The sequence below is a fragment of the Poecile atricapillus genome, chromosome 6 (genome assembly GCF_030490865.1).
Source record: "Poecile atricapillus isolate bPoeAtr1 chromosome 6, bPoeAtr1.hap1, whole genome shotgun sequence".
Classification (NCBI taxonomy): Eukaryota; Metazoa; Chordata; class Aves; order Passeriformes; family Paridae; genus Poecile; species Poecile atricapillus.
The window spans coordinates 24,267,185-24,775,845 of record NC_081254.1 but is presented as its reverse complement, the minus strand read 5'-3'; the positions used below and the strand labels follow the sequence as shown (position 1 = coordinate 24,775,845).

Here is a 508,661-nt window from a genome sequence, read left to right as displayed (position 1 = left end):
TGCCGGACTTGGTGCCCCGAGGCTCACAGCCGTTTTGGGGCCACCTGCACCTCCCACAGTGCCCACGGGGGGGCAGTGCAAGATCCTCCACCGCCGCTCCCGGCAGTGGGCTGGGAACGGGCTATAGCTCCTGGCCAGAGCTCAGGCAGGGCTCTGCTCGCTCCGAGCCCACTGCCCTGTGTGTCTGTCTCTTTCGAGCCTGCTCCTTGGTATTGCTCCGCCTTGCAGGAAGGAGAGGAGTGACATCTTATCTCTGGGTTTCCCCCGAGGGAGAAGTGTTTGTGTGACTGTAGAGAAGTTACAGCTGTCTGCAGTGGGATGGTGCTTGGCAGGAAAGGATAGCTAGTGGCAGGGAGGGATGGATGACACCTGTCTAGGCCCTCTCAGTGCATTGCAGCTCATGGAGGAGAGGAGTGATTGCAGGCGGCCCCCAAGGGAGTGTGCTTGGGCCTGCTGCCAAGCATCTTTCCTGCTCTTGTGCTGGCAGTCAGAGCAAAGCCCTGCCTCGGACTGCTCCTGGGCTGCAACAAGCTTGGGGGTCCCTTGCAGGTGGCAGTGCTGACTGGGAACCCCAAGATGGCATTGAGCACCCTGGCTTCAGGACTGGGACAGGCTTGGAGCGGGATGCTGTGGAGCCTGTTTGAGCCTTCTCTTGGCACATTCTGGGTTAGGGAAGCCTGCAGCTACCCTGCTGGGCAGTGCAGAGCTGGGAGGGTGTGGAGGGAAGCAATGGGCAGGGGATAGACCTCCATTGCACTCCCAGGGTTTTTCATGGTGTTTGGGGTGGGAGGGGGCTGGTCAAAGTCCCTTCAGATCCCTTACTTGGTGGAGGCAGTACCCCCTCCAATAGTGTGAGAGCAGGGAGGGGAATTGGGGCAATAAACCCAGCATGGGGGGTTCAGGGAAGCTGATGCTGATGTTGCCACTTGGAGCGTGTCCAAGGCTTTGAGGCAGATGTGGCTGTGCCTGGGTGTATTGCAGCACTCTTATGGTTTGGCACTGTGGCTGGGGCCCACCTCTTCCCTCGCTGCTCCCCTAGATGGAGTGAGGTGCTCCTGCCTGCACAGCACTGGGTGACTTGTGCTGCCCCACTGCTCAGCCCAGGGAGGCCTCTGCAGTACCCAGGGATGTGGGGTACAGTAAGGCTGCCTGCAGGTGGGTCCTGAGTGAACACCCAGCCTGTCCTCTCCTGCCTGGCCCTGGACTTTACACAAGGGAGGATCGAAGGAGGCAGCTGCAGGCAAGGGTGTGAGCAGGAGAGGTGGAGGGAGGCAGGGGGCTGTTAATCAGTAATACAGTTCTTCCAGGGACACTGAAGAGTCTTGTGGGGAGGATGTATGTCCCTTTCTGTGAGTTCATACAAAGCACTGTGGCTGCAGCACACCTGCAGCCCCTCTCCTGCCCAGAGCTGCTGGGCCAATGGTGGTGCTGACCAGCATCTCCCTGGTCTCAGAGCTGCCACAGCAGTACTGAGGGAATGTGGATCCAAGCAAGTTTTACAGGGAGAGCGTCTGTTAAACCAGCTGTGAAAATGCTCTCCAGCTGTTGGGTAATTCAGGCCTGAGGAAAGACCTGTATCCCTTAGAGTTTGGCTTGTTTCTACAAAGGGTTTAGGTGATCTGAAAGTTTCCTTACAGCCTTTCCTCAAAACTGTGGTGGAGCTGAAGAGGCAGGCAGGATTGGACAGTGTTATAGGCAAGGTGAAGTTGGGCACAGGGGATGTCTGCTGTCAGCAACTCCGGGAACCCCTGAGCACCTTAGGTGCGTGGATTTGGGCAGCCCTGTGAGCATGGCATCACCCCAAATATGTGTGCTGCTGACTGTTGTGTGAACAAGGCTGTGTCCTTGTGTTCCTACGGCTGGGCTGCACATGGTCCCCTTTCCTCCCACTGCTCCTGCGGGTGAGGAAAGGCACGGGGTGTGAAATCATTTGTGTTGCCAGAAGAATTAACACCCTGCTGTTGTGCCCTATAAATCTTCTGAGTGTTAAAGGTTGGCTTTATCCCCCTGTGTTACAGTTTAATGGTTTCCGTTAGCAATAACCTGTCCCTGTGTTCTTGGTTATTGATTTCAGGTTTGTTGTGGAGGGTGTGAGAGAGTTGCAGAAAGGTGTTTTCCTGCTGTCCAGCCAGTAGCGAAGGCACTGTTGCAAAGAGGAGGCAGGAGTGTGGAAAGCAGTGCACAGCCAGCTCTTTGGAAGCATGGGTGCTGGTGGAAGCCCTCTGAAGAGAACTGGAGACAGGGGCAAGGAGCAGCACTTGGAGCACATTCCTTGCTCTGGCAGGCAAGCCAGAGGCGAGGAGCAAAGCTGAGACTTTGTAGGAACCCCAGTTCTGAAATAAATCCGCTTCACCATAGGACAGCCAACCTTCCTCCCACAAGTAGTAGCATCCTGTGCTGCCTATGCGAGTGGCTCTGCCCTGAGGTGCAGCAGCCCATGGCTGGGAACCACACAGAGGGTGTTTTTTGAGAGGTCACTAAGCAGAGCTGGGATTTTCACTCTGTTTCTCTTCAAAGCATTCAGCCTTTCCCCTTCTGTTCCTGCTAGGCTTCAATCTCCAGCAGTTGTCCCTTCTTGTACCAGGGCCTGTTATCTACACTCTTCTTCTGGAACAAATCTTTAAGGCATTGATGCTGATTTCATGTCTTCCTTCTCCCTTTCCCTTTTCATTCTTTCTTGCGTTAGTATGTTCTGAACATGATCTCCAAGCTAGAAACCAGCTAGAAGGGCATCCAAATTGTCTTTCATAGTAGGTAAAACCTGCAAGATGAGGGGCTTGTGCACTATGCATAAGCTAGTTTGGAGCCCATATGCAGAAGGCAGTGGGGCAGCAGGAGAGTCTGAGAGCAGCACTCTTTGCACATCTCTGTCCAGGGCTGAATGCTGCACAGCCCTTGTTCTCATTGCTTTGCAGAGCTGAAACATTTCCTCAGCAACAGCAGAATCCCTTATCCTCAGGAAATGTTATTCTGGGACCACGGAGCTGGGTGCTGCCAGGTGTGGAGTACCCACATTTCTGTGAGGTGGGTGTGCTTTCCCACACTTAAGATGTTCAGCATATTCCTCCTGAAAGCTGACAGGGACCCCTGTGGGCAGAGGTGCCAGGCAGGAGCCTGGCTATGGTCCTTGCTGTTGACACCCATTCCTGTCCCTGGGACCACCAGTTCTTGAGATTCAGATTTACTCAACACACTCAAGGGCTCAGAGCTCCTGACCTGAAGAAGAGGTTACTGCTGTGGCATATCTGTGCCTCCCCAGCCTGGGTTCCCTCCACTGGGAGCCTCACAGGGGTACCCAGCTCCAAGGCGCCTGCTGAGTGGCCATGGTCTGATGCCGGAAGTGATGCAGGTGGGCTCAGAGGATCCCCAGAGAGCTGGGAGAGGTGCTGATCCTCCTTTGGCTGCAGCACCTGCAGGTTTGGGGCTCTCTCACTCTCACCACACTTTCTCTGCCTTGTTACACACTCCTCATCCCAAATCCCTGCCTGTCTGCCTGCAAATAAGCCCCAGAGGCCCTCCAATGGTTGTGTGTCCTTTAAATCTGTGCTTGTACAGCTGAGAGCCTGGGTTAATGCCCCTGTTCCCTCTTATAGCTGCTGCTGCAGTTACTGTGTGCGCTTGTGTTTCCTTTGGGCAGCCCTCCAGGTTCACCCTGTAGTCCAGTGTCTGCATCTGGAAGTAAACATGCAGTGAACATCCTCTTGGTGCCTCTAGTCTGGACATCTGCTCCACTTACCTCACAAACCAGGTGCTGCAAGTGCTTTCTGACTCCTCTCAGAAAAAAAACCTGCAGCTCTAACATGCTACAGGAGGCAGGCAGGGAGATTAAGGGACCATTGGTCTGCAGTTTGGCAATGGCAGAATTAATGAAAAAACATTACATAGGATCCAGAAAATAGAGGTGAGATTGGGGAAGTAAAAACCTGAAGCAAAACAAAACAAAAAGGCCCCAACCAAAACCACACAAAAAATGCAACCACAATTTTTCTGTCAATCTAGGAAAATTCCCTCCTGACCCTAATCTGGCAGTAGCATTAAGCCTAATGTGTGAGCAGACCTCTGGGACTGTAATGCTGGGAGCACCACTGCATGAGACCTAGAGCTTGCCTTTAGTTTCACAAAGGAAGGAAAATCTCAGTACCTTTAGGAGCAAATTAAGAGGGAAATTATATTTTTCATCACAATGACCAGCTGAAACCCAGAAGCTTGGGGTAAAGCAGCACCTCCTTCAAAAACCCTTAGCACTGCTGACTCCTTGGCCAGCCCAGATCTGTACCCCAGGCTGAGCCGCCCATTTCCAGGGCTCCTTCACTTACAAATTAATGGAGGGAATTCTATCAAACTGTATGTTAAATTGATGCAGGTTTTTCTGCCTCATTACCCTTCTTGGAAGGCTGGTCCAGGACATCAATCCTGGCAGGGATATAAGCTCTCTAATTCACCATTTAAACTTATTAAATACTTTTTGCCATTATTGTACATCTTACATATTTTCATAACAATTTTATTTATAATTTTATTTCAGTGGTTCTTCAGAAATACATCTGTCCTCTCTCAGTCCCTGTCTGGCCAGAACAAACCAAACTCTTCTAGCAGATTCTTAATCAGCTTGTATTTGTCTCAGCATCCAAATAGTTTTTCTCTGTGCAGTGGAAATTTATCCTTCCTGGATGTAGAGCTGCAAGGATATTCTGGAGGAAGTCTCACAATGCCTTGCGCAATGGCAATAATGTTTCTGTCTCTGCTAAAAATAACTTGTCTGATGCATCCTAGCATAGTGCCATTCCTTTTTCACAGAAGCATCACGTTGCTGCTTCATATTCATCTTTCAGTGCAGTAAAGTCTTTCTATTCCTTCGCAGCCTTCATTTCATCAGTTTGTAGCAAATGTCCTTGCTGCTGGTCCCCAAGTGTTTTAATCTGCCCTTTCTGCCATTAAGTTTCACCCTACTTCCCTCATCCATTGACAAGGTCAAGGTCCCCTTCTTCCCCTATGAGGAACTATTACTCTCAGCACTTGCAATACCTCCCAACCGTCTGCTCCCTGTGCATTTTGGGAGCTTGCACTTGGCTCTTCTGAAATTACCAATGGATTTACTAGCCTGAATTTATTCTCAGAATCTGTGGTTAATATCTGTCTGTAGCCTGGTCATGCTTGTGTCTGATGCAGCCTGGCCAGTTTCTCCTGTATCTCCTCTCCAGCCTTGGGACTCATCTTCACCTTTAGCAGCAGTTTCTCCTGGTTTGTAGTGCATCATCCTTTACTCTGAACTGAGTGCCTCAATCTAAAAAACTGGCAGCCTTATCTAAGGGATTATTTCTATTGTGCTGTTCTTATTTTGTTGGGTATCTCCTCATTCCCCATGTTCCCCTCATCACCTTTACTGAAACGGAATTAAATCCACTTTTGGGGTTTGACTGCAGCTGGTTCATGTCTCCTCTCCCTCACCTCTCTCCCTGCAGCGCTACATTTGGTGTCTGCTCCTCCCTGCAGGTCTGTTCCCTGACTGATGGAGCAGGCTTACCATTCACTGAAGCTGTGTCTGAAATGATGTGTTTTACGTTACACTGAATCAATATGGAAATTTTCTTTCTGTCTTGTCAGAGGATATCTGAGCACTGCTATTCTGGCACTGTTTACTGCCTGGCATTCACTGTGAAATTAAAGACTCCTCTAATTGCACAGTTCCTACTCTTTATTCATCTTGCAGCCTTGTTGAAGACAGCAGTTTATTCTCAAGGCTACATCTGGTGTATATGTAGCCAGCCCCTGAGAATAACTGTGCAGGGTCCTTTCTACCACCCTTTCAGACACCTCCTCAGGACATATCTTATCCATGTCATTCCCTTTTACGTCCTTACAATGACCTGGTTTAATAGCAGTGCTTCACGACTTCCTGCTCTCCTCCTACCAACCAGGTGCTGCCAGCCAGCTTCCACTCTTGCTTATCTCTGTGGCTTTGTTCCAGGTGGCACACTCCGCCTGCACCAAGTGTTCCAACGCATGCTGGGATACACTATCCTCTGGCTCATCACCTTTCCAGTATGCCAACAGTCTGGCTTGCCTGATGTGGCCACAGCAAATGGCAAAACTTAGGAAGAAGCTTACAAAATCAGTAGCACAGGCTGTCACAAAATCTGAGAAGGAGAAAAAACTTGTACAACGAATGGATGATGGAGATAAAGAACATGATGTCTCCAGTTTAACCTCAAAAGACTCTGGTTAGGTGATGACAGAGCATTAGGAGATGACAGTAGTAGGACAAATGGATTTAACACCTCTCAGCTTAATCCAAGGGAGATCCACAAGTCTGTGAAAATGCTAAACAAGGTAAATTGAGTGTGACTGGAAGGCTTAGTCAATGGGTGAGTTACAAGGTTGTGAAATTGTGTGTGATATCAATATAGCATACAAGCTCTGTTCCCAGGTGAACTGGTGAGTATTAGAAACTGCATCTTCAAATAGCATATTTTTAGAGTCAGAAAGTATATAGAGAAGTAGCAGAAAATACACTTTTTCAGTTACCAAGAGACAGCTGGAGCTTGTCCCTAAGTAAAGCAGCTCTCCTTCAAGTACCTGGGGGTAGAGTGATTCCTGAATCCCACTCATTCACTACAGCAATGCTGCATAAACTCAGGAAACAGGACTTTACCAGCTCTAGCCATGCAACCCAGAGCAGACATGCCCGATAGCATCATTCAGATGGCCTGGAGCACAACGTCTATCACCCATCAAAGGACTTGTGAAGTGCACAAAGAACATTGACAGTATGGTGCAATGAAGATGTGGAGACCAGGAAATGTCTGTGTATTGGAATTTGTAACCTGGGATTGCACTTAGCCTGTAGGCAAAGCACTTAATTTTTTATAAAAATGCACATTAAGTGAATAAGAGATGAACATAATGTTTGGGGAAACACCTGGTACAATGAATGAGTAACTCATTCAGGCTAAAGTTGGGGTTTTATAGGCTTTGAAGCCTGGCTAAGGGACACTTGACTTCACTGTGGTACATTTTCACCAGTGGACAAGAATGAGTTCTACTTACAATCTCACGTGAGTGAAGAGACCTGCAGGATATATCTGTTCATGAATTGTAGCTGTCACTGGAGGAAAATGAATAAATCAGACTCCTCCGGATGTTGGTGGAGGCAGACTTCAGAGAAGACAATGCTATTAATGGCCCAGATAAAAGGAGTGGGTCAGAGCAGGACAGTGCCAATAGCAACCAGGGAAAGAGGGGACAGCAGCCAACACCACTTACTGCTATGGACAGCTGTTCTCTTAATCCCTGTCTCTATCAACATCTCTAAACATCTCTGTGTGACAGGAAGATTGGTGAATCAGTAACCCCTCCCAGATCCACAAGCTGGGCTCAGTTTTGTCTTTGTATTCTCTCTTTCCTGGTGCTTTGACTAGTGGCTAACTCCTCAGACCTCCGTCCTTCCCATTTGACTATTTACTTCAGACTTATCTATTAATGAATTGTAAGTTAACTGAAGGGACTGAAACCTGGTCTGAGACCCTCAGCCACCACATTATTATTTAAGCAATATTTCCCTCAGTGTGCTGGAAGCCACTTGTTGGAGTGAGGCAATTACAAGGCTGGACCCAAACTTCAGTCTAAATTTTACATATATCCATACATATTCCAAACAGCTAAAAAATGTTTGGAAGTCCACAACTGTGCTTGGTGATAGTAGCCTCTAGTCAGGGTAATTTTTCTGCACTGTTCTTCCCTTAAAGCTCTCTGTTGGGCCCCTGAGTCCCTGTAGGCTTCCCCCTACTGTGTAAAACATGTCTTTATTAGTAATCCTCATGTTTTCAGAAAGCTGCTCTTTGAAAATTAATTTGGCTGGCTTAAATGTGTTGGGTCATGGGGTTTCATTATTTATTTATTTATTTTACTTGGCAGAATTTGGGATTCTCTGTAGTTCTTCTTTGGCCATACTTATTATTTTGGAAGGATTTTTTTTTTCTTCTAAATGTCATCTTTGTTCTACTGATTAACTGTACCAGACTTGGGGTTATTTATTATTTTAGCTTGTTTTTAGGATACTTTGAGTGATGCCATATTTAAAGCTTTAAATGAAGGGTCTCAATGTCATTGCAAGCATTTGTCCTTTGATCAGCTACCTAAAAATTCTTCTTAATTACTCTGCTGACTTCTACACTTATTCTATTTGGAAGGAGAATATGCTCATCTCCTTTTTAAATTACATTGCACTGCATTGTACTTTTCTGTTGCTTTTTCCTCTCCTGACATAATACTGTATTTGAGCACATTGTGTTCATAAAGACAAGGTGACTCTTCATTATTACATTTCAAACTCCCTCCTATGTACTACTCATGACTAAATCAAGAATTCATCCTCTACTTGGTTCCTCTGAGTGGTCATTCTAAGAAATATTCAATTTATGAGGGCTAAAAATGCAGTCTTTCCATCATTATTTGACATGGTGTCTACCCAGTCTGTATGGGGGTAATTAATACCTCCCATTATCATTATGTTTTCTCTCCTGACAACCTCTGAAGTCCTCCAGATGCTTTTCATTCTGGTATCCTAATCAGGTGGTCAATAGCGTATGCTCAGTATCACTTAGGCACATGTCAATGCATAATTGTTCTCTAGTAGCTTAAACAACATCACAGGTGTGCTTTTTTCCCTCTTTCCCCCTTTCCCTTTCCCTTTCACAAATACTCTACTACTAGTCTGAATAATTTTCTGTGGCTTTATATCTTGAGCTGCTACTCTGGCAATCATTTTCTTACTGCAATGAGACAAAAGCTTACATTGACTGGGATGAGGTTTTTTGGTTTGTTTCTTTTTTAGTTGTTGCTTTTTTAAAATAAAATTCACATGTTTGATTTCTAGCTCTGGACTTTGCTCCATGTAAATGTCTTCTTTCACCAGCTGTTTTTTCAGTTTGCTAAATGTAGATTTGTAACTTGAAAGAAACCTTTTATCACCTTGGAGAAGGGCAGAGATATTTTCTATCTGCATGCTGTCCCCCAGTTCTTCTGTAAGTGCAAGAAGCATTTTATGGTCATTGCTTATAAAAATCAGCTTAATGTGTATGAAGACACTCAGCTTTTTTATACCCATACTGTTCTTCCTAGGGTATGGTGATGGGTATGGTGACCATTCCTTAATTTCCTCAGTCTCCATTCAGAAACTGCAGAGCATTTTCTCCCTCACACTTTGCAGTGACCACAAACCTGTTTATCATTGAGCAGAGTTTTGAATGTGGCTGTTGAGTGCAGAACATGAACATCTGAAGCCATTTTGAGCACCGCCTTCATTCTTGTAGTGTGTATATATATAGAGAGAGAGAGAAAGAGGTTTTATGATGACCAACTTTAAATTTTCGGACTCTTTGCACCCTTTATTTTGGGGACACTGCACTTGTCAAGTTGCTGGTGTGGAAAAATTGTAAGGTGCAACTGCTTGTTCCACTTGTCTGTCTCTTAGGATGCACCAAGCCTTCCTTGGAGTTACAGGCATGCTTTGTTGAATTAATGTTTGGTTGTTTCCTATTTCTACAGCATTTATACTTTTGGCCAAACTCTATTAATGAGCTGACACACACAAAGATGCTGTTGTCTGCTAATCACTCTGCTAAGAGCTTTGGAACTATGCTGTGATTTGCCACCATTCTTGTAAATTTCATAGAATCAGACTGAAGTTGATTAAGTTCCTATGAATTTCCTGATGGTCAGCACTGACACACACAAAAAATAGCTAATCCTGTTCCCTTAAGTGGAGGAAAAGCAGAACCCAGCACTTACCTGTTCCTTTGGCAGCAAAACGGCTCAAGTATCATGCACACGTATGACCAACAGTGCTGCCTCACATGGATGTGTCGCACAGAGAATATACACTTCATGTGTGCCAGGGACAGTGGCATTGGAGCAAAGCATTCAGAGCATGAGAACTGTCTCAAGTCATGCTGCAGTCTCAAGTCAAATGTGTTGTGGACAACTTGGCAGTTCCAGCTCTACCCTGGTTTCAGGTGAATGTTTCCTCATCCCCTAGAAACAGTTACAAGCTGACCTAGTGTTCACCTTGCTGCATCACTCTTCCTTTTATTACAAAGGTGATCTTTTTTAGTCCTTTTATTCAACTGTCCAGCTTTAATGGGGATAAACTCCCTGCTGTAAACCCCAGATTATTCCCATCCCTCTTACAAATCTATTGCTTTCTATTTATTTAATATTATAATTTCTGACAACACATTATCTTGCGCCCTGAAATCCATCCTAAACTTAATGAGTATCTCTCTGCTTTCAGGCTGATGGTCTGTCCATCTCTAGTGAGGCTGCTATTGAATGTGACAATAAATCCCTTTGAAAAAGGGATCAAATTGCTTCCCTCTTCATCCATCCTGCACACACTCAATAGTGCTTCTCAGGCTCCTGCCCAGCAGTGTAAGTCACAGTGTTTCCCTTACCACTGTCTGGGGACCATTGTATGTGTTGCTCTGTGCTGTTGTCAATGGCCTGTTGTCTGCCAGTCTCATCTCTTGCAGGATGTTCAGTTGTTGTTGTACACTCGTGTCAAAACGTGGCCCACAGACTTTGTTTGGATGGAGTGACTTTTGGTGCTCAGCAAATGCTGAATATATTGTTGAAAGTTAATTTTGTCCCCCTTCCCACTGACTTGGGTAGATTTTCCAAAGTGCAGTGTTCATTTTGTTAGAAAGTCTCCTTGGCCTGTGATCAGTCATGGCCTCCTCCATGATGTCACTTTCTACCTCATTAGGTTTTATTTCAGTGTAGGCTCAGATGCATTTGTGTGAACTCCTTCCTGCAGTGGGCATAGCACAAGCATTTGGACTTGGCTTGCATTATTTTAACTGTGTAATCCAGTTTTCTGCGGGGAATAATCCTGTTCTGGTAAGAAAACTGAAGAGTTAGTATCTCTCTCTCATTGCTATAAATCATTTAACAAAGGCAATATATTGGAATTATGCCACATTCCTCAGAAGAAGAATGTTCCTCTAACTTTCAGTGAAGTCTCATTTGTTACTCTTCTTGCTTGGACCTAGTCTGTGTTTGCTTCTGCTCAGCTGGGACTTCTCAGAGGACTGGGTCACTACATTCAAAAGTTTACAGATTCTGGATAGAAACAGAGTTTATGCAATATGATAAATATATTTTGCTGATAATGGGCAGAGGGTTACCAAATTTAATTCGTACTTTTTTTCTCCCTTGTCTTTCAAGTTCAAATTTGTGGTTCAGTGCTTCCTTCCTGACACTGTGATACCTCAGATTTCCACTGGACAGATATCTTTCTCACCGTTCTGTGTTTCCCACACTATCTCTCCACAATACATGAGGTATTACCCTAGGGAGAAAACCCAAACTCCTGGTCTAGGGCCCACAACAAGGGCTGATTGAAGCCAAGGAAGCTACAACGCATCCACAGACTCTTTTGTACCCTGTCTCTGAGGTTTGTGTGCACTTGGCAATGTGCTGCTGCCTGGACCAGATTGACAGGAAAGTTTTTGCTGAATATCCACTTAAGAAAGAGGATAGTCCAAGGCTGCTTGTGCACATCTCACTTTACTGCAGCCGGCCCCTTTCATTCAGACATCTGCTGTGCTGATGGAAAAGGTGCCATGTTCAGAATGGCGTTGCCTTGAAGACCAGCCACACAGGAACCAGGCAAATCAGCAATTTAGAGTCTATCCCCTTTTCCCATTCCTGTGTATTCCTTCTGCAGGACCACAGAAGCACGCAATTAATGGGGCAAGAGGGTAAATCATGCTTCTACTGAGTCCCACAAAGGTCACGTGATTCTATAGGGCCGTTTTTAATTCTCACTACTTCCCTGCCTCTGGCATCTCTGTGGCTGTAATGATATTGGGTGTGGTGCAAGACTGTGAGAAGACAGGTTTCTGCTCAAATGTCTTTCTGAGTATTTTCTGTTCTTATGGCAAAACGGATGTTGGAGAGACTTGCTGTAGGACCTGCCTTGAAAGTCTTACCTCTGAGATGCCAGGCTCTGCTTGGTGTTAAGTGAAATTGTCTGCAGCTCATTAACATCAAAGCATTTTCTCCACTGGTCTGGACAGTTTAGTAGTAACCAGCAGTCGGACCAGAGAGCAGCTACGCTCTCCACTAAGCATTGCCTGCAAACAATTAACATCAAAGGGGAGCCACTGTGAAACAGGAGGAAAACAATGGTCCAAATGTAGCGAGTCTCATGGCTCATGGAAATGGGGGGAGGCCAAAGCTGTGTCCCAGCTAGACAGCTTGTGCTGAGATGTTTGCAGGAGCAAGCACAGGAGTGGCTGTTGGGACCTGCTGATGGTCCTGGCCAGGAAAATGATGGATGCACTTTGGTTTGAATAAACCTGCCTGATGGTGTTGGTGGCAGCATGGTGCAAGCTCTGGTTTATCAAACTTTGTCCAGCCTAATTCTAGGATCAAGTCAGATCTGCCCATTGCCTTGGTAGTTCCGTGATTACTTCAGCTGTCACTCTTGATGAGACTCTTGAGGCCAGTCTCACTGTTTTTTATACCCTTTTTCTCCATCTCCCTGAACACAAGTTTCAGCTTGTAATTCTAGATGTTGCTGCTCTTTTATAAAGTGGATCTTGGCCCTTTGTTTGCTCCTCCCCACAGGAGGCCTGTGGTATTAAACCATTTTTTAGATTACAGGACTGTTGCCTTTCTCTAGCTCTCAAACAGGTTTTCCTTATTTATGTACTAGATCCTTTGGTTCATGCTTTCCTCATCCTCTTCCTCCCTGCTTTGGTGGTAGGTAAATCCACACGGTTGTTATTCATCATGGTATCAGTCTGTGATTAGCCCTGGGGAGGGCAACACATTATGGAAAATTAATTGATTTTTATATGGGTCCCAGTCAGGAATTAGAAGCTTTATGGTAGTTTCAGCACCAATAGAGGGTAGAACCATGGGGCTGTCTCAAAGAGTTTGCTATCCCAACATCAGTCTAAGAACAGAAGATTGTGAAAAACCCCAAACTGTAACTCTCTAATAATTAGTGCTGGGAGTCCACCCACTGTTCTAGCTGCCATGCAGACTGCAGGCAGAAGTTACCTGCTGGAGCTTAGACCACTCATGTTGCAATCCCTTTGCTTATTATCTACCTCTAGGGAAATACATACTTCTGTGATTAGTACAGTGCCTAGCAGACTTAAGAACTCTGACTTTAGTGAGAGACATGTGTGGACTTTGAATTGAATGGAGATTCCCCACTATTGGATATGAAGACATGTAGACCCATTGAATGTAGAGCCATTGAAGACAATGGCTCATCACACTGAAAAAAGGGTGGAACAAAGACAAAAGTACATCGCCAAGTATACAAAAGTATATCGCCAACAATCGGAATGAGATGCAGTTAAGGGGATCACTCCTGAGCACGGGTGCCCAAAGAGCTTTCCTACTCTTTGTGGTATAGAAATTCTCCATAGGTCATCCTTTCCCTTTTTTCACTGTTAATGGCTTTCAAACCAGAACTGGGATTCCCTAAACCTGTCTGCTCTGCTCATGAAAAAAAGCTTCTCCTTACCCTTATCACATGGAAGCTGTATCTTCAAATGAGCTTTTGCTACTCTGGTTGCTGTCTGCTCTGGGAAGTTCCACCTCCTACCGTGAGAAATCATCCTCTGACTTCCTCCAGGACAGTATTAAGAGCCAATTGATAATCTTTCCTTATACTCCCATTGGCCTTTAGATAGCTCTGTCCATCTTTCCCCACTGAAGCTTCCCTGGTAGATTGGCAGAGCAAGTACACTTTGGGTTTGCATTACTTTTGCTGGACTAGCCAAACTGAGCTGTCCTGATCTCCTTTTGTAGGACTCTCCTACCTGCCCGTACCAAATGTCTCTTGGCTTTTTGAACAGGACAGGTGGCTTACTGCAGCTACAACAGTACCTGAACAGTAGCTCAAACAGTTCTTTCTCTCCAGGAAATACTTTATCCAGGACATCCAAATGCTGCAGCTGCTTTTGACCAGCCAGCTTTGCACAGCCAACTTTGAGCTCTATGCCTTTTTAACTCCCTAATCATGTGTGGCTAGGCAAGGTGAGGGTAAATGGCTCTGGTGGTTAGGGTGGGGAAATAAAGGCTCATGGACCTTTGTCTCTGGCAAGGTTTGGAGTAAGATATTTCACTTTACAATCCTATACCCTGAGCTTGAAAGAAGCTGGTACCGATGTTCCTGTCCTGCAGGGGCAGAAGGCAGTGCCATGCCTTCCCTGGACTGTCAATGTATTCCCTGCTTGCTGTCATAACTAAATCACCAGCACCCTTACAACATCTGAGCTCACCTGAGAGGAGGGTCTTGTGCTTGTGGTGCAAGGCTGCAGCACAGGAGGTGGCTGAGTCATGGAGCTGTCACTGCGGGGCCTCCTGGTCACCCCACGCACGTGCCTTCCCTTTGCATCATGCCCACCAACAGACCTGGTGGTTTTATACCTACATGGTGCAGCAGATGAGGAGACTCCATCTCTTCCTGATGGAAAACTATGCGGTCCCATCAGGGCTAAAATGTCCGTTAAGGAGGGATTGCAGCTCTGGGCACAGTGAACCCCCAGGAGTGGGCTGTCCCCTTAGGACACAGTGCACCCTCGTGGGTGTGATGTCCCCTCAGGGACAGTGACCCTTCAGTGGTGGCATGTCCCCTCAGACCTCGATGACGCCCTCAGGGCGTTCCCGCTCCCTCACGAAAGGCACAGCGCCCCCTAGCGGACGGGTGCGGCGCGGCCGCACGTGCGAGCCGCTGGCGAGCGGCCCGCGCATGCGCGGGGCGGGGCGGTAGCTGAACGCGAGTGGGCGTGTCGGAGCGCGGCGCGCGCGGCCCTCCCTCCCTCCCTCCCTCCCCCCCGCCCCGCCGGCCGCCACCGCCCCCGCCCCGCCCCCGCCCAGAAGATGGCGAGCCCGTGCGGGCGGCAGCAGTGCTCCATCCAGAGGCGCGGCGTCCGCCACCAGCTCGATTCGTGGCGACACAAGCTCATTCACTGTGTAGGTGAGGGACGGCGGCGCGGCGGGGAGGCCGGGCCGGGCCCCGCGGCGGCGGGAGGCTTCGCTGGAGCGGGGGCCGTGAGGCAAGCGGCGCCGCGGCCTGCGGGCCCGCCCCGCTCCCCCTCCCCGCCGGCCGCCGTGAGGCGCCGCGCCGGGCCGGGCCCCGCCCTGCGCCGAAGGGGGGGAGCCGGGAGGGGGGTCCTGCCCTGCCCTTTTGTGCGGCCCCTGTCAGCGCCGCGCCCGCTCCTCCCCGCTCGGCACGGCCCGGCCCGGCCGCGGCCCCTTCAAACTTGTTTACGGCGGGGCCGCGCCCGGCGGCGGGGAGCGGCCCACCTGTCACTGCCCGGGGCGAGCCCCGGCCGGCCCGCCTGCCCCCGGCCCGGCGAGGCGGGAGGGAGCGAGGCCGCGGAGCCGGCGGGAGGAGCGGCGGGGGAGGCGGAAAGTTGTGGATCGCGGTGCCGGATTGACGCCGTGAATCCGGAGCGGGGCCGCGGGGTTAAAAGGATGTGTGATTGCTTTTCTGTTTTCCCCCCACCTCCTTTCCCCCTCCCCCCCCCCCGCCCCCCCTCCTTTGCGCGTTTCTTGTTGGGTAGGCTCCTTGCAATCGAATGTTTGGGGTTTCATCTCGAGTAACTTTTTCCATTCAAAATACATATTTTTGTCTTTTCTCTTTCCCTAGTAAGAAATTGAGATCTTTTCTATGGGTCCCAACATTCACATAATGTCAGCTGTAGGCCAGTAACTTAGTGTCTCCAAAAGGAAAAGGTTTGAGAATCGTGGACTGTGAACTTGCAGAGTAATCTTAAAAATCCCTGTCTAGAACAGATATGTTTCATCTTGTTTGGCTCTCTCTTTCTAATTGAACACAAATCCTCGTTTTATTTTTAAATATGCAAATATGGCTGTAATCTGCCAGTGACTGCTCAGCATAGGTAATCTGTAATAACAGTCACAGATTCACTTTAGTTCCTTGTGTGCAGAGTTAAACCTCTTATTGTCAGTTAGCTCAGCGTCCCATTTCATTATCAGGGATTTGAAACACCATTTTTGGTTACACCAGGATGTGTAACTGCTGTGTGTATTTTTGGTTTCATCTAAATGTTTAAATTTCTGTAATATAAAAGTGTGCTCTAGATGCTTGTTAACTTCAGATTATTTCAAGCAATTAATTTGTTTTATGCATAACGCAACTGGAGGGCAATATGTTACTGAGAAGCTCACACTACATAAAAGTGTTGGGTTTTCTTTCCAACGAATAATTGATATTTCTAGATTCAATTTGTGGGATTATTTTTTATTTTTATTCTATCTCTGCTACATTTTATTCCACCTCTGCTTGAACCAGATTTATTTTACTTCTATCTCCTTTTCTCAGTTCCTCTTATCTCAAGCTGCTGGGGTTCAGCTGTTCTAGTCCTTTCTAAACTCCCTATTTGCAGCGTGTCATCTTGTCTTCCCCTCAGTACCCGCTGCTCTAGCATTGGGTCCTTGAATCCTCCGGTGGAGCTGTCCTACTGCTCAGGGTTTAACTAGATAGCTGTGAGGAGTAAATTTGGAGGGAAGAAAAAAGAAAAAAAAACAAACCAAAAAACCCAAAACAAAAAGGATGGTTTCAAAGCTGCTGTTGAAGATACTGTTCTGGGGTGAAATGCAAGAATTGTCTCTATTCGTTTTGCTGCTCTTTGGGAAAATCCTGGGTAGCTAGAGAAGTTTATGTCTACAGAATCAAGGAAAACACTACGTTATTGAAGTTCTTAGCAATCCTAAGTGCTAAAACTTAAACACCCCTCCTCCACCCCCATTAATACACACCCTGTTCCATTTACCTAAAGCCATTTAAATTGCCAGCTTCTGGTAAAGTTGCTTCCTCCCCTTGTCCCTTGCATACCTCTTCCTCATACCTAAATTTGATACATTTTCTTCCTCCAGAAGATTTCCCTCTCTGAAAGTCCCTCTGTTTGTGTTTAACAAAGGATACTGAGAACGCTTTTAAGCACAGAATTGACTGGGTTTTTTTTGGAGGTAAAGTACAAAATCATTTTAAAAAAATAAAGTCCAAAGTGTAACAGTGCTCTGTGACTTTTATCTTGATGGCACTATGTCGTAAATAGTTTCAGCTTCAAATTGATCAGCTTTATGAGGTTTCAGGACCTGCCTCGTTCCTAGTATGAATCTTGCATAAATCGCTGGGTCATGTAAATGTGTTGATTGTTACCTTTTTTGTTTTCATATTTTTATAAAATTATAAAAGGTTTATTGCACTTTCCCAGGATCTCCAGCTGAAATTATGTTGTGATATTAACCCCTTGCTCTAAATATACCTCTGTCATCTTTTTAAATTAATTTTGACAATATTCCGTGGGATTTGGAAGTAGACTCTTAAATGATGTAATGTTCTGTTTCACCTTGGCTGTTTGTAGAAATCTTTGAGAATTTTTTCCTATAATAAACATTCTGCTTTCCAATATTTATGTATCAGTATGGGAAAATCTTTCTTGTAATAATCAGAAATACTCATTCATATTTAGTTCTGAAAGTAAATGAGGTGTGTGGGATTTTCTGTGTTAACATAATTCCCTGAAAAGTCATTCTAGTACCACACCATGTGGCACTCAGAAAAAATATACCTGTGGTTTGAACTAGTGCATTTGGCAATAAAAATGGCTTAAGTAATTCACTTTCCCCTCTTGTTTCTTGCTTCTGCAGTTGGCGGCTCGTTTGGACTGTGGGTTCATAGCAATTTGTCAAACTAAGCTTGTGCTCTTAAGGGAGCAAAACCACAGTGGGGCTGACAGACTACCTGCCCACAAGGAGCTGGTTCAGGGGGGCTGTCCTAGCAGAAGACATCTTTTGGAAGGAGTAGAATAATTTTCTACTTGTATAGCTCCCTGAACCGGCTGGCAGGTCAAACAAATACCAGCACTAGCATGAGGGAAGAGTGTGAGAATGCAAAGCTGGTGGAAAGGAAAAGAGTGAGAACAAGGCAGCAGAGATGCAGATAAGCTTGAAGTGTCAGAGTTGCACCTTCGGTTGTCCCACTGTGGCTTTTTGTGGGAGTTAGCTCAGGGAACTGATCTGGTTGAAACATTCCTTCATTGTCATGAATTTCATCCCCTTTTTGTGAGGAAGGAGATGGTGAGGCTGGTAGAGCATAGGTCTGTGAGCAATTCTGTTGTTCAGTAATGAAATTAAGGGAGCAGCATGCCATGGCCTGGAGGTGGAAGGAAGTGTGGAGAAGGGGTGTCTAAGCTCTCTTAGCAGTGAGTTGTAATAGGACTGTGGAACCACAGAGCAGGGGTAGCTGGGACTGGTGCCTGCATCTTGATGCTCTGGTAGGACTTTGTAGAGACACAGTGTACCAGATGATAACTATTTGATGCTAACATATGTGTTCTCTGTATCAGTCTTGAGTGTCAACATCTTTTTCAGTGGTCAAAAGCAGATACTTAGACACAAAGGCATGTGGTGATTTTAATTTCTTTTTCCTTTTCCCAGCCTCTAATCGTCTTATGTTCAGACAGTTGCTGAATTTGAAATGGTTGATGAGATTGGATCTGCTAAGGAATGGGGAGTTTGAGGAAGGAGATAACCCACAGATCCCTGAATCCCTTCTGACACCTTTTATACAGGCAATTAATAGCATGGCAATGCTCCGTGATCATTGGAGTAGTGTGAGGTGATCGTATGCATTTCTTCTAACTGGTGATGCTTGGCCCTTTGTTAAATATTAGCTGTACTCTTGGAGACTCTCTGACTGAATTATGGTTTGTGTTGGGTGTGTGGGGGCAGGGAGGGAATGGTTCACTACTCTTCAGCAGTAATCCTAGTTTTGGGAGCAAAATGAGGATTTCAAGGGAAAACCTGTAACATTCTCATAAGATTTCCAATCATCTTGAGCTCTGCCAGTGTTTCATTGAAATGCTGCTTAGCTGTTCTGCTGTCAAAATAAGCTGAAGTAATTTCCTTTTTTTTTTTTTTTTTTTTTAAGTTATTGTTGCTGATTAAATACTGCAACCTAAGTACCTGATCTCTTTCTGTTTAGTTTGTTGTATGGTGGTGGTCTTCTGAGACCTTGGATACTTAGGATTAAAGTGTGGATTCTGAGGAAGAAATATGATACATCAGGAAGTGTTAGAATATAATAATAATCAAGAGAAGGTGTATAGCAGTTGAATAATTCTGAAATCTTTATTACTTTTCTTATCTTGATTATGGCTCCTGTATAGCTCCAGCTTGTGTATGATATGAATTAGCTGCTGCTTCCAGACAGTTAGCTGTGTTATCTTGTTTTGGAAGTAGGCTTGAGTCTTCAAGTGTTTAATGTAGTTCTAGTTCAAAGGTCAGATTGTATTTCTTTGTTCCAAAATAAGAAAGCTTATTATAGCTGTGATGTTGATGAAAAATAATAATAATAAGCAAGTTAAAGTTTAAATGTAGGGCTGTTCTATACTGGTATTTGATTTAGATACACCCCCAGCCTTGTCCCCAGCAAACATGTGAGTGGTACTGTTTGCCTTATCTCAACCTGCTTGCAACGTAGCTGCAGCTTGTGGCTTCTTTTATCAATATAAATCCATTGTACAGCAATATTGCAATATAGTAGCTGAAGGCTCGTTCAAAAAGATCTGTTCTATGCTCCAACATTTCTGCTTGTTGACAGTAAGAATAGAGGGAAGGAGAATTACCCTTCTATTACAAAGTTATGCCAGGGAAAGATTGAGGCAACTATCATTTAAAAATAAAAATCCTTAGTTGGAAGAAGTAAAATTTACAGTTTGATTTTTAGCTTTACTTTAAATGTGCATGGAAGGATGGTATGTGTTTGAAGAACAGTAGAAGTTAAACTGCGGGGGATGAATCTAGAATCTAGATCTGTTCCAAATACCTCTTTGAATTCACTACAAATCACTCTGGATTTGCCCTTGTTTCCCTGCTTGCACAGGAAGAATTTCTAGCCTTTGAGGAATGATGTCAACCAACCAAAGGCATACTCAGAAAAATTGATAATCACTTTGAGTTATGTCATCTTGAGATTTTCTTCTGATGCCTGTGACAAGAAATTTCAGACTAGGCCTAATAATTTGGTTTTTTTTCACATTTCAGCAAAAACGTGTTTCAATTTGTGTGAGGTAATAACAATCATTGCAAAGCAGGATGTTTCCTTCTTGGGATATCTTTGTCCTGCAGGAAGGATAGGCGTTTGGACTTTTTAACTAAGATATAATTACATTCAGAAATCATCTACTCTAATAGAACTTCCAAAACTACAGTAGTCCATTTTATGCATGTAGAAAATAGTAAAAATCCAACTATGCTAAAATCTTTTTTAGCATTTATATTGGGATGTGTATATTACAGATTTACAGTTCTGTGATACAGTACCATTTTAAAAGAGTACCCGAAGGACTGTTCCAAAGTTTTAAGCAATTTCTTGACAGTTGGTACCATATGTTGATGGTAGTCCAAATGCTGTTATGTATAGAGGTCCAGTAACTTCACTTTAATTAATAACAGTGATAAAAAATCCCAATTTCCATGTTCAGTTGTTGAAATCCTTATTGTGTGGTACTTTCATGACTCAACAGTCTGCCATCTTGGGTTTTTATACATCCGGGCAAGTACTGTCATGTGTCTTTATAGGGTTTTTGGAGTTTGCTTGTTTTTTGTTTGCTTGTTTGTTTTTGTCTGAGAACTTCTGTTCTTTCATTTCTATTGTAAAATCACAATGAGAATACTTCCTAGAAGTCAGTTTAGGAAAGGTTTGAGGAAAAACAGGCATTTAATAGGGTTAGAGAAAGTTAGCCCTGTCTTGCAAGTTGGGGCAGAGCAAACACTACTGCAGTGTTGTACAGACTTTCCAATCCTCTTCCTCACCCTACTATGTATATGTGTTTCTGCTCTTAAGAGGATGAGGCTTTGGTTCTTGAATGTTGCTGGGATGGAAATGTAAAACTCTGAGAAATACAAAGCTTTTGGGATTTTCTGAGGGCAGGGTTGGATGGGTTGGGAGGAGCTGAGCCAATCTAGGGTCTGCCTCTGGCTAAGAGGGGCGTTAGTGCTTATTCTTACTGAACTAACAGAGGTCTGCAAAACCAGCTGCTCTAGTGATGTGCAGTAACCTGAGTCATCGTAGCTGGGAATGAGATGATCAGGAAAGCTCATCTGAAACACTCGATGGGATCACATCTGTGGGGGAGAGGGAAGTGGGTAGAATGGTCTGTTCCAAAGGCAAAGAGTCTTCCAGTTTGTATCTTGTTTCTTGTAACCATGCTACAGACTGTGGTTATGTTTGACAGTAGTGCTGTCTAAACTGGCTTAAATAGTCCCCTCTGTTCAAGCACAACTATGTGTGGCAGCTTGGTGAATCAGTTCCCTGACTAGACCTGACTGGAAAACAGTCTTTTTTTCTACAACATCTGCAAAGGAAGAAGAGGCAGAGAATGAGGAGTTGAGACTATTCAGCTGGTACTGTCACACATGCAAAAATTCATCTTTCACTAAGTAGGTGTTAATTTTTGTGTCCTTCATGTTCATTGCAGAAGCAGGAAGATTGAAGCAATCTCCCTCTTCATGCTCCCTCCCTGAAAATGAGCTGTGGGCTTTGCTTTCCTAACCAGTTCCTCTTTAGTAAGTTGCAGCTTTATACCTCCTCTCCCTGTATCTCTGCAGGCCTCTGGGGTTTCTCATTTCTCTCTTATAAATCTATGGCCATTTTGGGAAAATGAGAGCTTCAGCTTCTTTCTTTTTCTCTTGAAGAGGGCCTTACTGTTATTTCTCTGGATATTTTGAAGTAATTTACCTTTTTCCTTAGATTTAGTTCACCTTGTATGTTGTGTAGTAACGTGCTCTTTATGATGAGTTGACAAAAAAATTGAACTCTCAAAGCTAAGTATGAGATTTGAATTACACATCAATGCTGCTGACACATGAAAGATGAAGTAGAGGTTATGGTTTTGCAACATTTCTGCAGGACACCAGTTCCTCTATGATAAAATTGCTATTAGATGATGTCTCCATCTGTTTTTTCCACTCTTCTTACATAGAAGAGGAAGGATGTTACTCCTCTTGCATTTTCTAAAAGGGGTGGCAAAGTGGCTGCACAGGGAAGACTTGCAGGAAGACAAAGGATGTTCCTCATGTCCTGAGGACCATGATATTTTATGGGAGGGAGTAGAGGGGGAGAAAAGAGGACTGGACAAGAGCCTAGTATTCATTAACAAAGGAAGCTTTCAGAAGCTGAATCCAGCAGCGTGGAAAGACATCAGAGGCCACCAGACAATCTTAACTCTTGAGCTGAGTTTGCTAATGAAAACTTCCCTGGTTGTCTTTGATTACTTTTTGCATACACCTATGGTACAGGTGTTTCATTGTGTAACTGGAGAGGTGAGTCCATCTGATGTCCTTTGCCCTCTGCTGCTGCAGGGGTGGTGGTCGTTTTGAAAATGGAATAACTGCCAGAACAGGAAGAGGAACAGGTAGTTAAGAGCCAGAGTTTTTTTTGTTGCTTGTTCTATCTAACAAAAGGATGTGAAAGCTTCAGCCCACAGTCTTTAATTCCACACTCTAATACTTGAAGGCCAGTTCTAAGTGCTGAGTCTCCTTACCTTGTGCTCCTGTGCTTGTCGGGATGTCTGTAACGAGACTGTAGCAATGTGCTCTTTGGTTCCCCTAGCTGCTGTATTTGTGTGACTGGAGGCAGCTTGCTATGTTACCCATGTAATAAACTTTTGAATTCAGCCTGCAGCCTTACAAGGACAGTCTAGTCCTGCAGCTGTTAAACTCTCCACAGCGATTCATGTGCCCAAAGCTCTTTAGTGGTCTGCTTGTGCTTAATGTGCAGACTAGCTTGCAGGTCAGTTTTGAAACTTTGTCACAGATTAGTCAGAGTAATGGAGTAATGTTCTGGTGCACTTCAGATGGGAAGGCTTGTGATCAGAAGAATCCTCTCAGCTTGTGCCTTGTGTCCCTAGTCTTGGGCTTCTAGAGAAATATTTTTATATATTTGAATGCAGAAAATGGATTTGCTTTGGTTTAAACAGCAACCTGGCTTACTTCTTGCCTTCTTTGGGAGTTATTTGTTCCTCATTGTGAACAAGTTGAAGACAAGCTAGTGTTGCAGCAGACCTTTGTGTGAGGTGTGGTCATCTCCTGGGTTAAGATTTGTCATTGTGGCAAAAATGATGAGAGCTGCTGTCTGGGTGATGCTTTATCATGGTCTCTAGATGTGTGTCTGAAAACATGCTCTTGTATCCTTTGCATAAAGAAAATTTTTATAGAAGTGGATGCTTAACTTCCATTTCACTCAGCAAAAGCAAGAGAATAGGAAAGCATGGAGGTAATTTCCTTTTCTGATCTAAACAAACTTAAAAGCAATCTTCTTAAAGCAGTGATTCCATTTACATCCTTCAGAACAGGAGGGGCATTGCTAGTTATCCCTAGCTTTCTTTCCTATTTTAATGTCATTAGTGAAACGTAAGTTTATATGATTCCAGAATGTCTCTTCTGGGGTTTCTCTCAGGGGTCTTACTTTTATCTTATGAAGAAATAAAAAAAAAAAAAAGAACACTAACAGTGTTCACTTCAAAACAAGCACTGAAAAAACTTCTCTTAAAAAAACCTACTGCGCTTTTGTGTCAATGATCATTTCTTGATCTAATTGTCCTCTTTGCCAAGTAAGAGGAGTGTTCCTTGCTGGTTTTAAATGTCCTTTGGAAAAGTGTTCTTATTCAACTAGAAATTGAAAGTTTCAGTGATCTTAATAGTTACTCTTTATCTGTATGCTGTACCTTACTATCTTTCAAAATATTACAAGATTGAGAAAAGGATGAAGACATGTGAGGGAAAAGCTAAGTGTGAAGTATTAGTTATATGTAGGTTTAGATGAGTATCCATATTGCAGAATGTGTTGTGTAAGATAAGTGCACTGAGTCTTTGTCAAAATGAAGTGTCAAAGTCTCTTGGAGGGGGAAAAAGTTTTTTCCCTGAAATATTTCCCATGAATGTTTAGTTTATTCTAACTTATACTTGGTGGGAAAAATTGTATCAAGTAGAACACTAAATTTGGTATTTCTGGTTAAATGCCTTACTACTGCCCACATATTTCTCTTGTTTTTTTTATACTTTTCTGTCATCCTTGTCAATCCTGTGCATTCACACAAAATAAGAAAAATGTAATCATCTGGAACTGTACAGTAAGATGCTATGAGAACCTAGTTCTTGTGTCTTACGGGAATATTTTTGTAAACTCCTCACAAAATCTAATGGCTTGGTCTTAGCTCTGTGGTTTTCCTTGAGTGATGTGCAGTCATTTGGGAAGAGTGGCTTTAGTGCTTGGTTGACATAGGCCATACAGAGGTCCATTTTGCATATGATCTTTTGAATTCAGCAGGGATGCTGCAGTTATTTCTTGAACAAGTCTCAACCATAGAGAGAGGAACTGTGTTTTGCCAGAGCTCTCTTAAATTAGTGTTTTTCAATCTGAAGTTGGCAAGAAGCAACTGTGGAAAAACAAGGCTATTGCCAATAGTTTAAATTGTGTGGGGGTTTTATGCTTTTGAGGATTCCACAATTTGAAAATTACTGCTCTGAATGATTTGTAAATGAGGGCTATTTTTCCTTTCCAAAGTGGCTGTAGGTGTTAAGGAGTATGAGCTGATGCTCAGTGATCCATTATATTAGGATTGATTATTATCTTTCCTTCCTCTTCTCATACTTTGCTATTTAAAAATATATTTTATTTGGATATATATTTTATTTAAATATATAAATATATATTTATAAATATCTATCTATAATATAAATATAATATAAATATATATTTTATTTAAATGGATATAATGGAGGATAGTAAGTCTGGAAAACTTAAACTTGAAAGCTGACTTCTGAAAAAAGGTTAGAGTGGTGTTAAATAGGTCTGTTTACAGAACTGCACTCCGTGAATGTAGAACTTCTGTGTTTTCCCTTCCAAGAATCTTGCTATGAAGGCCAAACTCCTGCTAGTTTGTGTTAGATCTAAAGATTTCATTGCATTCCTCCCTTACACGGTTGTGAAAGGAACTTTAAATATGCAGGCTTGTGTGTAAACTGATGTAGTCTCCATGCAGTGCATTGGCAGATACCCTGAAACAACAGGCAGACCACCTTTTGGGTCTCAAGAGAACATGGGTTTATTTATTTTAATGACTAGAAGGCATTTGAAGTATGGGATGGATGCTAAGCTGTTTAAGTAATCCCTTGGTGCGCTGCTGTTCTGGGTATCAAAACCCAAATAGTCTCCACCCTGGCCACTGTCCACCTGACTCTTTTTTTGCTAGAACCATAGCTGAGGTCACAGTTTGAGCTAACAGTACAAAATTGAAAAGAGCTCAGAGGTTACTCTGCTCAACAAGTTACTCAGTTTTAAAAATAGATTAAAATTTGACTTCATAAGTTAAAGATGTTGCAGAACTGTAGTCGATTTTGCCATGGAGGCTGCACTCGTTTCCTATGACAGATTGGTTCTTGTTCCTAAATCATCTGTTTGCCTGTGACTAATCTTGAATTTGTATCTTTCTGCTGCTTGTACTTTGAAGTGAATTCTGTGCTCCAAATAAGAACAACAGACATTTTAGATTTTCCCAAGTCCTTATAGCCCAAGAAGTGCTCCTGGCTGTAGGCCGTAGGATAGGAAATGCCTTACGCAGCTTGGTATATAATGGGAGGTGCTTGAGAGGAAGGCATGTATCAAGAAGTTGATCACAGCTGCTTTGGTCTATACTTACTGGCATGGTGATGAACTTTAGCAGCTAAATGCGCTTGTGATGACACCTCACAAACTTCAGAAAGTAAGCAGTTATTTTTGGAAACTTTATTCCCCTCAGGACTAAAACTACTAAACCTACTTAAAAAAAAGTCTATGCAAAAACACTTTTTCCCCAAGAAATCGGCACCTTCTGCTTGTCATGTTTGTGGGCATTTCAGCATCCCAACCCTTGACGTTCCTTCTTGGCTGTATTTCTATTGTCTGAAAGTTAGAGGGCTTTCCATTGCTGTAAGGGAAGAAGTATAGTTATTTTCTATTCAGTTAGGGGAAAGAGATAAGCAATCCTCTGATCTTATCTTTAAGGCAGATGGATCTTTGCTCTCAGCCTGCCATAGTACTGCCTAGGGGGGTCTTCATGGTTCTGCTGGTAAGCAGCAAACAGAGCTAATTTCTGAGATGGTTTGTACTAGCAGACTTGAACGGTTAAGAGTGCTGAAATTATTGTGCAATTTTGAGATTCTGTTGGTGGTGTCAAAAATTTCTTTAATAAATAAATCAATCATGCTCTGAACACTGGTTTGCTGCCCCATAGTTTTGCTGGTTCTCTTTTTTAGTCTGTTTTTAGGCTGGCTTGTGAAGTGAAGGTTTAATAAACCTTGACTCTAATGAGATGTTGCAGGTTAGTGTGAACAGAGGCTATGAGACCTTAGGTGTGAGTGGATCAGAATGAGAGCCATGGTTGTGGGTGAAGGAGGAATTCCTGTGGGTGAAGGGATGTGGAGGAATCCCTGTAAGGGGTGTCCTTGCCTCTGAGCTAGGAACCGTCTGTTCTCAGTGGCAGCGAAAGGACACCAGTGCCTGCTGGAGCACTTTGTGGTTATGTGTGGCAAGTGAGGCTCTCCTGAGGACTAATTCCTGCTTTCTGTCAGTGTGGCAGCCAGCATGAAAATGTGCTTTGGCTGTAGTGCAGTAACTACTTCACCCTCTGCTGTCAGTCCACACTGGTGTAGGGCTGGGGTCTAAAGCAGCTCGAGTCAGATGGTCTTAGGAAATTGATCTCTTGCTTCAGATGACCTCACAGAAGGTGAGAAGCTTACTCTTGTTTTCAAAATGACATGTAAAATTCTTGTCTGTGGGCTTTCAAACTCCTTGGTAAGGTATTCTTTAACTCAGGTGCCTCCTCCCTGTTAGTTCCTTTTGAGGGGAGGTAGAGATGAAAATGAACTAACAGGACATCATAGCCTTGAAATATCATAAGAGTTTTTCTTCTTGGAACCAGTGAAGGAAAACGAATATATTTTCAAAACTAGGTCTCTTGAAAATCCAGATTTAACATAAATGAGGGTCAAACTTTACAAAGAATTCTTTTTAAAAAAGGAGATAATGAGCTTTCGTAGCTGTGTGAACTCTTCCAAATACATCTTAAGCATTTTTGGAGAATGGGCAAAATATTTCGCACTTCAGAAAAAAAAAACCAGTTTCATGTGACTAACTACGTGATCTTCCCATCAAAGGGAAAAGCCTTTTGAAGCCTTTGCTTATTATAGTTCTAATGTGAAACTTGAGGGGACAGTATTTGGGGAGGCAGTGTTAGGAGAAGGCAGCCAGGTTCTGGTGGGTTTATTTTGGTTTTTTGTTAGGTTGGGTGGGTTTTTATTATTTTGTTTGGTTTTGGTTTTGTTGTTCTAAGCTTAAAAAGTCAAATGGAAATCATAATGAAAAAAGTATTCTAAAAACATACTGTTTTCAGTTAAAGAGTCAAAGGTTAGGACAGCATGGGGATGTGCCTAGGTAGGTTCTCTGAATCTTTTTTTAAATGAAATTAATAGAAAATGGTCCTCAAGAATAACTAATAAAATTACTGTTGGCTTTTGAACCATGAGTTATTCTTTGTTCAGAATGAAGTTAAACATTATGCTGTTTTTTAAACTATATTGAATAACATTAAGCAAGTTTTTAGAGAGTCAGATTTCTGAAAAGGCATGAAATTACTGTCTTTGCAATATTGCTGTTCTGGTGAAAGATACTGAAATGTACTGATTATAGTTTATATACCCTAAAACTAATGTTTAGTGTTTGTAGAAGATGCTGTAGAAAACATTAAGTAGACACTTTCCTTTTTAAAATAAAGGAGAGGTTATGCTAGAGCAGCTGTAATAAAGCATTTCACCCTGATTTTGAAGAAACTGCAAGTCCACATTACAGACCTTGACAAACTGCAACTATGTGTTACATTTAGAGTAGATGCGGGTGTGGGCAGTAACTCTTACCCTAATTTCGGAGAAATCCCAATTGTATGTCTTTTAACCTAAATGAGCAGTATGGGGGAGTATAGTTGTTTAATGCTGACCAATATATAATATTATTCAGGAAAGATTTTGGTTCCACCACAGGTAAATAGAATACACGTCAAAGGGATGCATTGCAGTAAAAGTGTATTTCCTTGTAAAAACATGGTTCATGGTTGCACAGGAGTTTTTACTCTCATATAGATATAAAATGCTGCAGGAGAAGGATGATCATACCACCCCCTTTGTGCCACTGCCCTCACTTTGTGTAAATGCATGCTGGGTTGGATCAGGAAACTGATCCCTGAACCATCTTGTCGTGTTACTGTGCAAACGCGAGATGAGTGAGCATCTGGGGGGGTGGGGAGGATGAGTGGGATCAGCTCTTTCAGTGGAGAGGTGGATTTATCGTGGATTAAAGTGCCAGGTGATCAGTAATCATAGCTTCAAAACATTGAAGACATGCTGCAGAATGAACTTCCCTGTTACAGTAACCTTCAGTTCGCAGTAATCTTGACTTCTTGGGATATATGAATTGTGGAATTTCGTGTTTTATTCTGCTTCTCATAGTTAACAAATTTTGTGCAGTGTATTTTGCAGTCATACATTTTGCATGCACATACATTTTACTGTTTAATTTTTATCACACTCCTTTAGTGCACTTGAGTCAGGCAAGCCTCATTCTACTCCTGATGCTGCCTTGCTAGTCAATGTGCCTCAAGTTGCAGTAAGTCTTGAGTAGGTAAAGATCTTTATCCAATATATTTGCTTTTCATAAAATTAACAGGAAGTTACAGAGAAACTGATGCTGTAATGGGGACATTAAGGTCACCACTAGTTATCAAAAAGTGGTTTTCAGGGATGAAACCCACTGAATCTGTACTTATATCCCCTAGCAGTCATTCTCATATTTACTTGCTCTGGTGCCTATGATATAGTGGTAGTCTTAATTCTCCTTTCAAACTAGAGTCAACACACTTTTGAATGTTGTCCTAAAGGAAGGGATTCTCTTTACCTCTTTGGGTAATCTACATATTTGGGCTTTAACAAAATGACAACGATCTCTGCTAGGTTACCTTACACCTTAGGTTTATGATGGCAGCTGGGGACATGGGCCAGTTCTGAAACGGCTTGTTTGGGGTCAGTGTTCTCCCAAAGAGCAGAGGCAGTGTGTTTCTAGCCATGGGAGCCTCCTGAACCTCAGCTCCCCATTACACCAGACTTCAAAGCATTCTTGGTCTAGTGCAGTATCTTCCATTTTCAGTGAAAACAGTTCCTACCACAGATGGATGCATAGGTTTGAACTGGACTTTTTACGTGGTCAGCCAGTCAGGATGCATATTCAGCACGACTGCTGGTTTAGGGATTTTGTGTTAAGACAAGGTTTAAAGTTGTCATAGGGCTTGCTTCCAAACAGGAGTCATTAGGGAGAAAAAGCAGGTAGAGCTAAGGGCAGTTAGTACTAGTGCTGAGTTCATCTGAGATTCTTCAGCCCACAACTCCTGATGGCTGACCAAGAAGTATGACAGGGCTATGTCAGACCAGCTCTGCGTTCACGAGAGACAGCTGGAGTAAGAACCACTCCCAGATAACTCCTGTCTGCTCATTCAGCGGGAGGTCTCATTGCCTTCCATACAAGCTGTGTGATCTGTGTGGTGGCCTCTCCTGCAGGAGCATGAGTCTGTCCTGCTCCTGTGTGTCTCACCTGTTCTCTACAGCACACTGTGCCAAAACCTATGGACCACGGACCATTGTTGACTCCATCTCCTTTCTGTTCTAATAGGCCTTGATTTTCCAGCATCTTCACTGTAACATACATCTCTGATGGTTTTCACTTGCAGGGAGTCCAGTGCAGTTACATATCTGACAAACTGGAGTAATTGCATGCTGTTCCATAACAGACTTTTAAGCAGAAGTTACGCTTCTACTTCTGAAAAGAGGTTTTCTGTGATTTGCTGGCCATGCTTTTCATGATGGCATTGTTTAAGGCAACTCCTTGTGTTGCCACTTACACTTTTGCCCTTACTGAAATTAGGATTCTGGGCTAGTTAAACAGTTGTCTTAATCTGGAGCAGCCATTCTCATGCAAGGTGAACTTGTAGAAGTTACTGCTTAGAAAAAGAGAAGTGAGGGGTGTGTGTTCAAAACTACTTACCCTTTCTGCAGTCTCATGAACTTCTACCAGTGTAACTGATGCAGTGTAGGAGTAGGAATGAGTGATGGAGTAGAGAAGGAAAAGGCTGCAAAACCTGCTGTTGCTACTGTTCAGGAGCCTGTGCTTGTATCTGTAGGCTTGATTGGAGTTTGCCTCTATGAATCTTGCCTCATGCTAGCACAGATCTTTTTAAAAGGGGCAAAAGATTAGAGATACTTTGCCAGTGTCCTCTGGTGTAAAAAGCAGAGGTTAATTTTTGTTACATCTGAAGCCTTGCATCTTCCTGAAATGCAGTGAGTTCTTCAATGAGACTATGTGATTCTTGGTTCTGTTTTGTCTTTATAGTTTGAACTAAGTTAAAACCCAAGCTGCATTTCATGTGCCTTTGGCTTGAGGGATACCTGGCAACATATTTAAATTTCCATTGAAATATGCAGAGCTAACCAGTTTCTGTCAAAGATGAGGCAAACTGGTAGGAGCTGTTTTGTTTTGCCATCGCACCACAAGCAGCAGCTGAAGATGTGCATAGGATGACTTATTTCAGAAATCACATAGCTTAGCAGTTGTCAAGAGGAGGGAAAACCTTCAGTCTCCTTTTTGCTTTTGATGATGGGATGCGTAAAATGGGAGCATGAGTCTCCATGCTGGAGCTTCTCCGAATATTCATCAACATGATAGGCAGAAAGAGGGCTTCTGGTAAAATGTCAAACCTTTTGGTATTGAGTGGGGTTTTTTTTTGTCTTCCTTTTTTTCCATCGATGGACTGCCATGAGTATAAAACATCTACATGATTACCTCAAGGAACCCTTGTTACTGAGAGAAACAAATTCTGTAGAATTAGCCTATTCTGTTAATTTGGGAATGAATCAGAATAAATGGTTCTTAGTTTGTGCCTAGAAATATTTCTTAGAAACAAAAGCTTTGCAGTCTTTGAAGATGTATGCTGGTTAATTTAGCTTTTTCGTTTACATTTGTCTGCTGTGGGTGGGGATCCTCTTGTAGCCTTTCTAAAGGCAGAGTCCATGCTTTCCTCCTGTTATCTTTGCTATTAAAGCTGGACAGTACTGACATCTGCCTTGATGGATGAGTGGATGTCATTGGGAAAAGTAAATTCAAGGCAAAAAATAAATGGTAAAAGAATTTTTTTTTAAAGTTATTCTTTCTTTTTAGCAGTTGAACTAGCTCTTTTGGTTTCTTTACTCAAGGACCACAGGAATAAATCTGAACAATGCAAGGTTGAGTTGCACCTGTAAAAATGGATTTGTTTTCTTAGCTTCCTCCTGTTCTGCACAAAGCCACAAGCAGCAGAAGTACTGGAAGAGCCTGCTGCGTAGGCTTATGCTAACCGTATGTTAACTTTGCTTAAAAAAAATTAAACCCTACCTCCTGCAGAACTTGATTTGCCATTGAGAAGAGCTTTCCACTTGCTGGGCGTGAAGGGGACTTTTTCAATCCCTGGCAATTGTGCAGAGAGATGGCAATTGTTACTGGCTCAAAGACTGTAGAAAGAACTTTAATTTCCCTGCTCTGTTTGGTGCCTATGCAACTCCAGACTGTCTTTCAATGCAAATATTTAGCTGACTGTCCACTGTTGATGCTTCTAGGTCCCTTTCATTTTACATTTTCTTCCACTGTCATTGTGGTTCTTCTACATTGAGTGTTTGGAGTTACTTTTCACAAGATGTTTTTGTTTCCAAAGTAATTGTATTTTTTCTCTGGGTCATTTATGTGTTTGTCTTCACTAATGTTTGCAACATCTCCGAACATAGTATCCTCTGTGAATTTAACTAACCTGCTGTTTACCCTTTCTTCCAGATCCAGTTTCTGATCCTACTTCCACATTTGGGAGTATGCAAGGGACAAACACATCTCTTTGCGTAGCTTGACTGGATATCCCAAGACTAGGATGTTAGTATATTTAAACATTTTTTTTGCATTAAAATGTTGCCAGTATCTTAACTGCACATAGACTACTATTTCTTAAATGTAATTAACTTTATTGGCATTATGCATATTCAGAAGCCTGCTGGTAGAAACATTTTGCAGTCTGACTAGTGCTTATTGGTGACTTTAAAATGGGTTCAGGAGTAAAAAGAATTTCAGGGTTTCTTTTTAAATGAGCTTATTTAGTGTTACAGCTTTAACACTCATTCTTGAAAATGTTGGCTCTTTGTGTAATAAGATTAACTGTAGGTTAATCCATGAACATATAAAATCTTTAGACTATGTTCAAGATAGTTATGAAAGACCATTTCAGACTTCTGAATGCATACAGAGAGATTTTTAAATACTTGAAATAGTCAAATATCTATAGAAATACTTGCATCAAATAAGCGTTAACAAAACCCAAAATTGCATACTGAAGTCTTCTTTGATCCCCTGCATTGCAGGTCATATTATTATTCTGGGACTAGTAAGGAGCCAACTGTTTGGAAGAGTAAACTTTATACTAAACTATTTTTGCAGATTTGATAATGCAGCTTCCTTTAAAATGTGTTTTAGTGATTGTATCACTATTGCAAAATGAAGTATTGCATGTTTTCTGTTATGTAAGTAATTGTATGGAAGTAATTAGCAGTTCAAAGACAAAGTCAGCATTAAACTGTGCTATTTTGAAAAATGTTGGGTTTTTGACTTGGCTACTCTTCAAGTGTTCCATGTATTCAACTACTACTGTATTTGATTGAATTACTTATTGACCACTAATAAAAGCAAGTATTTTAAATACTGAAGTCATTAGGTTACTGAATACAGTGTTCATTGTGAGGCTGTGGATTTTGCAGGTTCCTCTCCAGCCTTAGTTTTCCAGTGCACTTCTGTTCTTTTTCCCTTGTAAATGAAAGGAACCTTCTCTTCACGTGGTTTGAATTTCTTTTGTTAAAACTGCTGCTGACCTTAGCTATGATTTTAAAGTGATTAGGTATAGTTTCTCTGCTTGGATTTCAATTGATACTGTTCAGCTCTGTATGTAGGTAATAAATCCAGGTAAAATTGCAATTCTTCTTTAGCTTGGCTACTTTGGCAAAAGAAGAACTAGTGCAAGTTGTTCTGCAACATTTGTTCTAGTATCCCGCTGCATTTTGTTTGTGTCTGATTTCCTTCACTCATACTTCTGGTGTTATTGCTGTGGTTTCATAGAAAAGTGTATTATGGTTGCTACAATGTGTTCTTGAAGTTTAATATTCCTTGAACTTGGAAATATTTCTGGTGTGAAAGATAATTTTTGTAAAGTTGGCTATATTTGAGATAATTCTCAGGGTACTTTATATATAAAATTGACAGTAGTGGGGAGCAGGGCACTCACATGAGGTAGTTATTAATGCTTCTTGCACACACAGTCATCAGTAATTTACTGTTCCCTCTTTATGCCATATTTGGTTCATTACTTGTGCACGATAATATTTTTCTTTTAGAGAAACCTATGTGTGAAGAATTCTGTACGGGAAAAAATGGCCTTAAGGGAACATATTTACAAAGTGTCATAGACATCAACAAACTTTGTACAGTTGTTAATGCTATTGTAGACTTTAAATCCCTTAGGCTCAGATAATTGAGGTGTAGCCTGCAGAAGCTCAGTTTGCATCAAATTCCTTTGCTGTTTATATGGCTGTACTGCTGGCAGTTCCTAGCTGTGGATTAGGAAATCCATTTCTGAGATTTTGCTCTGAGAGAACAATTAAGAAGTTACAAAAACAGCCGCAATATAAGTGGACAGTAATATTGATCTTAAAAGCTGGAGCTTCTAGCAAAGAAGCACTCAAAGTTTTGGAGGGTTTCTGTTGTTTCTTCATATAAAGGTTGCACCAGATACTTTAGTCTCTGATGAATTTAGCAATACAATAGAGTGGGCAAGCTTGAGAAGATTTGTGTATAGCTTACCTGGAAAATTTAATTCTGATTTAGAACAAAGGACCAATTTCTGATTTGGAAGGCTGAATGCTCTCCCAGTGTTCACTCAGCATCAAAGAATTGTTTTCAGATCTTCTGATCATTCTAGTGATGATAGTGACTTCATTCTTTAAAAATATCTGAGGCAGGTCTAGTGGGTTTACTAAGACCTTTTCTATTGATATACTAACTGTAAAATTAGAGCAAGACTGGCTGTTGTAGAAGTCTTATCTTCAGATGTTTTGTCTTTGTAACAGTTTGATGTTCTTGAGTAGAAACTTGTAATTTGTTTAACTGTTAGCAAATCCTGAGATTTTGCTGCAACACAGGGATATTGAGAAACCTAGTGTGTAGAAAGTATGGGACTGATGTCTTATCTCAAGTTTAGATCACAAATGATGCTTTGAAACAAAGAACTTAAACTCAATTCAAAGTATGGGTGGTATAGGGTGGCTTCAACCAAGGTACAGTGGATTAAACTTTTGACTAAAGAAGGCAAATAATATATGCTATGTTTCAGGAATTCCAAAAGGTCTGAAATAAATGAGATGGAGAAGGCAGCAGTGTCAAAAAGCTGCATGTAACTGCTTGGTTTGAGGAAGGCTTAAAGGGGATGGTAGGAACTGAAATTACTATGTATATAACTCAGTTAAGTGCACTGTCAGCTGTTAAATATACTATTAGACATCAAATTCACTGTAGCTATCCAGAAAAGATACTTGAAAATAACTTCGAAGTCCTCAATGGCCATCATGAAATTTGTGTTTTCTATCATGTTACTTTTGCATCAACTAAATCCCAAAGGGATCTTTTCTGGTTATGATCTTCAGTACTGATCCAGTAATTACTTCAGATATCTGTCTTTAATCTGAGTAAGGGAAAGGTAGTCTGAGAGAGCGAACAACTAAGTTGGGCAGATCTTGATTTCTGCAGTGTTGTCTAAGATGTCCCTCCCTGGTCCTGCCACTTGTTCCTGCTGATGTAACTGGACTAGGCCAGTGTAACTGGACTAGGTCAGGAAATTGTACCAATCTAGAAATAAGGCAAGAAAAAATGATTATTTTTTAAATCTTCTGTATGTTCTTATATAGTAATTTATATTGCCAGTCAGAAGTGTGATTAGAAATGCTGATGGTTAAGCAGTCTGAGCTCAGCTTACAGAATTGGTGATGTGGGTCTGGGGCTAAAAGGTTAGTAAGACTCCAAGAGTTGTGATGTGAAATGGTGGTAGACATTATCTGACATAAAAAATGAGAGAGAGATTTATCGGTCACTTGCTCTTTGGGAAAATTTCACTAAACCCCAAAAATCAGGCTTTTTTAAAGCTATTTACTGTGGATTTCTTGCATCTGAGTGTAGTTATTTTTTTAGAAAAGGTTTACTGTTCCTCATCTACACTGAGTAATGTTCCATCACATCTGGCAATTTCAGTTCCCACAGTTAATTTCAGCACCAAATTGTTTTTGTGCTGTAATATTTTGTTACAAAGTTGTCAGCAGCTGTGCTTATGCTTTTCTGTTTCCAGAGGAATATCTGGGCTTGCAGTTTCTTTAGTGCATAGACACAACCTGAGGTGTGACTGAAGGATAATAAGAATATTTCTGTTAGTATTTGGTTATGTTGGCACAAGAATAACAACAGTAATACAGCTGCATCTTCCTTGCTGTATGCAAGAGTTGTCATGTGCTTACTTTGTACCTTTGTGTTCTTAATACTACTGCTGTGCAAACAACCATAAAGCTGGAGAGGATTGTTAGGCTTAGTTTTGCTTCCTTTGGGTTTAGATTCATGGAATAATGCCTTGCTTGGTGTATACTTGCAAATGTGACTTCAGTGATCACAATTAATCACTATGACCTGCCCTGTAGCTGGTATGAATTCTGTGTCTTTCAGTGTTAAGACACTCCTCTCTGTGTGTTGATTTGTTTTCAGGGTTTTTGTTTAAGGTATATCACTTGTAACCCCCTGCCCTGGTTTCATTTACCCTTTCATTTTTGTGTAGCTGCCTGTATCATCTTCTGATTTTGCAGAGATCATACTTCCTTTTGAGACAGAACTGAGCTGTCCATATGAGAAGGCTAAGGATACTTTTCCAGAATTCTAGGAAACGTGCTCAAAACATCACATGTGCTTCATATTCCCTGTAGTCATGGTTCAGCTTTCTTTCCATGATCTAGAGCTTTGTTCACTTTGGTTAGCTTCTTAATCAGAATTTAGATATACTCACTGGTGTAGAGAAATAATCACTTTATTTAATAAAGTGGTCTATCTTTGCATACCGCAAGACTTTTCAGGATGCTATGAGCTACCTGGAATCAAGATGTACTGTTCATTGAGGCAGTTATGTAATGGCTTATCGTGGAGGTTTATTTTACACCAGAAAGACTTGCACCAGACAGCCTTACAATCACAAATAACAGACTAAAAATGCTCCTGGCAATTTTTGCCTTGCAGGTAAACTCAATATATTCACCTCTCAACTCAGAAATGTTCAATTATTTTCATAGTTCTGTTCATTGAAGGTCATCAGATTTTCAGTGATGGGTGATAATTAATAATTAGTTTCCTAACAGAATCATGTTTTCATTCCTGTTGCTAATCACTGTATATAGATCGTGAAAGGGATATCTATAACTTGAGAGCTGAAAGAAAAGAATAATGTATTGAGTTAATTCAGTAATGAATTATGGTATAAATGATCTCCTGTGGTAAAGAAGTTGAAACTGAGTCACACTGCAGGAGTTTTCTAGATCACTGCTGTGGTTTGGTAGATGCAAGGACTGCTGGCAGTCCTTGTTTAAGTGGATTCAGCAGCTTGTACCCACCCCTTCTGAGCTGATTTTTAGCTTTGAATTATTTCAGTTAATGTGGTTTCAGTAGGTGACTGTGTTGCAGACAGGGAACAATGTCAGGCAAGACTGAATTACTGAGAGAAGGCAACCTTCTTTCAAACAGGACAGTTGTGGAGTGTGAAATATAGCTCATATCTCAGCCAGTTCAACTCATGCCTCTAATACTTCTGCACTATGCCAATATCTCTTGAGGTTGGGGTAAAAGCGGCTGGTGCCCTGTGCTTCCACATAGACAGCTTCTATGGGGAGGGAGGGCTCTTCCGTGGTTTAGACTGACTTAGACCTCTGCTATACCTGCTTGTGGCAAGTTGTTACTGACAACACACCTGGCTTTTGCTGATCTGTGATACGAGCATTACTGTGGCCACAAAATGAAGTGGAGCAGTGAATTGATGCTGGTGGAAATCTTATCTTTTCTGTGGGAGGCATTTTCCAGGCAGATCAATTCCATCTACTGCAAGGCTATTCTTAAGTTTGTGCCTTAGGAGCATGGCATATGGGTATAAACAGTGGTAGTTAGTGCATGTCACCTTACGTTTGCTTGGGAGTGAATTGTCTCCAGTGGGAAAAAATTTTCAAGGTTTTTATTTTGCTGCAATAAATAATGCAATATGGTTAAAAATCGAAAAAAATTGCCTCAAGTTTGAGAAATGTTTGGGCCTCTGTATTTTGGTCCATGCTATTGTGCATTCGTGTTCTTGACCTATTTGACACCTTTAATCTGTTTGTAAACTTTCTAGCTAGTTCTTAGAGTTTCTTATCAGTGAAAGTTGTACCTGGTTGCCTGCTGGAACTGGAGGTTGAACAAATAAGATCACTGTCTTTATACTGAGATACTGAAAAGCAAATCCCACTTCAATTTTTATTGTTAAATTTTGTTTGTTTGGATTTTAGTTCAGTTAATTATTTTTTTTTAAAATTTAGGTCCTATTCTATCATTGAGTAAAACCTATATTTTTTAAAGATGCATTGAAAGTTGATAGCTACTGAAACTCTTCTGTTGTAATTCTTTGCCATTTTGTGCTGTCTGTATTTTCTGGTTTATTTTCTAAAGTAATAAAATGCAAGTATTTATGTGAGAAGATTCCAGTTAGGTCCTGCATTAGTGGTGACTGGCTGTGAAGGAAGCCAGATAGTCCTGCAGTAAACCTCCTGATCTTGAGTTAAAATGTAAAACAGAAGCCCACAGCCCCTGACTTGAACAACTGGCCAGTGGTGCAGTATCTACAAATTGGAGGATCCTTTCACCCCTGCAAATGCATATGAAGATTGCAACTCAGCTTGCTATGGCAATTGCTGTATCTTGAGGGGATCTTGAGACAGCTATTGCAATGTCCTTAGCTTTTCTTGAATTCTGCTTCTGAGGCTTTTGATTGGAGATAAGAAATTTGCATGCCTTTGTATAATTCTCTTCTTGATATCGGATCACACACACAAAAATACTCCTTGTGGGAGGGAAGCAGGAGATGATCCATATTTTGCTATACTCTGCACTCTGGCAACAAGCTATAACTTGTCACTTCTGGTTTTTTGGGGTTGAATTTTCAGTTGTAATCAGTGAGATAACCTGCCAGTTAGAGTGCTAACATCGGATGGAGAGTCTCCTGTTTCCATTTCTTGCACTGCGACACAAGCTGGTAACTGGCTTTGCTTCTCTGCTCTTCCTCGTAGAGCTGAGAGATCTCCCCTCTTCTAGGGTATTTGGCAGGGTGTTTTTCTGCTGTGAAGGCAAGTGCATTGCAGTGCTGTTGTTCTGATATGTAGCTGTTATGCTGTCATGTTTAGCTCATTAAATTTTAAATGCCTTGCTGTGAGTTTGGGATTGCATCAGAGAAAATGTTCTTAGACGTGGTTCTCAGAGGAAAAGGAATAGCTTGTTTGAGAGGGATGCTTGGAGAGAAGAGTGAGGATGGTCTGCTGCAGCTTTTTAGTTAAAATTGCAAACTAGTAGTGGAATTTTAATTAAGTCCTGCAATATGGATGGTCAGTCAGAAGCACTTCTATCAACAGTTCTTGTCGTTTTTTGCTGCTTTTTTGATTTCTCAGCTTACTGCTGTAGTAAGTTACTGTAACAGTGAAGTAGTGGCTGTTTGGCAGAACATGCGCCTTGTTGGCTTCTTGATTGCTTCAAATGAAGCTTCTCTACTGGAGTTGCTGTTCTACAGTGAATAAACATTATTCTAAGGCCAAACAATTCTTTTTCTCTTGAGCTCCAAGGGCCTGTTTAGGGACTCCAGCACATGACATTTTGTATTCTGTCTTGAGAACAGAAGGTGTTTTGGTGCAAAAAGCTACAGAAGACCTATGTGTTGGCATACAGAACTTGGATATACCTGTTACTTTAAACAGACCCTGTCTTAACATCCTTAATTCTTTTCTTCTGTATTGCATGTGTCTATATTGCTCTTATAGAACCAGGTTGATATTTAAGGTTTTCAAAATCCTCTGGAGCAGAAATGTCTGCAGTAAGTCCCTGAACAATGCAGTTTCATTAACAAGAATGGGGAAGCATGAAATTTGAAAAATTGGTTGAGATGCACAGCTTTTTCTTTGTTCCCCAAGAAGCTAAAGCAAAGTTGATGTAAGTTGTAGTTGGAGTTCTTAATTGGTCTCTATCCAGATAACGAGATGTCTCATCATAGGTGGATGGGAGTTTTATTTTGTTGCACGAATAAAAGAATATTCACAACTTATAATTATATGCATGTCATGAGACTTAGTGTATATTAATAACTGTCCTGTGACTTTTTTCCCCCTCCCCTGTTGCTTGGTCTTGCTTTTCTATTAAGATGCCTGTGACTGAAACATTCAAGTTTAATGAATTTTTGTCCTGAAAGAGACAGAATTCCCGTGTTACACATAGACTGTAGGATATTTCTGAATTAATTCCTGCTTCAAATCCCACAGCTGTGGATAAATATAACCAATTTTGACCAGAAAATCTAGGCATGAAGAATCCAATAAAAACCTGATGTGATGGTGGTGGCTCTTGCTTCATACTAGTTAATGAGACTCTTAACATGGTGAATTCAAGTGCTGGGGGAGAGGGAAAGGGAACTAGATCTCAGCAACCAGCCTGTGCTTTCCTAAATATCACTTCCAGAATCCTGGAGTAGAGAAAATTATGATCCAATCCTAGAGTACATGTCTTATGTCTTCGATTGGACTCTTGTAAAATTAAAGAGAGAGTGTTTTACGTCTGGCTGAGTTTGATCAGCTTCCAGTTTCAGCTCCTGTGTCTGGATATGTCTTTGAGAAGTTGTTTTTCCTGTTCCTAGATGTGTGATTTGTGGCTTTCTCCATTCCCCCTACCCCCCTTTCCAAGTAGTGTTTAATTGCATTTGCTGTGGTAAGCAGCCTCTGTGACCTAGGCCGTTTGTTAATTGCTGCTCTTCCTGTCTTTGTAGCTCCAGCAAATTTAGTGACTGCTTTCTTCCAAGTCATTGACTAGGACTGAAATGGCAAATGGCACAGGGCTAAGAACCAGTGCCTGATGCACCTTGCTACCAGTAGTTTCTTCTTGCCACCAATATTTCAAGAGTTGTCTCTTAATTGATTTTTAATGTTTTGTATTTATTTGACTGATTTTTGTTTGGTTTGGCTTAGGGTTTTTTTTTAATTTTGGGTTTTCTTTTAATTTCTGATTTTAGTCAAGATATGTCATGCCAGCCCAAAAGTCTAAAAATATTTTATCAAACCTGTTGTTAATTAAAATTTTAGTTTTCTAAGATTATAATAAGAATTTCTGTTAGCCTATGTTGATTTATACCATTTTTGCTATCAATTCCTGAGAACTGTTCATTGGTGTTTAAAACCTTTATCAATTTGAGACCCTGATACTAACTTGTTTAATGTTGTGACATTTCAAAGCTTTTTTTTTTCCCCTTTTTTTTGGAGCGCATTGGGACTTTTGCAATATTTCAAGACTTTCTGGTATTAAACACTGCTGCAAATACTCTTTGAGTAACTCACAGAAAGAAAACCAACTATTATTCATTGAATAAAAAGACAATTAAGTTGCAAATGTTACTAACACCACCTTGATAGATTTTGTTGAATGATTATATGCCATTCTATTGAATGTTTTGTAATATACTACCATACTCTTACATATATTACCTAAAAAATCCAATCTATATGTGCATTGGTTTTGATTTTATCTTTGCCTGCTTTAAAGCCGTGTGCATCTCCTCTCTGACTTTTGCAACATTTCTGAGTTTTGATTTATCTTCTGTGCTCTGAATCTTCCTGTTCATTATCCAACAGGTTGTCTCCTTTTTGTGTTTTTACTCTTGGTCACTTGGGTTTGGGTTTTGTTAGTTCTAAATTTTTTTTTCCCATTTAGCAGGTCAGGTTTTTTCCCCCTGGTTTTGATGGTTTCCAATATATTCTTAGCTGGTTAAGAAATTGAAACAAAATATATTGCCAACTAATGTCTTAAGTGACTTGATTCAATTTCCAGCTTTTTGAAGTTGTCCTTTTAATGTGCAAATTGCTATGTATTTGGCTGTTTATTATAAATAAATACTGACGAATCACTTGTCTTAATTTCTATTGCAACTGGTTCATTGCAGTTGAATTGATCCTTGTGGATCACTTCCAACTCTGGAAATTCTTCTTCTCTTGTTCTCTGACCTGTTGTACTTAACTGCTGGCCTGGGTAGTACTTATTTAGTCTGTTGAGGTCTAGTTTATAAGTTGATATTTACAGATTAAATTAATATGCACAGATAAGGGTTGAGGAGTTGACAATTATGTATGTTGTTTTTTTTGTTTTCTGCCTTTGCTGTGTTGATTTTTTGAGTTATTAATATTTTATTCAATAATACATTCAGAGCAATTGTAGTGTGTGCCTTTTTACTACCCCAAAATGATTTGTACCTGTAAGTTAAAGTCAAGCTTTACTGCTTTGACTAGATACATATCTAGGGCTGAATTATGTAGTGACTATTCAAAGGTATATTTGAGCTGTGCTGTCTTGAGAAGGAAAAAAGCATTATTTGATTTACTAGGCTCTGTGTCAATGGGACTCCAGAAATGCATCCCTATCTTTTTCTGAAGATCTTGCATTCCTAATTTTTATAGTAGAGGATGTGTCTTTGGCTAATCTGCATTATTAGAGAGTGGCCATAGACTATCAGCTATCCACGTCTCTAATACTGTTATCTCAAGAAGCCTGGTAGCTACTTAATGATCACAAGGGCTCTCAGTTTTAAGGGAGATGACATGAGGGTCTGACTTGTTGTTTTTTTTTTTTTCTTTACAAAGCTTAAATGAAACTGTTTTGTTAAATTGTTGTCTTAAACCATTAGCTATCAAACTGCAATTACAGTTTAAATTTATGACAAAATATTTGGTTACAGATGGGTAAAAATGCCAAGAAAAGATGAAAATAAAACTGTTTAGGTGCCTAGACAAAACTAGTGAAAATTGATCATGCTGAAGACTGCATAGTCAACCTTCTCCCCCATCCCTTCTTTAGTTTTAATTTCCTTCCTTGCTACTCTTAGCAGAAAAATGGCACATACATGTTCTGATTTTTATCAGGGAATGTTTTAGAGGATGCTTTACTTGTAGAGGTAAAAGTTGTGAAATAGGAATAAGTGTGTAACAACCTCTGCAATAAAAAAGTTACTCCACCCTTGCTTCAGTACTAAGGGTTTTCTTTCTTTGTTCTGGGATTTATTTTTTCTAATTCTTCACTTCTTAGAGAGCCTCTTTGGGAAAGAAAGATGTTTTACACTTTATAAACTTGTTGGGTTTTTTTAAATTAAAATATTTTTTTCTAAATTCTTAAACTAACATCCAAAAAATGTTTTTCATTGTAAAGGTCACCAGTATTATTTGTAAGTGTTAAATATGTGGCTGCTTTGATTGTGAAAAGCGTATCAGATCTAAATACAACTACTGAAAATCTAATCTCATATATAAATAATACTGATTTCTAAAATACTGGAATCTTCTTTCTTTTTCTTTCTTCTAATTCTGTTATTCCTGCAACTTTTCCACTGGCTCTGCTCTTCAGCTGCTATGAACTGTCAGACACTGAAATACAGATGATGAAAATATAGAAACTGGAATTTAGCAGAGGCAGCCATGTTAATTTCTGTTCCATTTGAAATGCAGGAAAATATCATCTGCCAAATGGAAAAGGACAATCGGTGGGAAAAGAAATGTTCTTTTCAAGCTTCTAAGAGCAGTGACAATGGAGAGAAAAAATACTATAAAAAGTAGGCAGCTCCTTTTTCAAGATTTTGTTTTCGATGTATTCTGCATGATTAACTGTACACAGTTGCTCTTTTGGAGCCCTGAATGACTGAACACGACATCACAGGGCTTAAACTGCCTTTGCTGCATTGCACTTTGCATTTGGGGGGAAAAGGGCTCAGCTTTATGGCAGTTTTACCAGTCTCTAGTATAATTTTTGAATACATTCATACTTCCCTTATTTGCCTTTTTTAATGTCAAACATTGCACATAAGATGTTCTGCTGTTGCTATGCAACTGCTAAATCCAATATTTAATATTAATAAAACCCAAGTGGCATTAGCATCACTCAGAACAGTGGGCTAGCAAACTATGATCGTACAATATCCAAGCTGTAAAACTTGGCAGAGACTTCAGTGTGCAATTGCATGCATGGCAAACTGTGGGGCATGAGTCACTGGCAGTTACTATTAAAAGATTGATGAGTTTGAGTAAAATTTCTAAAGTATTTTAATTTTTATACATATATATATGTATAAAACCCATAAGTTTTAATCAAAATGATAAAGAACAAGGTTGGTTAGCTATTTTCCTTAAGGTTTCATTTCAGAGTCAAATTCTGAGGGTCACTACCCATATGTTAAAAACGTTCTAAGCTATTCAACGTTAAACCTATGGGTCAATACCCTGATTCTCCTATTTTTCTTCTAGGTCAGGTTGGTCGGCCCTTTCCCTCTGTTCCTGCCACTTCCTGAAGCCTGAATTGGCTTTTTTTGGAGGCAGTGCTACTTCTCTGCCTGACAAGGTGCTGTTCAATGGAATGTGTTTCCAGTTCTCAGTTTTTCCTCTTCCACCTTGTTTTCTGATTTGTCCCTATTTCTCTTTACTCTTGACTGTTATTTCACTTTGTATTTTTTTTTTCCTTGGTCCTTTCTGAGATTAGATTTTTTAGTGTTGTACCCCAGCAATGCTTTAGCCATCTTAAGTCATGTTGCAGGCTGCAAATTTTGTAGGATCCTGCATCCGATTGATAAAGATGTTGGTGCACTGACACTCTTGCTGACACCCAGAGGGGTGTAATACTATTTGTCATTTCCTTTTGAAGATTGCTGTCCAAAACATAACTTAGATATTAGATCTGGATGAAATCAGAATTATTTTAGAATTACTGCTCTTTTGAAGTGTAATAAACTATTTTCTTCATAGTACATGATCTTGATTTTGACTGATATCTTAAACATTACTATTTTAGGTAGTTTTTCTGTCCCTGATTCACATATGCAAGTTTCTCTAAATGTAATACCATATTTTTGTTTCTTAATTTGTTTGTTATTCCTTCTTCTGCCACTCAAAGACTCAAACAAGTAGGAGAAGCTAGAAGCCCCTAGCTACTTGCAAATCATTCTTAAACCTACAAAGCAAAAGTACTGGAGGGGGGAGGGAAGGGCAGACAATATAACAAGTTATAGTCTCAAATTTTCCCGGTCACTCCATTTTTATACATTTTTATGCATTTTTATAAGGTGGAATTTGTCTATCACCCTTACAGTAATCTTTGTACTTTTCATACTTACTCTGGTAACCCATCTTCTCACAGTACTGGGTAGTTAATAGCTCTGTAGATTTTTTACCACTAGCAGGGGGTTAGTGTTATATTGATTTAACTTTTCCGAATAATGGCAGTAATTTTGGTGCACATTTTTCCTCTTCTGAAATAAACTCAAATTGATTAAATTTATTTTAAGTGAGGTATAAATTGTGGCATTGAAGTAAATCAGACTGTCTTGGATGCAGATCTGTGATTGAAATTTCTTTCTGTAGTGATATGATAACGTTGAATCCCTCTCCTTTTAATTTTCTCTCCTCACAACTGCAACTCTTCAAGAAACACTGATTCTAATGTTTACTGAAATTGAGAAAAGTAACTGAATGTCACTGAGATGGAAGAATGCAGTTCTTTAATTTGGAAAATGTACCTTCTTTCAGTTTGGAGGCTTAAATGAGAGTATTTTTATTTGTGTAGAAATTACTCGGTGATCTTGTAGAAGCTGCAGCTTGCTATGTTCTTTTCAAAGTGGATTATTTCAATGTTGTAATGTTCTTTGTTTTTAACCGAGCTATTTAGAAAAGTACAGGAGTAAGTGGACTGTAGATTGTGCTATGATTTATCAGTAGTTCAGTCATCACAATTGACCCATGTATCTTATAATACTTGGAGAAAACATGTTGAGCTCTGTTCTTGGAACAGATAAATATAGAACTGCTATTGTGAATATTGTAGTGACGTACTAATCTAGAAAGCTAACAATTCTTTTATTTGCTTTTAGGGTTTGAAAGTATTCTAGAAGGCCTGTTTGGACCTGGATTATTAAAAGATCTCAGTTTGTTTAAAGGTATTCAATCTCTATGTTTGTATCTTGTTCTGCATTTCTAATGACAGAAGCAGCCTCAGCTCTGCCTCTAGAAAATGTGTGTTACCGTGGTGATTTGTGCTTTTTTTTCCCCCTCCCCCAGGCAGTGCTCACAGTTAGTTTCATATTGGCTAAAATTACTAATGAGTGTGCGTTCATCTTTATGTAGCTGGGAGTGTATTTTGCAGTGCTCAGAAAAACAGATTTGTTGTGCACAGATAAAATGTATATAGTTTGGTAATCTGGGGATTTAGAAAAATGGCCGAAATGAAGCCTGAATCCTCAGAATGCAGGCAAGAATGTTGTGAAACAGGTATTTAATTCAGCATTTCTCTTTTGGCTCCAGTTGTGTCATGGTTTATGAATATGAAGTAATTTGCTATTCTTCTGATTTACAGACTGTGAGCCTGAAGGTGTTTCTGATTGGTCTTTTGATGAAAATTGTCTTTTCTGCTGCCTGAGAAGAGAAAAAGTGAAGGTAACAATGCAGATGTGTGAAGCTAGTAGTTGTAGGGGAGGGACAAAGGGGGGGGAGTTTGCTGCTCCTGGTTAACTGAATATGGAAAATCTGCAACCTCCTACCCCTTTCTCCTCCTTTGGAAAAGGGTTTTCTGAATTAAAATATGCAAGTTAATGAAGAGACTTGCCTCTGTCTCTGCAACTTTTTCTTTGTAGCATGTAATGCAGGTGGTGGGTTTCTTTTTTTCCCCCTGTGCATTAACTCTTTCTGTTTGGTGTTTTTTATTTGTATTGGGTTTTCTTGAGTTCTTTGCAAGAGAGCTTGTTGGGAATCATGAAACCATCCCCAAGGGATCCAGACTGTGGCTTGTGCATGTTTACTACAGTCAGATGATGGGCTTATCTTCAGTATGGAAATGTGGTCCATTTTAACAATCTAGAATCTTGTTCTGTATCTTGGAATCTCCTTCCCTGTGGACCATATCCTTTTATTAAAGTCGTCTTGTGTTTGGTTGATTTTGTACTATGCTTGTTCATAATGAATTTGGAACCTAAACATGAACAAGTCAGGTTTGCCAACACAATAAACTTGCAGTTTATTTTCTTAAGGAAATTATAGTTGTATATAAAACAAAAGCTATGGTGCTATACCAATTCTTGTTCAGCCCACATGTTGAAATTGTGATTGTTCTATAACATAGGAAGGAAGGATCATCTGTCTTGGCAAAACTTCATTTACTGGAATTTGTAACTACTGCTTCTTCCTGCACAATGTAAAACAACACCAGAATGGATCTCTATCAACCTAGTAACAAAACAAAAGCACTCTGTCCTCTGCAGCAGCTAACATATAGCTGCATGGGTTGTCCATAAAGGAGGTACCTTGTTGACACTGATACTTGCCATACTGCCAGTTCACGCATGTTTTTGTATTACAGTTTTTATTAAGGCATAGGAGGAGGTTTAGGAATGCTTGCATGTAGAATAGGTGTAAGTCATAGTTATTTCATTACTGACAGCAGGTAACATCTATGTATGCTTGTTGTGTAAGGAGTTCTGTCTTTTTGCTTACCTCATCTCAGAAAAGGACAAAATACAGTGTTAAGCACAGCTCTAGTTAATCCATTGAATTGATTCAGAAATTAATTTTGTGGTGGCTGAGAGACTTGTTGTAGTGTGGACCAATCTGACAGCGTATGGGTAGGTATTCCAAAAGGCAGTCTTGCTGCCCTCCAGCTTCTCTGTCAATTTTGTTGGGTTTGGCTATTTTGGCTTTTTGGTTTGTCTTTTTTTGTTTTTGTTCTTGATGGAATAATATGTCTCCTTTCAGGTCTACATTTTTTTGTGTGTCACCTGAGAGATGGTAGGATGGGAGTGCTTCCTTTGCCCAGTGCAGTAGATTTCTGCCCTGTTGGCATTGATGTCATAAGATTGCAATACACAGTTAAATATGATTCTTTCACGAGAGCCTTCAAATTGTGTGAATTTGGCAACATCTTAATTGGAATTATAATACCAGAGACAAAATTGTTAGAAAAAAGTTTGTAACTTAATTTGGTATTTAGCTAAATAATTAACAGTCTTCAGCTAATTTAGTTCAACTAAATTAGGAATGGTACTAGTTTAATTGACATCTCTTCCATTGAACATCTCGACTCATCTTTAAGTCTTTAGGGAGTTACAGGCTGTTCATGTGTATCTTCTCACCTTGTTTGGAAAAGAACTGGGCAGGGAGGGAGGGTTTGGGTTGCTGCTTGCATAGTGCTGAGTTACAGAATGAAAAGGTGTGTAATTGATGCTGTAGCTGAGAGCAGGATAGCCACAAGTCATGTATTATGATAGCGTGTGGCCTGTTTTTCGGGGTTTTTTTGAATACATAATTACCAATACCTCCTTTCGGATTAGTAGACTAATTAGTCAATGTACTTGATTTTCACCTATAAGTGACATGTACCTAGGGTAAAAATTTCAAAACCAATAAAAATCTTCAGGGTTCTTTTCTGGATTTCATTTGCCCATAGGATTTACCTGTAACTTAGGAGACCAGTAGTTGTGCATAAGTAAAAATGAGTTCTGGACTGTAGGATGAGAATTGATGGCCAGTATTAGTTTATTGGCAGATCTGCTTAAAGGGTAAAAATCTACATTAGCTCTCTCACTATTTCAGTGATAGCTGTTATTGCTTTCACAATAACAGTCAGTTAGGTTTAGCAGTCAGGTTCAATTATGTGACTTCTTCAAAGGATGGAAAACCATCTGCTGAAGTATTCTAAAAAGATTAATTTATTTGTAGCAGTAGTTCTAATTGCAAATATTGAGCAAATACCTGCATTTTTGGGCAGTCAAAATATAAGGCAGGTTTTGATAGAGAAATGGACTTATGTGTCTTCATTTGAAAGAGATGATAAAATATAGACAAAGTAGGGAGCCAGCATGTTCCCAGACATATTTTTGTCCCAAATCCAAAGGCCCTAATGTAGAACTTTTAGAAACTGGATTTTTTCATCACAGAATGCAGAATACATATTTATTTCTGTATGGTGTGATAGGAGAATAACTGGTTACCTAAGGTGCTGATACCAGGTTATTGATGTGGGTGCCTGTGTGCAGAAATGGACAGTTACCTTGAAAGACAAAAAAACCCCAAAAACCTGACAAACCAGTTAGCAGCTCTGGCTGCCTACATGTGGTGAGAGAAAGATTGGGTTCTATGGGACCAAATCTGACAAATTCACTTTTGGATAATCTGTAGTTGTGATAATTCTCTATTGCTTGTGATCTTTATCACTTTTCCTTCTAAAAGGTGAAGCGAAGACCCATCAATTCAGATGGATTGAATTTAAAGTGTACTTGCCTTATCTCCTTTTAATTATGATTCCTAATTTTTCCATGTGGTTTGTTAAATAATCTGACTGAGCTATCATTACAGAAGGAATCTTTAACTCCATATAGAATGTTTGTATCAAATGAGGTACTCTCTAGTGTCATTTGCTCACAGTTGGAGCTCAAGCTTAGTTTAAGAAAGGCCAGAAGAAAGGAGAAACAGGAAAATGAATTCTTAAAGAGTATTCAGTTGACTATATTCATGTGGAAAAGAAAACACTATTGTCTATAGTGACATAAAGCAATTCATATGTATTAAGAAAAAAACGAACACACACACACATGGACACACAACTAATCTCATTAGTTGGTGAGAGCAGAACAAGAAGGATAATACTCCTATGCACATTAACTATTTTATAGATATATTTGAGCTACAAAAATAGCAAGAGAGAAAATGACTTCTGGGAGTGTGTTCTGTATTTGTATGCTGTTGATGCCAGAAAATTGATTCTAGTCTGCGAAGTTCTCTGAAATACCTGGCCTTCAGTAAAAGGACCTCTCACAATTCTTTCATTGAGAAAGAAGTGTGGTAACGTAAAGCATTTGAAGAAGCTATTTTAAAATTCAGAATTACTCTGATATGATTTGGGTATTTTTAAAAGCTTGTAATTATTTTACACAAATCTGGTGGCCTTTGGCTATGGAGGAACATAAGCAATAAGATATGAACTGTAGTAAATGTCTGAATAATTCTGAAGAGAAGTTATCACTCATCTGAAGCATTAAATTGTAGAATAATTGAAGATGGCAAAGGAAATACCTGAAAATAAGTTGAAGTTGCAGAACTCTTATAATTTTTTATGGCTTTAGAATGTGTTTAAACTGTGTACAGAGATCCCTAAGTGTGCTGGAACATGCGCTAAAACATTTTAAATGGATTTCATCACTTAAAAACTCAAGTATTTAGACTGTCAATTTTGTATTGTGTCATTTCAAAATAATCTGATATGGAGGCTAAAACTTGAAAAGGTTGTGATAATCTCCAGATGTGTTTAGTAATGCAGGGTTGCAGCTTTGCTTGTGCATCAGTGTTAATATATTCCACTGATATATTTATTCTCCCCATACTATAGATAATAAATGTTAGTCAGTAGCTATGGATGAGTGAAGTTGTTTGTTTTGAATTTGATAAATATTACATCAATCATCTTAAAAAATATATATATGTTCAGTAAGTGAGGAAGGTCTTAAAACTGATTAGAACATCTGAATTTTTATTAATACTAAGCTGGGAGCAGTTGTAGATGCTTTAAAGGACATGCTCAGAATTTAAGATGATCTTGATAAATTTGAAAAACAGGACAGACAGACCTGTTTTGTCAAGTCACAAGTTACAGATGTCTTAAAAGCAATAGGATTGTAAAAGTAGTAAATGCCTTTGAGGACTGTTTCAAGAGAAGAATTTGTGTTAGTACCTGGAGAGGAAAACCTAAATGCTGGTGAAGCTTCAAATGACCATAGCATTTTGGGAGATGTAAACAAACTGCATAGCACTGAAATGAAAGCAACAAGAGTGATACTCACTTGCAGGTAGAAGGAAAGAAGAGTCTCTGGTGCCTTTAAAGCTTGTCTACAGAAAATTGTACTCCTTTGTTTTGGCTGTGAATTAAAGACTCTACAGTCTTAAGGGAAAAAAAAGCATTGGAGAAGACAACCTAGGGATGTTGAAACATTCCTTTCTTACTCAGTGTTCCTGATTTTGCCTTGAGGTAGGGTGGGAGGCTGGATTTTATCCCTATGGGTCCATGGGTTGACCAGTCAGCCATGGGTGATCTGTGGGCAGCCTCCCTTCTTTCTCTCCCTGAAGATGGACAGGAATTGTCTCATCCTGTTCTAGCTTGTGGGCTCTTCCCATTCCATCTGTGTGTATGCTGTGGCTTAAACATGGAACTGCTTTTTGCACATCTACACAACAAAAGCCTGCATCATACAGTTCTCTTCATGTCAGCAGTTTAGCATTTGGAATTGCTGTATCAACATTTCCTACAAGGAGACTCTCAGTGAGCATCCAGCACTAGTGCTGACGAGGCTGGGCTGCCTAGGATTAGGTGGTCTCACAAGGTCACGCATTGACCTTGTGTTTTGAAAACCTTAGCTCTGTATTTCTAAGGCTCTTTGACTTAATGACAGTTACGCTGTTTATCTTAGTGTACAAAAAGTGCTTTGGCCCTTAGGGAGCACGTCCAAGCCACTCCAGGTATCTTTCTCTGAAGGTGTATTGTTCAGTATAATGATCCTGCATGTTCACTGGTTGATTCCAGGAATGCTCTGGGGCATGCTTCCAACCTGAAGAGAAGCACAAAGAGAATAGAAAGAATCCTGTATAATAAGTAAAAGTAACTGATTGATTATAAAGACCCTGAAAAAAATGCACAATGAAAATGTTATCTAGGTATTACTGAGTTTTTCTTCTTCCTACTACCTGCATGTTGTTACTGAAAACTTTGATGTGATTTAGGACTGTAGAGTGAGTGGGTAAACCTGAAAGTACTGGTTCTAAATAATAGTAATTGGAAAGAAATTCCGGAAAATTAAAAAAAAAACCAAAAAATAAAACAAACTAAAAAATCTACAACCCCTCACCCTAACAAAAAAAACAAACCAAAAAACAACAGAAACCAACCAGCTAGACACTCCCAAACCAAACAAAAACACCTCTCTTTTGGAAGTTGAATAGCAATCACAATTAAATAATTAGTGTGAAGGTTTGAATTTTCCTTCCAGGGCGAAAAAACCTGCAGATTCCTGGAATAATTGTGGTACAATGGATAAGAAAACAATTATAAAGTGCAATAAGCAGAACTGTTTTCAGTATATTTTGTCTCACATAGTCAGTGCTGCAGTGAAGATGCCCAAAGACTTTTTTCCCCCTAAGTGCAAGGTTAAATCTGACTCTTTTACATAACTGTATTTATGTTTTGATGTCTTAGCATGGACACTGATAGAAACCATACATGTACAGAGACACTCCTTAGTTTGGAAGTTAAAAACTAAGCACTGCCATTTTCTTGCTATTATTCCTCTCCTCTCCTGAATGCAGATCAAGAGATCCTTTACTGAGCTGTTCACCAGCATAAGCCACTTAAATTTTTCTTCCGGCTGATCCCTTTATTTTTGTTCCTTCTCTGTGTAGCAAGTGTACAGCTTTAGTTAGTTTCAGTAGATTAAATTGTACTCTTCTTATGTTGCCTTTATATGAGTAATATAAAATACATTCGTTTATGGTGTGGCAGGGTGCTACTGGACTCTGTTTCCACTGGGCTGCCAGGCTAATATTTACAGTGTCGTGTTTTAGATGCAAAAAGTGCTGGGCAGATTTGAAATGCATTGTGTTGGCCAAGGGTTATTTTTATTTTAGGCTTCTTCTTGAGCTATAGTCTGTTAAAGGGCAGGGTGTCAGATCAGGTTGTAGGGTAATGTTTCCTTCAAGTCTGAATTCTCTGTTTGTCTCTTGAATGAAAAAGTTTTTTGCAGTGGTTCATGGGACTTTAGATAGAGGGTGTCAGTTAATGCTAACAGATCTTATCTAGCCACATCTCTGCATCAGTTTGCAGTTTCCTTTTAAAGGAAACTTCTGTAAAGGCTTACAAATTTCAGTGATTATTCCAACATTTCTGTGTGCCTAGATTACTTGTATTATTAGTTATTTTGCACATCTGCTTTTTATGCAAACTGATGAGTTTACTGTTAATCCTGGTAATGCCTAAAAGGTAATGGAGCTGATCTCAGACTCTGTCAGTAACTAGGATAGATCCTGCATAAAGCTTTGTCAGATGCAGCAACAGTTTCAGAAAGAGGATACAAGTGTCGTCTGTGAAGTTTCACCTGAAGAGTAATTCTCAAAAGATACTTGGCTTACTATCCAGAATACCTTTATTGTGAAATACTGTACAGACACTTAATATATTTTAGTATCACGGAAGTAGAACTGCATTTTCAGTGTGTTCATAAAATGCCAGTGAACTGCTACTGGTTACTGGTACAGGGATACCTCGCACAGAGGTGAACACTTCCGTTACAACTAACCATCAGTTCAAATTTGTATGAAAGAATTAAAATCTGTCTCAATAGAAGCTTCTCCTATGGGAGCAAGCAGCTTTGAATCTCTGGTATGGATGAAGGCATCAGTCATTTTGTGAGGACTTGACTTCTGCAGGCTCTTACCTTTACAGAATCAAACATGTTTTTACTCACCTTTTACGTCTTCCATCATATGTTCCTTATATTTCTGTTTGTCATAAAATACTTTGTCTCTGTACCCTGAGATAGTATCTCCCTTTGCTTTTATTAGAGAGCTTTTGGAAGCTGTTGAACTACAAATATGATGTGAAAGCCCGTACATGTGGTTCAGGCCAGAGTCCACAGCATTTTGTATTATTACCCTTTGCACGCAGTTCATGTGACTGCTGTGTTCGTTAATTTACTGTGGGCTGGTCATATAACCTTGCTTCTTAAACCTCATGAAGTTGAGACAGCATAAACTTAAGAATTACTTATTTTTTTCATTTATTGTGATTTATAAGTGAATTTCCAGTTCTTTCCTTCCTTTCTAGTCCCATGAGGATATGAATCTGAAATGAACTTATACATTAGAGGCCAAAAAAACAGATGCAGCCTAGATATTAGGTTACTGATACTTTTTAAAGGTTAACGAAACAAAACACTCCCTAAAACCAAAGAGTGGCTGTGTATATATTCCTGCAGTAGGTAAATACAGGTATCTTTAATATAGCTTAAAATGAAAGTGGAAGGAGAAGGCCAGTAAAGAGATTTTTCTCTTGAGCAGGAGCAAGGCATTAAACTGAAAGAAATGAGAAAAGGTGTGTGCACCTGGAGGTGGAACCTAAGCATTTAAATTTTGTATTTTTGTAACCTTGTCTTCTAATTTCTCAAGTGTATTTAAACTGAATGATGTATCCTGGCATCTCACTTGCTTAATTATACTAGTTTGAATATATTATTGAGCTTACTCAGCTGCTTCCAATTGTGAGAATGAATTTTATTTCATTGTAGGTGTTGTAACAGCTAACTTAAATTTATTTCACTTAAAATTACCTACTACTGAGCCTTTTCACAAAAGGTCCTGTTGATAATGCTTGATAATTTTTTGCTTAGTTGGCGTGAAGGATGTGTAGCGTAAAGGGAACTGCATATGTTTTGCTTTAGTTATTTCTTGGTTCTAAAAATAGCCAAAATAGCAAAAAAACCAGCCAAAGAACAAGTGCTAGATATGAGATTTGCAGCCAAGTGCTGTAAAGTATTTAAGTTTTTTTTTATAATGGACTCTTATTTTCTGTATTGCTATCAAATGTTACAGGCTTCTGCTGCATTTATGTCTTGGGTTACAATGTAAGGTGTCACCAAAGTATGTATTCTACCACCACCTCCATCACCTTCCGAAGAACTGTTAGCGTGGATCCTTTGTAACAGCTGCATACCCCACCTATGACTTGGGTGTAGTGTTCTCTTTGTTACACCCAGCCTAAGGGTGGTCATCTCTGCTGATGTGCCATCAAGGACTCCCCAGAATATCCTATGTCTCATAGGATTACATCATTCCATTGTAAAATTCCCTGTGCTGGGGGAGGTACTGAACCTTCCTGCTTGAATTTGAGGGTGTATGATCTTGAGGTTTGGGGACTTGGGGGAACCACCACTGGACCTCCAGGGAAGGACCAGACTTTTTCACAGGACCGCTGCTTTGACAAGTCCACATCCATCATTTCAGTGGGACTGCAGCCACCATTTAATCAGACTGCCACCACCACCCTGACGAGCAGGGTGCCCAGTTGTAGTCTGGCTTTGTCACTTTAAGCTAGTGTTTCTGTACTATTGCCTTTATTGTACTTTTCCTATTAAATTGTATCTTTGTCTTGAAATCACTTGCGAAGTATTTGCATGGGGTTGATTCCTCCTGCTGGTCTACCTTCAAACCAGCCTAATTTACAATAGGAAAACAAGACAAAAGATAATGTTCTGATGCAGCCAAAAAAACAGGTTTTGATTTCAATAAATTCAACTTTGTGCTGAGTGCCTTAAGAAGTTTTGAATCTAGTAAAATATTGAGTGCTTAGGGAACTTTATTAATTTTGGAGTCTGGAAGATCTTACAAATATTAAATATCTTTGCAGGAACACTTAGTCAGTCTGGATGAGCCAGCCTCGGAAGCTGGACAAGAAGCTCTGCTTAGACAAGAGCAAGCAAAAATCATTCGTTTTGAAAGGCAAGCGGAAGAGTTCCTCAATGCAGTCTTTTACAGAAAAGGTTGGTTTTAATGGGGGAGGAGGATGTGGGAAATAGTCTCTCTTGTGGTCTTTTTGCATGCAATGGAGGTATCAAAGATCTTATGTTCATGGTGTATGTTCAGTATTTTTCAGGCATCTTCTTTATATGTATTTATCAAGGATAAAAAATTTACTCTCAAGTAATGTAGCAATATAACAGTGTAGGCTTGGGACATTGGAAGAGAGTGTAACTGTTTAACCCTAAACCAAATGTCTGCATGTGAACACTGGTGTTCTCACTTTTGGAGAAATGACTCAGTTCTTACCCGCAGAACTGTTCCCCATAACCAGTGTTTAGGTGAGTGGGCTGTTTGGAAGAAAGGTCAAGTGGCAGTGGCGGTAGTAGGTGGGTAATGTGGGTTTTTTTAAAATATATATTTTATTTTGATGGGATATGTACTAATGCAGTTTTTCTTAAAGGTCATGAGTGTTTTCACTATTGGTAATGATTACCCACCCTATTCCTAACAATCTAGATTATAAAATATTATTGGAATAGTGCTAAGGGGGATATATGAAGAATTCAAAACGTGATCAGCAAAAGAATTGCTGTAGAATATGCTAAGAACATGCTCAATGATAGAATATCACCTAAACATCTTCTGGAGAGTTGTTGCTTAAACTGTGCTCTTAAGGAAGGCACAGAGCTCATTTCACTGTTTTCTACAAATCTAAGACACATGAATCCAGAGGTTGCTTCCAAATGCATCCTGAATGAAAGTGCATCATACTTATCAGTCTAACCCATGTGTGAGAAAATATGCCAAATCAGTAATTCCAACCTATCTGCTGGGGGACAATGCAAAGCTTCAGTTTCACAAATTAGAAATTGCTGTAGCCAGCAATAGTAGTCCTCACCCCTTCCTTCCAGTGACCAAAATATTTAAAGGTGTTTTAAGTAGATAACACTATCTTAGCCTTTCTTTTATGACTCAAATGAATAAATACAAGCTACACATTATGATGCTTCTATACTTTTTGCAATACATGTGGGATGGTAGGAAGGATAGTTACTGCATTACTACTGATAGTTCAGATAATGCCTTTATTCCAAGGTTTCCTTTTCAAGTTTTCTTTTTTCTTGTAAGGTTAATGTTTCCTTTTGCATTTGAGTTTATCCCATTTATCTTCAAATCCAGCAGGAATTTAAGAAAACGAAAGTCTAGAGAAAACAAGGGTTTTTTTTCATATTGCTTTTTCTGGTGAGGGAAAAAAAAACCTGCCATAATTTCCAAATTGTTTATTAAAGGCTTCATTCCTCTACCATTAAACTTAAATCTTCATGTCTGACATGTGTGTATGTGTCTTTTAGGAAAGTACGCTTTTTAAAATTCATTGGGGAGCCAGCAGCAGATATTGCAGTGTGCTAATGAAGGGTGTAATGCTCTGTCCATGGCTGGATACCCAGAATAAAGATAATGAAACATGTCAGATGTCAAAGACTCTTTGAAAATTTTTTTAAAATACACCTTTATTTTCATTCCTTGGACAAAGCTGTGCTTGGTGCAAGAGTAGTAGGCAAGGGGTAGAAGCCTGGCAGAAAGTCAGTTCTGAATCCTTAATGTATGATTTTCAAGCTTGCCTCTATTTAGATTGCTTGAAATTTAACTCACGCTTGTGCCATGAGATCCCAAGGCACTGTCGTACGAAAGAGGGCACAAAGAATGGCAGAACTCTGATATTCCTACATTGCTCAGACATGCTGAGCTCACCTGGCTTCATGCCAGCAATTAGGTTTTTTCCTCTTTCTATTTTCACTGCCAGTAACATTTGAGATGGGAATTTTGTAGCCCAGGTAGATAGAGAAAATGCAGATTCTCTTTGAATGCTGGCCACACATTCATATACTGAACATGAATAGGGAATTAACAAGATCAGCAAACTTTTTGAATAGGTTTACTGGCCATTAATCTTAGTCCTTTCTCTGAAAATTGTGTCACTGGCACTTTGACCTAGTAACACTTCCTTCAAATATTCATATTTTTCCAGTCAAAGCAGAGTGGTAGTACTTAGTTGTCTGTTACCTTTACTTTGTGGTAGGACCTTCTTCTGACTTAATGAAATCATACCTTTATTTGTTTGATATTGTCCTTTTAAGATTTTAGTGTAAATATACACAAAAGCTGTTAAGGCTTTAAAGCTCAGAGGTACTGCTTTAAACTATTTATAGCTGATAATTTTTTGCTGTATTTTTTCTTCTCTGAGAATTTCTATGTTTTAGTTAATTTTAGTTTTATTTTCTTAAAAAAACCCAGGACAGGTGGAGTCAAGATAAATATCTGGTTGATTTCAAGTGATGCTGGAGGGGCACCAACACATATTTTCTACTCACTTTCGAGCAGCTTTAATCCTTAGCATTCAGACTTTATATTAGGCAAGAAGGTACCTACCCTTCTGCTTGAAAATGGAATTTTGTGACCTGAATTAGTGCATTTATCTTCAACAGTACTAGAAAGTTGTCATTCTGGGCTGATTCTTTGAAGTTGCAGATTACAAGGATGCATGGCTGTAGACATATGTAATATTTTATTTCTGAACGTGTAAATATGTTCAGATGTAAGCATTTTTTAAATGAACATATGAACACAGTGCACATTAAAGGCCTGATTCTTCGTTCAGAAAACGAAAGTGCCATAGAGATCTGCATTCCTGCCAGCCCCACTTGTATATGCTGCAAGCACATGTCAAACAGTTGGTATCTTTGTGATCATGCCATCAAATCATGTCCCTCTGGGCCTCCCTGGAGCCTTTCTATATCCTTCAGGAGATTATAGTGAAGAGATTAGAAAAGTTGAAGAAATGCCTCCACACTTTTCCAGGCTGGCGTCCTTGTGGACCATTTGGGAAGCAAGTGAGATTATAAATGTACCAAAATTAAAGTTTGGCTCATTTTTTGGTGTCTTCTTAAAACTGTAGTATTTGATACTTAATAACAAGTAAAATGTACAGGATGTTTTAAAAAAAAATGGTTACATATTTACATAAACATCCTGGAAATTTAGGAGATTTGCTGAAATTTACCATAAGAAAGTATGTGGTGACTGTATAAGATCTTAGTTATAGAAAGCTGGGCAGAAAGGAGTTTGGCTTGATAAGCATTTAGAGCTCAATATTGTGTTTCATCAATAAACAGGCTGCTACTGCTGCTCTTTGATTTGTGGGCAGCTCTGCTCAAACCTTCATGTCAGTCATCTTTTACACAGACAGTAAAGCTGATTTGTTGGATTGATGTACTTTTGACAAAAAAATGGTGGCAAAAGGCAAATCTAACATTGAAAGCGTCCCACAGAAGATTTTGCTAATGCTTCTAATAGCTCAATCTCAATAGATTGCCTTTCAACCTGGGCAATTTTTTAGAAGAGGTAGTAAATACTTCTCTATTGTTCCCTCTTGAGAGCTGCTTTTAAAGATTTTTTGGTCATCTGCTGTATAGTTTTTTTCTGAATGTTTCTTTGGTAATAGAAAATCAAACCTTTTGAGCCATTTCTGTAATAGTGGCGTGGTTCTCTGTGCTTTGGGGTTTTTTTGGGGGTGTTGTGGGTGGTTAGTGGTTGTTGTTGATTTGGTTTTTTTGGGGTGTGGGTTTGTTTGTTTGTTTGTTTGTTTGTTTGTTTGTTTAAAAACACCCAAAACTGATTTGGTCAGAAAACAGTGTTTCAAGTGAAGTAGCAGGACTTAGCTTTTGTGATTTAGGAGTTAGAGATTTACTTTCACATTTTACTGATTAAAACAGTGATTTTTGTCAATAAATGTTTGGGTTGCCCGCATGCCCAGGTATTTTTTTATTTATACACTATTTCATATAAATAAGTTGGAATATCTACATGTTCTATTTCACATCCTTTACTAATAGATTTAGCAGCTTTTCTAGAAATAGAATTACTTGTCATGTGACACATCTTGGGGTTTTGTGTATATGCAAGTTCTGTAGGTAATTCCTGATCCTGCATTGATTACAATGGTAGAAATATCAAAAGGAATAGATAGAATGAGATAGAAGACACTTGAGCATTTGATCTTTATGTGAATAGTTTTAAATTATCAGATCTATAGGGCTTTATTTCTCAGTAAACTTATGGGGCATTACTGCAACTTTATTCACCATTTACCCTTCTGTAGCTGCAGGTAAGTTATGCAATTCTTCCACTCTATAACCTGTTCAGTATCTTTGGATGAGCTCCATTACTTGGCACTTTTCTGTTTCCACACCTCTTAAAGGTCTGGTCAAATATATTTATATTTTAAAACAAAATATGAGATTGTGTATTTGTTTTATCAAAGTGTTATTTTGGGAAGGCTGTACCAGAATTAGCAATGATTCTTATTCAGGTATTTTAAGACTAAAGTACATTTTCTACAGAAACTATTTTATCTTTGGCTTTTTTTTCCCCTTGATTTTTTTTGTAAATAAAATGACTTAATATAAAAGCTGTTTTACTTAAAGTGCTTCCTTAAAAGAAATCTCTAATATTTGCAGACAGTCCTAGGGTCTCTGACCCCAATATTCCCCTAGTGGCCCGTGAGATCATGCAGCGAATGATCCGACAGTTTGCTGCTGAATATACCTCAAAAAATAGCTCTACTCAGGACTCCAGCCAGCCCAATAGCACAAAGAACCAAAGCCTGCTGAAAGCATCTCTGGTCGCCTCCTCTCCCACGGCTGCAACTGCTCAGAACCCTGTGCTCAGCAAACTGCTCATGGCTGACCAAGACTCACCTCTGGACCTTACAGTCAGAAAGTCTCAGTCAGAACCTAGTGAACAAGGTAGGACTCTTACCAGTGTCTTGCATCCTATGGCAATCCATTAATGGCATTCTTGTTACAGAAAAAGACAATTAGAAGGTTGCACTTTTGCATAAAATGTAAAGTGGGAAAGTAGTAGATGTTCTTACAGCAAAATAATGACTAGTTCAGTGTGGCTGGGAGAGAAGAGACTTTTTGAAGGAATGTAGACCCACAGACATGAGAGATTCTTCTGAAGAAGGGTAAAGGGGATGGACATGCTCTAGACTCTGAGGATAAATGTGCTGTTCCTACTGGGAGCTGCAAAAAACAGTCTGCCAAAATAGACTGTATGCTTGCTGATAAGAGAAGTTCATGTGGTTATGAAAATCATAACATTGTTTCCTGAATGTTAGTGCACAGTCTGACTGAAAGGCTGATTTATTTTCTTTCTGGTCGTGGTGTGAGAAGAGTATCATTTAAAAGTCTGTGAGAAACTGCTTTGTGAAGGCTATAAAAATGATACCCATGAACTGCACTAAACTAAGGTTTGTGCATTTGGAAGAAATGTCTCTTTTCTACCTTAAAAATAGACTTGGTTCTGCAGAGCACAGATTGAATAACTCGTAACAGTGTTTCAGAGCTTATTTTAATTCAAAAACCTTGCTTTCCATCAAAAATGCCTTTTTTTTAAAGAAGCAAATTCTATGAGTGATATAGTATATGAACTTTTCTTTTCTGAAACTGTTGAATCCTAAGTGTGTCGTACTGATTAAAATTAGAGGCTTTACCCTTCTTCAGAAAAATGTTAATGCTTGAAGTCACTCTGTCACAGTAGGCTGTCCATCTGCAAATGGAAAAGGTACCTGCAGAAAAAATAAAAAAGCAATAACCTTTTTCTATCTAGGACAGATGAGTAGGTATCTTTTTATTATTTTAAATTTGGTTTATGAAGCTTTTTGTAATCAGGATAATTTTATGTGTCCTGTAATATGCAGCTTGGACATACTGCACTTACAGCAGTACTGAAAGCTGTCGTTGCACTTCAGTTACAAACTGCAGTGAGAGGTTGAATAGTGTCTCTCTTGAAATGTGGACCTGTACAGTTGGCTGATAGGTATTTTTTTCTAGCTGTCTTTATTATAAATGCATTTTGTGAGTGTGTTTTGCATGTATGTTTATAAATGTTAAGCTGTTCTCATTGTTAAACTTCTTGCTGAAAAGAAGAGGGAGAGAATCAGTTTTGCTTTGCTCCTTTTTAACTGAAGGATTGTGTATGGTGAAGAAGGCACGTATATGAACTGCTCTTTAGCTACCATGTGATGGAAGAAGCTGTAAGATAATGTATAATGTTCATAACACTTGTTATGAAAATCAAACATGTGCATATTGACTTATACAGTAATCTGTTTGCTGATGTAAATTTTTTTCCCAATTTACATTTAATGTAATTGGAAAGAAATTTTGCCAAACTTGTTAATGAGAGATTTCAGAGGCTGTCATGAAAGATTGCTAGTTGTGCTGTGTGCTATATTTTGTTCTAGTGGGTTGAGGGGAACCCAGCTAGTTGTTAGCTTCTCCCTAGGGTGTGAGGTTGGCCCTGCTTCCCCTCAGGGGCTTCTGGGTTATACTGACCCTTCTGAGGGAGAAAGCATGGATGAAAGTGCCTCCAGCAGCTGCCTGTGCTCTCCAGCCTCTTGAAAAGAAGGAAGGAGTTGATCCAGTCTGTGTCTCTTGTGCCTGCATAAGTGTTGTTCAAAAAAAAAAATTAATTTTCTGCTTGCTTAAGTTTGGGTTATGGTGTGTTCCCAAATGCAGTGGGTGGAACAGCTTTCCGTAAGTTAATTCTAGTTCACTGTTTATCATGTTTTTTCTCCATATGTCAAATGAGAACTTTCAGCAATCTGAAAGCTGTCTTACATTGTTCTTGTGTTGGGTGGTATTCACTTGATTAGAAGGAATGAGTGAGGAGCTCTGCTAAGTCTCAAGTTCACTCTGCCAACAGGTTTCATTTATCTTTCCCTCATAACTTCCTCGTTTCAAAGTTTCCAGGAACTTCAGATGGCTGGGCTGCTTCAATGACAATGTTGCCCTTATAAAATGACCATAATTTCAACCTGCTTCAGCGCAGCAGGACCAAAGCTTTTCTGGTGAAACATGCTTCCTTTTCTGGTGCCTATAAATGCAGACTTTACATAAGGGTTTGCAGGAGAGCATGGGGGGAGCATGAGGAAGTGCTGTTAGTGAGAGTGGAGGAAGCAGTCTAACAGGAAAACCAATTTGGCATTGGAAGAGAGTGAATAAAATGACAAAACAGAGGAGAAAGGCAGCAGGTTTTCCAGTAGGGACCCATTTGAGACATGAAAAAAGTAGATGAAGCTGGCTGCTACATGAGAAAGAATCTCACATCTAGATGTGTATTCATTTAATTTCCAATATGAAATTCTCAGTGAAATTTCCTACAAGGGATTCGGATTTAAAAAAAAAAAAAAAAAAAAAAATCAATTTGAAAACTGATTTGCAGCCTCCCTTTAAGGAGATGAATATCTCAGGTTGACGAATCTTGAAGATTGTCTCAGTTCTGGACCACTGAGAGGTAGTTATGTGATAGGCTCTGTTGTATCCAGAACTCTCACTTGTAGGTAATTTGTTATTCTATGTCTCTTGTAACAGATACACTTTTAATTTTGTTTAATTTTTATTGTGATTTCTGAAGACTATATTGAAGTCACATGTAAACCATATTGCAAAAAAAAATCTAAACCTTACTGTGTTTAAAATCACAATAAACCAAAAAATGTGTGCTAAAAGTGACTTCAGCTCAGAAGACTTGCTTTGTCTTTTCAGCTGAAGACAAGATCAGCATGGCTGATCCTACTTCTTCAAACACTGAAGTCATTCTTTTGTCTCTACAGACGGTGTGCTTGATTTATCCACTAAGAAGAGTCCTTGTGCTGGCAGCACCTCTCTGAGTCACTCTCCAGGGTGCTCCAGTACTTCGGGAAATGGGTAAGAGAAAGCAACTTACTATGACATTTTAAGACAGTTTTTTACTAAAAGTGTGTACTTAGTTCCTGTTAATTTCAACTTTCTTTTGGTGTTAACCCTTTGGAGTAATGTGTTTTCAATTTGTACCTTTGGCAAATGCCTTCACCCCACCTGCCAAATTAAGAGTTGTTGCCAACTGAGATAGGTTTAACTTGCAGTTAATATCTGTTCTTTTGGCCAATTTGGTACTTAGCCAGAGATCTTTCTGTTTCTTGGGTTTATTAGAGGTGATTTCTGTGAGATGTGAGTTTATTTAAATGCATGAGGAGTCTTAGAGGCTTTGCAGTATATTTAGACTTCATTTCACTTAGGGCAAAGTTAGCTAACAGGAAAGTTTATTTTAGAGGTAACAATTATTTGGGTGATAAACCATGCTGAATTAGATTTAAATCACTGCATGATTTTTGTCAATATTCCCTAGTATAAACCACAGCATAAAAAAGGACATGGGGCAGGAAGTCTAGTAGTTCAGAAAACTTTAAATGTAACTTTGGATTTGCAATTGTTCTGTAGCACTAAACAAGATTTTTAAAAAAATAATCACGAAGTATGTGGTATACTACTCTTTCCTAATCAGTTCAAAGTGTGAAATGCTGGTAAATAAAAAAATCTTTAGGTTTCATATTTCTAATGGTCACCCTTTGCATACATTTAGAAACCCTTTACTCTTAGTCAGGGTTGTACTGGAGAGGCTGACTGGGACTCAGAGGAGTTTTGTGTGTTGATTATCTTGAAGCTACTGTGAGCAAATATTTTTTTATTGAAGTACAGAAATAGTATATGGTTTAAAGTGCTATAAATTGCTGGATTTAGCTTTATGGTAGCCTTTGAAAAACTTGAAAATCTCAGCTAGCAACCCTCTTCCACCACCAATCCCATGTACTGATAACAGCTGATTGAATTTTTGCATTTTTCTTTGGAAAAATATTTCTGTCTCAGATTTCTCCTTTCAAGATTTCTGTTTAATATTTCTATTAATAAAATACTTCAATCCTTCCTTAAAATTTACTCTTAATACTTTTTACAATTCTTTAGCATAAACTTTCCCCACTTCTCTTTTAATTCTGAGCAGGTTATTTCCATCTTTATTTGCCTAGGAAGGCAGCATAAGCCACTGAGGCTCTATATTGTTTGTTCCCTTGTTTGTGAATCAAGTGGGGGCCAAAGTCCAACACACAGGAATGGCAGGGCCAGCATCTGGCACTGTCCTGCTCAGTCCTGTGTGTCCAGAGAGGATGCGGCATACTGGCACCTGTGGTTACTTGTACAGGTGTGTGGTATATGAGGCTGGCTGCAGTTTGTTTAACATCACTAAGTTCAGGTGTAACTCTCTGTTAGCTGCCAGTATGACCTTTATTTAGGTGTAGAATCACTGCTGTACACTGTGATGCTGATACATGCTGTAGAAGGGGTGGAGAATGCACATTGTCTGAGAGGGTTCTCTGGAACTGCAAACTTTGATCCATTTGTCTGGATTTTGTTCTGAATCCTTGTTGACTTTTCTTGTGCACATCCTATGACTTGTCGCATCCTGGGGAGAAGTGAGCAGCATGTTTATCAAGCATTGTGTATGTTACATGCCAGGTTCTTTCAGTGGATGTCTTTTCTCTAAAGACTTCTTTTAATTCCAGTGTGATGTTAAAAATAATAATGTAGCTTTTCAGTATTGTGTGTCCTATCCTTAAGTAATGCTGACTTAGCCAGAGGGCTTTACACCAGTATAGTGTCCCAGAGCATTAAAATAGATTCTCTTTGTTAATTTGTATGCTGAACATGGAGAAATTTGGAGGTGGATTTTGAAACCAATGTGACTTAATAACTACAGGGGGCTAAGCAATCGAAGCATTAAAATAGATGTGATTCTCTGCAGCAGTAGTACTTAATTCCATAGAAAGAACACTTGTGATGAAAGGGAAATGGTAAAAATACATACTGCCTTTTTTTTTTTTCTTTTTTTTTTTTTTTTTTTTTTGTTAACCCTTGATCTGGATGACAGTTGGAGCTTAGATCTTCCTTTTCCTAGCCATGCTTTATAAGAGATGAGATTCAGGGCTGTGTATATATGCAATTAGTTGTTAAGAGAGCAGTTTGGTAAGTCTAGTATAATGCAGCGTTTTTCTTTGTGATCCGCAGTATCCCAGCTTTCATATTTGGTGCTTAATGAAAGTCAGGCAAATACCTTTGAGGCCTGCTAAGCTTTTTCTTTTATCCTGAGCGGCAATTCTTCAATATAATGTAAGCAAACACTATCCAGGGTTTCCACCTATGTGTAGACACTGCAGGTGACAGTCATATATGCATGTTGAATATATTGCACTTTGGCTTACTCTTTTATTACTGTGCTTGTTTAGTGGTAACGTCACACCAGTAACACAGTTGTGTGTAGATCTATGGCGATTGATTACTACTTTGTAATTAAGGTGCTATTTTCAGACGCTTGCGCGAAGTCTTTTCTACTCCGAGAATTTGTGAACCCAACCAGAGACCAGCCAACAGGTTTCATTTTTCTTTGCCCAAAAAGCTTCTCTTTTTTTGCGAACAAGTTTTAAAACTGACTGATGCTGAGACTTAAAAAAAATATTAAAGTAATAAAAAAAAATTTAGAGAAAAATAAATAACACAAAAAGTGATGTTACCCAAGCAAGGCCTTCTAATAAAGGAGTGGCCCCCTCACCCATCCCTCCCTACCTGTGCAAGTCCTGCTCACATCAGTTTCCTTCCATCCAATTAGGCGACCTGGGAGACCCAGCCAGCACCATCCGGAGGGACTACAGAGTGGTGATGGGGTACCTCCAAGAAGCTTGCAGGATGGAACCAGGGAAGGTTATGGCCACTCCACATCTCTTAAAGTACCGCTGGCTCGATCACTCCAGATTAGTGAAGAACTGCTGAGCAGAAACCAGTTTTCTACAGCTGCCAGCCATGGGCCATCTGGACTACAGAATCATGGACAGCACTTAATATTATCCAGGGAGGCTTCTTGGGCAAAACCACACTACGAATTCAATTTCAGCCGCATGAAATTCAGGGGAAATGGTGCACTCAGCAACATCAGTGACCTTCCTTTTCTTACAGAAAACTCTGCCTTTCAAAAAATGGCACTTCAAACTAAACAGGATGGGAAAAAGGACGTGAGCCATTCATCTCCTGTGGATTTAAAGATACCACAAGTTCGAGGCATGGACCTTTCATGGGAGTCCCGCACTGGTGACCAGTACAGCTATAGCTCTTTGGTAATGGGTTCACAAACGGAGAGCGCGCTTAGCAAAAAGTTAAGGGCTATCCTTCCAAAACAAAATAGGAGAAGTTTGCTGGATGCTGGACCAGATTCCTGGGGCTCAGATGCTGAGCAGTCTACCTCTGGACAGCCATATCCCACCTCAGATCAAGAGGGAGATCCTGGCTCCAAGCAACCTAGGAAGAAAAGAGGGAGATACAGACAGTACAACAGCGAGATACTGGAGGAAGCAATCTCTGTGGTTATGAGCGGGAAAATGAGTGTTTCCAAAGCTCAGAGTATTTATGGGATCCCCCACAGTACACTGGAGTACAAAGTTAAAGAGAGGCTGGGCACTTTGAAAAACCCTCCAAAGAAAAAAATGAAATTAATGAGGTCGGAGGGGCAGGATGTTTCAGTAAAGATTGAATTAGATCCCCAGGGAGAAGCAGCACAAAGTGCAAATGAATTGAAGGATGAATAGGGATGTTGTAGAGTGCCAATTACTTTGCAAACTGGGTGAGCACTACTGCATAGTTCAACCATCACTGAGCGCACCTGAGTCTCCTGTTTACTGCAGTGCTCTTTCCTTTGCAGTTTAGCATAGACTTACGTGAACACAGGTGAAAGATGTGCTCTGAATGTCACATTTGTAAATTTTTCCAGCCTGGTATGGCGCAGTTTCCCTCCTTCACCTGCCCACTGCCCTCTTTCTTTCTTTATTCTTTGTTTTTTTCTTTTGCCTTTTGCATGTTTCTCTGTAATAGAGAATTGAGTTACCTCACAAAGAATGCAGATCTGTAGAAGTGGACATCTTGCTTGTAGAGCCTGCCTGAACTTCTGATGTTGGATTTTTCATATCTGCCTTTATAGAAATAAGTCCACTTTTTTAAACTGACACTCTCCTAAAACCAGGCAATTTTCAAATGAAAGCCAGACTGTCATTCTTCAAAAATATTTCAGAAATCTTTTTTCCCCCCTTATTTTTGTTGATCCAGTTGATGGAAAGATTTGAGCTAAATCAAATTATTTAGGAATGGTACCTCTCTTGAACTCAGATTTGTCACCTAGATAGATAATCAATTGGGTCTAATTAGGCTCTCCACTGTTTTCTTTCTAAATTAACCTTACTTACCATTTGTTGTCTGCTTAGTGCTCACCCGGAGGGGAGGGGAGGGAAAACTTACATACACTACCTTCAGATAATGTCAGTTAATTATTTATAACACTACCTTTGCTGTAATTTTATTTGGTGTTTTTGAAGGGTGATATTTAGACTCACCTGCTTGAGGATGTAGCCTTATCTCACGGAAGACAAGCTTCTCACGGTCAGGAGCAGCCAGGGTACACTAAATGATGTGTTAGGGTATGCCTCATTATACCAGAACTATGGTTCTTTGTGACCTTTACACTTTTTACAGACTTGATTCTTAGTTTACTAAACTATGTGGTCCCAACAGCTAGTTTAAATGACTCTAATCCAGGGATGGGGGATTTGTGTAACAAACTACTGTGATACTGAAAAGAAAAAAAAAAAAAAAAAAAAGGAAAAAAATAGCCCACAAAATGGTGATCTCAAACGTTACAACCTCAGTAGTCTGCCCAAATATCCACATTAGTGAAGGAGCTTGTTAATGTTCAGGGAAGAAGTAAAACACTGGTAGCCTGATCTAATTCAGGCTCTGCATCATATCTATCTGTAATACTGTCAGGGTCGAACACTCAGTGAATGGGTGTTTCCTTTTTAAATATTACAGTTGCCAGTAGCAGGAATTTATTTAAGTCCTGCTTTTTTGTTGTTGTTTTTATTTAATCTATTTTGATAGTGGTTTAGCACATGCTAGAATAAGCATTTAAACACCATAAAAAAAAAAGCACTCCGTAAACCACAAATCTGGGGTTTTTTTCAATATTGTGATATCTTTATGATTACATGGAGATCCAGGCTAAGTTTTGTACTGAACTTTTATCTTTGATACTTTCTGCGGGAGTGGTCAGTAACTAAGTGGAGCTTACTGGATTTACCACAACATGACCAAATCGTAATTGCTGGTTTTTCAGGTAGAAGCAATTTGGTCTTAATCTGTGCAAAAGGTAGATAGAATTACCATTTTTTTATTTCCCCATTTGCACAACCAAAAGAAGCATTGGAGTTTTTGTGTGAGAACATTAAGTGATGTCAGTGAAAGTGATTTCTCAAAGTTCATGGGAGGGTGGCCTAGGTAGCCCTAGGGATGCTGAATGACTTCTGGAACAATTGATTCTATGAGCCTCTCCCCCTCCCCAGCAACTTCATATTTTCAAAGGTTAGGCACACCATTGCTGTTGTTTTAAATATGCACTGCTCATTCTTGAAATGGATTGGGCATTTAGCCCCAAGTATACTTTATTTTTGTTTACTTAATATATTTTAGTCCTCAAAATCCTGGTTCCTTGTAGCTTTCTAGTTGTCATCTTGGCATTTAAAGCAGTTTAAGCTCAGTAGCAGTATATAAATTCTTCAATACGTTCCAGTTTAGCTGGTGATTGCAATAAAGGCGCAGTTTAAGGTGTGGTTTCATCTGCTGTTGGAGGTTATGGTAGAAAGTTTGTTGCAAGTTAAAAAAAAAAAAGAAAAAGTAACACACTTTTACTCTTGAGAGAGGTTTAACCTTTTGCAGTTGTCCTTATTTAAGAAACACAAGTTGAGTTTTATAAAACTTGTCACTGTAGTGTACGTGGAGTGCTCATTTTACTAACATAAATATTTTGTATGTGTATGTTTAAGTGGGTGACAATCGTGCAGCAGAAGAATGGTGTGCCTACCCTTTCATGCTGCAGTTTTAAAAGAGAATTTGTCTTGTCATTTCAGACTGTAGGCTAAGAATTGTAAATAGATAGTGAGAAGTTGAGTACTCTTTATTTGCTTTGGTTAGAAAGTGGATTTAAAAAAAAAAAAAAAAAACAACAACAAACCAAACACGTAACTTTCTCAGTTTAAATGTCCTGAGACCTGAAGATTGTAATACTCATAACTGCAAAGCTTTTAAACACAACACTTGATCTGTGATAACTTAATATTCAGGTAATCTTTCTTTTTCGAGAAGCTTTTGAACAACCATATTTCCTCCAAAGGTCTCTGTTTAAAAAGGAAAAAAAATAAAAAGTGTAGATTATTTTTTAAGCACTAATTGCATTACATTGGTAACTGCAATATGAAATAGCCATTATTGTTTTGTGAAGCATGGTTGAGATTAGTTAGTGGTCCCTTTTTAAAGTTTCATGAGCCTCTCAAAAAATAAAAACAAATTTAAAAAAAAGCTGCTGAATATTCAAAAGATATATATTTTACCTTATTGTAGGTTTTGTAAATTTAGTCTGTAATATTCAGGTGCACCTTTTAATGTTACTTTTTTGTTTCAAAGTCCCATCTAACGTATTTTCTCTGAGGTGATTCATCACTTAAGACTAGTATCACTCTAAGTGCTGCAGTGATCACTAAGATTTTGTTTCCTTTTTCACTACATATTTTTTGCAGGCGCTTTCAGTGTAGCTAACTAGTAGTATTTGGGATCATTTTAAATATATGATTGGAATTAATGTTTGTCCATTAGCATGCTTAATTTTCTGCTGACCAGCAGTTTGCATGGCCAAAATCCCTGGTTGACCATATTTTGGTGTGGGAAGGTGTGGTTCACTGCGGTCTTTGTAACAAAAGCCTTGTTTCTCATCTTATTTCTGGTAAGTGGATGCTTATGTTACTTGGATCACTTGGACAGGAGAAAGATTTTTTATTTTTTTTTTAATTTTTATTTTTTTTTTAAAGCCTTCTCCTGCTGCTCTTCTGAGATCGCATTAACGTGTAACATAGACAAACTGCAACCCTGTAAAAATCGAGACGTTGTTAGGAGGAGACCTTTCGGGTATTTTTTGTCACTAGTTTTCTCTTATTCCCGAGAATGTCCATCCGATGTAGTTATTGGACTTAACAGTATTGTTGTGTACTACGTTGATGTAGCTGAAAAAGCCTGACAGCAAGAAACTGTGAATTATATTTGTGGCAGTCTCTGAAAACTAGTTTTTCAGTCCAAGTACCATGAAGGAGAATCCCCCTCCCCTACCCCATCCTAGAAAAGTAATTTTATATTTTGTGTGTATAAAGTTTTAAGAATCGAAGTTTCATATTGTACTGAAGTTTAGGTGTTGCTTGGTAAATCTTTGCTGCAGCATATAATTGAAGATGAGTAAGGCTTAGTGTGGTAGGGGTCCTGGTGTGGAGTTAATTATCGTACAGTTCTGGTGAGAAAGCCCAACATGTATGAAATGTGTCCTTTTTTTTTTTTTTTAATTTGGATTTGTAAGATGTAAAAGTGCTTTTTTAGAACTCTGACCTATTACAAACTATTACCTCACTTTCAGCCAGCTGGATCCTCATTCCACAGTGTTGTAGGCATTATTGTGGCTGTAATGCTTGAGTACAGCTATAGAGTTGAACGTTTCCAGTTAGATATTGTAGGGACACGTTTCTGGACTTGTTTTTATTTCTGTCTAAAGATAATTTATTTTCCAGTCATTCCCTGATTTTTTTCTAAAGGTTCAAGACAGTTTCCTTTAGAATTTCTCATTTTTTCCCTGTTGCACAGGAGAAGTTGCTTCATAAGCAATACAGGTATGCCTTTATTTTCTCTTTTGTTGCAGAACTCATAATCTTGATGCTTGCATTACCAACCCTACTGCTAGACCTGAATTCAAGCTCTGAACTTTTTTGGCAATTGGAGAAAAAATTCTTCTTAACAATGCAGGGGTACAGATAGGATAATGCCTCTAGTAAGGGAACACGTTCAGCTTCTGTGTTCTCTTACAACTCCTGCACAACCTCTTATGTAGAACATTCCACTGCTGGAGGATATTCCTAAACACAGGAGGTAACTGCACTTGTGTTTAGACTGAGTAAGAGCAGACAAAGAATAGTCTGTGCTTTGTCTTGTGGCAGGCCAACATTTGCATCTAAATATTTCTTCCATGAGTACTTGGGAGTACATTGCCTTTCTCTGGAAATTCATGGGAGCTGGCAAAGTGATTCAGGGGCTTTAGGGTTGAGTAAGCTTTGTGAAACAACTTTTTAGTTCTGATTGAATTGCTTTTTGTATCATCTGCAACGATTGTTATACAGGCAAAACTGGAATTGCCATGTGTTTCTTTCCAGTTTACTTTCAAGTAATGCTCTTAAGATGTCCTTGAGTCTTAGGAGAAGAACACAGTGTCCAAGGAGTGAAGGGAGCACTCTGCTGTTCCCTTTTTTCTCAAAAACAGTGTGTCTGCATCTGTAATGTAAAGACCTCTTTCTTCAGTGAAGACAAAATTTGAACTCTTCAGTATAAGAATGCATACTCTTATTGCAGTCCAAAATCTTACAAAGGCAAATTATTAACCTTACTGAAAGATTTGTCACAATATGTTAAATAGCTTAAATTCTCTGCCAAATGTTAGAAGTAGAATGGGAAGGGTTGTTTCCCTCATTTTCATGAGGATCAAAAACCTTTACGTATTCCCCACAAATGTTTCAGAAATTAAATGTAATTTCAGTCTAGTTCAATGTTGTTTTTCTTGGCATCAGTACATAATGTTGGCTAATATTGTTTTAGAAAGCTGTAAGAAAATAATTTTGAGACTTGTTTTGGTACTATAAAGGTTTCTACTTGATCTTGAATTATATTGAAAATTCAGTAATTGGAACCTTCAGAAACCTGAAAATCTGCACTGCTATTGTATGCAGTTCTGATGAATGTAGCAGATAAAGTAGCCACTATAGTAACACATTTCAGATTATCCAGTGTATAAACACAGTGTGCTGTGGTGACCACTAGGCAGAGAGATATTACAAACTCAAAATGATCTGTAGATGCACTTCATGTATACCAGAAAAAGCTGTTAAGTACTTGGAGCATTCAAGTGTCCATCTCTCTCGCTCTTTCCTGTTCTTTCGTTGACTGGGGCCAAGTCTCTAAACCAGTATTACAGCAGCAGTTTTGGACCTCATGTCCTACTGAATTATGCCTATATTCAGGTATTGTCATAAAAACCTTTGTATTAAGAGGGCTTTATTTAATTCTCACAAAAATCTCTTAGCCCAGTTGCAAAATCAATTTTCCTGGGTGATGTACTAGGAAGGAGGCTTTTTTCAGCCTGTCCAGGGCATTTAATTTACCTTCTTAAAAACAAACATCCTGACCTGTGCCCCTGTGCTTGTCTCTACTGAATTGGTAAGTATAATTTAGGAGGACTCAAGATGATAACTACCTTACAGAGCAGGGATTAGGACAAAGGCTTCATTCTGACTGGAGCAGGAAAAGTTAACATCAAAAACAATTTCTCTCATCATCACCTAGCACAGTTTATCTTAATATTTTTTCCTACTCAGAAATAATGAAGATGCTACTAGAGCTACTTAAACAGTTTATCAATTACTTGGTGCTACATTTCTCAAATAGTTTTGCAGATAATACTTTTTATGCCTGCGTGAAAGCATGTAAACTTCTACTGTCACTATAAAAAGCACTTGTCTGACCTATTCTAAAGTACCAGAAAAGGGATAAATAACTGCAGCACTTTTTCTGTTACAATGCCAGAGTCTTAATTAAATCTGGTCTTCAGGTTATGAGATATTTCAAATATACAATCAAGGATCATTAACAGCTTGTCAGGTCAGATCACAAGGTCTCTTGGGGTATTAATCTGTCTTTTAAAGACCAGTACAACAAAATTTTCTGGAGTTCAGGCAGGGGATGTATATATACATGCCTGGTATTTTTAACTGATCATTTCAGTAGGCCATTTCAGGGCTTAACATTGGGAATCTGGGATGATGGGTAGGGAAGGGAAGTTTCCCAAACTGAAAAAAATAAACATTTTTGACCATTGTTTAATGTTCAGTTTGAAAACTATATCACAAGAAAAATGGGTAGGGATTCTTTCTCCCTTATGCCTTCAGGGAATGAGTAGTATTTAGAATCTCTGGCTGAAATTCAAGCCTTTTTACCATGTAAATTTTTAATATAAACTCATTGACATGCTTTTTACATCTGAGGACTGAAAATGGATCTTAATGTTTAAGTTGTGGAATGGTATATTTCTTAAATGAAGGGGGAACATTTAAAAAAAAATAGATTAGAATACCAGCATTAGTGAGCTTAAGGAATTTTAGTATGTAATAGCAAAGTATAGCAAAGTATTTGATTAAAAAATTAATCTTGAATTGCTAGTCTGTAACTAGGTGCATTCTAATTTAGCAGGTGAATATTCTTTACTTATCGATATATGATGGGCTTTTTGCAAATAGAAACCTTTATCTGAGTCCCATGTCTTGCTCTTACTGATGGGATGTATGCTTACAGCAGCTTACTGCTGCTTTAAAATGTATAAAATGTTTTGAGTGTTTGCTCATAACTCTTTTTAACCTCCACTTGTTAAATTGTCAGACATTGGTATTTTATCAGTCCGCAATGTAAGTTTAAACTAATGTTCTTAGGAATCCAACTTGTACACACACTGTTTAAAAACCCTCAGGGACAGTTTACACACTATCCTCACTCAATTCAGGTACTTGTACTCTCTTCTTAAACCTAGCAGTGACTTGTATTTTGTTTTGCTTTTCTTTTGACGTGCTGATAGCACATCCTTGATGAATGTCAACTTAAAACTCAGTTCAGGTATCCAGGTATAACTCAGCCAAACGGATTTTAAAGCTGCATATTTACTCTCCAGCACACAGTGCCTCAGACACTTATAGTGGCATTCTGTATATTCAGTTATTACTACTGAGCAGATCGCGTGGGGGTTCCTGGTATGTATTGTAAGAAATTCCTATGTATATTATATAATATGTATTATATTATATACATATATAGTATATATGTTATCTTAAACTTATATATTTTAAAATGCCACTACTAGCCAGCGCAGCTAAAAATGAAATACATTCCCAGTTGCTTCTGTGAACAGCAGAGGCAGCTTCTTAACGTGGCTCTTGCTTCTCTCTCACCATAACTACTTCTAACCTCAAGCACGGGTCCTTGGCTGTCTGACCTCTACACTCTAGTTATGCAATGTCCTTAGAGAATTCTGTGCACTGGCCACTGTGATGGAAACCAATGGGCCGGGAGTGCTTTGAGTTTATTAGTAATTGTTCTGCCAAAGTTGGTGTTTGTATGACAAGCGTGTAAACCTGTCAGATAATCAGCAGAGGTCCAGGTTGTCCATAATTACTTCCACCTTCTGGGTAGGACCAGAGCTCTCGAGGTGCCTCCTTTTTAAGATGAGCACTGTTCACTGAACACTTGCAGTGCCAGGCCTCTGTGCTACGCTCACCTGGAGGCCAAACCTGAAACTAAAATCTGCTGTTCTGCCTTCATGGTGATCTGTTGGCAGTTGCAAGTCAGCAACACCTCTGCTATATTATTTGACACTTTACATCTAAAAAGTCTTCTCTTTCTATTTATGTAACCCATAGTCTTTGAAGAGTATGGAAAATGGCATTTCTCTCTGACCTCTAGAAGTTCAAGTGTCATGGGAAAAAAAAACAGGAACCCCCCCTTTACTCTTATGGACCTCATTTCAATATACTGTTTACAGTTTGACGGAATTGTATAATTTAATATTTCTCTTGTACTGTAGTTTATATTTATTTACAGATTTTTTTTGTACTGTGTGATTTGAATTTTTTGTTCCTTGCTATGATCAATGTTTTATGTAGTAGAGCACTTATGATCACAAATTAAGGTTTTTGGTTTGATTGCACTACATTAATTTTTTTAATGCAGTTCTGATTTTTTGACTGGACTAAATAAGCTGTGTCTTAATGTATGTGATAAGTACTTTTAAATTTTTATTTCATGTGGTCCATTTATTTTTTGCATTGTATGTCAAAGCGCTAATTCTCTTGTTGTGCATGTGTAAGATTTAATGGCTCCATTGTATTATTTGACCATGTCATTTTGGAAACACATTCCCAGCTGTAACGTTGTGTATGGTAGTTTTCACTGGATGCTAGACTTTTCAAAACCACTATTCTTCTAATAAATTTTGTTGTGAAAAACTTCAAGGGGTTCCAATTCTGTTGTTTCTAATGTGCTTTCTAAATGCCTGTACTAATAGCCCAAGGATATGAGATACAAACTATCACAAGGGGTGAGAAGCAGGGGAGGACGTGAAATAGAAGGTAAAGCAATTTCTGGCTGCAGGACTGAGCTCCATACTCCGTTGGGTTCTTGTCCTAAATAGGATTGACGATAAAGCTGCTTTAGCAGCTGGGTAGGGAATACATGTGAAAGCTGAAACGCTGTCTCATAGCAGCCCAGTCTCATGAACTCCCGTACTCTAATTTGTGCTTCCCTACTGGCCACCTTAATTTCCTTAATGGTAAATAATTTATCCAGTGAAGAACAAACAATCTCTCAGGAGGGAAAAGAAAAGGTGGTGTAGTGATGTTCACTGAGCACTTAGTAATGAGCCAAGGTAGGCACGGAGGCAGTGGAAGCATGGCCTGAGCCTGGTGTGGGTCAGTTTTGGGCTGTGGGGTGGCAGCGGGCAGAGCACCGGTTTGGGCAGCAGAGCTTTGTACTGGAGCACACGTACACAGGCACAGACATCTTGCTTAGCTGCTCACCAGGGCACTGGTGTTGCTTTTATTTCCTCTGCAGCTTTATTTTCTCTGCTCTTCTTCCACAGAGGGGGCAGGTCCCCAGCTCCCCATTAGCACAGGGAAAGCTCCAGCAACTCCATCTTGCTGTCCCCCTGCATGGGGGCACAAGGCACATCCAGCAGTGACACCACACTGCAGCCAGCCCTTCTGCATGATCCATGTTTACTTTCTCGTGACTGTACTTTGGGTTGAACTACTTTTGACGTTATGCATTATTGATACTGAAATGCTGAATACTAAAAAGTAGGTTACACTAAGTGGTGTATAATGGAGCCCACGTGAGTTTAGGCATTTCTGCTAACCTTTGTGTTCAGTTCTAGGATGATTTTGAGAGTGATGCATAGGGATTTCCTAGCTTTAGGAAAATTCATAATGCTGCACAGTATCTTTTCTCCTAAGAAATTGCCCTTCTTAGCATTTGTTATTGAAAAGTAGGTAATTTAGGTTTTACATTTTTCAGTGCCTTTTTTGTTTTTTAAGATTCTTAAATAACTGTTCCATTACAAACTAATTATTGTATTCCTTGTATACTAATACCGATATTAAAAACAAAAAGAAAAATGGTAATTGGGTGTTGTCATTGGTTTAGCTTTGCCAGGCAAATCTCTCTTAAATAAAAAACTTGGTTTAACTAGAGGCTACATCTTACACTTATTCAGGAATAGTGAGTTTTTATGTGTAAATAGCTTGAAAGCCTCGTGCAGTAAACTATAATTTATCTTCCTTTTTTTCTCTTTGTCTGAATACATCTGTCAAATCTATGAAAATAGCCTTTGAAAGTGATGAACCATATTCCCATCTGCCATTCTTTAGGATGCATTGCACTATGCAGGCTTATCCCAGAATGTTTTTAATTGACATTTTTACCCCTGCGATCATCACAAATACCAAGTTTTTCTGCTTTTCCTGAAGGACTTGCTGATAGTCTCACTGCTAAGAGGAAATTGTTCAAACTTAAAGGAACACAGCCTTGCTTTCTTCTTTTAAAAGCTGTTTCCTGTATTGTGATAAGATTGCACAAGATGTTGCACCCAGACCCAGAAAGAAGCTTCCATGCTGTTGTCTCTTATAAAAGTAGAAAAGAAACACAAGTAGTCCTGTTAGGCAGCTTTAAAAGTCACCTGCTGATTTCCCTCAGCTTGTTTGGACTCAGGTTGGTTTTGAGCTGCTCAGTTTGTTACTTGAAGAGTCAGCTGCCTCTTTTGTACCTGCAGGGGCATATCTGGTCACCTTCTGAAGTTACAGATCCTTTGTGGAGTAGCAGTGGACTGTACCCCCACATACACCTGGGTCACTTGCTACAATGCAGATACTCCCTCAGATGTGAAATGAGAGGCTCTGCTCATTGCTCCTCTGTGGAAGTGAGAGCTGCTGGGAGGGGAAGAGCAGGAAGCTTCAGCTTCAAGTGCGCCTGCAAGTTTTGGCATTTACACTAAACCTGTAAGGAGGCAACTCCTTGAGCTCAGCATGAAGGATCTGAAAGTTGGAAATAAACTTAAATTTTGTGAGTGAAGCTGGTTTAATTAAGGGAGTTCCTGAGCATCACAGTTTCACCTTCCCAGAAGTGTAACCAGAGCTGAGCCTTTGTGTCGTGGCTCCTCAGAGTCAAACAGCAGCAGTGCAGAGCTTGCTCTGGCATCTGCAGTAAGACGGATCATCAGTGGCTTTCCTGCCTGAGCATGCTGAGCTCTCTAATTTCCTAGAGGCATGACAAAAGTGGGTCTGGGGGAGGGGGAGGAATTAAATCCTGATTCAGGAAGATACTTCAGCAAATCACTGTTTTCTTAATCTGCCAACTGATCTGGCAGATGCCCAAACAAGGCTACTGGCTGAACGGAGGTTTTAACTGGAAGTGAGTAGCAGGTTCTTGGACCTGTTTAGGAATGTGATTCATGTACAGAGAAACAGAGGTACAGATGAAAAGCAATTTCAAAAAACTGAGCTTGAAGTGTTAGGGCAAATCTAGGATTATGGACTTTGATACAATGAAGATGGAAAAGAGATTAAAGAGAAAGTTGATCTTTTTAATGTAATTATTCTTGAGACACTTTAATAGATGTTACAATGCTGGAAGGATCCCTATTTGTGAGAGTGCTGTTTCCTCTGATCTGGTACATCTGATGCAGATTCTCTAACTTGAAATCCAAGGTGTTCTCAGCTGTCTAGTAGGAAAATCAAAAGAAATGTGAATGACTTCACACCTATGAATTATGAATTAATTAAGTTCCTTCTTACCCACCTACTTGAAAACCACAGACAACACAATCTTTAAAGGCTCCCTTTTGGTATAATGAAGAGGGAACACAAAACAACTGCATCTTGTTTTTACTGGTCACTTCGAATGTATCAAAATTACAGATCACATTTGAAATAGAACTTCTAAAAATCTTCTCTTGCTGCCTCCTCCTCTGCAGGTGTCTCACAGCTCTGCAGGAGTCTGTTCCCAACACACTTAACTAAAAGGCAGATTTTCGTATGAGATGGCTACAGCTCAGATTTCCAGGAATTGTTTAAAAGCTCAACTAAAATTAGAAGCGCTTAAGGTATGCTTCAGAGCATAGAAATACAAGCACTGCTGCCTGAACATACACAAGTTGTATACATGAAAATACAGCTGCATCCCCCTAAGGAGCTGACCGGAGTCCTGGACCATAACCCACCCAGCCCTCGCATTAGCACTATGAGGGATGGGGCAGAGGCTTCAGCTGTCGCCTGTACTCAAGCCTGCAGTGGATCTGTTGATGTGTGGCTTCTGCCTTGTCTCCCTGGCTGTGGTTTCCAGGCCTGGCTTGGTCACAGCTTGCTTGCCTACCTTTGCTGGGCTCCTGCTCCAGGTGCAGATCAGTCAGCCGTGTGCGGACAGGAGGAGTGGTTTGTCTGTACAGGATTATCAGCAAACTGCCTGTAAAAATTACAGTGCTAAAATAGGTTACACCTGCTAAGGTTTGGATTTTTTTTTTTTTTTATTTTTTTTTTTTTGCTGATGTGCACCAAGATCCTATTGTCACATGTCCCAGATCCCTCCTGCCCAGCTATTAAAGTGTAGGGCTTGTTTAACTCATTTGGAATGACATTCCTAATTTTGAAAGGGGCTTTTATGATTTCCTTTCTTAAAGCTGAGCCCTTCTTCCTGAGCTTTAGAGGAAGGCCCTGACACTAATTGTTGAGTTACTCTGGGACTGCAGGGAAAATCTGACACCAGGAGAAGCCAAACAGCTTCTCTGCACGTGTGAAGAGGTTTTTCATGCACAAAGCCATTATTTATGCTGGGTCCCTTGCTATAATCTAAGCCTGAGGTGGTTGCTTGGAGGATCCACTAGTTTCCACCCCATTCCCCTTTCAGGTGAAGATGGTAGTATACTTTTTTCATGCTTTCAGGTGCTCTGTGGTCACACATGGGATCTTCCTCAGATTCCTTTCAGGCCCTTAAAGCAACTAGCTGCATGTGAGGTGTTATCAAGGGTTTAAAACAAATTTGATTTTGAAAGGAGACTGTAAAAAAGAACCAGTAAGATTCTGGTTTTGCATGAGAAGCTATCATAGCAAATATACTGTTTGTACAGAGATACAAGTTTCTTTCTTGTTTCTATCCATCAAGCATCAGCTCAAGTTGTGAAAGCTAAAGAAGCTTACTTGGTACCTCAAGTGTGGTTGTTAATAACTAAGTTCTGGTCAGACCATGGTGGCAGCTGCCTCGCCTTATTGCTCACTAGAGCTGTAATTCAGCAGCTTTGCTGCTCATGCACAAAAGCAAGTAGATTTTTTTCTCCTGTTTCAGGCCCTGTATTGGCTTTTCTCTAACAGACACAAGTGTGTATAGTAAGGGTGACCACATGTCTGCTCTTTAATGCTAGCCACCTTGCCCATACCTGTCCTTACATTGGTCCCTTTACTTTTGTTTGAGTGTAGACTGGATTGCTAATTGATAAAAGGAAAAATAATGTAACTCAGGATTTAAAAGAAATATGTTCTGCACTCAATTATATTATTAAATTTGGAATAATAGTTTTATAATGTATACTGTAATAGAATAATAATTATAAAGCTTAAAATCAAAGTGACAAAGGTAGTGGCTTAGTGCTGGCAGAGAGCAGATTGATGGGGGTTGGGTTTTGGCTTTTTCATCTGTTCTTTTATAGCTCATGAGTAAAAGCACTTTCATTGCAAGATTTATAAGAGTAGCAAGGCCTCAGCAGGACAACAGGGGATTTGGTACTCACCTTCTGTGGGTCAGAATTCCTATGATGTGCATTGTATGGGCTCTGGTGTCACCATGTGAACATCTGAGTTGCTGCGAGGAGGGCTTCTCAGAGGTGGTTTAGCTGCGATTTCTGGGTATGGTCCTGTTCTGCATTTTTCTGGTCATAAGAAGCACAGTGCAAAATCCAACATCCTGTTAGCACTATTGTCTCGTTACAACTGTGTGGTTAAGCGTGAGTTCATTTCTGTGAGCTCTCAGGATTTGTGTAGTGCACTTACTGTTAATATGATAAAAAACGTCTGTGGTAGAGGAGATCTGTGATTGCTTGATGGGCAGCATGTGCTAATGGGTCATCATGGCTTTGGCTTTCTCTGTGAAGGTTAAGGACTCATTTTCCTGCTGGAGGGACCAGGAAAGCACAGAAGTCAGAGGGAGGCAATCCGTGAAGGCATCTCGGGGGGATCTGCAGGGCTGTGATGCTTCCTCCTTCCTTTCTGCACGTGAGGAGTGATGAGTCACCTCTGCTTTTTCCAAAGGATCTGTTCCTTTGCAGGCATAAGCTGTTGTTGATAATTTTTTTCATTTTATTTTTCCTTTTATGACAAACCAGCAATTGATGGGTTTTGTCACCAGTATAAAGAAACAAACAATACCTATCATTATGCTGTGGAAAGTCACACAGACATAAAGTACATTTCAACTGCAGCATCCATTTATAAAGGGTAAAATGGCAGTTGAGGAGGCTTTAAATATGGTAAATATCCCTGAAGTAAACTGGGTGTATTAGTAGTGATGGAATGTTACATACTAAGCAAGGTGTTTTTCCTACCTCAAGGTTTTCCTTACCTCAATTTACCACGTAGCTGCACAAATATTGGCTGTGTGGGGGAAGATGGACCCTTTCTTAGTGGACATTTGCTGGGGTCAGATGTGGTTTGGTTTTGTTCGTCTTCCTCTAGCATTTAGACATGTGCCAGTAGAAACAAAGGAGAAAAATGATTGTGAGACAGGATATCAAGGTGAATTTTTGAGAGGAAGAATAGAGTCTTTTAAGAGAGGGAGGAAGGACAAGAGTGTGTAATGACAAGGGTTAAAAAAAAAAATTATGTGAGGGATGTGCAGAAATGGAAGGATGAGAGGTTTGAGCTGAAGGGGAGGGGTGTGCATTAGCGCAGAGGAAATCTCTCCTCACTGGTATGCATAGAGACATTTCCTGCCTTATGTTTTGGTTTCTTAATAGTTATCTGACTATAAAATTAACCTACATCATTTAATGGTAGTTGAATGGCAGCTAAATTAACCCACTTTCAAAATAGAGCTTACCTAGCCCGTCAGCTCTGAGACAGCCTTGTCCCCAGGCATCCAGGGCTGCAATCCACATCTCTGCCTTAACCTATTTCCCAAGCAGCCAGCCAAAGTGGTGCATCAGAAACGGGCTTTGCTGCTCAGCCCAGCAGCTGACAGAGAGCATGGACATGTATCAAATCGCTAATTCGTATTTCACCAGGCATTCCCGTGCAAGGAGGGATGGCGTTGGCTCGTGGGGAGTGCCGCCGTTAGAAGTTGTGATACTATTTCTACTAATAATGTGGCCTTGATTATCTGAGGCCCAATTATCTGAATCTCCAGGTTATCTGAAATGGGGTCATATCCCCCAACATCTGTTAATTACACCCAGGGTACCCTCTCCTCTCCAGATGTCTCCACTGGCCCCTCCCAGGCTTTGGCAACCGGGCTGTGCTGAGTGTGGTTATCTCTAGTGAGTGCTCTACCTAGCTCCTGCATTTGTTTTTTTATATCCATGTTGGAAAAAAAAACCCAACCTGGATAACTGGAGAATTTGAAATCCTTGAAGACTTCTAAAAGTAGGCAATGGCTGTGCACGACGTGTCTGTTGGAGCTGGGACCAGGAAAGTCTCAGGGGAGGGTGCCCAATGCATTTGAGTTTTCTTCCACCTTTCAGTGTACATTCAGCTCAGGAGGGGAAGATGGAATTTCTCACCACACAACCCATCCTTCTCACAAGCCCTCATTTATTGCAGATGAGTGCACCTTCACTGGTAGTTTGCTAGTTGTTGAATCTCTGCAGTTGCAGACCTATGTGTGCATGTCTGAAGGCTGGAGAGGGAGAGCTTTGTCCCCAGTCTGCTGCAGGACAGACAGGAACTGGCAGCGATGGACTCGGAGCAGGGGAGAGGCCATACACCTGTGTGTCACCTCAGCTCCAGAGCCAGTATATCTTCCTGGGACTGTTAAAGATACTCGGCATCCCTCCCTACTCCACAGTCCCTCTGGTTCATTCTCCCTTCTCCTAACTGGGTGCTGCTTTTTTTAAAACGTGCAAAGCTGTGAAAATCATTGTAAGAACTCTTTTTTTTTTTTTTGCCCTGCATGCTTTTGTTATCTGTCTTCTGGTGCTGCCTGTTTTTCTATCTATTCTGGTCTTCTGGTGCTATCTATCCTTTTGGAGCACCTAGCTCAGCAAAGATTCTGGGTACTGCCTCAGAAAGAAATAGTCATGGTAATTTTTTTTTCCTTAAAGGGAAGATCCCAAATGATCTTGATAATTAGAAAAATTAGCAAGGACAATTCTGGAAAGGGTTTGAAAGTTGATACGTAGAATAATATTTCCAACATGATAAATTTCCCTTGGTTTTAAAGCAATAGCTCAGTGGTAAAATTTTTAATTAGTCATTAAATATTGTATTAGAAGTATCACAGTGATGATAAACTATTGTAGAATACAGTTGGGTTTTGCGGAAGGTGGGAGTCAAGCAAGTTATGACAGGAATATAAAATAGCAAAACTTATTTGAGGCTGCTATTGGGTTTTTTTAATGTAAAACCAACTTTGATTTGTTAAATTTCTATTTGGTTACAGGTGGGGAGAAGTGATTTTTAATGTTTAACTAATTAAAAAAATAAACAAACAAATAAAAGACACTACTCTGAAGGGTTAAAAGTCTGAATCTATAATGGATGTCTGTTATTTGTCCAGTCAGTTGGCCGATTGTACAACCTGGATACCTTGATGAATACATGCAGCTGACAAAAAACCCCAGCCAAACAAAACCCATCTATAACTTGTTTCTTCCTGCTTTTCAGTTGAAATACAAGCTCAGTCCATCCCCATGTGCGTCACCAAGGACGGAGTAAATTCAGGGGCCTTGAGAACCTGGCAGCAATATTTCCATAGTTATTTTGGCTGTGCTTTGCACAACTTCAGCTTTTAATTTAGAGAAGGAGAGTGCTTTTTCTCCACCCTAGCTGTTATGTGGAGCCGCAGCTCTTTGCATGCTGCTTTTCTATTTTTTTTCAGTGCAGTGAGAGAGAATTACTGTAGCACCCACAGAGGTGTGAAGGGACTCATTCATCTGTGTGGGGAGTGTGAGGTGCCAGGCATATTTCTGAGGATTGAAATACAGGCATTTAAACTGGTGCATCCAGTGTCAGCCTTTAATTGGGGCTTTGAAAGAAGAGCTCCAGAAAATCTTGCTTCAGTGGCTTACACTATTCATGCCCACGGCTGATTAGCCCATCCCCTTCAAGGGATCGCCGCATCCGTTCTGCCAGCAGAAGGAAGCGCGTCCTGCCCCTCTCAAGGCACGAGGTCTGTGCTGCAGCTATGAGTGGAGATGGGTTTGAGCACAGTCAGATGGTCCCACGCCTTTCCCAGCGTGTTTGCTTTTGCACGGCCATTCCTGCTAGCTGAACTGGGACTGGCAGAGAACCCATTTCCCCCTTCTGCTGGCTGGGATCTCTGCAGCCCTCCAGCACAGGCAAAGCAAATCTGTCCTTGGGAACCCACAGCACAGCCCCTTGCAAGGGCACGTGCAGCATTCAGGATTCACTGCGCCCCTGGGGCTGGCGTCAGCTCACCTGACTGCCAGCAGTGAGCAGGTCCCCTTTAAGAGGCTGTTCTTCCTTTGCAACCCCTCAAAAAGGCATTTCCACTCACCCTGAAAAATAAATTTAGGTGTTTGAAACCAGCAAGGCGGGAGGTGCCACCCAAGGGCAGTGAGACGCTGCCTCAGACCTTGCGCTCACAGTGGGCATGGTCAGTGCTTGAGTTCAGCTGATGGAGGGCATTGCTTCCCAGTTAGTCCTCCTTCTTAGTCATCCATGTTTCTCAAATCTCTGCTTTTAGTCAGGTTTCCAAGACACCCTTCAGCTTGGTGGGGTACTCAAGTGGTACCTCTGGTTTTGGATGGTGCAAGGCACCTCTCTGCCAACCGGCACAGAGTCAGCTGTGTGGCAGCAGGAGAGGGAGGGGAAAGGTGATCCCTGTAAAAATACTGAATTGGATTTTATAAGTTTATAGCTATGTTTTGTTTCTTTTACAGAACTATAATCCTGGTGCTTAGAGTGGTCTGAAAGGAACAGAAACACTTAGCCTTGAACTTTTGTTCTGCTGCTGCTTCTTGTGCCTCTGAGGTACAAAACATACCTGTAAACTTATAATCAATCAAACCGATGTTCAAGGGCTAAAAAAAGAAACCCAAAAAGGGTACAGGCTTCATGTTCAATAGTGAGAAACATAGGGTGGGCAAACCAGAAGATTGCAGTTGGCAATTGACAGGTTTTCGGAGACCGGCTTCTCAGGTAGGTTGGTATGAACCAGCTGATTTCTTTCTCCCTTTCTTTCTTCCCCTTTTGCTCCCTGCCTAAATACACCATAGATAAATAGATAGAACCAGATAGATAAATAAATAGAACCAGAGACAGGCTGGGCTGCCCCTAAAACTTTTTTTTATGGCATTCACAAACAGAGCAAGCACAGTGTCACCCTGGTACAACAGGAAGGAAGACATATGACAACCCCACCAGTGGGCTGGGGGCACTGCAGGAGCTGGGAAAAGCTCCTCAAGCTGTATGGGGAGGAACACCGGTAACTTGGCCCTTCCTCCCCATACTGTAAATCCTCTGTCTGTGCAGTCTGTAGGTGTTACAGACTGACAAACCTCTGCCTTCCCCCAGCCCCTTCATCCCCAACCGCGTGGCCTTTGTTGGAAGCCCCAGGTCCCCTCCAGCAAGAGCTGGGGGAGGGTTGACTTTAAACTCCACTAAACAGCGGAGGCACAATGCAAACAAATGTATTGCAGCACGCAGCTATGCAAATAGCTTCAGAGCGCAGCACGTTTTCCCCAGCATTAATTGCTGCACCGCCGGGGTTGCGTAGCAACAGCTCCGCTTGTGCCTCTGACAGCTCCTGCCCCTTGATGCCTCTGACACCTTCTGTGGCAGGCAGGGAAGGGGAAGAGAACAGGGCTGCCCTGGGAAATCGAGAAGGGCTGGGAGGTAGTGAGGGATTCCGGTGATAAAATTCACTTTAGACACAAGGGTTGTCTTCTGCTGGCCCAGGGAAACGTGTGCAGTGGGACTGGAAGGACAGCGTTGGGGCACAGGAACAGAGGAGATCCGGCAGCCACAGCCTTATGAAGGCAGCATTTGAGGCTGGCAGGCAGAAAGGGCAGACCTGCCATGTCCCAGGCTCTGCAGGAAAGCTCACTGACAGGTGGGCTGTCTCTGCCATTGCAGTGAATCCTTCTAGGCACCCCATACACCTTTGTGACTGCACTTGCAGCTTGGCTAGAGACATAGAGGGTCCCAATCTCTCACTGGTTGTCAATCTCCTTTTGGTTTGTGGCTTTTCCAGCCCTTGAGAGAGGTGGCTTGTTCCTCATGCACACCCAAACCTGGGCCAGGCCTGTGGGAAGGCGTGAGTACAGGCACTAAGAGGACTGTAGGTGGGATGGGCAGCCCTGGGCTCCCTCGCTGACTTTTCCAGCGCAGCAGTTTCTGTGGGGCTGGCCTGAGTCCCACAAAAAAGTCAGGACTCTGCCTGCCTGCATCTTCAGAGGCAGGACTGGCTGCCTCTGAAGAATAACTTTTTCCTCCTATTTTAAACCATGTTCCCAGTTTCTGTCCTCTGGGTTTACCAGTCAGTCTTTAGCTCCCGCTATGCCAGGCTGAGAAACTTGTTTGCACCAGGCACCTTTCCCTGGAAAGACATTTCAGCTCTGCAGTCAGCTCACCTCTATTCTGATTAGCCACATTAAAAAAAAAATAGTTTCTCTGCAACAGTTTGTATTGTCCATAAGCAACTCTGCTTGAAAATGTGGGGCACTGGGTGTAACTCTACTCATACATGTGAGCCAGGAACAAGCTCTTCACCAAAACTGCCCTAAGTAGGGAGCATGTGGGCAATCCTGTGTCCATCAGCTGCCTCACAAGAGAATGCCCATGGGCATGTTTTATTTATTAGTAATAGCCAGAACAGACAGGAATAGTGGGAAATGCTGGACAGGTACCAAGGCACACAGATTAGCAGGCCCCGGGGAGCACAGAACTCTGTGTGTCTGGGAGATCTGGGGATGGAGAGGCACAGGCTGCAGCTCAGCACCCTTGGGGACACAAGGAGAGGAAGGACAGAGTTGGAACCTAGCCTCCTGCAGAGCCTGACCACAGGTGGTGGTGAAAGCTTTGCCCCAAGGTTATCCTTAGTCACCCAGAAAAAGGTGATGCTGCCTGCAGTACCCAAACAGGGGTGGACTGGGGAAGGAGTAGATGAGCTCAAGGTGAGAAGTTGCAGCCTATCTTTGAGCTGAAATGGCGTGACACAAGAGGACCCTGAACGCAATGTGCCAGGTGAACTGTGTCACTGAGTGTGAGATGGGTCTTCTAAGTAGAAAGGGCATCAAAACTGAATGTCTTTGTTTCCTTTATCAAGCAGGAAAAATATTTATCTCTGTTTTTTAAATTTATAGCTTGACAAGCTCTGTGTATCTCTGATTGTCTCCTTGGAGTACAGTAGGGCAAATAAGGTGACAATGAGCACGAAGGCCGTAGTCACACTTCAGAGGAATAAACTAGGTGAAAGGCAAGGCAGAAATGCCACTGGAACCTTCAGGATCAGGAATCCAAGGTCCCCTCTGCCATACAAGCAGGACATGAGCCTTTTCCATCCCACATGCCAGTGCAAAGCGGGCGTGACCTGCAGCTGGCTGTGCTCTGCATCAGGGCTGCAAGGCAGAAAAGGACAGTGCCCAACCACTTTGGTCCCTTCTCCCAGGCCAGGGGCTCTGTACACAGGTTTGCAACCTCCTCCTCACCAGGCATCACCCAGCCTTTCCCCAGGCAATCACTTTGCCTATGTTATGGATTCTTCCTTCACAGCCATGGAGTGCAGCACCCGAAGGTGCCCCAGCAAGGAGTGAGATGGCTGTTTTGCCACCATAAGCCTTTTCCACAGCTGCCCAGGGAGCATGGCAGTAGGAGGTCCAGGGCAGGGCCCCATCTCTGCTGCTGCCATGATAAATTCAGTCTTCCAGGGGGAAGATGGCTGTTTCTCTTCAGAGCTGGGCTTGTGAGTAGGTAAAGGGAATCACCGCCCTCTTTGCAAAGGTGGAAAAAAGATTACGCTGAGCTCTGCCTCTTCGAAAAGCCCCCTGCTCCAAGCCCAGGGGGTTGAAAGGTTTTTTTATCCCCTTTTGTTATTCAGCAGAGCGAGGGGAGGAGCTGGGCTGTGTAAGAGATCCTGGCTGACATAACCCTTCCCATGCAGGGCTCTGGAGAGGGGCCAGGTTGTACCTGGGTATTTTTATTTAAACTAATCCCAGGCGTTCCAAATTGAAAGCCATCGCAGCGCCAGGTAGGACCTGTTCAGACGGTTGCTGGAGGGCGTTTTTCTCACCTGGGTGTAGTAAAGCAGTCTCCAGGTACGTTGTTTATTCCTAACCCCGGGAGTATGTTCTGGAGGTGCTGGGACACATTCGGCAAGCTGAGCTTGCTCAGCCTTTCCAGGTGGTTTTAGGAAAACCCTGCCTAAGAAGCCTTTAAGGAAACTGAGAGGCTGGGCTTGAGAGGCAAAGCCTTGTTACGTGTAAAACACGTTATGCCTGGGCAAACTGGAAAGCAAAGGGCTGGGTAGCAGCTGCTCAGGGCAGGCTTGGCTGCAGCCTGGCATTTCTGGGCAAAGAGGAGACCTGGTCAGCCCTGAGCCTGAAGTGGCCCCAGGTGTCTCTCCCTGCCCAGCAGCCCAGGGAATCAGGGCACTGGAGGTGCCTCCCTGGTGCGTGTCAGTTCAAAGAAAGCAGCCAGCAAGCAGTGAGGAGCGAGTGAGGAGCGAGTGAGGGCTGCCCAGGGCTGGCTCTGGTGTGCCTGATGCCACTGAGAACGCCTGGCTCTGGCCACAGGCTTTCCCTTCTCCATTTCTCTGCTGATGGCTCCTCCAAACTTGAGCTCTTCCTCCTCATCCACCTGTTGAGCCCTCTGCCTGGCAGCATGGAGAGGGAAAACCCCATCCAGATGAAGCTGCTTTTCTCCACCCTGGCCCTGAACCCTTTGATAAGTGTTGCCCCCCTCGACCCAGCTGAGTGTGCGAGGTCAGTGTCTGATGCTGGTGGGGGGGCAAGCAGAGAAAGGCTGTAGTGGGAGAAAGGACTTTCACTCCTCCAGTACAAGGCCAGGAGGTGCAAAGTGCAGGTGTTGCTGCAAAGCAACCCTATGTTAGTGGTAAAGATCCTGTGTCAGGCAGTGTGGGTGCCAAGATGTGGGGCCCTCTCGGCGTGGTCAGGACTGGGTGGGAATTGCCTGTGCTGCCGTTGGGAACAGATACGGTCTCGATAACACCACCTGGCATGGCACTCATGATGCATTCATGCAAACACTGGGTAATTATCCCTTAACCTCTCCACCAGTAAGTCCTAATTAATTGCCTCTGCCAAGCAGGTAACTGATAATGGCCTGGGTTTGAGCGCTAGCTAGTGGCAGTGACCCCCTGTGCTGTAGAAGCCCACCTTTCTGCACAACCACTGTGTGCTGACAGCCCATCAGCTGCAGGAGCACTTTATTAAAGGGCAGCTAATCAAAGGTCAGTGCAAATGGCACAACACCACACAGGGTGCATCGCTGCCTGCATGTCCTGCGGGCTGGGAGCTCACCAGAATTTCTGTGCTGACTACAGAAGAGGCTCAGATCTGCTCAGTTTGGCCCCAGACCCATCTTCTGCCACTGAGGTGTAAGCAGAATTTTAAGGCTTTGAGTAGCTGAAGATTCCTGGCATCTGGATGCCCAGCTGGGATGCTGCTCTGCTCCCACCCAGCCTGGCCGTGCAGAGTGAGGGAGCAGAGGTGTGCGGCTGTCCTAGAAATGGTGGGCCTTCTTTGCCAGGTGCTGTACAGATGCTAAGTCTGATTCTTTTTAGGTTTGCTTTGAACATGTGACATGGTGCCTACACACTGGGATGTCCTAGGCAGAAGTGTAATTATGAGTGCTCTGGCAGTGGCAGATAAACAAAAGCGCAGTCTGTGTCCTGCCAGCAGTGTGCACATGTAAGTGTGCATGCTGGGACTGAAGGGACATTTGCCAGCCCCAGGAAAACAGGATGTTTGATCTCACCTGGAGGTCAGGCAAGTGATGTGCCTGGAGGCATCCTGGAGGATGGGAGGAGAAGGGTTATTCTGGTTTTGCAGCATAAACTAATATTCCCTAGGACATGTTACTGACTGCTTCTCTCTTTGTCTCTCTAGTGAGGATGCAGCAGAGACAATAGCAATAGACTCTAACAATCAGCCGAAGTCTCCACTGGAAAAATTTATGGTCAGACTGTGTACACATCACCAGAAGCAGTTCATTCGTGTGCTAAACGACATATACACTGAAGTACAACCAGACTCTGACGGCCAGCAGTTATCCGAATCTGAGAGCATGGAGGCCTCTACTTGTGGCTCCAGTTGTAGCCAGCGAAGCACTGAAAATCAGGATAAGGGTGCTACTTGTACTGAATCAAAGCTCCCTTCTACATTGGATCCAGGACAGTCAGGAGCCGATGGCCCCCTGCATGTTATGGGACAAGCCCCAAAGCAGCCAGTGGAACTGAAGTCTCTGGACAGAGCAGAGAGCTCCAGTCCTGCTTTGAGAAGGGACTTCTGCGAGCTCCCCATCACCAGGCTTTGCTCTGCTAGTCCAAAGGATAGCCCCACCCAAGGATACCTCAGCACATTGAACTCTTCCTCTTTGAATTTCCATCATGCTGCAAAGAGCCTGGAAGGGCAGCAAGCTGCTGGACAGGAACAAGAAGCTGGTATCAGGAAGTGTGAGGATAATAAAGAGCAGCCAGCAGGTAAGACTCTCATGGAAGGTTATATCTCAGTCAAAGTGGCAAATGTGAATGGCAGCGAAGACAGCTTAGAGAGCTGTCTGGGGTCCCAAAAGAGCTCTTTCAGGGCTCTCCCAGAGGAGTCCTGGGATCCTGGCTTTGCAGTGACGCCCCCTCGCAGAGCTGATAAAGAGAACGCTTTGCAATGCAGCTCAAAAGCATCTTTGCACCAGGACTTAGATGCAAAAGAACAAGATGTGAGACCAAAGCAAGAAAACCACCTGCATGCCATGGCCAAGGGCAAGGCAGGCTGCCAGCTGCACCCAGCCGACAAGGGCACGCTGGACAAGTCCAAAGAGGGCTGGCTGCCCACTGGCGCCGTGCCAGCCGCCCACCGGACCCCCGGTGGGCACCCCCGCGCCAAGGCAGCCTCCCTCAGGTCCTCTCGGAAGAGCAAGAAGGCCTCAGGGCTGAGGATCAATGACTATGACAACCAGTGTGATGTGGTGTACATCAGCCAGCCCATCACCGAGTGCCATTTCGAGACCCAGCGGCTGGCGTCGTCCCGCAGGACGGCGAGGAAGAGCACCCGGGGGTATTACTTCAACGGGGAGTGCTGCGAGCTCCCGACTGTCCGCACGCTGGTGAAGAGCTCCCGGGCAGAGGAGAGGGCGAGCAGCCCAGCACTGCGAACAGAGACCCTCGTAAGTGCAAAGCCACCCCTGGTGCTCTCGGTGGAGGGATCTGCAGGGGCAGGACGGGAGGGTGAGAAGAGGGTTTCCTTGAGGCTCTTGGCTAAAGTGGCACCGACCAGCCGAGAAACAAAAGAGAGAGCTGAGCTGAGCTCCGTGCAGCTCCGGGATACCCGAGCACTGCGATCAAGGGAAGCTGCTGTGGCCATGCCGTTCTTCTCCCTCTCTGCTCCACCCAGCCCCCAGAAAGAGGACAGCTTGGCCAGCTCACCGCCACCTGGCTCCCCTCCTGCTGAAGGAGGGGGGATGACAGTAGGAGGCACTGTCACCTGGGAAGCTGGCAGAAGCCTGGGCTCCTCTGGGGATGGCAGCAGCAGCAGGCAGGCTGCTGATATTGCTGCCTTTTCCATCTCAGAAGCACACGGTGAGGAGGAGGGTTGTCCAGGCTCTGACATACAAACTGTTCCAGACCTCCCTGCCAGCCCAGGGCCAAAGTCTTCCTCACAGCCCTCTGCCACTACAAACACAACACCTCTGTCCTGTGATGGTGCCAGGGATCCTGCCCAGCTTCCAGGCTCAGGGGATGCTGAGCTCTGTGAGCAGTGTCTGGCAGAGCCCTCCCCAAGCTCTCCAGGCTCACAGGCTCCTGATGAGCCCCCTGCCACCATGGATGGGGAGAGCCCCCTGGAGCCCCCTGCCACTTTGCAGTGTGGGGATGTGAACAAAAGCATTGATGCTAAACCAGAAGCTGAATCATTGGTCATGGTGGGTGACAGCCCTCTTGTGCAAGAGGATGCTGTGCTCATCAGCACACCCCTCCCCAAAATCTTGGAAGTGGAGGCAATGCAGAATAACAACACAGCAGGTGAAAAAGAGCCCACTGAAGGGGAAATGCCACCCGACCCAAACAGCTCAGACTCTGTCTCTTCCAAAGACAGTCTAGACAAGAAGCGAAAGAAAGGTAGGAGAGTGCTAGTGGCATCGGATCGGTGTCTCCGAAGCCAACAATCCCAGTCATCTGCTGAGGGCAGTGCTGAGGACTCTGGTTCTTCCAGCTCTGTGCAGCTTCCTTGCCTTCAGATCAAAGTCTCCAAGAGCCCTGGCCCTAAGCGGTTCAAGAGGGAAGTGCAGCTGGATGAGGCAGCATCCATGCACTTCCCAAATGACTGCTTTCCCAATGTGCTGCTCAAAACCAGTGAAGGGCTGGACATTGGCCAGGCTCCAGAGAGCATCACTGAGCAGCAGCCAGGCGAGGAGAATGGTGTCACTACCAGACAAACCTATAAAAGCATCTTAGCAAAAGAGACTGCTGCAGAGGGAGAAAGTTCCTCTAAAGATGACTCCTCTGCTAACAGCAGCCAAAGTCATCTGGGTGAGATGCTGGAAATCAGCATCCAGGCTGATTCTGAGAAGAAAAACATCCTCCTCCCTCCAGAGAACAGTGTTCCTGCAAATGATGCTGAGCAAGTGGATGTGAAAATAGTCAATGCCAGTACAAAGGACAAGGAGAGCTCTGACAGTGCCAGGGATCTGGGCAATCCAGTGGACTACGAGCTGGTGACCAATTTGCCTTTGTGTCCCAGCAGCAGAGGTGGAAGCAAGCATCTTCCAGCAAAAACTGCAAAGCATAAAAAGGTTGCTCTGCAATTTTATAACTTAAGGCATGCACCTGCACCTGTAGACAGTGCAAAAAAGAACACAGCAGGGAAGGAGTCTATGCAAGCAATCCCCAAACTGAGGGATGAACACAGTTCAGGGAATGATGACTGCCCAGCACTGGAGGACATAGACATGGCTGACAGCAAACCAAAGTTCATGGAGTGGTGTGCTGAAGAGGATAACCAGGAGCTCATTGCTGAGTTCAACACTCATTACATGAAAATCCAGAAGGGCTGGATTCAGCTGGAGAAGGAGGTCCAGCCAACCCCCAAGGTAAAGAACAAAGCCGACAAACTGAAAGAGATTTGGAAAAGCAAAAAAAGAACACGGAAAAGCAGAGGCTCATTGGAAGTGCAGAAGCTTTCTCCTGTGCAGATGCTGTTTATGAAGGCCTTTAAGCTGTCTGACATATGCCAGTGGTTTCTGGAGACAACTGAAACCAGGTCTCTAGTTATTGTGAAGAAACTCAACACCCGTCTCCCAGGGGAGATTCCCCCCATGAAAGTCCCCATGCAGAAATATTCTTCCTCTAGTCTCTACCCCAGCTCACTACAAGCTGAACGTTTGAAAAAACATCTCAAGAAGTTTGCTGCCACTACCCCAGCTCGGAATAACCTGAAGAACCAAAAGCTTTGGGCCAAAATTCGTGAGAATGCTGATAAAGCAGAGGCTGAAGAAGCCACCACTCCCAACCAGACGTCTCCCACTGATACCAGCACCAAGGAGCTGAGTGAAGACAAATCCATCCAGCCTGCCCTCAGCTTGCCCACGCAGGCTAGCACCAGGATCCTGCGCAAGTACTCCAATCTTCGGGGCAAGCTGCGAGCCCAGCAGCGCGTGGCGAAGGCAGAGAAGCAGAGTGATGGCCCAGGGGATCATCTGTCCCTGGAGAGCAAGCAGAGCCGGAAGAGTGTGTGCATCAACCCCCTGATGTCTCCAAAGCTGGCCTTGCAGATCAAAGCAGCTGCCTTTCCTGCTAAATCTCACTCCGTGGATGGAACGGGGAAGGGGCGGAAGGGGAAGAGCAGGTCCCAAGAGGACCCCTTACCCAAAGTCGACTTCCAGCTCAGCAAGAAGAAGAAGATGCTGAAGGAGAGCGGGAGCACCCAGGAGCGATCCAGCTCCTCCATCAAGGACAAGCTGCCTGCCAAGAAGGCTAGTAAAATAAAGCATTCAGAGGTCAGCACAAAATCTCCCGCCACCCGAAAGCAGACTGCTGTGGAGAGGAGCAATAAACTGGCCAGAAAAATGTCTTTGAAAGAGAAGAGAGTTCCGAAAAAGCAGCTGGAGAAGATGCGACTCCCCATGCGGAAGGGCAAGGAGAACACGAGCAGACGGGCTGTGCTGCCTCCCAGCCATGAGGAGCTGTCCAAGTCCCCAAAGCAGAAGCCCCTGGGAGAGTCCTCCACACGGTCACAGAAGATGGCCAACAAGAAGCACAGCAGTGGGAAGACCCTAACAAGATCCATGAAGAAGATGCAGGAGAACAGTGTGTCTCAGGGCAAGAGGAAGCTGAGGGCAAAAGTGGACTGTTCGCACAGCAAACGCTCACGACTGGACCCGAAATAGCAAAGAACCAGTAGCCATGTACAAAACTGATGTATAGTAGTAACCCTTTACCATGCATTAACTAAAGCTGCTTTTATAAGCTGTAGCAAGCCTTTAAAAATCCGCAGTTAAAGGATTACGCCCATGATTTTAGGCATCAGCAGATGTGTCTTGGACAGAGAAGTGGTTGGTCTGTCTGGCTCTGCTGTTCAGAAGGAAGTTTCTGCAGTTTGAACGTTCCTTAGGTTCTCTTAAATTTGGAACCAGGCAGTTTTTGTTAAAAGTACAGTGCCTTATTTATCACTTTAAAAATAAAAATAAGAAGCGTGTCTGTGTGATTTGGAGGCTTGCGTTTTATACTTGAGGCACAAGCACTTGTACTGTAGCAGAAAGAAAACCACCTTTGTGCACATGAAGTAGCTTTTGTTAGCCTTTAGGTGCACACAAACATTTCCCTTTCTTTCAGAGTCCTCCTTCTGTCTGTCTTCTTAGTGGCATTTAAAGCAAAACCAAAACCATTTCGCATCACTAAGGGAGAGAAAGGCGAGTCTGTCCTTTGTCGGTTCGCTGGTAGCAGCTGCTGGTGTCCCAGACTGTTACCTGCATGAGAATGTGAAGTAGCTACTGGTGTGTGTACTGCTGATGGCTGCCTGCTCCTCACTGCACAGCCCGTGGGTGGAGAGGGCCCGCTCAGGCTGAGGAGATGCCGTGGGTGAGCCAGGTACCAGGCTGCCACATCCACTGCTGCCAGCTGGGCGTGCTGGGCTGTATCTGTCTTTTTTCTTGCTGGCTTCAGGGATGAACCAGTCTTGCCATGCTCTGCTTTTGGATGGACCTCCTTCTCCTATTTCCCTGTCATTGTGGTGATTTCTGTGGTCTCTGATGGCAAAGCTTTTCTGCAGTGCTTCACTGAAGGTTGAATCTTTCCCTTTTTAAGGGCTTGAGTTCCTGATGTTGGTGCTCTGCAGGAAGGGAGCTCTGGCCCTCACCTTGTGCTTTTGTGCACATCTTGCCTGGTGCTCTCCTAAGCCAGGTTTTGCAGTTGAAAGAAGGTTGGGATAAGGGACTGGCTTGCGTTAATTTTTTACCATAATTTGCATTTCACCCTTTTACTAGCAAGGTGCAGGAGGTTTGTCCTTGCTTGTGTCACAGAACAGGGTCGTAGTGCCTGTCTTCTCTTAGAAAAACCTGTTAGAAGTGCATAAAGTGTGTGGCTGTGCTGGTTCTGCTGGGCAGAGATGACCAGCAGCTGGGGAGGGCTGTGGTCTGTGCTAGGGAAAGGCCCCTGCTGAGCCATTGCATCCCCACGGCTTCACTTTCACATTGCTGCAGGGATCCCAATGCCAGCCTCTTTCCACACACAAAGCAGCAGTGCCTGTCAGGGCACTGTGTGGGCCCTGAGGCTGCCAGACCTTTAACAGCTGCCTTGCTGGACCTTACTCAGCTGCTCGTCCCTGATGAGAGCAAGGCTCTGGTGCAGCCCATGAAGTCAAGGGATGCTGGGCCTGGGAGCAGAGGCTGGAAAAGGATTAACTGCGAAGGGAATTGCTTTTCATGGTTGGTGTTGAACCCCAGATCTCAAAGCCTGGGGGCTGGAGGTGAAAGGCAGATAATTATGTTATAATCTTTCATTGTACCCCTTTAGTACAGATGATGAAACCAGGTGTTTGATTTGCACGCCCTTCACAGAGCACCTCTGGCTCTCTTGCAGTTACTCCCTTTCCCAAGCATTGACACACACAATGCTGCGGCACATTTTTCTCTTACTGTGAAATGGCTGATTTAAAAAAAAAAAAAAAATCCTTTGCCTTTCCTTTGAATTGTGCTAGAATAAGTTAACTCTCTGAACAGCTAGCAAGTGATTAAATCTAGCCTGTCAGTCCCTGTACAGATTAATATGAAGTTATCTATTACTTTAATTTTTAGTGCATGCATTAAATATGTCAAACATTCCATCAGAAAAGATTTAAAAGCATTTCAAGAGAGGTGTAAGGCAGGAGGGCACTGATGGCAGTTAAGTGACTGATCTGTACCTCTTTTGCAGGGTGTCTTCCCCTCTTGCTTCTGCATAGCTACTTATGGTCCTTCTCTAGCCTCTGGCTGGGGCTCAGCCACATGGGCCCAGATTTCCTCTCCTTCCTCTGGGCCAGGTGTGCATATGAGCACGCCTCTTACCTTTGCTCCTCATGCCATTCCCCTGCAGCAAATCCCCTCTCCCCATCCTTCACCATCACCATGCACCACACGCTCCTTGAGGTTTTCCCTCTCTTCTTCTTCTCTCATTTTTTAGCTGCTGGCAAATGGTAAATGCAGGCTGTCTAGCTCCCTGTCTTCTGTGCTTCTGGGAGCAGGAATCCCATTAGGATAAAACCCTATACAAAGCAAGTGGACTCCTTCTAGATGGGGTGCTGCTGCTCCAGCGTCCTGGATGCCTTCCTGCACCCTGGGGCTTTACCAGCACTGATTGGCTCGAGCAGGGACAGTAGGTGTCATTGGTGCTGGAGTGGAGCAGCTTCTGGGCATCTGTCCAAGTTTGGTGTGCACTGCTTGGCTTAGGCAATGGTGGGATCAGAACACTGAGCTTCCAAGCAGTGTCCGTGGCAGGCAGTGGAGATGTGTGCTGCTGAGGCACAGCCCCTGCTTTAGAGCAGTCTGTTACCAATAAATGTGGCTCTGACATCATGCAAGGGATGCACAGGGAGCTGCAGATGAGCTTAATGAATGGAAGAAAATAAGCAGTATGATTTAGTATCTTATTCCACATGGACAGGGAGTGTGTTTCCATGTGCTACAGGCTCAGAGTTGCCCATTGGCACTACCACAGTGCCATCCTCAGATCCACAGCCTCATTGCGCTCCTCTTCCCCTGGGCTACCCCACAGCTCCCTGCTCTGCTGTAACAGCTCTGGATTTCAAGTGCTGCAACCCACAAAGCAGATCTCTTTCTGTTACTTTGGCTTTTCTTGCTGGCTACTTTCTCATCCTATTGAAACTAGTCTCCATCATGCACCCTGGTCCATGAACTAGGAGCAGCATCCTCTCAGCTCTCCATCTCCACAGATGTCCTCAATGTCCCTGTGCTGCCAGCCCCTCTTTCTCATTTGCATGGTTACCTCTTTCTCTCTCTTGTCATCAGCAGCTCTGGGTCTTCACATGTTCAGGATCCGTCCATCTTAATTAACCACTGGGAGGAGCTGCGTTTGCCAAGCTCAGAGTCAAACTTATGTTGGTGCTGTAGCAAGAGCTGTTTGAGCCCGGGATGGCTCCTCCTACCTGTAGCTGTTAGGATCTTGTTTAGCAAGGCCTAGATGGAATGGGTTTCCCTGCTGACAGGGTGTATGATATGTACCCAAAGCATGCACATATTTATATTCATCACTTACTCATCCCTGGCAAGGTCCTGTTTGCTGGTGTTCACTCTGTGCAGTGGGGTTTCTGTAGTCACCTGCCAGCATGTCAGGGAGAGAGATTTGCAGCAAACCTTCTCTGAAGAGCCGACCAGTCGGCACTGATGCTTCTGACAAACTTTCAGCTGCACTGCTGATTGAGCTGTGAGAGCAGGATTAAATAGTTCCTGCTGCTCTCTGCACCCCTGTCCCTTCAGTGCTGGGGGTGCCATGCAGTGCTGGACTGAGCAGGGTGGCTGGCTGCCCACACCACTTTTTGCTGGTGTGCAGATGAGCAAAGCTGTAGCCCAGCCTGTGTCCCAGCTGCTCTTGTGGCACCTCTGGAAATGCTGATGTTTCCAAAAGCTTTGTCAGCTCCTAGTAACCTCCCAGGAAATAGACATGAAATCAGATATATTGGTGCCCTGTTTTTAAGACTTGCTAATGGACACTTTTCTCTCCAGCTCGAAAATTTCATCCTGACAACTGCATTCCCCAGTTGAAGGTGACATAGAAAGCTGTATTCCCAGCCTTTCAGGGCTAGTGTCTGGGGCAGTGTGGAGGTGTGAGTGGCCGTCCAGTTTGGGCTCTCACCTTTCCACCATCAGCAGTCGTGCAGGGGGAAGAGGGCTGAGCCCCAGCCAAGGTGTACTTGGGTCTGCATCCTTGGGCTGTATGCCTGGACAGCCCAGGAGCAAGATGGGGATAGGCTCCTCCTTGACAGGGAATGCCACTGGAGCTTTTCTTGTAGCAGTAGGTTTTTTGAGCAAACCACAAGCCTATGGTGTCCCCATGTCGTGTGTGTTCCCCCCATGTGTCGTAGCATCCATTTGGCCCATCCTTTAGCTTGGTGGTTGTGAAATGAATCCATCTGTTCTAAGATGTTCTCAGGAGTTCTTGTTTGTATTAAGCTCACCCCTAGGCTTAGCAGAAATCACAGTCCCCATCCTCCCTGCTCCCCTCTCCGCAGACAAGCCCTCTCTCTCACGAGCACTTCCACCTTCTCCCCAAAGGGCAGCAGAGGGCAGCTGGCGGTTTTGATTCAGGGCATGTTGGCAGCTTTGGGGCAGCCGAAGGAGCTGGGATGCAGCTGGCCAGCATTTGTGACATGGGTCTGGAGGCCAGGCGGTCCCACGGGCTGTATTGCTAGCCAACGTTTTCTAAGTCTGTTTGTAAGAGTACCTAATTTTAAAATGAAATGTGAATATATATTATGTGTAGGTGCCATGTAAGATAGTGTTGTGCTAGGCAGCAGGATGCTAACCTACTTTTTAAAGATTTTTGGGGGCAAGAAAAGGCATTTTTCTCTCACTTCATGCTCACAGATCTAATATTGTAAATAGGTTTTTTAAATATTTATTTCATGGGCTTTTCACAGGTTCTCGTTCTGACTGGTGTGTCGGTTGGTGGGGCTGTATTGCCCAGCGTGCCGCAACCAAAGGGCTGGCGATTGCGTGGGGGGATGGGGTGGGGTGGGGTGGGTGGTGCTGGTGTTCAGTTTGGTTTTATGTCACATCAAAGCTGAAGCATTAACTCTCTTCATCTCGTTTTGATGATGTCAGATCTGGTCGATGGCCACGGTCCCCAGGGAGGCCGTGAGCTCCCATGGCCAGCCAGGATGGCTGTTCCCCAGGACAGGGGGCACTGCAAGCAATAAGATTTGTAGTAATAATGTCTGCTTTGATGGCAGGGGCTCTCAGGGCCAGGTGGGAATAACCCTGCTCCCGGCAGGGGCTCAGTCCAGCATGGGGGGGTCACTCAAGGAAGTGTCCCCAGGGATGCAGAAAATGGGGGATGCTGTTGCCCCCAAGGAACCCCCCCAAAACCACCAGGGTAGGGCAGGTAGTTGCTGGTAGCAAACTCCCACTAGTGAATTACTGACTTTGTGGGTACGGGTGACCCAAGGGAGCACACTGCTGTCACTGCTAGTCCTAGGGCCGGCTCCAGAAGGTCATTTGCTCATTTGCTTTTCATTCTGCAATTTTAATTCTCCTTCTAGGAGGTTTGAGGTCATTTGGTAATTTTTGCTTAAGTGGGTTTAGATTTATTTTTTTTCTTTGTTAACCCCTTTTTGCCTGGAAGTGTGGCTGGCTCTGACCTTCCAGTCCAGCTGTTTGTGTAGGGCAGTGTCAGCAGGATCTGCTTTTATGATGATGGGTCTCTGACTTTAGAGGATGGAGTGAGGGGTGCTGCTGGGTCCCAGCCCTGCAGGACCCTTCACCAGTCCCACACTTCCTTCACCCTTGGAACAGGTGTGTAAAAAAGAAAAACAAAAAAAAGGAAAAAAGGAAATAACACAGTAATTTTTTTCTTAAGATGTAAAACATTTAAATATTATCTCCACCCTGATGGCAAATGTTTTTCCTTCATCTGTGTCTGCTTCCCTGGGAGAGTTTTGTTTCTCTGTTTGTTTCTATATGAATTTTAGACACTGAGCTGAAATTCCTCCTGTCCGGTACTGTATGTTTGAGCCCAAGCAATGTGAACTGTACAGACCAGCAGTGGGAAGTGGGAGCCGGTGACTGCACCTGGGAGAGCCGTGGCTTGGGACGGCATTCCCAGTTGGTGTAGGGAGTGGGAAGTACTGCGCCGCAAGTTGGGAAAATGAACTGTCTGCTGTGAATTCTCGGTTGGAAATGTGGAGAGGAGTTTCCATTAGATAATGTTTACATACCTCACCTGACAAACCTTTGAAAGTGTATATATAAAAAAAAAAAAAAAAAAAAAAAGAAAATAAAATTATATTAAGTTGCTTTAAATCAATATGTATAGCTATAAGAGCTGGGTCATTTGAACTTTGAATATGTATTGATTCTCTAATTGTTGACATTTTGTGAACTCTGTGCTCCTGTCTTTTATTTCATCCTAGCCTATGGAAAAGTTGTGTTCTTGTTCCAGGTAAAAGGTCCCTGACTCAGATCTGAACTCCTCAAGGATTCCCACCACCTTGTTTTCTTTTCTTCCTCACTGTCAATATTCACCCTATGAGCTTTCTAAAGGTCCGTATTTTATTGCAGCTTATTAAACGTTTCTTTGATATCAATGCTTGTTTGGTGTGATAAGTGGGGAAGACATAAGGTGACTGAGTGCACGAGGTAGGGCACAACAGGCTGGCACCCTCCAAGTGTCACCCCCTCCCTATGGAGGGGGGATATAAATGCCTGTGTGGGGTTTCAGTGCTCCCACACCAATGCCTGAGCAGCAGCAGACTTGTGTTTGTGGCACCAACAGTGCAACCTCTTGGTGGTCCTGGGGACTGCTGCTCAGGCCCCCTCTGTCCTTCCCCAGAGATCTACAAGTGCCAGGTTTCCCTGGAGCCATTCCATCCCCACAGCAGGCACTGGTCCTTCAACTTCCCACATGCAAGACCCCGGCAGCGATGGCTGCTTTTGCAAGGCATTGCATGGATAACCCCAGCTTGTCCCTGCACCATGGGGGCAATGCATTTGCCAGAAGCACTGGCCAGGGCTGCTCCAGGAGTAGGAAATCATCCCCCAAGGTACAACCAACTCCTTCCATCCTGTGCCACTTCCTCACACACTCAGCAGCTCCCAAGCACCAGCTTCTCCCTTCTCCCCACCAGGAAAGAAGAGGCCAAGCCTCTGAATGAATAAATGTCATGTTCACATGGAAGACAACATAGACAATACCAAACATCTCCTAAAACAAGACAGCCTCTGCCAGCGGAAGGATGCCCAGCGCCACCCTCACCAGCCTAGTACAAACCAGCGTCTTCAATAGTGACACACACAAACCCCACGGGCCAAACAAAGCCACCGTCATTTTCCTGCCCAGTAGCATCTGTAAACAAAAAGAAAACATCATTTGTTGACCCCAAACATATAAAAATACTATAACAAAATGAAATACAAATATATATTAGAATCTGTAAGTATTCTGTATAAAGAGATACTTTAGCGGTTAGCGTACAGCAAGAACAGAAACACAATACAACCAAGCCCCGGGTGGGCCACAGGCAAAATGAGACGCATCCCAACTCCTCTGTATGGCAGAGGAGCTCCCATGGAGAGGGCGTTTGTGACAGAAACACATCCCCGTGGCGGTGGAGATGCCCTGGATGCCAGTGGTGAACAGGGATGGTGACAGCACCTGCAGTGCTGGGTGTATCCAGTGGAGGTGCCTGGAGCCCGGCCACAGCTGGCAGTGCAGACCTGAAGCCAAAGTGCTGGAGTGGTGTGATGGAGAGACCCACGACTGCAGCTCTGGGATGAGTCTGTCCGCCAGAGTGAAGTGGTGTTTCACTGTCCAGCCACGTGCAGTGTCCCAGGGTGGGCGCCTACTATCCCTGGCCCCCACAGTTGTAGAGGTGATGCTGCTGTGGATGTTGGGTGTGTGCAGTACCCTGGCAGGAGCTCCCTGTGTGCCCCTGCTCCCACCCAAGCTCAGCACATGCCCTGGCATTGTGGGCTTTGGAGAGATGCTGGGTATGGGCACTTGAGTCCAAGAGCTGGTGGGTCCTGCCCTGGAAGTGGCTCCAGGCTTGCAGGTTCTTCAGCCTCTTCAACTTGGCATGCACAAGACTGAGGCCCCCATGATGGGCATGACAAACCCACATCCCAGCTGTCCCAGCAGCCTCCTGCTCCTGGGTCAGTGGGACATGGGGCACCTTCACCCAGCTGCAGGCTTGCTCCCTTAGGACAGAGCCCGGAAAAAAAGGATTCCTGTGCTGCCCTCACAGCTCCCCCCTCTAAGCAGAGCTACCTGGCTAAGCCAGGGGTATTTGGGGCCCTCTCCACATGAATGGCACAGTGCTGTCCCCCATTCAGTGTGGCTGGCACTGCCCTGGTCCTGCTCAATCAGTGTGGCCTCGATGTGACCACAGTGGGTTGGACCTATGCGTGCCCATGCACTGCAGAGCCAGCCAGCATGTAAAGACCAGGGGTGTCACCAGAGGGTCAGGCTGGGGCCACAGAGCTGGGGACATTATCTGGGGTATTTTGGGCTCCAGCAACTTGAAGGGAGAGAGACCAGGGCTGCTGGAGGAGGGGACGGGAAACCATATCTGGCCTCACCAAGACTGGAGGACAGTCACACAGCCCACTGCAAGCCATGGCTTGACATAGACCACAAGGCTCTGCCATGTCAGGCCTCCCTCCTGTTCCAGGTGTTGGAAAAGCCCCCAGATCACTGGGCTGATGCAAGGGACAGGGCTGCCAGGGAGGGGACTCAGCCGGGATGCAGGCACTGCCCTCCATGGCTATGGGGCCTCACTGACAGGAGGCAGAGTGCCACAGGGAGAGGACAGGGCAGCTGGGCACGGTGCCCACTCCACATCCACAGATCTGTGTAGCTGCAGTTCTTAAAAAAATTCTCTATCTACACATTTGCTTTGTTTGTGGGGTTTTTTCCTTTTTTTTTTTCTTTTTTTTTTTTCTTTTTTTCTGTTTCCTTCCCAATCTTCTAGATGCACCAGCTCTACCCTCCGCCGGGCTCCTCGGATGCAGCTGCAGTTCGGAACACCCAGAGAGAAGCACCATGCCCGCAGTGTAAAGTGAGGTCCTTGGCTCGGGGGGGGGGTCTCCCCACCAGCCCCCCGGCTCTGCAGGGCCGGTGGCTGCTCACAGGCACTGGCTGCAGCCACACTTGCTGGGCTTCTCCACCTCCTCCACGAAGGTTGCACCGTTGCTGCACTCAAAGGCGTATTTCCTGCGCCGGAGCCGCAGTCCAGTGCAGCAGCTGGCGTCAGGGCCACCGCAGGTCCCCCGGCATTCCACCCAGGCCACCGGCCGCGTCGTCTGGCAGATGGCATAGCCCCGCTGCACCTGGTGGTAGTCCCGCACCGGCTCCCCGCGGCACTCCGGCTCTGTGGGACAGCAATGGTCAGCTCAGTGGTGTGGCGTGGGGCTTCCCTGGACACCCACCTCCTCAGCACCTACCCTGGTCACAGAGGGCTCCGGTGTAGCCATCGTGGCACTCGCAGGTGGGCTGGCCACCTGGGGTGAGGTGGCAGTGGCCATGGACGCAGGGCTGGTGGCGGCAGGGGTCAGGTGGTTCGGCAGGCTGGTTGCAGAGCGCACCCTGGTAGCCCTCATGGCACTGGCAGCTGTAGGAGAGGGCGTCAAGGGGCAGGCACAGCCCGTGCACACACCTGTGGGCACATAGTCATGTCAGGACCAGGTGGCACAGTGTGGCACCAGCACACAGAGCCCACCAGCACTGAGCATGGCGTGGCTCAGCACCAGCACGGTATTGCACTGCGACTGGTACGGCACTGTCTGGCACAGCACAGCCATCATGGCACAGCACAGGAGTGGCTCTGGCATGGCACCAGCACAGAACAGCCTGGCACAGCTCAGTGCTAGTGGCATGGCAGGGCTTGTGACACAGCACCACTGATGGGACTGACACCACAGCACCAGGAACCGGCCACAAGGCAGGACGGATGGGAGGCACAGGTAGGGCAGACAGTGGGGTCAGAGCACTCACTTGTGCCCCTGGCAGGGACCACCGCGGGGCTGGTCACAGTGGGGCCCGTCCCAGCCAGGCTCGCAGTGGCAGACGGGGCCCTGGGCGCCTGAGGGCTGGCAGATGCCGTGCAGGCAGTAGAGTTTGCGGCAGGGCTCACAGCCAGGCACCACCCCTGGCGTCATCCGCGTCTTGGTGAAGTCCTGCAGCTCATTGTTGATGTAGAGGTTACGGATGCATCCGTGGAAGCTGGTGCCATTGAGGAGCTGCCAGAGGCGGAAGGCAGCCGAGTTGACATCCACAGGCATTCCTGGGGAGAGGAGGACCATCAGCGCACCCGGATGTCCCCCATGCCCTCCATCACCCGGTCCCTGTCCTACCTCCCACGTAGAGGGGAGCCTCACTGTTCAGCGTGTACTGCTTGCCCGAGTTGTCCATGGTCATGGGGCTGCCACCATCGATGGACAGGTTCACCATCTGGTCGAAGGTCACCAGCTCCACGGTGTGGAACTGCCCGTCATTGATGGTCTCAGCACTAGCAGGGATGGCTGGGTCACCAGGGACGCCCCAGGCCGAAGCTACGGGGGTGGAGGTCCCCAGTGAGTGGAGAAGGGGTGCCAGGTACCTGTAGATGGCTGAGCTGGGGTGAGTGCCAGGGTCATAGCTGACCCTCACATGGCCCTGGTACAGCTCCACAGCCATGTGGTCGCTGTCACCATTGTACAGCAGGATGCCATTGCCTTCAGCCGTGGAGACCTGCCAGAGAGAGAGGTGGGAGCCCACATCCCTGGGGCAGACCCCCCGTGCCATCCCTCATTGCCCCCATGCCCTCCCAGCCCTCACCTGAAGGGTGATATTAGCCCGGGGCCAGTCTTGCAGGTCGGTAAACTGCAGGTACGTGTCACGGTCCACAAAATTGACGCTCAGCAGCTTCTCACATTTGGGGCCGCCGAAGCCAGGCAGGCACTGGCACAGGGCACGGGCACCCCGCTCCACACATGGGGCTCCGTTCTGGCACTCAGCTCGCTCACAGAGGCCAGCCTGGCCAGCGGTGTGGGGCGGCATCTCGCAGAGCTGGCCACTGTGGGGCCAAGGGTGCTGCTGGGCTGGGGGTTGAGAAAGAGCCCTACACCCTGCCCAATGCCCCATAGGGCTCTGACAGCACACCCCTGATTCGGGGTCCCTGGGGAGGCTCTCCCAGACACTGGCATCAGAGGGATGCCTGGGAGGGATGGAGGGAGGGATGGACGGATGGACAGTGGACAGAAGGATGGATAGACTGACTTGGTAGCCAGGACTTGTCCCTTCTGCACAGTGACACATAACCAGCCCCACTACCCCAGGTGTCCCATGTCTTCCTGGTGGTACCTGTAGCCCTCGGTGCAGAGGCAGGAGTAGCCATTCACCTCATCCACACAGCGGGCGTTGTTCTGGCACCGGTGGTCCTGGCAGTCGTCGAAGTCCTCGCTGCAGTTGCTCCCCACATAGCCGGGTGCACACTCACACCTGAGGCAGGCAGGGGGCTCGAGGCTGCCCCTTCCTTCCCCCTTGCACTGCTGGGTACCTGCTCCTCCCGTTGTAACCCACCTCTCCGTGCTCCCTCGCTGCAGTCCCCAAAAAGCAAATCTACCCATCCCCAGACAGTCATAAAAAGTGGTTTGGAGAGGAGGGGACTCACCTGGGCCCCTGGCTGGTGGAGATGCAGGTAGAGTCATGCTGGCAGGGGTTGAGCTCGTCTGAGCAGAAATTGAGTGGCTGTTCACAGAATTCCCCTACAAGGCAGAAAAGGGGTGCCCAGCAGCTCCAGGACCAGAGGAGCAGCCCCAGTCCCCATGGGGCAGACTCTGCTCCAGGCAGGGAGCTGCCAAGCCCACAGCTTTCACCCCATGGGCACAGGGTTCTCCTCCCTTGGAGGCAGCTCCTGCCTGAGCCAGGCACTGAGGGCATCCCAGGGTGAGGGGGTTCAGCTGAGTGTACCCAAACTCAAGACAGCTGAGCCCAGAGGCTGTGGCTATGGGCATTGAGACAGCAGGCAGAGCAGCTATTTAGCCCTCATGGGTGGGTAGAAGCACTGGGCACATTCCCACGCCAGGTCTGTGGCATTTGGAGATGGCTAGCCCCCACTCCAGGTACCTGTGTAGTGGGCAGGACAAAGGCAGGTGTAGTTGGTGGCACTGGGCACACAGGAGCCCCCATTCTCGCAGCTGTGCTCCTTGCAGGGGTTGCTGGTGGTGTGGCAGCTCAGGCCCTCGAAGCCCACTGGGCACAGGCACCTGCCACAGGGCCAGGGCAGTGCCAAGGAAGAAAACAAAATGGAACATTTAGGGGTGGCTCCCCCAAATTCTCAGCACAGGACCTTGGCAAAGAGCTGGGTTTGGTGTCCTCCTGCTGAACACTGGGCACAGGGGTGGGTGGCAGCACAGCCTGCCCGAGGATGCTGCGTTGCCACGACAACCAGCTGAGAGGCCTCTCAGCACAGGGAGGGGCTGCACAGCCCACCTCCTCACCCCCAGCCTGACAACTATTTTCAGCTCCTAATTGCAGCCTGATTCCCAGAATGGCCTAAAGCGTTCAGGGTTGTGTGAGGGCAAGGCAGCCCCTCAGGGAACAGGAGTGACTCCAGGACCCCAGCAACCAGTCCCAGTCCCAAACCCCTCCATCTCCCCCTGCCTGCTGCGGTGCTGGTACCCTCCTCTCCCCCAGTGACCTCAGCCTAGGAGCCTTTTGGGCTGGGGGGCATGTGGAAACAGAGTCAGACAGCATGAGCTGCAGCTCCCATGTAAGTGCAATATCCCAGCTATGTGCCCAAGGGAGCATGCAGGAAGCAAAGGAAGTATCAGAACTTCTCTCCACGGAATGTCAGGGTTCCATGCTACTGCCCAAACACCCACCTTTCATGGGTTTCTGTCCAGCACTCACCTGAACCCAGCTCCTTCTCCCTCCTGAGGCTGGCAGGTCCCCCCATTGGCACAGGGGTTGGAGGAGCAGCCACTCAGTGCCACCTCGCAGTCCCTGCCCTGGGGAAGGATGGAAAGGTGGGAGCGAGGAGGGTGCCACAGCAGCTGCCCAGCTCTCCCCATCCCACTCAGCAGGATGCTGTGGCACACAGGGAGCGTAGGTGGTCCCACAGGCAGCAAGCCCCAGGGGCATGGCTCTGCTCCCTTGCCCTCTGCAGGGACATGTCCCCATGCACTGCAGACCCCTGGGACCAGGGTACCTTGTAGCCACTGGGACAGGCACAGCGGTAGGAGCCAAGGGGGTCATTGTGGCAGGTGCCCTGGTTCTGACAGGGGCTGGAGAGGCAGGGGTTGCACTTGGCCTGGACGCTCAGGGCAGGTGGGCCTGTGGGATGGGAGGCACGGAGATGACCGTCAGTGTGAAAAGTGACAGGGATGTGTCCTTTTGTGAGCACTGAGGTGGGGGCAGAGCCTCTGGTGTTGCTGGGAGCAGAGCCTGTCTAAGGGGTTCTGCACCAGGCAATGGGACAGCCACAGGTTTGCTCAGTCACCAGGGACATGCCACCAGTCAGGTAAGAGGATGGAAACAATCTGGTCCTCCTCCTCAACAAGGCAGCTCAACAGAAAATCCTGAAGCCAGCCAGACTCACAAAGCATTGCTCTGCTGGGTGCCCAGAGGAGGGTATGGATAGACAGCATGGGCACATCTCACCTTGGCACTCAAATTTCTTGGCAGGGGTGGTGAGCAGCAGCTTTCCTTCCATGTCGGGGGGCCCGGCACAGCGAGCAATGCCTGGCTCCTTGTACCCCGTCTTGACCCAGCTGGAGAGCCAGCGCAGATTGCAGCTGCAGTACAGGGGGTTGGCCCCGATGGCTCTGCACAAGGAGAGGGGCAGAATTGTACCTGCTGCCACACAGAGGGAACTGGGCACAACTCTGTCACTTGACTGGGATGCCACATGTTGGGCAAACCAGTGCTCCTCCATTTCTGGACCCACCAGAGGTGCTGCTCACAATGGGAGGACTGGGACACACAGCCATGCTGTCCAGTTAGACCACCCTGCTGCCAGACCCACAGCCCATGCAGTGCTCTGTGCTCTGCCCTGGAGCTCTGCTCCACAGCAGAGAAGGGTACAGAAGTAGTGGATGATGTGGGAGGTGGAGGGCCTGGATGTCTCTGAATCCTCATTGAAAGCAAAGGTCAGCAGCGATGGAGGGCTGGTGTGACCAACATGTGACAAAAGAAGGAGATGGCAGCCCAGAGGGCAGGCAGTAGGGACAGCAGATCTGCTTGGCCTGACTAACCTGGTCCTACAGCACCTGCACCACCAGCTGTGACACAGCTCAGCCTGTGGGAACGGGCAGTGTCAGCTGCCTGCAGTGAAAGTGCACAGCCAAGGGAAACTGGAGCAGCGCAAGCAGTGTTGCTTCCCAAAAAACAAGGAGGCCACCATTGGGTATCAGGCTGCTCTTTGCAGACTGAAGCAACAGCCAGGAGCAGGCAGCTGGGAACAGCTTAGTTAGGAGACAGGGAGGGGACCAAAAACTGTGAGCAAAGTTAAACCCCAGCCCTGGTGGTGGGCAGTGCTCCTGGGGTGCAGGCTCACTCAAAGAGGGTGGAAACACCACCACTGGCAGGATCCTTGGTAACAGACTGGGTGGCTGCCGCAGGGAAGTGCACTGGCAGAAGACTAACAACATACTGGTGTGTGTCACAGCAGCCCCTGCCAACCCACAGCTGGGACACTACTTTGCATGGCTTCACCTACATCTTGGGAGACCACAGAGATCTAGTGGGTGGGAAAGGACCCCCCACCACATCCACCTAAGACCATAGGGACATCCCAGCAGCACTGGGAGACTCAGCTGCACACCTGGATCTGAGCCTGAGCATGGGCAGCAGGTCACAGCACTATACAACAAATGATGGTGGCAGGTACCAGCCCAGAGAGGAGGGCAGAAGGCAGCTCTCACCCTCCAGGGGAGCCAAGCTCAGCCCAGTAGTTTTTAAGGATCTATGGAGCCTGCATCCAGCCCTGAGCCCTGAGGAGTGAGAGGAGATACTCACAGGTGAGACAGGGAGGTGACATCGGCAAAGATGCCCTCAGGGAGGCTGGAAATGTCATTGCCATGGAGAGACCTGCAGAGAACAGAAGGTCCTGCAATGCCCATGGCTCCAAGGCGGGCAAAGGACTGTGGCCCCATCCCACAGGTCCAGGTGTGGGTGGCAGAGCTGGACCCCACCACATTGTCAGTGTTGCAAATGCACCATCTGTTCTGGGAGCAGATGAACCTTCCTGTGCTCCTCCTGCAGCCTCTACCCTGCCCACATGCACACACCCAGCTCCAGGTGGGCACAGGGGACACAGGGACATGGGCAGCAGCAGAGAAGGGGGCAAGCAGGGCTGTGAGCAGGGCTAAGGCAGCTACTTACAGCAGCCGCAGGGAGCGGAGGCCTTCGAAGGCCAGCGGAGGGATGCACTGCAGGGAGTTGTAGCTGAGGATCCTGCGGGAGGGAAGCAGGTAACACAGCTGTGTGTGTTGCAAGAAACCCACCCTGGGCTACACGCTGTGCCTGCGTGAGCTCCCTCTCAAACCACAGCTTCACCCAGGCAGAGGGTGGAGACTCTGGTATGCCCAGCACCCCCAGTCTTCAGTGTCCCCTAGAACAGCCTGCACAGCCCAGCTGGGCTGCAGCCCAGTGTGGCTCACAGGGGCCTCACTTACAGGGTGGTGAGCTGGCTCATGTTGGTGAAGGAGGAGTTGCTCAGGGAGCTGATCTTGTTGTTGCTCAGATCGCTGGAAAACAGAAACCCCAGGGCTTTGAGCCAGCTGTGCCCCAGCCCCTGTCACTGCTCCCCTGCCTGCTCAGCTGCAATGGGGTGCAAACAGCAGCACAGCCCCCAAGGGAACAGCAGGGCTGTCACAGAGGGCGATGGCAGCAATGCCACTTGTCCCTCTTCTGTTTCATGCCTGGCCCCAGGTGGTGAACAGACAGAGGCTGAGCATCGCTGCCAGTCAGTTGTGTTCCAGAGCAGAGGGGGACACAGAGGGATGTCAGGGGTCCCCTCACACTGCCAGACCCCTCCTCAGCATCACACACCATGGAGAGAGCCCCTGCCCCCACCCACAAATTCCAGCAGTGCCTCCTGCTGCATGGGCTCCTGCTCCTGGCTGCTTACACAAGCTGCAGATACTTGAAGGTAGAGAGCTGCCCCGGGACCTGAGTGAACTGGTTTCCATCCAGGTAGCTGCAAGGGAGAACAAAAGCACCTGGGGGTGACTGAGAAGCAGGAGATCCCTCCCTCCTCCCCCTCTTTCTCCTGTGCACCACTATGGACTTCAGGCTGCAAGAAGCATCTCCAGCATCACCTCCCTCCTGCACCCAGGGCCCAAGGAGCTCTCAGGGGACTCCTGGGCTGGCAGGGGAGCTAATGTGTGAGTGCATGAGCACACCTGGGTTTGCAGGCATGTCCCTGGGGACACTCTCCCAGCAGCCTATGTGTGCAGGCACAGCGTGTACACAGGCGATGGGAGCGTGGGAGGCTGTAACCGTTCCCAAGGCATGTGTGAGAATGTGAGATGGCGCAGGATGCAGAGAGAGGAGGAGTGTGCAAGACAGTGGAGGGGGCTGCGGGGGTGGTGTGCATATATATATGTGTGTCCAACCAATGCCTGCACTCCCTGCACACAGGACTTGCTGCCATCCCTCATCCCAGATGGGTACAGAGCCCCTTTCACAGCAATGGACATCACAGAGCCTGCACATCCAGCTCTGGCATGGCTGCAGAGATATCTCCCTGACTGATGGATGATGACCACAGGCAGACCACATCCCATTGCCCATGTGCTTGAGGCTGATACTGCCAAGGCATCCCTGCAGCTGTGGTGAGAGGGGATGGCAAAGACAGGGTGCCCCTGTCCCTGCTGCTGATGGCAGGCTCCTGGGAACCACAGGGCCCTGAGCTGCATGGCTGTGCAGGGACCACAGCTGCAGGGGCTGATTGTCCCTCACTGTCCCCTCCCAGGGGCCAAAGACAAGGGTCTCAGCTGCTGGGCGACAACACCTCTTGCACAATACCCTTGACAGCCCTGAATAGTCAAGAGATTCTTGCTGAGCCATTTGCTGGTGTTGGGACTGGACAGGATACCTTGGATGAGTGGGATCCTAATCCCACCAGCAGGCCAGGATGGGGGTGTGGGGAGGAGCCCAGGAGTGTCTGCCCTGACACCTGCAACCCCACAGCAGAGGCCCCTCACCCAGAGCAGTAAAGGCTGAGGAAGGGTTACGGGGAGAGCTTGGATACTCGCCCACTACTCACAGCTCTGTGACATTCTTGGGGATCCCCTTGGGCAGGGCCTTGAGGTGCTTGTTGCTGCAGCGGACAACCGTGTCGAGGCAGGTGCATTCCTGAGGGCACTGGGGCCGGGGGATGCAGGTGGTCTCCTCCTTACCTGCACCAGGCATGGAAAGCCACCAAGTCACCAGGGTCCAGCCCTTGGGCATTGTGTGAGGCCAGGTTCAATGCCTTGTGCCTGCCTAGGATGGCTCCCCTCCCATGCCAACCATCCTCCCCGGCCCCCAAAGCAGGGTGCTGCAGGCAATAGCAGTCAGGAGTTAGCAGTGCAGGAACTGCTCCTGCACCCAGAAATTCCCTGCCCCAATGGTGTGCATACAACCAGTCAGCTCAAGGCTGCTGATTTTCACCATTTTCATGCAAAAATGCGGTCACAGGGACAACACAGATAAGGGCATACAAGAAGAAGCTCAGCCCTGAAAATATTCCTGAAACAACCTCCTTCACCCTTTTCCCAGACACGTATTAGCTAGAGTAGAGCCTATGCCGAGCAGCCAGAGGAGCTGGCATCGCTCCCCTTCCCTGCCATGATGCAGGAATCCCGTGGGAAAGGCATCCCTGGGACAACCGTACGCTATCTCGCACTGTTAGGAAAGGCGCGGGATGCAACCCTTCAGTTTTTGACGTGGTGGAGGAGGGAAAGCAGAAGAAAGGATGATTTGTTTGTAAATATTTTCCAGAGGGCTTAAAAGCTGCTCTAAATTTTTTTAAAAATATATAAAAAGAGGTTTTTCTCCCCACACACACTCCCCGTCTGCTCCATCTGCCCACTGCCAGCTCCAGTGCATGTGCAAGGCTGAGAAGGGAAGGCAGGAAGGAGCAGGATGAATCCCAGTGTGCTTTGCCTACACACCTGCTCCTGTCAGCACCCAGGGCACAGCGTTTGCCAGCACCTACGTACAAGAGCCCCAAGGTGCAATGGGTGCAAACTCCTCTTCTGGCTTCAGAGTGGATATTTGAGTGCCCAAGGGCTGGGTACCAGGAAGGGAAACTTTTGTATCATTAGGGGAGGACATTAATGGCTATCATGGCTCATGATAGCCCCCTGAGCTATCGCCTTGCCACAGTCATATGCTGGCAGCAAGGATGGTGCTGGGACAAGGAGCACGGTGTCATTCTGGGAGGAGCAGCCTGGTCTCCCCTCACCCTTGGTGCTGCAGGGCCCATGAGTTACCTTCCTCACACCTGAAGTCAGGGAAAGCCACATCCTGGAGCGGGATCTGCCGGAGGAAGTCAGGGTTTTGGCACCGAGGGTTCCCTGTCACGATCTTCCTCTTGCGCAGCCAGTCCCCCAGCCAGGCCAGCTGGCAGTTGCAGTTGAAGGGGTTGGCGAGCAGGTTCCTGCACACAGGAAGGAGCACAAGGGCAGCACCTGAACAACCACCAAGGAGACCTGCAGCCCTCTGACGCAAGGCAGACAGGCTGGGGGCATCCCCCAGGGCCCAGGACATACAGGGTAGAGAGGGACTGCAGCGTGTCAAAGGCGCCTGGTGCAATTGTGCTGATCTGGTTGTCGTACAGGGAGAGCAGGCGGACGTTGCGCAGCCCTGTGAAGCTGTCGTTGTGGATGCAGCTAATGCGGTTGTTCCTCAGCATCCTGCAGAGGGAAGAGAACAAGGGCACCTACAACACAGGCAGGCACCAGGGGGGAAACCCACCTCTAGCAGTGCTCAGGCTGTGCCCACCTCAGTGCTGGGCAGCAGAATGAGCCTGAGCAAGTCCCTGAGGAACAAAAACCTGCCCCCCTAGCAGTGGATACAGCCAGCTGGTGGGAAAGGCATCCTGAGCTGGCCCTGCAGGGAGGCAAGGAGTAAGAGCATCCCCATCTGGGTGTGCAGGGAGGAGAGGGGACTCACAGTGTCCTCAGCCCATCCAGGCCCCTGAACATGCCACTCCGCACAGACTCCAGCTGGTTAACGGTGAGGTGCAGCTCATTGACAGAGGATGCCCCCTCAAACGCCCCATCCTCAATCTCCGACACCTTGTTGTTGCTGAGGTTGCTGTGAAGAGGGAAAAGCAGGCTGCCTTAACCTCATCCTGAACTCTGCCTCCCCCAGATCCCACTAAGCACCCTGTGATGCCAGTCCCTCGGAGGACCCTCAGGTTGGGACATGGTCTCCATTTCATACCCCAGTCCATCAGGACCCTCATGTGCCTCCCCAGCCCTCGGGCATTCCTGACATGACTGTGCCTGCCCAATACTCACATTTTCTTCAGATGTGGGAGTTTCTTGAAAATGCCAGTGGCCTCCAGGATGGAGATTTCATTGTTGTTCAGGCGCCTGGAATGGGCAGCAGGGAAAAGAGCTCAGGAGATGGCTGCAAAGTGCCTGGTACAGCCCAAACCCCAAGCCAAACTCCAGTGCCAGCAAGGTGCCTGCTGCACCACAGAAGGCAGAGTAAGAGAGGAGATCCTTACAGCTCAGCTGTGGACTGTGGGATGCGATCTGGGATCTTGGTGAGTTTCAGGTTGGAACACTCAACCACACCAGATTCACAGCGGCATTTTGGGGGGCAGATCACGTCACTGTTACATTCACTGTTCAGCTGGTAATCCTCTGTCCCTGTGTGGTGAAGGCAGTGTGGGCTCCCCCAGCAGAGGCACAGGGGACTGCACCATCCCCATCTCCCTCTGATCCTCCCACATCCCCACCTGGTCTCATTTTCTTCCCCAGCTCCCCTCATTCCAGCCCCTGTGCACATATTACTCTTCTCCATGCCCATGCTTCTCCAAAGCAGCTTCTTTACAAATATTTGTCCTGGGTACACGGGGCACTGCCCACCACCCTCCTGCAAACAGAGCTGGACCCTGGGGACACCAACAGCACAATGGGAGATGCCACAACACATCCTGGTACCCAGCACATGGGAAATGAAGAGTGGTTCTGCTGGGCCAGACCACGGGGCTCTGGCTCAACACCCCCACAGGCAGCCTGGCTGAAAGGGCACCATGCACATGTGTGGGACTCCTCTGCTCACCTGGGATGAAATACTGCTCCTTGGCTGCGGAAAAAATAGCACATCAGGCCTCTGAGCACACAGACAGCAGGCTGGGACAGGGCCAAAGACAGGCACGCCACAGGGCGCCCGTGACAGGGCTGGGGACTCTCACCCGAGCAGCGGAACTTCTTGCTCTTGATCTGGCCGATACGCTTGTTGGCCAAGCGCCGGGGGCTGGCACAGCGGGCTCCACTGGTCTCCACCGGGTTGGCACGGAGGAAATCTGCCAGCCACTTCAGGTTGCAGTCACAGATGAAAGGGTTCTGGGCCAGGTGCCTGTGCCAGGGACAGCAGGTGACACACTGCCAGGGACAGCGGGTGATCGCCCTGGCGATGCTTTTCCCCCAGAGGCTTGCCTGCCCAGGCATGGGAGCTGGTGCGGACACTCACAGAGTCTGGATGGCCCGCAGGGAGGTGAACGTGCCTTTGGCCAGGCTCTGGATCTTGTTGTCATAGAGTGAGAGCAGTGAGAGGTTCTGCAGGTCCTGGAAGGCATCTGCCCGTACACAGTTGATCTTGTTGGCATTGAGAAGCCTGGCAGGGAGGGAGGGATGTGAGTCTGGGGACACCCCTTCCCTGCACCACGAGTGCTAGGGATCTCAGTCCTGCTTTCCTATGTCCCTGAAAAGCATCCCACATGGCCACTGGTGCCTTACAGCAGCTGCAGGGCAAAAAGTCCTCCGAAGACACCCTTAGGGAGGTCTGTGATCTTGTTGCCATACAGCACCCTGGGAAAGAAAGGCTGGTGTGAGGGAGATGGGGGGAGTGGTGTGGGCCATGGTACACAAGGTGTACAAGGGGTACAGCATCCACCCCATCCCACCCTCACCAGTGTAGGCACTTACAAGGAATTCAGTGAGCGCAGCCCCTGGAAGGCGTCAGGGGCGATCTCCGAGATCTGGTTGTTGCTCAGGTCTCTGAAACCCAAAGGGAGAAGGTGGCCTGGTCCCCTCTTCACTTGTCCCATGTCCTCATCCTTCAGCTAGTTCCAGGGAACCACCCCCAACACCCAATATACAGAGCTGGGGTTATCCAAGACCCCCTCCCACTGCTGCCATATGGGGCACCTGTGTCACAGCAGGTGCCCCGTGTCTGTCAGCTCTCAGCAGTGGCCAGCAGGGTGAAGGGCGTTGGGGTTCAGGGTGAGCTGGCAGAGGCTGCACACTTACATCCTCCGCAGCTTCTTGTAGGGTGAGAAGGCTCCTGGGGGGATGGACTTGATGCCGTTGAGTTCCAGACGGCTGCAAAGAGAACAGGGAGAGATGAGGGGTCTAGGGCTGGCCAAACCCCAGAACTCCACTGACAGAGCTGGGCCCACAGGACCCCTAAGGCTGCAGTAAGTTACCCCACAGGAGTGGAGATACTCTGCCCAGAGACAACTTGCATCCTGTGGTTGGGGCTTTCTCCATCAGGAGAGGTGCCATGGGTGGGGGAACCATGGTGGCTAGGGTGGAGAAAGCATTTCTCCTCCCTAGTACCTCAGGTTTGGGGGTGCCTTCTGCCCCCACATGATTTGTGCACCGTCCCAGCAAGGGCTTTGCACCATAATTGGATTCCTCTAAGGAGATTATTTCTCTGTTTACATTTTTAATGCAGCTAAATCCAGGGCTAAATCTGGGCGGTGTGAGAGAAGGGCAAGGGAGGCCTGCTGCCCCACGGAGTGACTGAGCTGCTGAAGACAGGTTTGCTCCTGTGTTCCCAGTGTCCAGAGCCACCCAGAGCTCAGTGGTGATGGTGTGGGGCCATACTCACATCTCTGTCATGGTCTCGGGCAGGTTGGCGGGGATGGCTGTCAGCCCCTTGCCCCGACAGTCCACAATGCCGTTGCTGCAAGTGCACATGGCTGGGCAGGAGCCAGAGGACAAGCTGCAGAGCTGGGCATGTGCTGAGTCCGTTTGTCCTGCCAGGGAAGCAGCCAGCATTGGAATTGCGAAGAGCTGAGCCAGGCCAGTATGTGGCACCACCCTGAAGAAGGGACCCTGGTGACAGCTCAGCATACAGGGACAGTTCATGGCACCCTTGAGCAGATGCATAAGCTCTTAGTGCACCCCAATCCCCTGGAAAAGCTCCAAAGCCACAGACTGATGTACTGTCACACTGATAGGGTGGCATTGTCCCCATGTTATCCCCACACCAAGGACTGTGCTGATCTGAGATGAACCCACAGCATGGGTTCTGAGCCTCTGAGCCGGGCCACAAGGCAGGGAGCGGAGATGGGCTGCACTGCTGGCACAAGCCTTGTCCCCCTGGCTCATATCCCTGCCCTGGCACCCACCACCTCCCCTGCCCCCTCACCGGAGCAGCTGAACTCATTCTTTTGGATCTCAGCCACGTTGAGACCGCGAAGCTGGGCAGGAGCGGCGCACTGGGTGAAGAGCCCGATGGTGGGGCGCTGGCGCAGCCACTGTGAGAGCCAGGCCAGGTGGCAGTCGCAGAAGAGATGGTTGGAATGCAGGCGACTGCAGGCGGACGGGTGGAGCAGTCAGCAGCCACAGGACAGCTTCTGTCCACCCCACTGCCCTCTAAATGCCCCAGCCTGGCTCATCCCAAAGACTGGGGGCATTCAGAGGGAGCTACAGAGAGGACTAAGAGCATCTGTGACAGTCGCCAATGTCACCTCACTTGGCAGTACTTGGGGATGCTCTGCAGGGGTGTCCCCTCCATTCCCTTGCCATGGTGCTGTCCCAGCATTATTTAGCCAGCAGCACCAGCAGCAGACCTGGGGACATCCCATTCTAGCCTAGGAGGTCACTCCCACCACCACCATGGCCCTGGCACTCACAATGTCCTCAGCTTGGGCATGTGGTTGAAGCTGGACACAGGAATTGAAGTGATATTGTTGTTATTCAGGGTCCTGAAGGAAGACAAAGAAGGGCAGGTCAGGGCAGACAGGCTGTAAACAGGAACATGAGATGTTCTAGGTGGCACTAAGCCCTGGGAGCAACCTAGAACAGGGTGAACGGATGGAGAGCTACAGGCTGGGGACAGCCTGAAGCCCCAGCAGGACTTGCTGTCCTTTCCAGGCTTCTCCTCTCCACAGCCAGTGGCACCCAGGTGGCCCCCTGGGACAATTGAGCCCTGGGGCACAGCTCTACAGCAGCTCTACCAGAACCCAGGTCAGCTCCTGCCCAAGCCCAGGGAGAAATGGCATGCTAGGGATGTCTCTGCAGCACCTCAGCAGATGGGGACACCCAAGGACACCCTCATCCTGCATGGGGTTGCACACTGGAAGCTCCAACCTGTCCCAAATCACTTACAGGACCTCCAGCCCCCGCAGGGCACGGAAAGCCCCATCCTCAATGCAGCTGATCTGGTTCTTGTCCAGTTGCCTGCAGAAGAAAGGGAAAAAAAGGGAGAATTTTTGGCACAGCCCAGGCAGAGAGCAATCAGTGCTCCTGATCACTTCTGCTGCCTGCTGCCACTGGACCTGACCCCAAACTCCCTCATGCCCAACACTGCCGGGACTCACAGGTTCTTGAGGTCCGTGGCCCCACGGAATGCTTTCCTGGGGATGGCCTGGATGAAGTTCTCACTCAGGTCCCTGCAGAAGAAAGAGGCAGGAAGGCAAATGGGCAGTGCCTGCAAAGTGTGATGTCCCATGGGAGCAGGGCATCCACAGGCAGGGGCACACCCCAGCACTCAGTGATCCCTCAGGGACTCCAACAAACTGTAATTTGGCTACAAGTCCTTGGCTGACCACTGTTCTGCTGGCTGTCCTGAGGCAAGTCTGGCTGCATCTATGGTGTCTCAGAGACCGGGCTCTCTGGGCACTGCAGTCCCTGGCTCTGACAAGCAGAGCTGACTGGCACAGCTCTGGGAAAACACTCAGTTCTTAAATACTCTCTGACTGCTGTAATTACAGGTCCCTGCTGATTAACTGGTAATTACACTTAGTGGCTCCAGGAGGCATTCCCATGGAGCCTGACCTGCACTTCAGAGGGCACAAATAACCGGGTCATTATTTACTTCATCACTGCAGGGTACTGTCTGTGCAATCACCTGCTCTGCAATGCCAGGGCGTGCCAAGCCAGCAAGGGCTCTGTGTTGCAGGGCTGGCAACACGTCAGATCCCCCACCATTCCTGGGCTGGCTTTTAAAGACCACGAAGACCACAGATCTCACTGCAAGTAGGGTATGGATGGACTGGCTCAGCTATGGGAAGACCTGTTTTATTTATTCTCCATGGCTCCCAAACAGACATTCCCTCTCCCACCCTTATAGTCAGCAGCTCCTTTGAACTTGGCTGGCAACTGCATTGACTACTCCCATCCCCAGGTGCCAGCACAGTCCTGCTCCGGCCACCCTGGGGCAGGAAATCAAGTCCCCATCTCTTTCCTGGCAGAGGGAAACTGAGGCATAACATAGCATTTTCCCTATGCAAGTCCATGGGTGAGTGAGAAGGAGGAGGACCAGGGTACCCTGCACAGATTAAATGTCCTCAGAATTACGTAGGCCATACAGACACCCCCATCCCAGCACCAAGAGGTGGTTTGGGGTGTCCATAGATGTCAGCATTTCATACATAGTGCTCACCACCTCTGCTTCAACATAATAAAACCTGTTTGCTATCGATATCCCACAGATAGACTGGGTCAGGATGGAGGCACAGCATCCACGTTCCTCCTCATTTCCTCCAAAAAGTGGGCTCAACAAACGGGCACAAGCTGCTTGCAAAACACCTGGAAGTCTCCGAACTGGGACTTTACTCCAGCTGAAAGCTTCACTGCCACAATGAGAAAATTCCCAGAGTAAAGTACCAGCATTACTTGCACAGATGCATGAGGAAAAGGAAATCAAAAGCACAGTGGGGCTTGCCTAGCCCTCCAGTGGGATGCCCAGCCACCAAGGCGATGCTATACAGTCCCGGTGTGATGCACAAACCCCTGCCCCCTGCACAGTTTGTGCATCAGTCTGGGTCGTTCCCAGAAAACCAAACCCGGCTGGCAAAGCATCACTGCTGGGGCAGTGGAAGGGAGATGCTGCCCCAGGAGCTGCCCAGGCGTCTGGAGAAGGACGAGCGGAGTTGCTCTGCGAGCAGCAGGCGCAGTTTCGCAGTAACCCACGTGGCGGCACTGCCAGGCTGCCCTGCCTGTTCGTGCTGCCTGCCCTGACTGCACTGCCTGCCCTGACGGTGCCAGCTACTCCCACAACTGCCCGACCCGCCCGAGAGCGACCAGGGTCCCCTCGCCCTCTCCCAGGGGAAAGGACCAGACACCTGCAACAGCCTCCGATTCCCCAGCATTCCTTCAAATACAAACACCTTGTCCTCATAATATGTTGGGGATGCAATTAGCCTGGGGACCCTCAGGAATTACACTGACCTTTCAGAAAAAGATAGCATTGCACCAATTCCTCTTTTCTCTTTTAGTTCCCAGAAGGAATCCCTTAGAATAGTCTTTGGAAAAGACAGCACATTTTTTACATGGGCAGACACTGATATGGGGAACAGTTTTCAACTACAAGAACAAAGTTTTAAATTAGATGTAAAAAAGAAATTCTTTACTGTGAGGACAGCGAGCCACTGGAAAGAATTTGTGGACACCCCATCCTTGGAAGTGTTCAAGGTGATGTTGGATGGGGCACTAGGCAACCTTATCTAGTGGGTGCCATCCCTGCCCATGGCTAGGGGTTTTAACTGGATGATCTTCAAGGTCTCTTCCAACCCAAACCATACTAAGATTCTGTGAACCCTCCAGGTGCAGTTCACCACTCCTCCTAGCAAAAAGCATTCAATGCACCGCATTCCTTTTTGGCAGCTGCCTGTCCTCCAACATTAAACCCATCACAGAGCTGAGCAGCACACTTCAGTGCTCTGCAACCCTCTCTCAGCTCTGGCACTGCTTGCCCAGGCAGGTCCTGTCTGTGGTTTGTTCCATTCCCCCATGGGAAGCTTGCGCCCATTTCTCTGCTTGGAGCACATGGGAGTCCCAGTGCGCCCAGGGAGTAAACCCAAGCGTCTGTCTCCAAGCTGCTCATTTACAGCTTGCGAGGAAAATGCTTCTACAAGGTTGCAACTGACTTTGCGAGGCTTCTTCCCTTCACAGCTTTTTGTGACAGTCACCCATGAAGTGCTGCCGTTGGGGGTACCGAAGCCAAGAGGGACAGACGCTGGATGCCAGGGTTTCAGCAAGGCCCCGGCACCGGGCTTAGATTACATCGCACGGTTACACAGCTGACGACACCGGGACAAACACATGCTTTCTCTGTGGAATCCTCGGGCCCCGGCGTTGGAACAAGGCACGGCCCCTTCCCTCCTGGTGTTTCATAGCTCCCAGCTATGTTTGCTTTACACTTTGGCGCAGAAGAAACAGCAGATGGCACGGCTTCTCCTCGCTCCGCCGTGCCACTTGCAGCACCCGCGGCGGCTGCATCGGTGCCGCCTCACGCCCTGCCAAGCACAAGAGTGTCACTGCCATCACATGTGGAGTGCCAGCTTGCAGCAGTGACCACGAGCACTGGCAGGGCTGACAACCCCGCTGGGGCCCAGCTGACGGACAGGCACAGACAGAGGAGGGGGAGTTGTCACAGTCACCCTCACTGCCTTTTCTGGTTTCACTTCCAGGTATTGTCCTAAAGCTCCAAGTTTAAGAGTTCCTGGCTACTGAATCCAGGCGTTTACCAAACAGCCAGCCCACTCACAGTGCCACTGTCCTCCCATCCCTGTGCCATGGTCCCAGAGGACCACGCAGCTGGAGCTTGTCCTTGCACAGCACAAGGTACAGAGGGCTCTGGTAGTCTCAGGGCAAAAGGGGAAGTAGAACAAGAGGTGAGGAGGTGATGGAGGACACCTCTGTCACCAGGCTCACCTCCCACATGGATTTCTGACCCAGCAGATGCCTGTACAACAGCAGCAGCCAGCTCCAACCCACAGCTGTGTGATGGTGAGAAGGCAGGCACCCACTTTTCTTCCAAGTCCCCTGAAAGCCTCGTAGCCAGACTATATCCACACGAGCAAGAGGGATGGAGGTGGTCAGGGATCGCGATTTCATGAGCTTCCCTGCTCAGCTCTTACACCCGGCTGTTCTGCCCCACTGTGTGTACGATGGCGCTGTATCCGTAGCGAGTCCGGAGGTGCCCCGGCGCTGCCTCTCCTGGCAGGCACAGCCCGGTGCCGTGCCGCCGGTTCCCGGGGAGCCTCGGCGAGCAGCCAGGCGCGGGCTCCTCGGGGCTGGCAGGGGCTCGGCGGCGGGAGCCAACCCCCCAGCGCGACGCCCTGCCCGGCGCTTAGCGGGGCGCCCGAGCAAAACTGTTCGACACGGCTTCCCAGTGGGGAGCCCACTCAGGAAAACAAACCCGGCAGCCTTAATCTCTCCGGCAAGAGCCCGCCGGGCCGGAGGGCGGCCGAGAGGGAGGGGCCGCAGCGGGGCTGCGGCGGCCGGGCAAGGAGGCCGGGGCTATTACCACACTCCCATTCTTTTGGCTAATCCTGACTTCACACTTTAACCTGATTGAGCCTTGTTTGGCGAGCCGGCTCCTTGCGCGCCGTGTGAGGGGATTAGGGCTGGACGCAGCGGGGAGGTAATTGCCATCCAGCGGCGCTGGCCCCGCGTCCCCCGAGCCCCCCGCTGCCAAGAGCGCTGGGGCGGCCTGGCAGCCCTCCGGCAAGGCGCTGCCCTCGCCAGGCAGCCCGGCTTGGCAGCGGCCGCTGGGCTGGCTCCGCTGCGGGGGCACGGCTCCATCTCGCCGGTGTCAGCGGCCACCTTGTCCAAAGCTGGGGCCCGTGTCGTGTCCCAGACACGCCGGTGAGGGCTGCCGAGCCTCACCGGGGCAGGTGAGTGACTGTCCACCCTGGCAGTGCCCGCACGCCCGGGACCAGTGCCGACTCCTGGCAGGTGAAGTGCCGGGGGCTGCTCCTCTCTTTACCGTGTTTCCTCCCCAGCATCCATGCTGGAAACTCATTATGGGGGCTTCAGCCTCTGCCAGCCCACAGCTCCCACAATGAAAATGCATTTTCATTGCCTGCTTCTGGCTCACAGGCCAGGCACGGCTTCAGCAGCTCCGCTCCACCAGTGCTGACACCAGTCACTGCAGGCACCAGCTCAGCCACAGCAACCATCCACCAAGCCTCGAGCAGACAAGGCAAGCCAAGGCACCAGCCCTGTGGAGCATCAGTGTTTCATGCTGGGACAAGTGCTGCCCTGATCCCAGCCTCACCTCAGTGGTGCTGTGCCAGAGCACCAACAGCGTTTCCCCTGCAAGGACTGTGGGACAGCAGCTATTAAGCAAACCGGTGTCTCTCAGATCACCCCGCACATGCTGTCTGTCCCAGCACAGCCTGTCCAGGGCAGAGCCATGAGCAGAGACAGGGCTGACAGCTGGTCACACCGTCACCTTCATCACCTTCGCTGCCTGACGGGTGACAAGGGGTGAGCTGAAGGGACAGTAAGACTCCTGCATTACAAAAAATCAATAGACTAATAAGCATTTGCATTAGTAGCAAAGCCCTGAGTCCCCCAGGGGTTCTGCACTCCCTGTTGCCACTTCAGGGCAGGAGCTGCTGCACCCGCTGCTTGTGCCAGTGTCAGCACCTGCAGCCCTGTGCTGGGGAAGGTATCACCCACATATCCACAATCCCACATGTGGCTACACAATCCACTCCAGGTGACACACACAGGTCCCCAGTGCTGCAAAGACCCAGTGCCCGAGGGGTGTCCCTAAGGGAGCTGCTTGCTGGAGATGGGGACCAGCCACCCCACTGCTGCATTAGCAGGATGCCAGGGCAACAAGGCAGAATTCTGTCCACCTACCCCAGTCCCCAGTGCCAGTGTGAGTAGGGCTGTCTCAGGTTCAGGCTCTGGGTGTGCCCCCCAGCATTATGTCACACTGTTTGATATTTAATAGGCTCCACTGGGCAGCTGCTGGCCCCACTCCATCCTGGCCAAGGGAGATAAGAGAGATCACCCACTGCCCCCAACCCATCTCACTTCACTGTCCCCAAGGTCACAGCCTATGTGCTGCCTGCCACCCACTGCAGCCCCTGCCCTGGGGCTGATGGCGTTTGCACAGGACAAGGTAGGATGGCAGAGCTTGTTGCATGGTTACAAACAAGCCAAAGTGTAGCATGGTGAGCTCAGCATGAGCCCCTGTCCCTCCAGAAAAACATGGTAGGCTTTCTGGAAAAGGCACTTTGGCAGGGGCCAGAAGGGGAAATGGGAGGGAATGGGACAGGGTCCAAATGGTGTGGGGGAAAATGAACATTATTTACAGCTTTTGACAATACTACAAGGGATGACCGACACAATCATGAATGCAAGCTTACAATCACAGCTAAGAATGAATCCTCCGAATTACAAGTCCATGGGTGTCTCTTCCAGACCCAGCTCAAATGGAAAATTAATAGAAACAAAGTGTAGAGGTGCACCTGCCAAGCCTTGCTGTGGCAAGAACACCTGCAGGTGGATGTATGGGAGCTGACTCCTGCTGCTGGGAGAGCTGCAGCTGGGCACACCGCTGGTAGCACCACACTGCCCAGTGCAGGCTGCATGGACAATGGCTCCACCACTGCTCTGCTGGCAGGGACTGCCACCCACCAGAAGTCACTTCTGTCAGCCTGTTTTAGTGGCAGGCAGAGATGCATAACCCCTCTGCTCCCCAGGGCAGTATGGGGGAACATCAACCTGGGATCAGCCCAATGCTGAAATGCCCAGCCAGGGCAGGGTACCAGGGTCCCTGCTCCGATCTCCCCCTGACACTCTTGTCACTGCCCCTCCTGGAAGTGGGGAGGGAGGCACTGCTCCTACAGGGGTTCAAGGGGGAACAGCTGGTTGCTGTGAAGAGCATGCCAGGCTGGGCGGGGTGGCACAACCCTCCCCGCTGGCAGCCGGAGAGGCGCGGTTCATCAGGCAGCCCCAGCCGCCGACAATTACGTGCTGAGTAAATCGATGGGATATAATTGGACTATTAAGATCTCATTATCCTCCTAGCTCTGGTTGCCAGAGCCCGCAGTGAGCTGGGGGAGACTGCAACCTGCAGCCACAGAAACTGCCTCCCGACCCACACAGCCTTCATGGGTACTGGGGAAGGGTGCATGGAGCAGGGACAGCACAGACAGAGGAGACAAATGTGATGGCAGCAACCAAATTCAGCACAGGAGACATCCCTGTGGCACAGCAAAGCACTGTGCAAAAGCAGGGTGGTGTCCTTACAGGGGTCCTAGAGATTAAAACATCCAGCCATCCTTCTAGTTACCACACCAGCCTGAAAGCCACCACTGACCTCTCCTCCTCTGTGCAGGGCTCATTGCTCCCCAGTGAGATGGGGAGGTTGGCCTCTCTAAGTCCTGACATGCATATCTCTACCCCATTCCTGCTGGAAAGCAGGGCTGGTGTCCCCACCTGCAAGACACAGGGTCCCCATGCATTGAATCACACAGGCTGTCCAGCCCTGAGTGTCCCTTTCCCTGTGCAAATGCTATGGATCCACATCATCACCTGCTCACACATGGTGGCTGACAGGATTCCAGGCCATGGGACAGTCCTCCCAAAGGGACCAGCATCCTCAGCATCTCTTGGCACAGGTCATATCCACTGTGGTTCAAGTGAAAATAAATAATCACTTCCCTTAGGAGAGCTGATCCCAATCCCACCTGAGGTTTTCTTGTAATATTTCTTTCCTTATTTTCTCAGCACCAGTGACAGCAATGAAGCAGAACTCCTCCTTGCCAAGCGTTATATATAAGGACAAAACAATCCTTTGCTGCAGCAAGGCAAAATACAGCTTGACACCACCATGTGCTGAGAGTCTCAGACCACAGACCTCCGTGGCACAAGCCCTATCAACAAATTTTGCCTGTCCAGTGTGTCCACACAGTAAAGTGTAAGAAGTGAACACAGCAGGGAGCAATGCTTCATGCACACTACCCTGCCGTCCCCAGGCTTCCCAAAGTGCCGTGCTGGCCCCAAGCTTTGGCCCTGGTTCCTTCCCTCCCAGGAGATGCAGATGCTTCCAAAAACATTAAAGCTGGAGAGGTTTTTTGCTTGGACAGACAAGCAGAGCATGTGTAAAAGGCAACATATGCTCATGGCAACAGTTAGTGAGAGGAGTCCCAGCCCCAGCGTGGTGGTGTTGATTTAGCAAAACATTTCAGGGCAGGCATAAATCTTAGTGGCTTCAAAGGGACACTGCTGACCCATGTCATGACCCTCTCTTTACCGGAGCACCAGCAATCGACTCTCACCGCTATCACCCAAGGGGACACCACGGTGTCAGTGTGTGCTGAGGGGATGCCCCGGGGATGCTGAGGCAGTGGGTCCATGCACCACGGGGAACACCAGCAGCCCCATGTTTGGGCACTGGGAGCTGGGCACATGCAGTGTCCCCAGTGAGGTGGGATGATCTGTGCCGGGAGGGCACTTGCATGAGCCGGCCGTGCTCAGCCGCTCTCTGCCAGGGCAGTGCCTGGGCAGTGGCTCCACTCCAGCTCCAGCGAGGATCGGCTCCTGCGTGGGCTGCACTGCAATGCCAGAGCTGCGGGGCTCGGCCTCCGTGGGAAGGGGGATGCTATGGGAACACGGGGAGCTGGCCAAGGAAAAGAGGGAGGGTGGGAGGGAGGGGGAATAAAGCATCTGCTACACACCCCGGAGCCTCTTCAGAGATTGAAACAAGTTAAAAGCAGCAGCTTTAATGGAAACACAAGTGAAATAACAAGCTGCAAACCCTGCGTGCCTGTCACCGCCCCCTCCCCATAGTGTCCCTTTGTTCCTGGAACCTCGTTATCGGCGGGAATGGGAGCCAACGCGAGGCTAAGGCACCGCCATCAGCTCCCCCGCATCCCAAAGTGCCTTGAGAGAGCCACAGCACCTCCTGTGTCCAGTGCCCTGTGGTCTGGCAGAGCCCGGGGTGAGCAGGGGAGTGTCCTGCAACCCACCTGCGGAAGCAGCCAGCCGGTCACTTGCTGCATAAGGACCTGCTCTGTGGCTGACACATCTACCCCGGTTCCCACTGTCTGCTGGTGAGGGTTCGTTCCCTCCAGCAAGCGTCTGGCTGCACACTGAGTGTTAAAACCCACCTGCCTGGCTCACAGCCCGTGTCCCACTGCCACTGGGAGCCGAGGCACCCAGCCATTGGCTCCATTGCTGCACAGCCTCCTGCTTTCCTGCATCCCTGCTTCTCACCACCTCCAAGACCCCTTAGCCCTGATGTTCAGGTTTCTGACGTTTCTCCTCCCTCTTTTCATGTTTTTGCTTCTGCCTTACGCTCTAATAGTGGGAAATCCCTGCATGAACCCTTCCCCAAAGCACGTTTTTCCAGCTCCCACACTACCCTCCAGCCTTTGCACCTACCTGCTTCACACTCGCATACCCCAGCTCATTTCAAGCATGTTCCCTGCACGCTGAAAATAAGAGGCACAGAAATGTCCCTTTCCTCCTCAGGGCTGCATGCCAGGCCCCCCTACCCTGCAGAGGGAAACTGCTGCCCAGAGCATAGTACCTCAGCACTCACAGACCCATATGTCACTCAGCAAATCAGAGCAGCCCAGCAGCTCCAGAGCTTGGGACAGAGCGAGCTGCGGGTGGTGGCAGGGATTTGCTAGACCATGTGTGGTTCTACCTCCAGCAGACAGCAGAGTGCCACAGCAAGACCCTCCATGTAGCTCTGTGACAGCGAAGACAAGGTCAATCCCCCCTGACCCCATCACGACCCCATGCACAACTGTGCCATGCCCTGAGAAGTGCCAGGCTCCAGCCCTGCCTGCCGCCAAGCCTTACATCTCCAGCATGCAGCGTGTGCTCCCTGCCTGGCAGCTCACAGCCCAGAAGATACCCCAAACTCCATGCTGCAACACTCATCCAAGGTGTAAATGAAAAAGCAAATAGCTCTTCTGGTGAGCCAGCCCTGAGCCCTGTGGGGAGCTGGCTGCAGCTCTCGTTAGCAGGCTCATCCCCTGGGTTTGCGGCACTGCAGAGCCCAGAGCTAATTGACTCCCAGGCTTTGAGGCTTTTAATTGCTAATAAGTGTGAAGCCAGCCCTGCCAGCCCTCCTGGATTCCTCCGAGGTGTGAATGAGGCTGAGCCAAGCTGAGAATTGCATCCCGGCTGTCCCAGATCTGTCCCAGATCTTGGTGAGCCAAGAAGCGATGCTATGGATCTGTGCTGCTGCTCCTCAGCTTTACAGGTCCTGGGACAGCAACTGGCCCCAGCTTTAAGAAGAGCTAAAGCAAACTCCGTGTGGGCTGGAGGATGTTCTGAAACCAAGGCTGAACCTTGCAAGACAGCTGGAGAACTTGGCAAGATGCCCTGACAAGACTAGGCATCCTTCACACTCCTCATGTTTGGCTCTAGCACTCAGACAGGTAAAAAAACTCTTATGCCTCATAGCCTGGGGCTTCCTGAAAGCACTTGGGAGAGGCTGGCAGTGCGATGAGAAGTGAGAGATGCATTGCAGGGTAAAAGGCAGCCAGGGTGGAGCCACTGGGACATCTCAAATCGTGCCCAACAGCTGGTAAAGAGATGTGATTTTATACAGGACTAGGAGGAAACAGCCAGGATAGGAGAAGGAAAGGCAGATGGAAACAGCAGAGTGAGTGCAGGGCTGCAAGAGCACCCGAGCATGGGAATCAACAGGAACAACCCAACAGGCACAAAAAGAGACCCAATCTCGTGTAGCACACACCGAAGCCAAGATAAGACCTGCTAGAAGGTAGGCAGCAAAGCCCTGCCACAGGGCTGGCCCAAGCTGGGGCTGCCCTTGCCCCAGTAACAATTGCTGTCAAGAAGGGATTTGGGAGAGCAGCACCCAGTCATTGACATGCCACAGGGGACTGGGAGCTGCATCCCAGCCCACATGGCTTCCCTCCACAGAGCTGCTCTCTGAAGAGCCCCTGGCACAAAACCACACCAGGTCTGGGAAAGCCTCTGCCTGCAGTAGTGAGTACAGCTGCAGCTCCCACCCCATAGACCTGCCTGTGCTGTGGATCAACAGCCCCTCCTTGTTTTGGGGAGGCAGAAATGAGTTGCTGGAAGCACATCTGGGTGCTCCTCCCTTTCCCCAGTCAACGCATGCATGGAGCCTTGGAGGAGTATCAAGCCCAACAGCAGCATCCAACCACAAGGCGCAGACTGGAAAGTCCTGGCCCTGAGTCTGTGGGCACCTAGGGCTCTCACAAAGATCTTCAATCTCTGTATTAAAGTTCAAGTGATGGAGCAGCCCCACACCCCTTTTCAAAACTGCCCTGAGGTTAACTGTCTTTGGGGTTAACAATGCACCTCCTGTCTTTGTTCCAAGTGGATCTGACTCACAGTGGGGACAGTAGCTCTGTGACCCCAAGAGCCCGTGGCTGACTCTGCCCTGTGGATGTGCTTCAACAGCTGGGGCTGTGTTACCTGCATGGCCACATCTCCCACCACAGCCTGACTGAGCTCAAGAGCAGCCAGGATTGCAGAGGGGAACTCCACAGAGGGGACAGCCATGGTGTTGCCTGGGAATAGGGGATGGGACCCTTCACCCTGGTGGGCTTGTGGGGTTGCTCCTCACAGCTCCAGGGGAGGTGCTGGCCACGGCTGGAGCTGCCAAGGTTGCAGCCAGCCTCCAGCATGGCTGCTCAGGTGGCCTGGCACTGGTGGCACGGCTGTGGCTCGTGCTCTAGGACCTGGGGAGAGGAGCTGCTGAGGCTGATTACCCCTGCCAGAGCAGGCCTGGCAGGTTTATTTTTAACAGCTCTGATTGAAGCTGGTTTCCTGCTGACATTTATACTCCTTCATCATTATCGGCTCCCCGGCTTCCAACCACCAAGATAAAAAGGAGAATGAAATCTCCTGAACAGTGGGGTCCTGGCTGCAAACCCCACAGAGGGGGAAAGACCCAGAGCAGTGCAGCTGGGCAGGTATCAGCCCCCTTGAAGGGAGGTGGGTGCCTATCTCACAGATAGGGGGCATGACAGACTGGGATCCCACCACCACATACAGCAGGAGCCATCTCAGGGCAGCCTGGGGAGGAATAGGAGTCATCATCGCTGGCATGAGTGTAAGGAATGGCAGCAGGGCTGGGCTACAGACACACCTTTGGGTGCTGGTGTCCCAGAGACGCCCATGCTCTTGGAAGTGCCCCAGTGACTGGCTCCAGATGCAGCAGGAGCCATGGCTGCTGTCTGGGGCCAGCAGAAGGGTGAGGTGCCAATCCTGTTTGCATGCCATGAGCTCCCAGCCGTGGATAAAGGGACTCACAAAGACACACAGGGCTTGGACCCCCCGGTATGGTCCACTGTGATGGAAGAGTCAAGCAGGGGCTGTGCAGCACAGCCTGACCTTATCCTCCTTCCTATGCTGCTGTGGGAAGGCTGGCAATGCAATGCAGAGCCAGTAGTGGGGCTCCGAGCACAGCCAGAGCTCTCAGATCTGCAAACCTCCTTTTTTTCCTATGAAACAGTCAAATTCCAACACGTGCTGTCTAAAAATATACTATAGTCTGCCCAGGACTCTGCCCGCTCTTACATCTCTTGCATGATTCGTACTTTGTCAGATTTCAGATCAGTTTTGAGATCAAAAATACCAGCTTTGAGAGACAAGCATGTCACAGGCCGCAGAAAGTGTCAGAGCCCTGTGAGAGGAGGCTGGAGATGTGACTGAGGTGGGAGATGTCCTTCTGCAGCTGGGACTGCGGGCTGGCCATTACTGACATGTGGATCAGCTCTCATGGAGGGGAAAGGCGTGCAGCAGCCCTGGATGGGTACAAGCTGCTCCAAGGCCAGACAACCAGCACAACCCTGCTGCATCCCAGAACAACCCCAAAACTGGGTGGATTCATACATGGGAGCTTGCCTCCAGCTTTTACTTAATTATCTTCATGGATATGAAATCATCAATAACTAATTAGCCCCATTCATGCCTAATATGCTGAAATCTTCCTCCTAACCAAATATTATAGACATTTAAAAACATTTCTGACAACACCTTACATATGTAAAATACTGCAAATTAGCTGTCTCCCACACTGAAATCCTGCTCAGGAACAATGCAGGGACCTGGCTGGACAGAAATCCAGGATATCATTTCAAGTAAATTGGGAAAAGGGCCCACTCTTCTGTCAAAGGCCTTTTTTTTCTGAGGGTTGGAGACTGCTGAAGCACAAAGGAGACAGCCCAGAAATGCCTCTGCCAGTCCTGCTGCCCCATGAGCCATGTGAGCCCCCAGCAAAGGCGATTAGGATATAAGATGGCTCCTGGTTAGTTAGGCAAATGTTAATACAAATTGTCAGTGAGCCTGGAGATGAGATCCAAGGCACAGTGGCTTGAAGGGGAGCAAGCACTTCCCCGTATTATCAGCCCATCCACTCACTGAGGGGGGAGTGGGAGCCAGGAGCTGCTCTGTGCCGTAAGAAAGGAGCTCCAAGAGCCAACTTCCATCTGACCACAGTGCATTTGATGTCTTGTGAAGTCTTGCCTCGCACGAGGAAGGGGCTGGATCCTCCCCCTGCACACACAGCAGCAGCTCTGGCTGAGCATAGGAGCATCCTGCAGCACCCTGGGATCCAGCACGGGATGAGCCATCCCCACTGCACCCTTCTAACCAAAATGCAGCTGGCGTAAAAAAGGGCTTGGGTTTGATCTCCCCTGCATGAGTAAGGGGCCAAAGTGTTGCTGGTCTTGCTTTGCTCCCTGCACAGAAAACTTCTCTTCCTCAGTCTTCAACTCTGGCTCGGTGTGAGCCAAATTCAGTGCTGAGTTGGAGCCATGGGGACCACAGGAGGGCTGTAGCATCCCCCACCTTAACCTGCAGGCAGGAGCCCAGCCCAACACAGTGTCTGTGTGCTCTGGTGTTTGTGTCTGCTCTGGTACCAGGCTCTTCCCCTAAAAGCAGAGCAGAGAGCAGGAGGTTTGCAAGGCAAAAGGCCAGGAGCAAAGGCAGGGAACACCACCTGGTAATTGCCCGCAAACTTAACCTGCAAGCGGAAGCTGCAGTGCCAGGCTTTGAACAGGGCTGTTTCATGTGCCTGGTGTTCCTGCTGCTCCCTGTGCATCCCATCAAACAGGGGAGAGGGGATTAGCACAGAGAGCGTGTTTGAAATCCACACTTCAAAGTTGCTATCCGAGTGGACTGGCTCGTATTTGCTGCACAGCTGGAGACAAGCCAGGGAGCGGAAGGGTGAGCGGGGAGACACGGGCTCACATTCCCAGATCCTTTAATGCTGGGATCAATCACCTGCTCAGGGATGCTCTGCTGCAGTGAGATCGAGAGCTGTACTCAATCCTTTCCTTGCTACAGCTCCCATGCTGTACCAGGGTAACGCTGCCTGACGCTGGAGCACCCTCGGGCTGGGGGCTCTCCACACACATTGCTCCATTGCCTGGGAATTTCTCCTTCCGTGTCCATCTACCATGGCACACACTGCAACCCATCGCCCACTGCTCCGCATCCACACTCCCTGCAGCATGCAGACACACTGCACACACACACACTCCCTTAATCGCTCCTTAATTCTCACTTTCCAGCCTTTGTGACCTTCTGCCCACTTCTGTGTCAGCACACCTGGAAAAGCAGCACTGTGGGGAGCAGCAGAAGGGAGGACACGGCCTCTCCAGGAGTCCAGCCCATCTTCTGAGGCTGGTGGAAAGACCATCCAATGCTCCCTTCCCAGCAATAAAGAGCACTCTGGGGAGGTTAGGCAGGGAGGAAGACCCAGGTTCTCCACCACCAGGCCCAGGGACGCAGATGTGTAGCCCCAGATTGGTCCAGATCTGCACGCTAATGCCTGGATCCTCCTGCTCACGCTCTTCCCTGCAAAACACAGCAGCAGCGTTGAGGGTCTAAGTATATCCAAGCTGGGCTTTGAACCATTTTAATCAGCACCATGACAAGATCCCCCTGAGCCATCTGCACCTTCCCACATGGCATCCCAGAGGCTTGCAAAGCAGAGCTGGAGCGCAGAGTTGCCCCAGCTGGCAGACACAGGGACTCTCTGCTACATGGCTAAGGGGATGGACACTCTGCACTCAGCTTCCAACCAAACGACAGCCCTAAACCAGGGACCTGACCCCTTTTCAGGACTGCCACCTGCTTTCCAGGGACTCGGCAGCATCATCCCTGATTTTCCAGGGACAGATTAGGGCACAGGGACAGCATATCAGTGGCCATAAAACCACAGGCCAAGGACCACTCTCTCTCCTTCAGCCCCCGGAGACCTCCCGAGCCCCTCGGCCCGGCCAGCTGAAAGGCTCTCCCATCTGCTCCTTGGAGCCACGGCGTCTGCAGGGCCGGGCAATACCTGCCCCATCCCCGCCACGGCACGGCAGGGTGACAGCCGCCCGCCGAGCTGGGACATCCCCACTCGCCCCCAGGACCCTCAGGCAGCTGCCTGAGCGACCAGCCCGGGCTCACGGGTGGCTCAGGCGGCGTGGGGCCGGGGAGGGAGGGAGGCAGGGAGGGCAGCTGCCCACCTCCCCCGGGGAAGGTGGCGGACGGCCAGGAGAGGCCAGGCGCCAGCCAGAGCCACGCCGAGAGGAGTCACCAGGCACAAGGGCAGCCGGGCGCTAGCCACACGCTGCTCGGGGCCGGCACGGTCAGCTGGCGGATGGGCCCAGCAGGAACAGGGTCCCACCTCCCATTTTGCTCCTGGAAAAGAGGGTTTGAAGCAGCGCCTGCCCCGCCAGGCTGCAGCCTCTCCCTCTCATTATTTTTTCACCGCAAGAACTATCTTATACCTTATCAATAATTCACAGGTACAAACGATAACGTTCGCTGTCATGGTCCGGGAGCCACATGTTCCCGGCGAGGGGGAAGGGGCCGCTTGCAATCGCTATTGTTAATGCCTGCGGAGCTGCGGGGGGAGGCGGGGAGGATAAATATTTAACACTGTGTCTCCGAGCAAATGTCCATGACCGAGGGCTGAACACGGGTTTTACACAGAGCTGCTCCTGCCCTTGAGAGGGTCATTAGCATGTTAAAAGCCGTCAGAGCGGGGCTGATGGAAGGGCTCTGCCGGAGGGTCCCCCAGCGCTCTGCCTGGGGACGAGCGGGGATGCAATGTGCTTTTTGCTGCTGCAGGAACATGGCGATCTCCATCCTGCCCAAATTTCCCCTTTTCTGCGCACAAAGGCTGTGCTCTCGGCAGCCTGTCGAGGAGCATGCCATCTCTGCCCGCTGCCACATGGAGAGGCATGAGGGATGAGGCACCTGGGGTAGCCCGGGGCTGGTGGGTGGCCGGGGCAGTTCATTGTGCAGAGGAATTACAAAGGGGACACAAAGAGCCACACACCACATTTTGTGTGAGCTTCCTCTCCCGGCCGCCCGGGCCTTTCTTTTGCCATGTTGAGGGTGAGCTTTCTGTGTAAATCCCCAGGGCATGGTGAGGGGAGAATAGGTGTTTTTGTGAAAGAGGCTGGAAAATAAAGGGAAGAAAAAGAAGCAAAAGCACAAAACCCAGGCCCTGCAGTGGCAGGCTGCAAGGACAGGAGCACAAAGATTCCCAGAGGATGTAAAGACAGTCCTACAACTGGGGGATCAGGGGTTGGCAGGCTGCAAGTGCTCTGTTCATGGAGGCACCAACAGCTCCCCACAGCATCCCCCCCACTCTATAAGTGTCCCCAGATATGCAGCCAGAGCCTAACTTCCCCAGAGCCATGTCCTCATCTACAGCCCCGTTTCACATTCTTATTGTTCCAGGCACAGTTCTGGGCACTGACAGATGGGAAAACCCCACGCAGGATAATCCAGGAGCACTCTGTTTTGGCCTTGCTGTCACAGTCACTGCTGGCATCTCTCTGCAAATGGATGGGAATGGGAGAGGAACAGGTCCTGTCTGGCTCTGTGGAGGAGGGGGCACAGGAGGAGCAGTTATGATGGGCAAGGGAGGAGTGTAAGGAAGAGAGAACATCTTCAGCCACCACCGCTATTTGCCCTGTGAACGCCAAGACAGAGTCCCCTCAAAGTTCAGCCAGCACCTAAGTAGGCAAGGCACTCTAGAGCTCATAAAATTAAAGCAAAGCTGTCTTTCCCTTTTACAGAGCTGGTAAAATATATCTCCGCCTAAGATGCTCAGACAGGACTGCAGTGCAGAGGTCGGGAAGGCCACGGCTGAGCATCCCCTGGGGAGACCGTGGGAAGACCGCTGCCAGCGGAGCTCCCCCTGCCTGGCTGCGAGCAGCAGGGGCAGCCTGAACCCCCTCCAGCAGCCCCCCGGCCGTGGCAGCTCCATCCCTGTCCGCAGGTGTGCCTGTTCAGACATCAACTCACATCATCCCAGACAGAGAAGAGCCTCTGCAGCGGCTTTGCTCTGCCAGCCTCACAGAGCGAGGATGCTTGGGGGCTTTGAGAGCAATTAAGGACCTGGCCTGTGTTGGAGGCACTGGACTTATGTCCCCAGTACCCAGAGAGGGAGAGCGGATGGGGTGTCATCCATCACCCAGAAGGGGACACTCTATCACTGGGACACCTCTGAGCACTCAGCCCAGACCCAGAGCCCTCCCAGGGATTTCTGCTCCAACTGACGCTTCCACTTTTCACCATTGGGAAAAGAAGTACAGTCTTCTTTGCAACTTCAAAGGACATTCAGTTCACCACTTCCCAGCTAAGTGTTCAATGGTTAATTGCTCTCTGTCGTGAAAAAGACAAATTTAATTCTAGTCTGAATTTGTCTAGTTTCAGCCCCCAGCTATTGAATGATATTATGCTTTTTCTCTTTTCTTTTTCTTTCTTTTCTTTTTTAATTAATGGCATCCCTATAATCAGGCTTTTCCCCATGCAGGTATGCAGAGATGGAGATAAATTTCTCTCCTAGCCTCCTCTGGCATACACTAAATAGGCTGAGCTTTTTAATTCTTTTCACTGGAAGGCAGATTTTCCAGGTCTCCAATTATCCTGCACTTCCTCTCTGAGCACTTTCTAATTTCCCAACATCTCTCTAAACTGTGGGCCCTGAAGCAGAAACTATGCTCAGCAGAGGCCTCCCTCCTGCCCCCCAAACTGGCAACTCCCCAGTACCCAGAGCTACTCCACATTCCACTGCCCAAGCTGGAAGCCTGCATCCCAGAGCAGGCTTACACGATGGCTGCTAAGTCCTTTTCAATGTAACCACATCCCCAGACACTGCTCCCCATCTTGTAGCTGTGACCTACATTTTTTTTTCCCCAGCTGCATGACCTTGCATGAGGATGTTTTCCAGTGCAGGTGTTTCAAGCAGAGCATCCCTGCTAGACTGACATCCTGCCAGCAGCACCAGCCCTGCTCCTCTCACCTACCGGCTCACATTTCCTCCCAGACTGAGTTCTGCCACTGTGCAGCTGCTTTCTTCCCAAGCTACATCACCCACTCCACTCAGCTCACCCTCAGCTGGTGCAAGGCAGAAAGAGGAGGCAACATGAGACCAGGATATTGGGGGGTGATTGGCAAAATTCAGTATTTTTTTATATATCACCAAAGATTCCAAGACCACCGCAGCTTTGCAGAGATGGTAAACCACCACCAGACCCCCACTGCACCCTGCCAGAGAGGTGACCAATTCCCCAGGGATTTCTACCAGTGAAGAATGCTGTCAGAAATGCTACACAGATTTTTGCAGAATATTAATGTTTTCATGGCAATATCCTCCAGGCAAGAGAAAAATGACTTGCAGAAGTCTCGGTATATCATGTCAACGCAGTCGCTACTTATCAACCCAATTTGTCAGCTCATCAAAAAAATGATATCAGGTTTGTTTGACGAGAGCAATTTTCCATGTGGATTGGCATTAATTATGCTTTAATTCCTCCCTGATTGCCACCCGTATCGTTATTGTAGCGGGGATCGGTGTCAAGCTGGAGGCAGAGCAGCGGCTGCCACCGGGGGGAGGCATGGCAGGGATGCTCTATCGTCACTCACTGTGCTTCGGGGTTAACGACCTCACCCTCCCTCTGGAGGTGACAAAGTGACAGATGCACAGAAAGTGTCACATCCCTCCCCACACAGCCCAGGTCCTGGGCAGGGGTAGTTGCTAAGAGACAAGCCCAGGATGAAGAGAGTCAAGGAGTAGTGGGATAGGAAGATCCTGTCCTAAGGAGCAGACTCAAACCCACAATGGGGAATCCCAGCTACCCGGGTGAAGAGCCATGTTTGTGCAACCACCCCTGCCAGAGGTGGGGACCTGCCTGCACCACGGGCCCCTTCCCTTAGGCAAGAGGCAGCCCTAGCCACAGGCACAGGCTGGAGCAGCCCCAGGAGAAGCCAATATTTGCTTTCTCTCAGTTAACCCTCAGACTGAGGAATGCAGGGTCACCACCTGTGTGGCTCCCTGGGGAGGCAGCTGTATGTGGAGGGATGCAGGGATGTCCCCTTTTGGCTAGGCTGTTTATTTTCTCAATATTTGTGGAAGGAAACAAGAGCCGGGTGGGGGAATGTGAGGCTAAGGATGGGCTGGGAGGACTGGCTAACAGCGTTGGTCAAGGGTCAGCAGGTGATGGAGGTCAGCCAGCACTTTCCAACCACCCTGTGTGGCCCTGTGACACCCAGCCAGGGCCCTCCTCTGCCACCTCCCTCATGGATGGGGAGTGTGGCTGTGGGACTCCCTTCTGAGCCTTGCCTCATTCCCTGGCTCAGCTATCTCCTTGGATGCAGCTGGACACACCAGAGCAGACCACTGCCTTCACAAAAAAGCTGTTTCAGGGTGAGTGGGCTCATTCCCACCAGGACCAGGACCAGGGCTTTGCCAGCTTTCAATAGCAAAAGGTTCTGTGTGATGTTAAACCTGCCTGTTCTTTAGCCCTGCTCCCCCTAAAAAGTTAAAATCTCCCACAAAATGATGTGCTGACCTACAGTACAGGTGATATTCCCAGCAGGTGACTGTCTCACAGCTTATATCCTCCTCCTGCTCTCAGCCATTAATAAAACTCAAAAGCAATGACCTTGAGGTCCCAGCCAGTGACACCAAATCCCAGCAGCCCTTCACTTCTACACCCTTCATCTCATTTGGGACTGACATGCTTCCAATCAAAGCTCTGCCACCAGACAGGCTGCAAACACACGGCTCTGGCACCATGTAGCATGTCTGGAGGAGAAATCTGGCCATTGGTGGGAGGCACAGTCCTTGGAAAGATGGGCAGGGTTGTCACCACGTCTCTAACCCCTACAGATCTGGGAAATGCAACGGCAGGGCCACACAGGCAATTTTGTTCCTATCTCTGTGACTCAGTTTTCCATCTGTAAATACAAAAAAATTGGCTGACATCTGCAGTGGCGGGGATGTTGAACTGCATGAGCACCCACCCCAAGCTGCTCTAGAGCCCAGGGGGAGGGCAACAAAGACTAAATATTATCATTCCTCATTGCAATCAAGACTGCTCCGGGCCAGCCAGGGAAGGTGCTTCCTGTGGTGCATCTGCCTGCTCACCCCCAGCACGGCTGGGCTCTCACAGCATCTGGGGAGCCTCAGGGTGCCCCAGTCCCACTGGCACATGCTCGGAGCAGCCACCCTGCCGCAGGAGAACCAGGCAGCTGCCTGCAGTAGCATCCCAGCTCCCAGCCCCAAGCTCCTTACCAGCGGCCCCTGACTGGGGTTGGGGTTGCAGGGGTGTTTCCCAGTCCAGGATGTCCATCTGGAACCCATTAGGCACCTTTAATCCCCCTCATCCATTCTGGTGCTGTCTGAGCTCCCCCCCACCAACACACACAAACGCTGCCATTCAAGCAGTTAATTTAAACAAATTCTGCCCAGCCGCCACATCGAGAAGCGATGAAAAAGCCAAACGAAGCAGCTCAAAGCCAAGGGGAGAATGAAAAAAAAAAAAAAAAGGAAGAAAGAAAGAAAAGAAAAGAAATAAAACCACTCAGCACAGTGGGGCTGATACCCAGAAAGACCAGCTGCATCCTCCCATCCCAGCCAGCCCCAGTCCTCCCCTCTCACAGGCAATCAGATACCATGCGGGCTGTGTAATTGGATGGCAAAGGATAGAGAGAGACATCTTAAAGCTTGGGTCTAATCTCATTAGCACCCGGCTGCGGGGATGCTGTGAAATCGTAGGATGCAGGAATGAGCAACATGCTGAGCCCGTGGGGAGGAGAACAAGCGAGCTGGAGCGGGACGACAACACCGGGAGGTGGAAATGCCTCCGGTCAGACAGCAAGAGCTGGAAACACCGCCGAGTCCTGGGCATGCAGCCAGCCCCCTCGCTTGCTCCTCACTTCCTTGCTCCTGTTGACCCACAAGCACAGATCCCCACTCCTGCTACATGGCCTCGACTTTATCCCTATGATTGGTAATTAATAGCGCCAGTGTTAATTGTGGGGCAGTAACAGCCTGGCTGTGCAATAGAGAGGAGCTGCCATGGAGTATCCCTGGGGTTGAATATCTACCCCCCAACCCACACCCATTCTGCATTTCCATCATTCTTGCCTTGGACTGGCACAAACGCAGCAAAACACACTGCCAGGTGCTTCACTGGGTACGTGCTGGTCCGTGGCAAGAAGAATCACAGAACTTTACCCACCAACAGCACTGGATAAAGCATCCCAGTGCTCCAGGCAGCCTGCTTGGGCAAGAAGCAAGCCCACCAAGCCCAACTGCTGGTGTCAGGGTTGCAGGCTGTGTGGTCCAGCACCACAGGTCCCTTGGGAGCAGAAGAGAAAGAACACAGCACAGGGCACCCTGTTGGAAGCAGTGATGGAAACTGCTGACAGCTTGTTTTCATGGCAGTCCCAGCATGAGAGATGAGGGGTTCCAGCAACCAGCAAACGCAGGTTAATTACCTGGCTCTGCACATTCACACGTCCGTGGGATGCACATGCAGCGGTAGCAAGATATAACTTAGCCTCAAATCACTGCATAGGACTTTTTTCTTCCACATTCTGGAACTCAAATTACCAGAGGCTAATTCTGCTCACGATTCTTTAATATAACTTTGAACCCTTCTACTGTTTGAGCTGTGAAAACAGGAGGAAGGAAATGCCTTTATTCTGTGCTCAAAATGGATGGACAAAGGGATCAGCTTCTTCAAGTGCTCTTTTAACTCTTTCAGGGGACCAAAGGTGGCCAAAGGCTGAATGTGGGATAATGCAGGCAATGAGCTGTGATGCAGGCAGAGAATAAATAATTCCTGTGTTTTAACAGCTGTGTAGTTAGCACTGCTGCTCAGATTTAGGAAGACTTAATTTTTCATTGCTTTTTCCCATAGGTTGCAAATTCCCATTTGCCAGTGCACCACTAGGAAGCTGGACAGGGATGCTCTGCATGATGCCATGTGGAGGGGAGGACTTTGCAGAAAGGGGCAGGGGGCTGAAAGCTCCACCTCATCACAGACTCAGCCCCTTTTGATTTAATAACATTACAAAACCTAAATCCAAGCCTGCACCCAAAGCAAGACCGAGGGTGAGCCCAGCAGAACCAGTGGCTCAAGGAGAGCCCCAGGAGTGGGGCTTGACCCCGTGCATTGCCAGGGAAACCTTGGAAGCGTCTCAACAACCAGAAAGCTGGAGCCGCCCGTGAGTCAGGAGCACAACGGGGTGCATGGAGGGAACGGGGCAGATTATCTCCAGGCAGCCGTCTGGCAATGCCCACTCCTGGCAGGCCCGGCTCGCTGGCAGGATAATGGCACAGAACAGAGCCAGGGTGTCCCTGTGCAGGTTGCACCAACACCCCGGCGGGACGGGGCCCAGGCTGGCGGGAAGCAAAGAGGGAGGCTGCCCATCTGCAGGCCGAGGAATGGTTGCTACCCTCACCCCAGCACTCCTGTGCTGCTGGAGACTGCGGGTCAAGTCTCAAAATGCTTATGGAAGTCCTTAAATATAAAGAGATCTTGAGAAGGTGTTTAATTTGTGAGGCATTGAGGTTGTCTGCACTCAGAATCCCTCAGGGAGTCTTATGTTCCTCCCCCCGCCCCAAAAAAAGCCGAGATCTGTGGCACATTAATGATGGAGGAAGAAAGGGGAGGGCGGCAGGCAGTGAGCAGCTCCCTGCACAAGGGTGCTCCTTCCCAGCAGCATTACCCAGCACAAAACCCCAGAGATATCTGCGAGGACGCTGTCCCCACGGGCCAGAAGCACAAGGACCTATCAGCCTGCCTTGGCTTGGCCCTTCTGTAGCCCCCTGAGCCCCGCCAAGGCTGGGGTGCCAGGAGCAGTCCCTCAGCGCCTGGCAGCCCGCCGGGGAGGGGGCTGGCCGCCCGCCCGCCTGGCAGCATCCTTCCCTAGGTAACCTCCCCACCTATTAGTGGCACATTTGTTTCCCTGCGTTTCCTTAGAGCTGTCACGAGCCACACTGACTCTTTGTTCCCGGGGGCTGCAGAGGGGCCTCCCTTCCCCTTCCCCCCAGCTGGTGTGGGGGGGCGTCTTGCAGCATACAGACCCCGCAGCTCCCCCCTCCCCCAGCTGCGGGGGTAAACACTCTGCCCCTCCTCATTGGTATTCGGGGGGACACATCCCAGCCTGGCCCCCCCAGCCCTGCTCTGTCCCCAACAGAAGGAGCTTTGTCGGGGAGCGCGATGGGGTACGGCACCCGGAGTCCACAACGTGGGCATGGTGACAGCGGGGACACTTGGCCCTCGCCCGGCAAGGGGAGGGGGATGCTGCTAGAGGGGGAGCAGGGACAGAATGAGGGATGCTGGGGAAGGGGAAGCAGGGAGATTTGCTCCAGGAAAGCTGCTCCCTGCTCTGACCTTGGCACTCTGCTCTTGGACTGCAGATCTCTGCACAGAGCATCAGCACACACAGATCTGTGCAAAGAGCAAAGGGGCACGTGCCCAGGGAGCCAAAGCAACCCTGCTCCAGCATGGGAAGATGAGAAGCACAATGCTTTGCCCACAGGCCCCTTCCCACGCAGCGGCTGCAGGCTCCTGGGCACTTGCCGAGCTCCAGAACCAGCACAAAATCTTGCTGGAGGAGTGAACCTCAACCAAAGCCCCAACAGGAGTGACTGTGGGAGGTGGGGGCGGGTGTCTGGCACAGGAGAGCCAGGGCACAGCCAGAGCCAGCCCACCACAGTGACAGCATTTCCAGGGAGCCAACCAGCAGGCGGGCACCAAATATCCCCCACTAAATGGAAAATGGGGCTCAGGCAAGTCTCCCCTACTGGGAGGGAGCATATCTGTGGCACAGGCATTCCCCAGAGAGCCTCCCCACCTGGCACCAGCATGACTACCCGCTGTGGGGGCACAGGGCCGCTCCTTTATCCAGCCCTCACCAAGCACACGTTTTTGTCTTCATCTCTGCCTTCCCTGTCTGGGGGTTTTCCTGGTGCAGCCCAAAGAGGAGCGGTCACTAGTACAGTCTCGCAAGCAACACCTCCCACGCGCAGCCAGCCCCATCCGAGCGGGGCCTGTTTTGTTATTTCTTTCTCTGACAGCTCCTTTTTCACTTGTCACCCTGTTTTGCTACTACTCAGCTCACAGCTTCCTCTGGCATGGTTGTGATCCTCTCCTTCTTGAAGGATGTCATTTGCATTTTCTCAAGTTATTTAGCAGCCCTCCATTTTTCTCTGCCTGCTTTTCTAAAGGCAATTAGGGCTGGGTTTAGCCAAATGCAGGGGTGGTTCGAGAAACCTGCCCCAGGGCTCACCATAATATCATGTCTCCTAACCAGGCAGCACACCCAGCTGTGGTGCTCTCTGCCACTCGGCTCAAAACTCACAGATCTTTAAATACCCCTGGTCCCTCTGTCAGCTCCCAGACAGAAGCAGTCATAAGAGCATCACTATTCCTCTGCAGGCTCTGGCTGCAGGAGAAGAGTCTCACGGGAGCGTGACAATCCCCCCAGCTCCTACAACATTTCACATGTCCCCGGCTCAGAAAGTCACCAGCCCTGATTGAGATGTTAATGCTGTTTCCAGGGAGCCCCTGCCCTTACAGACTGAGAGCAGCATGGCAGCTCTTCCCCCTGGGCTTGGCTGCCAGCTAAGATGTGGCACCATCTCCTTCACCATTTCTGCTGGCATGGGTCCGACAGAAACTGACAGTCTGCAGCCCATGTCCTAAATCTCCCTCCTTCTGGAGACAAGACTCTTTTCCCCCTACTCTCTGCTCACTCTCTCTCAGCTCCCACTCTGCCTAAGCAAGAAGCTGCTACTGCAGCTTTTGTTGAAGGAAACCACTGGGCAGCCACTCCCGTGGGGATGCATCCATCTGGGATTGCGACTCCCCTGCAGAAGCAACTCCCCAGAGCTCCTCACAGCCAAGCACCCACTGCTCCTCTCCTCCCTCACATCAGCTCGGCTTCCCTTGGAGAAAACTATTTATTTATAGCCATCCTGGCTGCCTTTAGCACATTTCAACAGCCCACGTCTTTGCCTCCCTGATGATGCGCCCGCAGCATTTCTGTCCTCACCCTGCCGCTACAGCCATTCCAAACTCCTCTCTCCTCCTCGCATCCCCCATCCAGAACCCCCAAAGGGACTTAGAAACAGCTTCAGGAGAATGTTTTAAGGGGAGGTGAGCAGAGAAGGGAGAGAGTGCTACAAAACTCCTTTCTCATCCTTCCCCCCCCCACCCCCTTCCTAAGGAAGCAGAGAGAAACTCTGCTTCTTTTTTCTGCTGGGGGCTGTTGGGAAACCAAAAAAAAAAAAAAACAACTCCTGCCAGCTTGGGAAAAATGGTGAAGGAAGGTCTACCAGCATCCCCTTGACTCTTGGTGTGTGGATCAGGGCTGTATGGACACCACTGCTGAGCGAAGATGCGAACTGCTATGGCACACTGGGGACCAACACCAGGCACTGCAATAGAAGAGGTCACCCTCTTGCCTGGGTAATCCTCACTGGAAGGAAAGATCCATCTTTTTATCAGCTCTCCACTTCACAGGAGATGTGCTCTTCCCTACTGAGCTGCTGGGGGACCCTGGCTTTCCCCATTGAGCCCACAAAGCTTTGTTCTTCCGTCCAGTGCTGACAGTTTAATTAAACCCAGTTTGAGAACAGGTCACTGAGGTCAGGTGCTCTCCAGTGAAACCTCAGATCAGCACCATTTCCAGCCACCAGGACTGCTTAATGAGTTATCCGCTCATTGCTGGGGACATAAATAAAGGAGGCCATGCAGGGAGTCCCCCTGCCTCCTGGCCCCACTGCCAACCCTCTATCTCAGACTGAAATGGGCTCTGGGCAGGCGTCAGCTCAATATTTCCAAATTCCAAGGGGAAAACATTACTCTCCAGGCGCCTCACATCCCCCATGCCCTCATTTGAGGTTTGCTTTCTATTGGCCCTTTCCTGCCATTCCCCAGTTTATTTAAGCCCCGATGGATCAGGTTTAACTCCAGCTCTTTCCATTATCCCAATGCACAAATGCTCTTTACAGCCAAGTTCCATGTAACTAATTGTAGCTCGAGCTGGGCTGGGAGACCACAAAGTACCACCAGCATGGATTAGGCTCTGGTACTCAGGAAGTGGACAAAGAGCTCTCCATCCTGACCTGAACCTGAGGGATTCCTCTTGTGCTCCTGAAAAATTTTCATCAGGTTCAGTGGGAAACTGCTCTATGGGTATGACCTACCCTTAATTCAACAGACTTGCCTTCATCTTCTGTGTTACTGATGTGCTGAAAAAGACCCATCAAGACTATGTCTAGAAAAGGCTGGAGCACCCAGGCCAGCACCCAAGGGCCTGTCTAAGCAATCCCCAGCAGCTCCTGCAATCCACCCCCGGCTTTCTGCTTCAGCTGCCAGCAAACAGCCTCATTTCCCGACTAAAGAGATGTCAGCCTGACTCATTCAGTCAGTTTTTGCTAATTCAAGACCTCCCAGTACAATGGTATGAGGACATGAGGACCTAGCAAGAACCCCAGAACTTGAGAAGCATGCCATGGGTGGCACAGCTGGCAGGTCAAGGGGAAGCCTGTTTGCTGGAATGATCTGGTGATCAGGATTCGCGAGAAAATGGTGCTGGTAAGAGCCTTCTTTTCCTAGACCAGCACAGGTCCCGGCCTGTTTCTGGGCAGGGAGGGGGCCCTGAGCAGTGGGGCCACTCCAGATCCATTTCAGCAGTTAAACAAGTGCAAAGCCCACTGGGGAGGCTCCAATTTCGTTCAAGGAGAGCTGATTTCAATTTAGCTTAAACCTGTTCCCCACTGGCTGATATCCCGGTAGCCTGACCCGCGTTTGCAGCAATTTAAGAGTGTCCTTATGACCTCCCACACTGACTGGACTAGCACTGGTCCAGATCCCACCTCCTGCTAAGCCAACGTGTGTCTAGATGAGCCACCCAGGGCACCCCCTGCCTTGCTATCCCCCTGAAACATCCCTAAGCACCTCAGCAACCAGGAGCCTCAAGGAGAGGGAACAGCAGGTCCTCTGGCACAGAGAGCTCTGTTGCACAAATGCAGAACTCGAGGATCTGCCAGGACATTGGCTCCTGATGTGCTCTCCTGATGGGCAGACTGCAGCGCTGCACCCCTGCCCTCATTAATGTGTGGGGGAATGTGCTGGAGGGTGGCTCAGTGTGTCCCCTGTCCCACCACTCATATTGGGGAACCTCTGTGCCAAGCATGCATCAAAGCTCCCCAAGACATGGCATCAGCTATAGTTGAGAAGCTGCAAAATCTGAGCCCATGCACACAGCCCCAGATTGAACAGGAAAAGCTCCAGGTGCTGGTATCCAGGCTGTTTGCCATGGCAGAAATGGCCAGAAAACAACTTCAAGACAGGGTGGAAGGAAAAAGGTTGGAAATAACCCCCACATTGCAGTAAGCAGTAAAACAACAGGCTGACAAAGAGGCCGAAATGCACCTGAACATGAGATGGCTGCAAGGAACATCTTGCATAGCCCTCTTAAACCCTCGGTGGTATGTACAGCCCCATGCACACCGTGGCATAGTCCTGGCTCCACACGAGCCTGGTGGCTGCGTAGGGGCACACTGTATGTGTAGGAGACTCACATGCTGCTCTTCTGCATCTCCACAATGAATTGTTAGGGTTTGCTTGTTGAAAGAGCCTGGTGTTAAAATCTAGAGAAGACTAAAAAGGAAAGATGAATATCTGTAAGACTGTTCTCCTGCCCATGTTTCTGTTATGCAATGGGCGGCTGGAGGAGGATGGGCCCTTGCTGGCGCCACAATATAGCACAGCTGAGCTCAACAAATGCCATTTGATAATTAATTGAACGCCTGTGCTATCAGCTGCCATTACCTAGGCCCATCTTTGGCACCTGTCCATCACTTCACACATCCCATGCTGGCAACCCACACAGCGTTTTAACCCTTCATTACACGCTTCAGGCTGGACCCTGGGACTGACTCCCTGGCACTGTTGGAAGAAAACAGCTCAGCCACAGCCCGACTGCACAAGAAGGGCTGCCTGGCCCCAGCATGGCCACGCCTGTCCTGGGAATGTCTCAGCACATTTAATTATTTTGTCCATTCCTGCCTTGCCTCAGCAGGGACCTGGCATCCTTATGTCACAGCTGATCAATGGAGATACAAGATGCAGCAAGCAAAAACCTTGTGTCCTGGCAACTACCACCCCAATCCACGGGGTATAAGCTGCTTCTCTGAGTGATGGAGAGCACCCAGCCCCAGTCTGGCACGCAACCTCTCCTCCTCACAGCACCCTTCCCAATGTATGTGGTGCCTGACATAGCTGAGAGCCTGTAAACACTTTGTTTGAACAATGCTGGCACTGCTGAAAGCACCATTGCCTGAGCAAAACAGCCCCAGGCAAGGGAAACCCAATATGGAACAGAGAATATTTATCAAAACCCCAGCAGCCCTCCCCATGCAGCCTGCTGCTGCACAGAGGGAGAAGGAACAGAGAGATCTGTGGAGCTGGGGCTTGCACAGCAAGAGACAGTCCCTGGAGTTGTTTCTGCAGGTGCAGAGGGACAGGCAGGGATGGGAACAGATAGAGCAATGCGAGGAGGGGGCAGCAGGTATGAAGGGCTGGATTTACCCTGGGCATGGCTTTCTCCTCCTTCTCCAGATCCCTATAGAAAGGCATCTCTTGAGCAGAGTTGTGGGGCTCTCTGTGCCCATGGAGGTTTCTGGGCAGAATGTGACCCTCTTAGGGACATCCTCTTTCACCCTCCTTTCATGAGAACCTGGGCTAGTGTCTAAGGGAACCCTGCTCCAAAGCCCATGATCCACACCCAGGGAGGAGGCTGAGGAGCTCACAGCACCTCTCCACCTGACACCGTGCAGGCACAGCTCAACTCTGCAATGCCAGACCCAGCCCAGACTGCCAGCACCTCATCCCATGTCCCCATGTGTTACAAGAGCATCCTTAACACTGCCAGTCTCAGCTCTTCTGCAGGTCACAGCCCATTTCCCACCTTGCTGCATGCTCAGGTCACACAGAAACAGGGTGCATTCCCCTGCCACGCGCCAAGCCTTCATTGGGACAACAAACCAGTAACCACCAGCACAATCCTCCCAGGAGCAGCACCTTCCCAAGGCATCAGTGCTCCTCCAAACCCCATGGCAATCCCCCAGGTGAGCCCACACCACTGCTGGGCAGGGGAGCCCCGTGGACACAGTTGGTACTTACAGCCGCGACAGTGCCTGGTTGTTCTGGAAGAGAAGTTCAGGCAGGGTGTGCAGCTGGTTGCGGTTCAGCCGTCTGCAGAGAAAGAATGAAAGGGTCAGGGTTTGGGGTACAAAGCAATGACCCCATCTGCAGTCCAGCTGGACGCATCAGGCAGAGCTGGGTACTTTGGCTAGCTCAGAGAGGCCAGTGGAGCAGAGCATCCCACCTGGCAAGAACACCCCCATCAACACAGTCCCAGGCAGGGACAACCAAGGGGGCACTAATGGACCTCCTCACAATGCTGTAATTACATGCAGAGAGGACTCCAAGCTGTTAACTGCTGACTGCTGCTTAACTGCACTCTTAACCTGCTGCTCGCTCAGCTCCTCATATTTGCTCCAGCAGCTTGGGATTTTTAAACTGCTGAGCTATTTTACTGAGTACTGGACCAGAACTTACAGCTCCCTTGCTAACACACAGGACATGGCTGATACAGCAAAAGTCATTTCTGTTTAACCTGCTCCTCACTTCAAAAGCATTAGAAAGGACTCTAAGATCTATAGAAACAGAAATAGATGTGCTTCCCAAACTGTAAAATACCACTGCCACGCTGAAGAGAAGCTGTTTGAAGTCAGGCAGCACCGATACATTAGGGTTTAAGGAAAAAAGGAAAGAATGCTCTCTGCAACCAAATCCAGCAGCCCCTTACCAACCTCCCTCCATGACCAGACACTCACAGCCGCTCAAGCTCCTTCATGTCATCGAACGCCCCACGTTCCACCATGCTGATCTGGTTTTCCATCAGCTGCCTGCAGAGAGAAGGGGTCAGCTTTCTGGAAAAGTGGTCCCCAGTGCCCCCATTACTTCTTTTGACCCAGGGCACCTCACTCCCATTATCCCCTCAGCACAACCTAGACTCTTCCCACTCTGTGCCAGCTGGAAATCCAACACACTCAGCCCAACACAATATCCTCCAGCCCTGCTGGCTGAAGCCCACAGAGAGAGGCTGAGTAGTTCCAGCAGCCCTAAGAGGGGCCACAAACCAAGCACAATATCCACCATGGTGGGGACAGTGGGACCCTCATCAGGAACTCACAGGACACGGAGCTGCTTCAGCCCAGCAAAGTCATTCTTGTTGATTCGTGTTATGTTGTTGCCATTGAGCTCCCTGCGGAGAGAAGAGGAAGAAATTAGCAGGAAGCACTCAGGAGGTAGCCAGGCACTGGGCCTCCCCAGTACCTCCCAAAAACGGCAGGCAGGGCCCAAAGGACAGTAGGGGCTGGTGCAATTCTGCAGCCCCTGACCAGGAATGGCCCCTGGCTCCAGAGAGGACCCTCATCCTCAGTGACCAGCAGTGCTGGACACACAGAAGTCTGGCTGGCTGTGGCTGTGTAAGCAGGCATATTTCATGGACCATAAGGCAACAAGAGGCAGGGGCTGTCCGGCTCCTCCCTGTTCCCATTCCTGATGCCCAGGTAGGATGCACGGCGCCTCATTCTGCAAATGCAGCTAACACCTGGTAGGGTCATCCCAAACACACAGAGCTGCTTAGAGAAGGCAGGGGGGGTAACAAGAAACAAACAAAAGTCCCCAGAACAGCAGGATCCAGCTGCAAGTCACTTACATATGTGACACTTACATGATAATGGCTTCTGCCATTATCCTTACATCACAGCCGGTTCAGTGCACAGCCATTTCTCACCTTCTACCTGGAGAATAAGCCACACTCAGGTTTCACCTGCCAAGAGAAGCTTGCACAGGACAAGCTGCTTTGTGGCATCACTCTCTCATTCAAAAGCCCAGGGTGAGTACAGGGACAGGCAATGCAGCCAGAAAGGAGGTTCTGCCACTCCTTGCTCATTCTGCTGGTGGAAATAAGGGGTACCTACACCCCGCCATGGCCTCGGTCCTGCCCAGGCTCTTCTGAGCACCAGGACAGCATGTGTCCCACTGCTGGACACACACGTGGCAGGGCCTCTGCTCCCAGCCAGCTGGTTACATCTTCCCCAGCTCTCCTCAGCCTTGCTCTCCAGCACACTCCTGCTAGGATTATCCTGCTCTAAAATACATCAAGCCAGAAGCTGCAGAGATTTGCACCTCGCATTCAGTTTCACAGTGCCTTTCCGCATTACAGGATGTGATTACTGTAGGAAAAGCAGGACCATCAGCCCTGGGACTCACAGGCTGCAGAGCTGGGGAATCTCTGTGTAGCCCCCTATTGCAGGAGACAGTCTCCCTGACTGGCATCACAAAGCATGGCAGCGTTTGCTTCTTGCCGTAAGGCCAGCCTGCCCACGGCGTGTGCTGGGGATGGAGGATGCCTGCACGAAGGCAGAGCCCAGGGAGGGCTCTCGTGCTGGAGACCCACTGCCTGCACTGAACTCAAACACAAGAGGGAAATATAAACTACAGGAGGAGAAGTCAGTCAAGTGAAGGATGAGCTGCTGGAGCCAGGGAAGGAAAGAGACAGCAGAGTGGCACCACAGAGCAGGTTGGGGCGCTCGGGCAGCACCACGGGGGGGTCTGTAACTTCCTGAGCCCTGACAGCGGGGCCAGGGAGCAGCAATGCCTCACGTCACGCGACTGGCTGAATACACAGTCCATCACCTCCATTCAGAGCCAAAGCTTCCCTCCAGCGGCTTCTGCAGCCGTGCGAGGGGCCGAGGTCAGCAGCGGGCTGGCCCCGGGGCCGCCGAGCAGCGTGTAGGGCCACCGGGTGCAGGCACGGCAGCCGCGCACCCCGGGGTGCTGCCATTGTCCTGCTCAAACGGCTGATAATGGCTAATGAGTTCCAGCTCGCCATTATAGCCCCCTAATTACGGCGCTATTCAGCTCCGCGATTGCCGGGCTCCTGCCATTATCCAGCCGTGTGCGCCTGTGTTGGGAAGGAGGTAGGGAGAGCACCGTTACTAGGACACAGATGAATGCAAGCGGGAATGAATAGAGGTTCCTCAGCCCCGGTGATTAAACTGAAACCCACACTTGGGCTCTGCAGCCCCACGACTCCCGCGGCTTCCAGTATGACCAGCGGGCAGAGAGCCCAGCAGGCTGCCGGTGATGAGCCCCCAAATCAGAAGGATCTGACCCTCTCAGTGGGAGCAAAATGGTCAGTCAGGCTGTAAATCCCAGGCACGAAGCTCTGCGGTGTGTCACGCGTTCTAGGGACATTTGTCAGCACAAAGGGGGTCGTTTGGTATGTGCAGTTGTGTGCCCACTTCCTTCCCACAGCCCTGGGAGTCACCGAAGAGAAGGGAGAAATCACAGCTTCAGGAGTGTTTTTCTCCAAGTGTCCTAAAGGCTCCTTGGTAAAGAAGATTGCCTGGAAGATCCCCAGGGCCACGCTGGAGATGAAGCTGGAGGCAATGGCACCCATTCGAGCTCCTGGTGAGGGAGAGTTCCCAGCAGGACTCCCATGTCACCTTCCTTTAAACATGCCTAGCATTACTCTGGCTGTGTAGCCAGAGTACAATTCCAGAACAGTGCGTTACTGGAAGTTGAGTCATCTCCAGTACTGCAGAGGGATGGAGCAGAGAGGCTTGATTTAGAACTGCCCGACCTGAAAGCCAGGACTTCCACCTGCAAAGCCCCAGGTGGTGCCGTTCTCAGAGCACCAGCATCCCAGAGCCTTAGTCAGAGGCAGAGCACAGGCAAAGCACCATGGAAACATGAAGAAACACCAGAGCCATGGAAGCCATGTACTAGACATGGCCAATCCCTGCACATGCCAAAATCAGGCTCTGCCCTCTCTCCAAGGCATCTGCAGGGACAGCATAGCCCGAAGACTGTAGCAGCAGAAGGCACTGGCAGAACCAGCTACCCTGGGGTCTGCTGCCCATGCAGCCCACCCCAGCCTCTGCTCCCTGCATGCTTGCTGAGCATCCTCGGGGAACTTCAGCAGTGGGGCTGGTGGCAATCCCCAAGTGGGGCTGTTTCTCAGGGCCCCTTGACAGTCCTCTCCCTCAGGGACTGGCTCTGTGTGCTCCCTGACAACTGCTCCCAGCATCCTTCCAAGCCTTTGTTCAGGTAAATGATGGCCTTTGCAACCAAGATGGGAACGAACAGCAGGTAAAGCTTATTTGTAAGGATGCCGAGGCAACACTGCCATTTAACTTCATGACATTTTTTCCCCTCTGAACCCCCTTCAGTTCCTCATGGAGATAAATTACAGTCTGCAGAGCCCAGAAAGCTGGATTCCTGCTGCTCAGCTGCTCACCCACTGCCTCCATGCCCTTTCCTAGTGAAGCAAAACGCTCTGCCCTGCTCCACACAGCAGAGCTTCAATAAGGACTGATGCGTCTGGGGAACTGCCCAGCAGATTGGTTGTATTTCTGGACTGTGACTTGAAAGCAGAAACACAGGGTGTGCTCTTTCCTTGCTAATTCAAAGGATTTAACACCAGAAAGCATCCTCAGATCCATTCAGGCTGCCTTCCTCTGCCCCCCCAGTACCCCAAATCTCACACTGCTGATGGAGAGGCAGCAGATTTTCACTTGCAACCTTCAAGTTTCAGAACCCCCCCTCCCATTTCTCCCTGGGAAGAAGAAAGTCATTAAAACAATCAGTCCCTTTGCTACATTGCTTGTGGATCATCCCACTCCCAGATGGGATGTCTGTGCTGCAGCAGGGTTCGTTAGACTGGATTTGCATAGTCTGGGTTTATATTTGGTTTCTAGCTTTGGATGGCTTATCCATTCCCAGGGGGGCTGATGTGTCTTTTCCCTTTGCAGGGTTTGGAGCTACACTAACTCAGTAACAACCTCAGAGAGCGCAAATGCTGAGAGTTAATTTATTAAATACAGCCAACATGAATGATATTTCCCTGGGCACTGATTTATCAGGAGCGGGAAGGAGCAGACAGCTCCTATCCCTACTCTTTTGCAAAGCATCAGCTATTCAGCACACATGTGACTCCTGTCCTTGTGGCTCAGCTCAGCTCTCCTGCTGAGGCAGGAATCCTAACTGCTCTGCTCCCTGGAATCCCACTTTTAAGAATGCAGAGGAAAAGTCTGTGAGATTAATTCCTGTATTTGCACCCGCCGTCAGCAAAATGTGCCCTGGCCCATCAGGGCCAGCACAGAGCAGGTGCCCACAGCTCTGGGCAGCGACTGCAGGGGCTGGTGAAGAAGGATCAGTGCTCCTATGGTGCCTGCTGCAAGGGCTGCCCCAGCCCTGGTGCCGTGGGGTTGGTATGTGTGTTGGCCATGAGATGTGTCCCTCCCTTGAGAGTCTTCACTGCTCTGCCGTTCCTGCCCGTGCCCCAGAGTGCCGGCCCCCGAGGGCATGGCTCCCCTCCCAGCAGCTCCATAGCCCTCATCCCAGAGCCCTGACCCCAGCTGGAGCTGGCCGTGCCAGATAATAATCAGGGAAGTAGAGAAATGAAGGCTGGAAGGTCACACACCCCAGAGCAGTACCTCTGCCACCCTCCATCAATCCAGGCAGACGCACACGCTGCTCCTTCAAGGACAGGGACTGACACTACCCTGTGTCCCTGCCTCCAGGACCATTAAACTCTGACCTGAACCCCTCCCACAGTGGATGAACCCCATCTCTGCCTGCCCAGGCCACCATGGTGCAGAGATCTGGCTGCTCCCTTGTCTGTGCAGGCCTCTTTCCCAGCCCACTTCCCCGCAGGAATCCCCAGCCCCAAGGGCACAGCTCTTTCTCAGGGCCTCTCTGACTTGCAGGGGCAGGACCCGCTCTGTTTGTGCTCCCATTCCACATCTGAGCCGTTGGTGACTCCCTCCCACCAAACACTTTCCTCGAGTCCCCAGGCAACAGCTTCCTTTCTGTCAGCTCATTCCTCCCTTTCACCAAGCCCACTCTGAAACCTCAGCCCATTCTCCAGCCCTCCTGCATCTCTCCCAGCCTGGTGGCATCTGCAACTGCTGTAAGCAGCTCATGTCCCATCACACGGCTGCTAATGGAAACACGGATGAGGTTTAGACTCCAGACTGACCCCTGAGCTCAGCACTGGGGGACAGAGCAGCTGCAACCTTTCATGCTACACTTTTATTGCATTTTTCAAGTCTTCTCAAGATTTCACCCGGCTGCTTGAATGTAACTTAGCCCCAGCACAGGCTCACTGAGCTGCTCAAACAAGGCAATGTGGGGCAGAGGCCCTTCCCAGCCTTGGGAGAGCTGGTCCCCTCCAGCACCAGCATGACGTTTACCAGCTCTCTAGAGCCCACATGGCCATGGCTGGGTGCTAACTCCATCCCATCCCACCAGGGAATTACAGAGTGTTGCTGCCCACTGCTGAGGGAGGGGACACTGGTCACACACATCCTGGGCTGACCCAGCTGCACAAGGGGCTCAGCACCTTCTTTCCCATCCCATGTTCTGACCAGACCCCTCCAGAAGAGCAAAGGTGCCCCAGGGATTCATGGAAGTCCTTTAGGGGTGTCACAGATAGGGTGAACACCAGGCCAGCACCACCCCTACCAGCTGCCTGCAGGGGCCCAACAAGCAGAGCCGAGAGCAGCTGTGTGTTGTTTGGGCTCATGTCAGAATCACTGCCCTTACCAAAGGGGAGCCCAGCCTCAAGCACAGCGATGGCCCCCAGAGCACAGGAGGCCCTGTAGGCTTTTATGAGGCACTACAGCAGGTTAGCATCACGACAGATCTTTAAGCATTACAAACAGCATCCATCATGCAAGTAACAGTGAGGATCCAGAAGGCTTTCTGTTCTCCTAACTTCTCTCTGGGGTTTTCATGCCACAGCCATTAGCTGCTAGCAGTCAGGGAACGCTTTACACTCACACAGCATTGTGGTGTACCACCTTCAGGTTAAAAATAAATAAATAACCTCCCTGAACCCCGGCAGGAGAGAGAAAAGGCAGCAGGGCATTTCTGTTACACAAATGTGGAAACTGAGACTCAGCCAAGAGAACAGATTTTCCTGGATACCCACAAAATTTGGCTTTTTATGCTGTGCTGAATAGCCTAGTGAGGAGCTGCTCTGCAGCTCCTCTGCTTCCCAGGGCAGGGGAGGCTGCCCAGCCCTCAGGCTTCATCCTGCCGCTCATCAGTTTGAGTTCCACTTTGCATCTCCCCCAGCAAAACCTCTTTGGCTTATCCCTCCTGCAGCTGCTCACACCAGGGATGAGAGGACAAGTGCACCTGAACCACGCAGTTATAGGTGCCTACTCAACCCCAGACCAGACGGATCTCCTGGAGCATCCCATTTGGGATGTAGGGCTTCCTCCAGCCAAGAAATATTCAGGGCTGAGAGCTTGCATCTCTCTCATTCTTGGTGCCCAGGGCTGCTCCTTGGCTGCATTGCTTTAAAAATTAATCTTCCCTTTTTCTGATCTTCCTCCTCTCGCAGCCTCTCTCCCCCATAGGACACTTGCCTCTGCTATTTTGAGCAGCAAGTGCATCCAAAATGCATGCTGGGGAAGCAGACAGTCAGCACAGCCTCAGAGCCCCAATATAGCAGGGAGGTCTGAGATGATTCCTGAGGGGACAGCCCTGGGCCAGCCCCACACCAACACCATGGAGAGGTCCCCTCATCCCACCTCATTTCCTCCTCACTTCCAGCAGTGCCACAACCCCAAGGACTCAGCTATCCTTACTGCTCACATTGCTAATTAGCATCCTGATGCTGTACAGCAGGAAAAACTCTGCTCCACTCACCACTCCTACCACTGCCATCCCTGGCTATCCCTCGAGTGGGGACAGGGGCCAGGTGCTGGAGCTGGCCTTGGAGCTACTCACACTGGAAGCCTGCCAGGGAGCAGTGATCTGGGTCTGACATCCCCTGGGATGAGGCCAGTTGCTAACACACAACTGTGGTTTATACTGCTTTTCAGCAAAACACGCACAGAAACGTCTCCTTGCCTCTCAGGTTTTATGGAAGGTTATTTCAGTAGCAATGAAGAGCAAGAGGATGTGTCCACAGCACTAGGCATCTCTGGAGTGGGCAGGGAACCATGAAGGACTCAGAAGCAAGACAAAGAGAGGATCCCTTGGTTGCCCACATGCACGTCCTGCTCCAGTACTCTCCTCCACCAGTCTGTCAGAGAGCAAATCAGAACAAGGATACAGGAAAAGCCCCTCTTCAGTGGGAGGTCATGGCTTTGTACAACTTTCCCTGGACAGGACAACTTTTCCCTGCTCTTGCCACCCCAAATCCCTTCTGTTCCCCCAGGCTGCATGTTCTGCTGCCCGGTGGGGGTCCCTCATGCACCCTTTGCCTTTTATAGCTGCCTCACTCTTCTGCCAGAGTTTTGATAGGAAACAATGAAGTAGGGGAGAATGAAGCTCCAAGCAAATGCACATCCTGTTAGGAGTCTGTTTCTGTAACTGGACTGTTTCTGTGTGTGCTGCCCTGCACTGGCACCGCGGCCACCATGCCCAGCTCACCCTGGGGCTGCAGGCTCTGGGCAGAGCAGCAACAGCATTTGAAGATGCATGTGAGAGACCCACAATTAAAGCTGGAAACAATTCTCATTCCTTGCTCCCACCTCAGCAGCAAGGAATTGCTGTTAGCACAATGCATCACTCTAGAGAACCAAAGTGGCAGCACATTTAAGGCAAAAATATCTGTTTTAAAGGATGCAATAAAACAGAGCCAGAGAAGGGTTTATAGGGAAGCAATTGCTGTATGGGGTGAGAAGTGGTCACCAGAGGCCAATCTGCCTGGCTTTATTGCCTGTTACTGGTGACTTTTCCCAACCAGGGGACAATAGATCCTCCACTATCAGCCTCCACTTCAGTCAATACAAACACGACATAGTTTTTTAAACTAATATTTTTCCAGCATGCAATTCCATAGAGAGTGAGAACGCAGCGTTACCATGGCAATATATAGACAGCATCTGCCTTGGACGTAGCTGAAGGGAGAAACTGGAATAGAATTGCAAATTTCCTCTGTCCAGGAAGGCTCCCAAGGAAGCCACTGCAGTGGGCTGGGTCAGCCTACCTTCCCAAGCAAGCCTGCATCCTCCCAGTGCCCAGCACTGGCTCTCCTGAGAGCTGAGGGCTGCAGGGCCAGCAAAGCACTGCCCTGGCTGGACAAAGGTCCTCCATCCTGCTCCAGAGCTCTGCAGAGCCTGTGCAGACCCTCTGCAACCAGACTGCACGCTGAGAACTTGCCTGGGCACTTCAGGGAAGGGAGAGGTTGACTTTCACAAGGTGCTTGCTAGGAACAAGCATTGCCTGAAGCCCCTGAAAGGAGAAGCAGCCCAACAACTGGTGTGGAATGCAGGAGTGCTGCTGTGATACACCAGCCTGGCTGCTGCAAGTCATTTTGATTAACTGGTGAGAGGTAGATGCAGGTGAACGGATTAAACATGCTCTGAACAAGAGCTTGCTGCTGGAATTTTGGGAGGGGATGGTTGGTCAGTATGCAAGAGTGCTTCAGGTGCAGTCACCCTGGCATGGTGCTCCCACACCCAAAGGCTGTAGCTCAGCACCCCTTCCCTCCACCAATGCACACAGAGGGATGGCAGGCTGGCTACAGACTGCATGGGGCCCATTTCAGCACGGGTAAACCCCTAAGTTTGGCAACAAGGCAAACAGAAGCCCCATTAAATCCTGAGGCCAGGGACACTGGAAAGGAAAAACCAGAACCAAGAGGGGTGCAGTGATGGGGACCCCCAAACCAAGCTCTGCTGCCTTCCACAGCAGAAGACACAGGGGAAGGGACACAGCACAGCCCACAGTGAGATGGGGGGTGTCCAGCTCATCAGAGAGGGGGCAAAAGGGGCAAGTGGGGAAATTCTCAGCTGTCAGCTGAAAAATTCAATAGCAGTAGAGAGTGCAATGCCATCAGAGTCAATTCATACCATGCAAGCAAAGAGCTGGGCTGGAAGCTGCCATTTAACAATGGCAAATTTGCACTGATCCTGTTGACATGGGGAGAACTATGCACATCCTCAACAGGGCAGTCTGTTCTTCAGAGACACTTTCAAAGGAAGAAAGAAAGAAAAGCAAGCAAATGGGGAAGGGAACAGTGACCTTCTCCCACAACTCTTCTCTGGTGGCTGAGGCCCGAGGGATTCCTGGAAGCAGATAACACCGTAGTGCTGGAGGATTTTCACCCCATCCTGCCTACAAAGCCTTCAGGCCTCTGCTGTGCTTATCAGAGGTGTAGGAAGGAACACAGTGCCCAGAGACTTTGCTGCTTCCCACCTTGCTCAGCCCCAATCCAGTCAGAGGGCAGGTGCATAACCCCCATTTATGTTGGGTTGCAGACTAAAAAGCACTTAGGGAGCAGCAATGTGCTGTGCCCTGGCACAAGGGGAGAGGGGTCCTGCAACCATTACTTGTGGTCCATCCTAAACACATCTGCAGCCCTCACTCTCTACCAACAGCATGGCACCCACCAGGAAGACATCACAGAGCAAACTGAAGCAGAAGACAAGACAATTTTTCCCCAGCTCATGATTCTCCACAGTTGCAGTGACTCTGCAAGGCAAGTAATTCCCTGCTCTTCAAAGGAAAAGGGTGCATTTCAAAAGCAATGGAACAAATACCTCGACTGAGTCCCCACAATGGCAGTGCAGCAGGCATGGCTGCAGCAGCAGTGCTACCCTGTCCAGGGGCTTCATCCATGCCACCATGGGGCTCAGCCAGGTGGGAGTCTGGAGAAAGCCTGGAGGCTCCAAAAACCACACTGGCATGCAACAGGAAAGACATTCATCAGCAGGGACACACCACTGCTCACTGGCACTGTTGGGATGCATGGTGAGGCTGGCATTGCTCATACTGGGCATCTCAGGGCTTGGGAAAAGAGGCACACGGTGGTGGGCACTGGTAAGAGGTTGATGACTTCCCACAGAGAGCTGACCCCTGGAGAGAGGAAGCCCTGAGCACAGACCCTGCTGCAGACTCCCCTGTGGCTGCCTGCTGACCTTACTCCATGGAACACTGACAAGTTGGAGACTGCAAGGTTGCAGCCTGCTTACAGGGAATTGAAACTCACGAGCTGTTTCAGCAGGATTTCACTGCTAGGAGATAGACCTGCTCTGCACAGACACCCTCAAGCACCTGCACGGGTGTGCAAAACAGCAGGAAGTAGTTATCCAGCAGACAACACCCACGAGAGAGCAAGCATGTCTAGCTCAGTCCAGACAGATCAGGCATTGCCAGCTGCATTAAAATCCAGAAAACCCAATGCTGCTGAATGGCAACAGACATGGAAGACCAGGTCAGTGGAGGCAGAATGGGAGGCAGCAAGCACGACCCATCACCAGAGCAGGAGAGATGCCCTGCCAGAACAGCAGTGAGACACCCAAAAAGGGAATCCTCCATTAGCTCACTCCAGCACTGCTTAATTTGAGCTGTGCTGAGCACCTGCCTGGCGGGCAGAGGGGGGAACTCGACGCCAACACCCCCAGGACCCTGCACCCAGGTGCATGGAGAGCTGATGCCAAGGACCCCATTAAGCTCTCCAAGAGGCAGAAAAGGCTAGTGTAGCCTATGCATAAACCTTCCCCCTGCCCTGGGCACAGTGGAAAGGGGAATCCTGTTTCAGACCTCATAAACTTGGTCTATGGGATGGCAGCTCACAGCAGCCTGGTTGCCACACCGGATAATAATCGTTTGTATGAGGATAATTATGGTGGGAAAAAAGAAAACTCCTCTAAAGTGGTATCCTGCAGAGCTCTTGATGCTGCATGCTGGGTGCAGCCCTGGCAGCTGCCAGGCTGTCTGCAGTCCATGCATACAGTCCTCGCCTGTGGGGTCTCTGCCCATCTGCAGGCAAAGGGCACGCTCACACCCCAGGAGCTGCAAGCAGCACAGCACTGGGACAGGAGCACCGTGTGTGGCTGACCTAGAACATATCCTGCAGCTCTGCTGTCCAAGGACACAGCAGCTCAACACTTCCCTGCACTGCAAGGGGGGTGTGGGAGCAGCCTGGTCCCAGAGCCAGACAGCTATTGTGCCACTATGCTCTACTGCAGCTCTTGGGATGGGGCACCTGCTGCTACCGAGGGGACAGGCTGGGGACAGCCCTGCTCTCCTGCCGGGACTGGGTTCCTGCGTGCCAGGAACCTGCTGCCAGCAGCAGGTTGGACACGTTCAGCTCACGCTGCTCTCCCTGGGTGGGGGCCCTCTGCAGCCACAGAAGCCCAGGCAGGCAAACCTGCCCAGCCAGGCACAGCAGCAGAGGCCCCCCTCCTGCTGGGGGAGCTGAGCAGGTAACACGGGCTGCACACAGCCAGCTGGACCGTGACTGTGAGAGAAAAGCTTTCCTTATGGGGGCCCAGCTAACAGAGACAGGGACTCCTCCCAGCACCCCTGAGGACGTGGCAAGGGATTTGATGAACAGTGAGGTGCAGGCACAGGGGACTGGAGGGGATGGGTGATCTGCACAGCTGAAGGCTGGTCACACCGTGGGGGAGTCTCAAGAAGAGCTGGGGCAATGGGAGCTCATCCTAACACGATGTGCAGCACTCCCAGGAGAGCTTCCTGGGGACAAAGGGGTACTCAGCACAGGTAGGGGCTTGGGGTGACAGGAGCCCTCAAAGAACCCCTGTGGCTGTGTAGCTGCCCTGTGACAAGTCACTGGAGGGGTGGCCACACACCTGCCGGGGGTGCCATGGGGCTCGCGGACCCACATGCACAGCCCAAACACCGCCCCGGAGCAGCCCACTCCCTCGGGCTCTGCTCTAATCCCAAACCCGCTCCACATACTTGCACAAAGACTAGCACAATTCCCGCGAATTCCCGCACATGCCGGACCCCTTGCACGACTCTCACACAGAGAAAGGGTTACACACACACCCCGCTCTCCACCTCGAAGGACTACTGCACCCCCCTCAGGACGGGGGTGATGCATTTAAACTCACCTAACAAGCCCCTGCACACGTATCCCCTGGACGGGAATTTACAGACAACACAACCCCCGGGCGTAGCGGGACACCGCACATCACCCACCCCACGGGGTTCTTGCACACGCACCTTTTGGGCGGACGACCGTGGCCCCAGGGGCGTTTGCACACGTACTGCCCTTGACGGACGCGGCGGGCACTCGCACACGCACCCCCGCCACGGACAGCCTCCTCCACACGCATCCCGGACGGGCTCCCGCACACACTCCTGACAGGCTCCTGAGCGCGTTCCGCACGCCCCGCGGGCTTCTCGCCCCCGCTGCCCCGCGGGGCACTCGCTCCCCACGCGTTTTTGGACACACACCCTCGGACAACCCCCGGCCCCGGCTCCCCGCCGGGCTCCCGCACCCCCGTCGCCGCACGCCCAGCGGCGGCGGACAAAGCCCGGCGGTACTCACAGGCGCTCGGTGCCGCGGGGGATGCTCCGGGGCACGGCGCGCAGGGCCGAGCCGTGGCAGTCCACCGTGGTGCCGCTGCAGGCGCACAGCGGCGGGCAGGCGGCGGCGCGGCCCCGGCACAGCGCGGCGCACGCCAGCAGCCAGGCGGCGGCCCGCAGCCCCGCCGGGACCCCCGCCGGCCGCCCGGGGGTCGGGGCCGCCATGGCAGCGGGCAGTGGGGTCAGGCGGTGCGGCCGCTGAGCATCACCGGGGAGCGGAGCGGGGCTGGGCTCGACGCGGCGCGGCTCAGCTGCGGGGCGAAAGCCCCGTCGGCGCACACCCGCCCACCCTCACTGCCGCCCCATCCCGCAGCCCAGGCTCAGCCCCCGAGCTGGCTCCTCCCTCCCGCCCTGCCCGCCCCGACGGGCCCCCCTCCCCCGCCACCGCCCGCGCCCCTCCCCGAGCCCCCGGTACCGGCGGTGCCGGAGGGAGCAGCTGTCCCGGCCCGGCTGGGCTCGGGCACCCCGGCCTCCGGAGCCGTCGGGGCTCTGCACCGCCCCGACCGTGCGGAAGGTGGGCTTCGGATCGCTCCCGCCACCCCGGACTGCGGGATGGGTTCGCGGAGCACCCGACTTCTCCTGGAGAGGCTGCGGCACCCCAGGGAGAAACAGCCTGCGAGCCAGGCGGCAGCAGGCAGAGCATTCCCACCTCTCCTCGGGGGTGCCAAAAGCTTTCTCACCTCCTGATGAACTTAAGGGAGTCTGAAACCCCATCCCATCATCCACAGGGTCCAGGTGAGGCACGGGGGGCTAGCAGCCCGCGGGGACCCCACGACAGGCTGGCTCTGGTCAGCCGGGATGGTGCCCGGCCGTGAGTGGGAACCCTGCAGCTCAGCGAGCACAGGGGACTTGGGTGGCAGCTCTGCTGTGCACTTTGCCCCGCAAACAAACAGCAAAATGTGAAGTCCTGGCTGTGGCATTAGCTATGTTCTTTTCCATTCCAGAGGAACAGCTTTAAAAATAAAGTAACCAAAATGCCTTTTTGGCTGACCTACAAGGAAGAACAAGGCAAAGTACACCTATTTCAATGTTAAAGGAAGTAAAGCAAAGAAATCTTGTAAGTTTGGCCAAAAACAGTTGACATCTCAGAAATGCAAATGTTGCATTGCATTCAAACATTTTATTGCCTTCCAGTTTTTTCCCCCAGGATCTGAAAATGCAAGGCAGGAGGGTGTAACCAGGAGGGCTGGTCACCTGTTTTATTAATGACATTTGAAACACTTGTAACCCCATGGCTCCACATGCTGAGTCCTTAAAAAAACAGGTATTTTGATGTACCCAGCACAGCCTTAGCACCTGGCAGCAGCTGCTACAAATGTTCTCCTCAGAGAGGAAATCCATAGGAGGAGGGGAGGTGGGAGCCTGTTGCCACAGTGGGAGGGTGGTGTGTGAGCTCTCACTGGACACCCCAGTGCAACAGGTCATGGTGGATATTTGCAGGGATGGTGGCAGATCCCAGGGCCCGAAGTGCCTCTTAAATCAATGCCCTCTGCACATGGAGCTCCACAATCAGGGCAAGAGTCTGCCTGGGGTACTGCTTCAGCGAGGGTCACCTCACACACACAGAGTTGCACCAGCTTGGCCCAGATCAGCAGCTCTTTTCCATCCCGAATGCCGGCTCCCATCATCTGTCTGCATTTTCGTGACATCTCCTTCCTCTGGCCCCAGTCCCAGGAGGAAGCTGTGCCTGAGATGGATGAAAGGGGTTTGTTCCTCGTTGCTACCCAGCAGCCCTGACAGCAAGGAAGATGAGCTGCTTCCCAGGACTCTGGGAGCCGACCCCTTGCTGGCATAGCTTCTGCAGAGGTGGCCCTGCAGCCTGTCCTGGGGCTCCCAGGGAGACCCTGGTGGCAATAGCACCTGAAGGGATCTGAAATGTAGACTTTGGCTGAATTTTGCGGGGTGAAGGTTGTTTCAGAATGGCTTGGTGTCTCCCAAAGGCTGCTATCAGTGTGATGCTTGTGATCACCCTCCCTCACAAACTCCCCTTCACCCCTTGGCTGGCAGAGCAGAACCGGGTCTTCCTAACCTGCCCTTAACCTCTGGTGCTGGCAGGAAGGCAGGAGGGAGCGAGGGATCTTGTTTCCTCCTCTGTTTTTTTGCAGCACTTGCCTCAGGCAAATCCTTGTGATCTGCACAAAAAGCAAGCTCCCTCCATCTCTGTGTCCAGCTGCAGCAACACCCAGTCACACCAGGCTGTAAGCTGGCAAAGGGAGTAGCCTGGAGCCCACCATCACCTGTCCTGGTTCCAGTGGGAGTACAGGACTGGGAAGCTGCAAACTCCATTTCAGCCTGACATCCACATTTTCTCCTGTAGGTACCTCAGCTCCTGCTGTTCTCTGTGAGCTTTTTGCCTCTGCCTGCCACGCTTCCGTCCTGGTGCCCCAGCACCATGGTGCATCCCACTGAGCTGCGCTGCCAGCTGTGGCCAACCCCTCAGCATCTGCTCCAGCTGCAAAAGCAACACCCTTCCAGGGCTGCCAACACAACAAGGGCTGGGTGAGCCAGGACAGCGGTGTGGGGGAATAGGCTGTGTTCCAAGACCCTCCTCCCACACCTCAGCCCCTGGAGCATTTGGGTGATCCCAAGTCACCCAGGCACCCTGATGGGGTGGGCCTCAGAGAGCAACGGCTGCCTGGGAAAATCCCAGGGTTCCTCTGAATATGGATGAGGAGCAGGGAGAAAAATAAACCCCAAACTTCTTTATCAGGGGAGGCCTGGTCCTGCCGTCTGCCACTGGGATTTGGGCCAAACTGCTTGATAGAGAGAGAGACCATCTGGATTGTCTGATGGGCTCTGGGTTTGGTTAAAATGAAGCAGAAGCTTTTTTTTTTGTAGGAGTTTTCATGGGAAGATCCGGGGAAGGGTTCCAGAGTACGCGCCAGACCTGTCGTGCAAAGAGATGCGAAGCAGCTACAAAGCTTCAAACAAAAAATTGCTGCCAATTTTAAGCCAAGCCCCCCAGGGCAGCATCCTGGCATTTCCTCCCCCCCAGGACACGTCACAGCTCGCCCCTGTTAGCTCTCCCATGGGCTGGGCTGGCACTGGGTCCCATGATAGCAACTTCCAGCATGCCTGGGCTTCAAGACAGTGTGCTGGACCATGGATTTGGGCATGCAGAGGGGAGGCAGCACACCTTGGCCCATTTGTACCATGCTTTGAGGCAGTGCTGTGGCTAACACCTGTCTACAGCAGTGCTCAGCCCTTCTCAGGGTGGGATCAGGCACTGCTGCAGAGCAGAAGTGTTTAAAACACAGGCATTAGGCTTCTGCTGGGTTGGTTGTGGCTGAACACCAAGTTCCCCCCAAAGCTGTCTCTCTCCTTCTCAGCTAGCCAGGGCAGAGAAAATATAATGAAAAGCTCATAGGCCAAGGTAAGGCCAGGGAGAGAGAACCAATTACCAACATGGGCAAAACAGACTTGACTTGGGGAAATTGGTTAAATTTATTACTCATCAGATCAGAGTAGGATAATAAGAAATAATCTTAAAAACAACTTTCATCATCCCTCTCATTTCCTGGGCTCAGCGTCACTCACAGTTTTCTATACCTCCTTCCTTCCAGTGACACCAGGGGATGGGGAATGAGAGCTGTGGGCAGTTCATCACACTTTGTGTCTGCTGTTTCTTCCTCCTCAGGACAGGGACTTCTCACATTCCTACCTTGGGCATCCACTGGCTCTGGTGTGGGGTCCTTCACAGGCTGCAGGTGAATCTCCACTGTGGACCTCCATGGGCTGCAGGGGTACATCCTGGGCTTCACCACAGGCTGCAACAGAACCTCTGCTCTGATGCCTGGAATACTCTCTCCCCCTCTTCTTTCACTGACCTTTGTGTCTGCAGAATCGTTCCTTTCACATATTCTTTCTTCTCTACAGCTGCTGCTGGTGTTGTGCAGAAACTTTTTCCTTTCTTACATATATTATCCCAGAGCTGCTACTGCCATTGCTGATGGGTTCAGCCGTGGCCAGTGGTTGATCCATCTTGAAGCTGACTGGCACTGGCTCCATCGGACATGGAGAAAGCTTCCAGCAGCTTCTCACAGAAGTCCCCTACTACCAAAGCCTTGCCATGCAAACCCAACACAAGCAGGCATGCATGGTGCCGGCTCCAACCTCCCTGCTGGGGAGCATTGCCAACAGCAGGATCTGTCCTCCTTGCACTGGGGCTGTGCTTTGAACCCTTCCTTCCACCGGCAGCACCTGTTTGGGGAGCAGTGGCCATAAGACCCAGCTGGAGATGTGTTGGGAGCAGAGTGGCCATAACCTTCAGCTTCTTAGCATCCCCCAGAGATTTTGTGCAGGGTGGGCTGCTGAGCTGTCCTGGGCCACATCTGGCATGCTTGGCCAGCTTGGCTCATGCTGGGAGGCCAGGCTGCCTTTGTCCTGCCAGACACACAGGGCTTGGAAGAGCGAGGCATTGTGTGGGAGCGGGTGGCATGTCAGCCCCATTAGGGTACCTGTTGGGTTCCTGTAGCACAATGCCCTTGATGGGTCTATTATAGATTGGTGTGGGCAGCTGGGGGTACTGGGATCACAGTAAATCTCACCTGGTCAGCAGCAGCAGCAGGCAGGGCTGGGATCTTTCCTATGTCTCCCTCACAAACAGCAAGAGCATCACTGCGAATGTGACCAGCACTGTCTTGCAAACCTGCATTGCTCTGCAAAGGTGGCCCCACTGACTGCAGGAGCCAGGCAGCTCTACTGCCTGCCAACCTTCATCCTTGGGACCAAGTGAAGGGAACAGCACCCTGTCACTGCTCTGAGATGATGCAGGAGATGCCAAAACTCCCAGGCAGGCAGGTTTGGCCCCAGCCTAACACAACAGGGACCAGCCAGGTAGGGGGAACCCAGTCTGTCTCACTGCCTTGAACAATTGTGGAACAGCAAGAGGGGGACAGTCTGCAAGGCACCGCATCCCTGCTTGTGGCATGGCTGAGCAGAGGGGCTGAGCCCTGCAGTCTGGGATCCCAAAACCAGCTCTAATCCACAAGGAAAACATTTGCACCAAGCAGCCCAGATGCAGATGAAGATGCTGTTCCCAGCATGGCTGGACACACCAGCCACTTGGGAGCTCTGCGGTGCAGTGCAAGCTGGTTTGAATAAACCACACGCGAGGAGGTGTCTGTGAAGCGCCTTGCACATGGAAATGCTATTGTTGGATCGGGGCTCCAGGGTCCCCAGATGTAGCAATTGTTCCACATCCGCACTGTGCATACACACACACTCCTTCCCACTCACTCTGCCTGCAGCCACTCATTAACCCTCCTCAATGAAGATGCATTGGAGGGATAATTTACTGTTTAATAGACTAACTTTCCATTTGCTGTTGCCAAGCACATCCAACATATTTCTCCATGGTGCCATAAACTGCAGCTCCTCTGTCATAAAACCTTGCCTCCCAGAAAGAGCAGGTGGGTTTTCAGGATTCAGCTGATGACCTTGGCGAAGGGGTAAGCAGAGACAGTGCTCTGTTGTTAGAGGAACAGGGCTTGTTCCCACCAAACCCTTTCACCCCCATTGTACTGACATCCCTGGACTGGGAAAACATCTAACCTGAGAAATAAGGAGTGTCTCAGCCTGATGGATGAGGGAGGCAGAAGCTCTGTGCTGGTTTTGTTGATGAAGATGCCCTGGGTGCAGATGAACATGCCTCTGCTCCGTATTTCTGGCTGGCTGGCAGCTGGTCCCATGCTGGGGTGCAATCAATAAGCTGCATGCCTGCTTGGGCTCATTGTGCTTCCACAGCTGCAGATGGCCTTTTTGTGCCTTGTCAGTCCCAAAGTTGTGAGCATGTGTCTCCGTATCCTTGCTCCTCCTTCCCCAGCTCTTACAGAGTCACAAGCTACTACAGAATGAAAGTCAGATTGTGCTCAATGTGGGACAAGGGAACTCCTTCCATCTCCACTCAGCCTCCATCACCCAAATTTCCACACTGTAGAAGACAAACCTTCAGGCTGCAGGTTCTGCAGGCATGAGCCTGAAGGACTAGCTACCAGAGTCTGGCTCTGAAGAATGGCAAGAGGATGCCAGTAGCCAAAAAAAAAACTTGAAAAAGAGAGGGAAAGGGTTCAGCTTGCCTTTTGACAGCTCTGCTTGGCCCTGGATGCAGGCCAGGACTCTCCTTAGAGCTGGAGGACCATGCTAGGGGCTAGTAGCAGAGCTGATTTTTGATTTTGAGAACATTCTTCCCCAGTGCTCTTTGGTTTTGTTCACTTCATTTATAGTCCCAGATTCCCACCTCCTCCATCTGCCAGATGTAGCCAGGGAGGAAGAACCAGGCATCTCCAAGGCTGCCCCCAGCACATCTGGCGCGGGGCCCCCAGGGCTGCGGGGCGGGCAGGGGGTCCCGTCCCACAGCGTGTGCTGCCAGCCCCCTCTTGTGCTGCCGCTGCAGAACGGCCTGGGAGAGGTACAGTGGAGCCAGAGGCTTTTGTGCAAGAGGTTGCCGTGATCCTGCTCCATAGGGAAGCAAGGTTCAAGCTTTATAAGCAAAAAGGTTGGAAGAAACAAACTCTAGAACAACTACAGGTCAACGCAGACACCCCCGTATCACAGACCTGTGCACACATCAAGTTACATGCAGCCATGATGGCCAAAGCAGGATGGCACCTCTATTCATCGCAATTCCCACGGGCACAGGAGCTTCAGCCAAAACCAGAGGATCAAGTGGGACAAAATTCTCTCCAGTGGAAAAGGAGATGACCTTAATATCACTGCATGGGAGGGCTGGGTGGTGGATTTGTAAATCTTCCTCAACAGCAAGGCAGGGAGGCTGGTTTAGATTGGGAGAGGAGGAACTGGGAGGGGGCCACAGAAATCACTCCAGCTGTGACACAGCAGAGAAAGGAAAACTTGTCTCCCTCTGACCCAGACTAAAATTGAAGGCTGGTGCTGGGAAGTATCTGAACCTCACCCTGTGCTGCATGGCTGGGGACAGCAACTCCTTGCAAAGGAGCCTCAAAACCACCCCATCACATTCCTTGGGTGCGGGGACTCCCCAGGAACAAAGCTGGGCTGCAGCAGGATGGGGCCAGAGAAGTGGTACCAGGTGAGATCCCACTCCAGGCCACAGCACAAGCGTAAGGTCAGTGTGGGACCCAGCATGGAGATCTTGGCACCACATGCCTGAACAGTTTATGAGCTTCAACATGAAACCCTCACTGGGGAGATGAGCAAACAGAACTAAACATGGTAATTTATTCACTCCATGAAAAAATATTAGTTAATCCAAGCCAATAAGATTGCCTGATAACTGGTCTGGCTGATGCCAATATCTATCGCTAGCAGCAGTCATGTTTTTTGTCTATACTGTTGCCCTAGGCAGTGAGATGCAGCAGCAACATGACAGCTCTCAGCCACACATGATAATTTAAGAGAGAGAAAATACCTTATTTCAACTCCAAACCAGGGCAGAGCATTTAAAAAAAAAAAAAAAAATTAAGACAACTTGCAAAAATTTATTTAGATAGCAGTGACACTCTGAAGAACTTATTTGCAAATCTCTGCTGTGCAATTTGAGAGAAGAACTGTTCAATGAAATGAAGGTGAGCACTGCTTGTTTGCTTTGTAATGCCACTGCTGTGCATACGCACCAACAGGCCAAAGCAAACACACTGAGAGATGAGTGATCCCCCTTTAAATATATATCTGGGACCGGTGTTGGGTCCCAGTGGCTGCTGCCCTTTCACTTGCTGTCCCGCATAAGTGCTTGGATTGTAGCTACAGAAGCCAAAAACTACATAATTTTTTAAATTATGTAAGTCAGATAAAGCTGTCACTTTGAATCACAGTTTATCAGGGGGGCGGTATTTGGATTTTCAGCATTGAAGATAGCTGTTGTGAGTTTTTGCATTCCTTTGTTCAACATGTTCAAGAAGAGAAATGTCTCTCTAGACTCTCCTGCCCACTTTGAAGTGCACAGAGGCCCATCGCCTCCCGCTCCCCGAGCTCCAGGGAGATGGGGCTCACCATTCCCACGACACCCAACTGCAGCCACAGAGGAGAAGGGGGCTCGCTTGGGGCTCAGCCCGCAGGAAGGCAGCGCAGCTTTCAAACACGCCGTGCTGCTCCTTCTCCTGCTTGTTTTTCTATTCCATGGTGAGGATGTTAATGAGTGTCTGAGCTATGGCAGGCAAGCCCAGGGCATTTCAAACGTGGAAGAACTTCACAGAGAAATAATCTGCATAAAATCTGAGACGCCATTATTAAGAAGGAGGAAAAGAAAATGCAAACAGAAAGCATCTTCTCTCAGCAGCCAAGAGTGGCAAGAGAAGAATGGCCCTACAGAGAAAAATTTATTCATTTGATCCATTATTTATATAAAGTGTTCTTTGTAAACCTGATTTCCCATCACCCTGGATGACAGCAGGGGGAAAACAGGAAAAGAAGAGGTCCAACTTCATACTTCCAAGGGAAAGACAGCCTGTCTGGTCACCCTGTGTCATCCAAGTACCCCAGAGGCTTTCAAGCCCTAGTGCCATGGGAGGCCAGTGCCATCCCTGCAGGTGGGCAGCACCTCACCAAACACCCCCACGCTTAAGAGTAGTAGCTCTGGGCTTCTAAGCAGACATTTCCTACTTTTTGAAGATGAATTGGAGTCCTTGTTGTCCCAAAGAAATTGCTTAAGCCATCAAGCAAAACCACTAAAAATAAAAGCATTTAATGTGGTGTTTTCACATGAACACACAGAAAGGCAACAGTCTGCAACAGTACTGACATAGCGTATATAAATAAGGACAAAGATTAAAAATACTTTGGAAATGATAGACTCCGGGAACAGTTAGCGGCTGCTCTGGGAAGAAGCATTCTTATGAGTCATTGCACAGGGCAGACAAACGAGACATATCCAAGCATGACTAAAACTCTCCCGTGCCTGGGAGACAGTGTGAATGCATTGGGACTGCAACAGCCAAAGTCCTAGGGGTGGAATCTGTCAGCCACCCCCATCCACAGCATGGCAAGCCCAGCACCACAGTATATAGCCCAGGGCTCTGAACCCCTCCTGGGACTGCTCTGTCTGGAGACAGCACCCACCCTCTTGGCAGGTAAGGCATCTGACACATGCAGAAGGCCTGGCCAATGCCCCATAGGTAACTTTTCTTAGAGCTGAACAAATCTCAGCTGTGCCAGAAGCCAGACAGAGCCCCTGAGCTAGAGCCATCAGTAAGGGGGGACGGTGGAGAGTTACATTCATCTCATCTATATGGGAGCAGTGTATTTAGTTTTAGGTACAAGACTGCCTTGCCAAGCAGTCACCCATACAGAGAGATATGAGATACACCAAGCAGGAACAATGGGGAGAAGAGGAGTCAACAAATGCTTCACCCAGCAATTGCCCCCAATGCAAGTAAGCAGAGATAGCAGGAGCAGACCCAGCTCTCCCTGTGGGGCCACTTGACCTTTGTCTGTGCCTCATCTCTGCTCAGAGGCAAACCTGAGACTCCCAAGTCTCTGCTAACAGCAGGCTGGAGGGACAGGGCAGAAGTGCAGTCAGAAAAACATGGTGCCCTTCAGAGAAAAGCACATAGACAGCTTCAGCCTCTGGAGGGAACGATCACAGATATATCCAAAAAGCACATACTACTACCACAGCAAACAGCCTCTGCCCTTCCTCACAGCATCATCATCAGTCTGGTCCCTGAAGAACCACAGCTCTTTCTTTGTTGTGACAGAGGCTCCTAACACCAACAACTCCCAACTCACACATCTACAGTCTCCCTACCCCCTATATTTCCAACTTGAGGTCAGACTGGGGACAAGCATCCCTGATAAAGTACCAAAAACCACCCTTTGTACAGAGCAGCACAAAGATTTGTATCTTTAAAAGAAAATCACAATTTAAAAAGTGACAAATTCCAGCTAAGCTGCACAGGGCTCCAATGCCCTGTTCTAACAGCTCCAGCCAATCAGACTGAACTCCCTGCTCATATCCCAGTATTCACACCTCCTGCCACCAGTTGTTTCAGAAAGCTGTCAAGAGCAGAGCTCTAATTCCTGCTGGCTGCTGGTTCTTAAAGATTAAAAGACAAATATAATTGGATTCCAGAGATTATTTGCTTTGCTGAGAAGGGCTGAGAAGTGTTTAGATGGTCCCTCAGCTGATTAAATCTTTATTTCACAGTAGTGACCCTGTGTGTATCCTACCTCAGAGTGCTTGCAGACAGGTTCTTGGCAAGACTGGCTTACTGGAACACTTTGGCTTAACAAGACTGCTGACACTGGCCAGCTGTGATTAGGGTTTATCCTGTACCTAGAAGGTCTCATCTCATTTCTGCAGCTCAGACCAAAGAGCTGAACCCAGCTTCAGCCCTTTTCCCCAGTTTAATGACTAATCAGCCAGTTGCCTTACCAGCCATCCAGATATCTTGAGCCAAAGCCTTTGTCACCATTTGCAGCAGATCACAAATGGATGGAGCCCTCTCTCGCCTCTCACACTGTTTTTCACACACAGCCGTAAGACTCTGCCTTCCCCAGGCATCCTAACTTCCAAAGACTAGGATGTTCTGCCCCAGACAGCCTTTGCCTGTCTCTTGCTCTCCTCAGCTTAAGCCTCCCTGGGTGAACACAAAGTCAAGACACTCGTTGTTCAGAACTGTGCCACTGAAACATGAAGGCAGTGAACAAGGGCTGCCTCCAGCTCAGGCTAAAATAGAGGGATGAGTTTATTGGGGAAGCTGCTTTCCCCAGGCCCTACTCGAAAAGATGGCATCCAGAGCCTCTCCTTCCAGGCCCATCCTGTGCTCTGTACCGTTTGTGCTCCTCAGCCCTTTGGAAACAGCAGAGCAAAATGGAGACAAGAAAAAACAGAGAAGGGCATGCCTCCAGAGGAGGACTGGAGGCAAGCTTAGATGTCAGGATGTGGGTAAGGGTTACAGCCCATCATTCTCACTGTTAACAGGGGGGAGGAAGCAAAAACAAGCCAAGGTGTTAAAAACTCAGAGCAGAAAAGCAAAAAAATACAGCCTAGCAACATTAGAGAGAAAGCTGGGAGTGCACACAGGGCCCTGCAGTGAACAGGGCTCTCCTTGTAAGCAAGCACTCCAGCTTTTCCCAGAGCCAGCAGGTCAGACATGCTGCACAAGTTTTGGTTAGATAGTGGTTTGCCCCATAGTAGAATGAAATATAATTTATATACAGAAAGAAATGAATCCCTGCAATCCTTGCAAAGGTCCAGTTTCAAGCGTGCTGCTGTGTTGGTGAGGGTTGCTGTGAGCCTGCAGCACTCCCCTCTCAGTGCAGCACATTTTCTGTTCACAGCTTGCGAGGCTGGGCAATCCCCACCCATGCATTGGTGCGAGGCGGTTCAGAGGGATGATGAATCCTTGGAAAGCAGGCGGGCTCGCATGCGTCTACAGGATCCCTGTAGCAGAGAATGAGAGCAGTTGAATGCTTGAGACACAAAATACCATGCAAAAGAAGGTGGACACTCTTCCCCTGCAAGGACCTGTCCCTGGTGTCAGCCTCCCACACCTTTTGCTAAAGCTCTAGACGAGGCTGTGAGCAGACAGGAACAAACACAGCAGTCAGTCTTGGGCTGCACCAACCTCTTGTCCCACTCTCAGCCACCCTGACAGGCTGTTAGCACTACCCTGTGCTGCCAGCTTCCCTCGGCTTCCTGCAACAGCCAGCCTGCCAACTCACAGGCAGAAGGGCTCTAAGACCTTCCAGGGTCTGTTTTCCAGCATGTCACCTGCCTGCAGCTCAGCACAGGGCAGACTGCTACGAGCTGGGCACCACAGCTGTCACAGAGCCTTGAGTGTGTGCTGTCACCTCGGCAGGTTTCAGCACACCAGGTTTCCTACAGGAAGAGGAATGGGGGGTAAAGGGAAGTGTCTCACCTCTTTCTGGCCTTCCAAAGACTTCAGCTTTGCCTGGGACATATGAGCTGGAGAGCCACATTTCTGTAACTAGACAAGAGAGGCCGATAGGAGTAGAGAGCTGGTGAACGAACTGGCATCCACAGCCTTCCCTGTAAACAGTCTGTACCACCAAAGAGCATCTATCACCCAAATCCACTCTTGGTTTGTCTGGGCCAAGGGACAACCCTACTGCATACAGGCCAGCAGGGTTTGTACAACCTGTGGAGGAGGATGAGAGGGAAGGCGGCACAAGACAGTGCCCCAGGGCAGGATACAGCCAGAGAGACAAGACTGGAGCAGAGGCCCAGTGCTGTCATCCCTGCTCTGATGCTGCTCTTGCCAGCTGCTCAGCTCTCCTCAGAGCAGCTTCTCTGGAGCTTATTTTATCATACAGAAAAAACTTGGAACCCTTATCTTAGGCAGAGGACAGCTCCCCAGGGATTGCTGAGGTTGCACTCAAACTCCCCTCACACACTTCCCCACCAGCAGCTTCAGTGGTGCTGGCAGCAGCTCTTACCAGTTGGACATTCTCTTTGCTGACCCGCACAGGCTCTGGTGTGGTATCCCTGCTCTTCCTCTCCAGGATAACTGGAGTTCCCAAAACTTTCCGCTGTTGTAAGAAGAAAGGGCTGTTGGCTAGTGCTTAGAGTGCAAAGTAAAAAAGAAAAGGAAGGAGCAGGATGCGTTGCTGGTAAGTAGTTGAATGCTGGGAAAGAAAAAAAGGAAGCCAAGCTGGGACAAAGATTGCAAAGCAGAACCACCTGAAATACCACACCACTAGGCTGAGCCTGCCTGATTGTAAAGGGTTTGGGAGCTGACCTGAGGCCTGGCCAGGAGCTCAGCCTGTCAGAAGCAGGTACATGCTGCTGTAGGGCAGCCTATAATGTACTAAAACCCATGCAAACGTGCTAGACTACATGACCAGCTCTCTGTCAACCCTCATCTCATCTCAGGAAGCAATCAATTCTCCAGAAAGATGCATAGATCCTACAGCCATGTGTTTCAAGATAATTACACTTTACACTAACAAGGCTTATTGTCACTGTGCTGCTTTTTCTGCACCAGTGGATCTGTGTTGTTTGGCAGGCAATACTTTGAGGAGTCCCTACCCTTTGAGGGTCTCATTCAAGGCAGGGAAAGGCAGGAGCAAAAAGCAACATCAGAAATTCACAGCAGAGAGCAAAGGTCAGAGGATGCTTTTACCTTAATGAGGCCGCTGAAGGAGCGCGAGCGAGTGCGTCGCGGTGCTGGGGAGGTGGGCACATCAGAGCCAGGAGTCAAGGCTATTGGATGCTTATTAAACTAGGAGAAAACGTGAGGGCAGTATGTTAGCACAGTTATATCTGTCCATTACTGCTGTGTGCTGCTCTACCTGCTGTCCCAGAACTCAGTTTCTCTCCTTCACCCCCTCAAATGGAGGAGCAACTCAGAACTGCAGGAGGAAGAAAGCAGAGGAAGGCCAGTCCTTCCACCCAGGATTACAGGGAATTTGGGTGCAAAGGTGCTTTGTGCTGGCTACCAGATTAACCAAAAGCAGCAGATGTTTGGAGCAGAAAGAAGCCTGGGCAGCAGCTGTAGGCTGGCAGCCATGACTGGTGCTGACCATATTGACCAGTCTGTCTGGTGCAGCAAGTTGTCTGAGACCAAGAGGAGACCAGTTTGTCCACTCTCTGCAGGCAACAGAGGAAGAAGGGAGGGAGGAAGGCCATGATCAGGACTGGGAAACTGCTGGCTAGCAAGTCCTTAGCTTGAAAAACAGAACTCAAAGGCACTGCTTGGTACAGCAACATCCAGGACACCTCCTCCTCCTGTCTTCTTACAGCTCTGCCCCTTACACAGCCCAGAGCCCACTTTCCCCAGCCTGCCCAGGATTAGGAGCAGCTCTCATGAAGGCTTGTCTTTAGCCCTGGGCCAAGGATTATGCTGACAAGTACACCCCAAGATATCTTTCCTCCCCACACTACCTGCCGGATAAGCTTCTTCTTCTTTGCAGAGTCAGGCATATTGTGGACATGGTGGAAGAGCTCCTTTAGTGCCTCCTCCGTGCGCTGCTGGGTCTCCTCCTGATGGCAAGAGTCCAGCCGGCTTCGCTTCTGAGACTTGAGGGGCTGCAGCTCCTTGGAGCCAGAAGACGTCAGCAAATCCAGGTCATCCTGGGAAAGCGGAGACAGGAGTCGCTTGCCATGCTTTAATCCCAACGAGCCACCCATCTGAACCAGGCTAGGAAGAATCTCGTGAGCTGCCTCAACCCCAGTGAATGCACAGGGATGTGTTTTCCCTACCCCTCTGCAGCAGCACTGCATCAGCAGGCCCCGTGCCAGGAAGAGGTGACAGCAATACAAAGGTGACCCCATTGCTTCTTCCCTCCCTTCCCAGATGCGAGCTGCAGAAGCCCTTCCAGGCTTGAGAAGGGTCAGTGCTGCTCCTTGCCATGCATCCTCTCTCTTCTGCAGCTACATGAGGCAGGGAAGCATTTGCTGGCAAGACACAAATGTTGTCCCAGTAGCAGCAAGTAGCCTTTATCTCAGCACTTCTGCCAAGCATCCTGGCCATGGCAGCAGGCATGTCTGTCTGTTTGGAAGGCACAGCCCTGTGAAGGAGCAGGTGCTGCATGTACTGGGCACAGGGAGCAGGTCTGCTGCTAAACAGGGGCTCGTAGCTTTCCTTCCCTGTGCTTTTGATTAACAGATGCTTCAACTCTGTCCAATTTCCCTAATGCAGCCGCCTGCACTACCACACCATATGCTTCTCTTGCTCCTGCCCTCTGACAGATCCTCTTTCATTACTTGGTTTGTTTTCAGCTTCTGTCACTCACAAAGATCCTTTCATAGCATCACAGCTTCTGCCCTTTCATGGAGGGCAGGCGCTGCCTTTGCTGGCCTTACCTTTGATGTGTGGGCTCTGGATCCCAGATAGTGCAGCCTGGCACACTCCCGGATGTACACTGGAGCCTGTGAGGATGAGCAGAGAACAGGCCAAATGTATCTTTAACATCTTTGGCCTTGGGGCAACAGTGGCTCCAGCAAGAGCTGTTTTTCAACCATACAACACAAGCCACTTGTATCAAGACTCAGCCATTCTGGGCAAACAAAGCCATGGAATTTCATGTCCCCAATGCGTTCCCTGTTGACAGTATTCTTTACATGTAGACAATGAGCACAAGTGGGACTCAGAATAGGGAAAAATTCCTGTGGAACCCTGCTCTAAGTAATTGCCCCAGCTCTGAGCTGGCCAAAATGGGGCCTGACAAAGAAGGTAGAAGGGGAACTCTCCATGGGAGGACTCTGCAGCAAGCATATGCCTCCAGTGACCAGGAAGGCCTTGAGAAGTCAAGAGACTGTCTATTGCAGAAACATTTCCTTGGAAGAACAGTTGAAAGGCCCACACTCCTGACTGTCCTACCACAACACCCTGCTCAGAGCTGGACAGTGCCTGTAACAAGACTGGGCTGATGACCATTTGCAGAGAAATTCACAACAAAACAACCCACTCCATCAGGTATTCTCCTCTTGGCAGCACTCAGGCAGGACAAGTCTCTTCCATTTCCTCATCCTGCCAGAACCTGAGTGCAGCCCAGTGTATACCAGTCCTTGGGAGCCAGGTTTCCTGCCGGGCAGCAGGTGCTGGTGTCCAGCAGAGGGGAGTGTTACACTGCACTGTCCTGCTGACCTGCCCTGGCAAAGCCACCTCCAGGGCTGCCTGCCCAGCAAAGACCTCCTCCCTAGTCACTGTAGGCACAGTTTCTTGTAGGAAGTTTCCTTCTCCTGCCGCAGAAGACAGTCCACAGAATATACACTCAGCATGTGTGATCTGTCTGGACAAGGGGCATTCAGTCTCCTGGTGATGGAGGCAGAAGAGCAAGATGCCAAAGCACACTTACCTTGAAGAGTTTCTGAGAATGTTTGATCATGAAGGTCACTCCATTGTTTAGCTTTGTGATATTTTCCTGGAGGTCATTTGCTGTCACCTGGCAAGGGGACACAGCCAAAAGTGTATCCATTAGAAGGGGAGGAGGAGGGTCTCTTCTGGAACACAGACACACACGGTGCCACAGCAGATCTACTCTGAGATGAAGGCAGGCAGGGCTTATAGCATGCCAACAGCAGGGCTCACAGAGCCAAAGTTGCTCTGAGAGGAGAATCAGATAACTCTGTGGCCAAACAGTTCACCAGCAGCATAAGAAACCTTGAAGAGAGATCTGCAAGACCTCTCTTGGATGGAGCTGACATTCTAAGAAGCATGACTATCCTGTGCTTTCAATTTTACTGAAAAAGAAGATGCATAAGTTGCAAATGAGACCCATGGCAGGTCTGGGCTGAACACTGGGACTGAGTCCTGCCAGGAGGCTCCCACCTTTCCATCACAGCCTCCAACCCTCACATCATTATGTCAGTACTTAACCATCTCATCTTTGTTTTTCCCCTGCCAAGCCTTTGCTTTTTACCCACCCACAGACACTGAGGCATTGCTTACATTTCTGGGCCATAGGATATGGGGTGCAAACATGAGGGCAAGGTTGTGGGCAGACATCTTGTTCTTGTCCTGCTTCTTGGCTGTCTGGTAGAGCAAGTCCAGCAGCAGCTTGAGCAGACTGCGGTTGGGAGCGGGAAGGATCAAAAATAGCAGCTGGAGGGCTTCAATTTGGCGCTCTTTGTCTGGAGTGCTGGTCTTATTCCCCTTCTCATCAAACAGCGTCAAGTCTGCCAAATCACAAGGCAGAACATGAAGGACATACATTACCTTTCCTCAGAGCAGTCTGTTGCAACTGCTTATCCCTTCCTCTTCATATGCAGATCTCCTACAAACCCCTGCACAGTTCTTGGCCCTCCATCTCTCTTCCCCCCAGCTCCCAAGCTCCCCACTTGATGTGTTAATCTATGCTACTCCTCCCACAGAACAACAGAGCTGCTAAGAGCTGTGATGGCTTGAAGGCAAGATGAAGGAAGTTCACATAAGGTAGTTCAATAACAGTAATTAAATACATAGAAAACCACAACTTGCTCACAACCCAGACATAAAGCAGATGGAGACCCAGGTTATCACTGTGGGCTTTATCACTGTGGTATCTAAGAGAAGAATGGTCCAGACAGACTTGGTCTGATTTGTTAATCAGCTCTAGCCTTTCCATCACCAGGCTGAGGTGGCAGGAAGATTCCTTCTTACACTGCTTTTAAGGAATACTCTACACAGCCTAGCATGCTTTCTAGGAGGCAAATTCCAGTCTTTCTGCCCGTTACTGCCTCTTGCTGCCCACTCACCTGCAATTTTAAGATGGGCATGGAAGTGCTTGTGTGTCAGCAGCGGTTCTGGTAATTCACCCAGGAACATCTTAAGTAGGGTGGCCACATCATTGGAATGAAACTCCCCAGAGTCCAGGTCAATATCTGTACCACTGTTCAGAGCATCCTTGAGGATCTGTTGCCTGATGCTGTTGCCTGGCACTCGAAACAAGCCTTCTGCTCTTAGATCTGCTCAGCAGAGGGGAGAAAAAAGGGCCCTGAATAATCACAGGTTCTTACTAAATCAGTTCCCTCCTCTTTCCAGAGCTTGACAGCAAATCTCAGTGAACTGTGTTCAGAGACATGGCTTCAAACTGTCTCCCATCAGTAGAGAAAGTCCTTGTATTGAGGGAAATAGACCAATATATCTGCTAAGCAATTCTGGGGAACAGTTGCCCAGTGCAGTCCCACACTCCTGCTGCTGGAGAGCTCACTCTTGTCTCTCTGTCTGCAGCAGAGACCTGAGGTGGGCCAGACAGATACCCATGGGGAGAGGAAGACAGCAAACAGAGCCACTTACTTTTGTGCAGATACTCGATTAGCTGAGAAACCTGTGCAATGCCTTCTTCTGTCAGCGGTGAGCCAAACACCACCCCTTTCTCTGCAGAACAGAAGACAGCGTGTTCAGGCAGCTCAGAACCCAACAGCCACAGAAATTAATGCTCCCCAAAGAACAGGATTTCAACATGCAAAAACCAGTGTCCCAAAATGTTAAGGGTAAAGGTCACAAGGACCCTCATAGATGTGATATATCACAAACACTCCAAACTAAGTCACTTCATCTCACCATGCTGTACTCACATGGGCTTCATCATCCTGTTTCTTACCTCACTTTAATTACAGCTTTTATCAGCTAAAGCAAATATTCTCTAGCCCTTGAAGAAAAAACAACACCAGAACAGATGCTTCAGTTTAAAATGACATAGAATCTGCAATCTTAGACCTTATGAAAAGAGCAAAGTGGGAAAGGCAGATGTGAGAGCCTGGACACATTGGCACACTCCACACCATGAAAGAAGAAACATCCAGATTAATTCTCACTGTGACTTGACATGAAGTGGAGCAGAAAGAAGAGTTGCAGCTATGAGTTTATGGGAGAGGCAAATAAGCACTGCTGGGGAGAGCAGATATAATCTGACTGGCCCACACTAGCTTCCTTTTCAGGCATTGATAAAACATGGAGTTTCCTCATCCCAGTGAATCTCTCTCCCAATCTCTCTCAGCTGCCCTGGTCAGAGTAAAGCATGAAAACTGAAAAAGGCAGGAGAATAGCAAAGTAATAAGATGGGCTCCTCTCATTCTTGGAGTCTGTTCCCATCTCATAGGATTGAGATTAGGCATGAACTGCCAGCTCCACAACTCCAGTAAATAACACAAGCTATAGTGCCAAAAGTTGGAAGCAACTGAGCTTAAAGGAAGGGGATCCCTGCAGGGAAGGAAACATTAGATAAGAAATGTTTCTCATCATTTAACTGAATGGAATTTGTTGAACCAATGTAGAATACCCTTCTTGTCCACAGAGGAACTTCCCAGGTGAGACAGTGATTATCCAGGAGGACAGTGTTTTATAATAAATGCAACCTTGCTACTGAATTGATTTTTCTATCAAACACACACAGCTAGTATGATCTGTCCCTCAGAAGGTGGAGATAAATCCCAGAGACTTCACTGGCAACCAGAACTCTGGGCACCACACTTCTTCCCTCAGGTGCAAATAGGTTTGGACTGGAGACAAGATACTGGATAGATGTACCACAACATGCTGACTGGGACTGAGAACTGGAACCAGGTACAGAGCTGGTTTGTCCTGCCCTTGTACTTAGGCTTCAAAGAGACAACAGATGCAAGAAAAGAATATTCCTCCCTTCTCCATGACCAGACTGCCAGGAACATGGGTCACTTCTGAGGGCAGGCTGGGCATTTGCACTGAAGGTTTCTCTCCTTTTACTGCTACAGCTGATAGCCCAGCAATCCAAGCATTGCATTGGCTGGTATGATAAAAGTTATCTCCCCCACAAGCTTTCTCTTGCTTTTTTTTTCCCCTCTCATACCTCATTTTGATTTTACTTGCTTTTGGTCTCTTGTACTACAGATGTTACTGCTCTGTGGTGTTGATGCTCACAGCACGTGGGAGAGACCTGGTTAACCCTATGCACTTCTCTAGCTGCCATCCTGTGTAACTAAATTTATTCCGCCTGAAGAATGTTCTGCTTTCTTCCAGGACTTCTGAAATACATGGTAAGCCACCAGGAACTCCAGCCTCCTGTTAAATCAAGAACTTTCTGACCTCACTCTGATAAAGCACATGCTTCACTCTTGCAAGAGAAAGGAAAGCAATGTGAGCTCTTGATCCATACGAAAGATCTGAAAGGTTTCAGTGCAAAGGGAGAGAATGATCAGCAAAAGATTCTTGTCCTTGAAGAAAACTAAACTCATTAGACATTCAACAGATAGAATCAACAGTGGCCAGGAATAGAAGAGTAAAATACATCTTGAGACATACAGGGCCTGACAAATTCGATTTAGTTTTGAAGTCAGAAGCTGGTATCTGAATGCGAATTTGATTCTCAAAGAAACTTGAAAGACGTGTCTGGAGAATGGATGCTGCATTACAAAGGCTTAGATGTTATTGTGTGATTGCTTCTGAAACTAAGCAGCAGCGTGAGATTGAGTTTCCTGATGCTCAAAGGAGTTGTAAGTATTTGCAGTTTGATCAGCTCTGAGCTCCATGGTCCTTGGCCTCTGGCTTGGAAGAAATACAACTTGTTTGTTCTAGCTGGTCTATAACATGAAGAAAAACAAATGATGGCTCCAAGATGAAACACACAGTCCACGAAACTGATTTTCTTGTAGGCACAAACTTCTTTTTCTCAGAGTTTGGCCAAGGAGTTCACAGACAGTGCCTGTCAATGCTGGGAGACACTGCCACTGCAGCCTGGGAGTGCAGCCAGCAGACTTGGAAACATCTGCTAGCTGTAGTGACACACGGCCATGGAGACATCTGAATGGGGGAAGGCAGAGCTCTAGGGGAAGAGAGTTAGCAGGAGACGTCAGGTCTGATAAGAGCAGTGCTCCAACAGAGTACAGATAATTTAATAAAAAAAAAATGAGCTGGGGAAGGCTCACCAACCCCTGCTGGAAGGTTTTGACAAGAACATGGGGGTTTACAAACACACTAAGAAAACAGTTTCAATTTGGTTACTCACTTCTGTTTGTCAAGTGGCAAGTACTTGAATTTAAGGTGTTCTGCTACTCTCTGGGAAGAGGCAGAAGCAGTAACAGGTATAAGCACAGTCTAACTGCAGTTTAGAGGCAGCACGAAGATCTGTTATTAGGGAGCAGCAAATTAAGTCATGGCAATATTAAGTAATTCTCATCTAAGGATGCTAAAAGACTTGATTTGAAGTATTTTATTTTCCTAGGGTGAGTGTATGTAGCAGAATTCTTGCCTGGTCAGACAGAAGTGGAGAGTTAAAGGCGCCACCAGAAAATTCTGCCTGATCAGTGGGGCTGCAAAACTTGTCCTTATGAAACACAATGGAGGAATAGGTTTGGTAGAATCAGAAACACTTAGAGAAATTATATAATGGTTGAAGACAGAAAAAAGCTGTAGTCAAACTATGCGATAGCAATAGCTCCCTTTTCTGAGTTATTCACAATAGCAGAACTGCTCAAAGGAAGGGGAAGACTAATCAGAAGTGTTCAACCTCAGGCAGCCAACATCTGAAGGCAGCTCACAGCTTCTTCTGCCAGCAGCCAGCCAGTCTAAGCTGGGAAACCAGAGCTGAGGAGGAATGTGAGGAGCCCAGATGGAGGCTGCTTCTGTCTAGATGAGTGAGAAGGTTTAACTGAACTTATCAGGAGAACCAGGCTCCACTTGAGTGTGGGCAAAGGCAGGAGAAGACACACAGAGACCTAGAACACCCTTTTAGTTTCAACAAAACAGAGTGGCAAAAAACAACAAAAAAACAGCCATTGAAGAGGAAAGGATCTGAACAAAACCATGCTCAAAAGAAGACTACTGCAAAGGGCCTGGGACTAACATTTCAGAACCAAGACAGCTGAACTTGAGAGAAGACAATAGTCAGTTTAGGAGAAGAAAACTCCGGTGGAATGCTTATCTAAGAGAGTAAGAGCTATGTCACCTCCCAGAGTTGAAACTGGGCTTCATCAGTCAGTCTGCAGAGCTTTGTCACTGGCTCACTGGACTGAGATGTGGATGAGAGCAGCACTAGCATTTGGATGCAAGGTGCTTACAGCTGCACAGTGGGCAGCTGACCCACTGAAGCCAGCCTGCCATACACCACAGCAATAATCCCAGAAGAAGGGTATTTTCTAAGTGCAGGGCATTTCTGGGATCAATTTCCTGGCCTGTTTTGCTCCTTTCTAGAAGTGGCATCCCCAGAGATTATAAAACCATAGTATTAAGCATTCCACACCAGCTCAAAACTATGGGCTGAAAGTTTGTAAACTAAGTGTAACAAATGATGTCCAGCATCACTCTAAAGGTGGGCACCAGACTTCATGCCATCCATACTCACCCTTGCGCTTCAGAGACATCAGAGAACGAAAAAATCCAGAGGCTGTGCTATTTGCCCCAGGCAGCTTTGGGTCCTCCTCTCCCATTAGCTGGGCCAGCTCTGTCCCAGGCAAATCAATCAGCCTGGTAATGTTGCTGACAACCAGCTCTGTGAACACCTCTGGTTTTTCATGGCGCAGCTTTTCCACAAAGAAGTCAGGATTGAAGATGATCGGCTGGCTGCGGAGGGAGGAGTCATTGCAGATGACAAAACTGCAGATGGCATCACTGAAAAAGGGAAAGAGGGGAAAAAAATACAGTAACTCCTCATCACTTTGGTTTTTACAGCCAGCTGGTCTGCCCTGAAGGAGACATCTGCTGACACAGGAGCTACCAGTCTACACCAACAGCACTGTCTGACTTTGGTGAGTGTTCAGCACAGCACAGTTACATTTCCCTATGGAGCAAAATCATTTCTGGACTGTTTGTACAACACAGCCTAAGACTAGCACTCCACAGCGTGATGATGACACAGGCAACACGTGGCAACACCCAATGAAAGCCTACACTACATCTACATCTCTACTACTTGTTTCACTGTATCTGCATCGTACTAGCTCTGGCAGAGATGACACCCAATATTTTACATCAACTTATTGCTTTAAGTCCTAAATAAGTTTGGTTTTATCTCCCTTCCTCCCCAGAAATTCACTCCCATTTGCCTGGAAGACTGAAAAACAATCTAAATTTTTTTATGGCCAGCTTACACTCATCAGTTCCCATAGCCATTCTATCATACCTATCTTTCTATCAACAAATACTATCAACAAATAGTTCCCATGTCCTGGGACTTTGTTTTTAAGGTTATAAATGTGCAATAACACTGAACCCTCAGTTTTGCTGTGGGTGTGATCAAATGTTCCCAGGTGACATGCTGCCAACCCTTTGGTTACTGCTCTCTGCCAGCTCTGCACCCTGAGTCTGGAACAAGTGAGAACATTGTCATGAGCCATGCAAAATCAGTCTTTGAGGAATCCCTACTAACTTTTCACCTAGATCATCCCTTTTCAGCTCATCCAGTTCTTAGCTCTTTGCCATCCCTTCATGCCTTTTATCTGACCTCCCTATTCTCTACTGACACCTACTTTTTTCATTTCATAGCTTCTCATGTGGCATGGGAAAAGGGATACACCCAAGACTGCTCTAAGAGATATCTCAAACAGGGACATAACCTTTCCAGAGGATAGGTACATTTCCCATGTTGAAAATCAAATCAAGGAGTTATCAAAGAGATATCTCATGTTAATCAGCACTCTTAATGCTCACACTTAGCTTTCATCCCTATTTCCATCTACCTCTATAGTACTTGGTAATGGTATTCCATTACCATCTTCCCATCACTGTTTCAAACATTTTCATGTTTCTTAAGTCAAGCCCACAGGCTAGAGTTGCCCAGCTTGATTCTCCCATCACTCTTTTACTTAAAAGTAAGAATTAGTGTCATTATTCTTGAGTCATGAGCTGTCCTGATTTCATACTCAGCTATAGTGACAGCCTGGCTCTGGGAATGGATGTGCCAGTTCTTCCAGAGCTCTGGGAGGAGGATGCCTACCCACTCATCTTGCACATACTGTGTGTGTTCACCCTGTGACATACCCCAATCCTTTAATAATTCTTTAGCTCTTATGTAATACTTTCCACTCTTTCTACATCCATCCTCAGCTGTGAGCTCTCACTGGACACCATCTTCCAAGAGCAGCTGTTGAGTGCACAGTTAACAGGGATGCTGTGTTTATGTACCAGGGATCATGTCAGTCCCTTAGATGTGGGGTAGAAAGTGCTCTGCTGAATGCTGCCAAGCCCATGAAGGCTTTCCCTTCAAAACAGGCTTTTCTACAGAAGACTGGAGCACCTTGATCTTCCTCTCCTCACTGCTGAAGGGTGGAGGCCATGCCATTGTGTTCAGACCATGCTGGGTGTCCCTGCTCACTGCTCAACACAGCTGCCACGTTTGCAGTCCACTGACCCTCACATCCATTGGCTCAAGAAACAGAACGCTCCTGGCTCAGAGACCTCAGCAACTTTCTGTTCTGATGTAAACTGACAGTAGCTGACAACAGGAGGACATCAAAGCACATACTGGCAAGTCACCTGAACTCCAGCCCACCTCCGCACATTATCTCTGAACACATTTATCTGAGCTACTGCTGTATGTTTTTGACCTGAAAGACTATCTTCCAGGATTTCCAGGATGCGTGATCAGAATAACAGAACAGAAGCTGAGACTCAGGCTCCACAGAAGAAAGACACTTGCTGAAACAAGAGGAAATGAGGCTCTCAGCAACTCTTGCATCGTGAGAATCCATACCAAACCCCCTCCCCTTTACACTGCTCTCCACGGATGCCAAAGACGCCTTCAAGAGGATCGAGAGGAAGAAGGTCTGCAAGGCAGACTGCAAGGCAATCTGCCAGGTCATCTAAAATTTTAGAAAGCTCTTAAAGGCTCCCAGCTGCCTGGCTTAGTGGCCTAGCAAGCACACTGCTGACTCCAAATGGGAGCCATATTTTGCTGAGCACCTCCCAGCCTGTTTTTCAGCAGTTTATTATCTGCAATAAATCAAGACCAAAATGCAACAATTCGGAATCAGCTTCCAAAAAGCAACTGCCAATTGATCTGATCATATTCGCATTTCATTGCATAGGGCTACAATGCACAAACAAGTGCCAACTCTGCCCATAATGTGGAGCAAGCCCTTTGCCTGAAACCCATGACAACTCATTCTGTGGCAATACAGATCCTGAGAAGGGTTAATAGCAAGTGTATAGGCCCAGTGACCCTGCCTGCAATGATCCGTGCACTGTTATTCACTCACTAGCAGTTTTGTTTCCCCACAGAGAAGATATGCAAATACTTTGCAGCAGTTACATCAAGCATCACAGATTATCTCTTCCCTCTGACAATTAGATATCTAGATGCACAGATAGAAAATTAAACAATTTGGTCAACTAGCACTGATTGATATGACTTCTCTGCACAGCCCGTGTTACAAGTCACACAAAGTCCAACAACATTTAATGCAAAAATAAATAGAAAAAAGTAAATTTCTTACATGAGTGCTGAGAGCTTTTGAAGAGGCATTAGGAAGCAGAGACAGGGAAAAGAACTTGCTCCTTGTTTCCAGCAACAAAAGAAACCTGCCTGTCCCAGCACAGCCTATGCAAATTCCACGCATGCTACGAGACACAAGGGCGCATTATTGGGTCTGAAAGGCCCCCTTGGCACACACTGGGCATCAGCCTTCACACAGGGACAAAACAGAAAAGAAAAGCTGGACAAATTGATTCATGTCTCTTGCCAAAGGCTGCGTAGCTGGAGTTTAACTGCAAATAATTCCTACATAGAAACCAGAGTTTTGAATTAGGACCAGCATGGTATTAAGTGCTTTCCACCTGTATCCAAGAGGAATCCACAAAATAGTTCCAACTCTACCCTGTGTTTACCATGAGTAAAGCCATGCAAACACATTCCCAACAGCATCCAGGCACAACCGATGTTACAGCACTGGCAGGACAATAGCCAAGTCCCTTAACTGCACAACCCCATGCCCAGAAACCTTGATAGAAACACTCTCTGTGGCTGCCTTTCAGTTTCAGATCCTTTCAAAGACAAAGCACGTAGATTGGCCCCTCAGAGCTGGAAACAGCACCTGGCCATTGCTGCTTGCTATCATTACTTTGCCATCATGTACTGTTCATCCACTTCAGGATTCCTGTTCCACGTTTCTCTGGATTCCCGTCCAGTTTCCCTGCCTGCTGCAGCTGGGACCAGCCTTGTATACGCTTATTGTGATATGGCACTTCAATGAGCTACTTAATTTTGAAAGGTCACTTTATTAGCAGCTCTTCCTCGCACAGAAAATTTGCTTTTGTATCATTATTGCTAATCAAAATGGAAATGTGAAGCAAACCCCTATTTCTGAGCAAAGATAAAGCCCCCACTGGCTTTACACACAATAACCCTGCCAATCCTCACTGCTGCACACACCATAACCTTCAGAAAGAGCCGTGTGCCCCATCTGCTGTTTTCATGTTAAAAAAGGGAGACGGATGTACTCTACCTACACTCACAGTTTATATAACAGCAGCAAAGGGAAGAAAAACGCATTCATGGAGTTTATTGCCTTTTTTTTTTGTCTCGCTTGCAATTACAGAGTTATATTTTCTATATGCTGTGATCTCAGACTGCTTTACGACATGTCAAAAGACAATAAAATAAAGGAATAAATAGCTTCCTCTCCAGTCTCATGAATATAATCAAATCTCAATGAATAATAAAACCTTGTTCTAATAGGGCTGTGATTAAGACAGCAGATTAAAAAAAATGGGTCCTATATTGTGCTGAGATTCTTGCCATTCTAGTATCCTTCAGAGGCAAAGCCTGTGATCCCAGCCAAGTCACAAAGAAAGCTGTCTGTCACACAGCATTTTTGCTTCAGGCATGACAGCCCCATCATTTCATGGGGAGTGGATGGTGCAGGAGGTCAAAATCATGATGGATCAATTAATCCCTAAGGTAACTAGATCCAGGCCAGAGAAATGCCTTGGAAACTAGGACAAAAATGGGACTTTAACTGCCAAAACCTGGTGATCAAACCTGTGGTGCAAGAGCTCTGCAAGCAGGCAGATTACTTCACGTGGCAGCAAGCTTGCATTTGGATAGGTGAGATGGAGCTGGTTTAGTGGCTTTCACAGATTTGATATTGTTCTAAGTCCATACATGTGACATAAGAAAGGTTCAAGAAACATGAAATAGAGCATAAGAAGAATAGAAGGCAAGAAAGAAAGAAAGAAAGGGAAGAGGTACCTTTGGGCAAGGCATCAGCTGTGTTTGTCTAGCAGAGAAAGTGGATACACTGAAAGCTAAAGATTTCAGAGGAGCCTGATGTGTCTAATTCAGTGGGCAAAATCCATCTCCAGTGCCATTTTGCACACTTTGTATGTCATCACTAAGGCCCTACGCTTCAGACACACCACAGTAGACAAGTTATACCATATAGGAGTAAAAGGATTAAAGAGCTTTTGAATATAAGGCAGATCATAGAAGAAAATCTCCCTCTATAATAACAAAATCGTTAGATTATAAGAAAGAGCCAGGCTGCTACCAAATACTAAGAGCAGGGTGATAAGCAGGCAGTACTGAAGAACACAAAACATGAACAATTCTCTGCCTGGCTAAGCACAAAGGGACATGGGACAGATGCGCACAGGCTCGGATTTCCCCAGGGAGGGAGAAGTAGCATTGTTTCCTATGTTGTGCCAGAGTAAGGAATCAATTAATGAGGATGTCTGAAGACAGTATTTCCAGAGCCAGATAGGAGCCATCCCAGATTTTGCAAAGAGATGAAAGAACCATAGTGGAATTATATGGAATCATTTTAAGTACAAAAGGATTAGAAGACAAATTATTTCCTATATTAAAAAGAATAAAAAAATAAAAATAGTCTAATGGGAATGAACTGCAGAGACATTAGAAGTGACTTCACAGTTAAAGTTGCTTTGAGGGCTGTACTTCAGACTGACATTCTTGTAAGATGGTGTAACAAAGATCACATTCAGGCCTCAGACTTGGCACCCTAACTCTCCATAGGATGACTGATAAGCGTCTGAAAAATGTCAAGAAAAACATGCAGTAATTTTTGCCCAGGGTTATACTCATAAGGTCTTGAGGGGCAGAGTCCTTTTGTGATGAGTACACAGTGCACAGCACAGTGGGTGTCAATCCTTTCCTACTGTCTCTAGCCTAGATATAAGTAAGCCTTATGAGATAACACTGCCTTTTTAATTTTTGCTTTGCTTTCTTCACATTTAAATAGCTTACACAGAGTGATTCAGCCTTTTGGCTGTGAGAACCAGATAATAATATACAATTTAAACAGTAAGGAGCTGGCTAAGAAAGCTGCTGTTATTTAATGGTGGCCTGTGCTCAACAACCTGGAACTAATACAACTCCTGGCCACCTTTTGGAAACCAGGTATATTGGTTATCCAATGTCACTGCTATCATCTGTGAATTCAAATTCTGTCTCAATAAAGGACTCAGAGTAGATCTTGGCAACACTGGCTACACATCTGTGATGTGAACCTGGAGGAGATGGACCTATCTGAAAAGATAAAAGGGTTGGGAGGGGTGGGGGGTCTGTGCTTTGGAAGAAAATGAAAATGCAATATATTACCAGTGTCAAAGAAAACAGCAGTAGCAAGACAGCTTGATATACATGAAACATCAAGAAATTTGCATTTCAGCATGAAATTTCTCAAGTTTGACCTGAGTGAATTCTTTGTGATATTTTCAATAATAGCCACTGGAATATTTTAAAGTCAATCAAGCAGTACTTCAATCAGCCATCACAACATCAGAGCATCCAGATGCCTTCTAGTGCTAGGAGGGAAAGAACCGAGGGGTGCCCTAGAGAGGAACTTCACGTTCACTGCATTACTCCTCATCAAGTCTCCTTCCCAGTGCCACCACCCCAGGTCTGGGTGCTCCCACACTCTGCAATGGCTCAGCTGACTACCCAAGACCCTGTAAAAAATGCAGAAAGACAGCTACCACCAGAAATCCAGTAATTTTACATTAAAGATCTGCAAGCTCATATGTCTGCCTTAAGATCAGACTAACACAGTCGAACAGTGTTAAATAGGAATGCTGCTCTGATTCTCATGACTGTCAATGCATTTGTGTCTCTATTTTAATATAAACTCCTACTGGGACCAGCAATAGAAGAAGAGCCTTAGATCCAATCCTGATTTCACTGAAACCAGCACCAAAACTGAATCTTTTTAGATGGCAGCAGCTGCCTCTTCTTGTTACTGATCTGCTCACTTTTATCACAGTGGCATTGGGAACCTCGGTCACAGCTGGGGACTCTGCTGTGCTCTGTGCTGTACAAACAGAACAAAGGCAGTACCCTGTCTTTAGAGGGCTGATAGCTAAATCTGAAATGAATGCTGGAGGGACAGAAAAGAAAAGGAATCCCAAGAGAAGAGGCAGCACTATCAGTCAGCATGACTGATATAACTGAACTCTGCCAGCTTTTCTGTAGACACTATTAAAAAGGAGGGCGAGGAAGGACAGGAAAAATAATCAGGTCACACTGCAGACATTTAGAAGAAATCCAGCTTTTGCACAAGGGGTGATATGGGACTGAGCATAAAGGAGCTGGTTTGAAAGCTATCAGGCAGGGACGGCTGGGACATGGGGCAGCAAGAGCTGAGCTCCATGCACTGCTGGGAGCTGCTGGTGAGGCAGAGACAAGCCAGCAGTGCCAGGAAAATGGAGAAGCTTGCCAGCACCACAGGGCACTGTGTGGCACATCCAGACCCTCACTGCAGGGTGGGACACAGCCTGAGGAAGCCCCACAGCCATTTCCCACCAAACATCCGTCTGCTATATCCCCAGTGTGCTGGTGGGTACTTTCCTGTTGCCAATAATGATAGCATTCCCTTGCTCTTTCATTTTAAAATGTCTTTATCCTCTTTATTTCCTCATGTTGAATGTACTGGATGGAAGTCAATAACAGGCATGGCCCAGTCCTACCTATACCTCCTTGGCCTCTAGCAATGCAAATTGCCGCATGCACCTCTGATTGTCACCCTTACTCTTGAAGGTAAGAGTCCTAGGGCATCCTTCAGAGGCAGGATGAAATGGAGTTCAGAGACCAGCAAAGACACACCATCTAGATGCTTCTCAGTCCAGTAGCTCCAAGCTAGTGTCCAGTTCAGAGCAGATCTACCATCTATAAACAGCAATGCATAACAATCAGGTTTACTTGTGACACGAAAAATCAAGCAATTGCATAAAAATAACACAGCGAAGTTAATGAGCTATTGAAGCAACCAGTCTGGGAACTCAGAGCAACCCAGCAAGGCAGGATGGATGTTTTCCTCCAGCGCTCCCACAAGATGATACCCAAAATTGGTAGCACCAGCTGGTGCCCAGAAACACATTTGGGAATCCCATCCTACCATCAGTTTGTAGACCAGTGCTTGAGCAAAGCATCACAATTTGTGTACAGTGTGCTGCAGCACTCACAGATTTGCTTGGCTGCAGTTGCTTTTCCTGGACTGAAAGGATACTGAGACCTGGGTCAGGACCCACAGCCAGCTCCTCACAGTACTGTTGGTGAGGTTTTGTAGTCATAGCCTGGCAAACACAGAGGACGAAGGTATCCAGGAATCACAGCTCTTGGCTTTGTTCACTACACTTCTGTGTAGTGAACGCTCCAAAGGTGCAGTGAACAAGCTGCATCCTTGCATCTGTGTTTTATATCACAGTGGTGTTTGCAAAGGATGATAGCACATCAAATCCCTCCTCATCAGCAGTCCTCTGCAGACACCACTGAGTATGTCAAAGGCCACATCCCTTGTTCCAGATGTGTAAACTCTTACAAGCTGGAATTGTGATGAGGAACACCTGGATGCATGCCAACATTTAAATAAGCTGGTGACATCTGGTCAGGGCTGCTGAGGCACACAGATAAACAGGCTGGGCCCGCCACAGAGCAGCACAGCATGCGGCACCAGAGAGACAGAGATACAGAAAACAGCCCAATTAACTCACCAAACTGAGCAGTATGGGGGCCTAGGGCTTTTGGAGGGGATCTGGGCAGGCTAGGATGTCAAAAACGGGAATACTGTACACAGATACCAGAATTCATATGACAATAACCTACAGTGTCACTTTGTGCAACTCTAGTGAGATACAGCTTCTCTTCCCATCCCGCCTGACAGCTCATCTCTGTCTGGATCAACTGTTTCACTGCAGAGCCCAGGGAACCGTGATATATTTATACATGCTCCAGGGGCCACTCAAGAGAATGCAGAGTGGCATGTGCATGAGGAGAGCTCCAGGAACCCCCAAGAGCTTGTGAGGATGTTCCCTAAAAGGCTTCCTGCTCTCCAAGGCACAGAGAGCCACAGCATGCTTGTTTCCTGCTGTAAGACAGCTTGCAAGCAGGGCTGTAGGAATGCCCATATGGAAGTCCCAAACCATAAAGCTATGTTTCAACCTTGAGCATGAGCTCCAGAAAAACAAAAAGGAAAACTAATGCCATTTCCCCCGAGAAATTCCTGCCTCTGAAAATCAGAGCTGCCACATTACTGCTCAAGAAGAAAGGATGTTTTGGCTGGAGTTCAACTTATTAGAGCTTTATAGGCCAAAAGCAAACACATTAAAAGTTCCTGTAAGCCAGCTGGCAGGCAATTATTAAGCAGCTTATCACATTCCCTGCTATCTATAGTTTCTGAAAATAAAATTTATGAGGAAACTCTAGGTGGCTTAATTGCAATTACCTAGTGTAGAGGTGAGAAAGGCCAGGAGCCAAGGAATGAGGGTTTTGCACTTTGGAGCAAAGGGCCCGATGCTCTTGTCAGACACCACGGTAAGTGTAATGTATTACCAGGACAAGAGGCCAGGGACACACCAGACCTGTGAAGCCTATTTATCCCACCAAGCAGCCACAATTCCTCCCATTTCTCTGCCCATGCTGACGCCAAGACCCCTGTGAGTTGGGAGCACAGGAGCCCATGGTGTCAGTCCCCAGGACCACAGTGCAGGTTTGGGAACAGCCTCCACAGCAGCAGCACAGCAGGGCTGTGCCTGAACCCAGCCAAGCAAGGAAAGGGCCTCGGCTCCCTCCTCCTGCCTCCAGCTGAAGGGCAAGTGAAAATGAGATCCTACAGAACAAGTTAGGTCCAAAACAACTGGAAAATATAGGCCCTCAGCTGTGACCAGGAGCCCAACCCAACATACAGAGGGACAGTATTTCCAAGATGGACTTGACTTCAGTGCAACCATTTGACATTAGCCAACATTTCCATGCTGCCCTGTCTCCTTTCCATCTGTTCATGTCACTTATTAAATCAACACACACTGAGGACTTTTGACCTTTAGGACAAGGCATTTGATTTCCCAGCAGTGTTTAGCACTCAGTGCTTCAGTTTTAGACTGAACTAAATGCCCAGGCACCTTTAAAGGAGTGATAACGAAGCTCTGTGACATTTTCATAGGCATGTAAATGTGCACACAGCAACAAGGCAACGACCAGGCTGGCAAGGAGACCCAGACGCTGCTTTGGGCTATGTGGGAAGCAGTGCTCCCCCTTCATGCAAACAGACAATAAACTGAAGTGTAGCAGAACAAGGATCCTGTTGTCAAAGCCCATCCCACCCTGGATGGGAACAGGACAGGGTGTTACATGCAAACATATCAAAATACTGCAAATACAACATGGCCTTGAGTGCAGTTCAGATGGGAACCTCACAGGACTTGGACTGAGTATGGGGTCAAACACAAGTCTAGGTCTCAAAGATTCTCATGAGGGCTGTGGAAAAAGGAATGTGTGAATAAGATTGCCCCCAGCTCCCAGGGTATCTTCAGAGAAAAGCAGCCATGTGTTCAGCCTTGGCTTTAATTCTAAAATCAACCATTTTCTCTGCCTGACCCTCAGCAAGTCACTTTGATTTTTTGCCATCAAGTCATGTTGACAGTGAACATTTTCCTATTTCCAGTAAAACACAGATGGCAACTGTGTCTCCTTTCATAACCTGTTTACAATGTGAGCTCTTGATGTCCAGTTGTGCAGTGCCACCCTATCAAACCATTTTAGCAAGAAGCTTTATGGCTTTTTCCAGCTTCGTCTAGAGCCGTTGTTGTTTCCCTTCTGCTCTTCCCATATCAAATGGCCAACATGAGTACCTGGCAAAGCATTTAGGCACTGCTTGAATCCGACATTAAATGCATTCATTAAACAGACAGATGTTTCTCCTTTGAAGTTGAGCACTCTGGCACACTGCAATTTTCATTCTCAGTTATTAAGAATCAGGCAGAGGTTAGAGAGACCACAAACAGAAGAGAGAGACCCACACAAATCATCTTTTGTTGCGTTCAGTAACGTTTGGTAAGGAGTTTAGGACAACCAGCTTTTAGTTCCAGTCTTTAAGCCAGCATGCTATTATACCACACGCACAGCATGCAAGCTTTACTAGCTAACTTGCACTTCTCTCCAGATGAGAGGAAACAGGGGCAAAAGCACCAAAAAAAGGCAAGCTTTGTGGCCTGTGTGGTGACAGACCAGCAAAGCAAGAGATCGATTTTCTAGCGCTACCTGTGGGTGACAGGCAGTGCTGGAGGAAAACTTGTACTTCAGGCTTTGCATTAACACAATCGCTTGTGGAGAATGGGGGATAAAGAGCGAGGGAATACATCCTAAGGACAACTGCCAACATAGAAAAAAAAATAAATCTAGTCATTTAGGCTGATCTAGGCCATGTTAAAAATGCTTTCTCCACAAGGGCATTTTAAGAATCAGATGTACTGAGCATACACATCCCTTGGCCAGGTCCAGCATTTTAGGTACTCCCTGCCCAAATATGCTGCAATGAGCAAAATGAGTACCATCTCTTCATCCCTCTTTCCAGGGCAATGCTCTGCCCCAACCCAGGCACCACAGCGGTGCCCCCAGATCAGCAGAGCAAGTGCCATCGGGATGGGTCCCACTCAGCAGTGAGCCGGATGGTGCCACTGTGAATTAGGCTGAGCATGAGGCATCAGCCCTCAACTGTGTTTATTCATCTACAAGAATTTCCATTTAAAGGATACACAGTTTGCAGCTGCACAGCACGCATACAGGAGGAGAAAAAAAAAAAAAGGGAAAAAAAAAGAAGGTACTGCAGCCTTTTAATAGTCATGCGACACAACACTGCTCTAGCGAGGTGCTCATGCAGACCTTGCTATTTATTGCAGCAGGAACAGAATGGTGATGCATACAGAAGTATGAGCTAAAGGTGAACTACGTGAAGCTGACATCGCTTGTGCGTTTGGAAAGCCAGAATAACGCGCGCAGGGCGGACAAAGCGAAGGAGAAGAAGGGCTGGATGCGAAGCAAGTCCATATAGTGCCATCACCCTACCAAACCCCGCAACTGCCAAGCGCTCGGCGCCGGCTCTGCGGCTGCAGGAGGAGCGAGCCAGCCCGGCGGGGCCCCCGCACAGCGGGCCCGGACACAGCTGCACGGCGGGCACGGTGCCCCGTCACCCCCCCGGGAACCCCCCCTGCCCGGGGCGGGATCTCTCCCCTTGCAGAGGAGCGGGCGGCGCTTTCCCGCAATGCAGCACCGGGATGCTGCGGGGGGCGCTCCCCCGCTGCACAGCCCGCGGGGACACCGAGTTCTACCGCGACCCCCGCGGGACGGCGCGGCGGCTCGGCCGAGCTCCGGAGCCGCCGCAACGCTGAGCCCGACAGCTCCGTTAAGGTGCCGGGGCACGGGCGAGCGGCGCGGCAGCGGCTACGGCGCGGCTCTCACGGGCAACACCGCAGTGGGCGGGCCGAGGCGCACAGACCGGCTCAGGCCCACCGGCTGGTACGGGGTGCCCGACCCGTAAAACGGCGTTGAGGGGCCGAGGAGAGCGCGCCGCCGGGACGGGGCGAAGGGGTGCTGGGATCCCGCTCCTACCTGCCGCCGCCGGCCGCCGGTGCTGCCGCCGCCATCTCATACCTGCCGCTCCGCCTGCCCATTGGCCCGCCGCGCCACCCCCTCGGCCCCGCCCCGCTCGCGCTGCGCGACGCCATTGGCTGCGACCGGCACCGCCCCGCCGCTATTGGCCGGTTCGAACGGGCAACGGCCGATCCGCGCGCACGAGTGGGCGGGTGCGGGGGAACGGCCACCCGTGCGGCGCGCGGCGTGCTGGGAGTTGTAGGCCGGAGGCGCGGGCCTTCGGCACCGCCTCCCGCGGTGCTGAGCTCCCCGGCACGGCAGCAGAGCGCGGCCGCGAGCCGCCATTGCGAGAACACGCACACGGTGCGTGACGGAGCCCCGGCCTGCAGAGGCCGCACCAAGTGCTCCAGGAAGCACGAGTTAAACCATAAAATGCAATTCCCATCGCGGCTTGAGTGTTTTTTATTACTGCTCTCCCTCATGGACAAAGCGAGAATATAAACATGGTAAGAGCAGTTTTATTCCACCTTTTTCCCCCCTTTGTGGGTGAAGGCAGCTGCCGTGTTCACAGCCAGGGTCCTCGTGGCCCTGCGCACTTGCTGTGCTCAGGTAGCAACTAGAGAAAGACAACTTAGAAACAATTGAAACTCTAGATGGAGTGCTGAGAGGATTAGGAATTAATGTAATATTTTTTTAATTGACTAGATTTCAGCTGGAGTGGTCCCTTGGCATTTGAAAATTCCACACTTAATTATCTTGCTGCCAATCACTTCCGCTTAAACACCAAATCTCCTCTTACACTGCTGTCCCCAGGAGGGTTTTCCCATCCCTGCACCACGTGTGAGGAATCCCAACTGGGAGGGGGGAACCTGAAAGGCACTGCAGTGTGCTTGGAGGATGGGGATGTCCATCTGGATGTTGGGTGGGCACAGCCTCATGGGGCACATCTGGCCCTGATTTTAAGCTTCAAGAATCAGGGTGGGCATTTGCAACTGTCCCAGCCAGCACTGGGGGCAATTTGTTAGTCCTGCCAGCCTCTCCTCATGCTGGTATCTGCAAGGGTAAATCCCTTTGTGACAATGTCATGCACAAGTGCAGCTCAATACTGGTACTGTGGGAAGAAGTTGCACGGTTTAAGAGCCTGCTGGGTGAAGAAATAGCCTTCAAGCCACCTCCCAGCTTGAGCAGCAAAAGCCAAGCATGTCTCCAGGTCCCCAACTTGTGCCTCTCCACTGGTAAATGCAAAATAGTTGTGGCAAGCAGCTGCAGGAGGCATGACCCACACCACCCCTCACCTGCCCCATGTCAGAGATGTGCTCAGGCTCCCGAGGGCCCCCAAGGTGCAGCTCTGCTCCCTGCCATATTATGGCATATATATGTGGGGAGCAGGCTTGACTCACAGCCAGCTTTCTCAGGCAGGATGACAGCTTGCCTGGGGTTTCCATTGCATTACATGATTAATTAGCTGATTAACAAGATGTTGTTGCAGTAGAATCTCTTCTCTGGACTCCAGCTCAGGTGATCATTCTCTGTGCTAATAAAACTCTTCTGTTCCATGCAGGCATGCACTAATTTAAGCAACAACATGCAAATGAAAAACAACAGGGTAAGCTGGAGCTCCCAAATAAATTAGCTACAGCGTTCTCCAGGCCCTGCCTCCAAGGACAGAAGGGAAAGCAGGAAGACAGATAGTTCTGCTGGGCATAGAGCCACCGGTTACAGGTGTTGGTGTCTCAGAAGATGACTGCTGCCTGTCTCCCCCTGTCCTGCTCTCAGGGAAGGGCATCAGGCCAGGGTGCAGAGGAAGATGGGTGTAGCTCCTGGCCATGAGGTGCTGCTGAAGAAGCCTGTCTCATAGGCTCAAAGCCTGCTTTGAGCTCCCTTCTGGCAGGACAAGCAGCAGCACCTCAACACGGTCCTGGGGCTCAAGGGTCCCACTGAGAGCCCTGGGTGGGAAAGCGCAAAGGGAACGGCATTCCTGACAAGGCAGGACCAGTATCAGTACAAGAGCTCCTTCTCCATCCCAGGCTTTTAAAAGGATCTTGGGGAAAAAAAACCCAACAAACCAAGCATAAGAAAGCCACAAAACTGGATTTGCAGCCTCCAGAAAGAAGCCTGCAGTAAGAGGCTGAACAAGCACAATCCCTTTAGCTTATTAGGGAACTAAGAAGCGTTGCAATTCCAGCATGTAAGCTGCCACAATGGGAAATTACAAAGGGCTGAAGGCTTTTTAATATGGAAGAGGAAGGGAAAGCCAGCTACATTCACCAACACATGTTCCTTGCAGTGCAAGCAGTGGGACCTATATCCACCTCAGCCCCGCTCTCTTCAGTGTGCTTTGGCCAAACACCATCTTTTGTGCTCACCACAGATGTAGCTGGGCAAAACCTGATCTCAGGCCAATGTGACAGAGCTGAGCAGCTAAAAAGGTGCAGGAGTGCTCGTGCTGCTCAGGTCTAGCTGGAAGGAAGTGCCCAAAGCAAAGGACTTTCTCTCAGCTCTCAAAGGCAAGAAAAAAGGCAAGGCCCAGAGGTTTGCTGTAGCAGTTTTCCAGCCAGTTTCAAGAAATTTGCAGTGAACTGTTCCTGCCTTGCCATTGGACATGGTTGATATGGGAAAAGTGTCCACTGGCCAAATGGCAGACACTTTCTGCATGGCAGATTCCCTGGCCATGGTTTTGGGCAGAAGAGCCTGCCACAGAGCTTGTTAAAGAAAGCCGGTTGTAAGGACTTCATCCTCTCTGGCTTTGTTCTATGGCCAGCTCCACCCGTCAGCCATACTGCACATGCGACCCACTGCTCTGTGCCACGGTGCTGCTTCTGGCAGCCTCCAGGCAAGCCCAATGTAGGAGAGAGAGCTCTGGCTCCAGATGCAGGCTGATGCTGGTGTGAGCCCAGTGGGATGCAGCCCTGCAGCTGCAGAAGGACCTGCTGCACATGGACAGGAAGCACAGCACAGTTATGCAAGATCTGAAGGGAAGGAAAGGAGGAATCTGGGCTGGGTAAGAACACAGGGTATTTATCAATATAGAGAATTCTTTACACATTACTTGCTCTCACACATGCACACCCATGCCTGTCCAGGCAACGCAGTGTCTTTTTCCAGGCACAGAAGGGCCATCAGTCCACAATACATCCATGGCTTCCCAGGGACTCTCCAACAAACAGAGATGACCTTCCAGAGGACTCCCAGCTGTTCCACTAACACAATGCCGTGTCCTTGGGTAGGGGCAGGTCGAGCACCTGAGTGTCCTCAGGAGCGCTGGGATTTCAGACGGTTCCTGCGGCCAGCCTTGGCCCCGCGCTGGGCTCCCTTCATCAGGCCTTTGAACTGGCCCTGCATTTTCGCTCGCTTCCTGGAGGGAGCAAGGAGCAGGAAGCTGGTTTGGTGCAGGGAACATCTAACACATATGGATGCTGCTCCAGACTCCACAAGGAGTGTCACAGCTGATAACAGGGAGCTCCCAAACCCACCAAAAAACACAACAAAAAGCAGGATTAAACACGTTCCCACCCCTGTGCTCTTCTTGGTTAGCCTCACCTTCTGTTGAGTTTAGCTCTGTTCAGGGGGATATAGGCATAGGGGTCAAGTTGGCCCTTCTTCTTCACGTCACCTTTACCTTTCTGTGGAAGACAGCGACATGGGAGACAATGCAGCACCAGGGAAGACACGTGCATCCCATTAGAGTGCAACCCTGCCACCCAGCTATCCCAAACACTGTGTTGCAGTGGGGTGCCAGATGAGCACACTGTCCTGGGAGCTAAATTCCCACCAGCATGATGCTACAGACACCTGCTCTGAGCAGTGAGCAGGAACTGTCCATGGCAAGGATATGACAGGAACTTTGAATCGGGCTGGCAGTGTTCAGAGATACTGAGTATTTGGCAGGTCTTCTTGGAACAGAGATCCCCTCCAGCCTTGGTGCTACTGAACCAGACTCCCAACACAAATGGTGCTTCCTGCTCCAGCAAAGTCCAAGCATCCCCCCCCCCACAAACCCTGCAACCCCATGGGTCTCTCACCTTGGATCTATACTCTGCACCAAAGGCTGGCTCCTTGTTCAGTGGCCGATGGATCCCAGAGCCTCCAGCTGGAAAACAGAATGTATGTTGGAAGTGTTGGAAGGGGGTCTTAGGCCTCCCTCTGCCCAGTTTTAGTCTGTGGAAGCTGTTCCTGTTTTTGTTTCCAGCTCTTGGTGTCAGGACAGCAGAGGGCTGGCCATTCCCCACAAGTAAAATTTCTGGAGAGATGCGTAGAGAACCATCTGAAATTAATGAAAGCAAGTGCACCTGGGGAGGAATAACCCCAGGCACCAGTTCAGACTGGGGGCCAACCTGCTGGAAATCAGCTCTGCAGAGAAGGACCTGGGGATCTTGGTGGAAAACAAGTTGTTCATAAGCCAGCAGTGCCCTCATGGCCAAGAAGGCAAATGGTGTGCTGGGAGAGCATTAGGAAGAGCATTGCCAGCAGGTCAAGGAAAGGGATCCTGCACCTCCAACTCAGCCCTAGTCAGCCTGGAAAAAAGGCCCCTAAAAGGAGACCTCAGCAATGTCTGTAAGTATCTGAAGGGAGGGTGTCAAGAGGATGGCACCAGGCTCTGCTTGGTGCTGTTGGGCAATAGGACAAGAGGCAATGGCAGATACTGATGCACAGGAAGTTCCACCTGAACATGAGAACTTCTTTGCTGTGTGCATGACTGAGCACTGGGACAGACTGCCTAGGGAGGTATTTGGAGTCCCCCACAATGGAAATATTCAGGAACCATCTGCATGCAATCATGTGCCATGTGCTCAGGGATGACACTGTTTGAGCAGGGAGGTTGGACCAGATGACACATTGATCCCTTTCAATCTTATCCAGTCTGTGATCCTGTGCAGCAGCATAGCAAGATGGATACACGGTTCTGCCCCTCTGGTGAGCCCCAGACTGGGCACAGGCAGAGGACTTACCTCTATACTGAGAATAGGTTCCGGCCTCAACCTCCTCATCATCTGGCTCCTCTCTGAACCGTCGCTTCTGGCTTTTCTTCTGCAGAAAAAGGCAGCAGGAACGCTGCAGCTGGCTTGTCCTTACAGTTCTGCCCTCCCATTGACCCCCAACCTCCTGCTTCCTCCCATGAGCACCCAGAGACTTTCCAGACAGCACATCCCTATTCCAGACAACTTCCTGCACCCCTCCAAGCAGCTGGCAATTGCCTGGTGTCCCCACAGGCCGCTTGGGCAGAGCTGGAGCTGCCACAGCACAGGCAGTGGTTTGGCAAGGATGAGTTGCCCCAGCATCTCCTCAGGACCACGAGTCCCATACTCACACTGCGGAGCCCCACATCTTGCAGCACATCTGCCATCTCCTCGTCTTCTCCTATAGTACAGGATAATAAGGTCAGTGTGTGATGAGGGCTTGGGAGAGCCCCAATACTGTGCTAGCCCCTGGAGGGGGCTGCAGTAGCAGGGTGCCTCTGCTAAACCAGCACCCTCCTGATCATGTAGGTGACTGCTTCCCCTGCGCAGCGGCCCAGAAGAGAGACATTGAGTGTGACACAAGGCCATACCAATTCCTGCTACTTCCACCCACATACCCACAAGATCCCACATGCAGGCGGCAAAACCATTCAGAGACCCAGACCAAGTCTAGAGTGGCCACTGTCAGTTCAGGTAGTACCTTTGGCTTCATCATCATCCAGCTCCTCTTCCTCTTCATGGATGATCAGGCGTCCATCCTCAGACATCTGGAAATCATGGCTCACTCCTCTGGGTCGCTTGGGGCCTGGCTTGGTGGCTGCTCACAGAGAAATGGGTCAGGGCCTAGAGAAGGATCCAATTCTGGGGGCAGCTGTACCCCCAGGACTCCTGTGCATTGCAGCAGCCCCTGCCCCATCTGTCCCACCCTAGCCCCATCTGAAGCTCCACTCCTTACCCAGCACCCGCTGGGACACACTGGGGTCCAGGAAGTTGAGGGGCTCATCATCTTCCCCTTCCTTGAGCCACGCCTGCCCCTTCTGCCGTGCTTGCTTCCTCCACTCCTTGCTCCGATGCTGTTCCTCCTCTTCCTCCTCATCTTCCGAGTCAGCCAGGATCTCCTCCATACTGGTCAAAAGGTGGAAAGGATGATGGAAAATGGAGTAACGGATACAGCCTGCCCCACAATGCAGAGCAGCCCTGGAGATATTTCCAGCATCTCTAGAAGCAGAAGCTGAGCAGATCTAGTGCCAAGCCTCCTGTGGGGGCTGCTCCTTCTTCACCCTGAGCCCATCTTCACCTGTCTCCTCTGGGCTGTGGCAGTGGTGCCTCCTCCTCATCCATATCCGCAGCTGCCTTCTTCAGGGCACGCTGCTTGCGGCTCCGGGATTCCGCCTTGCGGATGTTCAGAAGCACCTTGTGGTACTCGGCTGGCAGCAGCCCCTTCACTAGCTCAAAGCTGAGGAAACACACAGAGAGCAGTCAACACCCAACTTCTCCTGCACTGCTTCCCAGAGAGCTCCCTCACCACCCCAGAAGACCCTGGCTTACCCAAACTTGCGGATAAACTTGATGAAGAGGTTTCGCAGCTTCATCCGGAAGTGGCGTCTCATGTCATCTGAAAGGTTCCCCACAGCCTCCAGCTGTCAGGACAGAAACTCTCAAGACCAAAGCACTCCTGCCTTGGTGACCCAGCCTCCCAACCTTTATCTGCATGGCCACCTTGCTCACACTGCTGCCATCTCTCCATGCCTGCCCCAGGTAAGGCCATGGGGAGATCTCCATGCTTGGCAGTGCTGGTTCATGGGGCTTTTCTTGCACATCTATGCCAGGATTCAGGAGAAGGGCCTCCTCGCTGCTGTCTCAGCCACTGAGATCAAGGTTGTTTCCTTGGCTCCCAGGCAGAGTGCAGCTGGAAATGCTCCTGGCTGCCCAAGGAAGACACAGGTCTGCCCACCACCCTCCTCAAGGCATCCTGTGCATGATCTCACCATCGTCTGGACATGCTTGGCCAGGAGCTTGGTGTCCACCAGCAGCAGCGTGACCTTCAGGAATCCCAGGGCTGATTTGACCACATCCCGCGTGCGGGAGGCCAACAACAGGCAGATGTTCTGCAGGAGCTGCTCCACCACGCTGAACTCCAGGTGATCTGCAACCATGGGGGGACTCAGCCACAGATGGCTTCCTCCTAGCACCTACCTTTGCTGAAGGGCTGTGCCTCGTGCCCCCAGCCCTCCTGCTCACCTTTGAACTCAAAGAACAGGCGGGTCAGTGCCAGCACAGTGCAGCTGATCATGGTGACTGAGCCAGTGAGCCCCACGTAGATGAGGAGCAGGAACCGCTGCATAGCCTCTGCAAGAGGGGGATGACTCAGACCCCGACTCGCCCTGTGTCCAGCAGCATCCCTGGCCCATTTCAGCAGAATGCTCAGCATGGGTCTGATCTCCCTGGGGCCGGAGTGGCCATGGGCTGAGCAAGTAGAACAGAAGCTCACCTTCAGGGGTCGGTCCAAAGCGGATGAAAGCATGGCCCATCTCCACAAGCAGCATGAAGGCATTCTTGCGGGCCCCCACTGACACCTCCTTGGTGCATAGGATGACCTAGAGGAACACAGGCATGTCCGCACTGCTGCCACTACCACAGCCAGAACAGTTCCTCCCAGGGACCATACTCACCTCTGGGATCAGGGCAGTGACAAAAGGCTCGTGCTCTGCAGACAGCTGCTTCACAATGTGGAACAGGCATTTCAGCCGTGGCTGGGGAAAGAGACAGACCACAATTGGTACACCCAGGGACACATGTCTGGTTACCCCTGCCACCCACCCCATCCTTCCCCTTCCAGCAATGGCTGATCACCACCACCACCACAGCCCTTTCTCTCACCCTCTTGGCCGGGGATGCTGCGCTCTTAAGTGAGTCCAGCAGCGCTGTCTGCAGGTCCTGGAGGTGGGAGCGGACGAAGGCCTGGCAGGGAGCGTGGGGAGCGGCACACACTTCCTCCAGCACGCGATACGCCTTCTTCTGCATGCTGTGCTCTTTGCTCTGCAGGGACAGCCAACATGCTCCCACTGTCAAGGCAGTCCCTCACCGTGGTGTCTGAAAGGACACCAGCACCCCACACCACCCAGCGCCAACCCCCTAAGGCAGATGCTCAGTCCTTAGAGTGTGAGTCCAAGCTGGCAGCAAGCAGAAGGTGCCCTACTGCAGCCTCTGCACCTCTCAGGGCTGGGGACCAACTCACCTGGAGGGAAGGCTGGATGGTACGGTACAGGGAGTCCAGAGACTGCTCATCAGCATAGGGTGCCATTGCCACTACCAGGTCCAGGATGGAGAGTCTGCAGCAGAGGACACACAGCTGCAGATGTTAACTGTGGCCAGGTTACATCCTGACCAAGCTGGGACACCAGATGCAAGTTACATCAAGGGCACAATGGTGACAAATCCCACACTTAGGTGACAATGCCCTAGTGATGCTCACCAGCAGCATGCCAGTTTTACCCATTAGCACCAGCTCCCAGGTGTTACCTGGCAAACTCAGAACTCTCAGGACTGGTCAGCTTTGCACTGGCTTTCTCCAGGAGTCCGCACACCATCTGCAGGGTAGGCACAGGATCAGAACTGACTGAAGTGAGTGCTTTTACAAGACTTTGCAGTCCACCTGGCAAACAACTTGCCCCAAGATTTTTTGGAGACCAGAAGCACCAGTGAGTCGAAAAAGACCTGGACAAGTTCACAAAGAGCTTGTGCATGATGAGCCAGATGTGACTGTAAGACTGGGAAATCCCAGACTGTGACCCAAAAAGGTCTCCCTGCCCATGAGGGCAGGAAGAGCTGCTCTCTGCTCAGAGCCTTTCTTCCTGTCCTCTTCAATCAGACCAGCACCAAAGCCCAATCAGGCTGGGTCTGGCTAGATGCTGGCCTGAGTCAGGACAGCTTGCCCCAGTGCTCCAAAGGCCCCTCACCTGAGGATCCGTGATGGTCAGGTAAGCACGGACAGTGTCCAGCACAGAGCGGCGCTGAGCACTTGTGCCCCCATCCTCCTCAGGTTGGCTGTACACGTTGAACAGGATGGGCAGGAAATTTTTGGCAAAGCGACCCACTTCTGCTCGCTCTGCATCTAGGGAAAGGATGACAGGGGGCTACAGATCAGCATTTCCCCTTCCACAGGTGATGTGAGCCCATCACAAGGACCTGTTTCCTCCCCTCCCAACCTGTCTCGCAGCCTTTGTGGATGAGGGTGCGCAAGGCCTGGCACACAGTGGGGCGGAGATCTGGGCGCTCGCTGATGGCCATGCCCAGGGTGCGGGCCAGCCCCTTGAAGGCGCCCAGCACATCTGTGGGATGGGTGCAGAAGCCAGGCAGCAGAGTCCAGACCTGGAAGGCAAAGGAAAAGGTGGGAGGCCACAGTTTTTGCCAAAGTCACTGCTCCCCAGCCTGGTACCAGGGGAACACTGTGGCAGGGCTCCCAGGCACTGCTTGTTACCTGCCACTGCAACGTGTCGTAGATCTTGGCCTCCACACTCTTCCCAGCCTGGGTAAACTCCAGGGCTGCAGAAGAGAAAGAGGAGATGAGTGGAGCAGAAGACATTGCAAAGCCTTTCTCCATACCCCAGGGCAGAGAAGGGAGATCCCACAGAACACCCTGGACTGCTGAGACCCCTAATATGCTGCTCTCCTCACCTCTGCTTTTCAGGGCAGCCGCCAAAGGCAAGAAGTAATTGGTGAAGAAGCCAAGCCGTGCACCCTGCACATTGTCCCGCAGCACTGGCAGGAGCCAGCTACGGGGGAAATCCAGTGTCTCCCTGGGAGGAAAAGCATAGGTCAGGAGGGTGTGGGGCACTGCCAGCATCAGCCCCTGGGCACAGGTAGGCTTAGCAGCAATGTCTGCAGCACTGCACGGGGACTGAATGGGAACATAACACCTGCAAAGCTGCTACCACATGACTGTACTCACTCCTTGCCATTGATCTCCAGGGGCACAGCTTCCAGTAGCACCTCAGGACCCATGGTGCTCACAGCAGCCCCCACTGCCTGGTCCACTTCAGCAGTGTAGGGAAAGTGTGGGGAGAGACGCAGGTCACACAAGGACTGCAGACACTGTGGGGACGGGGCAGAACAATCACAGAAGAGCCATGTGCGCAGGTCTGGCACATACACTCTGCCTGCCCAGGGATGCCAGCTGCCCTGCATGTCCCTGTGCCAAGTGTCCCAGAGCGGTGCATGCTCTGGCCACACATGGACAACAGAGCAGAGCAAACACCATGGCCCTGCTCCACAGCTGGAGGAGGCAACACAGCCTGGACAGCAGCACAGCCACCCCACCAGCCTCTATGGATGAATCTGTGCCCTCCCAGCCTGGCTCACCTTCCTCATGATGGGATGGCACTGCTTCCCACAAGTTTCAAAGAAGACCTCCAACACTCGCAGAACTTCATCCCATGCTGCATGGAAACGGTATGTCAGCCCTTCCTCCACCGATCTAGGGAGGAGAAACAAGACGGTCACACTGGCAGTATTGAGGGTGCCCATCAGGCCTGCCAGACCCTACAGAGAACTGGGCAGAGGCTTATCAGAGCTCAGCCAGACCTATGGGGCCAGTCCCTCCCACATCACTGCTCCTCACCTGAACATCTTGCACAGGTAGGCAGCAGGGGCTGGGGCAGATGCGCTCACAGTGCCCACGTTCTCCATGTGGGGAGCAATGCACTCACTAAGGAGGGTCTGCAAGGGCAAACAGGAAAAATGGGACAGCTGTTGGACCACAGAACCGCCAGCCTCACAGGCACAGAGGGGCATACCACTCTCTGGCAAGCCCCAAGCCCCATGGCAGAGCCCCCCCAAAGGCCCAGGGTATCCAAGCATGGAGAGGTGTCCAGGTCTGGTACCTCCAGGGTCTGCGCTGCCGTTGACACCACCTGGGAGTGTGGGGAGAGGAAGCAGTTCATGGCAGCAGAGAACAGCCGGGGCAGGTGAGCCCAGCACAGATCCTTCTGCAGCCTGGACAGGAAAGAAAGGCCAAATTAGAGACCAAGCAGCCAACTCTCCCCTTGCCCAACTGTGGCTCCCATCTGCACCTGCCCAGGTTGATGTGTGCCCGCTCCATGGTGGCCAGCCAGGTCAGCAGTGGCTGCAGGTCACTCGTGCTGGGCACGTAGTCGTAGAGAGCCTGTGGGAGCAGAAGATTGGATAGGTGGGCAAATGTTGTGCAACTGGCAGCTCTGTCCCTCCCCACACTGGTACCCCATACTCACAGTGATGATCTGGGCATTGAGCTCAGCTGGCAGGCAGGCCACGCTGGCCTGGGCACTGAAGAGGCTGTGGAAAGCTTGCATGGCACACGCTGTCACCAGCTGCAAAGGACACTGTGTCAGAGAGGGGGCTCTGCTTTGAACCCACTGTCCCCCAACCCGAAAGCAGGCTCTGCCCTGGAAAACTCAGCACTGTTGCAACTATGCCCCATCTGCATAGCCTCTCTCTTCCACAGCAGTCAGGCCAGCAAGCTGTCCTGTGCTCTTCTCCATTTGTATCCTGCATTCCCAGGCTCCTAGCTGACAGCTGAGAATTTGATCCCTTTCAGAGCGTAGCCCATGGGGAAAGGGTCTGCCCTTGTCATCCCTGGAGCGGGAACACTCACCACATGGCTGAGGGTCATGACTCGGAGCAAGGTCTCACAGCAGGTCTTCACCACAGCTGCAGGAAAGCAGGGCAGCACATCTCGCAGCAGGGCAAGGACATGCAGGGTGGTGGTGGCCTCCTTGGCACCTACAGGAGCAGAGCAACCTCTGAGCCTGTGGCACACCACAGCAAAGCCCTACCCAAGGCAAAGCCCCCAGGACAGCAGTAAGGCTGACCCACAGAACCAGGGTGAACACTCTCCTGACTTCTGGGAACAGGAAAGCAATGGAATGGCTGAAGAGGCTTCAAAATACTGTATGCCCCAAAGATATCTCATACCCTCCCGAGCAATCCAGTGTGCTGCAGCCTCCCCTCTTCCCTCCTAGTCCTTATTCTCCCACAGTGGCAGTCCCCCACATTCAGCTACAGACCCCATGCTCCAGTGCCCCACACCTCCAGCTTTTTCAATCTCCTGCACACAGAACTTGGCAGTGGAGGGTGCTGCAGGATGATGCTCAGGGGCTGCATCACCAAACATGAACTCGCTGCCCCTCAGGACAGAGCACACGCCATACTGCGCAGCTTTCCGCACCTGGGGGAAGAACAACGACACAGATGAGTAGAAACTATTAACAGAGGCACAACCATCTGCAGAAACAAACCCCAAAAGCAGCATCATCTCCTGCCAGAAGCACTAAGGCTCTCACCTTGGGCTTGGTGTGAACACAAAAGCTCAGCAAGCCATGATAGACTTGCAGGGTGACAGGGTAGCTCCAGGCTGCCAAGTCTTGCTTCCTTAGCAGTGTAGCCAGGCAAGAGAGGACCTATGACAAAGGAGCAGCAGGGGCATTAGCATCACCCCACAGAGGCATCTCCCTTTCACTGCAAGGGCCTCAGGCCAAGCACCCAGCACCACCCTACAGCAACAACCTCGACCCCAGCACTCAGCAAACCCTGGGCAGAGCTGACAAATCTGGCTGCCTCTTGGCTACTCACCCATCGTAGGGCAGAGGTGGAGCTGCTGCAGGCCTGTGAGGACACGATGTTCATGAAGGCTTTTGAGGCATCTGAGAACTTTTTAATAAGAACAGGGCTCGGGACGCTGCCAGGAGAAGGGGACGTATCAGTGGGGTACGGAGCAGACAGGTGGTAGCAGTCACAAAGGGGACTGCATTGCCAGCTCACCCCAGCTGGGTCTCTTCCCCAGCCTGGGGAGGGAGGACAGCACCAATCCCTTTTCCATGATGGGGTCTGGTACTTCTCCCTGCTTCTCTGCCAAACACTCACCGCTTTAGGACAAGGTTAAGGAGGTAGGCAACAGCAGACAGTGACTCAGGGGTCTCCACTGCTTCCAGCGTGGTCATCTGGGAACAGAAGGTGGGTAAGCGATGGGCTGCAGGGGCTCACACCAGGCCAGCCCTTCGGGAAGGGGGGAAAAGAAACCAGGAACAGCCCAACAGCATATCAGCTGAACAAAGACACTCAGGATACAGCACCTTTCTCTATACCTCCTCAGAGCCCGCCCGTGCTACCAGCAGCAGTTCCCCTCGTGCTTCTTCCACGCAACCAGCACTCACCAGTGCACCAAAGTATTCTGTCTCGCTCTCCTTGCCCCCCCGGGAGCGGATCACCTCTGTCACGGCCGCCAGCACAGCACAGATCTGTGAGCAACCAGCAAAGCAGGTCAGCATCTCTAAGCCTCACAGCCAGGGAGTCATCCCCACCAGACAGCCCCCTTCCCCAGGCCTGCTCCTGTCCATACCTCTTTGTGAGCAGCAGAGTTGGATTCCCAGAAGCGCTGCACCTTGCTGAAGGTGATGTTAGTGCAGTCGCTCAGCCCGCTCAGGAAGGTGCCGGAGGACTTCTCTGTGGCAGCCTCTTCAGCACTGTCCTCCTCCATACGGAACTGAGAACTGTCACTTGCCCGCTCCAGACGCAGGGACCCCGACTGCAGCTCATTGTGCAGCTTCACTGCATCCACCGTCAAGTTGCTTTTCTCTGCAGGGGAGAGGGATGTGTCAGAACTGAGAAGTCACACTGCTCCACCATTCACCCCAAAATCCCCCATGCTCCCCTCCCAGCCAGACTGGTTAGGCTGAAGCTCATATCCAGCATCTGGAATACAGGTGCTGCTTCATCCCAATGGGCAAAAACACATGGACAACTGTAAAGAACTCCTCATTCCTGTGCAAAGAAACCAGAGCACAGTCCATTCATCTTTGATGGAAGGGAGCATCATGTCTATGTAAACATGTGCTGGTGTACCAAGGCTTTAACACTGAAGTGTTTCTTGTATTCTGCCCTATTTATCTTCTTCCACCTGAAGCCTTAGCAACCAGCCAGGATAGATACTGCACGCCCCTCTGAGTCTCAGACATCAGCCTGAAGCCAGCATCTGCAGGAGAAAGATCTCCTTGCCCAGGAGCAGCCGGTGCTCTCGCAGTGCCCGGCACTAGGTTTACTTTCCCCATCATGTGTCCACTTGAATGTTAGTTTGTTACATTCCTCTCTACTCTAAACACCACAGCAGCATTTAAAGGTACGGCCGTGGGCTTTGGGGAGCCTCGCAAGACGACGGGCACTGCAGCATGCGGTGCCTCATTTCGGTGCTGAGGCCCGGTGTCACGATGAGGTTAACTCGCTACGCTGTGGCCTCGGTTGTCCTCCCCGGTTTGCTGCCTCCGCCTACCCTGGAACTATCAGCGGCTCCGGTCTCCCTCCTGCCCCAGCTCCAGCTCTCGGAGGACCTCAGGGTTCGCCTCGCACCCTCCAGGAAGCGCTGGGCACGGGTCTGGAGCTGCCCGCCCTGCCGTCCTACCGCCCCGCCCGCCCCCGCCCTTACCCGCCGGCCGACTGCAGAAGCGGCTGCGGGCAGCCAGACGATGCTGGCGGGTCTCGGGGTTGGAGTCGCTGCTGTGGCCCTTCCGCCAGCGCTTCAGCTTGGCCGCGGCTCCCGACCGGAGCCTCCCGCTCCGCGCCATGCTGGACCCAGCTCCACGTGCGGCCGCGCCCAGCACCCCTTTCCGCTTCCGGTGCCAGCCGCCATCTTGAGTGAGGGCAGCCGCCAGGAAAAGGTGCAGCCCGGCCGAGCGGGTGAGAAGCAGTGTCGGGGAAGCTCAGCAGGGTCGTGGCCAATCGGGACTGACATGGGAGACCCGAAGGACCCAAGGGAAACCACCAGCAGGAGTCCACCAGACATCCCCGTGCCCAAGCCGCGGCCCTGTGAAGCCGTTCAGACCAATCCCGCAGCCACGGACGAGCAGTCAGGCGTTACGTCTTACTGCGTACCGTGACGTCACGGTGACGCCACGCCCTGAAGGTCGCACCGCCCTTCGCGGCCGCGCCATGTGGTACGTGCGCCTCCGCCTGGCGCGCGTTCAGCGCATGCGTTCCCCCCCCAGCGGCGGCGCGCGGGGCGGGGCGGGGCCGAGCGGGGGCGTTAGTTGCGCGCGGTAGCGGCGTGAGGAGCAGCGCGCGCCGGTCTCTCAGCCCGCTATGGCCGCCGCATACCGGCTCGTCCTCGTCCGCCACGGCGAGAGCGCCTGGAACCTCGAGAACCGCTTCAGCGGGTGGTACGACGCCGACCTCAGCCCTGCCGGGCAGCAGGAGGCGCGACGCGGTGGCGAGGCCCTCAGAGGTACCGGTGGACGAGGGAGGGGGTATCGTACAAGAGGCGGGTCGCGGGGGACAGTGAGGAAGGGATGTGGCCTAGTACGGCCACGTCGAGCCTAGCGGGTGCTGGTTTGGATCTCTCCGATGCCGGGCGAGGGCCTCCGGTGCTAGGTTGGGGGTTCAGTGCTGCTGGGAGAGTCGTAGGTACCGCAGTATGTTGCTTCTCCGGTACCGGTCGCGTCCTTTCTGCCGCCGCTTTCTGTAAGGACGAGGAGGCGACCAGTACCGGTGCGGTGAGGCCGCCGCCCTTGCCCTTTCACCGGTTGCATAAGGCCAGGCATTCACCTTCCTGGTCTTCCCCCGCCTCCCCTTTACCCCGTTTTTTCCAGATGCCGGCTACGAGTTCGATATCTGCTTCACCTCGGTACAAAAACGGGCTATCCGCACTCTCTGGACCGTCCTGGACGCCATTGATCAGATGTGGTTACCCGTTATCCGGACCTGGCGCCTAAATGAGAGGCACTACGGGGCTCTCACAGGTTTGAACAAGGCCGAGACAGCAGCGAAGCACGGTGAGGCACAGGTCAAGATATGGAGGCGCTCCTATGACATTCCTCCACCTCCCATGCAGTCTGACCACCCCTTCTACAGCACTATTGCAAAGGTAAGGCGCACTGCTCTTTGACAGCCTTGCTAAGAGTCTCTTAAAAGTCACCTGCAGTGTGGCTTGGCTTCATCTATAAGGTCTCCTGTGTCTCTGTTGTGTTATCTGGGGCTGTTGGGCATGGTGTTGGTGGATTTTAGGCTGAGTTTATCCTGCTTCCTCCCTGTGGAGTTGAACCCCTGGGTATTGCACAGACAGATCCAAGCAGAGAGCATAGTACCTCTGTTAGTCATTAGTGCCATGACCCATTCATGGATATTTGATCTGGTTTCTTTGCCTGAGTAGGCAATGGATGACTTTTTCCAGGAGGGCTCACAGCCCTGACTGTAGCTCATTGCAGCCCCAAACCTCAAAGGCAGTTCCAAGTCTGGCTTTGCTTACATGTAGTGGATTCCCAGACAGAGAATTTGGGGGAAAGACAAAATCTTGCCACTATCTTCCCACCTGGGATGGCGAGCACTAGGCTGCTGACATGCACAACATGTGAGCATGGTTGTTTTCCCAGGATCGTCGCTATGCTGACCTGACAGAGGACCAGCTGCCAACATGCGAGAGCTTGAAGGACACCATTGCCCGGGCTCTGCCTTTCTGGAATGAGGAGATCGTCCCACAGATCAAAGAGGGCAAGCGAGTCCTTATTGCTGCTCACGGCAATAGCCTGCGTGGGATTGTCAAGCACCTGGAAGGTAGGTCACCCCTGCAGGAATATCCCAGGGATCTCCTCCTTCCCCAGCTGGCACTGGGGACTGGGGAAGAGTGATGGCACCACTGTGTTTGCAGGTATGTCAGAAGAGGCCATCATGGAGCTGAACCTGCCCACTGGCATTCCCATTGTTTATGAGCTGGACAAGAACCTGAAACCTGTCAAGCCCATGCAGTTCCTGGGGGATGAGGAGACTGTGCGCAAGGCCATGGAAGCTGTTGCTGCTCAGGGCAAGGCCAAGAAGTGAGGGCAGGTAGCAGACCAGCACATAGTAGAGCCCCCTGCCATTCCCTCCCCCTCTGTTCACACCCCCACAGTTGTAGGAACTTGGAGCTGTGGAGCTGGAGCCGCTCCCCACGGTTAGACCCATTCCCTCAGACTAGGCTCCCTTCTGCAGATAGCCTGGGGGCCCTGGGGCGAGGGCTGGACACGGAGGTCTGGTGTGAAAGGGAGCCCTGGCTCTGCTAGGCAGCAACCACACCTGTCCATGCTGTGATCCCAACCCTCGGACCCTGTCTGCAGAGGGACAGGCCAAGCAATCCTTTTGCCATGCCAGGCTCCTCCTTTGCTTTGCATCCCCAGCAGCTGTCGTCACCCGTTTACTGTAGTTTTGTCACTTGATTTAGTCCTCCTGGGAGCAGTGAGGCAAGTGCTGTGCAGGCAGCAATGGAGGTGGGTACCCCATCCCCTCATGGGTGTGTGGCACAGTGACTGGGATGCCACTGGAAGGGTTGTGTTTTGCTGCACGTGGTACGGCACCCCAGGGTGGTACTCATGCCACTGGGTCCAGCCCTGCCAGCCCCTGCTTTAACTACACTGCCTTCAGACAAGGACGAGGGAGGGAGCCTGCTGCCCGGAGGTCTGTGTCTGCCACATGCTTCCCCCAGCTGATGCCCATGCTCATCCTGCTGGTGAAGCAGGTGCTGTTGTGTCCCATCCCTCACGTGTGTACATGGCCTGTCATGTGGCCTCCCCCCTGCCAGTGTCGTGAGCCTGGGCTTGCACAGGGTCAGTGTAATTGTCCAACCATAGCAGCTGTCTTGTTCCAGTTCAATAAAGGAATAATGCGCAATAAGGAGGTGTCCATGTGTCTCCGGGCCATGTGGGGCTCCCTGCTTCCAGTATGTGTGCAAGGCAGCAGTCACTGCTGGGCACAGACATGAGACTGCAGCTGTGCCAGGCTCAAGGAGCAAAGCTCAGCTCTGCAATCCCTGCCTGAGCTGACACCCTGCCATGCTGTGGTTTTTGGGCTCTGCCACTGCCACACCCTTGCCCCAAAGGGCAGGGCACACACATGTGGCCTGAAGAGATATGTCCCCAGGCTGTTCTCAGGAACAGGCCATGCTCCAGTCTTGATTCCTCAACCTGGTGAGGTGAGTGCCCAGCACAGCTGCAGCCCAGGGCTCTGTGCTGTTTGCCTCACTGTAGCAAAATCACTCCATCACTCCCCTTCACCAGCAGTGAAAATGTGCTTCCTTCTGCCCCTGGTGCTGTGGAAACTCTTCCCTTGCCTGCTGTGCTGCAGGAGCCAGACCAGAGTGCCACAGGGAGCTCTGGCTCCCTCAGTGACTGTGAAGAACAAAGCAGGAAGCTCTCAAAAAATATTTATTATCCACAAATAGCAAACCGGTCTTGTCAGTGGAGGCCTGGAGGGTGAACCTGTGAAGGAGGTGGGAGCCCAGGGGCTGCTCTGGCTCCACAGCCCCCAGTCCTGCAGCCCCCTGCCCCCTCAGGTGTTACGTCTGCAGGAACTGGGGCTGTACCCGGGCCACCTTACGGAACTCCTTAGTGTGTGTCCGTGGGCACTGCATCTCACACCAGCTGATGGGCACCATCTGCACCCCTGGGGACACAGTATGTCCGTGTTGCTCCTTCCCAAACTTGCATTTGCATCTCCGTGTGGAGAGGGAGGCAGCTGCGTCAGCTGCCCCTAAGGCAGGGATGAGGCAGAACTGTTTCAGCCCAGACCCTGTCCCTGTCCTGTCCCTACCTGCCTCACTGCGTGCCACCACCACACCCAGCTCGTTCTCTGCTGTGCTCAGCAGGTAGTTGGACTGCGCATCCCCCAGGGAGATCTGGTTGGACAGGAATTAAGGGAAAAACTTCCAAAAGGGAGCTTGAGCCAATCCACTGGCCCTGAGGGGGAAGGATACAACTTTGGCCAGCACGATGTCACTGGGGCGGAAGCTCTTATACACTTCTACCTGCACAGGAGAGAGCAGGCAATGCCACACAGCACCAGAGTGCTGTCAGCAGGGGCACAGGGCCCCCAGAAACAGAGATGATGGGTGTAGAACAGTTACTGGCAGTGGCTCACTGACCTTATCCTTCTCTGTGGCTCGGATATCTTCTCTCCTGAAAAAGGAAATGGAGGGATCTGAGTGCCAATGAGCAAAGACGACTCAACAGCCTGTGGCAGAAGCTGTCCCAGCCTCCCTGGGAACTCACCAAGACCTGCTGGACACCAGCCCAGTGTTCAGGGCAGAGTTCCAGCTCAGGGCAGCCAGCTGCACTGCCCACAACAGCCTTCCTCCCCATGAAGGGTGGGGGATCCTAACCTTTTCCCTACCGTATGGTGCCTCGGAAGGTAGATTTCAGCGGCGTGGAGCCAACATACAGGATGTGCACCTTGGCAAAGCGAGAGTTAATACTGCAGACCTGCACACAGGAAAAGGGGAATCAGTGTTCCAGGCAAGGAAAGGGCAGAGAGCAGGCAGGACTGCATGGGGAGCTCAGGTCTCACTTGGCCTTCTCCTTCCTGTGACCAATGGTGGGACATTTGGCAGCAAGCCAGGTGAGGAAAATTATACTTGTGCAATTCGAGGCACCAGAATAAGGCTGAGACCTGAAGTGATCCTAGTCCCTCTCCCCCCTCCACCAGCAATGTAAGGAAATTAATCCCTGGTCTGTGCCATCCTTTCTCCAAGCTGCTTGAGGCATTGACCTACATGCTCCCTGCCCCAGCAAGAGTTATGGAAGGAAAGCAAAGAAAATTCTCCTCTCAAGCCCACCTCAGTCTCAGGGCAGGTGTCCCTCATGCCAATACCCACTGTTTTCGTGAGTGAGCCCAAGGGAGCCCCTGGGCTGCCCCTGCCCTGGTGGGAGTTGTACTAAGAGGGGACTAAGAAGCCCAGGGACTGTTCACCCCACCCTATCCGTGTGCAGGAACAAAGCTCAGTATGAGAGAGAGTCGAGTGCAGTTTGCCACCGCAGCCATGTCCAGTGCCCCACCTTGCATGTCACCACAGCCCCCACGTTGGGCAGGAGCTGGGACTCGCTGTCTCTCACCACCGACACCACGGGCAGCTGCAATGCAAGACACGAGCGTCAGCACCGGGCACAGCTCATGCACAGGATCACCAGCTGCACCCTGCTGGAGTGCAATTCCCCGTCACCGCCCAGCCTCCAGGGAGGCTGTGCAGCCTGGGAGCACGGCACTCAGCCCTGGCGAGGAGCAGCCCTGCTACGGCCGCGCTCACCTCGTTGTCCTCATTCTTCCTCTCCAGGCAGCCAGCCAGCGAGGAGAAGATGAAGCCATGACGAGTGTAGGTCCCGCTCCCAGCCGTGGCCTCCTCCGTGCTGCACAGCCGCTCACCTGCGACACAGGGGCTCAGGGGCTGCCGGGGCATCCCGCTCCGGCCACAGCGCTCTCTCCCAGCCGGCCCAGTGCGGGGCATCCCCAGGGCAAGCCCCTCCGTACTGCCTCGTCCCGTACTCCTCTCCTAGGCCACCGCGTCCTCTTTCTGGGCAGTAGCAGCCCCAGTCCCAAGAGCCCCGGACCGCCCCGGGCCGCACTCACCAGGGATGCAGTAGCGTGCGGGAGGCGCCATGCTCGCTGCCGATAAGGCACACCAGAAAGCCCTCATCCTATTGGTTCCAGACGTCAATGCTGCGCTGTAAACGTCTCGGCTATTGGTTCTCTCCTGCCTGGCGTGAGGCCTGCTGGGGGCTGTAGTCCAGTGAGGGCAGACGGTGCTCCCGGCATGCCGTGCGCGGGCGCTGCCCGTGGGCCGGCGGAGCCCGGGCATGGAGGCGGCGGGCCCAGGTCGGCGGCGGGCCCAGGTCGGCGGCGCCGGGCGGGGGTGTCAGGGCCTTGCGAGACGCTGTGGGCTTGTAGGGGCTGTGGTGCCGTGGGGCTGGGCGGGCTCGGCGGCTATACAGAGGTGCTCTGTGACGGGGAGCGCGGGGGGCGGGAGGTGATGGGGGATGCTTGGTGTGCTGTGAGGCAGGAGGTGCTGGTGCGGACCCGGGAGGCAGTGGCGGTCTGTGGCCCTGGGGGTGCACTTGGGGTGGGAGGCAGTGGGGGGGATGCTACGGGGCAGGGAGACCTGACTGTTACGGGGCTGGATGCGGTGGGGCTGTTGGCGTGGGCAGCTTTTGAGGATGGGGCTAAATAGCGGAAAGTCTGGGCGCTGTGGGGCTCGGTGCTGCTGAAGCGGGGGAGCCGGGCGCTGTGGAGCCACGGGGAGGTGCCACAGGGCTGCGCCTGGGTGCCTGGACCTGGCGGGGGGGAGGCCTCGTCTTTGCCTGGGGTGGGGCCAAATCCAAGGTTCCCCACCCCTCGGCTGTGATGTTACCGATGCTCTTGTCTCTGCTCGCGGTCGCTGTCCCATTCCTATGGGCTCGGTGCCTCGCTGGGATGTGGGGATGGCCATGGGCAGGGCGAAGGCCGGATCCCAGTGCTCGGCTGGGCAGGGGAAAGTTGCGTGGCTCTGCTGGAGCCTCATCTCCGTCGTTGTGCTGCTGTCTTCAGGCTGGTGCCTGGGGACAGTGGGTCTTGCTCTGGAGAAGGCTGTCTGCCTCCCCCGTGGGTTCCCTCCCAACAGCCGCTGCTGTTGTAGGTGAGGAAGCTTCTCCAGGGGGCAGGAAGATGCTGTGTCTTTGGAGGAAAGGGCTGACCTCAACATCTGCTTCTGGCTGCAGTGTTTTGTCTTTTACCACACTGACAACATAGGGATGTGTGCCACCCAAAGGCTGCACGGCAGGAAGTTGTTGCTCCACTTTGCACCTGCTGAGTTTCAAGGAAAAGCTCTTGTCAAGCCAAAGGGGAAATGTGGAGAAGAGGCTGATGCAGGCGTTTGCATATCTCACCTCTCCTGTACCAGGGTATAGAAAGCTTGGGCAGAAGCAATGCCTGTGACCTGGAATGGGCTGCTGGGTCTGGGGTCCTCATATCCAGCAGATCCTAACCTTGGGGTCAACTTCACACTCCTCAGGCAGAGTGGATGAGAGCCCTGGCTCCTTTGGGCAGCCCGTCTAGATGCTGCAGCTTCTGCCCTCACCCTCCCTGCTGCTCCCCAGGGACTGTGTAGGTGGGCACAGCAGTGCAGAGGGACAATCCCTGCGGGAGGGACTCTGAGCTCTGGCACCAGTGCCTGGCACCAGACCAAGGCGAGTGCTTGGCCCAGGCTCAGAACGTGCCTTGGCAAGACCCTGGGGCAGCCTTGCTGCTTAATATTGATGGGTATTGCCTGCACGGAGGCCTGGGGGCCCCAGCCCTGCAGATCGTTTTCCCATGTGCTGGGCCAGATCGGGTTCCTCATCACTCCTAGCAAAGCTTTCAGGTGGGACGAGGGGCTCAGCAGGCAGGGGAGCACTGGCCCAGGGCTGGTCCTGGTTGCTCTCATTTGCTGGTATGTGGCACTGTTCAAGGATCCAGGCGAGGAGAAGGAGGAAGTGTTTGGACTCTTGGAGTGAGGTTGGCAGGGCAGCCTCTGCAACCTGGTCCAGAAGGTAGACCTTCCCTTGAGGTGAAGGGAAATAGCATCCTACTTTTTGGGGTTAAGGAGGGACTAGGGGAGGAGGGGTAATCTTGCACTGGCTCCTTCACATGTTCCTTGGATTCCCCTATTCCTGAACATGTTGGGAAGGGCTGAAATCATCCCTGGAAATGGCCCAGCATCCTGGATGCTCATGTCTTCTCTGGTTTCCTCTGAGTCAGATTCTCCGTGTCACTCCCCCGGCCCCCTCCCCTCTGGGAAAGACGAGATGGGACCAGAGAGCACCTGAGCCCAGATGCTGAGGGGCCTGTGCCCCCTGATCCATGCAAAGAGACATCCTGGCGACACCAGCCCCGCAGCCTCCAGGAGCCTGGGCTCAGCTTCTCCAGCTCGGCATCCTTGGCAGTTCAGGGAGCTGCACTACCGGCATCAGCGCATCAGGGAGGGGAAACCCTTCCCAAGGGACAGCCAGGCAGCAGGGTGGCCTGCCCACGCCGAGCTCCTGTCCCCCCAGGCGTGGTGTGGCAGGAATGAGGAGCCGGCAGCGGATGTTTGCTGCGGTGATGCGCCTGCTCCTCAAGTGCCTGCGACTGGGCCGGCGGCGGCGGTTCAAGCTGGTGCGGCAGGTGGAGCAGCTGTGGCACTACGGACACCTCTGCCTCCGCTCCCTGCTCTACAACTCCTTTACCAACGGCGATGTGGTGCTTGACTCTCTCTTCGAGCCGGTCTACTGGCTGGTGGACCATGTCACCCGCTGGTTTGGTGTGGTGAGTCCCCCTCACTGGGCAGGGTACACATGGTCCTGGGGCACCGGGCTCGGGACTGCCTGTGCTTTGGGCAGGAAGTGAGTTGGGACCTCAATGTGTGGTTCAGATTGGTTTCCTCTGGCTCTGTCCTGCCCGTGCCTCTCCCCTGGCAGCAAGGGGCAGGCACTGCCCACTCCAGTGACCCAGGCCCCTTTCCTGTAGGTGTTTGTGGCACTGGTGATTGGGCTGACAAGCTCTATTGTGGCCATCGTGTACATCTGCCTGCTGCCCCTCATCCTGCAGACCTACACACCTGCCTGGATATGCTGGCACCTCGCCTATGGACACTGGAACCTCATCATGATTGTCTTCCATTACTACATGGCTATCACCACTTCACCTGGGCACCCACCACAGGTGAGGCACCGAGCAGCAGCACAACTTCTCCCAGCTGGGCACTGGGGACCAGCTACAGATGGTCAGTGGGAACAGCCTGGTGATGTTGTTGCAGGACGCCTCTGAGAAGCTAGGCTGGGCAGTGTAGAGTGGGGAGGCAGCAGGGCGGCATAGGGGAGAGCTGGAGGGTTTAAAGTGCACAAATCTCTTCTGATGTGTGCACAGGCCAAGAACGACCTCACTGGTGTGTCCATCTGCAGGAAATGCATTGCACCTAAGCCAGCTCGCACCCACCACTGCAGCATCTGCAACAGGTAGGGCCCCCTCCCTCTACCTGGGGCAGCCTTTGGAGCCCCACTCCTCACCCCCTGCCCCAGTGTGAGACAGGGGCCCTTCTCCTCTGCTCTGCCACCTCCTTGCCCTGTTGCTTGTAGCCTGCAGGGCTGGGGGTGCCTGTCCCCTCCCAAACACACCACTTGCAGTGGCTCTGACACTGGCACTGGTCTCCTCTCTCCCAGGTGTGTGCTGAAGATGGACCACCACTGCCGTATCCTTCTGCAGTACTAACCAGTGGCACACTCCTGGGGGGAACCAGCCCTGCTTCTCTCTTCTCTCCCAGTCCCTTCTCTTGAGGAGACAGACAGCATAGAATGGGTGATGGGAGCAGGGCCCAGAAGAACTGCCCTGGTCCCTGGGTTGGGTTTGGACCCATGGTGTGTCACAATTATATACCTTTAACCCCAGAGGCAGCCTGGCTAAACAACTGTGTGGGACACTACAACCACCGCTACTTCTTCTCCTTCTGCTTGTTCATGACCATGGGCTGCATTTACTGCAGCATCAGTGGCTGGGAGATGTTCCGGGATGCCTATGCAGCCATTGAGGTGAGTGGCCTCTCCTGCCATGCGCCAAGACTGCCTTGGCTTCCCCAGGCTGAGCTTGCAGAGCAAGTGTGGGCCAGGCCTGATCATATCGTGACTTTGCTTCCTCTCTTCTTCCTCCTGCGAGGCCCCCAGCTGCTCTGGTCCTGTGGGGTTGTGAGGGGAAGGGTCCCTGCCCCACTCCTCTGAGACACATAACTGGTGCCCTGTTTTCCGTCCCCTTAGAGAATGAAACTGCTTGAGAAGGAGAGACTGCAGGTGGCTGCCAACCAGGTGGGACATCCCTGCCCCCCAGCTGCTCCAGGCAATGTGGAGCAGAGCTGCCCTGCAGGCTGGGTCCTGCTTGGGATTCTGCTCTCAAGGAGCACCCCACATCAGAACCAGCCCCCATGTTCATCTTACATGTCAGAGAGATGGGGCTGGTCAGGCAGCTCTGCTATGAACAGTGCCTCCAGGAGCTTGGGGTCTGCCTCTGTGCACCCAGCTTCCAGGGGCTTGGGCTGGTGACAGCTTCTTGGCATGTGCTGCTCAGGCCATGGTCTCCTGGTGAAGCTGCAGCACTGCGTACACATCTCTCCCTGACCACTAGCTGCAGTGTCCTGACCCAATCCCATGGCTGCTCCCTGCCCCCTTACCTCCAGCCCACTGTTCCTCATGCCTGTGCCAGCTCTGGGTGTCTGTCTGTCTTGTGGCTGTCCCAGGCTGCCTCCCCCTCACCCTGGCTGTTGCACTGGTTCCAGCTGCAATCTTTTCTTGCTCTCCAAGCTCTGCAGCAGGGAGGGATGCAGCAATCCCTATCTGGCTTCCAACTGTGAAACAGTTTGGGTAATCCTCCCCATCTGGTCATTTTTCAGACATACTACCAGACCCCACCACCCACCTTCTCCTTCCGCCAGCGAGCTTTCCACAAGAGCGTGGTCTACCTCTGGGTCCTGTGCAGGTGAGGGGGCCCAGGGGCTGGGGAGAACAGAGTGAAGCCTGTGACAATGCTTGCCATCTACCTGCCCGTAGGTGGGCTTGCTCACTCTAGTGCAGATGTTGCTGTCCTGCCAGTGCTTTGGGCCACAGAGGAGAGATCTGTCTCCTGTCTCTGTCACAGGAGATTAGACAAGCCGATCCTCTTACGTGGGTGGGTGTGGGGAGGCAGCCTCAGCCCCCGCCAGCTGCAGCACCAGGGAAGGAAAGCCTGTGTTCCACCTGCTGTCCCTTGTCATACCTAGCTCAGTTGCCTTGGCCCTGGGTGCCCTCACACTGTGGCACGCTGCCCTCATTACCCGCGGGGAAACGAGCATTGAACGGCACATCAACAGAAAGGAGAGGCAGAGACTGCAGAAGAAAGGCAAGGTGAGCATAGTCCATGGCATGAGGGCTGGCTGGGGCAGAGCCAGATGTGATGCGCCTGTCCCTGTCCTGCAGGTCTTCAGGAACCCCTACAGTTACGGCAGCTGGGATAACTGGAAAGTGTTCCTGGGTGTGGATGTGCCAAGGTAAAATCCTGGGGAAGCCCCTGCCTGAGAAGGTGGTGGCTCAGCAGCTCTTGGGGTTGTAGGGACAACAGAGGCTCTCCTTGGGGTGCTGAGGGAGAGGACAACAGTGAACACTGATCCCACTCTGCACTGCACTGGGCTTTGTAAGGTGTGGAAGACCTGGACATCTTTGGCCTTGTGCCTCGGGAGCCCCGTCTGGTGACAAGGTGGCCTGCCCAGCACACCTTTGCCAGCAGAATCTCAGCTGAGAAGCTCAGCCATTGTGGCAGCTCAGGATATGGTTCCTCAGATCTGAGAAGCACCAAGACTTCACCTTTTGGCTGTGGCCTCACTTTCCCCACAGGCACTGGCTCACCCGAGTCCTGCTGCCCTCTCCTCACCCGCCCCATGGAACGGGCCTGAGCTGGGACCTGCCTCCCTGTGTGATAGAGCAACGCGCACCACTTCTGGCAATCTGAGGCCCTGTGCTCTGGCCATCCCTTCCCACAGGCAGGAGAGCGCATGGGGGACCTGCTCCGCCGCTCCAGCTTCCTTTGGCCAAAGTGCCTGGCAGAAGGCTGGTACATATCGCTTACCAGAGCCAGAGCCATGGGAGACTCTCTGGACAGTGCTGGTGCCTCGACACCTGCCCCCTTGGCTCTTGGTGGCTGCAGGCAGCCCAGGGGCAAGGTGGCAGAGCTGCTGCTCCCTGCTCCAGCTGACAGTGCTGGCCCTCATTAGCACAGGTATGGACCAGCATTGGCCCAGCTCAGCTCTCTGAAGGGCTGGGTGCAGAGGATGGCACCCCCATCCCCCCGAAGTGCTCCTCGGGGAGTCTTTTTAAGACCATCTACTAAATACTGTTTTTTTTTTAAGGGAGTCTGTTTTTGTTATCTTGTGGGAGACATGGACTTCTGGGGATGGGAGAAGAGGGATGTTAATGTTAAACAATTGTTTACAATTGTTAATGTTAAACAATGTTAAATGAGGAGGAAGGGCCTATAACCAGCAGCATCTTAAGCTAGTCAACATACAGAAGAGCACTGAGGACCCAGCCTGAGCTGCATGGAGACCCTCAGAGCATTATCAAAACAGATATATTTATTCTTCTGGCAATTGGTTTGTCACACACCATATGTGTGCACAGACCTGTCCTCTCCACTCACATGTGGTGGGGGCTGTCCATCACTGTCCCTGGCTGCAGCAGGGGGTGGGCAAGCCACAAGCAGCACAACTCCTTCCCTCCTGTGGGTGCTGGGAAGGGACAGCGGTGAGGGGTGCTGTCTGCTGGCCTGCACGCTCCAGCCCTAGCAGTCGGGGCAGTCCTGGGCTCTAAGGATCCAGAGGGTCCACGGCATCGGTCGGATGACTTGGTGGCTTAGCGAGGCGCTGGTCAGACTGTTGGTCAGCACAGGGAGGGGACAGAGGGCACTCACCTCCCTGGGCTCCCAACCAGGAACCTGCAGGGACAGAGATGGTGCCATCAGCCATGTCCCTTACACGTTGGCACCCCCTCAGCAGCTACTTCCACACACTCACCATTCTCCACGTGCTGCCACTGCTTCCTTCCGTACCAGCCTCTTTTTGTCGTCCAAAGGCTTGGCCAGTGCCCGGATAACTCGGCCCTTGTATGGGAGCAGCTGTAGGACAGAAGGGGCTCTTTCTGAGAGAAATGGATGCTGGCTGCCCCCCAGGAGGTTTGTGGCCTCCTTGGCCCTCTACACACAGGAGCAGGCAGCAGGGTACTGCAGAAGCACTTACCACTGTTGTGGGCAGACTGGTGAGAGCATGGGCACAGCGCAGGGCGGCGATGCGGACAGCCTGGAACAGACTGGAATGAGGGCAGCACAAGGGGGAGGAGAGAGGGGCATAGCAGGGAGGAAGGAGGGGGTACACGCACCATGGTGGGGCTGGAGGTGAGGTTGAGGAACTTGGTGACCAGTGTGTCGACATGCAGGCTCATGACCTGGGGAGCTTCGAGCAGCAGTGGGTGGAGGCAGCTCAGTGTGGAGAGCTGTACTACACGATCTGAGCAGGACAAGGCCTCAAGCAGGAGGGAAAGCAGCTGCAGAGAGAGGGAGAACACAGGAGTCATGAGTAACCCCAAACCACGCACTCCGTAATGTCACAGCTCACCCTGCCTGTCACCCAGGCTGGCTCTTACCGTGGGCAACTCTGTCACCAGCACAGGTTTGGGGAGGTGGTTGAGTACATGGGACAGGCCTTTCAGGTAATTTGCCTTCACATCTGTGGAGAGCAGAGATGGTTACAAGCAGCCTATAGAAGGAGCGGATGCTGGCTCAGGTCCCCTGGTTAAAGGGTCAGGAGTGGTGAGGCTGGGCTGGGGGTGGCCACTCACCAGGACCAGCCCCATGGAAGCCTTGCACCAGCTTAGGGACATTGTCAGTGAAGAAGCGCTGGCGGAACATGATGCGCACGTCAGCATGGCAGCTCTTGTGCAGCACGTCCGGGGACTCGGCCATGAGCAGGGAGAAGCCATCGGCTGTAGCAGGGCCCAGCTCTGTGTCACCCAGCAGGCCCAGTAGCTGCAAGGGAGAGAGCCCTGAGAGAGAGAACCCTGCTGCTGCAAGTCTCCAGCCAGCCATGGGGGAGCAAGGCAGGTTTCTTAGATATCACCCAGCCCCACCACCACCTACCTTGTCCGTCAGGCAGGAGCTCAGGGGGTGGTAGCGCAGCACCAGAGCTTTGGTCACCTGTGCAGGCAGAACAGTCAGTGCCAGGCTGGGTCCCCCAGCCCCACTCATCCAGGGCAGGCCTTACCCAGAGCAGCAAGGTGAGTGCCTGCGTTCGGCGGGGCCCCTCTGCAAGGATGGGCTCCATCCTGTTCACTGCAAGCTGCAGGATTTCATCCAGCTGCTGCCCTGGGGAGGGAAGAGACAAGCTAAGCCATTGCCCCTGTCAGCAGTGGGCAGGGTCACTGGGCATCTGCCCCAGCCCCCTTACCTGCTGGGTGCTTGTTCACCAGCCCTGCAAAGCACTTGGCAGCTGTGGTGGCCGTGAAGGGACAGTTGCAGGAACAGCTCAATGCCAGCAGCTCCCGGAGCAGCCATTCCTGCTGAGGGATTGTCACCTGGAAGAGACAGAGAACGTGTTATGGCTCAGGGCTGCAGTGCTCCCTCTATCTCTCTGTGGAGCTTGGTGTGGACAGAGTGTGGAGGGTGCTTGGGCAGGGCTCCTTTCCAGCCTGCTCCCCATCGACGTACATCACGGGGCAACGAGCAGACAAAGGCCATGAGGAGGGCAACCAGGCGTCTCTGTGCCTCCAAGCACTCCCCATCCTGCAAGGGAAGAACAGTGTCCATGTCATCACAGCCCTTGCTGCCAGCCTGTGTCAACATTCTCATTCCCAGCCCATTCTGGTGCCCCAGCCCCAATCACCAAACATACCCCGAAAGGCTGGAAGGAGGAGGGAAAACTGTTTTGGGGTAGGAATGAGACTTCTCCATCCAGAAAAAGGGGCACTATGTGAGACACACTCTGGGCAGCCAGCCTAGGAGAAAAAAGACATTGTAATATGCTGCTCTAGAATGGTCACCAGAGACCTCCCAGGAGGCGCAGGGTCACCCTGTACAGATAGCAGCAGGAGGCATGCAGCCTGCTCCCTCCCCACGATGGAGCACCCAACTTTCTGCCCCAGCTTCACTCACTCAGGGCTCAGGTGAGTGGTGGCAGCACTGATGACTGGGATCATGGCAGCCAGCACCTCTTCCTCCAGCAGTGCTTTGCCTGGCAACGTATGGGTGCTCTCTGCAGGTAGTGGGAGGAATGGAACTTCCTGGAGCCTGCTGTTCAGGTGGAGGAGGCAGGCACAGCCCCCTGAACCCACACCAGAATGGGCCAGGGCTCTGGGGCAGGGAGCAGTAAAGCCCACTCTTGAGGGCCATGGGTGCCAAAAGACAGGAGCAACAGCACCGACTGCAGGATCAGGTACCCCTGAGAGCCTGGGAGTTGCCTGCTCTTCCCTCTCCCACTCCAGCCCTGCACTTACCTTGCATGGCTGCCTGCACAGCCATGGCCAGCAGGCATGGCACCACTGTCTGGTGGAAGTACCAGCAGCCCTCGGCATCCTGTTGGCACTGCAGGGCCACGTGGTGCAGGCTCTGGCACACAGAGACCATTTCTTGGGTGTTCCTGGCCTCGGTCCCTGCAGGGCACAGTCACCATCAAGTCAAACAGCCTCAACACCCAGCCCCTTGATCTGCACGCCATCTTGGGACAATGCATCTCCTCTGACTCCCACTCCACCAGTGGGATTCACAGCTCAGGTGTGGGTTCCTTGTATCACTGCCATTCCAGCTCTCTCCCAGCCATCACCAGTAACAGAGGCAGCTCCTGCCCAGACATGCTCTGTGGAGCTGCCTGCAGCAGCCCATTACCTTTCTGCACCTTCTGGAGATGCTGTAGCAGGACAGGGACAGTCTCCCTCACGATGCTGGTGTGGGTGGACACAGCTGCCAGGGCCTGCAGGCAGCGCTGCTGCAAGGAGTGGTGGTTGTAGGAGCTTTCTTCCCTCTCTGAAAAGGAAACACAACTCAGAGGGGGACCTGGGGACACCCCACCCAAGGGCAGTCAGGCCTCAGACCCTGCCAGGGCAGATATGGTGAAGCAACACAGCAGACCCAGCCTGTGCCAGGCTCACGGCACTCTGCCTGCTCTGCTGCTGAGCAGCTCCTTCCCACAAGGGTGTACCTGGCCACACACAGGCTGGCTACCAGAGCAACCACAGCCTTTCCTGTGCCAGCACAGGGAATCCCCCAAGGACAGCCACTGACCTACACCACATAACACAGCCCCACTGCCTGGCAGGAGCCCTATGGGGATGGGAAAGGCTTTACCCCAAAATCAGTCACCACTCCTTTCCCAGCGCTACCTGACTGCAGTTCCTCTTCAAGCCTGGGTACCATGCGTCCAGAGAAAACCTTTGGGTAGGTGGGGGCCATGGACCCAGCTGCCTCCATTGCTGCTTCACTGCCAGGGGGAAAGACAGTAGAAAAGGTGATGCAAGGACTGCAAATCCAGGGTTGTTTGTACACAAGCTGTAAAGACCTGGCCAGAAGGTGTCTACAGAACCCCATTTCTCAGCAACTTGCCTTTTTCACCCTTCAGGGAATAGAGCACAGCCCCCTACTTTGACAGGCTCAGATTTTCTTATTTCCAGCCCATGAACTGTGTCTCCCACACAGTCTTCTTGTTCAGAGTTCCTGCGCCTTCACTCAGACTACAGCCCCTCTGTGCAGCAAAGCCAGGCTTTGTTCCTCCTCCCAGAGTGTGGGTGACTACCATGATGCTAGCCCACCCCTCACCTGCTCTGGGAATCCTCCTCATGCAAAGCAAGACGGATGAGGTGATCCACAACCAGCTCCAGATCAGAGGAAGTCAGGAAGCCTGGAACAAGAGCCATAAAGGAATCTTAGCCAAAGGCAAAGATGCTGCTGTACTGGACAGGATCTTCCCCCTCATCCAGGCCAGCAGCAATGCAGCAATACACCAAATGCCAGAGATACAAGGTGCCCAGCACAAACAGGCAAGAGAGAGACCACGTTTCCCTGGAGCTCATGGCTTGAGTAGAACTGTATGCTGCTGCTACTCCTGTGCACTTACAAGCAGCAGGCAAGGATGTCCTAGCAGCCACCATGTCTCTCAGAAGAGAATGACACCTCCCTCTGTCTCAAGTGAAAAAAGGCACCAACCTTGCAGGGAGCCCAGGACAGTCAATGCCTTGATCCCAACCAGCTGCAGCTGCACACTGGGATCCATCAGCGCTGAGAACACCACAGAGCAAACCGGGGCTTGGAGCGACAGCAGAGCGTTCTCATCTGAAGAGAAGGGCAAGGAATCACTGCCTGTGTCTGGTTGTCACCACACAGCCACCATCATGGCACTTGACAGACCCTTTCTGGGGTGTGGATGTAATTTTCTGAGCCTGAGAGAGTTTTCAGCCTGTCAGTGGCTGATCTGTTTCCCAAGGGAAAGTCTTTTGGGAAACTTTTCTCTCTCAAGGACTGTTTTGTAAATAGGGTTTTGGTTCCCAAAACAGTAGTGCACAGATGTTCTGAATGTGTTTTTCTCTTGTTCCACCAATGGGACAAGAGAGGTCTTGTTCCTTTTACTAATCATGTTAACCTGAATGGGAACACCTCATAAAAGGGGCTGAAAACCCCACAATAAAAGCTTCTATCTCCTTGAGATGAAACCTCGGCTGTTGTGATTGAATCTATGATCCCATTTCATGTCCACTAGCAACACTGGGGTGCTGCATTTGATACTCAATCATGCAGGGTCCTTGAGACATGGCAGGGGCTCACACATGCAGCCACACTGACCACTGAGTTTTCCTTGTCTGTCAGCATACAGGAAAGTGAAGTCAGAGCCAGCAGCCCTTGGGACACAGATGCCTCCAGAGGGACCAGCCACCCTCACCTTCTTCCACATATCCCCACTTCTGCTGCAACTCCAGGAAGCCTAGCAGCATTTCCAGGATTGTCCTCCTCTGGCTGCTCTGCAGGGACACAGAGGTGTAACCCAGATCACTGTCACTGCTGGGACAGAACTGCACCTCAGCCCAGCACTGCAAGATCATAGGGTGCCCACGGAGTCTCTACCCACAGCCAGGGAAGGACATGGCTGCCCCCAGGCCCTGTGGAGCCAGTGGGTGCCCCTCACCTGTGTGTGCTTGGTGTACTGCTCCAGCAGCAGGGGAAGGACGCTGCGGGTGATGCGGTGGAAGGTGCGGAGGGAGGCACCCGCTGCTGCCTGCAAGAGTTTGGCACTGGGCCACACCAGCTTCATGTCAGGCTCGCACAGATGGTGCCTGCAATCTGAGATAGGCTGGGTGTCAGCTGCACCGGCACAGAGCTCCTCTGCCTCGCGTGTGGGGACACAGCTGATAGTGGGGCTGGGATGTGCTGCCAGGGTGCAGCTTTGAGCTGCAGCACAGCCTCCCCAGCTGAGCAGCTTCCCACAGCTCCAAGCACACAAATAGTGCAGTTCCAGAAGAGACAGAAGCAGCTCACTCCCCATGTTCTCCCTTCCTGCAGACAATTACCTTGGAGAAGCCAAAAATTGCTGTGAGGACTAGAAAGAGAAGAGGCTTGAAAGAGAAAAGGAATGCAGATCTCTACCTAGGAGGATGCTTTCAGGCCTGGCTGCATGGGACAGGTCTCTGTTAGCTACCTTGCAGGATGCTGCTGAGGAAGGAATCCAGCAGATCCTCAGAATCAGAGCTGAGCACGGAGCGGGAGAGGCAGGCAGAGAGAGCATGCAGTGCAGCCAGGCATTCCGTCTCAATCTTCTCGCTCGCTGTCTGGAACACCTGGAGGAAAGGCCATAGGATGAGCTGAACTCCACGCCAACAACAACTACAGGCTTCAGGCTCCCAGTGCAGGCTGAAGGGCTCAGGCTTCTGCCTCATTTCCCCATGTGATCTGAACATGCAGCATGGCACATTGAAGCCACACGGACACACTGATCGGGCTGGCCTGTCCCCTCCACTTTTCAGCTGGGGCAGCCCAAGGTCACAGGTGCTGGCTGCTGGGAGATAGGGGGCCCACCCGCTCTGGTTGAGAACTCCTGCTCAGCAGAAGCCCAGCCATGGTGGAGCCCTGCAGTACTTACCTCTCTGCGCAGGGATGACCAGAGGCTGGGAAGGAATTCCTGCAGCTCCTTCTGCCCATAGATGGCACAGCAGGCAGTCTGCAAGAGGGAGCCAGGAGAAAGCATCACAGAGAAGCCAGTACCAGGAGGACACGGCACTGGGACACTGCCCATCCTGGCAGGCTCATGCTGAGCTGGACAAATCACTCAAGGAAAACAGGAAAGAGTGATGCAGGCCAAACCAGGACTCTGGAAATTATGACTCTGCAAGGGAGAGTATTTGGCTGGCAGGGAGAAGGGCTCAGAAGTGGCTGGCTGCTGCTACTGCCACAGACCAGCTGTAGGTTGAAGGGAGTAGGGGATCTCCCTTACCAGAGTCTGCAGTGAGTCAAGCTTGGCACTTTGCAGTTCTGAGTCCAACTTCTCAATAAGCAGAGGGAGAAGGAACTGCAGAGAGAAGCACTTTAATTCAGCTCATCCCTTGCACCACCTTGTCCACGGCCCTGCAAGGCTGCAAGTTCAGCCTCTGCCAGGAGAGCAGAGGTAAAGGGGTACCTGCAATAGGCAGCCCCTTCCCAGGGTGTCAGTCAGCACCCTCCCCATGACCAGCCCCAGCTAGAGACAGGGCTGCCCAAGTGCAAAGCTCCTGGTCCCAGTTGTTCCTGTCCCACAGAGTCACAGCAGGAGCTGCAGCACTATGAAAGGCAGCCTGTGCTTAGGGAACAGTGGGGTGCTCAAGAATCCCCAAGGAGCTTCGTACCTCAGCAAATTGGGGTGTGGATGCCAGTACGGCCCGGAGGCTCAGGATCAGGTCTTCCCTCTGGATGCCATGAGGATCATTTGGGGGCTGGAAAAGAAGCAAACAGCAGGTCACACTCCAGTCAGGAAACATCCCAACCCAGCCATCTGCCGAGGCTGCATCACTTCATCTCCAGCGAGGCAGCAGCAGTGCCAGTCACTGCAGCTATCTTTGCACCAGCCTGCCAGCCTGGGTAATACAGCTCAGAGCTGAACACTGCCCAGCCAAGAGCCTTGGCCACCCTCTCATCCCACTCCCTGGAGGGGACACAACCCCCTAAGAAAACACCAGAAAGAAATAAAGAATAGGCTGTGGCACATGGCAGACTCACTCACTGGAGTAAAATCAACAGGAAAGTAGCAGGATGTAACTTCAAACAGCTCCTCCACAAAGGGACCTGCAGACAGAGGAGAGAGGGGGTGAGCAAAGATATTAGGCAAAAAAGGCACAGCAGCTATGTTTAGCACCCACAACAGGCCAGCTCTGCAGCTTTTAAAGCATGTTAGGGACCACCCCAAGAGCTGTCCCTCCAATGGCTCAAAGAAAAGGGACATATTTCCCAGTCATCTCTGCATGGCAGGTTTAGGCTCACCCAGGGCATAGTCCTTGGAAATGAGATCACGCACAATCTGGAAGGCCACCAGGAGATTGCGGGGATCCTTCTCCCCATCCATGACTTGGATGAAGCCAAAGGTGAAGTTGGCACCCAGGCCTTTCAGCTCTGCAGAAAGAAGGAGTGTGAGCAGGTGCAGGACATCAGACCTCACAACATGGCATTAAATCAGCTGAGTTGCCCCAGCCCCACAGTTCTTCTCCAGGTCTCCCAGGCAGAGCCACAGAGCCCTTGGAGAAGGTCAAAGTGAGTTGCTGTCCCAGCCTCAACAATCCCAGAGTAGCTCTGGCATCTTCCCCCTCACCTTCCTCCCTGGTGCTCATGAAGTTGGTGATGATGCTGTAGACTGTGTAGCGGTCCAGCTGCAGCAAGGACTGAAGGGAGGAGCAGACCAATCAAAACCATCCTCTACACATGGCAGCACAGCTACCCACTACCCCATGGGTAGTACATGCCCCTGAGGGAGAGCAGGACCCCCAGCAGCTCAGCTGCTGTTTCCTGGCACAGAGATTCCATTCATCACATGCAAAGTGTGCACATGCCTATGCAATGGCACATGAACATGACTGTGTCCCATCACTGCATGAATGCACTATCAGTCACTACCAGGGCCACACATGCTGCCCAAGGCACTGCCAGCAAAAACAATCTTAAATGCGAGGAGAATTGTACTGGGGGCACTTAAACACAGCCTGGAGAATGGAGCAAAAGGAAATAATTCCCCTACGGCTGAGAAAAGAGAGGACAAGGGCCAAACAGGATTCTCAGCTGCTGTCTGTCTCTCACAGTGTCTCTTGCAGTGAGCCAAGCTGTCTCTAAGCTCTGCAGAAGCACTGCACTGTGCTGAATGTGGCCAGCCCTCAGGGCAGGCAGCCTGTCCCCAGACACACAGGGTGCAGAGATTAAGGACAGGAGGATAGGAAATCACATAGCTCACCTGCACATGTACCTCCTGGAAGATGGCTTTGAGCACAGACACTGCAAGCCCTGGGGACAGCACCTCACACATGCTCTGGGGACAGGAAGAAAAAAGCAAGAATGGAATACCATGTTGGCAGCCACATAAGGGAGCTCCTGACTCTGTGCAGTAGCTGCCTGCAGGATCCTCTTCCACAACAGGGAGATCTCTCACAACCTCCTCCCGAGACAGAACAGGACACAATGCCCATCATCTGTGTTGTGCAGGGTGGCCAGGGAATCCTTGCCCCAGTACCAACACAGGGCAGGAAATCAAGGTAGTGTCTGGTCCCTGGCTCTTCCACAAGAGGCACAGCAGGAGAAGAGAGTAGACAGGGCAATGTTGTCAGATGGGCTGACAGCCCAGCCAGGCCCTGCTCGACACACTGCTCCAACCCATACCAGGTGTTGCACCTCCCTGACACTGCTCTGGAATGCATCCCAGCACTGTGGGCTGGGAGTGCGAGCTCACCAGTGCTCGGAGTCCCTGGAGCACCGAGGGAATCACCAGATGATGATCTTGCAGTCTGCTTTCATAGAACAGGACCAGATGCAGCACTGTCAGAAACAGACACCAATGTGTGTTAGCCCTACGAAACACAGCTGCTAGGTGCTGGCCCCAGCTCAACCACAAACTGATGGATTAAGAGTGAACACAACTTGCACTTGTGATTGGGACAAACTGATGCTCTTGGGTGCACCCACCTGGCTCCAACACCTTTGCCCTCTCCTTGTAAGCAGCCCTTGCCTAACTGCAGAAGGGCAGCAGCCAACTCTGGCTGCTGCAGAAGTGCTGGAGCTGCCCAAGAGGCATTTGCCCTGGCCTGTCCAGACATGTGGATGCAGACACCAGCAGTAGTGTGGCAGTCTGCTCAGCGGAGGCTGGAGGATGTCATGGGGTGGGGCACAGGGCTGGGGCAGGAGTTCTAGCTTTCTCAAACTTGGCTCCACAATACGTTCCTGGCCCCTGAGTCATGGTCACGGGCGCCTGCACACACCACCCCTGGGGAGTGGTAGCAGGAAGCAGACTGGAAGAGCCGGCTAGCAGCATCCTGTGCCCACAGCTGCTGCAGAAACTCAGCCCCCCAGGAGGCAGCCTGACGCAGCGCTTGAGAAATTAACTGCGTGAGCAGGGACACGAGGCTCTAACACAGCTCACCACCCTTGCTCAGCTGCCCGGAGTCTCTTCTCCTTCAAGTATCCCCACTGAACCTCCCCACTTCTGGCTGCCCCTCCAGAGCACCCCAGTTCCCATCAGTCATCACACCTGACTCCAGATACTGCAGTAAGTAAGGTTCTATGCACAGCTGCTCTCAGCCCCGCCTGGCTTCAGTCAAAGCCAAATTCCAAGGACTACGCATCTTTTACTTCCATCCTCCCCGTCCTCCACCTTACTTACTAGCTAGGCCCCCTGTCTAGCCAGCCTGCTGGCATAAGTTCAACTTCCCAACTGCAAGGTGCCAAAGCTTGTTACTACTTACTGCCTTTCCCTGCTGCCAGCCAACTGCTATGGGGCATTTAACAGAGGCAGACTTTCTCCTTACCTCCATGAACAGTGCATCTTCCCCTCCCCACTCTAGTCCCCCTCTCCATTCTCACCCTTACACTGATCTCCCCTCCTCCCCAGCCCTCAGGGTTCCTCCTGAATTAATCTGGCCAGGCTGCAGGGCAGCAGTGTGACTTGGTGTGTGAAGGACAGTCTTCCTGCTCTGAATAATCACCCAAGGATTCTGACATACAGATGTATCCCCAACACATCCCACATGGCACTGAGCACACCTCGGTGCACAACACCCACACACTGTCAGGGGCCCCAGCTGTTCAGGGATTTGGTGTGTTCAGTGACCTGAACTGTGTGGTGTTGGCAAAAAGGCTGCAGCACAAAACCTCATACCCTCCTTGGACTTTGACTCTTAGAGACATGTACAAAGTTGTCACAGTGTTAAATCAATCCCTTTGCCAATTTCAGGACAGACACTTTAATGGCACAGGCTTTGTCCCCAGACAGATACTCAAAGGCCAGAAAAACCCTTACCTTCCTTCTCCTGGAGCAGGGAATAACACTGGAGCAGGACTTGTGACAACAGCTGGATGCCTCGCCCTCGCGTTCGAGGATCTGTGTTCTCCAGGCAAAACCTAGGCCAAGAGGGGAGAAAGCCCAAGAAGCCTATTGTGAGCAGATACATCCTAGCAGGAAGCACATCCTGAGCAGGCACATTACAAAAACAAAGAGGTGACACTCTGTGGGCACAGTCATGCCTGACTTGCTGGCAGAGTGGAAACAGACACTTTTCCCCCTGTCTGTGCTGCATGTGTGCACTCAGCCCCAGAACCATGCAAAAGAAATCCAAAGTCTCAAATCAGACCAAAGAAATTGCTCTTGCACCATGGTCTCAAGATCACAAGGGTCAAAAAGGGTAAAGCCTCTTACAGTGAGGCAAGTCCAGCCCCCAGCTTGGGAGAAATGAGCCTAGGCCATGATAGTTTGGAGACAAAAGCAGAAGCTGAGTGCCAGACAACTTGTGACAATAGTGTTGTGCAGCTGTGTGCTCAGGCAGCTCTTGCTGGGGACAGCCCCAACTGAAAAGTGCCAACTTGCTGTCTGCCACATCATCTTGCCTCTGTTCTGCGAGAGCATCAAGAGCTGCTCCGGCCTTGGGAGCTGCCCACATCCAGGGAGGGCAAAGCACTGCTCAAGCCCCACACTGTGAGCAGACAACATCCTGCCCACAGCAATGTATCATCCAGTGCTGAAGTTTATCCTGGATGAGCACACTTGCCCTTCTAACTATGCCTCTTTGCAAGGCCCTTACCCATATAACTGTATGTATAATTTGCATAAGGTTTTTCTTACCCCAGGGCTTCCACAAGCTGCAGCACTGTCCACCTTCCATCTTTCACCCCTGGAGAAAGGAGATAAAGAGAGTGAAAAAGAGATCATGCAAGCATGCTAGTAGAGATGGATGCTGGGAACCCTCCCAGCACTGCAAGTGGGAAAGGCTGGTTGGTGCTGACTCCCCACTAAGCACCAAAGGAGCCATGTGCACTTAACTGGTGGAGCAGCCTCCAGTGCTGCCTGCAAACACCTGTGAGACTGAGAGCTGAGAAGAGACAGCCAGGGAGAACTTGCCTGCACTTTGCCTCACCCTCTCCCTGCAGCATGGCTGTATGTGTGGCTCCTAAGACAAGTCTTACTGTGCTCCACTTCACTGAGATACTAAAACAGCTCTAATGTGAGAGTGCTGTGAGGAGAGGGCAGCTCTCCAGGTGTTTCCTGAGGAAGAACTGGCTGAACAAGCAGCCCAGACACGAGTGATCACTCAGCTTCCCACCTTGACTCCATCACCTCCACACTGTGCTGAACAAGAACTGCACAAACTTCTTCCAAGATGGAGGACAGGGAGAAAGGCAGTTTTGTGGTCAGAGGAAGATAAAATGCTGGGATTCCTGGAGTCTGTTTCCAACTCTGACTCAGATTCCTTGCCAGGTTGCCTCATTCACCTTCTGCCTCTGTATTCTTGCAATTCAACTAGGGGAAGAGTCACCCCTCAGGAGGCTTTGGTAAGGACCTGCTTTTGCTGCACCTTACAAGAAAGTTGGCAGGAGGGCAGGTTCTCCATTCCTGCCACCCATTGCCAATGTGGCACCTCCCCAGAAGGAGAGCTCTGTGTACACCCTCTGCACAGACATGGGGTGACAGGCAAGGGACTGCCTTACCTTCAGACCCCTAGCCTGCAGCTCAGGTGTAAAGTGATATTGCTGGAAAACAGGCAGCACCCCTCACTCTCTGCCTGGACAAAACAGCATTCCTCCACGAAAACACCCAAATCACCTGGCAGTCACTGAGACTCACTGTCTTTGCCCAGGGGCACTGGGCACTCTGGAGGAACCTGCTCACCTCTCTGCCCTGCTGAACCTACACAACTGACAGGGCACCTACCCTTCTCAGAAGCCCAAAGGTTTCATTATGGGCTTTCTCAGGCCTTGTTCCAGCTAGTGTCTCCAGCTGTTGCAAGCATTTACTGTCTCTTCTGAAGCAGCTAATTCCAGTATTAGGACACCCTGTTCATCATAGAGCTGTCTCTAGGAATGGGATGACAGTGTTTTCTGACAGTGTGTTCTGACAGCAGGCAGTCCTGACTCCAGAGACAGAGCTTTCAATCCTGCCTGGCGCAGCAGGGAGAGGGAGCCTGAACTGAGAAACAGAACAGATAAGTGGAGCTGTGTGGAAAAGAGCCCAGCAGGTCTCAGAATTGACGGGCACAGACTGAACAGGGGGTGCCCTCAGAGACAGCAATAATGTGCTGGCAAAATTTCTTGCAGAATAACGACAGCAAAACAGCATGCAAATGCTGTGCACTAGCCAAAGCAGAATGGGCTGCAGAGAGAGCTTGGATGGTCCCTCCACATCCAGCATCCCAGTATCTCACTCTGCAAGCTCCTGAAGAGCCCTTGTGTCTCTGCACCATCATGAAAAAAGTCTGAGAGAAATGCTATCAGTATGGTCAGTTGCTCTGCCTCTCTGTGTCTGCAGAGACCAAAAACAGCTCTACACAAAGCTTCTGGTTCCCTGCTCAACAGGAAAGAGCTACAGTGTGATGGCCAAACCACAGTCAGGTACTAATACTCCCCGTGGTCAGCAGCAGTGAGGTCAGCAGCTCCTTTGCTCAGCTCAGCGAGGGAGCTCCCTCTGCTCTCAAGGACCCAGGTGTAACCAGCTTTGCCTCACATGGTGTGGCCACCCCTCCCTGGCACAGCCTGTGAGCATGGCGTGCTCGTGGCCAGCGCCACACAGGCCGTGGCATGAGCACCAGCACAGCTAATTGGACCTACCTCATCAGCACAACAGGCACAGTGGTGAGCCCCTGAAACTGCTGCCTCCACATCTGGCAGCAGCATATATGCCCCAAGGTTAATTAGGCACTTTGAATCCCTTTACCAGGAGGGGCTGCCTTCCTATTCTGGGATTCCTGTAGTTCCCAGAGACTTAACAGAAGCAAGCCATTCATCCTGTGCTGGACTGCTACTCTGAACCAACCTGCTCTCTTCCCTGACAGGTCTGTCCCCCTTTCAGTGTCCTTCTAGATATTAGTCCCTTCTGGAGGCCTTCCATTCTTGTTTCCCCCACACCCTGAAAATGTGAGCACAACATTCGCAGGGAACATGTAATGGGTTCTGTAACAGCAGTATCCTTCTCTTGCCATTTTTTAAGAAAAATTAATTCAGCCTCCTCCTGCCATTGACCCATGCAACCCAACCTGCCCCTGACAGCACCAAGGCCTTTCTGCCATTTGACAAGTTACACTCATTTTAGTCCTCAGCAACAAATTGGGGAAGGTCAATGTTTTTTGTTACACCAAGTGCACAATGGCCATGAGCTTAGAAAAGACCTCCCCTTTTGCTCAAGGATACAAAATGCAATTTAATCCTTTCTGATGTGTGGTTCTGTACAAGGTCAGAGGGGCTCAAGGACACTTGCCAGCCCCTCTGTGAAGGTGGGTTTGTCACAAGAGCCACACAGCTGAAAAGAGGTAGGGGGAGCAAATGGGGAGCAATTCTCTTTGTATGTCTTCCAAGAGACAAAGCTTTCTCCATGCACTTCTGTAACATGAGATCAGGTGACAACAGCAGTTGTAAGGTTATCCTTCCCCACGTCTATCCCAAATACATCAGAGACAGCCCTTCTGCAACATCTTGAATGTCACACAGTTTAGTGAATTCCTCCAAATTTTCTTGGCATTTTCTTCCCTCTGTGTTACATGGGCCCTTGGGTTACCTTCCTGTTTTGCCAGCTCATCTCATCACCAAAACACTACAGAGCAGTTCACAAGCCATCAGGCCTTGAGAAAGGCCTATATGTTACCCATAAGTGTAATGTAACATATATAGACAGCCCTTCTTGGCTCTCTGAGCTCATTCCCAAAACATGCTGAAGCCACTGCCTCCAAACATAAAAGTATCACCTTATCCTTAGAAAGCCACACTCCTGAAGCTGTAACTTCCCTAACGCAACACAGTCACCCAATTGCTGCTCCAAGTAGAAGGATAAATTATCCGACAAAAGCAAATGCCTCAAGCCCTGCTAGAAAAGGGGGAGAAACCACAGTGAGGGCAATTTGCAACCATCATCTCCCACGGATCCTCAGCAAGGCCATGAGCTCTCTTCCCACTGTCGATTTCTCTGCACCCACATGTGCCTGGAGCCCCTCAGCCTCGCGGCTGTTCCGCTCCTACCACACGTCTCCTCGGCAGCTCCGAGCTGCAGGCCCTACCCTACCCATACCCACGTGCCCTGCCCCGCACGGCAGCCTCACAACCCACAGACACGCTCTGTCCCGCGCCTCCACGCCCTGCCCTGCCCTGCCCAGCCCCACGCTCCCTCCCGAATCCCTCCCCACACCGCCACGACCCGCCCTTACCTGTGCCCACGCCCGCCCCAGGCCCAGCCCGGCCCCGCCGCTGTGCCCACGCCCAGTCCCGCCCCGTCCCGCCCCCGCGCGGTACCTGCCGCCACCTCCGCGGCGCGGCCGTCCTGCTGCCCGGACACGAAGTCCCGGACGGAGGCGGCGAGAGCCTCCGCCCTGGCCCCGGCCGCCGCCATGACACCCGCGCGCAGGGCAGAGGCCCGGCCCCCCCGGCCCGCCTGCGCGTGCGCGGGGGGCGGTGCCGACGGTCACGTGCTCCCTGGGGGCGGGGCGGCCCCGCGCGCACACCGGGCCCCGCGCGCAGGGGCGGGCGCAGCGCGGAGCCGGCGCGGCCCCGATGCCGAGCGCCGCCGGTCGGCCCCGCCATGGGCGGCTGCGTGGGGCGGCAGCGCCGGGAGCGGCCCGCCGCCGGCGGCAACACCCGCAAGCGAGCAGGTGAGCGGGGGGGTCATCCCGGTTGGGCACCTCCGCGATCGCGGGCACTGGGGCGGGGGCGTCCCGTGTCCCCGTGGGGGTGGCGCGGGTGGAACGTGGGCACCGGAGGAGTGCAGTCCGCCACGGGACAACTTCCACCCTCCCACAGCCTCAGGAGCCGCTCTGTGCTCTCGGGGTTACCGGACCCCGGGGATGCCGGTTCGGTGCGCGGCCTCGGAAGCGGACGGGAACCGCGGCTCCTGTGCCGGCGCCCCGGAGCCTTCGCGGGGTCAGGGCTGGGGTGCGCAACGTGTCCAGCCGAGCCCTGCCGGTTCCCGGCTTCTCCCGGGTCCTGCTGTCCTGGGAGGACTGCAGGGTGGCGGATGCCCCGGGATGGGCTCGGCAACGTCCCCCGGCGCGAGCGGCAGAGCGCTGCCTGCTCGGGGTCGGTGCTACCCCGTACACCTGGCTGCTGTCGGCGGCCGCGACCCCGTCCCCGCTGCCCCGGGGCTTCGGGAGGTGCGGGTAGAGCAGGGAGCGGCTACGCCGGTCCGGAGGACAGCGGCGGCGCCGCGGGGCTGGTGCAGCCCCGCGGCCCCCGGAGTGACCGGTAGCAGGACACCCGGGTGCCATGAGGCGCTTCCCCGCCATGCCATACCGGAGGGTCCCGGAGGCCGCGGGGATGGGTACGGCGGACTTTCGGCGGAGAAGCCGTGGGCTGGTAGGATGAATCACGCCTTTCCCTTGCCGCCTCCCCGGCCGGTGCCGTCGCAGCCGGTAATTACCGTGTTTATGGCAGAGCGGTAGTGGGCGGCGGGAGAGGAGGGGCAGGAAGCGTGTGCCCGGGACGGGACGCCCCGGCCCTCGCCTGCAGCTGGGATGAGGGAGGGAAGGGCGTTTTCCGTGGGACGGTGCCCGCCGCTCCGGCAGCACGTGCAGGGTGCCGTAGCTGCTGGGCCAGGCTGTGCCCGTGCCTGTGCCGTGGGCAGCCGCCCCCACCGCGCGGGGCTCCAGGTGTGCCCGCCTGCCCCGGGGATGCTCTGATGCTATGGACTGGGGTGATAACCGTCCCACCCCGACACACTTTGCCCCCTAGGAGTGCCTTTTTTGCGGTTATCAGTGAGGCCTGGGGTCCCTGGCTGACTGTTCCCTCAGCTTGGCAGGATGTGGGGTCATTGCCTTGTAGCTCAGGCTGCTGTGATGGGGGGGTGGGGTAAGATCCCAACATCTGGATCTGTGTGATTCCCTCCCATGCCAGGCAATAACTGGCTGCAAAGTCTGTGTCTGCATCCCCACTTGCTCTTCTGGGATGGGTCATGGTCCCTTCCTGCTATACTGCTGGCAGTTGCTGCTGCTGCTTTCTTGCAGTATGTCACTTCTGGGAGAGCAGGGCTGTCCCTTGTGCCAGGTGCTCTGGTTGGTTTCTGCCTTTGCTTGCATGGTGTCACCAGCCCATGGAGGCTGCTCAGCTCCCAGGTGGAGAATGAAGCAAGTCTGCAGCTGCCCTCAACAGCAGTATGGGGACACTACCCAGGGCCAGCAGGTCCCGGTACATGACCTACTGTCAGCAGGGAGGGGGGCTCTGCCTGCCCACCTCTGCTACCACAGGGGCCCTGCTAACGGCCTACCTGCCTGGCCAGCTTCTGCCCTGGCTGGGCCTTGTTGTGACCCCCTGTTGCAGGGTCCTGCAAAGGCTCCTGGCAGCAGGTGACAGCATTGTCCCTGGGTTGGCCAGCTTACCGCAGCCGGAGCTGGGGATGCCCGTGGCACACAGCATCCCAACCCTGCCTGCACTGCTGGAAGCAGTAGTGTGTGCCATCTGGCTGACATCTTCTCTGGGGCCTCCAGGACCTGTCACCTGGGGCTGCCTAAGGCTTCTGCGGGCAGGGAGCAAGCCCAGGGCAGGGAAGCCTTCGGGTCACATCCTCCTGCTGGGGATCCCTCACCAGGGCACCTCGGGGGGCCGAGCCACAGGCAAGGTGCTGCAGGCACAGGGCAGGATGTAGCAGGCTGCCAGCCAGATCCTGTTGGCTCGAGTCCGGGCACAGCGAGCGGATGGACCTGTCTGGTGGTGCTGCTGTGGAGAGTTGCACAAGGGGCCAGGAATAGAGCAGCAGGAGGTGATTAGAAGGTGCAGGCCTGGCTGGGCGGTAGCAATAAATAGACAAGGCATAAGCCCCTGCCTACCTGGGCAAGGCTGCTGGGCATGCCTGTACACACTAGGCAGCCACAGCCTGTCCCTGCTCCCTGCCACAGCCGACCCCCACAGCTCCAATCCTGCTGCCTGTCCTGGGCCAGCCTCTTCCCTTTGCTGCAAGCAGAGCCGGGGCAATGCTGCTGGCTGGGAGTGCTGGCCGGGAGTCCTGGCTGTGAGGACATGTGCCCCAGCCTGATGGCCACAGCAATGTAGGGACATGATCCCAGACATGTCCTTCAGGCTGGCTGTGGACACTTCTCCACTGCCCTCCTGGGGCAGGTGTTGCCTCTGACCTTGCTGTGTCCTGTGGTGCTGCAAATCCCTCTGGCCCAGCACCGTGACTGCTGAATCGGCAGCACTGGCTGCAGCCGGCTGCCCTTGCTCCTCCAGGGATGTGGGCAGGATGCTGCCTGCCAGGGATGCTCAGTGCCCAGCCCTGGGGTAGCTTGCCCCTTGGGGACCCCTGAGGTGGGTGCTTGCTGGAAAGCAAATGCAATGCTGGCTCCAGTGGTCTTGGGTAGGGTGAGGCAAGGCTGGTATCATTGAAAAGGTCATGTAGTGCCTTGTGTCACCACACACTTGCTCAGGAGCAGCTGCCCGGGGACCTTGGCTGGCAGTGGTGGCTGTCTCTGGTGACTGAGGTGTGTGGCATCACCTTGCCTGGCAGGTCACTGTGTGGGCACAGGCATCTTCCTGCCCAGCTGGAGCCTCACTTTCCCCTCATCCTGTCCCCACAGAAGGGGTGCTGCCTGGCCAGCTCAGGGAGAGGGGTGACAGGAAGGAGCTGTTATCATTCCTTGTCCCCAGCTCAGCTGGGAGTGACAACAGCTCCTTCCTGCCCCACGTGTCTGGCCTGGCTGTGTGGCCACTGGAACAGGGCTGTTCCCACAGGGTCTCAGCCCAGTTTAGTGAGGGCATGGTGATCTAGGACTGGCATTGGGGTGGCTCAGATCCCTGGGCAATGCTGGAGGTCCATGGGGATGTGGTATGGGGCTGTTTTTGTGGAGAGCCAGCTCAGTTCAGCCCGTTGCTGGGCAGCTGCAGTCTGGCAGCGATGCCCCCTGTCCCCCTGATGCCCGGGACGCTGTGTGCCTGCTGTCTTGCCTGCAGCTGGTCCCTGTCATCCTGGGGTGGGCAGAGGGGACGGTGAAGTCCTGACCCCCCTTTGGTACAGCTCAGCCTTTGTAATCCCCTTCTCGTTCTGACTCACCAGCTTATTTCCTGGCTAATTCCCCAAGCTATAAATACTGCTCTGCCTCAAAGGGCCCCGAGGCCCTATGGCCACCCTACAGGGCAGCGACTGGTCCCCCAAATAAGGAAGCAAGAGCCCTTGTCACCTCTGAGGGCAAAGGGTGGGGGAACAACTGCTGAGGGACCAGTGGGATCTTGGGCTGGACTAGCTTTAGCCCAGTTACCCCTTACATTGGGGGCTGTTCTTCACTGGACAGGGTGGTCCCTCAGACCCCTGCTGCAGTGCAGGAGGTCCTCAGGAAGAACCTGTGGGTATGGGAGATGGGGGGCTTGGGAACTGTGGGGAAACCCTGTCCTATGGCTGAATATCTCCCCTCTGCAGGCCGCAATGAGCCCCTGAAGAAGGAGTGTCCCAAGTGGAAGAGTGACTACCCCATGACAGACGGGCAGCTGCGCAGCAAGCGGGACGAGTTTTGGGACACAGCACCCGCCTTTGAAGGCCGCAAGGAGATCTGGGATGCTCTGAAGGCAGCTGCCTATGCTGTGGAAGCCAATGACCACAGCCTGGCCCAGGCCATCCTTGATGGAGCCAGCATTACCCTGCCCCATGGTGAGGGTCAGCACTGGGGGTTTGGGTGGAGTGTGTGCTGACTGCCCCATATCTGGGCACATGGGGGTCCCAAGCTGGAGTAGAAAGGGGCTCCCACCTGCCATCCAGAGCTCAGCCCAGCCGAAGGGAGTAAGGCAGGCTGTGCCACACTGCTTGGGGTGGCCCTGTCCCCATTTGGGTGGTTCACAGGGATGCCCACCTTTAGCATTTTATCCTGCTGTCCCCAGGGTCCCTGACGGAGTGCTATGATGAGCTGGGCAACCGGTACCAGCTGCCAGTCTACTGCCTTGCACCCCCCGTCAACCTGATCCTGGAGCGGAGCGAGGAGGAGGCAGTGGAACCGGCTGAACCTCTGCCCAATGCCCGGCGGGAGTTCACCCTCAAGGTGCGTCTCTCCACCGGCAAGGACCTGCGGCTCAGCGCCAGTATGAGTGACACCATCGGGCAGCTGAAGAAGCAGCTGCAGGCACAGGAGGGTATTGACCTGGCCTGGCAGCGGTGGTTCTTCTCAGGCAAGCTGCTCACTGATCGCACACGACTGCAGGAGACCAAGATCCAGAAGGATTTTGTTGTGCAAGTGATTGTCAACCAGCCCCTTCCACCCAGGAACTGAGCCACCCCCTACTGGTTGAGGGGAGAGGGCAGGGGGCTTGGGGGACAGTGGAGCCTCTGGGGATCCCTGTGCTGTGTTCTGGCCCATCTGGAGCTGCTCCTGCTCCCCCCAAGGCTGCCCTCCACACAGGTGACCCCTCAGAAGGTCTGCATGGGGCTGTGCCACCACAGTGGCGCCCCTTGGTTGGGGACACGGGCAGGCGCCGTGTTTGCTGAAGGAGGTTCGAGACCAAATGTCTCTGGGGCTGGGGCTCCTCTGCCAGGCTGTGCCGGCAGGGAGAGGCTGTGACCCACTGGGCTCTGGATTCCCCCTGGCCAGGAGACCCGTGGGGTGCTGGGCTGGGTGGAGATGTCTCCCCTCTGTACATAGTCTGTATTTATCAATAAAGCCTTTTCATCCTTTCTCTGGCCTTGGGACAGGCTGGAGGGGGCTGTAACTCATAGCCTTGGGAGGTCCCTGTGCCTGTCCTGTATCTGCTCCCATGTCAGAATGGGCACAGGGAGGTCAAGGGTAGCCTGGATGTCCCAGCTCTGCTCCCTAGTGCCACCCTGACCCTGTCCTGCCAGCCTGCCAGGACCCTTCCCCAGCATTGTCCTGTTGTCATTCCAGCTGCTTTTCCACCACCTCCATTTCCTGGTGCTTCCCCTCTGGAGGTTTAAGCTTGTGTCTGCCCTTGAGCTAAGTGGGACAGTCCGTGGAGGGGAACAGCCCCAAGATAACCTTCATGGCCACCATGGCCTGCCCTGGTGAAAATAGTGTCTCTCTGCTGTGGGAGGCTGTCACACTCATGGGGCAGGGCACCCAAGGATGGCCCTGGGTAGTGCCCAGGAGGGTAACAGTGACGTGTAGCTGTCTGTCCCTCCCCTAGGTCCTGTGCATGGATGGTGCCCAGCGCATTAACTGTCCCAGCACAAGGCAGTGTTGGCCTCATCTTACAAGGGGGGAGTGCTCAGGAGGGTTGAACAATGTTGTTGCTGCTGGGAATAGCTGCCGGCAATGCCTGCTGGCCCCATGTGAGGCCAGTCTCCTGCTGCCAGGCTGCCATGTGCTGTGGGGGAGGCCAGGCAGCCTCAGGGACCCTGGCAGGGCTGCTCGGAATGTTCCACACCTGAGGTCATCCTCTAAAGCAGCACAGAGGGGCCATGACTCCTGGCATCCCATGCTGCCTGCTGCTGGCTGAGAGGCTTAAGGGGACCCCTTGCCTCCCTTTGGGGTGGACAGGCTACCCCCCAGATCCCTGCCCTGTCCAAGGTGCCAGGAAGCCTCGGGCAATGTTGGTGGCTGCTGCAGCATCTGACTGCACAGAGATGGGGTGATGGAAGCCATGGGAGCATCTTGCTTGCCCAGGGTGAGTGACGCAGGCATAGGTGCCATGCCTATGGGGTGACCCTGGATCTGCTGAGCCTCTTTTGACTGGCTGTCACAGGTTCTGCACACCGCAGCTCCCCATAACAAGCACAGGTGTTCTGGTCAACCCGGGGTGTTTGTGGGGGGGTCTCTTTAAGAGAGTGTGGGGCTGGAGAGGTGAGTCAGGGCCACCAGAAAGCAGGAGGGTGAGCTCATGGCAAAGCTGCCCCAGTCATGTGGAGCAGCCACAGCTGTTGGTGCCCTTGGGCTGTGGGACAGAGGGGCCAGCAGCATAAAGCCCCACGGACAGCGAAGCTGCCGGCAGCACCAGGAACCAGGACTGGGAACTCCCTGCCTGTGGTAGCAAGAAGAAGAGGACACATCCTGCACAGGACTGTGCACTGTGGGCAGACATGGAGCTGGATGTGGAACGGGCCAAGGAGCTCATCGAGCAGAAGCTGGCAGAAGAGGAGAAGGAGGAGGTGGGTCCATAGGACAGGGGAACCTTCCTGGGCTGTAGTAGGAACCCCCATTGTACTCTGTCCATCCTTAGGGATGTGAAGAGGCTGGCACTGACCTTGCCATCCTGGGGAATATATGAAACTGTCCGAGGGCTCTCAGGGGGATCAAGTTCCCAACCCAGCAGCTCTAGCCCAAGGGGCAGAACTGAGCAGCCAGCAGGTGCCCAGCTTACCAAGCAGGGTGGGCAGGCAAGCGCAAGCCCAAGGGCTGTCAAGCATCCCGCAGACCTCAGCAGCAAGTGGAGCCATGCCCAGAGCCACCTTCCCCAGCAGGCTGAGGATGGAGGGAGTGGGGCAGCTCTGTGCCCAGACAAGACCATGCAGCAGCTGCTGTGCTTGTGCAGAAACTCAAAGGGGATGGTGCACGGGAGCCACCAGCTGTGGAGCGGATGAACACGCCTGAGCTGGAGGAGGAGAAACGCTGTGGCCCCAGGAACTGGGGCCTTGAGGCCATCAAGGTGAGTGGGTTGGGGTGCAGGGTGCCCAGGGGTGGCTGGTGACAGACAAGTCAAACGGGGCACTGTGTGTGCTCACCAGGGCCAGGAGAAGGTGCGGAGGAGTTCAGTGGACCTAAGGCGGGAGATCATCGATGTGGGGAGCATCCAACGACTCATCGAGCTCCGCAAGCAGCGCCGGCAGCGCCGGGCAGAGCGGGCGGCCACCCCCGAGCCCACTCCGCCACCTGAGCCCCTGGAGATTGTACGTCAGGGGGGTCCCAAGATGCGGGAGGGGGGCTGCTGGCATAGTTGCTGGACCACCCACAGACCAGCCCCCTGGTCACCCTGCCACTCAGAAACCTCCCTGGGGAAGCAGGGCAGGGGGGCCCATATTGTCCTCTCTCCTGCACCCCTGTGCTGCCCCAGCTCTGAGCCTGTCCCATTGCCAGGACGGTCCTGTGGAGCCAGAGACCTTCCTGCGAGCTGCTGTCCAGGGCAAGATGCACATCATCGACAAGTTTCTGGGAGATGGTGGCTCACCCGACACATGTGATGAGGTAGCATCCCTGGCAGCCACTGGTTGCCCCCCACATTGTGTCATGCCACCAAGTCCTGCAGCTGTGCCCACCATGCCTGTGGATGAGGGCTGGGACGCTTGGCACAGGGCTGGGGGTACAACCAGACTGGGCAGGGGAGGATGCATCCATCCGCCAATGTGCCACCCTGTCTCCCAGTTCCACCGCACAGCCCTGCACCGCTCCTCGCTGGAGGGACACATGGAAATCCTGCAGAAGCTGCTGGACAGTGGGGCCACTGTTGACTTCAGGGACCGGGTGAGGCTGAATCCTGCTTCCAGTTCACGCTGGTCTGAGCATCTGGGTGTATTGCAGCCAGAACTACAGCAGCACTGGGGACCCTGCAGTGGGGCAGTGCTGTCCCCATCACAGAGGTGGCTGCAGGCAGGGCTCTGCCAGCTCACCTCAAGCACAGGGACCTTCTGGGGCAGGGGACAGACACAGGGTAGGGGTGTCCCCCACCATGACACAACGCTGTATGTCCAGCTGGATTGCACTGCTGTGCACTGGGCCTGCCGGGGTGGGCACCTGGATGCTGTCAAACTGCTGCAGGACCGTGGGGCAGACCTCAATGTGAAGGACAAGGTGAGCAGGGCAGAGCAGGTCACAAGGTTGTGCCAGAAGCAGGGGCATACCCTAGAGTATCAGAGCTGACCCTCTGTTGGGTTAGCAGGTGTGGGTCCTGATCCCCCCTGATGTTCATCTCATCCCCCCTCAAGCTGCTCAGCACACCCCTTCATGTGGCCACCCGAACTGGACACCCTGACATTGTGGAACATCTCATCCACTGCGGGGTGGATATCAATGCCCCAGACAGGGTGAGTGCTGCAGCCATGCAGGCATCACTGGGGGGCAACACTGATCCCCCTCCCTTTGCTGACCCCTCCAAGGGCTTCCAGCACCTTCAGTAGGGCACATCTGGACACACACAATCCTGCCCCAGGGTGGTTGCAGCCACAGCCAGGTCTGGGACAGGAACAGTCCCCCTTATCCATGTGGAGGTTGGTGTGCTGGGGGCTGGAGAGCAGTGCTGGGGACAGGCAGAGGGTCCTTGTCCCTGGACTACAATCTCCAGTGAAGCTGTGTCTCCCACAGGAAGGCGACACAGCGCTGCATGATGCCACACGGCTCAGTCGCTACAAGATCATCAAAACACTGATCCTGCACGGGGCTGATATGATGGCCAAGAATGTGGTGAGTGTGTGGGGCCAGCACCGAGGCCATTTGCTGCCCCACCATGTTGCATCATCCTGTGCCCAGCCTCTCTCTGCCCACTCTTGCAGGCTGGCAAGACCCCAACAGACCTGGTGCAGCAGTGGCAGGTGGACACACGCCAGGCACTGGAGACCAAGGAGCAGCCACAGGTGGAGATGGAGGTCCCTGCATGATGGCACCAGGCAGGGCCAGAGGCTGGGCTCAGCTCCAAGGAGCAGGATCCAGACAAGACTTTTGTGTGTCAATAAAAGTCGGCAAAGAGCAGCGTTTGGCTCCAGGTGGCTTTGAGATTGGGCAGCCTGCACCAGGGCTGACGGGCCTGGGAAAGCTGGGTTATCCTGGGACAGGGTTATTTGGCAGCATGGTGAGCCCTGCCTCCTATCACTAGGACTCAAGTACTGGTGACACCAAGTGGTTCAAGGACAGGACTCCTCACTGCAGGACATCCTGATTGCTCACAGTCCTTCAAAGTCCCACCTGGGCAAGCTCTGGGAGGAAAAATACACAGAGCACAGCTCAGCCTGAGTCGATGTTGTGCTGGAGTCAGCACAACAGCTGGAGGCTGGGGCTGTGCCCAGAGCAGCATCTGTACCCATGCTGGACAGCCACTCTGTGGGGTTGGATGGCTTCTTGTCTTTCTGTTTTTCCTGCTGCAGCCATGACTGGGGAACATGTGGTTCCTTTGCACACATGCTGAGTGCAGTGCTCACTGCTCCCTATATGGAAATGCTCACACTCACCCATTTACAGGAGACCCTACACTGACAGCCAGATCGGGTGATCCCTGACCAAAGCCCTGGGACTGCTTGCAGTGCCCGGTCCCTCCCTGGTCTTGCAGCCCAGCCCTGGATGACGCAGAGAGATGGCTGCCAGGGTTGGCAAGCAGAAGGGAAAGCATGGCCATGGTGACCAAAGCTCACCTGGAGGGGCGCTGAGCTTCTTGCAGCTAGCTCCTGAAGGGGGAAGAACATCCTGAGTTCATCTGGTACCACCCCCCATGTCATCTGCCCAGCAGGATTGCGGGTCCCTCACGTGCCCGGTCAAACATTAACAGCCCCTCGGTGAGGCAAGCAGCACAGCCAGCGGCAGCACCCAGCCACCATGGCATTCAGCACCCGCCTCGCCTCCTCCCTCCGGCCTGTCCTGGCAGCTCTGCACTGGGCAGCCCCCAGGCAGTGCCGGGGGCTCAGCACCCCCCAGGGATCAGAGCCCTCACTCAATCTTGGGGGTATCTTCCCACCCATCGCCACCCCTTTCTCACCCACGCAGGAGGTGGACTATGCCCAGCTGGAGGGGAACCTGCGCCGCTATGCAAGCATCCCTTTCCGAGGTAAGCGCTGCCCACTGTCCTCCATGCAGGCTCCAGTCGGATCCCTGCCTGCCACAGAGTCTGTGTGGCAGCATGCAGGCAGCCTGCCAGCTTCCCAAGGGTGCTCAGCCTCCAGCTGGACTTTGCTCCGGGGCTGGCAACCCCTCGGGTCACCCACCTGGGGCTCTTTGTATGGCACGTGCCCAGGCACATGAGTATGTCCTTGCACACCCACACCACATGCCAGCACATGCTTGCACACACACTCCACACATGTGCAGGCTTGCACGCATGTTCCACGCATAGCTACAGGCTTGAACCTACGCACTGCACTCCTGGGCACCCTCTCAAAAATTCATGGGATATCTATCTGTTCATTGCCAAGGATGGGTAGATGACAGGAGACCAGCTGCAGAGGAGGCTGTGGCCTCACAAGGATGATCCCCAGAGTCTCCTCTCTTCTGACCAGGAGGCTGGGACTGCAAGGATGTTGAGCTTTGCCTGGGTGTCAGCAGCAGAGAAGGGAGTGAGAGTAATGGGGATACCTGACAGTCCTGGCACCCTTTTCATGTGCCTGAGCCCTGCCCTCCCCACATTTGTGTTCCAGGGCTGGTGGCGCTGGGCTCCAACGGGGAGTATCCATACCTGGCATCCCGTGAGAGGGTGGAGGTGGTGAGCTGTGTGCGCCAGGCTCTGCCCAGGGACCGCTTGCTGCTGGCTGGCTCCGGCTGCGAATGTGAGTGCCTGTGTGGGGGGCAGTGCAGGGGCCATGTGTCTCCCCCTGGGGCACCCCTCACCCCTTTGCCTCCTCCCCAGCCACCCAGGCCACCATTGAGCTGACAGTCAGCATGGCAGAGGCGGGGGCTGATGTGGCGCTGGTTGTGACACCCTGCTACTACCGGGGGGCCATGACCACTGCTACCCTGGTCCATCACTACACAGAGGTGAGCCATGTCCAGTGCCTGCCAGCAACCCCAAGTGGGGCAGCAGGATACACACCTCCAATGTATCCCCAGCCCATCCCGGCTACTGAAATCTGCCTGGCTGCCTGCAGGTTGGCGATGCATCCCCCATCCCTGTGGTGCTGTACAGTGTCCCTGCCAACACCGGCCTGGACCTGCCCATGGAGGCTGTCATAACCTTGGCTCAGCATCCAAATATCATTGGGATCAAGGACAGTGGTGGGGATGTGAGTGGGGCAGGACTTTCCCAGGGCTGCTTACCACCAAACCTGCACCTAAGCTGGGAATGGGGACCTGGGACTTGCAGCCCTTCCCTGGACCCCAGGGCTGCCAGCAGGCACCCTGCAGCATGGGGGACTGGGTGATGCCTGCCCCAGGGCATAGCATGTCTCTCCCCAGATCACCCGCATGGCGCTGATGGTCCACAAGACAAGGCAGGAGGATTTCCAGGTGCTGGCAGGATCAGCCAGCTTTCTGCTGGCAAGCTATGCCGTGGGTAAGTGCAGCTGCCCATCCTTGGCTGGGGGCACTGGCAGGGGGAGGCAGGTGAGAGACCGGGAGGTGCTGGGTAGGCACAGCATGCTGAGCTGGCTGCCAATGTGTCCTGGTGTCTCTAGGTGCCTCTGGGGGTGTGTGTGCCCTCGCCAATGTTCTGGGTGACCCATTGTGTCAGCTGGACCACCTGTGCCGCAAGGGCCAGTGGCAGGAGGCCCGTGACCTGCAGCACCGCCTCATTGAGCCCAACATGGCGGTGAGCAGGCAGAACCCCTGGGATGCTGAAGGGAGGGGGTGCCAGGCCATGACAGAGGCTAAGAATGGAAGTCCCTGGGGCTGCAGTGGATGGAGGGACTGTTCAGGGGGACAGCACCTTGGCCAGAGAGTTGAGACGGGGTGGAGGTGAGAAGGTGGGAAGTACCAGCTCTGTCATATTAAGAAACATCCTGTCCACTGGCACCGGGTACTGCCTGACCCTCTGTGAGATGCTTGCTGGCTATTTATCGGCAGCAGTGTTTGTGGGGGAAGAGCTGCTCCTTCCTGGGCCCCTCATCCCACTATGGAGTGGGCTTTCCCTGCTGCAGGGCCCAATGTGCCACAGAGCTCCTGCGTAGAGTCCTGTGTGAGTGTGCTCTGCACCCCCACCCCACAGTGGGCACTTCTTGGGGTGCTGCAGCCACCTCACACCCTGCCAGCCTGGCAGCCCCACATGGGGAGGACAGGAGTGATGGCAAGCAAAGGAGAAGAGGCTGTACAGCAGAGCCCAGAGACCATGCTGGCTCATGGGAGGCAGAAAGCCTCCATGCCCTCCCTCCCACAGGTCACCCGCCGGTTTGGGATCCCAGGGCTGAAGAAGGCCATGGAGTGGTTTGGCTACTATGGAGGTCCCTGCCGTGCACCTCTGGCCCCTCTGAGTCCTGCCCAGGTTGAAGAGCTGAGGAGCACCTTCAGCGCCAATGGCTGGTTGTGAGGTGCTCTCCATCTGCCCCTTCCCACACCAGGAAGGTACAGGAGCCAGGGACCCTGGGAACTGGGGACATTCTGGGTACACTAGGAGGTGGCCAGGAGAGGGCCACCCATGTTACTCTTTCCTGTTGGACAGGGCTGCACTGGGAAGAGTGGGTAAAGGAGGGCAACCCCAGTCCAGCCTGCATCCCTGCCAGCCCCCAGGGTCCTGTTGTCTCCCTGGGAAGGGGTGGATCCTTGTGTCATGAATAAACCTGCCGTCTCCTCTCTGTCTGCAGTCCTGTCTGTGCAAGGCCCCTGCGCCATCCCTGCTCCCAGCAAAAAAGACATGGCACAGGTGTTTGGCAACATGGTTTACTCAGCTGAGGCCCGTGCAGGCAGCAACACAAGGCAGGGTCACAGCAAGGCACGGGACCCGGTGCAGGCAGAGACTGGCAGGATGGGCACGGCCCCTGCAGCCCTGCCCTGGGCAGTGAGGGCTGCAGGGACCCCTGTGCACCAGGGGTGAAGGTGAGCATGCAGTGGGGAGATGAAGGACGCATGTAGGGGGCAAAATGGGGAACTGCGTGCCCCCTGCCTGCCCCTTTGCCATACCTCTATCCCCTCTCACCCTGCCCAGGCCTCCTGCTCCAGCCCTGGCACCCCCAGGCAGCCCTGCTCATGTACCTCATTCTCGGTTCCAGCTGACCCTTCTCCTTGCTCACCATTGCTACCATCCTTCACCAGCATGCAGCAGACATGTGCCAGGCTGAGCATTCCCCACTCCCTCTTGGTGGGAATGCTGCTGCAGCTGACCCAAAGGCAGTGAGTGGATGGGTGTATTGGCACAGGGATGAGGGGAACACAGCCCACAGGATGGCCTTGAGAGCAGGCTGGGGTCTTTGGGGACACAATGTCACCATACCCTGGGCATGCAGGGGGATGGCCAGTCACCCAGAGCTGAGGGTGCAGGCCACGGTATGCCTGGGGTGCCCACCCTGCCTTCAGACCAGGGCAGCAAAGTGAGCCAGGAGCTGCCCCTCTGGGGGCATGTGGTTCAGTCAGCAGCTTCCAGCCAAGGCACCCTGGCAGTGGGGACAGGGACCAGCCTCTACCCCCCTGCTCCAATCCTTTGCAGCTGGCTAGCAGCCGTAGTGGTCCACAGTCTTCCTGGGGGGAAGAGGGGCCAAGCCCCTGTCACCCTGTCCTTCTGCTGCTCCAGCAGGTGCCAGGGCTACAGCCAGAAAGAGAAGGCACCTCGGCTGCCCCAGGGCACTTGGGTGGAGAGTGAAGGGCCCCATCCCCTCCAGCGGCAGGGGTTCGGCAGGAGGAGGCTTGGAGGGGACGAAGGGCAGAGAGGCACCCAGCAGTGCCACATCCCTTCTCCAGGACCAGCAGGGCCAGCCAGTGCCCAAGTAGGGGGGTCCCTGCTCTGGTGGGAGGGGATGTGGGGCACCATCACGCTGTCAGGCTGTGGGCAGACCTGGAGGCACCCTGGGCCCTTTGTATGATGGCTGTGCACTTCTCCCGCCGCAGCAGCTTGTTGTTCTCAAAGAAGCCCTCGTTGCGGGGCACACCGTGGGAGCCATCAGGGAAGGTCAGGAGACCTGGGGAGGCGAGGGAAGGGCTGGGACTGAAGAGGAAGGGAGCTGCACCCACTGGGGATGGGGCCAGGAAAGGAGGGAGATGCTGGAAGGGGCCGTGCAGATGCCAGCACTCACCGAAGCCATACACGCGCCCGCCTTTGAACTCGCCCTCAAAGGTCATGTTGTCACAGCGGGTGAAGACTCCAACGCCATTGAACTTGCCCTGCACAAACTCCCCCTCGTACCTATGTGGGAGGATCTCCTGAGGTGGCAGCTCCCCATGGCAAGTGGGAATGCCCAGGGAGGTGTAGGCAGGAGTGCCCACCTGGAGCCATCGGAGAAGGTGAGCACGCCACAGCCATGGAAGAGCCCGTTCTCAAAGTGCCCCACGTAAGCAGTACCATCAGCAAATGTCAGCTGTCCGATGCCGTGCCTGCGACCTAGATGAGAGCAGAAATGGGCAGCACTGGACAGAGACGAGACCTGCCCCAGTGTGGAGCTGGGGCAGAGATGTGGGGTTTGTTTGTGCCCCAGCACAAGCGGCACCGTTCCCTCAGGCCACATCTCACCTTCCTTCCACTCGCCGCGGTACTCCTCCCCGCTGGAGTAGGTGAAGGAGCCTTTGGTGAGGGTCATGGCAACAGCCTCTGGCACAGCAGGACAAGAGCTGGCAGGGAGAGGCACAGAGAGCTGCTGGGCAGGGAGAGCAGCTCGGCTTGCCCAGAGCCCTTGCATCCTCTCAGCTTGCAGAGCTGAGTCTGTCTGCCCTGGGGACAGCTTTCCTAGGGCACAGCACAGATGAGGAGGTGACCCCAGGAGCACAGCTGCCCTGCCCAGACTCTGAAACCCCAGCCGCCTGGTTCGGGTTGCTGCCCGCCACACTGCAGGGCTCAGGGAGACGTGAGCCCATGGGGGTCACAGCCCTGTGAAATGTGAGTGAGTGTCAGGAAGAGGAGAGTGACAGGAACTGGCTGTCATCATTATGGCACTCCAGCAGACCCCCAGAGGTCCTGCTCTGTGCAGGCTCAGGAGGCCTGGGGCCAGGGGCCACTCTCAGCTTTGCTGGGGCAGTCCCAGGCAGAAATAAGTGTTTTGGAGAGGAGGTGCTCGCTAGATTGTGTTCAGTGGCAGTTCTTCAGGAGAGGGAACGGAGAGCTTGTGGGGTTTCCAGATTCAGCGTCAAGAATGGGCAGACCCGGCTCACCCCCAGGGATGAGAGAACACTCCTCCTAAGAGGGACAGCAGAGACAGTATCCTGGGGCTTGAGGGCTTTGCTTGGCTACCGAGGGTTTGCAAACTTGACTGCCAACAGCAAGCAGCTCTGGAAGCCCTACACACCTCACTGAGCCCTGCCACGTAGCACAGCTCTCCCCAGCACACAGGGAAGGCACCAGAATGGAAACAGCCCCGCAGGTGGGCTGGGCGCTGCCTCTCCAGCAGCTGCCGGTGCAGCTCAGGCAGTGCCAGAGACGGGAAGGGGCTCCCAGCATCTAAGCAGGGTCTGTCTGCTTACAGCCGGTTGCGTATCACCCCAGAGGTGGCTTCTGAACCACACGAACCAGCAGGACGCGGCTCTCGGGAGCACAACAGGAGCTTCCCCGGGCTTTGTGTCCAGAGAAATGGCCCCATCCAAGGCGAACCGCGACTGAACAGTGCTCTCTGCTGATGGGAGGGACCGGGAGCGCATCGCCGGCTCCCACCCTGCAGCCTGCCCGGCCATGCCTGGCGGAGGAGACGGTGCTACCTCGGGCTGTGAACTCGGCCAGCACGGCCTGTGACACTTAACCCGAAGGACAGCACTCCACGAGCACTCCAGCCCGCCCAGCGCCCGCTGCCACCACCCCGAGCCCGCACGTACCGCGCCCGCCGCAAGCAGGGGCAGCGCGGCCAGCACAGCCCGAATCGCACAGTGGCCGAGGGGAGCATGACCCCATTGAACCACACATCCCCGGGCAAAGGCACGGACATCCTGCCCGTGCCACGCACCCATGGGAGATACGCGTACACCCCACCCGGGCAGTGTGTCCGGGGGCGTGACCGCGCCCACGGGTGACGCACCCACACCCCGATGTACCCATATCCCGTCGTGTCTCTGTCATGCACCCACATCCCGATGTGTCCGTGCACACACACCCCGCCGTGTCCATGCACCCACACCCCGGTGTGTTCATGCACCCACGGCTGAAACACGCACGCCCCACCACCGGGACGCGCGTGGCGATGCTCACGGGCCCGGTGCGTGCCCAGGAGCGGGACAGGCGGGGCGGGCGGCGCAGGGACGCGCGGCCCGCGCTCACCTGGCTCCGCGCTGTCCGCCTACACCGCTCCCCACCAAGTCCCGCCGAGGGGCGGTGGCCGCCACCGCCCCTGCCAGCACCCCGCCCCGCCGGGCGGTGCTACGGCGCCAGCGTCCATCCCCACTCGCCGTTGGCTGTTTCCACGGCAACCGTTAGCAACGCGACTGTTCATTGGCCAGCTGCGCAGCACTCCCTCGCCGGCCGCCACCTTTGTGTGGGGCAAGGCGCTCGCCGCCGCGGGCGTGGCTGTGGAGGGGCAGCGCCCTCGCCCTGCCGCCATCTTTGCAAAGGGCAGCAATGGGCACGGCCGCTCCCCAGCGTCCATCTTTGTGTGGGGTACTGGCGCCAGCCGCCACGGCGGGTGTGTGCATGGGGCGAACACACCCTGGCCTCCCCGAACGAACGGTGCGAGGCGCGAGAGATTCCGAACTAGCCTCAGCGGTATCATGGCCGCTGCTGCCCCCGCTGTTCCGGCCGCGGCGGCAGGGCCAGGCGTGGCGCGACGGGGGGCGGAGCAGCCCCTGGGGTGTGGCGGGGGGCGGAGCAGCCCCTGGGGTGCCGTGACGCGAGCGGAAGCGGAAGCGGCAGCAGCGGCACGGCGGGGCCGGGCGGGCGGCGCGATGGACGAGACGAGCCCGCTGGTGTCGCCGGAGAGGGCGCAGGGCCCCGACTACGGGCTGCCGGGGGGTGCCGTGCGCGCCCTCCCGCCCGCCGCGCCCCCGCCGCCCTCCCCTCCCGGCTCCCCTGGTGGCCGCGACCGCGAGCGGCAGCCGCTGCTGGAGCGCGGGGCGCGGGGCCCGGCAGCGGCGCAGGCCCAGGCGCAGGCCCAGGCGGCGGCGGCGGCAGCAGCGGCAGCGGCGGCGGCCGCGCAGCGGGAGCGCAACGACTTCCCCGAAGATCCCGAGTTTGCCGACGTGGTGCGGCGGGCTGAGCTGGCCAGCGAGCGCGGCATCTTCCCCGAGCGCATCTCGCAGGGCTCCAGCGGCAGCTACTTCGTGAAGGACCCGCAGGGGGTGAGCTGAGCCTAGCCCTGCGTGGCCGACCCGGGTGTGGAGCCACCCCCGTAGCTCCGGAGGCCTGTGGGATGAGCGGCGCTGGCCGGGAGTGACCGGGCGCGGAGGGCTGGTAGGAGCGGCTGGAGCGGCTCTGAGCCTCCCCGGGGAGAAGTACAGTGGCACCAGCAGCGAGAGTGCGGGGCAGCAGTGTCCAAGTGCTGATTCAACCTCTTCTGTGGCTTTGTGCCCAAAGAGGAAGGGTCATCCCCTCCCACAGGCCCGTGCATCAGCATCTGAACACAGTGACTCCAGCCCCAGGGCTGTGAGTCTATGGGCTGGGCTGGTTTTGGCCTGTTTTTCTGAACTGAGTGAGATGTCTTCTCTGTGGCTGTGTGGTTGGTGTAGTGGAGACAAAATCCTTGTAGCTGGTCCCCTATAGACCTGGTCAGCTGTGTGGCAGCTGTCTTTGTGCCTCTGATGGGATGAGTGTGCAGCACAGTCTGGCTTGTCTTGTGACCTGCTGCTCCTTGCCCAATTACTTGAGCTGTTGCTGTTTCCTGTGACTCCCTTGCCACGTGTGTGCTGGGATGCTTCCAGGGAAGCAAGAGTGGAGTGAGCTCTGTGGTCTTTGGTGTGTCCTAGTTTTCCCTCTCTGGGTGAAAGCTGGCTCCTGGAAGCTGTGCCAGGCAGTTCCCAGCTCAGCTGATGGCGTGTGGGGAAATACACACTTGTGCCACAGCCTGGTCCTGCCTATTGCTCAATATGAGACCTGGAGTGGGCAGCCAAATGAGCTGCCTGGGGATTGCAGGTTGGAGGCTGCTTGGCTGTAGGAGACCCAAGCTCAAGGACAGCTGCTGGAGCATGAGCATGAGGACCCAAAGTCTGCATACTGCTGGCATTGTCAGCTGGCAGGTCCCTCAGATTATCCTGCTGTTGGCAAACGTGGTATGTGACTGGTTGCTGTGATTGCTGCCCAGAGTTACCAAAAACATCCCACTGTTGGCACAGGAGACAGTGCAGCACATAGATATTGTGGGCAGCAGGGGGAAGATTTTGGGGAGGGGAATTTTCCACTTTGATTATTTCCCCTGAGGCTACTGGGGCCTGAGCTGTTCCAGTTGGGCTGTGCTGCCCAGCCCTGGTGGTTATGATCACCCCACTGCTGGCTGCTCCTCTGTGCCGGCCAGGCTCCCTCTGCACCGGCCAGGCTCCCTCTGCGCCAGCCAGGCTCCCTCTGCCTTGCTGCTGGCACCAGGCAGACCTGTTTTCCCTGTCAGTGCTGCTCTCGGCACGGGTCTGTCTGGAAGGTGATGCTGTGCTGCCAGGCCTCTGGTTTCTGCTTCCACGCTGTCCCTGCCTGGCTGGGCCTTGCTCTGTTGGACTGGTTCCATGGAGCACAGGGCTTTGTGCTGCCAGAGCTCCTGACAGGCCTCTTTGCGGGCTTATAGCCAAAGATGGGTTTACAGTCGTGTGACAGCCGTGTGGAGCTGATGGGGGGGGATTGCCTTCCTGCCTGCCTAGGGGAAGTGGCTCCACCATGTGATTTGGACACTGCTCAAGTGATCCTGTTTCCTCAAACCTTTCCTTTCTGTCTTCCTGGTGGACAAAACATTGGTTCTGCTTGCTCTGGCCTGGCTTTTGGCCCCTGACAGACTGAGATTGCATTGAAGTTCCCTGCTGAAGCACTGGGACTCATATTCTACTTCCACATTCTGGCAGGAGCTCAGCTTGGGGAAGTGACGCCCACTGAGGCCAGGGCTAGCAGTAGCCAGGAAGAAAAGGCCTGGTTGCATGTGCTGCTGAGTCACCCCAGAGCAGGGTCTGCCAGCCCCCCAGGGATGGCTGACTTGTGGGGACAGGTGGCCGTGCTCCCAGCTCTTCTCTCATCTGTATGCCATGGCAGTGCTGGTTCAGTGGTGGTGCAGTGCCCCGCACAAGGCTTCTGTGCCCTCTGCGGCACTGGGGTACCTACGCTGCTGTCCCCACTGTTGGGTTGGTGTATGTGAGGCTGGATTGAGGGGCTGGGAGTGCTGCTGGTACCAGCTGGTGGCCAGTTTGGAGCTGCCCTCTCATCCACAGTGTACCCAGAGAGTCAGCCCTTCTGCTGGACCTCCCAGCACAGAGCCCTGGCTCCTCAGGTGTCCTGCAGGTGCTTGGCTGTTTTCCTCTGGTCAGTTTGGGATCGCCTCTGTTCCATGGAATTTTGAGCCAGGGCAGGGATTGCTATCCCTGTCCCTTTCCTGTGTGGACATAATGATCAATGATGAGCAGTAGCTCTCCCCAGCCATCCAAAGGTTGCTGGAATGAGACTGATGTGTTTACCAGGAGACTGCATCATCACTGGTGTTTTTTGGGACACATGTTGGCTATAACGGTCTCTGTGCAGCACCCTGCTCTTGTGGGATGGGGTACTGGCTGGAGAGGGGTTCTTCCTAGCTCTGCCCACCTCCCTCCCAAGAGCTGAGGGGTTTTGCCTGGTCCTGGGAGGCTGGTTATTATCCTAATGAAGGGCAGTTCTGGACCTCTTCCTTAGTGTCCCCACTGTGGGTTGGGGAAGGTGTCCCAGCTCTGCCAACTTCCTGGACTCAGCTCTGTTCTCTCCCATGCACAGAAAATCATTGGTGTCTTCAAGCCCAAGAATGAGGAGCCATATGGGCATCTGAACCCCAAGTGGACCAAGTGGCTGCAGAAGCTGTGCTGCCCATGCTGCTTTGGAAGAGACTGCCTTGTCCTGAACCAGGGCTACCTGTCAGAGGCGGGTGCCAGCCTGGTGGACCAGAAACTGGAACTCAACATTGTTCCCCGCACAAAGGTGAGGGACAGCTGCTGGGGTCTTGTTCTGGGGAGGCTTTTGTGTGCTTCCACACAGTCCTGCTTGCACCTTATCTTGTGGCACTGCTGACCTAGGAGACTGAGCTCTGGACTAGGACTGTTCCTGCTCAAACCATGAGGATCCTTGTCCTGGGCAGAGCTGTGGAAAATGCTGTGTCTTGGTTTTATTGGGCAGTTCTGTGACTTGCCAGAGGCCCCTGCTGACTGTGCTCATATCCCTCCAGGTGGTGTATCTGGCCAGTGAGACCTTTAACTACAGTGCCATTGACAGGGTGAAATCCCGAGGAAAGAGGCTGGCCCTGGAGAAGGTGCCCAAAGTTGGCCAGCGCTTCAACCGCATTGGTCTGCCACCCAAGGTAGGGCTGCAAGCCTCCATGCCTGCCTGTTGGCACCTCCCTGGCCTCTTGTGGCCTTCTGTAATGCAGCCTCTCCTTGCTTCAGGTGGGCTCCTTCCAGCTCTTTGTTGAAGGCTACAAGGATGCAGACTACTGGCTGCGACGGTTTGAAGCTGAGCCGCTCCCAGAGAACACTAATCGGCAGCTGCTGCTGCAGTTTGAGCGGCTGGTGGTGCTGGATTACATCATCAGGAACACAGGTAGGGTCACCTGCCTGGCATTGGATGCTGCCTGCTCCTTTGTGTCCTACCATGCTGGAGAGAGGGGAGGGAGATAGGGTCTTGGTGGCTTTTCCCTGCACCCAGAACTCCTATCCCCTCAGCTGCTGCCAGGTGACATCTGCCTCTAGGCAGAGTGCAGCTGCTGGACTGCTCACTACCTGAGGATCTAGGAACATCCGGAAATGCAGCACCCAATTGTGCCCCTGTATCCCATTTCACACCGTGTTCTTGAGTTTCTGCCAGACTGGAAGGGATTGAGGTTGCACTCTGGGCTTGCAAATTGACCTTTCTCTTGGGAGCTGGTGATATGTGGATCTCTAGGGCTGTCTGTGAGGGACTTGACTTGGCTTCCTATGCCTGCAGCAAGTTTAAGGGCTCTGGGAGTTTGTGCATAAGATGTGTCTGTGTCGCTTCTGGTCTGCCCAGCGTGGTGTGGCCCTGGTGCTGACACAGCTGGTTTTATCTCCCTGCAGATCGGGGCAATGACAACTGGCTCATCAAATATGACTGTCCCCTGGACAGCGCGGGCTCACGGGTGAGTGGCTGCTCCTGGGCAGGGGCAACATGGGGAGTCTGCTCCTGGAAGTTGCCCACTTGGCAGACAGGACAGGAATTTCCCATCTGGCTTGGGTTTCCAAGTCAGAAAAGGCCTGATCTTGTCTCCTGGGCCTTTTGTTTCCATTTGCATTGGTGGTTTATGGCCTAGTGGGACTTTGTGAGGATGCAGCTGAACTCTGGGGGGAAAATGCTGGGGAAAACTAGTGGACCTGGACTTACTGGACCTTGGAGTGAGGCCTGGAGGAGAAACAGCTTTGTCCCTCTTCCCACCCAAAGCAGACTATGTTTCCCTGTAGTTAAAGAGCTGTGCTACAGGCAAGAGGCTGCTGTGCCTTTGTGGTAGCCAGGGCAGAGATCCTGACACTGGGGCTGTAGGAAGTAGGAGAAAGACTGTTCCTGCTGGGAGGACCTCCTTGTGACATGCTTCACTTCCTTCCAGGACAGCGACTGGGTGGTGGTGAAGGAGCCCATCATCAAGCTGGCTGCTATAGACAATGGTTTGGCCTTTCCCTTGAAACACCCGGACTCCTGGAGAGCATGTGAGTCCCTCAGGCTATGCCAGGGCACCATGGCAAGCCATACAACTCCATGCTTGGGCATCCTCCTCAAGGACTATAGAGAAGAGGGCTAGGGGTTGTGCCTCTGCAACTTCTGGATTTATGGGCAGCTCTTCAGCAGAGACTCTAGAAGGCAGATGCTAGATCTTGTGTTCCAGATGCAGGGAATCTAGCACCCAGGGGCATGTGGCACCATGCGTTGCTTTCCCCAATTCTAATGCCTCCTGCCTCCTTCCACAGATCCGTTCTACTGGGCATGGCTGCCCCAGGCCAAAATCCCCTTTTCACAGGAGATCAAGGACCTGATTCTTCCCAAGATCTCAGACCCCAACTTTGTCAAAGACCTGGAGGAAGATCTGTATGAGCTCTTCAAGGTGAGCTGGAGGAGTGGGTGAAGATGGAGGATTGGGTGAAGATGAAGGAGGAAAAACAGAAGTGGTGTTGGGGATCTCCCTGTCAAGGTTGCAGGGACAGAAAGGTGGTCAAGCTCCCGAGAGTGTTTCTGGGCTGAGGCACAGCAGGGTTATCCTTCTGCCAGGAGCTGAAAATTCATTGTAGGAGAAAGAAACTCAAGGGGGAGGAGCTTACTTGGGGAATAAGCATCTTGTTCACATCATGAAGCAGTGGGTGGATCACATTCTGTTCTTCGCTCTCTCTCTTGCAGAAAGACCCTGGCTTTGACAGGGGACAGTTTCACAAGCAGATTGCTGTCATGAGAGGCCAGGTAAGCTGTGCATGGGGAAGACAGATGGGTGAGGTAGGAAGCCTTGTCCTGCCTTTGTGGCAGGAAGAGTGCTGGAGTGCTCTCTGCTGCTCTGGCAGGGCAACTCAGCCATTGCTTTGTTGTGCCATACAGATCCTGAACCTGACTCAGGCATTGAAAGATGGGAAGAGTCCACTGCACCTGGTTCAGATGCCACCTGTGATTGTTGAAACAGCGCGTTCCCACCAGCGCTCCGCCAGTGAGTCCTACACACAGAGCTTCCAGAGCCGGAAGCCTTTCTTCTCATGGTGGTAGCTGTGAGAGCCCTGGGCAGGGCTTGGCCACCTTGGACTAGCACTGCAAGAAGAGTTGGGCCACTGCTGGTTCCTGTGGCTGGGACTCGACCTTCAGGGTAGAGCGAGCAGATGCGGCTGGAGGAACCTGCAGCTGAACTGGAGGAGCCAGGCAGATTGGGCATGGTCCCTCCCTAGCTCCATTGGAGCTTGATGCCCTGCCAGGGGGAGGTGTGGGAATCTGCCAGGAACTGTGGCATGGCTGGGACCCTGCCCCTGCCTCTGTTCCTTGGCCTGCATGTGGTTCTGAGCACTCCTGCTTGGCAGTGGGATGAACAGGTTACCTGAGCCAGGATCCGTCCAGCCCTTTACGCCAGCCACTGGCCCTTTTTTTTCCCCACCATGCCAGCTGCTTGGCTGGGAAGGCCTTTAGCAGGTGATACCCCCTCCATTTCCCTGAGGGTGTGCTGTACTCCTCCACTGTCCCTCTGGTGCCCCAATCCCGTGCACGCTGCTTTCCTCAGGGGGAGTTCCTGCTGCCCACTGGTGTAGCGGGGACCACAATGAACGGCTGTTCTCTGGCTAGAGGCTCGAGGAGGGGACATAAGAGGGACTACACATGGGACTGGCTTGGGTGCAGTTAGACACTAAGGGGAAAAAGGTGCTGGCTTGTCCCTGTGAAGAGCAAGCGGCTTTGCAGAGCTCTCCCTTGTGAGCTCTCCCCTTCTGCCCCAGTCCATTTCTCCTGACTGGTCTCCATGGCTGCTCTCGCTTGACTTTTTCCCCTCTCCCATCAAGCTCCCTGGCTGCTGTGCAGCCAGCACGGTGCCAGCCTTGTCTGTGCCTAGGAACCCTCTGAAGGGCAAGGGCTGCCAGGGAAGGGCCGGAGGAGCTCTTCTGCCACGTGGGTGAGAGCATTGGGGGACCAGCATGGACTCCTGGCTGCCCTGGAGCCGACAATCTCACAGTCCTGCTGTGGGTGGGGGAGGCGATGAGCCTCTCACCAGCAGATGCTGAGCTTGTGTTGTATAAAACAGCACCAGGGCTGCTGCCTGCACCTGCTTGCCTTGAGCTGTGACTTCTCAGGCTGCTGGGGGAAGTAAGTGTTGGGTCTTTCTGTCCTGTTACCCTATCTTTGGAGAGTGAGCAGGATTAAGGCAGGTGAACCCAGGAAGGCAGAGCAGCTGCTTTGTCTCCTGCAGTGGGGAGAGGGCTCAGCACTGGCTGTGTAAGCACAGAGGGGGCAGCAGTGGAGATCCCAACTCCCCAGCCAGGCCCAGCTGCATTTGACTGACCCAAAATGTATTGTTCTAATGCACTGTAGAAATGTATGTAATGTATTTAAACCATGCAACCGTCTGAATAACAGAGCTGCCATTCAGCTGGCTACATCTGTGCCTCTGCAGTATCCTAGAGCAGGCTGGGGCTCCTTGGCCCATGGCTGGTATCCATATGTACCTGCACAGGGACACACTAGTCTCCTGCAACTGCTGGAGCTGCTGCAGGACAGAGTCCCTTTCCTGTCTGCTCATGCTGAACATTGAGGACAACCAGCTGTCCAGGCTGTCCATTGGCATCCGGTATCTGCAGGTCCTGCTCCGGTCTCTCCTGGGTTCAATGGGTCTTGGAGAGGAAGCTCTGGAAGCTGGAATTGAGGCTGTCCAGCTGCCACTTCTCCTCAGAGTGGCCACATTCAGACTTCAGGACTGCTTCCTGCAGTTGCTTTTCCTCCTTCAGCCACAGGACCATGGCCTCGAGCTTTGCTCTTTTGGCAGTGAGGGTGGATACCTCTTGCATCAGCTCCTCCAGCTTCAGAATATGCCCCATGACTTCTCCATTCCTCCTGGGTGCTACACTCCTCCAGCTTGGCCAGCTGGTCTTCCAGTAGAGAAATCTTTTCCTGGAGCATCTCTATTATCTCTTCCAAGCATTCCTTCTCATGAAGGGCAGCATGTAGCTTGTTCCTCAGTTGTCCCTGTGACTGTACCAGGGATGTTACTGTGTGACTGTGCACTGGAACAGATTGCCCAGAGGCTATGGAGTCTCCCTCCCAAGAGATACTCAAGAACCATCTGGATGCGATCCTGTAACATCTGCTCTAGGATGACTCTGCTTAAGCATGGAGGTTGGAACAGATGACCCACAGGTCTATTCCCACCTGACCGGTGGTGTGAGGCTGTTCCCCTTTCACTAGGTGCCATACAACAGCCTGGACAACAGTTCTGCCACTTAGGGATGGGCAGGATGCAACCAGAGCCTCACCCAAGCCACTACTGTCCACCCTTTATTGAGCATTCATTGCACCCTGCCCAGTACACTTAGGGGTCCTTTGAGAGCTGCTCTCGGCGGCTCAGCTGCTCAGCGCTGCTACATGGACCCTGAGCCCGTGTCGGCGCCGCAGTCACCCTCCAGCTTCTCTGCGATCCTACGGGCAAGAGGTGTGTGTTAGCGGCGTGGCCCGGCCGCGCTTCCCCCGGTTGCCCCGCCGCCGCGGGCAGCACCTACCGAAGTTGTTTGAAGCGCCGTAGCGCTGCCATCCCGCCGCCGGGCTGGGCTCGTCGCCGTCGCCGAAGCCGCCGCAGGGCCCGCGCCATGCGCCGCTGGCCAGCGTACCGCCAGACGAGGCGGGCTCGCTCCGCGGGCCGCTCGGCCCCGCCGCTCCGGAACAGGCTCCGCAGCTCTCGCAGCCCCACGCCCTGGAAGATGTTGGCCGAGGCCCGCTTACGGGCGCGGGCGGCGGGCGCCGCCCGTGCCGGAGAGTCGCTCACCACCGAGGCCGGAGTGCCCATGGCCCTGGCCGCTGCGGGCACCGAACAGTCGGCGTCAGGCTCCGGTCTCGCCACCCGGTCCGGTCCGCCTCCCCCGGGATCCGGCGCGGATGCCCGGTGAGGAAAGGGGGGCGCCGGGGGAAGGGCGGTCCGAGACGCCGGGCAGGGGGCCAGCCGCGCAGGCGGGGCCGCCCGGGAACGCGGGAGACGCCCCGGCTCGGGCCGGGGCACGCAAGTCCGGTCCCGCCCTGCCCGGGGCGCTGGGCCCCGCCGTGACCCACTTTCGCTCCGACGCCGCCCCGCGCCCACCGGCCCCTCGCACAGACCTGGTGGTGGCGGCTCCGCCTGGAGCCCGCTGCGTTCCCGGACCAGCTTCGCACCACCGCACCGGGGTCCCTCCACAGCCGCGCGCCCCATTCATTCACCCGCTCGGTGCCGCCCCGCCCCCGGCCCCTCGCCAATCCCCGCCCGCCTCCCGCTGCCAGGACCATTCGGCGCCGAGGGGCGCGGCTGCCCCGCCGCGCTGAGGAGGCCACGTGGCGTAGATGACGTCACGGGCGGGGTGCGAGGCCTCGCCCCCGGGCGGGGCCGGGTCGCGCCGCACTCCGAGGGGAATCCCGGATGACGTAAGGGGAACCCCGGCGCGCGCCCCCCGCAGGCCGCCGCACGGGGTCCCGCATCGGTCGCCGTCTCCCACGTCCTCCCGCCGCCCCTCGCGCCCCGCGTTCTGGTCCCCCCCGGCGGCAGGAGGACGGGAGGGGCGCGGCGATCCCTGCCCGACGGCGCATCCGCGGCGGCCCTCGGGTGTCCGATGGGCTAGAGGGAGGTGCGGCGGGGCGCGGAGGCGGGGCGGGGAGGAGAGGAGAGAGGCCCCGCGCGGGGAGGACCGCTAAGTGCCAGATGTTTGGCAACAGTGAGGGAGGAAGTCGCTGCCGGGGCCCTGAGTCCCGCCCGAGCCGCGCCGGAGCAGGCAGGGCCGCGCCATGGCCCGCACGGCTCCCCCGACAGTGCCGCCGCCCCCGGGGCCGCCGGCTCGCGGCTCCCTCAGCCTCCATCGCGCCTACCTGCGGAGCCCGCTGGGCCTGCTACGCTTGGGGCAGCTGGCTCTGGGCGCTGCCTTCTGGGTGACGGTAGCGGCTCATAAGTACGAGGGGGCGGCCCACTTCGCTCTGTTTGCCGCCGTCCTGGTCTGGCTTCTCACCCTGGCCCTCTTCGGGCTGAGCCTGCTGGGGCGCTGGGAGCTGGTGCCCTGGCTGGGCTCCCGCTGGCTCCTCACCAACCTGGTGCACGACCTGGCACTGGGTGTGGGGCTCTACGCAGCTGCCACTGGCATCATGGGTCACAAGGCCAAGCAGAGAAGCTTTTGCAACCTGCCGGGCTACAGCCAGCACTGCCTTTACAGTGCCTACCTGAGCGCCTCCATCTGTGGGGGCATCACTGCCTGCCTGTACCTCTTCTCCGGGCTCTATTGCCTATCACGGCGTTGCCAGGACCAGCGAGACATCATCTGAGATCCCGTGCCACTTGGCTCCCCTTCTCAGCCGCAGACAGAACACGACCTGTCTTTGGGATGAAATGACCCTGCCACCCCATCCCCTCCTGGCTGACTGCACTGCAGTTCCTCCAGAGAATCCTGCACAGACGGATGGACAGACAGAGGCCTTCGCCGAGCACGGCTTCCCCTGCAGCGCACTGAGACAGCATGGACACCCAGCCACTGCACAGGCCCTTCTCCCACCCTTGGACAGATGTAGGCTATTGCAAGTGGAAGGACCCAAATGGAGAGCCCCCAAGAGGCATACCAATCTTTGTGAGCCCCTCCTAGGACTCAAGGCAAAATCCCCTGCCCCTGGTCTTGCAGATGCTGCATGCTCAGGTGGGTGCTGACTTTTCCCTGGGGTGGAGGGGGACTGGCCTGGGGGAGCTGAGCTGGGGGCGGCAATGCCTAGTGGAGTTGGATGGGCATAAACTCCCCTGACCTGCTGGCAGCCCTGTCTTGACATTCCAGCTGCATGGCGCCTCCACAGTTCCCTAGGGGAGGCTCTGAACTTGGCTTCCCCAGCCGGGCCCCTCCTTCTGCCTGGCCTGAAAACATCTTTCATCTTATTGGAGTCCCAAAGGGCTCAGTGCCTCCCTGCCCTTCACTCAGAGGGTGTGGAGACACCCAGATACTGCATGGCCAGAGCAGCATCACCCCAGTCCAGTTTGGAGACTGAGCAGGGCAGCAAGGCCTCTGTTGCTGTGGAGGGAGGGGAAGGACAAGTGGAACCGTAAACCCTGGGGTAAATTCCTCCAGTGCTGGAATTTGTATAGTCCTGGGATGGGGCCAGGTGCCCCAGGGGTTGAGGGGAGCCAGTCATGGGGTTGTTCTCTCCTCCTGCTGTCCCTGCAGAGAGGTTTGTGGCTCCTAGCCACCCAGAGCCACTGAACCAGCCCTGTGGCCAGGCTACTCCAAAAGGGATGGAAACAGCCTCACTGATGGAGACCAGCCTGCAGCCCTCCCTGTCTCTGCTGCACTTGGTTTATCATCCTGGAAAATTTTCATCTCTGGACTCTCTGGGACTGGGCAGTGCCTGGAGACTGTGGTGAGGTGGAGGGGAAGGGTGAACCTTGCAGCATGGCAGTGCTAGGCTGTGCTGGCACTGTCCATAGGGGAGCTGCGGCCAGGCATTGTGGGAGCATAACCCACCTTGGAGAACAGAAGAGGACACTGGCACTGGAGCCAGCCCAGCCCTGGATTAGCCTCCACAACCCACCAGGTCCCAAGCCCTGATGAGGCCATGTAGGGCTGACTAGAGAAATGGACAGCCAGACAGAATTTTTAGAGCAGCAGCTCCACACTGGGACTGCACTGCCACAAGCCCTCCTCACCCTGCCTGGAGGCAGGTCCTCTCTATTGCTCACAGTGCAAGGGAGGGTCTGCTCCGGTCTCTGTAGACTCAGATCAGTGACATGTGTGTCCTCAGCAGCTGGCCACAGCTGCCTGTTGCCTGGGGTTCCCTGGAGCCTTTTTTGAGGTGGAGAGCAGCAGCCATGATTCCCCTGGGGGCTTGAATCGGTCTGGGATTGGTACTGGGTCACCACTTCCATCATGATGTGCTGTCCCAGTGGATACCCCATATGCTCAGGGGCCCTGCCAAGCCCCAGGGCATGTACCCCTTCCCTGGGTAGGACATGCTGTCTGTGCACTGTGTCAAGGCTGGTCCCTGACACCGCCTGCCTCTGCCTTACTCTGGTGCAGCCCTTGTGCCAAAATGTCTTTGGTGCTTCTGCCACCACAAGTGCCTTCCCCTGGCTTTCTGCAGCCCTGTCTGTCACATCAGCTCCATCCCCCTACAGCCTCCTTTCAGGTGCCACAAATAAAGCAATGTTGGCACTCACTGGATGTCTGGGGCTTTGTGCTGGGGCTGGAACCTGCTGGGTATGAGGTCTGAGATGAGATCACATCCAGCTCTGTAGTCCTGCACCCTGGGCCCTCTGTGCTTGGAGCCTCTGGCCATGGTCCCAAAGTCCTGAGGTGCTCTGGGGTCACAGGCAGGCTCCCTGATGCTGAGGCATTGTTCCTACTAGAGAGGCTTAAGCCTCTGTCCTTGGGGACAGGGGCTATCCCTGGCCCTACTGCCTGTCCAGACAGGGCACAGCCTGATGCTCACATGGGGCTCCAGACAGAGAAGAGGGAGGCCAAGTCCCCAGAGCTCTGTGGCTATGGGATGTACTAAGGACAGGATGTAGTTGCATTCCTAAGGGCCTCGTCACTCCATGCTGAAAGGGCCCTCTGTCCCGGGGCCAGGGCACTACTGGGCAGACATGTACACACTGGCTGGCCTTTGGTGGGTCAGGGGCCAATGGAGGGCTGCCAGCATCTCCCAGGACTGTCTGCAGCTCTGGGATGCACTCTTGGGACAGAGCTGAGTCTTGGACTGGGACCTGCAGCTGGGGTGTCACTGGGTCCCCAGCCTTCTGCCTATGGGACACATGCCCTGTTCATCAGAGGCTGCAGGCAGCTGGCAGCATCATTGTGCCCTCATTGTCCAAGAGCCACCATAGGGTTATAACAAGGTTACAACTTTTGGCATCAGACAAAGCCCAGGATCCTCAGAGCATCCTCGGGAGCCAGCATCCATGCTCTACTGCAAGCACCTTTTAGGGCAGCCCATGGTGCCCGGAGCAGTGTGAGCAGGGCTCCAGGCTGCTGGGCAGGACAGTGCCAGCGCACCCTGCTGGGCTGGGCTGCTTTGAGGGCATGGAGGGGCAGCGAATGAGCTACCAGCCACGCTCATGGGCCTGTGGGAAACCTGCTGCTCCCTTCCAGGGACTGTGTGAGGCTGCTCTCTGGTCTCTCCTCGGGGAGACGTGGCCCAGCAACATCATGGGGGCAAACCCACCGTGCCCGACACAGCTGGATGCAGGCCATGCCAAGACCCAGACTGGGACTGAGCCCTGGACTGGGACCGGATCCAGGCTGTGACTGAGCCCTACACCAGAGCAGGCCCGCATCGGGACGAGGCCGGGACGCTGAGCAGCCCCGGGCCAGGGCCGACCTCTGTGTCTAGACCGGACCCACGGAGACTCCGTCTCGAGCCTCACGCCCAGGGCGGCGAGCAGGCCGCGGCTCGGAGGGAGGCCGGGCACGCCGGGCGGAGGGAGGCCGGGCACGCCGGGCGGAGGGAGGCCGGCACGCCGGGCGGAGGGAGGCCGGCACGCCGCTCGGAGGGAGGCCGGGCACACCGCTCGGAGGGAGGCCGGTCACGCCGCTCGGAGGGAGGCCGGTCACGCCGCTCGGAGGCCGGCACGCAGCGCGGGCAGAGCGGGCGGGCCCGGAGCGCAGGGCGGTGCCGCGAGCGGGCCGTTCCCCGGGCGGGGCTCCCAGCGGCGCGCTCGGCCCGGCGCTCCCATTGGCCGCGCGCGGGGCTCCCGGCGCCTCCGGCCGCGTCACGGGAACGCGCGGCGGCGTCGGGCCGAGCGCGGCGGCGCCGCTCGGCTGCCGCTCTCGGTCCCGTCATGCAGGCGGTGGAGCGGGACGGGGCGGCAGGCGGCCCCGAAGGGGCGACGGGCGCTGGTGAGGCCCCTCCGGAATCGTCGCCGCCCAAGGCCGCCGCCGCCTTCGACCTGCTGGAGCTGGTGCGGAGCTACCGGCGGCTGGAGCTCTACCTGGAGCCGCTGCGGGACGCCGCCGAGGGTGTCCGCTCGCTCCTCCGGTAGGTGCGGGCTGGGCCGGGATCGAGACAGAGACCGTCCCTGGGGTCTCACGCCCCTTGCCTTCCGCCCTCTCGGCAGGTGGCAGCGGCCTGTGTGCTCTCTCCTGGTCTGCCTCGGCCTCAACTTCCTCCTGCTCACCCTCGGCCAAGGTGCGTGTCGGCGGTCAGGGCCGGTCCCCTTCCTGGACCTTCCGGGCTGACCCTGTCCCACCTCTTCCAGCTGCCTGGTACTCGGTGCTCGCCCTGCTGGTCGCGGTGCCGGCGCTGCTGGGTTACCTGCAGGAGACGTGCCGGGCCCGGCTCTCGGAGCCGGAGCTGGTGCGCAGGAGGTACCACAGCATCCGCAGGGAGGATCTGCGCAAGGTGCAGCTCTCGCGGCAGGAGGCCATCGCCCAGGTCAAGAGCTTGTGAGTCCCTGGGGCCTCTCCTGCCGTGGGACTATGGGGGCCTCTGCAGCCGGAAAGGTTTCTTGGAAGCTCTGGGGGGCTCATGCCCGTGTGAATGAGGGGAACGAGGGTGTGTTTTTGTGGGGTTTTTTTGTGACTCTGTCGTTTGCAGCCTGATCCAGCTGGAGGGGTTTCTGAGCGGGATGTGCTGCAGCTGTGAGGCAGTGTACCGTGTTCTGTACTGGGAGAACCCCACCATCTCTTCCCAGTAAGTAGTACTGGGTCAGGCACCCTGTGGTGGGCTTGGTGGGGAGAGTGGCTCAGTCAGGCCTGTGGTGCTGTGCTTGGTGTGTTTGGTGCTTGGAGAGACCAGGTGGAACACCAGATGAAGGAGTTTTATGCTGTTAAGTGAGTTGCTCTGATTTGACCACAGTATCCTGCTGCTTTCCACAGGTTTTATGGGGTGCTACTGGGTACCATCTGTGTCCTCTACCTGCTGCCCCTCTGCTGGGTGCTGGCCATCCTCAACAGCACTCTCTTTCTGGGCAACACCCAGTTCTACCAAGGTATGAGACCTGGCTGGAAGTGCCTTGTGTGAGGGGGGGTTGGGGAAGTGCCCTCTGAAGCCAGGGATCCTGTCCTGGACTTCTGTCTCACATGAGCCCATTGTCCTATGTCAGGCTCCACCACAGACCCTGAAGCCCCCTGTGATGTTCTAGGGGTGGTGCTCAGCAGCCCAGGGTGGGTGGTATGTCCCCAGGGCTCAGCTGGTGGAGATGAGAGCCTCTCCTGATGTGTTTCCCAGCCCAGGTGCTGTTTTCTTCTCTTCTCTGTGGTGTGGGAAACCAGGGTCTGTCAATGCAAGCTGTGTGTGGGCCTCTCCACCCCTCTTGATCCCTGACCTCACTCTTCAGGACTTCAAACACAATCAGTGTCTGTTGCAGTATATGACAAAGGCTTGAAAACATGCCATTGGAAGGGAGAGGAGCCCTCCTCTGTGGTTTGTGCTGGAGGAGTGTTGGCTGTATCTGCAATGTGACATTGGCCCCTGCCATTCCCTGTCCTGAGCTGGGGCAGGTGGTGGGGGTGTTCGTTTCTGCCCTAACTTTGATGTGTGAGCAGAGGAGTGCTCAGGACATCTCATGAGTTAATATGTGTCAATGTGTCACCTTGAGCCCTGCAGATCAGATCTAGCAGCTGGCTTTTGTGTGATGTGGCTGGGAGTAGGGAAATGCCACTCTACTCCTGCTGTATTTCCCTCTTAACCAGTGATAATGGAGCTCAAGGCCTCCATCGAGCAGTCTGTGGGCTCCAAACCCCTTGAGAGCACTCCAGAGCCTGCTGAGCCCCTGCCACCAGCTGCTGCCCCAGATCGGACCCCCACCCCCACCAGTGCAGAGGTGAGATACGGGCAGGGCTGGCAGTTGTGGGGTGAAAGCTACAGAGTCAGCCCTTGGGTCTAACTGTGCCTGTGTTCCTCTACACACAAACTTCTTCCAGCTGCCAGCTTTGCTGGAAGCCTGTGAGCCACTCCTGTGTTACTGGGGTGCTGCTCTCTGCCTTGGGGGTTTGGCTCAGTCCTTTTGCCACATGTAAGGATGTGGTCTGAGAAGGCAGGGGCTCATCTCACCTTCTGACACTTGTGTCATCTATGAGGCTGTCTGGGGCCAGATCTGTTGTCCTGGAACTTGCTCAGAAATGTGGGACTACCTTTGAACAGAGCCATGGGTCCAGCAGGACTAGCTTTGTGAATCTCTTGTAGGACCTTACCCCTGGCAGTGTGGAGGAAGCAGAGGAGGCAGAACCTGATGAAGAGTTCAAAGATGCTATTGAGGTTTGAAGCTGGTTGGGGTGGGCAGTGCCTGCAGGGCAGCTGAGGTGGGAAAGGGACAAAGACCTTGTTGGGCAAACTGGGTGCTCAGAGAGAGTGACTGTGGGGCTGGGTGCCTCTGATTCTGTGTGTACTCACTCTCCTCTCTGTCCCATGCTGCGGGAGAAGGAGAACCAGCTGCTGGTCATGGTGAGTACTGCCATGCCAGGGTGTGGCATCTCCTCCCAGCTGGAGCTTTGCCTGGTTTGCCAGTGGCTTGTAGAAATGCCAGGTGGAGCACACAGATGCCTGCCTCTGGTGTGGGCTGCCCTGCAGCCCCCAGTGTGCCCCCAGCCACCCCTCTGTGCTCAGCTGGGTCTGCTCTCTGCAGGAGGATGATGAAAGCTCTCAGTGCTCAGCAGATTTTGACCTCAGCCTCCCAGACAATGGTTTTATGAGCAAAAACGAGGTGATCCGCAGCAAGGTGTCGCGCCTGACTGAGCGCCTGCGCAAGCGCTACCCCAGCAACAACTTTGGTGAGTTTGGGAGCGGGTGCTTCTTTGGGGGAGCTCAGCAGTGTGGGGTCTGTGCTGCTTCCAGTGGTGACCATAGGACTGGGGCTGGGGAGAGTGGTGTGCTACCTGCTAGTCTGTGCTGACACCTCCAATGACCTTTCCCACTCCCATGGGGAGAATGGTCCCAGCACTCCTGGGACAGGCAAGGACAGGAAGGTGCAGCAGTGTCACCTCTAAGCTGAGCCTTTACAACAGCTATGATGTTCTTGTGCCACTTGCAGCCCCAGGCAGAAGAGCCCTGCCTGACCTCTGCTCTCTTTCTTCCAGGGAACTGCACAGGCTGTGGTGCCACCTTCTCTGTGCTCAAGAAGAGGGTGAGTCTTCTGCTTCTGCCCCAGCTTGCTGTCTGCACCTGGGGCAGAGGTGTTGCTCATGTCTGGCTTGCCCCAGCTTTCTCCAGCAGCTCAGGTGTCCGTCCTAGGTCACAGCCCAAATGACCTCAGCTAAATGCTGGGTGTTGTCGCATGCCTAATGGCACCATGGATCCCTTGTGTTGTGGAGCATTTGTCCATTTACTCCTTTGGAAACTGCCTCAGGCCAAACCCACATGCTATTGTAGAATGTACCTGCTCTGTGCCCTGGTTTAGTCCACTTCCTGTGGCCTTGCTGGTGAAGCAGAGCATGGGTCTGCTAGTGGGAATGACCTGTTGCCTTGTCTGAGCCCTGTGTGTGATGCTCAGCACACAGTCTGTGGGCAGTTCTCAGGAGGAGGTACAGACTTTTGGCCCCTTCACATACTCCTGGGTTACTCTGATATATGTCTGGGACTCACCTCCATCTTTCCCCACAGCGGAGCTGCAGTAACTGTGGGAACAGCTTCTGCTCCAGGTGTTGTTCCTTCAAAGTCCCCAAGGCTGTGATGGGAGCCACAGGTGAGTTGATAGGTGGAGGGAGGTGCTCCTGCTTCCAGCTGTTCTGTTTGCCCGGGCATTTGCTCCAGCCCTGGTGGGGAGGGTAGACAGGATGTGCCCAGCACAGCCTGGCTCAGGACAGAGCAGTGATGAATTTGCAGCTCTCAAAGCAGCTTTGTGGCTGTGGTCTCTAGCCCATGGTGGGAAAAGGGGGATCATCCCTGACACTTGCTTTCCTTTCCAGCCCCGGAGGCTCAGAAGGAGACAGTGTTTGTGTGCGCTCTCTGCAACCAGGTGCTCATCAAGTGATGAAACAGGCCCAGCCAGCTCCTGTGACCTGCACTGCCCGACACCTGGGACAGTGAGCAGGCACCGTTGCCACTGGGAGCCTGGACTGTTTGGATCCCAGCACGGCATTCCCCTGCCAGAGGATACTTGCACTTGTGCTCCTCCTGCCAGCACCAGGCTGGACTGACCAGCCCTCCTTGCCATGCACCAGCTGGGTCCCTGTGGTGGAGCAGTGCCCACGGCTGTGCCCCATCCTTGCAGCTGCTCCAAGCCCTGGGTGCTCTCTGGCACTTGCTGTGCCCTGCCACATGCTTGCCCAGGCCCTTTGGCCTGGCTCAGTGATGGAAGAGCCATCCTTCCTACTCGTGGTCCTGCCTTCACCTCCTGGGTGGGGCAGAACATCCTCAGGGCTCTGTCTCTACCTTCCCCAGCACTGTGCTATAAGTGACTGTATTTTTGGGATCAAGTCAGAGCTCCTCCTGCATCCCTTGGGATCTAGACTAGCTAGGTTTTTCATCCTGGCTCAGCTGAGACTCTGCTAGTCACTCCTGTGCTCCTCAGCCTCACTGCCTGCAGGTTTAGTCTTTTACCCCTGAATTTGGCTGTAGCCCAGAGGAGGAAAGGGAATGAGTTTGGGCTGTGTGGCTGGATCTCCAGTGTGAGAAAAGGCAGGAGTTGGTGCTGCTCTGTGCACTTAGTGACTGCTGCTTTCTACTACAGATTAATATATAATTACATATAGAGAATGACCAATAAATCTCTTGTCCTCAACTGGCTCTTGTGTCATCCCAGTGAAAGCTGTCCCAGTCCCAGGTCACTCTGACACCTCTGTGGCTTTGGCCCTGCTATCCTGCCAGTGCTCCTGTAGAAATGGTGTTCCTGTGCCACCAGCTCTCCACGTTTTACTGGAATTCTCATCTCTCCTGCTGTAGCCTTGTTTGCCCCCTGCTCAGAGCTGTGTACAGCTGCCTGTCAGCTGCGCCAGGGCTGGATCCTGCTGGGCTGGGGCCAGAGAGCACCTCAGCTCTGACAGGAGCTACTGAGCTTCCTCTGCCTCCCACGGCTGCTCCTTCCCCTGCCCTCCCCGGGCGGTGGTCCCACCAGCTGCCTGTGTGCACAAGGATGACCTTTCCTTGTGTGAACAGCAAAGCTCCCAGCTATCCCAGGAATGTGACCCTGGCTGCTGTGCAGCTGGGAACAGCCATGGCCTGGGTCCCTGCCAGCCAGCTGCAGCTTCCCCCAAGCCAGGGAATCTGGGGGGCCAGTGCCCACCAGGCTATGACACCCACCAGTCTGAGAAGCTGCTGGAGCCCAGACCTTGCTACAGGCTCTACATCCCACCAGTGTGGGAGCTTCTATGGGGTAAGCAGCCTAAACACCTATCTTGGCTGTGGGCTCATAAACTCCTTTCCAGATGGAAATTGAGAAAAGCTGGACTTGGCATTTGCTGATGAGGGTGTCTGGCTTGTGCTGGGTGTGCAGGGGACTGGTGTGCAGAGGGCTGAGCAGTTAGTGGGGGCAGTGGAGTGGGTGTAACATTGGAGAGGGGCTGTGTAGCACCCCAAGAGCTGTGGGTGTGTTTGTGAGAGTGTCTGCAATGGGGTTATTGCTGGGCTGGGAGGGGTCAGCTTACTCAGACAGCTGACTGTGGGAGGCAGAGGAGCTACTTGTACTTCTAGAGAAAACACTGGGAGCAATGAGCACTATGGCCATGTATGTGTGAACACTCACTGGGAAGATGCTAATGACACAGAATACAAAGGGCTACAGATAAACTTAGGCTGTGGGAGATGGGGTTTTATTTATGCTTTTTAAGTTTTGCAATAAAATGTAATCAACAGTGTTTATTCTTATAGAAGTGTGCTCAGCAGTCAAGCTCTGAACATACCGTCTAATAATATGTGATTTTTTTCCCAGTGGCCAGGGAGGAGTGCCTGCTCCTGGTGTGAGGCTAGGGCAGGGGCTGGCTGCCCCATGTTCCTGGCTGGCTGTGGAGCAGGGGCACAGGCACCTCTCCCTGGCCAGAGCGGGAGATCTGGGGCTGACCAGTGGGGCCAGGGCCATGCCCAAGGAGGGCAGAGGGAGAAGAGGACACCCCAGAGCAGGGCAGGTGCGCAGTGTTCTTGTCAGCCAGAAGAGGGTGGGTGCAGACATCCTGCAGGATCAATTTCCTTTTTGTCCCAGGAGGCTCCCTGAGGCCAGGCCAGCTCCGAAGAGAAGACACAGTGTCAGGCAGCCAAGCACTGGGTAAATACCCTGGTGGCCACCTTCGGGCTCTGCTCGCCCTTTGGGATGGGTGGATTCAAGTACACACTGAATAAATGCGTCTTGTTCAGGGTGCCCCCTTGCCAGCTGGGACTGGGGGCAGCTGGGGGAGTCGGGCTGAGCTAAGGGACAGCCCCTGCTGCCATCAGAGGGCTGGGCTGAGGGCTGCCCTGGTCCGTGGGTTTTTGAGAAGGTGCTGGCTAGTGCAGGTGGGTGGCCCTAGGAATCTTTTTGGAGGAGGCTGGAGGTTGTGGCATGGAAAGTCTGGCAGCCAAGCAGGGCTGGCAGGGAGCTGTAGAGATGACTTTCAGATGATATGGGGTGAGGAAGACAGGGTTTTGGAGGCTGCCTGATCCAGTATCTGCCCCCTGTGATGCTCAGTGCCAGTCTTCTCACAAGTGCTGTGAGCTCCCATACCATGGATTTATCCTCTGGTGTGATGAAGGAAGAAACCTCCCTGGCAAACCACTGCCAAACCCCACTGTGGGGCTCCAGCAGCAGTGATGGCCCTGTCCCCCCACCCTACTCATCCAACTGCCCTCGCAGGCTTCCTGGAGTGGCAGGGGTGCCTGAGTCTCCAGTGATGCCTGTGACCACTAGGAACCACATCCCTGGGCTTGGCTGGACTGCCCAGGTTCAGGCTCTGGGCATGGCACTTGGAGCAGGGCTAGAGCCAGATCCTGAGGTGACCTTGCTCCCTCAGGCTGCCTCACTCAGTGGGCAGGACTGAGACCCCCCTCCCATTCTTCTGGGGTCCCTGAGGGAGCCCCAAGGGGCTCTTACCCGTGAACTGCAGTGAGTAGCACACAGACTTCTCTGAGGTGGAATAATTTACTGTGGTGTTGATGGGCAAGGGGTGCGTGGCTGGGTCACAGCAGGGGGGTGTGTGAGAGATGCAGTAGGGCTGGTATGGGGTGCTTGGAAGTGGGCCTCCCTCACACCGTGTGGGGAGTGGGGGAGCCCAGGAAGGGTTTGTGCTGCTCTGGGCACTTGGTCTTGAGGGGGTCAGTCTGTGGGAAAAGAGGGACAAGAGGGACCTGGCTGAGCTGGGTCTCTGTGAAGGTGACATAATCCAGGGCTGGATGTGAGCTCCAGGGGAGGGCATAGGATGTGTTGGTGGGCTGGAATAGGGACTGGGGGGCTGAGGGTGTGTGGCACATCATGAGTGAGCTGGGTAAAGGTCATGGGTGTAGGGTAGGGGTCCCAGGTGTAGGCAGTAGGGGCAAGCAGGGATCCTAAATGAAAGCAAGAGTCTCTGTGCTTCTGGCAGGGAACCTGGGAGTAGATAAGGGTCTCTGGTGCAGACCAGGGTTTACAAGCTGCAGAACAAGGGTCCTGGGTCCAGACTAAGCTCCTGGACAGAGATGGGGGCCTTTGGAGCAAAACAGGGGTCCCAGGGGTGCAGAGCAGGGCTCTCAGGAAGAGGCAGGGGTCCTGGCTGTGGATCAGGGCTCTCACAAACACAGCAGGGAATCCTGCAGGTGCAGAGCTGAGTTCTGGGGTGCAGCCAGGGAGGCCAGGGGTGGGATGCTGGGCCAGTGCAGGAGTTCTGGGAAAGGGCAGCATGGGCAAAGCCCTAGTGCTGCCCAGCCCCATAGAGCAGGGGGTGGTAGAGCGGGCACGGGTAGGAGAACATGAACTTGACCGCAAACTTCATCTCCTTGTTGTGCTTCTGCCAGGGGTAGATGGCCAGGAGGAGTAGGCGGCCGCCCACCTTGCGGCCCATGACCAGGAAGCTGCCACTGAGGCTGTCGAGCTGGGGGCAGGGGCAGGCACCCACGTTCCTCATGTGCAGCACCATCTTCTTGGTGTCCTTGCGCTTCAGCGGGCCCAGTTTCAGCACCTTCTTCTTCTGGGCAGCCACCAGCCGCCGCTCCCCGTTCTCCTCCGTCATCTCCTTGATGCGCATTTTCACCACTGTGTGGGGCAGCCGTGGGGCACGGTTGGGGGAAGGGAGCACTGCTGGAGTGCTGGGGAGGGTCTAGGCCAGGCACCTGTGCAGGACAGGGTGCAGCCCATCCCTGGGTTGGGTCTCTGGGGAAGTTACTGTGTGGGGAGGGGAAAGGGGTTGTTGGGGAGGGGTCCAGCAGAGGCTCCCAGTGACCCTCCCAAGTGTCCCGTTCTGCCTCTCCCCTACCAGTGTGTTCTCCTGTGGTGCACCCATCCCATGCATGAAGAGTCCAAGGGAATGGCTCAGGGGTCTCCCATGGGGCGACCCTGCCCTCTGGCCAACTCCCACCCCAGCTGTCAGACCTAGGGGAGACAGACCCTTGTCCAGGGGAGCTGGGAAGAAGACCCTAGCACTCACCAAAGTCACTGGAGCACATCTGCTCCATCATGCCATCTGCCTTGTGCTCCATCTCACACTGGGTGCAGATCTTGGACACTGTGGTGAGAGACCAGTTACTGTCACAGCTTCCTGCTGCTGGTCCTTGTCACCTGGGCCAGCTCCTCGGGGACACAGTTGGGAGAGCCCCAGCAGCTCCTCTGCTCCCTAGGTAGCTGCGCTGGGGTGATGTGGGGAGGCACAGAGCACCTTGCTGGCCAGGCTCATCCCCCCGGAGGGGAAGAGACATGGGGATACCCTCCCATCAGATGGAGGCACTTCGGAGCACAGCAAGAGTAAGGGTGGCTCCAGCCTGAAGGCTGTCACAGCCCGGATCCTGACGCTAGGCTGCCTTTGGGTGATGTCCCCTCTCCTGCCTGAGGGGACAGCCACCCTGCAGCAGCAGTGTGGGGCTGACACCCGCAGGTGCAGCATGCTCCCTCGCTGCTGACATGGGACTCAGTGGGAGGAGAGGAACATAGCACTGTGACTGATCTGCCAGTGGCTCCCACCTCATCCCATGTTCTTCCTTCTCCCGCCACAGTTCTGTGCAGGCAGCTGGGAGCCCAGTGCTCCTGGGCACTGAGTGATGCCCAGACAAAGCTGATACTGTGCCTGCTCCTGCCCTGTTGCAGACAGAGTCCTTGGCCAACACCAGTGTCCTGGGTTGTGCAAGGGCTCCACATGCATTCCCATCCCATTACAGTACCCTTCCCACTTACCTGGTGGTGGCGTGGCTTTGCTGTTCCCAAACTGGACGGCGATGCAGAGCTCGTGGTCAGAGGGGAACTTGCCACACTGCAGCATCTCAGGCCAGGGGAAGCCGTAGGACTCCATGACAGGGGCACAGGAGTCTCGTACCACCTCACAGAGGGAGCGGCAGGGGTAGACGGGCCGGTCAAGGCAGACAGGGGCGAAGAGGGAGCAGAGGAAGAGCTGGGTGTCGGTGTGGCACTGCTTGGCGAGCAGGGGCACCCAGCTGCCAGCCTGCTGCTTGGCTTCGGCCATGGTCTCGTGCTCCAGCAGGTTGGGCAGCCGCATGCGCTTGTAGCCCACGTCGCGGCAGAGCTGCATGTCGGGCGGGATGTCGAGGCACTGCGGCTCCCGCCCGTAGAAGCGCCCGTGGGGCAGGCTCTCGGGCTGCCACCCATAGTAGTCGTAGTGCTGCCCGCCGCCCAGGGACCCTGCCAGGGCCAGCGCCAGGGCCAGCAGCGCCGTGCCCCGGCAGCCCGGGTGGCTGCCCGCCCGCGGCATCGCCGCTGCCCGCCTGCCGCTGCCGGCCGCGGCTGCCGAGCGGGACGGGAGCGTGGCTCGGCACCCTGCCTGCTCCCTTAGCGCCTCCCACGCTCGCTGCCCTTTCTAAGGAGGCTGGAGACCTCGCCGGCAGCCAATCTGCTCTGCCTGCCGGGCCCCCCGGGGCTGGCCCCCGGCTCCCCCTAATCTGCCCACCCCGCTGCCACCTCCCTCCTTCCCTCCTTCCCCGGTACATGGTGCTCCATGCCCCTCGCCCTCCCAAGGAGCCCCTCTGCGTGCACCTCCACAGCCCTCCCTGTCTCTCTGTGCCCCTAGGGTGATGCTCTCTAGCAGGGCTGGTTCTCCTGTCCCATGACGATGTGTTGTGGTCCCAGGTTATCCCCATTATTCACCAGTCCCGCTGCCTCCATCCCACCTGGCACCCCAGAGGCGTGCTGCGTCATGGGGCAGGGGACCCTGGTTCCAACCCTGTGCCACCCCACTCTTTTCTCCCAATACAATATGCTTGGGGTGCTGGGGTTTAAGGAAGAGGACACCCTAGAAGCTTCATGCTGCAACTCTGGGAGGGCTGCTGTACCCAGGTGCCAGGTGTGCCATCAACGAGGCGATGCCATGGGCATGGGGTCCTTATTCCTCATGGATGATTCTGCCAGCATGTACCTGGGGCAGTCCATGGTCTGCTGGCACAGGCAGAGCTGGGATTACACCTTCCAGCAGAGGGCCTGCACCCAGGCTCTGCCAGTGCTCAGGTTGTGGGCAAAGCTAGAGCCCAAGTGATGTGAGGGTTCTGCCCAGATGACATTCCCCCATTCCCTTGGAGTTGGGGGCTGCAAGGCTTAAGACCCCATTAGAAACCCATTTATCTGCAGGGGTTATCTGGGGCACCCCTCCCTTTCCCATGATCGATGCCCCTGCCTGGCCAACGGGCTTTGGGCTGCCGCTGGCCCCTGCCCACCGGATAAGGCAGCTCTGTTAATGGGCGATAGAGCAAACAGTCCAGTGCAGGCAGTGATAGCAGCTGCTCTTTGCCCTGAGCTGGGGGCAGGGACCCGGTGGGGTCCTTCTGCTTTGGGGCAGTGCTGGGAACCTCAGCTGCACAGCCTGCCCTTCCCTGTAGCCTGCCGGCCCTGCCCATGCCCTCTGTGCTCAGCAGCCACCACTGCATCACCCAGTGATGCTCACTTCCAGCCCCAGGGTGGGCTGAGTTCATCCCACCCCAGCCAAGCCCCGGAGATGGCACCATTAATGTGTAACTGCCGGGGAGCCCGATAAGATACAGCAGCCTGTTATCAGGGCTGCCTGGTAGCAGGAGGGAGGGTGATCGACGCATCGGGCTGTCACGGCAGGAGTAAGATTGTCTGGAGATAAACGCTGATAGAAAATAGCTAATCCGTGATGGATGGGCTTGGGCTGGGTGTAATTGCCATGGGAGCTGAGCTGGGAAGGGGCTGGGAGCAGAGGCAGAGGGAGGCTGGGTGTGCAGAGCCAGCGTGCCGATGCTGGGCACAGTCGTGGGTGTGCCATGTCCCTGCGCTGTTCCCGTGGCACTGCCAGCACTGTCCTGCTTTTGATCATGGACCAGCTCCCGGCTTTCAGCCTGCCCCATCCCATAACCCAGTCTGGCGTCTATAATCCCTAGTTCCTCCCAGGAAGGTGTTGGGGGTGCTGAGCACTCTGTGCCAGCTGGCACCGCACCAGATGAAGGTGAGGGGGCTGGCGAGACTGGCGCTGAGCAAGGGTCTCCCTGCACACTGCCCCAGTCCCTTCATCTGTCATGATGCCTTCATTAGAGCCCTGAGTCACTCCTGGCAACGCTGCAGGGAGCAGGGCTGGCCCCAGGAGAGCGGTGTCTGTCCCCTGCTCATCCCCGGTGGGGTGGGGTGTCCTGGCAGCCTTACCTCCGAGCTGAGACTGTGCCTCTGCTCTGGGGCGTCCTTGCCGCACTCGCGGTGCTTCCCTAACCATTTCCCACCCAGGATGTCCCAGGCTGGGCTGTACCCCGGCGAAGGGGATGGACCCAAGACAGCTGTAGCCGGCGCCCTTCCCTGCGTCTTGTCTGCGCAGGCCGCTCCAGTGCCCACATCCCCGTTCTGCACCGATGCAGCTGTCTGTGAGACTGACACTTGCTCCTGTCACTCCAGAAAGCTGGCTGTGCCACCGCTTGTGTCACTGCCTGTGCCACTTGTCACGGCAGCGAGAGCGGAAGCGGGGCCATGGGGGCTGCCCCCTCTGCGGTGGGGACCTCGGGCACAGCCGGTCAGGGTGGCACGGTAAGAGCACATCCCCTGCGGGTGCTCCCTCCACACTCCTGACCCTCCCTCTGGAGGACCCGTGCCTGGTTGTAGCGCAGAGCAGATCCGAGCCAGGGAAGCAGGAGACTCCCAGGAAATGAGAAGCTGAGCAGGGTCCCGGCCGCCTCCTTCCATCCTTGTGTTCCCTCACACCCACTCTCCTGCCACAGCTTTGGGTGCTACCGACCTTGTTCCTGTCAGCAGAGATGCATCGCCCTGGCCTGGGTGGGTGGCCTGAGTGGGCTCCCTCCCATCCTCCTCTTTCTCCATCCTCTCATTCTTCCTGCCCCAGTCCCATACTGGCTCCTGGGCTGCAGCAGTGTGGGCAGGGGCCTTTGGGAGAGGATAGCACACCGGGGTGGCATGCAGAGAGTGCCAGGAGGGGACGGCACGCTGGGACTGTCCGTGCAGGGACACGCGTCCCATGGCACCCAGCAGCTCCCAGGAGAGAGCGCCCTGGGCTGGCAGCAAGGCTCCGTGCGGGTGGTCCTGCCTGGGAGTGGCCGCGGGAGGTTGGGGCATGACCGGGGACGCCGTGGGGTCGAGGTTGCCCTGGGGTAATGTGGGATCATCGGGGTGGGCAGTGGGGAGGGTCAGCAATTGCCGTGCCCTTGCCCTGCGCCCACACACACTCCCGCTGCTCGGCAGCCCCAGGAATGTGCTGGCAGCGCTCCCGGCCCAGCTGCGGAGCCGAGACTGCCCTGCCGCCCTCCCAGCCCCCACCCAGCACCTCCTGGCCCTGCCCAGTTCCTGCCAGCTCGCACACAGACCCTCCCTGTTCGCTGCCGGACACCCCGATCCTGGCCCCCGGCGTTTGGTCCTACTCAGCAGGGCAGGGAGGGGGCATGTCGCATGTGGGGACCCTCTGAGGAGGAGTCCCTTTCCCTCACAGCATGGCACCGTGCATGGGGACCTTCTCTGCAGCGCTGTTTGTCCGTCCCCGCCCCACCACGTCTGCTCCCACCACAGCCCCATCCGCGGTGTGGGAGCAATCCTCGCACAGTCCCTGCTCCCAGCCGGCACCTTTGCTAATGGCAGACCTTGGCACCTTGCTCTGAAACCACATCCTCCTCTGCTTGCACAGCTAACTCTCCTCTGTGTGCAGGGAGGATGCTGTGTCTCCCAGCGCCTGTGGACTCCTGTGGGGTGTGCTGGGGGGCTGCCCCAGTGCGATGGGGGTCCTGGAACCACCCCTTCATGGGCACAGCTGGACCGCAGGTGCCACAGAGGGGTGTCCACACTCGGGGTGCCCAGTCTGTAGGGTCAGTTGGCCCCAGTTTGGGGCACTCTCCATGTCCTGTGTGAAGGGCCAGGCTGGGGCATTTAGAGTTGTTTTCCAAAGGCTCACAGTGTGGGAGCCTCGTCCCCCTCCCTTTCCCCTCCCAGGTGCACACACCTGGGATCTCTCAGGAAAGGTTATCAGCTAATCACGCTGTGTTTGTGCCTCCCAAATGTCACCGTTGTCCTCACTGGGATGGTGAGCTCATGCTCCTCACCATTACTGAAAGCACTTCCAGTGCTAGGAGAAACAGCTGCCAGGCCCTTCTGTGGCCCCTTTGAAGCAGAGCTGGAGCTGCTGACAGCTCTGACAGGGTGCAGAGGGGCTCAGCAGGCAGTGGGTGCAGGATGGAGCCCCAGAGCTTGATCCCAGGCTGGTTGCAGCCTCCAGCTGTCCTCCACGGCCCCTGGTCACCCTTGTAGTGCAGGGAGGGTTGAGATGCTGGGATGAGGTGCAGCACCATGCACCCAGAGACACACCAGGGACGGCCCCTGGTCCTGGTCTGGGAGTCAAGTGCAGGGGTTGCAGCAGGGGCACTGCTGGGCCGTGCTGTGGTGTGATGGGCACAGGCACATTGTCTGGTGAGGGCTGGCCATAGCGGTACCAAGTGTGCCCCATGTCTGTCCCACAGGGCCTGGGGCAGGGCCTACGGGAGGTTAACCAGGGCCAGGGGCAAGGAGAGATCTGCAGGGTCTGTCTGCAAGAAAGGTTAGAGCTGCCTCACTCCAGGTGCAAGGGAAGAGCCAGGCAGGGGAGTAAAGGCAGCTCTGACACCAGCCATGTGTATCCCTGCTGCTGGGCAGCCTGAAAAATCTCCCCTTTGGGCCGAGTGGATGGAGCAGAAGGGTCAGAGCCCTTCCAGGACCCCTCACAGTGCAGTGGTCTGGGGAGGGCAGCAGTGCCATTCAGCACATTGAAGCTGCCCCGAGCCCCTGCTCCTACTGCCTGGCATTCCATCGTCTGTGCCAGCCCCCCTCCACCTCTGCCCTGCCCTGCTGGAAGCTGTAGCACAGCATGGCATGAGATAGCACCAGCCTGTTCCTCCTGCATGGAAACCAGCAGGGCCTGTCCCTGCTCTGGCTAAAACTGGAAAGCCCATGACGCCACATCCTGCATGGGGGAGCTGGCAGACCCCAGTGGGCTCTGGAGGTGCCGGGGTCTGCAGGCACTACAGGCAGGGCTGGGTCTGTGTGGTGATGGGCAGTGCTTTGGGACAGGTCTGAGTCATGCCTGCCATTGGACAAGGCTCAGTCCTGGGCAGTATGGCTGGCAGAAGGCAGCTTCCTATGGTGAGGTGATGTCCCACCAAAGGATACTCCTTGACACATGCAGACAGCAGGTCCATGGCCTATGAGGCACATGGAGCCCAGAACTGAGTCCTTTGCTTGGGCTGGGTTGATGTAGCTAGAGGAGACAACCCTGGGGCAACACGACAGGATGTGGGTGGCAGGGAGAGCTGATCCCCCCGGCTGCTCTCAGCCCCTCACTGCAGCATAGGAGAGCAAATTTCATCTCCTGGCAGGCACAGTATTGCCATGGCAACCGGCAGGACCTGCCAGGCCGGCAGGCGAGCACTGACGTGGCGGTGGCATGCAGCACGGGAAGGAGATGGGATGCAGGGTCTAGTTTTGGGGACATCTGAGGACAGGCTTAGGTGTGTGAGCACACTGCATGTGCAGCTGGGTGTGTGCCTGGGGTGCATGGGGTGTGCAGGCAGATGTGGGCGTCTGAGTGCGTGCACAAGTGCCTGTGCCAATGTGCATGCGCGTGTTTGGGTGCATAGCAGACTTCACACAGCATCCTCTCAAGGGGTGTCCTTTGGTTTTGTGGCACCATCAAGGCAGGGTGTACCTCACTGCTCTGGAGGGCTGGCAGGGTTGCTCTGAACCGTGGGAGCAGCAGGTTTCCCCAAAAGCTGTGGGATCCATAGCTTTGTGTCTGTGGGGAAGATGAGCTCTGCAGCTGGGGTCACTGACTGCATTTGTCCTTTGGTCCCTTGGTCACAAACCCTGCCTCCAAAGAAAGGGGGCTGCTTACCAACAACCCCAAGGCCCTGTCTCTATTTGCTCTGCCCAAAGTCTGGCCTAGTGGTCAGAGTAGGGAGCAGGAGACTCGCAGAGTCAGCCACCAGTGCTGCAGGCAGCTGGTTATGCTGTGCTAGCTGTGTGTTAGCTGTGTTAGCTGTGTTAGATGTGTGTTAGCTGTGTGTTAGCTGTGTGTTAGCTGTGTGTTAGCTGTGTGTTAGCTGTGTTAGCTGTGTGTTAGCTGTGTGTTAGCTGTGTGTTAGCTGTGTGTTAGCTGTGTGTTAGCTGTGTGTTAGCTGTGTTAGGTGTGTGTTAGGTGTGTGTTAGGTGTGTGTTAGCTGTGTGTTAGCTGTGTTAGCTGTGTGTTAGCTGTTTTAGCTGTGTGTTAGCTGTGTTAGCTGTGTGTTAGCTGTGTGTTAGCTGTGTGTTAGCTGTGTTAGCTGTGTGTTAGCTGTTTTAGCTGTGTGTTAGCTGTGTTAGCTGTGTGTTAGCTGTGTGTTAGCTGTGTGTTAGCTGTGTTAGCTGTGTGTTAGCTGTGTGTTAGCTGTGTGTTAGCTGTGTGTTAGGTGTGTGTTAGCTGTGTGTTAGCTGTGTTAGGTGTGTGTTAGCTGTGTTAGCTGTGTTAGCTGTGTGTTGGCTGTGTTAGCTGTGTTAGGTGTGTGTTAGCTGTGTTAGCTGTGTTAGCTGTGTGTTGGCTGTGTTAGGTGTGTTAGGTGTGTTAGGTGTGTTAGGTGTGTTAGCTGTGTGTTAGCTGTGTTAGCTGTGTGTTAGCTGTGTGTTAGCTGTGTGTTAGCTGTGTGTTAGCTGTGTGTTAGCTGTGTTAGCTGTGTGTTAGCTGTGTGTTAGCTGTGTGTTAGCTGTGTGTTAGCTGTGTTAGCTGTGTTAGCTGTGTGTTAGCTGTGTGTTAGCTGTGTGTTAGCTGTGTGTTAGCTGTTTTAGCTGTATTCGCTGCCAGAGCAGATGTTCCGGCAGGGCCCCGCAGTGTCTCCAGCACGGCCCAGGTGCTGAGGGAAGGGCTGGCTGCTCTCCTGCCTGCTCGGGGCTCTGTGCCCAGCTACGGCATCCCTTGCCCCGCTACAGCCCCAGCTGGGAGCCCCCTTCTTCGCCTCTCGGGAGAGCCTCTTTCCCCCCCCGTTTGGCATTTCTCCGGCTCTAATTGAGCTGTCAATGGGCAGAGATAACAGGGAATTCGTTAGCTCCGCTCTTTGATGTCTGCCCGCGCTCCCATCGCAGCACCAGCTGCAACTCCTTCGCAAACAAACAGCTTCAGATGAGGCCCCTTGGCACGGTCGTCTGCCTGTCCCACGGTCGACTCCCCAAATCCCTGCCGGGCCAGCCTCACGGCCGCTCAGACCGTCTGCTACCTCGGCAGCAAGGTTTCCCCGCCAGGGACCTACAGCCGCATCCCAAAGATCTCCGGGTCCGGCACTCGCCGTGCCCGACCCCCGGGACGCACAGCAGCAGTCTTCCCTCGCAGCCCCTCTCCGGGGCCGGCCCGGGCTGCCGCTGTCGCCGTCCGCAGCAACGTGGCCGCGTCCTGCGGGCGCTCCGTGCCGGCGGCGGCAGGCGCCCATCCGCGGTGCCTCGGGGCGGGCCGCGGCGGACCGGGCGGCTGCGCACACGGGGCGGCCGGGCCCGCCTCCGCCTCTCGGCTCGGCAGCACCGCGGACAGCGCCCGGCCCCGCACGGCCCGGGAGACGGCGCCGCTCCGCTCCGCTGTCCCCGGCACGGCACAGCCCGGCCCGGCGCCCGCCGCGCCATGGCCACGGAGGTGGGTGCGCGGCGGGGACACCCCGGCACGGCACCCCCGGGCCGGGCTGCGGCGGAGCTCCCCCGCCCTGCGCTGCCCGCCGCCGGGGCGCGGCACGGACCGGGGTCCGTCAGCGTGGGGTGCGCTGCTGCGGGAGGACAGCGTGGGGCTGGGGTCCGCGGGGAGGAGAGGAGTGTGGGGCTGGGGGCTGCGAGGGCTCCGTGGGCACAGAAAGGCCGGTGAGGTGCCTGAAGGGGCGTGGGGGTGCAGGGTGGCTGCAGGGTGCCTTTGGTGAAGGCTGCAGCATGTCTGGGTTGGGCTGTGGGACTGGGAGTTCTTCTCCCACAAATGGTGGGTCAGACGTGGGACAGCGTCAGACAGTCTGTGGGGCAGAGAGCCAGTTGCCCCCTGTCTCCCTGGGGAAGCTCAGGGAAAGGCCTGATGTCCGCCCTTGCACAATCTGGTGCCTCCATCCCCTTCTCTAGCCACCAAAGCTGCCCCACAGCCTGGCGCTCGGGGGCTGGCACGGGCTCTCACGCCCTGTGGGGAGTCAGGGCTTAGCACCTGCTGCCGGGCCTGCCGGTCCTGTTCACGAAGACGCCCCACTGCAGCCTGCCCACCCGCTGTGCCTCTGCTGCAGCCCCGCTGCCCATCCCTGCTCCTGCTCGGCTCACTCCCAGCCTCCCGCCGGGAGCTGTTGGGTTGGCTGTGATCTGGGGCACTGCTGGGGACAGGGGCCTGTCCCCTCCGGAGACACACACTCATGCACGCAGGAACCACTGGGGGTGAGACCAGACACCACCCCGGGGCAAGAGCACACGCACTCACCCTCATTCCGAGGAGGGGGCTGCCACAGCATCCTCCCCTTGCCGCCATCCTCCCCTCGCCCCCCGCCTCGCATCTCCAGCGCCAAGCTATGCTCATGGTGTGACACAGCCTGTGCTAGGGGCTCCCTGCCCCGGGCTGTGTCAGCCAGCAGCCCCTGGCACTGTGGGAATGGCGCTGCTCCCCAGACCTCCAGCCCTGCAGTAGGGATGCCCAGCACCCCTGGCTGCAGCCCCTCCCGTGTCACCCTCTGCCCCCAGGTGCACAGCCTGCAGGAGCTGCGGCGCAGCGCGTCCCTGGCCACCAAGGTCTTTGTGCAGCGGGATTACAGTGATGGGACCACATGCCAGTTCCAGACAAAGTTTCCCCCTGAGCTGGAGAGCCGGGTAGGGAGTCTGAGAGGTTGTCAGGGTGGGGGGTGCCCTATGGCAGTGCCCTGTGGGGGCTCAGAGGGATGAGAGGTCTAAAGGTGTAGGGGTTTATCGGGTGTTGTATGGCCCTGGGCCAGCCAGTGCTGTTGGGTGCATGAAATCACAGCTGCCTTAGCTGGTGTGCAAGGGCTTTGGTGCTCCTGGGGCCTGGGAGGCTCTGGTGAAGGCTGCAGGCTCAGCAGGTTACGGGTGGGAGGTGGGCAGGGGCCTGCAAGCTGAAGCATCATCTGGGCAGGGAGGAGAGGGTTCAGTGCTCTCCAAGTGCCCCCAGGAATGGGGACAAGGTGGCACAAGGAGTCAGTCCCTGGCCAGATGCCTCTTCACCCTGGTTTCTGTCCTAGATTGAACGACAACTTTTTGAGGAAACTGTGAAAACCTTAAATGGCTTCTACGCCGAGGCGGAGAAGATTGGGGGCAGCTCATACCTCGAGGGATGTCTGGCCTGTGCCACTGCCTATTTCATCTTTCTCTGCATGGAGACACATTATGAGAAGGTGCTGAGGTGCAGGGGTGGGCTCAGGCTTTGGGCACAGCTCGCAGTGGGCATGGGGATGGCTCAGGGGTGTCACAGGGAACATGGGACTGGAGGCCAGAGTAGACAACAATGCTGGCAGGCCCTGAGTGTCCCTCTCTGTGCTGACAGGTCCTGAAGAAGATCTCCAAGTACATCCAGGACCAGAATGAGAAGATCTATGCACCACGGGGGCTGCTGCTCACTGACCCCCTGGAGCGTGGCATGAGGGTCGTATCCTTTGGGCAGAGGGGTGCTTGGGCGACGGCAAGGGTGAAGGGAGACTGGGCATGGGTGCTGGGCAATTGGGCTGGCCCGTCTCACCGATGATCCTTAGCAGGGCCCAGATCGAGATCTCCATCTACGAGGACCGGTGCAGCAGTGGCAGCTCCAGCAGCGGCAGCTCCAGCAGCAGCAGCGGTGGTGGCGGCGGGGCAGGGGGCCGGTGACTGGCAGGGAGTCCCTGCAGGGACTCGTACTGCCGGGACAGTGGCCTCTCCGAGCTCCGCAGGCTGCACTACCAGAGCACACGCTTCTGAGCCCAGGGAGAGCAGGAGGGGGAGGCCGGGGGAACCCAGTGAGGCTGACCACCCCCGTCTGCTCTTTGTCCCCCGCAGTGAGCCTGCCCCTGCTCGGACCCGCTGTGGGTAGGGACTGGTGCTGGGGCATCCCAGGTGCTTCCCATGAGACGAACTTGCCAAGGGGCTCCTCCAGCCCTCCGTGCGTGCTTGGTGCTGCCGCCCCTGCCGCAAGCGAAAGGAGCTTGTCCTGCTCGGGCAGTCCCAGCTGGCAGTGTCCCTGTCCCCAGGCACCGGGGAGCTCCAGGAGTGGCAAAGCCTCAGGCAGCGCTAAGCAGGGGACGCACACTTAACCACACGCCCACAGACACTGACAGCTCTTGCTGCACCCCCTCCTTAGGGCACCCTGCTCTTGGTGCTGTGGTGTGGGCTCAGCTGCTGCTTGCCACCATTCAGGGGGCCTGGTAGAGCACTGGTGCAGCTTCTACTGCATGATGGGCCATGCATTCACCCCAGCTCTGCCCCATTGCTGCTCCCCTGGCCCCCTCCCCCATCTGGCACTACATCCTCTCCAGCAGCATCCTTCACTGCCATGACACTGGGCACTTGCTTCTGCTCCCTGCATGACCTGCTGCCATCCCCAGCTGGACCCAGGTATTTCTCCAGCCCAGTGTCCAGGGCAGGGAGGTGCAGTGCTGGGCATGATGCTGTCCCTGTGCCATATGCCCTGGGCTCATTCATGGCCCAGCACAGTTGAAGCTGAGCTGTGGCATAGGTGAGGCAGGCTCCCTGCCCAGTCCTGGCACAGTTTGTCTGTACCTTGCTGCCAGCAGCCCCCTGCCTACTCTGCCCCATGACCTGCCCTAATGCAGGGAGGGTGCCCAGTGGAGCAGCTCCATGAGGACCTTTCCTCTCACACTGCTGAGTCCTCCCCTGCCCATATGTCCCGCATGCATTTGCCACCAGTGCCCCAGTTCTCAGCCTGGCCTGTAAGAGGGGACCTCAAGGAGCACCTGGGCCTGGTGGCAAGGTGTGGAGGTTCATGGTCCAGAGTCAGATAGGGGGAAACAGGAGGGTCCCTGTGATATCCAGCACCCCAAGGAGAAGAATTCCTATCTGGGTGTAGAGCTGAACCGAGCTGACATTTCTCTCCTGGTGACCTGGAGGGAGGACTCTGCCCTGTGGGACTCCTTTTGGCTCCGTCATGATGTGTGTGTGGGGTGGCCCTGGCCTCAATGTTCCTGCTGGAGCCCCCCCCTGCATGGAGACCTTCCTCAATAAACCCCACGCTTCTTCCCCCACTACCTACCCTGCATCTTCTTGTGTTGGAGTGGTGAGCGAGGCTGTGGGGGCACAGAATCAGGCTGGGTATCTCTTTTCACACTGCACAGAGTCTCACGAGGGTGAGCATGGGGAAAGGGAGGGGATGGGGAGGAGGGGGCAGTCTAGGGGAGTAGGGACAGATCTGTGCAGCAGTCATGGGGCCCTGGGACAGGAACACACAAGGAATACAGTGCAGGAAAGGGTTTATTCAGTTGGTACTGGGCGCAGCTGGCACAGTGCTGGGGGGTAGCAGGGAGCACCTAGCTGTGCCAGAGCAGGCTAATTGTGCTGGCAGCGTCCACCAGCACCCAGGGAGAAGCCGTGGTGACAGTGGCAGTGAAAGGAGCCATGGCTGTTGTGGCAGATATGGTCACAGGGGCCAGGCTGTGCCTGACACTCATCTATGTCTGAGAAAGAAGGAGAAAAGGTCAGAGCTATGCCAAGGATACAGAGTGCGTCTGGCATGGGCAGGGCAAGGGATGGAGGGGGCATGAGGGTGGCAGCACGAGGGCTGGGTGAATTGGGACACAAAGGCAGGTGCTCCTGCCGCTGCTTGGTGCCAAGGCTGCTGGGTGGCAGATGTCCTTACGCCACCAACTCCTGCACAGCCACAGTCTGTCCCTTCTGCCCCCCAGCACTAGGGCTGTGAGCACAACTGAGCACCCCGATCATCTCTCCTGCCAGGGCAGCCTGGCAGCAGCAGGTGGCCGGGCACTGCAGGTACTCACCCAGGCACCGGCTGGCAGCCAGATCAAGGGGACGGAAGCCTGGGTGGCAGAGGCAGGTGTGTGCCCCAGGGGTGTTGATGCAGAGCTGGCTGCAGTTGTGCAAGCCCTGAGCACACTCGTTGATGTCTGATGGGGGTAAAGAGAGCAGCGTGGGGTTATAGCATTCAGGGGGAAAAGCAGTACAGCCCTGTTGTTGGGGTGCAGGCAGTGCAGCTTGCTGTACCCCAGCCCCTTCAGAGCTGCACATTTTGCTGTAGTCTGAGTGCAGAGCTGGGCCAGGGGCACCATCACCCTGCAGCCAGATCCCAGCCCTGGGGAGGGAATCGCTGGGGATGTTCCCCCTCCTGGGCTCCCTCCCTGTGCAGCCCCAGGGTGGGGTGGGCAGAAGAACAAGCACAGCCCTGGCATGCAGAGCTCAGCAGACCAGGTTAATAGATGGGATATAGTTTATTAGGGGTTCTCTGGGAGAGGGGCTGGAAGACTGTTGGGACTAAGCAGGGTCAGACTCCAAACAGTAGGGTCAATATGTTAAAAAACAGACCAGGAGGATCCTGTCCCTGCAGGGCTGGGAAGACCCTCCTCTGCCAGGGCTGGGGAGGTGGTTCCCGTCACCGAGGAGGGGGCAGGCAAAGCACACACGTCGCAGGCCAAACCAGCAGGCACACTGTACGGTATCGAGGCGACGGAGCAAGTGACCACCAGGGAGGTGCCAGCATGGCAGGAATAGCACTGGGGCAGTGGGGTGTGCAGGGGAAGGGGCACTGCCAGGCTGCCCCAGGGCTGCTTTCCCAGAGATGGTGCACAGGACAGCCAGGTCTGTGCCGGTCCCACTGCAGATCAGCCCAGTATGTCCCAGCTGGCACTTCCAGGGTGGCTCGATGTGGACAGAAAAAGAGAGACAGGCAGAGGCCAGCCCATCCTTCCACCAAGGCTGCTCTGGCATGTTATGGGCAGGGGTTAAAGTGCATAGAGACAAAGGCAGAGTCCGAGGACTAGAGGGAGGAGGGCACTGTGAGGGAGCCCAGGCCAGCTCCCAGCAGAGGGATATCCCCCAAAAAAGGCCACTTGAGCTGCACAGAGAAGGAGAGAAGAAACAAGAGAGAAAAAGAGAAAGAGAAGGGCCATCAGTGGCAGCTCAGTGGGAGGCACAGACAAACACACATGGAACCAAGGTGGATGTGGCTGGGCTGCCATCTGACAGGTTGCAGGCTGTGGCCTGGCCTTTGTCGGGGGTGCAACAGCATGCCAAGATGGTGTTTTGGGGCTGATGCCAGCTGGCATGGGGTCAGGGTGTCCCAGCAATCACTTACCCACGCAAGCTGTGCCATCCTCGTTTGGCTCAAAGCCCCGGCTGCAGCGCTTGTTGCTGCGACAGCGGTACCCGCCATAGGTGTTGATGCAGAGGGGCTTGTCGCGGGGACAGATGAAGGGGAACTCAGTGCACTCATTTGTGTCTACAAGAGGGTCCTTAGTGTGAGACATGTGGGCAGAGAGCTTGGGGCTGCCCGCCCCTCCAGCTCCCCTGGTACGCAGGATGGTCACCCCGGTGGTAGCCATGCATAAGCCATACCTCTGCCCAGGAGGCTCACAGCATGGCCACAGCTGCCCTGCTGCATCTCTGCTGCCCCTCCATCACTCATGGCTACAGCACAAAGCCTGCCACGTGTCAGCCACGCCTCCTGCCCCAGCACAGTGCTCTCACTGCTCCCTGTGACACCACGGTGCTCCCCTGGAGCTGCACTGCTGTCCCATTGCCAGGCCATGTGCCAGGCAAGCAGCTGAACCTGGCACTGAGCCATGTGGCAGGCAGCCACCTCCCAGTCTCAGAGTGTCCCCCATGGGGCTATGCTACAGCATCCTGGGTACAGGCACACCTGTGCTTCCAGCAGCCACTCACCTACACAGCGTCCATTCTCGTGCTGGGAGAATCCCTGCCCGCACTGCATTTGGGAAGAAGCAGAGACTGCTGGGATGGGGAAGAATCAGCCCTGGGCAGCCACTGAGCCAGCAGAGCCCAGCCCCTTGTTTCTGTCCCCAAAGTCTCACACCCACACCTGGCCCTCACCTCCAGCGGGGCAGGCATGAGTGGCTCCTCCACATCCAGAGGGTAGGGGATCTCCAGGACAGAGTTGGTCTCACTGCTCGCCACAGCTCGTGACACCACACGGCCATCTGGCCAGGTCACCTCCAGGCTGCTGGCTTCATCACGCCCTGCAGGCGGGCAGCCCATCAAAGGGAGGGTCTCCAGGGTGGGCAGGGGCTGAAAGGAGGCCATCGGGGTGGTAGGGATGGGAGGGAAAAAGTCTTCCCTTGCTCCCTGAGCCCAGCTCCAGGTGCTCATGGACACCCCGTGCACACAGATGTACTCTGAGGGGCGTACGTGGGGAGAATAGGATGACCTTGAGGTAGGCAGGGACACCCCTGCAGGCTTGGCTGCTGGACATGCCACACCAGGGGACAGTTAAAGAGAAGAGAAAGCCCTACCCCCTGGGCAAAGCAGCAGGCAGGGGATGGGGAAGGGGGCAGCTGCCCCTTGCAGCACAGCTGCAGTGGCTGGGCACCCTGTCCACAGCCTCGCACGGAGCCCACCATACCTAGGTGACAGGCATGGACCATTACTGTGCTGCAGGACACCGGGGCAGCAGACATGGCCTCTGCCCTGGGAAGTGCCAGGGAAGGCTGGGGGTGGAGGCAGCCCCTCGACCCCCTAGCTCACCCAGTCCGAAGTGCGCCACAGGCTCCATCTCGCAGAGATAGCCGGAGCCCCCGTCAATGATGCGCAGGTGGGCCCCGCTGCGCCGGGTGAACAGCACCACTTTGGCCCCCCGCGCAAAGGCCCCGAAGCGGGTACGGGGGATGACACGCAGCCAGTTGTTGCTGGTGCCCTGCAAAGGAGGAGGAGGGAGCAGAGAGACTGAGCTGGGAGGGACAGGAGGGATGGGTACAACATGAGGAGTCCCTGCTTGACTCACCTGAGTGCCCTTGAAGATGGAGATTGGCTGTGCCATGGACTCACCATGGGATAGGATGAGGTCCAGCATCCCATCGCCATCAAAATCTGTCACTGCACCTCCTACAAGGACAGAATCATGTTGTGCCTGAGGCCTGGCCCCATGTCTCCCAGCACTAGACCTTGCTGCTGCTATGGCCTTCCACTGGCTACGGCAGTGCTCCTGGCCACACAGGGACAAAAGGGAAGATGGGGTGACTCGAGTGCAGGAGTGTGGTTGGCATCCTGTATTCAGGTGTGTCAGCACCCTGGGCAGTGGAAGGAACAGGCAGTGCCTGGAGGGCTCTGAGTCACAGGGAGCTGCCTGACCTCCTCCCAAATGCAGAGGGGTTGGCTTTGAGCAGTAGACACCCAGGAAGGGGCCCTTCAAGAGTGCCTCTGGGGTACTGGAAATGGCACTGTTGGCTAGACATGGGTGGAGGGAGAAAACATGGGGCCATTCCTGGTGGTGGGGAGTAGGTAGATAACACAGTCAGGCACGTGGCATCCTCCGGCACAGAAGGTGCCAAGCAGTGCTGTGCCAGGACAGGGTGGACGCACCTGTGCCCCGTCCCTCTGGCTCCAATGCATCCCCTGGATTCAGCTCTTCCACAATGGGGTCTGAGTGTTCTCTGCGGATGAGCCTGCCAAGGACACATACAGAGCATTAATGCCAGCTCCTGCAGTCCTCAGAACCTTCCTGCATACGTCTGTCCCCTCCTGCAGAGTCATGGTAGGGGTGACAGCTCTGGTGCTATAGGGTGTGGATGGGGGATGTGACTGTCCCCTTGCATGTTGGCATGTCTTCACTCCATGTAGGGGCAAAAGGAATTTCATGAGAGCTTCTGGGTCTGAACTGCAGAGTAGCAATACCATCTGTTGCATCCCTCTGGAACCTGGAGATGTCTCCAAAGGGCTCCTTGCAAAACCCTAGCCCTCTACCCACCTACGGGTGCAAGCATTGAGTAGACAACCAGTACCCACTGCCCTACACACCAGGCAAGGAGGTGCTACACAGAAGTAATGAAGAATTGACCCCCACAATTAACAGGAGCCAAGAACAAGCTTCCACAAAGCTACTAATCAGCAGTGCTGGGGACCCCAGGGGCTGCTGCAGGCACGATCACAGTGACTGGTAATGATGCCAGGAAGGGCTCAGTCACGATGCCTCTTATGAGCTGAGCCCAAGCCGTGGCACTGCTGGAGAGGAGCCCTGTGAGCCTGGCTGTGCTGTGAGGCCGCTGGAGTCGCAGAGCAGGGTGCAGGCTCTGGCCCCCATGGGGCTCCTACCGGAAGAGGCGGTTGGCGGAGGAGCCGCGGTAAGCGATGTTGTTGAAGAAAACCTCCAGCTCCTGGTCATTGTCGAAGTCGGCTGCGATGACGGTGCGAACGGGGGACGGCATGGAGAACTTGGGGGTGGCGATGTCCTGCATGGGCACAGCCTGACAATAGGCACAGGAAGCAGGACACTGGGTGCTGCTTTGGTGCCTCGGGTCCTCTCCTCGCTGCCAAGTGGGGCTCAAAGACAATTCAGAGCGAAGCCAGCGCCCCTGGCCGAGGTGGCTCAGTGGCAGAGGCAGCAGCGTGGGGACTCCCAGCCCTCACCCGGAATCGGACACGCCCAGGAGCTCCACTTTGCAGGTAGAGGCGGTGAGGCCCGTTCCAGTTGCCATAGACGATGTCCACCCGGCCGTCGCGGTTGAAGTCAGCCAGCGCCACACCGCGTCCGTGCTGGTAGGGGTCATCCAGCCCTGGGGAACCGCAAGGGGACAGGGGGAGACGGGAACCCCCTCCTGCCTCCTTGTCCCCAGCACACATCCGAGGATGTGCTCCATCGTCCCCAGACAGCTCCTCCAAGCGCAGCTCCACGTGCGCTGATGGATGCCCCGATGCTTCTCAGCCACTGCACAGTGGTCAATGGGGGCTCTGGGTCCCTAGGGCTGTCCCCTGCCCCCCACACTCATCCAGTGCGGGCAGGGACAGGCAGAGCCACCCCTGCCCCGAGGTCCCCAGCATCTGTGTGGTCCCCCCAGCTTCCCTTACTCACCCACAGCAGCTGCCACATCCCTGTACGTCCCGTCCCCCCGGTTGTGGAAGAGGAAGTTTGGGCTGTTCTCATTACCGCAGAATATGTCAGAGGCACTGTCACTCAGGATGGGGCCCACGGCCACCCCACGGCCTCCTGGGGACAGTAGCCCCGGGTGAGGGACAGCTGCCCCACCGGAGTTAGTGCTCCCCATGTTCCCTCAGTGTTGCCCACACGGTGCTCTCCAGTACCCCCCCTCATTCCCTGTGTCCCATTCTTACCACCCCCAACCCCTCTCATCAGGAGCTAATTGGGCCTGGCAGCCGCTTGTGTCACTCCCAACCCTAATCACTGCCATCGCCATGGTGACAACACTCCTAATTAGTGACAATTTACCGCTGGGGCACGCAGCAGTCCCCACGGTGGTGGGCCAGCATGCGGCGCAGGCGGGCTTGTTCCCCCCGAACGCCCACGTTCCCAAACCCCGCTGCCTGCCCTATAGGTGCTGCGAGCTCTGGGGGGATTAGCCCCAGTGATGGTGGACACAGGGGTCCTGCCAGGCGTGCGTCCCATGCTCCTGGTCCCTTCCAAGGGCCGTGGGGCTGCCACTAGATGGGGCAGTGAGGCAGCCCAAAGCGTGGCACGGACCTCCGGCTGCACTGCCCCGCCACATCGGGCTCGCCATGCCCTGCCGCGAGTCCCCTCCGCAGGGCCACAGAAGCCGGGTGTACCTGTGTACTTGCTGACGCCAGCCTGGGCGGCCACATCCACCAGCACCACGACACCGCGGGCAGGGTCACTGGCAGCCACATCCATCTCAATCAGGGCATGGGGGCCCACGTTGCCGCTGGCATAGTTGGCGATGTAGATGGAGTACCTGCCGGAGCCCTGCAGCCGGCAGCACCGCCTCAGCACCCACCCACCCACAACTCATCGCCACGGGGACCACAGAGGATGCCTGCTGTGAATGCTCTTATTGCTCCGTGGGAGCAGGCACTGCTTCTGTGTGCTGAGCAAGAGCTCTGCAAAACCCATGGCAAAAAGCATTCCAGGGTAGGGATGTGACCTGTTGCCTCCAGGCGCTCTCTGGTCACAGCGCTGGCACGTGGCACGTTATCCCCCCTCCCAGCATCCCCGGTGTGCCAAGTCCTCCCGATTTCCACCGCCTCCTTTGTCCCGTGCAGTAGCTGCACCCTGATTTAGCGATAATCATTTGGAAATAAACCGCTGGAGGAGGAGGACAAAGAAAGAGCAGGTGACAGGAACATAAATCACCTCGACAGGCACGTTTATCAGCTGGTGGCAACCGTGTGGACAGGCATCCACAGTCCCTACAGCTAGGCGGGTTGGCAGTCACCGGGCAGCTGGGGGGCACCCTTGGCCCAAGCAGGGGATGGGATGGGACAGTAAAGGGAGCTGGCCCTCAGGATTCCACTGAGGGGCACTGGGAGTGGGAAGTCGGGCAGAGATGCCCCTGTCTGCAGAACCCTGCCTGCTCACCGTCCGGTCCACGCAGGCAACAGAACGCCCAGCAAAGCGGCTGGCCACGTCCCGGTTCACCTCGTCACTCAGGATGTCCTCCCAGCGCCCATTGCGGAGCTTGAAGAGCTTGTCTGTGTAGGTGGCCATGCCTGGGGAAGGGGACACAGGGCAGTGGGCTTCAGCACCCTGCCTCCTCTTGAGGACAGGGAGCTTTGCAGCAAGGGAGGTTGTGGAAAATGTACTCTTTTTCCAGAGCATCCCAAATATCTGCTGTCCCTGCAGCCCTCTGGTGCCATAGGGCTGGGCTGCTGCAAGAGCCCCATGACCCTTAAGGGCCACTGGGAGACACACAGAAGAATCAACTCATTAAACTAAAATATGTCCCAATGGGGCACAGTCCTGTAGATCATCCCCAGGAAGGTACAAAAAAAAAAATATATTAAAAAAGAAATTGATCCAGTGGCAGGCACAGTCAGCGAGCTACACCGCTTGTGACAGCGCCAATGGCAGAGCCTGATTTAGGGACAGGTGTGCCAGCAGCCACTGCCAGCCCGGGTAATTAGGAGCACTGGGAAGACAGATCTGCTGCCTGGAGGTCAGGGACACATGGCAGAGCTGGGCTGGAGCACCAAGCCAGGGAGCTCTAGGGATTCCCAGTGCCACCTTGGAGAATGTAAGTCTTGTTCCCGTGACAGGCATGCCAGGAGCAGGGACAGCACTAGAAGGGCAGGATTAGACTTGACTTGGTGCAGCAGGCACAGGAAAGCCATGAGACCAAAGGGCACAACTGCTGCAGGGCACAGCAGGGTCCCTGGGGCAGGACAATCGAGGGGGTGGAAGGGAATCTTCTGTCCCACTTGGAGTGCCACGAAAAGGGCGATGGGCAGCTGGAAGTGCTGACTCGGCTGGCTGGGCTCAGTGTCCCACCTGTGCTGCCATCAATCAATGGAGCCACTCAACTGAGAAATTAACTCCAGCCCGCACACATCCCTCACACGCCGAAGGTCGCGGGCAGCCATGCCGGGGGCTCCCCCCGTGCCTGGGGCTCGGCTGCTGGCAAGGCTCACCAGAGAAGGCGTTGTTGGTGTTTAGGAAGTAGATCTCCTCGCGGCCATCGCCGTCGATGTCACAGGCTGTCACACCGATGGCGTTGCCCTGCCGGTCCCGCAGTGCATAGTACGGGGAGCCCCGCTCATCCTCTGCCACGTTCACCAGCCGACCCCGTGCCTTGTCATACTTGAGCACCAGGTTGGGGCCATTGTACCTGCGAGTGTAAGCAGGGGTAGTGGCTTCCCAAGGCTTGGTGATGGGATGAAAACCCCACTGTCTCATCCCTGGGGGGACATTGGGTGTGATACTGGATTTTCCCAATGATGGGCACTGCAGAGTCCATGGAGGCCAAAGACCCTGTCAGGCATCCCATGTCTGGCAACACCAGGGAAGCAGTGGGGGCCAGGCAGAGAGCAATACAGGATGGGGTGCAGGTCCCTGCTTGCAGAGCTTTCCCAGGGCAAGGAAATTGGCATACAAGGCAAATCCTCTCAGTGCGTCCCACTGGCTCCTCGCCCGCTCCTGCCCAACGTACCAGTAAACAAGTTATACAACGGGCACCACGACTGCTTACAAAACCCCAGCTGCCTTCTTGACTCAGCACAGCTGGGAGTGGTGGCCCAGACCCCTCCAGGGTTTCCAGTGCCGCCCATGTTTTCCTGCCTCGGTGATGTTCAGAGCAGCAGCAGGGCCAGACTGCTGGCCACCTTATGGCCCCCATCCAGCTAGATGGGATCTGTGAGGGTAAAGAACACTCTCCAGGTGGGCACACCTGTGTGTGCAAGACTCTTTAGGGAGTGAGGATGGTGGTGTGTACAGAGATACCATGCAGTAGCAGCTCACAGCAGTGCCAACACACACAGCTTTTCCTGACCAGGGTTGGACCTGCTGGCAGCAGCTGATCTGTGTCCAGCCCCACTTGGGCACTGGCAGCACAGCACACGGCTCCGTCCTTCCCAGGGCTCCTGCCAGCCCTTCCCAGCCGTCACTCCAATAAAGGACTATAAAAAACCTCCAGCCAATTAACTGAATCTCCAGAGAGAGCTGAGTCCTGTCAGCAGAGCTGAGACGGCTTGGGGACACGCTGGCTGTGCACTGCAGGGTGGACCCTGGCTGCTGGGCAGCCACCGCAACCCCACAGAGAAGAGACCGATGGGGGCACTCACATGGTCCCACACAGGCACTCAGCTGGCATCAACACCCTGTGTGGGTGCACACATACACACGCACACATCCACTGGTGGGTGCATGCAGACCCCAACCCACCCACCTTTGTGCACAATCCCCCCAGCCGGCCGCAAGACCACAGAGGAGGTAGGAATTCCTATCCCTGCAGGGCCACAAGTCCTGCTGTCACTAAGGCATTAGGTGCACCACTCACCCTGCCACCACAATCTCGAAGTCACCATCAGCATCCAGGTCGGTGACAGCCACGCCATAGTTGAGCTGTGTGGGATTGCTGTCGTAGTCGGGCGGGAGAAGGCGGTGGGTGACGGCTGCAAACATGGGCTCGCTGCGCTGGGAGCCCTCGCTGAGCCAGGCCAGGGACAGCAGGCACAACGCCAGCATCCTGGACACCTGGGAGAGACCTACAGCCCATCAGCTGCAGGAGGAGACTCTGCTCCATGATGCCCAAGCAGCCCCACTGTCCTTGCATGGGAGACACTCCCCTTTCAGCTCTTGCCACAGCACCCCAGCCTGCACCACACCACCTGTCCCTTGGCCCTTGGGCACTGTCACTCTGGCGTCCCCAGGCATAGACTGTCCTGGGTGCTGCTCACCCTTGGGACAAGATCATACTCCAGTGAGCTGGGGCTGAGCAGCAGCCCAACCTTGGGAGCCCATTGTAGTAGAGGGACTGGGGAGGCAGCAGGAGGACTGTGGGGTGCTGACAAAGCTGGGCTCAGGCCCAGCTTGTTCTGCCCTAAGGCACCACTGGCATCCAGGGTCCTGGTAAGTCAAAATGTCAATCCCTTCTCCCTTGGCAGGGTCAGAGGAAGAAGACATTCACTGGTCTGAGGTATTTGTCTTCTGTCCCACTGGTCTTCCACAGCTGGGGAACTTCACAGGGAGAACACAGGGATATTTTATCAAGTTACTCCCATGTGCCTCAGTTTCCCCATCCTGCTGGAACCGTTCCTCCCAGGGTCTCTGCAAGGTGTGCTCCTTCCAGCCTGGCCAGGGAAGACTTCTGCACAGGGATGCAGCCATGAGGAGATGCTGGGAGGAACAGGAGACTGGGAGGAGAGGCTCATTTAACCTGGACTGCGGAGAACAGCGTCTGCCAGCACTGCTGGCAAGGCTGCAGAGATTTTGGAGCTGGCTCTAACCTGGCTGTAGCACAGGTGATGAACAACATGGTACTCAGGAGGGCAACCCTTCATCCCAGGCCAGGCAGTCGCCTCCAGAGGGGAATAGCCCAGAAAGGAGCTGTGTGAACTATGGGCATGATCCCACATGCCTGCGCTCCAGCTGGGAGGAAAGCAGCCTGATCTGCTCTTGCAAACTGGAGGGGTGGTTGGGGAACCTGGCCTGCAAGAGGACAGTGCTTCACGTGACTGTGCCACCTCCCTGGGCAGGACTGCCCTCCCCAGGCAGGAACAGTCCCCCTGTACTGGAGCAAGTGACCCCACTGCCAGCTGATCCCCATGCTGGTGGACTCCAACAGCAAGCCAAGGAAGCTGTGGCAGCTGTGTGGTACCACATGTGCACAGCTTGGAGAGGGGAAGGTGCCCAAAATTTACACCCTGGCAGACCCACTGGGTTGTGGAGAACAGGCTGCTGCTGCCTCCCCTGGGGATGGGAATGGTCCCAAGGCTCTCTGGGGGGGGTGGGGGGGCAGGATTCCCCTACCTTAACTAAATAGCTTCCAGGCCCACATGGCTGGGCAGGAAGGGGCTGGTCTTCAGCTGCAGAGGAAATCTTAACCCTACTGCTCACAACCCCCAGAGCCCTGTATTCCATTGCACCAGTCTGCTCCCCTTTCCTCTCCAGCCCCATCTGTACCCTTGGGACAGCTTCAAGGGCAGATGAGTGTGTGTCCCCAGCTCTACCCTGTGCTGTTCCTATTCTCTTCCTCTGCCTGTTACCCTGCCATATTGTCTGGAGCATCTCTTGAGGCTGGAGCCTGGCTCCTTCTCTGGTGCAGGGGTCCCATTCAAGATACATGTTATGGGGACAGGGTTTATTGGGCTGTTCAGGGATGGAAAAGTCCCTTGGGGTGACTCTGCAGTGCCAGACAGTGAAGGAGGGGGAGCCTTAGCCACAGCCCCACTCCAGGCTTACTAAAATGAGCATGGGGGAGAGCTACTGATATTGTGGACATATGGGTGCAGGGCTGGCACATAAGCCCCTGGCCCTGCAGAGCAGTGCTGCCTCACACTCAGCCACAGCCAGATGATGGGTGGCTGTCCCCAGGCCATTGGCAGGGCTCCCCATCTTTCCCCACTCCAGCTCCCATTCCCTAGAGCCTGGACTGTTACCCAGGTGCCCCCCCCCCCCCATCCAGCTGCAGCTGAAATCCCTCCAAGCTGGATGGAGTTTTTCCAGTAGAAAACAATGTTCCTGATTGGAGACAAAAGGCTTTTCCCAATGAATCCGGTGCTTGGTGCCATGGGGAAGGGATGTCCAGCCCAGAGCCAGGCCATTTTGGGAAGGGGAAAGGAGGGAGACTCAGGCTCTGCATGTCAGATACAGAGGGGCCTCATCATTCCCAGCATGCTTTTGATAGAACCACAGTCCCAGCATGAAGCTTCACCTGAGGTTTGAGGCTATGGGGTTCTGCCTGTGTGCAGGGCAGACCTCAGTCTATCTTGTTCCAGCAGAGTCACGTCCTGGCTTGTGTTGTGGCACCTCTGGGTGGCAAGGTCACCCCAGGGTGCTTCCTCAGAATGGTTAATGACACGAAGCCAAAGTGTCAAGCAGGGACAGAGGCACTGGGAGGATGCCACAGGCACCCATGCAGGGTACAGCCAGGCAGCCCAGGGGGAGGGTGCTGGCCCCATGGCAGAGATGTAAGATTCATCTGAGCCCGTGCATTGCTATGACTGACAATGCCTGGGAAGGGTGCAATGGGACTGGAAAGGGAGTTGTGGCACAGGCAAGCGATTATGCCCCAGAATTCACATCACAAGCGGGGAGATGCTGTCCCCAGATCTCCTCATTGTACACACACGGACATCCCCAGCCCCTAGTCTACATCATGGGTAAGGTGGGTGTTAGGTCCTTGTGTGACCACCCCATCCCGCATGTCACCGTGACATTGTCTGCCCTCCACACCATGCGCCCCAGTGATGTCATGCTCCACCACTGCAGCAACATCCCGTTTTGGGCCACAGTCACCTCCAGCACCTCTACGACATTTCTTGACATCATGCAGCAAGGGCCTCACTGCACCCCAAATGCACCCCAAAGCAGTGACAACATGGTGACATCACAGCACCTCATGCCACCATGCTTCACGTGCCTCAGTAACATCATGTTCTCATTCCTAGCAGTCCCAGGCTGTCACAGCTGTACCTGCCAGGGCAGAGGACAGGCAGGAGATGTCCCGCAGACCCAGCAGACCCCTCTTCTACAGCAGCTGGGCTGCCCAGATTACCAGCAGTGCCCCTCCACAGCTCCTCAGTCCCAAGCAGCCCAGACCCTGCAGTGCCTCTGCTCCAGCCAAAGCCCATGAGCCTGGGTCCTGCTGCGACGTCTGCTTGCTGCTGCGAGCCTGGCCCTCCTATGCAGGACTCCTCAGCTGGACCTCGCAGGCTGGGGCTCAGCCAGCAGGAGCCAATGCAGTGTGGAGATGAGCAGTCACCTTAGCCTCTGAGCTCACCCCAAAGGGACACCAGGTTCTTGGGGGGCTCAGGCCCACCAGCACACAGCCAGCCCCTTCCCACACAGGCAGGTACACGGCTGGACCCCTCTGCCCACTGACCCCTGCTCCTCCATAGGCTTGGCCACGACCAAGCACAAGCGCCGCTACAAAGAGGGGCTGTCCCTCGCTGCTCACAGTCCTGCTGTCCCTGCCAGCGCTCCCTAGTCCCAGCACACACCCCCCATCGCCGTACAGCCTCTTGAGCACGGTCCTCCCCAGCCCAGCATCCTTCCATCCCCATCCCATCCTTCTTCCCGCTCCCTCCCGGCTCACTACCCCGCATCCCCTCCCCACCACGGGGACAGGCTACGTGCCCGCGGTCCCGCTCCGCCCTCCACCAACTTCTCCCCGGGCCGGTGACCGTGCCGGAGTTGAGAGCCGCCCCTCCCCGCTCCGGAGTCCCCGGGAAACTTCGCGGAGCGGCAAAACCACACCGCTACTCACGGGCCAGGGGGGCCGCCCCGCACCCCCACGGCGGCGGGAGCGCATCCCGCAGCTTCGCCTCGCCTCCCGCCTGCGGCCGCACCGCTCCCGGCTCCCGACGGGGCCGCTCCGGCCGCGCGGCGCCTTAAGAACGGGCGGCGGCGAGCGGGGCGGGGGGCGCGGCTGCCAATGGGGAGCGCGGGGTGGGGCCGCCCGCCGCCAGGTCCGGCCCCGCCGTGCTGCGGGGGGGCACCGGCGAGCATCGCCCCGGCCACCGGGCACCGGCTGGAGGAGAGGGGCGTCCCGGATCCCGGCGTGCAGGAACCACGGCTGAGGGAGCTGCGTGGGCACGGCGGGCAGTGTGTCCCGGCTCGCTGCGGTCACTCCGGGGGTGCTGGGTGAGGGGCAGTAGGGGCATGGCTGGGCACGGCTCCTCAACTCCTGCAAGGGCAGCTGGCGTGAGGAACCGAGCAGAGCCAGGAGCCTGCCCCGGCCTGGGGGCGGCGGGGGGCTGGCACAGGAGGAGGAAAGAGAAAGGAGCTGGGCACCCCCCCGGTGTAACAGTATTTCCTTGGAAGCTCAAGGGAGAACAGTTTTAAACTGAGGGGAGATCTAGGTTAGGTGTTAGAAGGAAATTATTCACAGTGACAACGGTGAGACATGGGAACAGGTTGCTCAGAGAAGTTTTGGGTGCCCCATCCCTTGAAGCATTCAAAGCTAGGCTGGATGGAGCCCTGGGTGACCTGATCTAGTAGGCAGCATCCCTGCCCATGGCAGGGAGATTGGAACTAGATGATCTTTACAGTCCCTTCCATTCCCAACTATTCTACTGTTCTATGAATCTAACATTCAGCCACACCCCAAGGGGTCAGCATCTCCCAGTGTCATCATCCTGCACGGCACCACCTCTCTCTGCAGGGACCCCAGGAGTGGCTGTCTGGCAGCCAGTCTGAACTCCAAGAAAGGCCCCGTCTCAGGTCATGCAAGGCACTGCCCAAAATCTTGTATCCAGTGGATGCGCGAGGCAGGATCGCATCTAGACAAGCCTGCCTTTCCCAACATGTTTTCCTGAGGGGCTGGGCACGGAGCCCTCTGTGTGTCTCTGGAAGCACGAAGTGGCTGTGGCAGGGACTGGGACAGCACTGACAGGGCACAAGGCTAGCAGGTCACCACGGTGTAGCACATTCACAGGTGCCCTAGCACAGAGTCTGGGGCTGTGGCCACTGTGAGAGACAGCAGGAGAGACATGCTGGAAGACAGCAGGAGCTACAGAAACTCATGCCACTGGGGCTGCTTCAAGTGGCTAATCACCTCCTCTGCTAAAGCCCTTATTTCTCATTGAACATGTCTGGCTACAGCTTCTGCCTGTTGCTCCTGGTTCTTCTCTCACTGTTAGATTCGAGAGCTCTCCAGTCAGTGATTGTTTCCCTCAAAGGTGCTTCCATACAGCCATCAAATACCCCTTTATCTCATTTTTGATGACTCCCTCTTGCAGGGTGCCTGGCTGAGCACCAGGCTTGCTGTGTGGCTGCCTGCTGCAGGGTCCTTACAGCCAGAATGTTGGTATCCAGGCACAGGGACGCTGCTATAGGGCACTGCCATGGGGCAGGAACAACACCTGCTCTCCGCATTCGCCATGGTGAGCCATAATGCCAAGTAAGCCCACCAGCCCGGGACGTCAGTGTGACCGCTGCACATGTGCAATGCTGTGCTCGTGTGGCGCCGTGCACCCCAGTGCTGCGGGTGTGCTCTGCCTGCCGGTGTCCACAGCCCCAGTGCCTGGCTGCACCCTTGCATCAACGCGTGTGCGCTCATGGTGAGCCCCCCTGCTGCCGAGTTGCTCGCTCATCCCAGGTTTGGTAACCACCCGGATAATTATTTGTACAAACTGCAAGCTGGCTCCCAGTGCCCTCTCTGTGACTGGCAGGTACAGAAAACACACATGCCGGCAGGAAGCCAGCTCAAGCATGCCAAGACTGTGAATGGCACTGGGCACGCTGGCTCCCTGGGGCTCTAAACCCAGCATGCCAGCACAGCGGGGCTTGGCTCTGGCCGTGAGCACATGCACACGCAGGCAGGGCTGCGGGTGTGCCAGCGCAGCGTGCACGTGCAGCCGTACAGCCGTGCGTGTGCATCGGTGTTTGCATGATGGGCACAGCTGGGCACACCGTGCCCCGCGCGCACGTGTGGCTCTGCAGGTGCAGTGTCTGCAGGGATGTGCTCACCCCACGGCACCTCGTGAGCACACGCATGCTGTATGCCAGCAGGACACACGTGCCAACACGGCCCTGCACGCTGCAGCCCCCTGCCACTGGCACCCAGCGGGGTAGTTTTCCACTCATAGGGCTGCAAAGTATCCCCGATACCTGCTTTTGGAGCTCCTTCCCATGGATGCTGCCACCTTGCCAGGCTAGGATATTTCTTTGGGTGAGAAGAGAGGCAGCAGGCACCTTGGTAGAACAGTCGTGGCCATAACAAATGGCCTTGCTCCAGTCCCTGGGCCCTGTGCTGGCCTAGACATCTCCATCCCACCCCTCTGGTTGCACCCACATTAGGGACATTACGGGGCAAACACCTTGGGGTGGGACACAGCTCTCTACAAGGGGCTGCAGAGGGAAGCACAGAGCATCAGTGAAATGAGCTGGGATGCATGAGAACATTTGCAGAGACATTTGTGGAGCAGTGAGGGAGGGCGCAGGCGTTGGGGCATAGGGAGCCTGGCAGTGTGCTGCACGGAGGGGGGTGGGATGTGCAGGGAATAGTGGCACGGTGATGGGGACAATGCACAGGAAATTAGAGCGAGCAGCAGCCAGACACGCTGCGGGGGGAAGGGAGATGCTGCGCTCCACTGAGGGCTGCACAGAGGTGGGAGAGGCTCTTCTGCTGAGCTGGGGCCAGCATGAGTACCAGCCACCTCTTGGCACATCTGGGACCTCCCCTTCCCATCCCCAGGACTAATATGTCCCAGTTTTCCCTGGCCCTTGCTCCTGGGGCCCCATCCATGCTGACCCAGCTCCCAGGGAATGGGGACCCTCTTAAAGCTAGCAGCCCTGATGCTTGGTGACCCTCTGCCTGGTGGTTCATTTGCCAACCCAGGCTCTCCCTGGGAGAAGGCAGCAGGAATGTGGGGAGCAGTCTGCCCCTTAATTCATTGCAATGGGCAGAGGGGTGCCAAGCAGAGTAAGCCTGTGTGGTGGCAGTGCCAGATGATCTCCGTGGCACTTTCAGGGACAGTACTGCGCTGGGAACAGGATGGGAATACACTTAGGATCAGGAATCCACCCAAGATCAGCTGGATTCATAGAACACTCATCCAGCAAATGTCCTCTCCAGCAAATTCCAGATGGTGCAATACAAGCAGGGTGCAGGTGAGCACAGGAATGCTGACTGAAGGCACTAACTTCCAGGATACTTCACTGGAGCTGTCATTCCCCTTTCTAGAGCATTTTCAGGGCCAGACACCTGCACACAGCCTGGCGGATGCACAGCACACACACACACTGCCAGCACACTTGCAAGCACCTACATGCACACACACACAACACTCTGTGTGCAGCCACCCCATCTGCTTGTGTGAGCAGTCAGTCTGCCACCCAAATGTGCATGCAGGCCATTCACACACACACACACCTGCACTCACACATGCATGCAGCAATGTGCATACATCCCATCATATCCCCCTGCTGCTTTTTGACACAAGGAGAGGGCACATGCTGCCACCACAACACGCTGCAGGATCCCTCAGCTGCCAAGCTGATCTTGGCACTTGCCTGGCACTGTTTTTTTCTCTGGAGGGGCTGTGCTGGGACATCCCTGCTCCGAGGGTCTAATTTCCACTGTAAATGTATTCATAGATAATTTATCCACAGTTGCTCCTGTGCTAATGTTGTCTTTTAGCTGATATAGCTCTCCTCCTCCCTGGCGTTTACCCTGCTGATGTATTTATAGTGAGCTCTCCGTTTCCCCACAGCCTGCGCTGTGCTGGGCACCCCTCGCTGTCCTTCCTTCACGGGTCTCCCGGGCTATACTTCCTTGGTAGCTCCATGATACCTCTGATCCTCTTCCAGGCTGATTCCAGCACAGGCAAGTCCCTTGGGGCCCATGCAGGCATGAAGGCAAGTGCCCAGTCCTGCCAGAAATGCCTTACTGGTTCCTCCTAGGATTGCTTTTGCCTCTCCCATGTCTGCATGCCTACTGTGTGGTGGCTCACAGTGATGGACACCCATCCTCAGATGGCTGCTTGCTTGATTCCTCTTCTCCCTGCTGTCCCCTCCCTGTCACTGTCCCGCAGTGTCTGATCTCCTGTCTTGCCCACAGACCTCCTCTCTCTTTGGTCCTGCACCCCAGACCATCACACTGTTCCCATGTCCCCTGTCTCAGCGTGGGAGTCTCTTTGTGTTGCGGCTGGCAGTGACCTGGCGACTGTCACTCATGCCAGCAGCTCCCTGTGAGCTTTTGCCTCCCAGCATCCTTCCCCAGTCCCCTCCTCCTGCCAGCAGGAGTCCCTCTCAGGTGCTCGCTGGGCATGGCAAGCCCTGGGAAGGCATTACCATCACAGAAGTCAGGTTAATCCCCGAGTTTGTTTAATCTAGTCTTCCAGTCCTCTTCCTCACAGGCTTCCTGCGTCCTTGGCAGCAGCAGGGTGTGAATGCTGGACCCCAGACACTGCTCACCCAGAGGGTCTCCAGGGGTGCCCAGCCCCTGCCCTGGGGCCCCCAAGCCTGCAGCTCTCTCACAGCCTAGCGCCTGTCTTTGCACAACCTCCCTGGACCTCGCACGGTCCCCAGCCTCTCCTGCCACCGTGCATAGTGCCCCGGGTCCCCGCTTGGACTCTTCCTGTCGCCGGGACATCATTAGAAATGTTAATTATTTATTATCACTAAAAGCCCTTTTTGCTGCATTGCTGTTCTCTGCCTATCTCTCTGCCCCGTGCTGCCTGTAACCGGATCCGCCTGTGCTTCCCTCCTGCCTCGCAGTCCCTGTCCCTGCTTTCCCTCCTACCTGCTGCGACACAGGGTGGGGGCGTGAGAGCCTTCCACCACCCCCCTGCAAGACGTGGCCCTATGGGACGAGCTGGACTTGTCCCCCCGGGATCCCAGAGCCACTTCTGGTATAGAGATGCACCAGCAGCAGTGCTCAACCCGGGGACTGCTCTGTCCCATGACTGCATGACGGGAGAGGGGACAGGAAGACTGAGGAAGGACTTGGCTGGTGCTGTGATGGAGCCAGGAACCATTAGCTCTTCTCAACCAAGGACAATGATGTGTCTCCCCAGAAGCACTGGGATTGGGCTCCCTGGCCAAGGGATATTGGCAGGGTGGAGGCATCAGACTGTGCTGCAGCCCTCCCAGGCAGCGTCCTTGGCTGGGAAAGAGCAAACAGGCTGAGGGGGATGGGGGATGCTGGGGAGAAGGGGGTGCTGCTTGCAGCCAGCTGGGGCTGGCAGGACACACTTGGGGCAGCCAGCTGCTTCAGAGAAGCCATGCAGCTGCAGGGAGGCAGGGGAATGCCCAGCCTGCACAGCTCAGCCTCCACTGCCAGGGCTTCTGAAAAATTTATCAGCTCCAAGTGGATCCAGCTGATGAATCAATTAAAGCTTATCAAAAGCAGTGGCGTTCCCATGGGGCAGGGCTGGCACTGGATGCAGCAGCTCTGCCACAGCCAGTGCTGGGTGAGATTGGGAACTGCTTCAGGTTGCAACATCGCTGAACAGTGCTGGGCAGAAATCACCTCCCGGCAGCATCTGCGCCTACTGGAGCCAGCCACGGCACCCTGGTACCTTCTAGGGACTGTGGCAGAATGGGCCACGACAGAGTGGGCTGTGACAGCACGGATGGGGGCCAACTCGAGTCGATATAAAACCTGGATCCCTCACAAAAGGCCTCTCCTTTGTATCCCCCCACCTCCAAAAGGAGCCAGGCTATCCAGGTTAGCAATCCCCCAGCCCTGGTGCTGTCATTGCCTGCTGCTGTGCAGTCCTGCTCAGAGCGCTGGAGAGCAAGACACTAGCGGGAAGGAGACTACAGTGATAGCTGTGGGAGAGACGCTGGGGGATGGCTCCCACGGGAGTGCAGGGAGGAGCACCCAGGCCGCTCCTGGAGCAGTATTGATTCCTGCAGCACAAGCACTGCCTTCTGTGCCTATTCATTGTTGATGTGCAGAACAAGGAGCAAGAGAACCTGGCTCCCCCCTCCACAGCCAGCCCACACTCCTAGGGGCCGTACCACTTCCCTGCCCGCCAGCCGCCGGCAGCACCAATGTCTGCCCGCACCACCGCCTGCTTCCCTGCATTATACAGCACTGTCACGAGCTGCTGAGTCCCCAGGTGTTTTGTGCAATAATGCAAAGCAGATCTAATCCACCCCAGCCCCAAGCTCTCTGCAGTCCCCTCCCCACAGGCTGAGCATGTTCCCTGGCCAGGCGTGGGAGACAGACCCAGGACTGTGGGTGCTCTGCATGCCCCTGGCTCAATGAAGCTGACAGGCGATTCCCCTGCTGTTCCTGCACACCCCTTGCTGTTCCCCGGAGCTTTTCTCTGCCAAAAGCACTCTGTAAGCATTTGCTCTGCAGCAATAAATCAGAGGGATGCTCACACAAGCATGGGCCAGCCCTGAGCTCGCTGGGACCAGGGTGCAGCAAGGTGCTTGAGGCAATGCTCAGCCCCAGAATGTGGTTCATTCATTTCCTGTCTGCTTACATCTTGGTGGGATTCCAGGTGGCAGTTCTCTGAACTCCTTGGGTTGTCTGAGCCCTTTAGAACAAGAGCAGAACAACCAGGGACCCTTCTGCACCCATGTGTGGTCCCAGAGGGTCCCCGGGACTGCCTGGGGTCTGACATGGATGCAACAGCCTTGGTTGTGGACAAGGTGGTTCCCTGTCCCTGGACCATGTGTGGTTGTCCATGTTCCTCCTGCTCAAACCCTGGCAAGGAGCCAGGGAGGAGCAGCCAAAATCCCTGCCCCCTCTGACACCCCATGAGTATATTGAGCCAGCAAGTTTTCAATTCCTTGAGAGCCCTGGGAGTCACAGGAGTTGACAGACTCCCTGGTGGCTGGGAAGAGGCTCCAGGGCTCACAGAGCTGGTCAAGGAGAGCTGAAGTTGCCCCATGCTATTGTCCCATCACAAGGGCCAGGGCTCAAGCTAGTCAACGCTGTGCAAGCAGGAGCTGGATGCACAGCTCACTTCAGATCAGTTCCAGATCTGGGGCTGCCAACAGCTCCTTTCTCTCCCGCACTGCTCCTTTCAGTTTGTGCCTCCCCATGGCCCCAGCTGATGCAGCTGCAGATAAACAGACAAGGAAAGCCAGGCAGCAACTCCCGGCTTGCTCTGCTGTCCCCTGGGAGGCACAGACATGGCAGCTTTAGATCAAAACTTCAGAAGCAAGAACAATCCCAGCTATCAGCAGAGAGCGGCTGGCTGGCTCCCGGCATTCACTCCCGCTGGGTACATGACACGGTCAGTGGGTTTTTGGACCGAGGTACTGGGACCACTGATGCAGAGCCATGGGCTACTGCAGCTCCCACCAGCACTGTTTCTGGGGCAATGCTGGGCTGGGGGCAGACCAGGCAGCAACAGTTGATCCCCTGTTCCAAAACTGGGAGCAGTGGGAGCCCAGTGCCACTCTACACAGAACTAGAGCCAGCCTTTAGGGCGTGGGATCTCCATGTCTGGGGAGACTCCCAGGACACCTCAGACCACTCTAGCCCAGGAGAAGCTGAGCCATGGTCAAGCCAAAGCCTACAGTACTATTCTGGGGTAGCTCAGGGACCAGTTCAGGTGGGACCATCTGCCCTTTCCTGGGGAGCATGGGGGTGTTAAAATGCAATGGGTCTCAGTCCCCATGGGTGGCAGTCTGGAGGGTACCACCATGTCCTTTGAGAGAAGCAGGAGCACAGGCACAATGGCTGAGGCTGGAGAGGACACAAGACTATGTTTCTAGAGCACAAAAAGAAGGGGGTCCTTCTGCAGCCCACACCTTTCAGAGCTTGAACTGTTTTCCTGCTGCCATGGAAACCGCTGTGGAGCATCATTCTGTTGCACTGGCCAGGGTGGCCAGACCATGGCAGTTCTCAGCCCTCTTCATGCTCTCACACCTTGATTTACAGAGTGGGAGAGGCTGGATGCTGCCTGCCAGTCACTATCCTTGGGTCACTCTGGGGCTGTGATAGGATGGGGGCATCCCTGGCTAGGACACCCAAGGGACAGAAGGGATGGAGAAACCACGTAAGTGCTGGCAGGGGCTGTCTGGTGCCATTCCCAGACAAACCCAGCTCCCACGCGGCCAGGGGCTCCACGCTGCTTGGCCTCCCACAAACATAAATCATTTTCTAATTTATAACATGAATAATTGATTTTGCCTCCATAGCTGGCAATAAATCTCCTGTGCGCACATGCATAAGAAAATAATAATAATGAAAGCGATCAGGATCTGCTGCCATCGATTACCTGTGAGAGGGAACATGGTCCCTTGTGTGCCACATGAGGCTGGGATAGGGGCTGCTCCTCAGGGAGCGTGGCCCTGCCTGATGTGAGCTTCCCTTGTCCTGCGCACGGGCATCTGTCTGAGGTGGGATGACTGGAGCTATCCTTCAGGGTATCCCAGACCTCATGCATCAGCGGTCCCAGCCCTGTAACTGCACCTAGGGAGGGATATGATGCTTGGCACAGCCCCATTCACCGATGCTGCCTGCGATGCCTCAGTGGCACCTTGCCAGGGTGGCCCGTGACCGGTCCCGTCCTTCGGTAACTTCACAGTCTCGGGGGAGCTGCAGAAGGCGCTCTGGCTCCCAGCTGCCCGCTCCCGGCACGGGCAGGCGGCGTGCACGCCACGGGACATTCCTCTTCCCCGGCTCACCTCTTCTCCGGTACCCACACCATGAAGCTGGCTGGGAAACAGCTGCTTGGAAATCGCATCCGAGAGCTTCGGCTCAGCAGGAAAGAGATCCTGGAGCAGGGAGTGGGCAGAGACCCGCTGCCCATCAGCCAAACTGACCAGGCCGGCCGCACCGGCTTGCCCAAAGCAATCGGAGCGCGGTGTGCCCGTGTCTGCCCGCCCCGCCAGAGCGACCGCCACGGCTCCCGCCCGGTGTGTGACATTGAATGGTACCGGGAGACCTACGGCAGCCTCAGGGGGGCCACTCGTGCGCGGGAGCGGGGGTCGCTCTCCCTCTGACCACCACCACCCCCGCCACGGAGCCTCCTTCCCGCGGTGCCGGCCGCTGCCGGGGAAGGACGGCCCGCCGTGGTGCCGTGGTGCCGTGCGGAGGCCGGCCCGTGTGCCCAAGGCCGCGGGGAAGGAGCGGCGGCCGCGGCTTGGGGCGGGGCGGACTCCAGGCCCCGCACTCCCGGTCCCGCACTCCAGGCCCCGCACTCCAAGTACCGCACTACAAGTCCCGGCACTCCCCACGGCGGGGCGGGCTCGGCGCGGCGGAAGCGGCGGCGCGGCGCGGAGCGACGGGGGACCCGGCGCGGCCACTGGTAACGGCGGCGGCCTGGCGGGCGGCACGGCCCGGCACGGCCCGGAACGGCGGGACCCTCGGTACCAGGGCACAGCGGCCCGGGGTGCGCACCCTGCCCGGTCCCGGCGCTGCCCCGCTCTCCCTCACCTTGCTGTCCCAGTCCTGATCCTTCCTCCCTGTCCCAGCCCTGATCCTTATCCCCTGTCCCAGGCCTGTCCCCCATCCCTTCTCCCAGCCCTGTCCCTCACGCCCTGTCCCAGCCCCGATCCCACCTGAAGTCCCATCTCCCCAGAGCGCTGGCAGGCAGCCCCCGGGATGCCCGGATAACGGGGCCCATTGCAGACCCCATAACTCTCCCCGCTGTGCAGTCACAGGGCGGTGTGTCAGCCCTTGAGTGCAGGGGCAGTTCCAGGGATTCCTGGGTGCTTGGTGCGCCAGTCTGCCGCGCTTTATGTAACAGGTGTCTGGTGCACACAGGTGCTGGGCACTGTTTTTCATGGTTGCCTGCAAGCCCCTGGCATCTTCATCTATCCTTCACACCACCTGCGAGGTTCTGTGTGCTTCCTGCTGTGGGGCTGTCACAGCCCTAGAGTGGCCCATGGCCTGATGCTGGTGACCAGATACGCCTCTTGCACATTTTGGGGTGGTCACCCCAGTCACTTGCTTTCTGGTGTAAGTGCACTATAGGGCTCTGGGCCTTGTTTTTCAGGCTGCTCCTCCTCCCCACATAGCTGATTTGGGTTATTTTACCTTCATTTTCCCAGGCAGGGTCTTGCTTTGTGTCCTGCTTACATTTATTGGATCCTTTCAACAGTGTCTTCTCTGGATGGCGTTTACAACAGCTCACTGCTCCATATCCTCTGCTAATTTAATGACAATTCATTATACAAGTAAAAGTTGGAGAAATGGCGTAAAACAAGACCCTGATGTTCAGCTAAGTTGGTTTTTGCTTGCCTCATCAAAAAGCTTTGCCCAATGATTCTTCTGAAATAACTCCTCTGGGCAAACCAGTGTCCATCATTCATTGTGTTGGTATGCAGGCTCCTGTAACTGCCAGTTTAGTTCTGGACTAGGGATAGGAACAGGGTTTATCCTGTTCTCAGCTCTGGTTTTATTCTTTCTTGCAGAGAAAAACAGTGCCTTGTTTGCTCTACCCATCGCTAGGGCCCCGGTTTCTTCTCGGCACTGTGTGTCAGCAGGTTAATAGGTTCATCTTCGCGCTGGCCAGGCTGGCCAGGTGACTGTGTCTGTGTGGACATGCTGTTTTTGCTTTTCCTGCAGCTGTTTTTGCAAGGCCTCTGCCTCATTTGCATTTTTCTGTTTAAAAACAGTGATTTTTCCCTTTTGAGTCATCTTTATTTTTGAGCCATCATTAATTTTCTCTCCCTCCTTGTTTATTAATAGACCTTTTCACTTTTGTGCTGATTCTGCCTGGGTATATTTGTAAAGTCCTTTGTATTCCCCTTAGCATTCTGGCTGTTAACTCCTTCTGCTGGTTTGTTGTCCCTTCCCTCTCCCCTGTCCCCCTGCAGCTGTGAGGGGACACTATTGACTTACAAATCATCTTCCTATCTTGAATGTTCCTCTTCTCTTGTTCCAGGTATCTCCTAAGAGCATCTATTCCAGGTGTCTCCTAAGAGTACTGGAAGTGAAAGGCATGATTGAAATCTTTCTCAGTGCCTTTGATGCTTTTGCCACCTCCTCACATAGCCGGTGTTTGCTGTGGCTGCTGGCGAGCTCTTTCTCCTGGCAGCAGGGGACAGGATGTCTTAAAGCTCATGGGGCTGTGGGCAGGAGCTGGATGGAGTGCAGCTCTTTGCTCCTTGAATGCTTTGCTTTGCCTTGCACCAGTGTCTGTGTTCATGCCTTTGCTCTGTCTCCACCATGTCCTTTCCTGGCCCCGTTGCCTGCTGCTGAGCCAGGTGGCCTAGGCTGGAGCTCTGCTGAGAGCAGGCGAGGTACAGGGTAACCAAAACCTCTGACAGTCCTTGCCTGGGCTGCCAGGGGCTGGTGTTGTGCAGTTGGTAAGTGTGCCATGGCACGTGCCTGGCATGGGATGAGCCCTGCAAATGGCAGGTTCCCCAGTGGAGCTGTTTAGAATCTCCTTTTTATTAATCTTGTTATTGTAGTTATTTTTTTCCCCTTCAAAGAGCCCAGTCTGCTGCAGGCTGTAAAGAGTGACATTGTGGTGTGCGAGCTGCATGCCAAGGCTGCGTGAGGTGCCCCAAGGCTCCTGGTCCCCCAGTATTGCCATCCCTGCTCGTTGTCAAGGCTTTAAGGTTATCTACTCTATCGATGGGAATATGGATTGAGTGGAATTAGAAACCTCGAAGGCTAAAAATACAGCTCCCTTCCAGGAAATGCGGCAGCCTGCTGAGAGGGTGCTGTGTGGCACTGAGACTTCTCCAGGAGCTGGCATGTTCCACATGAGCACCACAGCCCAGCATCCGTGCCTGTTCCCAGGTTCCCTGAGCAGGGCTGTGGCTGGCTTGCTCTTGTTTGTGGGGTCCTTCCCTGGGCAGGACAGGGAGAGAAATCAGGGAGAAAATGCTGCCCATGTGTGATGCAGATGTTTGCTAGAGGAGAAACACAGGCGGCACGTGACTGGGCAGCTCGCTGAGGCCTCACAAAAGCATACCATGAGCACAAGCTCCTCATGAGCAGGGTGTTCCTGGGAACAGTGCAAGAGGAGCCTGTGCCTTCAGGGAGCTCTGGCTGTCTCCTGGCTGATGATCCAGCATCCTTCTGGCCATGTTGGACTGTGTTGTGCTGGGCTGGTGTGCTTTATGTGCCAGACAGCTGGGCAGCACTCCCATCATCACTTTTACCATGGTACCATGGCCTTTGCCTGCTTGGTGCTAGAGCACTGAGTAGTTTTGCTAGGCAGGTCCATAAAACAGGACAGCATCTGGGGCAGAACAGGCCTTTTTGGGGATGCACTGCCCGTTGCTGCCTGTCTTTGTGGGGCAGGCTTGGTCCCAGACTCTGGAAGTGGCAGGGTTGCCCTGCCTAGCATAGTGTGAATGAGACCCAAAGCCAGGGCCATTGCTCTGCCTCTCGGAGCATGAAATCAGTCGGTGCCGACCCGTGGCTGTGGCATTGATGAAGTGTGTAATAGGCTGGGGGCAGGAGCTGTGCTGCCCTGTGGGGAAAAAACAAAGCGCTGCAAATCCCTGCCAGTGTGGGTCATCTACCACCTTGCTGTGCTTCTTCCCAGGCTGCAGGAAGCAGCTCTTCCCCAGCAGTTGTGTGGCAGGCAGAGGCAAAGCTGTGCAGGGAGAGGATGCTCCCAGCACCAGCCGTCTGGCTAATGCTGCACCATCTGCTTTGGAGGGTGAGGCAAGGTGAATGGCAAGCTTTTGAGGAGCCCATAAATCCGATGTGCAAAGGCTCTTGGAGGTGACATGGGATGTGCATGCAGCAATGCTGCTTCTGGTTGCTCCCCATGCTGGAAATTGTCAGGAAGGAGAGCCTAGGGAGATCACTGACCCCCACAAGACATTCAGCAAAGAGCCATGGCCTGGGACTCTGGGCTTGGCTGGGAAAAGTCCTTAAACAGAACATGCTTCAGTGCAGGTGGAAGCTATGTGTGTTGGAAATGGTGGTGCTGGGGCGCTTCCAGTGCCCCCTCCGCTCTGGCACTTGGGCTGCCACTCGGTGAGAAAATGTATAATGTCTCAGTGTTGAAAAATGACTAATCCAGTCCTTGGAAGGTTTGTAGGATACATTCCTTTCTTGCGGTCGATAAAGATAAAGGGGATCGTTCTGCCAGCAAAATTAGTGTATCAAAGAGGGGGAAAAAAATGACAAGAGCTATGGAGACAGAAAAATGATTGGGGCAGCCCTGGGATGGTGCTCAGCATCACCAGCGCCCATGCCTGCACCTCATGTTCTGCCCACCTTCGCGGCATGAGGTGCAGACACAGGCGCCGCGGTCATGCCAGGGATACCGCCCTGCTGGGCTTTTCCAGTGGTTTCCAGAGAGCCATGAGAGACTTATCCATCATGCCAAGGCAACGGTCTGTCCATCCATCAGGAAGAGGGGATGATGCTGTGTAGCATGGGCAGCCCCAGCCACTTTCCAGCCAGTGGTTGGCCTCCCCTCGCCTTCCCGGCACCACTGCTGGCTGTCGGTGAGGGGCCACGGAGAGCGTTCGCGCCTCGGTCAGGGGCTGTGTGGAGGGGAGGCTAATGTACCGGAGGTGCCTCGGAAATGAGAGCCTTGGATGGGTTCCTGGCCCTATTGATCTGCCGGCAGTTTATGCATCCTGACATTCATAATCTTGGTCGGCGCTGATGGTCCAGATTAATGGGCCCAGGGGCTGTCCATCCGTCACTTCACATTAATTACTGAAGAGGTGTTTTTCCAGTGATTTACCTGACAGCGGCCTGTGATGAATCCCCCTAAACGGAGTGGGCAGTGATTAATCATGGGGCCCCAGCCCAGCCCCACTCTGCTTTCCCCTCAACCACAGTGCAGCCCCCCGCACCATCCGTCTCCATAAACTCTGTCTGATGCATATTTATAGGGGCAGGGGGGCCTGGCCGCTTGCGGCGTGCCTGCTTCTGCCAAAGATGATGAAAAATAAATCTCTCTTGGGATGGGGCAGCAGGTGAGCAGGGCTGCAGCATGCCATGGTCCTGCGCCAGGGTATCCCTTGCGCTGGGGTTGGCTTTCTCTTGTTCTGTGGCTGCCTCAGGCTTCTCTGTGGGTTTTGATGCCTGAATAGCGGATGGTCTCAGTGTTCTGCTTCAGCTGCAGACGCTGGTCCCTTGGGCTTGGGGATCCCAGGCAGCAGCTGCCGGAGTGGGGCATGTGCCTCAGCGATTCTCTCAGGATTTCCCTGCTTCCCCCAAGGCGGCTGCACCCCACCAAAGGCTATATGGCTGTGGGGTGCTCCGAGCCCCAAACCCTGTCTGCAGATACGCTACTGTGGGGTAGTGTCGGGGCTCCACAATCCATCACTGTGTGCCAGCTGCTGAGGGAGCAAGGGTGGGTGCTGGGACCCCGACTCAGTGCCTTGGGCAGGGGCTGCCCACTGTGTGTTCAGCTGTGGGGCTGTGGGGCTGTGGGGTGGGACAGTGACAGTGACACTGTTCTCTCCTGTTCTCTCCTTGGCAGGCAGTGCTGGCACCATGCAGCAAGAGGCAGAGGGCAGCCGGGTGCGCCGCAGGAAGCCCGACATGGCCCTCTACGTGCCCAAAGCGCGGCGGGAGAGAGAGGCACAAGCGACAGGTGACACACGGGCTGGGCACCGCCGGGAGCCTGAGAACCACAGCCTGGTGCAGGACTCTGGCTGGGCCAGTGGCGAGGGGCAGAGGAGAAGCCCCCGTGCCAGAACACAGGCAGGCAGAGCGGCAAGGAGGGAGGACAAGGTGGATGCCGGCCCAAAGGAGCTGCGGGCAGCCTCTGCCAGGCACAGCCATAGGACGAAAGGCAGCTGCCCTATTACACCGGAAAGCCTGGGGGCATCATCCAGCATGTGTGAACCATGCCCAGATCCAGCTGTTGCTCAGCCCTGGGACAGGCACAACAAAGGATCTCATGAGGAACCCGGAGAGCTCAGCCACGGCCACAGGATGATAAGGACTGAGCCTGACCCTCCATCCCCACAGAGTGCCCAGGCTGGGGCTGTGAAGGCTACCCCCGAGCCTCAGGATGACCCCACTAGCCCAACACCTGCTGCTAGCCGAGCACTTGTTTGCCAGACAGGCCAGAGTGGCATGTTGGAGCACTTGGGGGACAGCACCCTAGATCCAGCTGGGGACCTCTCCCAAAGCCTGGGAGAGGCTGTCCTGCAGTCAGCAGGGGTGGGGAACTATGGCAGGGTGCCCCACTTGGTGGTGGAGACAGTGGGTCCAAAAGCCTGGGAGGAGGGGAGGGAGGAGGAGAGGGAGGAGGAGAGGGAGGAGGAGAGGTCTCTCCTGGCAGAGCAGAGCAAGGATTGTGCCACTGGGGTATGTGAGGAAGAGGAGACATCGGGAGGCAGGGCTGAGCTTCCTGGGGAGAGCACCTTGTGTGCACCAGCAGCCAGCTGTGAACCTGTGTTCTTGAGGGGTAGCGTGGGCAATGTTCCAGTACTCCCAGGGGGGAGCACTCCACAGCAGGGCATGGGCAGTCCATCCCAGCTCCCACCTGTCACAGAGGAGAGCACTGTAGGTGCTGGGGATCCCACTGGGGAGGGTGACCTGGTGCCTGCTGTAGAGGAAGCGGGCAGCACTTCTGCCTGCACAGATAACAGTGCTGGGGCTGAGAGCAGCCCGTGGGAGGGAGCATCTCTGGAAAGCTGTGAGCCCCCACTGCCCCTAGAGCTGCTGTGCCATGGCATGGAGGGGATCTCGCCTGCCTTCTGGACCAAGGAACTGGCAGGGCCAGATGAGGATGTGGGCTCACTGCAGAAGCACCAGGAGGCTGAGAAAGAAGAGAGAGGTCTCCACAGCAGCTCCCATGAGGAAGGACAGACCAGTGCCAGTGCTGAAACCCTGGGCCAGACCAGCCCAGGTGCTGAGGAGAGCTGGGATGTGCTGTTCAATGATGATGGAGACTGCCTGGACCCACGCCTGCTGGAGGAGGTACTTCTGCAAGCCAGTGTCTGTGGGGGTTTGCAGGGACAGTGACTGGTGCCTGCTGGGATGTGGGGGATGGCTGTTCCTGTGTTCTCTGGGGTGAGTGTGTGGGGTGGATATGCTGCACCCCGGGCAGCCTGGCTGGCTGTGCTGCCTGCTCTTAGAGTCAGCCTTCCCCTGTGGTGCCAAAACACTTGGGATCTCCGTCTTTCCCCATCTGTCCCATCTCATCCTGCGTTGCTGGGGAAGGCTGGGTAGATCGTCCCTCTGTAGTACATAAAACTACATGTGCCCAGTAAAACCTGCTGAAATGCTGTAAACTGCAACTGCACCCTCATGAAACCAGGGTTGGTGATAAGGAAATGGGCTGAGATGTATGGGATCCTTTTGAAACAGCAACGGGATGTTTCCTCGAAACCATGGCTTCTTCATCAGCTGTGGCTCATTGCCATTCCCTCCTGAACACATGCTGCTGAATTTACTACAGTTGGCTGCTTAGTGCCAGGACCCACCATTTTGCTGCTGTTCACAAGGGAAGCTCGGCTCCTGCAGCAAGGCTGGATATCCCTTATTGCATTTTAAATCAGTAGCGTTAAACTGGTGATTTTCCAAATGACATTAATGTACCTGAAGAAACAAACAACGTTAATATTATATATATACGTTAATATTATAATATACATCCAGCGTCTGCCTACCCTTGGCTGGAAGCAGGGTGTGAAGTGGCGGGTGGTGCCTTGAAAACAGCGTCTGTGAAGGGATCAGATTGGCTCAAGAGCACTCTTACTGAGGGGCACAGATCCCACCTTGTCTGCAAGGCCTTGCTTGGGCTGATGGGTCCTCTTGGAGCCTGGTATGGTGGTGAGATGGTGGGACACAGAGGGCTCACATCTGGGGGGATGTGGAATGGCATTGGGTATTCCCATCTTTGTCCGGCTGTGCTCCCCATAGCCACTGTTCCCCACCCTCCAGACCAGAGGTTGTGAATGCTGGTGCAAGGAGGACAACAGTGCTGCTCTGAGGCTGCTGGTGGTATTGGCTTTCTGTGGGCTGAAGCCATGGGCACGGCTTTATCCTTGGGGATGGAAGGTCAGGGAGGATCTGGGTTACGGTGCAGCTGTAGGATGCTGTGGGCAAGGTTCTCACTCCAAGGAGTATCTGTATTGGCTCCCCTATGCACAGGTTTGAGCTTTCCAGGAAGCTTCCCAAAATGGGTGAAAAAGAACCTGAAATAGGGATTTATCAAAAGTCCCCTGCCGATTCCCACATGGCACCTCATGCTTCCTGAGCCCTCTAAGCTCCCAGCAGGTGGATGTAGCTGCTTGGGGAGGGTGCAAGCTCTTGGGAAGATGGAGGTGTTGTTAATTAACAAAAAGAACAAGAAAATTAGTAACATCTTCCTGGTAACCGAATCCTTATGCAATGCAGATAGCTGGCAGAGAGCAAGATTTATGACGTTCTGTGTGGAGGAGAGATTTCTGATAGCGGATGGCTCTTTAATCTAGCAGGAAAAAAACACCATAGTGAGTACCATTGGCTGGAAGCTGAAACCAGAAAATTTCAGAGTAGAAATCAGTTTGAACACAGAGTAATTAAGCACTGAGACCGTTTCCTTGCAGGCTCTGTGGACTCTCCATCAGGCAGTGCGGCATGGCAGGGGCTGTGCGTGCCCAGGGCTGTGGTGTAAGCGAGCAGCCACAGACCGCTCTGACCTGCTCTGGCAGGAGTGTGTCTTTAGGGAGCAGCAAGGTGTGATGGCCAGGCTTCATTTTCCCTGTCATCTGCTGGTCCATCCATCAGCAAACCCTCCCCAGGATGCCTGCCAGGGCTGGGGAGCACACCATGGCTCCCAGTCCCTGCCCTGCCGCACGGCTGGAGCTGCTGGCACGCTGCGTGCTGGGCTGGCAGTGCTGGGGACCTGTTGAGCAGTGCCTGCCGCGTGGCTGAGCCCTGCTGCCAGACGGCTCCTGTCCTTCCTGCCCCGCCACACTTGGTGATTTGTGAAGGTCAAGGACTGCTCCAGCACTCTGCTCCTGCTCTCTAATCATCTTCCCAGTGCCTGGCACTACCTGAGTGCTCTGCTCCCTCAAGCAGCACCACAGGGCTTTATCCTGCCTGGGAATGGCTCCCTTGCTTCCCCCGAGCAGGCGCAGGGTGCCTGATGAGTGTGCTGTCCTGCATGGGGGTGATAGCAGGGCAGGAGGCTCTGCTGGCAGTGCTGACTTGTTCTGTGAGCTTCATAACTGAGCTCTACCCTCCACTGGCATCCTGCCGCTATGGCAGCACCCCCTTACCTGCCATGAATCCATCTTCCCCATAAAATTGTCGGAATGAGCACTTTTTATCGACTGAGCTGGCTGGGATTTATGGACTCTAACCTTGCAGTCGTGGTGTGCTCTGCTATGATCACTTAGGGGATCGGGGTGGGAACCCGCCTGAGTTATGTACCCATTTCTTGGCATCATGCCACCCCCAGGCTCCAGGGGGAACGGGGAGCTGTCAGTGGCTTTTGACTGCACCTGGCCTGGTGGGAAGCAGGGCAGTGAATCCCCTTGGCCACTGGCACAGCGTGGAAAGCAAGGATTCAGCAAGCGATGCAGGGTGGCCCACTGAGCAGAACATGGTGCAGGGTGACCAGCTGGCACTGGCAATGCTGTGGGACAGAGGGAAATAGGGGCTGGCTGCACCTCTGTGTTGTGGCAGTGGGAGGCTACTGCACATGTTTTAAAATAAAGCTTGAAAAATGCACAAGGTAGAAAAGCTTTACAGCCATCATATTTTAGGGATGGAGAAAGTGCCCCACTGTGAGGTACTAAAGGTGCACAACCCATTTTATGAAGAGGAAGATTGAGTAGGGACTTGATTAACATTAGTAAGTGCTGTTAGTAAGGGGAGGAGACCAGGGACTGAGAGTTCTGTAATGCAACAGAGAGGCAGAACAAGAACTGCCGGCTGGAAAGTGAAGTCAGACAAATTCAAATGAGAAATAAAACATAAATTTTTAAGTGCACAGGTGATTAACCAGCAGAACTTGCTCCTCAGTGGAGCACTATCTTTTTCATCTTGGCATCTGGGGTGCTGATAGGCTGCTCCAGTGCATGTGCTGCATCCAGGGCATGCTGAACCTGGTGCTTCCGTGTGGCAGAGAAACATCAGTCTTTCCTCCTGGTGTTACTATCCTGCTTCTTGTTCTTCCCTGAAGGTATTTCAGGTCATCACATCGCTGTGGAGGGAGGGTTGTACTTGGAGATGCATGTGCTGTTTCACCCCTTCCGTTCCTACCATGTCCCTGACCTGGCCACAGAGCGTGGCAAGTGAAGGGATGCTGGTAATGGAAAAAGCCAAGTGCATGGTGTGAGAACCCTGGTTGATAACTCCTAATTTTTGATGCCATGAATCCACCTGCAGCGCTGGGGTGGGCTGCAGGGGCTTGCACAACTTCCTGGGAAGCACTTGCCATGGATTGGGAACTGCTGTGGGGCAGCTGGCCATGGGTTGCTCAGTGCTGTGCCTCTGCCAATGCTGCAGCTCTCAGGGGGTGAGAAGCACCAGGAGAGCCGGCAGTCACCCCGCTTCAACTACTACGGGGCCGAACCTGCTGCGCCAGACATCAGCGATGATGAGCTGCCCCATGTCATCGAGATCTACGATTTCCCCTCGGATTTCCGCACCGAGGATCTGATGCGTGTCTTCTGCAGCTATCAGTGAGTCTGCCAGCACTCTATCCCTGGGGCTGGGGTTCCCTGCCTGGGCTCTGCTCCAGATGGCTGCCCATCAGGTGCTGACGCCTCGCTGACCCTCCCTCTCTTTGGCAGGAAAAAAGGCTTTGATATTAAGTGGGTGGATGATACACATGCCCTGGGCATCTTCTCCAGCCCCATAACAGGTACTGCTCCTGGTTCAGCTGGGGATGGGCAGAGAGGAGGCATCCCTCTCCCACAGCCAGATCCTGGGCATGGGGCTGACCCTGCACGTGGACATGCTGCTCTCTTCCTGCAGCAAGAGATGCCCTCAGCACCAAGCACCTGATGGTGAAGACACGTCCACTGTCCCAGGGCACCCGTGCCTCTAAGGCCAAAGCCAGGGCATATGCTGGTGAGTGGTGCTGCCCTGTGCCAGCCTGTGCCATCGTGCTTGTGCTGCAACATCATCCTGACAACTGGGGAGGGATGGGGCAGCCAGCATGGCTCCACAGCTGTGCCGGCTGCCCTGTCCCTCCAGGAATGCCTCACTAATGTCCTCCATCTTCACAGAATACCTGCAGCCAGCCAAGGAGCGCCCGGAAACATCGGCTGTCCTGGCCAGGCGGCTGGTGATTGGTGCCCTGGGGGTACGGAGCAACCAGACACCAGCCCAGCGAGATGCTGAGCGGAGGAAGCTGCAAGAAGCTCAGGGTGAGTTTTGGAAGCCTGGAGGGGCACAGGGGGTCCTTTCTCATGCATGCTCCTTCTCACAGGGTGCTGGGTGAGAGGGGGCTGCACAAGGGTGGACTCCAGACACCTCTACAGGGAGGTGAGGTGGTAGGGATGTGGCACTCAGCCTGTTGTCTCTGCAGAGAGGAAGCGCCTGGAGAACAAGCAGCGGGAGGATGCCTGGGAGGGCCGGGACTGAGCCAGGAGGCTGCACTTTCAGCCCATGTCCCTCTCTGCAAGCAGGCAGAGCAGCCTGCGTCTCAGAGCTGGGACAGATTCTGCACTGCGTCCAAAAGCACTGGGCTGCTTCACCAAAAGGGCTGAGCAGCACGCGGGCTGGTTGGTGCTGTGGGGATGCTGTTGCTGTCAGGCAGCACTGCCCACCCTGCCCAGAGCAGAACCCCCAAGGCTGCCAGTCATAGCAGGAGCAACAGCAGGATGCAGGGAGCTCAGCAGAGAGCATGGGGGGCTGTGTGGGACGGCCCTGGCCACCTGGCAGGGCCTTGTGAGTGAGAGTTTCTGTCCTTTATTTTGCTAATAAATGCCATTTATTATATTTGCTTGCCTGGGTGGTGACTCCCCGTTCCCTTCATACCGGGGGAGGGTGTGTGTGCCGGGGGCAGCTGCTCATGGTCCGCACTGCTGTGGGGATATCCACCCCTCCCAGGTGCTGGGTGTCCCCAGCGGGTGTGGGGGATGTGCAGGCAGGAGGGATCGGGGGGCAGGACGGCAGGCAGGAATGTGCTGGCAGGGACCCTGTTTACTTCCGCGGAGCAGCTGCAGCCCTGAACAGCAGGGCCCTTGTCAGAGCATGGGCAGGGCCGTGTTCCTGGCCCCACACGGGGCTGTGATGTGGCCACGCTGCCAGCCATGGCAGGCTGGGGGCTTCCTGCCCTGCCCCGGGTGGAGGCTGGCACCTGGGACCTGCCTTTGGCTCTGCTTTGCATCATCTCTCAGCACCTGAAAAATAGCCCTATGTGCCCCAGCACTCCCACCCTGTAGCTCTGCAGACTCTGAGGTTTTGGTGCCTTTCACAGGAGGTGAGGATGGGGATGATGCTTTTCTGCCACTACTGCCAGCAGTTTGTATGCTTTTGGTCGCTGAAGAGCTCATGTGGCTGCCCTGTGTCCCCTGGCTGTCCCCCAGCTTGGCAGCAGTGGTGCTGGTCATGACCCCGTGGCGATGGCTGCCTGCCCCTGCGCCGTCCGGCAGCGCTGCCAGCTGGGAGCCATCTCGGCTGCCGTTCCCGGATGCTCGTGGCTTGGCCAGTGGAAATTCCAGGGCGCAAAGCTGCTCTCATGTGGAAAACATCTTCCCCGCCATCCGGCATCCCTCAAAGCCCGACCCTGGCCGAGTGAGCCTCCACCAGCACGTGCCTCGCCACGATCTCTGGCCTCGGGCCCCTCCAGTGCATCACTGTGGTTCCCAGCAGCAATTCCACGTGCAGGGACCATCACGTGTGGGTGCAGCCTGGCTTGCCCTGGGCCAAGGTGGGTGCTGACAGCCCCGCTCCCTACACTGGTGCCTGCCAGCGAGGCAGGAGTGGACAGAGATATGCAAGGAGAGGGGTGTCACTGCCCCGTGGCTGGAAATCTGGGGAACAGACAGTACAGAGTGCGTTGGTGACATTCCCTTTTATTTCCTGTTGTAAGAAAAAAGATAGAAACCACGGGAGCTAAGAAACAGAGCAAGGGCACAGTGTACCCTGTGTCCCCATGCTGTGCCCAGGAGCAAGGGCTTTGAGGAACAGAGTGGCCCTACCACAGCTCCCATGTCTGGGAAGCTGCCAGGATAGCCTGGGAAAGCCGCATGTCAGCTGCAGAAACAGTGGCTGCTGGGCTGGCTGCCAGCCCATGCTGCCATAGAGCTGGCTGGGTCTTTTTGCATGCACAGGGTTAGCCAGTTCAGGGCTATGGTGCCTCAGCCCATGGGGACCACTGATGGCAAGCCAGAGCTGCTTGATGCCAGCCACATGCAGCCAGCCAGGGATTTGGTGGCCCTGAGTGGCACAAGGGGAACACTGCCTGGCTGGGGACACACTGCCTAAACCAAGCTGTTTCCAGCTGGGGACTGGCTTCATGATTCTAATGGGAAAGAGTGCAGGGGAAGGAGGAGGTGATGGTGGGATTGATAAGAGTACCCTTTCTCTCACAGCACAGCACCCAGCTCACAGAACCTTTATTGAAGACAGGACTGGTGCATGGGTGGCTGGGGACTGTCCTGAGTCTGCTGGAGCATGGGGGGCTGGGCAGGCTGAGGTAGTTGTCCTGGGGCATCCTGGGGGTGTGGAGGTGAGGGCTGCTGTGGTACTTGGGCCACTCTTTCAAGTCCCCCTGGCAGTACAGGACTGGGCACCCCCAGACACTTCCTGCCGGCCCTGGCACTCATCTCCATCCTCTGCAGCAGCATCAATAAATACAAAAGTCTGCAAGTCCCTGAGCTCAGTCCAGTGCTGCCAGGGCACAGGGGCTGGGGCGCGGGAGTCGGTCTCTCCCGTGGCGCTGCTGGGACGCTGCCAATGCCAAGGGTTCACACGAGGTTGTTGGCCAGGCGCTCCCGTCTCTCCAGATCGCTCACCACGTCGGCACCGTAGGCATCACCTGGGGAGAGCGATGTTATGGGGTGGGTGGGTGGGTGTGTGGGGGCACAAGAAACCTGTGGCACCCCCAGCCTCATCACTTCCCTCACCCTGCCTTCCATAGCCCCTATGTTCCCATCCCTCCTTACTTGTGTGGCAGCCGTGCATCCAGACACGCTGCCCATCATACTTGCACTGGCACCTCATCACGTTGTTGGAGAAGTCCGACTCAGCCACCTCATGCTTGGGGTTCACGACCACCTGGGGAGGCAAGGGGCAGGGGTGGGAGCACCTCTGCTATGCCCTGGCCAGGCAGGACTGAGGCATGCACAGCAGGGTACAGATCAGCACCCTGACATGAGGGATGCTGTGGTGCTTGTGGAGGACAACCCTCCAGCCCTGAGATGTGATAGCTTGGTGTCCCCCAGCCCTCCATCCCCATACCTGGAAGGTGTAGCTGCCTGGTGGCACATCGGTGATGTCAATCCACTGGCAGTCGATGTCATGGCGGTAGGTGTCCCAGCATCCCACACTCACCCCCTGCTCACCAAAGTTGGCACAGGCAAAGCGTCGCTGAAGACCTGCAGCAAGGAAGGGGCATGAGGGAGGCACAGACCCTTTGGGGAGCAGAATGGGGGGCCACTGTCAGCTCTGCAGCTGGCACCTACCCTCAGGGCAGTTGGTGTCTTCCAGGCAAAAGCTGGCTTTGTGCCCCTCAGCCACCTTGGAGCCATTGAGTGTCAGCAGATCATAGTGAGTAAAGACCTCGATGCTGTGGAAGTGTCTGTGGGGACAGGAGCTGAGCACAGGGCCAGTGCCCAGCCAGGGAGCACGTGGCTAGCCCAGGCAACCCCAGCAGAACTTCCAGCAGGGCAGCACCCAGGGACTCAGCAAATTACAACCCTGAAGCCAAATAAAGCCGTAATGACAGTGCTGGCTCAGACGCTGTTAATTACCCCGGGTGGGACTGCCTCTTGGGGAGGGGTGCCACCATGCCCTGCCTGGCCCTAGGCAGGGGCAGCTTCCTGCCAGCCCCTGCCTATGGGCCACTCACCGGTGGCACTGGTGCCAAGTCCAGGCATGACGCCCCATCCTTGGTCGGAAATCAGCTCTTCCCAGGTTGTGGATCTGGGAGGAGAAGCGAAGGAGGCGGCGGTGGCCATAGGGCCACTGCATGTTGTCAGCAGAGCGGGAGAGGCAGCGCTCCTCATGGGCACAGTACAGCAGCCCCAGGGGCCGGTCCTCCAGGTAGGCTGTCTCCTGCACCAGCTGGGCGTTCATCACCAGGTCTGGGGCGTCTGGCATGGGGGGGATCAGCGGGGATTAAGAAGGTTATCCCCACCCTGCATAGCACCCCCCACTCTCCTACAGGAGAAGGGGGATCCCCCCCTGCCAGCAGTACCCCATTGGCTCCTGCTACTCACGGGCAGTGCAGGTGACCCCCGCTGAGAAGCGTCCCCCGCCGCTGGGGCAGTGGACAGGGCCATGGCGCTGGCACTGCTGGAGGGCCAGCTCGGTGCCGGCACAGCGCACCCCGCTCATCACAACCTGGGTGGCATCGGGGCTGCCTGCCCAGTACCACGTCTCCTGAACAGAGGAGGAGCACAGTGCTTGGGCCAGTCCTTGCAGCCCTTGCCAGCACCCATGTGCCTCCCCTGCCTCCTCTCCTGCCCTAAGACTGCCGCCACAGTTTGTCCCCAAACCATGCCCATCTCAGAGCCCCATGCCACACCATGTCCACACTACCCACCCTGCAGGATCCCTGCAGGTCTGTTCCCAGTACCCCACTCACCTGTAGGGCATGGCTGGCAAAGCCCAGCCCCAGCTGCCTGCAGACCACCATGGCCTCGTTTAGGCCCCACTGTGCACCACACACTGCACCCCACTGCAGCTGCCCCTGCACTGGCACCAGCACCTCCACCACTCCTTCCTCGGGGTTGCGGCCCCCGGCCAGCCGCACCTGTTGGCAGAGAGGAGCTGAGCTGGAATGTGGTGCGGACCCCCCGCTCTCCCGCCCCGTGCTGCAATGGGACAAGCAGCTCCACACATCCAGCTGAACATCTTCCTCATCTTCTTCTTCCTCCCTTCCTCCCTACAAGACCAATTTTTCCACCAGACCATCCTGCAGAACCCCATCAGGGTGCTGCTCTGTGTTCCCCCATCTCCTGGGTCACCTCAGGGCTGTTCTGAGCATCCACACTGGGCACAGAGCTTGGGGAGCAGGGACTGTGCGATGGGACTGGGGTTCAAGAGGCTCTGGGAATGAGGCAGGGGCTCACCTGGCTCTTGAAGTCCATGTAGGGCATGTGGCAGCGGACGGCAGCGTCAGCCTCGTGCCGACACCCATTCTGCTCAGCGTCCTGGAAGCGACACTCGCCCAGGGAGCGCTCATGGCCAGTGCACCGTACGTTGCTCATATGGATGGGCCCCAGACCTAAAGCACAGGAAGGCTCAGTGCTCCCTGCTCCATGACCATCCTGAAGCAGGACCCTCATCCTCATCTCCTGGTCTGGGCATTCTCTTTGAGAATAGGGCTGCCCATGACAGGAGCAGACAGGGTAACCTCATCCCAGGGTAGGCTGGAGCTGCGTGAGCATCCCAGGATTCTCCAGCAGGACAGAGCAAACCAGTTTATTTCCCCATTATACCCCTCCAAGCCCAGAGGTTTCCCAAGGCCATGCTGTAACACCTGCCTCACCTTGTCCCATCCGGGCTCCCACCAGGGCCTGCTTTGCTGTCCCATAGCCCAGCTGCCGGCACACCACACTGGCTGCAGCCAGGTCCCACTGCTTGTCACACACGGTGCCCCACTGCCCCTGGCGTAGCACCTCCACCCGGCCCTCACCAGGGTGGGTACCTGCTCGCAGCCGCACTGGGAGCACCTGGGTATGGGGAGCAGCCAGTCAGCACCCCCAGGACACAGCCAGCCCCCTCCTCAAGTGCAAATGGAGTGGCTGCTCAGCTCTGAGACACTCTGTCAGTGGGAGAGGGTGTGGAACTCTGCAAGGGCTCACCTTTCCTGGGGTGGTCTTGTTCTTGCCCTTGCCCTTGCCCTTTTGGAAGGCAGGGCCAGGGAGACAGCTGACGATGGCATGCATGCCGTGGGGGCAGGCATGCTGGTGAGGAGCTGGTGGGGCCACCTGCACAGGGCAGCGGGCCAGGTGGGGCTCTGAGCCCTGACACCGCACCTTGTGTACCCAGAAGCTGTTCTTCTGGCTGAGGGTCTTCAGGCTGCCAAAGGAGAGGAGCAGGGCCGGGATCAGCTCAGGTGCCAGAGACTCTCCCCCACCCAATGCTCGTGCTGGGTGCCCATCCAAGGTGCCCTGCCCACCATGCCCAGTGCTGAGCCCTACCTGGAGTTGGGGTCCTTCAGCTTCCTGTTCCAGAGCTTTCTGTGGGTGTACAGAGCCAGGAGATGAGGGAGCATGCTGACACTGCCCAACACTGAACCCCCTGCTCTATCATTTCTGCCCTCCCCTGGAGGAGATGGAGACCCCATGGTACGTCATTCTCTCCCCACTGGCAATTACTGTGCCAAGCCTGTCTGTAGCGTGTGTCCCAGCGGGACTGTGTGACTCCTGGCACCGGTAGGGGCTCATTATAGGCTGTATTTATAGTCCCAGACTGAGACAGGGTGGGAGGGACCAAGGGACACTTGTCTTTCCTCTCCTTTCTCCCACACTTTGCCATGATGGTGACCATCTGCAAAGACCTCTGGATGCTGCTGAGCCCAACTCTGACCCTTGTCAAAGGCCCAAGAATAGGATCCAGGCATGGCCAGGCCATACTGACACCTCGCACACCCACCCATATGTGCAGCCCTTCTCTGACTGCTCCTCCAGTCTCTTGTCCCCACAGGGTGTCCAGCCAGGCACCTGCCCCACGTGCCCAGGTGCAGAACATGTCTCCCACATCCCTACCGGTAGAAGCTGGAGTTGATTTGCTTCTCCCGGGGGAAGCCCAGCATCCCGCAGACCACGCGGCTGTTGTTCCTGGTCCAGTTGGCATCACACACCTGCCTCCAGCGCCCATTGTGCTTCACCTCCACAGCACCCTCCATCACTGGCATGCTCAGCTTGGCCCGTGCCAGGATGGGCTTGAGCCGCACCTCCTCCGGGGTTAGTCCCGACACCTGCCACAATGGGCACGGTGTGGGCGTGGGGCTCCAGCATCGAGGGCAGGGTGTTTAGAAAAGGAGCCAGGGGAAGGGTTAGTGGGACCTGCTCCAGTCGCCCTGGTGTACCCTGCTGGGCACAGGCGACTGCCATGGGCCCCCACTCACCTCTCCCAGGTGACCAGAGGTGGTAGCCTGCAGGGAGTTGCCAGGCAGGCGCTGTCCTGAGCACACCACACCAGCATCCTCACCATGGTGGCAGTCACTGATGCCCCAACCATTGTGGACACACTCTGCCAGGGAGCCTTCGCTGCCCCCACACCGCACATTGTCCAGCCAGATGGGGCCTGGGGACACAGCATCATCCATCCGGTGTGTCCCGTGAAGCTGTCTGCACCCACAGCCCTGTGGGGTGGCTCCCACAGCCAGCGGGAAGCACACTGCCCTCGTCAGGGTCCCCTGCCCCCCATTCCGCAGCCGCCCCCTACCTTCCCCTTGGCCGTAGGTGGCACTGTGGGTCCAGGTGATGGCTGCGGTGTAACCCAGCTGTCGGCAGGCGACGGTGGCCGCTTGGAAGTCGAAGCCGTCATCGCACACGGTGCCCCAGCGCCCCTGGTACAGCACCTCCAGCCGGCCCTCTCCAGCCGGCCCCCGTGGTCCCCCCAGCCGCAGCTGCACCGGGGCCGGCTCCTGCCTGCTGGGGACCACCCAGCACAGCAGCAGCACCAGCAGGACATGACTTGCGCCATTTGGCTTCACCATCGCGGTTCTGTGGGTGGGATGCCTGGGGACAGCCCAGCAATGAGTTCTTGGGGACCAGGGCAGAGCGGGGATACAGCCCCCCTGTGCCCCAGGAGCTGGGCAATGGTGGAGGACTATCATGCCCTCTTGCACGGTGGTGAGGTCCCTGTCCCTGTGCTGAGGGGGATGCGTGGGCTGGTCCCTGCCATACTCACAGCATACCCCAGCCCTACACTCTTCACCAGGCCACCCAGCTCTGACACAGCCCTCCCAGGCACCCACAGCAATGGGCAGCCCCACGAACATTGCCCCACGCTCTCGTTGCTTCCTGTCTGCCCCATGCTTCGGGACATGGGTGAGGGGGGCGCACAGACCTCCCTTTTATCCTCCACCTGGATTTTCTACTGAACACCAAGGTTTCTCCCCATCTTGCACATAGCCCGGTCCCTGTCACCTCACCTCTTCCCCTGCATCCTCATTCGCAGCATTGGTGGGATTGCTGAACCCCCTCCAGGTGCCCAGACCTCCCTTCCCAGGGCCACCCCAGCACTCACCCTGGCAAGGGATGGGGGTGCCGGGTGCGGAGCAGGCGGTGGCGAGGGGACTCAGCGGCAGCGCTCGCAGCAGTAGATCCCGCAGCTCCTGCCTCCCGCCGGGCACCGCCTGCAGCCGCTTTTATGGTGCGGCGGGGTGGGCCGACCCGAGGGGGCCCCCCGCCTCTCCGCCTCTGGTCTGGAGCCCAGCCCTGCTCCCTGCCCACCCCCGGCCCTACTCTGCTTCACTGTACACTGAGGCAAACCCGTTCCTGTCCCAAGCCCTGTCCTTCCCCCAGGCGGGGGGATTTGAGCTATTCCGGATATTCCCTACCTGCCGTGAGGCTGGACCTCGCCCGAGTCCAAATTCCCTGGGTCAGGGATGCACCCCTCACTGGGCTGTCCCCCAGCCAGGCACAGTACGGACTTTCTGGAGATGACGAGCTGCTATGCTAGGGACACTCCTTGCGCCTTCCCACTCACGCCGTGGTTCAGGCGGGCACACAGGCATGGGATGCCTGAAGGTGCTGCAGCGGGGCCAGAACTCGGGGGCACAGGGATCCCGGAACACAGTTCTCCCAGGGCTTGGAGCATCACCTGTGCCATCGATAAACCCGGCTGGCTGTGAGGGTCCGCAGGCTTAGCCCGCTCCGTGGTACGTGGAGATTGGTGATGCCCACCCCCCCCCCCCCGGCCCGACTTGCCCCGGGAGCAACCTCCGGCTTGGGGTGCCGCCAGTCCCCGGGGCACCCTGCTGCCCACACGCCCGCCGTGCCCCGCCGTGGCATGGGGATAAACAGGAAGCCCAGTGCCCCGGCCGTGCCCAGGGACCGGCCAGGAATGTGCCGGTGGCCACCGGACTGTTTGTTTGGAGTCAAAGCAGCCGGATCCTGCCGGGAGGAGCCAGGATCAACACGGCCGGGAATAGTCCGTGAGCTCATCGCCACGTCTCGCAAAGACCTCCAGCACCTCTGGGTGTGCAGGGATGCACAACTCTAGGCCCCCTCTCAGGGGACCCTTCATCCCAGCCCTCTGCCTTGGCCGGGATCAGGGCATGTCCTGAAGCCTGTGGTGCGATTTGAGTCCCTGTCCAGCCCCAGAACGGAGGGAAGCCACGGAAAGCCCTGGGGAAGGGCAGGGTTGAGGCCAGCAGTGGAGCCCGTGACTCACTCGTCTCGACGTTTTGGAGATCAATTGCTTAAGTGTGAAGCCAGGAGCTTCCTCCGAACTCCTCCCCCGGCAGATGCTGGCAGGGGTGCAGGGCAGGCGTGTGCTGGATCCCGATCCCAGCTCTGCCTCTGCTCCTGGGGACAGCAAGAAGAGAGAAGTGAGGGGGCTGGTGTGTTCTCCCGCATCTGAGACCTGCCAGCCTCTCTTCTCTCAGCAGCGCGGGCACTGTGTCCTGCCGCTCATGTGATCGTGGCGGGCTGGAGGTGTCCCCCTTTGCCCCGAGGTGTCAGTCAATGAGCCCCTCATCCCTCTCGGGGCTCCCTGGGTGCCAGCACCTGCGGCCCCGGCTGCCAGCGATGGCAGCAGCTAAAAATACACGGCCGGCAGCAGGAGAGCCCCGTGCGCGGGAAGCTGTGGGCGGCGGGCGGGCGTGCGGGGCTATTCTCAGAGGGCTGCGGGACTATTCCTGGCCGGTCAATATTGATTCAGCCAGCTCAGGTGCAGCAGCTCACCCTGTCGGCACCGTATTTAGGGCCCGGCAGGAGGCGAGGCGGGCGGCTGAATCGGGAGCATTGTCCGGCGGAGGAAGAGGGCAAGGAGAGGATGTGAGCTCTGTAATCTGCAGCCAGCGGCTCCCGGCAGCAGCCGGGGTGAGGGACACACCCCAGGGCTGCTGTGGCTGAGGAGTGGCCAGCACGGAACATCTGCCCTGGGGACGGAGGGACGGGGCCAGAACACGTGCAGGCGGCTTCCGTCGGGAATAGGAGCGTGTGTGAGGCACGAGGGGCTGCTAGTCCTGGCTCCTGTGGTTTCTGAGCTGCTGGGCACGTGTCTGCTGCACACACAGCCACCAAGAGACGGGGGACTGAGGACAGCTAGGGACTTCAGGTAGCTCCCTGCTTGTTCTAAGTACTTAGAACAAATCTGGATCTGCTTGGAGCTGCGGGGCTCCATACAAATAGCCCTGCAGGCACCTGAGCCTGCATCAATGAGCAGAGGAAAGGGTGAGGGGCTGTTTGTCCCTGTTCACTACTCTGAACTGTGCCTGTTCTCTCCGGCAGCTCCCCCAAGGCTGCATCACCAGCAAGTGTAGATGGCACAGTAGGAGCTGCATGAATTGCTTAAAAGACACAATGAGAGTGCTCATGACAGAGCACGGGCTAGAGTTTATTTCCATGGACACAGGCACAGGCATGGTCATGTAGGGTCCAGGAGCCACTGGGGCAAGGCTGGGTTGTGGTAGGCTGGGAGCATCCTTCTGTTCAAGGTGACAGTAGCAGCTGGCAGTACCAGGGACCAGCCTGTACCCAGCTCTCAGGAGATGCTGCTGCTGCCCTGAGGTGCTGGGGAAGCAAGCTGGGGATGGGCAGGGCTCTGCATGGCATCAGCAGGGCATGCTGCTGCTGCAACCCTGTGTTGGTGAAGTCAGTTTCACTGATCTCATGAGAGGTGCCTGAAATCCTTGATAGCCACCTGGGCGGCATTGCGTCCTGCTGCTCCCATCACTCCTCCTCCTGCAGGAAAGGAGAAATGGGGAACGGTGGTACATCTCTTCCACATGCCCCTTTCTTCCTTCTACAGACCTCCAGGAGGGGTCCTGGCTCCCAGCTCTGCTCACCAGGGTGGGCTCCACTTCCACACAGGTACAGGCCAGGAACTGGGGACCGGTAGCCAGAGTAGGATGGTGCTGGCCGAGCAAAGTACAGCTGATCCAGAGACATCCCTCCATGGAAGATGTTCTGCCAACAGAACTCTGTGTGAGCTAGCTGTGCCTGGCTCAGGCCTGTGTGCCCACTAACACTGGCACCAGAGCAATGCTCAGAGTTGACACATGTAGTACCCACTCCACCGGGCAGCCCAAAGATCCTCTCCAGGTCTGGTGGTGTCAGGATGTCCCTGCCAATGATGGACGCCTTGAACCCTGGGGCATAGTCTTCGATGCAGTCAAACACTGGAGAAAGATGAAGGGACTGCTGGTGGGCAGCCTGGGGCGACATGGCAGCAAACTCCTGTGCAGCTCCAGGGCTGCTCTGCCTGCAGCTGTCACCAGGGTCTGTGTGTGCATTACGCACCCGTGTCTGCGTATGCATTTCTGGCCTGCTCGTCCCAGGACCCCCCGCCTGCCAGCACGGACGGGGTGTACTGTGTGAAGAGGGACACGACATGGCAGCCTGGCGGGGCCAGCCCTGGGTCCAGCGCTGAGGGAATGCAGAGCTCGATCATGGGCCTGGGGGAACAGTACACCAACTGGGCGGGCAGAGGGGGACCCAGCCACTCCACACCTGTGTCCCCAGCATCCATTGCCATGACTGTCCTGTCCCGTCCCCAGCACACCAAGGTGTGCCAGTACAGGCTCCTACCTGCTGGAGGGGTGCCCGTGGGCAGCCTCAGTGAATGCCTGATGCAGGAGCTGGGTGCCTTCACAGTTGAGGTGTATGGAGCACTGGTGGTGGGGCAGGAGCTGGCCATCACGGGCATTGGGGGCAGCCAGGAAACTGGGCAGCCGATCCACCGCCACTGGGCATGGGATGGGGAGATGGAGGAAGCAGGGTGCAGCCTGGCACCCTGCAGTGTTCCTCCAGCAGGGATAGCAGTGGAAATGTCCTTGCTGGTACCTACCATTGATCTTGGTGACAGGGGAGCGTGTGTCAACCTGCCGGATCCGCTGAACAAAATCCTTCGGCAGCTGCTCCTGGGGTGGGATATACGGGTGCAGAGGCTGGCTATGAGGCAGTCTGAATGGGGCGATTCCAACATGCCAAGCTTTCCCCACCAGCCCCATGCACTCCATACCTGAGGAATGAGCTCCAGAAAGGTGATTTGGGGGGAGGCATTGGACAGCACCAGTTTACTCCTCACCTCTGTTCCATCCTGCAGCACGACACCCTGCGCCTCCCCTTCCCTGCCCAGCAGCACGTGGCACACTGCCTGGGCACATGTAGGGGACAAGACTTTACCAAGAGCATCCCTGCTGCCTGCAGGAATGGCCAAGCAGCTCCCCTCTCCCAGACACCCCATACCTTCTCAGCAAAGATGTGGGCTCCCCGGGCAGTCGCTGCCTGAGCGATGGCTTGGGACAGGGCTCCCATCCCACCTGCCACGTAGCCCCAGGCCCCCCGCCGTCCCTCCAGCTCACCCATGACGTGGTGCAACAGCACGTACCTGTGGCAGCAGGACCTCGGGTTAGCTGCTGATTGAGGAGATGGATCTGTCCCCTGCATGGGTAGTGAGGATGGTGCCACAGCCCTCGCAGTACCCCCCACGGGACCATGCCACTTCATGGGATGTCAGCTCAGTTACAGGGAGCACACACCAGCCAGGACTCAGCCCAGCCCGGGGACAGAGAAGGGATAGGTGGAGGCCGCTCAGGAGAGCCAATATGGCAGGGCTGGGGGCAGCCCCTTGCCCAGCACCAACCCCTGAGGCACCATGGCAATGTTGAGCAGGCAGCAGGAGGGAGAGGAAGGGGGCAGGGCATGGGGTACTGGTGTGCAGCAGAGCCAAGCACAAAGCAAGGCAAGGGGGGAGAGTGCAGGATGAGCCCCAGAGGGAAGGGATCCTCACCCACTGCCAGGGGTATGTGGGCTGGCCATGGCTCCAATCACTGCATCAGTAGCCAGAGTTGCCTTCAGGGGTTCTGACTCAAACCAGTGATCCAGGATCTGGCCCAAGAGAAAGAGAGCACACCAGGCTTGGGGTGAGGAGCTGCTGCAGCACCCTGGCAGGCAGGAGAGGCAGTGGGTGTTTCCACACCACCACTGCCAGCACGTACCTTGGAGATAGGAGCTGTGAGCACCTCATAATAGTGGGGCAGCTGCCGCCCCAGTGCCAGCCCTGGGGGTGGAGAGGTGGTGTGAGACCTGCATGGCTGTGCCAGGGCTGGCTGCTGGTGCCCAGCTGGGTTTGGAGGCCAGTCAGCAGGACCACAGTGAGTAAGCCTAGCAGAGCCTGCCGGCCCAGTTTGGGCTCCAGAGGACGCTCTGCATCGCCCATCCCAAGTCCTGGCAAACACTCCTTGCTATTGGGGTTCCCTGGCATCCCAGATGTACCTGCCTGCAGCAAGGGCTTCAGGGTTCGCAGGTTCCTGAGCTGCTGGAGCAGGGAACCCTTTCCCAGGGCAGATGTATCCACCGGAGGAGCATCCAGCAGTGGGTCAAGGGCCAACACCATGCGCCCCATGAACGCCTCATACTCAGGGTAGGCCTGGAAGGGGACAAAGGGTGGACAACAAGAACTGCACCACGATGGGTGCAACAGATACTCCACCCAGGAGCATCCCTGCCACTCCAGGGGCAGGGTAGCCCCTCATGGGTTTTGCATGTCCCTGGTGGTACCTGGGCATCCTTCTGGGAGAACTGAGCAATCTGCTGCTGAGTCTGGGCCATGTCATGTCCCAGCAGAAGGGAGCGAGGAGGGCTCCTGTTCTCCAGCAGTGGGGTGAAGGAGTAGGGGTCCCGTGGGAGCACCCTCAGACCATGCCGCTGCAAGACAGGGATGTTCCCACTGCAGGACCCACCCTGCAGGGACAGCCCAGCAGCAGAGTCCCCCCGCTTGCATGATGGGAGCTGCCAGCAGCCCAGGAAAGGGTGGGTGCCAGTACCTGCAGCTCCAGATCAGCATAGATTTGTGGTCGCAGCAGGCTGAGCAGGTATGATGCCCGGGAGAACTTGAACCCTGGGAACATGTGGGGTGGTGGAGGACGTCCACCACCAGGACTGGCCAGGGCCAGGGGTACGAGGGGCATGCAGGGGTACCTGGCACAATCTCCTCCGTGACGGCTGCGCCGCCCAGCACGTGACGCTTCTCCAGCACAGCTGTGCGCATCCCTGCCTGCTGCAGGTAGGCAGCCTGTGGGGAGCACGGCACATGCTGCCCATCCCTCCAGCCGGGATGTCACTGTGTGAGCACCCTCTTGCACATGGTGCCCTCCTCACTAGGGAGGGCCTGGGGGAACCCCAGCCCCATGGAGCCTGCCACCAAAGTCCCCCACTGCCCACAGCGCAGACCCTTCCCAGAGCCTTGCTGCCCCTGCGGATGGAGGAGAGGCAGCACGCCAGTCTAGGTACTCACTGCCACCAGCCCGTTGTGCCCTGCAAGAAGAGAGGGAGATGCGTAGAGCCCAGTGTTGGTGCTGGGCTCACAGCATAGGACACCCCCCTGGGCATGGGACTGTCACAGACACCCAATAACAGGCTCTAGACACAGGGATACAGGTGACAAAGCACATCCTCCCCCGGCCCTACAGCCCTGGCCCTAACGGTGCAGCAGAGGGGGACAGAGGTGCTCGAGGCAGATGCTCCAGCAGTGCTCTGTACGCTGGGGGACTGCAATTTGTGCCAGACCCCTGAGTCGTCCCAGGCACCAGCTGTACTTTGGGGGTTTGCAATGCGTCCAGCACTACTGTGGTCCCCACCTAGCTGCTCCTCCGCTCCCTGCCCTGGGGGGAGGGCAGATGTGGGTCCCCGCCGGTTCCCCGCAGCTCGACTCTCGCTCCCTTGCTCTGTTACCTGCCCCGATCACCACCGCGTCGTACTCCCGCTGCAGCTGGGCTGCAGCCCGGGCATGGGCCCAACGCGTTCCTGACGGCCCCGCGGACAGACGCCAGCCCCAGAGCCAGCGGGAAGAGCAGACGAGGCTTCCCCGGAGCCCGGCTGCCATCGCCCCGCAGCGCCTGGCCATGGCCGCCCTGCGTCCGGCAGCCTGGACTTTGCTTTCACGGCGGAACTTTTCCCGGGGCTTCCGGGCACACGGAGGGGCCGGGGGGGCCAGGGCAGGGAACGCCTTGAGGAGGCGGGGAGGCTGCTCAGGACAGGGGCGCCCGGCGAGCGCTGGCCCGCGGCTCCTGTCCCCAGCGAGGCTGCTGTCCCCAGCGAGGCTGCTGTCCCCAGAGAGGCTTCTGTCCCCAGCGAGGCTGCTGTCCCCAGCGAGGCTGCTGTCCCCAGAGAGGCTGCTGTCCCCAGCGAGGCTGCTGTCCCCAGAGAGGCGCTGACCAAAGCCCAGCTCTGCTGAGGGCTTGCAGCGGGGCCGGAGACGAGCCCCAGGGCTGAGAAGGGGACAGATCCTGCCTGGGGCTCGGCAGGGTGCCAGGAGCTGCCCAGCCTGTAGTCCAGGAGGGTGATGAGCAGGCAGGTGGGGGCCTGAGAGCCCCCCACCCCCAGCTCCTGTTCTGCTCCAGAGATGATCCAGAGGCATGTGGCTGGGCTGATGGGCCAAGCATGGCAGGACAGAGGGATTTTGGCCCCCCCTTGAGCAGGCAAGCCCCAAGCACAGCCCTGAAAGCAGCAGGAAAAGCGGCAGTTTGGGGGTGAGGCTGGCTCTGAATCCAGCACTATCGCGCAGCAGGGCAAATTCCAGCTCAGCAGCATGGGTCAAAGGCCCTGTCATGGTCCAGTGCTCCCTGAACTGCCATCCCCAGCTCCAGCGAGTGGCATGGGAGCAACAAGGGGCAGTGGCTGCTGAATCCTTTGGGGCTGGCCCCGCTCCCAGCAGTACTTGAGGTTTGGACGTGCACTGAGCCCAGACGTGCCTGGGAAACACATAAGCTGCCTTGGGATTTACTCACTGTTCCCAGCTAAGCTCAGAGCTGTGGCTAACTGGTGCCTGGAAGTGTGGGTGCGGGGAAGGGGATGCAGGATGGGCTGCACCTCCCCAGCGCCTGCCAAACTTCTGAGGGCCCCACACACCACATTTGGGGGTGAGGGGGAAGGGGGATGTACCCTAGACCATTGCTCCACTTAGGTTTGGCTACGCTATCTTGATCTCTGGCCAAAGCCTGGTAGCAGTGCCAAGCTAACATTATAAACCCTGCTCTGGAAATGCACTTTTCAGCAAGACAGTGATCTGCCAACAACCTCTCAGCCCCACTCTCTGCCTGTCCCAAGAGGCTGCTGGGTGGCAGTGAAAACCACAGGGAGCAGGAAAAGGGACAGTGCCAGCCCTGGCCAGGCTGGAGGATGGGAAGGTTGCCTTTTGCTGCCTACAGGCACAATCCTTGGCATGGCACACAGACACCGAGAAAGCAACCCAGGCTCTGGGAACACCCACACACCCTCTTTAATCCTGGCCCCAAGGGAGCTGGAGGCAGCTCAGAGCAGAGGGATGCGGGATGGCTCCCAGAGGCGCCGGGCCAAGTCATAGGCCTGCTGGACCACGAGCTCGGAGGGGATGATGCCCAGGTGCACGGTCAGCAGCTCATAGCACTTCACTACTTCTGCCTGGTGGTTCTTGCTGTAGTAACGCAGCAGCTTCCTGGGGAGGAGAAGACAGGGGCTTGGCAGGTTAAGTGCACACAGGCAACCTCGTTCTAACAACCTTCCCTCTATAAAGTACTTTGCGAGGACACAGCAAAATGGCATCAGCCTGGGGAGATGGGCTGGTGCAGCTCCAGTGACACCATAACACTGGCATCCTGGCATCGCTCACTGTTGCCCTGAAAACTCAGCTTCTGAGCTTGCTGACATGGTTTTCTAAAGACTTTCCCAGGACAGTAAGTATAAACATAGATATGTGTACATTCTTTCTGTTACACGTCTTGTGATGGGCATCTCTCATGGCCAGTGCAGTGAGAAAGTGTTATCCTGACCATCCAATCCCTGGCCGTGGTAAGAAGCCTATAAATCCTGGGAGGAAAAATAAACTTTCTCTTTCTCTCACCACACCTCGACTTGTGTCCGTGTGATCTGTTCATCATCAGCGGCAACAGCTCACAGGGACCTGTGTGCCATCACAGCTTCGAGTCTTGGTGCCAAACCACAGGGCTGGAAACTGCTCACCTATAGTAGTCTCCTGCAAGCATCCCAATGGGAGCAGAATCATCAGACAGGACTGGTACCTCCATCACCTCCAGCTTGTAGCCCTGAGGAGAAATGACAGCAGAGGGCAGGAGCTGGGATGGGACCACCGAGGAATCAGAGCTGGCTATGCTTACAGTCCTGCTCCCTGTCCCAGGGAAAGAGGGGCTCAGCCCCTTCCTGACCTCACATACCATCTCATTCTCAAACCAGAGGAAGTAGGAGCAGCAGTAGTCGCCATCCTGCAGCATCAGTGTTGTATAGCCCTTCTGTAGGTATCGCCGGGCCAGTGTGACCAGGGACCAGACCTAGGGGACAAGGGGCACCTGAAACCTGGGCAGAAACCCCTTCAATTTCCACCCTCTTCTGTGGTTCCCATCCCACACCTACCCCATGAGTAGTACCTTTTTCTTGATGAAGGTGGCCAGGGGACCCTTGCCCAGCTCTGCGCTGGACTTCTCTGTCACACTGAGTGATGGAGCCATCATTTGTCCAGCTGTGCGGTCCACATAGATGAAGTGCACCAGACCAGGAAAGTCCTCCAGGTACGTGGGATGGGTTAAGGGTGTCCCAACAATTTTGGTGCCCTTCCAGGACAGTCCCTGAGCCTCGGGAAACCAACTTTGCCCACTACATTCCTCCCCTTGATCCTGGTGCCGGGGTCAGGGTCCCACTCCCACATCTGCTACCCCCTTAAGGACACCCCTTTGCCAGGCTGGGTTCCCAGCTGCAGAGATGGGTATGACACCATGGTGATATTGCGCCTGCTCTTCACCAGCAGGAAGTCCCGCCAGTCCAGCAGCTTCTCCCTGCCGAGAAGAGGCACGGTGAGAGGCCAGGACTCACAAGCCCCAACACAGCTGGGTGTGGAGCAGCCCCCTGGTGATGATCACCATCCTCATGCACTCACCTCATCAGCTTCTGAGCACGGTCCCGCAGCCCTTGGGACAGGCTGTGGCCAGCAGAGGTCAGGAAGAGCTGGCGGTACACGGAGCAGAGCTGCCTCTTCACATTGGCCACTGACTGCAGCAGCCTGAGCCAGGGGACACAGACAGTGCTGGGTTTGGACACTGGGTCCCCAGCACTGCAGGGACAGCTGTGCTGGTCCCCAGGCTGGCAAAGGTCCCTGCCTATTGTGAAGACTTTCCCTGGCTTCCCTCTACTCACTCTAGGGAGCTCCCAGGCTCATTCCGTGAAAATATCTTGTTCTTGAAGTCCAACCAGGTGTTCTGCAACTAGAAAGAGACAGGACTGTGTCAGGCTGTGGAGAAAACAGGACAGGGTCCTCATGTCCCCACTCCCACCTGGATGTCCTGTCCACTCAGCTTCTTCACAAATTTGTCCATGCGCTGCCGCAGCTCAGCGAGGAATGGGTAGGAGCGTGTGACTCCCACATCTGGTCCCTCTTCCAGCTTCTTCTCCAGCACCAAGAAACCATCCAGCAGCTGGTACAAGGTGACAGCTACCTGGGTCATAGGGCCCTGCCAGGGAAGGGAGAGGTGGGTCAGGCAGGACTCAGTGCACCATAGCTTCCCTCACCTCTGAGGCAGCTCACCTTGGTCAGTAGCACAAGGGAGATGCCTGGCCAGAGTGGGAGGCAGTGCATGGTGTGTGGCAGCAAAGGGCAGTAACCTTCCCGCAGGCTGGCATCCAGAAAGATCCTTCTGGGGTTGGAAGCTTCAGGGACCAGAGGTCCCAAGGTTTGGAGCAAGTCCTCTGCCATCTGGGAAGACAGGGAAGAGGTTCAGTCCCCTGTGGGGATGGGACAGCTCACACCAAGAATGCTCTGCAAGGATGCAGCATTGCCTGTCATTACCATTGAAAGCTGCAACCAGGCATGACAGAACCAAAGGAGCTGGAGGGGCCATGTAGCAAAAGATCAGCAGTGAGGAAAGTGCCCAGGTACCCCAGAGAAGTGGCAGAGAAGAAGACTGTTACAAAGACAAAAGTTGTAAATGCCTTAAACCGAGGCCAGTGTTTGCTTGCAGTGTGTGAGATGTTGCAGCATCCATCAGGGAAGCAACCCAGAAAACTCAACGGCAGCAGAGGGAGACACTGGACTGCTCTGAGGCAGCCCCGCTCCCTCTCTGCTGACAGCTCCTTGTAAGCAACGCCTCAGAGAAGGAGATCAGAGCTGTCACAATCATGCACAACATGGGGGATGCAGAGCACCCACAGCTGCAGCACAGCCAGAAACGAGTGTTGAGGACCAGAAATCGCAAAGGGCACGGGAACAGGCTGGTGTAGTGTGGAACTGGGAGGTGTTGCGGGACTCCGTGCTCACCTGGACGTCTGCAGCATCCACCTCCCCGATGCTCAGCATCTCAGCACCCTCTGACCAGCTCTCGCTGCCTGCAGAGAACACGGCAGGGCACCCTTCCAGCCCCTCTCAGAGCCCTGGAGCCTCTGCAGGGCTGGGGGTGTGGGGCACGGCTGCTGCCCAGCTGGGCACTCACCTGTACTGTGCTGGCCTGGAGAGGGTTCAGGTGTGTAGTAGACCTCAGGCACAGAGAGATCATCTGTGTCCTGCCAGCAAAAATGAATGGGTCAGCGATAGCAACGATGTGGGCAGCCCTTTCAGCATCCCACCCTGCAGCTCCTGATCTCAAGGACTCACTTGGTCATCTGAGTCCTTCTCTGCAGCTCCATGGGAGCCAGGCCCACTCACAGGGATGCTCTCACTTCTCTTGGGTCCCTGAGGGAGAACACGCCCTGGTGTAGGCTTTCAAAAAGAGAGAAAAAGCCCCTAAGCCCCAGCTGTCAAGGCATCACCCCATGGGAGCACCCTGAATTGCTGCACCCCCAGTCCTGCTCTGAAGCACCTGTGGGCCAAGCTCCTCCTCAGCACTCTGGCTGGGGTACAGGTCCTGAACCAGGAGGATGAGGACAAGCAGGTCGGCTGGGCGGATGGAGCTGGCATTGCGGCTGCAGGCCAGAGAAGGAAAGGGTCAGCTGGGAGGACAAATGGCTGCCCTGGGGAGGGTGGTGGGGCTAGGCACACCTGGAGTAGAAGGCCAGCAGCTTGGTGTGTACCAGCAGGAAAGCATGGCCCACTTCATCTCCGCCACGCTCAGGGCTGGTGTTGATGTACTGTACCACCTGTCGCTCCAGGAACTCGATACACTGCTCGCACAGCTGAGGATGGATCAGCCGCTCCACGGCCTGGGGTGCAGGAGGAGGGAAGGCTGCTGAGCTCTTTCAGACCCTGCCAGAGGCAGGTCTGAGCTTCCACTGCTCCAGGGAGCTGCCCTACAGTCCCTGGCCCACTGCATTTTCCTACATCCTGCAACTCCACGCAGCCTTCCATCCCCAAAACACGCCAAAAGTAAGGGACAGCCCAGAGCATTGGTACCTCCACTGCAAAGCTCTGGTCCTCCTCCCGCAGGTGGCTGTAGGTCTCCAGCAGGCCCCGCAGCAGGCTCCACACACGCTCCCGCTGCTCGGAGTCAGCCGGCCGCAACCTGCAGCCATCACAGAGTGTAAACTCATAGGTGGCTGTCACCTCCCTGTGTGGGACACCAAAACCCAGCTCCTCGCGTGGGACTGACACAGCAGAACCCAGCTGCAGCCCAGCAGGCAGGGGGTCCTGCTGCAAAGGGGGGGTCCCAGCTGGAGACACCCAGTCCCACCCTCCGTGCTGCACGGAGGCACCTCAGGGCAGCCACCCCAGCAACCCGACATGCCACCCTGTGCCGGTGGCTGTGCCCGCTCACTCCTTGCGGATGAGGTGCGAGTCGAGCGTGACGAGGCCACAGTGAGCCTCCACCAAGCGCCGCAGCACGAACAGCGTCCGGCGCAGGTCGTCCTCGCTCTGCGTCCCGTCGCCGTTCACTGCGATGTACAGGCAGTCCCCGAACTGCAAACCGGCAGCGGGGTCAGGCGGGGGCCGGCCAGGGCTCCCTGGTCCCCGGTGCCGGTCCTACCGTGTGCAGGACGTGGAGGTGCCGCCCGCCCTCGGTGGCGAAGCAGGTGTAGGTGTCGGAGAGCTTCTCCAGCAGCGCGGCGCAGGAAATGATGAGGGGGGCGAAGAGGGTGTTGAGGCTGTCCTCCAGCGCCGGGCCCTGCGCCACACTGTCCCGGTCAGCGCCCACGCGCGACCGCGCACCCCGTGCTCCCTTCCCCGCACCCGCGCCGCCCCGTCCCGCCCCACCTGCCCGGCCTGGGACGACCGCAGCCGGCGGAGGAAGGCGGCATCGGCCCAGTAGAAGAGCAGTTCGGCCGCGGTGCTGGCGATCAGGACGCAGCGCATGGCCCACGGCGGGGGGGACACCGGGACCGGGGGCACCGGGACCGGGCGGCTCCGCCCGCCCCGAGCCGCTTCCTGCTCCGCCGCGCGTGACCGCCGCGCCCACGAGCGCAGCGCCTCCGGCGGCCCGGCGTGGCACCGCACCGTGTGACACCCGCACCGTGTGACACCGGCACCGCACCGTGTGATACCGGCACCGTGTGACACCCGCACCGTGTGACACCGGCACCGCACCGTGTGATACCGGCACCGTGTGACACCCGCACCGTGTGACACCGGCACCGCACCGTGTGATACCGGCACCGTGTGACACCGGCACCGTGTGACACCGGCACCGCACCGTGTGACACCCGCACCGTGTGATACCGGCACCGTGTGACACCGGCACCGTGTGATACCGGCACCGCACCGTGTGACACCCGCACCGTGTGATACCGGCACCGCACCGTGTGACACCGGCACCGCACCGTGTGACAGCGACACCCTCCCGCCCGGCCCACCGCGGTGGACAGAAGACGCCGGTGCTGTTGAGAGCCCAACTTTATTACACCTCCGGTAGCGCCTGGGCGCGTCGCAGCTGCTCCTGCCCGCGACACCGCCAGTCTCTCGGACAGGACACGCTCCCGGCTCCGCCCCTCTCCGCTCCGGGATGTATAATTTAATTATGAACATTTCCCGCCGCGGAGCCCGAGCCCGCCCGCCCGGGGCGGTCCCCGCGCCCCCGCCCTGCCCCGCCCGGTGCGTGTCGCGGCGGGCCAGGCGGGCTGGCGGCAGCCCGGCGGCAGTAGAGGGAGCTGCTTCCATGCGCTTGCTGCACCGGAGCGCTGCTCGCGTCTGGGGAGAAGGTCCGGCTGCTGGAGGAGTCATCCCGAAGGACAGCGGGACCAAGGGGTCGGGGAGGGTGTCCGTCCCGGGATACACCGGGACTCAGCACCCCAACCCTCCCTCCAGCCAGTGGGCACCAGGGCCCGGGTGCTTCTCGCAGCTCACGGGACGGAGGGTGGCAGGCCGTGCAAATTTGCTGTCGCACTGCTCTGGCGGTTTGGTGGCCAGGGCATGTGGAGTTCTGCGGTCACAGGGCAGGAGTGGTGCCACGGTGGAGGACATCCTGGGGGTGAAGATGAGGGCATGGCGTGGAGCTGCCCAACACGGCCCCACGGCGAGGCTGCGTGGGCTGCCAAGGAGGCAGCGTGACCTGGGCAGTGCACAGGGGCAGGAGCGGGGCTGGCGAGTCCCTTGTGGGCCGCAGGCTATCGGTACCGGCAGGCCAGCGCGTTCACATTCTTCACCACGTAGAAGCTCATAGTCAGCGGGGGGATGACCAGGGTGCGGCCGGCCCGCAGCGGGCGAGGCTTCAGCTCGGGGAGAGTCCCATCATCCACCATGGCCAGCGGCTGCCCGTTGAGCTGGACCGATCTGTGGGACCAGGAGAGGGTCAGCACAGTGGCACTGAGGGTGGGACAGTGGTGGCAGTCCCAGCCACCAGCATCAAACTTACTTGGAGTGGAGCCCGTCCTTGCCGTAGGGCTGCAGCAGGTACTGGTGGACGATCTTATCTCGCAGCGTCCCTGCCAGCTTGATTTTCTTCCGGGAGCGATGCAGGTTGATGATGTAAAGCGTGATGGATCCCCGGACATAGTTGTGACTGCAAAGGGGAGAGTAGGAGATGAGAGCAGCACTGCCATGTCCCCAGGGAGCATCACCTCCAAGAAGGGGCTTGGGGGTCTCTGCAGGAACTGGCCTCGTGCAGACACCCAGATTCACTATCCTGCTGTCCCTTCACGGAGAGATGCCACCATCCCACCATGAAGGTTCTGTGGCGACACCTTTAAACACCCCCTCTTCAGCCAGCAGCACAAGAGGATGCTGCAACGCTGTACAGAGTGGGGATGGCCCAGGACAGAGTGTCAGTCCCAGGACAGCTTCCCCCACTCCCAGCCTTGCAAGGAGGAGGCTGAGAACGAGGGGAGCTCTGTGCGTGAGTGGCGTCTGTCCCCGCCACCCCAGGCACCTGACAGACAGGTCAGACACTGATCCTCTGTCCCTGCCTAATCAGGCAGCCTCAAACAAAAGCTATAGAGCACTTTGCACCTGTCAGTTACTGGACAAGGTTTCCTACCGAGCTGGAGGCATGTTGAAAGCATCTGGACTGTGTAAAGAAACAGTCTCTCCTCCTCCACAATAGCAACTTGTGTCCGCGGAGGAGGTGACCGCCCCCCCCCGGCTCGCTGAGGTGCTTTCAAAGACCTTATCAGCGAAACAATAGCCAGGCCAGGCTCCCCGGCAGCGCGGCCTGGCAGGTAACCCGACCGACCGGGGCCCCTCGTGTGAAATCCACTCCCTTGATCTCTGCTGCCCAGGCTGCCCGGCGGCCGCTGCAGCGCTCCCAGCCGGCCCCGTTCCCAGGCACGGCCTTGCCACCACTTTCATCGGAGGCATCGCCATTCCTGCACTCTCCCTTCACTGTGACAGCGGCCCGAGCAGCACTCGAGGGAGCATCCTGGGAAGCCAACCTGTCCCGGCGTGTTGGTCCCCGTCTCCTGGGGATATCGCTTATCCCACCCTGTATCCCTCAGCCTTCCTTGCTCCACTTACTTGTGGTAGCTGGTGCAGTGGGCATAAATCCGGAGCTTGTCACGAATGACTCTGCCGGGCCGGGGTTTCCTCTGGAGACCGGCCACATGGATCGCCAGCACCTTGGGACCAATGAGGCGCTTGTAAAGCAGGGACAGCCAGTAGTCCTGGGGGGCAGAGGGGACAGTCAGCAGCACAACAGCCCACCCTACTCATAGAGGGTGTGGGCAGGAAAGGCTGGCTCCCCTGCCTGCAGCCTGGCAAAATTTTGGGGTGAAAATGTTGCACACCAGATATCTGCCTTGGGATGAACTTTTTTTTGTGTAGTCCAAGCAATAACGGCATGAATGTTTCCTGGAAAGAGATTCAGGGAGGAATACATTGCCCACGCTGAGAGACACAGGTACCCTCTAAAGGAGTTCAGGTCTTGGCTGGATTGCAGGGCCTGGGGAGCAGCATGAGCACCCTTGCACATACCCATGGACCAACAAACAGCCATGCTGTGCACCTGCACATCAGCTCCAGCTGATGTGCACAGCGTGGTGATGTCTCTGGGGCAGGCTCTTCCCCCACTCTACACAGAGCTGGAGCACATGAGAACTCTTCCCTGCTCTTTGTCTCTGTTCATGGTGCACTGGTTTTTGGGACTGCTGAAGGTTCTCAGCTTCCCAGAGGTATTTCTCCCATTTTAAAGCCTCCTGTGAAGCATGGGGAAGCCAAGCACTCAAGAAAGAGGAAATGCTCAGACCCTACACACATGCATAAATGATGCAGCCTTAATTACGTCACCACACACTACTTTTTCCCGCAGGGCATGGCCTCATACGGCACACAGGATGGGCCCCAAGCCCTGGGGAGGGAGGTGAGGCTGTGTGGTGACGGAGGCTGCTGCCGGCAGGGCCCCCCACTCATCCGCTGCAGAAGCTGGGAGGTGTGTGGTAAATGAAGCAGGGTTGTGGGAAGGGAAAGGGCAGGCTCAAGCCCTTGCCTGCTGTTCTGCAGGATGGGGCTCTGGCCCCGCTGCTGCTCCAGGCACAGCAGGTGATGCTGGGGAGACGGAGCCTCTCGCCCTGCTTCTCTGAGTGCTGCCTGTGGGTGCTGAGACACCTTCCCACACATGAGCGCTCTGGATAAATGCCCTCTGAACAGCCCAGACTGGATGTCCCAGAGGGACCATGTGCCCCAGGGCAATTGGAGTAATCCCCCTCCTCTGCTGCAGTGTCAAATGTCCAGCAGTGATGGTCACCCTTGCACCAGGGGCTTCTCTGCCTGTCAGGTCTGACCTGCATTGTGAGGAGGAAATGAATATTGAACAATCACCCTGTGGCTCTGCACAGTGCCTGGGAAGGGCAAGGACCTGCCTGGTCAGGATAGTGATGAAGGGCTCTTGCATCCCAGAAGAGCATGTGGTTGGGAATGGGGTCTCCAGGCCCCCAGGGTGCAGGGCAGAATGGGCAGGTGAAAGTGCAGACATCTCATATAGACTCAGTTATCCATCCTGTGTGGGGAGCCCTCACACAACCCCTGATTAACACATATTTTGGGTTAAGAGTTCAGCATATAAAACCGAGCAGTGGGGCACAGTGACCAGCACAAGGTGAAAACCCACCAGCCAGATAGGACTGCCAGCCCCATGCTCTTTCTAGTCCAGCAGAAGCTGATCTGTTCCATCATCACTTAGCTGCCAAAGAGAGATCCAGACACACTTCTCACTGTCTTGGCAAGATTTTGGCATAATGCTGGAGAAAAAGCCACCTTCTGTTCTCCTCTTGCTACTCCCAGCCAAAACCACGGGGCTTTGTGCCACACCAGCGTGGTAATTGATTCCTCCGCAAGCTCTGGGCCCCAAAGGAGATGTGATTGTGAAGGGAGAGCTCGTGTAGCCTGAGACAGCTCAGCCACAAGACCAAAGCTCTCAGGGAGAATGAGCTGCAGTGCTCAGTGCTGCTTATCTGTGCTGTCAATGAAGCCATGCCTCTGTCCCTGACCCTGCTGGCTGGTTGGGCTGCTCTACAGCCTGAGGATGTCCGTGCCTGCTCCAAGCTTCTGTGGGAAGCAGTGCCAGCCTTTGCTGCTCAGGCTCACAGCAGGCAGAAGAAACAGTTCTGCTGTCTCTCTGGTGAGCCACCGTGATTGTCATTAGATGAGTAATTACTTGAGTTTGCAGTGAGGAAAATGAAAAGCACAGACTTCAGTGTTTAGCCCCATGGTCATGAGTTAAAACTAAGTTTGGTGTCCTGAGCTACCTGCCAGTTCAAGCTCTTAGGTCTTTTCTAGAAGCCCTCCTGGGGTTTCTCATTCCATCTCTCTCCATAATTCCACTGATGAGATGCTGCTTTCACCCACAAGTTATGGGAGTGGTAGAGGCCAGACTCACAGTGTCTGCCCTCAGAATTTCCATATGGATCTCAAGAGCTGTTCTGCAGGAGGCTCTCAATGGTCTTGCCTCCATGGCGAGCTGACATCAGCAGCTCCAGCCTCCAGCTGAGCACCCACTCCTCTGGGCTGGGTGGTCCCCAGGGATTTGCTGCTTTGACATCACGAATGTCCCTCCATTCGCAAGGCTCAGCAGCAGCAAGGTTTGTAATGTGGGGGTCCTGGGAGACTGTTGAGCCCCACGAACTGCCCCAGCTGCTGCCAAATTTCACATCTCAGCACATGCTCTTCCCAAGGATGCTCTGAATAACCCTGCAGAGCTGGAAGCATTGAGCCCCAGGCTCCTGCCATGATGGCTCATGGGCAGAGCTGTGCCATCCAGCATCTCCACAAGGACACATGATTGTCCCACTGAAAAGTGTTTGCTATGTTTTGTAAGCTTCTGGCCCAGCTAAGGATACACAGCTTTTCTGAGAAAAACCATGCAGGTGCCATGAGATGGGTAAGACAGCAGTGATTTAGGGTGAGCTGTTCTGCAAAGTGTGAGGTGATCATGGCTGAGTGTGCAGTATTTCAGCACAGTCAATGCCTCCGGGCAGTGCAGGGTCCACTGTGTCCCTCCAACATCTGCAGGAGGTGAGGGGAAAGAAGTGCTTTTACCTTGCCTTGCTGGCAAAGCTAGCTCCAAAGTCTCAGTTTCAAGAAGGATGTGAAAATACCAAAGAGAGTTCAAAGGAGGGCCAGAAAAATGACCCGGGGCTGAAAAAGGAGTTGTCAGCACTGGCCTCAAGGCGCTTGAGCTCTTCAGCTCACTGCAGGGAAGCACTGAAGACAGCTGCAGCTTTTCGCGTCATCGCAAATCCACTTGTGTGAGGGGCCAAAATCATGTTATTTGCAATAAATTACCAAGACCTGGTGACACCAAGCACTTGGATGATGAATTACACTCACCTAGCATGACTGAAACAAACCTGCTGAGGACAGACACTTTCCCCAGCTGGGCTGGTGCTCCAGGGCTGCTCCTTCCACTGGCATGAGTGAACCCCAGCCAAAATCCTGCCAGGGCTGTTGGGCTCCTGCAGCTACCAGCTCCTGTTCAAATGGGACCAGCTTGGGAAATAGTTGCTCTTGAATCCCAGCTTGGTTGTAACCAGGGTGGCTTTTCCACTGATCAGTGACCTCTTCCTCAGCCCCTGACAGCAGCTGGAACCTGCTCCCATGTGGCACACCCTGTGCAAGGAAATTTCCCAGGCTGGCAGTGCCCATACAAAGTGCCCCCCTTGCAAAGACGTGCAGTGTGGTGCTGGACATCCTGTCAGGGGCAGCCTCAGCAATGTGCAGGGAGACAGGTTGCTCCAACCTGTGCAACTGCAGAAAGGATTTGTCTTTTGGAGTCACAGTCTTGTGAGGGCTAAGCCACCAGTACAGCTGTAGCAGTAGAGGAAGGATAGCAGAGAGGAATCTGGTTTGTTATTAGTCTCACAGGAACTGAGGCATCTTTCTTGGTTTAATTACTTTGCAGACTCATCAAGCAGTACTGCAGGTGAGTAGAACCTGAAGGCAGAGCCTTCCTGTGCCTCAGGAGGTCTCCTGTCTGGGATCCCTGATTTGTGGGCAGTAGAGGTGCTTGTGTTGAGTGAGCTGATGTGCAGAGCTCAGGGAGCCTCATCTTCTCAGCTCCATGGGGCCAGTGAAGATGTTCAGGCTTTCCACTAGAGAGAGAAAGCCCAGAGGGTCCTACTTGATCTCTTGGCACATTTTACTTCATTGCAGAAGTTTTAGAGACTTCAGCTTTTGGAAATGAGGTTGATTAGGCAGACCCTGAGGCAGAACTATTAGCCAGACCCTCCTGTCCACAGAGCCATGAGGAGAAGGACAGAAGTTATCGCCTCTCTCTCTCCGAGAGGCAGCAAAGCAGCTCTCCTGCCCACCTGAATTTGTTCAGCTCTGTGCTCTCCATGTGTAAGAAAATGTTTCCATAACCAGAAAACCAGAGTAAAAGAGCCATAGCCCTTCAGTCTCCTGGGGACTGTAACCAGCAAAGGCAGCTGAATTTCAAACAAGTAGGCTGTGAGCCTGTGAAGCACAATCTCCTCTGTCTGGGGCTTCCAGGGCATGGTTTTATGTTCCCAAGTCACCAGCAGCATCAGCTGGCTGCTGCTCACCCTACTGCGCTTCTTATTGCTTCTTCTCACTTCTGAAGCTGCCCAAGTTCTTCCCCCCTGCCTTACACACCCTCGAGTTCCAGCAGCCTGTTATGGAGGGCTCCATTCCTGCACCTTCATCTGCTTTTTTCCACAGTCCATGCAACCTGTGTGGAGATAAGGGCTGGCTGGTCTGAGCATCACAGGACAGAGGGCTTTGCTCTTTTATCCCTTTTATGAGCCTGATGGCTTGTTTTTGGCAAAAGCATCTTTCAGAAAAGTAGTGATTGTGGTTGTGAAGACTTGGAGGGATGGAGAAGCTGCCACTTCCCAGGGAGCCTGTTCCAGCAGTTACATATCTGCACTGTTAACAATCCCACTCCTTACTTTTGTCTTGAATTTGTCTGGCTTCAGCTTCCAACCAGTGGTTCTTGTTCTTTCTTTTTCCACTAGATTAAAGATTCTCAGCATCCAAAGCTTTCTCCCCATGGAGGTCCTTACATCCTGTTCAAGCCATAGCTGCTTGTTTCTCCAGCAAGGCTGGATAATGCTGCTTTTAACATTATCCCTGAGTTTTATGTGCTTCTTAAGTGGGAGTTCAAGGTTTTCTCAGCCAAAGCCTTTGCAAGGTCCTGTGACAAACAGAGTGGGGCAGAGCCTCATCCCAAAGGGAACAACATTTTCTGAAGTCAAAGTCATCAGTTTCAGACACTAATGCTGCCCTCTTGAGCTCTCATGCCCCCACCCTCAGGGACATGATCTGTTTGCTGTTTCGTGTGTGCCCCCTCCTTGTGTGGAGGTTCTGGAGAACTGAACAGTCTCCTACAACATTTGCTGCTGTATTGGCGAGTCTGTGAGTGAGCATGACAGGGGACACTCCAGAGACGTCTGTGAATAGGGATCAAGGCTCTTTCAAGCCCCAAACAAGGGGGCTTCAAGTGGACTGACCTGTCAGAGGCTGGTGGCACTTGCAGGGGAGGAGGAGGCAGCACATAGAGATGCTGCAACGAAGTGGCCCCTTGCCTCTTTGCTCTGTCCCTCCTGGGCAGGACAGACCTGTGCTTTGATCCTGACACCTCTACCTGTGAAAGCATAGCCAATGCTGACCAATCCCTTTTTTACTGAGGCCACATCCCAGCAGGTGCCCCATCACCAGTCCTCTGAATCTGCTGACATATCTGCCTGGGCATCTGTTGCTTTCACTGTCCTGATCCTCTTCCTTCCTTCTCTAATGGCTACAAACACTTCATTTCACACCACTCTTTCCTGCGTTGTCTCATGCCTTTACATCTTCCTGCAGCTTTCTCTTCAAGCAAGTGGTCTACAGCAAAATTCCTACTGTGGGAGCAGCAGCCACAGGAATTGCTGCCAGGCACCAGTGGCACTGAGGGCACAGCCTGCCCAGGAAACAGGAAAGTGGTGAGTAGGATGTGACCCCTGCCTACTGCCCATCACAGCCTGGCTGCAGCCAGTGGCCTCTCCACCTTCTTGGGATCTGAGCAGATGGAGGAACAGCCAAATCTCTCTTTTGTCATCACCTCTTCCTAACAGGGTCCAGGCGATGCAGGCTACAGGAAGGGAGCAGAGTGCCAGATCAGAGGGCTTGGAAACCAAATGCAATTTTTCTGTTTCCTGTTCTTACAGAGCACCAATCCACTCTGGGAATGGTCTTTCCGTCCCACCTCATCCACAGCCCTGGGCTGGCTCTGTGACCAAGCTGGGCAGGTTTAGCACTAGCATGGTGCCTCTGGGAGATGTGAGCCATGGCTGTGTTCATCCTTCCAAGACCAACCTGCTGCTGCCGGTCCCAGATGGAGTTTGTCTCTGCCCCAGACTCCAGTGCAGGAGGAACAGTCTGGCTCCAGCTCTGCACATGTCTTGCAGCTCCAGTGGGTGGGTGCCAGAGCTGCTAGCCATAGCATGGCTTTGATCCATTTGAGAGTCCATGCATATGCACTTCAGAGACCTTTTTTCTGGTGCACCAAGAGGGAAAGGCCTCTTAACCCACTCTGACAGCAAGCAGAGTGTAGCTGCTTTAAATCTGTCTCCTTGTTCACAGATACAATGATCCTCAGAGCTAACCTGGAACTCCTGGAAGGAGAGAGGGTGCAGAAAGCAGACAATGCCTCAATCCTTGAGACATGATAGAAAGGACAAGGCAGTGGAGTGGATGCCCTGCTCAAACCTGCTTCAGGCAGTTGTGCCAAGGCTCACTGGGAGATTTCCACAGGGCACCATTTCCACTCTGCCCTTCAGCAGACCATGCTTTAGCTTGATATCTCATGGGAGAGCTTTTCCCCCTGCACACCTGACCTGCCCGGGATTTCATCCCTCCCATCTCTGGCCAGAGCAGAGGTCCTCTAACGACAGTTCCTGCCAATCCTCGCCTCTCCCACCCCTTCCCTGTCTGCAGGCATCACTCCCACCAGAGTCAGTGCTCTAGCGTGCAGGGCAGATGGGGGTGCCAGACTCCTGCGCAGCAGATTTACAGTCATCAGGAACAGCTTCCATGTGTGTGTGCAAGCTCCAGTGAACCTGCTCCCTGTCCTCACCCTTTGTCACTCCCAGACCTGTGGCCGTGTCTCTGCCTGCACGGCGCACTCTGCAGCCCGGCCCGGCCACGCTCTCCGGGACAGTGACCTGGAGCCGAGGGGGAACAGCAGCCACAGTCCTGCTCCGGCAGCTCGGCCGGCTGCGTGTGCGACTCTGCTGGATGTGCGGGTGTGCGGCTGCGGCTCCCCTGGTGCCCAGGGTGGGATTGGTAGGGGTGGGTGAGAGCCAGCCCCCGCAGCGCTGCCCGGGGAGGGGCCCTCGGGTGCAGCACAGGGGCCGGAGAGGGACCGGCTGGGACCTTCAGCTGCGATTTGCAGCTCCTCCTGCCGAGGCAGCTCCGCTGATGAGCGCACCGGGGAGCGGGGACGTGCGGCAGGCGGGAGCGGGGCCGGGGGAGCCGCTCCTGGACCTCACCCGAGGGCCCCGTGCCTCCTTGGACCTGGAAATTGGGGCGGCCCAACCCATTCCCTAGCGCGGAGGTGCTCGGGGCGGGTCAGATGGACCAAGTAGGAGCCCACGGTCCTCCCTCCTCCAGGGCAGACAGTCATGTTCTTTCCCATCGAGCTCTCCTCAGTGCTTTTGGGCGAAGCCAAGGAGGTGAAAAATCACCCGCAGCATCCAAGCATCTGATCACAGCACCACTGGGCACAGACCTTCGCACTGCTGTGATGCTTTCTCAAGGACACCATCAATTCACAGGCAATATCATATTGTCTTCTACCACCACAGCTGAGCAGACAGCCCCTGCTGTCGACTCACCCTTGATCCCTCCAGGACTTTCTCATTCTGCATATGAATCTTATATGCAGAAAAGAACTTTAAGTGTCTACCAAACTCAGTTTCTCACTGCCCATACTCATTAGAGGAAGGTCCATGAGGAGCCACAGGAAATTGAAGTCTGGTTTTCAGGTTTGGCTTTTCCATGGGGTTTGTGTTCCTCACGTCCTGCCTAGAAATATGCCCAGGTTTTTTCTCTTCGTAGATATAACCTTACAGCATTGTACATTAAAGGAGCAGGAATCAATACCAAAGATGGATAAAAAAGTGTTGAGTACCACGATACCACATGGAAGAGCACTGAAAAACATCTTTAGCATTCTGTAAGAATCTGAAGAGAAATCTCATGCCTGCCTGGGGTAAAATAAATGTATCACTTCCCTCTGGACTGTTTCAGAGAGATATTAAGGAAAAGAAATAGAGTATGTACGTTGCATGCCTGAAGTGATTCTAGAGGTACTAAATGCTGGATCAGCATTTCAAAGGCACTGCCCTGTGAAGAGTGAATATTGGTGCTGCTCCTGCCCTCCTTCCCTCCACTCCTTACTCCCACACATGTACAGGTTTAAGTGCAGGCAGGCAGTCTGATGTACCTGCAAAAAGCTTTATTTGAAGGGCTTCTCTGACTATTATACAGCTGACTGCCCAAATCACTCAGGAAGAAAAAGCACTTCAACCATATATGAAAATGTTATCTCAAAAATGACAAGGCCGTAAACCACTTGAGCTCAGAGGAGAGTGGACAGGCAATTCTGGCAACCAGCATGGGCACTCAAGCTGCCCTTGCATGGGTGAAGGACCCGGAGAAGCACACAACGACCACATCTCTTGCAAGATGTCCCAAAAGCCACGGGATGCCACTTAGGTCATGAGTCAGCTGTGTGTGGCAAACCCAGCAGACATGTGAGCGTCTTCCTAATTTCACTGGGAAGCTTCAGTGCCCATTGGCCACACTGCTGCCACTCGAGACCATCCTCTTATTGGACAAGCAGGCATCAGCAGCGGCAGGGGAGGAGAGGGAGGTGCAAAGGCTGCTATGGGGAGCCCAGGCCTGGCTCCCAGCTGTGATTGATGCCGTGGTGGTGCAGCCCTTCTCTCAGCAGGCAGCTGAGAGCTGCCTCACGCCCAGCCAGCGTGCAGAAACCTCTTTGTCATGGCAGCTAATGAGCAGATTGTATTTCACAGCGCCGCGGCCCCGCACAGGTACAGCCAGCAGCTTTTATCTTCCTGATAGCTCCCACGGGAAAGGAGCAGCCGCTAGCCTGCGGAGCAGGTCACGGCCCTGTCTTGCTGGGCTTTACGGTGTTTGCAGCTTTTAAGCCCTTTGTCGGTTTTCACCTGCCTGTGGCTCTTTGATAGCACAGGAGTGGAGGGAAAGGGGTTGTGGAAGCACCCGCCAGAGTTTGTGCAGGAGCACAGTGGTGGGATGTGGGATCAGTGCTGAAGCACATGGGAGAGTGAGGAAACAATCATGACAGCGATCGGCACCTAACTTACTGGGAGACTTCTCTTTAAAACAACAGCAAAATACAAGTTGAAGACTTCCATTGTGTTTAACAGCCTGGGGTTTATTCCTCTAACTCCTTCCCTGGCTTTGATCCCGTTCTGAACTGCACTCCTTCTCCAGCTGCTCTGGGACTGCTGCCCCACTGTGCCAGGAGAGCTGGCCATGGGTCACCCTCTGCCCCACTGTGCCAGGAGAGCTGGCCATGGGTCACCCTCTGCCCCACTGTGCCAGGAGAGCTGGCCATGAGTCACCCTCTGCCCCACTGTGCCAGGAGAGCTGGCCATGGGTCACCCTCTGCCCCACTGTGCCAGGAGAGCTGGCCATGGGTCACCCTCTGCCCCACTGTGCCAGGAGAGCTGGCCATGGGTCACCCTCTGCCCCACTGTGCCAGGAGAGCTGGCCTGCACCCATCCAGCCAGGAGCAATCCAGCGGGCCCTGAAGACCTGGGAAAGGTGGTGATGTGGCTTAGTCAGGGAAATCGGCTCTTCAGGAGAAATCCATCAAGTGCTAGCTGTGAGCTCAGGTTCATCTCAAAAAAAGCTCCAAGCCCCCCAGGCTCCCCCCAGCCTGGCCCCCAGAGCAGGCAGGTATGCTTGCTGGGAGGCTGCATGTGGGAGCAGACCAAGGTGCCGCAGGAGATACCCAGAGCAGCGCAGGCAGTGGACCATGCTCTCTTGCTCACTGGTTTGCTCTTTGGAGCCAGCCTGATGCACAGGGATGCTGTTGCAAGGATGCTGTTTTCATTGCCTGAGTAGGCAGGGCTGGCTGAGATGCAGCTTCCTCAGACTTTGCTCCCCTGCAGCCACTCCTGAGATCCCAGCACAGCATCAAGGGCAGGCTCACAGTATTAGGGCTGTGCACACCTCCAGCAAGGATCCCCAGCCCACTGGCAGTGTCTGCTGGGTCATGGACCAATAAATCCTCTCTGGGAGAGATGCAGAGCACCCAGCTGCTCTCCCAGGCTCTCTGCTTACAAGGCAGTATATTTACTAACCCCCAGAGGAAAAGGAAACCTGCTACTTTTAACAGGATTTTTTCATATGGTTTCCTTATCAACACCATGTGCTATAGAAGTTCCCCTCTGCCCACGTGTTTCTCAAGAGTGAGGGATGTTGTGGGGCACTGATAAGAGCCACAGCTCACTGTGATGCTTTCACCTTGGTTTCTAGAAATCTGAAATCCTGGCTTCCCTTGGGCCAACTCAGTATGAGCGATCCAGCTGCCCTCCCTGTCTGTGCCCCCAACTCACCAGCCTGCCCTGGAACCCCTTAGTGGTACCAGCCTCCCTCCTGTGCTACCAGCCCTGGGGCATTGGATGAAATTTCAGCTACAGGGGTATCGCTCTCCCATCTGCCTCCAACATTTGTTGTACCTGACACGAACTAACATCTCCTATTAACACTGTAAGGAACAGATCTAGAAAATTCATCTCCCAGCAGAGTTTATAGAGGCCACAAGGAGAGAATCCCCCCAAAAGTGCAAGGGGAAGCCAGCACCAGCTTGACATCCTTGGGCAGACCTACCGGTAAGGGGTTGAAGTTCTGGTCCACCAAGTGGTTGTGGCCGTGGTCGAGGAAGGAATGCCGCACCACCACGTCAATGCCCTGGCTGGCCAGCAAGCCCAGCGTGTTCAGCCACCTGGGGACAGAGGGAACAGAGCCAGGGCACCATGGGTGGAACTCTATGGGGGACTGCCTGGTCCCAGTGGCACAGCTGCTCTCATGCATCCAACCTGATCCCTGCTCCAGCACCTAAGCTGAAACCTCCAGATGGTTTTGTGAGCTGGGCATTAACTGGCTTCCACTACCCCTGCCCCAGCAAGTCTGCATGTCTCTTCCCCTGCCCCAGCTGTGCCCAACTTGTATATCCCAAACTCGTGCCTGAGCCTCTGTGTGCACCCCAATATCTCAGCCCTGTGCCCAGAGCCTGGGGTGCTCCCCCAGCCTGCCATCCCTCTGCACTCCCTGTCTGAGCAGGGAGGACCAGACCTTTGCACTGGCCTGTCTTCTCACACTCCTGGGCAAGACATTCAACTCACTGCCTGCCACAGCCCTGATGGCCCAGGCATGTCCCTGTGTTTCCCTGCAAAGCTTAGATAATCTTCCTCCATCTTTTGTGATCACAGCCAGCTCTGAATATCAGAACTGGGGCTTTGCAGCAGGATGTCCAGGCCACGGGGCTGTGCCAGTGGACAAGCCCCAGGAGCCAGGAATGGTTGTAGCTTCAAACGAGAGAAAATGGAAAGCAGAGCTGAGGAGGGGTAATAGGTATGAAATGAAGAAATTAACAATACTCAGGCTGCTAGGGAGTACTGAGGGGGTTTCTGGGCCTGGAGCTTGCCCTCTTCCAGCTGCAGCGCCTTTGTAGCACCTCAGCCTGCAGAGCCCATGGGGGTGGCAGTGCCCTGGTGCTGGCAAGGCAGCGTCACTCACAGGAACCCGGCTGCATATGAATCGGAGAGGTTGTTCATGCCTCCAGCTGAGGTCATACCAACACCTTCCAGCCAGATCTTCTTCCCTGGTGTGTACGTGTTCACTACCTGCGTGAGAGACAACAGCAGCCACAATTACTCTGGCGAACCTGTGATTTAAAGCCAAGGCATACATCTCTTGTCTCATGGGAAGGCTTGTGGAGACCTTTGGTGATGGTGCTGCTGGACAGTCAGTGCCTGCCTGGCCATGGCATGTCACTCTATGCCTTTACCTTGGCTGGGAGGTGGGAGATATTCCTCAGTCTTTCCTGCTACTGCCATATGTCCACCTGCATCTTCTGGAGCTGTTCCCAAAGGTACTCTCATGTTCCCAGTTGCAGATCCTGCTCTTCCCCTGTGCTCTCCTCATGCACTCTGTCTCACAGACTGCCCTCTCATGTCACCTTAGCTCTCCATACCCCCTTTCAAGGTGGCTGCCAGCCATGGGTAGCCCCCAGGCACCAGAGGCTCTGCAGTGTGGGAGCACTGGGCCACATACGGGAGCCACATGGATTAAAGGTGGGTGGGCACTCAGGGAGAAGGCAGTGGCATTCCTCCAGCCACAGGCAGTGAGTCCCACAGCTGAGCAGGGGCTGCTCTGCCACCTGAGAGCCCATGGCACAGGTGGAACATGCAGGCCTGAGCATGCTGGCCCACCCCTTGCAAGGCTTCAGCCGGCAGTGCAGACTCCTGAGAGATGCCAGGTGGGACAGGAGGGTTCAGATGGCCAGAGCTGCCCTCTCCCAGCCTGAACAACCTTCAGCGCCACACCCTGTCCCCTCTCCTGCAATCCCACTTCTCCAGGCTGGGTGACAAGCTCCCAAGACCAGATGTCTGCAAACCCAGCGGCTCCAGGAGCGCTCTGCGCAGCCTGATGGATCCTGCCCCATTAGTGAGGAGTGCTGGAATGTGCTGGATGGACTGGGATCCCTCAACGATGTTAAATACGCCAGCTCTGGGCTGCCTCCCACTCACAGCCTGTGAGAGTCGACAACCCTGACTGAAGCCCCAGAGGTGTTGGCATCCTGCCTGTAATTATCTAAGCCCGCCACCTTCCCCGGTCGGAGAGGAAGCAATAAAACAGGGAAGTGGACAAGTCCAGCTGCTCTAATCAGCCCCGGCAGGATGCACGGACTCAGAGCCAAGCTGGAGGCTATTAGCACCCAGTGCTGTGCTTTTGCTCAGCCACACTGGCATTCCCAGGAGAGCCTTCCCCAGCCCTGCCCTGTGCAGGCCAAATTCTGGCCCATGGCTGTGAGGGTTCCCCTAAACTGCACCAAGAGCAGCTCCTTGCTGCTTCTGGTCTGGGAATGGATGGAGGCCCACTCCATTCCCAGCAGGTTCTGACTCGCAGCAGAGGTGGGACACGTCACCACTTTTGGCAGGCTATTATACCTCTGGGGGCTGGGTCAGCTGGTGTCTCTTGCTTGCCCCACAGTGATTCCACTATGCCATGCCTCCCCCACAGCAGGAATATCATCCACATACATGGATGACTCCCAGCTTGTGCCAGAGGGCTCAGCAAGTAGCTTCTCTCCTCCAGCTTCACTGCACTGACCCTCTCATCCCCTTTCCCAGGGCCTCTTTGAGTTGTTTACTCACTCTATGGTTTCTCCCCTCAGGAATTACAAGTGAGACATTGTGGTGAGCGGTAAGATTTGAAAACCTAGACAAGACAGATAGATAGACATCTCTTCTAGTCCCTAAGGCCTTTTGTGCTCACTAGATGTTCCTTATTTCTTCCAGGACTGACATCTGAGTGTGTCAGTCTCAGCCCTGGCCCCTCTATCAGCCAAAGCAGGGGGACCCTGCAAAACCCCTGCCATGTATCCCATTGTTAGAGATTGTTAGGAGCTGGGTCCCTGGACCAGTGAGGAAAAGAGCACTCACGAGCCAGGCAGAGCCATGGACTCTCACACCACAGCCCAGCAACAGTTGGGTTTTTTGACACAGTCAAAACATGATCATCAGGGAAAAAAGGACACTAGTTCATAACAGTCACAATTCTCCTCCAGTGAGAATCACTCTGGGAATGCAACTGTCACTACTCTGCAAGCAGCATTTCCAGGCACTGTGAGCAAGTGGGGCGAGATGTGGTGGTAGGATCCCCCTCCTGAACAGACATGGCACCTGCTATGCCCAGGAAGGTTTGGTCCCACCTGCCTGCTCGCTCCTGTCCTTGTTCTGGGGAGCAAGTCCAGTTTCATTCTCATTACATGCTGCTCCCTTCAAGAACAGACAGATGGGAGACTCAAGCCAGTCAGCTGCCTCAGCAGGGCTTTGCACGGTGTTTGCTCCTGCCGTGTGCATCCAGCCTGTGTCCCAGCACACCAGCACAGCCCACGCTGTGCTGCAGCCTGTGGCCACTTCCCTCAAAACCCACCACACATCCCACCCTGGGGCCGGGCTTTCTGCTGCCTGGAGTTTCACCCCGTGCCCTGAATGAGAGCTGGCTGCATTTTCACTGGGAGCACAGGGCCCAGCAGCCCTCTCCCTGCCCACCCCACCCCAGCTCCCCCAGGAGTGTGTCAATGCTGAGCCCTGGCCATGAGGCAGGCGTGGTGTCCCCTCACCCCTGCAGACTGTTTGCACTTGCTCACCTTCTGGATTTTCCTGATCTGGTCTGAGAGTGTGTCCAACAGGCGTGTTTTCAGGAAGTCTGTCACTTTGGCCACCCGACCATCAATGTAGTAACTGGAAGGAAAATAAGAAGACAAGGTCAGACAGCTGAAAGTATCTCTGCCCCCAAACCACATCCTCCTGTTCTGCTGCTGTCCCATACCAATAAGCTCCCTTTGCTCTAGGGGAGTCCCTGCTTGCACCCTGTCCTATCCTGGCCCTCTGGTCATGCCTGTGAGGCAGATGCCTCAGTCTCCAAAACAGGATGTAAGGTGGACATACCCTGAACACTGAGCATCCTGCACTTCAAGAACCATGGGAAGTTTTGCAATTTCTTAACTTTAGCTGGAGAAACTTTGGGGGCAGTATTCTAAAGGCTGGGAGCAAAATGCCCCTGCAAAGGCTTTGGAGCACTCTTGTACAACCTGCACCTTCCTTGCTTGCTCTTCCTGAAAATTCCACAGCTCAATCTCCCTGTCAAGAAATGTTGTGGCTGTTATCAGTGGAGGAAATCCTGCTCTCACAGAAATACCTCCTGGCCTATGAATGCCACAGAGTTTCCCATACAAGGGGCTGATTCCTGCTCTCCATGTGCTTGATTTTATGAAGTACAGCTACAGTGCTGCCCATAATGATGTGAATCATCTGTCTCTAAGTGTGAGAGGAAGGCTCTGAAATGTCTCACTGCTGTCTCCTGGCTCTGGGACATTCTGTGCTGACTGCACATACCCTGTGCCTAGAGGTAGTCCCAACCTGCTCCTCCTGAGGAAGAGTTTTGGGCTGTCACCCCTCCTTCATGCAAAGAGAAATGGCAGCCCTTGTACATCTCCCAGGGGCTCCTGCCAATCTTGCAGGGAACAGATGCCTGCTGCAGCATGCACTGGCATATCCCTGGGCCAGCCCTTTTCCTGATAAATAGGTTTTGCAAGAGAAACTTTACAAACCTTCTCCTAAATCTGCATTGTGCATCAGCCACTCACCACAGCAAGCCCCAGAGTATGTCAGAGCCATGTTGGGGGGATGGAGGTTCCCAGGAACAGCAGCAGCTCTGGCTGGGGCTGGTGGGGCTTAGTCATTGCCTCCCATCTCTCACAGGATCTACATCCACTCAGATTTCACCAGAGTTACACAGACCCTTCTCCCCCCCTGCAGACCTCAGTGCAGCTGTGGGTGCTGGGATGCATAACAGGCCTAAGACCTGGGCTCTGGAGAAAGGTGCATTCACCTTTCCAGGGCTGCTTTCTCCATGACATGCATCTCATCTGCACCAGTGAGCAGCTGTAGCAGTGGTGGTGGCTGTTTCACTTGGGTGCTGGAATGCAGGAGCATCCTCAAAGGATGCTGTGGGCTAGCCCAGCCTCAGACAGAGCACCTGGCACATGTGCAACATGCACAAGTGCTTGGAGAGGATTTTTGTGTCTCCCCACTCCAAGTCCCTAACTGTCCCAAAGCAGAATTCTATTACAGGCTCAACTTGCAAATGCATTCAACGAGAGGAACCTCCTCTGTCAACCCTCCCCTGGGTGTGCAGTCCCAGCTGTGTCCCCAGAGGAGCACGGGAACATGCCAGGCACACCCCAACACTGTGTGACCTGGGCAAGGAGGCAAGAGGCATTTCTGTATATCCATGGTGACTGGAAGGTGCTAAGGGCAGAGATAATCTCCAGGGAGAATTTAGGAAGTGTTCAAAATCATTCCGATCACTTACACACTATTGAACCACTGGCTGCTGGGAGGAGAGCAGATCTGTGAGCAGCAGGCGGTGGTGGGGTTTACACAGATTACTTTTTAAGACAAAATTACAAAGCAGTGTTCTCTGGGGATGGCAGATGTTTGGATTTTAGCACTGCACTTAAAAACGGAACAGAAATGACTTTTTCAGACTGCTGTGGACTAAAAACCCCATCACCTGGGCTGAAAACTGGCTGAAAGACATAAAAAAAGGGTTTAATTCACAAGGAAAAGATGGAGTTAGGTAGACTTCAATCTGTGTATGACCCCTCCAATGCATCAGGTTTTCTGCAGGGTTTAGCCCCTTGCCCAATATGGTCCCAGAACCCAGGATAAACCCCTTGGAGAGCAAAGACAAGCTTGCACCTCCTCATCACCTCACTCAAGCACAAGGTGTGCTCTGACATGCAGCACAACTACCAAGGGGAGAAGACCAGCAGCAGACCCAGAGGAGCCTCTGCTCCCCCAGAAATCACATGGAGGCAGCCTGGGAAGGTGCTGTTGTGCTCAGCCCAGAGCGCCATGGTCACTTTTTTTTTTTTTGACACCTTCATTAATAACCCAAATAAACAGAGACTGGTAGAGGCATGAAGGCAGAAATTAATTATCAGTAATCATGCTTCAGTATCAAGAATTCTTGGTAGCATATTTCCTGGTGGTGAAGAGGGGAACACTTCAGCTTTGGGTGTGTAAACAGAGCAGGAAGACAATTACAAGCTTCAGTAAAATGGGAAAGGATCTCTTGCAAATCTGCCTGGGAAGTCCTCAGATGCCAACAAGTGGTTTCATCCTCCTCAGTCTAGGAAAAAGCGAAAATGGCACCAGTTGCACAAGGCTTGTGAGGAAGAGAGAGGAACTGAGGTCTGTGCTGATACCTGGCTTCAGGTTGGGTTTTCAGCTTGATCTTATTGAGTTAAGGGCACTTCCTTTTGGCAGCTTTAACTGTCCATATAGGCAGTATAGAAATCCACAAAATGCAAACAACTGTCAGGCCTTTAAAGCAGGAGAAGAGCTCTTTAGGCATGGATTATTCCTTGGAGTAAAGGCTGCAGCTTTGCTGATATTAACAATGACTCAGTGCACTTGACTTAAAAAAAAAGAAAACAACAACCTAAAACAGTCACAACTTTTCAACCTCCAAAAAATCCAGCAGCAGCTGCAGAGATATCCAGCACTGACAAATACCTCCCCAGGCAGCTGACCTGAGCCAGCCCCGGGGTCCATGGCACTCACGTCCTCCTCTGCTAAGTCCAGCAAGGAGGTGAACGGACAGACCCTCCCCAGCATGAGCAGGGGTCTCTGTCAGCCACGACTCTGCAGAGCACATGTAGCTCTTGGACAAGCTGTTTGTCTCCAACACAGGCTGACAGTTCTTCCAGTGGGCTCTGGGTATGGAACAGCAACAGAAATTGGCCCTGAAGCCTACGAAACATCAGCATGCACACAAGGAGCACTGACCATGCTGTTTCTCTTAATTCAGGACAGAACAGATATGAGAGCTGGGCTATATATATATATATATTTATAGAGCTGGGCCATTGTATCCCCTAGTTTGATGCCACCATCTCTAGGAACAGGCAGTCTGCAAGAACATGAGAAAAGACAGCCAAGAAAAAGAGAGATCTAGCAACTAAATCCCAGATGAAACATACATCTTGAAGCAAAGGCCATGTACATCTACTTTTGGGTTCCCCATTATACTTTGGATGCCTTTTATACAAAGCTGAGACAAATTCTCCCCCCTCCACTTACATTACCCCGTTTCTAAAATCATCATTTGACTATGCCATAGAAACCCAGGATGGGATCAGTGCACTTTGCAGAGAGAGATGTGACTGGGCTGCTCCAGAGGTGGCCAAACCAGAATGGTGTGGGGGAAGGATTCAGCCAAGGGCTGGGCAAGAATTTATGCCAGTGCTAGGAAATGAACCACCCCAATTCCTGGCCTCCATCCTTGGATGGAAATGTATGAGCTGAGAACAGTAGTGAGGCAGGGCTGAACACAGAAATGCCCTTGTTCTTGAGCAGGCTGCAAGGCCAGGCTGCACACAGCTCCCCACTCCCTCCCAGAGAGGGACAGTGCCAGGCACCAGAGCACTTGAGTGATTCAGGGGATGGCTACATATCTCTGTCCTCTCACCTCCAAGTCTAGTGTTTACATTTAAAATGGTTTTCTGGCAAAATCCATGATTTGCTGCATGGGACCATAAGCACTGTACTGTGTTTAATGAAGGCAATGCACTGACTTCTGGGCAGCTGGTTTCACTTACATCCTCCTTCATTGTAAAGAGAAACCTTTGCCCCTATTATCTGACCTCTTCTTCTGTTGCAGTTAATTACATTAAAGCCCACTTCCCAAAGCTCAGGAATTTCCGGATCTACTTTGTTGCCTGCTGCTACAGGGAGAGTCTGCTTGGAATTAGGGCACCCTCCTGCCAGGGATGCCGAGTAGGGCAGATCCTCATGGTCAGCATGACACCCTGCTGCCACTGCAGCTGTGAAACTGAGACACCTCTGCTGACCCGCGGCCCTGAGCTGTGAGCATCTTCCCGAGGAGAGGGTGTCCGCAGCGCGGGACGCGGGGCAGCCACGCCGCTTCTCCTGGAGAAGGGATGTAGGATGTGAGCTGCCCCTTCCAAAGACCTGCAGGCACAGATGAGAGGTGCTGCCCACCTGCAGCCAACTAATAAATGTATTGGTGAAGAGTGACTGGGGGTTGTTCTCTGGCCCCAAAGGCACAACTCACACCCACGCTTTTCTCTACCTGTTCCACCACTGGGAGCTGTCCCTGGCCTGTGCCATCTCCCCAGCCTTGCCCTGGCATTGCCTGGAGATGTGCTGCTGGCCAGGGCCATGTGCTGCCAGGAACTGTTCCTTCCATCAGACAGTGAAGAGGATTGCAAACCCGTGGGCAGAGCTGTGCCCTGACCAGGTTTATTTGCAGGTTGTAGTGGGTTTGGCTTTAAAATCACCACACAGGTGCAAATGGATCAGAGGCTCCTTTCTGCAGCCCCTTCCTTCCAGCCTGTGAAGACACTGCACTCAGAGTGCTCACAGGAGCAGGCTGATGTGAGCTCAAATATACACCCTTATATATACACCCTTGTATATACACTGGTATATATACATAGATATATATATATATATTTACCTTTGGGAAATCTGTCCTGTGCTACTGCTCAGTAGTAGATGAACATCTCCCCCTGAATACTCAACATGACTTGGCCAGAAGACATGTCACCCAAACCAAGCCAGGCAAAACCATTTTAAGCAACGTCTCACGCATGCCTGTGTGGCTGGCACCTCTGATTTGCCACATAGGACAAGTGACTTTGTGTCTTGGAGGAGAAGGTGGCATTCTCCAAGAAGCCGCAGGGACAGATGTCTGCTGGTTTTGAAGATGCAAACATTTACTTTCCCCATAAGTATTAGGGATTTGTGTTTCAGAGGCAGCATTGCATGAGGATTTTCCCATTAAATGTGACAAACTTGGAGGTGCGCGCAAGACTTCAAATGGAAATCCAGTTGTGCAGACTGAGAGAGCGTGCCCAGGGATGCAACTGGGCACAGCTGCAGGTTTAAGCAGACAATGAATCTTCACCATGTGTGAGGACACCAGCACAGAGCAAAGAGATGGCTGTGGGGAGGATTCTGAGCAGTGGAAACCCACATCCAAAGGCTGACAGGGTCTGCGTTTCCTCATAACCAAACATAACAATCTAAATCACCAGAGCAATGCCAAAGCTCTTGGAGCCACTGTCACACCCTCCTTTAGAGGAAATTCCCTGAGCACTTTGAAGCCATTCACACATCCCTCTCCAGCAACACTTTACTTCTGAAGAGGGAGGCACACATGCTGAGTTTTGTTATGTATCTAAGTGAAACCATATTCAGTTGAGTGAGTGAGACTCACTGGTGAGCGGCTTATTTCTACCCAGTGTCACTTTTCTATCAATTATATTTCAGATATATTCTGTTTTCACACAGAGAATAGGGCTTCTCGCAATATATTTCCTTCTCAATTCCCTTTCTGGATTGAGCACAGACTTTTCAAAGGAATAACAGATTTGACAAATTTATAACCAATATCCCAGGAGAACGTTAGGGTTTGGAACTGAAATACTCATACTTGAAATTAGACAGCAGTTTAGTTTCCTGCTAATAATTTTCTTCTTGGATACAAAGGAACTTGTTTTGTTTTGTTTTGCTGTTTGGAGCAGAAGGATGAGACACTGTTTTGACATTTATTCATAAACAGTACAGAAGCCCAGCTCAGAGCTGTGGCCATTGCCAGTCCTCACAATCACATACAATTGCTATCTCCAGAGCTGCAAGCCCTGGCTGGGGGAGAAGCAGAAACACTGCAGTGGAAATGGGTCAGCAGGCAGCAGCTCAGCCCTGCTGACCCTTGTGGGGAGCTGCACCAGCCCTCCCAACCACAAGCTTCTGCTTCAGCACCAGACCTGACAAGCACTTCAGACTGATCCTACAAGAAAAGGTTTCAAGGCAGCCATGCAGGCAGATTCCCTGCACACCAGATGAAACTCCACATCTGAAGCCTGGAAGATTGTTCCTTCAACTCATCCAAGGGCTTGGCCCAGCCATCAAGCCCTGTTGCAGAAAGCAAATTCCTGGACTAAGTAAATGAGATCAGCACATCGTGTAATCATGAAAAGCAAATTCCCAGATGAGACATAGATCATCATTGCACAGCATGAGCCTGTAAGTAACACAAATCCTGCTCCAATTCCTCTGCTACCCCACTGTCCCCCTTGCAGCAAGCTGCTGCTGCCTGGCAGGGAATGGAACTTACAGGTTGCTGGTCATGTCTGGTGCTATAAACCCCTCTAAGATGCCAGCAGTTGCATCTGCAGAAGCCTCTGAGGTTAACATGCTGACACAGAGACCATGGGTGCACTTGCAAGAAAACCTCGTGTGTTAAACCCCCCTGAGCTCTACTTGAGAGCAGGTCTCCAAAGGGCCTTTACAAGCCTCACTAGTACACTTCAGCAAAGCAGCCCAAGCACCTCCTGGAGGGTCATTGTGAAGAATCAGCTTGGGAACAAGACCTGTGGGCAGCATATTCAAGCACACCCTGGAGCTGAGACCCTGGCTCCCATGCTCAGGCCAGTGTGCTGTGTGGGAAGTATAACCCAACATGACAGCAAAACCACTTTTTCTGAGAACAGAATGGTCTCACCATAGTTTATTCCCTCCAGTGAATACTTGTCTCTGAAACATGTCCTTTCTGTGGTAGAGGAGAGTCCTGCTTGCTCCACAAAACCTCTTGTATCAGTTTTGGTGGTCAGTGCTGTGCTTGTATGGTGCCTCACCTTTGCACTGGTGTTTGCAGTCCCACTGCAGAGAGCCACAGCCTGCAGGGGAGCCTACCTCTGGCCACAGCACGCAAACCAGGCCAGGTGGAAATAAAAGGAACAAAAATGTTTTTGGATTTTCCCTCAAATAAGAAAACCTCTCCCTCCACATGGCACTTGTGGGACAGTGCCACAGCTCAGAGCTTTCTTTGCTCTTCTGAAATGTAGCATTTGTAGGACCAGGAGGAAGAACAGGTCACAGCATCTCTCTCAGCCTCAGCTGGGCCAGGATCTTGGATGTTCATCCCCTTTTAACTGATACCTGCTGCTGGGGCTCCACCTGCATGTAGGACACAGCTGTGTGTCTGTGGACACCCTGACAAAGCAGAGTGGGGGCTCGGGCATTATGTGTTCACCATTGGACTGAGGTGCCTCTCCCTTGTGTGGACAAATCAGTTTAGATTCAGGCCAGTGGGCATGAGGAGACAGTGATTGGGGTGAAAGGAAAAGGGCTTTCAGATAGTCCCATACATCTGTGGCACGTGGCTTTTGTCTCCTTGTTATTCCTACCCAGGCCACCCCTGGAGCTGCCTATCCTGCCAGCTGCCCCTGGAGACTCAGCAGTCCAGTTCAGGGCTCTGTTTCCAGCAATCTGGCAGGCCAGGTTTGCAGGCAGTGGGATTTTTATCCTATGTTTCAGCTACAGAGGTAAAGGTTATTACATCCACTCCCGTGATTGTTTGAGAAGCTCAAGGAAGAAGGGCAGAGCCCCCTTCACCTGATTAAGTTCAGCAGGGCAGAAGAGGTTGCTGTAGCACATCTGCCCCTTTGACACATCAGCTCTGTTCCCAGCATCTGTGATCACTGCACTGGGTGTTGGAAAATAGAAGGAATGGTGAATACCTACTGTTGCCAGGTAACAGCATCCACCGTGCCACCAGCCACCTTCATGAACCTGTGAGAAACAGAGGAAGAAACCAGATAAGCCCAGTGTTATCACAGGGGAAATCCTAAAACAAACAATGCTCACCCTACATCACGAGATACCAAAGGTGACTACTGTACCCACAAACACTTTCTAATGATGCCTTTGTGTCCTTAAATAGAAGGAATAAATTCCTCTTAACACAAATGCTTGTAGGAAGCACAGCTGAGAATAACAAAGTGAAACCAAACCACCAGCAGAGCTCTGGCCATCATTTTAGAGCAGGTAGGGAGAGCTTTTGGAAAACAACAACCTTTCAGGAACAGGATCTTGAGGTATATATTAAGTTCTGTGACTTTAACAACACTAAACAGCAATTAAAGAACATGTTTTAAATGTCCATCTTAAAAGGAGGTACTTCTTAGCCCCCAATATGTATTTAATCTGAGGAACTCTTTGCTGGGCTTCAAGCAAGGACTGGAAAATGGAAGAAAATGGAAGTAAAACCCAGCAAAGCTATTAGATGCAAAAATGCCACCCCCTGCTCAGGAAGCTCCTGATGAAGGGAGGAAAAGCTGGACTAATACTGTTGAGTGCTTTCTATTTTTTGACTCTTTCTTTGGCACTGGCTATTAGCAAACTGATGGGATTCTGACCTAGGTTTTGGTTTATTCCATTCCTATGCCTCACCACAGCACTTCCATGGACAAGGTTGAAGTCAGTGATATATGGCTATTATTCTCCTGATGGCTTCTGACCTGACTAAGAAAATACCTCTTCCAGACAGCTCCTGTTTGAGTCAGACTTGAGGCCACACAGGTCCACCTGCTCACACTGCCAGTCCCCAAACCAAAGCAATTCCTAATCTTGGGCACCACATGCAACCACACAGGAGGAGCTGGTAGCTGCAGTGGTGACTCCCTGGCTCCCCAGCCCAGCAATCCAAAGAGCATTTAGGAAAACTGCAGCTCCCACAAGGAAGCCCAAGCAGTTCTAATATTCCTATGCTTAGGGGCACAGATATGGAAACACAGAAAGGCTTGCTCCAACTGGACGTGCACGTTGTCTGTGCAGGAGTGCAATGTGCACTGTGTGGCTGATGCATTTTGGAAGTGATAATGCATTTTGGAAGTGATACACATGACAGGAGACATTTTCCTGAGCTCATGAATATGCTGAGAAAGGAAATGATGCTGTATTTTCTTGGGCTGCTTTTGATGCACAAGGATCCCGGGAACACGGAAGCAGTGTCACAGCTGTCCCAACTCCACACTGGGGTGAGTGGTGCTGGGTCCAGCGACCCCAAGGAGAGCCCCATGGCTGAGGGTAGGGAGGGGGAAGGTTTGTGAGGAGAGACCATCAGACTGTTTGTCATGGCAGGGACGAGCAGCAGCTTTCCAGCACATGAGCCTCTAATCAGGTCTGAAACAAGAGCAGCAAGCTTCAGGCTAAATATAGCTTGGAAATGATCATTCTGACTTTAAATTAATGACCATGGTCAATTATAGACTGGGACAAAAGGGCAGCTGGACCCCGTGGAGCATAAGAGGATGCTGGCAAAGGCAGCAATAATAAATCCCTGCAGACAGAGAGGCAAGAGGTACAATTAGAAATGGAAAAACAATAACATGCTGTGAACTCCTGTAGCACTGATGCATCCCCGATTCTTCTGCCCAGCAGTGCTCAGAGCTCAGCTCCCAGGCTCTGTAAAAGATGCAAAAGCCTTTCTGAAATGCTTTTACATCTCTCTTGAGGGTCAGGCCTGGAAGACCAGTGGCAATTCGATGGTTGGGGACAGTTCCTCCCCAGCTGAGCAGGGGGAGAATGTCAGCTGGCCCAGCCCAAGTGCAGCCATAGGGAGAGGTGTGAACTCCCCACAACTCACACTGGTCACCTGGAAAAAAGAACATTTTGTGAATATTGCTGAGGAGGTGTTGCTGCTGTATAAAACTAAGTGTGCAGGAATATGCCAGAAGAATCAAAAACCCTAGCTCCCAGGTTTTAAATTCTCTGTAAAGGAGGTGCTGCGTAAAATGCAATGCACAAAATCTATAAGAGTGAACTAATGAACTCGAAACTGAAATTATGAACACAATCTGTATTGGATTTGAAGATCAATATGTTGCAATTGGATTTGAAGATTAGCCCAACTTGTTTTCTAACCTGAAATGCTTCACAATCTGTCTGGAAGTAAACCATCCTGGACTTTATTGAATCACCCCTTCAGGCTCAGCTTGGCACTCTCCCCTTACAGACCAAAACCATGAGCAGACCAGGCTTAAAGGAAGAAGCTCTCTGGTTTTCTTTGCCATTTCCACAGGGCCTATAGCCCCATTGAAGACACACCTAGAATTGTCTTTGAGCAGGGACTGAAAAGCAAAGCAAACCCTTATCATAACCTCTGGAGCAGCAGAAGCAGGACGTCCATGTACCCCATCTCCCACGTCTCTAGGAAGCTACTTGGTCTCTCGATGAAAAGTTCCTGTGAAACTGTTCTAGGGGACAGGCATCACTCAGGCAGCACAGTGCAGACCAGAAACAGGACAGAAAAGCCTTGGCTTGCTTAGTGCTCTATAATAGCAAGATAAATCAGTTCTAGTAATATTAAAATCTTATGGTGAAACATACATATCTTGCTCGAATTTTCTTTTCCATGCCTGTTTTTCCTTTTTTCTGTTTTCTTCCTTTTGTTGAGATTTTTGCAAGAGAAAGTTCCTGGTAATTCTTCAAGTCCTGCCTTTAGAGCTGGAGTTGTTCCTGGAGCCCCCCAGATGTCTTGGGCAATGGTCTCCACTCTCCAAAGGGAACCTAGAGCAGCCCAGCAGCCAGCTGTGGTACTGCAGGAGTAAGAGATGAAAGCCTAGGGGATGTGAAGATGCAGTAATGCACAGGTATCCAAATATCCTTGTTTTAGGAACAGGGATTTAACTAATCCCTGTATTCCTATAGCACCTCTGCTGCTCCACCCACAGATTTTGAGGCCAGTGAAGATCCATACAGTCAAAATGACCAGTGGTGGCACATTTTCATTTGGGATTTCCATGTGTGCAGCCCGGTACAGGCACAGGGAACCAGACACTTCTGGGAGAGCTCAGATCCCTGCACATGTGCTGCACAGATGGGCTGGGCTGGCACAGTAAATTTGCCATTTTCCTACACACCAGGGTCTCTCTGTGGGCACCAGTTTCACTAAGTCCCTCCCAGGAGCAGTGGGACAAGCTCAGCCCATGCTGTGCAATAGTATTCAGAAGGGTGGCAGCCCCAACAGCTGCCCATGTAATACCCCTGTCTGGATTTCCACATATCAGAAACCTGGGCACATGTTAAAATCATCAAGAAAACTCTTTGAAATCTTCTGTGGCAGCATTTCTAGGTGGGAAAGCAGACCACATCAGAGACACGTAGAGGAATAGGAATCTTGGGTAGGGAGTTTTTGATTTTGAGGATGAGACCATGTCACTGAGCTTGGTAAGGACATCTAAGTGACAGATGGTAGGTTTAGATTAGGTATTAGCAAGAAATTCTTCACTGTGAGGGTGATAAGGCACAGGAGCAGACTGACCAAAGAAGCTATGGATGCCCCATCCCTGAAGTGTTTAAGGCCAGGTTGGATGGGGTCGTGGGTAACCTGGTCTAGTGGAAGGTCTCACTGCCCATGGCAGGGGGCTGGAACTGGATAATCTCTAAATTCCCTTTCAATCCAACTCATCCCATTACTCTGTGATGTGTCCATTTTCTTAGCCTTGCAGCTGGCTCTGTGCCAGCATCCCATGACACCACTGCTACCTGTGGGGCCCTGCAATGAGCTAGGACTGAGAAAAATGTGATTCGGTGTTGCTCAGTGGCTCACACAGTTCACAGCTCTGTCCCAGAGATGGTAGTTTTAGCAAAAGGTGGGGCTCACTTCACAGGTCATGAATGGGCCATGGGGACAAGGAGCAGGAGGGCTGCAACACCTCAGGATGGTTCTGATACCCAAACTCTGTATTGTGACACCATGGGTCAAATCTGACCTCTTCCAGAGCATCTCCCATAGCCACATCCCCCAGGACCACAACTTTCACTTTAGTGTTGGCAGATGTCTGAAACACATCTCCTGTCCTGATTCAATACTTGTCAGTCATGGAGCACCTACTGCAACCTTAAGTAAATTGCTCCCATGGTTAATTAGCCTCCAAGTACATTATTTCTCATTTGAATGTGTCTGGATTCAGCTGCCAGCCTCTGGAACTTCCTTGGCTTATTCCTGATACATTAAAGAGACATTCACGTTTGGAAATCTCTTTCCCATGCAGGTAATAGCAGATTTTCATCCTTTAAATTATATATATATATAAAAAGAAAAATAGCAAAAAGCAATGCTGTAACAAAGGATGCAGCTGCACAAGGAGACAAATTGTTATTGCAGAGGCACCCAGGCGGTTTAACATCTAAATGACTCCTGAGTGCTGGACTTTACAAACATAGCTTATTTCATCTGCTACTCCCTGAAGAACTACAAAACAGAGCCCCTACCCCACACAAGCCCCAAATGTAGGAACAAGACTGGCCTGCCTGTGGTTGTGGTTGTGCCCTGGTGGATCCCTAGAGCAGGGTAGCAGATTTCTGGCCTTTGACACAACAGTGATGGGTAGAAAAAACTTGATCTTGTGTCTCAGTTGGCTGGTGAGGGTCACTAAGGCCCAGGCTTCACTTACTGACTTCTTCAGGTTCCAGCAGCACAACTGAATACCTGCAGCAGAAAGAGCTACTAGACCCCACTAATGCCACATGCTGAAAAGCCTTTATTCTGTAGTGGATATTAATGAATTTCTTTCTGGGGAGCAGAGTCTTTCTGGTGTGAACTAAGTATAAATCTGCTGATATTGTATTCTCCATCTGCTCAACATCACCTTTCTTCAACCAACCTGATCGTGGTAGGGCTGCACGAGCCTTCCAGCAAAGAGGGCTTTATGTCCTTGGGGGGAGCTCAAGGAGTTAGGAGATAGGTGACAATTACTTACACAATGCCCTTGCATACCATGTGAATAACCTTCCTCCTTCTTTACAAAGCTTCCTTCCAAACTGCTTTCTGCACCGTGGACAAACCACCCTGTTCACAGGCTCTTGTGCCTCAGTAACATTCCTTTTGAGCTGTCTCTCTTCTGAGCTGAAGAGGCATGGCCTGTTTAATCTCTTCTCATACGAAGAAATCACACGCTATGCACATCCTCAGCTCCTCTCTGTAACATCCTGGTTCTATTTCATCTTTTCTGAGGTGAAATGACTAAGACTGTAGATAGTAATCAGAATCAAGGTACAGTGTGTACTTACATAGTGCCATAATCTCATCTATGTCTTTTCTTATCCATTTTTTTCTTCCTATATAGGTGACAATGATGCTGGCATTCCAGAAATCAAATTAAATTTCAGAAGCAACAACTATATTAACTCTTTCCTTCTACAAGAGCAGTAGCTAAATCTTTTGCTTATATCTCAGCTCCTTGATCCTGCTGTATAACCAACTGCAAAATGAGTCATCACATCCTTCACACCTCATTTCAACGTATTTATGAATTGAGTCACTCATAAGTTCAATGCTACCAGAGCTTGAGTTCATGCTGCAGTGACCTCCTCCTCCCTTTGTATCATTAATTTAAAGTTCTTTGTCTTGTGGCTTAAATCTTTGCACAAAATTCTTACTCTGGATCTGTTGAGTGTCCTGGTACAGTTTGTGCCACTGGCCTTGTGGTAGCTTGTGTAACACAATATAACAAGGATATACTTTTTTTAAAAAAGAAAGTCAAACAGCTGAAACAGCTTCTAAAAATGCAGTGTTTACAAGTCCCTTGTGTCAAATATGGCAGGAGTCCTTCTCAGCAAGAGGACGGGAAAAATGCCTACATTCATTCCTAAAATTCGTCCAGAGTCCTTCCCTTTGCCAGGTACCACCTACTCCAGTTACTTATTTCTCCTTCTTACTTGAATTTAAACAAACAGGCTCTGTCTATACACTGTCTTTGGCTGCTATTTGGATAAAAACTAATGCCTGAACTGACTGAGGCATGCTGACCCACGCAGACAGGCACAGCCCTCCTCATCCTCATGATGGCAGAGACATAAGGCAAGGGCAGTTAACATCAAAACACTACCAAAGCCTCTCCCATTTTTAGCACTTTGATTTTGCTTTGGTGGAAACCTGGTGTTCAACTTGTGCCATTTCATGAGCTATAAGCTACCAATTCTCTCTACCAGATAAGTGTTAGAAACCTTGGCTTGGGGTTGATCTGTGGGTGAAAGGAGTAGGGCTGAGGACTGAGTCAGGTATTAACCTGACCCCTACTTGGCTGCCCACAAATAACTAAGACATGCCCCCTCCCAGTCCTGGCATATCCACAGCTGGCGGGGAGGAAGGGCTTCACCACCACTGACAAAAGTGCTTCTTGAGCTTTATGGGCTCCTTTCAGACCACTGTGAAGTGACATCACCAAAAGGAGACACAGAAAACCGGATGGTTAAGTCTCCACAGGCTTTACAAATCAAGAGCAGGAGGCAGTAAAATCATGAAGGATGATAAATTTTTGTGCAAGGGGAAGACTGACAATTTGGAACCTTGTCACCTACTTTGCCACCTGGCTTCAGGTGCTGTGGCTCTGTGACCAGAGGGTGGATGTACAGTGGTGACTGCAGTAGCAAAAAGGGGCCAAGGAGGCTGGAAAGAAGGCAGAGAGAAAGCCAAGGAGCCACAAGATCTGGTGACTGAGATCTGTGGGATGAGGAAAAGGGAAAGAGTGTAGCTCCAGACAAGAAAGATTTTCACTTTTCTGGTGACTCAGCAGTCTCAGGACCTAAACTGGCCACAGAGCATCAACAGCCAGTCTAGCATGAGCAAAAGTGCCTGCCAGCCCTTACCCTGCTGGCATTGCTGCAGCTCCTCTCATGGTGAGGTAACACACTAAGCTTGTGAGTTACCAGTGGCAAAAACTGGGCTATGCCAGCTGAGGAACAATGGGTCATGAGAGCCCAGAGGCAAATCCACCCAGACACACCAGCCTACCAAGTTTTGTACCACGTGTTCAGAGCTTTAGCACTCTTTAGCATCTCTCCTCCCTGATAGCTTTTCCTCATGTTTGTTCTCTTCCAGCACCAAATGGGCTATCCAGCCATGCATTAACCTTTGTCTTTGATTCCTGATCTGCTGTTAAAATCTATGTTAATTCCTTAGAATCCCATAATTTTTTTCCCAAGCAAATTCTGAGCAGTTCTGGGATTCCTGTACCCGCAGACACAGTAGGTAGCTAACATGGTCTGCTCTGCAACAGCTCAGGCTGCATGAATGGTCTAATTAACACCTCATCAAACTCAGCTGTTGGTTGTGTCTGGAGAAATTCCCCCTTGCACCTGTGCATCCACAAGACACCATTTCTAGCCTCCTGCATAGCAGGTCCAGCCACTGCAGCAGCTCTCCGCTGCAGAGCCCGTGCTTATACCACCAGCAGCTGCACAGCTCCCGGCCCTGCCAGCCCAGGGTGACACCGATGGCTGTGGCTGCTCTGAGCCACTGCTCCGTGCAGGGTGCTGGAGGAGCTCAGGGCCAATAACTCAGCACTGGAGGGTGTGTAAAGCTCAAGCTTCTGTGCTTCAGACTCTCCTCCCCTCAGTACATCCCATGTCCAACACTGCATAGTGCACAGCTGTCACCCAGCACAGCTTGGTGTCATCTGCCTAAGGACAGCCTCTGGACACACTGCACAACATCCTATATGCTGCAAACTCTCGGGTGCCCAAACTTCCCGTTATTGTAGCAAACCCCAGAGAAAGGGGCACGTCAGGAGGGATTCAGTCCCATCCTGTCCTGGAGGACAGGCATAAGGATTTAATCAGAAGAGCCTTGGAGGTGTTCAGCAGATACAAATACCCAATTCATGTTGACACTGACATTATTTCAGGACAAAATTTAAGCACAAAGAATAAGTTTAGTTTGGTTGCTTAAGGTAACAGCTAAAAATAGACTAAGATGTTTGGAAAACAGAGCATGGAACAGGAAAATGTTACTCTAGTTAATACTTCACAGTGACTCTTTTCTCTCAGTGTTTTGGGACCTCAGGTATCCCCAAAGGCTTTCCCTGGAGAACATCTAATGCCAGTTTCTACTGCTGGAGAACACTCCCTGGGCCTCTCTGAGGTCTCCTGTCCCATTTCAGCTAATTTCCATTACTTCCTCTACCAAAACTCACTCACTTTGTGTAACACGGCGCTGCCTGCCTGGCAGATGAATCCACCCATCTTTGCATCGGGGTGTCATCTCACCCCTCCAGCCTTAGTTAACTCTTGATGCAAAATCTACCACTTCACATATCTCCTCCTACATGATTGACTTATGCTGTTCATCACATTATTTTTTAAATAAGAGAAAAACTGCAAATTTCACATCATCAGGACTGTGAGCTGCACACACTTCACTCGAGAGCCTTCAACCTACCGTGAGCACTATGTAGACCAATCATGGTGATGTACAAAGGCAGATGGCAGATTTGCCTTTGAGAGAACCTTCCTAAATTCCCTCTCCTCTCTTCTGCTTGCTGATTGTGTGTGGCTTGTTCAGGACCCTGAGAGGCATGTCCTGGCTGTGACAGCATCAGGCACATGCTGAGCCACATCCTGTGGACCAGTTCTGGATGCTGCTGCAGAAGACAGAGCTCTCAGTAGCGCTAACCCACATATTGAAGAGACCTTGGGGAGCTACGTGGAAAAAAGCTCAGGCTGTCAAAGAGCTTAGGCACTGGGGTTTATTTGTTTATCCTTTTGTAACTCCATGTCCAAATACCGCAAATGAGCATTTAGCCCTTTGTCTTTGTGTAATCAGACTTGTCCCTCCTCTTTACGCCCTGCCTGGTAATAATGGGGTCTTTATGTGGAAAGACCAGCAGCTCTTTTCCCGCAGGACCCTGCAGGCTGTAAGGCCATGCAGGCACGTGCCGCTTGCTGTGAGCTGCAGACACCAGGATTTGGAGTGCAGGACACAACGTTTCTCCATGGGAGAGACAAAACTCTTTGAGCACCCATGGAACAGAGTCCTCCTGGAAGGCAGGGATGGCAGCAGAGAAAAGAAGATATATCTTGGAGAGCAGGCATGCTAATCAGAGCTTTTCCACACCAGCTGGGGGGTCTGTGAAGAGCCTCGACTATGCCATCAGCAGAGCTGCAGCTCTTACATACCTTCCCCTTCATTTGAGATGGGGTGTCTGCCATTATCTCCACCAGACTGCACACGGCAGCCTTGCTCCCAGGGTTGCTGTCAGTCAAAGCACAGCCCAGCAACATTTAGCTGCTGGACCACCCTGGCCGTGCGACTTGGCTCTTCCGACCCCTCTTCCCTGGGACCCGGCTGAGGCGCACGAAGGGCAAACGCAGCAGTAGGACTTCCCTTTCTCTAATAGCTTCTTGGCTCTTATCCCCACTGTTTTCCTTACTCAGCCTGCTCCTCCCGGCGCTAATAGATTTCCTGCTGATCAAGGCTACTACAACATTTTGTAACTCCCCCTGCGCCGCTCCCACGCGCGGTACCAAACGCGGGCTCTGTCAGGAGATGCTCTCACGTGGCACTGGCGGCAGCCATGGTGTGGGTGCAGGGGCTGCTCCCCCACTTTGGTCAGTGGGAGGGATGCTGGCGTCGCAGCTGGTTCAACCAGCTTTATGGTCTCTTTGTGCTGCTGCAGCAGAGCTGAGAATCTGGCCCCGGCTCCCTCCCCGCCTGCTGGGGACTGCATCAGTGTGCTGTTTATTGTTTCTGCCAGATCATTCCTGCAGATGTTAATGAATGCTAGACCCAGCTTTGCTCCCAGCAGAGTCCCTTCCACACCTCCCCCTGCCCAGCCTTCTGCACTGGAGTTTCTGTTTACAGTCCTGCAGGGAATTTCCCTTCTGCTGCATGGTCTTCGAGCCACACAGACCCAACTCCTGCTGCCAGCAGGCTCCCACACTTCCCTGATTCCTGTAGCTGTCCAATGTCACCTCCAGGTGTCTGCATCCCTCTCTGTCACCATTCTTTCTCCACCTCTGGCCTTCCCAAACTAGAGACATGCCAATCCCCCTAGGAGGGAGAAGAGAGCTTGGCCAGTGAAGAAAGTTGCTACAGGTTCTTCCTCTGCACAGATGGAGAAAGCGCAGTGAGAAGAAATCACCAAATGGGAAGAGCAAGGCAATTTGTCCAGGAGGACTCAGAGATTATAGCGTGCACATTGGTAAGTGGTGCCAGGACCCACATCCTGACCCTGCAGCCCTTGGGCTTGCAGCAGCCTGCATCCACACCACTGCATTTTCCTACCATCCCAGCAAGGTGGACACCTCAGCCTGCCTGTAATTGGGAAATGCTAGAAATGCTTGGGAGAGTGTTAATCATTCCATTCCAAAATCACACCAGGGACCTCTGCAGAACTTTAGTAGCACAGATGACCATGTCCCAAAGCCTCTGGTACTGTGGTGGCTCAACCACACTCTCTGGATGCTGTTGGACATTGGGAAGCCAAGGAGCAAGCCTTCCTGCTGCAAAGGACACTGGTCTCAGGAGGGGTTTCTGAGCTCTTTTAATCAATTTAACACCACTCACCCTTCCAGGAAAGCAATGACATTCTTTCTGGGCCTTCCAATGTTTGGCCCATAGAGGTGTGCCCTGGAATAAGTGCGGATAAGTTGCAGCAGGCTTCTCAGCTGAGTGTAGTCCTTTCCCAGCTGGCTGCCGTTCACCGAGCGGCCGATCAGTGTCCGATAGTTATTGGGCTCTGAGAAGATAAAAATAAACAAGCAAAACTTGTCAGCTCTGCTTCCTCCTCTCCTCTTCCAAAGAGACACACAGATCACCCTGTCACACAGCTTTAGCTTTGCAGAGGACACAGGCAGCTCTGCAGAGCAGTGGAAGGAGACTTTGAGGAGTGGATGACAGCCACTGCCTGCTCTCCTGTGCCCCTTTTGCTGTGTGCTGGGTGAAGGAGCAGTACCTTGGTGTCGTGCTCCTGTCCCCATAGGGTTGCTCTTCCCCTGGCACTGTGGCCACCATACAAGTCCCTACAGTAGCTGGCCTAGCCCCTCAGGACCAGCTGGGCCCAGCAGCCAGGGCAGAAACACTTCATGTGCTTTATACCAACTGAGAGAAATGTCCAACCAAGAGACTCACTCACCAAGTCTTAGGGGTAATGCTGCCTTACATCAGGGGCCTTTAAATCCCTCTGAAAATACACTGTCAAAGCATCCTGGAAACTGCAAGTATCCTCTTCCAAAACTGAGTATCTTCCTGCTACAATGGCTCTCCTGTTCCCACACTCACCATTGCCCAACTCCCAGGAGATGTTGTACTTCTTGCTGGCACTGTACTTCAGCAGGCTGAGGGCATTGGAGCTGTTCCAGGAGTTGTTGGGATTTCGGCGCAAAGCATTCAGTGCAAAGATCAGGTGAAGGCCAGAGCAGTCAGCAAAGTTATAGAGTTTGTCTAGAGACCTGGCTGGGAAGAAACAAAAAACAGTTTGTAATTCAAAGGAAAGCGAGTTCCAGGGGGGTTCAAATGATCCTGCTGTCCATCATACCTTGCCTTCTATGTAGGATGAGCCAGGGTCAAATGCCATCCCCACGACATCTGTAACCGCAGAAAGGCACCTGACCTTTGAAACCCCGATAGGATTCCAGGTGTGGGTTCATCTCCTTCCAGCATGAAACTTGGATGCTCTCCACCTCTGTGTCAGAGCTGGGGCCATGTTACCAGAAACAAGTGACTTTATAACATCGCTTTTCATCTGCTCTTGGCAGGGAAAGTCTGACCTTTCCTGTGCTTATTCTGCCTTGCATCTCTTTCAGAGCAGATCCCTGCAGTGTCTGGGGAGCGGACAAGGAAGTCACCACCCTGGAGCTGCCACCTCTCCTGCACCCCACAACAGCCTGGTCTTTGCTCTGCAGCCCCAGTGCAGTAACCCAATCCTAGCAATTACCAGGTACAGGCCCCCTGCATTGTGCACCTGGCTGACATCTGTCCTGCACACACAGAGTGGAGCTTTGTGTCAGTCCCCTGAGCCTCGGGAGAGAGGGGCTCCCTGCCTAGTGACAGCCCGGCCAAACCCTGCTGCCAGCAGGCCCTCCTAGGGTGCTGGGGGCTTTGTAGGATCTGTGTCCTGTCTGCTGGCCCCAAATCTGCCTGGATGGCATCTCCCTGTACTTTGGCCTCGATGAGCAGTGGTGTCCCGCAGCAACAGGAGAAACCAAAGAGCTGACCCACTATTTAGGGGTGTGTGACATTAGCACAAGGCAGAGAGACAAAACACTTAATGCCCTTTTTTTCTGAAGACTTCCCTAAAAACTCAACAGCAATCAAATTGCTGATGAAGCTAATGCCAGTGTTAGCAGGATACAAACGCACGTGACAGCAAGAGGAGATTTGGTTAGGGAGCAATTAGATAACTGTGGTGTTTTCAATCATCCCTGCCTGTTGAATTGCATCCCAGGACACTCAGCAAGCTTCCTGAAGCAGCATTGGAGATACAACCACTTAACTGTGAGGAGCCACTGGGGATAGGGAGGTTCTAGGGGGCCAGGGAGGGCAGACCATAGGCTCCACTTTCAGAAGAGGGGAAGGAGACACTTGGGAATTACAGAGTAGGCAGACTGGCTTCAGGTCCCAGAAAAACACTTGGACAAATAATCAAGTTGCTTGTCAGCACTTACAAAATATAAGGAGATGATCAACAGCCACAGGAAAGTGCCAAGAACAAATCACACTGAAGCAATCTACTGACAGGAGAGCAGAGCTTGCGGGCAGCCCTTTAGGTCTTATACCTTGATGGGGTCTGAGGCTTTGTACTCAAAGGATTACACACGATATTCTCTCCAGAAATTGAGGTAACCCTTATCTAGACTGAACTGCAGTGAGAAATATGCACACCTAGGTCAGCTCCCAGTAATTTGTTCTTACAGTGAAGGGTCTAGGCAGCCTGCTCTGGGTTTATTTGCACATTACCAAAAAAAGTGGGGAAAAAAGGAGCAGAGGATACATCAGACTTGCCATGGCACCAGGGTGATTGCATGCACCACCTTTGCCAAGGGAGATGAAGGGGATGTAGGGAAGGCCACCACACACTAAGGGAATTGCTCTAAGCCCAGCAGTGATGCTCCAGGATTTCCTGTAGCCATGCTGCCCACCTGAGGTACAAGTGAAACACTGATAAGAGGGAGCTGCTCACTCCTGGTGGGATAAGCTGTTCTCTATATATCTGCATTTATTCGGTTGCCTTTCCTGGTCACTGAAAGCTTCAGTGAATACAGAGCCAGCTCAGAGGTCTGAGAAGAATAAATTTATTTTAGAAGTAAAGTTTTAAGGAGGGTCTGGGAAATAAGCTAACTGAACAGCTAACATTTAATGCAGCACAGCAAAGTTATGAAAAGAAGAATGCAAAACTGTGGAAGAGAAATACTTAATCCCTTTCACAACCTTTTTCAAAATGCTACTGGTTGTTTGAGTGAAAAGTAACTGAATTAGATTAATCTAATGTATTCATCCCAGTGGTTCAGCCACATTAGCTGTTTTTCTGGATGTTTAGTGAATTAGAGACAGATACAGTTACTTATTACTGATTTACTTCAGACCCACAGGCAAAAAGCTGCACTTGAAATGAGACTCCTATAAAGAGGAGAAGATAGACACCCAAATGGCAAATCAGAATAGCAAAAAAGGTGTTACCTGCAGTTCCCCTGCTAGAAATGAAACCTTTTCACTGGCACAAAACAACGGTACTACAAAAGAGGATTTGGTTCATGTTTAGGAGCCACTGCAGAAGACTGGGAATTGATTTTCCATGCATCCATGAGAGGAAACAAGACGTCTGTTTATCCCAACACAGGGCCTGCCACTGTGAAATTATATTTTCCCCATGACACTTATTTTGTTTCCATGTGCCTGGATGCAGAGATGCCACATGTATTTCATGTTCTGCCACGACTTTCCAAGCTGGAAACCTCAGCAATCAGGGGAGTGAGCTAGGAGAAACACACAGATGTCTGGGGTTAGGTCCTGCACGTTTCCAGTGGTCTCTGAGGACAGAAGGCCCTATAGCCTACACTGAAGCTACAAAGAGCAGAAAAGTACTAATAAACCTATCTCTGCATCACACCAGATTGTTAAAACAGCCTCTCTTGATATCAAGACTAGCAGGTACTGAATCCACTTTCTGCCTTCATTCTTGGCAACTGTCTTGGGAGAGTCCAAACTTGGAAGCACCATTCAGTGACCCTGGCAGGGTTTTGGTGATCCGTTTAACCATTAGTGATTAAAGGGCATGTCTCTCACCTCTGAGATGATTGCCTGAAAAACTGGACACCTTCACTGCAGACAGCTGCAGTTAGATGACAAGAACACCATCATGCAGTGTGTGACAGCAGTGTGCCTAAGCGGCCAAGGAGGCCAATGGCATCCTGGCTTGTGTCAGCAACAGTGTGGCCAGCAGGAGCAGGGCAGTGATTGTCCCCCTGTGCTCAGCACTGGTGATGCTGCACCTTGAGTGCTGTGTTCAGTTTTGGGCCCCTCACTATGAGAAAGATGTGGTGCTGGAGCATGTCCAGAGAGGGACAAAAAAGCTGGGGAAGGGTCTGGAGCACAAGTCTTGTGAGGAGCAGATGAAGGAGATGGGGGTATCCAGCCTGAAGAAAAGGAGGCTCAGGGGAGACCTTATCACTCTTTCCCAACTACCTGAGAGGAGGTTGTGAGGTGGGGGTTGGCCTCTTCTCCCAAGCAATAAGGGATAGGAGAAGAGAAAAGAGCCTTAAGTTGTGTCAGGGAACATTTAGATTGGATACAAGAAAAAATTCTTCACCAAAAGCATTATCAAGCATTGGAACAGCCTGTCCAGGGAAGTGGTCTAATCACTACCCCTGGAGATATTTAAAAGATGTGTAGGTACAACAGGGACATAGTTAAGTGATGGAGTTGGCAGTATTAGGATAATGGTTGGTCTGAATGATCTTAGAGGCCTTTTTCAAACCAAATGATTCTGTGGATGGCTAAAGCACAAAAAGAAGCCTATTTAGAAGACTTTGAGTGATGTCCAGTCCTCCATATGTACAAATAAGGCCATAAGAAAATGCTATAAATATTTTACTGCCATGACTAGGGATGGCAACATTACTTTTGAGTAATGAGAACAGGAAGAATCTCAGTATTATTAACAGCTGGCTAAAACTCACTTTGAATTCTGGATAATTGCACTGTTTTTTCTTCATCAAACAAAGAAAATCATACAGGAATTTAACCTTTCCCCAGCTAACAGATCATTAGGCAAGGCTTTCACAAAGCACTTCAATAGAAAAAGCCATTGTCGTACCAGAATGAATCTTAATAGAGCAGAACTAGATTTATAAGATGTTCTCCCTGCTCCTTCTCCCCCTCTGCCCAGTGCAGAGATGCACATGCTCAGCACTCATATGCCACTTGAGCTCAGCAAGAAGGAATAACGAAAAAAAAATTAAAAAAAGAAGTTTAAGGATGCTGAGAATCAGCTTCTTCCATTTATAAAGCTCATGTCATTGGAATGAGGCTGCCTGAGGCAGCAAAGCCCCGTGCTCTATCCCCTCACACCCAGCAGCAGTGCTGGTGTGGGGGTCTTGCTTGGGTGGGTGCCTTGGTGGGTCTGGGACAAGCAGCAACCAGTATTCAGAGACAGAGGCACAAAAATTAAATCAGAAGATATTTGTGATTTCTCAAACTTTTAAATCATTGGTTGCAGAGGCTTGAACTCATCTAGGGAGTGAATACAGCCCAACAGTGCATGGCTGGGTGGCCACCAGTGAAGATCTGCCCACAGTCCTGCCCTCAGATGAAGCTCTGCACAGAAATTAAAGCTTTTAGCTTCCTGTATTGATCTCATACCCTGCACTGAGAGAGATAAACAATTTCAAAATGCAGAAGGTGTCTGTGAAACCACAAATGATGGTGGGGTTCAAGGGACAAGTACATCCTTAGGGATCCTTTCCCATTATTCTTCTTTTTATACAAGGCTAAATTTTAATGTTCTCTGAAAGATGGATGGTACTTAACTCTGTAGCATGCCAACACAAAATCTGAGGCACATTAAAATATCTCTGGCAGTTGAAAATAATTGGAAAGATTTTCTAGTTGTAGTTACTGAATTAATCATTGTACTAGAGACTTTATAAAGAGCACAGTATTGACTGCTGTTTGGTAAGAGGGACAGTTCAAGAATCTCTGGGTTTGAAAGTCTTCCACATTTTTTATTCTGCTTCAGGAATTTTGCTTTGGCAGAATGCAGCATGAAGAGTGGAAATTCATGTGTACACTGAGATGGAAGCTGGGATCAGTCAGTGGGCTGGGGGTGGCAGGACATGGCATGGTGTGCCAGGGGCTTTTGTAACTCTGGGAAGGCAAGCAGAAGGATGGGAAAGAAGAGCCTGTTCCCCCTCTGTCCCCACCATTCACCACATCTATCTCTTGCGTGTACAGAGTATGCAAGCACCAAGGAGGGTGAGACGAGAGCTGAGCATGGTGGGGGGAGGACACAGCACGATTCCCAAATCCACAGGTTAGCTGAGAGACCAACGCAATGAACAGCAGATGAACCCCTCAGTGGATAAAGCAAAGAAATGTAGCTCTAGAAATAACAATTTCAACTAATGACAGATATTGCTCAACTCTGCGTTCTCCATAAATTCTGAGCAAGTCTGGAGCGTCCCTGCACACAGCTTCTGGTGCCAGCACTGAAGCCAGCAGCATCCCCTGCCCCTTGAGCACCCCAGAGGAGATAGCAGAGCAATGGGATTGGGAAAGACCTGGCAAAGAGAAGCCCAAAGAGAAGTTTACAGGGAGGGGGCAGAAAGGGCAGTACAGGCTGTTCAGGCTAGAGATGAGTAAGATGGCTGGTCAGAGCAATGAATGGAAAAAGAAAGATATTCCCACTTACAGAAGAACAAGTGGGTACATGGAAAATTTATTTACAAACAAATTTGCACCATGGTCAGCTGAATCCCATTTGCTCTGTCTCTCTTGCATTGAAAATCCTCATAAAACCACTTGTGTGTGGCAAGAACTTGGTGTTTTCTTAGCAAATAAATATGAATCAGAAGATACGCAACAGACAATTAGAGTAACTCCAGACCCATGGGACAAGTCTGCAACACTGGGTTGAAATCTTCCAGTGGATTGCATTCCCAGTCACAACAGGGGGTGACCAGAGCCCCCCCATCCACAATCTGCACAGTTAGAGCACCAAAGATCAGCCTTCACCATCACTGCAAATTCAGAGGCAAAGCAACATCCCACACTGTCCGTATGCACTATAACATCCAGCTTGACCCACCGGATCATGGGAAGATTTTCCTATCATAGCTGCATGCTAAGCCACTCCTTCAAAGTTGTTGCTTAATAAGAATTTTAGTGATTTCAAGGCTACCAAGAAACCCACACAGTTGCTGGAAAGTGCATTCTAATGATGGCCATCCCAGCTGGGAAGCTGTTTGGTTTTAATTCGGTTTTCTGAAGCATTTTGCCATGCAGTAAAACCACACTGTATAAAGATGCTGAAGAATTCCTGGGCAAAATTGCTGTCTGGAGGGAAAAATTTGCTTGCCTCAGATACACGTCACCTGAAATGATCTCTCTACCTAGTCAGGCTCCTAATGCCCTCCAAAGAGGACTGAGGTTTTCAGAACTGTCCCTTGCTCTCCTTTACCTGTCAGGATCTCCTATTGCTCCAAGGCAAGGCGCAACGTTGGAGGTCTGTTCTGAGTGACAAGAAGTGCTTTGGCAGAGCCTAATGGTGCTACAGAAAAGGGATCCAGTTTAATCCCATCTGAAGAATACCTGAAAGTTGGAGGAACTGGCTTTAATACTGCCAGCCAGCAAAGAAATGCTGCGCACTGTGCATTAATGAGAACCCGGATTTTATATCCAGCTGGAGGACAGATGGGGGATCTGGGGCTATTCCCTTCAGAGTATCAAGGGGGCCTTTTTCCAAGGGAATTGTCATCATCCCTGGTCTTTAAGCAGTTGAACATCGACCTTCGATATTCATTCAAGTCTTTAACTAGATTTTTCATTTCACTGCCAGTGCAGAGGTGATTATGCTGACCACGTGAGCAAGGTTTAGTCCTTAACACCACCACACAGAAATAGCAGTCTGGGGGCTTGGTGTCAATCTCTTGCCAATAAGGAGCTTGGCTGGCAGCCATGGATTGTGGGCTGAGTTCCCAGCTGGCATATAACTTGGAAGACAACCACGAGGTCTGGGTTCAATATCCAATTGCTAAGGAGTCTGGCTGACAGCCTCATTTTGTGGAATGAATCCCAAATTAATATAATTCTTTTGATACCAGACAAGGGGCATGGCCTGTTTCCAAATGCTCTGAGGGCTCAGATAAAAGCCATAGGCATTGGGCTCAGTGTGTAAATGGTATCAAGGTTGGATAACAGTCAGGATTGGGCTTAATCCTCAGATGGTGAGAAAAAGGAATGAGCCCTGAGCTCTGTCTTCATGCAAAAAAAGAGAGCTCAAATGAGCAGAATAGCTCTGTTTTCAATCCTTGCGTGGTAAAGAGCTCACAGGACAGTAATGGTTTCTAGGAACAAGTGTAAATTGACATGGAGCTTCAGAAGAGATGTGGGATCTGGGTTCAATCTCCAAGTGCTGTAAAGCTCAGATAATGGCCAGAGGGGCAATTTCCAAACCCTCTGTTCCAGTCTAGTGTCTGGGAAGAAACCAGGATCATATTACAGCTAAGAAAGCTGTTTTCTCCTGCTGCATAACTTAAGGTATTTTCCTTTTTGGATTGGGATGAATCCAGCATCTACTAAAGCTTCAGAGGGAAATGGAGGTGAGCAGGGAGAGTGCTATATGTTTGAGTGGAGCAGAAGAACAGAGCAAGGGAAAATAAGACTGTGAGCACCACCTGCTCTTCCACGTCTTCTTGGCCACCCCAGATCACTGGATCTGAGCCATGGAAATTGCTCCAGGGAAAACCTGGGTACAGTTCCTCAGCAACCTCAGTGCTCAGCAGTGCCTGCACTTCTGGGTGCCCTTGGGGCCTCTGTGGGAGGCAGCTTGTCCTGTCAAGAGAAGGTGACAGCCTGCATGGCAATTCCATCTCACTGACACCGGTGGGAAACAGCGTGTGCAGCAGCGAGTCATCAGCAGCTTGCTTGAGTCATTCCATTTTGGATAAAGCAATGCAAATAAAATGAGCAGAAAGTATTCAAATATTATCTTGTCCAGGCATTTAAAGCTGGTCTTTTACACAGGAGAAGGAGCAGAGGATGAGGTTTTATCAAAAGCTATATACTGATCCTGTGAAAAGCTTCAAATTTGATAGAGCTATCTTCCTGCTCTTGAGGAAATTTTAAAAATCAAATTCCAGCCTCTGTGACTCTCAGCTTGAGCTACAAAGTCCAAATAGGATGGACCACATCAGACAGGGCCTGATCTGTGAATGCTGCTACAACAGGCTGTGGATTGGGAACCTGACCTGCAGTTAGCCAGACTCCTGATCAGCAACAGCAGGCTTGGGGTAAAACCCCCCAAAACCCCTTCTCGGTGTGGGAACTGTCCATTTCTAATGACCAGGAGTGCTGGAGAAGCTCTGTTGGCACCATCCCCTGCACAGGTGCTGGACACAGCCCAGTGTTTTGCTCTTTACCCTGTGCAAAGCTGTGACTCTGGGGATGGGTTGCCCCAGCACTACAGAGCTGCCTTCCTCCAGGCTTTACCTATGCACGTGGAGGGAGCAAACCTGCCTGGGAACACGGCTGCAGACATAACCCAGCTCCACTGCCAGACCTTTGCTGACAGAATGACTGTTTTATATGGCTGTAAGAACAGCTATAAGCGCAGCTGTCTGAAAAGCAACAAAATCTATGATGTGTGTTTCTAAACCCAATGACAGCTGGCAGTGCTGCGTTGCAGCTCATTTCTTCTTTTACACGGTTTAGTTAAAACACTTTTCTGGAATCACTGTGATTTATCAACAAACAGCAGTTTCTGGAACAATTTAAAAGCATTCCCAAATAGGTAAGAAGTGGTCAGCTCCTCAAGCACTCAGCAAGCTCCCAAATGGCAGGCAGCTAGAGATGGACAGGGACGGCTGATGGGAGGACCAAGAGCCCTCCCTGGCCACCTCACAGGGAGGACAGGGCTGGGAATCCCATTGGGATGGGGAGGGTTGAGGCAGGGGTGCCTGGGCAGCTGCAGAGCATTACCCACAGATGGGAGAATGATGATTTATAGAGCTTAAAGCCGGCTTCAGGTGCAAATATGAGCCATTTCTGTGCTGCCAGAAGTGACTTGCTCCTTGCACAGGGCTGCTCCCTAGCCACATGGAGGGGACCTCCTGTGACTGAGCCTGACCTCTCAGGCACAGGAAACCCAGTGCAGCACAAACCCACAGAAGTACATACAAGGCAATGCCATAGCTCTCTGTTCAGCTGGATGCTGAAACACAAGGCAGAGAGAGAAGGTGAGTACTGTACCGTACTTGTCCCCACACTCACTTCCTCCTGCCAGCTGTAGGGTAGATCACAACAGCCATGACAGGAACCCACAGAACCCCGTGCATCACTTGCTGCTCGGGCAAAATGCATCCACGCTGCTCTTTCAAGCTGCCACAGTTGCAAGGCATAGGTTTTCTTTAGAAATACTTTTTTAGCAGCACCCAAAGCACGAACACTGCAGCAAGAGGGTAGATGTTTCCAGCACCTCCCCGCAAAAAGCAAGCTGGGCGGCACAGGCTGCGCAACACCTTGTGCAGATATTGCATGGCTAAACAGGAATGAAAGATGCACAGGTAAAAAGCATGGTTTTAACGTGCTCATTTAATCTCGGCAAAATGCTTAGCCCAGGTAGGCTGTGCATCCAGCTCACCAATCTCCTTCAGCCCAGCCAGCAGCTCCCATACTTCATTTTTGCTGCCTAAACTGTTGTCACGTGGCAGACACATGGCTGGATTCAGAAGAGCCTCACGCAGGGATGCAAGCCAGATCCACCCCACAGCATCCCTGGAGCCACAGAAGGAGCAGAGCCGTGTACCAGGTCCTTTGCCTCCCACCCCCCAGATCTCTGGCTGCTCCAGAGCAGAGTGACATTGATCAGTCATGCAAGGAGGCTGAACTACCACATCAGGAACAAATTCAAACTGAGGACTTTAGTGTTGCCAAACCCCAGCATTCAAAAATCATGAGTCAAACTCACAAAAATCATGGGACCGGCTCAAGAAACCTGGTTTTAAGATAATTTTCGTTGCCTGTTGTTTTCAAAAGTTTGGGGTGCCTTTATAAGATGTTTTTGAGCTCTTCTACTACCAGGAGAGTTGAAATCTGGCTTGTTTTTATTATTCCTTTTAGGCAGCCGATGTGCAGCAAAACAAGCAGTTTACAAGTTGTTTGACTGCCTTTCCCATGGGCGGGGAGCGCAGCTGGTGGCCAGGGATGGCAGGGGCACGCCTGAAATCCCTCAGCGCCGGGTGCTGCAGCAGAAACGCTGCTAAACAGGGATCTGGCCATCTCCTCTTACAATCCCTTGCCTTCGGGAAGCAAACCCAGAATCCAGAGAAGTCAGGTGCTTCATTTTGTGGGTGTGAGTCAATGTTTCCTATCGTGCAAGCAGCCGTAGGAATGGTGTGCTGCTGAACCCGCCTGTCCCGGTGCTGGCACATCCTCTCCTGCCTGCTGACCCCGCTCTCGCCATCGCCTGTCCCTGGCTGTTCCTGCTCAGAGGAGCAGCTGACATCCCTGGGAGGAAGAGGGAGTTGACTATGTCTCTTCACACACTTTGTGAACTGGGCATCTGGTATTTTTCAAAACTCTGAAACATTTTAACTGAAAACTGTCTTTTAAAAAAAAAAAAAAAAATTAAAAAAAAAAAGAACACCCAAAACCCCAACCAAAAAACAACACATAAAACCGGAAATGTTTCAATCTGAAATCCTTAATTAAAACCACACTCTTTAGTACATAAAGAAGGAAGTTAAAACAGAAATGTACTTTTGCACATTACAGACAGCATTATAATAAACACAGAGCTCTGCCAAGAAAGAGGCATTTTCAAGGCCAAAATAGATGCCTCCAGCTGCACTTGGATAATGTCAGAGGGCCCGTCTGCAGTGCCGAGTGTGGCTGCATTTGAACACAACAGCGACCGACCAAGCCTGGCGGGTGAGGAACGTGGCAATTACCGGTGCAGACTGCAAGGACCACAACCCACTGGGGTCAGAGCTCCACCGATTCCCACAGATCCCAGACCCGGCTCCTAATCTGTAAAATATTTGAAGGAACTGGCCCTGGCTCTCTCTGCTCCTCTGGGCTCACAGATATGGCTCAGCTGGAGGGACCCGGTTTGGCAGGAGCTCTCCCTGGCTAATCTTTGGGGGAATCTTGTACCAAAGCACACAGGGTGGAGTCTGAACCTGATTTTGGAGGCACAGATGAATGGCTGGAAAAGGCCAGCATCGTTAGCATGATGTCCTGCACCAGGGAGCCTGGGACACACGTGGAGTGCACAAGTCAAACCCAGTCCCTCAGCAGGACAGATCAGATATTTTATAAAGGTACCGACTGTCAGCTTAAAATCTGCTGCAGTTATGGAAACCAGCTTACGCCTATGTGAAATTTTGCAGTTATTTAGCACCCATGGTCAAAATAGGCATCTGGCTTTGAGCCCAAACTTACCTGTTTTGGCTTTCTAGTGACTGGATCTTGCTATACTCCTGCCCTGATAGGTTTTCAGTTTCTTGTGGCTAGCTCAAGATTAAGGTCAAGCCTCCTCTAAACACGCTTTCATTGAGCTGTATTTGTTGCAGGTCTTCAGCATCTTCACAGTAATGCAAGACGTTCCAAGCTTCCAATCAACTCTTTGCTGTCCTACAAGCCTTACCAAGCTGTCAATAAACCACTGCTACATGGGGCATTTAGGATCTCAAGAACCAATTGATTTGCTGTGAGAGGACAGGTCTGCTCAGACTCCTTCTCCTCTTCACAAGCTGCAGAGCCAAAGCAGCCTTGTCTGCACATAAGTGCCAGGAGAACAAACAAGACACATTTAAACAACTACAGCAATTAGCCTCACACATGCTTCATGGAGAGATTGTTGGAGGGGAATGCTGATGAGAAATGATGTTACCTGCTTTGGAAAGAGAAGAAGGAAATAGGAGGGTTGATTGGTTGATTGAGAGGTGAGAAACAGGCTCTGTGCTTGCCTCCAGAGACCAAGATAAATAAAAGGAGCACAGAAGATGTCCCAAAAAACTTCATTAATAACAAACAGAACACAGAGGACATATTTTTGAATGTCTGACTAAAGCAGCTAAAATAACTGGAGTTTGTAGGAACTGGTAATTTTAATTACCATGTTATCTGCTAAAGACAGAGCAGGGCAGATCCCAGACACTCCAGGCTGTTGGAATGCATGAGGAAAAGTTGCTCTGGAGAAGGGAAAGTAACAGGGGAGGGGATGTTTATTACTTGAATATTATTGATATAGGAAGTTGATTAATAGTCCAAAATCGGGAGTAAATTTGAGTGCAAGTGGTTACAAAACCAAAAACCCCAGCAATTTAAGGCAGTGAAGGAATAAGAAAAACGGATTAAAGATAATGTATTTCAAAAAAAAGCAAATTTGAACAAATTCAGGGCACAGGTCAAGAAGATCTCTGGGGAAGGGAGTTTAAGACAGCATTTCCCAACCAGTGAGCCATGGAGAGGCAACAGCTGTGCTGTGGGTCAGGGGAGAGAGCAACAGAAAGAACAGCAGGAACATACCCTGCAAATACGTACAAATAAGAGGAAGAAAGAAAAAAATATCAATTGGTAACTCTGTGCAAAAGAGTAAGCAACATATTGACATAGAAACAGATTTTTTCCTTAGTTTTCATTGAGACAATTAATTGTGACATGACTGTTAGTTACATTAATCTGAAGTGTGAAAGAGCAGCAGACCTGAAGAAGGACAGAACAAATGAGAGACCACTTAGGAAACCCAAACCACAGAAGTGCTTAGTAATCGCTATGAAGTCTGTGTCAAATTGTTTTGCCAAACACAGAAGATTCATATGTATTCAATAAATACCTTTTCTGAATTTTTCACCCAGAACTTTGCCACTGTCAGCATGCCCTCTTACAAGAATTTTGTATTTTGCAGAAGTGGTTTTACTCCTGGTACACTGGAAGTACATTTATTGCTTTACCCCCCTGGGCACGGATGCATCCCCAATACTCTCAGCTTGTGCAGTGGAGGTGTCACCTGAGCAGGTTCATCCTTTCAGGGGGAGCAGGGAGGAACACAGTGATGACTCACAGTGATGTAAGTATCCAAAGAGCCTTGGGTGAACTCCCTTGAATCTCCACACCTCTTTATATTCCTGGACAACAACCCAAAGCCAGCCCAGTCCCATGGATCAACACTGCAGGTATGTGGACTTGGATGGGATGGAAGTTAAATTTCACAGCAATCATCCTGCAGGCACTGCTGCCACATGGCTCCTCCGCTCTGGCTGGCACATCTATGGTTGCTGAAGTGGTGGGGAGGGTGCTTACACAGCCTGCCAGGACAGCAGCTCCCAAGCACCATCCATTAATGGTATCAGGCCTAGAGCTGGCTGTCAAAACCAGGGGGAGTCGCGGAGGCAGGAGAGGCAGGGGAGAGCAAGACTTGCTCATGGTATGTGGGACTCGGCTAAACACACAGCAAAAGGCTGTGCTGTGAGTTACTCCACTCACAGAATGGATTTAGATGTCAGATGTCAGCTCTTCTCATGAGCAGATCCTCTGCGTGGCTTTTAATACATATGTGTACCCAACTGCTGGGAGACCTACAGCACTGCCCTCCCTCCTGCTCCCCTCTTAGTACTGAAACACAAATCCTTCAACTGAAAATACATCAAACTCTGGAGCTAAAGAGTCATACTAAAATCGAGTATATGAAGTGCTGGTTTAAGCTAATGGTGTCATTGGCTTGCCTTCTGGGAGAGGGATCTGAGGTTTTTTCAATATACTTGTCAGACTTTTCAAATCATTCAGCTAAACAAATAACCACCGTTAAACCTCTGAAAGGGATTCTGCCCCCAGCCAGAGGAGACAGCCTTCTGAGACAATTCTTGGGGATAAAGGTTGATCTAAAAAGTAGAATTTCTCAGGGCTTAACTGACTATCTCACTGGTTAAGTAAATGGTATTCTTTCTGGGTATGTCATGATCTCTGCTGAAAAAAAATTAATGGAGAATATTAAAATCAACTTATTAAAATAAATCCCCCCTCATACTCCTTGGCAGTCTCTAATTAAATAATTCTACCTGAAAATCCCATCGACTCAGATTTCTTATGGGATATGCCCACTTGCTCCCACCTTTGGTAAATGGGAACCATGTGGGCAGCATTAGAAGAGGGAAGTGCAAGAAAAGGTGAGCCCAGTGAAAGGCAGATGGACACACCGTGGCATGCTGGGGAAGATTAAAGGGAGACACCAAAGGAGGGATGAAAGCTTCTAACAGTGGAGAACAGGAAATTTTCTGTGTCTGAGGAAGGTTATAGGCTTGCTCTGAGCAGGAAGGAAGGTGTTAGCAGCTGGAAGAAAAGACTAAGTCTTGTCCTAAGAGGAAATGCTTCAAAAGCATTTACTTTCCAGATTAGCAATGACCTTGCTCCATTTACTGCTGAGACTGTGGATGTTGGAAGCCTCATCCTGCAAAATGTGGCTTGTTGTGCATTATTGTACAGCTGACAAATGCTTCACGTTCTGAACTGGGAAATATGCTCACAGCACTCAGAAATGACTCAACAGATTCTCACTCAGATTTCAGGTCATCTCTTCAAACCCTCAGTCTGAAACCTTAGCATAAGAAATTCCTATTTAAAGAGAGGTGATAGGATAAAATTATAAAAGCTCAAACCACAGACTGAGGGTTCCACATGATCTCGTGCTGTGTCAGCACCAGGGGGACAAACAGGGCAGGCATCTGGACACCAGGAGGACAAGTCACTAGGATCACCTCCTGGAGAGAAAACAGAGAGACAGAGGGTGCCCAGGATGAAAGAAAGCAGCAAACTTGGGCAGCCTCAGTCTCTTCCCAGCAGCGCTGACCAGATCTGGCAGTGATGTGCTGCTGTGCAACACAACAGCTTTGATCACAAAGACTGATGGCAATGAAGAAGCATATATCTCTAGTGATTAAGGGAGGAATGTGAAATATTTTATGCACATGTGTGTAGAAACAGGCTGTCTTTCTAGGGCACTTTTGGCCATCCAATCAAGAAAGGCACAAAGGCACAAGAGCACTTGTGCTTGAAGAGGTGGCAGCAGCAGGGAGAAATTTGTTGGGCTGGTCTGTCAGGCCCTAGCTGATCATGATTTCTTTCAGGTGAATTTTAGTGGTACTCCAGTGCTGACAAATGCTGGGATGGCAAAGACAACATAAGCCCACAATTGTCAGAGGATCTGGAAAACCTAGTGAGCTTTCTGATGGCTCTTCACTCAAATTCAATCTAAGCACCACAAAGACAGGGCAGAAGGGCAACCCAGCCTCCACAGTGCCCCAGAGGAGTTTTGGAAATGCTGTTGATAACTATGCTCCAGGAAGGCATTGTCTGGGACACTGAATGAGGGCTGGGTTTTAACCACTGAGCTTCCTCTGTCTTCCATTTCCTGACACAAGAGGTGCTGCAAGTCCTATCAGAGATGATTTCCCTCTTCTCAAAGGATGGAGATCTGTGAGGTTTCCTTAGCCTCTAATGGCTCCTTCCCAAGGACAGACGCACTAGGAGGTGCAAGCTCTTGGCAGCTCAAGGGCCCAGAGGAGCTGTTGACCGTGTTTAGGCCACGATCCAGAAGACTTGATTTCATCCAGCATAAATGGAGCTGTTTTATTTATTCTAATGGTCTGATGGTGAGGGAGGAGTGCTCCCTGGCTGCCCACAGCAGCCCTGTTCCAGGCAAGAGGTCCAACAAACAGCCCTTCTCCAGAAAACACTGCTCACAGGGACAAGGCACCCATCCTCACGTGCCACCTGGAAGCAAAGTTTCAGCAGACTCATGCTGCCTCCCAAGAGACATTTAAAATTCTCTTAGATCTGCTGTCTGACACTCTGTGTCTTTGCCAGCCAGGTGGGCCCATGTGACTGCTCCACATCATGCTGGAGGACTGTTTGAGCCTCCCTTCTCCAGAAATGGCCAAGAGGAGATGCCTGGAGAAGAGCACAGGAAGGATAACCACACCATGGCTGGCCTCCAGGAATCAGTGGCAAGGGCAGCAAGGATGCAAGGACCAGGAGCCTTACTTCCCAAATAAAAGCAATAGTAAGAGGCAGGATACAATGACAGCCCCAGGTCATCACATGCACCACGAATATGATGAAACTCACCTCAGAGTAACCTGCTGTGCCACCCAAAGGTCTGAAAGCAAGATGTCCTTGCTCACATAAAACAGTGAGAGTCGGCTGAACCCTCAGAACAGACTCATGCCAAATTTTAAATAAAGATCCAAGAAGACTTGACACACTAGTGAGGCAATGACTAGAGAAATGACTTATGAAGTGCACAGCAAATGCCTGCAGGGCTGACCAAATGGAGGAGAAGCTTTTAAGAGCTGCAGAAGCTTTCCAAAGGAATGGAATCTGAGGAGTGCCAATTTGTGTCAAAGATTTTCCATCTGCACACAAATAAATAAATAAGAAAGATGGAAGCAGACAGGGAGAAATCTGCGTTGTCCATCACAGAGCCCTATGTGGGTGTAGCTCCTCCAATGCAGTCTGTGCTGAGCTCCAGCGAGACTGAAGCGTTGCAGATGGCCAGCAGTAGTCATCTGCATGGGGCTGACTTACACTTCATAGGTCCAGTTCTGCCCCTGAAATGAACACTGTGTCCTCTACATCTCCAAGGTGCTCTTCCAAGATGCAAGGCAGCATTGATCTGCCAGAGAGGGAGCAATAATGTCCCTTGGGCACAGCATGGTTTGGGAGCCCAGCGAGAATAAAGGAACAAGGAAGGAAGATGTGAGACAATAAGCAGAAGGGGAAAAGAAATAATTTTCCATGGCCAAGCCATGACATCCTAGGTCCCATTAACTCCCACTCCTGCTCTCCACAGCACCTCAGCATAAGGACACCAGCCTTGCCACCCACCAACACATCCGTGGAGGGAGCAGAGAGGGAGGCATGGCAGGCGAAGAGGGGACAAAGGCAAGCCAAAGAGTGCGGGAGGGAAAAAATATTTTGGGGTTTATTTTTCACACAGGATTCACAACATTCCTCAGAAAATTTAATTTTGCTGTCCTGTTCTTGTTTGCTAACCAGAACCAATTTAATTTTAAAACAACACGCAGAGCCAACAGGGGAAAAAACATTTTGCAATGGCTCTTCGCTCCCACTTGGAACGATGAGCACAGCTTAACTCGTTCGGCTCTCGCAGTTGCAGCACCAGCTCATGGGAAGCTGACCCAAGAAGGCTCTGCCTGGGAGGAAGAGGGAACTCACTGGTGCCCATAGGTGACAGAATAAAAATGGGTTTTTTTGAGCAACTTGACAGATCCCACTCTGCACATCTGTGGGGGCTGGAGGCAGTGGGAGCAGGGAGCAATTTGTTGCATGGAACATCCTGTAGCCCTGTCTCTCCACTCGACAGCTCACTCCAAGGTTTGTAGGAAAAAAATGGCTTGTTGCTGCATTTAACAAAGAGAGAAAGCTCTCATTCCTCTTCCACTACCAAGAATTTGCACATTTCTCATATCAGCATGTGAGTCTTCTGTGGTTTTATGCCTCGTTGTGACAGTTTGGTAAACAAGCTGATAAAAATCAAGAGCTTTTCAAAGGCAAGGTTAACACACTCATGTGCGACCTGGCTTGTCAGAGAACACCAGAAACTCCAAACACGTTGCTTCTGCTTACCATCTGCATGAGCTTGCTCAGACTAAAATAACAAAGTGTGTTTCCTGATCTCCATCAACATAAATAGAGCCATTAAATTGCAAGGCTGTTTACATTCTGGGAAATAGTCATTGCATTCATCCTGATTGCTTCTCATCCTGCAGCCCCAGCATCCCCACTCTGTGCTAGCCCTGCTGCAGCCCACAACTCCACTGACCACCAGCTAACACCAGGCATCGGGACCTGCCACGTCTGTGCCACAAAACCAATGGAAACTCCTTTGCAAATATTGTATGCCGGTGTCCAAATTTGGTTTTATAACTAGAAACAAGGACGCACTTGAAGGATCCAGCTCTCCCAGTTGTAATATCTGGCAGGCGTAGAAGTGGGAACATTCACATTTTATAAAAGGAGATCTTTTGGTAGGTAAAATCATAAACATTAGAGCAGAAAAAAAACCCCGGAGCTTGCCAGTGATGTGCTTACAATAGCTCTGTCTTCTGCGTCATGCAAGGACCAACACTCCAACACAAGCACGTAGAGATAGCCCGGCCTCCGTCCCAGAGGATTTATGTCCTGGAAGAGGAGGGGACGGTGCCATCTGTAAGCTGTTGCATCCCAGAACATGAGAGCCAAGCTCTTTTGGCCAAGGCACCCCTTCTGCTCACAGAGGAGGGCTGGGAGCAAACACTGCCCAGCCCTGTGGGGGCCCCACCACTCCAGTCAGCACCTCTGCACCCATTTGGGCACGGGGCTCCTGGGTGCTGACAGGGCCATTTGCACAGCTCCTGGGAACATCCATTCTGCACTGCTGGGCTCCTTACAGCCCCAATAGGTGTTCCCTGTAACTGGGGGAGACTGTTGTTTTTTTTGTTGGCCTAGCTTCACCTGCAGAGTTGTCAGGAATGAGAATTCCACATTTGGAAATAATAACAAAAGGATAAAACTGGGCAAATAATGATGCAGGCCAGGTCACACATTCCCATTTTATTAGATTCAAACCCTCCTGAAAGAATTTCCTTGTATCTGCATGTAATAGTTAAGTGCAAATATTTTCTAGAGGACATTCTGTTTCACAAAATGGAGGGGCTCTGTTTCTGTGCTGGTTACATCATAAATTATCAATTATAAGTGTGGCAGATTTTGCCTTTATGCTCTCTGCATAACAGCTCTGGACCTGTCCTTGTGGCTCTGCCTGGCGAGCCAGCTCTGCAGCTCCACAGATCCATCACAAACATTCCCCCCTGCAGGGCCAGAGAGTCTCTGTGTTTCCACCCTTCACAGCTCCTGTCCTTGCCTCAGCCCCAGATGAAAATATCCTTCTCCTCTTTTGCATATGGCTCTTCCCTACCCTCTCCCTCTGCTAACAATTAACTCACTGGAGCATTTGTGAACCAGAACAAGACAACATGGAAGATAAAAGATTAGGCCCATTCCCCACTGTCCTGATGGGGACAAAGCCACTCTGCCCAGCCCTGTGCTGGCTGGCAGCATGCAGCAGGAAGCCCACAGAGTATGGACAAGGCTAGGGAAGAAAGGAGTGGAAGTGCATTTGCTTTAGCTGCTGACATGCTGCCAATCACATCACGTGTAACCATTTAAAAACGGGGCTGGTGAAACCCAGCACATCAGCATTTGCTTTTACCTTGACTGTCAAGGTGTCTGTGCCATGCAGGCTCTGCTTTTAAAAGAGGGAAGCAAATATGGATTTGCACTTGCATTTAAGCAACAGTGAGGTGGGATACCTTGTGGGCATGGGATTGCCCCTGGGCACGGCATTGCCCCTGGGCACAGCCAGTATGTCCAAGGGAACAATCCTGCCTGGATTCAGAGCTGTTAATCACATTCCAGGAACTACTGCGGTTCTAGAGTTACACACCCACTGGGAGACAGGCTTTCATCACAGATCTGTAATTAAAGGGAGATGTCAATGTTGCCTGTTAATAACATGGAACATCGGTTATCCTTGGAACATCAGTTGTCCTGGGAGTTCAGCGAATATAAAAATGTAAGTATTTTGATAGGGCTCATCAGTTAACATACTAACTTTAACTCCAAATAAATCAAGAAGGTTTGATGTTTCTATGCCAAGGTATTTCTGCAGAAACAGAAAGTACCTCGGTGTAAACATAGAAAGTCTCAGCCACAAACCAGGTAGGCACAGCATGTTGGCACAGAGCACCTTCCATCTGTCTCTCTGCATCTAAAACAGTTAAAGAATTGCCCAATGCTTTGCACAATAAACACTAAATATCATTACAACCCCTCAGGTTTGCTTCATGGGGAAGACAGAGTGAAAAAAGATGCCTGTGGCTAGACGGTGTGTTTTAATCATGTCCAGCCCTCTCTGTTTGAGGTGTATGTATCAAGCATCTGTCCAAACAGGAAGGATGCACACACAGGATAGGCAGAACAGCTGAAACTCACGCACTTAAGAGAAGGAAAACATCCCCCAGTTGTGCGTGGGTTGGCTCTGAGGACCAGGAAATACGCAGAAGACAATGCCCAGGGACAGGGCGATCTCAGCCATGGACGTGTCTGGGCACACTGCAGGGGTGTCAGTGAAGAACAGGACACTTTGGGTCAGGGATGGAGACAACACCATCCCATGCACAGGCTCAGACCTGCTCAGAGGACACCTAACCCAGATGGGAGAGGTGAAAGCAGCAGCCATGAGCTGTTCTCAAGTGCGTGGCAATGTTTCATTGTCAAAAAGGCTGTGCTGGCCAGAAATGTTACTACATTATTCAGCATTAAAAAACATTTTCCACTCAAGAACAGACACAATTTTGAAGCCAGTGTAAAAGCACCCTCTCAATCAGTAGTAACAATGGCATCATTCAGTTCTGCTGATGCTCCAGGAGAGATCAGTACTTCTGCCTGTATGGTTTTAATAAAAGCAGGCAAACAATCCCAGTATGGGCTCTCTAGAAAGCCCTGTGGAGGGTTTGTGCACTTGAAAAAGGAGCGTGGGATTCATGGCAGTTGAGGTGGTACTTGTGTGAACGCAGCTGCCCTGGGATAAAGATGTTCCCGGCATAAGCTGGAGCAGTACAGAGCTGTAGACAGACAAGCCCCTCGAGAGACAGAAGAGAATTATGGAGTGTTGAGCTAATTAGGTTCACAGCCTTAATTATTGGAGCACTACAGCTGATAATGCAAAACCAGCCTTGTAAACAAGCTTCTATTTTCAGCCTCTCATGCCAACAACTTTCTTCTGAAAGCATCTGCTGCACAACTCAGACTTGTCACATCCCAAGGGCACATTCTGCAGAGTGTAAAGAGGTGCTCTGAAGCCCTGTAATATCAGGTAATTACAGCAAAAGAGATCTTGACAATTGCCATTTTTAAACAAATAATGAAAACATGATGGAACATTTCAAACTCATATGTGGGCTGGAACATGCATGGCTTAAATACTGGCTGAAAAAAAACCCCAAAATCATGGGAATTTAGTTTTATAGATGGCTTGCAAACCTTCAGCTTCTCTTCAGAGCATCCTCCCAGAGATGAGAGGAACAGGAGGCACACACAGACCCTCTGCTAATCCCAGGAGAATACAGATGGAGTCACAGCCTCACACCTTAACTGATCCCATCCTTCTGCCCACACTAAAACTTTGCAGAGGCTCTGAAGGAGGAAGAACTATCAGATCACCTTGTCTGACCTCTTGTGCATCACACACTATAGTGTTTCATCCACTTATACATGTGCTGAGCCAAATTACTCAAATTTGGCTGAACCATAGTTTCTATAAAGGCAGCCAGACTGAATATAAAGCACCACAAGATGAAGAGAAACCACCTTTTTTTTCCCTAGGTAGTTTATGTGGCTGGCTAAATATTTGTATCTCAGTTCTAATTGGAATTCTTTGGGTTTAGCTTCCAGACCCTGACTCTTGTTCTTCCTCTAGTCATTAGATCAAGAAACCTTTTAGTAGATCATGTGCTTTTTTCATGAGACCACACAAATCAAGTCACATTTTAGTTGTTTTTTTGATACGCTGAACTGTCCAAGTTTGTGAAGGCTCCTTCATAAAAAGGACCCAATACCTCTTGGTACCCAGTGAAGTTCCCTCTGTTTCACCACCTTCACTAATCCAGGTGAAGCAGCAAATTGAATGAGTTCAGTATCAGTCTCAAATGGTGCATGGAGAGCCCAGGGAGGAAGAGGTAAAGAGTAAAGACAGCTCTCAGTGATGAGGGAAAAGCAGGGGAGTCTGGAGATTGCACCAAACTCTGTCCTGTAGAGGGCCTAAAGTTCCAGTTACAGCAACACCCAAAGAGCCATTCCTGTACACATGAGAGTCACATATCAGAGCAGAGAAAATGGTCCTTGAAAAAAACCTCAACCCATACAAAGCTCAGAAAAAACCCTCAATCCATACAAAGCTCAGAAAAGGTCATCACATTATTGAGGCTGTTGTCCCACACAGCCAAATGTACCTCCTAGATCTACCTTCACTGAACTCAGTAATTTGAATTTTACTCAATAGCAAAAAGCATCAAATTTTTAGGTTTTTTTTCTTAAATGGAAAACAAATGATCCACTTTTATATTGCTGCCCACTCAGTGAAGCATTAAATGTTTCCTGGGATAGGGTGAAAGCAATGATGTAAGGTTTTGGGAGCCTCAGACATGGGGCAGCTGGAATAACTGGACTATCATGAGCTGTCAACATGTGAATAAAGATATCAACTATGAGATGAGATTCTTGGGCATTAAAATACACACTCCACAATTCCCAGAGCAGACAGTGATTCATGACTCACCCAATTATCCCTGTCTCATGATGGTGTACAGCAGAAACATTAATGAGGGAACCAGAGCTAAGGGGAGACAAAAATGGACAGATCTCCACATGGACAGGCATGACATGATATGGCACTCATGATATTCCAGTGCCCACCCAGGGGAACCTGGCTGGGTAAATGGGGGAAAGAAGTTAGAAGAGGACCAGGTCATGTATTTCTATTGTGAGTAGCAATTTGAAGAGCAGGAGAAGCCAAGATGCTGCCCTTCAGTTCTGGGAGAGTGTCAGTGATGGACAAATCAAGCTCAGATCCCCAAGTTACTGCTAACTTCAGGGCAAACCTGCTTTTTAAACGATGATGCATTTTGTTATTGCATACTGTCACCCTACCATTGTAAACACATAGGGTTAGGCAGTTTGATTAAATAACTTGTCACTTATGCCCTGCTTAGTGCTAAACCTGACCTCAAAGCTCTTCACCACCCCCACTACATCCCAGAGAAGTCATGTCAGATGAGCTGCAAGCACACTGATCTGTCCATGCTGCACAGAAACTGGGGGCCTGTCCCTGCCAAGGCCACACCCCAGTGATAACTGTGTCATTATCATTTCTGTGCATCTTTTACTTGACAGCACTTTCCAACTTAACTCTGGCCAACCCCCACTTAATTGCAAGGACTTAGTCATTAAGAAAGTAACATGAATAGGAAGATTATGAGAAACATCTTTCCTGGAAAAGATTAGCCTGAGTTGCTTAATAAATAACATGATAGCAGAGAGGGTGTTTAAGATTCGGGGGTCACCAGGGACTTGTTTCCATCACAAAAGCTTTTACAGGTTCTCTTGGACCTCCTAAAGAAGCCATGTAAGAAACAGGTATGAAATCAGCAAGTCACAAAATAGCACAGCTGTGTGTCTTCCTCATTTTAAAGCAGAGGGCAAGCACCATGAAATAAGAAGAGGTTCATGGCTGGGTTTATGTGCATTTCTTATTCAGAGTGAGTGTGAGGGACATGGATGGAGCAGACCCTGGGGTCCCTGGCACAGTTCTTCCTCAGCGGCATAGGGAGGCACTTGGGGGCACAAAGAAATTATTTGGAGATCATCAGCTTCAGCAGGGACAGAACAGCAATTTTAATTTCAATCATGACTTTTAATTAAAGGAAGCACTAACGTTACAATGAGAACCTCACAGCCAGAGCACAGGAGGTGTCTGCGTCCACACTGCTTGAACAGAAACTTCCTTCAGACACCAGGAGGCACCAGCATCCTGACAGGGATGAACTTCTGTGGGTGATGCTCACAGTGCACAGATACCGAGGAATTTGCTTTCTCCAGCTGAGCAAGCACAGCTTTTTCCTAAGCATGAGGTTTCTATTTGCATCTAGCCCCCCATATCCCTTCATTTTCCCCCAGGCTTTCTGGTGTATGAATATCTGCACTAGCCATCATCTTTTTGCCCTGTATAATGCTGCCAAAGGCTTGTACCAGTCTGTCACTCATTAAGTTACTTGAAGTAAAACCTTGCTTTTTCTCCTCAGAATATGGTACCCCCCTGCACCATGTGTGTATCATAATCCAGGGGAACTGGAGCAGCTGCCATGTGCCCAAGCAGCTCCTAGCCATCACTGCAACCACCAGCCCCAAGGCTCCTCATCCTATCATCATCATTATTATCCCAAATACCATCACATCTGAACTGCCCTGGGAGGAACACTATTTTGCATATAATGCCCATCTTATTTCTGAGCATATATAGTTTCATGTCTGTCTCTAGTTAGCTTTGCTCTGAGACACTCGGATGCTGAGCAAGCCGAAGCCTGCACATCTGCTGGGATGAGAGCTGCACTGTGGCAGATAAATCCTTGGGGCACACACAGTCCATTTGTCTTTTCTTGCAGCAAGCTGAAGCGAGGACATGCCATAACACCTAGTGCTATTCTCCTCCTCATCTCTCCCACCACCCTGTTCATTCTGTGAGAGAAACCGATCCCAAGGACAGAAACCCCAGGGAGCTCAGGTCCCAGCCCTAACACCATCTGTGTTTAACTTTCTGTTCATAGATTCTGCCAGTGGGAGTGGGACTCCCTCGGTGCCCAAGGAGGGGGCTGCCAGAGAACTGTGCTCCCAGGTCAAGAGTCGACAATGCAAACAGCACAAACCCAAATGGTACTGCAGTGGCTGGCACTGAATTACGGTGTTGGAGGCTCTCTTCCCTCAGAAGCCACTTCAGGGACCGTGTGCCATGGAGGGGTCGCCGTCCCCAGGCACCCCCAAACTTCACAGCCGTGCAGCCAGGCAGGAGGCAGCACTAACGCCACTGTGTGCCAAAGCACGTGGCCCTGCTCCAAGTCTACAAAAGCCACCAGCAGGGATCTGCCCTCCAAGGTCTCAGTAAGCGTTTCTGCAAAGCATAAACTCCTTAAACCTCATGTTTCTGGAACTTAAATCTGCCATTTTAAAGCAGCTTAAATGTGATGCAAACACTAATAAAAAGACCATCCACCAGCTCTGCTGCTGCAGAACAGCTGGCTTTGAAGCTGGCTAATTCACTTAGCAGAAGCTCAGCCTTGCTGTGCTCTTGAACAAGGACGGAGGGACTGCAGGAGCACCAACAGCAAAACCTATCTAGGTTGTTTCTATAAACTGCTCAGGGCACTAATAAGTTCAACAAGGAAAAAAGCACATGTACTTTCCTACTACAAAGGCAATGTGAGCAGCCCAAGTGCATGAGGTAACTCACACATGAGCTTTTTTAAGCAGTGGCTGTGACCATTTCTGGGGTTTGGGATGTGATTGCCCCAAGGGAACACATGGCTGCGTGACACACAGCCCTTTTCTGGGATTCACACTCTCTAGAATTCACTGAAGCTAAAGCTTTCCTTGTATTTTCACTGTGTTTCAGGGCTGGCTAATTTTATGGACATTAATAACAGAGTTAAGTAAGATACGCCTATGAAAAGGTAATCAAATGTCATGCATGAATCAAGAAACCACTAGTGGTTCATTCAAAGAAGGCTGAAGAAATGGCAAAATAATTATCTTTGGAAGGAAAGAGAAGACACACTTAAATATTAGCAATTAGCAATATGTACTTACACATCCAGAAACCTTACATCAGTAAATTAAACTAGGGCTGGTGCTTGGGGAGATGGGCACAGCTAGCTCAGAGGTGGGCTTCTGTGGGAGCTAAGATAACCTGTGTCCAGATTACAGGTTAGAAAGGCAAGAGGGGATGAATGTGACCTAAATTAGGCATCACCAGCTTGGTGATGGAGGCATTCGTGCATTGATACAGCAGAGGATTAAATTCTGCAGCTGAGGAGAGAAAATCACATCAAGGAGGAGGTTGGAGGCCAGGAGTGAGGAGAAGACACAGCTGATACTGCTGAAGGCTGGCTGAGCTGTGTCCACAAGAAGTTCCTGCTGATCTTCTGTCGCAGCCACCCCATGGCAGTGGTGGGTGTGGGTGGTGACAGCAGCACTGTCTGCTCTCAGCCCCTGCCCTGCTGTGGGGTCAACAGGGTGCTGTGGGACAAGGCATGTGTGGACACAGCCACCAAACACCTTCTGGTTGCATGGGATTGGTGTGCACCATCCCCATCAGGGGTTTTTACTGGAGAGTTTTCCTGAAAGGTTAGGGAGCACACCACTGACCTGCCCAGCTCAACAGAAATAGTGACTGAGCGAGGGTTTGGCTGTGGACTAACCTCCACATCCTGGTGCTGCACTAAATCCCCCTCCAGGCTGGTTCTCAGTGTGGAGAAAGCAGGCTGAGGATGTGGCTATGGCAGGGGGTGTTACTGCATCAGGATGCATTTCTGCACTCCATGTGGTGACACTGGGGTCCTCTTGTAATTGCGTGTTTTTCTGCACTTCACTGGCTCCTTGGGATCCTGGGCTGGGCGTGGAAAGGGAAGAGATGCTACAGCACTTGTCAGAGAAGATTTCTGGATACAGACTTTGATCACAGGGAAGAAAGGGCGGGGACATTTATGCAGGAAACAAGTGCCCAAGGACCACCTCATTGCAGTGTAAGGAACAGTCTTTTTTCCCTCTGAGCTCCACACAGATTGCTGGGGAAAAAGACCCAAAAAGTAACCCTCAAAAAAAGCATAAACTCTGGCAAATTAAATGTAAGAGCATAATAAAGCAAATCAAAAAGATTTTATGAAACAACTTACTAAAGCCTTTAAAGCTAATAAAAGCTTTTTTCAAACACATCAAAAGGAGGAAGGCTGCCAGAGAATCTGTAGAGCCAGAAGATGGCTGAGGCAAAAAGATAAGACTACAGCAGAAAAGTTAAATTAATTCTTGGCATGTGTATGAAACAGCTTGAGAAGGTTCCCACAGCAAAGCCTTGCTTTATGTGGGATGAGCCAGAGGAATGTCTCCAGCCACAGCACCAGCCACAGAGGTGCAGAGACAGGGGCTTGTGGAGCTGAGCAGGACAGGGAAGCTTTGGTCACTGCTCCTCATGGCAAAGGGAGTACCAGTGCCAGGAAATCACCAGGTGGAAACATCAACTCATGCAGCCAGTGCAGCTTCCCTCCCACCATATGTAATTAGGCAGAGAAGCTCATTACCAGAAGTGCCCTGAGGGTGGTACAAGGCTGGATTCCCTGGACTCTGAGATGAATAAGAAATGCACCCTCAGCTTTAGGTGATGCTCTGGCAATTCCACAATTCTCCTGCCCAGGCTCTCTGTTTAAGGCAAGAGATGCAGGACATCCCTCTGAGGGACAGAGAAGCAGTCCCTAGGAGAGAAGGCTGAAAGTGGACACCAAGCTGAGACTTGCCATCACCCTCATTACTGCTTTAAGCCTGTTTTTTTGGGGAAATGAACCAGTAATTAGGATTTAGAGTGAAACTTATAAGTAAGGGACGGCAGAGGAGAAAGAGAGAGAGTGGTGCTGCAAAATAGGCCAGTCTCTTGGGGGTTCATAAAAATTTTGCTTGTGGATGCTAGAGAGGTCAAGGTCTGTGCCTACACTGGAAATGCTTGGTCATAATCAAACCTGAACCATCAGTAACTCGGCAATCCATCGGTTCAAGTTCATGGCTGCTTCCAGCACAAATTCCATGTGATTTGGTACCAAGGATAGTCTGTCATCATCACTCACATGGCTATGCAGACAAATCACAGCACCCCAGATGATGAAATTAGGACCAGGGTGCTTGTCCTGAGCAACACTTTTTTGGCCTCCCAGGAGAGCCTGCTGCAATGCTGTTGGTGACAGGGCTGGGTTATCAAGGTTAATATTGTTCTCATGGAGAGAAAAGGGACACAAACACAGGAGGGGTGGGAAAACTGGGGGGTTGGAGGTGGAAATTTATAGGCTAACCCCTGCTTCCCCCACTGCATTTTCCAGCCTCAGTTTTTTCACCACTGAACCTTCCTGATGGGTCAGAGGCAAGTCCTGATCCATTTCTCAAACTTACAAAAATGGATTTAACCTACCAGGGCACGTGGAGCCTCCTGGATGAGAGGGTTCTGCACAGCCACCATGGTCCCCTGACACCTGGCACCTAAGGGAGCTCTGTAGACAAAACCCCAGGAAGCCAATCACCTGGAGGTTGATATTTCTTATATTTGAGCCTAATTGCCACACACAGCACACTGGAAAATTCCAAAATTTCACCAAAATAAAGAACTTACAGATTATATGTTCACATATTTAGTTTGAAAAAAAAATATTAAGTCTCACTTTCTTATTCACTCTGATTTTCTTGGGACAGGAAATGCAGGGTTTCAATCTGGCTGTAGCAAGGGGAAATTTGCAGATGAATGGAAGATGGCTTTGCTCCTAGAAATGCTGGCATAATGACTCTGCAGCAAGACACCAAAGAACTTCAAGCTATTCAATTTATTCTAGTGACAGAAAGCATGCCAATCAACTCTTAAGAACCGGAATACGTTAAAAAGACTATTTTTTTTTTTTAATTATACGTTACATTTTAATTTATCAAAGCCAGGGCAGTTTTTAGAGACAGAATGAAGCAAGACAAATGTATGCACTAGAAATAAGCCTCCTTTTTATACATACATACAGTGAAGGCAGTTAATCATTGGAACAATTTATCTGCATTGTGGATGATTCTCCATCACATGTTATCTTTTTAAGGCAAGAATAGAAAATTTTATTAAAATCTGCTCTGGTTCAACCAGAAGCTGTGAGTTAAAGCAGAAATCTCTAAATAAGATTTTTTTATTCAATGTTATTATGCAAAACAGACAAGATTATTGCATTAGTGCCTACTGACCTTAACAGTCAAGATTGATTGTGATGAGGGAGGTTTCCCATTAAAAGAAATTATATTAAGGGCATTAAATTGCATTTCTTTGAACCACTCTGAAAATTTTTGCTTTGATATAGATATTCTTATTCAGTCAGTGTTTATTTAGATATCAAAAGGTACTAAAAGTAATCATGGAACTTTTCGTTAACATGTATTTAATATAGCACAATAGACTTACTGAAGCACGTAAAATATCTGAAGTGTATTAGAAGTTTAAAACCTTGTAAAACTATGGATTACTAACCCAGTGCTATTAATGCATTTGGGGATTTGATGGGATGTTGCAGGATATTAATTTCCACCCCCTCTCCATCACAGCAGCAGGGTGAAGGGAAAGCTCCTCCTGTCCCTCTAGCAACAGAGACAACATATTGGAGCACAATAATGAATTTCTGCTGGACTTGCTGAGGTCTGGATGCATGAAGGTCCTTCTCTGGTTCACACATGTCCTCCACTAATGCAAACAACTGCTGATGAGAAGGAACGCTGAACTTTGAGTCAGAACTAAAATAGGTAGAATAGTCAAATATTAAATTAAACAGAGCTCCGGATCAAACTTTTCCACATTAGATTGAGCTCCAGCCTGCGCACACCACTCAGCCTCTTTTAGACAGCACAGACACAATCAGATCTGATTCATATTCCAGCTAAGGATCAGCTCTTAATTCCCTTAAACGAAATCCAGACGCAAGGTGCCACATGTTCCTAGGCTTTGTGGATTCTTAAATATTTTCCTTCTTCATGTGCACTCTGGGGACACCTGGGTATGCACCACCCCGGAGCGGGCAGATACACAAAGGTGGCTTTTGGCCAGGCAGGCTCCTCTGCAGCGAGACATTGCAAGGCTCTGCCTAGTTCTTGCTCAGCTAAAAGGCACTGCTATTTGAACAGGCCATGGGCAGCCCGAAAGGACAATGAAAAATCAGGCATTGCCCACACACACCAAACTCCTAGTGGACTCTTGTGCTCCCAGGTGTGCTTCTACCCCAGCTGTGTTGTAACACCTTACATCTATGCATGGCCTCTGTTTTGGTAATGCAAAACTGCCCAGCATCCAAGGGAAATACATATTTTTTTCAACCAATCTACAAGCTAAATTTTCCAGTGCTTCAGTGTAGTTGTGTTATATTCAAAGCTTTTTACCTTTGAATCTGTAAAGCAATAGAACTGGCTGGTGAAGATATGTCAGTTTATGCTGTTTTCTTAGTTCCCAAGCCCTTTCAGTGGTTTATTTCTGTGTTGGGCAAGGAAGGAGGAGTTAAACCTGGGCTAGTCCAGATCAGTAACTTCAGTTTTTCACATCACCCTCACCCTAATGGTGCCAGGGCTGCACGTCCTCACCCACTGATCTCCCTTCTTCTCAGCTGTCTTCATTCACAAACACATGCCACAGGGAATCAACAAAGAATATATGCTTGTTTGCAACCCCTCTAAATCAAATTGGAATGGAAGGAATGAAATAAGTTAATGAAACTATTGAACAACACTGGATTTGGCCCTTAAGGCTTTCTGCATGATTTCTCTTCCCAGTTTGACAGAGAACTAGCTGTATTTATTTATTTGAATATAATTTTTTCACCTATTTTGTAATTATTTTATCCAAACCAAGTGTCCTTGGTTTGCCTTAGAGACAAGTACTACTTCACAGTCAAAATACATCAGACCTACTATTTACCTTCCCAAATCAATGGCTGTCAAAAAGGAAAACAAATTTGTTCTTGACTGGCCTAGGTTAAACCAATGTTTCTTGTCATCTTATCATCCTGGAAGCATTTTTAAATTGGTTCATAATTTGTTCTAGCACCTTCCTCATTATCAAAGTGAAAATGACTGGTTTATAGTTACCCATGTCTCCCATCTTAGAGAAGAAGGATTATGCTTGTTGTGCTCTTTTTGCCAGGGCACAACCTGTCCTCCATGGACTGCTAGAGGTGGCTTAATTATCTACGTACTCTTCAACTCTGACCCTTTGATGTCAAGGGCACAGGAGATCTGTGGAATCAGTTTCTGGATAAGCAATTTCACTGTCACCATCGGGTGCCACCATGAGCAGAGCCAGATCGATGCCAGCAGTGACACCGTGGCTTCAGGCTAAGGGTCTGCAAGTGTGGGCTCACCAGCAGTTGTTTACATGTGTTTGTCTGAAGTTAGGAAAAAAAAAAAAAAAAAGAGGGAAAAAGGAAAGAACAAGAGAAAATGAGAATTTTAATTTCCCAATAAAATCTATGCCACAGTATGAGTCATTGTTTGCTTTTTTACACGAGTTAGGAAAGTCCTTCTGGTTTTAATAACTAATACTGCTGAGTTCAATAAAAAGTGCTTAATTTAATTTAATCCAAATCCTGATTAATGCCAGCTTCCCCTGGAATTTTATCTTTGTTTTAATTTGAGTCACTATGTTAAAGGGAAAAAAAGACAGAAGGGTAGAAGTCAATTAGTTCTGTGCCTGTTTCTGGGCAAAACACTGGAAAATGGAAGATTGACAGGTATGGTCTGAAAGTCTATTTTTCCCCATTCTTTGGGCTGACTTTCCTCTAACAATGTAATGTTTGCATAGTCTTAAAAAAGGAAGCTTAATGGCTCACAGCTCAGTTTGGAAAATAAAATATTCCAGGGCCAATTAGGATCAGATTTCTTTGCTGGAAGTATATTGCTTTTAATGTGTTAATATTCAGGAGATATGCTACTGTTTAATTGGACACAGAGAGCCCTTAAAGCTTGAGAGCTCTAACATGAAAACAGCCAGCCTCAGCCATGGGCTCTGGAGTGGCTACAGAAGGAAATAATCTGGGATAAAACCTCTGATAAGAGGTTTTAATCTTTTCCCTACAATTGTCTGCACGTATGTTTATTCTGATTCCTATCTTATACAAATAACCAGCGCTAACAGATTTTTTTAGGCTGGAAAGTTGAACATTCAAAAATCTAGGGTAGACAAGCTGCTGATACTGGAGTTCAACACCCTCTGTGGCTGCGGGGGGATTGGCTCTGCCCAGCATCACACAGGAATCCTGTGACAGCGCCAGGGTTAGGATCCAGTTCTCCCACATCCCTCACCAGTGCCTTAACTACAAGTAAACATTCCCTCTCTTTTGCAGCCCTCTATCTTACTCTGTGCAAGCAGTAAGCCAAGGTCCTGCCAAGCCAATAGTTTTTAATTACATGATCACATACTCCTGTAATGCATATATGCAAGGGAACTGAATTAAGGGTGCACGGGCCTGGGTATTTTCTAACTTTTGTATGACTGATTTCTGCAGCTTTACCAGGAAGGTTTTGGATATGTTGTCTATGATTATGTTTCATTACAATAACAAGAGAAATAGAAATTAAATTATGCAAACATACAGGACTACTTGCAAAAGTCTGCAGCAGAACTGTAACTCAGAATCTTAGAGGAGCGACATCGTTCTCCAGCTCTTTAGCAAACAGAGCAACTCCTGGGAGCAGACGGCTGGAGCGTTAATTACATAACAGGCGCTTCACTACATATGGGCTTTAGGTGTTTTTTTCCCTTCCAGTAGCCAGGGATGCTGGAAATTAGCAAGTCTGAGTCTTTGTTGTGCTGGAAGCATTCGGCAGCACTCTGGCATTGGTGAGCACTGCGTGCTCACTCCCATACACTGCTTGAACAAGAACCAACTTTTTGTGTGTTAGAAACCAGCAAAACTATGAGCAAATGTTGCACAGAGAGAGGGGGAAACACTTTTCTGGATTTACTTGCTCCCATCTCATCCCATCTTCCCGAGTTGCCAAGACAAAGGAAAGGGCACAGACATCATCCCCTCCTCCCTTTGGAGCCCCAGTTCCAGCCCTCATCCTCCTCCTGCTAAGGTGAATACAAAGAAAAAGCAGACAAGGTACATGAGCAAAGAAAAGGGTCAAAACATGGATGAAGGAATTAAAGTATCAATAATTATCTTTTCAAGAAAATAATTTTCAAGGGGAAAAATGAAAACCATGCCAGTTGAGAAATATATACAGGGTTTTGAGCCCTTGGTTGTGCACATGGTTAACCAAGCTCATTACTCAGAGAGGGGACTCATGGGAAGGGGGGCTACCACCGCCCTCAGCCTGGCTACACGAAACCCAGAGTGAACCACCTGCACCCTGCAGATCCCTAGAGTGACTCAGGCATTCCTGCTCAAACTAGCAATAATGGGAAAGGGATTTCAGGCACTGCCCCTGCACCTTCTAGGAAATTCCTTCCCTGTGGTAGTTGGGTAATTCTTCTCTAATAAAATTAAACAAACAAATGTAATAAAGAGTTTTATTCAGAATAGGGGCCAATTTACTAGTAATGGCAGCATTAAGGTCCTAAAAGGGTATTGAATTACAGAGCAGTAAAGCCACAGAAAACAGCCTCTAGTTCTAAAATAACTACAGGTGCCAAAATTAAGGAGGACCAAATTACCAGCCTGTTTCCAGTGTTGGCCTGCAAATATTCAACACAACATGAAAAATGAATAGCAAATGATTGGCTTTATATTAAGAAAAAGTTATTTGAATATATTAAATGTGTTTCATTGTGCAATTTCTATATTTTCTCTGTTCCCCAAACCAGAATTATTCACCTAATGGATAGATTAATGAGATGACACTAAGCAGAGGGGGAAGGTCATCTATAATCAGAGCACTTGCAGAAGTGTTTATAAAAGCTATTTAACAACACCAAGGATGAGTACACTGCACTTACTGCTAAAATGCTTCTAGGAGGGGCTGAACACCTGCACTACTCAGCACACACAAGGGCTTTAAACCAAACCAAATCTGCCTTTGTGTGAAGGATGGCAATTCTGGATGACAGAGAATGAGATTTCCTGTCAACTGACCTCCCACCTCCCAGGTGAAGGGAAGTCGAGCCAGCCATTGGTAGCATCACTGTTCAATTTGAAAGAGCACATTTTCCTTGCCTGGAAATGTAAAATTTGGATTCAACGTGCTAGCTTCCTGTGCAGCCATGTGAGGCAGTATAATGGCACATGAAAGAAAAGGTCAAATTTACTAAGTGTTGAGGAGGTGTCATCAAGAGTCACATATTACTTCAAGATGTGTTTTCAGCAGCAGAGCCTGCACGAGCCCCTCTCACACAGAAATCTCTTCTGCCCACTGGGAATTAGAGAATTCCTCCCAGCTTGGGTGGAAGTTGCTGATGTCCACAGGCATGCAGAAGATCTGTCTTTTTCCCACTCAATTTTTTCCTTAAGTGCCACAAAATGCAACCCAACTGATGGGAGGGAGCCTCTGGCAACCCCCTGTGCTTCTTTCTTTCCCCTTTGTAGAACTCTGCATGTTACCTACAACAATTAAGGTTTTGCAGAGCAGTGACTGTATCCCACAACATCCCTCAGCTATCATTTTCTTCAGCTTGAGTTATCAGTTTCCTTTCACCAGTGGCAGCAGCCAGGGATGGAGGAGGCAGATTTTTACCTCTTTCCAGCCCCTGCAGAAATGCTCCAAACGTTTTCAACCTGTTTGGTTCCTGACCCATTAACACTCTGTCTCTGCATTTTCCATTGAGGAGCACAGGGCTGGTGGGAATTGCCTGCCCAGGCTCAGGAAGCCCAGCCGGCAGTGCTGGCTCCACACAGCATGACACCTCTTCCTCAGGGCTGTCTTCCTCACTGCCATCCCCCCGTCCTCTCCAGATAAAACCTCCACCAGCACAACTGGCAGCAGCAAGAACAAAGTGCTAAGGCAAGCACCAAGGCAAACGGAGAAGCCATAAGGCTCTCTGCAGGGTAAACATGAGCTAAAATCCAGAGTCACATAAATCATGTGGATACATGCAGTTCTGAGAGGAAAGGAGGAAAAGGAGGCACTAATTTTTCTTGCACCAGTCCTGGAGGCCCCTTCCTGAGATCAGAGCAGCTCATTCAGAGGCACCAGTGAGGCACTGCCTGGTTTGACAAAGGGCAAGGAGCTGGTTAGGAAGATGACTGAGGCATATTTGTGCAGATATCTGCTCCTGGGCTCCTTCCTGACAGTTTTCATCCTCATGACCAGTTAACACTACTCTTCTGCAGTGGGAGAGCTGAAGCCAAAATTCAAAGCCCTTCTGTTTGATCCACCTCTGGCTTTTGCTTCTCATCCAGACTGTACATCACAAGCCACATCTAAGGGCAGATTGCAGCTACAAACCACGGTGGTGAGATTCGGGAGAGAGGAGGGGTTGACCTCAAGAGGTCTGGTGGACTCTTCACAACACATGAATGCCCTAAAATCTTCATGGCAGGGCAGTTGAAGCCAGAGGATCTTTAAGGTCCCTTCCCAACTCAAACCATTCTAAGATATATGGGCTAAATACCCCAACACATGAAGTAACTTCTGTGGCAGCAGCTCTTGTCATAAATTGAAGGGCGGGGAAACGGGAGCTAGACACAGGGTCGTGCATCAGTACAGCTGTGACAGTGACACAGGGGCAGCTTGTGGGAGTCCCACATGGGCATGGCAAGGATGTGAAAAACCTGGGGTAAAGTACTAGTATCAAATTTTAAAAGCACAAGCTTTTTCATGCATTGAAGTGAAGCCAGCATCTTCAGGAGACTAAATTAATTAGTCATATCAGATGAAGCATCCAACTCAGAATATTCTGTGATTCTGTGAAATGTTCACTGAGAGCGGTGGAAACTGTGGTTGGCTGGGCATATCAAAAAACAACTCCTGTGCCCAAGTTTCCAGTAAGTTAATGTGCTTTGCACTATGTATTCTCAGGTTCAGCTTGAGAATTTTGCATTATTTGGGTGCTGGAGGAACTTCGATCTTTGCACCAACAGTAAAGCAGATATTTCAGTATTAAGCTCACTTTCCATTTTCTGATAATCTCTGCCTGGCAAAAAATAGCAGACAAAATAAAAATATAATTGCAGCAAGATGCTGAAACAGTGAACAGAAGTTATTTCTTAATTCAGTAGCCTTATATTTTATGTGACTATCTGAACTTAACATCCATGAGTACTGTGTGTTAGTTTAACCTATTTTGCAAAGCTCGGGAGAAAATATTAATTTGGCTCTCTTACAAGCCTCTCTAGTGGTTGAATATGCTTTGCTTCAACAAAGACATAGCAGGAAATCCAGGAAATTGCAAGAAAAAAAGACATTAAGGCAGTGCCATGTGTGATGTTTCTGATACCTACAGAGATAAGGTGACTTACAAACTTTCCCATCATGAAACAGATAGAGAAAGAAAGGAATTCTTTGGGTTATGTAGGAAGCAAGCAACTGAAAGTAGTGTTCCTAAATATTCTGAAACAGTAAAGGTGAAATATTTATTTTAAATTAGCAGTATACTTATATGTTTATTTCTTCATTTACATTGCTAGTACAAGACTAGGGAAGTTTTGAAAATTTTCTTAAATAGCAATTGAGAGTGGGTTTGTTCAAACCCAGTAATGTATTTGAATCCCAATATAAAAATCTGTGTTACCTCCCTGCAAGGACTTATTGGATCAGCAGTCAAACCAGCCCTGGTATTCATGTGTGCTGAAGGTACAGGGCATTTGCTTCCAGAAATTTTTCAGAGCTCTCCTGACTCTTCTGGGTTTTCTTACCAAACTGTGCATATTCACATTCATGCACTTTGCTCGGACAATGTGCAAGTGGAGGTGCCACCCATCTCATTTCAGGCACTTGGGACTTAAGGATGGGTTTATCCAGATGCCTGATGACAGACACAAGGCTCTCAGTCCAGCCTCCCCCTCCTTCTTCCCACTGCAGCCTCCCCCGACGGCACCAGGGCAACACAGGCTGGGCAACAACACAACTGCCAGTGGCAAGTGCTGGAAGAACAAGAGTCACCCTCCCACCAGCACTGGGAATACTGATGTTCCCAGTGCACTTTGAGCAGTACTGTCTGTCTGTACACACAGGATGGCACAAAGCCCCCAAACTGCTCCAGATATGTGAACAACAAACCATAGTCCTATACAGGCAGACATAGTTGGAAAGGGAGTATCCCACAACCCTCATTTTTTCCCAAGAAGTCAAGAGACTCCTAATTAGAGGACAGAGATAGAAGATGCTCAAAGTGCATATGGATAGCACATTTTGAAGAATTTGGTGCTGGTACCACATAGCACAAGGTTTTTCCTTTACTTTATGTAGATACACATTGATAGAGTAGTCGACCTTCAAACCTCCCTTCCAGGGACAGCCACATCCCAGGGAATAACTCTGGAGACTTTACAAGGGCAAAGCTTGGAGGGCTGCTGTGCCAAGTGCTGTATCATGCCTGGAAAAATGATACAACAGACCAGCTCTTGGCAAAGACATGAAACGCCCTTTAGGCTACCCAGCAAAACACACTGACAAAGGTTTCTCAGAGACACCACTGGATACCTGAGCACTGGACGTCACACAGAATAACAACCAGTTATTCAGGCTTGGAGTGCTCACAATGAGTCCTGACACAGCTCATCCTTCCATGCAGCATCCCTGCTGCTCACATTGAGGGACCTGGGAAGCCTTGCCATGGAGGCAAAGAAGGGAAGGTGTTTCCCAAATGTTATTTTCTGTGAATATGATAAAAGTTCCCCCTGGGAGTACAGGAGGGGTAGAGAATGGCTCATTGCACACACAATACAGTGATGCTGCAAACATACAGCAACTGTGATGCACCAGATGTGCACTGTGTGTATCCAGATGTGCTCCTGTTTGAAGTCTCTAGTATTCCCCAGCTGCACTTGTGACTCATCAGCTCACATGTCAGAGTAGCTCCCAAGCTGTGAGATCCCCATGGCACACTTGGGTGACACATGCTGAGGGATTTCTCAGGCAGCTATGGAGTGATTATATCCTCCCAAGGAGCAGAGCACCCTTCCTGCTAATGCACAAAGGCACCACATTTCTCATGGAGCAGCATTTAAGGGCAAGAGTAGTTCTGCTTTATCCTAGCAAGGTCAAAGCTAAAAGCAGTGTACTGCAATATGGAGAGTTATATAGAAGTAGCATAACGGATGCACAGTTAATGAATGCCTGAAACTGAGAGCCATGATTTGCTGCTAGCTGATTTCTTCCCCATAGTATCACCCAGTCATTCAGGTTGAGAATCGGTTGTGGCCAAAAATCCTTTGCCAGAACATACTCTGAAGAAATAACCTCAGTTTGGAATACAGCCTGTGAATATCTGCTCAGTCAGTTCCAGCAGAACACTGAAGGGAAGTGAATCTTCAAATAATTTCTGGTCTCTCCTACTCTTTTTCCGGTTGCTCAGTCTGGAGATGGTAACATACAAATTCCACTATTTCTCTCCTCTTCCGTCATCTGCTCAGGAGCCCACTCTCTGCTTGCTCACAGTAACACTGATGTTCACACTTTTCTCCAGAAAGCCTGGTGTTCACATCTCCATGCAGAAGAGAAAAGATTGCTTGTTTCAGCCCCAAAATTTTTTGCCACGTGTTTCTGTTTTTCTTGATTTACCTTTCCAGTTCAGACGACTCCACTAATGCATTAAGCTTTCCATCAATTTCCATAGGATTCAAGAAAGTTACACTGTAGCAACCAAAACATCTTCAACTGTGTGCCGAGGTGAGGCACCCGGCCAGCAGAGTGAACACATTAGGGAGGGGGAGCAGAACCACACCCACATCCAGAAGGTACCCCGGCAGGGTCTTGGGATGGGTTTTGGGCTTCCATTCTATGCTTGGGCCAGCCAAGGTCAGCTGGGAGGTGATTCCCCCCAACAAGCTAGGGAGTGAAGAAAAAAGCCAGGTGCCCACTGTCATCCAGCAAGTGGGGTTACCTGAGGCACCTACGCCTTTCTTTTGCGATGCCAGTACTCAGGTCCCAGCAGGAGCTTGGAGGGATTTTACCATTTGGCCAAGCACAAAGCCAGAAGGACAGGGGCAAGCAGAAGGATATGTGAGTGAAGAATATCCCTGCTCGTCCCACAGTCTGCAGTGAGTCATCAGTCATGACTTGTAGCAGATTTCCTAGTGGCAATTCTGCTGGTGAAATGCTCCTGACTCTGGAAGCCTTAGCACAGGTCTCGTGGTATGTTAATCCCACCACATAGATCTGAGGAGCATATAAACACCATCATCTTCACCACTGCTTGGCACATCATAAATACAACTGCTTGAAGCTGGCTGTTGGACACTCGTCCAAGCAATGGTGCTGTAAATTCAGAGGGCAGGAGAGTCTGCACAGGAACAGCCCAGGAGAGAGCAGGAGACAGCTGTTTCATTTCTACTTCTTACAGGAAAATATTTCCATGAAGTGTAATGTTTGGAAAATGTCTAACAACCCCGTTCATGCTTTCTACAGATTATGTGGATTTAGCATTTCTGTTGTCTATACTGGGATAGATGAATAGAGAGATAAAAGGAGGCATGAAAATATAAGACAGTTGGAATGCAGGAGAATCTACAGAATGTGCGAAAAATGTAGGAAAAACTAAATAAAGGAGGAAAAGACAAATGAGATATTGTCAAGGCATCCAGTGAAGCAGCAGGGTCCCAGTTCAGAGGTGGAATCATTAAACGACAAGTGAGGCAGCTCTTACGAAAAGCCTGCATTATTTTTTAACCCTGGAATTCACTAGGGGGAGTGTGTGGTCAAGGGTGAATGCCAAAATAAATCTGTTTTCCAGAACAAAAAGGGAATGTATTGGGAGTTCAATCACCCCAGAACAGGGGCTCAGGGAATGAGGCGGCTTCTGCACCAGCTGCACCCAGGACATGTCACCCAACAGCTGGGAAGGAAAGGTGGGAGGCATCCACCCCTCATCGAGCCCAGCAGCGGCTCTGGGAGAGCGGGTTCCAGAGTCAGGCCCAAATACCATGGCCCCGTAAGTGAGAAGCAAAAAAAAATGCCACAGAGTAAAATCTGGTGAATTTGCTTGTGTTTTACCTGGGGAAAACTAACAAACCTTCCCCTTTTTCCTTCTCTAGCTTGTTGCAAAAATCTGGGATCCCAATCTAGAAAAGCCACAGTGCCAACGCAGCAGCTTCCACAGCAGTTACAGTCCTTCCACGTCCCAAGGGCAAGTGAGGAACACGTCAGACAAACAGAGCAACCCTGTCACACCCTCTGCTCTTCTCTGCTGCGAAGTGGGATGGGAAGATGCTGATCCCCATGGAGACCTGTGCTGAAAGGGGATTGAGGAGCCCAGCAAGGAAGCACAAAGATCAAGCAGAAAGAGGAATTGCCTCAGAGCAAGACCACAACACAAAGGTCTTCCTACTGATCCTGATGGAAAATAGTCCCACATAGGAAAGGAATGCAAAAGACTAGGACAGTCTGACAGGGATTTCCAAAGTGTGCATGCTTGTACAGAGCAGCCTGTGCATGTGCAACAAACCTAATCCTAAACCTCTGTGGACAATCCTAAACCAGGACACACAGACCAACTCCTCCTTGAGATCCTGCACTTCTTTCAAGTGTACTAAAAGCAATTGCATCACACATGTACAGTTGCCCATCCAAAATTCCCTGAGTGTCCAAACCCTTGCACATAAAAGTATCAGTGATTTCCAGGCAAGGAACAACTCAAGGCTCCTATGCATGGGGGCATATCCTACATTTCCAGACATTTGGCAGCTCCTCAGGATTCCTGCATCTGTGGACACATCTGGGCTTACCAGACACAGGGCAGTGGAGAGTTTCTGTGCACGCACAGCAGCATGCAAGGCCAGGAGACACATGAATTCCCCCATGTCTGGCTAGACAGTGACAGACAAGAGAACACATCTGGGGAAACCTGGGTGGTTGGTCATGTGAAGAGCAGACTAGCCCAGAGCAGCCAGCAGAGGAAGCTGGTGGCATCAGGTGTGAAAAACAGGCATGGCAACTTGGGTTCTTTTCCTCACACTTTCTGCCTGAGGGCAAACAGGCACTTGCCTCTCTTGGGGACAAGAATGCAAAACTTGTGCTGCTTCTGGGCTGTCCTGCCCTCAGAAAGAGAAACACGAGGCATGGAGCTACTCCCAGTCCCCGTGGGGCTGCCAGAAATAACACAAACCTAACGTCTCACACCAGCTGGCGAAGAGGACTAATCTGGCTTCAGGAACTGCTTGAAAGAGAGCCAAGCCTCCCATCCAGTTCTCATGGCCCCCTCCACCTCCCTCCAGACCCAGTTCCTTTTCTGGCATGATGGTATCCTCAGTGCTCAGCTGACAGCAAGCTGCTCCTCGCTAACCGCTCTGGCGACACCCCTGCCATGGAGCCCTTGGTGAGGCTCCTCCGCGCTTTTTCCATCCCGGACCCAGAACAACAGGCCCTGGCTCTGGTCAGGCCGGACCAGAGGGTGGTGGGGTAGTGGACATGGCAAGAAACCCCATCTGTCCCTCCATCCTGGTTCCTGCCATTGCTGCTGCACCTCTTCCCCTGAATTAGGCTTCTCAAGAGATTCCCTGCCCTTGAATCTGCATTTCTCTCCCTTCCGTCAATGACCCATGTCTCTTTTGAACCTCCAGCTCCAAGGTTTGCACGCTTCTGTAGAAAAGGAGCTTGCTCATAATTTTAATTTTTTTTTAAATTTAATTTTAAAATACAATATAATGGCCAGAGTAGATACATCAGCAACATAATAACTAGATCTGTCTGCATTTACAAGGAGGGTGCTGAGACACTGTCACAGTTTGCCCAGAGAAATTGTGGATGCCCCATCCCTAAAAGTGTTCATGGCCAGGTTGGATGGGGCTCTGAGCAGCCTGGTTTAGTGGATGGTTGATTGGACAAGATGACCTTTAAAAGGTCCCTTCCAACCTAAAGCATTTCATGATTCCATGATTCTTGATTCATTTCAACCAGCAGCTTGCAAGATAATGAAAAAGAATGATTTTGACAGTCACATAATTAATTGCAACAAATCCAACCCTTCTTCAGTGGCACTGCATAGCCCAAACCAGCAGCTGTGAAGGACAGTTTAAATTATAAGTGGAAACAACATTTATTTTTGTGACTGCCACCACATACACCTTTACTCTGTTCCTGCCACCACATCCTTCCCTGTAGCACTGCCTCACTGTGGTTCTGCATTAGAAAAGCTGTTAAAAATATGTGAGAAAGTGTTTTTTTCTTGAGTCAACACAAAAGAAGGAGGCTGGCAGACTCAGGAGGCTGCATGTAAATGAGTCCAAAGTTATGTGTTTCAGAAAGAAAAGAGAAGACCAAAAATTACTTTTAGAAGGACGAGACCCTGCTGGAAAGATATCCTGTGTTACAAGTGGACAGAGCTGGGCAGAGGTAAACTCAAAACATTCCGAGCCTGATTTGGAGTGCAAGGTTCCTATCTCCTTCTGTCACACATTATTAAACATAGATCAAAAACAGGATCTAGGATTACAGAACACACTGGACTTGGGACATCAGAAGACACCTGTCCTATAAATAGGAATCATTTACCAATTCCGAGCAACACACACATGTTTTGGCAACCTCTCAGCCAATAAAAGCAGAAGCCACAACTTCAGAATTATCCAAGTGCTATTATTTTAAATGTGAAACAATGGTTTACATCATCATGGCTTAACTCCTTATTTTCCAGATTCTCATCATGCATGTCTGTGCTGAATCACACCAAAAATTAACCTTCCCTAAAATTAGCCCATTACCAATTTGGAAAATTGCCTTTTTTTTTTTTTTTTTTTTAGGACTAGAGTGGAAGCAAGAACAAAAAGCAGAACTTTAGGTTTGGAGCTGTTGATTTGGTGCTTTTGATTTCTTCAGTAGATTTTTGTCTGTATCACAACACCCAAGGATTTAAACTTCAAAACTTCAAAGTCGATTCAGTCACTTAGATCACAGACTTTGCATGGCAAAATGCTTAGAAACACCTATATGGGATTTTGAGCAGAGTTGCATTGCTGGGCTCCAATTTGTTGACACTTGGGTTTCTAGGAAAAATTAACAGGAACACGTGCAAGGGTGTGCATAAGGGAACAACGTGAAGCGCTGCTTCCAAACAGGTGCAGCCGATTATCTCAGGCAACGCTGTGCAGGAAAAGAAACACTGTTTTCTTCGTGAATTTTAAGAGCACTAAAAACTTCCAGATAATGGGAAGTCCCTGAAGCTTTTAGAAAGTGTTTTCTCATACTCTGTACCTGGTATGACAGCTGCTTCTTTGCAGCTATGGGGAGTTGTGGTTTTCCATTTGTGAAAATTCAAGTGAAATCTATCATTTTTTGGAAAGAGCCTAAGTCCTGGTGTTCTCAAATATCTTTACAGGTTGAACATTTGGAAAGGATCCAAGACTCCAATCAGAGCCTGAATATGTGGAAATATTTAACTCTCTAAGAAACAGTATATGAAATAAGCTGTTTCTCTGCTTGATGACTATTTCAGGATTGACTAATTACTTGTCATGATGCCAAACACCACAGAGATGGCTCAAGAGGATAATTTCTGAAACTCGAATTTGTTATATTCTATCAAAGGAAGACTATTTCTGTGTCAAAACCCTATATCTGGAAATTTATATACAGCAAGATCATAAATGAACTTTTGGACACCCAAGGTCAAATTATTCAATGAAATATCTCCTAAATCTTTTTTGGGAGGTGGAATGAATAAGCTTTAAAATAAAGCAGGAAAATAAAGACTACTGCAACCAACACAGGCTCCTTCTGGGGAAGCACTCACATTTCAGATAGTTGGTCTCTGGATCTTGTTTCAGGGAAGGATTTGGTGGCAGAGAGCAAAGACTCCCTGCTGTCCTGGTCAGCACATCAGCTCCTCCCTGGGGGTGGTTGTAGCAAGGAGATGTAGCTGAGTCACCTCTGCCCAAAAAACTCTGACCTAAACTTGGTCTTTCTTCTCATACCAAAGCACATCACATCAAGGCCAGGCAGGTTCTGGCATAGGCAGGGGCTAAATTTACCTCCTATTTTAGTGAGAAGAGAACCAGAGCCCATAGTCCAAGTTCAGCTTTGCTTCCAGCTGAGTGAAAGGTCCCATTGGCCAAGTTATCAGCAAGGCTAACAAATTCAGTTTGGTTTCAGGACTATTTAGTTCCTGCCATCACCTATTCTATAGGAGGCACAACACTCACGTTGCACATTTATATAGGTTATAAGGATAGAAAGGACCATTGCCAGCATTATAAATCTGCACATTATTTCTCCAAGCCTGTCCTGGACTAGGTTTTAAATCACAGCTTCCTTTTTTGCCTTTCTTCTCTAATATTTCAAGATATTCCCCTTGAATGTTTTTTTCCTCTTGTTGGTACTTGCACATTATGATTAAGTTTCTTTTTAATTTTTCTTTAGTAGATGAATATGATAATACTGAATTCTTATCTATAGCACCCTATTTCCAGGATTTGGTCACATTTACTGCTCTTTTCTAAATCTTTTCCAAACATATAGCATTTTGGCTAAAATGAGCGTGAGAATTGGACATGGTGCCCAACACTGCTTCCCAATACCATTTCCAGTGTCAGAGCATCCCAGTGACCCTTGGAGGGCTCTGGGTGCACCTGTCCTCCCAGCTGCTGCTCTGCCAGTGTGGTTCATGCCCACCAAGCTATTTGCAACATCCCCAATTCCTTTTTATTTATCTGCTTCCACCTCAGATTTGACCTTTTCTCTTTAGTCCTGTGAAGTCCAAATCTATACTGAGTATGAAAACACATGAACTTTAGTTCACCTGTAAAATTATCCCAAGCTCAGAGCTGTCGCAGGAGCCTGCCAAAGCCAAGCAGCAGATTTTAGACCAGTGTCCTGACACACCATGGGAGATAACCAAAGGCTCTGGCACAGAGAGGACAAAAGTACAGCAGCTGCTAGAGAGAGCAGCTTTGTCTGTTTAATATCTCACCATTGAAAAATAACCTTTCACTTGTCACTCCTGTTACAAGAGAGCTGCACCAGGTGGAGGTGGGTGTTGTGTGGGGTTTGGGGGGCTTTTACCAGTGCCCACAGTGGCTGGAGCACAGCTCAGTAACAACTGGTCAGTGAACTGAGCAGAGGGAAGAGAAGGGGCCTCAAGGTCCAGTTAGCACCATGGGAGGGAGAAGGAGGAGGCTTTTGGAAGAGGAAAAGCTTCAAGAGCCAAGCAGAAGGGCACAAGGCTGCGATGAGGGCAGATAACCATCAGAACAGGCTGAGCTCCAGTGTGGTGGGAGGGGACAGCAGCACAGCAGCCAGTGTGTGGGAGAGGGAGAGAAGGAGCAGCATGAGCGTGTTATGAGGCCACAGGGAAGACACAGCTGTCAACCACAGCCCTGCAGAAAGGCATGAGAGGGATCAGCAGGGGAGACACACATGGAGTTTGGTTTTGGCCAGCCTGAGAAAAGCAGGCAGCCGTCCACTGTGGAGCTTATGTGGGATGTGCAAGGCTGGCAGAGGAAGGAAAGAGGTCCCTTCTGGGGCATTCCTCACCTCAGATGGGTGAGCTGGGTCCAGACCAACACAGCATTCCATTACCCTGAGGAGAGTCTCATGTTTGGGCAGCAAAGGGGCAGGGAAAGGCACTGAATCCACCCAGGAAAGAAGGAGACCTGTGTGACAGGGCTTTGAGTAACCTGGTCTAGTGGGAGATGTCCCTGGCCACGGCAAGGGGATTGAAACTAGGTCATCATTTTGGTCGCTTCCAACACAAACCATCCCATAATTGTATGTGGAACACCATCAATCATTAGCAGCTCTAGAACTTCATTCCTATATGCCAGCCTTGCACAGAAAGCAGCTGTGGCAAATTCAGATACCACCTGCAAACAAAAAAGTCTCCTCTTCCTTCTTCCATATTCATACTGCTGAGGGGCTCAGAGACTGGCAGTGTGCCTGCCTGGCACAGCTGCACCACAGGCAGCCTTCTGGAGGTGCAACCTCCCTCCCACCCAGCTCACCCAAGGCAGCATTCCCCCCTTGTATGCTCCCAGTCGCCTTCCTCACAGGCTTGCTCCTTGTTCCTGTCACCACAACACAGCTGGCAGAGCATCTTGCCCCACAGCACCAGGAACTAAGTGTCCCAAGCCTGCCTGTCTGCTTGTACAGCCTTTCCACACCAGTCCAAGGTCCCATACCCACCCAAACTCTCCTGTCACACCCCATGGCAGGCACCGTGGAGCCCCAGCATCCTGCCCTTGCACCCCTGTCACCCTGGGGTGACAGATCTCCCCACACATGCACTCACAGATAGCAATGCCTTTGTCCAGCAAGGAGGCAGAGACATGGGCTGAGTGCTGTCTGTGTGAGGAAAAGCAGACAGCTCAGCTAGGCACTAGCACTGAGCAGGTTGGAAGGGATGCTGTTCATGCCAGTAGGCTCAGACAGCAAGCCCTGGTGACATAACCACCTAAATTAGGTGCATAAATTTAGGGGTATAGTCACCTAAATGCAAGGCCTCCAGAGCTACACACTTTTTCTGCTCTGAGTGTACACCCCTACTGTTACAGTCTGCTACTAATCCAAGGACCAGGTTTCTGTTCGCTGGTGTAGGTAATATGTAATGGTTTAGACCTCCAGTTTTCCTGGGCAAGTATGTTTGGAAGCATCTAGAAACTGTTATACAACATCAAAATATCTCCAGAATGACCCTCTGCAGCTGGCATGACTGCTACTTTGTCAGACATCTAAGCAATTTCTTGGCCTGTGCCCCCCACCTCCCCAAAAAGCCTCCAAACAAATCCCAGAGCTGAATCAGTTTCCTCTGTTTAGAGGCTCCACTAAGTTTTTTCCTAGGATTCCTGATTTCTCCACTTCTTTTTCTTTAAAAATATATAAATAGTCACATCGTCATGTGAGACAAGTACACTGACTCTTATGGGTAAAAAACAGATGTTTCCCAATCTTCCCTAACAAAGTAATATTTTATATATGGCTCTTCAATGGATTTATAGCCAATGAAGGGATGTTACTACATTAGCTCATGGAGGGGGTGGGTGATAAAAACTGGAAAGGAAGAGCCAGACAAGGAAAAAAGAAGCTATCCAGAGCGCTGCAATTGGAGAAGCATGACAAATGGGCAGCACAGTTTTAGAGGGCTTCGACAGCAAGGCAGATTGCCTGGCTGGGAGTGATTGTCCACAGCTGGAGCATCGCAGAGACCATCTGGTATTTCTTAAACATGCTTTCCCCAGGTGATCCAATTCTTGGAGTGCCCCAGCAAAGAGAAGAAAAAAAGGCTTGCAAGTCTCAGTCCCATTTCCAGAGTTCCCCTAATTAGTTAATAGAATTATATTTGACTGGTTTCAGTTTCTCCTAAAAAACCTTTGTTTTTGCCACCTTTTCATCGGAGGAAAAAAAGAAAATTTAAACTCATGGAGGTCTTAATTTCTTTAAGAAAGTCAATGTTTGTGTCTCTTGGCACAGCAATCCAATATAAAACTTAATGAAGTAAAGAGAGATCCAAAATTTCTTTTGAACACCTTGTAACCTCACTTTTCCCCCACCACTTTTAGCTGCACAAAGCATGCACATCCAGAGCTTCTCACATTACTCTCCCACCCCCGTGTATCCATCCCCAGCATGAGCCTCTGAAAAAGCAGAACATGGACTGCATGGGGGACCCCAGGACTCAAGGGGCTCTTACTTACAGGATTTTGACCCTTTTTTTAATTTGGAAAAAGTGTTAAAGGGTTCAATTAACTGCGTGCCACACAGCCCCATCCATGCAACAAGGAGGGCTGGCAGAGGAGCAGTGCAACAACATTTGCTGCTGTCCTTGTGTTCCCCACAAGAAAGCCCTTTCCAGAGCCAGGAGCACTGGGAACCAGCTAATGAAGAAAAGAGAAAGCGGTAAATAATACATGAACGGACAGATGGAAAAAGGGTTAGAGTGAGCAACCGGAGAAGAAGCCTTGGGAACCAAACTGCGTTCCCAGCAGCAGGCAGTGCCCCCTCGGAGCGAGGGCAGGAGCCAGGGTCCAGCCACAGAGATTATTATCCCCGCCACTCCCCGCCAAGCCAGGCTCGCCATCCGCGCCTTTCCCCTCTCCTCGCTGCTTTCTGCAGCAGTTAGCCCAGCCACAAAGCTCTGGTGTGTCAGATGCATCCTGCACTCCGCAGTCCCACATCCCAGATCCCCGGCTGCAAGCTCCTCAGCAAATGCCACTCCTGGCATTTTTCACACACGGGAATGAGGGCTGGAGGGTTGAAAGTAGCAATACTCCTTCAACTGCAGCAAAATTAGTTGCTATGTCACAATTTTCCAGGGAAGTTTTTAAAAATGCTGAGGACTCACCAGGCACTGAGTTTCCTGCTCTGTCCACATGGGCAACTATCTTCTCCGAGTCTGTATTTCAGCAAAGCTAGTGGGATCGTAATCCCAGTCAAAAATACATACACAAGATGCTTCAACATCTCCAGGCTGAAAAAAAATCTAATTAAGTTAAGGGAAGAAAATACCGGACAAAAGAAACCAAAGGAATATTTAAAGGGGATTTTGGTTGGGGTTTTTTTTGTTTTGCTTTTAGCTGATGGCTAAAATCAGCATGTTCCACCACCATGCTGGAAGGGGGTTTTGGCAGGAAAGCCATCCTTATGCAGCAGTATAGATAGCAATAAAAGAAGATAATATGACCCATGATTGTAATGCTAAAGAAATAGCAACCAACTGCAAATTACAAAGTACAGAAAAATAATACAGTATTTAAAAAGCATGATGGAAAAATTCATGCGTTGCTGAGTTATGAGTGGGAATTTAAATACAGAGGAAAGAGGGGAAATGAAGAGACATAGCTGTGTTATTTTGTGCACATGGTAAAATTATCAGAGTAACTACAAAAATATAAATATAGGCACTCTGTATTTATGAAAAAATATGATGATGAATTCATCATAAGATGATTATATACATCACCATTTACTAATGACCAAGACATGAATTAGATAACATCTGCTTTAGATAAACACTATTAAATCACCCACCCTGGATAATTTGCACCTCCAAGTGCACTAAGGAGATTTCTGACCTCTTGATGCTAATTTTTAATAAATCTTGGAATGCCAAGTAATTCTAGAAGGGCAGGTGAGCCCTAACCCCATGCTCGCGCTTCGGCAGGACTTGCTGACCTAGGGACCAACAGCCAATCAGGCTGACAGTGAACTTGACAGAGTAATTAAAAGACAATATGAGAATCTACCAATAATTCATTATATTCATGTCTCAGCTAATTACCAGCCAGTATATGTTGTACAGAATCAAGTCCTGTCTAACTAGTGTAACAACTTGATTTAAGAACTTGCATTAATGGAAGTAATTTTGCATAAGTAGATGGACAGGAGTGGCTAATGAGACAAAAACCGTTGCTTGTTTCCCATCCCACAGGATGCAGCGTTCTTACCAATCTCCCAGATAAATACAGGATCCTTAGAGGCAGATGCAGATAGCACAAATGAAGGTTAGTAAATAACGAACAAAACAGCCTTCATTTATCCTGTGATCCAGTTTGTATGGCTAAATGGCCACCATCCAACCAAGCGTGCTTTAATTCAGCCAACACAAGATAATACACAAAAGGAAAACAATATAGAGCTTGTAGCTCAGGAAGGGAAAAGCCTGTCCTGAGTGGCCACAGGACTGAGGAGGAGGTATGATAGGGCTTTGGCCTGTGAAGCTTGGGGAGCCAAATCTATTCAGCTTTTGCAAGAAAAATCGACAAGGTCTGATTGCTGCATGTAGGCATTTGGTTGGTGTGGGAGGAGAAGGGGTTTTAACCTGGTGGTGAGAGGCAAAGCAAGCTTCAGGGGTTGAAAGTCAGAATTAAGCACGGTGCTGACAAAGAGGAAAAGTAACATCAGCACAGCTGAGGATGAGAAACATCACACAAGAAGCTCTGGATTGATCCTGGGGCCCAGCATAAAAGCAGGGGGTGAAAGTCAGCAGTACAAAAGGCAGGTATAAAGACCACTTGGTAACGTAAGACTGGAAGCAGCCCAGACACTGGCATGCTGGGGGTCTGCTTTAGGCTACAAAATCAGGGAGATCAGAAGCATAGGCTTATTGGGAGCATCTGAAACACAGAACCTGCTGGTAATTAGGGACCTTTAACTGCCCACACATTTGCCTTGCATCAAGTCCCTGGAATGCACTGACAAACAGAAAAATTGAGAAAGAAGCGACAGGAACAAACCTAGGAAGGGGTCTCCTTGAGGTGTGATTCTCATGAACAGAGAAAAGCTGGGGAAAGCCATGAAGGTGGAAAACACCACGGGCAGGGAAGCCTGAAGCGAGTGTTTGTACTTGTTTGAAAAAGAGTGGGAAATAGTGGCAGAATAAAAATAGTGTTTTGTAAGGACTTCAGTAATCTAAGAGGGTTGGCAAGCAAGATTTTGCTCCAAATGAAAAGGGAGTTTGGGAAAGACAGTGTTTTGTAAACACACGGCAAGATAAGGGAACAGATGTAAATTATCTTAACGCAGGGGTACGATTAGGGTAATTCACAGACTCCTCCGAGGCTCGAAGCATGCAAAGGAGAAATGGCAACTCCATCAGGCTGATGTGGATGAGCACAAAGGAGCAGCACCAGGAGAGAGGGACAGAGCGAAAGAGCTGAGTGCTCCACAGAAACCGCTCACAGCAGTGATGGCCAGCGGTAACCAGGAGACATTTGATAACTACATTGGTGGGAAGAGACAGACCAAAGAGTTCAGCACCTCCTGAGGAGGGAGAAAAGGTTAATAGATTGCTTTTTGACACTGAACACGGCACAAGCCTTTCCAAAGCTGTTAGTGCGTGTCAGCCCTCCCCCTCTCCCACCAAAATCTGTTTTCTGTTAGGTTTATGTGTTTTCTTTATTCTCTACACAGCACCCAGAACTGGCTGGTTCTGGTAATGACATTACATATTATAATGTATGTATAGCTGCTAATTTTAAGATTCACAATTTATAAAATATCTTTTCTTGTGAGTCTGGTTAAATTGGAGAGTAAATTGAATTTAATAAATCCTGAACACGTCACAAGAAGCCATATTTCCCACAGTCACAAAAACAATAACCAAATCAGATAATGAGAAAGCCAAAGTGTGGCTTAACAGACTAGAGGGTGTCACCTGAAAAAGAGATTCACCTTCATGACCTCTCTCACACACACACATGCTGTCAGCACAAAACGAGTTGTAAAACTACTAATTAGGGTAAGAGAAGGCAGGGGATCCCAGGGGTTTGGCTCACAGCTGTCTCAGGAAGCAAAGAGGTATAAATTGGGACAGAATTTCACAATAGTCAACAACTTACAGAGTTAAAGCAGGAATGTTTAATGCTTTTGTTGGTTCAGACTTCATGAAAAGAAGGGTAAGATTAGGACCACAAATTTAATGCAATTAAAAGAATCAGAGTGGAAGGTAATGTAGCACCTCTGCAGAACAAAAACTACAGAAGTTTGATGTTTTAAAATAAGTGGAGCAGCAACTCTCTGTAGGAATTTCTGGAAGACGAATGAGGTTCTAAAAGAGCAGAAAAAGGGCAAATATAGTGGCTATGTTCAACAGGTTGAAAAACCAAGGAAATTGCAGGCCAGCCAACATAACTTCAATTCCTGGAAAAATTTTGAAAGAAGTCATCAAACAATGCATCTGCAAGGAAGGGCTGGAAGTAATAGCCCTGCCACGTGAAGGCAACCTGACTTCTCTTTGATGGAGCAACAAGGTCTCTTGTGTGAGATAGAGGCAACAGATGTTCTGTACCTTCGCTTTCTCAAGGCTTTACCTCCAGTTTTGTGTAACATTTTAATTAGAAAATTAGGAAAATAGAGTCTAGATGAAATTCCATGTGGGAAATGCACATCTGGTTGGGAAATAATACACAAAATTGCAGGCATGAACAAGCAATATTGTAGCAAAAAATCCATGATTATACAGACAGAAGTGTCATGCACCAGGTACGTGAAATAACCCTGCTGCTTTTCTCAGTCAAGAAAGGCCTCTGCTACGATACTGGTCTCATTTCAAGGCAATGCACTTAAAAAACATCCCAGACACAGTGGAGAGAGCCCAAGGGACCCCAACAAAACACAGAGTCACAAAAAAATTGTAGAGGGTTGAAAGGGATCTCAAGATACAGAATCACCTACGCATGTGTCATTCAACTTGAACATAAAATGGACATGAGAAAAGAGCAAATGAAAGGCAGTTGTTCAGTGCAGAGAACAAAAGTCTTCAGGGAAACATGATAACAAGCCTCAAATATGTAAAAGATTTCTGCAAAGAGAAAAGGAGTGCTGTAAGCTGTTCTCCATGTCCACAGGGAGACGACATGCCAACATGGGCTTAAACTGAAGCAAGAGATTTTAAAAGCACCAACTCTATAATGGTGTAGCTAATTACGCCCTAGAGCCGACTGCTGAGGGAGGGTACATCACAGCCATCACAGGAGGTCTTAAGTCTAGGATAAAGCCACATCATTTGAATCAGTCAGCAGTGATGTTCCCACAACCTGGGCAATGCTGGTGCCTGGCAGCTGAGCCTGCAGGCTTTACATGCCCAGGAACACAATATATTTCAGCTACAGCAAACACCCTCAGAAGGCTGTGTAGTAAAAACAAACAGCCACTCTGTTTCAGAATGAGCTCATATAAACAACTGATAATGGCACGAAAACACTCCGTTACCCGAGATTGTTTTCCAAGATTTATTTTTCCCAGCACTATTCCATTGGATCTGATCCCAAGATCTCAGAAGACACCTGCGAACTATCCTCAAAAGGTTGGCACCTCTGCTGGTCATTAGCTGTGGGCTTGGTACAGTGTTCTAACAGCATTTCTGTTTTCCTGGTCCCTTCCTCCCAGGAAAGCCTCCAGTGTTTCACAGCAGTTCTCTCCCCCTCTTTCCTGCAGGAGCTGATGACATTATTGTGTTCCCTTTGCTGACAGGACTTCTCCACCAGGACTCCAGTTGTGCTAACCAAGGTGGCAAGTTCTGGGACTATTTTCACTGTGGTTTCACTTAGAACGCTACTTTTTTTCTTCAAAGGGTTCAAGCCCCACAGAGTTTGACTGACTTTCCAAATGTACCCACTGATCACACAAAAGATATTGCCTCTTCCCAGACACCTTTCCCCAAGCAGAGATCAGGTACAGATTTGCCATGGAAAAGGCTAGAAGATGCCCTCTTGAGGTCCTTTTCAGATCTATTTTGCACAGCGCTGTGGGTAATGTGTGTAACGTAAGGCTCTGTGACGGACAGAAGGGCAGAGAGCTCGATCCAAAAGATGCTCCCAGGCGTGTTACACAGCCCCAGGGCACACTCTCCTTGGAGGAAAGCTGGAGAGCCAGCACAGTGCAGACCACCCCTGTGCAGCACCCAGTAAAACAGCTATGATACACATCACTGCTGGGCACACCACAGGACATTTAGGTTGCTGATCCCAAACAAGATGCCAAAAAGGCAAGGAGGCTGTACTTACCTTTGCAACAACCCTGTCACATACCATCTCACAAGGTGGCCCACCCCCCAGTCCCATGCAGTTAGGTGTAGCTGGGGGATAAAACCCATCTGAGGAAGATTCCAGAAAAAAAAGCCAGAGTGGCCTTACTGCCTGGTAGCACAGGCACCAAAAGCATACCCAACCCCATGCCTTGCTTCCTACACACACCCTCTTGCAAGGGCAGCCTCTGAGCCAGGTTCTCTCAGACCCAGGGCTCCTTGGCATGAGCCTCAGGCCCTACAGACATGTGCTGCTCAAGGACCACTATCTCCCAGAGCCACAGCATTCAGCAGGAATCACAAAACCACCAGGGGAGGTTCACAAGTGCAGGAAACCCACATGTCACAGGTGCTGGACCTGAGCCGTGTGATTCCCTGCCAAAGGACAAGTACAACTTGTCCTCGCAGTCTTTGGGGAGAAGCAAAAAACATATTTCTGTGGGACAGTATCTCACTAGCAAGCTCTTCATGCAGACACACTGCCCTCATCTCTGCTCTGTGCCTCCCACACACACGCTCTGCTCCCTACCCTGCTTTGTTCCGCTCATCCCACATTACACATCCCACTTGAGAGAAGTGGGTGTGCACCCTGTCACCACCACCCTATACCCCCAAACCACCTACCTAGGACAAAGAGGGTCTCTGCATGGCTGCTAACATCTCCAAAAGTAAACTTTTTCAAGGCAAAACCTCACAGAGTGATCACAGCTGCTGTTATGGCAGAGTTTAAGCTGTTGAATTACCTTGATGGGGTAGTGGGATGCCAGTGTAAAACACCTGATTGCAGTGTTGGACACAGACAGTGAAATGTACTCTTCAGCAGCCCTCGTCTCTATTCCTATCAGTTCCATCTAAGTTTAGTCCCTCCAAGTCTCAGTGCAGTGGGGAGTGACACTGATACACCCTCAGCAGGGTGGAACCACAGAGAAGCATTACAAGCCATGTGAGGAGGGTCTCCCCCCTCAATCACTGCTTTTAGAGACTGTGCTGTATGGTATTACAGGATGGAGGGCCTCCACCACACACCTTGCCATCTCCTTGCTGGCTTTTCAGTGCAGATGTGGTGTGGCAGGAGGGGCCAAAGAGCTCTCATCATCAATCTCTTGATGGAGTGAAATAATCTGTGTCACAATTTCAGGCAGAGGGTACAGCAGAAAGAAGTTTCTCCATGTTTCAGAATGAGAAATGGGGCACTATTCTGTTTCCTCTGGATGGGGAATCCTAAAGGGAAATTTATAGCTTGTACTTGTTTCTTGGGAAGCTTCAGCTGCAATTAACACCGTGCAAGCACAGGAGGGGCCAGATTTTCACATGGTCTTCAGGTCTATGGACCTGAACAGCTCCCTCCTCCACAGGCTTTACTTGAGAACAGTGCAGAAACCTGTGGATGTCCAGCCTCTTAAGCTACAATTTCAGTACACCACCCCAGCCCAAACTGGCACCACAGGTGGAGGAATTTGGATTTAGTCTATTGAAGCCTGATGCTGTCCCACTCCCCACAAGCTCACTAAAATCTGCATGCGCACTGTGTCTCCACTGCTTGAGGCAGTTCCTCACACCTCACCTGCTGCCAGCCCAACCTCGTGCATTCCAGCTCCCCCCACCTCCACCCGGTTCCAGGACTCCAAAATGACCTTCCTGTCGCCTGAACATTTCTTCTGAGGGCTGCAAAGGGGGGGACCCTGCGTGATGATTGGAACTTCCAGCCCAGCTGGTACAAAACACAAAAAAGAATCGCTGCTTGCTCTGTGAACTGTGAAGGAGAAAAGAAGTGTTTCTGGGGAAAGATTCCTTCTCCTCCCCTGTCCCAAGGCAGGCTGAGCTCAGGGAGCTGGTTCCCAGAGGAGAGCAGGCAGCACTGTGCACTCTTCCCCTGCTCTACCACGGCCTGACCCGGGAGCATGAGAGATGCTGATCTGTGAAACGAGATACCCATCTCTGAGCACCGCGGGGGAAACAGCAAAGATTAATAAACCTCAAAATATTTTACAGCATTTAAATAGCACGGTCACAGATCAAAGGCAATTGCTCATGTCAGGAAGGCAGGCTCAGTAAGCCTGGAAAGATCACATACTGAAAGCAGAGGCAAGATGCAAGAGAAAGCCTGCAGACAGGAGCCGAGGAAAGCTCGATGAGAGAAACCAAAGTGGTCTAAGCCAGAGTCTCACATGTGTTCCTGGAAGAATGAGAGCCAGAAAGACTGCCTGGTTTCACTCAGTCTCAGTTGTGTCTCAGCACAAAAACACACATTTCATTTTAAGACACCCTCTTACCTTGGAAGTACCTGCTGCTGTGAGCAGCTTAAATCCCAGTATAACACAGCCCTGCCTGATGCCTGAAATAAGGAACACACTGGGAATTATGTGCAACTGGTGAATAGATTTGAAAAAGCCCTCAGCTTACATTGATGACACAGAGACTGCAGAATCATGCCCTGCACTCTAAGAGCTTTCATTCCTAATCCCATGAGGGTACTGCTTGAAAGTTTGTTGGCAGAATCCATTGCCCACACTTGCAGGCAGAGTGGGAAGCCTGAAAGTCTTTCAAATTGTTCATGTAACTATATTACCTGTGAGGAGGAAAGGAATGGGACTTTTTATCCAGATCACTACCATGGTAATGTTAGTGATATGGGAATAAAAATTCCACACAGTAGTGTTTATACTCTCAAGCTTTCCTAGAGGAGCTGTCCCAACATAAAGCACCTTCATTCTCATATGACTTTGGGCAAGATAGTCCATTTACATTTTTTGGGCACAATTGAAGAACTAGCAGTAGTAGGAGCCCTCTCACAGAGGTGTGAGGTTCAATATTGCTCCAGTCTGGGCTGGACACTGAAGGTCATCCACAGTACGTGCACTGCATGAGGCCAAGTGACTCCCCAACACAAACCCCCAGGAGGAAACCCTGTTCTCAAGGACCTCATGGATACTCCACCCCTGCAAAGTCAGTCCTTCACTAAGGACTCCCTAAACCACATCTGCATTCTTGCTCCTGCACCTTGCCTCATGACCAGGGCACTCCATATAACGCTGTACAAACCCGCTGTGCAGAACAAAAAGAAGTCCTCAAGCAAACTCTGTCTGATTGAATTTTGAAGGTAAGAAATGTCCTTCTGCAACAGATGTACAACCCCCTCTACCCACCCCAAACACCAGATCCATCACAGAGAAGGGAAATATTTACACAAGTTAGTAGAGTTCCAGTTAAATATTATGCTTAGCTGTCTAGAGACCATGTTCTCAGACTATGTCTATGAAATAAAAGATTAAACTTCATAACAATTATGAAGTTGCTCTGCTCACATTCAAAGGGAGTTAAAGAACATTAAAATAGTTCTTTAGGTAATATTCTGATGAAATTGCTCTCTCCACCCTGGAGAGTTAGAGCTAAAACCTTCTGAACTATCCTGTAAACACACTTGGAAAGGCTAAGAGCTAAGCTGATAACCAGGTAGCACCTCTGCTCTGCAGGTTCTGCAAAAAATGTGAGCAATGCCAGAGAGCTTTTGAAGCAGCAAGGGAAGGAGGACAGGGGAGAGCAGCTTCACTTCTCGAGGGAAGTTTGTTTAGTGGAAAGTAAGCAAGTTGTCAGGGGAAAAGCTGACAATGTTGATTCCAGCAGTTGTACTGGGAATAAACAGCCAAGTGGATTACATTACAGAGAATGAGAAACGGCTCTGAGGATCCCATTTAAATGCTGGCCTTCAGGAATGATGCGATTCAGCTACACTCATGGCCCCAATATCCAGTGACCCCCTGGGCTGAACCTTTTGACAGTGCTGGTGTCACCATCCAACTTCCGTGGGGTCCCCGAGAGCTCCAGCACTGCTGATGTCCCCAGGAAAGGCAGAGCTCACTGGTGAGGATGCAGACCCATGCTGGCTTCAAGGCAGGGGCTGGGCACTGAAAAGGGGTTACAGCAGAGTTGGGGAGGTTGTGCAGGGCTGGTTTGCCTCTCCCAGCCATGCAGCAGCAGGGGAGGGCCACCATGGGGTTTGCCATCTCCCCCCCAGACTGAGCGCAGGGCCTACCCTCCTATAAAAATAAAATGCCTGCCTGCCTTTCACAGGAAAGGGACCTGTCAAGAAGAGAAGGGGGTCTCGTTTGATTTATTAGTCTCTTCCTCCTTCCCATCGTCTGTGGCTCATCCAGCTGTAGTGATAAGGAGAAGATATGAGAGGGCCCTGTTGGCTGCTGGGATACCATCCTCCTGCCCACTCACTGCCTGAAGACATCCGTCCTTTACAAGCACCATTAAATGTGTATCCAAAATGTGGCAGTCTCCTCCATCGAGATTCTGTTCCCTGGATAACACAAACAGTTGCCAGAAAAAGAGTATCCTCTCATCTCTGTCTAGGCCATTATCCCTTTATATTTGCTCTTTAATATTTACTGGGTTCACACAAAGTGCATGCTCTGGAAAGAAAAAAAATCAGCTGCAGCTTAAAGGACTCCAAATTTAGTAATTGCTGCAGCCCCATGGACGTGAACAGTTAGCAGGGAGATTTCTCCAGCACTTCACATGCCGTGGTATTCTGCTTAGGTCAGACTGTAGAAAATGTTCTGTTCAGGGGCACCAAATCTGGAGTGTTTGTATAGGTGCCAGCTGCAAAGGCCTTATGAGTCCACCTCCAGTTCCTGCTGGTCCTTTCCCTCCCAATACCCAGTAACCTTGGTAGGAAACAGAGGCAGCCAGAGAGATGCTGATTCATACAGAGGTGAAGAACCCGAGGGTTTTAACACACCTGTGAATTAGCAAGAACCAGACCCAGCTCCTGGCTCCAGAGCTGGTCTTGCAGCCTTACCTGTTAGTGTGAGGTTGCTGTATGTGTTTGAAAACTGCTCCTTTAACAAAACCAAGTGCATCTGAGCTGCCTTTTCCCTCTGTAGCTCCAACATTATGTCAGGATGCTGGGCGATCTTACAGCCTTTCTGCTTATCCAGGGCAATGTCACTGCGAACAATGTCTACAGCAAAAGGGAAAGAAAAGAGGGAGATGGCCAAACCTCAGCTTTCATTTTCATTTTTCCCAGATGCTTGGATCAGCTCCAGCCAATATGACAGTCACACAATCATCACTCTGAAAAAGCAACCCAACAAAAGGATCCAAACCCCTTGGATCCACCTATCAAATGACCCTCCCCAGCCCGAGCCTCCTTTTCTCCCACACAAAGCTCAAGTTGTATACACACAGAACCTACTGACCCTTCCATCCTTTACCTGCCTAGCTGTTGCTATCTTACAATGATGACTCCTCCCTTGCAGGAGAGTGCAAGTCTCCCAACGTTTATATTGCAATGTGTATTTGATACTAAATAATGAGAAAAGACTAAATCCAATAACCCCTGGCTTCCACTTAACCTTGCCTGTCAAAGAGGTGATGAAGAAGGCTTGTTTATCCTCACTGTAGTTATCACTGGTCAGCATGGCTTATGACTCTTCGAACAAGTGTCTGTATCCTTCTAATGCCTGACATTCAGGAGGTAGAAGGATTATTTAACAATTGTTTTCTCTTCATATGAGAATTCTTTAAGCTATATTGTATGATATTCCCTACCCTAGAACTACTCACCTGCTGAGGAAAGGGAATGATGGAATAGCAAGGCAGAACAAGAATCAAGTAAGATCTGTCAGTGTAAGCAGGAGGGAAGTGGTGCAAACTAGTCCTTGCTAGGTCCCTTGTGAGTTTAATAAGCTCTGTAACATGTTCAGATCCACAGGCACCAGATGCTGTGTGTAATTCTTAGAAAACCTCAGGCGGCCAGCTCTGATAAGCAAAGACTGAAGTTGGAATTCTTCCACCCCATTGCATAAGGTCACTTTGCCTCACAAGGTCAATCTTTGCTTGGTTCAATTCCCATCTAGCTAGAAGCTGCTGAGGAAGTTTGTTGTCAGAATAGTCACACCTTGCTCCACACACACTCTCCAGCTCCTTTATTGTTACATGTATCAAGAAACACCAAAGTTGCTTCCAAAAGCCATGCTCCTGTCTCTCAAGGTGTCCAATCTCAGGTTCAGCAAACTTAGATCCAAACTTCTGCTGTGTCTTGGGCTGGTGGGGAACTGCCTCCAAACATGTGGTGGAGGACTGGAAGCCACGTGATCTTCCTGTCTCTGAGCCTCATCCTAGAGTCACTACACTTTCTTGCCCAGGCCATGTTCTACCTCTTTTCTATGTAGTTTGGGATTAGTACAGCCTCTCTAAAGCCTGTCTAAAACAGACTGCTCAGAACAACAATGTCATTAAAGCACCCACAGTCTGTAGTTAGCCATGTGAGTTCTCTCCTTCACCCTCAGCTATCATGGTCAGGAGTGGAGAGTGGGCAGCATCCAGATACCATGGAAATATGGTTCAATATTTCTACATCCAGCACAAGGGCATCAGTGAGATGGAGCAAGAGGAAGGACCAATGTTCCTCTGCAGCTAATGAGCACAGACTCCTCTGCAACTAAAGCACACAGACTGTGTGCTTTAGTGTACATTCTCTTAGGTAGGCACTGAGTAAGATTTGGGCCTTCCCAACCTTTGCCCAGCTAATGAATGATGAAATCCTGAACCCCTGCTGTGTGAAATATTTTGAGAACTGAAGACTGAGAAACACAACCTTACATCTCTCCCACACGAGGAAGGCTATTGCTACCACAGGCTGCTGGAGTCACCCAGAGCCCATGAACTTCCAGGGTGATGGATTTCCCTTCCTACAGAACTGAAGGCAAGAGTTGTACACCCCCCACCCATCCCCCAAGGCAAAATGAAGTCAAATACATCAACGAGGCCCTGAAGGAGGAGAGGACTGAGAGACAAATGGTTTGAAACTAGATGGTCAATATGTTGTCTGCAATTCTCTTTGAAAGGTTATAAGGGTGTCCAGGCTGACTCATAACAAGTTTTGTTTCCCAAAAGGAATGGATGACTTCTAGAACCCAAACCAGGGCAAATGTGGACCCATGTGGAGAAACCACTGGCCCAGGACCAGGGTCAGGGGCTAGCACCTTGCAGGGTGCAGGGAGCCATGGAAGTGACATCCATCTTTGGGGACCACAGGGATGGCTCTGTGTGCTGTCAGCAGGGCCCGGGGACAGAGGGCAGGCCCAGGAATGAAGAGCAGGAGCAGTGTTTTGATAAAGCTGCCGTGACAGGGATAACCACAAGGATGTCAAGTCACATGCAGACAAATCTCTGCAAGAGTGTGGAGAAGGCATGCAGGGCACAGATGTCAGAGAGCTCTCTGGTAGTTATCTTCATGGGGCTCTCTGAGAGCTGCTACTGCAGACACTCAGGAAGCAGAGGCAAGACATGCAAGGTCCTGTCTTCTCACATTGGTGAGGGACCCAAGAAACTTGCCCAAGACCTAAAGATGGAGGTGGACCCCACAGTCATTATAACTCCAGCTTAAACTGTGAGCAGATGTCTGGGATATGGAGATCAGTGCCTGGTCCTCCATACTCCACCAGGCTGTGCTCAGTGCGGAGAAGGAGGCAAAGGCACTTTTGCACCACTATACTGAACCAGCAGCACTGAGGGAAGAGGAGTGGCAGACCACAGCTTCTGAAGGCCTAAGGGCATTCTCAGCAAGAGAAGCCCAAGGAACACAGACAGCAAGGAGTTCACAGCTTTCAAATCTTAAAAGGAAGAGACAGAAAAAAGACAGATGCAAGGAAGCCAAGTAAAAGGATGGTACCCTGGAGGCTCCGGGCAGGGCAGCTCCGAGCAGGCAGAAGAAGGGCACTCACTGCCTTCCTGAGCTTCGATTATGGAAAGAAAAAAAAAAAAAAAAAAAAAAAAAAAAAAAAAAAAAAAAGGGAAAAAAGCGATAAACTGCTCAGCAGAACACGGGACCGAGCAGCTCCTGCCAGGAGTGCGAAAGAAGAACTCCAGATGTGATAGCCCCAGAGGACGCCAAATGTTTCCCTCCGGCGGGCGGCCAGGAGCCGTGCCCCCGGCGGGCCGGGTCAGTACCCTGGCCAGCTCAGGCTCCGCACGGCCGGGCGCGGCGGGCGAGGCGCTCCGGGGCGGCGGGCGCGGGGCCCGCGGCGGCGGCAGCGCGGGGCCCGCAGCCCCGAGCGGAATGGTGGGAGCACACCCGTGTGGCGGCCAGGTGAGCTGCGGCTGCCTCGGCACAGCCTCGGCACGGCCCGCGCCCGTCACAGCCCGCCGGCAGCGGTCCCGCAGGAGCTGTCCCCTCGGCAGGCTGCGGGACCCGGGAGGAGGACTGCTCTGTCTCCGAGCATCCCTGACCCGCCTCTCCTGAGATTTCATGGGCGCACGCCGCCCATGGAGGTCACCGAAACTACCGAGGAGATGTTGAAGAGCAAGTTAGAAAACACCTTTCAGGAGTGGCACAACCGCAGCGATGCTCTTTCCCGGGCATCCCAGGGCTAGCTGAGCTCTACCAGTCCCTTTCTGTGAGTCACCTGCACCAAGGGGTTTCAGTAACCCCTTCCCGCAGGGCAGAGAAGTTCCAGGCTGCGAGACTTCAAGGACGGCGCGCAGCACGCAGAGACAGCTCCCAGGCAGGGCCGGGTTTCCTTGCACAGAGTGATCTTCTCTAGCTCTATTCTCTAGAATTTAGCCAGTGCCAGTGTGGCAGTGACCAGCCCGTGGCTCACGCCACCATCTGCCCATAGGCAATTCCGTTCCAGGAGCTGCTGGAGTCATGGAGCAGACACAGACTACTGCAGCTGATCGCCGGGAAGCTGGGAGGAGGAAGGCACAGTCCCAGGTGTATGTGGACAGGAGAGGGGGATGTGATTATTGTCAGAGGGATGTGTGACAGAAGGGTAAAGAGGAGAAATAATTCATCTTTCTGTGTCTGTGTGTGTGAAAGTGAGCACTGCCTTCAGCAATCACCGCTCCAGCAAAAGCAAGAGTCACCGCTGCCACGGCACCACAACAAGCTGAGTTTGGCCATCCTCCCCAGGGGACCGTTTGCTTCAGATTTACAGTCTTGAAAACTGAATTCAAAAGGGAAAAAAAACCCCTCTATTTTATTCTAACAAAACCTGAACACTTCTTAAACAAATAGAATATTAGGAAATTACGTTAGTACCAAAATTAAACAAATGTTTAATGAGTGACCAGGCAAAAGTCTTCCGATTTTCAAATTGCCGAATTTGTAAAATACCTACTTTTCAAATCAACAAATTTTAAATGCTTTTAAAAACAGGTTTGTCTGCTGGAATTATTATAAAATGCCCAGTGATTGTGAAATTTGGAACACAACTTTTATTTAGAAAGACAGAAAATTTCTCAAGACACAAATTGCATCTTCATTGTGTCTGTCTTTAATGGGCAAATCTTTGACACATTAGTATCATTCCTTTATTTTAGCTGGGAAGAATTCCCTGACAATGAGTTCCACAAGTTATTTCCCACAATATTAAAAAAAAAGTCATATTTCTTCATTTTATATGTAATAATTCCACTGGATGCTCGCTATTTCTTGTGTCATGAAAACAAGGAAATAATCATTCCCAAATTGTCTTCTCTGTGTGACACCGAGCTCATAGCTTTGGTCATAATCTCTGTCATTTTTTCCATAATGAAAAATCTCTATGACTGAAAGATATGACTTTGATCACTTCCATCATTCTACTCCTCACATATTTATTCTTTACACTGATTAGTATGTCAGCACCAACCTTACTTATAGCATAAGAATGCTCTCAGTGAATGTTTCCAATTATTTGCTAATATCCCTAACATTAGATTCACTTTTTACATACCTAAATGTATTCAGAGACCAATCAATAATAAATTCAGAACATTTTCCCTGAATGCCAGCTGATGATTTAAAATGGATAGTTGTGTACAAAAAGTCACGTCTTTCCCCTTGCATATAGTTTTGCATGAATCACTTTTAATTCATACAAAGTAGATGTAGCATGGAAAGAAGTGTGAAACTAACAAAAATATGCAATTTTAAAGCAGAATTTAGGATGCTTGTTACAAACAATGAAATATATCATAGGGATCTTTTTATCTCACCAACACACAAGCAAATAGCTAACAAAACAGAAGTTAATTGTTTAATTGCACCATTTCCTGCAGTAATTAAAGCACTTTTCATGCATGATTATAGAAGAACAGTTTTTAATTTAAAAAGTGGAGATAAACAGGCAATCTTTGGAAGTATCTCCTGCCCAGGCTGTATCTCCCTTACCTTGCATAACATGATTTCTACAAACCTTTTGTATCTTTTTTTTTTTAATTTCTAAGGACTTTTTCCCAGGCCAAGCCCTGGGACTCCTTATGGAGGCAGAGCAGGTTGTAGCTCCTTCCCTGCAGTCGTGGTGCCTGGGAACTTGGGAGCAGGAGACTGCCTCAGAGCTCATGCTGAGACATGGAGCAGCCCCAGGTCTGGCAAATCCCAGAAGTCTGAAGGACATCAGAGAATTTTCCCATCTTGGGGATTGAGTTCTTGCTATGCCTGAAATGCTACAGCCTTCCCTAAGGAACTGTGCTTGAAACACTTGGAGGGTGAAAAAAAATCTATTTCCTCTTCAAGCTCTGAAAGGACAGATGTCTAAACTGTTGAGGGACACAAAGCAGGCAGAAAAGGGGCCCTGGGTGACCAGAAACAGAAGATGATTCCTTGAATTAAGGAAAATTCGTTTATTTGTTTTTACCAGGACAATGGGATGGTTCTCCATTCAGAAACATCTATTGCAATTTGATGAGCTGGCAGAGCCAAAGGGACATTCCCAGACACGTGGCAACAACGTTCCCTTTCTGTGGCTCAGGTATCCTTGTACCCCGTGATCATCCTCATAATCCTGCTCACTAAATCTACAGTAAAGCTGTTGATTTTTTTTTTTATTTTTTTTTTACTTGAAATAATTTTCTGCTGGCTTAGCAGAGGATCAGAAATGTGCCAGAGCCAGCACAAGGGCAGCAGCCGAAGAACAGTGCACAGATCATAAAGAAAGCATGGACATAAGTCCTTTTGATGGCAGAAAAACACAAGGTGAGATTTCCTGCCTTCAGGACATAGATTTGAAGGATTTAATCTGACCAAGACTGAGATTGCTACAGTCCCATCTGCTTTCAGTGCAGCTTTCCTTTGCCACCACTGTCCTCTACACTTCTGCCTGGTCCATATAAACATGCCACATGGCATTAATCAGTTTGGCAACTGAACAAGCTGAAGTGCAATCACATCTCCACCATCAAATTTTGGTCAGCTGAGATCCCTGAACTGACTCACCACACAAACTCGAGCTCCAGGCATGGAAGAGTGCAGGAATATGCCAGAAGGGGCAGAAGAGTGGGAACAACAGCCCTGGCTGGGGTCAGCTCTATTCCCTGTGTAGCTACATAAACGAATCCTCATGTCATTTAGCAGTTTATTATCTTAATTTCCACTCAATACCCTGGCACATGTTCTAGCAGCATCCTGGACAGACACTTGTGCAGTATGGACTGAGCAAGGGTGAAAAGGTATTCCCACTTCCAGAGAAATTTTGAGGCTTAGGTGCAGTGTTGGGTACCTGAGGATGCCTGAAGGAATGGATCAGCACTGAGAGAATACACAGAAAACCTATGCCAGTATTTCACAGCATGATGTGAAGTTTCCTACACTATACTGCAAAATCCCCTGACTAGTATGGAAGGCTTAAGAAACGTGTCTTTGTAATTTTTTTTTGCGTAATTGGCCATTTTTTCAGATGCCTGGCATCCCCTTTAAAAAAAAAATAAAGAAGAAACAAAATAGAAGGAAGCAACTTACCAGCAATTAAAAGAGTATTTTTGAAATGTGTTGTCCATACACACTTCAGCTCAGAAACTTCTTGGATGCACTACATACATCATGCAAATATAGTCCCCTTCCCTTCTCCCTCCCTGGCCCACAAAGGGCCACACAAAGTGTCCTCCGGTCTCTTCTCAGCCATAAAAAGGCTACAAAAGTCTACAAAAGGATGGGGTAGAGGAGCGAGAGGCTGTGCACTTGGACCAACACATCTTTGAGAACTCCAGCTATGAGTAACTCCTCTTTTTCCACTGGAGTCTTCCTTCACAGCACATTTGCACCGGTGGAAGCTATAACAATGTCTGTGCCACCACAGGCTGTCCAGAGATGCCTCTGTGGCTTTGAGGTGAGGCTGTTGGGGACCACCCTGCAGATGAGGAGGCTCCACATTAACCCACCAAACTCATACTGGAGCGCCAGCAGGGAGCTTCCAAAATGGGCTCTAGGTTCAGGTGCTGAGACAGCACCCACAGCATCTCTTGCTGAAACAAGACCAGGACTCCACACACACACATAACACTTGAACACCAAGCTCCAGGGCAGTTTGCAAGTCTGGTTTTAGCAAACTCAGCTTCAGAAGAGGTTTTGTACCAGCAACAAGCCGTGCTTTTGCTCCAAAGAGGAGCTGCTCAAGCCCATTTTCCTGGAGACCAGTGTTTCTTGCTGTCCCATTCCTCAGACCCAACAGGTCTTTGGCACATGTGAGGCGGTTGAAAGGACACGCTGAGCAGATTGCTCGTTAGCAAACCCCACAGCAGAAGGAGAAGCAGGCCTACTACACAGACTGAGCATGAAACCCTAGCTCCTGGTACCTGCCCTGGAATCAGACACGTGCCTATGGAAGCAGAGAAACACATCTCCAGATAACAAAACACAACGCTGAGCACAGCCGGGGAAGAAAAACGAGCTCAGCAGGGCACATACAGGGAAACACCATTTAAGGGAGGGAAAAGTCTTTCAGGCTAAAAATGTTACACCTCTTGATCATAAAATGTCACAAAGTCTCTGGCACAGCCCCACCTCCTGGTACCACAGAGCCTGACATACATTAAACTGGGTTTCTGTTTCTAGCAAACCCAATGCCTTATCCAAATAGGGTGGACTCCAGGAGTGACCATCTGAACTAGGGGCTGCATGGGATGGAAGCCACCTGGTGTGAGACATAGGTGGGGTGTTAATATAACACCTTAGTTGACCTAACACCTAGCAAAGTCCAGGAGGTGCCAATAGCCATGCTACCACCCACAGGGACTGCACACCCTATGGCTCACCAAGAGCATCTATCATGGTTCTGACAGATCTGCCAGCAAGTGATGAAATTGCTGTGCCGGTTTTATACACAGTGCTGAAACAAATGGCCATGGGCACCCTCTTCATGGGCATCACAGGCAGTAACCACGGAGCATGCACCACTTTGTTGCCTTTGCTGCCCAAACATGACAAGTTTAGACTGGGGTGAGGCTGTTCACACATACAAAGGAAAGATATTATACAGCCCTGGTAACACACAATACTTCCAGGTCTGCATTTCCAGGAAAAATCTGAACAAGAAATGAGTTACCCTGAAACCTAAAGGAGACACCTTATTTCAGAAAAACGAAGTACATTTTAGATACAAGTCAAAAGCAACTACTGCTACCCTGGGAGAGTACCTACACTTTCTGTGAAAGAAGTGGGAAAAAATGGGTTGGTAAACCCAAAGGCAAGCCTAGGTAAAAGCAATTTTCAGAAGGTGGAGGTGTGCATTGTTGGGACCATTTAAAAGGGAATCAAATACAATTTTTTAGTGCAGGGGAAGAGTAAGGTGAACCTCTGAGGAGGTCTGATAGTCAGGAAGGCAGAGCACCACAGAGACAGAAAAAACCAGCAAAGAGAACAGTGAGGAACACCTGGTCTGAAGAGCACCAGGGTAGCAGAGGGGGATTTACAAGATGAAGATCCCCGTACGGAGACTCATTCCAACTCTAGCAAGCATGGTCACAGGACCCATGAAGGATGATGCAAAGCAGTCCTGTTGGTGTTGCTACCTCCCATCTGAATGCCTGAGAGGGCCACACCAGTGAGCACACGGTGGGGTGCAGCTGCCTGTGATGTGAACACCACTCACAGTCACTCACTTGTAACTGCAGTTCTCTGAGCAGTCTTGCACATGTGCCCTTCACCTCTCAGTCCTGTACTCTGTGAGCTGCTGCAGCTTAGAGGAGCATAGGAAGTGCCCTTCCCTCCCTCTCTGTGCACAGGCCACAGGGGAACACAAATCACGGGAACACCCCTGGGGGCTGCAAAGAGAGCCCAGACCCTGCAGGCATAGGCCTGGAGTCTGTGTGCACCCACGGGCAGAAGTGGCAAAAAGACAAACATTCAAAGCAGAAAACAACCAAACAATCACTTGCCACGTCACTAAAAATTACTAGAGTGCTTCATAAGGCTTTAAAATTCACTGATTTATCTGTTAAATGTTTTCTGACTTTTTTAACTAATCAAGCCCCCCAACATCTTCCCCACTCCCACGCCATTATAAGAAATTTCAGAAAATAGGTACTGGACATATAAAAGCCCATGGACACGGAAAACAACCCCAACCACCCCAGACAGCTTGGAGAGAAGGAAGGGTACCTAGCAGGATGCTGGTTGGCTTCCCCCATGCTCAGGTGCTGATTGCCATCAGTTTTCTGTGCTGTCTGCTGAGGCTGTAAGTCCTCAGCAGCAACAGCAAACTGTGTGTCCTGATCCCAGCAGGTCCTGGGTGAGCCACAGATGAGAGAACCAAAACGGGACCAGTGATCCAAATGCTGCTCATACCCACTACAGCAGGGCAAAGAACTGTGGTGGCATCAGGATTTTATTTTGGAAAACTGGATCCCTCTAGTGAAGCACTTAGTGCAGCCTCGGCACAAAAGGATGTGAGCTACTAGCAACTCTACCCCTTATCCAAACAGGGTGAAACTCCCTGACCCTGGAGTTTGCACACAGATCTTAAGAACAAATACGAGAGCTTTGCTTCCAGGCAGGAAATCCCTTTTACCACACCTTTCTGATTTACACCAATGCTTGATACACACCACATGTGTCTTCCCCTTCCTTCACCCACATTCACAATGGTCCTGTTCCATATTTAAGTGATGAAAAGTTAAGACCTGTGGTTACAACTTCTATGAAAAGCTTCATTTTGAAGGCTGCTACATTTCAATTTTATTGCCATGAGGAAAACTGAAAAAAAAAAAAAGCCAAAATATTTCAGTCCTCTCTTGACATGAAAGCTGTTGTGAAGACATTTAATAAGGAAGTGTAAGTTTTGTCTTGCAAGTTGTTGAAATATGGAAGGTGGGGAAATTTATTCTTACAAATGTTTTGTATGAGTCTCATCCCCAATTTTATGCACGACACTTAATTTCTACTGTACCAGGTGTCTGTGGCAAGTTTGGTTAGCATTTTTTCCTGAAGTACATCTCAGCAGGCAAAGCTTACAACATACCGTTCAACTGAGATTTGTTACAAGAAGAAAAACAAGGAATAACATCGGGGTTGCCCCAGCTGGAGACCAAGTGAAAGATGGAGCACAAAATCTTACCCACCTGCCTGCGAGTGGGAATAGAAGGACATTCATCTCAGAGAGCTCAGATGTTATGTAGGGAAGCAGCAGGAGTGAGAGCCATCAGAAAACTGGCAAATGCATCTGCTTTTTCCATTCAGGACTGCTGCTGACTAGATCTCTGCAAAATTTCCTCTGTTCCACAGACCTGCCCTGTGGGATCTGTCTGGCATTAATTGGCCTTCAGAATTACTTATGGAAAAATCTTAAGCTAATTTTCTGTTAGTCGTAGAGTAAGGAAAAAAAAAAAAAAAAAAAAAAGCTTGTTTCTTTAAAAAAATCAACAAACTAAGCAAGAGAGAAAAATCAATAAATTCTTGCACGTGGACATGATATTCTGCTTCTTAAAAGAAGTGCCTTAGGACGGAGATATGGCCCTAACTTTCCTACGCACTTTCTTTATGTGAATTATGGGCCGCGAAAGGTGAAAGCGTTTTGTGTACCGAAGTCCGGTGGGGAGAAGGGCAGATGGTGAAGAGGGGAGCAGCCGAAAAGCAGGGGCCAGGCGGTGACTTTGGAAAGAGCTCGGATGGCCGAGCGGTTCGGAGGGGGAGCAGCCCCGGCCGGGCACCAGCACCCGGGGACCGACCGTGACCAAGCCCGGAGGGGCAGCGGGCAGCCCCAGGGGCTGCGGCGGGCACAGAAACGCGCAGCGGCAAGGTCCTGGGGAAAAGCAAAGCTCCCGAGAGGAGCGGGATGGGGAGCGCACAGACATCCCGGGCTCCGATGCCTGGCCGCCGCCTGGAGCCGCGGCAAAGTCTCCTCTGTGCCCGGCGCTGCCCGCCCGGGGCTCGGGGGCAGAGGGAGACGGAGGACGCAGCGGGGCTGGGGAATATGAAAAGTCCCGCTCCCCAGTGCTGGTCTTTTGTTCCCGGGGGCCGACACCCGCCAAACCCACCGGCAATGGGGGGAGCGAGCTCCGCCGAGCTCCTCGGCTCCCCTCTCTCGGGAAAGAAAGGGTACGGGAATTCTCCCCTGGCCGGTGCCCGGCGGCAGCGTGTCCGGGCGCGGGGAGAGCGGGGCAGGCGGAGCGGGACCGCCCGGCTCCCGCAGCCCCCGCTGCAGCGCCCGCCCCCCGCGCCGGCCCCGGGGCTCACCGTCCTCGTAGTTCTTGAGGTAGTAGTCGGGGCCGGGCCCGCCGCGGCTCTTGGCCGGGTTCTTCACATTGTGGAACTGCAAAAAGTCCGTCCTCTTGCCCGCGAAGCGCAGGAAGGCGGGGGCCAGGCCCCGCGCCAGGGTCACCAGCCGCCGGGAGCTGGGGAGAGGAGAAAGGAGGCTGAGGAAGCCGCGGGCCGGGCCCTCATTTCCCCAGTACCGCCAGAGACCGGGGACCAGGGGGCTCGAGGACCCTCCGTCGCCCTGGCGGGCCCCGTTGCCCCGCCCGGGGCGGCGCACGGCGGTACCAGCGGCCGCGGGGCTCCGAGCGGGCCGAGCAGCGCGGCCCTGCAGCGGGAGCCGCCCCGCCCGCCCGTGCTGGCCCGGAGACCGGCGGGCCCAGCTCCCCCCGTCCTGCTGCGCCCTCCGGACAAGTGCAGCGGCGTCCAGGAGGCAGAGGCGCTCACCGCCACTCGGGACCGTGCCAAGGGCCGAGCCGCCGGGGAGGGGAGAAAAGCGGGAGCCGTCCCGGCTCCGCTTCTCACGCCTTCCCGCATCCTCGCCCTGCTCCTTCCCCGGCTGCCGAAAGGACCCTCGGAGCGGGCGTGCGGAGGAGACCCGCTCTCCCTCCCCGACTTACCCAGCAGGGAGAAGGCTTTCTGGCCGTCCCAGCGCCTCCAGGCCGCGGCCGCTCCGCACCACCGGTGGAACCCAGCGCAGCTGCAGCCCGGCTCTGCCCCCCGCGCAGCGCTGCAGGTCCGGGGAGCGGAGGGCTCAGAAGACCTGGCCGACACCCGCTCTCTGCCCGTCGGGACCCGGGGAAGGCTCGGCTCGGCTCGGCAGGCGGCCCCGTTCCTGCTGCTGTTTTTTTGTTTGATTTTGATTTTTTTTTCCCCCCCTGTGCTGCCTCGGCCCCGTGTTGTGCTTTTTGCAGAGGAGCGGTTGCTGGAGCGAGGGGAGCACGACATTTTTTCAGTCATAACTGATAAGTCTCCGAAATGCTTTCTCCATTGCAAACATGTGCATCTTAATGGAAACCATGGCCTCGCTCCCTCCGTCACAACAAGCGCCGCCAGCAGCGCGGAGCCCGGCAGGGCTGGGCGGCGGGGCCGCCGGGGCGCCCCGCGGGCGGCGTGGGGAGGGCGCCGGGGGGCTCCTGCCTTACCTTAAGAAATCGAGCCAGCCATCATGAATGATGGAGGGGTCCAGCTGCAGGGAGAGGAAATTCTCACTGATTATCCTGACAGGGCTCTTGGTGTTGACATCAAGGAGAATGAGAGTTCTTCCCTTCACACCTGGAGGTTTCTCCACCGGCAGTGCTCTCCTGTCCCCAGCCTGGGAGGGCAGAGAGAAGGTGGCCATGAGGGCCAGCCCAGGTGCCATCAGGGCTAAGAGCCCTGGGGGGCAGGAGCTGGGACAGGGCATGCCGGAGAGCAGGAAACCCCTAATTAACTCGCTGTCTGCAGGGGCTCGCTGGTGGCTAATTGTCCTTATCTAAAGTGTGGGGCGCTCTGCCTTTTTTTGCAATGTTTTGGTGTTGGTGGAGGGGAACTCACGCCCCTGACCAGCCTTTCTCGCAGCCGGTGCCAAGACTCCTTGCAACCAGCACCGCCCCTTTAAGAGATGCAGGCTCCAGACATTTTTAACTTTTTGAAGGTAAGGGGAGGCTCCTGGTTTAACCCCCTCGGCTCGGGGCTCGCCGCCCTGCCGCAGCCCCGCCAGCACCGAGCTTTCGCTTTGCGCCGGCTGCGGCGGACGTTTTGGGCTCCCGCACCAAGCGAAACCGGGACGGAGCCGGGACACCGAGACACCGAGGAGCTCGGGACGGGGACCGGAGGGCGGGGGCTGGCCAGCACAGCCCGAGATGGTCGCCGGCTGCAGGAACGACAGGGACGGTAAGGCAGCGAGGACGGCTCTGCTTGGGGAAAGGGCGGGTAATGACCCCGAAAAAAACCCAAACACTACCTGAGGGAAGAGTTAGCTCCAAACCTCGCCGGACCCGCGGTGCTGGGCGAGGCCCTCGGGACTGAGCGCCGGAGGCTCCGCGGGACCCGGCACGGCACGCTCGGTGCGCCCTGCTCGAGGCTGGAGCTCGGCCGGTCCTCGCACGAAGGCGGTCGGGCACTGCGGGGAACCGGGGCACGGGGAACCGAGCCGCTGGTCGCCCTTTCCCGCCTGCCTCTGGGCCCATCGGTGTCCGACCAGCGGCGGGGAAAGAAGAGGGGCGGCAGCAGCAGTGCCTGGTGTGGAAACATCTGCATCGGGGATGGAAAGGGCAGCAGGGTTTGATGGCACCGACGACGACCACCGTTCCGGAGCCAGCCCTCCGTCGCTGCCTCCAGGACGGACCGGGGCAGGACGAACCGGGCTCGGCGCGCTGCAGAAGTGCAGGCGGCTGCGGTTATCAGCTCCGGGCGCAAAGTCGTGGCACCGGGCCGGGGATCGGTGGCGGCTGCCGACAATCCCGGGAGCATCAAGGAATGTCCATCCGAATCGGACATGCTCTCTGTCAGCAGCCGCTTCCCGGGCAAGCCCCGAACTCCCACAAGAAGTCTGGACCTCCGGGACACGCAGTGCCCCCGTACCTGGGCCCTCGGCCGCCGTGGCCCGCCCCACTTCCCGCATCGCCCATGCGGGACGCAGGGCCCCGGTGCCGCTGCCGTCCCGGTGACGGAGGGGCTGCCGGCGGAGGGCTGAGCCGGGCCAGGTGCGGTCCGTCGGGGCCCCGCAGCCCCGGGGATGGGGCGGCCGCAGCACCATCTGCTGGTGAGGGGCCCGGCTCGGCGCGGGAGGCGGCACCCACCTGCGGACACCCTCCGCGCCGCGGCCGGGACGTGCCGGAGCTGCGGGCAGCAGAGCGGCTTCGGGATCCAGGCACAGATCTTGCCACAAGAGCGGCCCGAGCGCCGGGGACCCGCCAGCCGCCCTCGGGGAAGCCGGCGGGTCGGGTGCGAGCGGCTCCAGCAGCCGGATCAGAGGCACTCGGAGCGCACGGGCAGCCCGCCGTCCCGGCAGGGCTCTCCGCCCTTGGGAGCCCTCTCCAGCTTCTCCCGGTGTCCGTGCGGAAATGCCTGCGCGCCCCGATGGCTCCAGTCAGGGCCCGAGGGGAGCCGGTGGCCAGTCCCGGAGCTCGGTGCCCCGCACATAGGGGAAACGCTCGGGCCTGGGCCCCGGTGAAGCCCGAGGACAGCGCTGGCTCCGGTGGAAATCTCCACTCCTCCTATCTCTCTGCCCTTGAAACGCTTTAAGACAAGAGGGGCAGCCAGCCCTGCCAGTCCCGGGCCGCTCGGGCAGGGGCTGCGGCGGTACGGAGCCGCTGTGGTAACGCGTGGGGAAGGATGGAACGCACCTCTGGCTCTGCTAGGGAGGAGCAGGGAATGCGCTAACCGGGATTTGTCCTGAAAGCATCCCGCCAAAGCAGAGACGGGAGCAGGGCTCAAGCCGCGCCTGGGAAGAGGCTGCCGAGCGCAGCGCAGGCTGACCCAGAGCAGCGAAAGGGTGCCCGGGCCAGCGGGCTCTGAACGCTGGAATAAGTAAGAGGATCCGGGGAAAAGAGCTGTGCAATTTCAGCTGTGCAAAGCCCTGGCATCCCGGGACAGGAAGAAGGCAATTTAAGCCTGGAAATTTGTGTTCGGCTGAAAACACTTCTGTCGAAATTTGCAAAAGCACTTAAAACTGACCCAGGACCTAAAGCCTCCGGTTCAGAAGCTGCGCAGTTTTTTGGGTCGTCTCCAAATGAGGGACACGAGTTTTAAAATGATCTCGTTGTATTTTAATAACGTTTTTCTATGCTTTCAGAAGATGTGAGCAAGGCTTCAGGGGTATTTGTTGTGGTTGCAGGCCGAAATTTTGTACCGTGCCTCCCTCTAAGGATGGTTCTATTTTCAAACGAAATTCCAGCGTATTCTGTAGTAAAAAGGGGGGAAAAAAAACACAAACAAAAACTAAACAAATTATCCACTTCAACCTCCTTTTTATATATTTTTTTCCTTACAAACACATTACTTCGGAAGAGAAATGTGTTTATTCTGAAACGTTCCCCACAATTAGTCTCTGCTTTGAACGCAAACTCCGGATGTACTGAAGACACTTATCTGCGAAGTCATCACCAGCAACATTAAACAGCAGGGAAAGAAGCAAAAAACCCTCCCAGATGCCGGAGTCACCTTCCAGATTCTGGGAAGACGACGTTAAAGTACATATTAATTTACCTATCTGAGCTTTCCAAACCAACACCGGGAACTTGCCCCAGCCCTGCGCCCTCGGAAATGCAAACGCACCCCACTTTGCGTCTGACTCCAGCAGCGGCAAGTGAAATCTAAACATAAAGTTGTTTGGGCTTTTTTGTTTGTTGGTCTGTTTTTCAATAAATTGTAGTCTTGCTATAGAAAATTTTTAAAGGTTAAAGAGTTCACGGTTGTCTGGGAGGGCTGGGGCAGCAGCGGAGGTGCGGGGAGTCCCGGGAGCCGCCGCTGCCGCCGGGTGCAGCTCGGGGATGGCCCGGGGACCCTGCAAGGGGGGCACGGCCACCTCCTCCCCAGCCACCCACACCACATAGGAGGTATCTCAATTTACACCAGCTGCGACCCTGGCTCGCCGTCCGCAGGGGCGGCGAAGCGATGATCCTTTCTTACATTACGATAATTACTTTAGAAAGCCTGACTCACATAAAAAGTATCTATAAAGATTTACTCGCGGTTTTGTCAATTTCGAAATAGGTTTCTCCGTTTTCCATCTACTCTAAACTTGCTGGTTTTAATCTCCAAAACAGTCATTGGAAAAGAAAACTGGGGGAGGAGAAGCATTTCTATAAAGAGCTTAACCGAAGCACATTAAATATTTTCCCAACATCACCAAATAAACAACAATCCTCCAGCTCCCTATAAACTATTTAAAGCATGTCATATCATCTCTTCTGCTCTTGCCAATGTACTTTCCTTTTAATTTACAAGCTGATTAGAGCAGGGGCCTGTCTTTTTGTATATATTTGCAAAATATTTGGCACCCTTTCAGTCAGTTGCAGTTCACAAACACTTAAAATTGCATTTAACTTCATTATTATAAGTAGTCACTTCGATTTTTCCTCTCTTTTGTAGAGCTACTGCCTGTGAAAGTGCTTCTTGTAAATGGTCTGAACAGCTGAAACCTTCAAGGTTTTCAGCAGAGAAAACCTCTTCAGATGGGGAAAAAAACCTCAAAAAACAAGAGAGAGAGAATAAAAAGCCTAACAGAAGTCTAAACTCAGATCTCAGGCTATACAAATTTGCCCAAAAGAAAATGGAGGAAATCTCCTTAGAAGGAACACTTTTAGTTCACTAAAAAATAAACTTTGCTCATAAATGATGAAAGTTACTATCATCAGAGGATGTCCTGTACCAAACAAACCTCCATTAGGCTGGAAAGGATAAAACAGGCTAGACAGCCCTTAAAATAAAAAAAAATCATCATGTCTTTGATTCCCAAGATATCAACCATGTCTGTTTCTGTAGTGCTGTCAAGTAAATCTGAGTTATGGATGCTCTAAAAGAAGCCAGCAAGGAGAAAATTCAGCAAGTGAAAATTAAAAGTGTTATCCATACCTCACAAAAACACACTTTCTTTTTAGGTTCTTAAGCTTCTGCCCTGTAGCATGGTATGACAATTTCTTAGAAGAGCAAGACCAGTGAATGTGGTAAAACTGTGATCATCAGAGCATGCAATTGCATGACAGATCCTTTTTACTGAGCTTTTTGCTCTTTCTGCAATGCAGTGTCCATCATTTCCACCACAAGAGCGTTAACGTCTGGAATGCAACCTCCTAAAACTGCCAGTGCCTCAAGGTGGGTGTCACACAGGCTGAACTCTACTGCTGAAACCATTTTCTAGCATGTTTATGTATCATGTCTAACCTGATCAGACAGACACAGGACAGTTGCTGGATTTAATACAGTATCCACATATTGCTCTTTAACGTAGGTGACCTGGGAAGTTCTGTAAAAAGCAAATATCTCTGTCTGAGCTAGAAGGACTGGCTGGCCAGGGAGCTCAGCCACAGCAGGAGGAAAGCAAGCCTACTGAGAGAGCTTCCTCCCTCCATACGTGCAAAAGGCAAGGCATCCATCAAAACCAATGGCCTGCTCAGGAAAAGCACACTTGGCAACGTTGCCTTTGCATTTTTGGCCAGTGTGAAAGGAACACAAACTGGTATTTCCAAATCTAGCCATAGGAAAACAGAGCATTTTTCTTTGAGATTCAGTCTGTACTCATGAGCTGCATAATGAAGAAACATGTTAAAAAAAAAAAAAAAAAAGATAAAAAAAAGTGGGGGGTCAGGGACAAAAAAAAGCACTGGTTCCATGAAGGTTGTGAATGTGGGTTCGGCCTGGGTGACACACCACACAATGAAACTGGGAGGATGAAACAGAGTTTTAGGCAGCTACCAACCAATGATTTATTTATATTTTCTAGGCTTTTTTTTTTTTTTCCTGTTTTGTAACTTAATTTCCAGTTCTGTGAGAAGTTAGATACCATGTACTCTGTTGGAATAAAGAACATTTATTGTTTTCTTTAATCTGCCTTGTTGTTTTACTTTATCTGACTTCTGATGCATGGTCTCAAAAATACTCTTACAAGCCCAGGGTACCCTGATCCTGCTGATTTGTCCATGGAGAGAACTTGTGAAATCCCAAAGTATTCAACTCTCAACAAGACTTCTGAGGTCCTTGAAAGACTGAGATACACTATTTTCATAAAACTGTAGGAATTGCTCTGGGGGTTCAAAGCAGGTGCCATCTCAGCACACAGAAATCCCCTTTGCCCAGTGCCTCTTCAGCAAGCAGAAAAAATATACATAATGACTGAGGCCATTTCAGTGTACAACAATGCCCTTGGACAGAGAATGCTCTTTAGCTCCATTAACCTCTGTACTCATCAATGGCCAGGTCTGATTTCACTTTTGTCTTTCATATCTTGAGAAGCAGCGAATACAGCAGCAATTTGTCACAGTCAAAGAGATACAGAGTGAGAACACAACAGTGAGACTGGAGCTCTGCAGTGCTCTGAAGACCACAATAGCCTCAGAAACCTTTTTCCTCAAATTGAGCCCAGCCCTGAGCAGCAGAAAAATGTTTAGAATTATCCCTGTTTCACATCATCACATGAAAAAGAAAGAGAAGTGAATATGCCAATTTTACAAGCCTGAGAATGAGTGCAGGCGAGTATTTGTCCCACCATCTGGGGGAGATGATAGAGGTGAAGGAAGAGGGAGTAAGAGGGGGATGGTAAAAGTTGACAGAGATCTTCTATTTTTCTGGAGGGATGCTTTACATTCCAGCAGCAAAAATGGTGGAAGCGGACATGAGAATTAGATCAGAGAGGGGAAGTAAGAAGATGGATGAAGTGCAAGGCTGGAGGAGCAAACCAGTCAATTATGAAAAAGAGGAAGGAACTGTGTGCAGAAATCAATGAGGAGATGGAGCTCAGGGGAAGAAAAAGCAGCCAAAATGCTCTCAAATCAGAGATGCTGCTGGGGTGAGAGAGACAGACAAGAACTAGAATATTTCAGGTAATGATAAAATTGTAACCCCCTGTCCTCTGTGTTTATTTGCATAGGGCAAATAAGCTCTCTGTCACCAGCTCTATCCAGCCATCTGAGCATGGCCCTGCTACAGACAAAGACAGGACAAATCAGCTGTGCCAAAGCTGCAAACTGTTGGTGTGCATTAGAGAAATCAGAAGCAACACATGAAACTCATGCCTAGACAGCAAGAGGAGAAAACTATGGGTCATGCCTGAAAACCAGACAAACAGATGAAGTAGAAATAAAGTTAAATGCCCATAAGTAACCACGAAATTCAGAGGCTCAGAAGAGAGCACCACTGAATGAGGGGGAAAGACCAGCAGTAGTACATCAGTGACCTGTGCTCATGGAGGGAGGAGGAGATGGGCTGATGCCAGATAGACTTTAAACTAAATACTCTGCTTCCAGCACCCAGAAAAACCTCTCAAATAAATCCAGAAAAAGCAATATTCTTTCTGCATAAATTCCAGAGCCCTTACGGGAACTCATCCTCACCTTTGCATTGCTTAAGGGCTGGCAAGTCAGCAGAAGGGAGGGTGAGGTGCAGAGTCCCTAACCCAGGCACAGAAGCTTATTGCCTGGAAAAAAACATAGGGAAAGTGCATTTATTCATAGCACAGATATCTCTGTCCTTTCTACCATGGGCAACTGGGTGTTGTCTTGTATCTTCTCCCTCCACAGTTTCCCTTCTGTTAGTCCTTTAGAACAGCAACAATGGAGAAAGCTAAAAATAAAGCTATATAAGCAATGTAATAGGCATGCAATTGCATGTCTATTTTCCTTGAAAAAATGATGCTTTATTTCCTGTTCAATGGAAAATACAGTTTGATGTTACAACTATTAGGTTTTGACTGAATGCAGAAATTTGACTGAAACAATGACATTTCCCCCTGTATTTACTATTACCATATGCCAGCGATTATATATTTAAGTTGCAAAAATGAATTAAATTTCATGACTTCCTCAAGCTAGAATCTCTTGGAATGGACTGTCTTTTGTTATTAACTGAAATGCTTGGAAAACAGTTTAAATCAAAACAGCAGACTTTTGGTATCATTTCAGGAGAAAGCTGGTTATCACAGACCAAGTGCTTAACACATCATCATCCAGAAGGCTGGGTAAAGCCTTGCAAAGCTGCAGCCATCGTGGCGAGGATAGAGAAAGAGGGTTAATTGGACACCACAGATTTAGAGATGGAAAAAAGGGAGAGAAAAAAAAAAATACACTGAAGCTCTCTTGCCTGGGGTCTTATTCCTTCTCCTTCTGAAGTTATCATATATCCCACATCACAGTGCTTATTTCACTTACTTCGGGAAAGTATCTTCTCTAAGCTGGCTACAGAGCATTAGTGACAATCAGAGTGCACATATGTTCCAGGAGAAGACAGCCTTGTCCTTGCTAGATTTCCTCCCGCTTTCTGGGGAGGAAAAAAAAAATAAATCTGTATTTCTTTTTACTCCTTCTGTTTCCCATCATGATTTGGATTGCTAACATTTCTATCCCCACTAGGAGTCCCTGGTGGCTCCTGGCCCTTTTCTAAAGGACCAGCGGACGGCAGAGCCCCTGGGCTCCCATCAACCAGGAAGGAAGTGAACTGCAACCCACAGCCTCACGGACTCTGATTTCAGACCTTAAAGTCAAGGTGATGTAAAGAGATTTGAGGAAACTCCCCATGTCTATGCTTCCCACTCCCTCCAGGCCCTGTCTGGACCCGAACAGCCAGAGCTGGAAGAGGACAGTGGTGACTAGAGAAGTCACCACTGGCAGGTTTGTGGATATTGCAGCCTGTGACACAAGCTGCAGAGGGATCTCCGTGGTGGCAGACATAGTGTAAAGCAGAACCTGAGCAGTGCTGGTGAGTGGGAATCAGGTTGCCATTCCTAGCTGAAGAGTTAGGGAAGAGCAGGTTAAAGAAGTGGGGTTCAGCATAAGAGAAGAAGGATAGCTATGCTGTGCTTGCTGAAGGACTCACCAGGCAGGATGCAGCCAGGACAGGCCTCAGTGAGAACATTGCAAATTTATGTCATATTTTGCCAAAGACTCAATCAATTGAGCATGTGCTAAAGCTGAGTTTGTTTTGTCTTATTTGGAGCTTTGGAAGATATTTCCTATCTTGACTCATTGAACACACTCCAACCACACACCTGCAACTTCTGGAGTGCATCCTCTCAGCAAGAGGCTGGCTCGCACATCGTCACTTATGCAGGGCAAATCCTACTGAAAGCACATCTGACCACAGCTTTCACACCAGTTTACTTTTACATGTAGCACATGTAAGCTAACATCTGGCAAGAACACAACTATGTCCTGATCGAGATGGAGCTCATAGCAACAGATGTGTTTGATAGTGCAGGACCAGAGAGGCTCTACCTTAAACTGAGCATATTTCTCTTCTGAGATTTTACACCCTCTGGCCACATCTTTTTCTGAGTGGAGCCACTGTCATTATGGCTTTGCAGTCCCCTCAAGACCAAATACACTCTTCAACCTGCAGGTCACTGCCTAGCCCTAACATCCAGGTGATTTTGCTCCCATTGAAGCATGTCAGCACATGAAGCAGGGTGCTGATACAACCATTATGTTGTACATCAGTGTAGCATGAGGTTAGCAATGCCCTGAAGCAGACAATGCCTCCAGTGCAGGAGGAAACTCTCCAAGCACACAGTAGCTCTGCCTGCAGGCACATAAGCATCACCGGTAGTTAGCAATCTAACAAACAACATCTGCTGCCTATTTGGGGGCAAAGGATGGAAAAGCCAGCAAAGAGTAGCCCACAATGCCAGCTCCTCAAGACTGAGATTTTCTTACTAAAGGGAAAAGTGTTAGGAAGAGAAAATCCAGCATCAAAACGAACTCTGTGACTCTGGAAGATACAACATGTGACTAATCGCCTCTGCAGCTTTACACAGTTACTGATCGCGATTTTTTTTTCCTGCCAGAGCTTTATTTTGCCAGAAAAAGTGCGGCGAGAGATTGCCACCTTGTGGTTCCTTCTCCTGCAGTGCCATGTTTTTTCCCCACATGTTCCAGGCTAGACTAGTGGTTTCCAATCCGCTGTCCAGGGATTTCTAGTGACAAGGATACTATGGACAAGAATACTTTCCAAATACTTAATTAACTAAAAAAAGCACGTCTGCAATTCACAGACTTCAGTTCCTATACTGAGAAACTTATCACTAGAAAACCTTTCAGGAATCTAACTTGCAAGTTAACAAACACGAGTAACTACTGGCATGGGTACACAGCTCCCAAACAGCAACACAAAACGCTCTGGCAGTGATGCACAAAACCGGAATGTCTTTACATTCTTCTCAGCACCAAGAAGTCTGCGAGAAATTCAGGGCTGATGACAGCCTCCCATTGCTAACTTACGGGATGAGCTCAGACAGTGGTTCCCACAAGGTCCTAATAAGAAAGGAGCAGCCATGTGCTCATCCCCACCACCTTGCAGGTAGGAAGGCTGTGCTGGTCCCGAGTCACTCCGGGTACTGCTTAGGGCAGCTTGTGAGATCTGTTCCTCAGGCAGCATAACCTGGGGCAAGGTCTGCACAAGCAAGTTATCAGCTGGCTCCTTCATCAATCACGCTCAGGTAGAGCACCAGGTAATATTTCCCCAGTGGTACTAAAGGGGAGTTAGAAAGTGGAAGATCAGCAAGAGGTTATGAAGCAGCACACAGCCCCTGTGAATACCCAGTGAATTTATTACATTTGTAAAAAAAAAAAAAAAAAAAAATAAAATTAGCTGCTTCTCCCAGAGGGAGGGAGAGAGAGAGGGAGAGAGGGAGAGAGAGAGAGAGAGGAGTCTCACAGAAAGGAGCACAGATCCCCCGGTAGCTTTTCATGCCTGTCTGCCTGCTGACATACTGACACAGAAAGTGACCTATTTTCATGCGAGCAATAATGAGTGAATAATCAGAATTTTTCGGGCACTTCCTTTGCCTCCGTGATATTTTCTAGCTTCCTGCTTTGCCACTACTGAGCCTGTTGCTCAGTCAATTGCTTTCCAGTTCCCCAACCTCGTTTCAAGTCTGTCATGAATGTTGGTCCAGGGAAGACACAAAAGTTTAAAGAGTCCCTAAGTGCATTCTTGAGCACACACTTCTGAAGCTGATAAACCCTACCAACATTCCCCATCAGGTCTAGACATGAGAATAAATGTAGTTACAGTGTAGCACATTTGTTTCCTAGAAAGACTGCAAATTTAACTACTACCCACCCCCCATTAAAAAAACCGACAAACAAATAAATCAAACCCCTCCCAAGGGAAGAAGGGAAATTATTTAGAACTGAAAAGCTGAAGAGTAGGGTCTCGACAAATAACAGAGGGAGGTTGAATGCAGATCCCAGCTCCAGAGACTGCTGGCAGCAGCCCCTCAGCAAACCCTGACCGCACCGCAGCCCACAGGCAGAGTACCCGGGATGACAGCGGGAGCCAGCGCGGCCCGGGTGGCTGGGGCAGAGCTCGCTGTTGGGGCACGCAGCCCACTCTGGCTGCCAGGGCTGGGGCCGCCCCGCATCGCCCCAGTTCGCTCCGGGGTACATCCGCCAGCATCTCACCGGCTGCGGAGAGAGCGCGCGGTGCCGCCGGCCGCGGGGATGCTCCGGCACGGGCCGTGCGGGCCAACTCCTCGGTCCCCCGCGTAGCGTCCCGGTTGGCGGCCCCGCTCCGCCGGCCCCTCCCGCCGGGGCGCCGCAGGCCGGCTCCCGGTCGCACGTGGCGCGGCGGCCGCCCGCCCCCCGGCCCACGTGTGCCGCCGCGCCGTGCAGTGCCGTGCCGTGCCGTGCCGTGCCGGCTCCCCGCTGCAGTCCCGGGGCGGCGGGCGGGCGCTGCGGTGCCGGCACAGCGGCATGGCGGCGGGCCCGGGCCGCGGCAGCAGCGGCGGCGGCTGGGGCGGGAGCCGGGGCGCCGTGCTGCTGCTCTTCTTCTCGCTGTCGCCGCGGCCGCCGGCCGGGGCCGCCTGGCTGCTGGGGCTGCGGCCCGAGGACACGACGCCGGGCCGGGTGTCGCTGGAGGGCGGCGCGGTGCAGGCGGCGGAGGGCAGCCGCTTCCTCCTGCGCCTCTACTTCCAGCCGCCGCCCGAGGGCAACGGCAGCCGCGGGCCGGCGGGGGAGCGGGAGCCGCGGCTGGTCTTCATCGAAGAGGCGGCGGCGGGGAGCACGGCGACGCGGGGCCCGGCGGAGCGGTGCCGGGAGCGCAGCGCCTGGGCCTCGGACGTGGAGGTGGTGGGGCCGCTGCGCTCGGGCGGCGCGGCGGGCTCGGCGCTGGCCGAGGTGCGGGTGCGGGAGCCGCGCAAGGGCGAGGCGGCGGCGGCGCCGGGCGGGCGGCTCTTCTCGCTGTGCGCCTGGGACGGGCGGGCCTGGGCGCACCACGGCGCGGCGGGCGGCTTCTTGCTGCGGGTGCGGCCGGCGGCCCCGCCGCTGGGCACTTGGCTGCTGCCGCTGCCCGAGGCGGGCTGGCTGCGGGCGCTGGGCGCCCTGCTGCTGCTGGGGCTCTCGGCGCTGTTCAGCGGGCTGCGCCTCTCGCTGCTCTCGCTGGACCCGCTGGAGCTCCGCGTCCTGCGCAACAGCGGCTCGGCCGCCGAGCGGGAGCAGGCGCGGCGGGTGCAGGCGGTGCGCGGCGGCGGCGGCACCTACCTGCTGTGCACGCTTCTGCTGGGGCAGGCGGGGGCCAACGCGGCGCTGGCCGGCTGGCTCTGCGCCTCGCTGCCCGGCGGTGGGCCGGCGGCGGCGGCCGGCGGGCCACGGGGAGCGCCCTGGCTGCCGGTGCTGCTGTGCACCGCCGCCGTCTTCCTGGGCGGTGAGGTGCTGCCCTACTCGGTGTGCTCGCGGCACGGGCTCGCCATCGCCTCCCGCACGCTCTGCCTCACCCGGCTGCTGATGCTGGCCGCCTTCCCCCTCTGCTACCCGCTCAGCCGGTTGCTGGACTGGGCGCTGCGGCAGGAGCTCAGCGTCTTCTCTACGAGGGAGCGGCTGCTGGAGACCCTGCGCGCCGCTGGCCCCCACGGCGACCTGGTGCGGGAGGAGCTGGCCATGGTGCAGGGCGCGCTGGAGCTACGCACCAAGGTGGTGGAGGATGTGCTGACACCGCTCGCCGACTGCTTCATGCTCCGGGCCGATGCTGTGCTGGACTTCGCCACCGTCTCTGAGATCCTCCGGTCTGGCTACACCCGCATCCCCGTCTATGAGGGTGACCGGCGCGACAACATTGTCGACCTGCTCTTTGTCAAAGACCTGGCCTTTGTCGACCCCGATGACTGCACTCCCCTGCAGACTGTCACCCGCTTCTACCGCCGCCCGCTCCATTGCGTCTTTAATGACACGCGCCTCGACACGCTGCTTGAGGAGTTCAAGAAGGGTGAGGTCGCTGGGCAGCCCTCCAAATGCCCCCCGGGCTTCCCCTGCACCCCTTTGTACCCCCAATGATTTCCAGGTCAGCAGCCTCTGCGGGCAGCCCTGCATGGCCTCCTGGCAGGATGTGGCAGGTACCAGGGATGCTGGGGGGAATTGGTCCCTGCATGTGCTGGTGTGTCGATGACCCTGGTGTCACCTGGTGGAACATCCCCGGGTGGATTGAGGGCCAGCAGTCCTTGATGTACCTGTGATATTATGAAGGCTGTAAGAGTCTTTGGCCTCACAGATCGCTGGCTTGGCAGGTGAGCCTGTCCCGCAGGGGCTGATGTGTTTGCAGTGGCCTGGCAGCATGGGCACGGTACCTGCCTTGCACCATTGCCCAGACAGCATTCGCTGCTCTGTTCTGTGCAAAGGAGTTTATGACAGGAAATTACTTCTCATTACTCAGCTTTCACATTTTCAGCTTAGCAGTGAGAAGGAGGTCTATAAGGAGGTTTCTATGCAAGTGGTTTAAAGGAAGAAGAAAAGATTAAGCCCTTAGAAAGCGCTGTACTTCTTTTGCAGCTGTGACAGCATTCATAATGCAGCAGCTGCCAGCAGCCTGAGAGATGCTGAGAGCTGTATTTCATTAACCATACCTTGAGAATACGCACAGCATGTGTTTTTCCCTCCCACTGGGAATTGTGTTTTGCCGCGTGTTACTCACTACGTCATACTGTGGTGAGTGAGTCTAAGAAATGGCTGCAGCAGTGACATGCTGCATTATGTAATGTGCGAGGGCAGCGCTTGGCTCCTGGGCTGCCTGGCGCCGCTGTGCCGCAGGCAGAGCTGGTCATGTGAGAAAGACCAACCTGGTCCACTCCAGATACAGAGAAAGCCTCTCTGTGAGTCATCTCCTGCTCGTTTTCAGAGGTGGGAGGAGGAGAGGACAGGACATTTCTCAGTGTGCCAGCAATGTGCTCATGAGATCCATGCAGGTCAGCATCTTCTCCAGAGATGTTCGGCTGTGTTCCCACTGCCGCTCAGGATCGCAGGCAGAGGAGTTCTGTGTGCCACCACCTGCCCTCTCTGCCGCTCAGCAGAACTGGAGACTCCCAGGGGAAAAAACAGAAAATTCCTGGGTTTTATACAAGACTGTTAGCAAAAGAATTGAGATTGTTCTCTGGGCTCAGCCTTGGTGAGCTGCAGTAGTTCATGCCCACCTCCTTTCCCCCCATGCCAGTTGTCTCTTGTCATCCCAGTTCCTTACGTGCTTCACAGTTCCATCCTGTGTTTTCCTGCAATAGCGCTGAAGTTCACCTGAGGTCTCTTCTACCCCTCTCTTGCCTAGAGATGTCAGATGATTTTGGCACCCTCTCCCTTGGTCAGGATCCCCTGCAATTTATCTGATTTACTTTGATATACTTCCCCTTCCAAATTCCTTCTAGAGCCTGGAACCCTATGGATCAATAGAGCTAAAAAAATGGGCTTATGGTGCTTTGTTTTGTGCCCTTTGCTTGCTATCCTCTCTGCCCTCCTTAAACAGAGCTGTTTGGTGTGTGCTGCTCCCTGGGCTCACAGGTATGCTAGCAAACCTTGCTACCTGCCCTGCCCTTTCATATGCTGCTCTTCATCTCAGATGAAGATTATCCTTCTTTAACTTTGCTCCGTTAAACTCTTGGCATAACACTTCAGGTTCTTTCTTTATATGTCTGACATTGTGGCCTTCTGGGGTGTTTTGCTACAGTGTCTATTTAGAGCTCTCAACCCTTTTTCTGTTCCCACCTCACTTCTTGAGGTGAACAAGAAGTGTTCTAACCTACATGGATGAAAAGCCTTGCTTTTGGTGTTCGTATCTAACTCGCACGGTGTTTAGCAATTCCATTTCTTCCCCCAAATGTTCTTCTTCCCAAGAATTGATGCTTTCTTCTGATTCATCTTTCTCCTCAGCACCCTGAATTTTTAAAGAGTTACCCCCCAGTCCAGCCCTGAACCTTCCTAAACTCTATTTTTCCAGTTCCTAGTACAGGTTCTTGTGCTGGCTCCCACACTGTGACAGATGTTAGCTCCCTGCTGCCTCCAGCCCCATCCACTGCTGCATCAGCCCTGTTCACTTGACTATTTAATTTCTAAAATAAAGATTCCCCATTTGTAATTAAGAGTCTTTATCACTGTCTCCTTTTCTGTGTCCGTTTGAATTATGGTGAAGTATCTTGTTTGATCCAATCAAGGTTGCTTTCCATGGCCAGGTCTTCTGAGACACCTTTGCTAATTAGAAAGTAGGCTGATCGCTTGTTGGCTCAGCGAGTGCTTAATGAAGGCATTCATCACTTCACACATCCAAGGTGCCTGCAGGACAGCAAATGCTCCCACTGATTAAGCCCAGCCTCTTTCTAGGAAATTAAAGTCTCTGGTAAGGATGGGCATTAATAACCACCTAAAGTCCTTATGTCCCTCACAAACTGTTAGAAAAGCCAGATTTTCTTTCCTTTACTCATGATTAACTCAAACAATTTTTGTGTCTTTATTTTTGTTATTATAATGTTTATACAAAATACCTATAACATTTTATATCCTTCTTTCCTGGATAGCAATGTGTACTTCTGATCTGTTTCACTAATGATTAATGTTCTGCCATATTCACTATACCCATAATGTAATTTTTTTGCATAATGTATAAGTAACACAATTTCACTGCCAGAGCTCCTTGCCACAGTACACAAACATTTGTTCTTTCTTACTGAAAATGTCAAGGGATTATTAAATACAGCACATTGAGACTTGCTCACACCTCCAACAACACTTTCATTTTCTGTCTCCTACTCACCGATATCTCACTGTTCTCCTTGTTTACCTGAGGCATTTATTTTCTCTTGCTGTTCTGTCCCAGCTATCAAGATAATCAGCCTTTTCTCCTCTTTGGTCTTCTATAGCAGGGTTTGAGGGGAAGCTTTCCTTCATTTGTTTCTAGGTGTGCTCACACTAACCTTGTCTGAGTGCAGTTCCATTAAGATGCATTGGTGTTTGCCTCGATTTTAATCCACAGATGTGTCACAAACTGCCTCTCCCGCAGCAGGACCTTGTGTAGAAGGGAATACCTTCCACAGACCTGTAGCATCAGCTTTCCATTTAATTTAATATTTAAATTGTATCAAATAGTAGCATACACTCAGTGGCACCAAGGGAGCCACTGGCCCAGCGTTGGGTTATGGTGCCCAAGAGCAGCTGTGACCTCCTGGTTAACAAGACCTGGCCCCTGCTCCATCACAACAGAGCTGGGCAAACTCTTCACCTCTGCCTTTTCACAACCCTGCTGCTGTGGCCATTGTTTGATTTCTCTTTCAGTACTGATTCCTGCAGAGGGGTGGTTAAATTTGGCGTCCTGATGGGAACTGGGAAAAACCCAGAGAAGACTCCAAACCGCACCAGAGAGGCCATCTGGCCTGAAAGGGAATAGTGTAGAGTCCAGCCCACAGCCCAAATGAGGAGGGCAGCTCCAAGAACCACATAGAAAAACAACATTACAGCAGCATGAGACAGGTTCAGCTGAGGAAAGGAAATACTTGTGCTGCAATATGGTTTTGACTTCATCTTCTCAGCAAAATTTAGCAAAAAGAAATAATGAGGGCTAGTCACCCAATTTGCCATCTTTTCAGGGAAACTAGACACAGTCTTTTATAGAAGGCACACATAGTTGTGCAACATTAACTGAGAAGTGCTAAGTGAAAGACCCTACAAAAAAATGTGTCCCCTCTTCACTAGAAATAAAAAAATACATACCAGTACAGTAATTTTGCCACCTGCAGCCTGGTGAAAGAAGATGAAAATACTGAAGGAGTGAAAAAATTGGGAGACAATCTCTTGGCAATTTATATTGATACACGTTGGAGTACCTGGCTTTATTCTGGGCCCTCAGGAGAAAATACCTAATACATCAAAAAAATGATTGCACCATATTTAGCAAGCTAAAGCTATGTTGGGAGGCAGATGAGCTTTCTGTAGGATAAACTTTACCTAGGGAATGTGGAACTATGAGGAAGGGTTTATGCATTTATTCAGTGTGAAATGTTGTGGGTGAGACAATCTGTTTTTCCTCCTTTCTTGAAGATAACCAAGCAATGCATGTTGCAGCTCCAAGTCCAGTGATATAACTCCTCACAGAAGAGCACCTCCTTGTTTTGTTGTGCCTCTGGGAAGTCATAGTCTTGTCCCTTCCTCAAGCTGTTTTTGGGTTTTGTTGACTGACTTCCTGGAGGGGTCTATATACAGCACTGGTACCTTTCAGCAAGTAACTTTCCTCTGTCAGAAGAGCAGTAGAAATTTGCTCTTAATGTTCATTTTCCTACAGCAGGGCAGAGGCTGAGCTGCAACTCAAATTAGCCTTCTGTGGCTTGGCATCTTTTAAGAGTTACTAAAAATAAATTCTCCAAACCCTGAACTTTCAGGCTTAGCAGGGAAAACAGCCTGTGGAGGATAACTCTGCCCTAGGGTCTGTCTTTACATTTCAAAGTGTTCCACAGCCTGTATTAGACTTCTGCAAATTGAATGTAGCTGGAGAAGGTGCTTACATTTGCCAGAAACTGTGGTCGATACCATTTCAGATGCTTTTTGTACCATCTTTCTGGTCCTGCAGGCATTGTAAGCACACAGTGTTGCTTCAAATTTAACTTAGCCTTCAAGAGATTTCTGCAAGTGTTATAGTCACTCTGCTGGGCACCTTGATGAGCTGAAGCGATGACCTCCCAAGGCAGTTGTATTGGGTTAAGGAGCCAGTTTTACCCAGGAACTATCACCTGGCCCCTGGAATGAGAGCAAGTGAGCTGCTGACAGACAAAAAATGGTCTCAGTGTCTTATGCTGCAATTCTGCCTGAAGCATTTTTGTGCTTTTCCTGCTTAAACTCTGGTATATCTTTCTGTGTAAACACGGGACTGCTCTACCCCACCCCAATAATCCCAGGACCAGGCCTGCTCTGGGAAGGCACTCAGCAGAGCAAGAAGGGAGCCAAGTCCTTGGGCACAGGGCACCCTGGCACCCACTTCCCTCTTCATAGCTGTCAAAGGCACCATCACACTGAGCTGCTGGGTACCCAGGAGGTCAGGATCCTGTCACACAACAGATGGAAGATGAGGTTCCATGTCCCCTCTAATCTTCTTACCCTCCTGATCTGCAGTGGTTATAGATCAGCTATTCCAAATATCCCATATTTTTTCAGTTTTCCTTAGGATTAGGAAAAGCATTAAAAGAGAATATGAGAAAGGATACAGACAGATGTAAGCAGGTGAAGTTTTTGTCTCCGAGAAAGGTCTGGGTTAGGTTAGGATTTACAGTTTTTCCTTTAAATGGCTCTTATTCCTGGCCTGGAGCTGGGTGACCCTGCAGCCCTCTTGGTTATTTCCCCCCTGCTTAGATGTGCATTTCCTCTAGACACAAGGTGTGCTTTCACCCATGGTGCAGAGTTGTGGTAACACAGGATCACGCTCACATTTCCAGTTCAAGGTGTTCAGATCAGGGTCCCCACTTTCTTCAGATGCAGGTCAGCAAGAGGGCACGGAGATGCTGGCAGCCCCTGAGAAGAGCTCTGAAGAAAAGCACACAGAAAATAGATTTCAGTTACATCCTGGTTGTTTCACAAATCAACCTTATTTAAAAATTCTTTTTTATTATTATTATTTGCCTTCCATTTTGTAGCTGTGAATGGTTCAGGCACAGATTTGTGCCTGTACCTTTGATCTCCTAATAACTGCTTCAGATCTTACCATAAAATTTATGAAAACTAATTTCATGCTCAGGATGTTCATCCTGTGGAACAAGAGACAAGGCTAAAGCACCTTTAACATTCCTCTGGCAGGGTACCTGTATAAAAAAATGCTAAAGAAGTAGTCTGCGCTATATTTGAACCCAACAGCACTTTCTTTCCCAGAAGTCAAGGTCTTTCCATGTGGTCAGACCCCGTTCCCTCATTGGGAAAGATGCTTTGAGGTGGATCTATGAGCCCAAGGTCATCTAGGTGTCTATGAAAAACAAGGCTTTTAAAAATGGGCATAAAATCTTTGGATATCTGTTCAGATGCTTGCTCCATCTGGAAGCTCTCAGCTGTTTATATTAGCTCTGTAATTTAGCATTTTGAGGCATTAACTTTCCACTGAAGCTGTTGTTTGAAAAGAGCAGATTTCATGTAGCTCATAAAGAATTTAGTGCAGTTGTATCCCATGCTGAGCAGACACTTAATCACCTATAGACTTCCTGTGCAAGAGCAGTCCTGCGGAGGCCGGCAGGGCTGCTCGAACAAGAAAAGTTAATTGCCCATTTGTTCTAGCCTTTGCCAAACCAAGGCTTTGATTCTCAAGTGTTTCACTGTGCTTTCCTGCATCAGCAATAGCCCTGTAAAGTTCACATGTGACAGCTTGCTAGTGGGGAAGCAGCTCACCCTTATAATTCATCTCATTTGAGCTATCAAGCAGTGGTTACAATAGCACGGTTTTTGGAATCAGTTTTACAGATCTTAAAGCTGTTTTAGATCACGTTTGGGGGTTATTTAAATGATTTACCTCCTTCTGTTGTGTTCCCACTGTGGGTAACCTGCTGGATAATGGCTGCAGAGGCAAATGTGACCCCTCTGGCATCCCCAGTTCTGTCCCTATGCCACCTTCCCTTAGACATTCTTTCCACCCCATTGCCCAGATCCTGCCCTTGTACGTGCTCTAAAGGCCACTGCTTTTCCTCCTGTGCAAGTGTAGCAGCTCCCAGGGCTAGGCAGAGGGATAGAGCTGAGCTTGGCACCATTGCCCAGGAGGAAATTACCCATGACCATCCAGCCAAGGCACCTGCAAACCCTCCACCAAAATTTATGGGGCCTGTTAAAAAGCTGATGGGAGGAGATCCAGGACCCGGCCAGGTCGGGGGGTGAGGCACAACTTTGCAAATGATCTCATGTCCCTCAGGTGGGAAATTGGAGCATGTCAGCCCTCTCCCATAGGGGAGCAGCTGCGAGCAGCACTCACAGGTTGCACATTTAAAGAACCGGGACTGGCTGGCATTCAGGGCTTTTTGTGACATGGATACCAGCTGGCCAGGCATGGGCTGGGATCAGCTCTCTCAGTATGGGCAGCAGCAGCCACACTGAACTGCAACAATTTTCCATTGTTGGGTACCTGCTCCATTTCTAACCTGGGTATTAGCTTGGAAACATGAACCTGGGGGTTTGGAGTGTGAATACAAGTGTTTATTTTCTGTGAAAATAAAGAACTCCGGAATTCTCTAACAGCCCTACTGGCTCTGCCCCCAGTGTAGTGAAACCATGGGTCTCCTCCCAGGCTAATGGTGCTGGGTTATTTCTAAATAATCTCATTTGCAGCTATGTGAACATGGAGCTTGAATCACATTTCTAGTGTAAATTGCAGTGTCGATGTAGGTGTTTGGCCAAAAAAAGAATTGCCTCCATCACTCTCTGACTGCCTTTAAGTAGCACCTAAGCTTTTTGTAAGGGCTTGGTGGTTTTGGGTTGCATGTAAATGTCATTAACAACAAGCTCTCAGCCAAAAGAAATAACTTTTTCCCTCTCCTCGCTCACCCGAGGACTTGTAGGAGACCATATGGCCCCAGTGTTTGGGAGCAAAGTTTGGCAAAGGAGACATTTTCAAAAGCTGGACTTTGCTAAGATGAAACGTAGCTGTTGCTGCTGTCTTGCAGCCAACTCCTCTGCTTTTTCTTTTTAAGTTCCATGTTCCTTTATTACCCACTGAACAGAAAATATGTACAAACCTATGTATGAAAGGAGTGAAATAGCCCGGTCCAAAAAACATGCTGAATTTTCAGTGCCCCAGGGCTATTGATTTGGTTTTTTAAAGTGCATCTCAGTGCTACTTGCTGCAATGTTATGTTCTCATTTCTAAATCCGTAGGCGTGGGAGGCAGCGAGCTGCTCTCTGAAATCTTGCAATAAAAGCTTGGTATGAGGAGGAGGGAATTTATACTGTGGAAAATGCCCAAGATTTGCTGTGAGAAATGTATAGTGCTGATCTTCAGCTGAGAAATGTCGTCTGCTCATCTCAGATCCAGGGCAGGGTTATTTGAAGGTCACATGATCCCCAGCAAGACGTGTCTGTGGGACTGCCAGGCTCTGGGTGTGCTTGTCCCTGCACCTCTGCGGGGACAAGCCAGGAGGGACTGCGGGTAAGGAAGGAGCTGAGCACCAGGCAGGAGCCCACCCTGTCACATCTTGTTCACATCCCTTGTCGTGAGCAGCAGGAGAGCTTGTTGGGATGGGTTTAGGAGAGAGGAGAATGCAGAGGCAGCTGCATAGCAGAGGGGACCTGCCTGTTTTGGGTGACCACTGCTGCTCAAGGAGCTCAGGTCCGTGCCCATGGGGAAAATAAGGTGTTAGCAGCTTCCCAGAGGTCACCACAGGACTTTTGGGTTTGTGCAGGAATTGCAACAGGAGACCTCAGGGATGCAGAGAAAACAGAGAGAGCAGAAGTTTTCGGCTGTGGTGCCAATGAGGGTGCTTTTCAGTAAAACTAGAGGTTCAGAATCTGTGTGCACAGAACCACAAGAAACCCAGTGCTGCTCATTGGCAGGTCCAAGAATACACTGGAGCTAGAAACCCAGAAGTTGTTTGTGGCTTGGAAGTTGGGTTCTGGTCAAGATGCTGAGCAGGACCATAAATCAGAGCAGCCAGTAAAGGAAGGGAGATGTTGAAAAAGTCAAAACATCTTACAGAGAGCTGGACATGCAAAAACAAATAGAAAAGTTTCAAGTATGCCGAAACCAAGAAACTTGAGGATGTGTCAGCAGAGCTGCCAGCTTACAAGGGACAAGTGAGGAAGCTGAAGCTGGGATCCAGAAACACTGGAACTTCCAAGCAGGAGCCAACATCATTGCAGCTGAAGGTCCTGGTCTCGCTCTGCTTGTTTAAGGTAACATAGAGAAGATGCTGTCAAGGGCAGGGCTTGGAGAAGAATTTCAGGTGAAACCTAATGGGCTGAAAAGTGTTCAGTGTCTGTATCCAGATGGTTCACCCAAGAGCTCTGCAGGAGCTGGGCTGAAAGCTGCAAACAAACATACATGTTTCTGCATAAGAGAAGCCTTAGGATTGGTCTAGACAATGATGGATAGAAAGCTGAGGGGGAGCTGTTCCTGGCAATTTAATAGGAAAGATAATTAGCAACAGAATAAGAAAGCACCAGGAGGATATGGGAAATCAGTAGAGCTAAGGACACATTCACATTTCTGTGTTGGAGAACATTGTCTCATTGCTCTGTTAAGAGTTGTTTCATGCCAATGAAGCTGAGGGTAAGGAACAGCTAGTAGGATGTACACTTCATTCCTGCACAGGAGGCTTTCAAAGAGCTGAACAGATTGACTCAAAGCTTGGGTAAAGAGAGGAGGTGGCCCCAAAAAAGGGCCTACATCTACAAATCAGTCTGGACAGCAGCTGCACTGTTAGGCTGGGCTGCATGTCCAGCCCTTCTTAGGCTTGCACAGGTAGGATGGGTTTGAGTGACAGTGTCTGCTGTGATCTATGCCTCCCACCAAACCCTGCCCACCTGCCTGCTCACCACACTGGGGACCCATCTCAGGATCACTGGGGCGGGTGTCTCACTGCCACTCTGCTTTTCCCCTGCAGGAAAGTCCCACCTGGCCATCGTGCAGCGGGTGAACAATGAAGGGGAAGGAGACCCGTTCTACGAGGTGATGGGCATTGTCACCCTGGAAGATGTCATTGAGGAGATCATCAAGTCCGAGATCCTGGATGAGACAGATCTGTACAGTTAGTGTCCCAGAGCAGCTACTGTGATTGCAGGAGCCAGGGTGGGAGCCTGCACAGACAGACAGACAGACAGACAGACATGTGGGTAGGAAACAGGCCAGAGCAAATTGTGTCTTTCCCAGACTAATTTGCTGTCATGATGGGAAATTCAAGAATAATGGAGAAGTGCTGGTCAGGGAGTCTTGAATGCTCAAGATAGAGAAGTACCAGCATCAGCAGTGGGTGGCTGGGCAGGGTCTGATCTAGGAGCATCTATGCTGGGCATGAAATGGGTGGTTCCTAAGCTCATTTGCAACTCTGGGTGATGCATCCAGCCTGGACAACCCAGGGCTTGCTCCTGAGGAATAAGTGTGCATTTCACCATCATGCTCCCTGTCCCGGGAGCAGCTCCCAAGGCTGGATGCACAGCAGGTTTTATGCACCCCACTGCTCCATCTGCTGCTCCACAGCAGTCCTGCCATAGGGTACAGCAAGACATGCCTGTCCATACATGTGCATGTGACATGGGGCTGCAGTGGCTCTGTGGCTCCTGCAGGCGAGTGACCGCTGTGCTCTGCCTGCAGCTGACAATCGGAAGAAGGAGCGGGTTCCTCACCGGGGACGCAAGCCCCAGGATTTCTCCATCTTCAGGCTCTCAGAGAGTGAGATGAAGGTGAAGATCTCCCCTCAGCTCCTCCTGGCTACCCATCGGTTCATGGCAACAGGTACACTTGCCCTCGTGCAAGCTCTGCAGCACCAGCCCCACGGGGCACCCCTAAGCCATTCCTGGGTTGGGCTCCCCCCAACTGAGCAATTTCCACCTGCCTGGACCTACAACCTGGGCGTCCCACTGCCCTACCAGTGCAGGTCTGCATGTGGCTCCCCTCTTGGCACTGGGTGCTTAGGCTGCAGCAGCAGGGCCGTGCAGCTCAGGGGATGAGGGGTTCCCGGCAGTCCCAGACCTGCTGAGCACAGCACCTGTGTGTTGCCTCTCCTGTAGAAGTGGAGCCTTTCAAGTCTCCCTACCTCTCTGAGAAGATCCTTCTGCGGCTCTTGAAACACCCCAATGTCATCCAGGAGCTCAAGTATGACCGAAAGAACAAGAAGGCAGCAGAGCATTACCTCTACCAGCGCAACCGCCCTGTTGACTACTTTGTCCTCATCCTGCAGGTGACTGGGGCAGCAGCAAGCAGAGGGTGGAAGGGCATAGCCCTGTTTGCTCCCTGCCACCTTGTTCTAGGTGGCTTCTGTCAGCAAAGATGCCCATCCTCTTGCATGGGATGGGAGGGGTCCCTGCAGCCCTGGGTGGGTCAGGAGCATGGGATGCCTGTCTGAGAGGGTTTTCCTCCTCCTTCCAGGGGAAAGTGCAGGTGGAGGTCGGCAAGGAAGGACTGCGTTTTGAGAATGGGGCATTCACCTACTATGGTGTCCCTGCCATCATGGCTGTTGTCTCCTCAGGTGAGGCCTTCGTGGGCTCCCTCTGGCACTGCCTTTGCTTCAGCAGCATCCATGGAGGCTAAACCAGCTGGTGCCAGGAGAAGGGGCTGGCCATGGGATGGGGTAGCTCTGCTTTGGGGCATGGGGCCTTTGGGGCATGGGGCAAGCAGGAGCCCTTCCTCTGCTATTCCCACACCTCCAACTGTTGTTTCAGAAAACGATGTGCGAAAAATGGGAAGCCTGGCAGGATCCTCCTTCCTACGTAAGTATTTTGGGACAGGCTGAGGCCCTAAAACCTTTCTGCAGCACTGGCTGGCTGGAGGAGCGATGGCTTTTCTCCCCATGCAAAACAGCTCAGGCTCCGTGCTGAGGTAGACAGAAAAACAACTTGCTGAGGGGTGGATGCCGCAAAGTCCCCACAGAGTGACTTGGAGGTCCCTTTGATGTCCCTTTGATGTCCCTTTGATGTCCCTTTGATGTCCTTTTGAAGTTTCTGCCATGTGCCGGGTCTCTACTGGTGGGTCCCTGCATGGCTGGTGCTGCAAGGGGCATTGCCCACACGTGAGTGTTATGCTCATTCTAGGTCTCAGCATAACACCTTTAGACCCATTTGCCTTCCTGAGGCTCAGGGCACAACCTGAACACGAGCCCTACATTGGGCTGCTTGAGAATTGTAGAGATGGGTTGATTTACCTGTGAGCTATTTGCACATGATGGTGGGAAATTAGCTAAGTAGATACCCCAGTGCAAATAAATTCCTTGCCAGCAGAGTGCAGGGAATAAATATTTTTTATTTATTCCATTTAACATGGAAATAAATTCACTTCCTGCAGAGCTGATGGGTTAAGAAGCAGATCCCCTGCTTGCAGGAGTTAAGTGAGGGTTCTGATTAAGGGAGACTGAGAGGTATCCCCTTCTTTGCTATAACCCCTGCAAATGTTTAGTCCCTGGTGGCTCAGGAGCAGATTGAGGTGCTGCCCAATCCCAGTCTGTCACATCCCTCATCCAAACCCCAGATATTGCAGTCAGATCTGCAGTCCTGATGGTAAGCTGAGATGACCTACCTGCCTAATCAAAACTGGGACCTACTAAATTCAGTCTTTAGGGAGACATAAGGAGGAATGTCATCAAGAGAACAGGGGGAGCCTCTTGGGGCAGGTGGCTCATTCTGGTGGGTCCCAGTCTTTCTGCAGCTCTAGGGTTCACCTATTTCCTGCTGCTTGCTCTGCCTCTGTGCAAAAGGCTGGCTCGTGGCCTGATGGATGAACCCCCAGTGCGCAGTCCTGCCTTGCTGTGTGCCCACAGTGCAGTTGGTTTAGCCAGACGAAATCAGTGAAGTGGCCAGTTTCTGTCAGGGTGCTGCTGCATGGCCCAGTGTCCTGTATCCTAGGTGTATCCTCACGGGCCCACTGGGGCTCAGGCAGGACAGAAGGGAGCTGTGTCAGAGCAGGCATGCATGTCTGCAGTGCCGCCTGCTGGGACACTGCTGCTCAGGGCTCCCTTGCTCCCAGCGCTCACGCATGGCACTGTCCCGAGGTGTTTCCTGCCATGCAGCCATTCCTGCCTGCAGTGGGACAGACCTGTGTCACACCCCTGGCCAGCAGGATAGGAGGCAGAGGTGACAGGGCATCTCCCTCATGGTGGAGGCTGGCATCCTCTTTCCTCCTTGAATGAAAGCCCAGAAGAAATGTGTAGAGTATCACAGCTGAGAATTCAGACATCAACCTAGAACATTTAACAATTTGTTATTAATTAACTGTTGTTATGCAACTGTTTTATCGCCAGCTGATCTTTGGCATTGGTGCTGTGTGGTGACAAACGCTGTGGGAGGGTCAGGCAGTGGGAGCACGGGGTCAGTGCTAGTGGTTATCAACTCATCCTTTGCTCCCATCAGGACAAGGTCATTCCGGGCAGCGCTTCGTGCTGGTGTCTTTTTTATTTGCAGAAGGTTTTGATTCAGGAGAGAACACAGAACATGAATTCCTGGGGGAGCAGCAGGGAGATAAGAAAAGGGGACTGCAGGGCAAATTTCATGGGGGTTTTACATTTGAAGCAATTTTAAAACATTAATCACATAGGCAGCAGATAGTTCCTAGAGTGTTGCAGTTGTGCTGCAGGCACAGTGGCTGGATGTAGGGCAGGGCACCTCAGGCAGGAGGGCTGGCAGCTGGAGGAATCATGGCAATGGCTAGAGGAAGGGGCTGGCAGCCAGCAGGCTCACATTTCCCACTGCTCCCAAGGTGGGCAATGGCAGTGGTGAAACCAGAGTCTGGCAAGTGTTGAGTGCATCACTCACCCTGTGTGTTGGTCTTTCTGTGCTACCCCAACCCCTGTGGCACGGCCCAGGAACGCTGTGGAGGGCAGCAATCACCAGGAGGGGGAATGGCCTGCCCTAGAAATTGTCACTGCTGCTGTAACCCATGGCAATAAAACATGGAAAGTGAGTGTCTATGATTTACCTTCTCTGTGGCAATGGGTCAGGTAGCCCCAGATGCAGGGTCCTGGTTCTTGCAGTTCCTGCAAGGATCAGCCCCCAGTGGGTAGCTCTTCTTGGCATCACCTGAAGGCTCTTGAGACCCAGGACCTTGCAAGGAGCTGCAGGCAGCCTGACATGAATCCCTTTGCTTTGCATCACCCTGAAGAGCTTCTGTCAGTCCCTGCCTGCAGCTGTGGGGCTGGGCAGCAACTTTTGCAGAGCATATTCCTTCTCTGCCATGTGCCTGCACACACAGAAGCATCCCTGATGCCAAGTGCAGGGATTTAGCATCCATTTCCCAGGTGGCATAAGCTGACCACAAAGTCCGCTATTCTGGCCATGGCTGATAAAGGGCTAGAGCCACGTGCCAGCACTTAACCCACGGGGGAAAGATGCTTTCTACCCATGCCAGGGCTCTAGAAAGATGTGTGGCTCTGCAGACAGGCCTGGCAGGAGCAAATCCCCCTGCCAGCCTCACCTCTCTGTACCTCATCACAGAGCAACCTGCTGATTTACGGCTTTCGAGTCTGTGTTCCTGCCAGTGGCCCTGTCCCCAGGACTGACGAGCACCTCTCTCACCAGAGCAGAAGCAGGAGGATGTAAAAGGGTGGGAAGGGATGATGCAGACAGCAATGGGAGCTCAGCCCAGGACTGCTGGAACTCGATTCCTTTTCTTACTCTTCCTCTTGGTCTGTATCCCACCCTCACCTTCATCCCTCACCTTTCCCCTGGGTCCCCTCCTTCCTTCTCCTTCCCTCTCTCTGCAGTGCCTGTCTCAGTGTCCCGTACTTTCGCCTTCAGCAGAGGGGACTCCCTGGCTGGCTCTCCAGGTAACAGGGCATGGCTTTGGCCAGGGACCTCTGCATGTGACAGGCTCTTTCCAGCACCCTGTCCACTGAGCCCCAAGCCCCCTCCACCCTGCATGCTGGGCAGTACCCACAGCGCCCCTGGGCAGCCCCTCACTGGTTGGAGCATTGGTGGCAGACTGGGGACAGCAGTCCTGCCACAGCCTCCCTGGTATGATGCAAATCCCTGGAAAAATGGGATGGGGGCAAGGGGGAGCCATGGGCAGCTTGGGCTTTCTTCGGTGTGCGCTTCCTGTAATTTCCTGCACTTAGCACTTGGGGTTTTGGCTTGCTGCTTTTGGTGACAGTGACCTGCAGCCCTGCATGCCTGCTGCCCCACCCCCCTTGCTTTCTGGTGATCTGAGTAATAAAAAGGCATTTTAGCAGCAGAGCAAAGTCAGCACCATGTCACCTATGCAAGGAACAAGCTGCCTTTGTTCCCTTATAAATCACTGACTAGACAAAATCCACCATGCTGCATGTCAGAGGCCACACCGTGTGTCAGAGGCCATCAGTCAATGTGAATGACAGGCCAGCTTGCCATGGCAGCCTCTCCTCCTGATCTGTCATAGTCGGGGTGAACAGGAGCATGCCCTTGAGGCAGGTTAAGCAAATACTCCCAGGCTGCTGGCTGCAACCAGGAGAAGTTGTGCCAAACGCGGCGCAGAGAGCTGTCCGTGACAGGCAGGCAGCTGCCCTTACCCCAGCTGCTGGCACCGGCTCAGAGTCCTGCCCAGTCCCTTTGGTTTGTGTGGGGCTGGCATGGCACAGCCCCACACCAGCGTGCACCGAGGAGGACAGGCTGCAGAGCTGCCAGCCCCGTGTCCTGGGGAATAGCCGCTGGAGGTGACTGGTCCACCTGGGCCCTACACCAGCAAGCCAAGCAGCACCACGAGCCAGAGTGAGTGTTTGCCTCTCTGCTGTCCCCTCCTGCAGTGAACAGGTCACCGTCGCGCTGCAGTGGCCTCAACCGCTCCGAGTCCCCCAACCGGGAGGACTATGGAGGCAGCAGCACGCAGCTCCACAGCAGCAGCAACAACATCTACACGCCCGACTACTCCGTGCACATCCTCTGCGACGTGCAGTTCGTCAAGGTATGGGCAGGGCTGGCAGGGACTGTCCCACCCTGGCCACCCCTGTCCAGGCACCCTCTTGCCCCACTGAGTCCCAGGAACCTGGTGGGTGCCCAGTGGGTGCTGAGGAGTCCTGCACTTCCTCCTGCTGTCTGGAGGTTTGGAGCCACCAAGTCTCTGAGAGGTCCTGGTGGGGCCGGGTGCCCACTGAGCTGGGTGCACGTCTGTGTGCCCAGGTGACCCGGCAGCAGTACCACAACGCGCTGGTGGCCAGCCGCATGGACAGCTCACCCCAGTCCCCCGACATGGAGGCCTTCGACAGGGATTCAACCAAGGCCTCAAGTGCACGGGGAACCCCACAGACACCCAAGGAGGACCCTGCCACCCTCCTGAATGAGAGGAACAGCATCATGTGTGAGTCACCCAACAGCATTCCTTCCCTGCCACAGGCCAGCGTTGCATGTCCCCTAGGGGGGCCTGTGCTGGGACCCTCTGGCGTGATGCACACACCACCTCTGGGATGCAGCTGCATGTGGAGCAGGGCTCCTGGGCAGTGCAGGCCTCTGCACACCCACACCTGTGGATGCCTGCAGCGTGCAGGCACGTAATTCCTCATTGCCTTGCGCTCGTGTCCCCTGGGGTCCCTGGCAGCTGGACCTGCAGCTGTGGCCGGCATCCTGGCATGTCCTGACCCAGGGCACAGCACGTCCCTGCCCTGTGTCCCTGCAGGCAGCCGCTCCGAGGGGCCGCGCAGTCCCAGCGAGTCGGTGTTCCTGCGCATGGAGGGCATCCCCTTCATCCAGGAGGAGCTGGCTGACAACGAGGAGAACAGCAAACGGCAGAGTGAGTCTGGCTGGGGGGTACATGCACCTGACCCCGGGGGTGGCTGGACACAGTGCCCCAAGGCGCTGCAGCCATGCTGGGCTTTTGCAGACAGTGAGTGCTGCGGGACTGTCCTGGAAGCAGAGTCCCCGGGCAGAGAGGCCGGGACAAGCTCATCACCGAGCAGCTCTGAGGAGGCGCTGGGCAAGAGGCTGCTGAGATCCCTCAGTGAGTGACTGACCCAGGGACGGCACACCCAGCCAGGGGAGAGCTCTGCCTTGGCACCCCACTGCCTGTGTCAGCTGTTTCCCAGCCCTGTTCTGGGACACCCTGCATGGGGCTGGCGTGGAACAGGAGACAACCTAGTTCCCTGTCAGTACCTCAGCAGCAGGCAAAACTGCACCTAGGGCTAGCTCAGGCAGAGCCAGCCACTAGGTCCTGGCCCAAACCTATGCACCCCTGCCCTGAGCACCTTTGGCTCCCAGCACCCCAGCCCTAAGTACCCTTGCTGCTGTAGGTGGGCGCAAGCAGCGGACATCATCGGAAGGTGAAAAATCGCCAGAGGAAAGCTCCAATCTCGCCCCATTAATCACCTGAGCAGCAGCGTGGCCAGAGCACAATGCTGGAGGCCCATGCAGACTGGAGGTAGGAACCTGCCTCTTGGTGCCACATTCCTTCCTCAGCAAGTGGGAGATCACTCATTTTAAGTAGTATAAAATCAAGTTTCAGGCAGAAAAGCCAAATGGGGTGGTTTGGAGCCCATGTAGGTGTGTGTTGCTGGGGGCTGGAGCAGGGTCAAGGGATATGGAGCAGGGTCTGCTCTCAATGGCAGACTGGATGTTAGAGACTGGAGTGAGACCTTGGCTCACGTTTTCACTAAAACCTGTGTCTGCACAGGTTTTACACCCCTGTACACCCCTGAGCCTGGCTAGGAAAGGTGCTGCAGGATTGAGCAGCAGCAGGTCAGGGAGGACAAGCTCTGGCCACCTGCACCAGACTGTGCTTGTGTCTTCCAGGTCTGCAGCATGGGGGTCTCCTGCCATGAGGCTCATGTCCAACAGCAGGAGGTCTGCACTCGCTCGCTGCCTGTCCGCCCGCTCGTGCCGCCCCTCCCTGCAGGACTTGTGCAGAGCCCCATCCCCAGGCGAGAAAGGATGTACCCCCAGCAGGGCTGAACCACCCAGGCAGCCTGGACCAGCTAGCTGGAGTCTGAGGGCCCTTGCCCAGCCGCTCCCTGGTAGCATCTGGTCTCAATGAAGAGGTGGAAAAGGAAAGGTGAAAATGTCTGTCATGGCATCCCTGCAAGCAGTGCAGGGAGGGGCAGCCCAACCCAGAACTGCCCTTTAACATCATTTACCATCCCCATCCCAGCGAGGCCTGGAGCCCCGCCGCACTGTGTGCTGCAAGATGTGGTGTCCACCATGAGGAGAATGTGCTATTTGGGGGTGCCACGTGCAGCTCAGGGCCCCAGCACACGTTTGTGCCGTGCCTGGTGACACCCGCTTGCAGCGCCTCGCTCACACTGACCATGGACACAGCACTCCCAAAGCCCTGCTAGGCACAGGGCAAGGAGCCCCCTCACCCCCGAGTGCAGCCCCCTCCCTGGGGAGGGGTCTCTCCGTGCTGCACTGGACCATCCTCCTCTCCACACACGCCTGCCGGTGAGAGGGAGGCTCGCACCAAGACTTCGGGGTGGGACAGACCAGTCAGTAGTTTTTGTAGAGGCTCAACGCAACAGGGATATCAACATTAAAAATGATTTTTCCCTGAGCAATGCCTTCTCTGTATCCATAGGTGTAGGGAAAGACACTAACCCATCCCACCAGGCCAGGCTGCCCTCACACCCAGGGCCAGAGGTGGCTGGAGTAACACGACTCAGCCTCACTGGAGGGAGCAAGGGAACAGGTCAGCAAGTGCTGCTGGATTTCTCGCTGTGAAGCTGGGCTCTCTGCCACTCCTGCTGCCAGGAGAGCACTTGGCAAGCAGTGAGATAAGTCCCAGCAGTGCAGACAAGGATTGGGGGAAAACAGGAGTTAGTATCAGGCCATTGCAAACACAATAGGGGGATACACGTGCTGGAGTACAGCCTGACAGATAACAACAGAAATCTTAGTCCACCCATGCTGACAAAACTTCAGCTGGAATAACTGCAGCCCTGTCTGGGCACTGCCCTTCTAAGGAAACACACAGCAATTGAAAAGTGGACAGAGGAAAGCAAGGGCTGGAAAACAACCTACCTCAGAAGCTAAAGGAAATCCAGTCACTTAATCTTAACTGGTGAAGGATGTGAAGGGGAGAGGGGAAGTTTCCAAATACATAAAAAGCTGTTGTACAGAGGAAAGGAATAATCTGTTTCCTGTTGCCATGGTAAATGGGATAATTGGTAATGAGCTTACACCACAGAAAAGGAGAAATTTAGGTCACTTGCTAGGAAAAACAAGGCCTGTAAGACTAGCAAAACTCTGATATAGATCACATGGGGTGGGCCAGCCTTCACACCAGGAGGTCTGCAAGGACAGAAGTGTAGGCAAATATCATAAATAACAAAAGCAGAATTGGTCCCTTAACTCCTCCTGAGATCACCCCTACGAGTCACCTTTTAACCACTTCCCCACCATCCCTGTTGTGAATAGACACCAAGAAGAGAAAAAGATCCCCAGCTGCAGAGAGGAGGAAAGGCTGCCTCTGGCCGACTCTTGTATGACATAAATACTAACCCAAAAAAGAACAAACAAGAGACCCCAGGCACTCTGTGCAAACACAAAAAAGCAATAAGGCACCATTTTTGCCTTTTCTAAGCTGCAGCACAAGGAAATCCATCAGGGTAACAGTGACTACTGCTACTTGACACAAGGAAAGGAGCTGTCCCCTTTCTTCACAAGATCCTGTCAGGAGGCTGCTCTGTCAGCTCACAAATAGATTTGCAGTGACTGCAAAGAGCAGAAACAGATGGTCCCAGCTTTTTCAGTGCCAGAAACACAGGCTCTTGCTGGCAGGCCCTGCTGGAGCCAGTGGGAGTAGATGGTGGTTCACCGAGGCCTGCTGAAAAGGATGAACAGAAGAGATCTGCTTTTTGACATCCAAGGGGCAGGCCAGGAGCCCTGAGCCAAATGGCTGGAAACATTCGACCATCCAGAAAGCAACCACAGACAGACAGGCAGGATGAGCTGGGCAGCACAGGGCAGCAGGGCAGAAAGAACACAAGATGAATACAGGAGGAACTGTTTGGCTTCATGTAGTTGCAGGGAGCTCTCAACAACATTCTCCCAGTAAGAGCCCCCCTTTAGTAGTGGCTGTGATTGTCAGAGATGCAACACACCTGAGAGAAAGAGACAGCCTTGAAACAAACTAAGTGGACAAACCAGGATGTTGAGGCTTTAACCTCAGCCTGGGGAGAGGTCCATATGGTCTGAAGACACGTAATCACAAAAGGCAGGGGTAGCATACAGAGATGAAGGTTTAATTTCATGTCAGCAACACAAAGAAGCAATTATCACAATTACAAATATTTGCTCGTATAAGGCTCAGAAATTGAGAAGGGGTGGGACGGGTGGAGAGAGGAAGCTAACAACAGCTTTATCCCTCTCCAAAATACTACTGAGTGACATTAGTTCACAAGCCATGTGAGATCCCAACCACAGTGCTGTTATCCCACAGTGCATTGCACTGGCACCAGACTTCGCCATGATCAAAATGATCAGTTACATGGAGTTGATTCAGACGTGATAAAGATGCAGCTCTAAGGGCCTGGAGACCAGGTTGCTGTTGTGAAACAAGAGCCAAGGTGGCTCATGCTGCCCGACCTCCTGGGGGCATTGGCTTACCACATTGCAAGAGTCACTTTAAAAATGTCAGAGGGTGATTATCCCTGATTGAGCTACTGCTCCCATCTTTATTAAACCCCAAGAGGTGTGGGAAAAGGCAAGTCATGAGCAGAGATAGACATGGACTACACACTATAGCTTTGGTGACTTTATGTAAGTTTGGTTGTTCATACGCTTCATTGGATTTTTGTGACAGCTTCATGGATGGACTTGGCCACATAGTCCAGGTTCTTGGTAGTTAGACCACACATGTTGATGCGCCCACTAGCCATCAGGTAGATGTGTTTTTCCTTGACCAGGTACTCCACCTGCTTAGCTGGGGAAACAATTGGACAGCAGGTCAGAGCAGTGACCCACAGCTCAGAAAAGCCCAAAGAACTAGGCAGGGATGCTTGAATCTTTTACAACAAGCAGAAGAGTTGAAGCACTGGCTACTAAAATACTGTGTGATGTTTCATCCCTCCCCAGCCACAGATGCAAAAACTCCAGTGAGACAGAGAGATTCCTGCTTGGACTGCTTCAGCCCAGTTCACCCACAGCAAAACTGTTCCCACCCAATCCTCCCTTCCACAGACCACTTGATACTTACGGTTCAACCCTGTGAAGCTGAACATGCCAATCTGCTCTGTGATGTGGTTCCAGGTGCCTGGAGTCCCAAGGGCCTCCAGCCGAGACCGGAGCTCTGACCGCATCAGCAAGACCCGATCTGCCATTGTCTTCACATTGCCCTTCCTGCAGCAGGTGGGAAGCAGAGCATGAGGATGGGCACGCGTTTGGCTTGAAGCCATCGGGCCAAGCCTGACTCTCAGAGAGACAGCTTCCCCTCCTCATCCTCTCCCACCGGCCCTGGCAACACGTACCACTCATCAAAGAGCTGAGGGGAAGAAAGTGTAGTTGCCACAATGCGAGCTCCCTGGGAGGGAGGGTTGGACCAAGTGGTGCGCACGATCTTCTCCATCTGGGATAGCACACGCTGCACATTGTCTGCATCCTTCCCCACCACGGTCAGGTTCCCCACCCGTTCATCTGTGGACAAGCCAAGAGATGTGAGCCATTGGTTCCACACGTCGTGGCAAAGCAGAGAATTCCCCATCCCTCAGCATGCCAGCCCCATCTGTCTGGGTATGATGCTATTGGGCCAGCTTACTGCCAGACACTCACTGTAGAGCCCAAAGTTCTTGGAAAACGACTGTGCACAGAAGAGCTCAAAGCCCTCGGAGACAAAGAATCGCACAGCCCAGGCATCCTTGTCCAGGCTGCCAGAGGCAAACCCTTGGTACGCAGAGTCGAAGAATGGAAACAGGCTCCGGCGCTGCAAGGAGGAACAGTGTTAGAGGGAAACCCCCTCCCCACAACCTCTCTTTTACCCCCCACAGTACCCGTAGGAGGGAAAAACGACCATTGAGTTTCTGTGTGAATTCAAAGGAAACATGGTCCAGCAGCACCAGACTGAAATACTTTCTTTCTACCAGGGTAAAAGAATAGAAAGACTGAAGTGGTCAATAAAAGTCAATGCAGGACAAAACTGCATTTGAGGACAAAAGAAGTGCATCACTCTATATGCTACTATCCAACACCTGCCTGTGGATAATCTTCCCAGCAGGAGAAACCTCAGTACAGCCCATTCCACAGAATGTGAAAACAAGAACTTGGAGTCACAAAAAGAACTACAAAGCATGTCTCCTCTGAGCACAGACAACCAACATTCTGTTGTCCACCTCTCCCTTCAACATCTGCCTTGTGGGACTCTTTCAGCTTCTGCCACATCTCATGCCATTCCCCCAAAGCCCAATGCCCAGCAGCAGCCCATACCTTCATGACAGCAGCAATCTGCTTCCACTGCTCAGGAGTAGGGTCTGTGCCTGTTGGGTTGTGTGCACAGGCATGGAGGATGAAAATGGAGAACTCCGGGGCTTGCTGAGAAGAGAACAAATCTTGGTCACGTATACACATGGATGAGACTAGGCACCCGCAGCACAGGGACAGGCCTGCAGCTACTCTGGGCAACAACAGCCTCTTTTGCAGTGAATCCACTTCCCAGCACAGCACACCAGAGCCTAGCCAGCTGCAGATACTGAAAGTACAGCACCAAGCATAGCCCATCCCATGACAGTTTTACTCACCTCCATATCATTCAGCAGCCCCTGGAGATCCAGACCCCTCTTGGCAGCATCCCAATAGTGGTAGGTTCTAATATCTTTGAAGCCAGCATCCATAAACACAGAATTGTGGTTCTCTGAGGAAAGAAATAACTTCTCAGAAAAGCACACCCTACCTCCAGCAAGCTGCCTTGTCCAGCCCCAGCATCTCCCATTACACACACGAGAAGTGCCCGGGCCCCTGCTGGGAACGGGGCTGTGCCTCTCTCACTCGCTGGCCCACTGGGCTCCCTGAGGGCAGCACTCACCCCAGGATGGAGCAGAGACATAGACTGGGGTGGCCGTGTTGTTGTTGCCATTGTACCAGCGCCTCAGGAACTCTGCACCGATCCGCAGCGCGCCCGTCCCGCCCAGGGACTGAACACTTCCGACCTGCAACAGAGACACTTGCCAGCACTGTTCACCCAGGGCAGCACCGTTATCAGTGCACAGAAAGCACAGGTGCTCGCAAGAGTGAGACAAGGTCCCAGACATGTCCCCTGGGGTCAGCCCAGTCAGAATGCCATCCCCTTCCTGTGGTCTTCAACCTTCTTCAGTGCTCAGGCCCATCTGACAACTTCTACCATTATAAATAGACTCCAACCATTCCTGCTGTATTTTGGCACGGAACAGATTCTCAGCTAGTAGTTTATTTCAGGAAAGGTGGTATACTATCTGACTTGGGTTTCCTGTGGGGGAACTATTAAAAGATGAAGGAAAACACACAGTCCAATCACAGGCCACGTTCAGTTTTTCACCAAAACCACAACTACTTGCACAAACAGTTCCAAGTGCATGGGTTCACCAAGTAAGCTACAATCAAGAAAGACCATGTCCAAGAAACCCCCAAATCCTGCTAAAATGCTGGACCTCTAGGCATTTGTGCTCTTCTACTCAGTCTGCTGTAGAGACACCCCAGGGACCCCCGTCCACCACATACCCGTTTCTCCTTGATGGCAGGGCTGTCATCACCCAGGGCGATCCGGGAGGCGTTGGCCCGGAACTCGGGCAGCCCCAGGATGGGCAGATACTCGTGGTTCAGGCTGTTGTCGTTGGCGATCATCTGCTCCACTTTCTTCACCACCGGCAAGACCCATGGCTGCCCCTCGTCCGTGCGGTAGGCTGCGGTAAAGGGAGGGCCGTCCTTAGTGCACCGGGGGGACGCTGGCCCGGGACACCGAGAACGCTGCCCCACGACCTTGACGCCCGCCGGACCTCGCTGCCCGCCCACCCCCCCGCGGCCGGCCGGGCGATCGCCGCGGCCCGGTGACCTTTGGGGCTCGGGGCCCGCCACCGCCGCCGTCCGGCCACGGCAGCAGGTGCGGGAGCCGCCGCAAGGGCACCGACCGGCTCGGCCCGCGGGGAACGGCCCCGCCGAGCGGGGCGAAGCCACGGACTCACCGCCCACGCCGAGGTTGACCTTCCGCGAGTCGCTGTCCTCCCGGAAATCCGCCGTGAGCTTGAAGACGGCGACAGGCGGGGAGGCAGGGACGGCGGCGAAGATGGAGGCGGCCATGGCGGCGCGGCCAGTGCCCTGCGCTCCGCTCCGGTTCGGTTCGGTACGGGCGGCGCGCGGCGCTGGAGGAGACGCTCACCTTCACCGGCGGGGCGGGGCCGCCGCTGGCCGTGACCAATCAACGCTCCGCGCTCGGCCCCGCCCCCGCCGCCAGCCAACGGCTGTCCCGCCTTGCCCCGGCCGCCGCGCGGGCGGCCAATGGCGGCGAGGAGCGCCCCCGGTGACGCAGGACGCAGGCACCGCCCGTGGGCGCCGTGCCCCCAGGCCGCCGCTCCGCTCTGAGGGGGCCGGTCCCGCCGCCCGGCCCGGCGTGCAGAGCCGCCTCCGGGGGTGGGGTGAGGCGCTCGGTGCAATGCCCCGTGCGGTACGGGGTGCTGCGAGGGATGCCGTGCCCAAGGCAGCGCTGCGCTGCGGCAGTGCTCGGGGTCACGGTGCTCGGGGTCACGGTGCTCGGGGGTGCGGTGCTCGAGGGTGCGGTGCACGGGGTCACGGCACAGTCCCCATTGGGCACCCGGGGCTGTAGATCAACCCTGGAGCGCAAAGCCGGGGTGAACGCAGCCCCGGGGGGCTGTGCCCGGGGTGCAGGATGGTGCCGGGGTGCAAGGCTCGGTGGGTGCGGGAGGTGTCGGGGGGCCGTGCCCAGGTGTGGCGGGTCCGGGCGCGGTGCCCGGGCTCGGGGAGATCCCAGGGCTGCGGTGACGCGGGGGAGGGATGAGGACCGCTGTGAGGCCGGTGGGTGTTTCCGAAGGCGCTTCCCTGATTCACAGCCACCTGCAGGTCAGAAGTTGTCGGCTGACCCCCGAGAACCTCCCAGCCCCGGGAAAACCCCCAGGGTCGCCTGTGAGGTTAACACTGGTTAGCCCGGGACCTGGCACCGATCCATGGGGTCTTCCTCGCAGCGCCTCGCTGCCAAACTCCACGCCCTTCGGGCAGGCACAGCGCTTCCCACGATGCCCCCGGCCCTCTGTGGCTCTTGCGGGCCGACCTCCAGCCCCGCGGGGACCGCCGGCGCTCCTGGGCGCGGCTGTGCCGGGCGGTGCCGGCAGGGGGCAGAGCCGGCCCGCTGATCCCGCTGCCCATCCCGCTCATCCCGCTGCCCATCCCGCTGCCCATCCCGCTGCCCATCCCGCCGCTCATCCCGCTCATCCCGCTGCCCATCCCGCTGCCCATCCCGCAACCCCCGCGGGGAGCGGCACCCACGGCTCCGGCCCGGCCTGGAGCTGCTCGAACAGCCCCACGCCTTCCCGGGGAGAGGGGTCGGTGCCTCCCGGTGCGTGGCCGGCTGCGTTAGGAACCTGCCACCTATCTCGAGCGGCTTTTGAAGTCTGTGAGAATCCGCCCGCAACCCTGCTACATCTGGGAAAGGCTTTGGGGGAAACGAGAAGGACGTCGCGAATAACAGCCCCGACAGCCTGCCACACACCACACACACCTCCCTTCATGATATAAAACACGGGGGTACAGGACGGGAAAGGCCATGCTATCCCCAAATGCTTTTGCAGACAACTGGTGTTATACATTCCCTTTGTTAACCCAGCCAAGATCCCTCTGAAAACCAGTTTGGCTCCTTGCCCCCCTCCCATCCCCAAGGTGGCTTCACAGCCTGGCTGCCCTGGAGGGAGCCCAGAGGCACAGCCCTCGCCTTCCCTGGCTTCGGGCAGCACCTGGAAGAACTGCCCAGTGCACTTTCTGCTTAGCATGAGAGTGGGGAAGCAGCAGAGCTGTCTGTCGGCACAGCAGCGTGCCAGCACTTCTGCCTTCAGAGAAAAAAATAATGGGAAAGGCAGAGGAACAAGACAGCAGTGCTAGACCAAAGCTTTGGCCCTGGTGGTGTTTTTAGTCCAACTTGGACAAAATTTCATTCAGGCCCTGAGAAAAAGCTGCATGGAAACCCAAAAAAAGGATCAGAGCTGGTTTCTGCAATAGCTGTGAACCTCTGTAAACACCTGACCTGGCCAAGCTGCTGTCAGGGCATCCAAACCTTAACCCTAACCCTACCCTTAACTATAGCCCTAATCATATCTCTAATCCCAACTGGATGAAAAACTCTTGGGTTTCTCAAATTCAGTGGATTCTACTAAATGAGAGATAATGCAGTGCTGGGTAAGGAAGTGGCTGATGAAAACAAGGGCATCAGAGGGATCTGGGGGTAGCCCACTGCAGGGTGAGTCATGTTTTCTGTTCACCAAGAGTAAAGCATTGCACAAGTGGAATGCTGCAATGGGAAAAACAGACAGAGGCTGCTTAGAGCGTCCTATTTCTGGAGCAGACAGAAGTGCTAGGGAGTCCCCAGACTATCAGGCTCTCACTGCACTTACTGGTTTCTAATCCTACCACTTTCCAAAGAGCACTGGGATACTTGGGGACATGGCCAAGTGCTTTCCCAGTGCAGAACAGGGAAGTCACAAAGGCACAGGGATGCTGCCTGCCAAGCTGGCTGCACCAAGCTGCTGCCTGGGACTGCCAGAGCAGGCTGAGCAGTGCTCGTTGCAGGAAAAAATGCAGTTTCCCAAAATCAGCACCATTTTTTCCCCCCTTCCTCAGGAGCTCCTGGGCAGTGTGAAGCCAGTGCTGCCAGTCTGGTGCAAACTGTCTGTGCTGCTGCCTGTGCCTGCGAGGCCGGGGTCTCTGACCCAGCAGGAGTTACCTGCCAGTGCGCTTGCTGCCTCTGGCTCAGCCGGTGTCCCGTGCCCTTGACAGCACGGAGTGGGACTCTGCTGGGAAGAGATGCAAGAATGAGACAATAAGAGACAAAGCAGCAGGCTGTCGGGCCCCCGAGCTGGGTGGCTTTGCGTTAGCAAGATCCCTCTGGCCCTGAGCTTTCATCTCCTCAGCCTACACAAAGGGTGCCACCAACACGTATGTAAAAGCAGGAGGAACATGGGAGCCAGCCCTGAGGCATCCCTCCCTTCATCTCCTGCCTTGGACTGACAGCCAGCAATGACCTGCCACTCAGTGGGAAAGCTTGCACACCTTACACAGAGCGAAGGAGCCCCCGGGCACGCACGGCCGTGCTGCATGCAGACGGGGCCCCCCGCACTCAGCTCCTCCTGGGAGCCAGAGGCAGGGGGGCTCAGCAGCCAGCCTGGCTCCTGCAGAGCTCAGCCTGCTGCAGGGATACAGGGACCACTGGGGACCAGGTGATGGCCACCCCGCACTATCAAGTCTCACGTGGTCTTGGTAAAAAGCCCTTTTTATGAGGGTGAGCTTCACTGACCCCATCTCATTCACTCCCAGAAAGATTCACCCTCACAGCCCTCTGGCCTCTGCCTCATCCTCTCCAGAATGCCCTGCCCAGTACTGGGACACTGTCGATCTTGGCATCACAGCAAGGGTTTAGCAGCCTGCCCATCCCAGTCTGAGGCTGGGTGCAAACAGTGTGTGGCACTGAGCAGAGCTGAGGCTGTCCCCAGCGGGTGCCGTGTGGGGGCTGTTTTCCCAACATCCTCCAAATACAGATGTTTTCTCAGTGCAGGATCCAGACAGAGGAGGGTAAAATGTTTTCATTCCAAGCCCTGGAGGTCAGGTCATGGTTTGTCTAAATGGCTTTTGTTGCTGTAATTATCAGATTAGCTGATCTCTGGCGATGCATTTAGGGGCAGCTACATTAACTGTGGATCCTGACCCCTCCACTGCCACCCTGCCCAGCTGGGACAGTGGGTTTGCAATGGAGCAGTGGGGATTGGGGATGTCATGGGAGCCAAATGAAACACTCGTGATTAGTTTTGAGCTGGTACCCAACCGTACCCTGGCCCAGGAACAGGTGGTACATTTGAGGAAGACAGCAGCAAGGCTCCTTGACCTCAGAGCATAAAATGATGCTGAGATGAGCCTGATCCTTCCCTCCCACTCCAACCTGCAATGCACAGCAGCCACGGAGCCCTGTCCCAGGCACCTGCCGGCCGCTGAGGCTGATGCTCAGCATGCAGACACAGGATGGGGGCATCTGTGGTCCTTCCCTCGCTCAGAGCTGGTGCTGCTTGCAGGGACCATGCCCAGCAGGTCCTAGGGGAGGGTGGTCCAGAACCTCACACTGTGTCTGGCTGCAGGGTGCTGTGAGGCTGGGCAGACCCCAGCAGCCGGCAAGGCACAGGAATAGGAGCGTGAGATACCAGGCGAGACAGAGCATGACAGGGAGATGAGAGAGCAGGCTGAGGGGCAGATAAAAAGGGATCAGGAGTTTCCGGCCCCCGCCAGCCCCTTGCCGGGTCCATGGGCCCATCTGTCAGCGCCTGTGAGTGCTGATGGCATCGGGCCCTGGTGGCAGCCGGGGCTGCAGGTCCTGCTAGGGGCACTGTCAGGGGTGGGATGGAGCCCTGCCACTGCCTTCCCACTGCACCAGGGTGCTGACAGCAGCTCAGACCCCACACACAGCCCTGAGTCTGAGCTCCTGGCCATGCTACTTTGCAGCGTCTACCTCCTGTCTTCCTGCCTTGCCAGCCCCACTGGATACACAGATAGGGAGTGCCAGGGCTTTCACCCACTGGCACCAAAAAAAGTCAGTTCCCGCTCTGCTGATCTGCAGATCAACACCTGGGTGCTCAGAGGCTCTTTGCCTGGGCACTGTGCCCGTGGCAGCCCTCTGCCCCCTGACACATCCTCCCACCTCCTCTCTCATCTGCTGTGGGTAGGAGAAACAGGAGATTCACTTGAGCAAAGCAGAAGCTCTATAATGAAATAAATCAAAATCAGAAAAGATTTTATTGTTTCTCCATGAAACAACTCATTTAAAATGTGGCTTCACTGCATTTCAGTTTCACATTAGTTCTGGGGTCCCAGGAATCCTAGCTTGGCTCATGGACTTATCACTTATGGCCATGCTTGCCTATTCTATGCGTACTCCTTCCAACAGGCACTCAGGAGCTTCCCTTCATTTTTCCTTTCGCATCAGCACCTGCTGGCAGATGTCAGGGGACTGACTCATGGACTGTGACCTGCTCAGGCACTGACACCTGGTACCCTGGTGCATTGAAGGTGGTTTCTTAAGGGTGTGGAAGACCAGTGGGGAAAAGGACAGGCATTTCTATGTCAAGGCATGGACTTCTGCACAGCCAAGGAAATGTGTTTTGGGACATCTGACATGGGGAGATAGGTGCCATTCCCAAAGGCAGCAAACCTCCTGGCCAAGCCTCTGCCAGCTCACCCGTGAGCCTGGTTCAAATGTTGGGACAGAGACACCGGACATATTGCAGGGAGCTGCTCTGCCATGGTGTACTCAGGCTGCTGGGCAGCTGTGGGAGCTGTGCCTATGGGGCTGAGGCAACTGCAGCACAGCTGGTCCCAGCTGGACCCCTCTGCACAGGGTGTGTCCCCCAGTACAGCCAGGACAAGGCCAAGAAAAGGGAGTCCAGCTCTCTTGCAGGGAGCCCAGTGCTGCGGGTAGCTTCTGGGCCTTGGTGTAGGAGCAGATTTACTGAAAACAATTTATTTAATATCAAAAATAATTTCTTACAGCGTTTCAGCTGGCGTCAGCCAAGCGCTTACTCACCCGGGAATTCAAACAAAGGCAGGGCTGGCGCCCAGCCAGGGGGTCGGGCGCTGGGTGGTCGTGTCCATCCCGGCCTTGGACCCGCCTCTGGGTCACTTGCGGGCTTGTGGCATGATGTCTCCATTTATTTATTGGAAATGTTTGAACAGGAAATGCTAATGGTTTGGGTTTGTGGAGACAGCTGGAGGGGTCCGGACAGAGCTGCTGAGAAGGGGAGGGTGCACTGGGACAGGGCAGGCCAGCAGAGAAGGGGGAATCAGTGCTGCCACTGGGGATTTGTCCCGTGTTTGTGGTGAAGAGCCCAGCGGAAGGTGAGACCAGAGAGGGCCCCGCCAGCTCTGCTGCCTCCTCTTTCACTGCTGCCTGCGTCCCACACCGCCGGCGTGCCCGGCAATGGCGCTGGCAGAGCGGTGAAGGAGGACCAGCAACCACGGGGCATGGCACATCTCATGCCATCGCCGGCCTGCTGGGTGCCCATCAGCGTGGGAGAAATGTGAAAGAGCTGCCTCCCCCGGCAAGGGGGTCGAGAGGTTCCTATGCAGCCCGGCTCTGGAGCGGGCTGTTCCTGCATTTGCTGATAACAGCGGAGGTAAAGCCTGACCCAGGAAAGCAGGCAAGATCCGCAGAGATAAACTCCCCGCAGCAAGACAAAGGCACTGACCTCCTCACTGCATGAGCTGCCGCATTCCCACAAGCACAGCAACAATTGCCCAGGAGCAGCCCTGAGACCTGCACCCAACCCCACTGGCCAGCCACTGGGAAAGGCCCCCGCAGCAGCCGGGATCTTGCAGGATCACAGGCACAGAAAGCACAGTTTGGGGTTTTTAACCAAATCTACTGTCCATACCATTTGTCTGAGCAGTGAGAGCAAAGAGCTTGCTGTCATTGCTTGTTCCTTGTTCAGCATCTTGGCCCTGCTGTGCTGCACAGCCAGAGGGATGCTGTACAAGCACCCCTTTGTATTTCCTACCTCACACTTTTATCTGCACATTTGCAGTACAAACAGCCTTTAAGTTTCATTCCCAAACAGAGACGAGGGTCTTACGCACTCACGGATACAATTCAGGTGTGAGTGCCTGGAGCCCCACACATCCAGAGCACACCCAGGGTACTGAACAGCAGGCATGAGCTCAGCTCTCCCCCCCTGCCCTGCCTGGGTCCCACCCATGGTCCAGGAGGCTGGAGCCTGCCTGGCATTTCCCCATGTCAGGACTGCCCCAAGAGAGCATCAGCTGAAAAGGGCAGAGGCACTTAATGGGATTTGCAGAAACACAGCTCAGTTACACACCATACGCCTGTTGTCTCAGGCATGTTTTTAAAATCTTTATCTCTGCATCATTACACACTCATCTACATTTGAAAAGAATCCCTTCGGTTCCCTACCTCTGAAATGAGGATAACTATCCTTCACCTCATAGCAGGGTTATGAGGATAAACAGATTAAAGACTGTGATATTGTTGCAAAGAAGGTTAAACAAGCCCCTGTGACAGACAGCCCAGGGGCAGGGACCAGCATCAGAGCCGTGCACAGCGTAAGCCGCCGACCCACGTCTGCACCATGCTAATGACCCCAAAATCCCAGCGACAGGTTTGCCACTGTCTGTCTTCCCGGGACGCAGTCCCCAGCCAGCTGAAAGCCTGCAGAGGGGATAGTGCCCCAGCCCAGAATGTGCAGCTGTGCCCTGAGCCTGGGAAAAGGGAGTGCAAGGGTGCAGGGGGACCAGGGGCTGGGAGGTGCTCTTTAGTAGCACAAAGTTTCAAGAGGAGATCAGAGATCCAGGTGCAGCAACAAAGGCCTGTGGGCAGTGGGCAGGGCAGCTGCTCCCTCTGCACATCCCTCCCTGCAACCTCAGAACAGGGCAACCCTCTTCTACTACCCACAGTCCTGCCCATCCCTGTCCCTCTGGGTGCCCTGGGCTGGCAGGGACAGTGGGGAGATGTGCATTTCTGCAGAAAGAGCTGGTGGGGGAGAGGATGAGCCAGACAATCACTGTCTGGAAAGCCTCACCCGGATCCCTAGTAAAATAATGGCACAAATATTAAGAAAAGGAGCTCTGTAAACATCTAGAGGATAATGAAACCATGAGCTATAAGCAGGATGGGATTTGTAAATAAAGGGCTGTGCCAAAAACAACAAGCCCTCCATAATTGTTTTGGATAGAAGGACAAGATTAGTGCGGGAAGGGGACTCAGCGGATGTCATGAGAGGAGACCTGGAAGCACCGGGTCTGTCCTCCTGCCTGGCCATTAGAGTGTTTGGCATGTTTGGGCAGGTTTAAGGAGGCTGACCTGTATAAAAGATGCCCCTGATGGCATGGCTGACACCTGGGTTCATACCTGACCTCTGTGGCTGGACATCTACACTCCCCCAGCCTGTCACTTGTCACACCAGCACTGCAGCAATTACACTTTGGCCACCTCTGAGCTGCCAGGAGAGAGCAAGACTAAACCTGAGTCCCCAGCCCAAATGAGGCACCATGACATCTCACAGGGCTGGGACCTGTGCAGTGCAGGAACAAGCCAGCTGGACTGCCATGGAGTGGCAGAATGAGAAACAGAATCAAGCAAATCCAGGAGCTGGAAAATAATGCTGGCACCTTCCATGATGCTGTTCCCCAGGTTTAGACAAAGCTCTGTCTTTTTTGAACATCAAAATGGCATGTTCTGCAGAACTGTAGGGCTCCCTAGTGCTCTGAGGTATCAGGGTTTTGGCCAGACATACAGGAAATGTGCATGCACCTCCTTGCAACCAGTCCTTTGAAATGCTACTCCAGAAGCACACGTAAGCACCACCAGTCATCTGCACTGCACAGGCCAAACTCATCCAGTGCAGACATTGCACAGAAGGAAAAGCAGAAGCCTGGCCAGAATGTACCTGATGTTGTACTTGAGCCTCGGGTCTCTGCAGCAGCCAGCGGTGCCGGGCTGGATAATGCGCTCGTCGGCTGCATGCTGCATGCAGGGCAACGCACGCTCGCACACCGAGGATTAAATGCACCATATATGGTGAAGGTATTATTAGTCCATAGCTTCTTCCTAGGATCTTCTGAGGAAATCCTGCTTGAAAATGGGGAGCAAAGAGCTTTGACTGTATCTCAAGCAGGGTCTCAAATTGCCCATAGGACTAAAAGCAATGGCTTCAAGGAAAGAGGGAGCAGTGAAGTGTCAGACCCTTGGGTATCTGTGAGGTGCTTAACAATATTCTGGTTAAGTATTTGTCTTAATTAATACTGATTGCCCACCCACTACCTACACGCTGACTGGTCTCCAGAAGTTGTTCTCAACAGGGAGATGCTGCTGCTAATGGTGTCAGCACTGGTCTCCAGGTACCCAGTGCAGGCACAGGCCAGCTCAGAGTTGGCACCAGTTTGCTGCCCCCAACCTTGGCTGCAGCCCTACAAGTCATGGAAAAGATGGAGCACCTGGTTGTGGGTTTTGACTGAGCCAAATGCCAAGTTGGATGAGTTGGCAAAGAAAGTGGGCTATCCCTCTGGGTGCCTGGGGCTAACAGAAGACTCTGGCTCTGACAGGGGGTGGTTTGGCGTCCTGAGGGTGAGCAACTGGATGTGAGCTCAGTGCTGGGACCACACAATAAATGCAGTCCTGGGCACCAGAGCTGGGAGTGCAGCAAATGGGAGTTGTGAGGCAGTGCTCTGTTCAGCAGAGGATGGGATGCTAACCCTGAGATACTGTGACTAGCCTGGTGCCCCACTTTAAAAAGATCCAGATGAAGTGAGAGATGTAAATGTGATAATGTGATTCACACCCCCCCCATATTTCCCACAGCATCCTTGCAGACAGAGGTATGAGCTAGAAAGGGGAAGACACAAGGTGGCTTGAAAACTGAGTGAAGTGATGGAATCTCCACTTTCAGACGTTTCCAAAATCCAATGGATTGAGGCCCAACCAGTGGGCTGTACTGCCAGAGTTCCTGAGGCCAAAATTATTCTGTGAAATGAGAGAGAGTGGAGAAAACAGGCACAGAAAAGACACAATTGCAGGAGAACGCACCCCACAGTGACAGAATCAAGCTCAACCTGTTTTCTTCTTAAAAAAGCTCAAGAAATTTGACTGCTATGCACAAGTACTCTCATAGTAAGAAAATACCATGCGCTAACATCTTTTTATTCCAGCCAAAAAAGGCAGAACAAGAATCAATGGCTGGAAATTAAAAGCCAGACAACCCTGCATAAGAAATATGACATATATTTACTGAACAATGATGATTAGCTGGTGGATTAACCATCAGTGATTAAATAAGACCAAACCATGAACTCCCTCGTGCCTCCAGACCAGATGCTCTTGTGCATTAGTGAAACCCCAGGTTATTTGGATCCAGAAAGAGTAACAAGATGAGGCAGTTGGGGAGATCAGCATAGGTGATCTAATGACTAACTCTGATCTTAAACATCGTGAGTAAAAATACATCGTGTTACTAATACACATAGAAAAATTCCCATTGCACAAACTCAGTGTAAACACTGGACAGTTGACATCTGCAAACCCACAGATGGAGGGGGATGACAGTTGTTACTCCTGTTTTAGAAACAGAAAAACACCCAGCCCACGGCCGACCCGCAGGGGCCTTGCGACAGGACCGAAACCAGGAGTGAGGCACGAGCTTGGAGCAGCAGGAGTCTGTCAGCAGACAAATTCATGAGAGACCTGGGCTCTGCCCCAGGATGCTTCTGGATACTGTGTATTAGACACATGGCACATTGGGTGGGGAAGATATGGTCTCTGCACAGGGCTTTGGGGCACCACAAAAGGCATACGACCATTCCAGGGAAAGAGGAATCAAAGTGATGTACAGAAACAGGAGAAAATTTGGATAGGGAAAAAAATTATTAGGAGTAAATTAAAAAAAAACCAAAAAAAAAAAAACAAGCTAATGGAAACATTCACAGCTGAAGCAAAACACACCTGGCAAGGACCAGTCCTGAATAGACTGGCCACAGGCAAAATGATCTTCCCTCTTTTTAGTATCTGTATTCACAAAATTATAAAAAATAAGCCTGGAAGGCCCTTGAAAGGTCACCTAGCCTGTCTGCCTGCCCCCAAACAAATCAAAACCTTCCTGGTGGAGCTTTTGTCTAAACTCTTCCTAAAAGAAGCCTCTAGTGGTGACGACGGCTCCCAGGAAAAACAAGTTTTAATCCCTTTTACCACAATCATTGCAGGGTGAGTCTATGGCTTCTTCTTCTACCCACCTGAAAACACGGAATAGCCCATTATCTCATACTTTGTAGCAGGGCTTTATGCATTTAAAGACTTTTATCTTATTTCTCTGTAGTCTTTGTGTTGTGATACTAAGCTACCCTTCAGCCTTCTCCAGTATGTCATGTTCTCTGAATTTCTGATCTTGTTCGTCCCTGGGCTTTCTCCAAGAACAGCAACTTGAAACGCTGAGCCCCAAGTGGGATTCAGTGCTGAGTCTGACACTCTTTAAATGCAGCAGGATCACATCAGGCATCTTACAAACACCTTGTTCATATGTCATGGTCTGATTTTGCTCTTCTCACTTGGGCTGCTGCTGTCTCATGCTCCCTGCAGGACCCACTGTCACCTCCAGCTACTTTCCCACAGAGCAACTTTACTTATTTCTCAGCCAGTGCCTGCAATGTTGATTTTCCCCAGCTCACAGAAGAGCCTTATATTTGTTCTTATCAACAGGTTTATTTCAGGTTTCTTCACTTTCTCAAGAAAACCATTCTTGCAGACTGGTGCTGCAGGTGAAGATCAGTGATGAAAGTACTGACTACCCCTAAAACAAGACCAGACCCTGTCTGAGGACTGAGCATGGGAAACTGCCCTTTCAATACCTTTTCCCAGCCAGCTGTGTTCTCACGTAGCCACACACTTACCTAGACCACATTTCTCCATCAGAATTCAGAAGAATTCAAGAATTTCATGTGGAAATTGGACTAAACTCCTGTGATAGTCAAGATCTAGTCTTGTCTTGTCTTTCCTATGTCAGCCAGCACAGAAATCCTCAGGTAGAGAATTTGGTTGATTCAGCTCTTAGCTGATGGCCAAAGCTGTCACTTAGTGGTTCATTATCTCCGCTCTCGTGTTATGTCACTTAATGATGTATTTGCCTGTCTTCAGTCTGTTTATGATCTGTTTATGTCAAAGGTCCCTTTTCCCTTTAGTTCTGCACCCCTGGGCTTGAGTAAAGCTCAGGAACTTGGAAAGCCACAAAGATTAATTTGGGGAAAAAAAAAAAAAAGGAGGGAAAAGAAATGCTCAACAACAACTACATCCTCAGAACTTACATGTTTATCCAAATTCATCTGAACCTTCTGGGGACAGTGACTTTTTAGGGTAAAATTCAAACAAGTTCAAGTGAGTTTTCCATCCCTGCAACAGTACAGTAGCTCCAGCCAATCTGAGACAATTTTCCAAGAAGATTTCCTGCAACCTCACAGTGATTAAAGGAAATAACATTGTGAATAAAGGGACATTCTTCAAAGTCAATGAAGGAGCCACAAACTGTACGTTCTCACAGCGGGCCGGAAAGCGCCGGCGCGAGGTGGATTTTGCGGTGCGTGGCCCCCCAGAAGGAAGAGGGTGGGCTGCCACTGTGTCCCTCTTCCCCAGTCAGGGGTTGTGACCGGGCTTCTCCCAGAGCAGGCGGTGAGTGAAGAGGGTTCCCATGCTCGAGGGCCAAAAGGCTTGGCCCCACAAGCTCTGGCTCCCCACCTCCAGGTGAGAATTGGACAGGTTTGGGGTCAAAGGACAAGGGGCAAGAGCCCACTGACCCTCTCAGATCCCAGGGTGACCATTCAAAAAGAGCAGCATGCCACCACAGCTGTGACATGCCACAACTTTCTTCCCAGGAACCTCCCCATGCCTCCCTTTGCCTGAATCAGCCCCTCAGTGCCTTTGCCTGGGGTTGACAGGGGAATGTGAACAGGCCCCAAAAGCCACATGGGCAGAGGTGAGAGCACTTTGCTGCAATGCTGGGGAGCGGGGTCCTGCCTGTGGCCACCGAGACGGGGACCAGCCATGGAGAGAGGAGCCTGCACTCCAAATGGCCGGGCAAGGGGACTTCTAAAAGGCCACCTTCTTAGCTAAAACAAAGAGAAAGGGGTAAGGAGGAAGGGAGAGGAGCTGGGAGAAAGGTGAGAGGGGCTCCCTGGCAGCCTAAACACACATGCTTCGGTTGATGCTGCGTAATAAGGGAATTAGCTAATGAGCTTACTGCGGCACAGGGACAAGTCCTTTAGAAATATCATGGCCACCTGGGGAGGCTTGCAGAGGAGCCAGGCGGCCTTAATCTGCAGTGCTGGAAAGACAAGCCCCCTCTGCCCCTCCCTAGCCCCGCTTCCTCCCTGGACAGCGTGTGTCCCGGGGTGCCCCAGAGGGCCCACACAAATCCAGCAAGAACTGGGCATGAAAAGGATAGGAAAGAGCGGTTCTTTTAAAAAACACACAGCCCATGCTCACGGCGGATCTTAAACATCCGTGAAGCGGGGACGGGGCTCGGGGATTGGTGTGACCAAATGCTCCTGGACAGGCAGCACTGCCCCAGACTGCCAGCACAAGGGATTCCAGAGTATGGACTGCCTTTCCCAGCACTGGCAGCTGTTAGACAAAACCAAATAACTCCAAAATATGGATTGGGTGTTTTTTTGTGAATACAAATATGTATTGTTCAAATACAGCCTTATAAAATCTGAGGCGAAGGCAAATTCATATGTAAGTGCCTGTGAATGTGGTAATTTGAAGGGAAAGTGGGTGAGAGAATCTGATGTTGAAAGTCACTTAGAACAATGCAAACATTAAATATACAAATACTCATCAAATACTTATTTAGAAAGTGGCCTTAGACAGTGAACAGGCTGGGTTGGAAAAAAAATTAATTGCTGATAAATATTGAACTCATTGAGTAATTTGGACATGTGGCAGTATTTGCATGAATTAGAGCAGGGGAAGTATGAAAGCACTGAAAACAGAACACTCCTCCAGTGAAAAAAGGGACAAGCAAAAACCTCAGCCAAAAATAAGGTTCCACTTAAAAATTATTCCTACACTAGTGAAGACATGATCGAACCCATGTATTCACTAGAAAAATGTAAATTGATGATTTTTATTATTGAGGTAGTATTATTATTAATGATGTAGAAAAATAAATTATGAAACACTTATTCTGTAAAAAGATTGCTTAAAATTTTCTTGCTCAAAAATAATTAGATTGACAACTATTCTATGGAAACTGACTTCATTTAACTTTTCAATGGGATATTTTGAAACAATTTTTTCCTTTCAGTTTTCTAAAGCAGAAAGCTGTTTGAAATTTGAAAGCATTATGTTTCCAGGTTTTCCTTGTCCTCTTTTACTCTGAAGCTGCCTGATGATGGCTGATGTTCATGCTGGATTTCCTCCTCTTTTCTTTATTCCTTACTCCAAGCTTTATGAAATGTTATCATTCTTGTAAAAGAAAAAAAGAAAAACCTTAATTGCAATATCGCCTCCTCAGCCACTGAAGAGTTGTAAGAATAAAAGAAATAGAAGAAAGAAGAAAAAATTGTCAACATTTAAATAGTTTTTCAGCTGTAGTAGAAACAATTATGCCTGCTCAGAAAATGGTGGGACCTACAGTAAAATGATATTTGATTTTTTTCTGGATTTTTGTGTGAAGAATTTATTCTAAATACTTCAGTTGGATTTTTAAATATTTATTTTTTTTTTTTTTTTTTTTTTTTTGGTGGTAGGGAAGAATCAGGGTCTGTTTTCTAGGATGCTGCTTTCTGCTTAGTCCTGATGATTAAGGCCCTGGGGTCCCAATCTGCCTGGGTGATTCAGCTCCCACACTGCTGGCTGGGGAGTGAAAACTCAAAACTCCTATCTGCTGAACCAGGAGTGGCAGCTTCTCCTGCAACCAGACCCTCCAGCAGAAGGGGTGACATTAGCAGGAGCTAATGTGGTTGCAGGGCTCAGAGGTGACATGAGCCATGGGAATGACCCCACTGCTGAGGCAGCAGCAGGTGTGTGGGGCCCCAGACACCCTGGCTCCACACTGGGGGAGATGCCAGCGCTGGGCACAAGAGCCTCACACACCTGCAGTGTGGCTCAAGGGAGCAAAACTGCCACAGCTGGCATTTGGGAAGGAGGGTGGGATATTCCCTTGCCTTTCCAGTTGGTCACCACGGCCCCAGCTCTGAGTCCAGCACAATGAGCACAGAGAGTGATGCCCCAGATGCCCCAGATGCAGGGAGCACAGCCACAAGAATGGCCCCTTCCCGGGCATGGTGAGGTGAGGACAGATGGAAGCAGTGAACTAAGCCCCTCTCTCTCTGAGCATCAGGGTCCTTCCACAGCTCCCACAGCTGTGGGATAGGGCACAGACCCACGCCAAGGGCGGGGGATTGTCACTCCACAGCAACGAAACAATAGTCAGTGTCGATTATTTATTTTCCAAATAAATCAGCGGGTCCTGCAGGAGAAGGGCTGGAAATCGGCGAGTTTAGATTAGACCCTCCCCAAACCCCGGCTGGGCCTTGAGCCGCTGTCAGGGCTGCAGAGAAACAGCAGCGAACTCTCACGCAAATGGCCTATAAAAAAGGCCCCTGTCAAAGGCACCTTGACCTGGAGGCTCGCTGTGGTGCTGAGCTCCCCGTGGCCCTCCCCTCCCTGGGCCGCGCTCCCCTCGCATGATGTATTTCCCCTGCCTTTTTTAGAGCTGCATTATGTTAGCTCCAGGAAACAGCCTCTTCCTTCTTATAAACACAGCCCTGGGTTACTGACCAGCGGCCCTGCCACTCCACAGCCACTCTCTGTCCATCCATCACACCTCGCTGTCACCCTGGCAACATATCTCTTGGACCGGTCCGGCTCCAGGGATGGGAGAGGCAGGAGGGGGGGATAAGGGGGGGGGTCACATACACAGAGCACAATTCCAGCCTGCTGACTAATTCCCTGGAAACCCTGGGGCTGCACAATGAGAAAGCCTTTCCGAGGGTTTCTCGAGCGTTACTGGAAGGTCAGATGAAGGTCAGCGCAAGGACACGGCTCCTACTTTCCCCACTGTCAGCAAGGGCGGGTGCGCGGGGCGGACGTGGGTGAGCGGCGGGGGTACCACGGGTGCACGGTGGGAGGGATGTTTGGAGGAGGGAGCCTGGGCCCGGGGATGCGGCACGGAGCCCACTTGCCACTGCTGGGTGCAGGGAATGTGCCTGGGACGGGGCTGGCGGGGTGTCCTGGCAGCCAGACAGGCGTCAGTGCTTCCAGCGGGACAGGGCATGGCCAGTGGTGTGGCCTTTTGCCTCCCCGGCGAGGGAGGGATGAGGAAGGGCAGACCTACTTTGGCCCCATGCGATCTCCCCACCACCTTTGCCATGGCCCCAGCGCCTGCAAACCACTGGCTTGACACAGCACCTCTGCATGGGTCATACAGTGCAGGATGGGTCCCGGGGGAGAGCACCAGGATGGGTCCTGGGGAGAGCGTCCCAGACATGCTTGGATACCCATGGCTTCCAGCGCGCTGGGACATCAACGGGGACAAGACAGGAACCGTATCAAGAGATCCAGGTTGCCCTGCCAGTGCTGGCACAGGGACATATTTTGGCTGAGCCTTCGAGCCATCCAGCCTCTTGTATGCACGGCTGAAGCACAGCAACCACAGCAGGAGGGGTCCAGCCATGTCCTGCTCCTGGAACACCACCCTTGTTCATCCCACCTGCTTGTCCTTCATGTTAAGCCATTGTCTCCAGGAGGAAATGCCATTTAAAGGCAGGTATTTCAAACGAAATGGGAGATTTCTACTCTCTGAACAACACAGCACTTCACTTCTGCCTGTTCCCTATGTAAAGCTGGGAGTCAGGTTTACACAGGATAAAACAAAAAAGGCAATGCTTTTAAGGACAGATCTTCACTAACCCAAACCAAAGCCCCATGAGGGCAAATCCTTTCTAATCCATGCTCTTCCTCAGAGGTGTAAGTGGAGTGGAAGGGTAGAGGTGGGGGGATTTAAATCTGGAAAACAGTTCCTCATCTCTTTGGTCTGGCAAAGGGCCCACTGATAGACTAAAAACAAGTTTGCAGAGAAGCCTGTGTGGGATAATCCAGCTCTGGCCCCTGAGGGGATGAGAACAATTAGGAGTCCTCTCTCAAGTCTCCACTCCAAGATAGAAAAACAGTTTATAGTTTGGTCCAGAGTTGTTGTTAGAAAGTTCTGAATCATCAGGATACACTAACAATTTCTGCACAGTAATTGCCAGGATAATTCATTAGGCGGACTCAGAGATAAACTATTAACAGAAGCTTTCAAATCTCCTACCTGCCTTCCCCTGTGTAGGACACGGGCTGCCCTATTTATACAGCAGCTGTCGGTAAGGATCTGGGTTCAGGAGGGAACCACAGGAGCAGCCACAGCTAAATAAGAAAAGTATTTAAAAAAAACCCATAAGAATGGGTATTTATTAGACATGTGCAGGCCAAGCACATGCGCTGCCATTAACCTTTCCAGACATGGTAATCAGCCAGGGAGCAGCTTGCCTTCGCTGCTGCTGAACATGCCCAGTCTCCAGCCACAGCAACCATTCTTCTACTACATTCTACCTCTGGAAAAAACCCTTCTAGAGAAAAACCCAGCTTTGGAAACTGGCCTGCTGTGGCCTCTGGGAGGATAGTGAAAAATGCCTTTGGGCTGAGCCTGATAGGTTTTTGACCCATACTTACCCAGAAGAGACAGAAATTGTGATCTTCCCCAGCCCCATCTCCCTCTCTAGCCCCCAAATGCAGGTTATTGTATGACACAGGATATTTGTGTCCATTCCTCCGGAGCTGATCAGCAGCAAATTACAGTTGAGAAGACAAAACAGTCCAACACACTGGCTGTGGGTGCCCCTTGGAGCAAAGGTCAGCTCCATAGACAAATGCCAGCAGAGCCGAGGAATGCCACCACACAGAGGCCTGTGCACCACCTTATGCATGTGCTCAGCCAAGGCTGCAGCATAATTCCTGCCAAAGCTGGTTCCTGCATCCTTTTTCAGCTCAGTTACCCTGAAACCACCCTGGCAAACCCAGACCTCTGTACCATTTCTTGCTCACATTTGCCAGCTCTGGGGTAGCCTTGGCCAGGATGACTTCATCTGCATGGGAACAGCCAGAGGATCCTTGATTAAGTAGGCAGAGAAGTGGAGACAGGCAGATGCCCTAAACAAGAGTAACTTACCAGCTCCGTTTCCAAGATGAGACATCTGTCACCACCTTGCACAGAGCCAGCCCAGCCACTTGCTCCTCACCATCATGCCTGTACAGAAGTGTGAGGTCTTCCCTCTCACCGAAGGAAGCCATAGAAATAGCCACCATATCATTTGCAAAATTTCTTCTAGAAAATGCTTTGCTTGGGCTAAGAAAAGCATTACACCCAGAATGCTTTGGGAGAGTGCTGGACAGGAGCAGCATGCAGCTGCATTCCCAGCCCCCTGTGTTGGCCAGCGAGCCGGCCCCAGCGCTGCACAGGGAGGTCCCGAGCCCGGAGGAACACCAAGTGCTGTGGACAGCAAGGAACCACTCCACCAGCACACACGCAGCAAATCCCGACACGGTTAATCCCTCCAGTTTATTATGTAATAAAACGCTTTCCAGACCTGTTAAAATTTAATTGGTTTAATCTTAATTGTTCCATTTTCTGTGGCACATGCAAACACAGAGCCTGACCCTGCCACTCTCGTGTGAACTGTCCCGCGGGCTGTGGTGGGAGCAGGATGAAACCCGCTGACCTCAGCGGGATTACGTGCATGAATCAGAGCGGCAGGCCTGGGCTCGGAGCTGAGATCCAGCACTGGGCAGGTCGCCAGCACAAGGCCCGGGGTCCACTTAGGCTCCACTTAAGCACTATGGGATGCAAGTGGTACGCAGGCTTGTGGATGCAAGCAGTGAGCGAGCCTCGTGCTGGGCCTCTGCTGAAGGATGAATTCCAGCTCAGCTTCTCAACCTCACAGACACAAGCACATAGCAATGGCTTCTGAGACACGGGGCAAAGGTACTCCCAGAAAGGCTGTGGGGCGTGCTCCACCAACAGAGTGGTGTATGTGTGCCTGCAGCACTGTCCTCCTTTTGCTGCACGGGGGACCCTCTCATCGCACGGTCAGTAACTGTGATTTATGACAGCTTCTACTTCAGAGGAAGAGGTGTTTTGCTACCCTCTGCACGTCCATGGTCGTGGGGTTGTGTTGTGCAGCAGGGTAGCTTTGGGAAGCCTGGATGTCCTTTGTGCACAAGAGCTGCCACATAAAAGCAGGCAGGAGGGGGTCCTTGGCACTGGCACTTCCTATCCTGCCTTGCCTTAGATGAAGGATGACCTTTACCTGCTCCTGCAAGTTGGCCCTCACCAAGCTCAACATGTCAGCCTCAGTTTCAGAGGCCCATCAGGCACTGAAATCAAGGGCAACCTCCCCCTTGGTGTCCAAGCCTACCGAGTTTCCTTTGCTGCAATGGGCAGCACCCTTGCATTTGCTGCTCCCACCCCTCGAAGTGCTGAACACTGAATGTTTCACACAGCTACTGGTATCCCTCAAACCCACCTCCCACCTTGAAAATATATGTGTATGATGCTAGTCTCATTCTGACCTTTGAAAAACACATTTATTTTTCACTGAGGCTTTGTTTCAGGATATAATTCCAAGCCATGTAACCCTGCAAGAACTGTGAAGCAAATCAGCCAATGTCAATGGAGCAAAAAAATACTTAAGAAAAGCAGATAGGTGCAGTAATGTATTTCTTAAAAAAATGGGCATTAGTTGGGTGGTTCTTGGCCAAACCAAGCCAGCAGGTTCTGAGGATTTGGAGAGATGCAGGCAGGTGTCAAATGCCAGACCTGAGTGAACAGGATGGTCTAGGCACTGCCTGGGCACAGATGGGACACAGCAGCGGGAGATGGAGACAGCCTGCTGCTGGGTGAGCATGCTGCATCCCATGCCTGGATCCGGCTCCGCTGTCTGCAGAAGCCCTCTTCCCGCCTAATGAATACAGATATCGTTTCTTTTCAGAGTTGTGAAAAAGAGCCATTCTTGTGCAAGCGGCAGGGCAGGGATAAACGCCATCCTTTCCTCTGGGACCAGGTGGGCACACTCAGGGACTGAGTCCGGGTTGGGCGCTGCTGGCGGAGCCACTCCGGGTGCGCTCCTCAGGGAGCCCCTCAGGGCGCGCCCTGAGAACCGTGAGAGGCGCCGAGGCTGCGTGCGAAGAGAGCCGGGCCCGGGAGAGGGCGGAGCGCCGTGCCGGACCGGACCGGACCGGACCGCTGCCGGCAGGTGACCGAGCCGTGCGGAGCCGCTGCGGGCTGCACGGGGCACGGCCCCACCGGCAGCCCCGGCGGCGGCTCGCTGCTCCGAGGCCCGCCGCCTCTCCGAGTCGCGTCGCCGGCCCCGCCGTGCGGGGGCGTCCCCGGCGCGCTGCGGTTCTCACATAAATCAGGACCGAACTCCTGGGAAAGGGCCATCCTTCACCGGGCGCTGCTGACAGAGAATGAGAACCAGACGGGCCCTGAGATAAACCACGGCGCGCAGCGTTTACACAAGGGCAGGCTCTGTGTAAATAGAGCCGGGCGCGGGGGGCAGCTCCCGGCGGCGCGGGCCCACTCCGGCTACGGCCCCAGCCCGCGGGCCGCCGGGCTCCGGGGGCGGCGGGCAGGTGGGTGCCGCCCGCCCAGCCTCCCGCCGCCGTGCCCCGTTGGCTCCCCGAGCACGGAGGCTGGAGACAGGGCCGGATTAGCGTGTTTGTTTGTTTACGGCCATTAGCGCGGGGCCGGCTCCAGCACTCCGCACCCGCGAGACTAATGGAGCAATTAGCAGCCCTGGTGCTGATAGCATGGCCCCGAGCGAGACCCCCGGCCGCGGCCGCTGCTACCGGGCTGCCTGCGGCCGGGACCCTCGGGCGGGAGCGGGCTGCTCGCTCCCTCGCCCGCCCGCCGCGTTGTGCGCGGCCGCAGCGGGGCTGCTGCTCGCTCCCCGGACCCGGGGGGGAGGCTCTTGGCTCTCCTGGCTCCGCTGTAGCATCCGCACGGCGAGCTCCATCCATTACAATAATCCCCTGTCTAAACAGAGCGCAGGAACGGCCGGGACAACAAGGCCTGCTGTAAACAGAGCTCAGGGGACGCCGCTAATGATATAAATAAAATAACCATTAATAGCCCGGTGACCCCAGCCCAGCCGGCTTGGGAAAGCCCTACAGCCGCATCCCGGCCTGAGACCCGCCGGCAGGTACCCGGGCTGCCCTGTTCCTTCCTCCCCCTGACTTCTGTACCTCCGCACCGCTCGCCCCGGTCCGGTCGTGCTCCTCGGCTCCAGCCGCCTCGGTACGGGCACGGTCGGGCCCAACCATCTCCCCGCTTCCATGGCTTTCCCAGCCGGGAACTCACCACTGATCCACCTCCACTAAAGAGGGGATGCTGGCATAGGGAGAAACCGCGGGCACAGTTACTGTACCAGGAGACGGGTGGAGCATGAGGCGGCCCAGGAAGGCCCGGCCGCGGCTTGCTCCGTCCGTCGGGGGTGGGTTCCCCGAGCAGTCCGTGTGGCCGTCAGCAGCACAAATGAGTGGGTCCCAGCGGGAGAACCACTCGTACCACGAGGGAGACGTCCCGATGCGCCGTTTGTGCCCGACCCGGGCTGCCAGATCCCGCAGGCCGCGCCCGGCGCTCGGCCCGTCCGGGATCCCCGTGCAGCCGGGAGCGCCATGGCGCCAAACGAGCCAGACCCTGCCGGGGCGCGGCCCCCGCCCTCGGCACGGCGGCTGCTGCTCCCGCAGCCGGACGGGCAGGCGGACATCGGCGGTAGCCCGGCAGTTCTTATGGCTGCCACCACCGAGGGCACCGGCCCTTCACGCTGCTCTCCCCGCCGGGAAGCTCGGCCGCAGCGGAGCTCCGGGGAGCGCGGCGCTGTGCAGAGCCCGGCCGCTCGCCGTGCTGCCACCGGGCCCGGCGCCTCCCCGGGCTCGGGGCCCCACGGCGGGCGGGAATGGCCCGGGACGGTGGCGGATGTGTAACACGGATAAGGAGCTAATTGTTACTAATTCTTTTCGGGGTCCCGGCAGCGAGGCAGCTCCGAGCTTCTCTGGGCACCGCCGGTACGGGGCAGAGTCGGGCCCCGATCAGGCCTCCTTACTGCGGGCGCCCTTCCCCGTCCACCGCCCGGAGCGGCAGGAAGGCGTCTCGCATGGGGAGCGGGCAGGGAGCCGCGAGAAAAATCTATTAAATCGTCGTATTTCTATGGCTAGGGGTTTGCAGCTGCGTGGTGGCAGCGGTGCGGTGCGCCGCGGGAACGGGAACCGGCCCAGCCGCGGGACCGGCAGCACATGAGCTGCGGTGAAGTGCGCGGGACTCGTGCTCCTGTCCCGGGCTGCGCCCCCAGTAAATACGTCTCTGGGGAGTGCAAAAAGACGAAGATACGAGAGCACTGACAAAGCTACTAAACGGTGGAACCGTCGGACGTTAACAACACGAGAGAAAATCCCGGGAAGGCCCCGCGAAGCCCCGGCGCCGGGACACTCACCTGCCCGGCGTACGCGCCCGGCTCCGGTGGCCTCCCCTCGTCGCCGATCCAAGCCCTGCGGG

The 508,661-nt window shown here is 51.8% G+C and overlaps 27 protein-coding genes across 50 annotated transcripts; 13 read left to right on the top strand and 14 right to left on the bottom strand.

The window, feature by feature from the left end:
* Positions 1-14,900: 14,900 nt before the first annotated feature.
* LCOR (ligand dependent nuclear receptor corepressor) lies at positions 14,901-75,231 on the top strand. The gene is made up of 7 exons (XM_058840838.1): positions 14,901-15,001; positions 45,456-45,521; positions 45,938-46,017; positions 55,016-55,148; positions 59,646-59,933; positions 62,807-62,900; positions 65,671-75,231. Exons 1-7 carry the CDS (start codon positions 14,905-14,907, stop codon positions 66,638-66,640), a joined length of 1,728 nt encoding a protein of 575 aa, XP_058696821.1. The 5' UTR covers positions 14,901-14,904; the 3' UTR covers positions 66,641-75,231.
* A 9,235-nt stretch (positions 75,232-84,466) lies between these two features.
* LOC131580103 (uncharacterized) lies at positions 84,467-100,455 on the top strand. The gene is made up of 2 exons (XM_058840837.1): positions 84,467-84,637; positions 89,566-100,455. The coding sequence occupies exon 2, from the start codon at positions 89,633-89,635 to the stop codon at positions 94,052-94,054; it is 4,422 nt and encodes a 1,473-aa protein (XP_058696820.1). The 5' UTR covers positions 84,467-84,637; positions 89,566-89,632; the 3' UTR covers positions 94,055-100,455.
* A 566-nt stretch (positions 100,456-101,021) lies between these two features.
* Positions 101,022-159,496, bottom strand: SLIT1 (slit guidance ligand 1). Its single transcript, XM_058841949.1, has 37 exons — positions 159,400-159,496; positions 147,587-147,658; positions 147,228-147,299; positions 146,512-146,583; positions 117,628-117,699; positions 117,416-117,487; positions 116,941-117,012; positions 116,454-116,617; positions 115,911-116,058; positions 115,328-115,399; positions 115,004-115,075; positions 114,815-114,886; positions 114,549-114,692; positions 114,271-114,434; positions 114,138-114,161; positions 113,578-113,722; positions 113,366-113,440; positions 113,016-113,159; positions 112,613-112,756; positions 112,334-112,500; positions 111,124-111,256; positions 109,984-110,052; positions 109,529-109,600; positions 109,236-109,307; positions 108,870-108,941; positions 107,514-107,677; positions 107,062-107,186; positions 106,764-106,861; positions 105,978-106,117; positions 105,523-105,616; positions 105,213-105,350; positions 104,688-104,925; positions 104,470-104,600; positions 104,225-104,379; positions 103,866-104,154; positions 103,316-103,527; positions 101,022-103,242 (listed from the first exon to the last, which is right to left on the bottom strand). The coding sequence occupies exons 3-37, from the start codon at positions 147,290-147,292 to the stop codon at positions 102,998-103,000; spliced, it is 4,335 nt and encodes a 1,444-aa protein (XP_058697932.1). The 5' UTR covers positions 147,293-147,299; positions 147,587-147,658; positions 159,400-159,496; the 3' UTR covers positions 101,022-102,997.
* An 8,507-nt stretch (positions 159,497-168,003) lies between these two features.
* ARHGAP19 (Rho GTPase activating protein 19) lies at positions 168,004-193,986 on the bottom strand. 3 transcript variants are annotated; one of them, XM_058841920.1, is made up of 12 exons: positions 193,933-193,986; positions 181,444-181,709; positions 177,423-177,503; positions 176,882-177,091; positions 176,097-176,323; positions 175,504-175,590; positions 174,509-174,574; positions 173,588-173,776; positions 172,827-172,925; positions 172,141-172,233; positions 171,603-171,671; positions 168,004-171,124 (listed from the first exon to the last, which is right to left on the bottom strand). In XM_058841920.1, the coding sequence occupies exons 1-12, from the start codon at positions 193,965-193,967 to the stop codon at positions 171,068-171,070; spliced, it is 1,479 nt and encodes a 492-aa protein (XP_058697903.1). In that variant the 5' UTR covers positions 193,968-193,986; the 3' UTR covers positions 168,004-171,067. The 3 variants fall into 3 exon arrangements, with proteins under 3 accessions (XP_058697903.1, XP_058697906.1, XP_058697905.1); XM_058841923.1 differs by lacking the exon at positions 193,933-193,986 and adding an exon at positions 189,080-189,116; XM_058841922.1 differs by lacking the exon at positions 193,933-193,986 and adding an exon at positions 184,532-184,651.
* A 2,929-nt stretch (positions 193,987-196,915) lies between these two features.
* On the bottom strand, positions 196,916-208,753 carry RRP12 (ribosomal RNA processing 12 homolog). Its single transcript, XM_058840995.1, has 34 exons — positions 208,327-208,753; positions 207,247-207,482; positions 207,062-207,145; positions 206,772-206,848; positions 206,481-206,586; positions 206,192-206,308; positions 205,938-206,076; positions 205,504-205,631; positions 205,121-205,219; positions 204,944-205,035; positions 204,755-204,866; positions 204,493-204,590; positions 204,234-204,348; positions 203,824-203,966; positions 203,550-203,671; positions 203,353-203,417; positions 203,081-203,243; positions 202,832-202,986; positions 202,395-202,462; positions 202,111-202,204; positions 201,753-201,911; positions 201,545-201,625; positions 201,364-201,469; positions 201,114-201,221; positions 200,861-201,018; positions 200,421-200,512; positions 200,170-200,328; positions 199,828-199,997; positions 199,573-199,689; positions 199,223-199,272; positions 198,864-198,942; positions 197,937-198,004; positions 197,455-197,537; positions 196,916-197,269 (listed from the first exon to the last, which is right to left on the bottom strand). Exons 1-34 carry the CDS (start codon positions 208,463-208,465, stop codon positions 197,167-197,169), a joined length of 3,885 nt encoding a protein of 1,294 aa, XP_058696978.1. The 5' UTR covers positions 208,466-208,753; the 3' UTR covers positions 196,916-197,166.
* Positions 208,754-208,898: 145 nt separating this feature from the next.
* PGAM1 (phosphoglycerate mutase 1) lies at positions 208,899-211,538 on the top strand. Its single transcript, XM_058841012.1, has 4 exons — positions 208,899-209,121; positions 209,486-209,760; positions 210,266-210,446; positions 210,541-211,538. The coding sequence occupies exons 1-4, from the start codon at positions 208,980-208,982 to the stop codon at positions 210,708-210,710; spliced, it is 768 nt and encodes a 255-aa protein (XP_058696995.1). The 5' UTR covers positions 208,899-208,979; the 3' UTR covers positions 210,711-211,538.
* Positions 211,539-212,051: 513 nt separating this feature from the next.
* Positions 212,052-214,454, bottom strand: EXOSC1 (exosome component 1). 4 transcript variants are annotated; one of them, XM_058841008.1, is made up of 8 exons: positions 214,263-214,412; positions 213,943-214,058; positions 213,695-213,769; positions 213,033-213,121; positions 212,785-212,818; positions 212,617-212,667; positions 212,454-212,538; positions 212,052-212,306 (listed from the first exon to the last, which is right to left on the bottom strand). In XM_058841008.1, exons 1-8 carry the CDS (start codon positions 214,327-214,329, stop codon positions 212,200-212,202), a joined length of 624 nt encoding a protein of 207 aa, XP_058696991.1. In that variant the 5' UTR covers positions 214,330-214,412; the 3' UTR covers positions 212,052-212,199. The 4 variants fall into 4 exon arrangements, with proteins under 4 accessions (XP_058696991.1, XP_058696990.1, XP_058696994.1 ...); XM_058841007.1 differs by having other exon boundaries at positions 212,052-212,538; positions 214,263-214,454; XM_058841011.1 differs by lacking the exon at positions 214,263-214,412 and having other exon boundaries at positions 213,943-214,256.
* ZDHHC16 (zinc finger DHHC-type palmitoyltransferase 16) lies at positions 214,424-220,547 on the top strand. Of its 6 annotated transcripts, none has more exons than XM_058840998.1 (10): positions 214,424-214,525; positions 216,405-216,950; positions 217,152-217,346; positions 217,551-217,639; positions 217,844-217,872; positions 218,076-218,209; positions 218,432-218,479; positions 219,061-219,146; positions 219,427-219,693; positions 220,037-220,547. In XM_058840998.1, the coding sequence occupies exons 2-10, from the start codon at positions 216,507-216,509 to the stop codon at positions 220,149-220,151; spliced, it is 1,407 nt and encodes a 468-aa protein (XP_058696981.1). In that variant the 5' UTR covers positions 214,424-214,525; positions 216,405-216,506; the 3' UTR covers positions 220,152-220,547. The 6 variants fall into 6 exon arrangements, with proteins under 6 accessions (XP_058696981.1, XP_058696987.1, XP_058696982.1 ...); XM_058841004.1 differs by having other exon boundaries at positions 214,458-214,525; positions 216,698-216,950; XM_058840999.1 differs by having other exon boundaries at positions 214,520-214,626.
* Positions 220,548-220,755: 208 nt separating this feature from the next.
* On the bottom strand, positions 220,756-236,313 carry MMS19 (MMS19 homolog, cytosolic iron-sulfur assembly component). The gene is made up of 31 exons (XM_058840996.1): positions 236,160-236,313; positions 232,510-232,558; positions 231,691-231,791; positions 230,128-230,213; positions 229,636-229,710; positions 229,003-229,072; positions 228,678-228,806; positions 228,421-228,482; positions 228,047-228,133; positions 227,659-227,733; positions 227,308-227,385; positions 226,867-227,005; positions 226,357-226,511; positions 226,114-226,192; positions 225,384-225,509; positions 224,997-225,078; positions 224,564-224,661; positions 224,070-224,207; positions 223,682-223,837; positions 223,341-223,440; positions 223,081-223,183; positions 222,897-222,971; positions 222,637-222,763; positions 222,454-222,554; positions 222,330-222,386; positions 222,032-222,218; positions 221,837-221,919; positions 221,573-221,737; positions 221,434-221,493; positions 221,212-221,312; positions 220,756-221,132 (listed from the first exon to the last, which is right to left on the bottom strand). Exons 1-31 carry the CDS (start codon positions 236,254-236,256, stop codon positions 221,105-221,107), a joined length of 3,069 nt encoding a protein of 1,022 aa, XP_058696979.1. The 5' UTR covers positions 236,257-236,313; the 3' UTR covers positions 220,756-221,104.
* A 28-nt stretch (positions 236,314-236,341) lies between these two features.
* On the top strand, positions 236,342-241,506 carry UBTD1 (ubiquitin domain containing 1). The gene is made up of 3 exons (XM_058841015.1): positions 236,342-236,515; positions 240,265-240,492; positions 240,720-241,506. The coding sequence occupies exons 1-3, from the start codon at positions 236,446-236,448 to the stop codon at positions 241,103-241,105; spliced, it is 684 nt and encodes a 227-aa protein (XP_058696998.1). The 5' UTR covers positions 236,342-236,445; the 3' UTR covers positions 241,106-241,506.
* A 177-nt stretch (positions 241,507-241,683) lies between these two features.
* ANKRD2 (ankyrin repeat domain 2) lies at positions 241,684-245,611 on the top strand. The gene is given in 10 exon segments (XM_058841005.1): positions 241,684-242,801; positions 242,803-242,934; positions 243,318-243,431; positions 243,511-243,672; positions 243,860-243,967; positions 244,145-244,243; positions 244,472-244,570; positions 244,705-244,803; positions 245,081-245,179; positions 245,269-245,611. Coding segments are annotated over 10 exon segments (1,152 nt in total). The 5' UTR covers positions 241,684-242,666; the 3' UTR covers positions 245,374-245,611.
* A 627-nt stretch (positions 245,612-246,238) lies between these two features.
* Positions 246,239-249,203, top strand: HOGA1 (4-hydroxy-2-oxoglutarate aldolase 1). The gene is made up of 8 exons (XM_058841006.1): positions 246,239-246,530; positions 247,117-247,245; positions 247,326-247,453; positions 247,564-247,698; positions 247,871-247,967; positions 248,089-248,222; positions 248,787-248,971; positions 249,069-249,203. Exons 1-7 carry the CDS (start codon positions 246,302-246,304, stop codon positions 248,934-248,936), a joined length of 1,002 nt encoding a protein of 333 aa, XP_058696989.1. The 5' UTR covers positions 246,239-246,301; the 3' UTR covers positions 248,937-248,971; positions 249,069-249,203.
* Positions 249,204-249,255: 52 nt separating this feature from the next.
* MORN4 (MORN repeat containing 4) lies at positions 249,256-252,915 on the bottom strand. The gene is made up of 5 exons (XM_058841018.1): positions 252,795-252,915; positions 251,067-251,164; positions 250,823-250,937; positions 250,633-250,742; positions 249,256-250,518 (listed from the first exon to the last, which is right to left on the bottom strand). Exons 2-5 carry the CDS (start codon positions 251,131-251,133, stop codon positions 250,370-250,372), a joined length of 441 nt encoding a protein of 146 aa, XP_058697001.1. The 5' UTR covers positions 251,134-251,164; positions 252,795-252,915; the 3' UTR covers positions 249,256-250,369.
* A 403-nt stretch (positions 252,916-253,318) lies between these two features.
* On the top strand, positions 253,319-260,699 carry PI4K2A (phosphatidylinositol 4-kinase type 2 alpha). The gene is made up of 9 exons (XM_058840997.1): positions 253,319-253,807; positions 256,401-256,601; positions 256,846-256,977; positions 257,063-257,216; positions 257,711-257,772; positions 258,235-258,334; positions 258,593-258,726; positions 259,017-259,076; positions 259,209-260,699. The coding sequence occupies exons 1-9, from the start codon at positions 253,415-253,417 to the stop codon at positions 259,368-259,370; spliced, it is 1,398 nt and encodes a 465-aa protein (XP_058696980.1). The 5' UTR covers positions 253,319-253,414; the 3' UTR covers positions 259,371-260,699.
* A 920-nt stretch (positions 260,700-261,619) lies between these two features.
* AVPI1 (arginine vasopressin induced 1) lies at positions 261,620-262,568 on the bottom strand. 2 transcript variants are annotated; one of them, XM_058841014.1, is made up of 3 exons: positions 262,443-262,568; positions 261,854-262,148; positions 261,620-261,773 (listed from the first exon to the last, which is right to left on the bottom strand). In XM_058841014.1, the coding sequence occupies exons 1-3, from the start codon at positions 262,531-262,533 to the stop codon at positions 261,716-261,718; spliced, it is 444 nt and encodes a 147-aa protein (XP_058696997.1). In that variant the 5' UTR covers positions 262,534-262,568; the 3' UTR covers positions 261,620-261,715. The 2 variants fall into 2 exon arrangements, with proteins under 2 accessions (XP_058696997.1, XP_058696996.1); XM_058841013.1 differs by having other exon boundaries at positions 261,854-262,533.
* A 531-nt stretch (positions 262,569-263,099) lies between these two features.
* On the top strand, positions 263,100-266,746 carry MARVELD1 (MARVEL domain containing 1). Of its 2 annotated transcripts, none has more exons than XM_058841017.1 (2): positions 263,100-263,992; positions 266,429-266,746. In XM_058841017.1, exon 1 carries the CDS (start codon positions 263,100-263,102, stop codon positions 263,625-263,627), a length of 528 nt encoding a protein of 175 aa, XP_058697000.1. In that variant the 3' UTR covers positions 263,628-263,992; positions 266,429-266,746. The 2 variants fall into 2 exon arrangements, with proteins under 2 accessions (XP_058697000.1, XP_058696999.1); XM_058841016.1 differs by lacking the exon at positions 266,429-266,746 and adding an exon at positions 264,509-265,517.
* A 190-nt stretch (positions 266,747-266,936) lies between these two features.
* Positions 266,937-271,995, top strand: ZFYVE27 (zinc finger FYVE-type containing 27). Of its 2 annotated transcripts, XM_058841429.1 has the most exons (12): positions 266,937-267,314; positions 267,394-267,464; positions 267,535-267,721; positions 267,873-267,968; positions 268,154-268,266; positions 268,970-269,100; positions 269,463-269,534; positions 269,700-269,720; positions 269,902-270,046; positions 270,353-270,399; positions 270,876-270,957; positions 271,181-271,995. In XM_058841429.1, exons 1-12 carry the CDS (start codon positions 267,118-267,120, stop codon positions 271,243-271,245), a joined length of 1,227 nt encoding a protein of 408 aa, XP_058697412.1. In that variant the 5' UTR covers positions 266,937-267,117; the 3' UTR covers positions 271,246-271,995. The 2 variants fall into 2 exon arrangements, with proteins under 2 accessions (XP_058697412.1, XP_058697413.1); XM_058841430.1 differs by lacking the exon at positions 269,700-269,720 and having other exon boundaries at positions 266,940-267,314.
* Positions 271,996-272,141: 146 nt separating this feature from the next.
* On the bottom strand, positions 272,142-277,152 carry SFRP5 (secreted frizzled related protein 5). Its single transcript, XM_058841431.1, has 3 exons — positions 276,538-277,152; positions 275,798-275,875; positions 272,142-275,406 (listed from the first exon to the last, which is right to left on the bottom strand). Exons 1-3 carry the CDS (start codon positions 277,067-277,069, stop codon positions 275,066-275,068), a joined length of 951 nt encoding a protein of 316 aa, XP_058697414.1. The 5' UTR covers positions 277,070-277,152; the 3' UTR covers positions 272,142-275,065.
* Positions 277,153-279,246: 2,094 nt separating this feature from the next.
* GOLGA7B (golgin A7 family member B) lies at positions 279,247-286,777 on the top strand. The gene is made up of 5 exons (XM_058841585.1): positions 279,247-279,339; positions 285,499-285,624; positions 286,011-286,163; positions 286,313-286,414; positions 286,528-286,777. The coding sequence occupies exons 1-5, from the start codon at positions 279,283-279,285 to the stop codon at positions 286,627-286,629; spliced, it is 540 nt and encodes a 179-aa protein (XP_058697568.1). The 5' UTR covers positions 279,247-279,282; the 3' UTR covers positions 286,630-286,777.
* A 1,430-nt stretch (positions 286,778-288,207) lies between these two features.
* On the bottom strand, positions 288,208-301,744 carry CRTAC1 (cartilage acidic protein 1). Of its 4 annotated transcripts, none has more exons than XM_058841581.1 (16): positions 301,608-301,744; positions 297,678-297,874; positions 296,314-296,510; positions 295,265-295,395; positions 294,496-294,652; positions 293,786-293,920; positions 293,344-293,489; positions 293,029-293,165; positions 292,300-292,382; positions 291,722-291,822; positions 291,466-291,634; positions 290,815-290,960; positions 290,647-290,689; positions 290,060-290,203; positions 288,750-288,875; positions 288,208-288,428 (listed from the first exon to the last, which is right to left on the bottom strand). In XM_058841581.1, the coding sequence occupies exons 1-16, from the start codon at positions 301,650-301,652 to the stop codon at positions 288,301-288,303; spliced, it is 2,085 nt and encodes a 694-aa protein (XP_058697564.1). In that variant the 5' UTR covers positions 301,653-301,744; the 3' UTR covers positions 288,208-288,300. The 4 variants fall into 4 exon arrangements, 3 of the variants coding, with proteins under 3 accessions (XP_058697564.1, XP_058697565.1, XP_058697567.1); XM_058841582.1 differs by having other exon boundaries at positions 297,678-297,885; positions 301,608-301,722; XR_009277866.1 differs by having other exon boundaries at positions 288,407-288,428; positions 288,750-289,819.
* An 8,718-nt stretch (positions 301,745-310,462) lies between these two features.
* On the top strand, positions 310,463-322,564 carry R3HCC1L (R3H domain and coiled-coil containing 1 like). The gene is made up of 8 exons (XM_058842049.1): positions 310,463-310,727; positions 310,783-311,148; positions 316,168-317,618; positions 321,141-321,316; positions 321,428-321,498; positions 321,612-321,707; positions 321,866-322,006; positions 322,168-322,564. Exons 1-8 carry the CDS (start codon positions 310,463-310,465, stop codon positions 322,221-322,223), a joined length of 2,622 nt encoding a protein of 873 aa, XP_058698032.1. The 3' UTR covers positions 322,224-322,564.
* A 1,107-nt stretch (positions 322,565-323,671) lies between these two features.
* Positions 323,672-330,088, bottom strand: LOXL4 (lysyl oxidase like 4). The gene is made up of 15 exons (XM_058841287.1): positions 330,012-330,088; positions 329,205-329,500; positions 328,885-329,063; positions 328,523-328,734; positions 327,956-327,994; positions 327,617-327,833; positions 327,301-327,484; positions 326,882-327,036; positions 326,395-326,562; positions 326,027-326,189; positions 325,657-325,900; positions 325,271-325,386; positions 325,047-325,183; positions 324,752-324,863; positions 323,672-324,624 (listed from the first exon to the last, which is right to left on the bottom strand). The coding sequence occupies exons 2-15, from the start codon at positions 329,476-329,478 to the stop codon at positions 324,554-324,556; spliced, it is 2,271 nt and encodes a 756-aa protein (XP_058697270.1). The 5' UTR covers positions 329,479-329,500; positions 330,012-330,088; the 3' UTR covers positions 323,672-324,553.
* A 2,201-nt stretch (positions 330,089-332,289) lies between these two features.
* Positions 332,290-337,027, bottom strand: PYROXD2 (pyridine nucleotide-disulphide oxidoreductase domain 2). The gene is made up of 16 exons (XM_058841899.1): positions 336,668-337,027; positions 336,231-336,250; positions 335,915-336,008; positions 335,761-335,834; positions 335,495-335,641; positions 335,210-335,363; positions 334,933-334,994; positions 334,725-334,822; positions 334,181-334,322; positions 333,954-334,088; positions 333,780-333,852; positions 333,521-333,677; positions 333,233-333,387; positions 333,005-333,111; positions 332,779-332,899; positions 332,290-332,674 (listed from the first exon to the last, which is right to left on the bottom strand). Exons 1-16 carry the CDS (start codon positions 336,837-336,839, stop codon positions 332,601-332,603), a joined length of 1,785 nt encoding a protein of 594 aa, XP_058697882.1. The 5' UTR covers positions 336,840-337,027; the 3' UTR covers positions 332,290-332,600.
* A 1,162-nt stretch (positions 337,028-338,189) lies between these two features.
* On the bottom strand, positions 338,190-343,305 carry HPS1 (HPS1 biogenesis of lysosomal organelles complex 3 subunit 1). Of its 3 annotated transcripts, none has more exons than XM_058841901.1 (18): positions 343,101-343,304; positions 342,874-343,011; positions 342,664-342,806; positions 342,303-342,411; positions 341,952-342,112; positions 341,773-341,875; positions 341,568-341,645; positions 341,407-341,476; positions 341,235-341,302; positions 340,506-340,673; positions 340,255-340,431; positions 340,118-340,185; positions 339,861-339,983; positions 339,695-339,759; positions 339,355-339,500; positions 339,145-339,258; positions 338,933-339,015; positions 338,190-338,408 (listed from the first exon to the last, which is right to left on the bottom strand). In XM_058841901.1, the coding sequence occupies exons 1-18, from the start codon at positions 343,197-343,199 to the stop codon at positions 338,246-338,248; spliced, it is 2,076 nt and encodes a 691-aa protein (XP_058697884.1). In that variant the 5' UTR covers positions 343,200-343,304; the 3' UTR covers positions 338,190-338,245. The 3 variants fall into 3 exon arrangements, 2 of the variants coding, with proteins under 2 accessions (XP_058697884.1, XP_058697883.1); XM_058841900.1 differs by having other exon boundaries at positions 341,568-341,672; positions 343,101-343,303; XR_009277887.1 differs by lacking the exon at positions 338,190-338,408 and adding an exon at positions 338,421-338,582 and having other exon boundaries at positions 338,868-339,015; positions 341,568-341,672; positions 343,101-343,305.
* A 1,135-nt stretch (positions 343,306-344,440) lies between these two features.
* HPSE2 (heparanase 2 (inactive)) lies at positions 344,441-450,401 on the bottom strand. 4 transcript variants are annotated; one of them, XM_058841680.1, is made up of 12 exons: positions 450,010-450,401; positions 448,847-449,004; positions 437,213-437,374; positions 379,491-379,664; positions 378,777-378,948; positions 368,171-368,218; positions 360,199-360,292; positions 357,561-357,667; positions 356,652-356,766; positions 345,792-345,937; positions 344,695-344,841; positions 344,441-344,612 (listed from the first exon to the last, which is right to left on the bottom strand). In XM_058841680.1, exons 1-12 carry the CDS (start codon positions 450,267-450,269, stop codon positions 344,447-344,449), a joined length of 1,749 nt encoding a protein of 582 aa, XP_058697663.1. In that variant the 5' UTR covers positions 450,270-450,401; the 3' UTR covers positions 344,441-344,446. The 4 variants fall into 4 exon arrangements, with proteins under 4 accessions (XP_058697663.1, XP_058697664.1, XP_058697665.1 ...); XM_058841681.1 differs by having other exon boundaries at positions 345,792-345,892; XM_058841682.1 differs by lacking the exon at positions 437,213-437,374.
* A 10,742-nt stretch (positions 450,402-461,143) lies between these two features.
* Positions 461,144-480,857, top strand: CNNM1 (cyclin and CBS domain divalent metal cation transport mediator 1). 3 transcript variants are annotated; one of them, XM_058841915.1, is made up of 13 exons: positions 461,144-462,757; positions 472,359-472,502; positions 473,066-473,206; positions 473,482-473,651; positions 473,840-473,939; positions 474,133-474,180; positions 477,162-477,224; positions 478,176-478,333; positions 478,549-478,726; positions 479,042-479,155; positions 479,246-479,362; positions 479,652-479,779; positions 480,151-480,857. In XM_058841915.1, exons 1-12 carry the CDS (start codon positions 461,251-461,253, stop codon positions 479,729-479,731), a joined length of 2,820 nt encoding a protein of 939 aa, XP_058697898.1. In that variant the 5' UTR covers positions 461,144-461,250; the 3' UTR covers positions 479,732-479,779; positions 480,151-480,857. The 3 variants fall into 3 exon arrangements, with proteins under 3 accessions (XP_058697898.1, XP_058697896.1, XP_058697897.1); XM_058841913.1 differs by having other exon boundaries at positions 479,042-479,362; XM_058841914.1 differs by lacking the exon at positions 477,162-477,224 and having other exon boundaries at positions 479,042-479,362.
* A 1,716-nt stretch (positions 480,858-482,573) lies between these two features.
* GOT1 (glutamic-oxaloacetic transaminase 1) lies at positions 482,574-486,720 on the bottom strand. The gene is made up of 9 exons (XM_058841676.1): positions 486,498-486,720; positions 486,037-486,218; positions 485,366-485,489; positions 485,082-485,194; positions 484,771-484,875; positions 484,120-484,270; positions 483,819-483,984; positions 483,548-483,690; positions 482,574-483,274 (listed from the first exon to the last, which is right to left on the bottom strand). Exons 1-9 carry the CDS (start codon positions 486,610-486,612, stop codon positions 483,135-483,137), a joined length of 1,239 nt encoding a protein of 412 aa, XP_058697659.1. The 5' UTR covers positions 486,613-486,720; the 3' UTR covers positions 482,574-483,134.
* Positions 486,721-508,661: the final 21,941 nt, after the last annotated feature.

Coding starts and splice junctions, on each gene's coding strand:
- LCOR (XM_058840838.1), top strand. CDS start 14,905: ATGGCGAGCCCGTGCGGGCGGCAGCAGTGCTCCATCCAGAGGCGCGGC. Junction 45,522..45,937: donor AGATCTCAGTTTGTTTAAAG/GTATTCAATCTC, acceptor TCTGATTTACAG/ACTGTGAGCCTGAAGGTGTT. Junction 46,018..55,015: donor TGAGAAGAGAAAAAGTGAAG/GTAACAATGCAG, acceptor ATATCTTTGCAG/GAACACTTAGTCAGTCTGGA.
- LOC131580103 (XM_058840837.1), top strand. CDS start 89,633: ATGGTCAGACTGTGTACACATCACCAGAAGCAGTTCATTCGTGTGCTA.
- SLIT1 (XM_058841949.1), bottom strand. CDS start 147,292: ATGGAAAACCAGATCAGCATGGTGGAACGTGGGGCGTTCGATGACATG. Junction 107,187..107,513: donor CAAGAAATTTGAGTGCCAAG/GTGAGATGTGCC, acceptor CCCATCCCACAG/GCCCACCTGCCCTGAGCGTC. Junction 104,380..104,469: donor CCCAGCTCAGCCATCTACAG/GTACCTGGCACC, acceptor CATCCCTGCTAG/TGCTGAGACCATCAATGACG.
- ARHGAP19 (XM_058841920.1), bottom strand. CDS start 193,967: ATGGCGGCGGCAGCACCGGCGGCCGGCGGCGGCAG. Junction 181,710..193,932: donor CCGGCGGCCGGCGGCGGCAG/GTAGGAGCGGGA, acceptor TCCCTTTTTCAG/TGATGCCATCTGCAGTTTTG. Junction 175,591..176,096: donor ATATCCTATGGCCCAGAAAT/GTAAGCAATGCC, acceptor TCCCCTTGCCAG/GTGACAGCAAATGACCTCCA.
- RRP12 (XM_058840995.1), bottom strand. CDS start 208,465: ATGGCGCGGAGCGGGAGGCTCCGGTCGGGAGCCGCGGCCAAGCTGAAG. Junction 205,036..205,120: donor TCAATGCCCAGATCATCACT/GTGAGTATGGGG, acceptor CTGCTCCCACAG/GCTCTCTACGACTACGTGCC. Junction 202,205..202,394: donor GAGAGTTCTGAGTTTGCCAG/GTAACACCTGGG, acceptor CCTCTGCTGCAG/ACTCTCCATCCTGGACCTGG.
- PGAM1 (XM_058841012.1), top strand. CDS start 208,980: ATGGCCGCCGCATACCGGCTCGTCCTCGTCCGCCACGGCGAGAGCGCC. Junction 209,761..210,265: donor TCTACAGCACTATTGCAAAG/GTAAGGCGCACT, acceptor TTGTTTTCCCAG/GATCGTCGCTATGCTGACCT. Junction 210,447..210,540: donor GATTGTCAAGCACCTGGAAG/GTAGGTCACCCC, acceptor CTGTGTTTGCAG/GTATGTCAGAAGAGGCCATC.
- EXOSC1 (XM_058841009.1), bottom strand. CDS start 214,140: ATGCCCCGCACTGGGCCGGCTGGGAGAGAGCGCTGTGGCCGGAGCGGG. Junction 213,770..213,942: donor GGAAGAATGAGGACAACGAG/GTGAGCGCGGCC, acceptor CTTGCATTGCAG/CTGCCCGTGGTGTCGGTGGT. Junction 212,668..212,784: donor GAGCCACAGAGAAGGATAAG/GTCAGTGAGCCA, acceptor TCTCCTGTGCAG/GTAGAAGTGTATAAGAGCTT.
- ZDHHC16 (XM_058840998.1), top strand. CDS start 216,507: ATGCAAAGAGACATCCTGGCGACACCAGCCCCGCAGCCTCCAGGAGCC. Junction 219,147..219,426: donor TACCTCTGGGTCCTGTGCAG/GTGAGGGGGCCC, acceptor TGTCATACCTAG/CTCAGTTGCCTTGGCCCTGG. Junction 219,694..220,036: donor CTGGGTGTGGATGTGCCAAG/GTAAAATCCTGG, acceptor CTTTCCCCACAG/GCACTGGCTCACCCGAGTCC.
- MMS19 (XM_058840996.1), bottom strand. CDS start 236,256: ATGGCGGCGGCCGGGGCCAGGGCGGAGGCTCTCGCCGCCTCCGTCCGG. Junction 222,219..222,329: donor GCTCCTGCCTGACGGACAAG/GTAGGTGGTGGT, acceptor TCTCCCTTGCAG/CTACTGGGCCTGCTGGGTGA. Junction 221,920..222,031: donor CTTCCATGGGGCTGGTCCTG/GTGAGTGGCCAC, acceptor TGCTCTCCACAG/ATGTGAAGGCAAATTACCTG.
- UBTD1 (XM_058841015.1), top strand. CDS start 236,446: ATGGGCGGCTGCGTGGGGCGGCAGCGCCGGGAGCGGCCCGCCGCCGGC. Junction 236,516..240,264: donor CAACACCCGCAAGCGAGCAG/GTGAGCGGGGGG, acceptor TCCCCTCTGCAG/GCCGCAATGAGCCCCTGAAG. Junction 240,493..240,719: donor CAGCATTACCCTGCCCCATG/GTGAGGGTCAGC, acceptor TGCTGTCCCCAG/GGTCCCTGACGGAGTGCTAT.
- HOGA1 (XM_058841006.1), top strand. CDS start 246,302: ATGGCATTCAGCACCCGCCTCGCCTCCTCCCTCCGGCCTGTCCTGGCA. Junction 246,531..247,116: donor TGCAAGCATCCCTTTCCGAG/GTAAGCGCTGCC, acceptor TTTGTGTTCCAG/GGCTGGTGGCGCTGGGCTCC. Junction 247,699..247,870: donor TCAAGGACAGTGGTGGGGAT/GTGAGTGGGGCA, acceptor GTCTCTCCCCAG/ATCACCCGCATGGCGCTGAT.
- MORN4 (XM_058841018.1), bottom strand. CDS start 251,133: ATGACCCTCACCAAAGGCTCCTTCACCTACTCCAGCGGGGAGGAGTAC. Junction 250,938..251,066: donor CCGCGGCGAGTGGAAGGAAG/GTGAGATGTGGC, acceptor GCTCTCATCTAG/GTCGCAGGCACGGCATCGGA. Junction 250,743..250,822: donor ACCTTCTCCGATGGCTCCAG/GTGGGCACTCCT, acceptor CCTCCCACATAG/GTACGAGGGGGAGTTTGTGC.
- PI4K2A (XM_058840997.1), top strand. CDS start 253,415: ATGGACGAGACGAGCCCGCTGGTGTCGCCGGAGAGGGCGCAGGGCCCC. Junction 253,808..256,400: donor TCGTGAAGGACCCGCAGGGG/GTGAGCTGAGCC, acceptor TCCCATGCACAG/AAAATCATTGGTGTCTTCAA. Junction 258,727..259,016: donor ATCTGTATGAGCTCTTCAAG/GTGAGCTGGAGG, acceptor TCTCTCTTGCAG/AAAGACCCTGGCTTTGACAG.
- AVPI1 (XM_058841013.1), bottom strand. CDS start 262,533: ATGGGGCGCGCGGCTGTGGAGGGACCCCGGTGCGGTGGTGCGAAGCTG. Junction 261,774..261,853: donor CGGCGCTTCAAACAACTTCG/GTAGGTGCTGCC, acceptor TCTTGCCCGTAG/GATCGCAGAGAAGCTGGAGG.
- MARVELD1 (XM_058841017.1), top strand. CDS start 263,100: ATGGCCCGCACGGCTCCCCCGACAGTGCCGCCGCCCCCGGGGCCGCCG.
- ZFYVE27 (XM_058841429.1), top strand. CDS start 267,118: ATGCAGGCGGTGGAGCGGGACGGGGCGGCAGGCGGCCCCGAAGGGGCG. Junction 267,969..268,153: donor AACCCCACCATCTCTTCCCA/GTAAGTAGTACT, acceptor TGCTTTCCACAG/GTTTTATGGGGTGCTACTGG. Junction 269,721..269,901: donor AGAACCAGCTGCTGGTCATG/GTGAGTACTGCC, acceptor TGCTCTCTGCAG/GAGGATGATGAAAGCTCTCA.
- SFRP5 (XM_058841431.1), bottom strand. CDS start 277,069: ATGCCGCGGGCGGGCAGCCACCCGGGCTGCCGGGGCACGGCGCTGCTG. Junction 275,876..276,537: donor CAAAGCCACGCCACCACCAG/GTAAGTGGGAAG, acceptor CTCTCACCACAG/TGTCCAAGATCTGCACCCAG. Junction 275,407..275,797: donor GATGTGCTCCAGTGACTTTG/GTGAGTGCTAGG, acceptor TGCCCCACACAG/TGGTGAAAATGCGCATCAAG.
- GOLGA7B (XM_058841585.1), top strand. CDS start 279,283: ATGGGGGCTGCCCCCTCTGCGGTGGGGACCTCGGGCACAGCCGGTCAG. Junction 285,625..286,010: donor CCCCTGAGCTGGAGAGCCGG/GTAGGGAGTCTG, acceptor TTTCTGTCCTAG/ATTGAACGACAACTTTTTGA. Junction 286,164..286,312: donor TGGAGACACATTATGAGAAG/GTGCTGAGGTGC, acceptor CTGTGCTGACAG/GTCCTGAAGAAGATCTCCAA.
- CRTAC1 (XM_058841581.1), bottom strand. CDS start 301,652: ATGCGCTCCCGCCGCCGTGGGGGTGCGGGGCGGCCCCCCTGGCCC. Junction 293,166..293,343: donor CTGGGCGTGTCCGATTCCGG/GTGAGGGCTGGG, acceptor GTGCCCATGCAG/GACATCGCCACCCCCAAGTT. Junction 288,876..290,059: donor GGATGGCACAGCTTGCGTGG/GTAAGTGATTGC, acceptor TACCCCCATCAG/ACATCAACGAGTGTGCTCAG.
- R3HCC1L (XM_058842049.1), top strand. CDS start 310,463: ATGAAGCTGGCTGGGAAACAGCTGCTTGGAAATCGCATCCGAGAGCTT. Junction 310,728..310,782: donor CAGCCTCAGGGGGGCCACTC/GTGCGCGGGAGC, acceptor CCCGCCACGGAG/CCTCCTTCCCGCGGTGCCGG. Junction 311,149..316,167: donor CCAGGGCACAGCGGCCCGGG/GTGCGCACCCTG, acceptor TCTCCTTGGCAG/GCAGTGCTGGCACCATGCAG.
- LOXL4 (XM_058841287.1), bottom strand. CDS start 329,478: ATGGTGAAGCCAAATGGCGCAAGTCATGTCCTGCTGGTGCTGCTGCTG. Junction 326,563..326,881: donor ACATGGACTTCAAGAGCCAG/GTGAGCCCCTGC, acceptor CTCTGCCAACAG/GTGCGGCTGGCCGGGGGCCG. Junction 325,387..325,656: donor ACTTGGCACCAGTGCCACCG/GTGAGTGGCCCA, acceptor CTGTCCCCACAG/ACACTTCCACAGCATCGAGG.
- PYROXD2 (XM_058841899.1), bottom strand. CDS start 336,839: ATGGCCAGGCGCTGCGGGGCGATGGCAGCCGGGCTCCGGGGAAGCCTC. Junction 335,642..335,760: donor ATGCTGATCTGGAGCTGCAG/GTACTGGCACCC, acceptor CCTGTCTTGCAG/CGGCATGGTCTGAGGGTGCT. Junction 332,675..332,778: donor TGGAAGTGGAGCCCACCCTG/GTGAGCAGAGCT, acceptor CCTTTCCTGCAG/GAGGAGGAGTGATGGGAGCA.
- HPS1 (XM_058841900.1), bottom strand. CDS start 343,199: ATGCGCTGCGTCCTGATCGCCAGCACCGCGGCCGAACTGCTCTTCTAC. Junction 341,303..341,406: donor TCCAGGCCAGCACAGTACAG/GTGAGTGCCCAG, acceptor TGTTCTCTGCAG/GCAGCGAGAGCTGGTCAGAG. Junction 339,501..339,694: donor GCGCAATATCACCATGGTGT/CATACCCATCTC, acceptor TAACCCATCCCA/CGTACCTGGAGGACTTTCCT.
- HPSE2 (XM_058841680.1), bottom strand. CDS start 450,269: ATGCCCTGTCCCAGCTCCTGCCCCCCAGGGCTCTTAGCCCTGATGGCA. Junction 357,668..360,198: donor AGATCAGGAAAATCCAGAAG/GTGAGCAAGTGC, acceptor TCTCTCACGCAG/GTAGTGAACACGTACACACC. Junction 344,613..344,694: donor AAGGACGGGCTCCACTCCAA/GTAAGTTTGATG, acceptor CTGGTCCCACAG/ATCGGTCCAGCTCAACGGGC.
- CNNM1 (XM_058841913.1), top strand. CDS start 461,251: ATGGCGGCGGGCCCGGGCCGCGGCAGCAGCGGCGGCGGCTGGGGCGGG. Junction 473,652..473,839: donor ACTTTGTCCTCATCCTGCAG/GTGACTGGGGCA, acceptor TCCTCCTTCCAG/GGGAAAGTGCAGGTGGAGGT. Junction 477,225..478,175: donor CTCCCTGGCTGGCTCTCCAG/GTAACAGGGCAT, acceptor CCCCTCCTGCAG/TGAACAGGTCACCGTCGCGC.
- GOT1 (XM_058841676.1), bottom strand. CDS start 486,612: ATGGCCGCCTCCATCTTCGCCGCCGTCCCTGCCTCCCCGCCTGTCGCC. Junction 486,219..486,497: donor GGTCAACCTCGGCGTGGGCG/GTGAGTCCGTGG, acceptor CCTTTACCGCAG/CCTACCGCACGGACGAGGGG. Junction 484,876..485,081: donor GGCTGCTGAATGATATGGAG/GTGAGTAAAACT, acceptor TTCTCTTCTCAG/CAAGCCCCGGAGTTCTCCAT.